General features: G+C 35.1%; 9 protein-coding genes and 7 long non-coding RNA genes across 38 annotated transcripts; 9 read left to right on the top strand and 7 right to left on the bottom strand.

Moving 5' to 3' along the window:
* The first annotated feature begins 10,783 nt into the window (after nucleotides 1–10,783).
* On the top strand, nucleotides 10,784–16,935 carry LOC141486561 (uncharacterized). The gene is made up of 2 exons (XR_012467924.1): nucleotides 10,784–10,884; nucleotides 16,484–16,935. It is a non-coding gene; the product is annotated as an uncharacterized lncRNA (long non-coding RNA).
* A 29,463-nt stretch (nucleotides 16,936–46,398) lies between these two features.
* On the top strand, nucleotides 46,399–47,952 carry LOC141484711 (uncharacterized). Of its 2 annotated transcripts, XR_012466753.1 has the most exons (4): nucleotides 46,399–46,522; nucleotides 47,186–47,242; nucleotides 47,303–47,444; nucleotides 47,892–47,952. It is a non-coding gene; the product is annotated as an uncharacterized lncRNA (long non-coding RNA). The 2 variants fall into 2 exon arrangements; XR_012466752.1 differs by lacking the exon at nucleotides 46,399–46,522 and having other exon boundaries at nucleotides 46,533–47,242.
* A 54,797-nt stretch (nucleotides 47,953–102,749) lies between these two features.
* On the bottom strand, nucleotides 102,750–104,618 carry LOC141486560 (uncharacterized). Its single transcript, XR_012467923.1, has 3 exons — nucleotides 104,153–104,618; nucleotides 103,767–103,842; nucleotides 102,750–103,090 (listed from the first exon to the last, which is right to left on the bottom strand). It is a non-coding gene; the product is annotated as an uncharacterized lncRNA (long non-coding RNA).
* A 22,484-nt stretch (nucleotides 104,619–127,102) lies between these two features.
* LOC141486554 (uncharacterized) lies at nucleotides 127,103–128,884 on the top strand. Its single transcript, XM_074184701.1, has 3 exons — nucleotides 127,103–127,977; nucleotides 128,043–128,113; nucleotides 128,415–128,884. The coding sequence occupies exons 1-3, from the start codon at nucleotides 127,826–127,828 to the stop codon at nucleotides 128,501–128,503; spliced, it is 312 nt and encodes a 103-aa protein (XP_074040802.1). The 5' UTR covers nucleotides 127,103–127,825; the 3' UTR covers nucleotides 128,504–128,884.
* A 21,014-nt stretch (nucleotides 128,885–149,898) lies between these two features.
* LOC111505216 (casein kinase I) lies at nucleotides 149,899–182,904 on the bottom strand. 7 transcript variants are annotated; one of them, XM_074184693.1, is made up of 8 exons: nucleotides 182,753–182,873; nucleotides 182,591–182,700; nucleotides 182,455–182,532; nucleotides 182,184–182,344; nucleotides 169,470–169,791; nucleotides 162,205–162,367; nucleotides 159,747–159,954; nucleotides 149,899–150,095 (listed from the first exon to the last, which is right to left on the bottom strand). In XM_074184693.1, the coding sequence occupies exons 3-8, from the start codon at nucleotides 182,526–182,528 to the stop codon at nucleotides 150,037–150,039; spliced, it is 987 nt and encodes a 328-aa protein (XP_074040794.1). In that variant the 5' UTR covers nucleotides 182,529–182,532; nucleotides 182,591–182,700; nucleotides 182,753–182,873; the 3' UTR covers nucleotides 149,899–150,036. The 7 variants fall into 7 exon arrangements, with proteins under 7 accessions (XP_074040794.1, XP_074040774.1, XP_074040778.1 ...); XM_074184673.1 differs by lacking the exon at nucleotides 182,455–182,532 and having other exon boundaries at nucleotides 159,661–159,954; nucleotides 182,184–182,429; nucleotides 182,753–182,904; XM_074184677.1 differs by lacking the exon at nucleotides 182,455–182,532 and having other exon boundaries at nucleotides 149,899–150,091; nucleotides 159,661–159,954; nucleotides 182,184–182,429; nucleotides 182,753–182,904.
* Nucleotides 182,905–210,614: 27,710 nt separating this feature from the next.
* LOC111505214 (uncharacterized) lies at nucleotides 210,615–369,264 on the top strand. Of its 2 annotated transcripts, XM_074184899.1 has the most exons (5): nucleotides 210,615–211,122; nucleotides 342,491–342,614; nucleotides 345,284–345,361; nucleotides 345,446–345,544; nucleotides 361,154–369,264. In XM_074184899.1, the coding sequence occupies exons 2-5, from the start codon at nucleotides 342,539–342,541 to the stop codon at nucleotides 361,330–361,332; spliced, it is 432 nt and encodes a 143-aa protein (XP_074041000.1). In that variant the 5' UTR covers nucleotides 210,615–211,122; nucleotides 342,491–342,538; the 3' UTR covers nucleotides 361,333–369,264. The 2 variants fall into 2 exon arrangements, with proteins under 2 accessions (XP_074041000.1, XP_023015755.2); XM_023159987.2 differs by having other exon boundaries at nucleotides 210,617–211,122; nucleotides 345,284–345,544.
* Nucleotides 247,990–249,952, bottom strand: LOC111506234 (uncharacterized). The gene is made up of 2 exons (XM_074184885.1): nucleotides 248,951–249,952; nucleotides 247,990–248,503 (listed from the first exon to the last, which is right to left on the bottom strand). The coding sequence occupies exons 1-2, from the start codon at nucleotides 249,470–249,472 to the stop codon at nucleotides 248,186–248,188; spliced, it is 840 nt and encodes a 279-aa protein (XP_074040986.1). The 5' UTR covers nucleotides 249,473–249,952; the 3' UTR covers nucleotides 247,990–248,185.
* On the bottom strand, nucleotides 348,248–354,598 carry LOC111505215 (uncharacterized). Its single transcript, XR_002722088.2, has 3 exons — nucleotides 354,445–354,598; nucleotides 354,212–354,387; nucleotides 348,248–349,089 (listed from the first exon to the last, which is right to left on the bottom strand). It is a non-coding gene; the product is annotated as an uncharacterized lncRNA (long non-coding RNA).
* Nucleotides 369,265–370,220: 956 nt separating the features above from the next.
* On the top strand, nucleotides 370,221–379,613 carry LOC111514250 (uncharacterized). Its single transcript, XM_023170492.2, has 4 exons — nucleotides 370,221–370,522; nucleotides 373,926–374,175; nucleotides 374,224–374,338; nucleotides 379,406–379,613. The coding sequence occupies exons 1-4, from the start codon at nucleotides 370,276–370,278 to the stop codon at nucleotides 379,538–379,540; spliced, it is 747 nt and encodes a 248-aa protein (XP_023026260.2). The 5' UTR covers nucleotides 370,221–370,275; the 3' UTR covers nucleotides 379,541–379,613.
* A 676-nt stretch (nucleotides 379,614–380,289) lies between these two features.
* On the bottom strand, nucleotides 380,290–490,076 carry LOC111514398 (uncharacterized). 8 transcript variants are annotated; one of them, XM_074184809.1, is made up of 16 exons: nucleotides 489,958–490,076; nucleotides 489,534–489,736; nucleotides 438,254–438,400; nucleotides 429,873–430,119; nucleotides 419,121–419,247; nucleotides 418,872–418,997; nucleotides 418,551–418,682; nucleotides 412,099–412,233; nucleotides 406,967–407,019; nucleotides 402,643–402,765; nucleotides 400,007–400,288; nucleotides 393,615–393,852; nucleotides 393,450–393,552; nucleotides 391,034–391,173; nucleotides 386,515–386,692; nucleotides 380,290–380,490 (listed from the first exon to the last, which is right to left on the bottom strand). In XM_074184809.1, exons 3-16 carry the CDS (start codon nucleotides 438,260–438,262, stop codon nucleotides 380,365–380,367), a joined length of 2,019 nt encoding a protein of 672 aa, XP_074040910.1. In that variant the 5' UTR covers nucleotides 438,263–438,400; nucleotides 489,534–489,736; nucleotides 489,958–490,076; the 3' UTR covers nucleotides 380,290–380,364. The 8 variants fall into 8 exon arrangements, with proteins under 8 accessions (XP_074040910.1, XP_023026420.1, XP_023026403.1 ...); XM_023170652.2 differs by lacking the exons at nucleotides 489,534–489,736; nucleotides 489,958–490,076 and adding an exon at nucleotides 442,429–442,732 and having other exon boundaries at nucleotides 380,290–380,495; XM_023170635.2 differs by lacking the exons at nucleotides 489,534–489,736; nucleotides 489,958–490,076 and adding an exon at nucleotides 442,429–442,732.
* LOC111514374 (uncharacterized) lies at nucleotides 430,024–533,469 on the top strand. Of its 7 annotated transcripts, none has more exons than XM_074184828.1 (8): nucleotides 430,032–430,159; nucleotides 460,429–461,052; nucleotides 470,149–470,275; nucleotides 470,346–470,621; nucleotides 470,879–471,085; nucleotides 488,768–488,932; nucleotides 492,560–492,735; nucleotides 497,801–498,079. In XM_074184828.1, the coding sequence occupies exons 2-8, from the start codon at nucleotides 460,451–460,453 to the stop codon at nucleotides 497,982–497,984; spliced, it is 1,737 nt and encodes a 578-aa protein (XP_074040929.1). In that variant the 5' UTR covers nucleotides 430,032–430,159; nucleotides 460,429–460,450; the 3' UTR covers nucleotides 497,985–498,079. The 7 variants fall into 7 exon arrangements, 6 of the variants coding, with proteins under 6 accessions (XP_074040958.1, XP_074040929.1, XP_074040944.1 ...); XR_012467950.1 differs by lacking the exons at nucleotides 430,032–430,159; nucleotides 497,801–498,079 and adding exons at nucleotides 453,177–453,238; nucleotides 492,437–492,498 and having other exon boundaries at nucleotides 492,560–492,697; XM_074184843.1 differs by lacking the exons at nucleotides 430,032–430,159; nucleotides 497,801–498,079 and adding exons at nucleotides 453,177–453,238; nucleotides 533,158–533,469.
* Nucleotides 508,371–548,832, bottom strand: LOC111514329 (guanine nucleotide-binding protein G(o) subunit alpha). Of its 2 annotated transcripts, XM_074184866.1 has the most exons (6): nucleotides 548,386–548,809; nucleotides 547,986–548,331; nucleotides 540,172–540,415; nucleotides 532,881–533,055; nucleotides 512,557–512,853; nucleotides 508,371–508,924 (listed from the first exon to the last, which is right to left on the bottom strand). In XM_074184866.1, the coding sequence occupies exons 1-6, from the start codon at nucleotides 548,507–548,509 to the stop codon at nucleotides 508,602–508,604; spliced, it is 1,509 nt and encodes a 502-aa protein (XP_074040967.1). In that variant the 5' UTR covers nucleotides 548,510–548,809; the 3' UTR covers nucleotides 508,371–508,601. The 2 variants fall into 2 exon arrangements, with proteins under 2 accessions (XP_074040967.1, XP_023026334.1); XM_023170566.2 differs by lacking the exons at nucleotides 508,371–508,924; nucleotides 512,557–512,853 and adding an exon at nucleotides 522,888–529,504 and having other exon boundaries at nucleotides 548,386–548,832.
* Nucleotides 520,834–526,683, top strand: LOC141486624 (uncharacterized). The gene is made up of 2 exons (XR_012467955.1): nucleotides 520,834–522,387; nucleotides 526,287–526,683. It is a non-coding gene; the product is annotated as an uncharacterized lncRNA (long non-coding RNA).
* A 625-nt stretch (nucleotides 548,833–549,457) lies between the features above and the next one.
* LOC141486534 (uncharacterized) lies at nucleotides 549,458–552,161 on the top strand. Its single transcript, XR_012467905.1, has 2 exons — nucleotides 549,458–549,778; nucleotides 549,835–552,161. It is a non-coding gene; the product is annotated as an uncharacterized lncRNA (long non-coding RNA).
* A 1,832-nt stretch (nucleotides 552,162–553,993) lies between these two features.
* On the top strand, nucleotides 553,994–566,869 carry LOC111514311 (innexin inx2). Its single transcript, XM_023170549.2, has 4 exons — nucleotides 553,994–554,396; nucleotides 554,449–554,631; nucleotides 555,693–555,826; nucleotides 565,079–566,869. The coding sequence occupies exons 1-4, from the start codon at nucleotides 554,156–554,158 to the stop codon at nucleotides 565,592–565,594; spliced, it is 1,074 nt and encodes a 357-aa protein (XP_023026317.2). The 5' UTR covers nucleotides 553,994–554,155; the 3' UTR covers nucleotides 565,595–566,869.
* On the bottom strand, nucleotides 554,086–555,694 carry LOC111514321 (uncharacterized). Its single transcript, XR_002723345.2, has 2 exons — nucleotides 555,219–555,694; nucleotides 554,086–555,141 (listed from the first exon to the last, which is right to left on the bottom strand). It is a non-coding gene; the product is annotated as an uncharacterized lncRNA (long non-coding RNA).
* Nucleotides 566,870–576,716: the final 9,847 nt, after the last annotated feature.

Here is a 576,716-nt window from a genome sequence, read left to right as displayed (position 1 = left end):
GTAGTAGCGAACAGTTGTGATATTTCACTATTCATAGGGTTGCCGATAATGAATTCAACTGATGAAGAAAAAACATATGGAAGTTCGAACTGATGAAATAAGAAACATATTATTCACACCAGAATATCTTGCCTGTCACTGTTGATGATCATTGTGTAGGGCACCTGATTCATACTAGGTTGACAAACATTAATTAAAAAAAATCGAGTGTGCTTTAAACCACACAACTGACGTGAAACTTTTTCAGCTCCATATATATATATATATATATATATATATATATATATATATATATATATATATATATATATATATATATATATATATATATATATATATATATATATATATATATATATATATATATATTATTTTGTATTTTTTTATATATATATATATTTTTTATTTTGTATTTTTTAGCTTGTATTTTTGCTGAATATCTTACGAAATCTTTTATACAGGGATTTTCAGGATGAGTGTTAATTAGCCGTTTCTGGCAAACTATTCAACGGATCAACCCGAAAATTCCACAGTATGCATATGTCAATATGACCTATATGACACGCCTAAAATATATTGTTGACTCCGTGCGTATGTGTTGTTTCCTGCTTTCGGCAAACAAGTGTTGCCCATCTTTACACTTGGCTGCACCGCGCTGATGAGGTCAATAGCCAGAAACACGTGTCCGCGGTTTGCCCCTATTTTTTGAGTGTTGTGTCCACGAATTATTTCATTCTTGATTTGTATCATACACACTCGATAAAATCTCTATCTGTATATATATATATATATATATATATATATATATATATATATATATATATATATATATATATATATATATGCACATACATACATGATTTTGGAAAAAGTAGATAAACTTGTTCAGCAGTAAATTTTTCTTTCAACATTGAAATGAACCGAGACTTGTTGTGAGTATTTGTGAGAAATTTTTGTTGATGGTTTGGAACTATCATACTTCCATCAAATAAAATATCAGTTGATGTAGAAGTTGTGTAAGTTACAATGACCAATAGAAAAATATTTAAACATATATTACAACTACAGATATATATATATATATATATATATATATATATATATATATATATATATATATATATATATATATATATATATATAATATATATATATATATATATATATATATATATATACGTGGCGTACTCATTCATATTATGACGATAACAACTTTTACAACTTTGTATCGTTATATCTCGAAAACGGTGGCTCGTAAGAAAAAAAGTATTGAAAAATTTTCTGTAGATAATCTTATGACCTACAATTTTTGTCTGAAGTATTATTATAATCGCGGAAACTCATTTTTTTCCACCTTCGAACTTGAATAAATTTTATTTCATACAGGGGAAAGATGGCGACCTTTCAAATTTCATTTTCAATCATATTTTAAACAATCTTACTGATTTTCAGCTTGGTGGGAATTTAGGTAGCTTTACTCTTATTTTTTGGTCTAATTTGACCGGACTAATAAGGACATTTTCAAACTGAATACAATGAACTCGATAAACTCAATACCCAATAAACAATAAACATATTATTGTATTCGTTTGAAAATGTGATTGAATCACGAAATTGCAGAAACGTTAGTTACAAATACAAGTGGTGAAAAAGCATAGGAAGTTTTTCATAACTACGGTAGTCGGTATTGGAAAATTAATGGAAAATAATGTATATGACGACCTTTGTCATGAAATATATTATAACTTAATTTTCGTTTAAGTAGTTTTTTCTTCAGTCATCTAAATTGCTGATCTCTCCCAAGTTTCTGGAAAACACTGCAGCCTCATTGTCTCATTACGTTTTTCTCCCATTTTTTCATGACACCCATTCCAACAATCTTGCGTCCTGCTCTAGTTTGTACAAGTCGCTTAATGGTCTCTCATTTTAGGGTCCTACAACAGATAACAAAAATCATTTTGGATAGTTCATTGTAGTTTCGTCAAATGCTTTAGCAATGTGCTCATCAGTTCTATTAGGAAGTATTTTTACTACATCATCGGGATTCGAAGGTATCATACTGGTCGCTCTGAATGCACTTTCAATGTTTTTCTTATCAGTGAGTTCAAGACATTCTACTTAGCATTTCAACAGAAGAGGGAACGACACATTACTAGGACTGATCTTTTTGGGATTTTTTAGCTTGTATTTTTGCTGAATATCTTACGAAATCTTTTATACAGGGATTTTCAGGATGAGTGTTAATTAGCCGTTTCTGGCAAACTATTCAACGGATCAACCCGAAAATTCCACAGTATGCATATGTCAATATGACCTATATGACACGCCTAAAATATTTTAGACGAAGCGGCGTTGTCGCTTCTACTATAAAGTAGCGGCTTTGATTTTTCAAATGGAACACCCCATATATAATATCATATTATGATTCATTATCACTTTGTCAACAAATTCATATAATATTTCCCTATACCTATCAATTACCGTTTAGATGATATATATGATATTTTTTTTTCCCAAACATGAACTTTTATAAATGCTGATAATCTTGAACTATCTTGCACTAAAACGATCAAATTTAAAATGGAGTGAAGTGATACTATGAGGATCTTCACTCCGAGTCATATTTACATTTGCCTCATACAGGGTCTTCAAAAAATGCAGATACTTTGATCTCATGAAAAAATGAGTGTAACTCAATTTTTTCAAATGGAACACACTGTTAATTTCAACATTTTTGAGCTCTAAATCCAATTCAAGATTAACTTTGTTCAGATGATACTATTTCTATTTTGAACCGTTTTCGAGATAAACTGTTTCAAACGGAAATTGACATGATTTCCTTGTTCATCACTCATTTTTGTAAAACAGAATTCGTTTGATGTTTCTCAATCAGTCACAGATAATACAATAAAAAGATAATTATTGAAATACTCCCCAACCATCGAATGAAACTTCTCTTCAAACAATAGTTTTAATAACGCTGAAACACGAACTGAAAATAATAAACCCATAAATTAATGGGTTAATTTAATCGTCAGTGTATTTCAGAATATGTTCAAACACATCTCCACCTCTACTCAAACAAACATGTAATCTCTTCAAAAGATTGTCATGTGTAGCGCTTCTGATCTAGTCTGGAGTCAAACTATTGAAAGCAGTTGGAACTCTCGATTTTATATCCCCCATTGTTGTTATTGGAGTAGAGTAAACCATATTTTTAATGAAACCTCACACGAAATAATCTAATGGATTGCCATCTGGTGTTCTAGGAGGCCAACGAAAAGGTCCATTATTACCAATACATCTGTCTTCGAAGATTTCGGTTAAAGCTTCGCTGACTGAATGAGAATTATGGGGTGGAGCACCATCCATTTGGTACCATACACGTTCTCGTCCTGGTCTATTATTTAAAATCATTTGAATTCCATTCCTCAGTAAATCTTCATATTTTGATGCATTCAAATTATCACCATAAAACTCGATATAAAAAATTGACTCATTCTTTATGGCACAAAATACATTGAATTGCCATCTTTCTTGAAAACCCCTTCCGCGGACAACATGGGGATTTTCTGGCGCCCAATAATGACTGTTGTGTCTATTGAAAACTCCATTTTTTGTGAACTTGGCCTCATGTTCATATGATATTGTCAAGAAAATGTTCATCCTGTTAAGTCTTGACAAGTAACCATTCAAAGAATTCCACTCCACGAGGTAAATCAGTCTCTTTCAAATGTTGGACACAGTAGAACTCATAGGGATGCCATTTATGCTTATTAAGAATTCGACAAATTGTCACGTAGGGTATACCTAACTCCCTTTCAGCCTCGTGCAGAGAAGCATTTGGAGAAGCATGAAAGTATCTCAAAACTGTTATACCACTTTAGTCTTCCACTTCAGTCTTCTTACGTATGATTTCTGGACGGAAGGTTCCATTCAACCTACAGTTTTTTAGTAGTCGATTTATCACATTATTATTCGGCTTCGGAAGTTGTGGATATCTTTCATGAAATACTCGGCATGTTCTACTTGCAATTCTATTGCACTCACCATAAATTATTAATAAATTCAAGAAATCTTCATTACTGTAACCTAATCTTGACATTATTCTATTATAATTGGTAGCTATCACAATCAGTCAAAACCACCAACGAAAGTCTGACGTTAAATAATTGGTTCATTTATTTTTCCAAAGCACACTAATAAAAAATATTAATGTGTACTGTTGTACGTTAGAGACCAATAATTCAATGTATACAAATTGTAACTTTTTCTAAGGTAGGTACATACCAATTTCGAATTGACTGATCTGAGACATTCAAAAAACTGGATCAAAAAGAAATATTACTAAATATAAAAAAAAATGTTGAATATCCAAAATAAGTGATGAATTCAAAAAAACGAGCAAGAAAACCACGTCAGTTTCCGTTTGAAACAGTTTATCTCGAAAACGGTTCAAAATACAAATAGTATTATCTGGACAAAGTTAATCTAAAATTGGATGTAGAGCTCAAAAATGTTGAAATATACAAGGTGTTCCATTTGAAAAAATTGAGTTCCACTCATTTTTTCATGAGACCAAAGTATCGGCATTTTTTGAAGACCCTGTATGAGGCAAATGAAAATTTGATCGTTTTAGTGCAAGAGAGTTCAAGATTATCAGCATTTATAAAAGTTCATGTTTGGTCAAAAAATTTCGAAATTAATTTATATCTTCTAAACGGTAATAGATAGGTATAGGGAAATAGTATATGAATTTGTTGACAAAGTGATAATGAATCATAATATGATATTATATATGGGGTATTCCATTTGGAAAATCAAAGAAGCCGCTACTTTATAGTAGAAGCGACAACGCCGTTTCGTCTGAAATATTTCAGGCGTGTAGGTCATATTGATTTATGCATACTGTGAAATTTTCAGGTTGATCCGTTGAATAGTTTGTCAGAAACGGCTGATTAACACTCATCATGAAAAGCCCTCTATTGACCCGTAATATGTATGCAACATCTAAAGGCTGGGTGGGATATCTGAAGTTTGGGGGTAGGAAAACAAATTATATATCATGTCTTCGCCATTCAACTATAATATTGTGATCTAGATAGGATGATAGGATATTCTTTGGTCCCTCTATGGAATCACTACTGGGTAAAACCAGCCCTGAAGGTAAATCCGTCCAACCACCACGACAATAGTCGTGTCAATAGTCTACTGATCATATAGTCTTTCCGTCTAACAAACTACATAGGGCGGTGAGACTTCCACACTGCCAGTTATCGCGAACATCACAGATATACATGACTTTTTAGAATTCATCAGTAGTCCCGCATATTTTATTCCACGTCGAAATATGCATTTGATCGATTCGGGGTCATCGGAAAAATTGTTCTCGTCAAAATTCAAAATATGTTTTTGACACGCCTCTCAAAGGATTGGTGATGTTTTCAAAATATTCCAAAAACTGTATTTTGTGCGCGTACACCTTGAATATTTTGGCATGACCTTTGAGAAAGTCTCTTCTTATGTTCAGTGTTTGCCTGGCAAATTATTTGGGAATTTCATGATAGTTTTTCCTGGACAATCTAAATAACGTTTAACAATTACACTCGAAAGTGTTTAGCGGACTACTAAACTCTTCAGATATAACAAGATATCAACTATTTCACGTTCTTCAGCTTCAGATAAAAATGTCTGGTCCCAAACTTTTTTCAGTGTCTATTTTCAATCTTATCATATAACGTTCTTTGTCGAACGCCATATAAATTAGCGACTGCCTGATAACTGATACTCGTGGTTTTTACCGCATTAATTACCGAGCATGCGATGTCACCCAAAAAAGTCACGATTTTTTGTAAGCACAACTTATAGCGATCTGCTCTGTGAAAATTTAGTTACATAAACCGATACATATCTTCAAGTATTAACTCAATAAGTAGCTTCTGAAAAAGTACTGTATCATATCATACTAACTACAACAAAAGTTTCAATTTCATAGAAAGTTTTGTTGTGGAGTTTCTTATTTGTTGATACTCATCGTTTTGGCGATACATTGCAAATAAAAGCCAACAACACCACGTAGGTGATCGTAGCCACTTTGCCACATTTCAATAACACTTTTTTTTCAGATGATTAGTAACAGTTGGACAGAGTCACCCTAGCAGGAACGTCTCACTACGTCGAAATCTCACTACGTTGAAAGCTATTCCTTCCACCGATGCCACCAAAATACGGAGGTTGTTGGAACGTGGACTTATTTAACATGGCGGGAATTAGACGTAGTGAGAATTTGACAAAGTGAGATTTCGACGTGAGAAGAGTTTCCGTTATGGCAAATTGAACCTCTTCATATAAATCATCATTGAACCGAATTGAACCGAAGGATTCTTATACCACCATGATATTATATATTATAATAATGTAATGCGTTGCGATATGAGAAAAGTATCAGCATTTTTTGGGGTCATGTTTCTTTCCTAATAAATCGTTTGGTTGATGATTGATGCCGGAATTTCATGCAGTAATATTTTTGAACTACAAATTGTAAATCTAGTTGTTTGATATAGAATGAAGAAAATACTTTTGTCCAGTTTCTACTGTGTTTATTTATTCGTTACGACCGGTTTCGGCTTATAAGGCCATTTTCAAGTAACTGTGTGATAGTTTGGTTCTCTAGCACTTCGATCATTGTGACGTTGTCTATGATCTATGTATTCTTATTTTAGAATCATAGTATATGGAATAAGGCGTCCTATGCATATTTGACATAAATTGAAGGATGCTGGAAGGCTCAGTATGTCATTCGTCAAAAGCACCGAATGGCATATCTTTTTACAAAATTTTCAAAAATGGATTTGGAACTGATGTGCATCATTTGAACTCACATCGGAGGAACATGCTAACTATACCCAAGTAAAAAAAGAAGTATTCAAACGATTTTTTTCCTGTGATATAGCGACTTTGGGCGATGTCCTGGATGTACCTAACTTATCGGTGTCTTATGATGCATTCAAATTCAGGTATAAACGATTTATTTTCAGTCAACATTATTTTGTTGCCTGTACCATTCGATTATGATTATGAAATTTCACTTATCAATCATAGGAGAACAAAATATTTCTTTTAAATTCAAAACTTCATATTTCACTTTTCTTTTCGTGTGTGTATGCATTCTTTGGCTTTTTAGGGGACTGTGGAAAAATTGGCTGCAGAGTCTAAAGGTTCTCCTTTTGTTTACCTTCATTAGATATTTCTGTTAGAGAAAAATTACTCCCTACCACTTCATATACTGCTAAATGATAAATGTATCATAATTTCGGGTTTGCGCTGGACAGGCCCTATCTCCCGGAGCATCGATACATTTTGGAGGACGCGCCTGCATTATTATCCGCTTCTTACACCGTGGAGTCAGTGATCATTGGGTCCGTGAATCATGTGCCCAGAGCAAGCGCAGTGAGCCAAGAATGACAGCCTTCTGCATTTGTCCCGCTGAGATTTCTGCCTTAGTACGGCACGCCGGCATGATTTGAAGATTCGAAAGCAGAGATGGCATTCAGAACAACCATTTTTACAGAGTGGTCTGGATAGAGTCTGCGGAGTTCGTAGACAAAATCTTGATATTTCAACAGTTTTTCCGTCTCTTTTCGAACAATATTCGTCTCTCCAGAACTTGAAAACTACACGACAAATATCGCCTTGGTCTGGTGGTCGAGAAGAACTACATCAGGATTATGAGCTTGTATGAGCCTGAGGGTGGAGAACGATTGATTCCAATAAATTCGGTACTTCTTGTTCCCTACAACGGATTCAATGCCCTCCGAAGCGTAGGCAATACCGATGTATCGTCAATACCGCAAAGGTGCCGTAGGTGATAATACACCACTCTGAAGGTGGCATCATGTCAATGGGTATAATCTGAGACCGCATATGCTGGACATTCTGCTAGCACGTGCATTAGAGTTTTAAACGCTTCGCAGGCCCTGGATCTTGTGTCAGGAACCTCCATACCCATCACGCGACTGCAGTAGAGAAAGGTGTTGGAAGACACCATCCTGACAGGCCATGATAAACCCTTCAGTGTCCGTCTACAGCCCACTCGACCTGAGGAAAGCGAAAGTCAGGCGCTTTGATAAGCCAAGGTCTTCAATGTTGTTGAAGAAGACCACATGCATTGGCTTATCCTTGTGTGGTATCACTATCATTTCGTCTGCATATATTGTGATGACAATTCAAGTACGTTCATTAACGTTAACTTCATTATCCCAGATTTTTTACGATCTTATCTGATCATATCAACTCTCTCCATTTTCAAAGAAAACTCATTTGAAGAATCTGTTATGTTATGATTATTTTGAATACTAATTAGACCACTGTTTTTCTCTAAATCAGAGTTAAAACAATTTTTGCCATATTTTCCAATGGAATTTTTTATTCAAAATGTAATTTCTCCCTGTAAATCCTTTTACAAAAATATGGGATCGCATAGATAAATAACCACTGGTTTGAAAGTTATAAAACACAGTGTAAAAAATGTATTATTCTCAACATTAAACGTCTTCGGGAAAAATTTCTGATTTTGAAACAAATTAATAGACTTTTAGGTGATCACATATCTGTGATAACAGTTGGTTGAGGAAGCTTCAGAAAATGTGATAACGATAAAACTCCTAGCCTAGTTTTCCATGAGATTACAATATGGAGTCTGTGATTTTCTTGGATTAGATTTTTTTTGTGAACACAAATGAAAATAAATCGCGAGTTTTAGTTTTTATTTTTAATATATCTCCGGAAGTGTTCGACATTTTCCAGACTCTTGAAAATAGTTTCAAAGAGTACCAATTTACGCAATTACTTTATATTTCATGTAGGATGACATAATATTTGAATAGAACTGGCCGATAATTGATGAAAATCCATATTAAAAAACTAATCAATACAGTTTATTGTATAATTTTCACTATGAAGGGTTTTACAAAAACCGCGATACGTGTTTCACTATACAATAGCTTCCTCAAGCATAAACATTTATGCTTGAGGAAGTTTATGTTTAAGGAAGCTACTGTATAGCGAAACACGTGTCGCGGATTTTATAAAACCCTTCATAGTAAAAATCATACGATAAAGTGTATTGATTAGTTTTTTTGACATAAGATTTCTTGAAGTTTCCGGTGAATATCATATACTTCATTTATTATTTGTCTAATATATTATACTATAATCAAAACATCAAAATTATGAAACAACAACAAAAATTAATTGACGCTCCGGGGCGACTTCATCGATTCTAGTGGCGCATTTGCTTTTTCAGCTGCAGGAAAACCCGGAAAAACCTGCAGCACCAGTTAATCTGAAAATCTTAATCTGCCAATGTCCTCTCTCTCTCTCATAAAACAAAATGTAGGGTGTCTCCAGAGGCTCCAATAAATTCAATACTTCGCCAGCACTCTTAGTGACACGAATATCGTCAAACTTAAACCAGTCCGTTTCGTCTTTGACCAAGGCGTAATGATGACCAGATTCAACGCCAGAACCACCGTGAACAATGACTGCTAGATTGAAGTTTTCATCTACTTCGAACCTTCGTAACAGTTTGATACTTCCGTCCGAGATTGAGTCATGTTTGAAGATCATCAGTGTTATTATTAGACTGACTATACTTGCTATCTTATAACAGTCATTCAGTTCAGCGCATGTTTGGCAATGCAGTCGATCACCACCTGTTCAAAGTTCCATTTTCAGATGATTCAACAATAAGCTTGGCACGGACTGGTTACTAGTCATATAAGGAAATGCTAGTTGAAGTTCCATAAATTCACATATGTTTTTGCTACCTCTTGAACATTTACTACAAAGTAAACAAGTGAGGATTTTTTCAGCAAAATATTTACAAACATAAGACGAGATAAACTGTACGAAATCATTCAATCCAGAGCGGCCAGGGTTATTGATTCTGCTATTTTCCTGCTCACGAAGAGTATTCAATAAGAACCCCAAGAATTCGCAACAGTCCTCTTGTTGTCCTAACGAGTATCTAGTGGACTTCAAAGACTCCAGGAAATCGGTTGAAGGGAAAGATGATATATTCTTACAAAACTGCAGCTGCATGAACAGGTGTTTGAGTTTGGTGAATAAGTAGAAAACATTCTCGTTCTCGTTCATCATCAAAACGTCGGTCTTGTAATTCTTCATCATGAACAACACTTGCAAAATGCTATTCATGTAGCAAGTGTTTCTTAAATTATCTAACCCAATTTCCTTCTCAAGATTTTCAGGAAAACTGTCTACTGATTCGTAAGGAAGAAAATGTTCCACAGAATCTGTATTGGAACCATTTCTCAAGCTGCAATCGATCCTTCCAAGTGATGAAGGGTTTCGTAGAAGGTTCGATTCGGCTCTTGCTTCATGAAGCTCTTCCAATGAAAGGTAAGCAGAACAACGAGGACTGCAACTCATATTTGGGAGGCAAGAATGACCTAAGTCCATTGACCGCACTGAAAAAAGAAGAAGGTGGATCAATCATTTGCGAATTAACCTTGATGGAAGACTGATGAATATCCACATATACCGGCTTGTTTTGAAGAGATTTTAGTTTCTTACTGAAATAATGGCAATACATGATCTCATCAAAATTATGTATATAAATATAATCATTTGTATATTTCTTCTGTATTATTCCACTAATGGTGCGTTCCATTAGATAACTTTTATTTTTTAACTTTCCAATTCATCACTTTCTATTGGGAGTTTTCTCACGTAAAAGAGTTCAGGAAACTACACTTGGTTTATATGCATCTTGGTAACCTATATTCAAAAGTCAATGTCAAAGTGAAAAGGTTTCCAGTGAAAATGGGGTTTTCCGCTGATCTTGTTTTGAAGATATTAGAGATTGTAAGTAAATTTCAGCTTATGTTGATGCGATATCAAAAACATTTCGATGAATTGTTTAACCAGATTTTAAACAGAAACAGAATTAATATTTCAGACGCTAGTTGTATGTTTCAATTGATACAGGATAACTTCATATTCGGAAAGAGACAATTTTAGTCTACTGATACACTTTCAAACAAGTTATTCCTGGGAAAATAACGTTAGTGTTGAAATAATTGTGTAGATATAACTAAACGTCATGCATGAATATTATTTGGTGAAAATTGCTCCTGAGAACAGTTTAATGGTTTCGAATGTAACAATTTCAATGTTCAATTAGATATAGGGATAAGATACTTTGTCTAATTTCCACTTACTTAATGTATTGATATTAATACGACCAAGGTTTCGGTATTTACACCACTACCACTACCACCAAGTGTTCTAGCACTACTCGTGCTAGAACACTTGAATTGAATCTAATTGAAGATGAATTTCCACAAAATAAATAAGTCATCAATATCACGAATTTAAATGTTCTTGTTGTTTTTGGTATGTTTTTATACAATGAGTGATGTTTTTTCCTTTCGGAAAGGAAATAATCATAATAGTTTTATTTGTGGATAGATGTGAAAGACCACTTAATACATAAAGGAAAAAAATTTGTTGAATAATATGGACTATCTTTCGAAAAATATATAAACTCAGTTATTCATGCTCTGTATATTCTTTTTCGAAAAATGACCGAAGACTCTGAGGATAAGTTAATGATGAATTATTAAAATTGTGGGTGAACCAAAATTATCTGAATATGTATATTTAAAGGCAAAATAACTCGTGATTCTATTGTTATCAACAAGATCAACATTATTGAAAATATTGTTTAGAATTTTTGAAAATTTGCATGAAACTGCAGCAAAATAATCAATCAAAGTTGATACAGGCAAGCATAATATGCTAAATAGTGAGTTGATTGAAATCCACAAATACTATTTTGAAACTTGTTCGTTCGATGGATGACCTATTTTTCTCGTTGAAATTCATATTGAATATGCGATAAAGAAAATAATTTTTTTCTGATTTCTACTGATAGTTTTATTCGTTACGACCGTTTTGGGTTTATTGAACCATTCTCAAATCACCCATTTTGGCAAACAAATCTTTCACTATACAATGATACAGTCAATGTCCTTAGGTATCTTAGGTATCTGTATCTGTACCTAAGATATCTTAGATATCTTAGATATCTTAGGTATCTGTTGTGGAATTGGCCGCGGTTGTAGTGCGCCCGACTCACGATCGGAAGGTCGTGGGTTCTATTCTTGCCTCGACCTGATATTTTTCTCGATAGAATTTATCTGATTGAAGCTGGGATGATTCTGCAACCGTGTTAGGAATCACACGTTGAAAGGTGAGACCTCGTTAGTCCTTAGCTCGCACAAGTTTCTCAACTTCTGAGAGTTGTCGTTCGTATGGGGGCGACAGCTGATTAACGGAAAAACATATTTTAAAACAGATTTTTTTAAAAACAGATCTGCAATAGGTACCTGAATAATTGATAATTCACCTGAGATACCAAAACAATAATTCTATAACATATTAAAATTATTGACTCTCCATCCAATAATACTACTTGTGTGTCAACTAGTTGACTACCAGCTTAGGATTCGTTGTCATTTAGAGCAATCCACTTGTAGTGTTTTTGGATCAATGGTCAGTAATTTTGATATGTTATAGAAGTTAAATAATGATTGTTTCGGTATCTCAGATGAGGTATTGATAATTCAAGTAAAATTCTTGTTATTTCAGGTACCTATTGCAGACAACCTTAGGATATTGACTGTATCATTGTATCTAGGGGTTTGTTTGCCTCAGTTTACTTGATAATGGTTTGATGAGCCGAAATGGATTGTAACAAATAAAAATCAGACGAAAGTTATCATCTTCATTTTATATTTACTATTTAAAAATCTGCGAAATGTGAGAATCTGAAAATGTAATGTAATCTTCTCTATGCGTTACCGTTTTTCAGGGTGAGGTGTCAGCTGTGGAGGTGAAAGTTCTCCCAGATGATGCCTCATCCTGAGGTTTATGTATTTGTTCTCAAAATATGTCTGTCTGGTTGTGTAGTGAAACTGGTTTTCTAACGTATATAATGATAGAAAAATGTCGTATCTATAGCAAAACTAATATTCCTGATTGTGAAACAACGTCTGAGCTCTTGCCTGCTGGAGGGTTGATTTTAAAGTCGATGATCTTGCAAGGGTATCTGCATCGCTCGCTGAACAGATGCGTCTGAATAGTGTGTCTGAGTCCATCCGGACGTGCTCTCGTTATGGTGATTCAGGGCTCTGCCGTAATAGATTTTTTTCCATAGAAACTCATGGTATCCTTTATGGACCATGAAGTAACTAAATAATCTGATCCTAAGTCTACACATGCTCTGAATTTTCGAGCAGCAGAAGAGTTCATACCTTGGAGAGGACAAAATCCGCGTAAGCAGGTTACAAATCCATATTCGAAAGACGATTCACTCAAACCAGAGGGAAAAATCCCTGCATGGTTGAATCTGATGCATGGTCAGAGAAAACTGACTTACAGATCCTGGAAATATTGAACTTTGATTATTTGAACCTCAGTATTGATTTCAGTATACCATCATGGCTGACATACAGGTTATTCCAAAATATGGTTCAAGGGTATAATTCCAGAGCTGTACATTTGAGCCTGGATGGCTACGTGTTACTTGAGAAGATCAATAGAACGTTTCCTGACTGATGGGTGCAGTTAGTACAGCTATGGAAGGGCGACTCACCTAGCTGAAGAAAGTAGTGGGAGACTCACCGCCGATAAAGTTTTCACTAGACTGAGAAAAACTAGGATTTCTTAACACTGCTCTAGTGACTCTTAGGCAAATCTGTCGACCAATACGGTTCACTTGATTCATTTTACGTGGACCGCTTGAAACTGTTCATATGGCTGTTCATGTGAACGTACAATGTTGCGTATTCTACAACGTGATGATGTGAATTTATTAAAATCTAGAATTTTCAACGACGTTCATCATCGAATCAGTTTGTGTACATTCAAATGGATAAACACGTTTGCTTGCCTGTTGACCAAATGATGAATATTTTACGAAAAATATAGGACAGAACACAAGCACCACAGGAAAATTTTTAAGGTGCTCTAAGAGCGCTGCTTGTGCGAAAGTAGCGATTTACATTGGATTAGAATCGCAGTTCTTCAGATGAAAGAGTTCTTGAACAGTGGAGTTAGAGGTATTATGAGTTGAAACTCAAAACGATGAGCAGCCACAGTCCGTCGCGTATTTCTGATATGTACCACTCTTGGTGGAATCAAATGTAACAAGTAATTTGAACACTTCCCGTGAAAATATCTATAGAAGATAGACAAATCTCCAACCTTTCTTCAATGTTCCAGGCTATCAAGATAGCACGTGATGCTCGCATCTCCAATCAGGCGGATGGTTCTTTTCTGTATGGAATCCGGTAACTTCAGGGTATGTTTGGGGGCAGAGCTCCATTCATGAGAACAATACTTCAAAAAAGGTCTGATCCAAGCTTTATAAAGCATCAAAAGTTCCTGAGGTGTGTACAGTTTTCTGGTTCGGAACAGTGTTCCAAGCTTTTGAGAAGCAGCCTTTGCAATTTCAGCGACATAATTGTACCAAGACATATTGGTGTCTCTTTTAACCCCCAACAAACTCATCGGAGCAGGAAGCGGAATTGTATGACCTGACATTATTATATCCGGTTCAGAGACATTTATCTTTTTGGAGAAAACCAAAGCCTGGGTTTTTGTGGCATTGAATTGAACCTGGTTACTTTCACCCCAATTCGAAATCACTTCTAGATCCTCATTTGGATATGCAACCTCCTGCTGCTGGTGAAGATGAGCCTCCATAGCCGATGAGTGCTGTCGTCAGCAAAGCAATATATTGGATTCTTGGTTTTTTCAATAAGTCGTTGATATACAATGAAAAGAGGGTTGGAGACAATATGGATCCCTGGGGAACACCAGCGTTGTTGGTGAACGTATTCGAGAGATATCCATCGACGGCCACTTGCAGTGAACGTTCTTTCAGGAAGCTAAAGAGCCATACACAAAAATCATCCGACAAGCCATAGCATCGAAGTTTGACCAGCAAACCCTCATGCCACACACCGTCAAAAGCCTTAGAAATATCAAACGCAACAGCTCTCGATTCTCCATGTTTCTCGATTGCGTTATTCCAAATATGAGTGACATACGATAGAAGGCGGCTGTTGATCTTTGTTTCTGAAATCCATATTGATGATCACTGAATATGTTGACGGCTTCCAAATATTTGAGGATATGATGATTTACGACTTCCTTCATAATTTTTGATATAACTGATAGCAAAGCGACTGGTCTATAATCATTTGGAAGATTTTTCTTGCCCTTTTTGGGAATAGGCTGAACGTGAGCAATCTTCCAACGAGAAAAAAAACCCCTTCCTTGTGGACAGGTTAAAAAGTCTGCGAAATACTGATACGAGTTCATTTGCGCACTTTTTAAGAACGATGACGGGCACTTCATCTGTGCCAGACGACTTGTTGATAATGAGCATTTTTTTGCCTCAATTCACTCCAAATCTGTCCGTCCTGTTGAAAGTTATTCGCTGTCTCTGCTCAAAATACTTATATCGAACAGAGACAGCGAATTACTTTCGATGAGAATGACTGGAACTAGAATAAGACCAGTGAGTCACCATTGCACCTATTAACGTCAATAGTGAGATAGGAATTGCATTTCATTTCTCGAGAATTTACACGTACCTTTTGTTCTTATATCTATATTTAAAAACTTGAATTGCTTTCTCATCAGTATTGAAATTCACAGTTTTCTTTCAAGTCTATTGTTAGATACTTCATTGTTTCTAGAATATTTCACGAATTGTGTTTATCTTAGGTGCCATAAATTTCTTTATTATTGAATCATCACTTTTGGAATACCCGCACAAACGATATCGCTTAATGACACTATTAAAACAACAACATCAACTATCGAACAAGATGATTTTTCAAAGTTGACAGAATCATATGTCAGCAGTAAACTTGCGAAGTATTTTCAATAACTTTAGCAAGAATGATAGTATTGTTAACAAAATTTATCAAGGATACCACTTGGTCTACAATAATTGAAACAAAGCACATGCCAACATCCACTACTATATAGACATCTTGAGAAAAACATACCGTGGTATGTGACTCTAAAAGTGGATTATTCTCCTCAAGGAAGACGACCTTGGTAGCAGAACAACGCTAGCCTCTTCCGCAATAAACCGGATCAGTTTTTTGAAGTTCCACTCTTGCCAGCTGACCTGAGAGATCACCCGCCAAATGAGATAATTGGCTACGTTAGGAAGCTGGACTCATTTGATCAAGTTTCAAAAGGTGTGAGCCACAATAAACTTCCGCAGTTTGCACTGGATGGTCGAATATACTGCTAGAGATCTACCTGCCTATAATTTAAATTTATGTCGTCAGTTTATTCTTGGTCTGGATCAATTCTATCATCATCAACTTGCTTCAGCGATTTTTTTTTTGTTATTTCAATTAACTATTTGTTTCAGGTATTATGCTTAGTCGGACTGGTTTTATTTGAATTCACAGGAGTTTTTTACGACAGATGGGTTTTCGAAATGCTGTTACTAGGTTTCGGAGGATACCTTTTGATATGTGCCGTACTATTGTTGACCATTGTGAAGGAAAATTTAAGCTGGCTGATGGATATATGTTTCATGATCGTTGGTTGCTGTTTAAATTTTTTCGCGGGTGCCATGACTTTAGCCAGATATGACCAGAGAAACAAGCTTTTCAGAGCATGGTTCTTCGTTATATATGCTGGTGATGATGGAAGAGAGATGGAAATTGGTGTTGGAATAGTTGCGCTGGTTCTGGGATTGGTGATGCTGTTCGATATTTTCAAAAAGCATATATTGTCACACTTCTGATGAATTGAAAAAGATTTTGTGAAAGATACTTTCGTCAGAAATTTAAATATAAATTCACTTACATTCTGGAATAGGTGAAATTATTTTCATTCGAACAGTGAAAAGTTATAATGTCTGAATGGAATGGCGATTCAAAAATTCTGCCGTTCAATCACTGTATCTCAATCTGAATATTCTTCTTCACTTTCACCGTTACTTGTTTCAATAGGTGTTCATCAACGTGGTTGGCATCTTCAAGAGTATTATCTATGCCACTCTTCAAACGCAGAGTGTTAGATTGGATGTTTAATGTCTAAGGTTTTAACAATAAAATGCCATTCAGGTAATTGCTATATTTCCAAAAGCAGACAAATGCAATACTCTACAACACTCATGAATCTTTCAATGAGACTCTATTTTGAATAAGAAAGGAGTAGGGATGACATGTGTATATCGCAGATATATATAAAATACTGACTACAGGATGTCACACTCTTCCCTTCTTATTTTGTTTATATACAATTAGATGAAAAAATAATTTCTGGAAAATTTAACTTGCACATCGAGTAAAACCTGAAAAACATTCTTTGCTTTTTATTGGTGAGTCACCTTGAACAAAATTAATAACGTAATCGAAGAGGCGACTTCCTCACTCTTTTTGGTCGATTATTCATGAAAAATGATGTGCGCATCGGTATTGAGGTGCTAGCTTCACATTCCTCAGTACTATTTCGCCCATCATGATCATAATGAATTATATTATCATCAACACCTACCGGCAAATCATTTTCGCGAACATTTTCTGTCAAAGCCTGTTCATTTTCAAAAGTGATTTGTTTATTGACGGAATCACAAACACTATACTCAATATTTGAGATATCACAGCGTATCAATCGGTTCTGATGTCGTTTCCACGTCAAGTTAGTTCCATAAACTTTCACTAGATAGCAATTTTTTTTCCAAAATTTTGAGAATATGACCAACTGACTATGTAAATTGCAAATTATTATTCACAGAAGAAATCTCTTTGGGATGTTTCTCAATATTTTCTGGTTTGAGTAAATCAAATCTAGATCTAATCTGTCTACCTAAAAACAGACGAGAGGGCGATTCACCTGTGGAACAATGTTCTGTTATTCTATAAGTCATTAAAAACCTATTCAGAGAACGATTAAAGTCTATATGATTATCACATGCATTCATTACTTTGATGAAAAAATTTTTCACAGTTTTAACACTGTTTTCTGCAGCGCAATTTGATGCTGCATGGTATGCAGGTGATGTCACATGTTTGATATCATTTTGTTTAAAAAAAAATCAAATTCATCTGAAACTAATTGACGGCCATTGTCCGACACATGTGATTTTGGTATACCAAAACAAGCAAAAATTTCTCTCAACTTATCGACAGTGTGTTTTGTGGTAATACTGGACATGACAAAAACTTCTTACCACTTTGAAAAAGCGTCCAATACAATAAGACAGTATTTAACCATCAAAGGACCTAAAAAATCGATATGAATTCTCTCCCATACCTCTTTAGGTATTGGCCAAGGTTGTAACATTCCTTTATTAGGATTTCTTTGAACTGACTGATAAATTGTACATGACTTACAGATGTTTTCAATATCTTTGTTAAGACTAGGCCACTAAACATATGACCTTGATAGTGACTTCATTTTAACAATACCCATATGACTATTATGCAACATACCCAAAATTGTTTTCTGTAAATTTTCTGGAACAATGACACGATGTCCCCACATCAATACATTGTTTACAACTGATAATTCCTGTTGTTTTCTGAAATATGGTTTTAAATTGACATCATTTATTTCTTTAGGCCATCCGGACATTGTAAATACTTCAAATAAAATTTTATCTCTTTGCAAATGCTCCTCTATCTTTTTTAAATCGATTTCGAATTCTGTGCTCTGATATAATTTATTTCATGTCTTCAGTTACTTCACTGTCGACTTTTTTCACTGGTAACCTAGACAAAAAATCGGCAATATTCCGATACCACTCAAAAAACAAGCATATCTTTGTTATCTTTTTTCAGCCATAATAGGAATTCATTTTTTCGGACCAAATATTGATACTAAAGCCTCATTATCTGTTACTAAAGTGAATTTGTGTCCATACAAAAATTGATAATATCGTTTTACTCCAAAAATTATGCTATAAGCTTCTTTATCTATTTGACTCCATCGCTTTTGTTGGTCATTAAGAGTTTTAGACGCGAAACAAATAGGTCTCTGAACGCCATTTTCAAAAATTTGTGAAAGAACGGCCCCAACTCCATATTCTGAAGCGTCCACCGTCAAATTTATAGGAAGTTCGGGATTAAAATGGACTAGAAAATTATTGGATTCTAATATATTTTTAACTTTCTCAAATGAATTTTGACTTCCTTTTGTCCAACGCCATTCAGTATTTTTTTTAGTTAAGTTATAAAGCGGGTCTAAAATTGTGAGTATATTAGGGATGAAACGATTATAACAGTTTATGACTCCAATAAATGAACGAATTTGTGATACAGTTTGAGGCACAGGTATATTTTTAATTGCTTCTAATCTTTTTGTAGATTTATGTAAACCGTTTCTACTAATATCAAAGCCTAAATAAGAAACGGAATCTGCAAAAAATCTACACTTTCCAATTTTGATTGTCAAAGCACAATCCTGTAAAACAGAACATAATCTAAATTTTTGACATGTGAATGGAAATCTCTTCCAGTAATGAGGATATCATCAAGAAAAACGTAAAGGTCTTTCACATTACTGAATAGTTGATCCATGATTTTCTGAAATTATCCTGGAGCACAACTAACACCGTAAGGTAATCTAATATATGAAAATGGATGTTTGTTGGTTGTTTGGTTGGTTGGTAAGTGATAAACTTTTACATCGCTCAACCGATCGTGATGAAACTTGACATGTATAAGTAGTTTTTCATAGAAGAAAAGGTTTTTAGGGTATCAATTTTTCTGTAACTCGCCACTATATGGCGCTGTAGAACGATTTTTTGAAAGCACTGTTCTATAACTCTGCGCACGCCTAAGTTCGTTGATTCTGATTCTGTCAAAACATCGGAACAGCAGTGATACAGCAACATAGTACTGATTAGTACTAATTCTTTGTGAGTAGATATTGTAGTTAATTTGGCCGAATCATATTCAAGTTCTATCTGTTGATACGCAGAGCTCAAATCAATTTTTGAGAACTGTTGTCCCCCATTCTTATCCAATTCTAAGAATTGGATATTTATCTTCAATCAAAAATGGATTGAGTGTTATTTTATAATCCCCTCAAATACGTACTGAACCACATTCTTTAAGTACGGGTACGATAGGAGTTCCCCATGGACTATGTTCTATAGGAGTTAATATATTTGTTGCAATCAATCTGTCAAGCTCATTTTCAACTTTCTCTTTCAAAGCATATGGTAGTGGCCTTGGCTTACAAAATTTTGGTACGACATTTTCTTTGAGAAATAATTTTAATTTACATTTATTGAAACATCCAATGTCATCGGAAAGTACTCCCGGAAATTCTAACTTCAATTCGTTGATAAAAGTGTTATAATCTGATATGTGATTCATTTCCTGAAACCCCATATCAAAAGCAGAAATGAAATCGCGACCTAATAACGATACGATATGTTTTATAACACAAAACTTCAACATTTTCATTTTAGAATTGGACTTCTATTTCAATTTGTCCAAGTGGAGAAATTTTTCCCCCTACAAAATTTGTCAAGGTTATATCAGTAGGCTCCAGAAGAATATTTTTAAAATATTTCTCGTAAAAACTATAAGATAAACACGAGACAGCAGCCCCTGAATCTAATTCTAAATCAAACAACTTATTGTTTAAACAAACTTCAACAGTTAAAGGTTTGAATACATTCGATTTCAAAGTGTACTCATCGTACTTCCAGCCACTATGGCCAAGTTGACAGCATTTTCAAAGGTGGTAGATGCGTTACAATCACTTAACATTTTGTCCATAATTTTTCCTGGACTCAACCCACATATGAACTTGTCTCGAAGAATATGTTTCAGCTGATCTGCGCGTCATCTGCACGTGAACTAGGTAACCAACGGCATATCCGAAACTTGTTGTCTCTGAAATAATCAGTTCGTTCTTGAACCTCACTAACAAATATTTATTCATTTTGCTGAATACCGCCCACTTCAAAGTAACTACCCCAGTTTACTATCCGTTTTAAACAGCGGCCCTCTATAATTTGTCTTTGAAGGACCACCCTTCGGAGGAGTGATGTGTTACGAATGCCTTTAACACAAAGGAAACAGTGCTCTGTTCTTTTGTTTGTTAATGTCGGGATTGTTTCATTTTCATTATTCACCAGGTGAGACAAAAGCGTGATTCTTCACGTCTTTCCCGCGTTTTTTGTCAAAGGAAGCGAAATGTTGCGTTGGTTGGGTCGTTTCAGTATTGCAATTGACTAAACAATGAAATTCAAGTAATATTCAACAACAATAGATCACATGCAGATATGTTTTATTGAGGAAATAAATATCACATGACCACATATTATGAAACAAAGTTTCTCGCGACGTCTGTCTGTTTGAACGCAATACATTCAGAAACTACCGAACGGATTCACATAAGGTTTTCATGAAGGATATGAAAGAAACTATAAAATTATCAATAAATTGATGGATGTTGCCGTTACTACAAGGTAGAAAATCATAATGAGGAAAAGAGAATTGAAACTTTCTGTTTTTTACCACCTAAAATAAAAGTGTAAAAAAAAATAGAAAGTTTCAATTCTTTTTTATTCATTATAAAATTATCTGTATAATTTGTGAAAATTTGAGGTGTAGTTGAATATGATTGTGATTGGTACAAATGGAACCAGTTTTTCCCTATCAGGGTCATATGTTGACCAGCTACCTGGATCTAGAGTAATAAGTCCGTTCAGTAGATACATTTTATATAAGGGGAGCCCAAGCGGGGATTTCGGGATTTACTGAAGCGCGGCAGATCAATATACGGGGGATACCTTGTCCCCGGTTAAGTACCTCCACCAAATATGAGTCCCATATATAAGGCCGCCTGTGACGGATGAAGAATCAGATTATTAAAAAAAAATTGATCATCAGAAATTCTCGAGCGCGTCAGATCAAGATAGGGTGAGTTAATTACCTGCTAAAAAGTGTATATTCCAGTAATCTGACAATTTGAAAGTGACGTAAAGAAAGGGGAGGGCAGCAAAGTTGTAAAAAAATAACGTCATTTTGATATTCTCGAGCAGAGTTTTTTTTTTATTTTGAAGGAAATAATTCAAGGATAAGGAAAAATATATAATCTCCGCAAGCCGAAATAACAAAAATTCGTCGATAAAGTTGAGTGCGTGCAGATGTGTGCAGTTTCTACAACTCTATTCTCTATTCACTTTTTCTCTATTACTCTCTCACTCCGTTTCCACTCTGAATTCTGTTGACATGACGCCATCATAGCTGATCACAAAGACTCGTTTGTGATGAAGATGAAGATGATGATTAATTAATCAATTAATTGATGGATGTAACCGTTACTAGGTGGTAGGAAATCATAATGAAGAAAAGAGAAATGAAATTTTTTATGTTTTTCACCACTTTTATTGGTAGCTAACGTTATAGCAGTTTCGTCCTATAAGGACATTTTCAAACTTATATATTGTATGTAATGCAGTAATGCAATTAGTCCAACTGAAGAAACTACTATGTCGTGAAACGCGTAGTGGAAATGAAGTCTTTATTGTGGAGATTTGTGATTATTATCATGGATAATATCAATATTATTGAGTGAGAATTTTGACGCCAGATTTCAAGGAATTCAATACAATATTCTAATATCTGTGAGTGATAATATTCATCATGATATCTCCTTCTTCGAGGAAACATACGTAATACGTAACAAACAGAAATTCTGCCTATTCCCAATCCCTTTTCACCCAAAATCCATCTTTACTCCGGAGTTGATCCTCTAAGGACGTATCCTACCGAGACGAAGAGCAGGTGTGCAATGTCTTATTATATCCGGATTCCATTGGATTCCTAGCTGCAGATATGTAATTTTCTCAAGGAGAAATGTATGGTTAACGCAGTAATGGTGGAAAAGTTCTCAACTTTCCTACATAATTTTCATTGCTCATTCAATCGATTGGTTTTGCAAAAAACTAGTCTTCAGTATCCACATTTATCAGTTCATTCGAATCTGATAAGAAATGATTTTTCATCTGTTCACTTCTTATCTGTATTAGCGACACCGATAAATTTTGCACAGCATAATTTAGAGGAACTTAGGTCATGTAAACGGCTTACATGAATGTAAGCCGTTTTTGTGAAACTGTTCAGTGAAAATCTCACAATGAAGTGTTTTTGAATACGTTATGGATTTTCATCAAGTATCTGCCAATTCCATTGTATACAGTGAGGACGTAAAAAGTTCCCCCCCCCCCTTAACATTTGAAATGAACAAGCTATCGAAGTCGGGTAGAACTCGGGTAGAAAGTTACTGCTTTTACTACGTTTTGTCACGAAAATGATTGTGGTCACGTGGCCTAGTGTCAAGAGGGCACCACTAACTTTGTTTTTTAACGTAAAGGGGAGTCACATGGCTCCTGGTTTTGAAGGCCTTTCGAGTCTCTATCCAACACCGCTGTGTTTATGAAAATCAGCCATTTCAAACTGACAAGCGTTTGAAATTTGCTCAAAATATTTAACAAATGAATTATTTTGACTATTAATTGCAGCAGAATTTCAACTCCGTTACTGATTCTGCTCAGAAAGCCAATTTTTTGTGATGAAATAGGTGCGCTTGATATTGGTATTTTGAATTTTGGTTTTTGTTCCAGTTTTTTATACCTTAGTTATTTTTCTGACGACTCCAAATAGTGTTAATTTCAATGTCAGTCTGATATTGACGTTAATCATATCGATTTGACAGTTTTCATAGGTTTCAGCATTACTTTATAATTTTCAAATGCCTCATCCTCGTTCTTCAGAAAAAAAACGAAGTAATTTAAATTTATGCTGAAGCTAGGCGTAATTACCATGAAGCAGGAAGAAAATTTAATGAGCACTTTCCAAATAATCCAATATCTTGTACCTACTTAAGGGAATTGGTCAGTAAATTTCAAAGGACTGGTTTCGTAACGAGGGAAGAAATTCTATTTCAGAAGAACAGCAAATCGACAGCTGTTGTTGATGATCCGCAAAAAACAACGAAAATAGCCACGGACTGTGTCGTATCTACGACCACTGTGAAAAAATATCTAAAAAAAAACACAAATGTCAGCCATATAAATTAAAAATTCTGTATTGATTAACCGAAGACAACCCGTATAGAACACTGCAGTTGAGTGAGGTCATGTCTGACGGCATAACCCATAATTTCGGTTACATTAACTCTATCTGTTTTAGTGATGAAAGTATGTTTTTTTTTATTGCGTTATTGGTCAGACGTAAATCCGCACGTTTTTCAATAGGGTCATACTCAAACTCCAGAGGAGATCAACGTATGGGCTGGTATTTAGGGGGACCATATCATAGGTCCAATATTTATGGCAGAAAATGTAACTGGGCATCTGTATTTGAATATGTTCGAAAATGAGATCCATCACAGTATTCAAGAAGTAGTTGGGGCAAACCCAAATGAATTTAGCATTGATGGTATCTTTTTCAACAAGATGGTGCACCTCCTCACTAATCATTAATCCTTCACCCGACCTTTACACCTTCTACACTTTATTTGGACTAATGAAAGGTGAGATCAGGTATTTTACCAAGAGAATGTTGTATTCATGGAAACGTCGGTCATGAGTTTAGTGATTTAGAACGTTCCTGTGGACAATATTCATAGTCGTACCATTTCCTGGTAGCAAAGGTACACATGGTTTGAGTTGTAGAAGAAGTGCAGGGCGTACATCTCGACATCACCAAGTGATGGACATATTGAAAAGAGCTATGTTGTCAGCTAATGTTTCTGCAATTCTGGAACCCTTAGGTACCTGTCGAGATGATGGTAAACGACCAGATGGTATGTCTACCATACCATGGAAATACGGTAAACCTGTGGTATGGGACTTCACTTGCGTTGAAACGGTCGCGGCTTCCCATCTAACCGGAAGTTCGAAGTCTGCTGGAACTGCAGCATTGTCTGGCGAAAAATTGAAAAGAAAGAAATACCAAAATCTTGGTAACAACTATTTGTTCCATCCAGTAGCTGTTGAAACTTTTGGTGTTTATGGCCCGGAGTCTCTGTTATTCGTTCATGAACTCGGAATGAGAATAGGCCAAGCAACGAAAGACCACCGTTCTACCTCTTTTTTGATAGAAAGAATTAGTATTGCTATTCAACGTGGCAATGCTGCTTTGGTCTTTGGAACTATTCCTCCTTCACATAATTTTGATGAGATCATGCATTGCCCTAATTCAAGTACGAAACTGAAATATCTTCGAAACGAACCGAGATATTTGGATATTCATCATTCCCCTGTCAAGGTTAATTCACAAGTGATTGATCCACCTTCTTAGGTAATTCTTGCCCCCCAAATATGATTTGCAGTCCTTATAGTTCTGGTTCCCTTTCAGTAGAAGAGCTTCATGAAACAAGAGCCGAATCGATCCATCTACGAAACCCTTCTCCACATGTAATGATCGATCGCAGCTTGATACATGGTTCTTATGGAGATTATGTGAAACATGTTCTTCCTTACGAATCAGTAGAGAGTTGTCCTGAAAATCTAGAGAAGAAAATTGGATTGGATAATTTAGGAAACACTTGTTACACGAATAGTATTTTACAAGTGTTGCTCATGACGAAAAATTACAAGAACGATTCCAACCGATTTCCTGGAGTCTTTTAAGTCCACTAGATACTCGTTAAGACACCAATTTTTTCAAATGGATCACCTTATATTGTTTCGCATTATCAGATCCTCCATGGTGAGCGGATTTCAGAGTATAAAACATATGGTCTGCAGCTTATGGTTCGGGAGCTACAAATTATTTGAGTTGAATACGAGCCACCCCGCATAACTTTTGGAAAAATGATTTTCAGGATAAATAAAAAAACAGGTCAACAATTATTAAGGAGGCCACATTTAGGAATATTCGTTTTAAAGACAAATACGGAAGCAATAAATCAGAAAAAGAGATTTTTCATCAATTCTCGAATCAAAATCTGATGACAGAACAATGAAAAGAAAAAAACTTTCTGTGTTAAATATTCAAAAACGTTCACACCAACTTCCATACTACAGTACGAACGAGCTTCCATTGCCGCCCTCACATGGTTGAGAATGTCGGGAGTTATTTATCTGCAATGCCTCATGCTATTCTCTCTCAAATCTTCTAATGTTGTTGATTCTATCTCACACACTTCAGACTTCAAATAACCACATAGAAATGAATCCACAGGAGTGAGATCCGGAGACCTTGGTGGCCATTCTGTGGGACCTCTTCTGCCAATCCAGCGTCCATATCATCAACTGGAGCCGCATAATGAGGAGGTGCACCATGTTGCTAAAAAACTATTTCGTTTTCGAATAAATGTATATCCTCCTCAATAGCCCTATTGATGTACGGTATTATTCGATTCTCCAACATATCCAAATATCTATCAGTAGTCAAAATATCATCAATAAAAAAGGTCCTTTGATGTAGTCATCTGAAATTCCTGCCCAAACATTCAGTTTTTGAGGTCGTTGGGTATGAAACTGACGGAATAAATAAGGATTCCTATCACTCCAATATCGACAATTATGCCGACTCACCTTTCCATTCATACTAAACGTACACTCATCAAAAAAACAAATTTTATGCTAGAAATTCTGATGCAAGTTGATCCCTTCAGTGAGACTTCCACAAAACTCGATACGTCTATCAAAATCATCTTTGTTCAATTCACGAACTAGTCGAATCTTATGTGGATCCTTATGGAGGATCATGAAAACAGTCGTACGACTGATTCCTGATTTTCGAGACAACTTAATAAGAGATTGCGAATTTTCTATTAGTCCAACGTGCCCTCAAACTGTAGTATAAATAACGTCATCGTTAACAATTCCTGAACGGTTATGCTTTTAATTGTTAACAGATCCAGTTTCCATAAATTTGTTCAATAATTCCGAAACGTATTTGTGTCGTACATTTCTTCCTGGATATCTATGATTGAACTTACAGGCAGCAGCTCTAGCACTATTTCCATTCTGGTAGTACAAACTCACTATTTCAATTCGTTCCCGAATTAGGGCAAAAACACCAATTTTAACTTCACCTGGTAGGTAATCGTTATTGCATAATGAGACAAATACAAAATGAAGAGGATATCGAATTCAAACTTCAATAGACAAAATAAGACTTTTTTGAAGTATACTTCACAAAAACTCCTATGAAACCTAGGTAACAGATTATACAAAAGTTCATCCAGTGTGGCTTGTTTTCGAGTCAAATAATTTTTAGCTTCCAAACTATGAGCTTCAGACCATAATGTATTCTACTTCGTTGAAATCTGTTCATCATAGAACATCTGATAATGCAAAACAATTGATCCATTTGAAACAAAATGGTGACATGCTTTGGGGGTGCGATAGGGAAAGTTAGGTCAGTGCGATAGAGAAAGTTGAATGTGAATATGTCGAAATGTGTTTCCCTGTATACTGCCATTGTTTCAAAAGTTATTCAGGGTGGCTCAAATAATTTGTATATCCCGAACCGTAAGCTTCAGACCATAGGTTTTATACTTTATTGAAATTTGCTTATCATGGATCATCTGATAATGTGAAACAATATAGGGTAATCCATAAAAAAATGGTGACATGCACTGGGGGTGCGATAGGGGAAGTAACATCAAATGTGAATGTCAAAATGTGTTCCCGTTGTATACTATAGTTGACGTGTTTTTTAATTTTTCCTGCAAATCATTGAACCAAAAGTTATTCAGGGTGTCTCGTTTTGGATGAAATGCACTGTATATGAAAACCATATCCTGTAACATCAAAGAAAACGGCTTCAAATCGCACTAGTTCTCGAGTACTCAAAATTGATACAGATATCTCCGAGTGAAATAAGCAATTATACGTGGATGAAGAGACATTCAGTATCAAACGTTGTTGATACAATAACCCCTTGCGGATTCCCTAATTTCAGGGATTGCGGATTCAGTAGGAATCTCTTAGGATGGAACAGGTATACACATCAGTCATCATTCATCAAGTAAACAGTCACACCCTCTCACATTTTAGACGTGCCTGCCATTCGAATACGTTGAAGCGGGTAATATTACACAGCATCAATATCAACGAAATGAGTTTTGAGGTGAGAATATTGAATATAATATTAATTTGATTCCGTGTGCCGGGAAACATTTACATAAGACGGATGAATTTGGAGAAAATGAAATCACAGGCTCGCATCTACGGGCTGTGGAAAACATGATATATTCTTCTAGGGTGTCTCATGAATTATTCTGTTCATATTGAAAGTAGTTCTATTCTTGGTGTTTACTTAGGATTGCATTGGCATAAAGAGTTCACACTTCATTCCTCTGCTTCCAGTAGTTTCCATACACATGGTGATCGAACGAAAGCGAAACTGAGACTTTATCAGGATCAGATTTCCAGCAGATACGTTACAACTAATTCCGCAAATTCAATAAAAACGTAATAATTTTGTAACATCGTCGTGTTCATAAAACATATCTGTATCCATGAAAATTAAAAGTCGCTAAAATTATATTTTGGGTATATATTCTAATGACCAAAATGTCATTGTCATGTAAGTTAAATGGAAGAATGCATACAAATTTCCCATGAGAACTCGATAATGTTGATATGAAGTGAATATTGATAGTAATCTCTTCTAAAAATATCCATTTGATCATTAGTCACATTCTTGAAATCAACACCTTTTAATCTGAAAAGTTACCTTGAAGATCTTGATTCCTCAATGCTTACCAGATGTAGATAGTACTTTGGTACACTGGATTTAAAAAATTTTTTTCTTGGTTCTCATTTTCCGTTTGTCGTATTATAAGTGAGTATTGAATCCTTGCTATATTTTTGGAGAGAGGAAAATTTTCCTGGGACTTCTCGTTGAATTAAAAATAATGATGTTTAAAGACGTTCAGTCCGCGGCCGAAAAATTTTTCAATTCAATATTCAAAATCTAAAATGGGAAATGAGATGATACAATTTGTATGTTGTTGACATAGGAATTACGTAACTTAACAGACACATTGTGGAAAAAAGTGGAATTATTTGTTTTTCCTTTGCTACCTTCTCAATTGTTTATGGGGTGACCACACAGGAGTCTCTGTGCATTTATTACATATTTTTTTCATCGGTTAGGCATGATTACTAGATATCAAATTTCAGAAGCTGATTTTACGGCTATGTGATGGGGATATTGGTTAATTTTGAGAAAAAATTATTGTGGAAGGTAAAATTTTAATATTGTGTAATACTTGTATGTCTGATTCCATGTCATTGATCTGTTCCGTTATTCATAGAGGTTATACTTTTTTCCATAGGAATCATTTATTTATTCAATCTTCTGTTTCTATTAGATTCGAAGGCTAATATTTTCGAAATTTCAAAATTGGGATCATAATTTTCTTGAATGATATGATATGTTAATTCAAAGTTGTACTCGAGTTTATCCACTTAATCTATTGCGTAATAGCTGTGAGGTCATGCCTATATATTCTTTTTCACAACTATTGCCATGGATGCTGGAAACAAGATTAGAATTTCTCATTTTTATGTTTTTACTTTTCAGAGGAGTGTGAAGTTGTTTAAGTTGATTTGGAGGTTGAAAAGATACTGGAAGATCATGTTGGCATATTTTTATATTTTCTGATAAATTCTGTTTATAAGGAATTGTAATGTATTGTTATAATTCAGAACATTTTTATATGTCGCGTTTGGTTGTGTATAATCCTTTTGTTTTATAATTTTGTTAATGCATTGTTAGTAGGGTGTCTTCTATTTGATTTGAAGCTTCTTCTTCAGAAGACAGACTGCTAAGTTGTATTGCCTTTTCAGTTATACCAATGACAACAGTTTTTTCACGAACTATAGGGTGGCTTGAAACAATTTGAGTCATGAGTGACTTCCCAACCAAGTCGGTTTAGTGTACCATTTCGTTCGGATTTTATTTTTTCTCCAATTAGAGTGAAATTTCATTTCATCATCAAATTCTTTTTCGCTTGTAAACTGTAGTATTTCATAGAAGAAATGGTCCGAAAGTTTCTTCTAATTTTGATTGAGAGATTGCCATAATGCAATCCACATATTTTTTGAAAAATAGTTGTTTGAATTTTATTTGCGATATGACCGTTTCTTCTGATTCTTTCATTATAAGTTGAGCAACTGTAGGTACTGGAAATTGGGGACACCATTGCGCAACCGCTGAATTGTTGAAAAAAGGGGTATTTGCATAGAAAATAGTCGCTTGATAAAGTCATTTCAATTGCGTTAATAAATTGTTCTGATGGTAGTGGGGTGTGATTTTATAACAGGTTATATTTTTTTTACAAGCTGATCAGGAATGTTAGTTTACAATGATGTAACATCTAATGAGATCAATATGATAATACTGGATAATACATAGTATTAAAATGAACAGTTCAAAAATAACTTTACAAAACGCTCAAAGGTGCAAACTCGTTTCCTCCTTTTCATAAAAGGGGATGTATGCATCTCCACTCACAAGCGATTTTGATGAAATTGGTGACACTTGTGAATCATTGTATTCGTGCCACGTGCCATTATAAGGATGTCTGCAGAATGCTGTATAATGTCCGCTGTAGGTAGACCCACTGTGATTCGAAAGTGCATATAGATTATAGCGACAAGGAGTCACATTATCTGCTGCATGATTGTTCATGTCTTATCCATCTAGAGGAAATTCGATGGCAACATTTAACTTGCCTCTATATATTTCTGTCAGAGAAAATATTTTAAAATGAATAACTAAAATATGGGGAATGGGGATACTTATGGATCGATAGAGACTTTGTGCATTTTCTTCTTTCTTTGCAACTTGAACACGTCGGTTTTTCATGTCCATCCAAAGTTTCCTCTTTTGTGAAAAAATCCAAGCACTGTGATAAACTCAATTGGTTAGTTCTTTCTGGTATGGGGAGTGACAAATCCCAGAAAGGATCGGATGTTACAGATGAGTGTCCACAATGTGTGCACTTCATCGTGGATTTTAATTGACCAACGAAATTATCTACAATCTTAAAGTTATATGTACTCAAATAAATCTGCCATGACTTTTGTGCTTTTTCGCTGTCGCTCAATTTTTCGTTAATCTCCGTTAAGGTCGGTTTAGGTTTCTCAATAATTCTATTAACGTCATCATGTAAACTTTCTAAAAGATAACGAAGAAACTCCTGGGATTGTAATGTTATGATAAAAATGGCCGATACTTGATGAAAATCCAGTATAACATATTCAGATAAACACTTAATGTGAGATTTTCATTTGACAGTTTAGAAATTTACTAGATGTGATTCGCTCGACAATAGCAACCTGAGGCATCACAATGATGTACATGCAGTAATGTTGAAGTTGAAGGTGGCCATTATTGAATGCCCTTTGAAAATTTGAATGAAGACAAATAAAAGTGTATATGAAAACTCTACAAAAATGTTTCTGAAAGGCCTAATGAAAGAAAAATTGACTATTATCATTTTTTCACATATTTCAAAAACACCTAATGCTGTTTTTCGGTTTCATTACACCGTTCGATTTACCTTCAGAATACTTTTTATAGTTGAACCGACCTTCTAACTAATCTAAATCGGGCATCATTCATATATTTCTCATTGAAAAACTAAGATGAAATTTTTGTTTTTCTGATGGTTTTTCTGATTTTACATGATCAGAATCGATTTAAGAGTATTCCTTACCTTTTTTTATAGTATACCCATCAATATCTCGATATTTTAAAAAAACGGTGGGTTTGAGGTCTAATAATGTACGATATTGACTATAAAGATAGCTTCATTCCAGACCATTTCCGAACATTCCATATTATTCCGGTTCCGGTATATTCTGGAATATTGTGAAATGCTATCCAAATGTTTCTGTCAGTTTAAGAAATTTCTAGAGGGCGCACCTTACGACTCTTATATTTTAGAAAGCCCGCCATTTATGTACAAACTGAAAATTCTTCTTGGATTGGGGATGGGGGGCCACCACATCAAATAATTTCCTTGATGTCCTCTCGAATCTTCTGGACTATTCCCGAACATTCGAAAGCATTCCAGGATGTTCTGAAATTTTTTGGAGTGCTTTCACATACTTTTAAATGATCTGAATTGTTCTAGAACTGTCTAGAGGGCGAAACTATCATCCTTCTCTTTGACTGTTTAGGACATAAAATCTACTGATGACCCAGTTTGCATTTTGTTATGATTATTAAATGACTGTGAATAGTGGAAAGTACCATGTATGTGATATGTATCTATAAAATATATTCTCAACTGTTTTTTGCTTCAATCTACAATTGTTTTGATACAAAAAAATAATCTCTCTTGCATGAAAATGAGCTGGCAATACTGGTCGTGATAGTGTAGCCTGACTCCGTACTACACAAACATAATATAAAAAAAAATAATATATTTCAGCTGATGACACAACCTCAATCAATTCTAAGGAGATACGAAGTTAAAAGGGTTAGAGAGTTCAATATAAAATGTTCAACATATTTCAAAAAGCTTTCCATCACGATCTGTCTAATTCACTTTCTAGTAGTCTCGACTGAAATAGAAAAACTGTTTAACTACTTCGAAGCGAAATTCATCTTTAATTGCCAGGAAAATGTACATAGGAACAAAGTTAAGTATTGCGACCGTAATCAACTCATTATTTCAAAGAAAATGATGAATTGCTCTGCCAGACCCTCCATCAATCCGTCAGTTTTGTTGAAGAGTTATTTAGCTTCTTGTCTCCCTTCATAGCACTTTATCGATCGCCTCCAGTGGTATTTCAGTAAAGACTATTAATGATAGCAGTCGTACAATTGCTTTGAATGTTTTTAGTTATGTTGACTTGATCGTGCAGTGAAAGTATTTCATAACTAACGTATTCAAGTGAAACAATTGAACTGGTTGAGTGTGAATCTACTGATAAAACAGGATATTTCAGATTCATTTACTATCTGTCTATCTCAAAATTATTTCCAGTTTGACGAAAAATGTTATTCATGCAATGAAAGACTAATGATGAGGAACCCTTTGAGTCCCTTGCTGACTGAAATTTTCATGGATAACAGAGAGTATGAAATCCATAATAATCAGTCAATTAAGAGTTTTTTGTACATGTATAGTTACGTAGATGATATCTTAGTCTGTTTTACTGATACAGATTGGCAATCAGGCAAGTTCATTTATGTCATTATATATGTATATTCCATCCACCCGTCAATAAAATTCGCCTCTGGAAGGGAGGTAGATGATTCTATAAATTATTTTGACTTAACCATTACGAAAAACAACAATAAATATGAATTTGCAATTTTCCACAAACCATCTTACACGAACATTATCATACAGAATTCCTCCATTCACCCTTGCCAGCATAAAGTTGCCGTATTCAATGGTATGCTTCATAGACTATTGAATATTCCACTGTCTGAGAGTCTGAAACGGCAGAACACGTGATAGAGATATGCATGGACGGCGATGGAACTGGGTGGCGTGAATGGAAAGAACGGCTGGAACAAGAGAAGGGAGGAATGCAGATGAGAGACAGGAATGGAAGGAGAAATGAATGGATACGTGTGGCGAATGAGTGGGCAGAGAGTGTCGTGAGAGAGGAGAGGGACGGATGAGAGGCAAGCTACCAATGACGCTGTTGAAGAAACGACGTTAAAGTAGCGAAGATCTTCCCAATTGAAACAGTCATGGAATAGATGCTATCTGACTTGTGGAGCTCTTACAGGCTGAAAAATGATTTGTCAATACCTGGAGAGAATTGCTTAGTTAAGTTGAATTAGTTAAGACTACCTTAAAGAGAAATATAATAGTTAAGTATAATTAGTTAAGTTCAATTTATTGTTAATTTTTGAAAGTTGTAAAAATGTAAATCTGGTTTGTTTTTTTCAATAAAGTTATGGGTCTTTGATCCTCGGTGATTTGGAAGAGCACGGGTCCTTTGACAGTGGTGATGCTAGGATAGAGGGAAGATGCCTAGCTGAAAGGCTTTCAAGCCAGGGCAGCACAGGACAAAGGCATTATTCATGACAGAGTAATTTCCAGAGAGAGCTGAGTTTGATCAAACAAACTGTGGTCAACAAAGGTGATAAGGTAGATATTATAGACTCTATTTTTTCCAGAAAAGTACAAAAGCAAGCCATGGACCAGATCTACCCAAATTCACGATGCAATAACGTCAGTTATAGGACATTGTCATATTTGGCTGAAGCAAATAATGATATTGTCCGTTTTTTGAAGAGAGAATGCGTAAACGTAGCTTACAGAACGAATAATAGTCGGAGTAAATTTATTAAAAACAATAAAGACATGAGTTTATAGAAGCTGAGTTGTAATTCTTGCCCAAAACTGAATATTGGCCAAACGAGGAAAATATCTTCCCCAAGAATTAAAGAGCATAGAAGTAGTTTTGCAAACAGAAAGACCAATTCCACATTTGCAAAACATCTTCCAGCAGAAAGATATGAGTTCAATAATCAATACGATGTGTTTCATTTAGAAGAGAAGAGTTTGAAACTCAATCTTCTAGAATGTTCAGAAATCAATAGATTCAGGAATTCGGGTAATTTACTGAATGATCAAAATGAGGAAATCTCCCAAACATTCCCTCATCTTTTTTTTTGTATCCAGATGGAGTAGTAGAAAGCCAAAAACTTTCTTTCCCAAAAATAAATAACCCCTAAAAATATAACCCCTTCAATTCTACCGTAAATATTGTGACGAATATTACTGGAGTTTTTTCCCAACACCAAACCGTTATTTTGATACCTCGACACGTATTTCGATCACTAAGTGATCATCTTCGAGAGGAAGATATTTGATCTTTCTCTTGAAACTCTAGTAATACTCATTACTACACCAAAGGTTCCAAGCAGTGCATCGCAAGTAAATATTGTAACGTTCAAAACCATCTTTTATTTTATTTACAACTTATAATTAAATATTAATTAGTTTTCTTTTTATATTTCAACCAACTTGCAACAAACATTCAACCGTGGAGTTGTCAAATGAATCTATCTATCTATCATCACAGGGTGGGTAAGAATTTTTTGATAAAATCCAAAATGAACCTCTAAGTGGGAGGAAGTCCCAAATATTACCAAATGAAAGAGAACATCATCCCAAATATTTATCTTCTATACATTAATATCTAATGACTGAAAATTGATCCAATCTTTAGAAAATATGGAATTTCAAAATACCAACAATATGTTTGACAAAAAATGCAGAAATCGATTGAATTCTACTTCTGAACTTCAATAATTAATACTCAAACTGTTAACGCTAACATACATGAAGTGATACCGATTATAACTGAACCGTTAACGTAATTTCTGGCGCACTCGCGTTGTCACTTCGAGTCGTCTTCGAAGATCTTCCAGTGTGCTAGGTAGAGTTCTGTAAATATTGTTTTTATGCGTCAGCACAAAAAATATAAGTCGAGTGATCGAGAAGCCCACTCAATTGCACCCTTTTGTCTCGAAAAACAAGTAGTTTTTATAATCATATATATTTTTCAAGGGATGCAGAAGAGTCCTGACTTCTCCTATTCATTGTACTGAGGATCCATTTTCATCTAGTCTGTTAATTCATCATAAAGAAAATTCACTTAATTCAGTTATAAGACATAATTGCTACATGAAATTTAGAGATTACATATTTCTATGAGAACTAATGAAAGTTACAGCCACCTAAAGGAGCTTGTAATGTAGCACAAAAATAAAATAGTAATTCTAATCCTATATAACTAGACATACTAATTTTCCAGGGTGGAGTAAGAAAGAGATAGGGCAAATAAAAGATAGGACGAAAAAGAGATAGATATGTTCGAAATGCGCTCTAGAAGGCACATCCAATAATGGTTATCCCTCATTCAAGTATCAGAAGACGCATATTCCAATTGCTGTCAACAAATTTTGTTAACTATATTTCGGATTTGAATTTGTTTTTCAATGATTCGGGTAGAGTGTTGTGAGGTTTAGGTCCAAGATAAGTTATAAATTTTTGATTATGCTTGAGTCTGCATCGTGGAACAAGCATGGTCTCAAGTGAACTATTACGAGTATTGAAAGCATGCTGTACATTCAATCGAAGAAATAGCTCAGAAAAATGTTTTTCTAACTCCGTATAATCTGGTTTCATCATACAACATCTGAGTATAATACCTTCGATCTTTTTTTATCATAATTCTCATTATTGAATTTCGAATCACTTTAGAGGTAACTAGTGTTGTCTTGAAGGTACCATCCCATAATATTTTACAGTGATGTATTATGGGGTTTGCCAAGGCATTATACACCATCAGTATCATTTAAATAAATTGATGGATGTAGCCATAATTACGTGGTAGGAAATCATCATGAAAAATGAGGATTAAAATTTTCTATGTCTTTTACCTTAGCTGTGTCACATGAAAATTTCTCAGAATGATGTCAGTAACGATAATTGTAGTGTCACCAAACCCGTCAAGAAGCAATTACACTTTGAATTGAAGGGTTTTTTTTTAGAAGTGATTAATTTTTGAGAAAGAAAGTTTTTGGCTTTCTACTACTCCATCTTGATATAAAATAATGTGAAAATCTTCCAAAGAAAGGAGAAAATTAATCAATTTGAAAATAAGTAACTCTATACATGGATGTGTAGATCATGCAAAGAAGTAACTTTCAGACACAAACTGGAAAAAAGCCTTCTTGAAACAGCTACTCTCATATGAACATTGAATTACACGAAAGAAAAAAGTTCTTTTGAAACAAATAATTTTATCTTCTATATGAGCACTGAATTATACAGAAGATAATTTTCTCTATTCGGTTTGTATTCCAAACATTCGTTATGGAATAAAATCAGATATCATTCACAGGAGTTCTACTTTAAATGAATGGTAACAAATTGCACTTACATGGAAAACTGTCATCCTCACTGGTAGACATCGATGTTTCGCCGAAAGACACTTGCCTTGAGTCTCTTCAGTACCAAATTTGATACCATTATAGAAAATACACAAAATTCATTCATGAATTACGAGTTTTTGATGTCACGGAATAAGTTTGATCTACTTATATCATCGATGACATCGTAATGACATTCATTCACCAATTTGATTAAATCCGAGCCTAGAGGAATCTTATATGAATTGAAGGGGTTATATTGTTAGGGGTGATTAATTTAAAAAAATCATAATTCATGAATGAATTGTGTGTATTTTCTATAATGTTTTCCAATTTGGTACTGAAGAGCCTTGAGGCAAGTGTCTTTCAGCGAAACATCGATGTCTACCAGTGAGGATGACAGTGTTCTATGTAAGTACCATTTGTTACCATTCATTTAAAGTAGAACTCCTGTGGATGATATCTGATTTTATTCCATAACGAATGTTTGGAATACAAACTGAGTAGAGGAAAGTATCTTCTGTATAATTCAGTGTTCATATAAAAGTATTTGTTTGGAAAGAATTTTTTTCTTTCGGGTAATTCAATGTGTATTTGGAAGTAGCTGTTTCAGGAGGGATTTCTTCCAGTTTGTGTCTGAAAGTTACTTCTTTGCATGATCTACACATCCATGTATAGAGTTACTCATTTTCAAATTGATTAATTTCTTCCTTTCTTTGGAAGATTCCCACATTTTTTTGTATCAAGGTGGAGTAGTAGAAAGCCATAAACTTTCTTTCCCAAGAACTTTTTTTGAAAAATACATTGAAAAAGAAATTACCATCAATGGCTTGTATTCGTGAACAATTTTCCCAAGAGCGTGTTTGTAGGAAGTCGCTTGTTATACAGTTTCAGACCCGATTTGTTTTTCGAATAAAGTTCCATGTTTACTTTTTCGGGAATGGAATACATCATTGTTGATAAATGTAAAAGTTTCAACAAATTTGAAACTTGTCAACGACAAGTCACAAGACTACCAAGCAAACGACCTGTATTATCTAAATGTGAAGTTGAAACTGGACAATTGGTTGGTCATCAAAAAAGTATATTCAAATAACCAAAAACAGCGACTACTTTCGATGGAATATTATTGACTAATGCAGTATGTGAAGTAAAATTGAATAAATTTTTTTCAGATGTATTTTCTGACTTCAATATCTGAAAGAATTGATCTTCCTCTAAAAATCAATCCCCAATGTATGAGGTATAAAAAACCTATTTAATGAGGTATAACTTGACTCGGCTCAAAGTTGTTCCTTCAGAAAAAACATGTCTTTCGACTTTGTCGAAAATCTCTTTCTCACTATGTAATGCCTTGTGAAACGTTTTCGATAGGCCACAATGTATATATCAAACTATTAAATAGACTTTTAGCTTGAAGCGGCGCAAGTACCAATTTCGTTTCCCATATTCGTTACTGAAAATGAAGAAAACAAAGTGGATCTACTCTCATGAATAATGGATACGCTTTTTGAGCTATATAAAGTAGGTACATTCCGGTTGAGTTCAAAATAACGATATAAAGTGAAATAACAGTCGCTCTACACAGAATATTCACGAAACTTTTGAGTGTGGCTCTCCATTCATTTTGTACAGCTGATTGTCGTAAGTAGAAAAAAGTAATTATGTGAATGTGTTTTCAATTTCGACCTGTGAATAAAATGCAAGTAACTATGATAGTTACACTTGATGCATGAAAACGTAGATGAAGGTTAGTCATCTTTTACAGAGTTTCAGATCGTTTATTTCATTCGTTTTATTTATAGCCACTTAGAAGACACGATTCACTGGAGTTATAAGGTATAATTCTGATAATTTAAGCTGAGTTATCAGTGTTCCTATCTCCATTCGGGTTTGTAGGCCGTCGTAGTTTAGAACTGCATCCAAACGTTTCGCCAACATGAGTGGCTGGCTTCTTCAGAGGTTTATTTATCTTGATTATTCTAGTTCTATTCTAGATTTCTAGTTCGTAGATTGTATTTATGTTTACACCCCCCCATGCCCCCTCCCGGTTTGAGTGCCCTGAGTTGAAGTCTTCTCCACATGGTTAATGTGTGCAGAACATCCCATCTCGTCCATCCACCCCCGCTCCTCCGGAGCGGTCCTCAACTTACTGATGGGCACTTCAGCAAGATTGACATCTGACCTTCTTTGGTTGAAAGTCGGCCTGTGGGTGCTTTTACTTTCTGATCTCTTGAATTGTTTTATCATGACTTTCCTAACTGAACTATTGCATGCATGGGGTCCCCAAAAATTAACCGGAGACGAGTGTCTTTTTAGTCGCGAGCAAGTGTTGGTTCTCTGTGGATCTGAAAATGAGAGATCAATTTGAGGTCTGGTTGAGAAATTTTCTTGCTTACCTTAGCCGCTTGACAGCGACTCTCGGTGGTGGTCTTTGATTCTGCTTCATTGTCCTCCTGTGTTTGTCCCTCTCTCGAAATCTGGGGTCATCCCTGTTTAGTGCGTTATGTAGGTTTCTTAGCGCTGGGTTGTCGTGCGCTCGAATTCTGTCAAACGTGTCCTCTCCGTGTTTTCCCATGTATGCGTCCACGTAGTGTATGTTCAGGTCTTCATCCCGAAATATGTACCTATTCGGTACATATCTTTGAGCGCACTGGCCTCAGGCAGTGCAGGCGTTCAGGATTATCGGTAGTATTACGGTCTTTATCATCAGCAGCTTCACTTTCAATCCCATGTTGCTTCTTCATCCTATTATTGGTAACAGGTTTTGTTGGACAGATCTCGGCACTCCTATTCTCTGCCGTACGTGAGACCTGAACGTTAATCTTTTGTCCAGGTTGACCCCCAAGTATCTAGCTTCGTTGGTCCACGGAATCTCTCATCCGTTGAAGATGACGTTTCCTTCCGGGTTTACCATCCTCCGGGTGTACAGTATTGCCTGTCTCTTGTCAGGGTTTATACTGATCTTCCACAGGTTGGCCCATTCCTTTAATCAAGTATCTGGTGCGCTCGCCAGCAGAGCTGTGTCGTCAGCGTAGAGCGCCAACTTGTTAAAGTTGTTCTGCTATGTCGATCCTCTCTTGTCTCATATCTTGCGGAGACAGGTAAACCGACGAAATTCTCAGCTGTTCATAGCGTTTCAGTTTCACTCTGACCGCTACTGCTTCTGTTGTATTTCCGGCTTTTTGTCTTCGTGTTGCGCCAGTTCGGTTTTTACTAGCAGCGCCGCATCCCCTGCGGCGTGGCGCTCTTCTGGCTTATCTGTCCTATATAGGTTGTATCCTTTCTGTGAAACCGTTAATGTTCTACGACCCTATCTTCAGTAATTCTGGAATCCGTGCTGGCATCAACGTCTTCAGGTGCTTCTAATAAAGCAGCTAATACCGCTTGCGTGATCTTCTGCTATTCTGTCGAAAGTTTTCCTAGAACATTTATTAGTTCGTTGCCGCTCTCTGTTTGCGTTTTTTGTGGGGTCGTCTTTCTAGCTGATGGCTGCTGTTTAGGCCTCTGACTTTCGGATTGTCTGGGACTGTTCCATTCTGTTGTCCTCGGCCTGGGGAACAGTTCGCATCATCTATAGCTTGCTGGATGCGCTCCCAAGCAGTTCGTGCATTTTTATGTTGACTCAGGTAGTCCGTCCCTCTTATTGTTGCGTTGTTATTGGCCGAACCGTTATTACATGTTAATGACGTAACATTGCGCTGTTGCCACTTCAGCATCTTTTAGTATTGGATTCCAAATCCGGTTGAGCGCTACCATCTCCTCTTTTCTGTTATAGTTTTCCGTATGTTTATGGATTTCTATGGCTTCCCGCACAAGACGACTGTGGTATCCATGATCCAGCAGTATCGTGTGATCTCTTTCACTAAATGCGTGTTCCGCTAGTGCCAATTTATCTATTTGACCTAATCTACAGTTTTTTCGATGTTCATTTAGCCTTGTATGCATGGATCTTTTGGTGGTACCGATATAAACTTTTCCGCAGGTGCATGGTATACTATATAACCCCGCAGCTGACAGGGGATCTCTCTTGTCTTTCGCAGATCTCAGGCTTTGATGTATCTTCCTGGTGGGCTTGAACACTGTTTTTATTATATGCTTTCCTAATCTTTTTCCAATTCTGTCTGTAACCTTAGGGATGTACGGTAGAAATGCACGTGCAACCGTGCATTTCTCAAATGCCACTTGAAGATGATCAAATTCTTCTTGTAGGTGTTCCGGTTCACATATTCTACGGGCATGTTCCGTCAGGGTGTTGATAATTTCCCGCTTTTGACTTTGATGGTGGTTCAAAAGTGCATGCAGATATCTGTCCGTATGTGTCGGTTTTCGATATAATTTATGTGTCAGTTGTGTGCCACACCTTCCGAAGAGTAAATCTAGAAAAGCTATCCGTTGTTCCTGTTCAGTCTCCATGGTGAACTTGATGATACGGTGTTGAGCATTTATGTGATATAAAATAGGTCCAGTCTATCCCTCCCACGTCTCCAGATGACGAAGGTGTTCAGATGTTTTGATTTGAGAAATGTGATATTTCACACATGCTTTCCAGCAGTTGTCGAATTCCTCTTCGCTTAAATTGTCATATTTTAAACAACGCAATTTTCCGCATCTTCTTTATGAACTGCAATATGAATACTTCATTGAAAAGAAAACAATTTCAAAAATAACAGTAGTATAATGAAAAAAAATTGTATTTTTTGACGCGTAAAATTGAATTCGAATTATTTGATATCTGTTTGAATTCTATACTCACCGCTTTTCACAAAGGTAATCAGCTCTTGAAGGAGATTTTAAATTGGATCATCTAAAATAATTTTTTTTGCCCGTTCGATAATATTCCTGAAATATTCTCATTGAACGGAACTTCCCAAATTTAAAAAGCTTCATTGCAACATCTCATCACACCATCAGAAGCAAGATTTTTCACTCTTTCGAAGTAAAGAAAAAAAATCTTCAAATTTTCGGATACTTTTTTGTATATTAAGCATAACATATTTTCCTCTTACTTGAAAAAATATTACATAAAAACAAATATGAATGTGATTTGATTAATTTGATAATACACGGTACTAATCACGGTACTAATCTGAACGTTGAAATTGAAATTTTTTATTTTATGTTTATGTTTTTATGATGCATATATAGTACTGTGCATATGGATAAGGTTGCAAAGACTTTGGAAGTGGTTTATTAATAAAGAAATGCAAGCAGTAGTCGTCTCCGAAACTTTTTGTCAATTATTTTAATTAACTGATCCATATCCCGTATTGAAAACTGTGAAATAACTAAGTTGATATGTATGAAACTGTAGGTACTTGGTGCTAAATTGGAATATCAAGTAATTACTTCCTAGCCTTGGTTTTTCCTTACCTTCGATTTCAACGTGTTTCAAAATCACTTCTTCAGATAGAGATGGCTGAGAATACAGAAAACAGGCAGAGCCCACGAAAATCGAACAGGACAAATCATCTCAAGTCCACAATCTAACGTGTACGCGTGTTTTCTTGAGCCAATATCAAATTTCATGCAAAACCCTTGATTGTGTTTCATGATATCGATAAATCGATACCACTATTGCTTTCTCGGAAACGGTAGGTCGTACAAGGACGGTTAAATGGAACAAAAGTTACCTTTTTAGGGATGGTACTTTCAGATCCATAAAATCATCAACGGTTTGTGAGATATTTGCAAAAAACTGAAAATGACAGATTTTATTTTTTTGTTCTACCGCCTCCATTTTCAATAATATCAAAAAATGATAGAGAAACTTTCTGCTTTATTTCATGTGCTTTATAATCTGGATGAACTCATTTCTTAATGCAACGTTTCGTTCATTGAATTTCATCATCAATACATGTTTTTTAAATATGAACCTGTATATTGTTGTATACATTTTCGTAGTCATTATAATTACAAATTCTTTGATATATCACAACATCTATATTTCCCGAAACCACATCATCACTATCATATTTTATTAAGAGCTCGAATTTCCGAATGTTACTGAAATCCAGAGTTCTCCTGTCAATAATGTCGTTCATTGAGATTATTAATATTTGTATTCACTGAAATCCAACTAAATTTCTATCAGGGTCATCTTGAAAAAGAGAGACCAATAATCTTTGTATCAATACCAAGCCATTAATAATTTCCAAATGTCTTTTGAAAATTTGTAGTTACCCAAAAATTTCTGTTCAGAAAATGAGGATGAATTTTTCCAATAACAAAAAAGTGGATATGCTTTTTGTAGGACCCAACCCAACCCAACCCAATCCAACCTAACCCACCAAATCTCTGGCAATGTATCAGGAATTGTATCCTGAACAACGACAACCTAATCATAGATATTTTCAACGAATCGAAAATACTTTATGGAATTATGGATCTTTTGAAAAACCCTCTGAAAGATGTACGGTTAATGTATGTGGTGGCGATAATGAAATCGGCGTTTTAGGTGAGTTCAAAGAAGATTCACAATAATGATAAAGTGACAATAATTTGATTTAGGATTTATGGAAAATAAAAAAAATGAGAACAAGGAAGTATTGCTCATAATTCGGCCATACCCACTACGTCTGTATGAAAATTTTTAAGAAAAATAAATTCAAGCCTTATCGAGTCAGGAAATTTCATCATTTGAGTTCAACGGACTTCAACAAGAGAAAAGTTTTTTGTAGATGGCTCATTAGAAAATTTCGCCAAGATAATGAAATTTGTAAAAAAAAATTGTGGAGTGATGGAAGTACATTTACCAATAACGGATGGTTCAATAGGAATATAAATTATCATTGGCGACAAGAAAATGAATATTTACATAGAGTTTTCAATTTTCAAGAGATATGGTGTTAACGAATGGCTTAGTGTTCTTGATAATGAAATTATTGGCCCCCACTTTTTTGAAACATCTCTGACCGGAAAATTATACTTGAATTTCTTATCAGGGACTCTAATTGAGTTATTAGAAGATTTGCCACTTAGCCTCATTTTCTTTCGCAACTGTTTTTTTTTAATGTGATGTATTAATGATACTGTTAACTATGTGTTACAACAATATTTTGATATTTGATTTCTCATTGAATGAAATAAGTTAAATGATAGAGTATTGATGATGTGGTTTCGGGAAAAAACGTCGAGAAATACATAAGTTGTGATATGTCAACGAATTTTTAATTATAATGACTACAAAATATATAAAAAATATACAGGTCCGTATTTAAAAAAAATATGATGATGAAGGAATTCAATGAACAAAACTTTGCATTGAAAAATGAGTTCACCCAGATTATAAAGCACATTTAATAAAGCCAAAAGTCTCTTTGGAATTTTTTGATATCATTTGAAATGGAGGCGGTAAAGCAAAAAAATAAAATCTGTCATTTTCAGTTTTTTGCAAATATCTCAGAAACCGTTGATGATTTTATAGATCTGAAACTACCAGTGGGTTGAATCCCTAAATAAGCAATTTTTGTTTCATTAAACCGTCCTTGTAGGATCTACCGTTTCCCAGACAGCAGTAGTGGTATCAGCTAAAAAATACGGCCTGTATATGATGTTGATATACATTGCTTGAAAAATATAACAGTTTAACAGGACCTTTACTGTAAAATCAGTTATATAATCATTAATATAACATATACAATGCATTATATATTCACGAGGTAACTATAGCGCCATCGTTGAAGTATTTTTTGATGGATATAATAATAATAATAGGAAAATAAATGAATAAGTTCCTACACAGTAGGAAATCATTTCATATGCAGTTTTGGAACGTTGAGATAAGTGAATGTCTTCAAATTTCATTTCGAAATATTTATGTTCCTGATACGTTCCTATGTATTTCTCTTCGACAGAGTCATCACACCAATTTTGAATTATGTTAGAGTGCTTTTTCCCACTTGTGACTCCATTCACAAAGATTCAGGCGTTTAATTTATTCAGTAAGGTTAGCTGGCTAAACTGGGGCTTTGCCAAACTTTGACCACTTTAGTGGAGTACGTACTTTGCTTTCATGTCCTGAATTGCCTAGTGAAGTGAACTGTCGATAGTCAGTTCGATACTACATTGGTCAAGTAATGAACAACACAAATGTGTGAATTAAGGAGTAGTTCTCACTGTAACATATATCACGGAAACGCTCTCGCACGTCTGCGGTGTTTTCTATGCACTCACCAAACAGGAAATGCTCTCCTTATCCCCGTAAAGCCTCCATATGATGGCATGTGTAGGTCAGCTATTCTTGACGATATATTAGATGTAGTCAAGACAGGATTTTTCGCTTTCCTGATACAGGTTTTCCTTTTGCTACTCAAGAATTTGATGCAAGACAGATTCATATGGTATCCTACTCTTGAGATGGCGATGAGTCGCTTACTGGCTGCATCACCAAGCCTCCTAGGTTTGTGTCAAACCTATAGTCCTGGTTTTTGGGCCGTGGTTTACAGCCATACAACATGCAGACCACGACCAAAAAATTCGTGAAATAGCTTTATAGAGTTATTTTCGGTCGTGAAAGTTGTAAATGAGTTGTGAAACGTATAGTTTACACTAGTATCAATGTCTGTCAGGTAATAATTCAATGTCCATATTGGTATTAGCCAAGAAAATGGTTATTTTTCAGCAGGCATTCAAAGATCGTGAAATGTAGAAACATTGAGAGGGGTAAATGTTCCATTTCGAAATATTCATTCTCTCATTTGTTGACCATTACCCAATATGGATTACAGGTCGGAAGGATAGTTACTTATGTAACTATTACAAAAAGAGCATTTGTTTTACACAACATTTTTTTTTAAGATCGAGGTGATTTTCTATGCCAAATTCCTTTAAAGATTATTCAAGGGATTATTTCACAACAGAAAATCAAATTATTCAATACGAAACGTGAGCTGGCCGGAGTCACGATCAATAAGAACAAAATCCAGAGTGGCAGACCGTGCACGGAAAAAAAAGATTTGTTACTTCAAAGAAATTTGTTTAGTCTAATTTATTTCATCACTTTGATTAAATATCATTCATTCCAAACGACGTGTGTATTGTATCGATTAGATGATAATTTTGCGGAGACAAAATGGAATTCTCATTTTAATTTCTCTAACATTTCAATTCAAGAGGTCTTTTACTTAGTCAAATGAATTGTGGATCATTTCAAGAATAACATTTATTGAGTTCTTAAAATAATTCGGTTAAGTCAAACAATATAATTTCATCAAATCAAAAGTACGTCTGTTGAATGAAAACTTTCCAATTCAGTTTAACACTATGGGGTGCTGTTTTGACACTAATATATAATTGAATCAACTGAATATTTATTTTCACTTCAACAATACATATCAATACCTTTAACTAATTTTGGAAATAATTTCAAGATTATGGATAATTTCATTTCAATATTTTTATTATTTGTTGGTTTGAAAAATTGCATTTTCGCAAGAACCGTAAACTAATCACGAATGGAATGAGAATTAACAATTTGTTTTGTGTTTTTCAAGGAAATGACGAAGAGGTTTTGATTATACGTGAATTGAAGTTTTTCAGTGTTTTCACAGGTATGTTGATAATATACTTTCTTTCATTCCATATTTTGAAATAATTATGAATAGCATATATTGGATAAACGGACATCGTTTTTTTCAAGCACGTGCCCATACATTTTGCTCGACAGCTATCTATAAAAGTGGCTTGAAGTTCTTATTGTTTAATGTAATGACTGAAAGAAAGCTTCCATGTTTTTAATTCTGTTTTTGAGAAAGTAGAAGTTGTCTAGTGAAATGATTATCATTGAGAGGTAGGTAGGTATGCATACACTGGGTACCTAGTTGACCTTTGATTTTTGGAAGGAATTGGACATTTTCAGAGTAAATATAATTGAGGTGTTTGCCACAGAAATATGTGTAGGTATACAATGTCGGCGAAGAGCTGTACCTTTATTTCGAATTGTAAATTTCTTACATCATAAATAATTGAATGGTGCCATAAACAATGATTTCATTTTCATCATGATAGTATATACTGAATTCTTGAAGGAACCTCTTTTTAAGATTTTTCTTTCAAAGAACATTGTGAAATAATCACAGATTTCTCTTGTATTACTTCATTAAAATCAGTAATACCGAAAAAGGAAAGTTATTTGTAACATATTTACAGAAATGATGACATCCAACAAAACTGCACGAACTCAAAACATGCAATATAATCTCTTTTATTTTTAGACATGGAGGAATTTCTTAATAACTTGGGATTGAATGACCTAATTGGCATTTTTAAAGGTAAAAAAATACATATATTATTTATCTCCTAATAATATACTTAAAACACATACTTTAAAGACAGAAAATGATGTGACCTTAGACATAGCTAAAAGGCTCACTGATGAAGAAATGAAAGAAATGACTTCCCCAATTAGCAAAAGAAAAATATTCAATCAAGGAAGCAATTGAGGGAATAAATTAAGAATCATATATAACAGAGGTATTTCTTTCATTCATAACTTCAATAATAAATATGTATACCATTACAATTAAAAACATATTCAGTTTTCTCAAATAACTATATATTTTTGCGATTTGCTGTAGATACTTATTATTATTCAGGTCTATACCTGAGTAATTGAATGCTAGAATTCTTCAATTTAATAGATTTGAAGGCCTGAAAGTTATGATTGGAGACCTTGGTAAATTTTGTCATCACTGTCATATTTCTAATCAAATTTTTCTATGATGAAGTACGTCATTGTTTTTTTCCTATTATCAAAAAATAAGGGTATCTCCTTTTGTTAAATTGGATGTGTACAAAAAAAAAATAATTATATTTTTATATTTCTATGGGATAATATCTAAGCTAGTTAGTAGAAATTGATCCAATACTATTATTGCGAAAATGTAGACTATCACTAATCTCTGTTCTCTTTCATTTTAGATCATTACTTCAGTGAAAGGTTTCGAAATCAACTCTAATTGTTTTTTAGTAGATATCACCAATAATAATAATAAATAATAAATTATATTAATGTTTTATAGTAGGATTAACCATTTGTGAAAAATGTATATTTTCATTTAAATATTTGTAGAAATCTATTATAATTTATTGATTGAATAAATTTGGTACTGAAATGTTTCGATTTTTATTTATATTTTGCTCATTCTCACGTTGAACAATTTTCCATGGCATTTACATAATCAGTATTGAATATGAAATATTATCCGTAAGACTCCCATCAGCAGCTGATTGAAAAATCGTGATACGTAAGTAGATCAATAATCCAGTTGAGAAAATGATACAAAGTGTATTTAATGTATTGAGAAATCGGGTTGTTGAACAAACTATAGTATATTCTCACAATTATTCAATAACTTGATTTATTTTGATTGGAGATTCATGTAAATTCAATCACTGAATCTGTATTTCTGATTCTGCCGAAAAGTAATTTTCTCAATATACTAAAACTATACGTAATGCTTTCTATCTACAAACTTAAAAAACATATTTAAGTTTTGGAGAAGAGGAAAGTAATTTTCAGTAGAACTGAAAATTATTACCAACGAGATGCTGGTACTCAGATTAGAATACTTGGTTTGGTTAATTGAATCCAATAACCAAATTCAAACAAGAGGGAAGGATTTCGATTTGTAACTTTATTTCATTTGCTACATCATTATTCATACTTATTTTGAACTTTCGAAATGCTTTACTCTATCAGAAAGATACTCACAATGAGGTATAAACATTGTTCGTTCAACTACTATTCATTATTTGTTCAACAAAATCATTAGTTTAGTGGAAATTTTCCCATTATCAAAACAAGCAAAGTTCTCCATCATCCTGCAGATATATCATGTTTCTTCAACATAACTTTTACTCAAATAGAAAATACATTTGATTATTTCAATCAGATCCACTATTTCACCCATCTTTAAATTTTGTTTGTTCAATAGAATATTACTCTAAATCATTCTCGCTATCAATTAGACAAAATATTACTTGAATTCAATTATTCTTTGAATTGAAATAACTAATGGATGCGATTGTTTCAATGAAATATTTGTTTGATACAATGAACATATGCTTGAAGAAATAGTTAGGAGTCAAGAATTCCTTTTACTTGCATCAACAAAATATTTTGTCGTGCATATATGACACTTGTATTTCTTTGAATGAAGTGAATTTTATTTCATTCAACAAATCCTTTTTTTCCGTGTGGTCTCAGCTGACTCTTCAGACTAACTGTCAGTCTTTGCTGAGAGAAACAACCTTCATCCTTGCACCCAACGCACGTGCAGTTGTGTCTACCGTGGTAGCAGACGAAACGTTTGGTACTGCTGGTTCCATTCGACCACGGCCTATCAGCCAGGATTTCGTCCTCTCTGAAACAACGTTATTTCTCGAAACTAGTTTAGAGTTTTGCCTACTTGGAGACAATTTCAATATCGCAGCTAAAGCAATTTGCTGTAGTAATCGATGAACAAACTTGATTTCCGGTACTTTTTTGTCGAACATTCACATTCTAACTGATGAAAAGTATAGCCTTCAATTTTTCTCTACGAATTCAAATTGGAAAAAAGCGCTGCCGAAACAGCTTGAAAAATCAACTGGGCATTTGACAATGAACGTATTGTTAGACGTTGGTTTGCGAAATTTTGTTCCGAAGATTTCAGCTTTGAAGATGAACCCCGAAGTGGCCGACCAGGATAAGGATTTGGGTACCCTGGTGGAGACTGACCCATCAGAAACAGTGCGTGGGATGACAGAAGAAGTGGGCGTCAGCTACCATGCGGTTTTCGATGGTTTTAAACGTATTGGAGAGGTCAAAAAGCTCAACGATCGACAGATATTGTCACGTTTCGAAGTCTGTTCTTCTTTGCTTTCGCGCAAGAAAAAATATTTTTTTCTGGATCGGATCGTCACGTGTGATGAAAAGTGGGTCCCTATACGACAACAGGAGACGTTCAGGGTAGTGGTTGTACACCAATGAACCACTAAGGCACTTCCCGAATGCAAAAAATGTATTGAAAATTGCATCAACAGCCGCCGGTACTAATCAACAACAGAGGTCCAACGCCCGCCCGCGCGGTTTACAAATTACCGTCCGCATATCAAACAAATAGAGCATGGAAGTTCTGCCCCACCCACCCTACTTTCCAGACCTCTTGCCAACCGATTACCATCTTTTCAAGCACTTCGACAACATTCTCAACTGTAGAACCTTCGCCAATAAGAACCAGGCAAAAACGTCCTTCGTCTATTTTATCGAATCCCCATCAGAAATTTTTCATGCTGATGAAATTAATCGACCTGTGTAATGTTGGCAAAAGTGCACCAATTCATATGGCGCTTACTTCGATTGAATTGAATAAGTATTCATTGAGATATTACAGGTTGAAGTAGACTTAAAAAACAGTCAAAACTTTTGAAACATTGTCTCCCTAACCCATTGTGAGATATGCATATGCTGTGAATGAAAATTTACTCGAATAAACCTACAGAAATCACTGCACTATTGAATACTGATAGAAATTTCATATCAATTCGAAAATGGTACCAACCGCTCTTCAATGAGCTTTTAATAATTCTGAAGCGGTATCCCCAACGAATCGTAACTATTTCAGGGGAAACTCATATCTGAAAGTTCGGAACTTTCCGGGCCCTTTGAAATTTCGAGTAATTTAACGTGAAATTTAGTGTGTGTCTAAGGAAGTAATGTCGCATTTTCGCACTTCCTTTATTAAGGTCGTTTAAATTTCCGAGACGCTCTAACAAAATTTTATTAAAAGTAATTTATCAAGTTTAATGGACAAATTTTGCGAGTTGATAGGGATAACTCACCAAATGCGTCGGCATTTTAAAATGTAGAGGACTTGTCTGTTGAGTTTTGAAATGACATAAGCGAAATCTTGTGGATATCAAATATATATTTTTTTTAATTATTATAATTCAACGGAACAATGTTTGCAATAAACATTTTGCTCTGTATTCTTACCTGATTAAAATATTATCAGGTATTGCCAGCCCAATAATTCGAGATAATACAGAAGATTTTCTACTACTACTGCTATTAAAAGCCAATTCACTTCCGATTTCAATTTCCGATGGAAATGCCACATTTTATACATCCTGTTCAATTCAAAATTCACCATATCATTCATCGACATGTTATTGAACAAATTCTGAAAAAAAAAAATTTTGGTAGTCCTGAGCTGATTTTTTGAGCAGCAGTGTGTACAGACCTGATGAAAACAAAATAATAAATGAAATACAATTGAATAAGAACTATGGACAATTCAATAATAATTATATACTGGATTTTCATAATAGTAGGCACTTATTTTTGGAAATATTATTGCATTAAAATGAAAACATTGTTGTCAGATTGTAATTCTATATATTTCATCATTCTATATATTTTATCAGATAATGAAATATATAGAATCACTACTTCATCTTCATACAAAAAAATGTGGAAATCTTCCAAAGAAAAGGAGTATGTAATAAATTCCAAAAGAAGAAGTAACTCTATATAAAAATGTGTAGATCAGACACAAACTGAAAGAAAAAGCCCTTCTGGAACAGATACTTTCATATAAACATTGAATTACGCGAAAAACAAATTCTTTCGAAACAATTACTTTTATATGAACACTGAATTACTATCTACACTTTCTATTCGAAACATTCGTTACGGAATTGAATCAGATATCATTCATAGGATTCCTACACAATATACTACATGAAAGGTAAAGATTTCACCTATATGGAACACTGTCAACCCCACTGGTAGACATCGATGTTTTGCCGTAAGACACTTGCCTAAGAGCCCTTTAGTACTAATCTGAATAACATAAAAAAAACACAATTAATTCATAAATTACGAATTTATGTCACGGAATGAGTTCGATCCACCCATGTCATCGATGACATCGTAATGATATGCATTCGCTTACTTGATTAAATCCCAGCCAAAGAAATCTTGTTTGAATTGAAAGAGTTATATTTTTAGGAGTGACTTATTTTTTGGAGAAGTAAGTTTTTGAATTTCTACTACGCCATCTTGATATAAAAAAATGTAGGAATCTTCCAAAGAAAGGAAGGAAACAATCAATTTCAAAATAAGAAGTGACTCTATACATACTGAGGATAGACTATAAAAACACACTTTTGTCTATTTTACACTATACTTTTATGTTACACCATTACACCATTTTCAAAACTTTTGAAAATAGTGAAATGATCGAAATTAGTAAACAAAAATAAAATTATCGTGAAAATAGACAAAGGTGGGTTTTTATAGTGAACATGAATTTTCACAAAATAAATAAGTCGTCAATCAGAGAAGACCCTATACATAGACATGTAGATCATGTGAAGAAGTAACTTTCAGACACAAATACTTTTATATGAACACTGAATTATACAAAAACACTTTTATCTACTCAGTTTGTTATCCAAACATTCGTTATGAAATTGAATCAGATATCATTTACAGGATTCCTACACAATATACTGAATGAAAGGTGGAAATTTCCCTCACATGAAACACTGTAATCCTCACTTGGAGACATCAATGTTTCCCAAAATTTCAATCACTCCTAAAAATATAACCTGTTTAAAATCTGTTTTTCCGTTAATCAGCTCTCGCCCCCATGCGAACGACAACTCTCAGAAGTTGGGAAACTTGTGCGAGCTAAGGACTAACGAGGTCTCACCTTTTAATGTGTGATTCCTAACACGGTTGCAGAATCATCCCAGCTTCAACCAGATAAATTCTCTCGAGAAAAATATCTAGTCGTGAGTCGGGCGCACTACCACCGCGGCCAATTCCACAACAAATATATAGAATCATAACTTGACAACAATGTTTTTGTTTGAAGTCAATAATATTTTTGAGAATTCACTGCCTATTATAATGGAAATTCAGTTTAGTTTCATTGAAACTGATATATGTTACATATGTATACCCGTGCCAAGAGTAATAAATGAATTCATGAATTCCAAACGATTCCAGGGTGCTCGAACGAAGTTTTGTTATTTTGTTATGAATTGCCACAACTGGTATAGGCCGGTTTTCAATACTTTGGTAGGTCAACACTATTTTGTATGGCATAGGGGTCGAAAACAAAAAATTTAATGAACTTCTTGAACGTTTTATTATATGGTATGTAACTACCATAAGCCAATTGTTACTTTTTTAGCATTACATAATGATACTGATAAAGCACATATACAAAATTATTATCATCATTTCCAAACCACGTTTCACACAATGAAAGAATATTACGTGCTTGCTGGTTAGAGTCTCATAATACTGTCAACAGTATATATCTATCGCACACTAAACATCTGTCCGACGAGAGTGGAGACGAGAAAGGGAAGCCAGACAGAATGTTACTGTAACGCGTTAGGTAACGAAGCGATTTACCCTCCCATAAAAAGTTATCACTTCAGAAGTCTTTTCAGATTTGTTATATCAAATCAAACCTCATTGAATGTTCAAGCATTCTTCACCTTTGAACCGACTCAATTATGTACGTCTATGGAACAGGTACTTGAAAATTATTTATTACTCAACTGTCTAAAGACATATCTGAAGAGGTATCTCCAGAAGTAGATCCGTCGTTCTGTATTGCAGAGGAAAGTTAGATGATAGAATGACATAAAATAAATCGAAAATAGACACTTTTTCGCCTCCACAATATGGACTAGTGGACACACCTCTATGCAGGATTTGTGAACATGAAGACGAAACTGTCAGGCATGTCCTATGCAAATGTCCGGAGTTATCGTCAATGAGAGAGTGTGTGTTCGGCAACTATTGGCCTACACCTGCCGATATAAAGTAGACGTCTCCCAGTGACCTGTTCACCTTCCTGGAAAAGACAGGATGGACGATGACCTAGGAAGACAACTCCTTGGGAGGATGTACAATGGGTCAGATGTCGCCTAAGTGCTGTGGGCCTACACTCACCGTCACTACTCTACAGATACAGATACAGACACTGTTTCGGGTAGAAACTTGCGAGAAACTTCTGGAGTTCATTTTGACAGAGCAATTCATATAAAAGTAAACAATAAGCTCTTTGGAGTTGTATCTTTGTTACTGTTCACACTTTTCAATTCACAGACTTTCGAAAGCATGAAAAAATCTACTATTATAGTCTCCGTATGTGCTGCGTATCGCACCAAGATACACTAACGAATCAGATCGCTTTTTTTTAACGTTGAACATGAAAGTTGCCTAGAAAACTTTTGATCGATTCAACAAATTTTGTGTAACCCTAAAAACAAGATAATGGAAAATGAGGGGATGGAGATATACTGTTTCAAAGATTATATCGATCAGACTGAGTAAGATACTGAAGTTCATTTCAAAGAACATGCAGTACAGATCTATTTCTTCAACTCAGAAAAATCTATTGTCTTTGAGACTGGAAATAGCAGGGCGTGGCATGAAAATTATGAAAGGTGTCAAAAGTATGGTTGCAAACAGCATATTGTTCATTTTTATAAGAATCGTTCCGCTGTATCCAGCGGGAATTTTCACTAGATAATTTCCCGGGAACTTCAAATCGAAATCATAGAAGTTTGTCTGAAAGTAAAAGTAGAAGTGTACCGTGTCATTCATGAGTAGATACCAGTTTCAGAATTAGGATTCAATCCACTGAAAACGCCAACTTGCTTGGTGAAATGAGCATCAAGGAGTCATCCAAGTATTACGTATGCATATTTATTACAATATTGTTTTTTTGTACCTTAGGAGCTGTCTGACTTGTCCATTTAGTCCAAGTCTCCAGAAAACACACCCGCCTCTTGGGCTTATTGCGTTTATTCACCCATCTTCTCATGACACCCATTTCATCAGTCTCGTTCCCTGTACTTGTTTGTACAGGTTCCGTGTTGAATGTTCGTCATATTCTTCTGGGCGTAATTTTGTACGTCCATATATTGCCTGCCTCATGTGATTCAGTGCCTCACTTCCGCATGAGATGTGTAGAGCTGTTTCTATCCCTTCGTTGCATAATCTGCAGCTGAGGTCTCCGTTGTATAGCCCCATTTTATTCAGGTGTTTTCTAAGCGGACAGTGACCGGTTAGTAACCCTGTAATTATTCTGAGCCGATCCCTACTATATTGAAGTAATTTTTCGGTTCTTTTCTCGGATGGTTCCCTAATGAAGGTTCTACTGTGTTTGTTGCCATGCACTTTTGTCCAGTACTTTGTGTGCTTTTTATTGGTCCATGTCCTCATCTGGTTTCGTACCAATGATTTTGGTACCACCCAGAGCTGGTTCAGGACCTATATATGAAGTTGATGATCCGCGTCCAGCGCATTCAACAGCTTTATCATTACCTGTGATTCCTGTATGCCCTGGCACCCAGTACAAAGTTAATTTGTTTCCGTTGGCAAGTTCATTCAGTTTTTCCTGATATTCGCAGACCAGTTTTGATGTCACCTTTGGGTTTGTCAGAGCCCATAGTGCGCTCTTTCTGTCTGTTGAAATATTGATCCGCTCATTTCTTTGAGGTCTCAATTTAATAAGCCTTGCACACTGCAAGATAGCATACACTTCCGCCTGAAAGACGGATGTGTATAGTCCTAGCGGATAGCTGTAGTTTAGATTTCTATCCGCTTGGTATATTCCAGCTCCCGTTCCATGTTTGGTCTTCGATCCATCTGTATAACAGGTGTTTTTTCCAAACATGTTTTCGGGATGACTAATGGTCTTTCACTCTTCACGGCTTATGATTTTGGCCGTGAAGTTTGTGATAAAGTTGTACTTTGGTTCATGTAGTTCGTGCACATATTCAATATGTGCTCCTCCACTTATTCCGAAATTTCTGTTCGGTCCGATCTTTTGTAGTTCGGTGAGTTTTCCAGTCTGAATTGGCCCATCCTGGCCTCCCCAATATCACAAAGTGTAAAGGAGGTAGATTCAGGAGTGTCTCCAATGCAGCTGTTGGTGTGATTTCCATTGCTCCCGTCATTCCCAAACATGCAAGTCCTTGCACCTTGCCTAGTTTGTTGATGGCTGTCGCCTGCTTCATCTTTGGCCACCATACCAGAGATGCGTATGTTATCATGGGTTTAACCACCATCGTGTATAGCCAATATACCATGTCTGGTTTTAGCCCCCATTTTTTTTCATAGGTGCGTCTGACGGGCATCAGTGCTACCTCCGCTTTTCTCTTCATCCTGTCCAAGTATTGGTTCCAGGTTAGATATTTAACCTCCCTCGAAACTTGTATTTCTTCACCTTGAAGTTTTAGAGACCCTCCGTTTTAGTCCTCTTGGTGAATGCTACTATGGTCGATTTGGATGGGCTTATGTTAAGCCCTTCTTCTTCGGTGCATCTTGTTATAATGTTCAAGGCCCGCTGCATGCATCCCTTCACTACATTATTGTATTTACCCTGGACTAAGATGACTAAGTCGTCTGCATAGCCCAGTGCTTCATACCCATTATGGTCCAAGATACATAGTAGCTCGTCCATTACAAGATTCCATAACAGAGGGGATAGAACTCCCCCCTGAGGACAGCCCCTTGCTAGCCGTGCCACGACTGTTTTCCTCATAATGGTTGTATATACCAATCTTCCCCTTAGCATGCAGTCTATCCAACTACAGCTTGTCTTGTCGATCCCTCTTCTCCTCGACGCCTGGTTGATTGATTCTAACAACGTATTATCAAATGCGCCCTCAATGTCCAAGAAAGCAGCTGAAAGTACTTCCTTGTTTTTGTAAGTATATTCTATTTTTTCTGTTACCCAACATAGAGCCGTTTCTGTTGACATACATGACCTGTTTGCATATTGGTCTCGATGTAATTACAATAATTTACGATGCGATAACGTCAGTTATAGGACTTTGTCATATTAGGGTGAACCAACCAATGACATTGACCGTTTTTTGAAGAAAGAATGAATAATAGCCTGGGTAAATTTATTCAAAAAAAAAGACAAAATTTTGATGTCGGACAGATCAGGAGTATATAAGCTGACTGTGGCTCTTGCCCAAAACTGGATATTGGCCAAATAGGGAGAACATTTTCCCTAAGAATTAAAGAGCATTGAAGTATATTTATAAATAGAAATACCAATTCCACATTTGCAAACCATCTTTAAGCAGAAGGACATGAGTTCCATCATGAATACGACGTTACATTTAGAAGAGAAGAGTTTGAAACTCAATCTTCTAGAATGTTTAGAAATCGAAATATTCAGGAATATAGGTAATTTACTGAATGAATCCTCATTACTGAATATTTTTTCAAATGTGTAAACTGGGACATAAGCTCAGGTAAAATAATTCATTACAAACTTAGGTTAGGTTAGGTTAGGTTAGGTTAGGTTAGGTTAGGTTAGGCTCTTCCTGTATAAATATATCGTCACATTATACCGAATCAATACCGTTTTTTCGAATGTTGGAGAGGAATTGACCCATTTGTTATATAATTTTTCCAGTGACTTCACAAAATTTATAAAATTAATTCCATAGTATTGATACCGAAAATTGTACAATTTAATTAAAATTGTTTGAAATAACGTATTGTTATCGTGATGTATCGAACAATAAGCCATTGTTTCATTTCTATGATACAAAGTTCGAGTTTGATATTGCTTTCACAGCAGATGTTCTAGTCTATTCATATGCAAACTCCATTATCCCTTTGGTACAAAAATGTGCTCTGAAAGCAGCATGACTACCAATAGAACGGATCAAAACTGTCAATAGACTGATGCGATCTAAGATAACATTGTTGTCTCGTTCACCAACAATAATTATCGCTTCCACTCGATATGAGGGCCGCAAATGCAAACTCAGTGGAAATGGCTTTCCACAATCGTGGTAAATCACAGCGAAGGTCAATATCCGGAATGAAACGAATATAAATGTTTTCTGGGAGTATACTGGAATGAACTATTTCGGTAGGCTGATCTGAAAAAATATATTGAGAATATGACGAAAATGAAAAAACTAATACATTGGGTAGCAAATTGTTGGCCTGATGTATTGTCAAGTACGTTAAGTTAGATACAAAAACATTTAGATTTTCATAAATTTTTTTGTATCGGTTGTACAGTTACTTTCGACACAAAATTTGTATATACGGTTACAAAAATAAGATAGAAAGCTCCAACATTGCTTGAAACAATTTGAAAACAATCTTATATTTTTTTTTAATTCTTGAAATTCAAGATTGTTCTTAGAACCATTTACATATACATCACTACATTGTACGAAACAAAGTCGCTTCCCGTTGTCTGTCCCTATGAATGCTTAGATCTTTAAAACGCAATAGATTTTGATGCGGGTTTTTTTAAAGATAGAGATAGAGAAACACTGATAATTTTAGAGGTTTCTCATAGCTGTCGTAAATAAACACATTGTTTTCGCTTTCATTGCAAACGTTGTCGATTGACACAGATTCCTCACACGTAATGTTATCATTTATTTCAAAAGGTCTCCAGAAAGCCATATTGATGAAAGTACCCAAAAACACTAAGATTTTCACAAAAATCGGTTTGAACGATGAGACTGAAACATTTGGTGTAAAAGTTGAAAACTTTTTCTAAAGATCAATTACCTTAACACGAAACTGATATTTTTGCACTCGACGCGCGTTTCGCTAACAAGGTTAGCATCTTCAGGAGAAGCAAATTGATACTGAATCTAAAGACAAGGGTTTGCTGTTTATATACCAACAACGTTTTATTGAAATGGATATTACAGATTTGGAATGCAGGGACATAGTGGTCATACTCCGGTGAAATCATCAGAGTGGTCTGCGATGACGACGTGACGCTAGAGTGGCTCAAGAAAGCCACAATCAATATCAAGCCGTGGGAGGAGGCATCACTTTTGGTCGTCATTATGGACAAGCTCCCAAAGCTTACTAAAGCCTCGCTCTGGATCCGGCGGACGTCCACAAGACGACATTCGGTGAAAAGGAGAGTATGCTGGGTCGGCTGAAGGCGCAGAACCCTGACCTGACAGTAGCAAAATGTTGCACTTTCCATCATGAGGTGAAGGTGAAGCCACAAGGACACTTGTTCGTCTTCGGGATCGGAGACGATGATATGGCTGTCCTAAAGAAGGAGTCGATGAGCATAAGCTACATGTTTACCCTATTGACTATAAGGGTAACATAAAAAGAAGCAGAGGGTACCTCTGGAGACCCTAGGTACTTGGAAGTCGAGTTACCTGGAGTGGATATTGATCTCAAGACCAACATGGGTCCCGAAAAGGAAGTCGAATCATCTGAACAGATGACAGTCGATGACCTGACGGAGGAGGCACTCAAAAACAGCGAGTCCGCCTCCCTCTAGCGGGGGTGCAGATTGACTCCTAAAAGTAACTTTAAATCCAACAACTGCCTCATGGGCAAGGACGTTGGAAAAAAGATAAAAATAATACAATGCAACCTCCAACATAAAAAAGGCGGCAACGGCAACACCTTGATGTATTGAGGAATGCAATAGTTTTTATTCAGGAGCCATGGATAATACAGACCAAAGTTACTAGTTTCAGTAGCCTAACTGGTCAAATTTTCAGCTTACTAAGCAATCTAGGACCTAGGGCTGCTGTTTACATTCCTAGGAATCACAGAGCCTTTCCGATGGCACAATTCAGCACCTCAGACCTCACTGCGATTAAAGTAGAATGTCCAGATGAAAAAAGCAACTATACGGCGTTGATACTCGCATCCGTCTACCTTCCTTCAGATGCAGCCACCCTACCACCGACCAGAGAAATGGAGGTACTAATGGATCACTGCCTCAACCAGAGAATGGAGCTTATATTGGGTTGCGACTCGAGATTATTCCCTATATGAATATATAATTAAGAAAGATCTAACAATCTTGAACAGTGGCACGGAGCCAACATTTATTAACGCTCGTAGCCAAACATTAATATATATCACGCTAACGACAGTCAAAATATCAAACAAAATCCAGGACTCGTAAGTCTCGGACCATATTTCTATGTCAGACCAACCTGGCCCAAAAAGGACGGAGGTAGCTCTCTACCATCGACTCTTAAAAGGAGCTCTGCGGGAAATAGAGGTCCTGACTCCTGGTAATATTGAAGAACTGGAAAGGTACACGGTATCTATCCAAAACAAATTAAACATTGCCTGTCCAATGAGGATGCTTCAAACAGATGGCACACGCAATATATGGTAGTACCCTAAGCTGGAACACCTCAGGAAGACAGCGAGAACGACGTTCATCAAGGCAAAACGTACAAGACTCGAAGAGGACTGGGGTATATATCAAGCCAACCTCAGATAGTTCAAAAAAGTCTGCAGGCAAAAACAAAGAGAAGCCTGAAGAGCCGACTCTGAGGCAGTCGAAGACTCCTCAACTCCGTCAACCTCCGAAAGAGTGCTGAGATTCTTATGGAAACTCACTTCCCAGGTTCTGTCTCTCCTGGAACGACGAACTGGATGAAAGTACCAACAACACCCCCACAATACGACTGGCAATCTGCAGTGCAGTAATTGAAGAGGACAAGATGAGATATGTGCCACATCGGGCTTTTCCCCCTTCAAGTTACCAGGACCTGACGGTATAAGACCAGCTCCACTTCAATGGGGAATTGATATTCTTATGCCGCACCTGGTTGAAATATTCAGAGCCTCTCTAGCTCTGAGGTATATTCCCAGTGAGTGTAGAGGAGTACGAGTAGTATTTATATCCAAACCAGGTACGATGGACTACAGCTTACCAAAAGCATTCCGACCAATTAGTCCAACATCGTTCTTCTTAAAAACTATAGAGAGGATATGTGAGCGGTACATAGGAGATGAAGTACTAGTTCACAATACACTTCATCCGAATCAGCATGCATGTACTCCGGGAAGGTCTACTGAATCGGCTCTTCACCATGTGGTTGGCAGAATCGAAAGATCATTGGACAACAAAGAATACACCCTTGGTATATTCATAGATATCGAGGGAGCGTTTGATTAAACAACATTTCCAACAATTACCCAGCAACTACACTCCAGGCATGTACCCTTTATAGTAGGAGAATAGATACTTGAGATGCTCTCTAGTAGAGCAATGATTATCATGTAGGAGACATCACAGTGAGAGGACTGGTCATGAGGGAATGTCCACAGAGAGGGGTCGTATCGCTCCTTCTCTGGAATATAGTTCTGGATACCCTGACTAATCACCCCAACAATAATGGATTCTACACAATTGCATTTGCAGATGACATAATTATCTTGCAGACCGGCAAATTTGTGAACACACTGTACGATAGAGCGCAGGATGGACTCAAATTAATAGAAACACGGCGTAAGGAACAGTCACTGTCGATAAATCCCAAGAAGATTCTCATCAGGAAAAGAAGTGCATAGGGCTTTAAACCTGACGAAATCTTCAAAAGCAAACTAAACTTCTCTGAAGAGGTGAAATACCTTGGTACTATCCTCGACAGGAAGCTAACATGGAACTCTCACCTACAGAGTAGAGCAAAAAAAGCATATGTGGCTTATGAGCAATGTCTGAGAACAGTGGGACGAGCATGGATCTTTCACCCCGTGTGGTCACCTGGATCTACACTGCACTAATAAGACCTTTGTTAACGTACGGAGCCATTGCACGGGAACCGAAAGTTCTACAAGCAACGGTCATCCAAAAATAATATCAAATACAGCGACTGGCTTGTTCAAGCATCACAGTAGCCATGAGAAGAACACCAACCGCGACAATGGAATTATTCACGGATCTGACTCCTCTGGACCTATACGTTAAGGAGGTTGCGTCAATGGCCATGTTACGATTGCGCACGTCTGGTGTGAACCTTGAAGTAGGAATGGGTCAATTGAGGCTGGACCTATAGCGAGAAGCGCTTACTGCGCAACCTCTGCTGCAGGCAGCCAGTAATGCAATTGAACCCAGGTTTGTGTTTAATAAACCCTACAAAATACAAATAGAACAGAACACAGTGTCAGATGCTACAAATGCTTTACGCACATATACAGACGCTCAAAAACCAAAAAAGGCTCAGGATGTGGAGTCTACTCCAGATCACTAAGCCTAAGGATTAAGTGGGGAATGAGAAAAATACCAGCATGGTACAAACAGAACTGGCTGGTATCTCAATCGACACAAAAGAAATAACCAGGAAAGGAATTTCTGGCAAAAACATAACAATTTGCACTGACAGCAGACAAGTCCTATTAGCCTTGAATAGATAACATGTTACCTCATAACTATTACTAGAGTGCCACCCTATCGATTCCGCAACCCAGTTTCAGCGTTGTTAACTCCCAAGAATTCATCGAGAAATTCCAAGATATGAGGTTGTGAGATGATGAGATTTCAATATATTTTGGAGTATCTTTGTTATTTTTAAGTGTCCACCTATTAGAAACAATCGAATATCTTAGAGATTTCTTAGAGACAAGGGAACTATGCCAGCAAATTTTCATGGGACATAATTGTTTCCAGTTCACTAACTCTCACCACAAGCTGCATGCGGGTACGACAATGGACAACCCGTTGTCTCCTTTCATGACTAATCTGTTCGTGACCAGATTTGAAATGAAAGAACAGAATAGTTGGATTACTTTTCACGAACTCGGATCCGATACGTGGATGATGTATTTGTCATTTTCGACACAAAATTTGTCATAATAACAGATCCCCAAATATAAAGGTCTCGTATGAAATTTAGAATTTCGAAGAGTTATCATTTTTGTATATTCTAGTTATAAGAAACATTGGTAAAAAATATATCCCCACCATTGCCAGAAAAGGAAACTGGCGGGGCTGCATTAACAAGAGAAAGTGATGAGAGTGAAAGTTTATACGAACTAAAATATAACAACGAATTGGTAGGAATTTTCGAATAATTGAATATGGAAATAGCTTCCAAAACTGCTCGTACACTACAAGTGTTGGGCGATCCGAAATAAAAGACGACGGAAAAGGGATATATTTCACAATATCAATTCCATAGATCAGAGAAGTCAGGTATTGCTCAATATATCGTAGATGAAGGCAACAGAATAAGCGAAGAATCTTTGAAATTGTTGAAACCAGTACATGACAGCAAGATTTTAGATGCCTTAAAAAATTCAGAAATAAAAAAATGTGGAATGATTTCTATGAAGGTCCAATTCCTTATAGCATATTGTTCGCACTAGTCATAATAACAGCTATAAAAAGTAAATAAGAATAACATAATTGATTTCTTGCATGCGAAGTAATGATGATCAACACAAACATAGCTTGTAAGGTGAAGTCTTAGGTGAAGATTAGGTATCAGTCAGGAAGTAAATAACAATAAACAAAATACTAGGAGTCAATCAATTGACCCTCTTTATGCAAAAGGATAATTCGTTTAGATACATATAAATACATTGACTTAGCTTGTACGGGGCAGTCTTAGTCATCCTCTGATGATACTAATTTGGTTAGCGAAACGTTTGTTGAGAGACAGAACTTTTGTTCTGGTGGGCAGAAGTGTTTTCAATAAATTCATTTCACGCCAGAGATTCCCAATTCCACTCATCAAGTATTGTTGTAATGTCAAAAATTATATAGAATTAGACACAGAATTAACACCTTTCAGATATGGTGTCGCCCGATTAATATTTCCATTCGAAATGTTCAACGTTATGGTTGTTTTGAAGCTGACTGTCTTTTTGAAAATGGTTCGTATCAACTGGATTGCACTGTAATGTTACGTTGTGTAGCGTTCCTGTTTTAATTATATTACTGCTATTTGGAGTACTGTCTGAATGAGAAAAAGTGATTTCCATGTAATTCATTGTTTATATCTTTAAAAGGTCTTTTGAAAGGAATTGTTTTGGTTGAAAAAACAACTTCTTGAATGATATTCACATCTTCCTGAACACATCTTGCAGAGACTTGTGAAACCATAATTTTTTGCTACCCCATTTAGAGAAGCCAATTCTGGTAAAACACTCCTTCATGCAGAATTATCAGGTCCTTCAATAGTTGTTGCAATAATGTTGAGGTTATCATTCCTTAGATTTAGGAGGGGTACTTTTTATTTCGGGATAGCAAATAATAACAAATTTTTTTTAATGAGAATGGCTTTATTAATTTTGGAAATATTTGATTGATGATCATATACTTTTGCAATCGTTCAAACCTTTTGTCGAATCAGTTTTTCCATTTCTCTTGGGTCACCTCCAAAACATGGTTTTTGAACACTTCAACTGCTTTTTCGGCGCTCGTGAATCTTTAGCAACACAGTTTACCTTCGATATTCGGGAACAAGAAGAAGTCATTGGGTACAAAATCAGGACTATACGGAGGATGAATCATCAATTCGATGTTTTGACTGTTCAAAAAATCTACCTGTGTGAGAGCTTGCATTTTCATGATGGACAATGACTCGTCTATGGCGGTTAGTTTTGCGAATTCATCCAAAAATTTCTGGCAAACAAATGTTTTTGTACCACTCGGAATTGACCTTTCTACGTAGCTCAAGCGGAACAGCGGCCACATGACCCATTCGGCCGAAGAAACAGGCGACAATTTGCTTCGGGGTATCCGAAAAGATCATTTTTTAAAACTGAGTGTGCATACAAAATCGAATATATTGAAGTGGAACTAATGTGTAAGGATTCCTCTATCTTATAATATGTCACACGACGATCTTGCATTGTCAGTTCACACACGGCATCGACGTTTTGTGGCACAACAACCGATTTTGGACAACCTTCACGGAAATCGTTGGCGACTGAACCACGACCACGATTGAATTTACTATACCAGCGATATACTGTGGCTTCCGATGGTGTTTTATTGCTATACTAGGAACTGAGTTCATCGACACATTCTTGTTGAGAAAATCTACGTGAAAATGATTCAACGAAAACCCTCTCTTGTCATTTCCATTTTTTGGTCAAATTGATTTTCTTAACTCACTGTAAACAAAACAAATAGCACTTGTACATCAAAACGTTGTGAGTACGTTTATGCTGAAAAATGTCATACTTTATTATGGTGTTGCCACATTTTACCTATTAACATTAGTGTTGTCAGTTCCCGAAATACAAATAGTTCCGAATCATAAAAACTATGTGAAAACTATATTCATTTATAATTAGTCATCGGTTTTTCGTATATTATTCATTTAATTTTTTCTCAGATTTGTTCCTATTATAATGTACTTACTGTTCATATATTGTTTACTCAACATCTTTCATACGTTAAATGCGGATATTTTTCTGATTTATTCTGTTTATAACCCTAGTAGTCCAATAAATAAACTAAAAAAAAATAGCCATTTATGATATGAGTGTTGAAAGTCAAGTGTTATTTTGTGAGTGAAAGAGTTTGCGAAACGAGCGTAGCGAGTTGAGCACGAACAGAATAAAACTTACTTTTAACACAAATGTCATACAAAGTTTTTGGTACAACTGTCCTATTTTCATATCAAAATAGAAAAATGTAATAATTTTATAAAAACACATTTTGACATTTCTTATCAGTTATCGTGTTATTGCATTTGCTGTGAAGTGGCCGTGTCAGGTGACGCCGAATCACCTCGTTACCAACACACAGTATTGTTTTCAGCTCACGCGTTTCATTTGAAATCAGATTTGGTGGTGTTTAATGTCTTGCATAATGAAGAACAATACTGAGGAATTTGTTCCTGACGATATTGAAGACGCTGCAAAAAGAGCTTCATTTGAATTGTTACCAAAAAAATCGGCTCAGCACTACGACATCGCATATTCTAATTTTATTAGATGGTGTAGATTTAAAAACGTGAAATTTCAACCGTCTTCTCAGGAACTCGTCAACTTTGTGGATTAAGTTTTCAATGATAAAGTCGAGTGTTCTCTTTAAAAATGGTGTTAATACAAGCAAATATTTCAAGGTAATAGTATTCTTAAAGCGAAAAATGAAAAATCAAAAACTCTTACGTTTGAACAAGTCCAGATGTTTATAAATGAGGCATCAGATGAAAAATAGTTGATGGTTGAATTGAATAATTATGTCTTGTTTCTGCTATTTGGTGGAAAAAAAATGTGTTCAAAATATTCTCAACACTAGTGTTGAAAATATTTTCAACACACTACTTTGTAAACATCATCTTTCAATACTCTTGACAACCATTAAAAATGTCACTTCCAATGACAGTTGTACAAAAACATTATTATTAAACTGTGATCAACCGGAATTAGTTAGGAACTGTAATTTTTCAGCTGACCTGACGGAATATGTTCAATATTCATGGTATCCGATGGAAAAGACCCTTTACCTAGCTTTCCAACCTCAATTCGAATGGATTTGGCTCATAATGTCGCCTATCATATCCGGTTTGATTGAACCGCTTCAAATAGCAGCCCGCTCGGTTTCATATGAAACGCTGATCGTGCTGGAAATGAGTTTGCAATAATGAGTTCATTTAGGCGTTTCAGTTTCGTTTAGTGTAAACTTTCTTTTTATGTTCTGGGTCGTTAATTTTTATTTCTTTCCTAACGTTTGGAGCTCGTTCCAGTTAAAAGGTTGTCATCACACAGATCATTAAAAAAGACATTGTTGGCGTGTAGTTGAGTTGAGAAAATGAGGACGGAACACGAGTCCGGAGGAATTAAAGGACGAAAGAATGTACCAAATGACAGTCTGGATACTTATAAAACACGACACTTTCGGAACAAAGATTCTTCACACTCAATTTAACCTTACTGAATATAAATCTATCAATGAGATCCAGAATACGAATAAGCGGAAAAACAAGTTGAATAAAACCGGACAATTTTTTTCTGCGAAAATGGATTCACAGCGCGTGATACTTCAAACAAGTTGAATAGCTCGTTCACTCTGATCAACATTACTTTATTTTCAGTTCTCATAGGTTCTCGTTTGCTTCATGTTCATTTATTTTCTGTATGAATAGTTTCAAAAAATGCGATTATGATATCTGTCGATTAGTTTTATTGTGACTTTTTGAATAGTAATAATAATAATAATTCTTTATTCTCCAGAAGGACAATACAAGTATTGTATAGGGGTAGTCGTTTATCTAAAATTAACAGAACATGATAACATTCAGTTCAATTGTATATAACAAAACAATTGTATATAACAAAATTTGCAGGTATTATAGTCGTTCATCTATTGTATAGAATAATTGTGTAATACATATATACATATACAGACATATATACATATATATATTTATACGCATATATACATATATTCACCCAAATACACAAATAACAGACAAATCATGAAGGATTTACAAATACTTATTATAGTGCCTGATCGACTTCATAATAGCATCTTGCGATTAAAAAATGTTTGAGACATTTTCAGAACATGTTAAGGTTCGACTCTCTCTTACATAGTGTGGTAATTTATTAAATAATAAAGGACCTAGTGAGTTTAAAAGTTTTTAGATAATTGGACCCTAAAAAAAGGGTATATTCAGCTGATTTTTTATTCTTGTGTCATGTTCATGAATGCTAGATCTGAATGGAAAACTGTTATAGTTCCTAAATATATACACATAAACTTTACAGATAAAGAGTGATGGTAGCGCCATGATTTTACATGTTTTGAATACATCAACACAGCTTTGTCGAGAGGATAGACTAAACATTACTCGGAGTATTCTCTTTTGTGCAACAAATACATCATTAGCTCTCGAAGACCTTCCCCAGAGGGAGATGGCATATCGAAGTCTGGAGTCCTCTTGGGCATAGTAGAGCATCAGCAACTGATCTTTAGACAGAACTGATCTCAAATTACGTAATTGATAGGAAACATAATTCAATTTATTGATTAAGATTTTACAGTGTTCTACCCAGGAAATATGTTCGTCTATATATAATCCAAGAAATCGGACGGTCTTATCAACTGACTGTAAGTCTCCGATATCAACTACACTAGTTTCTTTTTGCTTATTGTGAAAACGTATACATTTTGTTTTATTTGTTTTTAGATGAAGTGAGTTGGCTCTAAACCACTGAGCCATATCAAAGGAATTTTTTTTACATTTCTGTCGTATACAATATTCATCCCTATCTGATACAATAACTGATGTATCATCAGCGTAAACAATGATTGAGCTATCACATATCTTCACAATATCCTTGATATAAAGTTTAAATAAGGTAGGTCCTTGGACGGAACCCTGAGGAATACCTACTTCAGAATAATCATTGCACGATGACATATGGTTACCAATAGTGACACGATTATTACGTTTACTCAAAAAACTTTTTATCCATTCATGAGTGACACCTCGGATACCGTATTGAGATAGTTTATTCAATAAGATTGTATGACTGATGCAATCGAACGCCCTGCTTAGGTCGCAAAATACCCCAATAGGGCAGTCACCCGCATCAATGCATTTAATGACTTCAAGAACATATGAGTGTATTGCAGTTGTGGTCGATTTATTTTGCACAAAACCATGTTGATCCGCAGTTACGATATTGTTTGAGAATGTTTGAGATAAGATAACAGTCTCTCCAAGAATGATAATTCAATTATTTTGGAAAAGATGGAGGATACCGTAATTGGTCGATAGTTACTTATTAGGGAGGAATCACCTTTTTTATATACAGGTGTAATTTTACCAGTTTTCAAAGCTTGCGGGAATGTTCCATTTGCAAATGATAAATTTATGAGATAGACTAGTGGTGTCATAATATGTTTAAGAACACGTTTAATGATCACATGGGGTATTTCATCCGATCCAGAGAAAAATTTATTTTTCAGTTTTCTGTTGAGCATGACAAATAGTTCATGTTCATCAAACGGAAGGAAGAGAAAAGAACTAGACTGTATTTCAATATCATTCAAATATTGATTAGCTATATCTTTATCAAGCGATTCAATTTGTGAAAATAATTGCAGTGGTTTTTCTTTGAAAAAATTGCTGAATATCTCAGAGATTTCCTCAGGAGACTCGAATATTTCATTTTCATATTTTATAGAGGAGATTGATTGCTTTCGCGATTTATTAGTTAATTCATTCACTACACTCCATGCTGCCTTAGTAGGGTTGTCTGAATTATTTATTTTATGCTGAAAGTGATATTTTTTTGAGTTATGTACTAAGATTCCGTGCTTTTTCTTTTCTGCTTTGTAGAAATCATTCAATAGAGGATGTTGGCTTGTAAGTACAAAATGTCCTTTAATCGTATGCTGGACCTCTTAATATCGTCAGTAACCCATTTGCAGTTGGGCTGCTTCGTACGGTGATGTTTATATTGTTTAACTTTAGGAAAATGTTCATCAAAATAGTACAGGAAAATTTCTAAAAAATATTTAAAGGCGCACCTTCCATATTTTCCATGGTGAAAAGAGACTCCCAATTTTCATTACAAATATCAAATTCAAATGAAGTTATTGTATTCTCGAAAAAATTTCGCCTAAATGTTTATTAGTCATAAAGTGTATCATTAATCCATCATAGTTGATACATAATCACATTCTAAACCTGAGAGGACCTACAAAAAATTAATTCATCCTTACGATAAATTTTAGAGCTAGTTCAGTCATGAATAATCAGTTGAAGAATTAGTTATCTCAAGAATATCCGGTGAAATATAAGTTTCTTGTTGTATGGATGGTCTGTTAGTACACTTTTGTGATTATTAACCCTAGAAAGAGCACTCGGAAAAACTATAGTATAGTCTCATATCATATTTTGTATACTACTCAGTATATTCATTGGAATGTTTTGCCTTCCCCATGAATCTCTCTGGGCTTCTTATTTTGTATTCAAAACCTGTTTCAAATAAGTTTTACCGTCAACCAGCTGTCGCTGTCCTGCGGAAAGCAACCCTCAAAATTCAAAACCTATCCAAGATGAGGGTTAAAAAGGACTTACCTTTCAACGTGCGATCCATAGCAAATGCTAGTCACATATAGGAAGGGGGCATACTTGGATACTGTCTGAATCAAATTATCTAAAAAAAAAACAATTGTTAGTTCCTCACACACTTTTTCTTTGCACACAGGTTATTCATAATTTTTTCTCAATTATTTCAGATCTGTAATTCCTCAGGAGAAGTTTTTGTTTGGTATTTGAATGGAAGTAGGGCAATATTTTTTTGTGTGCATAGATTATAACTCCATAAAATCGGTCTGCAGTCAACTGTTGATTCATAGTATATCTCATTTGAAAACAAATCAAGTCTAATAAAGTTGCCCGGCCTTCTTCATGAGCTGGTGTACGTTTTAAGGGGATTTCAATTCGAATATTCCCTTCAAACCCATAAAATGATAAAAAGTTGGAAGCTGGTTAACTAAAACAGAGTTCAACGGTGATAAATTGCTTTTCCCAAACAGCGACAAAACTGACATCGACAAAACTGACAGTCATGAATTTTCCATCTAGGTGTAATCAATCCTGAGTCATACGTGACTTTATATGACAAGTCAAATGGGTATGTTAATCAGATAAAACTCACCAATGCAATTAACATATACAAAAGACTGAACTATTCTCCCAAAACTTTTGTCAGTCCATTTTTTGAAACTAAAACCAATCGAGCATCGAGCAACAGATCAATTCATGCTGTTTGCTCGCTAGTATTTCTTCAAATATTGAAATTTGTTGATAACATTTTGGAGACTGGTGGTATTACTATTAATAAAACGCTTCTTTCCAACAGTCAGCTAACAATATTTTAGGAAATGATCTTTATGAATACCACTTAAGCTGAAATGAATACATCATATTTACTTCTTCCTCAAATGTGTTTATGAATGTAGAATGTTTGATAATGCTATAATGAACTGTGATTGGTGTTTTTTCTTTTATTGGGTTTAATGCTCTCCAGGTGAGATGGTGTGCATTAGTATCACAGCCAATCATGAAGTGTAATCTATCTGTTCAGCAGATCTCACTGTTCACTGTTCAGCAGGTCTTACTGACTGTCTTTAATTTGAAAGCCGTCAATTTTTCGTCTAAACGTTAATATATTTCTCTTTCAATAATTATGCATGTTATGATGTTTTCTTGGAACCAACTGGGTAGGTTTGTTGTCTACGTTTGTGATATGAAATTATTTACTACAATGAACTGTGATAAGTCATCACTTCTTTCTTTAGGACTAGTGGTTCCCAGGCCAGGTAGTGTGGATTGGAAGAAGAAAAATATATTTATTGAAATGGAAGATAATCCCAATACACAATATTATATAAAACATATTACTAACATAGAAATTGAAAATAATTATTAAAAAAAAAACTTATAATGTAGAAATAGTTCAAAATTGAAAATAACAATTCTCAGTTTGAAAAATAACGACATATGCTATTAAAAATACATTGCAATATAGGTCCAGCTACAATACAATGATAAAAAGCAGACAACATGCACATACTATATTTATTATTATTATCTTACCAAGTATTATTCTATCTAGCATTATCGATGGATTTGAATAATTGTTCATTAAAAATACCTAATGATAGACTAGGTTTTATTTCATTTGGTAATTTATTGTATGCATCAAACCCTTTGAAAAATAAAGAATTCATTGCACTTCTCCTATTTGTTCTGCAAAAATGCAAATTGTATGATTTCTTGTGGCATATTTGTGCACTTCTGAATTTAAACTACCAAATTCAGAAAAATATGAAGGCGATAATTCATTCAGAATTTTATATATGAATGTCATATTTGACACAGCAAAAGTTTGTAACATAATTCCGATTTCAGTGAATCTATTAACTTTTAGAACCATTCACATACCGCGATTTTGAAGTTTTTGTAGTTGAGATGTTTGATTTAGATTAAACAAGAAAACAATAGAAGCACAGTAATCAAAATGTGGTTGGATAATCACGTTGTACACAGTTATTTCAGACTGAGTGGAAAAATTACCAGAAATGCTCGCAAAGATATATAGTTTTTAGATATATTTTCACATATATCATCGAGATGATTGCCAAAAAGAAATGAATTATCTAACTGGAATCCAAGATATTTGATACATGACACAATTTCAATGTTTTCATTATCGATTTGTAGATTTATTTCATTTGAATCAAGATTGTTCCATTTATATTTTGTTGTTATAATAATCCCTTCAGTTTTCATTTTATTCAGTTTCAATTCATCTGCCATGAGGTGCTCATTTACATTCTTTAATGCGGCATTCATTTTATCAATAGCTTTATCTAAGCTTGTATCGTAGCATGCCAATAGTGAATCATCTGCAAATAAATTTATAAAATCAACATTTATAAACAAGTTTATGTCATTTGAGTATAAGATGAAAAGCAGAGGTCCTAAAACGCTATCCTGAGCCACACCTATATGTATATCCAATTCCTGTGAGATATTATCTTGAACTCTGACGGTTTGCTTTCTATGGGATGAATAGTCAGATAATCATTGGTAAACATCACCATCAATGCCATAACCTCTTAATTTTATAAAAAGAATATAACGATTGATTGTTTCAAAAGCCCTCTTCAGATCAAGAAAAACAGCTACTATAAATTTATTGTTATCAACTTCTTTTTTGAAATTAGATAAAGTGAGTTGTAATGTAATTACGAGATCCAGATTGATTATTTATTAAAATTTCATTTTTCTCAACATGTTCAAGTACCTGTTTATAAACAGCTAGTGGTAATGTATTTATAGGTCTATATTCACTGGCCTTGATTGTATTGCTTACCTTTTAAATGGGACTATACTTTTACAGGATTTGGAATTTTAGAAGTTTGAAGAGAAGTATTTACAAGGTTTAAAATCATATGTCCACATGTTTCAAAAATAACTTTGAGCATTTTGGAATTCAAGATCTCAATAACATTGTTTTTGTTGTCTATGGAGTTAACAATTAGGCGTAATTCATTCATTGTTAATATGTGAAACTTGGAATAATTAGGATATAGATTATAATTATTGAACTTCCAATCTTGAACATCATCTATACTATCAACAATTTGCTGAATACTAGTAATGAAGAAGTAGTTGAATTCGTTTACTATTTCAGTTTCATTATTAACAATATACATCTGGTTTGTTAAGTTACATTCTATACAGTTCAGAAAGTTTTGGCAATTCATGTTTATAAGCTTTTTTAATGTTTTCTACATCAGTTGAGAGTTATTTTTACGCATAAACGTTGTTTTATTTTATTATGAATTTCGTTGTCAAACCATGTAATGTTACTTTTATAGTGACAGACTTGAATTGGTGCAACTTTATCGATAACTGATAAACAGTTATTGAGTAAATTGAAATATATGACACTAATATCTGTTGAATTCAAATCCCAATCACATGAAATTGAATCTAGTTTTATTTTATCCAAATGTCGCTCACTGAGGTTTCTATAATTTTTGATAGAAGTCCTTGCATTTCGTTTGTTATTTTTGAGACAAACAGATATTAATGAATGGTCACTTAATTTAGGAGTAGGATGTACAGAACAGTTTGCTCAATTATAATTAGTTGGTACATAATCAATTGAAAGCTTACTGTTATTAGTATTTCTGGTAGGAAAGATCCAGTACTAGATGATTAATTCCATATTGCAAAAACATAGATTTGATTTTTTTCACATGGAAACTTTTATTCAAGAAATCTTGATTAAAATCTTCCACAAGAATGCAACGCTCATCATTGACAAAGATATCATAAAAGATATTTTCCAGGTTTTTCATGAATATAGTATCCGAGCTAGATGGATAATGATGAAGACAACCCACTAACCATTGACACTCACTAAAATGTACTCTTATGACCTGACACCAGTAATTGTATTTTAAAATGTAAAGTCTTCTTTGTTGAACACTGTATACCATCTTTCACATAAATCACAACACCCACGGTTTGCCGATTTATAGAATCACATCGAATGTCACTATAACCATCCAGTTTGATCTCTGAATCTTCAATTTCACTAGTTATTCTAGCCTCACTAACTTGAATTTTTTTTGGGGAGTAATATAAAGTGCTTATTTGAATTTGGTCAATTTTATGCAGCAAACTTTGGGCATTCATGTATATTATGATATCAGTATAGAGGTGGATATAAGGGTGCTTCATTGGTTTTTTTATTGTGAAGTAATATTATTGTTTACTATGGTTGGTTTGATTGTTTTAGAATCATCACAATTTCTTATGAACTCTTCAAGTTTTTCATACGTTTAAAATATTCTTGTTGAGCTTTGGTTTGGTCTCCGGATATTTTTATTCCTAGGATGTTTGTCGAATTATTTTATAAAACAAGTTTAGCGTCTTCTGGAAAGCTCAGAATAACTTTAAGTGTACTAATTCTTGCTGCATTGAATTTTCCAAGCCTGAATATCATGAACAGTGATATGTCTGATCAGTAACTCTTTCACGTCTATGCTTGGTGGTGGTTCTGAACCATCTCGGGGAATATAGTAACCTCACTTGTTGACAATTTCCACAGATCTTCTTTCGGTGGCCATTTTTAATTAGAACGCCATCAATTCATTGGTTCAACTTTAGTATAGTTTTTCTCTTCGACTAATCATGAGGTGATTATGTTTTGAGGTTCTGCCAAAAGTCAATTCTCCCCAGATTTCTCTCATGATATTTCGGGGTAGTCAAACAGTACAAATATTGAAAACATGTGATGTACGTTTCAGGCGAATACTCATTTTCATATTCTGCTTGTATTTCTACTTCTCCATTTCTTCTCAAAAAATCTGGGAAACCCAAGGAAGGAAGGAAGCATTCAATTTTCGAATAAACTTTCAAGAAGAATGTGAACTTCTCCATCTCTTCACAAAAATCTGGGAAACCAAAAGAAGGAAGGAAAGAATAAATTTTTAAATAAACTTTTCAGAAAGATGTGTACTTCTCCATTTCTTCACAAAGAATCTTGGAAGCCAAAGGAAAGAAGGAAACAATCAATTTTTGAATAAACTTTGTAGAAAAATGTGTAGATCATATCACTTATGAAGATGGAGAAGTCGAAAGCCAAAACTTTTCTTTCTCAAAAAGTAATTTGTACCAAAAATATCCCTCCATCAATTATTCAACCTCATTTCGAATATAATAAAAAATCAGTTTTATTATTCTACTGATATTTGAGCCTACTCAAACCTTCAGAACGTCAACCTACACTTTATTAACTACCTAATTACTTCATTTACATTCCTTATTCATCCTATATTCTGTGAGAAATGCATAAAGTGAAATCACATCTCTCCTCCATCATGAACTATAGAATAGCACATAACCCTCGGCAAGTAAAATAACACATTCAATGGGTTTCATCGGGGTCTTATATCGCAAAAGTTTCATTAAGGTGTGACATAAACAATTTATGGATGTTTGCGAGAGAAAAGGTCTACCCTCGCGACATTGTGACAGAACCGTCTCGTTTGTTGTCCAAATATTGACATACGGATGGAAATGAATGAATTTGTCTATGTCGACATATATGTGAGGTAGATAAGAAATAGATGTCGATAACAAGGATCCGGGATTTTTGTTTCCACTTCGTATTATTGTGATGAGCAGATTTGGGAAAAAGGATAATTGTGGAGTTTCTATGTATAACACTTATTATATCGAGTGTCAATAGTATAATGAACCAACAAATATTATAGAAAGTGATAAAGATCATATGATGTTGAATATTCAATTTATGTTACATTTCCTGAAGAAGAAAACTTATTAAGCAGTAGTGTGTGTTTGGTTTGTTCAACCTCTTTATATTTTTTCATTATTAAGTTTTATTTGGATACCAGTGCCTCAGATTTGCAATTTTGAAAATCAGGTATCATTCTCAGAGTACTGAAGCATAAAATGAGTTTCAATGAGTTGATGGTGCACGTGAAAACAACTCAAGGAAGTTGGTTCACTACAAAATCTTATACGGCTTCCACAAATTCAGATAATAATCACGACTGGTATTTTTCCTAACTGAACGCTTTCAAAAAACGGGTGACAGGAAAATTTAAAAAAAATCAATTTTGGAAAAATGCAAATGTCACAAATTTCAGTGAGGATTTCATAAAATTCATTCATCATTTATTTTGCCATACGAATTTACTATAACATTAGGTAACGTGAGATTAACCCTTCACCCTATGGAGTTACGGTCATTCGTCATCGTTTCCAAAATATTATTATACTTCTGAAATTTCCAATGGAATTGAAGACTTTCAAAATGTTTCTATCAATTTGGTTGACATTGGTGATTTTGGTATATTTTTTTGAATAGGTTATTTGACACCTCAACATATTCTGATGATTCAACTGTCAAGAGTGTCAATAACTATTATATTGAGTTGCCATGCAGACAGACATGTTGAACATTATTGAAATAAACTTTGACTTCTGTCAGATTCATTCAACTTGAAAATGTTCTGCTTTTTCTAAAAAATACTTTTGTTAATATATCATTTCACTTCTTTCAAACATGGAAAATACTAAAAGATGTACGTCGTACGTACTTGTACTAGGAATCTCAAATGAATCACGTCTTCAGTGGTTACGATGACCATCGAAGAACATTCATAACTTTACGGCGTTTTAAAATTATAATTTGTGACGCAGTGTTTGGAACCGCTGGCGTAATAAATATTACTGAAGTTTTCTCCTAACACCAAAACCGTTATTTTTTCACATCAAGTTTCGTGACATACCATTTTGAACAAATAGTTACAATATTCTTTTATCAACCCAAAACTTCAGGTTTACAACTTCAAAACTGACAAAATTCGATACAATTTTTGAACCCCAATTTTTCCCTCTCAGGGGTGGAAATTCCTGATTCCCTTTCTTGATGCTTATTTACGCTATACAAAGAACCTACCTGCATATTTTAAAATTTTAGGTTCAGTTGCTTTGGCTGTACGTTAATATAAGAGCAAGCAACAACTAGTAATTTATATTTTCACTTTAAAAATACAGTAACTAAAAAAATTAGCCAACTGCACTAAGTAATGAATAGCTTTGAGAATCGAATTGTGTCACTTATAAAAAAATTTGCAAAAGTAATACAACTGTCAACGACGTCTGCCCTCACGCGTCTGCGCGCATTCGGGTCACATTCTCGGCGATGGCACTTCATTGCTTAGAGCACCCTCCACCCCCGCGCATCTTTACCCGTCGTCTTACAGTATACGCGACGCGTAACGGCTTACTGCGTTGCGACAAGTTCATCTCATCGTGATAACTGTTAAAAAATTTGTCCAAGGTACTTAGTGTGAAAGACTAGGTTTATCTATATTGAATACTCAAATCGACTATTGTATCAATTTTCATGAGAATTTGACAGATATTGTAAAATTTATCTGCATTTACGGCTCAGTATTTTGCATATAGTGGCTACCACAAAAGAGGTAGAAAGATGCTATTGCGAACTCTTATTTAGAACTAATTCAAATAAACAATCTTACGGTACATTATATCTGCATGTAACTCCAACGATATAGGCAGCGAACACCAAGATAGCTCTCAAGAAGCAAGACCAAAATCACACAAAACCTTTGTGAATTGTAGCCTATATGTTATTCTGAAGTATAAGCTGTACTTATGTACTGAATCCGTTCAGTAGTTCAGGCGTGAAAGAGCCACAAACATACATACATACATCGTCACAAACTTTCACATTTATATTAGTATAGACTATGACAAAAAATTATAAAAACTCATGATGCTGTATACTTTATATTGCGTACTATTTGAATACCGACAAAAACATATGTCACTCATAATTTTATTTTCGTCTACCCTCTTTCTATTGTATCAACGCCTTATTGAAAAATATCAAGAATCCAATATATTGCTTTGCTGACGACAGCACACTTGTTTTGTCATTACATTTGAATTCCAAGACATCGACGGCGAATGCACATCTTCACCGACAGCAAGAGGTTGCATATCTTAATGGGGATCTAGAAGTAATGTCAAATTGGGGTGAAAGTAACTAGGTTCAATTCAATGCCACAAAAACCCAAGCATGGGTTTTCTCCAAAAAGATAAATGTCTTCGAACCGGATACAATAATATCAGATGAGACAATGCCACTTTCTGCTTCGATAAGTTTATTGGGGGTTAACATGGACACCAATATGTCTTGGCACAATCATGTCGCTGGAATTGCAAAAGCCGCTTCTCAAAAGTTCGGAACACTGTTCCAAACCAGAAAACTGTACACACTCAGCAACTTCTGATGCTTTATAAAGCTCAGATCAGACCTTCTTTGGAGCATTGTTCTCATGTATGCAGCTCCGCCCCTAAGCATACCCTGAAGCTGCTGGACTCTCTCTAGAGAAGAGGCACCTCTCTCTCTTCTATAGATACTTTCACAGAAAGTATCCAAGTGACTTTGTACATTTGATTTCACCAAGAGCAGTACATATCAGAAATACGCGACGTACTGTGTCTACTCATCATCTTGAGGTTCAACTCAGTACAACTCGAACTTCACTGTTCACTCTTTCATTTGAGAAAGTACAATTATGCGGAATAAACTTCCTGAGAACGTTTTTCTAAATGGATTTAATCTTCAGTGATTCCAATCCAATGTGAATCACTACTTTCGCACAGGCACCGCTCTTAAAGCGCCTTAAGGATTTTTCTGTATGTACAGTATGTATAGGATGCCTCTCCTTCTTTCCTCTCGGGAATGTATAGGTAAGGTCAAAATATCACCAGTACTTCACATAACTTCTATGCTCATTCACTAATTTGGATAATTGTTGTTAGACGAGCCAGCCTACTGCAATGAGATGTCGTCCCACCTGTTGAAAACTATTTTGCGTTCGTCTGAACTCTTTTTCAGGTATTATTCTATTCATTGCATTGATGAACAGTCTAACATACGTTAAATTATTCTCAGATTTTATTCATCAATGGATGAGCGGTTCGATAGTATTACTTCGAAATTTCCTTAAAAACCGTCTAAAATGTTAGAAATGATTATTACCAGGAAATGAATATTTACTGGAATGAATTGAAATGATTTTGAAATCTTAATATTAATCTTGAGTTTCCAGACTTTGAACATACTAGAAAACTTTGAACACTTGATGGAAATCAATAACACTACCCATGATAACTATTATACAACTGTCACAATAAATTTCATGTAGGACGTGTTTCGCGTTGAACTATTCTACAATGACCTACAATGTTCTTCATATAACAGAAGATAATTACAAAACTCAATTCGATGAACTTTTAATTCTGGTAGAACAGATAGATATTGAAAAACTATGCTAATATCTGGACATGATGGATGTCCAAATCCAATATGAAACTCAGCTACAGCAAACATGGTTTTTGGGGCTAGCATGTGTAGTCGACTATGAAACCTAGAGCATTATTTGAACAAACTATGCAGGATTGTTTTTTTTTTGGTCATATATCTTCATCGCACTATGATCTTTCTTCCTGTTTCCTTCAACTCTAATTTCATTTTCATCGAAATCAGGATACACAGCTTGCCACAGAATTTTAACTTTCAGGATTTCTTGCGCCCTCATCGACCAATATAATTCTCAGAATACAGTTTTTCCACTTTTAAGTCGTCAATTCACTTCTGCGTCTGAATTGCCTCGTCGAAATTCACAACTCTCTTCCGATTATAGTTCTGGGACAAAAACCTGTTGAACTATTTGTTACACTGGTTCAACTATTTTTATATAGTTGAAAACGTTCGTAATCGAAAGAGAAAAATTAAGTTGGGATATTACTTTTTATTTATGAAAATTGACAACTACTTCATCAAAACATCTAAACATGTCTACAGGGCACACGTAAAATTAAATGAACTTGTTCAATACAGAGCTGACTAAAAATCAACCTGATGAAAAGAGAAATGAAAATTTTCTATGTTTTTTACCACTTTTATTTGTAACTAACGTTACTGCAGTTTCGTCCTATATGGACATTCTCAAACTTATACATATAATAAACTAACAATGATTCATTACATTCGCTAATATATACCATTCAGGTACTTGATTGAGTACCTTAATTCACAGTTCACAATGCGCATGTGCCAATTCAAAAACCAGAGAGTAAATTAAATCGATTTGGTCATTTAACAGGTTGCACCCGCAATGTTTATGCTTGTGAATCTAGCTAGGGAAATTGATACAATTACACAGATAGGTTGAAAAATATTGGAAACACTTGTTTCATGAACAGTGTAATCCAATGTTTATCAAACACGAGATTATGGTTGCTGGAATATTTAGAAGAGGATACATGCATGGAGGATATCAATATCAGTATTTCTAGTATGAAAGGTGTTTTAACTGAAGCGTTCACAAAAGTTATCAAGGAATTGTGGCCGGAAGATTCATCTGATAGAGTGATTAGTACAGTTCACTTCAAAAGTCATATTCAACGATTTGTCCCTCGATTCATGGATTCTGTCCATTAAGACACCCAGGAATTCGTTCGATATCTTTTAGAAGGTTTATATGAGGACCTCAACAGAATTACTGAGAAACCTTGACCGATCTTAACGGAGATTGATGAAAAATTGAACGACAGCGGAAAAGCACAAGAGTTCTGGCTGAGATTTTGAATATGAACAACTCTGAGACTGTGGACAATTTTGTTGGTCAATTGAAATCCACACGCAGTGTGGACACTCATCAATAACCTTCGATCGTTTCTGTGATTTGTGTCTGCCCATATAACAAAGAACTGGCCAATTGAGTTCGTCACATTGCTTGGATTCCTTCACAAGAGTGAAAACTATGAATGGAGATAAAAAACCAACGTGTTTGAGGTGCATGGAAAGAAGAAAATGTACAAAGTATCTATCAATTTATAAGTTTCCCCTCATTTTGGTTATTCATTCAATAATATTCTCTCCAACAGAAATATTCAGAGGCAAATTGAATGTTTCCATTGACTTCAGATGGATCAGATATGGCGCAAATATGCAGCAGACAATGTGGCTCCTTATCGTTATAATCTATATGCACTTTCAAATCACAATGGGACTTCTCACAACGGGCATTACACAGCAATTTCACAAAAATTGCTTGTGAGCGATGAGGCATATGTCCTCTTTTATGAATAGGAGGGAACGAAGCAGCACCTTTGAGGTGTTTTTTTTATTCTTCCTTTTTTTCATAAACTTAATTCTGTGAATTGATTTGTATTTCATGTACAAATATATTTGCACTCCTCGTACAAACATTTCTATCAATGGACTTTCTAGAGAGCCACAACAAACTGCCGCCGAAACTTCTTTTCTCAGAATTATTGAGTTGCTCTCTCACTCGATCAATTTTATTAATTTCCTCAAAAAGTAATTTCCAAATCGAATGCAAAGTAAATACGGTCCACTCATATACATATAGATACATTTCTGCTTATTAAAATGAATCTGCACTCGTTCAATTTTCTGTACATATTTCAATTCATTGTTTAGAAAGAAATTGCTGGCGCCACCTAATATCATCAACTACTGCATCGATTTTTCTGCTGAAGGTTATTATTATAATTGAAGTTGACATTTCCAGTCCCCATCTATTTTCCGCTTTGAACAGAATGAGTTGTTGGGTCTTCTTGATTGAATTTTGTTTCACTGGTAGTGAAATGTCGACTGGACCTTTCGCGCCACTTCGAATAATCGATAAAGAGAAAATTTCTTCTGATAGAAATCTCACAAACCAGTTGATGGAAAAATAAGTTTCGAGAACAGTGAAAGGACGTAATTAGTGTGATAATAATTTTAGAAAAGTCACTAAATAAGGCAGTAATGAATAAACAAATGCGTAGAATTATGTTCGTATCATTCCGTGATGGATTTTCCCTATCTTTATTTGAACAACATTTGAAGAAATCAGGATCGCGATGCTTCAACAATGATTATAACCCTCTGTTTAGAGTTGGAGACTAGACAGTTTCCATATAATTTTCATCAATTAAATGTACCAGATACATTTAAAAACATGTTCGTTGTGAGAATAAATGAGCAAGAGAAGCAAGGTATGTCTTTTACGATGGGTGACCAACTGACCAAACAGCCTAAATATTCAAAGATGTGCCTGTGCGAAAGTAGCGATTTACATTGGATTTGAATCGATGGAGATTAAATCCATTTGGAAAAACGTTCTCAGGAAGTTTATTCCACATAAACGCAGTTCTCCAGATGAAAGAGTTCTCAAACAGTGAAGTTCGAGTTGTACTGAGTTGAACTTTGAAACGATGAGCAGCCACAGTCCGTCACGAATTACTGATATGTACCGCACTTGGTGGAATCAAATGTGCTAAGTCACTTGAACACTTCCCGTGAAAGTATCTATAGACGAGAGCCATAATAAACACTTGAGGGATGCGGTGGAGGGTCGAATAGACCCACTCACTTTGGACTTAATCTATAGAAGAGATACAAATCTCCAACCTTCCTTCGATGTTTCAGGCTATCAAGGTTGCACGTGATGTTCACGTGATCAGGCGAATGGCTCTTTTCTGGATGGAATCCAGCAGCTTCAGAGTATGCTTAAGGGCAGAGCTCCATAAATGAGAACAATACTCCAAAGAAGGTCTGATCTGAGCTTTATGAAGCATCAAAAGTTGCTGAGGTGTGTACAATTTTCTGGTTCGAAACACTGTTCCAGGCTTTTGAGAAGCAGCTTTTGCAATTCCAGCGACATGATTGTGACAAGACATATTGGTGTCTATATGTCGTAAATATTATTTCAACATCACTCATTATATTTTGCAATACACCACAGATGTATTGGGATTTTTTATTGCAGCTTATAGCAGAAGCAATACCTATTACAAACCTGCTTTATAATGATTTTGTAGGTGGTTCGACACATAAATGAGATCCCTTTTTGTACGTCTACGAATAGCTTTTCTGTGCTAATTTTCAATCAACTGATTTTCGTATCATCCTATATAAAACTTCGGTTGAAGATATACTGAGAAAAATGAAAAAGGACTCTTACCAAGAATTGAACTAAATTTTTTTTTTGGAAAAATCATTGTTTTTTATGGACTTCCCGTGAGTTTTTCACATTTTACAATTTCAAATAAATATGAAAATTATAATGGGAAAATTTATATAGGTGTAAAAACGGTAAACTTTTGAGTTCGCTTGACAGGTTACTACGTGAATTCAAAGTAGTCTTTACAAAAATAATGTTATATTCATCAGTAAATTTTCATATTTAATAATTTTGCATATCAAAAACAGCTATAAAATTGTTAAAATACTTATCTCAACTATTCGGGGTTTACCGTCTTCAGAATTGACTAAAATCTAGTGATTCTAGTAGCTTCTTCCTCTTTCGGTTCGTTTTTAAAACGACCTCAACAGGTGTCGAAAGAATTTTGGAATATGAAAAATGTCAGAGTTGTTGATTGATTTTTGAAATATTTGATATACTTTTCAATTCCAACACCAAACCGTCATTTTCAACACCTCGACAACACGTGTTTCAATCACCAAGTAATAATCTTCTAGAGGAAGATTAATCTCGATAGAGAACAATATTAGTCTGAGACAATTTCGCCACTATCCATACATCTCTTCAGGAAGATAGTACGATCCATTCCTGAGAAGCTATTTTAGATGAAGTTCTTTCCAAACATGAAAGTTCAAACTAAATGTTTGAGTAAACGTCTTTTTCCTTAAGGTTCATTGGCAATCATTCTCGTCTTGTTCCATTCAACTCGATGTTCACCGTTTAATTTCAAGATGTATTTTGACAGTTTTGAACCTGTTAACAGTATATTTATGATATAATAACGAGGTTCATTTTCAATTATTTTCAATGGTCTTCAAGTTTTACAAATATAACTCTTATCACAAGGACAAGATATTTTATGAATTTATAAATGCAATTTTTTGTTCTTTCTTCTGTGTTGTTGAATATAGATCCCAATATTTTTGTTATTTTCTAAAAAGTTTCACCACCAATTTCCAAATCGTAGAAAATAGCGATCTGTTGATGAAACCAATAGACAAATAATATTGATAATCAAAACTTCAGATCAGGGTGGGTAATGAACATAGTTTTCTATTGCGGATCACACAAAAAAACAAAATGAATAATGCTTAGAGTTGAAAATGAGACTCCTTGATATATAATGATCAATGATTGTTTACATAGAGAGTTTTCCAACTGAAGACGTCTAGTTTCTACTTTTATCTACCCTAAATTTTTCCTGTAACTTTGAAACGAATTCATGAATTGAATTATCCTCATTAACTTTTTTAGCTTCTCTCAAATTGAATCTGTAACTCTGAGGTAACTAGGGCTGTGAAAAAAGTGCTATATTGTTCATGGTAGATGCTTTCAAATTCTGCACAGATGAATGCTTTGGAATACTTGAATTGACTTCAAAGATGTTGAACCCCATGTATTATAAATTTTTGTTTGAAATTATTCCCGAAACAAAAAACGTTCAATTTGAAAGATATGATTATTCATTCTATTGTATCGTGGTGTATATTCAAATCGATGAAGAATTTTTTTCTCTATACATTGATGCAGTTCATTTCTTTCCGAATTTTGATTTTATGCTTCTTTTCAGCTTATTAATAAATAATCGTTGAGGGATTTTTGGCCAATTTTTCTTCGAATTCAAATTGAACCAAAGTGCTGCCAAAACAGCCTAAAAAACCAACTAGGCATTTGGCAATGATAATGTTGATGTACGCTCTATTCGACCTGGGTTTGCAAAATTCGTTCCGAAGATTTTAGCCTCTAAGCTATAGTGGTCGACATATAGTATCTGTAGAGTAGGGAGGGTGAGTGACCCATTGTTAACCCGCCCGATGAGTTGTCCTCTTAGGTCATCTTCCATCCTGTTCCTATTCAGGAAGGTGGACAGGTCATTGGGTGAAATCTCCTATATATCGGCAGGTGTAAGCCAAGACTTGCCAAACACCACTCTCTTATTGACGATAACTCCGGACACTCGCATAAGACATGTCTGACAGTTTCATCTTTCTGTTCACACATCCTGCATAGAAGTTTGTCCACTAGCCCTATATTATGGAGGTGTTTTCTTAGCTGACAGTGGCCAGTCAGAAATCCTACTTTTGAGCGTAGATTTTTCCTGATCATCGCCAGATATTTCATCGCGATAGCTTCCTAGGGTCGCCCAGGGTGATCCTGGCAAGATTGCATCCTCAGATTACATCCCATCTCTTTAGAGATTGGCTAGTTCCGCAATTGTCGAAGTCATCAGGCCGTTGATGTCACTGGGTCCTGAACTTCTGTCGTGCCTTATAACCCACCTCAGGATAATGTTATTATCTACCTAGGCTTTGTCTAAATCTTGGTGGCACTGTAATACTAGCCCTAAGAAAACACGTTGTCTGTTCAAAGCTGACAGGGCTTGTCTACTATCAGTGCAGTTTGTTATGTTTTTGCCAGAAAATCCTTCCGTGGTTATTTGTTTTGTGGCGATTGAGATACCAGCCACTTCTGTTTGAACCACGCTGGTATTTTTCCCACTCCCCACTCAATTCTTAGGTTTAGTGATCTGAAGTACACTCTACATCCTGAGCCTGGTTTGGTTTTTGAGCCGTCTGTATATATGCGTATTGCATTTATAGAATCTGACTTTTGTAAGGACGAAATGCGTCAGTAGCAGCTAAAAATCGTCAACAGAAGAGGTTTGATCCTGATCTACGACAACGCCCGTCCGTATGTTTTAAAAATTCTCCTTCGAAAATTGAACGAATCAACCTTCGCTAATCAGAAATAGGCAAAAAACGACCTTTGTCGACTTCATCTAATCCCAGGCACCCAATTTTCATGCTGACGGAATCAATCGACATGTTTTACGTTTGCAAAAGTGTGCTGATTCAAATGGCGCTCATTTCGATTGAATTGGATAGGTATTCACTGAAATATTATACGCATAAAAACGAACAAAACTTTTTAAACAACCTAATACATCGAAACACTCGAAACATTCAACAGAAGAAACAAGAACAACAAACAATCGGCGTTTCCCAAGAACATCGCGACGACTCCTCGTAAATTGGGATAAAGTGAAAAATAAAAGGGCAACTGTGTCTAGTACATATGGCACTATATTTTATTGGGTTTGACAGTATCCCCCAGTGGTCCATTTCTATCGTCGTATGAAATTATATTGATGGAAATTTCACATCGGGTTTTCAGAAATGTGGTCGATAGATACTTAATTCTTGTATACCCTCTCTATCATCGTGATGCGTTCAGTTTCTGTGAGACCTTTCAGATCGGTCTGTTACTCGTGGGATATGATCCGGATATTATTTTATATTTTAAGGAGAATTTGAAAGCCAATGATAGAAAATTGAAAACTACTTGAAAACAACAGTATAAATAATTGGTGTTCCATCAAAACATCTGAAGGAACAATTCGTTAAGGCCAGTCTCAACTCCCTATACTGTAGGTTAATGGAATAACACCAATCAGAAAACAACTACTCCCCTGGATAATACCACGAAGGGCTTTGGATTATATCCGATAGGTGTCAGTACAGGATTCTTCACTGAAGTTATTCCTGCATATGCTGTTGGTGATACAACCGCCATAATAAATTTTCAATTATTGGAACACACTTGCAGATCGGTTTTGGGCTGTTTGGCCACTCGTCAGTGCAAGGTAGTGTCTATCATCCACATAAGGTCGATGTTTTCCAATAATTGAAAATCGAATATCGTTCCTCGAATTAGTCTGAAGCGGATAAAAACAACAGGGTTTTCTTCTGCCTGTGAACAAGGTAACCAACCGCATATTCGAAATTTGTATTGTATAAAGATAATAACTGTTCACATATTATAGTCATTGGGCATACTGAAAAACTGACTGGTTTTGAATCAAATCATCTAAAGCAGAGGTTCTCAAACTCATTTTGTCTACCGCCCACTTCGAAAATTAATTATTTTCTAGTGCCCTCCAAATTTTTGTACTTTACTGAGAATCACAATCGCTGTCATCATTTTAATAATTGAATTATGTGTGTCATGTGAAAATAAGACATTCTGATGAGGATAATGTAAAACACAATTTTGTAATATAAGGAAAAACAAACATCTTATTAAAACAAACATATCAATTTGAATTTTGAAACTAATCTAATGTGAAGGATAAATTTGATGATTTTTAACAAGTTTGTTAATATCACGCTCGAATTTTAATTGCGGGATTGGCTTTTGTAGCCAAAATTCTTGGTATCAATTTTTGCATTTTTATTTCATTTCCTCGTTCGTTATCAGTTCTATGAGTTCTTATTCCAGATGGGGTGATCCTGCTGTTTTGACATTTGAAAAAGGTTCCAACACCCAGTCCAGCATTTCCAATTTTGAAATGTCCTGGAATCGTTCTGCGAAATCACTGTGGAGGTTCTCCAAATGTTGGCAGTGAACAAGCAAGTCGTCGTTGTTGAAGGATACTGCTGACAAATTAGGGAAATTGCGAAACTCACGTCTGCCTATATTAATCTTGTATGAGAGCAATTTGGCTACAAAAGCAGCAATTATATTTTTTGTTTTAATCAAATTTAATTCGTCACCTTGAAGTTGGAGATTGACATCATTAAATGATTCATACAGGTCTGTCAAGTACCCAATGTCATTCTTTGAAGTCATGAGGTTGTCGTGCATTTCTTCGTCTTTGTTTCCCAAGAACTCTATTACAGAGTCGGATTGATTGTAAAATCGAGTCGGATAGTTACCTCTTGATAACCAACGCACTTCTGTGTGAGATAGCAATCGGTTGAAATCTTCATCATTAGCAACACAAAGCTGATTAAATGATCTGTCATTTAAAGAGCTGTTTCCGATTTTATTGACTGCTTTGATGATGTACTGCAATGATTGAGAGAGATGCTAAATGTACAGCGAGCACATCTGGAATTTTATTTTTCAAGTACGCTATCGAAGCCTTTGTCACGTCCTGTCATAGCCGGAGTGCCATCCGTAGCAGCTGATATAATATTCCTCATCGGAATGACAACAAAACTGTTTCATTAGTTGGTAAAGTGGACTCATCTAACTGAATTGAGAACTTCAGATGATTGCACAATGGCTCTTCAATGTTTTCAGCCTTCTCATCAATTCGTCTTCGCACAGAACTATGGCTTAATGGAATTTTTCGGATAATATCTGCCGCTGGTTTATGGAGCACAGTAGTTATTACTTCTTTTATTGCCGGTAAAATTAAATCCTCCCAATGGTGTGAGGTTTACCTGTTTGAGCTCTTAACAAGGAGATATTTGTAGGAAGCTCAGAGTCCGTCGTCGTCTTGCTTAGAAGCCGCTGAAAAAGTTTTGTCACAGTTGGCTGAGCTGAGTATCTCTTTTCCAGTTCTTGGAAGTGAGTCACACTTTTGTCTTTTGTATCTGAATGCATTTTATTCAAATAATCTTGTAGCCTTGAGGGTTTCATCGTTCCATTCGAAAATGTTTTTGACAAAGAAGGCACATAGGCGAAGATAGATTTGTGGAATTTTCAATAAATCCATATTTTATATATTCCGCGCTATACTGCCATTTCTTTTTTTGCTTTCGACATAAGTTTGTCTTTGAAAATGCCGAAGTAAAGAATCGAGTATTGGAAACTTGCTAATGACACTACTCACAGTATTCACCACCGCACGTACAGCACTTTACCTAGCTAGTCGCTAACTAAATTCACTTGTTTTCGTAATATCGTTGAATGACATTACTGGCTCGTGTCATCATGGCTTACGACAGGTTGGAGCCTGGCTCCCTTACCCTCACGACTGATTCATTACTGGCTGGATGGCGCGTGCGCTTTTATATTAGGCAGCGGGCAGCCTTGTACTTTTGGGAATGGAGACTAGAAACTTCTCGCTCCGCATTGAACCTTACCACCATCTATTATACAGTTTGACAACTATCGGACAGGAAATAGTTACTGTCTAGTCCCCTAGATGGCGTTACACGAGGAAACGTTAAGCGTAAAGGAGCGGTAAAGTTTGTATTAAAAGCAAAAAAACATTTTTCAATTAGCCATCGCCCCCCTAAACCACTTTAACGCCCTCCAGTCTTCTCTGTGCCCTTTACCGCCCCCTTATAGGCCTCCAGCGCCCACAGAGAAGCGTTATCGCCGACTTTGAGAAAGACTAATCTGAAGGAACAATTTGTTTAGGTCAGTCTGAATTCCCTACACTGTAGTTGTTTTCTGATAGGTGTCAGTCCATTAACCTACTAGCGAGTTGAGACGGGCCTGAACGATTTGTTCCTTTAGATGATTTGATTTGTAGCCAGTCTTCAAGTATGCCCACTGACTATATGCTAAAAATGATTTTCCATGATATTTAACTATGTGATGTTGAAGATTCTTACTTTCATTATCACATAGATTTGAAACATCAAAATGAAAAATTGAAAAATTTCAAAACCACAGAACCAAATAAGTGGTAGAAAAAGTGAAATAGTTATGAATGAAATCGGCATGGCATGGAGAGATTTGTACTATGACTGCGATAGATACTGATATATTATACAATATTTTTTTAGATCAACGTCATTGTGCATTGGAAATATTCATCATTCCTTCAATTACATATACGTACAGATTGATATACCCACAGGTAAAACAATTAGAAATCAATAAATTTGTGACTAACAAATTTCAGTAAAAGGACAAAGACAATTGCCATATTTTTCAGAAAAAACAATGTGGGAGTAACATTCGGGCTACATGGAGAAATCTGAATTTTATAAGCATCCGTGCATAAGTGTCCGGAGTGTAAAAATGTTTATATAGGAAAATGTGGCCGAAATTTCTCAAAAGCGTATGCTGAACATAAAAGGTCCTCCAGACTAGGTAAAACTGATTAGACGTTTTCCAACAGTTTCTGTGGATACAGCCACAAGTTCCCGAATGTAAAAGATACGAAAATTCTGCACTATACAAGCAAGGGTTGAAAACTCATAAGCATGAGCGTAAGCATTGCGGATGTAACCTACTGACTGACGAAATATTTTTTCAAATCAGCGTACCTACCCATATTGTCACAGAAAAACAAAAATCAGGTACTCGAATGAGTTAAGAACCTCTGTTATTACCTACAGTGATATACAGATATATGATGGTTAACATTATCAATTTTTTTAGTTTATGTGGTATGAAATCACATAAAGTTTTATTTCTCAATTTTCATAATAATCTCCTGCCACGTAGTAACGGCTACATCCATCAATTTATCAATCACTTTCGTTGAAGTTTTGTCAACTATGGGAAGTACTTGATAGATTATCATATTCGAAATTTTGAATCATAAGAAAGAGTTCTTGTTGAATTGGAACATAATTGGATTGATTTTGACAACTTCAATTATCAAGGGAACTACCTGAAAACTTTGAGCCTTTCGAATTATCCGAAATGAATTTATTAATGATTTGGCACCTATAACAAGCAACCATGGCTTTTTATTTATGGCCAGAAGTATCTGAAATAGGTTAATGAAGAGGCCCAATATTGAAAAAGGAAATCTTTCAGAATACAGCTCCTCACAATGGGGAATGTTCCTCAATTTGGGTTATTACAGCAAATACAAGTTTGAACAAAATGAAGTTGAGTTTAATTCATGAGTTTTTCAAATCCACTTCGAAAAGTATTCAAATTGATGTTTCAGATGTTGGGTTTCAATTTTTAGAGGGATTTGTTCCTAATTCACATATTGACAACAGCGCCTATATAAAGTTGAAATAATTTATACGTACCTACATATTCTACTTTGAAAAAGGAAAATTATCTTTATAAATCAACAGTTGAGGCAAAATATAAATTATAGCTCAATACCACCTCCACAAGCTACATAAACAACAGTTGTTTTGTTATTTATTTATATAGAGGGAGATAGGTTAGGTGCACAAAATGTCATATGTCACAGAATATCTCGGAACTCGGGACATAAGTGAACAGAACAGCACGCCTCTGAAATATGTCATCTTTGTTTGTCTCATTCAGGTAACAGATTCATTGTCCTTTATTAGCTTTGACTGATGTTGCCAAATGGTGAAATAGAAACGAATCCCTTCAAATGTAGAAGTATTTAAATAATTTTTTAAAGAAAAAGGTTGAAATTATAAGTTTAAAATGCGTTGTTTTAGGGAACATTTCCCATTGAAGGTGAAGAGGGACAAAAAACGTTGTATATTCAAGTAGTAGTAAAACTGTAGAACAGTTGTGTGAATGTCAAACTCTAGTCTGAATACAAATCCTTTAAACGTTAAATCTGATATCTTTGGACAAGGAAACCTTAAACGTTGGGTTTGAAGTTCTTAAGAGCCATTACAAGCTATATTCTCATAAGAAATACAATGTACATTTCGCAGGAAATGATTACTGGCAGGTGGCTCTGGACAGAAAGTCGTTTGGGTGTATGAAATGAAAATTATATGAAAGTGTGTTAAAGTGCGCCTACTGTCTTGAATGAATTTTGAGTAGGTAAACGATTTTAAATGAATCTGGTTTGATTGAGTTTCGATAAATGACTTCCACTGACCATTCGAAAACGACAACCAGATATTTGATTACTCTCTTAATCAGGATTCTGCATTCCGAAAGTACTGGAATGATCATTTTGAGTTACGCTAAAACACAAAAAAAACATGTCGAAAGCAATTTTTTTCATAAAACTCTAGAAAACCTCAATATATCGGAGAAACAATATGAGAGGAGAACAAAAATTAATAACTGCCTTTCAAAATAAATATCAATAACGTTGAGAGCAGTTTTCACTTTTCCAGTTCTTGGTTTGTTTGCGAAACTGGATATTACCGGAATCCCTCAGGAAATACAAACTTGTTCAGAGCTTCTCCTACATATCAGTTCGATACAAAGTCGTGTTGACAAATTACCGGTTGAAGGTTGCTCACATTCCTGGCTTGTTTTATGAAATATTGTTTTATTTTCGAGAGTCTTGCAGTTGTTTGCATTCAATAACTTTCTTAGTAAAGATATTAATTTGAGAATTTGGAAGTTTAGAAAAAAATACAACTTGAAGTTAACAGCATTTCTGAAATTTTGTAAAAAAAAAATCCTATCCTTCAGAATAACGCAAAAACTATCAATTGCAGTATTGACGATTATTCATCAAAGATATATTTTGCGTACCATTATTAGTCTCTGACTCATTTTGTAGAGAAGGCAAAATTTTGGAAAATTACAAAAATACTATTTCAACCCAAGCTCATTTTTTTTCGAAACCTAGCACTTCTATTTGGTCAAACTCCTAGAGCCTATTAGGTCAGGTCTAAAGTGAGTGGGTCTATTCGATCCTCCACCGCAACCCGCAAGGGTTTATTGTGACCCATACCCATTCACACTCGACCAAATAAACCCAGCTTCTTAACGAAGCCGATTAATTTGTATGGCGAGTGGTCTTTCAGGTCAGATGGTAAAAGTACGGCTCTTCCAAACTCTAAAAACCTGATTTGGTCCCCAGCGGGGCAGGCACAAAGTATATGCTCTACTGTTTCATCATTTTCCAAATAGAGGCGACACACACTATCTTCCGACAGTCCAAGTCTCTGCATATGATGATTCAAATGACAGTAACCTGTAAGAAGGCCTGTTAGGCATCGTAGTTCATCCCTACTGTAGTCCAACAACTGTTTGGTATCGAGCTTCGAATGGTGAATGAACTCCTTGAAGTGAGCCAATCCTGGAAGATTCTTCCAGAAGTCCATGAATCTTCTTGCCATCCAGGTGTTTTGGCAAACCCTAAAGCGATGCCAATGGCAGGCTCTGGTCCGATGAAGCTGCTTGCAGACACCCTCTTTTGCAAGGGAGCCAGCAGCAATGAGGCCATACTGGCCAGTATAGCCAGTATGGCCTGGAAGGCAATGAGGCTTCGAGTCGTTTTTGGCAATTCAGACGTTGCTTGGTAGGAGCCAAAAGCTTTTAACGCTGCATGACTGTCCGAGAACATTTTTATTGACTTGTGTATGAGGTTGAATCCTTCCAATCTCTCTGCACACAATTCAATAGCGTAATTTTTCACTTGAAATACAGTCGCATAGGTTCCTAGGCAGGTTGATATCTCTGTCCTGGGTCTGCGACTGAAAACACCTACACCGGAATTGGAGGTGTTTTGGATCCATCTGTAAACCAACAACTATCTGCTCTTGATATTCTCTTCTCCCGGATGATCTAGTCCTCTCTACTCGGAAACAGTACTTTATAATGCAGTTCGTAGTTGACAGTTGGAGGCATAAAGTCAGAGGTCATTTCCAGAATGATGTAACTTCCAGTGTCAACCAACAGTCTGTTGCACTCTGCATTAAATTGATTCGTGCAATTGGTAATGTGCAAAAGGCTGTATGCAGTCCATCTAGCCTCTCTCTCCAGAAAAATGTGGAGAGGTGGTAGATCTAGAAGGATATCCATGGTCGCTGACGGTGTGGTACTGATGGCACTACTGATGGCCATACAAGCAACAAATTGATTTGTGCAAATGGCAATGTGCCTAAATCATATTACATGTGCATGAATGAAGTTTATTAGGGAATGATTTCCACATTTTTTTGTCACCGCAAAAATGAGAACCAACATTAGTTTTCCCATTATTTGCATTGTTTGCATTGTTTTATTGTAACAAACTCTCATAAGTAACAAAAATATATTTTCGAACACTTTGAAGACGTTATCATGTGTTTATCTCGAAAAATGTATTGTTTTTCGTTCATTTGACATTGAAACTTTCAATTTTGACGTATGCCCCACCTTCAGTGAGCTATTACTCCTTTTACTTAGAGTCAGCTTATCGATGAAATCTTTTTTTTTTTAGGTATTTGCAGAAAACCAGTCGAAAGCGTTGGTTTATTAGTTGATAAATTGATACGTCCACTTGCGAATCGTTCGAAAAGTATTTAAAATTTTCATGAAAATCAGTAAATACAGTTTGGCAAAATCATACGAGAAGAATGTCATTGATTGGATTTATAAGAGAGCTGGATTTATGAAAAACATTTTCCGATGAAGTCCTTCTACAGCGATTTGAATTCAACGTATTTTGACACTTTGAATAAACTCCATTCGCAAAGATTGTTTATATTTATCCAATTACCCTCAAAAACAGAAACTGGCAAGGTGATAAATCATGATTTTACATTTTATCCCAATGTAATCATATTGACAAAATCAATTCGGGAAGTCATGAAAGAAAACAGAGATGAAAGAAATCCACTGAATAAAATAACGACTCAATCACCGTCCACTTCAATGCAGGGAAACAATACAATTTTCTGTCCGAACCAAACTGCGTTCGATAAATTTATCTATTTTTTCGAATTTTATACAATCCATTGAACAATCAAGCGGAGGCCAGGCTCGGCGAGAACGTTAAATCAATGTTATTCGTTATCACGGTTTTTATAAACCTTCATTTCGAGAGCTGAAATTGTGCCAGCATGAACATTTGCTAGCATTCCAGAAAACCAGCGGGAGCTTTCTGCTATAGTACTTTATTATACTGGGCTCACGATGAGCGTTAAATAGACGTTTCTGGCAAACCAGACAACGGTTTAACCTCAAAATTTCACAGTATGTACGAATATTTATGGTCCACACACATAATAGCTATTTATGATATGCGTGTTGAAAGTAAGGTTTTATTTTGTGAGTGAAAAAGTATGCGAAACTAGCGTACGAGTTGACTAACTTCACGACCAAAATAAAACTTACTTCTATATATATATATATATATATATATATATATATATATATATATATATATATATATAGATTTAGATATATAGATATTATTGAGTGTGTATGATATAAATCAAAAGGAGGAAATTCGTGGACATGGCACTCAAGAAATATGGAGGCAAATCGCGGACACGTGTTTCTGGCTATTGGCCTCATCAGCGCGGTGCAGCCAATTGCAAAGGTGGACAACAACTGGTTACCAAAAATAAAAAAGAAACATCACATATGCACGGTGTCACCAATAGGAGCCAACCGCACATTTGTTGCCAAATGACATGCATATGACCGATCAAGTGATTTTTCTTTCCTGTCCAACTTGACATTTTTTCCAAAAAATGTTCAGAAAAGCAGTTATTGCTCGAAATTTCGAAAATCGGTAAGGAGAAAAGATGATTGTTTTTTCATTTTTCACCCATATACCAATTTTTAGCTCTCTAGTACAAATTTAGTTTTTTTGCAGTTTTTCGAAAATTATACATTTGCCGATTTCTCAAATTTAGCCAAACCTCAACAGAGTTAGTGCTTCATGCCTAACTTATCTTTTCAACGCATTTTTATTACCAATTGCAATTCTAAATACAACTTATTTCGCAAAAATTTAAAACACCAGAAAAAATTATGCCAAAAATGATGCAAAGTTGATACAGTTTTTAAAAACAGATAAATATTTCACTTTATTTCTACTTTTTGCGAAATAGCTTGATACTTACATGAGCATAATTGAAAAACAATATCAATGAAAAGTCAATAATTTCTTCTTTTCTGCACTTCTCAAATAGTTAAACTTTGATTTACTAATTACGAAAAATTACAACGAAATTAAACTGAGGGTACTGTGGAAACAATTGAACTGAACTGAATAAGCAAAATATCTTATTGTCATATGACATTTGTTCAATAACTCAAAATAGTGTTTATCAGTTTTAGATTTAAAATAGTTCATTCGTTGTCTAGTGTGTTGTTGAAAATCTTCAAGAGAAAGTTGAAATCGTTTTAATATGCGGCAAGAATACCGGTCACCGACAAGTAGCTGATATTTTTCAGTCAACAGTTAGTAGGATAATAGCTAAGTTTAAATCTATTGGCTCGGTTGAGAGTAATTTTAGAAAAGCACATCAGCCTTCCAGACATACTGAAGAAGTGGAATTTGGAATATGTTTGGAGTTTGGATGTCGTAGAACATAAAAAAACAAGTATTCAAGATATTGCAGATAGAACAGATGTTAACCGAGAAGAGTGTACGACGTATTTTACACAAAAATAAATTTACGCCTTATGAATCGAAATTTATCAATACATTAAAAGAAAGGGACTTCGATATGAAGCGACCTTCTCTTCAAATGGCGTTGTGAGCTCGCAATACTGCAGGTGGTGGGCAAAAGAAAACCCACATTTCGTAATCGAATGTCGAGATCAATATTCGTTTTAAGACGAATGTATGGTGTGACATATTAAACGATCAAATTATAGGACCATACTTTTTTAGACATAATTTAAATTCTGCGGACTACCTACACTTTGTGAATACCGAACTATCTGAATTTTTGGATAATATTCCCCTTCAAGTAAGAAATGTTGTGTGGTATCAGTGTGATGGTGCACCTAATCATACTACAAGGGTGGTTAAAGAGCGTCTTTTGGAAATATTTAGGGGAAAAGTAATCAGTCGCAATATGGAACACTTTTGGCCGCCTAGATCTCCTGATATCACCCCACTAGATTTCTTCTTGTGGGGTAACTTAAAACAAAAGGTGTATAAGCAAAGACCTTTTCGAGATATAAACAATTTAGAGGCAGTTATTCGAGAATGTGTTGTAAGCACGAAACCCCGTAGTATAAAGAATGGAGTGAAAGATGTTTTAAAAAGGACAATTGATTGCATTGAACGTGGTGGAAGGCACACCGAAATGTGACTTTTTATTTTTTATTTTTATTGGTATTTACATGGTTTAGGCATATGTTTCGATTTGATTTAGTGTTCTCAATTTAAATTATAACTTTATTTTAACAGATGTTTGTTAGAATTTTTTACGGTTTAGTTTTCTAGGCAACAAAATCTAAATTGATTTCTGAAGTAATTTTGTTCATTCATACCTCATAAAAGATATTTAGTAAATGTGAAATTACTTTCGTTTAATTCCTTTCCTTAGTTTAATTGCGTTGTAATTTTTCGTAATTAGTAAATCAAAGTTTGACTGTTTGAAAAGTGCAGTAAAGAATAAATTATTGACTTTTCATTAATATTGATTTTTAATTATGCTTATGTATCAAGCTATTTCGCAAAAAGTAGAAATAAAGTGAAATATTTATCTGTTTTTAAAAACTGTATCAACTTTGCATCATTTTTGGCATTATTTTTCCTGGTGTTTTGAATTTTTGCGAAATAAGCTGTATTTAGAATTGCAATTGGTAATAAAAATGCGTTGGAAAGATAAGTTAGGCATAAAGCACTAACTTTGTTGAGGTTTGGCTAAATTTGAGAAATCCGCAAATGTCAAATTTTCGAAAAACTGTAAAAAAACTAAATTTGTACTAGAGAGCTAAAAATTGGTATATGGGTAAAAAATGAAAAAACAATAATCTTTTCTCCTTACCGATTTTCGAAATTTCGAGGAATAACTGCTTTTCTGATCATTTTTTGGAAAAAATGTCAAATTTGACAGGGAAGAAAAATCACTTGATCGGTCATATGCATGTCATTTGGCATCATGGCGGACTTTATGTGTGACACTGTATATATATATATATATATATATATATATATATATATATATATATATATATATATATATATATATATATATATATATAAATCGGTTCAATTCGTGAGGTTGCAGTCAATAGCTGGGCTGTTGTTGCAAAGAAAACTCTTTGTTATATGTGAATCTTTCGGTATATTTCACACCTTCGTCAGGACAACTACAATAATAAGATTATATATCTTGTAAAAAATGTATAAATATGGAGAACTTACTAACGTGAGAATAAAATATGAAAAAGTTCAAAAACAGATAGAAAAACATCAAATAATAACAGTTGATACAAATTTTTGGCTGACAATGTCAAGTGGGAAAATTCTGAATTATACTCGAATTACTAGATCTTTTATTTTCTTTATCATATTTCAGTAGGTACGTGTAAATTTTGCTAAGACTATCAATATCAGTCCGTTTATGCATTGAATGTTCTTCGTTGTTAATATGTATCATTTCCAAAAATATTCTCTTAGTTGTATTAGTTTCTCTATCTAAAATATTTGGATTTTCAAAATTCATTTTATGATCCTCCGAATTAGCATGTTCTGTTAATGCACAAGAATTAACATTTCGTCTACAGTCGCTCTTATGGGAAGTGATGCGACTACTTAGAGGTCTAGATGTTTGTCCTATATATGTTTTAGAACAATCCATACAAGAAATTGTGTATAATAAATTGGATTTTGGTTTATTTGAAATTGGAGCTTTTAGTTTACTGTATAATTTAGATATAGAAGTGACATTTGTTTTAGATATTTTGAGATTATTGTTTCGGAATACATTAATCAATTTTGGTGTCAATTCTTGAATATATGGGAGTGATTTATATATGAATGAAGGTATAACGTTGTTATGTTCAACTTCTTCATTATTATTTTGAAAGTTTGTTCTTTCACAAAATAAAATTCTGTTTACTAAAGATTTAGGATAAGAATTTTGGATCAGATTTTTACTGAAATTAGACAAACTTTGGTTTCGTAAATCGAGATGGGTAATTTTGATGATTCTGTTTTTTAATGATTTCATTAAATCAATTTTCATTTTATTTGGATGATAGGAATGGTAATTAATAAATCTATTACTTGATGTTGGTTTTTTTTGTACCATTCAGTAATGATAATATTCTGTTCTGATCTCAATAACTTCATATCGAGGAAAGGAATAGAGTTGTTCATTGCCTCTTCAATAGTTTATTGGATATTGAGATCATATGAATTAAATACGTTCAAAATTTCTTCTTTTCCATCTGCAGGTATGGTCTGAATCAAATCATCTACAAAACGTTTGATAAATGGAATACGGAAAGATAATTTTTGAATACATTCATCAATAAGCTCATCTGAAACAAAACTCGATAAAATTGGTGAAATGGTGGAACCCATAGGTGTGCCAAATATTTGTTTATAAAATTTGTCTTCAAATATAAAATATGTTGAATCAAAAATAAAATCTAAAATATTCATGAATGTAACTTTGTCTAATTCACAATGTTCTTCAATGTTAGACCAATTTTTGTTCAAAGTTTGTTTCACTACTTTTAACGGTAGGTTTGTGAAAAGTGAAACAACATCTAGGCTTATCAAAACATAATTTTGAGGAAGCTGAAAATTATTTATAAATTCACTAAATGAAAAAGAATCTTTGATATAATAAAGATTGTCTGTTTTATAGGAAGTTGTTAGAATATTCGTTAGAAATTTACAAAGTTTTGAGTTAGGTGCATCAATGGAAGACACAATTGGTCTCATGGATAAGGTAGGTTTATGAACTTTAGGTAACGAATAAAAACGTGGTGTTATGGAATTGTATATCATTAATGATTTAGCTGTAATATTATCTATTTTGTGACAATTTTTCAAATTTGTTACAATTTTATTTGCTTTCTGTTGTAGTGCAGAAGTCGGGTCTGATTTTAAAATCTTATAGTATTTATCGTTTTCTAATAATATATGATTTTCATTGATGTATTGGTCTCTACACATGGCGACTGTAACGTTACCTTTGTCACTATTCATGATAATAATCTCTGGATGTTCTTTCAGATATTTTCGGGTTTTATTATACAATTCATTCAAATAGTGTTCTTTGTCATGATTTTTGTGTAGAAAATTTGTTATTATATTCGTTACTTGTGTTCTATATAAATATTTTTTAGTCTCATCGAAATTCTCCATTATATATTCCAAATCTGCTAATAGAGACGAAATGTTAATATTATGTTTATTTGGAGAAACACTGAATTTAGGGCCAAGGGATAGAAAATTCTGTATATCATTAGGAAAATTGATATCAGTTAAGTTTTCAAACCAATCTTTTTGAAATAATATTTCAGGTAGAAAGTTATTTTTCAATGAATTGATTTTTTGAATGTTTTTATTTTCAATTCGATGAAAGTGGCGGTTATAATTTACACCTGACCCACGTTTAAATTCAGCAAATACATGATTTGGTATTATTGTTAATACTTTCCTTTTTAGATCTGCTTTTTCTTTGTTCAGTTTGGATATATCGCAAATAGTAATTTGAATTTCTAAATTCAGAATTTTCTTTCTCAACTTCAAATTAAAATTATTAATTTGACGTCCTGTTCGTCCTTCTTGATGATTCATTAAGTTGATGATGTTATGGATTCCACTGGAAATATGGTTGGGAAATAAACTCATTTGTCTGCACTTCAAAAGGAAAATTTTTCTATTCTGTAATGTTGCCAATTTGATGTTATCATTTGCACAAGTCTTCAAGATTCTCACGCTCGTTGCTCCATAGCGTTGATGGATTTCTTGGTAAAACCCCATCATAAAATGAATTTAGAAAATCCAAATATTTTAGATACAGAAACTAATACAACTTCCCAAATTTCTGCTACCGCAGTTGTCGGTTGATTGGTCAAACCACCAACACTGACATAAAAACTTGGCAAGTTGACTTGGGTGTCACACCAATAGGTGGTTCCATTTATTTTTCGCTTGCGTTTACGCAGCTATTTTATCAAGTACTTTCTTGGTTTTTCTCATTTTGTCTTTCCTTTAGTCAGGGAAACTATAGATTACGCTGTAGACGACCCCTCCCGATATAGAAGGCCCCGACACTCTGTCGAATGAGGCCCCTATGTCCTCCGTTAACAGATGAATAATATCTTCATCCATCTCACCCCAATAAACTCAAGATGGATTACGTTGTCATTTTGTCTTCAATCGAGGACCGCCTTTCCGGTACTGACGATGCCCAATAGGCTGAAACACAGCTGTCTACCGGTGGCTCTTAAATTGAAATCAAAATGGGAGTGATTGAAAAAGTACTTATCTATTTATTTTATATATATATATATATATATATATATATATATATATATATATATATATATATATATAAACAAATAGTTTAAAAAAAGAACCGATAGTGGAGTGTTTATTATAAAGAAATACTTTTACATAGTTTTCTGCCGAAACTGTAAGTTTTGTTTTTTTATTAATTTTTTGCATCAATTGAATTGAATCAAACAAATCTTCATATAAAAATATCGAAAATGGTTTTTACTGAAAGACAAAGAGAAGAGATAAAAAGATTGGTTAAAGACATATCGAAAGAAGTGTTGCAAGAAATGCTTCAAAACAAGAAATTCGTTGAGGATATATCCGAAACATTAGCTGATAAACTGTCACAAAAATTATTACAAAAAGTTGAGGATTTATCCTTGCAAATAAATGAATATTCAAATAAAATTAGGACTATACAAGGGGAATACGAAGAGTTGTCCCTAAAAGTTGAAGAATTGGAACAGAAAACCAATAACTTCAAATTAAGGTTCTATGGTATTAAGAACGAAAATGTAAATGAATTGAAAGACAATATTCAAAATTTAATTGCTATGAAGATCGGAGTGCCTGATGTACAAATAAACTATTGCTATCGGATAAATAGTAAAAAAAATAGAAATAAGGATCCTGTTATTGTTGTATTTGATAGTTTGAAGCAGCGGAATTCCGTCTACTTTAATAAAAAGAAATTAAAAGGTTCAAATGTAGTCATAACCGAAGAATTGACAAGAAGAAAATACGATTTAATGGTGTTTGCTAAAGAAAAACTTGGAAAAACGAATACGTAGACCATAGAGGGAAGAATTTACTCATGGATAAATGGCAAAAAAATCCTTATTCAGAGTGAAGAAGATGTAACAAAGTTATGTTGAGCCAGAGCAGCGACCTGAAAATTGTTTATATATTTCTCATTATTTCATTATTTTCACCATAATTTATATATATTTTTTTTTCCTAATTAGGGTAGACAATTAATTAATCTTAAAGGACAGTAAAGAAATAGAGAGAATTGGGGATGCATCAGTATATTAGGGATGTTAGAATTAAAACTTTAGATACTTATACTGTATATAATATTGTAGAATATGAGGATATTTTAACAAAAAAATTTGCAAAAATTCATTCAAGGTGTTTAACCACAATATACGAAGCATTGCAAAGAATATGGATGAGCTAGAAATTATATTGGAACAGTTCGAAAATAAATTTGATGTAATAGTTTTAACTGAAACGTTTAAGATTCAAAATACAGGTATTTTTAAATTAAATGGGTATAGTTTAATATATAATGAAGGTGATATAAACAAAAATGATGGCGTGATAATATACATAAGTGATATTTTAAAGTACCATACCAATATCATAAACATTAACCAACTTAAAGTCATTGAAACAAATGTAACTGTAAATAATGAAAAAATTATTCTTACGTCAATTTATAGACCACCATCTACTGATATTAGAGAGTTTTTAGATAGTCTTGGGCGGTATTTAGTGGCATCAAAATTTCTTACTGATTATCATTTCATTTTGGGTGACATTAACATTAACATATTAGATGAGGATGATCAGTTGGTGTCTGACTATTTGAACATACTTTATGACTTTGATTTTGTTTCAACAATAAATGGAATAACAAGAGATGCTTCAGGAACTTGCTTAGATCATATTTTTGTAAGAAGTAAAAATTATGAATTATCCAATAATTTGTGTGCCCCCTGTATTTATCACTGATCATTCATCGACAATTCTACATTTGCAACAGGGTGGCATTGGGAAAGACTATTCGGGACAGCAAATTCAAAGTTTGTATACGAAAACTATAAATTATAACAACTTAAAACATTCTATAAAGCATTATGACTGGACTACATTCTATGATATTCAAGATACAAATAAATTAGCTGAAACTCCTATGAAAGTAGTGAAAACAAATATAAATACTAATACTCAAAAAATTAAAATAAATGCCAAAAACAAACATCGAAAACAGTGGATTACAAATGGTCTGGTAAAATCTATAAACAAGAAAGACACACCTTATAAAGAACATAAGAAAAACCCAAATGATTTATTTAAAAAACATGAATTTATTAATTATAAAAACAATTTGACAACACTGATCAGAACAGCCAAACGTAACTACTACCAAAATAAAATTGATGCATCTAAACATAATTCAAAAATTCTGTGGAACACTGTAAATGAACTCACAGGCAAAACAGAAACAAATAACAGTATAACAGAAATACATAATGTTCAAGGAAACTCTATCACTGATTCTTTTGAAATAGCTACGGAATTCAATAACTATTTTTCCAATGTAGGACCAGAACTTGCTAATAAAAAACCGCGGACTTCAAATTGTAAACATTCTTACAAATCACTACCCCATTCAATTTTCTTGGAACCTGCAACAGAAGAAGAAGTTATTAACACCATAAAATCTTTAAAAAACAAAAAATCACCGGGTTACGACGAAATTACCGCAGAATGTTTGAAGAAAATTGCAAATGAGATTGCAACACCACTGTGTTATTTAATAAACAATATTATTTATAAAGGTGTATACCCTTCTTGTTTAAAATTATCAATTGTAGTCCCATTACATAAAAAAGGAAGTAAAACTGAAGTTTCCAATTATAGACCTATCTCCCTGATTTCTAACTTTGCAAAAATATTTGAAAAAATTTTGAAAATTCGTATTACAAAATACTTAAATAAATACAATTTAATATCAGAACATCAATTTGGGTTCAGGGAAGATAGGTCAACACAAGATGCAATCTCTTTTCTGACAAGCAAAATTTATAAATCACTAGATACAAACAAAAAATCGTTATGCATTTTCTTGGATGTTGCAAAGGCATTTGACACAGTGTCTCATAATAGGATGTTGGAAACTTTACAGGATTTAGGTTTCAGGGGCAGTGTTTATAATTTGATGGTAAGCTATTTAGCTGGAAGAAAGCAAAAAGTCAAAATAAATGATAAATTAAGTGAAGAAAATTTAATAACATATGGTGTGCCGCAAGGTACGGTTCTAGGGCCTACTCTGTTCACCATTTATATTAATCATTTACTTACCTTGAAAACTGAAGGTTCCATTATTAGTTTTGCAGATGACACGGCTGTTTTTTATCAGAGTGAGTCATGGGCTGACCTACAACAAAAAATTAATCAAGATTTTATTCACATTATAGACTGGTTCGATTATAATTTATTAACTATTAATTACTCAAAAACTATCTTTGTTCCATTTAGTTGTTATGAAAATGGTTTACCAGATTTTAATGTTGTACAGTTACATGTCAACAATAAAATAATAGAAATAAATAGAGTTAGATATATAAAATATTTAGGTATAACAATTGACGATACTATGAAATGGAATATACATATACAAAATGTAATTAAAACATTAAGGCCTATGCTATATAAAATAAAATTTCTGAACCGATACTTAGACTTACCTGTGATAAAGATTGTATATTACTCTCTGGTTGAATCTAGGCTAAATTACGGAATATTGGGATGGGGTGGAGCCGCAAACTGTCATTTGTCCAAACTTGAGACTCTACAAAAAAGATTCCTAAAAATAATATTTAAAAGAGACATGTTGTATCCTACAAACCTTCTTTATCAAGAGGCTAAAATATTTGATATTAGTCAGTTGTACTACATACAGTTAGTGTATTTTCAATATAAACATAAACGTCACGATTATATAGACCACGTACATAACACTAGAAATAAAGTAAAAAAATTGATCAAAACAGAACTGACACTCAAAACAATTGGTCATCGAAATCATTTGCATTCAGCTAGTCGAGCCTATAATATACTTTCGGAGTCCATTCGACAGGCAGAACATTTTAAAAAATTTAAAAAATTAATTAAAAAATTCGTTTTGGACGAACGACATGAAATTAATTTGTTACTAAGAGCCTGACGTCCTAGTAACATAGTATGTTGTTCTTTTTTTTGTATTGGCAATTCCTGTTGTTTGCAATGGTTTGTAGTTCTTTTTGTTTATTATTATTTTTATTAACTACTACATACAAAAGTTTTATTTACTGTCTAGATTATTTCTTCTGTATTTCTTTTTTGTTTGTTGCTATAGTTTATTTCATAAAATACGCCAGCATAATCAACCAATGACCACTCCCCACACCGTGGGGTAAGTGATCATTGGGTCCGAGAATCATGTGCCCTGAGCAAACGCAGTGAGCCAAGAATGACAGCCTTCTGCATCTGTGCGGCTAAGATTTCTGCCTTAGTGCGGCAAGCCGGTATGATTTTTAGATTCGAGAGTAGGGAAGACATCATTCCACCAAGGACTCCAACAATCAGAACGACCATCTTGACAGAGTGATCTGGATAGAGTCTGCGGAGTTCGAAGAGAAAATCTCGATATTTTATCCGTTTTTCCTCCTCTTTTCTGACGATATTCGTCTCGCCAGGAGCTGAAAACTCCACGACAAATATCGTTTTGGTCTGGTGGTCGAGAAGGACTACATCAGGCTTATTGGCTTGTATGAGCCTGAGGGTGGGGAACGAATAGTTCCAATAAATTCGGCACTTCTCGTTCCCCACAACGGATTCAATATCCCCCGGAGCGTAGGGCAACACCGGTGTCTCGTCAATACCGTAAGAGTGCCGTAGATGGTAATATAGCACTCTTAGGGCCGCGTTATGTCGATGGATATAGGCCGTGATATTCTTTGGTTTACTTCGAGAGCTCGTTGAATAAACAGTTATACAACATGGAAGCTAGTTGTTCGGGAATCGTGAAGCGTCCGAAATTGTCACCATTGAATATAAATGAAAATACAATTGTTATGAATGTATATAATTCTTTGAAAATACAATATCCGCCTGAAATGAAAAGTAAGGAGAAAGTAGTGCAAAATTGCGCGAGTATGACCGGTGTCAATAGATTGACATATTTTAAAATTCTCAAGGAACTCAAGAAAAACAACAACTTTTTCGAGCCGAAAGTATACACTGGTAGAAAGTGTTTGGTTATCGATGATGAAGTCAAGAATTGTATTAGGAGAACAGTACACTCTTTTCAAATAAAAAACGAAATACCTCCATTGAATAAAGTTTTGTCAGTTATTCGTGAAAACAGTTTTTTTCCTGATATAAGAAGAATTCGATTATGGAAAATATTACATGAGCTGAATTCCACTTTTGGTAAGCAAGATAGAAAGAGCATATTCAACGAAAGTCATTTTTTTGTGGAGGAAAATCAGTTTTTTATCGACTTTTTTTGGGTATTTGTTACCTTCCACAATCTGAAAAATAAAAAAATTATAATGGAGAGCTTTATACAAGTGTAGAAGGGCAAACCTTTTAGTTTACCCCGATAAGTTACTGCGTAAAATCAAAGTATTTTTCACAAAGAAAAATCTTCTATCTATCAGTAACTTGTCGTAACAGATGTCAAAGGAGTTTTGAAATATGAAATTATGTCAATGTTATTTAATGACAACTGAAAAATTCGATGTGATACAATTACCAGAATGGTCCCAAAGTTTGGTGGAGATACGTTGACGATATCTCTGCTGTTCGGAATAGAAACCATGATGACCTGGATGCTTTTTTGAATTACATCAATGAGCGGGAGCCGACAATAAAGTTCACAATAGAGATTGAACAAGATGGTCGACTCCCTTTCCTTGATGTAATGTTGGAGAAGTCATCTGATCAATTTGATACGAATGTTTATCGGAAGAAAACACATACAAATAGATATCTTCACTATACATTGAATCATCATACGAGTGTTAAAAATAGTATAATGAATTGCTTTTACGAAAGAGCTGAAATGATATGCAATTCAACTGAAAATTTCAATAAAGAAATATCATTAATTCAATCTGTTTTGAGAGAAAACGCTTATCCAGATTCGTTCATAAATTCAACGATAAATGCAATAGAAAATAAAGAGTCAATTAAAAACCAAACGAACATACAAACAGCTTCACAAATTTAACAACATCCAACTCAACAATTACCAACTCAACATCCACCGACACCTTTCACAACTAACGTTATACGTTACATTCCAAGATTATCTGAAGAAATGAGACGAATTGGAAATAGGTATGATGTTAGAACTACTTTCAAAACAAAAAATACACTGAGATCTATACTCACACATACAAAACCCAACAATACTGAAGAAACAATAAAAAATTGTATTTATGAAATACCTTGTTCTAGTGGTAAAAGTTACATTGGTGAAACCTCGAGATCATTGAAAGTGCGAGAGAATGAACATCGAGATTACATAAAAAATAGACAATTGACAGGGTCTAAATTGTCAGAACACATTTTTAAATCAGACGGTGAACATCGAGTGGAATGGAATAGGACAAGAATGATTACCAATGAGCCTCACTCTAAGAGACGTAAGCTAACAGAATCAGCGTATATTCTCATGTCTGGAGAAAATTGTATTTCGAATATCTCCTTATAAATAGACCGTACTTGGCTACCCATCTTGAAGAAAAATCTGGATAGTGGCGAAATGGCAACAGACTGATATCGGAGAGCACCTTGTATTAAATCGAATTTTTCAGTTGTCAATCAACAACATTGACATAATTTCATATTTCAAAACTCCTTCGACATCTGTCGAAGAAGTAAAGAATTAAATAATCGAAAAGGAATAACTGCCAGTATATTAAAACTTTTTTGTCCATTTTTGAAGACGAAGGCAGATTTTGGCCTCCGAAACGTTAAGATAAGTATTGCATCATTTCTTAACAATTGTTTTGATAGGCGAAAGTGTTAAATACGACAAGTTACTGATAAATAGAAGATTTTTCTTTGTGAAAAATACTTTGATTTTACGCAGTAACTTATCGGGATAAACTAAAAAGTTTGCCCTTCTACACTTGTATAAAGTTCTCCATTATAATTTTAATATTTTTCAGATTGTGGAAGGTAACAAATACCCAAAAAAGGTCGATAGAAGAAGAAAGAGCATGTTAATAGAAAAATCAGAGATTGTAGAATGGAGAATAAACTATTTAAGAGAAATAAAGAAAGCCAGAGATCTAGGTAAATCTATTTTTTATTTGGATGAAACATGGGTCAATGAGGAACATCAAAAGTGGAAGACAAGCCTTTATGGAAGGTTGATCCACTGGTTTGAAAAATCCAGCTGGAAAAGGTCGACGTCTTATCGTCACTCACATAGGCAGCAGTGAAGGATTCGTGAAAGATGGATTGATGGTGTTTGAATCGAAATAAAATGGGGATTATCATCAAGAAATGGATGCCACAGTATTCGAAGAATGGTTCAAAAACATACTTGTGAAACTTCCGCAGGGATCCGTAATAGTAATGGATAACTCAAGTTACCACAGTAGACGAGTCGTGAAGCTGCCGATGTCGTGTTGGAAGAAAGCAGATATTACTGAGTGGTTACAAATGAAAGCTATTCCTTTTGAATCGACCATGTTAAAAGCGGAGCTCCTCAACTTGGCTAAACGTCATAAGTCAAAATTCGTCAGGTATTTCACCGATGAGATGGCGAAGATTAAAGGAATGTCGGTTCTTCGGTTGCCGTCTCATCACTGTGAATTGAATCCAATAGAGTTGATTTGGGCTTAAGTTAAAGGATTCATCGCAAGGAATAAGACCTTCAAGCTGTGTGAAGAGAGAAATACCTATACAATGCTCTGGAAACAGTCGACCAAAAAGCTTGGGAAAAATGTATCCACAAAACAATCAGAATCGAAGCAGAGATGTGGGATCTGAATGATCGCATAGACTCATTATCAGAAAAAATTATTCCAGTTGACATCAATCCTAATGAAACTGATTCATCCAGTGAAGAATCATTCAACGAATCTCTGTAGACTTTTTTCAGATTAAAATTTTCGCAATGTCTTATTCGAAGTAAGTATTCCTATAAATCTATAAAATTGTTTCTGAATCAACTATAAAATCCAATAAGGAATATGAATCTTCATTTCCAAACCAACAAGAATAAATAAAGTGTATCTTTCAGTGCAGTCACACTTTTCTACTTCCTGAAATAGTCAAAGTCGAAGCCGAATCGTCGAACAACGCAAAATTTTTAACGTGGTTCAAATCGAAATCAGATGTTCAAATTTCTAACCACGTAGATCTATTTATATACTTATCTGGTGATGTTTCGAATACTTTATCCATCTTCTTTAACATACCGATGATCAATTTGATATTATCAGTGTCAATGATAATAATAATAACAAATTTATTTACATCAAAAGACGAATCATAACTACAAATTATAATGTTTTGATTCAAATAGTCCTTCCCAAAATAAAATATTTAAACAAAATTACTTTTCAGTATATTTTAATTATCTTCTCATCGTACGGAATATATCAATGAAAAATTGATCCGACGCCTATTAATATTATCTTGAACGTAATATCAGAAAAAACATCAAGCGGTTCTTTTGGAGGTAGTTTCGCATTCTTTGTCGGTGTTTTCGCGTTCTTTGTCGCATATCCCTATTTTAATGGCTCGTCAGTGGCATGCTCAAGGAATATAGAGGGTAGATATATCTCAATGATTTTGTGGGTGAATTGTAATGCTATTTGCTTGAGACAACTATGTTGCTTTCTTTGATGTAGCGGCATGTTTGCATTTTTGAAATTCTTTTACTCTCAGGCAATACTGAACGAACAATAACACAAATATCATACTAATTGTTTTGTACAACTATCCTGTTTTCATAGTAGAATAGATAAATTTATCGCATTTGCTGTGAAGTGCCCGTGCCAGGTGACGCCAAATTACGACACCTGATTACCAACAAACATTATTGTTTTCAGCTCACGCGTTTTATTTCAAGACACAGTTTAATTTTTTGCTGGTGTTTAATGTCTTGCGTATTGAAGAACAATAGTGAGGAATTGTGTGTTCCTGACGATATTGAAGAGGCGGCAAAAAGAGCTTCAATTGAATTGTTACCAAAAGAAATCGGCTCAACAGTACGATTTCGCATATTTTAATTCTCTTGACTGGTGTAGACTTAAATACGTCGAAGAAAATTTCAACGAAACCATCTTTTTAGTCTATCTAGAAGAGAAATAAAAAATATGAATTTTATCAACTTTGTAGGGAAAGTTTTCAATGATAAAGTCAAGTGCGCTCGTTAAAATGGTGTAAATACAAGCAAATATTTCAAGTTAATAGCATTCTTGAAGCAGAAAAATGTGTTATAGGCCCAAAAAATCATAAATTCTTACGTTTGGATGAGTCCAGCGGTTTATAAATGAGCCGCTAGATGAAAAATATTTGATGATAAAAGTTGCTACTATTTTCGGAATATATGAAGCCTGCCAGCATGCAGAGCTGTGACATTTATTAATAGAAGGCACTAAATTAATGGATAAATCATTCACTGTCCGAATTCTGAATACATCAACGAAAATAGGTCGTTCTTTTTGCATTGTTGGAAACAACATTGACTATTTTAATAAATACGTTACATTACGCCCTTCTGTTATCAATCATCAACGTTTTTTTCTGAAATACCTACTCAAATTATAAAAGCAGTGCCAACCCAGTTGGTATGAATACGTTTGGGAAAATACCTTCTACCATTGCTAAGTTTATGAACCTCCCGGATCCAAAGGAATATAAAGATCACTGTTTCAGAAGGTATTCTCCTTTTTTGCTAACAGAATCAGGAGCAAATATAACGGATATTAGGAAGCACGGAGAATGGAAGTCTACAACAGTAGCTGAGGGTTACATCAATCAATATTATTTCTTATAAGAAGGCTATTGCTGAAAGAGTAATGCCGACAGCTGGCTCGAGCGTTACAGCATCGTCCTCTTCACTTTAAGAATTGAATGTTAATTCCCATGAAATTGTCAACTCAGCTAGTTCAAATATATTACAATGCTCTTCAATATCGCAAGGTATTAATATCAGCAGTTGTTCTTTTCATATTATTGTCCACAAATAATAATAACAATAATAATATAATCATTATTATTATTGCTATTTGATCGAAAAAATTCGTGTTGAAAATACTTTCAACACGCTACATTATAAACATCATCTTTTGATACTCTTGACAACCATTAAAAATGTCACTTTCAATCACAGTTGTACAAGAAATATTTCAGACGATGGAGCGTTGTTGCTTCTACTATAAAGTAGCAGTTACTTTGATTTTTCAAATGAAACACCCTTTATATAATATCGTATTATGATTTCCCATCACTTTGTTGACAATATCATGTTCCATTTCCCTATACATATCTGTTACCTTTTAGAAGAAAACAATAATTTCGATTTTTTTTTACCAAACATAATCTTGAACTCTCAGGTACTAAGATGATGAAATTCGAAATGAGTAAAGTAATAGCATAATGATCTTCACTTTAAGTCACATTTTTATTTGCTTCATACAGGGTCTTTGAAAAATGCAGATATTTTGATCGCATGAAAAAATTAGTGTAAGTCAATTTTTTTAAGTGAACTCTCTGTTTATTTCTATATTTTTGAGCTCCCCATTCAATTTCAGATTTACTCTGTTCAGACATTCCTATTTTGTTTCCGAACCGTTTTCTGACGTGATTTCTTTGTAATCGTAAGTCAGTGGTTTCTGCTTGGCTTTGAAATATACCAAGAATAAACGATTCAGCAATCAAACTTCAGCACGAAAAAAATCATCAATATTATATTGTTTTTTGTTCAATTAATTTATAAATATCATGAATATTTCAATTTTTTCAGTTCACTTTTATGATGATTGACACGTTACGAAAATTATGACACATCAAACTGAAAAGGTTCACCATCACTGTTCTACACCCAATATAGTAGTTCTGACACTGCCGAAGGATTGTTCAATAGTCATTAATTCTATTCATTTCAGTTATCAATTGATCTTCGATGAATGATATTTTTAAAACTATCATTTTTTCTGCCGAAAAACGCGTGTTTTGTTCATGTTCGTTGACATATTAGGCATGTATCAGAAGTCTAATCATACAATATATACGTTTTTTGATGTTCGTGAAATTTTCTCAAAATTATTGAAAAGTTAATTTTTCATAAGTGAAATGCAAGTATACTTGCAAACCTGCAAATATAAAATTCACATATGAAATTAAAAATAACGAAGAACTACTATACTTCGATGTACTAGTTATTGAATACGAGCACTTTCAGGTATATCCCTGACAGTTTCCAACAGGTTTCTTCCAATTCTAACATCCGTAACTGTTTGGAAACTGCGCAAGACATGATACGTACAAACAAAAAATCTCAAAAGTCCGAAATAGTCTCGGATATCACTTGGTTGAACCAGAACGCATTTTGAGGAAACCACTGTGCCACTTATCGTATACAGGGTGTCCCGGTTCTTGACGATAAACCTTGAGGTGGTGATAGCTGAGGTCATGACTAGCTCATAACAGGAAAAAAGTTTAGGTAAAAGTGTTTTCGTTTTCGAGATATCGGAAATTTTCTCTTTTTCGAAAATCGGCGAATCGGTTTAGTATTTTCAATGTTATGTCATAAAAACATGACTTATCCACAGCAAAAAAAAACTATTTTATATAGCTAAATAATATCCGCACACGACAGTAATACCAAAAGCTTGCGATCATTGGAAATAACTGGAAAAAAATAAAATAAAATAAATTTTGAAATGAAACAAATTTTTTGGTCAACTTTGACCTATCACAGTGGAAAAAAATGTACTGTGATTGGCTGAAAAGTATTTCATAAAGTTGGCGCATTTAATGGAGATTCCAACTTTTTTTAACTTTCTATCAGACCTCCAAGAAAATATTGAAGCTAGAAGAAAAAAGGTATTGAGAATCCAAGAATAAATGGCAATATCAATTACCACAAAACATTAGCACTGGGTGAAAAAAATCCACAAAATAAAAAATGATGTCTCAAAAAATAACAAAATATTGAAGGTAGGAGAAAAAAAAATTTTTTCACCCTTCGTAATTTTTCAAGGAAAATTCATTAGTGGGATAATTTTGTAGATACACTAGGTACTACGTATTATAATTAAAAAATAAAAATCAAATAAATCATGTGAGCAAACTTTATTAAAAGCTTTTACAATAAATGCTCGAACTGAGCACCACCTGCCGGATACAGGTACGAAATCTGCAAATAACAGAGCGTGTCACAAGTCGTGTCTTGTGTAATCGATTGCACGTTTCAGCGGCGCCGTTAATACGATCACGAAGATTTTCTACAGTTTGTATCGGTTTAAAGTAAACATTTCCTTCGAGGAACCCCCAATAAAAAAAATCCATAGGATTTAGATCCGGGGAGCGGGCTGGCCAGAGAATTGGTCCAAGTCGACCAATCCATCTGCCAGGAAATTCTTCTTCTAGGTAATCCCTTACAGGCCGGGCGTAGTGTGCGGGACAGCCATCATTTTGCAGCCACATGCCTTGTCTCGTTGCGAGAGGAACATCTTCTTAAAGGCCATTCAACTCGTCCCTTAGTGATTCTAAATAGTGTTGACCATTAAATGCTCCAGGTATTTCAATGGGCTTATTACTTGGCCATTAATGATTCCGCACCACAAATTAATTTTAAACTGGTATTGTGAGCGGTCTTCTCTGATGGTATGTGGATTAGCCAAGCTCCAGCAATGCAAGTTGTGCATATTCATGAAGTTGTCTTTTTTAAACGTACCCTCGTCAGTCCACAGAATCTTACTAAGAAATTCAGGATCAGCCGCGTGTCTCCCCAGCATCCTTTGACAGAACAAAACTCTTGGTGCATGATATCGTGGCAGTGATGTTTGCACTCTTTGCAAGTGGTATGGATGGTACCTGTGCACTCGAAGAATGCGATGCACAACAGTTTTTGGAATTCCGATTTGTCTTTCAATCGCACGTACCGAAATATCTGGACTCTCTTCCACGCAAGCCAGAACCTCTTCTTCAACATCTGGACCAAGGATATTTCCTGCATCGCGATTTACCTGTCTTCCAGGAATTACTCCTTCCGTATAGGATCGATGCACATTATTGAAGACTCGGTAATCCGGATATCTCTCCTCGTTTGGATACCGCTCTCGATACAACCGGGCTGCTGCATTTGCATTACCGCGACATTTGCCGTAAATAAAATGCATATTCGCATATTGCAGTAGAGTATAATGAGCCGGCATTATTAAAAATATCCAAATCACAAAACAATTTCAAAATCCAGTTCAGAACAGCGATCGTTAGTTCTTATCGATAACAGAAATACACGTGCGATACAATGAACGGCGAAAAACGAACTGACATGAATGATACAAAGAAGCATGGACGCGGTAGCGGCGGGGAAGGGGCCTTGGAAGGAAACCTGTTTGGACTCGTTTCTTTTGTTATTTTTTGAGACATCATTTTTTATTTTGTGGATGTTTTTCACCCAGTGCTAATGTTTTGTGATAATTGTTATTGCCATTTATTCTTGGATTCTTAATACCTTTTTTCTTCTAGCTTCAATATTTTCTTGGAGGTCTGATAGAAAGTTAGCTATTACACCATTTTGGAATCTCCATTAAATGAGCCAACTTTCTGAAATACTTTGCAGCCAAGCATATTACATTAATGGTCAACACTATTTAGAATCACTAAGGGACGAGTTGAATGGCCTTTTAGAAGATGTTCCTCTCGCAACGAGACAAGGCATGTGGCTGCAAAATGATGGCTGTCCCGCACACTACGCCCGGCCTCTAAGGGATTACCTAGAAGAAGAATTTCCTGGCAGATGGATTGGTCGACTTGGACCAATTCTCTGGCCAGCCCGCTCCCCGGATCTAAATCCTATGGATTTTTTTTATTGGGGGTTCCTCAAAGGAAATGTTTACTTTAAACCGATACAAACTGTAGAAAATCTTCGTGATCGTATTAACGGCGCCGCTGAAACGTGCAATCGATTACACAAGGCACGACTTGTGACACGCTCTTTTATTTGCAGATTTCGTACCTGTATCCAGCAGGTGGTGCTCAGTTCGAGCATTTATTGTAAAAGCTTTTAATAAAACTTGCTCACATGATTTATTTGATTTTTATTTTTTAATTATAATACGTAGTACCTACTGTATCTACAAAATTATCCCACTAATGAATTTTCCTTGAAAAATTACGAAGGGTGAAAAAATTTTTTTTTTTCTTCTACCTTCAATATTTTGTTATTTTTTGAGACATCATTTTTTATTTTGTGGATTTTTTTCATCCAGTGCTAATGTTTTGTGGTAATTGATATTGCCATTTATTCTTGGATTCTCAATACCTTTTTTCTTCTAGCTTCAATATTTTCTTGGAGGTCTGATAGAAAGTTAAAAAAAGTTGGAATCTCCATTAAATGCGCCAACTTTATGAAATACTTTTCAGCCAAGCACAGTACATTTTTTTTCACTGTGATAGATCAAAGTTGACCAAAAAATTTGTTTCATTTCAAAAATGTTTCCAGTTATTTCCAATGATCGTAAGCTTTTGGTATTACTGTCGTGTGCGGATATTATTTACCTATACAAAATATTTTTTGTTGCTGTGGATAAGTCATGTTTTTATGACGTCACATTGAAAATACTAAACCCAGTCGCCGATTTTCGAAAAAGAGAAAATTTCGTATATCTCGAAAACGAAAACACTTTTACCTAAACTTTTTTCCTGTTATGAGCTAGTCATGACCTCAGCTATCACCACCTCAAGGTTTATCGTCAAGAACCGGGACACCCTGTATGTGAAGAGATGAATACGAGAAAATACTGTTGATCATGTCCATTTTATTATGTAGCGTAGCGTGTAGCAAGTTCAAATGTTATCTAACCCCAATCATCAATTATTTGAATCAAATAAATAAAAATTAATCCTAGAAAATAGCCCGAACAAATCTCCACATCAATGCGCACGAGCAACGGGAACAGTTCTTAACAGTTCTCCCTCGAGAGCAAGAACGATTCGGGACGTTTCAAGACAGTTTAGGGTCATTTCTCAGTCGAAATTATATCAGAAGATTCATCAATCCGAACTTATCCCCAATAAACCAGAACGCTCTATATCAACGGCGCATGATTCTGACTTCTTAGAACCTGAATTTCGTAGAACCAGAACAAAACTATCATTTTCCACAAGAGAAAATGGTGGGACCATAATTTATTCTCTACAGACTGCTCAGTACACATGAAAATGTCTACGTTGATAACACACTCGTTATCACTATTGGTACTTGTGTAAGGACGCAGATAACAAAAATAGTAATTATAACTGCACCGATATCGAATTTCAACACTCAAATCGCAATTAGTTCCTGAACTGAACACGATGGCGATAACCATCTTCGCATTCCTGATTTCTATCCGTCACCGTGATATGACTTCAAATTCAATTCAATCACTCTCCAGCCAGTCATAAAACTCGGTCAATAAAAAGTATCCATTACCAACCACCAAGTCTACAGTCCACGTGGATTAGTTCGTAACCGGTTCATTTCTATGTATTGGTTTTGTTGGCCTCTGATAGTGCCGCCAACTTTAAATGTGCACAATATCGTTCACTTCGACTATACCCTCGTCATCAAATATTGGTTCAATTTCTATCACTATCGTTATGCTCATGAAATTTAATAAGTTGAAAAATACGTATTTTGTCAACTCTGAGGAGATGCTGTTATACAGGATTTGTTTGCGATGCAATATGTATTACTGAATATTTGAAACATAATAATAATCTACATATAACTTTCCAAAATGATTATCTTCTAGATGACAGTTGAACAAATATTATATATGTTTTTCCATGAGAAATCAAAATAACAGTCCTTTGTATTTTTGAAATGATATTCATGACTTTGGTTTACAGTTACTCTGAATCACTGATGAGTTCCACCTTCAAATTTGAATATCCAATATTCACTTTATATTTGTAATAGTACTTAAATGAAAAGTTCTGTTTCTAGCGTTCTAAATACATCAATATAAATACAGAGTATTCATGGACTGAAAAAATATGCATTTCCATGAGATGAAAAAATATCATGGAGTGATATTTCAGCCCGAAAAAAATATTAATGTAACATTCCAAAATGAACATCTTCCAAAAAAAGGTTAGAATAAGAGTCGTTTCACAGGAACAAAATAACCGGAGTTTTTCACATTTCTGAAACGATAATTTTCAAATGAAAGTCATTTTGGTTTACTAATGGTTTTCATCTACAAATAAGTAGATTATCAGTATGTTACAATAGGGAAATAAAATGTTTTATATCTAATATTTCTAATTTTTTAGCGGAAATACAGATTTTGATCGTTTGAGAAATACGTATTACCATTAGATTGAAAATGATTTTATTTAAGACATATTCACGAAGTTTATTATTTCACTGGACATTTCAACCATGATGAACCAATTACAAAAGTTATCGAGATATATACGTAATTTGTAGATCGTTTCTATGCTCATCCCATTAAGAATGCTCAGAATTATTATGATCTACCTGGAGACATCTCATGAATATCAACATATGAACGATATTTCGCGAATACAAGGTTCATCGACGTTGTACTAGAAAATAAACTTGAAACCAAAAACTATTCAAATTAATTCTCCGATTGCTCATAATTCGAGTTCATTTCAGTTTGTACAAAAAAATAACTTCTTGATAATCATTCTCAACTTAGTTTCCTCACCATGGGAACACATTTCTGAACCGGCTAAAAATTAAAAGTTTTGATGGATATTACATCAAAGCTCAGTACAGTGTTACTGACTTCTAAATTCAACTGTCGGCAGCTTGATGTATTATGCAGTTGTATCGTGTTCCGTGTGTGATTTATTGTTTTGCGAATTATCATGATAAATCAGAGTGTGATTTAAATTGATCCATTATATATGATTCTGAATGCATTGCAAACTTTTGTATTGGATGGCATCGATCAAACTATTATTCATTCATCTTTTTGAGTTATTGAACAGGATTTTTCATGAGAGACGTGAATTTATTCTGAATCATTTTCGAATTTTTGGACCTTTATATACTACCAAAATAATGAAGCAAACTCAGAATCCCAATTCAGACTCGTTTCAATCAGTCTTCTGATATAATTTAATAAAATAAAAACTGGGGAGAAATCTGTAAGTGATAAAGGAGTCATAGAGGTTGCATTACTATACACAGTATGTTCATCGTGTTCAAAAACATTATAGAAAATTCATAGAAGCAGAACGTTATATAAAGCGTTCTGGCTATCTATAGGAGGAGAATATTTTTTCGTCATTATGCAAACAATATGGTAAACTTTCAAAGAAGGAGAAATGTTATTAACTTGGATAAAACAAACTGGATCCCACTTACTTCTAATATATGAACACTGCATTACTCAGTATTGGAAAATAATTCATTGTACAAGTTTTGAAAGGAACATTCTCCACCCGAATGTGACATGAGTCACATGAGTGTAAAATAATTTTATCAATTGTACACAATACTACTTCTACGACAGCCTCGTTTCAGTACTTCGTTTTTTTTAAGGACAAAATACAAACACTACAGGAAAATCCTTGAGAAGCTCTTAGAACGGTGCCTGTGCAAAAGTAGCGATTCACATTGGATTTGAATCGCTGGAGGTCAAATCCTTTAGACGTAGTTCTCAAGATGAAAGAGTTCTTATACAGAAAAGTTCGAGGTGTACAGAGTTGAACTTCGAAACTATGAGCAGCTACATTTCGTCGCTCATTTCTGATACGTACTTCTGTACTGCTCTTGGTGGAATCAAGTATGCCAAGTTTCTGGTTTGGAACAGTGTTCTAAGCTTTTGAGAACCAGCCTTTGCAATTCCAGCGAAATTATTGTGCCAAGACATATTGGTGTTCATTTTAATGGTGATGATTTTGTATGGATCGTCAGATCAATGAATGTTTTTGTTGCTTGGCTTGTGTGAACATGAATGTATAAGAGCACCAATGAAGAATTAATATCATCACTATTTTAACATCAAATTATTGAGTCACTTATATATTTTTCTGATCGTTTTCTTGGAACTGCCTCATATTTATTATAATGAGAGTACACTGTGGTAACTTCTTTGCATAGAACTAGTTCTGAACTCTCAATATATTTTACTACCAGCAACTATATGTAACATTTATGTGACTGCATAACTTTGTATTGCTTATTATCTACCTGAAAGGAATTCAATAGTTCCACAAATAGAATTTTGTGTGAATATGTAAAAATAGGTACTCTGTCAAACTCCCATTTTTCGTTTTCAGAGTTTCGCAAGTAATTAACTAAGGAACGCATAAAAACTTTTGAATACGAACTTCATCCTTTCCTGATATTATTATATCCGGTTTGGATATAAGCAAACAGTCAAATTATGTCAAAACGAAATTTGGATTTTTTCACTAACCCTAATCAATCATAAATTAAAAAAATAAAATAGCAACTAATTAGATATTTATGAATGAATAAATGAAGAAATATAAAAAAGGTGGTTGTTGATGCCGAGTTTGAACATTGTTAGGTTTAATTTCGTTACAATTAATCGGTTTCCTTTTTTAATCAGAATTACGTTTTGGAATTTCACGTCCGGCGCCTTATTCACAAACTCCCTGGACCAGAATTCTTCAGTAATCATTCGCATAATTTTTTGATTTTCACTTTGTGAAAGAATTCAGTTCCACATAGCTGGCAAAGTTATTATTGTGTTCATTCAGAGAAGCTTCGAAAATTGTGACCAGAGTGTGGATGACTCAATCAATGTTTTGGGTAATCGATCATAGTGAGCCAACAGATTTTCAGATAATGATTTAATGCTATTTGAATCTCGCCACTGTTGATAATTTTTCTATGCTGCCTAATACCTTATAATTGCATATCTGCGGTGAAAGATCTAGCGACAAATTCACAGATCCCACCTTCTACATAATAACTTTCTTCTTCGGTTATTCTTTGAGGAAAAATTTTGTGGAGAAGTCACTGTTTGTTGACGTTTTTGGGTTATGTTCCCTCCACAATCTAAAAAATGAACCTAGATTCACAAAAAAAATCTCATTGTTAATACCCGAATGTTAATTATCAAACAGACAAGGTATTCCAAAGAAATAGTTATTTTGTTCAGGATGATATCTCAACACTTTTGTCGAACAGATGGTACAATCCACAACGACCTTCGTAATTTTCAATTACATCAAAACTTTGCGAGGAAAGCCACAGCATCCGATACAATAATTATACCATCCTGTTAATTTCGATCAATTAAACTACTTCAGGTGGTCCAATTCGAAATTCTCCACAACTATGTTGGGGTTGGTAGGAATTCCAAACCGCATTTCGAATTTCCTGAAGTTTCAAGTGACAGAGAGGACAGAACTCTTACCGCAACCGCAAGAGAGGACTTTATGATGCTACCAATGGTTTGCGAACAAAAATCATAAAGATAAATGAGTAACAGTTATGAGTAAGATGGAATTCAAAGCAAGGTTTCGCCGGACAGTGTGAAATGAAACAAAAATAGAATCAGGATATGATGATTAGAATTTGGTCGGTAGGCGGTTTGACGTGGGTGCTTTGTTCACTCACTCGAATTGACTGCCGTGTTGGTCGGTGATTCAAGTCCCAGTCTGAACGATCGATTTTCACTTGCTATCGTCAACCCGTGTTAGGAAACACACGTTAAACGGTGATACCTCGTTACTCCTTAGCTCGCACAAGTTTCGACATTTGAGGGTTGTCGTTCGTAGAAGTGCGACCGCTGGTTGACGGAAAAACAGAATTCAAACAGATTTTTTAAAAAGATGAATATATATGTTTCAGATATAATAATGATGAAAATAATAAAAAAATATTATTAAGAGAGTCATAGTTACGACCGCACCGGAGGACCTGGGGGCCGGTTAGGCCCTCCAGACGCACCCTGGCGTTGGATGCGATCGGGTGTGGAGGGGTGGATTTTCGGGAAATCCTTTCGGGTACCGCCCCTCACCCCACACCAACAGAATTTCGCAGGGCTTCCTTCTTCGGTGAGCGGGAGGAAGCCCTGCGGGAGGAGTTGCCTCCTTACATTTACTTAGTGTGGCTAACCAAGAGACAGGACCATCGGCAGCGTTCGACCGAACGTTCGTACAAGTTAACTAAGCTCTTCTTTCACCAGAGAGTGCTCGCGTCGCACACCTGCCCTCGCCAACCATGCACAATCAGTTGGAAATATGGTCCCGGGGTCCGACACCTCAAGCGTCTGCCTTGGTGCCCTCCAAGACTAGACTCGGATACCAGAGCCCGGAAGGACCGCGAGCCCCGACACCTCGAACGCTCGGATCCGTACAGAAGCAGGCGAGGATCACGGAACAGCATAAGCCGTCCAGTGCCTCGGTATGGGGCTGCAATGCACCCATGAATGGATTACCGCAACCCTGTATCCCTTTACCTGCTAGCGGAGCCGCTGCCCCTAAGAGGCCAACGCCAGTTGGAGATGAGGCTCACTAGCCTCCAGCCGCGAGCGGGCACTCACCTCCCCCCTAGAACTCATGTTAGGAAAGTTCCCTTTCCAACGTTTGATGAGTAACCGTCGAGGACCCTTTCGAGCATAGGGATAGGGCGGTTCATCAACAACTTTTGGGTGTACGCCGTGTGGTCTGCACCGCATACCCTTACGTTACCCCGAGGGGCACTCATGTTAGGAAAGCTACCTTTCCAGCGTTGGATGAGTAACCGCCGAGGGCACTGGGTGAGTGCCATGTGGTCTGCACCGGGGGACTGTCAAACACCCATAAGAGAGAGACAGTGATCCCCCGCCACTCACTCATGAAATCTATAATTACCGCATACGGCACTTTTACGTTATTGACGAGACACCGGTGTTGCTGTACGGTCCGGTGCATGAGAAGTGCTGAATTAATTGGAACTATTCGTTTCCCACTCTCAAGCTCATACAAGCTAATAAGCCCGATGTAGTATTTCTCAACCACCATTGCAGAATGATATTTGTCGTGGAGTTTCCAGCGTCCGCCGAACAGAGGATGAGAAACGGATACAATATCAAGATTTTCTAACGAAAATTGATAAACTTCAACTGTCTACTCTTTAAACTCTTGTTACTGTTATTATCTAAATGAGTGTATTATTTTTCAAAGAAAACATGATGAAAAAACTACAAAATATTACTCGTATGTATCATGACTAGCCATGACACACTTGACAAATATAAATGAATTGTTATCTTAGTAATATTTAATTTACGTTCTTATATTCATTCCAATTGCAAATAAATTGTTATCATGAAATTGTACGAAAGAGCCATATTTTGTCCAAAATTGTTTTTCATCCGAAAAATGGTTCACGAATTGCATCGTTTCACCAAAAGAGAGACGAGCTTATCCAGCATGGCAGACGCCATTTTATGCTGGTGTTGCTGAATCGACCTAATGACTCAACTCCATTCAATATATCAGTCAGTTGCTAGACGTTGAACAGTTAACATCCCTATATTTACGAATTTTTACTGTTCGTATTTCAAATATATTTTTTTTTGAGTGACTTTGCGTGCACGTTGATATATATATATATATATATATATATATATATATATATATATATATATATATATATATATATATATATATATATATATATATATATATATATATAGGGCAGTCAGTAGGATTGTCTATACACAAAAGTCCGTCCCTGTGAAATCCAACCGATGAACATTGAGCACCATTGAGCATTGAGCACTCAAAAGATGCGATTGGAAATCAATCAACAAATATTCAAACGATTAGAAGAGTCAAACCAATGGATTGGACTCTTAACTGCCGAAGAAAAGAATAAACTAAAATGTCATCAGCAAGAAGAAGTTATCAAAGTCAAAGGTTCATATCTAGTCATCCCAAATACTTGTCAGACATCGACAAATCAAGAAGTTATTATCGATTATCAGGAGACTATTACCCAAAGCCAACCCATCCTGTTTTCCGATTCAGAAATACATGAAATCCAAAGAGAGAAGTTTAACTCGAGCATTCACCTGAACAACGTATACTTGGATGAACTGCATGAAATCAGAATGAGTTTCATAGAAAATCGCCATGTACTTCAAGAAAAATCAGTAAGCTATTCACCCAGTGCTTGAACAATTATAGTTTATGGGATTCTAGCAATTCTACTAGCGTATGCCATGTACAAGAAGATTAAAGACATCAATTCGCCTTCCAGAAGGAGCCCCCAGGAATCTCTAGAGTTGCAGAATATTCAACTTCCTCAGTAATCCTCCAAAGCTCAATCTATGAGGGGAGCAATTACATCGTGCCACCATAAGACAGAAGAATTTATTCAGCATCGCAGACGCCATTTTGTACTCTTGTTACTGAATCGACCTGAAGACACAACTCCAATAACAGGTAACATCTCTGAATTTTCGAATTTGTACTTCAAATATATTCTTCAAAAAGAGACTTTGCGTGTACGTTGATATATTTTACGCGAAAATGTGATTTTACTGACTTGTCACATTTCTATCCATCACACTAGCCACTCAAGCTTTGCGACTTGCTCAGATCAGTTTACTTCCTTTCAAAGTTACCTAGATGCCCAGGCGAACCTCTCTGGCCTACAGAGACAGGCTTGTATGGCCATCAGTACCACACCAGACTGGATCCTGCGGGAAAAGAAAATATCAAGAGCAGGTAGTTGTTGGTTCACAGATGGATCAGAAACACCTATCGGTTCTGTTGCAGGTATTTTTAGTTGCAGACCCAGGACAGAGATATCTACTTGCCCAGGAACCTATGCGCAAATTTACGATATTGTGTGCGGGAAGATTGGAAGAATCCAACCTCATACACAAGTCAATAAAAATATTCTCGGACAGCTTCATTTTAAATCTCTGAAGAGGAGCAATTGTCGGTAAAACCGGAAGTGATAGGTGAGTTATGTGATGGAATCGGCCGATACTTGATGAACATCCATAACGTATTCAAGAAATCCTTCTTCGTGAGATTTTCACTGAAAAGTTTTACAAAAACGCAACACGTGTTTCGCTATTCAGTAGATTCTTCAGGCGTGTCTATTAACTTAGTATGGACACGCCTGAAGAATCTAAATGAAACACGTGTGTTTTTGTTGAACTGTTCAGTAAAAATCTCACAGTGAAGTGTTTCTTGAATATGGTAGGTGAGTGAAAACGATGTGAAATTACTCATTTTCACATACCATTTACCTGTCTCAAATCTCAACTTGATACATCCAATATTCTGAAAGTTATGTACTTCCTGCTTCAATAGATTCGTTGATTTTACTATTGTTAAAGTAGAATACGACAAAAATTACTCACGTCTGTGCCGAGAAATCATCATAATGAGCCTCATCCTATATCACAATTAGAAATTGTAATACTGAAGCACAATCACTAAGAATCTTTTTTTTCATAGTGATTTCATACCTATTTTCAAGGCACGAATGAAAATCTCAGCCGGTGATTAAAAGTTTCCAACCGGATGCAATTCGTATTCAATCTTTCTTTGGCGTTCCATAGTTAATTACTTGCGAAACTCTGAAAAAGAAAAATGGGAGTTTGACAGAGTATATTTACATATTTATAGAAAGGTTCACTTATGGAACTCTTAAATTCCTTCAAGGTAGATAATAAGCGATAAAAAATTATGCAGTCATATAAATGTTACATATAGTTGCTGGTAGTACAGTATATTGAGAGTTTAGAACTAGTTCTATTCTAAGAAGAAAACGTTCAGAAAAATACATAAGTGACTTAGAAATTTGATTTAGAAATAGTAAAGATAATAATTCTTCATTGTGTTCTTATACATTCATGTTCACATAAGCCAAGCAACAAAAACATTCGAAACATTCGAAAATTGAATTGTGATGTTCAAGATATACATATATCAACTTTTTTAGACATTACAAATACCCTTCGATTCAATTCAATATATGACTCTCATAAAAGGCTGCTTGATCTGACGATCAGTGACTTCAATCTCAACATCCATAGAGAATCATAATCATTAAAATGGACACCAATATATCTTGGCACAATCATGTCGCTAGAATTGCAGAAGCGAACATCACTGCAATGTTGATAGTCTGGAACATCAAAGAAAGGTTGGAGATTTGTCTCTCTTCTATAGATACTTTTACCGAAGGTGTTCGAGGGACTTGGCATATTAAATTCCACCAGGAACGGTACATATCAGAAATACGCGACGGACTATGACTGCTCATCGTTTTGAGATTCAACTCAAGACACCTCGATATTCACTGTTTGAGAACTCTCACAATTAGAGAACTGCGTTCATGTGGAATAAACTTCCTGAGAACGTTTTTCCGAATGGATTTGATTTCCAGCGATTCCAATCCAATGTGAGTCGCTACTTCCACACCATAGGCACCGCTCTTTAGCGCTTTAAAGATTTTTCTGTAGTGCTTGTGTTTCGCCCTTAAAAAAACATTTATAGATGAAGATTCATATCATCCGTCATTGGTCATCAATTTCAATGTGAAAGATAATGTATTTCGTTTGAGCTTTCCCTCTAACTGTCAAAATAAACCTAACTTTTTACAGAGGCCCTCAAGATCTCTAGAACTGTTTCTATATGTAAGAGTTGTGTATATCTACGTCCTCTTTTGAACATTAAAAATAACGGTTGTCTATATAATGATCTGACTATGAATATCAAATAATGGAAAATTTGTTTTTATACTAGAAATGTCAATGAAATAGAATATTTTTACTCATCAAGTGGTGAAAGCCTTTTCCGAAATCCTGGAAAGTAGGTAAATTCTGAATTTGTCCACTTGAAATAATCAGGTACCTGAAAAAAAAGTGTTCCATTCTCATTTAAACTCATTTATTTTGTATCACACTGTATGTATTTATATTGACACGAGTACCTTCGAGTATCGGGCTCTCGTGTGTGGTACCACGAAACGAGGGACTTACCGCCTCTCTGACCAGTGCCAGTGTCTAAAAATCTGGCGGCGCATCTATATAGCTCAACTCACCAAGGTATATCATGAAAGTACGATACAGTGATATGATTTCTAATATATAAAGTCTCAGTAACCTTATTATATACAGTCTGCTAAGAACACCACCTATTTTTTGGTCCAATCGAACCGGGATTTATATTTGTAGTAATAGAATTGTTATTGTTTTTTTTTTCAAGTCATAAGTAAAAAATTCGTACTTCTCTCAATTCAAAGTCGTATTTCTCTTTAAGTACGAACACTCAACTCAGTTTCTGGCAATATTTCATTCACGTTTGGTTTTTTACCGGTGAATGTTTTGTTCAGGAAAAAAGTCGCTTTGATTCTTGATTCTCGCTGGTAGATGATTGAATAGATACTCATAATATATTATCATATAATATGGTATATACTCTCTTGTTTTATAATATAATCTCTCACTCGCACATTTTAAAATAATATTGTGTCTATATTATTTATCTATCGTATAAGTTTGAATTATTCTCTTTGAAAATAAATACACTTTTCTCATACTCATTATACACCATCTCTATTGTGTAAAAACTTTTATATAATTGAAATTATATAATTATAAATTGAAACTCTTTTCTCATTATCATCGCTCATATATATAAAAAGACTCTGGTACCTCGTCATTGAACACAACCTTGAGTTTTTTTGCATCTCGTTCGAACTCGAACATTTGACTTAGTTTTTTCTATTTCTCCACATTTTTTTGGTTCTTCGTAAATACATTGTGAATTTGTTATTTTCTCGGTCTTTGTTGATCTAAAATGGCGGATGCAAAAAAAATAAAACAATATATTGCCCTAAGGCAAGTTGAAATTAGTGAATTGAAAATTTTGAAAACCGTCGCTGTTAACGCACTTAATGATGAGTCTGTTTACGTGAATTTTCAGTGTAGATATAAACATATTGATACGATAAAAGATGCTTTTCAGGAAATTTAGTAATGTAACTGCTTTATTAGCCTTGACAGACAGTGATGATCTTGCCTCCCAACATAATATTCACAGTTTGTTTATGGACGAATTTTATGAAATCCAAAAAATCTATACGCAGCTTTTTTCTACATTGAGTAATTCGCCAAATGTTTCTCCTGTCATTAGTAAGTATGTCAAATTACCCAAAATTGAATTGCCAAAGTTCAGTGGAGAACCAAAGAGTTGGCAAACTTTCATAGACACCAACGATTCACTTATTCACAATAATAGTTCATTAACTCACATTGATAAATTTAATTATCTCATTTCTTCTTTGCAAAATGAACCTCTAGCTCTTGTTAAACGTACCCCTTCAACTGCTCAAAATTATTTAAATGCTTACAATAATTTGAAACAGAGATATGAAAATAAGCATCAAATAGCAACCGCTCCCCACACAGCACTAGATATTCATGGAATATTCCCTGTATATCATAAAACGAACGTATATATTCCAAATATTCATAGAATATTCTTGGAATATATACATGCCTTTAGAATATTCATAGAATATGCTTGAATGAATATGGCAGGATTATTCCCGAAAGAATGTGCATAGAATGTCTATAAATGGATTATTCTCCCTTGAATATTCTAAGAATATTGTCGATCGAATATACCATATGATATATTTTTAGAATATATCCCCACGGTATATTTTGGAATATTCTATACAATGGAATTTTGAATTATCTTATAATAACGTATCCAAAAATTCAATATTATTAAAAACAAAAATATTTGAAGATCTTAATCGAATGCATAACCTAATGTATATAACCCTGATAGTGTTAACCAGTTTTTGAACTCAACGCAAAGATTCTGGATGAATTGCTCCAACAGCAACTGTTGGAAACGACAAAAAAATTTGAATGGGCCAATAAATGAACCAGTTGCATCAATAAATTGGTTAATTCTCATCCTATTTGTCTTTTTGTATTTGAAATTATTTAATTACAAAGCGAAAAATCCTGGAAACAGAGAAATGGGGAAGTGAATAATTGGAGTAAACGTTTCTCATTGGTCAATTGAAGTGTAGCGCGCGACAGTCGAATAAGCTCTGTGAAAGCGCTGTCCCTTAATGCATGGTACATTTGCGTTTGCGTTAAATTCGACATTTGATTCAACATGGCGGTTGACGTGGCAGGTTCGCGTGTGTAATGCATGGTGTGTTGGTGTTATTATCAAAGTATAATTCTGTCACGTTCAGTGTACCATTTATAATTTGGGGTTGTCCAATTTGCAGTACAGCGAATAGTTTGATTTTGGATCTTCAAACAGGAGAGTTGCATCTATTCAGTCTTCAAGAAAAGTAAGTAAAATGCAAAAATATCGATAGTAAAGTCATGGTGATTAACCTACTATACCTCATTTTAGGTTCGAGGAGAGTTGGTGTGTGGGATTTGTTGGTTTGACTAAGTACAGTTGTGTATCTTCAATAGAGAAAAGTAAGTGAATAACACATTTTTTTGTATCATTTGTTTTCATGATTTTTATCACTCGTTTTCAAGATAGTATCAATTTGCCCAAAAGGAAACAGAGTGGTACCTGGTACAGGCAGGTGCGCCAAGGAACTGAAAACGTAATGATTACTTTTCAACAAGACAATGCAAGTTGCTCTCCAAGTCATAAAATGTTGTAAATGTTCATGAGTAACCTATGCGAAAAATATCTATTTGATTTTTATTCCAGTTTTATTGTGCCACTTTCAAATAGTGATAATGAACGTTAATGTACATTTTGTTCCAGGTATTACTATTGAAACACTGGCTGATGCATTGTTGGACAAATATAAGGAAAACTATTCTGGTGAGCAAAGTTTGAATAACTTTAAGTAAGTGAAATTCATTGAAGAACCCATCATACTAATTTTAAATACTTCATTTGTGGGTTTATTTTTCTAAGTGAGAAACCTAACCTAACCTATTTCTTGATGTAATACACTTCTTCTTTTTCAATGAAATGATATATTCATTATTTTTTAATTAGTGCTGATGAATTCACAGAGTTGTTATTTTAGTATATTTTTTAGTATACATTTGTTTGAGAGTAGGAATATCCTAATTTGAATACATTTCTAATATTTGTAATATGACAGTATTCAGGAATATTTTATTCAGTGAATAAATATTTTGAATTAGATTTTTTATTTTTAATATTGGTTGAAACGTCAAATATTTCAGTGTATATTGTTTTTAAAATATATTTGTTTATGAATATTATGTGTTTTATTACTTGTGTGAATCTTGTATCAAAATGCAATATATACGTGCCTAATAGCGGTTACTCGTCACATTCTTGGAATATTCCAAATATTCCTAGAATATTCATAAAATATATTTAAAGAATATTCTATGGTGTTTCTCTATTGTATATTCCTACAATAAACTAAGAATATCCTAAATATTTTATGAATATTCCTCGGGTTCTATTCCTGGAATATTCTTAATAGAATATACCTTAGATATTCTAAGAATATTATAAGATATTCCAAGAATATTCCCAAGGAATATTCTTAGAATATATCAAAGGTTCGCCAGGAGCACTTCCAGGGAATATTCTCCAGAAGATATATATATCCATGGCATATTCATAGCATAATACAATATCCTTAAATGTATATTCATAAAATATACCTGGAATATCTATTGCTATGTGGGTCATTGGCAGGCTATAGTTCAATGTAAAAAAATTACTTCTGAAAACTATCACTCGTTAAGAAATGTATTTGGTTTTCAAGAAAACTTGTCATTGCTTAACAATTTAGGTTATGAAGTCATCAATTGGGACTTTCCTTCATTTCACATGCTCATAGGTCGCTCAGATTCTGCCACAGTCACTACTTTTGGGTTGAAATGTGGATCTAATCTGCAACAAGGCTTTTATTATGTCACTTTAATTAGCTTTCTGCAAAAACGTTGCACTGCGTTAGAATCAGTAAATTTTAATAGTTCTCAACCTTCAAGGTCTCTTTCAAAACCTAAATTCCCCACATTTAATAATCATAATAATTCAGAAAGTGAACTCAAATGCTCATCTTTCATTTCACATACTCAAAATAAATGTCAGCTTTGCAAAGCAACTCATTTGATTTATAATTGTCCTTCCTTTTCAGCTCAATCTCCCAAAGAAAGATATTCTTTGGTTAAATCTCACAATTGGTGTTCTAATTGCCTAGGTAGACACCACACACTTTTGCATTTTGAAAATATTTCTCAACCATCAGTCATTTGTAATAATGATCAACCTTGTACCTCAAATGCGGTTTGCTTATCAGATAATCCTGACTATTCTCAACCTGGCGACAATATCTTGTCTCATTGTAATTCCACTGTCCTTCTTTCTACTGCTATAATTGAAGTCAAAAGAAAACATGGAAAATTTCATAAAGTTAGAGCTGTCCTAGACAGTGCAAGCCAGTCTAATTTCATCTCCTCAAAATGTGCTCACCGTTCAGGTTTATCTCTAGAAAAGATATCTGTATCCATTTCTGGCATTGCTCAGAAAGATTCCTTTCCTCAACAAGGTGTAACTTGTTTAGTGAAACCTGTTAATAAAATCTCTCCTCATATCAATCTCAATTTTATAGTTATTTCCAAGATCTGTTTCAGTTTACCCGAACAATCTCTTCCTATTCACAAATTTTCTCAATTCTCGAAATTGTCATTGGCAGATTCTCAGTCTAACATATCTGCACCTGTAGATATACTTCTTGGTGCTGATATTTTTGGCTCACTTTTTACAGGTAAAACTATTTACAATGGTGAGAAAAAGCCCGTTGCCCTTGAAACCTGTTTCGGTTGAGTGATCATGGGTAAAGTTCCATCTGCATCTTAAAGTAATCACATCTCATTATTTTTTGCTGCCACCGATATTTCTCTCGAAACTTGTGTAACTCGTTTCTGGGAGTTAGAACAAGTCCCAGGCGCTCTTCCCATTTCTCTCGAAGATGAATCTGTTGAAACTCATTTCAGGAAAACTTCCCAAATTTTGGGAAATGGTCGATTTCAGGTTCAACATCCTCTTAAGTCGGACCTTCCCTCCTTCAATGGTTCAAGAGATATTGCTCGCCATAGGTTTCTCTCTCTAGAACGTAAACTCATTAACAATGGTTTCATGTAGGACTACTTAAATCTTGGTCACATGTCTCTCATAAATTCTCATGATGTCTCTACCTCTCACTCTTATTATATTTCTCACTTTTGTGTTTTGAGACCTGATAGTCTTAGTACTAAGCTCCGAGTTGTGTTTGATGCTTCAACTGAAGATTTCAATTCTCAATATCTCAATGATGCACTTTTTCCTGATCCCAAATTGCAAAATGATCGTGTTGCAATTCTCCTTCGCTTTCATTTGCTTTCTATAGTTTTCACTGCGGACATCAAACAGATGTACCGTCAAATTCTTATTCATCCCTGTCACACACCCTACCAGAAAATTCTCTGGCGATTTTCTAATGAGGAACCTCTACAGAAATATGTTTTAAATACAGTCACTTATGGTGTCAACAGCTCTCCTTTTGTGGCTATTGAAATTCTTCATCAGTTAGCCCACGATCATCAAGATACTCATCCTCTCGTCTCTTCTCTACTTCTCTCCAACACTTATATTGATGATATAACTGGAGGGCCAATAATATTAGTGATGCTCAAATTTTTCAAACTTAGTTAATTTCCGTACTAGCTGAATGTCAATTTGAACTCCGTAAATGGGTGTGTAATGTTCCCAAATTTCTCTCTCATTTACCTCATGACAATCTTCTCATAAACCCCCTCTCTTTTGATAAAGATTCTGCTTCCTTCATCAAAATCCTTGGCCTCCAGTGGAACCCTATCTCTGATTCATTCTCTTATCATGTCATTCCTATCACACATACTTGTACAAAACGCAATATTCTCTCTCAAATGGCTCGTATCTTCGACCCTCTTGTTTTTTTAACTTCTCTCACTTTTCTTCTCAAGACCTTCTTGCAACAATTATGGATCTCTGGACTAGGATGGGATAAAACTCCTCCTAAGCATATTACCTCTGTCTGGAACAAAGTTCTTAGTGAACTCTCTCATATTTCTCAATAAAATATTTCTAGGATCATGGTATCAAAAAAGACTCCCTCGTGTACTGTGCATGGGTTTTGTGACTCCTCTGAACGAGGATATGCCAGTGTTGTATATCTTCGTTGTGTCCAGGCCGATGGTTCTATATCTGTATATTTCGTCGCAGGGAAGTCGCGAGTAGCACCTGTAAAGAAGCATTCAATTCCCCGTCTTGAACTCTGTGGAGGTTTGTTTTTGAAGAATCTCTTAAGTTATACTCTCAGAATTATTGAATCCCAAACTCAAGTAGAGAGCTTTACTGCATGGACGGATTCTACCATTGTGCTTTCATGGTTATATTTATCTCCTCATAAATGGTGCACTTTTTTGCCAATAGCGTGGCTCAGATTCAGAAATTATCTACGTCTCACTGGCAACATGTCAGATCTCAGTATGATTCAGCAGATGTTGGTTCGCGTGGCTCACTTCCGCACGATTTGCTTAGTAATAGGCTCTGGTGGGCAGATCCGTACTCTTCCTGAAAATTCTTGGCCTTCTGATATAGGAGCTAATCTCTCCGAGATTAGGGAAACTCAAGAAGAATCCCGGAAAACTGTTCTCATCACTACTTCAACCCCTCATTTTATTACTGTTCTTCTTACTAATTTAAGCTCCTTTCTCAAAATTCAAAGAATTCTCGCGTACACTCTTCACTTTATTATTAATTCCCGAAATGTCTCTAAACAACACTCTGATTTTCTTCTCCCCTCTGAATTAGATTCAGCTCTCACTCATTCAATAAAGTTTGTGCAATATCAATCTTTCTCTAATGAAATTACTCTCTTAAAACAAAATAAATCTCTCCCAAAATATTTAAGAAAATTAACTCCATTCATTGATTCTCTGGGAATCCTCAGGGTGGGCGGAAGATTGCAAAAATCCTTCTTAGCTAAGGATCAGAAACACCGTATTCTCCTTCCCAGTTCGCATCGCTTCACTCATCTCCTCATCGAACATACTCACGCAAAATATTTGCATCCAGGTTTACAAACTCCCCAACATCTTCTCGTGCAGAGATATTGGATTCTCGCTCCGTAGCGTACTATTCGCTCGGTCCTCTCAAAATGTTTCAAATGTTTTAAGCTCAACCCTTCATCTCGTCAACCCATTATGGGCCTCCTCCCTCCTCAGCACATTTCTCAAGCTAAACCCTTTGTCCATACCGGCGTTGATATGGCTGGTCCCCTTTGTATGTATGGTCATAAAAACAGTTCATAACTGGTCTCTGATTTATCTTCGGAAGCTTTTCTTGCAGCTCTTCGCCGATTCATAGCTCGTCGAGGACGTTGCAATCATCTCTACAGTGATTCTGGTTCAAATTTTATTGGCGCATCCACATATTTCAAATCTATTGCTCAAAGTGTTTCTCAGGAAAATACTTTACAGTTTCATTTCAACTGCCCTAAAGCTCCCAATTTTGGAGGTATTTGGGAGTCTCAAATCAAAGTCATGAAAACGCACTTGTTTCGCGTTATAGGTTCTCAACTTCTCACTTACAAAGAAATGAATACTGTGTTCTTAATGCCCCATCAGCTCGGACGCCAATGATTTATAGGCTTTGACTCCTGGACATTTTCTCACCCTTGAACCACTCAATTCTCCACACGACTCTGATCTGAGCCACGTGAAATTCTCGCACCTATCGAGGTGGCAACTACTCCAGCAAATGCATCAGTCATTCTGGAACAGGTGGCATAATGAATATCTACATAAACTCATACAGCGACAGAAAACGACAGAGCCCTCTTCGTCCATTGACGTGGGTATCATGGTCTTAGTTAAAAATGATTCAACTCCACCATTGAAGTGAAACTTAGGGAGAATAACTCAAATTTACCCAGGTAGAGAGTCACTCGGGTTGTGAGTATCAAAACAGCTAGCTCAGAACTAAGGCGACCCGTCACTTAGGTTTGCCCGCTTCCAGAAAATATCTAAAACAATATATTTTTATTTCTCAATTAGTTCTAACGTTATTTTTTTACACTTGATAGTAGTAATATCTCAGTTTTGATTTTTTCATTATTTTTATTTACAATTTAATCTCGGTACATAAAATGTGACCATTTTAGGTGGGCGGTATGTTCCATTCTCATTTATAATCATTTATTTTGTATCACACTGTATGTATTCATATTGACATGAGTACCTTCGAGTATCGGGTGTGCGTGTGTGGTACCACGAAACAAGGGACTTACCGCCTCTCTGACCAGTGTCTAAAAATCTGCCAGCGCATCTATATAGCTCAACTCACCAAGGTATATCATGAAAGTACAATACAGTGATATTATTTCTAATATATAAAGTATCACTAACCTATATACAGTCTGCTAAAAACACCACCTACAAAGTCTATGAATATTTTTGAAATATTCATAAATCAGAGGTATTTGATATTGAATACGTAATAATAAATTCAGATGATTACCCAAAATATTGTATGTAAACAACTTCTCACTGAATGTACGAATGTGTCGGCTGGTAAATAAGAAACGCAAGAATAATGAAGAATATTTCATCAATACATCAACAAAGAACAACTCTCTTGTACCAACATAGTGGTTTCGTTGCGTTCATACTGAAGAGTTATTGTTCAGTAGATACATACTGTGTTTATCGATATGACATCATCAATCTTCAAACGAGATGAATGGGTCTGTGGGTCTTCTTCAAGCCGGCATTCAAACTGACGAAGCCAAGCTCATAAAGTATGTAACATTTTCGTAAAACTGTAAGTTAATTTGAACAAAATTCAAGAGGAAGACGTTCTTTAACTGCAGCTAAAGATCTATTTTTAGTTTCAACTGCTACAATTGCAGCACCTGAATTGGTTACCAACTTGCAACGGCCGCACTATGTAACTATAAGCTGAAATACTGGAATCATTTTCAATAAAGAATTCACAGCAAAATCCTTGAATAATTCTCAAATATTTTTCGAATTGTCCAAATCTATCTGAATCTACAAAATTGGGAAGTGACTGGGAGAAAGATAGCAGCACTGACAACAGTTTGAACAGTTTCATACCGTCATTGAAAACTTCTGGACTCACTGATTTGGGAAAAACTCTCAAAAAATTGAAACCAAAATTCACAGCGGAAGATGACAAAATTTCGAGTTTTCTAGTAAGAGATTGTGCAAATATTTTGGCAAAGCCACTTCAATTAATTTTTAACATGGCCTCAAAGACTGCGTGTTTTCCCGATGGATGGAAAGTATCCAAAATATATCCAATACTGAAATCAGGGGCTCCAAATAACATTCTGAACTATCGACACATAACAATTCTGTCCAACTTTGCAAAGGTCTTTGAGATATGTCTGTATAACAACAACCTAAAGTGAGAAATAGTATAACTTTATATCAGCATGGTTTCATCAATCAACGTTCAACAGTAACTAATCTCATGTGTTTTACACAAACGGTCAGCACTGCGTTAGATAAACAGTTACAGGAGGATACAATCTATACAGACTTCTCAAAGGCCTTCGATAAATTGAACCATCAAATTCTACTGAATGAACTTTTTTCTGTTGGTTTCCATAATCAACTGTTGAATTTACTACAGTCTTATCTTCAGAATCGTACGCTATTTGTAGAATACAAAGGACACAAATCAACAGAATTCACTTCTACTAGTGGTGCTCCTCAAAGAAGTAATCTAGCTCCTCTTCTATTTTCTTTATTTATGAATGATATTGTTTCAAATATCTCTAGTAACATATTACTCTTTGCTGATGACTTGAAGATTTTCAGACTCATTGAATCAACCGAGGACTGTCTTATTCTGCAGAAGGAAGTTCATTCGATACATGAATGATGCATACTGAACAAGTTTCCACTGAATATTCAAAAATGTAAATTTATGAAATACACCCTCAAGCACAACAATATACAGTTTGACTATGCAATAAATGACGTCATATTCGAACAAAGCACAAAAACTGAAGATCTGGGCACCATATTCGATAAGAAACTTAGCTTCACGTCACAAATTAATCAAATCACATCTTCTGCAGCAAAAATGCTTGGCCTTATCTTCAGGACGTGTAGAGACTTTCAAAACCAAGAATGTTTCATAACACTTTTCAATGCATATGTCCGCTCTCGTCTGGAATATGGCTCCCTAATCTGGTGCATATATAGCAACTCAAATCTTGTCAAAGAATCTTTATGTACTCGATTTAGCTCTTTTTGGTGACATTTTTCAGCTCTGTCCAAAAATTACGACCAAGGTGTCATTCGATTCTTATTTTGCCTAGAAAGTTTAAGGAAAGGTCCGAAAATGCGCCGATGACAATAACGAAAGTTATAAACAATTAGGTGAAGAAAAATGGAGCTTTAGTTTTTTCTTAATATTTTGGAAAATTTTCAAAACTTTGGGAATTTGAAAAAAGATTTGATAAGATCAATGAATTTGCGTAAAAAAAGTCCCGACTCCCGAAACTGTATCTCGATTATTTATGATTTTTACAGAGCCCTGAAAATAGCATGGACTGACGCACTGACGACTGATATGCAGGAAATTTTCTGTGAAGATTCCTGCACTGACGCCTGTCGGATATAATCCAACGCCCTTCGTGGTATTAGCCAGGGAAGTAATTGTTTTCTGATAGGCGTCAGTCCATTCAACCTACTGTGTAGGTATATTCGAGACTGGCTTGGACGTTTAAAGTTCATTTCTTTAGATTTATTTGTGAATTATAAATGTGCGAAAATCTGTACACGAAACAACTCGATCCATTAAACGCAATGATTTGACATTAACCAAAATTGAAAATTCGTTTCAAAGGCCTATTAAGGGAAATTTTTATTTCGATTTGACCAGTACCTTCTATTCTCTTACCGTTGCATTAGTCTTGTTATGTTTGAAATCACGAAAGTTTACATCATGTTCAGTACGAATCGCTAGAATGAAAGTCTTTTGAATAGTTATGAAACTAACTCTAGGTCAATGTTTAGTTTACATAAAAATATATGTCGGCTTACTTTCTAACTGAACTAGTGGTCATAAAAATAATCCAACTGGATAAAAATTGAAAAAAACGGAATTGGAGTGTGATAAGAATAATGATAAATATGCTTATTCCATTGCTGACATTTCAATATCCATACATTGAAAATCCGAATCAGTTTAATGATGAAATAAAAAAAGCAGATGAACTTCACAACAACAAAGACGAATTTCCGGATATGTATTTATTTCTTTTTCTGGTTACAGGTGGGTATTTTCTGGACAAGATGTGACATTGAAGTCTCGTATTCATCAAAATAATGAAATTTGAATCATGTTTCGTTCGAGTCGATAAAGCGAAAGATTTAAAAAAAGAAAAAAAAATCTAAGTGACAGTGGAGAGTCCAAGTTTCGAGCGAGAGTATAAAATTGGATATTGAGCAACTTTTTTTCATGGCATTTCACGAAATTTCCAAAAAAAACCAATTTTTTGGGGATATCCAAAACAATTATTAAATTTGACAGATTTAGAGTAGCACATCACAAAAAAATTCTGTTTTCACTCATTTTCTAAGCACAAACTAACCGCAAAGTTAAATTTCAATTATATCTATAAATAAAAAGAACTTCCATATGTCGCGAACTTTATGTGTGGCACTGTACAATAAGAAAATCATCAGTAGAAATGAAAAAAGAACTAAGAAAAGAGAACCTTCTTGGGTAGACATATAAAGAACAACCAGTCAAAAATTAACAAAGATAACCAATCAAGGGTCTATAAACTAACATGTGGATCATGCCCAAAATATCAAAACAAGAATCTTCGATCATGAAAAAAGTTTCGAACTGAAGGAAACAAATTTTACCTATGCTTGCCAACTTTTAGAAAACAATCATGATTTCAACATGGACCATCACACATGACAAGAAGAAAATAATAAACAACAATAAAACCTGCTGAAATATCTGGAAATGAATACACGCAGACTTTAAAATTTTCTTTCGAATGACAACAAGGAGTTATTCATTCACTGTTGAACTTGTTCCATGAAATGTCAATGATTAACATATTTCTAAATCATCTGTTTTGTAATTGGTTTTTCAAAATCTAACTGTCTTGCCAGAATCATTCATTCATCCAATTAGGTTCTGTATAAATTACATCATATAAATTAAATTTGTTTAGGTATATGGAAGTATGAATTTTTTTTTTGTCATCTAATTTTAACGTGAAAGCAAATATTTTGGAAGGCATTTCTCTTCCAGTTTGTATCTGGAAGTAACTTTTGTGTATGATCCAAACATCTTTGTGAAAAGTTTATTTTGAACTTCATCACTTCCTTACTTCTTTTGAAATTCCGCACAGTTTTTATATAAAGATAAAGAAGTAGAAAGCTTTTTCCCAAAAATTAATAAGTCCTTAAAATTTACCTGTTTTAATTCAAAGTTCATTTATCATTTGAATATTTGAATCATTTTTTGAGCTAACAGAACTTCGAAAGTAGATATCAATTTTTTTTCAGGTGCCACTGAAAATCCTAAAACGTCGTTTTCTTTCACGATAAGCTATACGATACAACTTCCTGATATTATTTTTTCTAATTCACCAGTTTGTCACATTGTTATGAATGATACTCATTAATACATGATTCAGAATGTTGGGAAATAATTGTTCTATTTCAGATTACTGATGACATAGTGGTTATCACGAGTGAAATGGTCACGTATTTCTTATTCCTGAGCCATCTATTCTCAACGTTCGCCAGAATACAGAACAGGTGTTGTGTGTGTGACTGGTTGGTAGAGCTTTCAACTGAAATTACCATCGACGTACGTTTTATAACTCTTGGGATTACTCGGATTTGCTGACTATATGTATCGAAGTGATCGATTTTCATTCGTGGAAATGGGAAGGACGAGTTCGTAATAACAATGATTTACACATATGATTTGAGGATTCAATTCTAAGAATGAATGATTGAATAATTGATATATCTGTTGATTCATGACAATATTATGAATATCAAACGCTCCGGTATTTTTGTAAATTACAAACAATATATATATATATATATATATATATATATATATATATATATATATATATATATATATATATATATATATATATATCCATATAATATATACAGAAATTAATAATCGAACTTAGCACTCAAGATAATGGCAAACCATAGATTCATGTTTTGGGCTTTTGACCCATCATCAGAATGGTGCAGCCAAGTCTGAGAATGAGCACCACTTGGTTACCAAAAGAAAGAAACACAAATGTACGGAGCTCCTAGCAGGAGCCAGCCGCACATTTGTGGTTTCAGTTAATAGATCTTGTGTTATCAAAAACAACAGGGAGGCAGCTATAGGTAGCTATATGCTTGACATCCGGGTCCAGGAAATAATACCAATATGAAAGTTATTGAGTGTCTTGATATAGATACAGTAATTAATAAGCGGATTTAGCACCCAAGATAGTGCCAGACCATAGACACGTGTTTCGTGCTTTTGGTGGAGCCATGTGTACGGATGAGCAACACTTGGTTACCAAAAGGAATGAATACAAATGCACGGAGCTACTAGCAGGAGCCAGGCGCACATTTGTGGTTCCAGTTGATAGATCTGCTGGTTGCTCCGTGCTTTTTAATTTTTTTTTTGGTAACCAAGTGTTGCCCATCCTAACACTTGGCTGCACCATACTGATGATGGGCCAAAAGCCCGAAACACGTGTCTACGGTTTGCCACTATCCAGTTGGATCATAAAAATGATCCAACTGAATATAAATCTAAAAAAAAGGAATTGAAGTGTGATAAGAATGAAGATAAACACGCTTATTCAATCACTGACATATCAACGTCCATACATTGAAAGTCTGAATCAGTTCAACGATGAAATGAAAAAACCTGATGAACTTTACGACAACAAAGATGAATTTCTGGGGGTGTATTTATTTCTTTTTCTGGTAACAAATGGGTATTTTTTGGGCAAGATGTGACATTGAAGCCTCGTATTCATCAAAATTATGAAATTTTAATCATGTTTCGTTCGAATCGATAGAGCGAAAGATTTGAAAAAAATAATAAAAATTTGGACCATGATGATGGGCCAAAAGCCCAAAACAGGTTTTTATGGTTTGCCACTATTTTGAGTGGTAAGTCCGATTATTCGTTTCTGTATCTATATTAAGACACTCAATAACTTTCATGTTTGTATTCATATAATATATAAAGTAATGAGCAAGTTGCTTATTAGGATTGCTTGTTCTGGAAAAATACTTTGCAAACATTCTGAGTCCATATTTCGCAATTGAATGCTCTTACTGGACTAGAGTGAACTAGTGGTATAATATTCGAAAAATTCCTCACAAAAGAGAAACGACATGTGCAGGTGATTCATTCTACATCTCCCAAGAAACGTTGAAGGAGCCCAAATTTTGGAAAAATATTCTAACTACCAGTAAATAGACTGATTCACGGCGGATGACACATTATACGTTTCTGGTAAACCAGAGCAGGGTCACTTTGTGAATTCAATGGAGAGCATATTCATATATTTACTACCCAACTGAAATATTTTCGACAATGCGGTGTTGCAACTTCCATTAGAAAGTAGTAGCAACTTTGATTTTTCAAATGGAACACTCTGTATATAATAGTATTTTTGAAATCTACAACAATTACCCGACAAATTTTTTTGATATTTTTCTATACGTTTCTGTTATTGTTTTCAAAATATGAATTGATTTCAATTTTTTTCTTCGGAAATCATAACCTCTAAAAATGCTGATATCTTTGAGTTAAAAAATACTATGGTATTGAAATTTGGTTTGGAGTTAGGTAATACTTGGAGACTTTCCACACTTCAGCATGATCTTTGTTTATTCAATTCAATATCTGGCAACACAAGACGACATGAAACAAACGAATGGCTTTATCTGTGATTCTGATAAGGTGGCGTCTGTTTTTTAATCAATGACAGAAAGGAAAAGAATAAAAAAAGGGTAAATGATTCAGGTACTTTTAATCAAACTGACATATGCTATATTAATATGCGCATCTAGTATTAACACTATCACATCATTCTGCTCAAAAGTCTAGAATAGTTGGATGATCAAAAGCAAAAAGTGTCAATTTTTTTTTTAATTCAACGAGGGCTGTGGGGCGTTGAAGATGAGGAAGAATATGTACACATTTTTGAGTTTGATCATCCACATATTCTAGATGTTCAACCATATTTATCCAAAAGACCTAATACTGCATATTTCAATTTGATTGGTGACATACCTAAATATTTTTTTTTTCATTATTTTTCTTTCTGTCATTGATAAAAAAGAGACACTACCGTATCAGAATCGCAGATAAAGCCATTCGTTTGTTTCATGTAATTTTTGTGTTGGTATTGTTTCGGAAGTTTGTCTGTAGCAATTTTTTTAATATGTATCTAATATGTCTGATGGTTTTTAAATTAGTAATATCATCAACACGAAAAAACTACTTTTTAGTGACTAATTCAATTAAGAACTCATTATTTCTTGTATAGAATTGAAGCGATAATATTCATATGAGTTTTGTGGGAGATATGTTCATGAAAACCCTGAAGAAGAATTCGTAACGTCTGCAAGTAAATTATTGTTTTTTAAGAAAAAATTTATCCTATTAACCAACCAACCTTTCTTTAGAAAAATCATCGAATAAATAAAGGGAAAGATTCGTTGGTTTTTTTCCAGTTCTGAAGACGGAGACAAATTTCGGCCTCCGAAATGTAAAGAATTTCTATTACTTCTTAGCTCTTTCTTCCACAAAAAATTGATTTTGTGTGATGAATACAATTCAATCATTTGAATAATGAATTTCATATGATAAATATATTTTTCTACACCCGTACTCTAATAATACACTTATATGACCATAATCCGTTTCATAATGATATCCATTATGATACAGATTTTTCATAACGATACAGATTATCAACCAATAGAAACCCATAATTTTTCAATCAAGAATCCTGTTCCTTTGTTTGTCCTAGATTCTAACCTAAGTAACTAATTGCTTTATTTGTCAAAATCAGTTTTCGTATTACCTACCTATATTATCAAAATGTCTGAAAACAGCAATATAGAAGGAATACCATCGACTCCAATATTTTTAAAAGATCAGATTAATTACAGTTGTTATATTCAATATAAATATAATTAGAATCTTTATAGTTTTCATATATCCATGATAATACCATTAAGTTTGTGTTTTTTTTTAAAAAATATGAGTTAATTACTGTAAATGTGTTCAATACAAATATAATATTTATAGTTTTTCATTATTTATCGGGTTTAGAAAAAATAGCGTATGCAACTCTCATGTAATGGTTATTAATACACTCGCATATACCATACAAAACTCGCCTTCGACTCGTTTCGTATCCCGGTTAATGCTCGTGTCTTAATAACCATCATTACATGATCGTTGCATAATATACTATTAAAAGATATAATTCCAATATAAATGATAATTTTTATTATTTTAATAGATTGATGGATGTAGTAGCTACTATGTGGTAGGAGATCAACTGAGTTTATTGTATTCGTTTGAAAATGTCCTTGTACGCGTTGCCTTTTATATTTCAGGTTCAGAGATCAAAATCACTTTATAATTTCTCAAAATATTCCCCATGATGATCTCTACACTTTTGCATGCGTTTGAACCAATTGTCAAAACACTTTTGCCACTCTGATTGCGGTATCTCCAAAACTTGTATTCTGAATGCAGTAACCGCTTCTTCAATAGTCGAAAATCGTTGACTTCTCAGTCTCTTTTTCGCGTGCGGGAATAAAAAGAAGTCATCGGTGCCAAGTCAGGACTATATGGCGGATGACTCATCAAATCGATGGGTGCTCAAAAATGCAGTTGTTTGAGCCGATGTGTGAGAGCTCGTATTGTCGTGGTGAAGAGTGATCCGTCTTCGGCGGTTAGTTTTCCTGATTTCTTGGAAGACAACTGGCAAACAAATGGTGGTGTACCACTCAGAATTGACTGTTCTGCGTTGTTCTAGGGGCGCGGTTGCGACATGTCCAGTTTTTCCAAAAAAAGAGGTAACCATTTGCTTGGAAGTGATTCGTGCGCGAACAACTTTTGTTGGGTTTGGCTCATCTTGGAACACCCATACTGCTGTTCACTTCCGGGCTCATACGCATAAATCCACGATTCATCAACTGTCACGATGTCATAGACGTGTTTCGAAGCACCGCGATCCTATTTTTTTAGTTTTTCCTTCGACCAATCGACACGAGACTTTTTTGAGCAATTGACAGATTGTGTGGGATCCAACGCGAACAAATTTGTTTGACAGTCAAATGTTTATGCAATATTGAATATATGCTGGTCCCACCAATGCGTAAGGTTGTCTCAATCTCATGATAGGTCACATGACGATCTTGCAATATCAGTTCGTGCACAGCATCAATAGTTTTCGGAACAACAACTGATTTTCGACGACCTTCACGAAATTTGTCTTGAACTGAACTACGACTACGATTGAATTCACCATACCATCGATGAACACTGGTCCTTGATGGAGCTTCATCGCCAAAAATTGAATTAAGTTCATCCATGAATCCGAAAGTGGTAAAAAATAATCGCACAAAAATGTTCACGATTCAATTCCATTTTTGGGCCAAAATGAATATTTTAAGTTACTGTGAACAACACAAATAGCGCTCGTATGTCAAAACGTTCTGAGTACGTATAAGCTCAACTTTACGATAGAGCTGTTAGTTGCCCGATTGCAACACTAGGGTTGCCAAATCCCGAAACATAAAAGGCAACCCATAGGACCAAACTGCAGTAACCGTAGTTACAAATAAGAGTGGTGGAAGTATGGAGTGGGAGTGTGGAAGTGTGAAGTGGAAGTTTTTATTCTCATTTTTCATAAATTGTTATTTTCATGATTCATTTTGATTATTCACTCTGTTGAGTTCCAAAACTGTTAATTCTTTCAGATAAAGGGATTCCGAACATTCAAATCAGTTGAAGTGGAATTCATAACAGTATTGGCATGTCGATTTCATTGCATATATTGCTTATCAGAATTCATCGTATCAAACACGTCACGGTCTGATACCAGTGAAACCAGGATTTGGCTCTGATATTAATGAGATCATATTAAATTAAATACCATCCATAATTGATGATAATGACGTTTTCAGAGTAATTCTACACTTTGGAAACAATTCGAACAACAACGCCGGGAACAGTTATGAATTAATTATTTGCGATTTCTATTCGTCCTATACACATAATATAGGACGTTATACAAGAGACACTGGATCAGTATCGAATCTTGAAATAAATGATTGAATTATTGCTCGGCTGAGGTGTAACAAGCCTACTTGAAAACCATATTCATTAATTTTTCAATACAAAGATGAAATAGTAAACGGACTGAAAAATAACAGTATTTTACCGCTCCTGTGTATCAGAATTCCCAAGTGTGAACTATTCAGACTTTGGAGAATATAATTCATCGGATGGGTTTTGGTCGGTCGGTAGCCAAGCGGTTCGGCGTGGGTGCTTTGTTCACTCACTCGAATTGACTGCCGTGTTGGTCGGTGGTTCGAACCCTAGTCTGAACGATCGATCTTTGCTATCGTCCAACCCGTGTTAGGAATCACACGTTAAAAGGTAAGACCTCGTTAATCCTCAGCTCGCACAAGTTTTGACTTCTGAGGGTTGTCGTTCGTAGGGGTGCGACATCTGGTTAACGGAAAAACAGATTTTAAACAAATACAATTATGAACTGGCATTATTGTGGACGGCATCGATGGAGACAAATGATGGCTGTGGAGAGAAATTCATTGACACATTTTTTTCTTTGATAGTTTGAGTAGTCAAAAGTTATATAAGGTATTAGCGGTAGCCATTTGAAATTGGCAATGATCATTCATTCAATATTGTTTGTTAAATGTATTGCATGAGTAAATTGCTGTTTGGAATTTCATCAAAATATAAGGGTGTCAAAGTGAAAGTTCAATGTATTATTTCTCTTTCTGAAGTTCACATCAGAAGTGGTACAGAAGAGGCTAAAGTTCACAATTTCGAAAGGAAATTTGGAAAAAAATTAAGTGTGCGTGTTTTTATTTCATCATTCGGTGAATTCTTGTCATTCTCGACTTTATCGAAAGTGAGAAGGTTGAAGAAAAAAATTGAAATAAACACAAAGAAAATAACAAAACAAAAATAACGTGAGTATGAATTTTCATAGTAGTTTGAATATTGATGAATCACTTATTCCCGAATTTGGTCCAGCATGTCAAATAATTGATTCCGTAAACTAGGTAGGTAAAAAAAAAATTGAAAAGTATTTGTCGACTATCAAATCAGCAACTAGCTCGTAAATGGAACTATTCATCCAATGTGTTTTCTTTGTGATAAAATATGAAGACAATTCTTTCAGAAGTTTTCCTAGTTATATTGAATTTGGAAAAGTTTGTTGATTGAAGCTGCAAACTATTCACATAAGACTAGGCAAACAGTAAGTGATTATTGTCATTAAAAACTTGCTAAAATGAATACACTGAATAGAAATATCAATAATGAGAATGTTTATTCGGTTTTTTGGGGAAATAGGAACAATCACATAGAATTTTCCACTAGAGCACCTAAGTCCACTTCAGTATACAGTGCATTTTTTTAATATTCCCCCCATTTCATTTTTTGAATGGGTCAACTTGAAAAACTGAAATTTGGAATAAAGAAATCAATCCGTGAATACTTTATTTTGAAGTGAAATTGACAGATGAAATTCCAAGATGGCGACTAGGAAAGGAAGGTGAATGGAAAGGGGGAAAGGGTTGTGAAGTATTCTGACGCATACTTCATAACCCTAGAATATGGAGTCAATATCTTCACCTACTACAAAATGGCGGAACATTTAATAATTCTTGAAAACAAACACATTAATATCGATATTTCTAGAAATATTCCTTTTTATCTGCCATATAGCAATCCCAACAACCAGATAAGATTTTTCAAGTTATTTTTTGTTTATGAAAACGACAAAAAATATCAGTTTGACCTTGAACATCATTGTTTAGTTAGAATATTCTCATTTAGTTTTCGGTTTCACTAGTAGAAATCTCTAAAATGGTCAATTCTCGTCCATTGGAAGAAAAAAATTGAAGCGATTTTTATTTACGGTGCAATGCGTAACTTCCACGAAATCGAAAGGATTTTCAATAAACGTTTTTCGAATCGTCCTATCTGTAGAAATTATTTGAGGAAACTTATATCCAAATTCACAACTACCAGTAGTCTACAAAACAAAAAGCCCCCAGGTTATCCGTCCATTCCGGAAGAATAGCAAGTGCAAATAATTGGTGAGATGCTAGTTTCCTGAACAGTCTACTCATTCCGTCGCGAATGTTTGTGCGGTGTCTCCTTCTACTGTGTGGAGACTTTTGCAGAGGAATTGGTATCATCCATACAAAATTAAAGTAGTACACCAATTAACTGAAGATAACCCTAATCAAAGAAAAGAATTCTGCGAAATCATGACGGAAACCATTGCAAGGTATCCTACCTATCTCCACAATATTTGTTTCAGTGACGAACGTATTAGTATATAAGTATTATTAAGAAATAATACTTATCTTTTACGTTTCGGAGGCCAATATCTGCCTCCGTCTTCAGAAATGGATAAAAAAATAAAATAAATAAAGAGTCAATTAAAAACCAAACGAACATACGAACAGCTTCACAAATTCAACAACATCCAACTAAACAATTACCGACTCAACATCCAACGACACCTTTTACAACTAACGTTATACCTTACATTCCAAGACTATCTGAAAAAATAAGACGAATTGGAAATAGATATGATGTTAGAACTACTTTCAAAACAAAAAATACACTGAGATCTATACTCACACATACAAAACCCAACAACACTGAAGAAAAAACAAAAAATTGTATTTATAAAATACCTTGTTCTTGTGGTAAAAGTTACATTGGTGAAACCTCAAGAACATTGAAAGTGCGTGATAATGAACATCGAGATTATATAAAAAATAGACAATTGACAGGATCAAACTTATCAGAACACATTTTAAAATCAGACGGTGAACATCGGGTGGAATGGAATGGGACAAGAAATATTACCAATGAGCCTCATTCTAAGAGTCGTAAGCTAAAAGAATCAGCGATATTCTCATGTCTGGAGAGAATTGTATTTCGAATAGCTCCTTAGAAATAGACCGTACTTGGCTACCCATCTTGAAGAAAACTTTGGATAGTGGCGAAATGGCAACAAACTGATATCGGAGAGTACCTTGTATTACATCGAATGTTTCAGTTGTCAATCAACAACATTGACAATTTCATGTTTCAAAACTTCTTTGACATCTGTCGAAGAAGTAAAGAAATAAGCTATCAAAAAAGGAATAACTGCGTATATATTCGAATTTTTTATCCATTTCTGAAGACGAAGGCAGATTTTGGCCTCCGAAACGTAAAAGATAAGTAGGTATTATTTCTTAATAATTTTTTTGATAGGCAAGATTGTTAAATACGACAAGTTACTGATGAATAGAAGATTTTTCTTTGTGAAAAATACTTTGATTTTTACGCAGTAACTTATCGGGGTAAACTAAAAAGTTTGCCCTTCTACACTTGTATAAAGTTCTCTATTATAATTTTTATATTTTTTCAGATTGTGGAAGGTAACAATTACCCAAAAAAGGTCGATAAAAAACTGATAACTAGTTGTTCAAATGCTTCAAATGTTATATTTTAAGGAGTGATTAATTATTGGGAAAGTTTTTGGCTTTTTACTTCTCCATCTTGATACAAAAAATGTGGGAATCTTTCAAAGAAAGAAAAGAAGCAATCAATACATAGATGTGTGGATCATATTTTTGTATCAAAATGGATGTAGAAATCCAAAAACGTTCTTTCTCATGAGTTAAGGAAAACTTCGACAAAAAATGGATATTCATTTGCTGGATTATTAATGTAAATCAAATGTCATCTCAGGTGAAAAATGTTATTATTTTTCCATTATTCCTTGAGGCAAAGCAAGGAATAGCAAAGCTAATATAATTATGAATTTTTCGAGTAAAGAAGGTTGTATCTTCGTCTGACAGCGATAATAAAAATAGTTCATATTAACTTTTGATCAAATAATTTTGCTGAATGAAGTAAGTATTAATGTTACTTTGAGATAGTAACTTACGGCGGATACGGTTTTTTGGTTTTGCCGATATCGGTCAATTGATATTTATTCAATAATGAATGATAAAAAGAAAGACATTATGTACCAATGGATGGGAAATAAAAAACGAACCAAAAAGTGAAGCATTGTTGATCAAAGATCAGACCATGCTGGGTTGAACCACGGCAGTTGGGACCCTGTCTTGCACCTTCGCAGTTCTAAATAGAGCTATATGATATTGGATCAGGAAATGTTTTGTCTTCGGACTCTGGTCTTATCTGGTTATTTTTCAGTGAAAGATGTGTTTCTGACTACATATTTTGTGATTGATATAAAAGCTTGGCTTTGCAACAGACCACATTGACTAGAACGGGTTGAGGTTTCAGTTTTTTGTAGATCCCATAGACGGCGTCTTCGTTAGGGAAGATGTCCATGCTTACTTATAGAGTGGATTGGGACGAAAATGATTCTGATATTCACAAGAAGCGATAACTCCCTACCTTTCTGATTCTTGGTAAACTTCAATGAAATTCAATAATTCCACCACATTTTGGAAGTTACCCGTGGAATGATGGATATACAAGGGTCAAGCAATTTTTTGGAAATGAAGATCAAGGATGAGTTGAGTTTGAAGTTATTCGTTTCTCCTAAATTTGAAAAGCATTCTTACAGTATACAAGAAATATTGTTGTCCATGAACTGAAGAGTAATAGGATTATTTTCTGAAAGATATATCAGATGAATGAATTGAAAAGAGGATAATCGTCCCTGGTTGAAAGGGTTTCGAATGATTGTTGAAATATACATGTGTGAAACAGTACAATTCATTCCTATGCAGTATGTCTGTACTGTGAACATTATACTATGTGGACGTGATTAGTCATTCATCTTCCTCTTAATTTTCGAGCAGTACAAGATATTGAAGTCGGAAATAATTCACATGGATGGATATCAATTTTAGTACTTTTTGATAGTGAATAGTGTTTCATCACTCGTCGTTGGAAAGGCGAGTGATTAGCAGTTTCATATTCATTTTAAAAACCTTCAAATAACCGATAAATATCAGAATTTCAAGAAGAATTCCATTCGAATCTGTCTGTTCACAAAGTAATTTCCTACATTATGAAATGTTCCTGGGGTCATTTCGATGCAAGCGCTTCTTTTTCTATCCACGACTTCTGAAAATGAACTGCAGTTGTTTATCATACACTCCAGATGTCATGTATCTCCTCAAAAACATCGACATGCATCATATCAGGTGATCTAAATGCCCTTTTAGTAGACCACGTCTGCTTGTCTACCGGTTTGGATGATTGACAAACTCAAATGAGTTCTCAAACTGATGTTACGTTTTAGCAAGGTGATGTTGATTCAAAAGAGGCTAAATGACAATTATTCAACCCGGTGCTAGGTTACCTGATATAAAGTATATGTTGAACAACTGCAATCTTTTCAAAGTGCTTAATTATAATAGAAGGTTTACCTAACGAAGTTAACCCAGAAACACATTTCATAACCGAACTGAATTTATATACAAACTCCATCATTGCGAGAAAGTGGATAATGAAAATTTTGAGAATATTTGAACTGAAGTGAGTTTTCAATGTTGATATGTATCGTTTGTTTGCTGATCTTTGAAAATAATATACAATTGCTAATTACTCAGGATCGGCTGAGTTGATTTACAAAAATGCAAAAATGTTTAATAGATAATTGAAATACCTATCAAACGAAGTACACTCTTTTTCATTTGAGAGAAACCGTTAGCAGCGCCCTCACGCAGACGACTGATGCATTACTAAGAATGATATCTTTTAACGTACATTTTGCCTAATCGTCACCTTTTGTCCTTCGAAATTTGAGAGGGGGAATTTATTCACGTCGCTTTTGCCCTATTCCGTTTTCTTTTTGATATAAACTGAATTATATTTGGTGATATTAACAGATGCACCTTCAGACACAAAATGATGGTCGAACTGGTGGAAATATTTTATTATATACATAGACACAGAATACCTACTTATCGCATAATGTAACATTTTTTTCAATAATACATCAAAATCTCAAAACATCAGTTACTTGGTATTTATAATCGAGAAAATGGTTTCTTCTAGTTCAAGTCTTAGTTTTATGTTGCTCTTGTCTTTCATCAGCATTCAACCACGATACTCTATCTGAAAAAATCATTGCTATAACTGGGTTGAATGTAATTGTTTGATGACCCTTGTTGGTCATTTTGTGCGCAACTTCACAAATTCCGATCTATTCAAGAAATAATTCATTGTGGGATTCTCATTGAACACTTTTACAAAAACGCAACACGTGTTTTGCTATACAATATCTTCTTCAGGCGTATCTTTACTACCGAAACGCCTGACGAAGCTCGCCTTCACTCCTGAGACGCCTGAGGAGGATATTGTACTGCGAAACAAGTATTGCGTTTCTGTAAAGCTGTTAAGTGAAAATCTCACAAGTGTTTCTTGAAAACGTTCTGGATTCCCATCAAGTGTAGGACGATTTCATTACGAATTTTAAACTATCCAAAAATTATTTGAGAAAGAATAGTAAAATATTCAAGTGAAACTATATTGATAGATATTCACGGAACAGTTCAAAAAAACCGTCACACGTGCTTCGCTATACAATAGCTGCATAAGCACCCGACCAAAAAATACTCCAATGAATTAACTACAAAACAAAATGACTGAATATATTTTTGTAAAAAAAATAATTGAAGGCAAATACTCATAAAAAACGACAAAATTCTGAATTTCATTATAATTTCTACTATAATAATAGTTGAATCAAAACATAGAACATAACACAGACTATAACAAAAATGTAGTAAGTTGATGAAATTCTTCAATATTGATGACTGTTGTGGATATTTATAGCAATGTGCCAACAATTTTCCAACATTACTCCTCTGGCTTTAAAATCCGTTAAGCCAGTTGCAATCGTTAACTAATATTTGATTTTCACGCTATAGATTCTTTAATATAATCTCAAGCTATTGTTGATGATTTCCAACCTATCAATGTAGCAGAGCTTCTGTGAATACAATGCCCAGTAAATTCTTGTGGGTTTCGTAAATTTTTTAAATTTCTCCATTTCTTTGACATTTTTATAAATTCAAGAATACAAGACCGTTGTTTGTATGGTTCACCATCGGTGTATTTGAAAATAAAAATTGCTAACCAGCCTAATGGTCTACAATCTTCATATTTTCTGTAGCAGGTTTAATGTTTCACTACAATAAATGAGCGCATTTTTTTGTCTTTGTGTCAGGAAGAGTAATAAAAGATGTTTTTACTTGGCTAGTTTCCTTGCCTCGCCAATAAAGTGCTAGCCTAGGCAGTAAATCTGTTACTTCTCTGCATAGTCGAACAAATAACTATCTTTTGAGCTTAACTTCTTTTCTACATCAATTCATCGATGAGGGCCCGTTTGACCAATACCAATAATTGATATACCAAATAACCCTAATAAGTGTTTCAATCGCGACGATATCATTACGAATACGTTTCACCATTATCTTATCCTGATGAAAGTGCCAGTAAGAAAGTCAAAAAAAAATCTTAACATCAAATTCTCAATAGTGTTAACAACGAAGTTATTGTCTCATGAACTGATCTGCAGGTGGTGGAAGATAGCCCTAAAAGCCGATAATACAGCTCTATTACGATGAACACTTTTCGAGTCTACTCACAGGATATATGGATGCAGGTATGCAATGAGGAGTTACTACTTCTACTATCTTCTACCACTGCAGGTGGTAGAAGATAGCCCCAAAAGCCGATAATACAGCTCTATCACGATGAACACTTTTCCGAGTCTACTCATAGGATATATGGATGCAGGTATGCAATGATGAGTTATTGTTGTCATTGGCAATTCTTTGAGTTTCCTGTTCGAGCTCTTGTAGTGAGTTGGTGCCTTCCAAACTTATATCTGAGTCAAGTTCAATGGTAGCATCGAAACCATCTACATGATCCTGAAATTTTGCGTTTCTTGATGATACAAATTCATAGAACTGCTGAACATATTTGGGAATCAGTTACACATTTTTTCAGATCTTCCATATTTTCAAGAGACAAAGGTCTTCATGTGGCCATAAATTCGTGAATGATAAATGTTGAACTCTATCTTACGTACTCTAATACGTAATTCCAGTAGGAGTTTTTGATATTGGGTTATAATAGACTGCAAGTGCGACAGTCATCTTCACTGAAATGTGTTCTTGTATGTTGGTTAACAGTTTTTGAACAATCATTGTCCAGATTTGGGACTTTTGAGTCTGTTTCCTTTCTACAATAGTGCGGAATATGTTTTGAAGCTCTGATCATCTGTGCATCATTTTCCACCGCTCTTCTTTCCTATGTTGTCAATGATTTTCACACCATTAGATCATTTTCTCAGAGCAAAATTTGCCTCATACATTTCTTTTTCCCAACTCCATTATATATTAGTTCCTTGATTCATATTGAGTGTACCTGTATTCTTAAGCCTTCCTCCACACAATCGTTTGTTAGATCGTAACAGAGAATATTGGGAGGCTGGGTGGCAATGGTCGAGACAATATAGATTCCCAAAAAATATAAGGCGTTTGAGATTGTTATTCATTGATATTTCATTTACATTTTTGACTTTGATCATCCTCTGAGATACAGAAATATTACTAGTTTTTCCATAACGGCTCAGCAGGTTCCAAAAACAACAGTAGTGACACTGACGCTGAATATACCTTATTGGATTGTATTCCTATTCCTACAAGAAATTCATATAGTTCTTCTATTGACAGGGGAAGTTAACAACACTTGTGAAAATATTGCTAAAGCAGAGTACAGCAATTGCAGAGTACAGCAATTCAGTATGTGAATAAAATAATGACAGAACTAATGGAGCCCTGTATTTGTTCCTAACTCACATATACACAATAGTTTTTCTTATTGTAATTAGTAAATGGACGAAAAAGTTTGTTTTATCAATAACTTTAATTATCTGGGAAATCTACACTTAACAAATGAAAGAATAGGCATTTCAGAATGGAATAGAAACGGGAACAGCATTTTTCTCATTATCATCATCCTACATTCAAAGTTCAATAAAACGGAGTGTCCTGATTCAATAGCTGGTTGAATAACCGATATATTGCATGCGCTAAACTTCCTGTGTGGCGAGAGATGAGTGACGAGTTTTTCCTAAAATCGAAATATGTATATGTATTTATCAACATTTCAAAATTATAGTGCTGTAAATATAACAATTATACTTCTAATATATGCACCGCGGGTCGACTTCATTATTGAAAGTAACATTTTCAGAATAACAAACAACCATTTGAGATCATTTGGATAAATAATAATGAAATTTGTGAAAAGTTAATGAAAAAAATAATAAATTCAATATTTTTATAGAGCCTGCTATGTTTTTTCTTTTCATTCAGCTCTGTTTACTCTGGACACCTACCCAATTCCTCCATCCTGGAAAGTAATTATGCAATAGTAGAAATACGACTTTATTCAAAAGGTGCAAATTCACCAAAATCAAAAAACATTCGACCTTCTTGCTTCCACTAATTACATATTGAATATATTCCATTATCTAGTATGTTGAATGCAGAAACCTATAAGTTCTCCTCTAGTTTAATCTTTTTCTTGAATATGATCACTAGGTAATAATATAATTTAGGAAACAATTAATACATGAATAGCATTTTACGAGTGTTGTTCATGACGAAGAATTTCAAGAACGAGGTTCAATGATGAACGAGAACGAGAATGTTTCCTACCTATTTGCCAAACTCAATCACCTGTTTATGCAGCTGCAGTTTCGTAAAAATGTATCATCTTTCTCTCCAACCGGAGTCTTTGAAATCTACTAGATACTCGTTAGGACAACAAGAGGATTGTTCCAAATTCTTGGGGTTCTTGTTGAATACTCTTCGTGAGCAAACTAATAGCAGAATCAATACTCCTGCATACTCTAGATTGAATGATCCTGTACAGTCTGTCTCGTCTTTGTAAATCTTACGCTGGAAAAATCCTCACTTGTTTATTTTGACTAATAACCAGTCCGTGGAAAGCTTATTGTTAAATCATCTGAAAATGGATCTTTTAACAGGTGATGATCGACTGTATTGCCAAATATGCGACAAATTAACTGACTGTTATAATAAAACAAGTATAGCCGAGGCACCAGTGACTCTAATAACAACATTGATGATCTTCAAACATGACTCAACCTGTGAGGGAAGCACCAAACTCTTACGAAGGTTCAGAATAGATGAACACTTCAATCTAGCAGACCACTATTACAATCTTCATGCAGTCATTATTCACTGCGGTTCTGGCGTTGAATCTGGTCATTATTATGCCTTGATAAAAGACAAAACGTACTGGTTTATGTTCGACGATAGTCGTGTCGCTAAGTGTTCTGGCGAAGCAGTGAACTTAGTGCAGCCTCTGAATACACCCTATATTTTGTTTTAGAAGAGAGAGGAAATTGGCAGATCAAGATCTTCAGATTATGTGGTGCTGCAGGTTTTTTCGGGTTCTCCTGCACTTGAAAAAGCAAATGCGCCAATGGAATCAACGAAGTCGCCCCGGAGTGCCAATTATTTTTTGTTATTGTCGATAAATAGCAAACTTTTTTTCAAAATCCTTCAATGGAATTTTTTTGATCATTATTCTTCAATGCTGATGAAATTTGAGTTTACTTTTTCAAAAAAATCTTCAGAATCTTCGATTTTTTTTCCATTCATTTTGATAGATTTTTTTTCGATACTGTGATTGTTTCCTGATAGTTGATTCATTATTTTCGAAAGACTTTTTTGACTTTCTTTCGATAATAATTCTTTATTGTAATTTCGTTTTTTATTTTAATTTTTTCTAGAGTGATCAGAAATTTCGTTCATCACCTTGTCACCTCTGACAATATCTACGTCAGTCCTAGACGAAACGTCAGGTACAAAACCTGTAGATCAGAGTCAAGAAATCCGGAAAATAGCTTTGACACAGAAGAAGGTGAAAAGACCACCACAGAGTTACTTATAAAATTATAAGTCGGTAAGGCAATATTATACCAATAGAGTATATCAAAATCCAGAGTTATGTATGCTTAGGGGCATACACTGAAGCTTAGGGACATGTACTGTAGTTGCTGGATTCCATCCAGAAAACACCCATCCGCCTGATTGTAGACGAGAACATCACTTGTAACCTTGATAGTCTGGATCAGCAAAGAAAAGTTGGAGATTTGTTCCTCTTCTATAGATACTTTCACGAAAAGTGTTCAAGTGACTTGGAACATTTGATTCCACCAAGAACGGTACATATCATAAATACATGGCGACCTTTGGCTGCACATCGTTTCTAGGATCAACTCAGTACACCTCGAACTTCACTGCGTTTATGTGGAATGAACTTCCTGAGAACTTTTTTTCAAATGAATTCAATCTCCAGCGTTTCAAATCCAATGTGAATCGCTATTTTCGCAAAGGCATCGCTCTTAGAGCGCCTCAAGACTTTTCTTGTAGTGCTTGTTTTTTGGGATCGATAGGGATGGAGATCGATAGCTTAACATTCCTTTCAATACAAAATTCACATACCCAAGTAATGTTCAGTTTTTCATAATTATATCGCTAATTTATATTCATAAGTATGATTCGAAGAAGATTTTACCAGTGTCAGTGAAGAAAGAATGGATACATGCAATAGTATCAATTATTCAGAACACCGTGTTTGTTTTTCAACAACGCCGACGAATAATTCATGAAAAAATCCAAAGTATACAATTTACATTTGGTCATAACTTCAATTCGATTTCAATATCGGTATTTTCAATCGTTCTAAATATAATTAAAAATTTACGTAATCTTTCGTAGAATATATTTGCATCAATTATCTTTTATTCGGTTATATTCTGAAATAATGAATCATCACCTGATAATAGCAATAATGTTCATTAATACGTAGAGAATGTGACATTCATTTTTGAAACCGCTTGGAGCCATTATATGTCGACTTAGTGGAGTTTCCGATATAACTCATTTTCAATTAAATTCAATTCAAGGTAATTTAATTTCTCATGAAAGCTTATTAAAGCGTTCATTCAAAAAATCCTAAGATAGTGAGAGGTGAAGTTAACTTCTTGAGTGGTAATTACCAGAGTTGTTGTTGAACGGTGGAAGGGAGATTGACTGAATGCGAGTGAATGAAATTATTGTAATAATGGAAAAGGGAATATAATTTTTGAAAGTATGACATTCGAAATTCATAAATGAATCATCAATTTATGAAATGAAATACACATTATAAAAATAAAGGATAATTGAGAAATATCATTAATGTATTACGACTTAATATTATTCACTTATTTTCACTGACCGTCCACCACTATCTGATTCGATTCTAGATAGACTTTTTGCCATTCTGTTCTATTAACAACCAACTGCAAATCCTGTTTTGCATCACTAATAATGATTAGATAATAATATGTCGCAAACATTAAGTACACATAGTCGAACATTAAAGATTACGTTTCCAGAACTCGCAATTTCTCGAACAATCCTCAAGAATATCTAAGAATTTCCAGCGTCTTTTTTAGAAAAAACAGGTTGTATTGATGGAATCTTTCCTCTCTCCAAGTCCTTCAGGGAGATCTTTTTCACTAACACTTTTTTCATACCTTCACTATATTCTCAATGTTTTCTCGCTCCCACTTTTATAAAGGATGTTGACCAATCCTAGTTTAGTTTCATTTTTTTATGTAGACGAAGTGAAACGTATTTCCGAAAATAATTCAAGAATAGGATTTTTTCAAGATTTAGCAAAGTTGCTTTCATCATTAACTGCAAAACCTCACCATCTAATAGTTGAGAGGATCTGGACAGCTTATCAGAAGTATTTGAAAACAATTTCATTTTCAAAATAAAAAATCACAAATTGCCTAAAGTTCAATCTGAATTTCGTATGCAATAGGTATGAAAACTGCTTCATCGGGAGTAGGTACTCGGAACACTTTAGCATCCCAGCGAATTAGAATGATTTCCATAAGTGCAAATCAACCAGCTCGGCAATTTCTGATTGCCTAGAGTTTATCTACAGTACCTACGCATATTATAGAAATAATGCTCTAGAACTGTTCTATGACCGTGCATAATTTGTTAATTATGGAAATGAAAGGGTTAGAAGTTGGGGGTATTCTGCTTCAATGGATAACATCTTACTTAACAAACAGAACACAACATAGTAGTGAAAGATGTGAAATCACATCCAAGAATAATAATTACAGGTATTCCACAGGGTTGAATCTTGGGACCACTATTGTATATAGCCTTTCTGAGTGACATTGATGACACCTGTTCCTCCTTAAATCAAACGATAATATATCCTGATGACACTGATATAATGATGTCAGACAATAACATTGACTTATTAACAGAAAAAGGTAATGAGTCATTTCATGACATAGAAAATGGCCTCAATATCAATGAAAAAACCCAACTATGTCCGGTTTCTGCTAAAAAACATAAATCAAAATTATGACTTATACTCAACCTCATCTGGTAAATTTATACAATCAATGGAAACCATCAAGTTTTCAGATGTTACTCTGGATCATAAGCTGATCTGGTAATCACACATCAACACGCTATATTCGAAATTGAGCACTACATGCATATCTTGATATCTAGATGTGATTTCGAATCGGGGCGGTGTAAAAATAACCAGGTTCAATTCAAAGTCACGAAAACCCAGAAACCGGTTTTCTTTAAAAAGGTAAATGTCTCTGAACTGGATGTATTAATATCACAAAGACAATTCCGCTTTCCGCTTGGATAAGTTCGGTGAGGATTAAAATGGACACCGAAATATCTTGGCACAATCATGTCGCTGGAATTGCAAAGGCTGCTTCTCGAAAGCCTGGAACGTTGTTACGAACCAGAAAACTGTACCCACCTCAGCAACTGTTGATGCTCTATAAAGCTCAGATCAGACCTTCCTTGGGGTACTGTTCTCATGTATAGAGCTCCGTCTCTAAGCACACTCTGAAGCGGCTAGATTCCATCCAGAAAAGAGCCATCCGCCTGATTGGAGGCACGAATATCACTTGCAACCTCGATAGTCTAGAACATCAAAGAAACGTTGGATATTTGTCTCTCTTCTATAGATACTTTTACGGGATGTGTTCAAGTGACTTGGCACATTTGATTCCACCAAGAGCGATACACATAAGACGGCTTGTGTTTTGACCTTGAAAAAAATCAATAAAAAATTTGCGAGATACTGTATCAGCAGACATCCTGAAACTACTATATTTTGAGATCGCTCAGTCTACTTTGCAATATGTTGTGATCTTCTGGGGTCCTCTTGTCACTTTGAAAGAGCACCTTTATCTCAACAAAAGATAATAAGAACAATGTGTCACGATCATCCAACTACAACATGTAAAACTCTATTCAGGAGTCTCCAAATACTAACCCTTACATGTTTGTATATCCTTGATCTGATTATGTACATTAAAAAACCAAACTGAACTTATGAGGAATGACACTCATATGTATAATACTATGAAGAAAGACTTTGACAGTCCTATGCAAGATCATCAGTCTGAAAATTCACCAAATCATATCGGTATTAAATGTTTCAATAAAATAAGAGATATAATAGATGTGAACGATACTCTATTCAGAAATGAATTGATAAATTTCCTTGTTGAAGAAGTATTTGAAGAATTTTATTCATATATTCTGATACCTCGATATTGTGGAACTGGCTATTGTATGTATAATTTTTTTTGGTTGTTTTGCGACTGAACAGTATATTAACAATTTATTTGCTCGTGTTTTGGATACCTTTTTTTGACTCGTCTAATAAGTTTCATACACGTGTGTATGTATGATGCCTTGCCTAATTATTGATGAATAAATTCCATTATTACCATTATTTTATTATTATTATTATAATCTAGCATCAGATTCATCCTAGCTATTGATGTAATATATTCTACTCAAATTCGAACGAATGAAAACACTGTCTAATGTCCACTAGTTATTTTATTCCTTTCGGATTTTACCCCGTTATCAAGTATAAAACTAAGATGTAAATTCTAAAAACTATGTTATATAGGTTACCTAGCTTATCAAAAAATTTCCTATATAACCTAGTTTTCAGATTTCACATATTGGTTTCATACTTGATAATGGGATAAAACCCGAAACCGGTCGTACAAATAAAATAACTAGTGAAAATTAGACGAAAGTATTTTTATTCATTTCATTAAACTACTCAAATTCAATAATGAATAATTGAATAAACTTACAAGACAGAATAAATGTGAAACAAAAAATGGAGATGTACGATACTACAGAGCTAATTTCAAGTTTTAACTATCTAGGAGACGAATATATAAATTATTTGATTTAGGTATTATATAAATATACTAACGAAAATAATTCGGTATCGATTGTTTTACCACAAAGGTTATACAAGAGGCTCCATGAAATGGTAAAGAAATATTGAAATAGTTTTGTGTTTTAATGAAGCCCTCGTCCTCTATAGAGCCTTTTGCAATCAACATTAATGATGAACGTTTTGATATTTTTATCAGATGAGAAAATATTTATTCTGTCTCTTCATGGAGATAACTCTCAGATAATTTTTCCGTGAACCTCCGGTATTCAAAAATGTTCTTCTTCAAATAATAAAAAAGAAACGTTCAATGACTCCTATTCACCTTCAAGATGGTAGAGGTTTTTTGAACTAGGGAAAAGGATAATCAATTAATGGAATCATAACTAGCCCTAGCCACTGTCTGCCTACCCGTCCAATCGAAAATTCCATCGTCATTGAAGCCTTTTTTGATGAACAGATCTTTGAACAATTTCCTCAAGTAATCATAATCTGGAGTCTCAGTGAATTCCAAATTACGCACGTATTTCAAGTAAATTCCCCATTCTTCTGGATATCCTTCGCATAATACTTCTATGGGTGTGGTTCTTTTTGTTTCTCCTATCCTTTGGTATCGTTCCTGAAATTATCACAAAATGTTGTTATAATAATATATAGTAATAGTTTTCACTGACAGGGAACTTAAGGTGGTGTAGACGTGAAAGAATAATTGGCCAAGTAATGAGCTCCTATAGAAAAGCGGTTGATTTGAATGGACAGATAAGCTGAGAGAGAAGGTAAGCAAGTCGGAATATATTCAGAGAGTGCCCAATTTATGTTACAAATATACAGAGCATATTAATTGGTTTTGGAAGCCAAGAAAATGTGTTATTCTTTTTCGAAAACAAGGCTCGGTAAATAACAAATTGCCAACCAATTGAATTACAACTAGCTATTGAATGTTAGAATTGTAGTTGTATGTGAGTAAAACGTTAATTGATTTGTTTTCGTTACATGGTTTCAGTTATGAGTGACCTTATTTGTGCCTTAGGGCACGAGTAGACGAAATGTAGAAAATGTTCAAAAACCCGGAAAATAGCTTTCGCACAGGTGACATCACTCTCAATTCTAAGTGAGTAGGTTAGTTGGCTTTCTCTCTATCTTTGTACATTGTGATTCTGATCCATTTGTGATGGTTCTTCTTCTCCTTGGTTAGATATGAAGGTCCGGGTACAATAACGGGGGTAGGTTTTCGGCAGAGTTTTGATTCTGATGTGGCCTGGGGCGAGTAACGAGTTCTGATTTCTGATATGACTCCAAGCAGTGAAACTATTCAGTATCTGATTGCCAGGATCGGTAGTTGAAATCGGTTATATTGAAAATAGCGAGAAACCGAGACTAATTCTTCATATTCAGAATAAAATTGTGTTTGTAAAAGACTTTTATGATACAGATAATGATGGCCGCTGCCAAGGCATGCTCAACTGGTTCTAAAAACTGATTTGAGAAAATCCTAATTTCCTGCTCACATGATGATTCTTAACGAGGTGAACAGCAATTTGAAATGTATTCTCTTCATATGTTACAGGGAAGACACGTTCGAACTTTTATTGATTGACATTACCAGTTCTTTCAAATCAAATCTTGTTTTTAAAACCTGAAATGCCCTTCCATCTAGTTGCCTTCTTTCGGGAAACTTCTCTTTGTAAATTCTAGATGCACTTTCCTCCAAAGCATAAACTATTTGCACCATATCTTCCGATACATAATTCATACCGAAAAATGACTCAATCTACCGCGAAAGAGACTTCGACACATGATGTTATTGACAAATTCCGAGATTCATTTTTTGATGTGTCATGGATAACTGGGTTTTTACCGTTGAAACCGCTGATTACTATCACTAGATGGTATGAAAAATGCTAATGTACTAGCGATTAGTCTGAATATTCGAAAAACAAATTTGATTAAGTGAACCTGAGAAAATACATTTTTTGTGGTTACAACAATTACTAAAACTTGGTATAATTTGTGGTGTTCCATTCGGAAAAGTTGAACTATGTCTTTTTGAAAATGAATGAAACTTGACCGCTTTGAATCACCCAGTATGCGCAAAAATGATTTTAAAAGATAGTATTTATCGATATGAATGCAAAAAAAATTGAGCAGTTCAAAAAATTGTTTCCTCCGCTAGCAATGGACCGAGGGAATCTTGTTGACTCACCCTGTACACGTTAACGAACGGACAAAAGAAAAATGTAAATGAACATCAACACTATCAACTTCAAAAACAAAAACATGAATATTGAAAAAAAACTGATGAAAGTAAACTCTTGCAAGGGGTTATTCTATGAGAGTATGACGATACTATCATACTTTGGAATATTTTCAATGATTTCATTGAGTAATACATTTATTCTTGACAATCATAAATATCGCAAACAACAGCTGTGTTGATTTTTCTCATGTTACTGGAATTTTTAAATTTATATTGGCCTTCACTTACTTCATATATTTTCATTGGACTCAACAATATTTTTTGTGTACGAGTGATCTGTCAGTATTTTAATTTTTTTCTGTTCTGTTATTCTCTATCTATCAGATATTAATATTATATTATGGCTTCTGCAAACATTTTAGACTTATTATTTTCTATTTCAGTAATTTTCATGATTCAAAGCTATTATCATTTTCCAAACCTCAAATGACGAATATTGAAACCTGTTTATCATTTTATCTTTCAGGGTCTCTCATTCTCCACTTGAAAACCACCATAAAATATATGAATTAGTCCATTGCTCATTTTTGGAATTGACCTCCATGAGGACAGTGGTTGAAAAATTTAAATGACAAATAAAAACAGTGAACGTCGTTTTAACGTTTTAATTACCTTCAATGTATCCGCCTTCAGGCCTTGCCAGGGAAGGGAGCCTCTCAAAAAATACATGAACATGTGCCCTAATGCCTCTAAATCATCTCTGCGGGACTGTTCACGACCTAGATGGGTGTTTATACTCATGTAACGGGCAGTACCAGTTAGAGATTTATGATCCCTGCAAAAAGTCAAATAAACAATGAACAGAGTCGGGTATGAGGATTCTGAAATTCTACTGGTTTTCAAATGAAATTTTCTTATATCCAGTTTCGAAGTTCAAAAATATTTTTAATGACACTAATAGTCCGAGTACTCAAAATTTTATCGTAAAATTTCCATTTTTTTATGAAAACTTTGTTATTCAGCAATACAATGAGAGCAAATAGCATGATACATTATGTCAAGAAAATACCTACTCCAGTCATCTTAGTGAGGTAACGAAAATAAATATTTTGTACATTGCAAATACCTCGTTTCCTATGGGTTTTTCGCTATTTATATTGATTATTTATACTGTAGAAGATTGAAAAAGATTGAATTCCCTACAACATTTGTTTCAGACATTTATATACGTTGAATCGTTTTCCAAATAAAGGGCGGAGAGCACGCGGTTAGAGCATTATTTGAGGTCAATCGGTTGTCCCGGTCAAAAACACGCTGTATAAAGTTTATTGATTATTGATAAATACATGATTATTGATAAATTGATGGATGTAGGCGGAACTACGAGGTATGAGATCATCTTTTTAAAGGAGTTTATTGTATTAGTTTGAAAATGTCCTTATAGGATGAAACTGCAGCAACGTTGGTTACAAATAAAAGTGGTAAAAACATAGAAAGTATTTTTTCAAATGTTTTGAACATAATCATCACTAATTCACATTTCTCATCAACTATTTCATTGTTGTTAAAAGAAAAACTCGAATTATATTTCAATTCTAATGCAATTTGAAATAATATCAAAGAATTGTATTCAGAAAATTCATCTGATAGAGAAATGAACACAGTCTATTTTAAAATTTGGATTTAAAGATATGCTTCTCGATTCATGGGTTATTTTAGGATGTACAACTCTAAGATTGTAGACATTTCCGGTGGTCAGTTAAAATCACTTACAAAGTGCACACACTGTGGACATTCATCAGTAATGTTCGATACATACTGGGATTTGTCTCTTTCCATACCTCAAAGAACTGGCCAATTGAGTTCGTCACAATGCTTGGATTCCTTCACGTGAGAGGAAACTCTCGATGGAAATGAGAAACCAACGTGCTCGAGGTGTAAGAAAAGAAGAAATGCACAAAGTCTCTATCAATCCAAAAGTTTCCCACATTTTTGTAATGTGGGAAACTCAACGGAACGATTTAGAGGCAAAATGAATGTATCATTGACTCTTCTTTAGAAGGATTAGATACGAGTAATTATGCAGCATACAATGTGACTCCTTGTCGTTATAATCTATATACACTTTCCAATCACAGTGAGACTACTAACAACGGGCATTACATCATATTGCAGACACACGTGGCATGAATACAACAATTCACACGTGCTCCCAATTTCACCAAAATCGCTTGTGAGTGAGGAGGTCTTCCTCTTCTATGAAATAAATTCAGTGAATTGATTGTATTTCACAATATTCAAGTATATAGAGAAAATAACGAAAACAAATTCTGAATCTTCTTAAATAAGTAAATGAAGAACACAAGAAATCTCAACTAAATATTTCCATTTATTACTGTGGAAATAAAAAAATAATAATGAGAAGTATAAAAACCACAACTCGTAATTTTAATTATCTTCTTCTTCTTTTTCATCGTCTCCCAACCACAGTAATATTCCAAAGTCCTCTTCTTCATTTGTCTGCAGGTCTATGTTTTCGGGGTCAAAGATTCTGTCTTCATTGTCATCGCATTGAGACAAGCTTGCCAATTATATTGACCACAAGAAGAAATCATCGTGACCTCAATTTCCTGCATTCACATCGCGAATCATAATCACTCTTACAGTTGCAGAATATTATGTTGAGCAATCCTTCTGGAGCAGATACGAAAATTGCCGTGATATGTTCCAGAATCTGTTTGTCTGTCTGTCTGTTTTTCCGTTAACCAGCTGTCGCATCCCTACGAACGAAAACCCTCAGAAGTCGAAACTTGTGCGAGCTAAGGATTAACGAGGTCTTACCTTTTAACGTGTGATTCCTAACACGGGTTGGACGATAACAGGTGAAGATCGATCGTTCAGACTAGGGCTTGAACCACCGACCAACACGGCAGTCAATTCGAGTGAACGAACAAAGCACCCACGCCGAACCGCTTGGCTACCGACCGTTACTCATTGTCCAACCCCAGTCCTGGGGTTCCAAATCATACCAAGTTTGAACTTGATAATGAACTCGATTGAAATGTTGGTGGGCTGCTGCTCTTGTTGGTGTTGGTGCAAAGGTTTATTCAGTTTTTTAGACTTGACGTATTGTGCATAACGAAGATGATCGATACTGTCCACAGATTTTGGAGCATTATAGACTGCCGACAAGATTTGAATTCCACTATCAAATGATCTTTGAACCGAATATTTTTCTTCTTCAAATGCTGCTGCAATTTGATCCTAATTCGGAATTTTCTTGAATGCTTTCAAAAAAAACGATTTCCCTTTTTTTTATAAAGCGCAGAAGTCATATCACAGCCTCTCAATACATGCAGAAACCAAGTGTGTTTTTTTGAATGACCATACTTAACAAAAAACTTTTGGAAGGGTACATTTTTGTTTTTACATTTCCTTCGCCGACTTTTTTGAAAAAAATTTCTTGTTGATGAGATAGTGTAAACCCAAATAAAATGACAAGTAAATCAATATCTTGTCCCATTGAAACTGTAGTTTTAATTCTCTTGCCTGTTGGGTACTAATATTCACAGCTTGTAATTTTTAAGTTGGCGTAATTATGAGCTTTCCATCGAAGCAAACTTCATATGTTTTTGAAATTGCAGCAGTTCTTCTCAGCTGTTCCATTACTTTAATGTTCTTAATGTAATCTGAATATCCATCACAATAATTTTTGGACTGTAATACGTTTGTGAGTACTTAAAATATTCATCTAAAATAATAGGTATCTTTTCCACCATATACAATGTATTGATCAATAATTAATAAACTTTATACGGCATGGTTTTGATCGGAACTAACGGTTGACCTTAAATGATGCTCTCCTCCCCCTATCTCGAAAACAATTTGATATGACATATGAAAAAATTTTCGGAACAAGAGTTGTAAGTCAGGTAATCCTGTACAATATAGATAAACAGCGAAAAACTCATAGAAAACGAGATATTGGCGAAAAATGTGCAAAAAGTCGATTATTGTGACCTTTGAACTTAGATTTCGAAAGCCACGTACACCCTACCATATAGGTTTCGATAAAATGTCAAAATACAAGTTTATACGAGTTTAAAGAGAGGTATCTCATATTCCGAGATTCTTACCTAATTTTACTGAAATGACTGGATCAAACTGGAATTGATAATTCAAAAAGCCTGCTTGAAGGGGTTGTCGAAATTATTTTTGTAGCTGGGTTGGTACAACTGTGTTCGAAATTCACGCGGAGATTGATCGACATCCGTCATTCGGTTGGTTAAGAGTTGGGTAAGGTCCAAAGTGAGTGGGTCTGTTCGACCCTGCACCGCAACCCTCAAGAGTTTATTGTGGCTCACACCTATTCACACTCGACCAAATAAACCCGGTTTCTTAACAAAGTCAATCAGTTTGTATGGTAAGTGTTCTTTCAGATCAAATGTTAAGAGTACGGCTCTGCCGAACTCTAAAAACGTGATTCGGTCCCCAGCAGGGCAGGCACAAAGTATGTGCTCTGCTGTTTCATCATTTTCCAAACAGAGGCGACACACACTGTCTTCCGACAGTCCAAGTCTCTGCATATGATGATTCAAATGACAGTGTCCTGTAAGAAGGCCTGTCAGACATCGTAATTCATCCCTACTGTAGCCCAACAACTGTTTGGTAAGAAGCTTCGAAGGGTGAATAAACGCCTTGGAGTGAGCCAATTCTGGAATATTCTGCCAGAAGTCCATAAATCTTCTTGCCATCCAGGTGTTAAATCTTTGTTAATAGTACTCACTTCGTTGATAAACCTCAAACGTGTTTTGCGATTTCTGCTATGGATGAAAATATCGAACAAATGATTTGTCTGAAATTTTGCATGGCAAATGGAATTTTGTGAGCCGAAGCATGATAATGTTGCATAAGACTCATGATGAGTCGACTTTATAAAAAGCACTTAGGGGAGACTGGGTATGATTGTCTCACGGGTTGGTCGTCACAGCACCCATATTGGAAAATTGAACGAACGAAAGAGTTTATCGAACAAAGATACGTACATATCGAACGAGAAAGATACGTACATTTGTTTTTTTTTTGGACGGCAAAAGTAAATTTTCGTGCATTTGTGTTGAGTCTCATAAGTATATTAAAATTTTCCGTAGATATATATGATCATTTCATGTATTTTTGATGTGTCATATGTGGTTCATCATAACACTATCCGTTTTTATGAATGAATATCGATTCAGAATTATTTCAGGGGGTTATATTTTGAAATGTGTTTTGGGGCTAGTAGTCACGTGATACAACAAACACCGTATATGTGTGCTGCATTTTTTGTTGGCTTTTTGAGCTTCTGCTACATACAATTTTTTTGTTTTAGAAAAAATCATAGATATGACAAGGCATCGTATGAGAAAGTCTGATCAACTATTACACGCAGTGTAAAAGAAGTGATTTGGTGATTAATTATTATCGCACTCTGACACGGTTTTGTAAAAAAACTCATTGTCGAAGAGATAAGCAACACGGTGTTTTCAATACCACCAAAAAAAATTAGTTATCGAAGGTATAGGCAAATCTTCCCCGACAAATAGAAGAAAGAATTAGAAAGATACAAACTTGTGGCTTCAAAGATTCATTTCGGTTCGTTTACCAGGAATATTCGAAAAACAGCGTTACATTCACTAGGTTACATATGCCATATCAAGCTACCAGGTTACATTTACCATAATTGTGATTTCGGATATTCACTGAATTCTAGACTGACTAAATATACTTTCGTTAGGATGGGTATTGTCAGTTTACAAGCATTGCGGCCTGATGGATATTTTTGGTATTTTAGTAGGAAGTTATTTATTTGAAGCAAATATGTTTTTTACTCACAAGTGAGACACTATTTTTCTCTTTTTGCATATAATTAGTTGCCTATATCATTCCACTTTCAATGAAAATATTCATTTGAATGTTTTTAATACCCCTCAATTACCTATGTGACTACTTGCCCAAAATACTGCGACAGCCATCCCCGGCCCGTGGTTAAAAATCACACTATTTCTTTTCCATAAAAATCTGTTATAAGAATTGTTATATTTCCTCTATGGATGATTTTGAAGAGAAAAAAATATTTTTTCAAAGAGTATAAATAGACTATCTATCGATAAAAAATTATCATTGATAATTTATAAAAAAGGGCACTAAAAATGCAAAAGACAAAAAATGTGACTTCCAACCCTGGTCTCCCCTACGTATGAGTGAAACTGTACCTAACACTACTAAAGTGAAGGAAGTGGTGACTGAAAATCGTCGTTTCAAGTCTAAGAGAGATAACCGCTGAAATGTCCACGTCTCACGAATCAATTCGTACAATTTTGAATGATTTTTTAGGCATGAAACACATTGCCGTTGGTCTAGTACCAAAAGACCCGAATCTTCTGCAGAAATTCAGTCGCGTAAAAGTCACCTAAGACACGTTGGAACGAGTCAATTCCGACCTTACAATCATCAAACGCATTATAACTGATGATGAAACATGACTGAGTTGAGATTGGCTTGGATTATTTTTTATATTGTTTTCTCCCTGGTAGAGATTGTGTGCCTCTTTGGAAAATAAATGAACGTCTTACAGTTTGATATAATATGATACAGAAAGAGCATTTTCACCAAAGATTTCAAATCTACAATCGTTCACATTTAATAAATGACTATATGCTGACTTGAACTCGTACCTACATTTCAATAGGATTCGAAAACAATTTCTCATTTTTCCATTGAAATTTGATTCAAATTTTGTTATTTCTATTTCAGCTATTCTGGAAAAATATTATAAATTATTTCATCAAGGTTCATTTCAGTTTTTGTTAAAAAAAATATTATGAATCACACTTCCTTCATGGCAATGAAGGAAGTGTGAATTTTTCTTGGTATTCCTGATCTCAAAGTGATTTTCAACAGTATCGTGGGTACGGGCATACGGTATTGATCAGATGAAAAAATAATAAAATCTATTGGCGTAGTATTCATATATTTACTCAGGTTGACGCTACGCCCAACGATTTTATAATTTTTTATCGATCAATACCATAGACTGCTGAAAAGAGTGGTGTGATAACAGCTACCTAGGACCTTTCGAATTATTTTTCAGTTTTTAGTACATTATCTACACCATTATTATATTTTTTTCGACCGTTCAACATAAAATTTTCTCTAGTTACCTACGTTAAATGTTTGTGTATTAGTGAATATGAGATGAATCAAAAATTGAAGTAGGATAGAGTTTCATATAGTTCTTCAATAATTTGGAAACATTTGATATACTCAAAGGAAATATCAAAGTTGAAGAAATCATTTTGTTTGGAAAAATAGACTGCTTCAATAATTGATTAATTACTTATTCAAAAACTTGAGTATGAACGAATTCAATGCAATACAAATTTTCAATAATTTCTCGAATGATACAAAGGTTCCATTCTGTTTTCACGAATGAATTCCATCTAGAAAAAATCTACAGGCGTATCATTTTCTTCTTGAAAATTCCCGTTCTTACGCCACTGTTGAAGTTGAAAATTATTTTTTTATTGAGAAATATGAATTTCTATCAACTGTCAGAGCTCACCAAATATCATCAGAATATCTCAAATGATTTCGGAAAAGTTGAATAATTTTCATTATTTTCCTAAAATTTCAACACCTCGTATTTCCGTAACGAACTATTTTTGAGAAATAGTTTGTATAGCAACGTATCACTATTCTTCCATGTAAATTCACACCCTCGAATATTTGAAAATCATTAGAGAACAGCCTGTATATTAGATTATTTAAATAATTGAGTATTCAGTGTTTCATCCAATCGAATAAAACTCCAAACAAACCGTTAGAAAGGAAGTTAAAAATTGATGAACACACACAAATTGAAAAAACTTTTCACTAAAATGACATAAATTGTTTACTTGTAAGGGATATGTTTTCCTGAGTCTTGATCAATGTACTCCTTGGCTAATCCAAAGTCAATGATGTAGATAATTTTGTCTTTTTTATTCCTAGACCTTCCCAAGAGAAAATTTTCGGGTTTGATATCTCTGAAAATCAATCTTCTACTGTGAACATATTCCAATCTGGTAATCAATTGATCTGCTATCATCAAAACTGTTTTCAATCTGAATCTTCTGCTGCAGAGGGAGAAGAGATCTTCCAGAGTTGGACCAAGAAGTTCCATCACCAATGCATTGTATCGACCACCACATGTTCCTAAATGGAAAATTTTAGCGATACCTGAAAATGAAAATGACGATTTCTAGGAACTCCTGAATCGGAATCAGCGTTGTACATTTAATTGAAATTAGTAAATGATTTCGTGAAATCTATAAACAGTGCATTATTTCAGTCATGAGGCATATTCATAAAAACCACCAAATACCTTCAGAGCGAGGTGTGATAAAATTAGTGGATATATGATGAAAATCCATGACGTATTCAAGTGATCCTTTATTGTGAGATTTCAACTGAACAGTTTCCGAAATCACTGATAAGGATATTATGAGGTGATTTGTGGTTCTTGTCCAAAAATATATTCAGTGCATTCCATTCAAAATGAGCCACCCTGAATAACTTTTGGTACAATGATTTTCAGGAAAAATAAAAAAACACCTCAACAATAGTATACAGCGGGACACATTTTGACATATTCACATTTGATGTTACTTCCCCTATCGCACTTCCAGAGCATGGCACCAATTTTTTTTAATGGATCACCCTATATTATTCTGCATTATCAGATACTCCATACAGATGCACATGGTGATTTCAACAAAGTATAAAACATATGGTCTGAAGCTTATGGTTCGGGAGCTACAAATTGTTTGAGTTGAAAACGAGCCACCTTGAATAACTTTTGAATCAATGATTTGCAGGAAAAATAAAAAAAAACAGGTAAGCAATTATACAGGAGGCTACATTTTGAAATATTCATTCCAGAGACAAATACGGAAGCATTAAATCAAAAAAAAAAAGTTTCATCAATTCTCGAATCAAAATCTGATGACAGAACAATGAGAAGAAAAAAAATGTTTTAAAGTAAGTGTTCAAAAATGTTTTCACTAACTTTCATACAATGGTACTAACGAGCTTCCATTGGCACCCTCACATGATTGAGAATTTCGGGAGTTATTTCTCTGCAATGCCTCATGATGTTCTTTCACAAATCTTCAGAAGTTGTTGACTCTATCTAATAACCTTCAGATTATAAATGGCCCTATAGAAAGTAATTTACAGAAGTGAGCTCCGGAGACCTTGGTAGCCATTTTGTAGGACCTCTTCTGCCAATTCAGCGACCAGGAAAATGATCATCCAAAAATCGTCGCACTGGAGCTGCATAATGAAGAGGTGCAGCATACTGCTAAAAGACTGTTTAGTTTTCGAATAAATTTATAACTTCCTCAATTACCTTATTGATGCAAGATATTCGATTCTCCAACATATCCAAATATTTATCACTAGTCAAATTATCATTGATAAAAAAGGTCCTATGGTGTGGTCATCTGAAGTTCCTGCCCAAAAATTCAGTTTTTGAGGTCATTGGGTATGAACTTGACGGTATAAATAAGGATTGGTATCACTCCAATATCGACAATTTTGCCGACCCCCCTCTCCATTCAAACTGAACGTACATTCATCCAAAAAACATATTCTGATGCAAGTTGGTCCGATCACAGTGAGACTTTCACAATTCATGAACTAGTCTCATCTTATATGAATGAAACTTGTACCTATGAAGGATCCTGAAAACATTTGTACGACTGATTTCTGATTCTTGAGATAACTTAGTAAGAGATTGCGAATTTTCCATTAGTCCAACGTACCCTAAAACTGCAGTACAAATAGCTTCATCAATGAAAACTCCTGAACGGCTATGCTTTTTATTGTTAACAGATCCAGTTTCCATAAATTTGTTCAATGATTCCGAAACGTATTCGTGTCGTACATTTCTTCCTGGATGGTTATCAATGAACACACGGGCAGCAGCTCTAGCACTATTTCCATTCTAGTAGTACAAACTCACTATTTCAATCCGTTCTCGAAGCGTATTAACCATTGCTTCTCAAGAATTCACAAAAACAGAAACACCAATTTCAACTTTACCTGTTAGGTAATCGTTATTGTATAATGAGACAAATACAAAATGAAGATAATAACAAATTCAAACTCAACTAAGCAAAATAAGACTTTTTCGAAGTATAATTCACAAAAACACCTATGGAACCTAGGTAAAAGATTGTACAGAAATTCATTCAGGGTGGCTCAGTTTCAACTCAAATGATTTTCAGCTCCCAAACTATGAGCTTCAGACCATAATGTATTCTACTTTAATGAAATCTGTTCATCATGGAACATCTGATAATGCAAAACAATTGATCCATTTAAAAAACTGTTGACATGCTCTGGGGGTGCGATAGGAAAAGGTAGATGGAATGTTAATATGTGAAAATATTTCCCCCTGTATACTTTTGTCAAGGTGTTTTTTTTATTCTTCCTGAAAATCACTGTTTCAAAAATTATTCAGGGTGGCTCGTTTTCAACTCAAATAATTTGTAGCTCCCAAACCATCAGCTTCAGACCATATGTTTTATACTTTTGTTAAAATCTGCTCATCATGGAGCATCTGATAATGCGAAACAATATAGGGTGATCCATTGAAAAAATTGGTGACATGCTCTGGTGGTGCGATAAGAGAAGTAACATCAAATGTGAATATGTCAAAATGTGTCCCCCTGTATACTATGGTTGACGTGTTTTTTATTTTTTCTGCAAATCATTATCCCAAAAGCTATTTAGAGTGGCTTGTTTTAAATTGAATGCACTGTATATTGGCCAAACGGGGACATCATTTTTCAAAGAAATGGAAGAACAAAGAAGTATTTTCTTGAATATGAAAAGCAATTCCACATTTGCAATCCGTCTATGATGTATCAAATTTGAAAGAAAGTTAGGAACTAACTTCATTTTGAATGCTCAGAAATCAGTAGATTTGAGAGTATCGAGTTGAAATGTGATGTATCGAACAAAATAACTAGATTGAGTTGTTATGAATGGAAAAATATCCTTCTGATTATTAAAAAAGTTAATTAAAGAGGTAATTTATATAATGGAATCAACTTTTTGTTGTTTGCTTTCTCATTTATGTGGGTAGAAAAGTTGAATGAATGTTTTTCTATTGATTAATTAACAAAAATATTCCATTGAAAATTGAAATCTTTCTCACATTAAATTACACAGCCCCAGTTCAAATAACATTAGGTTATGGAACAAGAGTGCTGACATAAATTTCACCGACAAATAAAGATTGAACTTTCTGATATGAAACTGATGAGTCATGAGGAAGTTTCCATTATATAAAATGATTTGAAATCCTTGAAAGAACTAACACAAAAAAAAGAATTGAAAAAGAATAGTTGAAAATAACTATTAAATTAAGCAAAAAACCCTGAAATGAAATAACAGTGGAATAAAATACAAGTAAAAATAGAAGAATTGAACAAAAAATAAAAAAATAAAATTCAAAAATATAGATTCCAAGCCAAGTTACTTCACCAAGTTTCGATTGTTATAGTCTATTTCAAAAGAGTGTAGAGTAATAAATCATGAAGTGTCATAAAATTTGCCTGAATTTCGTTGTCGTCCATGGGCGTAGGCAAATCTTAGGATTATTAAACTTAATAATTAAAGTAAATTAAAAATTACAGACATAGATAATAATAAAAGGCCATTTTTGGGAAGTAATTTGGTCTAAAACTAAGTACCTACATGTATTTAGGTAAGTAAAATTTCTTAAAAAAAGATTAAGATTAATTTTAGTGGTTCTTGTAAACTTATTTAATATGCAATTTGGGTTCATATACTTGAGCATGATTTCTCAAAAAAGAGTTAACACTTAGTTCCGAGGTGCCATGTCATTATAATAATCCATTTTTGACCCTGCCCACCAATCATGCAATACCTATTAAACCCAGGTAATTAAGAAAAAGGGTTTAAATATATTGTAATGGTGTCTTAAACATTCGAGTTATAATAGTAATTGTTACTACACCAATTAAACGTACAGTGATATTGTGATATAGAAATAGTGAAAAAGTTATAAAATGGGGACATTTACTCCAAAGAAAAGAAGTGTAAAAAATTCTCCGCTATCTGTTTGCGAAAAAGTTATAATTTTAAATGTATATGATTGCATAAAACACGATCACCCTAGTTTGTCTGTGCAAGAAAGTGTTGAGCGATGTGCCCGAATGACTGGAATTGGACAGTCCACGATTTTTAAATTATTGCGAGAAAGAAAGATATCAGGCCAGGTAAGTCCATGCAAGAGAAAATCAGGAAGACCAATAAAAATCTTAGATGAAGACACCAAATGTGACATTCGAAGAAAAGTTCATTCGTTTTATTTTAAAAAGGAAATACCCACTCTTGAAAAAATATTTATCGAGATAAGCCAAGATAACGATATTCCTTTGATATCCAGAAAACTTTTATGGAAAACTTTAAAAAGTATGAATTTTGCCTGGGAAAAGCACAATCGAAAGGCACTATTACTGGAAAGTGATGAAATTGTTTGCTGGAGACGAAAATATTTGACAACTATAAAGCAGTACCGCAGAGAGCAAAAGAAAATTTTTTATCTTGATGAGACGTGGATAAACGAAGGTTATATAGTCAAAAAAATGTGGCAAGATAAAAATATAACAAGTTCTCGCCAAGCTTTCATAGAAGGCCTTTCGACGGGTATTAAAGTGCCTTCGGGAAAAGGGAAGAGGCTTATAATTGCTCACATTGGAAGCGAAGACGGATTTTTAAAAGAAGGTTTGTTAAGCTTTGAGTCGTGCCGGACGGGAGATTATCATGAGGACATGAATTCGGATGTCTTCGAAGACTACTTCGGGGAAATGTTAAAGTTTCTTTCAGCTGATTCGGTCGTGGTTATGGATAATGCAAGCTACCATTCAAGGCGCTTAGAGAAGGTACCAACTTCAGCTTGGAGAAAGCAAGAAATTATTAACTGGCTGTCAAATAAAGGTATTCAGTTTGAGACGAATTCAGTAAAGAAGGAACTACTAGCCATAGTAAAACAACATAAATCTCGCTTCATGAAATATGCCGTAGAAGATGTAGCAGAAAAGTATAAAGTAACTGTGCTGCGCCTACCGCCATATCATTGCGAATTAAATCCTATAGAACTTATATGGGCACAAGTTAAAGGATATGTTGCAAGGCACAATACCACATTTAAAATGAAAGATGTCAAGGTATTGTTTGATCAAGCCATTATGGAAATCACATCAGAAAACTGGCAAAAAGCAATCCAGCATGTTTTAAAAGAGGAAGATAAAATGTGGGAACTGGACAACTTGGTCGATCAGGTGGTTGACCCTATAATTATAACACCAGGGGATGATGACAGTTCTTCGGATGAAGACTATACTGATGTAGAATAATTTAATTGAATTGTAAATATACTGTAGCGGGATAAGCAATCTGGACAGAGACCAGTGTATCAGTGACAGTGACACTTTTGCTTAGGTTAGGGTTTAGAATTAAGGGTAGTCTGAATAATTATTTTCTCGGAAGGTTCTCGAAAATTGTACCTAGTAATCTCTAGAACATTCAATTAGGGTATAAATAGAGTGTTGTTAAACGTTAAGGGAAGTTCACAGTTTTAGTATTGTTCAAGTGTCAAATTGTAATAACGTATCCAGTAAAGTTCTTGTCGTTTTTGTGAATAAATTGATTTAAAGTCCCCACAAGTGTTTCAATACGTAAAGTTCGTTCGTGTGTGTTTGTGAGTATTTCCCGATTTCGGTTCGTATATATTTTATTGTTACATTTTATATTTTTTTAATAACACTGTTCTGCTGTATTAAGTTTTTATTTCCTTTAATATAATTTTTATGAATGCATATTCTTTTGGCAATTATCTCACTAGCGCGCCTCTGGCTCAGTATTTATCCGTCGATAACAATGGACAAATCCCTTAAAACAGGGTGATACCTACCTGCTCTTTATGAAACGACATAATTTTGCGATGCGGACTAGGGAAGTGACAGAATTTATTGACGGATCACCCTGTAGCGCTTTTGAATACTTAATGAGATTTTATTACTCTACACTCTTTTGAAATAGACTATAGTATCCATAAACGGTATGACTGGACTAATCCCTCCGAGAGATGACTATCTATGGGTCATTCAAGTACTTTCACTTATTTCAACTTTTCTTTTCCGGCTCCACCGGTTTAGCGGAATATGACTGTTTGGCGGGAGATGACGATTTGGCGGTAGTTGGCCATTTTCTCTTGATTATGGGTTTCCATATGTTGCGTATCTCTACGATAGCTTGGCTGAATACATTGTTGGACAACATGTATACGGCTTCTTTGAATTTCCTTCCAAACCAATGTTCTCCATTTTATATAATATCAGACAATGGAAGTCCGAACTCATCATGAAACATTGTCAATCACCTTCAAACATACCCGCAATGTGCTGGTATTGAAAAAGATTTCGAATAAGTCATGAAAGCAAGAGAAAAAGTATCAAAAGTATCCTTTCCGAAGACTCTCCTCATTCAAGAAACCAAAACTGCAAAGGAAACTTGGAAAGAAATGAATGGTGCTGTCGAAGACTCCGGTTCGACCAGAAGAGAACTTCTACGAACATCAATAACAACGGAATTAAAAAATATATCTAGTGTTGATTTTCAAGATAATGAAAGTGGGTGAGGACTTTTCTACCCGCTAGCTTCCAAATGAATACAGGCCCAATGATAATGGGAACTGAAACATTCGGAATAATCACACCGCGTGATTCCTTTGAAATTTTCACTACAAGTGTGCATGGTCCTTGAAGGAATCGGTTTGGTAACGTTCAGAATTGATCAATTCAGATTTCAGAATCAAATATGATATTCATTGCTGCCTTCATGAAAGATGTGCTTTATTTTTTATTATACTGAGCAGCTCAAGGAGGATGGAACATTTGAAAGAAGCTTGTGACTGAGGATCAGTCATCACAGGGAAAATAGAAAAATATGGATTCACAGGCAGAAATATATCGAATTTTTTTGGGAAAGATAGATTTTGGCTTTCTACTTCTCCATATTTGTAAAAAAAACTGTGTAAATCTTTCAAAGGAAGGAAGAAAGCAACCAATTTGAAAAAGTTAACTTTATACAAAGATATGCACATAATGCTAAGAAGTAACTTTCAGACACAAACTGAAAGAAAAAGTACTTTCAAAACAGCTACTTCCATGTAAACATTGAATTACACGAAAAAAACTTTCGAAACAACCCCTTTTACATGAAAACGTTTTTTTTTTGTATAAAGATGGAGAAGTAGAAAGCCGAAACCATTCTTTCACAAATATAGCTCAATCAATTTCAATATTGAATATATCTTGAGGCATTTCAATATGCAAAACTTAAATTCTGGCAACATTTCAGTCAATACAAACCTGAAATTGTAGTGTAATACGTTTTTTTTTCGGTGTCATCTGCATCGACTACATTGGTCATTAGCCTCATATTCTGGGTAGGGAATGTTAATATCTCCCCGAGCCACCTAGGGAGCATCATGGCTCTTCGCATTCTGTCAGTTATGTAACGTTGCAGAATCATCCCAACAAAATATCTGGTCGAGGTTGGGATCGAACTCACGACCTTACAGTCGTGAGTCGGGCGCACTACCACTGCGCTGTAGTAGAATACGTGTGTTCATAATTATATATCAAAAGAAATGAAAAAAATACCATGTCAATGCAACTAGATCTTATTTGGTGTTCGCTCTGAATTACCTCAGTGGATAAAGAAAATGTAATAGGAACGCTTCAAAACTGGTATTAGGTTTTCACGTGAAACTCCCCAAATAAGTTCAGAATTTATCCGTGACTAATTGGAAATTTGAAGTGGTTTTTCGATTCTGATCCGGCCAGTAACAAAGATGAAAAGAAATCAATGACTAGTAACGTGTTTATCAAAATATATAGAATTTCCTGTGTGATCAATTGAAATCCTGTCATATGTAAAATATTTTGTCAGAAACTTTCGACCTGTATCTCGACATTCCATTCTCAGAGAGCAAACCAAGTGACACTGCTTGACAATGTCAAGTTGACATTTCCATAATAATATTTTGAAATGAATTCTTATCGATTCATAACGGTTCATAAAATGATGATCTTAACGAAATGGAGGTTTCCGCCAAGAGTTCTGCGGTAAACATGTTCATTATTTTCCGTGCCTACTCTAATTTTTTTTTTTATTCACGAATGTTCTCAGTTTTCAGTAACAAGTATCTGAAACTGAATTCGTTTCTGTTCTCAGAAGTGAAAATATAATTACATCAGAGATATTCTTCAAAAACAACTCAAACTCCTCATCTTGGTTTAACAATAACTTGGTTATGGATGTTCATCACAGATCGACTAACTCAATATAATTTTCTTTGATGATTTCGTGTTAATACCTTGGACCCAAACTATATAACAAACTAGTCGTTTCTATTAAGGACTCAATGAATATTAGCATATTCAAAAGACAATTGAAAAAAGATACTGGTCATTGAAAGAAACTGCTACACCGTTGACCTGTTTTAATAGTTACTCTCTATAAATAATTGTTAATTACCTTTATATTAACAGATGAGTATCTGTCATGTTTCGTTGTTTCATGTATATTTTATATATATATATATATATATTTTTTTAGTTATACATATACGTCTTACTTGTTACTGTAACTAAATGTTTATTGTAATGATTTCGCACTGTTCAACAAGTGAAATAAATATTATTATTTTCATCATTGGATATGAAAATATCAATAGTATGGATAAATACTGATATTGAAGCCTTAAATCATGAAGCAACCAATTTGTAAATAACATATTTCCTACCAGCAGACCTAACTAAATATATATTGATATGTTAATTGTCCCATAATAAATTGATCAGAAATGATGCAATGACGTTTCTGATCCATCATGATATTCTATTGAAGAGAAACTAAACAAGAAATAGTAATATAATAATGAAATGAATGAAATACTATGGAATTGAAATAAAAAGTACAATCGATATTCCAATTTGAAATTAATAATGTGGCATGTGACTAGTTGAAACCAGTTGAAAACATGAAGATGAAAATTGAGAAATGAAACTTTTTATGTTTTTATACCACTTGTATTTGTAACTGACGCTACCGCAGTTTCGTAACGTTAGTAACAAATACAAGTGGTAAAAAAACATAAATTGCTCGAATAAGTGTGATATTGTAATATCATTCAAAAACGTGCCAATGAGGTTACTTGTTCGTATATTATATTGTGTAGTTTTTCCATTACTGACATCTGATTCAATTCCATTACGAATGTTTGGAGTACAAACTGAATAAAATTTAATAAACAGTGAAGTTCGTATAATTCAGTGTTAATACGAAAGTGGTTGTTTGAAAAGTACTATTTCTTTCGTAAAATTCAATGTACTTGATTAAAAATCATATACATAATACATACATCTTTGTGTAGAGTTTATTTTGTACATAATTGCTTTCTTCCTTTCGTTGGAAAATCATCTCAATTGTTTGAAGGATAATGGAGAAGTGTAGAACTCATAAACTTCTTTCTATAAACGGTACTAATTATTAATTTCCAAATACTATGTGATGAATTTTCCCATCAGTCAGATGATTTTCTACTGTATAGCAAAACAAGTGTCGCGTTTTTGTAAGAACACCATCGCAATATGGATTTTCATCGTGTAGGAAAGTTTCACCCAATTGCATTTTATTTTATTCTTTGAATGTTAATTTTTCAATAGACAATGAAAATAATATTTCAGTGACACTCATCAACTCTACTCATCTACTCTACTTCTGCTCCTACTCCTACTCCTACTCCTACTCCTACTCCTACTCCTACTCCTACTCCTACTCCTACTCCTACTCCTACTCCTACTCCTACTCCTACTCCTACTCCTACTCCTACTCCCACTCCTACTCCTACTCCTACTCCTACTCCTACTCCTACTCCTACTCCTACTCCTACTCCTACTAGGTTTTTCAAACGAATGAGAAATTTAGGTGATATCTCATATACCGGGTGATTCTCTAAGGTGGCTCACCCGTATAACTTTTTTATTATTGGAGATAGAAAAACGAAATTTGGGTTTTTTTTATTAAACTTCAATTCACATTTTTTGACATATTTACTTGCTTTGCCGTACTTCCAGTTTGACTGGAAATGACCCCAACTTTCGATTTTTAATTGGGACATGCTATATATTTTTACTTATTTTGATCGAGAGTGACATTCTTAATCCAACAATACTTCACTTGTCAATATTTGATAAATGAAATCATTTTTATTCCAATTTTTGTTTTTTGATCTAGAATACCATGGATCGTTTCATCGCTTCATTCTTGACAAGTAACATGGTGAAAGTACAACTTCCACCATGTTATGGTGAAATAATTCTTGAAACGACTGTGAAGTCGTTTCAAGAATTTCACAGTCGCAAATATGAATTTTCCAGTTAACTTGATTTTTCAAATGGAAAGGGGGTGGCTCGTCGGCTTTTTGTGACAAATCATTTTCTTACGAATGATTTGATGCCACACACTTTCAATTATATTTTTCTATTTTTCTGAATAATTGCAAGAAACGATCATACCTAAACAAATAATATGTAGTCGGTATACTTACCCACTAAATACTGTTATTCTAGTTTTCCGTGACAAACAATTGAAGCTGTTGCTAGGACTAGCTAAACAAATAGGCTAATGAATATGCTGTCACTTCTAAAAATGATTTGTTATGTAGTTTATAATAAGATATGGCAAATTATACTAGAAAGGATAAAATTGACATGTTGCTCATTTACGGAGAAAAAAAAAAGAATGCAACTAATGCAGCTCGAATTTATGCTCATAGGTTTCCCAATCGTCGCCATCTCACTTGGCATTATTTTCCAAAACTGGAAGGGAAAATGCGAAATGAACCAGAAGAAAATGCTAATAACTTCATCGTCAGTGAAGAAAAAGAAGTAGACTAGTTAGCCTATGTTGGAGTAAATTGTACGGCGTCAATTCGCCACATTGTTTCTGAGTGTGATATAAGTTATTCGTCCGTTTGGAAAATTCTTCACAAATATAATTATCGATCATTCAAGTACCAACTACACCAACATCTTTACGATAACGATCACAACCGAAGATTGACTTTTGACTGAATACGGAGAAGATGTACGTTTTCCATTGAAAATTATTCATTCGGATGAAACCCGATTCACCAACTTGGGTATGTTCAATAGGAATAATAAACGATACTGGTTTCAAACAAATTCGCATCTGATGCAGGAAGGATATTTTCAAGAGAGATTTTGTTACAATTGCTGGATGCGTATTATCGAAGGAAAACTTTTGGGGCCAATGATTTTCGACGGACAACTGACTGCGGAAAGATATCTATAGTTCCTTAGAAATCAAATTAATGATATTATTGAAGATTTTCCACTGGCTAACCAAGTTGATATCTATTTTCAACAAAATGGAGCGCCACCTCACAATTCTCAAGTCGAAAGAGAACATCTGAATGACACCTTCCCAGAAAAGTGGATTGGCACTTATGGACCTATTCAGTGGCCTGCGAGGTACATTCTTGAGTTGTCATATTTTAACATAAATATATCATTTTTTTCATATTCCAGATCACCAGATCTTACTCTGCTAGATTTTTTTCTCTGGGGAACGATTAAAAATCAGGTTTACAATACAGCAGATACTCGTGAAGAACTAGAGCATAAACTAAGGGTGGCATTCCAAAACATCAATGAGGAACAGCTAATCAATGTGATGGGCGCAACAATTGAAAAAGTAGAACTTTGCCGTGATCAAGGAGGTCATTTTGAAAATTTATACCCTTAATGGACTAATTTGCGACTTTCTTGGAATTATTCAGAAAAATAGAGAAAATAAAGTGAAAGTATGTGGCACCAAATTATTCATAAGAAAATGATCTTTTACAAAAAGCTAACGAGCCATCCCTTTTCCATTTGAAAAAATCAAGTTGACTGGAAAAATTCATATTTGCGACTGTGAAATAATTCTTGAAACAACTGTGAAGTCATAAGCCTCCCATGTTACTTGATCAAGAATGAAGCGATTCACACGAATTATGGCATTCTAGATCAAAAAATTAAAATTAGAATAAAAATTATTTCATTTGTCAAATATTGACAAATGAAGTATTGTTGGATTAAAAATGTCATTCTCGATCAAAATAAGTAAAAATATATAAGATGTCCCGTTGAAAAATCGAAAGTTGGGGTCATTTCCGGTCAAACCGAAATTACGGCAAAGCAACTAAATATGTCACAAAATATGAATGTAACTATAATACACAACTCCCAAATTTCGTTTTTCTCCGATAATAAAAAAGTTGTAGGGGTGAGCCACCGTAGAGAATCACCCGGTATACTTCAATTCATTTCAATTTCAAGATAGAAAGCGCTTAATGGAAGACCCTATATATTGAAAAATCATTCAGTCTCCGTATTTCCAACTGACTGTAGGCATTACAAGAAATAGAAAGTATAAAACAATTGCTGCCTATAATGATGTACCTTCTTGTTGTCCAAGCATTTTGTAAAACCTATATTCCAGGGTGAGTTGTGGTGCTTTCGATTTGAGAGGTTCCAGTTTGATGGCGACATGTTCATTATTATATAGATTCTTTCCTAATCTTATCTCGCCAAAATTTCCACTTCCAATTTTCTTGCCGACCCTAAAATTTGGTCCAACCATTAGCACACCAGACGATGAGGAGTGCCTGGATTGCATTCTTTCGTTGGCAAATATATTATGAGTGTCTAAAATTGAAAAAGAAATAGTTACCGATAATACTGAAGAGTCGATCCAAAAAGTGACGCAGGATTTGGTAACTTTGCTACGAACGGAATCTTCATCATTTTCCTTCAAATAGCTTATGAGTTAGGAGAACCACGCACAATAAAAAAGTTTTCTTTCATACCTTTACTTCTTTGCAGTTCCTTGAATCCTTGATCTTTGTCCGATTTGCTAGCAAATTTCAGTTTTAGGAAATTCATTTTATTTCAACATTCACTAAATGAGAGGACGGCCCTGAAAATGAGTCGATAGTTATATTTAATTCATCAGAAATGAAACTTTTTACCTAGCTGGACTGTCCTGGTTGATTTTCATATATAGGCGAATTGTTACAAGTAAGATGATAACTGATTACGAAAACCAAAAATTTTGACAAAATGAAAATGAGTTGTCATTCTTGGTTTTTGAACGATATTTTTGACAGATTATGACATAATTGTCAGGTGAAACTGAAATGAAGCATTGTTAAAGAAATTTTTCATTCACGGATGATAAAAGGTCCCCCTTTCAACTTCAGATAGGGGCAAAATATAAGAGTCGAACGAAATGTTTATGAAAAAAAATCGTTTTTACTACTTTGGATGCAAAGCTAATAGGGTGATATCACTTTGCGCCTAGAGGGCGCTATCAACTTTTTTTTCTGAATGGAAAGGGGAACTTAACATTTCTTATGGAAAGTATTTCAATTCTCTATACAATGCGCTTCACTTTTTTTATTTTGACTACGGGTGGCGGAATTATTAATGTTTGAATTTGAAACTTTTTAAACAACCATATATATATATCGGTGTTTCCCCGTGAAAAAAATCAAAGAAAAACTATGCAAACCATGAATAACTCCCAGAATTAGAACCTCAGCTGCAAACTTGAGATCCCAAACTTTTTTTTAATATTATAAAGATTATAAAAAGTTATACAAACTTCTAGTTGAAGCTACCAAATATAGGTACTACAAAAATAGGGTAGATAAATCTAAAATTGAAATTAAAGAGAGCTAGACAATAGTCAACTCATTGAGAGGGAAAAGTAGATCTTTTTCTCAGCAATGTGGATCCCAATATGGGATCCCTCAAATACAACAGGGTCAGATGTGTTATATGCAAGATATACTTGTGACTGAAACCTTCCTCTTGCACCTCACCAGTGCTACCGAGTTACGACTAATATTCCGAGAAATAAAAAATGAAAGGATTACTGGTATTGATGACATTCCTTTGAGTACATTGGAAAGTATCTCTGATGGACTCTTGATAACCTTAGCTGAAGCTATAAATATTTCTTGTGACAGAGGTGTGTTTCCATCATGCCTAAAAACAGCAATTATCATTCTAATTCACAAAGGTGGAAACAGTGAAGATCCGTCAAACTTCCGTCCGATTTCTTTATTATCTGTTCTTTCTAAGATCATAGAAAGAACAGAAAAGGATGTTGCAGTTTTTGCAAGACCAAAATATCTTGAATAAGACCCAATTTGAATTCCAGACCAAAAAAACCCAAATGATGCCATTTTCCATTTTTTGGAAAAAGAAAATCTAGGGATGAATGAGGGCGCCGCAGTTGGGGCAGTGTACTGCTTCAAAAGCTTCAGTGTTATGGATTCAGAGATGTAAGCTACAATTGGTTCGAGTCATTTTCACAAGTTGCCAGGAAGCAAAGTTAAAATGAAAGAAAACAACTTTAACTCCAAATAACGAAATATTAGGAATGATGTTCCACCAGGTTCAGCCCTTGGGCCGATATTATTCCTATTATATATAAATGAATTAGCCAGTATTAATATACAGGGCCAGTTCACAATGTTTGCTGATGGCACGACACTCATGTGGAAGAAGTCTAATTTTGAGTTACTGAAATCAAAAATGAAAGATGATTTGAAGAAGGTAAAACACTGGTGCGGCTCAAACCATCTCGGCTTCAACGCAAAAGAAAAAGTAGCCTTCTGACTTTCAAATACATTCAATACAACCATTGAAAAAAAACTTTGTACCTAATTTATTGGCATTGAAATTGATAGTAACCTACAATTCCACATCCACATCCACATCCAAAATCTCAAAAGGAAACTGGCTTCGGGCTGCTTTGCAGTGAGAGTTGTGTACAATGAGTAAGGTGACATATTTTTCTCTAATCGAGTCACACCTGCGATATGGTTTTGCATTTTGGGGTTATTGCAGCAAGCAATTGTTCGAATCTGTTTTCGTCCTGAAGAAACGAGCAGTTAGATTCATGCCTAGAGCTGAATACGCCGACCATTGTTAATCGTTATTCATAAAACACAGAATTTTGACTTTAGGTTCCATTTTTATACTTGAAACTTTATGTTTGGAGCATAAGCACAAGTCCTACATCTCCGATAATGGGCGCACTCGAACAAGCCATAATACTCGTCAAATAACGAGAAAAAACTTATCTCTTCCTATCTCCCACTTAGAATTAACGAAAAAATCAATAATGTATGAGAGCAAAAAGATATAAAACAATTTGCCACCCTGTTTGAAAGAAATCTCTATACACCATATTTTTCGAAAAAAAGTCAACGATGGTGTTCACCTTCTTGTATTGTGATAAATTTTTGTCTTTGTCAACTTATTTGATGTACTATTTACAAATTCAATTATACATATATTCATTTTAGATTATAATAAGCTATGTAAATAATTTTTCACAATGATGTTTATTTTTTGTGTTGTGAAAATTCTTGTATTTGTCGACCTGTGGTATATAGAATAACCCCATGACGTTCGAAGAGCCCTTGTTGGTTCCAAGAACTTTGCTGCTCCAGGCCCAGATGGGCTGAACACTTTTTGGTGGAAAAAACTACCAAGTACCCACCGCCATCTGGCCAGATTTTTCAACTCATGGCTGGACGGAGAAGCCGATTCCGGATTGGTTTGTCGAGGGGCGGACCGTTCTCATCCCCAAAAGCGGAGATTTGTCGATTCCTAAGAATTACAGACCGATAACATGCTTGAATTCGTGTTATAAGTTGTTTACAAGCATCTTATACACACGAATACTCAACGCTGTTGATCGAGTGTTCGAACGGATATATGAGCAGAGAGGGTCGAAGAGAGGAGTCGCTGCTCATCGATAGATGTGTAACGCAGAACTCGATACAATATAAGCGTAACCTCTCTATGACCTGGATCGATTACTGTAAGGCATTTGATACAATTTCGCATGAGCTCATCTTGCATTTGCTCAGATGCCCTGTGGTACCCGATAACATACTGAGATGTATTGAACAACTGATACCAGTCTGGCGAACTCGCTTCAGCATAACATCTGGTCAAGCAAGAGTCATAACAGGGTGGGTCACTTTCAGAAGGGGTGTATTTCACGGTGAAATTTGTCAAATGTACTGACTTTAGATTATAGAAAGCTTTGTCAATAAGAATATCTTTTCTTGGACAATAAAGTATATTGACTGATTGGTTGTGTTGTTGAAGATATTAGGGCTCGTGGCCCTGTGCTCAAAGTGATACTTCATCTACCGCTGCCCTCAATGTGCAACTGGGACTACTCTTTTCTGAGTTGAAAAAAAACTCATTTCAAGATGAAAGATGAAACTCAGTTATTTTTCTTCTCTCCAGAATAATATCCTGAAACGTTACATGAATAAATTTTATACGAATTCAAATATTTATCCTCTGATAGAAGTCCTTTTATCTTGTTATATATTTTTGTCAGTTGATCCTCATTCCTTTCGGATATTTCTTTACGAGTCGTTTTCATGTACCGTTTGATGATTTTGATGTTAATGAGTGGGTATAAAGTTTTCAAGCCGCCCATAGTTCAATCACTGAGAAATATTATAAATTTCTCCATTTTTTCACTACCTTAAAAATATGTGTTCCATTATTATTGAAATATCATTGTGATCAGTTTGTTTCATTGTTAACATAAAATATCCATAAAATATTTTCTTCTTCATGTAAGTATTTTATACTTCATTGTATTAACTATTGTTATGTGGTACTTCTTTTATTGTAGAATTTCAAATAAGTAGCTGATGATGAACCTATATAGGTTCGAAACATGTACTGATTGATGGTTTTACCGTTCTTATATCTGATGATGATATTAAATTGTGGAGATGACTTTGAGTTTTTATTCTTCGCAAATCAAATATTTATATTGTATATCGAAATAAACTCATGAACATAATTTCACATCATTCAAACAAAACCCCTCGGAATTGGGCCGAAAGAGGGATAAAGGAATGTCTGCCACTTCAGACTGCAGCTATGTTTCTGTGTGACAGAGCGGAATCCATGGAATGGCATTCAGCTCTATATATCGAAAACCTTACCTGCCACAACGCCATTCATTTCATTGCAAATACTTTTCCAAAGGCATTCACTACATTCAACGTGGCACATTCACGAAGCAATTATGCGATTACGTAGTGGAACTAAGAAACGTCTGCTGATATAAAACTCAAAAGATATACAGTTCGGCTCAAATTAGGAGAGCATCAATAATCACTCTACAGGGTGTAACTAAATAAGTGTAAAACATTTAAGGAGGTGATTCCTCATCGAAAAAAGAGATAGGATCTTTCATATAAAGAAATTTCATTGGAACATCCCTTGTTAAGATACAGCCCCTTAAAGGGGGTACATAAAATATTTTCCGCCTACCTATATCCAAAGCATACATTTCCTGGCCTCATTGTAGGGAGCAAAGTCGTACTTTTCCTCACTAGGGAGGAAAAGTAAAAGTGACGTCATGGTACATGGTAAATAATTTATACGGCATTGACAACCTAAACTATATTCTATTATATAAATATTTACCGTTTATTTATAGAACAACCTGTATTTTGCATTATGGTATAAATTAGTAGGTATTTTAATTTAACGATTTTTTCATTGATAATTTGTTAGATTCATAGATCCATCCGGTTTTCGAATTTATGACAAATTTTATAGCATGCTATGGTCGTTCGACAGTTTCAAAGTGTGATTCACCATACATAATAGGTATATCTGTAAAATATTAAAAATATTTTAAAAATGAGTGATTCAAGCGATTTTGAAGATATAAATAATACACCACCGGATATTTTGGAACAAGTTAATGTAACGGTATAATCTTTATTGCCCCAAAAATCTAAAGATAAATTCGAAAAACAATATTTACATTTCAAGCGATGGGCCGAAGAAAAGCATATTCGTATTTACTCAGAAAATGTTATCTTGGGATATTTTTCGATATTAGCAAATACACTAAAAGCCTCTGCATTGTGGTCCAAGTATTCGATGCTACGTACCATGCTTTAAATAAAAGAAAATATTAAATACCCAAAATTAATTGCTTTCTTGAAAAGGCAAAACCAAGGATATAAACCTAATAAGGCAAAAACCTTCTCAAGAGAGGAACTAAATAAATTTTTATCAGAAGCCCCCGATAATATAATCATTTATTAATGAAGGTGAGATATTTTCGAGAAGTAAATATATTTAAAAAATAAAAGTTAAATATTATAATAGAGCTAAAGCTTTATGCTATGTTTATGATTCCACAAAAGTAGTTTATAAGGCCTTGTATTTTTTGGTTCGAATTCCAGCGTCGACAGTTTTTTTTCTTTTTTTTAAATTATTTTTCTTTGTTTTGTAGGTTCTCCTCATTTTCGGAATTTCTGGAGCATGCAGGTGTGACGAGCTCCTTAAAATGGCCACTACAGATATTGAAGATAAAGGTTCAATATTAATACTAAATATACCAAATTCTAAAACAAATATTCAGAGAACGTTTGTAATCAATGCTTCACTGGGGAATGGCCCTAATTATATTGATATTTATAGAAAATATATATCGTTACGCCCTAAAATAGATCAGACACGTTTATTTGTCTGCTATAGAGCAGGAAAATGTATCAACCAAATGGTTGGGAAAAATACTATAGCTAAAATTCCTACAAAAATTGCAGAATTTTTGAAACTGTCTAATGCCATAAATTATACCGGGCATAGTTTCAGAAGAACCTCGGCAAGTTTACTTGCAAATTCTGGAGGAGACATTCTTACTTTAAAGCAACACGGAGGTTGGAAGTCTACAAATATCGCTGAAGGATATGTGCAGCAATCTCTTGCAAAAAAGCAAAAAATTTCGAACCTAATTATGGGAGTCACTGAAGTTAATGAAACTGATTGTAATCAGCCAAGTACGAGTATTTCCGAGGGATACCAGCTATATAATAATATAGTTAGTGAAAATATCACGAAAACTGTGTTGGATCCAGCTCTCAGTTCTATAGTGGTATACAAATAACCACTGCTGAAAACTGCACGTTTAACATCACTATAAATAATTACTCTAGCAGAAATTAAAAATATGTAGGATGCAAGTATGAAAATACCGTCCCTATGAGTTATACTGTACCTACTTCTCAGTTTTAGTTCTTTAATAAGTTTGATTTGTAAGTTTCATAAATAAATTATTTTTGGTAGTTTCATAAATTAATTATTTAAAAATTTGAGGGAGGCGGAAAAATCATATGTATAACATGGGGGTAAAGTGAATTTTCCTCCCTTGAATGATTACTGCCCTCCGCTGCCCTCCGCTTCATTCTCGGGAGGAAAAGTAACACTTTCCTCCCTTGTTATACAAATTGCTATTGTATAACATTTTTTTTCACAAGCACTAGAAAAGTAACAATATTGAAATTAACCTGACGTTTTGTACTACCAAAAAGACACTTGGCCAGAAATTTATTTGGTTTACCCCATGGTTGTAAGGGGTTGAAAACGCAACCCATGAAATGTATTTCCAATGTAACTTTTTGTCTTATTATTTGTTTACCATTTAACAATTTATTTCCGATAGCCTGTTACATTCTTAAAAAAAATGTCTTTTTGGGTTTTTTGCCCAAAATAAACCATTTCGAACTGGTTTATTTTGGGCAAAAACCCCAAGAGACATTTTTTGTTTAGAATGAAACAGGTTATCGAAAATAGATTTTGAATGGTAAACAAATAATGAGACAAAAAGTTACATTGGAAATAAATTTTAGGGGTTGCGTTTTCCACCCTCTTCAAGCATGGGGCAAACCAAATAAATTACTGGCTATGTGTCTTTTCGGTAGTAGAAAACCTCAGGTTAATTTCAATATTGTAACTTTTTCAGTGCTTGTGAAAAAAATTGTTATACTAATTTTTTGTATCTCCTTTTAAGGGGCTGTATCTTAACAAGGGATGCTCCAATGAAGTTTCTTTATATGAAAGATCTTATCTTTTTTTCGATGAGGAATCACCTCCTTAAATGTTTTATACTTATTAGTTACACCCTGTATAATAATTGGAGATAGGTTTTGTAAACTATTATATGAGATTGAAAATTTTGTGACAATTTTTTTATTTTTATTCGAATAAATTCTTATTAGAAGGCTCAGTTGCCAATTTTTTGGTATACTTTGGTCGGTCGATAGCCGCTCAGTTCGACGTAGGTGCTTTGTTCACTAACTAAAATCGGCCGCCGTGTTGTTCGATGGTTCAAGCCCCAGGCTGAACGATCGATTTTCACTTCCTATAGTCCAACCCGTGTTAGGAATCACACGTTAAAAGGTAAGACCTCGTTAGTCCTTAGCTTGCACAAGTTTCGACTTCTGAGGGTTGTTGTTCGTAGGGGTGCGACAGCTGGTTAACGGAAAAACAGATTTTAAACAGATTTTTCAAACTTTGATATTCAGGTTTGCGGCGAAGCAGGCACAGAGTATGTGCTCTACTATCCGGGTCTGAATTTTGTTGTGAAGAATAATCAAATCCAAGCCTGACAGATCATTTTATATTTACCCCAATCCAGTGAGTTCCTAATCGGCACTTACTTTACTACTTCATCATGTTGGTGGCTATCATAAATATGTGGTATTAGTTCATGGAAAACTACATAGTGTCATAACAAACACATGCCATTGGAGACTCTTCACTAATTTCAATTCTAAATAATTAGAAATAAGGGAATATATTTTAAATTGTAGTTTTGTTTTGAATGTGCTGGGACCAGCTGAGATATGCTCTCCTGCTCCTCTCCTACATACAGGCGACACCTTTCCATAACGTTTTTTGCCGAATTAGTTAGTTAAATAGGAGTGAGAGAAGCAAACTTTGCATCACAGCCGCTTTCAATTCGTATCTAGAATTGGTTGGCAATTTGAAAATAAGATTCTCCAACTTTCCCCACAGGTGAAAGTCCATAGGCGTTAGGTCCGGTTACCTGGCTGGCCGGCGGTTAAGTCCTTGCTGGAAATGCAGGCAACCAGAATTTGCAGGCAGGCAACCAGAAATTGCAGTTTTGCGAGATGAAGCTCCGTATTGTTGAAAATATACTTTTCTGAGCTGAGTTAGTGAGATTTTATCATCAAGGAGTTCAATATTTTGCCTTAAAAATTCTAAATACATCTGAGATGTGGGAGTATCATTATAAATAATCAAGCCGATAATTCTATTCCTCAAAATACCTGCCCACACACTAAATCTGAATCTGCCTTGACTTTTCTGCTACACAATAGAATGAGGATTTCGTTGTGCTCAAGTATAAGAAAAGTATAAGAAAATCATTGTACAGCTCACATGAGCTTCGTCTGTCCAAATACAATTCAACGAAAAATCACACACTTGATTACAACTTTCCAGGAACCACTGATGAAAAGCCATGCGGCGTTCAACATCTCCTAGTCTGAGTTGATGAACTCTTCTGGTCCTGTATTGCTTGAATATTTGTTTTTTTCAAACCCTCCTAACGTTAGATCTTGGTAGGCCTGTTGATATTTTCAAATTTCGTGTTGACGTTATGTTCAACAGCTCCTAAACCGACTATTTCTTCCAATTCCTTATATCTATTTGATTCATATAACTTTGGCCATTTTTTCTCAAATTGATTATGGATACCTCTCCTGATACAAATTGCTTGCTGCTTCTGCATTTTCCCCGGTTTGTATCAAAATTGGAAATTGAACAAAAACCACCAATTGAACAGCGTCGTCACTGCTCAAATCAAAATTTGACAGCTACCAGTGAAGATTTGCATTCTGTTTCATCGCTGCATCCTGCAAATTCTACTTGATCAAAGTGTGCGTTTCAAAGTCTACATGAAAAAATTTAAAAGCTCTGTATTTCAAAAATGACTCTGGCAGAACATCAATTGTGCTGTGTTTTTGAAAAGGTAACCTTGAGCTCTATTGAAATATGCCGGAATATACATGGTGTCTCATAAAAAAATGTTTTCCATCAATAACTACTCATATCTCATTTGAAAAAATAAGTTTTTCACACAGTTGAATTCTACGTAGAAAGTTCTCAGGAAATGGTTACAAAGAAACAAAAAATTTCTGACAGGAAAAAAGTTACAGCAACTTTTCGAAAATGCACGTTTTTGAAAAACATGCTGTAACTCAGAAAAGATGATAGGTATTGATATGCAGTTTTTACCATTAAGTTTGTCAGACATGGCCGTCAGTTTTCGTCTATCTAGTTTGTAAACACGAGTTTTCTTTTTAAAGTGTCCAATTTGGCCCACTCTGTACATCGACTGAACACGTACTCAAAATTCATACTCGTACAATATATTTTCCGTTTCGACCATCTGTTTTCGACCAATCTATCCACTTTGTGTTTCAAGCGAGTATGTTCTCAGGTTTTCTACTCTTCACGGTTTGTTAAGTTTGTGTGGAACGTGTATTTCGGCGTCGTTTAGTTCGTAGAGATATTTAATGTTAGTCTTTTCACATATCACGATTTTTGCCAGTCCTTGTAGATTGGTGAATATTTTAACTGATCTGGTTCTTTTTCACTTTCCTTACAAGATATGAAGAAGTAGATTCAAAGATAGGAAGCAACGACCATCCAAATTAGAGAGAGAGAGAGGGGCGAACATTTTTCCCTTTTTTCATATGAAATTTTATTTCTACAAAAATTTGCCTTTGGAGTTTTAAGGAAATGAACTTTGAACGTTCGAGTTTTGAACGTTCAAGAACGTTTTTAAACGTTCGAGTTTTGTTGTTGATTGCTGAATTATCGCATAATAAAATGATAGAATAGGATGGCAACCCTTGAATACGATATCGATTGTCAAGTTGTCAGGAATTCGGTCGACATGTTGAACAAAACCAATTGCTACATTGTCGACGTTTCGAAACTTTGTTTCATAATCAGGACTATTGAGGGCGGCTTTCCGAGTTCAAAAAGGGTGAAGTGTCTGTGTCAATGTTTTTCGTGAACCTGTGTATGTATTTATATTTAATGTCGAATTTATTTACTTCACCCTTTTTGAACTCGGAAAGTCGCCGTAATAGTCCTGAAGATGAAACAACAAAGTTTTGAAACGTTGACAATTTAGCAATTTGTGTTCTTCAACATTTCGACCGAATTCCCGTCAACTTGAAAATCGAAATAACAAAAAGAATTTGCTATAATGGTGACACTGCAACAATAGAAGTAGATCGGGATTACTTTCTATCAATCAATCTTTCTCCCCATTCAGCGAATTCTATCATGATATGACATAAAACTCTTCTTCTTTGCTTCACTGCACTTCTCTTTGCCTCACTTTGCTCTTCCTGCCATGCCCGGCTCTGTCCTGTCCTAACTGGCATTGCCCTATCCAGCCCTGCCACTCTCTGCTCTGTTCTGTTTTGCTCCACTTCTCTCAACTTCACTCTTCCCCACTGTACTTTTCAACTTATAGAAACATGTATTTGAGAAGATGTTCCTGATGATTATAACAATATAAAAACTGATCTGAGAGAAACTGGTTCAGAAGTTTCACAAGCTTTAATATTATTCTTCGAATATGTAAATGTAATCATAACCCTGAATATCATTGATCATATTTCAGAGACACCTCATCGTATTTGAATTTTCATGAATTTTCAATTATTCGAAATGATACTCCTTACTTTCAAAAATTGGAAGGACCTGGCATATACTTGATGAAAATCTACATTACCTCTAACTGATATGAATAATTGTATATTCGTCCCCTTATTTTCAATCAAACACAAACTCTTTCCATTTAGTGAAAGTACCAGTTTGTTATCAAGATATCGATTTAGACAGACGATTATTTGAATTTCAAAGAACATTGTATATCTGACATTAAAACATTGAATTGATGTTAATACTTATTTGTTCGGCACCACCTTCGATATGGGGATCATTTCTGTAGTGAGTCTACAAACTTTTTGAAGACAAGTATTCATCTTCTCGTTTATTGTATTTTTTTTATTCAAAGAAAGTTGCATCAACCGCTAGGGTTAGTATATAATATTTGAAATTAATTCATATATGTTGTAAAATGTGTACATCTTTGGGGAAAGCTATCAATTGTTCAGTGTCACAATTTTCACCAAGTATGTCTTTCATTGTTTGTGGGATGCGATGAGTAAGTCTGTCGATGTGATATAACACGCATTCTGTTAGAATGTGTTTCACACTCAGGTCTGTTCCACACACTTCACATCTTGGTTTGTCACCATCTGTTATGAGGTATTCATGTGTTAAGCGGGTATGTCCCAGTGGCAAACGAGTCAGGATAACTTGGTGTCTTCTGTTTTTGGGAATATTTTTCCATGGGAGTACTGATGTTTTTACTTCTGCTAGCTTAGAGGTGGAATTGTACCACTGATGTTGCCAATTGTTAATGATTTCTTGTTTGTAGAAAGATTTCAGGTCAATGTGATTTATTTAAAGTTCAGTATAAGTCAATGGATTTGAGATGGCTGCTTTCGCCAGTTGATCACTCTTTCATTGCCTGGGATGCCCACATGAGATGGGACCCACATGAATCTGATTACTGCTTGGCTTTGTTTGAGTACATGAAGCTCTTATTTTATGGAAAGTATAATGGGATTTTGGGTGTTTGATTGATTCATTGCCAGAAGAGCACTCATGGAATCTGTTATAATGAGGCATTTTCCAATTTTTTTAATATTCATATACTTCAAGGCTTTCCATATAGCGTATGTTTCTCCAGTGAATACCGTGCTCTCTCTTGGTAGTTTGTACGAAGCTTGAAAACCGGCGATAGTGAAAGCAGATCCGACTCCGTCTATAGTTTTGGATGCATCTGTGTAGAGAAAGTTGAAGTCTGCATATTGTTCTAGAAGACGATGAAATTCTGCATTGATTATTCCGTGGTTCATCTGACTTTTATCATATTGTGAGAGTATGATCAATTATCATTCTGGGGATACTCCAGGCTGGAAGGGTTGGAATATTTGAGGAAATGAAGGTTTTTGGTCTCTGGAGGTGTAAACTAGATAAATACCGGTTCAGTCTCTCATAAAAGGGTATGTCGTCGGCCCTCTTCTTCTTTTCAAAGACAATTCGAAATCTATTCTCAATTACGTTATGGTGTTAGAGTTAACAATTGCCTCCTTGAGGATAATGATGGCTCACTTGGGTCGCAGTGGATGCTGGTAGTTGGACTTGTGCAATAAACTCCGAGTGCAATTCTAATGGCGTTGTTGCTGATTACATCGAGATCTTTCAGAACCGATTTCTTGGCAGAGTTATACACTATAGATCCATAATCCAATTTTAAACGTATCAAAGATTTATAGATGACCATGAGTGTAGAGGAGTCTGATCCCCAGTTTCTTGAGGTGATTGTTTTCATAAGGTTCAGACCGTTCTGACAGGATTTTTTTAAATGTTGGATGTGAGATGTCTTTGGTCGAATATCAGTCCCAAAAATTCAATGCTATCAACGTACTCAATATATTCTTCATACATCATCCGTTTAGGTGGGTGTTCTTTAGGTCTTTTCGAGAAGTGTACAACATTTTGTCTTTTCAAGTGATATTCGAAGGCCTGAAGATGACGACCATTCATCTAGATTGTTCATGAATCTCTGTAGATTGTTATGTATTAAGATCGGATTTTTTGCCTTGCCAAAAACTACGAGGTCATCTGAATAGAGTCTTGCTTTGAGAGGTTTTGAACATTTGTCATTAATATTATTGATTGTTATGAGAAATAAAGTGACGCTCAGTGAAGAACCCTGTGGAATCCCATTCTCCTGAATTTTGGAGGAAGATAACGCCTCATTGGTTCTGACACGGAATTCGCGGAATTTCAGGAAGTTTGCAATGAAATGCATGATGTTTCCTCCAAATGACCACTTCTGTAGGGTGTCTAGGATTGAGTACCGCCATACAGTATCATATGCTCCAGTGATGTCGAAGAAGACTGCATTGCAGTCTTGATCGTTTGCTAATGATTCGTGAATTTCGGACTCAAGATCAACCAGATTATTCAGTGTGGAATGTTTTTTCCGGTATCCGCTCTGTTCAGGTATAATGAGCTTTTTCTCTTCAAGCATCCACAAGTCTTTGATTGATTATTTTCTCTAATAATCTGCTCAGTGCACAACCAATAGGTCTATATCCTTCCAGTGATGATGATTTGGGTTTACCTATTTTATATATGGTTATTATCACTGATTCTGCCCATCTCTGAGGGAATACGTGTTCATTCTAGATGCGATTGTATATCCTCAAAAGAATATCAGTAGCGTTTTCTGGTAACATACGTATGAATATCATAGGAATGTCATCAGGTCCAGGAGATGAGTTCTTAGTACAATTGAGGCAATCGAGGATTTCATCGAGTGTTATTGGGCAGTTCAGTAAATCATGTTCCATATTTTGATATATTATGTCTGCTTTTTCATCATTCCTTTTTTTTAGTAATGAAGGCAGAGGTATAATTATTGTCATTTGAGTGCTGGTTGTAGGTTGATTCTAGTACCTCTGCAATATCTTGTGGTGAGGTTAAAATTGTATTGTGTATGTTTTTTAAGTTACTTATGGGATTGTGAATGTTTTCCTGAAACTTTCTTGATCATATTCCAGACATCTCCTATAGGGGTTGTATTATTGATTCCAGACACAAATTTTTTCCATGACTCGAGTCTGCTTTTTCTCATTATATACCTAGATATTGCTCTCAGCCTTTCGAATTCTATTTGGTTTTGAGGTGTTCTGTGTCTTTTATAGGTATTCAATGCTTTCTTGGTCTGCTTGATAGCTTGGTTGCACTCGGAATTCCACCAAGATAGTGGGGGATGATTTTGGATAGTTTGAGCTTTTCCAATGCATATTTCTGCTATGTCAGTTATGATCTGTGAGAATTGTTTGATCATTTCATCTATGCCAAGAGAAAACAATTCATTTTCTTTCAAGCCTGATATTCGTGATTCAAGGGTTGTACTAAATTGGGCCCAGTCTGCATTATTGAGGGACCATTTTGAAGACTACTATATAACTCATTAAAAACATCTCATTCGAGCGACATGGACAATATTGCCTCGCAAATTGAAAGGTCAATAGCTGATGATTCGCCATTGCTTATATTGAAGCGAGTATTCCTCCCATCATTCAGCAAATTGAAGTTCAAATTATTCATAATGGTTTCAATTTTCCTTCCCTTTATTATGGTTTTTTTTGATCCCCAGGTATGGTGATGTGAATTGAAGTCTCCAAGTATCAAGCGGGGTGTGGGGATTCGATTGAAAAGGTCTGCAATGGTATCAATATCTGGATTCTGGTTTGGTGGTATATAAATATTACATATATGTAGTTTTTCCGGAACTTTGATTGACATTGCAACTACTTCTATGTCAGTTGTCAGTGGGATAGCTTGTGCTTCCAATGAATTCCTCACGTAAATGGCTACTCCGCCGCTGGCGTGTTGACTATTAGGTCTGTTTTTATAGTAGCAAGTATGGTTGGATAATTTGTGTACTGTATCATTCCGAAAATGAGTTTCTTGTAAACATAAAATTGATGGGTTATATTTTGATAGAATATTTTTCAACATTTCTATTTGGCTGTAATACTCATTGAGATTCCATTGTATTATTGAATTGAATTTACGGTTTTTGATGTTCAAAAGGTTTCTTGGAATGTGTCGCTGTCCTCTATGCCACTGATCAGCTCAGATTGTAATTGTTTTTTATTTTATTCTGAACTTTTGTGCATCTTGTTTTGATTTTTCGTTCAATTAGAAGTGGGTAAATATTATGTAACTGATTTAGGAGGCCGGTAATATCTGATGTGAATTGTTTTGCAACGCTCAGCGGATCAGCAAAAAAGTTCTTCATTTCTTCATAGGTCAATACATATTGCTGGGATTGGTCTTCAAAAATCGGTTTGATGGGACCTAGTAGTTTTTCTATCGGTTGCTTTTCGCCTGTACTCGTTCTAACTTTTTTATTTTGTTGTTCTACAATGGGTTTGACAAATAACACTTTTTCATCAGTTTTTTATCGGTTCTGGGGTGGTTATTTCGTGTCTACTCCTTTTTGTTTTGTGTAATATTCTGATCAGTAGTGGTGACGATTTGACATTGTGCTGCCAAATGCCCCTCTCGCTTACATTTAAAACATAACTTGTCAAGAGATAGGTAAATACGGTAGGGAGTTTGATCGTATGTGATGACAACGGACTGAGGAGTTGTTGAGTGATCAATTGGGGAAATGAAGGTTTGTCTGCGGAAGCTCAATATGTTCTTATATTTCGGATTAGAAGTCCTTATTCTGAGGAAAGTGATGGGTGAAACTAAGGTCAGTCCTATTTTATGGAGTTCATCTGCTGATACTTCATGGAAAATTGTGGGACACACATTGGATACAAGTAGTTTTTCATTCGGTGTGATTAGTCTTCTGGAGATGTGGATTTCTTGATCTATGGTGATTTTTCCTTCGTTTTCATGCATGAACTTGTTTCTTTAGTCAGAAATCCCCGAATTAGTTTTTTCATTCATGATTGAGAGATTAATATCGAAACAGCCTCAGTGCGCCCCTGCACATCTGCGTCAAGAGCACTGATAAGGCCTTGTATTTGGTCTTGAGTACAATAACGATTCCTGTTTCGCTTACAAGGATATTTGAAAATTTATAACAATAGACTCACAGGAATGCAGACGATGTCCTATGTTTGGAACTGATAGATGTTTCACACAAATTTGTAAACTTTTAATTTCGACGTAAAACTAAAAATTTCGGAGACTGATAATACGTACACGTACTTGTTCTATGTCAGGGCCGAACTCTGGTTTATTGTAATGCTTATGCGAAATCGGGAGTCTTTTTCAAAATTTTCCAGCTGAAATACTTTCAAAACTGCTATTAGCTAATATATTGTACTATTCCGATAAAACTCATTTCTCAAATCATCAAATACATTCAAATACAAATATTATAGTAATACGAAATATTTTTCTACAAATAACATCAATTTTTGCATATTTTGAAAAACTTTACCGTCTATTCATTCACACAGCAATTCACTCTTTCTTTCTTGTCATATAGAAAATATACGCTGCTCCTCATAATTGAATCATAGAGAGGTAAATCTTCATTTTCGTACAGATAAAAAGAAAACAATCGCATTATAAATCTGGAAACCCACATGGGGCCGGAGAACAAATTACTTTGAGCACCTATCATAAATTTCATCTCGTTACATTACCTTTTTCTGGCTATATTTCACTCGTTTGCTAAGTACATATAAATTGTTGAATATTACGAGGCTTTTTGATAATTTTGAAAAGGAAACTGAAAGCGGAAATAAATCGGGCGCAAATTGCTTAAAATTTACAGCAAAAGCGTTCAGCGGGTGCCAGAAACAGACTGGTTAATATACCCGAAAAAGTAAAGAGCTCAAAGGCAATGATATGGAGATATTATTTATATATGAGAGGTCTACGAGCAGATGGGTAATGTGATTTCATTTTTCCACTTTTAATGCAGAGTACGATATCCTAGTAGCTGGAGAATGAAAGAGTCAAAGCTAAAATATTTTCAAAAATTATATATGAGTGATCATTATTAGGACAACCTTTGTTGGTGAATCTAAAATGAATCAACAAATACCACTCACTTCAAGTGCATTACCGTCAACAATGACAAATATAGTGATTGGAAGAACAATTATTTGGAAAAAAACCGATGAAATTGATATTGTTACATTTGTGAAAATAATTCTCATCTTATCATTCAAATTCTTGGTTTGATTTAGCATTCGTTGTTTATCTGCCGCCAGTTTCTTGAAGTTCAATAAATGAAGTCAGTAGACCTATTTTTTGGTCAAACATTGAATATGTTTTTTTTTCTGTGTTGGGGTTAGATCAGATGTAGGGAGATAGCTGAGCTCAAGTCGAACAAAACTCGTCTAACAGAGTTCCGAACATCTGGTTGTGGTAGATAGAATTAATTTTCACTTGTCACAGGAGAAAGCAAATGAGTCAGATGGATATCAAGTTGAAAAATTTGAACATTCTATCTATTCTTTCAGAACACAACACAAGCGACAAAATCCTTAAAGCGCTCTGAAAGCGGTGCTTGTGCTGAAGTAGCGATTTACATTGGATTTGAATCGCTATAGATTGAATCCATTTGGAAAAAAGTTCTCAGGAAGGCACCGCTCTTAGAGCATATTAATGATTTTCTTGTAGGGCTTGTGTTGTTTTCTCCTCAAAAAAATCCTGAAGTAAATAAAATTCTGAAGAATTCCATGTGTATTCAGCTGTGATTTTCAAAGATAGGAAGTTTGAGCCTACTACATACTTCTTTCACACACCGCTCTTTGGAAAATCGATCAGTTGAGAATTTCCTTTGGGAATATATATAGAATATGAGTCCCCAACCTTTCTTTGATATTCAAAGGTATCAAGAACTTTTGAAGTGTTTGAGTTTCCAATCGGATTTCCCAGGAGTTTTCGAACTCAGTAGTTTCTCAAAGTGACCTTTAATATGTAAGCAACGTGGCAAGATTCGGAATTCAACAAAGGTTCAACACTGTTTTGAGAAGAAGCCCATTATCACCACCGGGCATGTGTTGCCAGTATCTTTTCTGGGTAGGTATCTCGGATATTCAGTGCTAAGGAGATTCCTTGCCATTTATTCTTATTTTCGTCATGTAAAACCGATTAATGGTGATAGTCAACCCACAACTTAGGTAAATTTGCATGAGGATATATATTTGACTTTTCTCTTGCTGAGATTGTTTTGTATACCGATGATATTCCATCTTCCATCATGTATATACCTGTTTTTCTGTTTTAAATCTGTTTGAAATCTATTTTTCCGTTAATCATGATATGAATAGTATCACTAAACAGTTCGCCTCACTTGAAGCTAATTTTCAGGTTCAATTTTATTTTAGATTCAGCTCAGCTCAGAGTAAGTAACAGGCCACTATTTTTGTTCAGGCTTTTCAGCACTACATATGTGTATGTTTGTCTTTTTGTTTATCTACGATTTGATCTTCACATCAATTTGATCTTCACAAACTCTTCTTTTAGAAAATATATCACGTTTTGTGTGACAGCGAAACATGTCACGATATATTTTTGAAAATAAAGTTTGTGAAGATCAAATCGTAAGGTGTAGTTTATGAAAAGATTTATGTGTGTGATTTATTAATGTTTGAAAAATATTGAAAACGCTGCTCAATCCCTTTGAGAAACAACAAAAAGAAAAGCATATATGCTTCGCTACTAGTAAAGATTGCTATTTTTATATATACATGTAGTAGGCTCTACGAAAGGCCATCTCGCACAAGAACGAGGTTGAAGAAAAACAAAGGAACGTTTGTCTTTTGGAATCGATAATCGTAAATGGAAAATATTTTTTCTCGATGAAAAGGTGTGATTAAGGACAGGCTTTACTTCAGCGGAAGAGTCCTAGGATATCATCCAACATATCAGTGGACTCTACTCAACAAGCTGAGCACTGACTCCCCTGTTTGGGAGGCACATGGTCAAAACAAAACAGTTATGAAATTCCCATCATAAATCTATGGAGGAGCGTCTAACATGGACCAGAGGTTAGGTTAGGTTTAGTTTGGTTAGGTTAGGTTAGGTTAGGTTAGATCAGGTTATGTCAGGTCAGGTTAGGTTTTGTTACGTTAGGTTTAGTTAGGCTAGGTTTGGTTAGGTTAGGTTAGGTTAGATGAGGTTAGGTTAGATTAGGTTATGTCAGGTCAGGTTAGGTTTTGATACGTCGGGTTAGGTTAGGTTAAGTTTTGTTGTGTTAAGTTAGGGTAGTGGGGAACAGAAGGGTGTGGCAGCCAAACATGTCGTGGACGCGCATAGAATGCAAACGTGCAATAAAATACCTTGGGTTACGAATGGATATTTTTCGACGAATCATACACAAAACAGTAGAGAAGGCAGAAAAAACTCTGCCGGTACTAGCAAGAATGATGTCTAACATAGGTGGACCCAAGACCAGTGAAAGGCAGGTACTTTGCAGCGTTGTCTACTAGATAATGCCGCGATGGTATGGAGAACAGCGCCCAACATAAAAAAAATACCTAGCGAGACTCCACAAGTACAAAGGGCGGCAGCCATAATGATGAGTAGCGCGTACAGAACCATATCGCGAGAGGCGGTGCTGGCGATTGCTGGAGAAATGACGGAAGAAAGTGACAGAGTGTACAGAGTTGCTAAATAGGAAAACAATCCAAAGAAAGAAAGAAGAATGCTAGAGCGGTGGCAAGCAGACTGGAGTCGACCGGGAAAGGGGTCATGAATCAGGACCATAACAAAAGATTTAGGGAAATGGACCAATAGGAAACATGGAGAGGTGGGGTATCACACCACACAGGCTCTCAGTGGACATGGCTGTTTCAAGGAACTACCTTAACACCATAGGGAAAGCTCAGAAGGACGTATGTAGATTCTGTGGACATAGATCCAATGACGCGGAATACGCCATTTTCAAATGCGAAAAATGAACGGTAGATATGGAAAGAACAAGCAGGGTGGTTGGGATAGATATAAACAAGAACAACCTGGTCAGCATGAAGTTGAAAAGTGAAGAAAACTAGTTGGCAGGCAAAAAACTATCAACAAAAATTTTGAAGACCAGGGAAGAAGAAGAAAGAGAAGAGCAGACAGAAGGGTAAAAAACGGCGCCGTCTTGAGGTAATGCTCATGGCAGTTCCGAGACGCATGGTAGAGGAGGAGGGTTTTAGTGGGTAAAAATCCCACACTACTCTGCCGCTAGATCAACATCAGGGTATCTTTCAGAAGATTTCCCTTTCTCATTGAAAAAAAAGTTGATTTGTTGTAAGTAATGATATTTGGTGTTTTTCGTTAATGTGCCTTATAATTTCAAAGGTTAGACCTCCGCATGTGTTCTTTTTCGCACTTCCCATGGACTTATAATGGGAAAATCAAAGTTTTGTATTTTTTATGTTCTACACATGCGTCTCATATAACATATGTTATGTGACTCAAACCGTCGAATAGAGTTACGTGATATGTGAAATGATGTCCTAGGACACTTCCGCTAAAGTAAAGCCCTACCTATATCAAAATATTTGAAACTGGGATGTAGCCTACTATTGTTCATAGATGAGTGTGGTGATTTCAGCTATTATAGAGTTACACTCTCATCAAGTTTTGTGTAATGATTTGTTGGCATTCAAAATCTACCAAAAATGTAAACTCCATTAAGTAAACGCCGTTAATTCGTTAACATTCCAATAACGGCAATTATGATAATTTACTGCGCAATTCGTAAAAACAAAACACTCGACCAAAAAACAAATGTTTCAAGGGAAATATTTATCATTGAATATCCGGTCACACGTACGTTCCCAAAATTCCAGTTGGCGTTGACAATAATAGAAACTATTCTCGCCCATGAACCCGTTATATAAATCACTTGCTACAAACACTTGTTCATGAAAACTTGACATTGATATGGTTTTTTTTGTACGATTGTTCACAAAGAATGATCATATAGCGATACTGTAATAAGTTTTATGTTGAATATTTTGTATATTTGGATACCTATTGGGATAAATGAGTCTATTACTGAAATCAATAATGAACATGGATTTGCAATTTTGAACAAAACATCATATATGCACATTATCCCTACTAATATTACAAATGCGAATCTAAGTTTGTTTGTTACAGTTTCACGCGAAAACTACTTAACCGATCATCATGAAATTTTGTACACATGTTCTTGGAGGTATTAGAAGTAACATAGGATAATTTCTATTGGAAAAATATCTTTTATGTGAGATTGTTGAATTGCTTGTCAAAAAATCTCAAAATCTATTTACTTTAACGTCGTTTGGCATTCTAGTAATGAAGTTCCAACCCTCAGTACCGTAATACCATCGCACTTTATTATTCACAGTACTTAACAACAATATCCAACCCAATTGACTATAGTTTCAGCTGTTTGGAATTTTTCTATATTTATTGTTATTGTTTTGACCCACGATTGTTTTATCGTGAGTATGAATGCTTAATGCACACAAGAATTACAATAGCTCTTGTGAAAAGATAGGATAGGAAAAATAACTAGCTAGATGTACTGTAGACAAGACAAGAAGTCATCTTGAAATTTAGGACCTACCATTAAAGTATCATTCAATGAAATACCGGTTGATGTTTTAGCCGAACCGTCAAATACGACTCGAATTTTGGTAGTCAAACTGTCGTCCTTTCTAACAGCATGATGGGGAAGATAAAAACCCCTGGCAGTATCGTCTTGACCGGAAATACGAGACATATGACCCAGTTTTTGATCTGGATCCTTTTGGAATCGCATTTCTAATGCGTAGAAACTCCTCAAACTCAGTTTGAGGAGTGCCTAGAAGATGACAGTACTACCAACTGTCGAAAGCGTTCGCAGATAATTAATAGAAGATATAAAGCTTCAAATCCTTTTTGTAAAATTCAATATTGAAATACTGAAAAGTTCTTCACTATACATCACATACTATTGAATATTCCACTGTCAGAACGTAATTTTCTGAATGAACTGCATTTTATCAAACAAATCGCTGTCAGAAACGGTTACAAGATACTTATCAACTCCATACCAAAAAACTGCGAGACATTTACCACTTCATGAAACCATAATAAGCGTCTTAGGCCATTGACATACTTTGACGTACTCACCAATGACATCGCTCTTTTTTGAAAAGGAAAGACTTTAGGTGGCTCACCAAACAAATTATAATTTGAGCAGATTTTTCAAAAATAATATTTCAGTGTCATATAGATAATAATAGGTGTTATTGATGACTTGTTTATTTCGTTGAAATTCACGATCACTTTAATGAAAAGAATGAAAACATTTCGTCAAATTTCCACCGATTATTTTATTTTTACGACCGGTTTCGGTTTTTACCCCATTATCAAGTATAAAACTAACATGTGGAATCTGAAAACTTGTTTACATCGAGAGGAGTAGTGAAGATAACCTCAAAATCTTACACATATGTAATAAAGAAAAAAAATTAATTTGTTGGAAGCCATGGAAATCAACAAATCAATTAAAAACGCAAAATATATACCCCTAAACGAACAACTCGACTTATGTAGGCCTCCACTCTTGAGTTTATAAGTTTAACAATCTTTATAATCTTCAGTGTTGACTTTTATAGTTGACACCCTTGTTAAATACCCCTCCTTCTAGCACACCTGAAAACTCCCGAAATAACAGAGTTTTCAGATTTCACATGTTAGTTTTATACTTGATAATGGAGTAGAACCCGAAACCGGTAGTAAAAATAAAATAACTAGAGAAAAATCAGATAAATTGTAAAATTGTTTACATTCATTTCAATAAAGTATATAGAAAATAATAATAATCGACTTTATTTAGTATTTATCATTACATATCAGGCGAAGTTTGGCTATAGCTACTCTTAGTGGTCAGTGGGCTTTGCTTGAAGATTGGCAGTAAACAAATCTAAAGAAATGAACTTCAAACGTTCAAGGCAGTCTCGAATATACCTACCTACACAGTAGGTTGAATGGACTGACGCCTATCAGAAAAAAACTACTCTTCTGGCTAATACCACGAAGGGCCTTGGATAATATCCGACAGGCGTCAGTGTAGGAATCTTCACGGAATATTTCCTGCATTTGCATTTGGCAGTACAACTGAAAGAGTCGACCTTAAATTTTGGAACGGGCACACTTGCAGACCGATTTCGGGCTCATGTGCCACTCATCAGTGCAAGATAGGTGTCATCATCGACCCAAAGTCAATGATATTCTATAATTAAGAATCGGAATTATTTTAGAGTATTTCATTCATCTTCCGAACAACAAAATGTCAGTCTATCTAGTGGACGAGTTACTAACCAACTGCATATCCAAAATTTGCCCAATCCTTCTGAATAAGGAAAAAAACTTCTTTATTAGTTAGTGGACTATGCAGTAAACAAATCGAAAGAAATGAACTTTGAACGTTCAAGCCAGTCTCGAATATATCTACACAGTAAGTTGAATGAACTGACGCCTATCAGAAAACAACTACTACCCTGATTAATTCCACGAAGAGCGTTGGATTTTATCCAACAGGCATCAGTGCAGGAATCTTCACGGAATATTTCCTGCATTTGCATTTGGCAATACAACTGAAAGAGTCGACCTTCAATTTTGGAACGGGCACACTTGCAGACCGATTTCGGGTTCATTAGCCACTCATCAGTGCAAGATAGTTGCCATCATCGAACTAAAGTTAATGGTATTCCATAATTGAAAATCGGAATTCTTTCAGAGTATTTCATTCCTCTTCCTAAGTTGGAGCGAACAACAAAAAGTCACTCCATCTAGTGGACGAGGTACTAACCAACTGCATATCCGAAATCAAGCAAAAAACTATAAACAACATAGTAACTGAAACAGTAGCTTCCAACAGTCAATGATATTTCGGATAGCTATTAAGGTTACAACAAACAAATTTCAATATTTTGTAAATATTCAACTCCCAAATGAAAACAATAATTTTTGAATGTCTCTAAAGATACTGAATAAAAAAACACTTTTTGGAAAAATTTTTCTCATTCCGTATATATGGCCATTCCGCCCCTAGACTCAGCACATTACCAGCCTTCCAACATAAATCCTAGTTCCATAAACCCCGAGATAAAGTTTTGTACAAGTTTTCCAAGTGCATTTTGTGCGGCTTGGACCGAAGCCAAAGCGTTCTTCAACCGCAGTACGCTTCTTATCCGGGACCGTCCGTCATTTGTTCGCAATTCGACTGATGTTTTGTGAACACCGTAGGCGTTGACCTACGAAACACTTGACACACAAAATAAAAGGAGGGAACAGGAGGGTTAATTGCTCGTGACCTTTGTCTAGACTACGGTTCAGATATTTTCGTTTGCTTTACTAATCTCATACTGAATATTGCTATAGAGTATGTGTATCTGAACTCGAATGCCTGATACAATTTTCTTATGAAATACATGGAATTTCAAATATCTCAGTCAATGATGACAATAATAATAATAATTATAATAAGGACAGACCGATAACATTAGTTTTTTACGAGTATATTATACACACGAATACTCACCGCTGTTGACCGAGTGTTCGAACGGATATATGAGCGTAGAGGGTCGAAGAGAGGAGTCACTGGATGTGAAGAGAACCTGCTCATCGATTGATGCGAAATGCAGGACTCAATACAGTATAAGTGTAACCTCTTTATGGCCTGGATCTATTACCGCACGGCATTTGATACAACATCGCATGAGCTCATCTTGCATTTGTTCAGATGTCTTGCCGAACCCAACAAACTAGTGAAATGCTCTGATTAACTGATACCGCTCTGGCGAACTCGCTTCACCATAACATCTTGTCAGCCTTCTCTTCTGCATCACCGTATTGCCATTATCCGTTGCGCTCAGAAATACTCGAGTATCACTGTGGCACCCCTGGAAACCGGAGGTACAAGGTTCTCTATTTGTTTTATATGTATGATTGTGAATTTATGCTTATATAGAAAAGGATTACCATCAGTCCTTGAGGGTGGTGAAAGAGTACACTCATGCTATCGGTACGAAATCCGGGATTGACAAATGTGCAATGGTCCATCTTAAAAAACGACGATGCGGGGACTACGGAGAAGATGTGCAGCTCGTAGATAGAGGCATCCTGCACCATCTAGATGCTGGAGAGACGTATACTCACCTCAAGGTGAAATAACGCCACTCACGAGAAGTAACAAGAGTGAAGAACTCTCTTCGCGGCAAGTATCAGCACACGTTAAAAGGTAAGACCTCGTTAATCCTTAGCTGGCACAAGTTGTGCCAGCTAAGGTGTCGTGGTTGTCGTTCGTAGGGGTACGACAGCTGGGTAACGGAAAAACAGATTTTAAGATTTTTTAAACACTCCAACAAATCTGGCCATCGGAACTGTCGAGAAAGAATAAAGTTGCTGCAATGAATATGCTAGCTATTCAAAACTCACCCCAATCTTTTGGAGCGTGGTCCGCGACCATGAGTGAGTAGGAACTGGAATATTTCTTTAGAGGGCAGCTGCAATGATCACTTCACTCTTGCGGCTATACAAGAATGAGCCTATGCATGAGAACTTCTTCAACAACATTGAAGACCGAATGCACTAGCATTAGGGTTTCAGAAAAAACTACAGTATTCAAACTTCTTTCACACAATCAATCAAAACAAAATGAATTAAGAAAATACACCACTACAATAAATCACAGTGGCTTTTGTGTTGTATAATATTTCACTGAAACTTGAAATTATAATTACGATTTTATAAATCAGTCATATTATTATAATAGTAACATTTGGAACGGAATTCTAATTAGAATCAAAATTACAAATAGACATTAATGAAACTACAGACTCATGGATAATGACTGAATTGCACTATCAAATAAACTCATGAATCTGTAATCTTTGGCACTGGTTACTATTTTTTAAAGGTTTAGTAAAGCAGTACGTTTCCATATTCATAATTCCACAAACTTTTAACAATGCTATGGAAAAACAACTAAGTTGGTCGACTCTTTTACTAGAAAATTGAACTTTAGTTCGACTTTGTATAGTGCCATAACTATGGTTGTGTAGTTGAAAAATTATTTTATTTCCAAAATTCAATAGGATATATAGGCAATATATTTATTTAATGTCAAATGTTCAAAATTTGTTGATGAATTGTCTGTAATGTAACCTTTAGGTCTACCGAATATTATTTTCATAATCTAGCACATTGAGACATTACTGTGATACCATACCCCTTTCCCTATGATACCATAGAAAGAAGTAATGATCTATTTTGAGATGTGATTTGTCTAAAAATTTTTTCAAGAACCCAAATCTCGAATTTCACTAAACTTAATTCGATTCCTCTTTTCCTTAGCCCTGTTGTTGAGAACTCTCAACAACATTTTTCCAAATACGGACCTGCCAATCAGAATGAATGCATTATAATTTGAAAAATACCCATCTCAAAATGGTGTATACATTAAGCAATTGTTGAAATCACTCATTTCACTCCACAAACAATAATATTAGGTTTTTTTTTAATTCCTGTCATCCATTTTGCATATATTTTATTGAAAAATAAATTCCTTCAATTGGATGACCATGTGTAATTCAACAAGGCCTGGTGATATATGATAAGATAATTGACAGATATGTTAAAAAAGTGGATGATTACCGGGTTTGTGAAGGCATGCTAGAAAAAAATAACAGAAGTAAATTTATATTCAGGCGTTTGTGGTTAACGATGTTATGATTTGATAAAAAAAAGGATAATAGTTTGAGCAAAAAAGTGCTGAATCTGTCAAATGTATACTCAATCGAGAACCTGTGAATTCGAACAGGTGTGTACACAATAAAGAGTTTTCAGAGGTGAACGCAATTGAGAGGCAACTGATGTGAGGACCTTAATATAGTACTCCTGAAGGTCATAGTGTGAAAAGTTATAAATATTTTGATAACTTCTGGAATATAAAAACCATTTAGAAACTTAAAAGAAGGGACCTTCACTACTATTATATCAGGATGAGCGCATAGGTGAAAAATACAATGTATAATTGTTTCAAGTTTCTTCAAAATTGAGTGAAAACGGCACAACTATCATTTGATATGAACGTAGAAACGCTGTAAAACTTATTCATCACTCAATGTTTTTCTTTATTTTTGTATTTTTGTTGTTCTGACTAAGCATGCGACATTGCATTTGGATTCCAGGACATCGTGATCGACTAGAGGTTGCATATCTTAATGAGATTCTAGAAGTAATTTCGAATTGGTTTGAAAATAACCAGATTTTCAATGCCACAAAAACCCAGGCATCGGTTTCATCCAAGAAGATAAATGTCTCCGAACCGGATATAATAATGTCAGACAATTCCGCTTTCTGCTTTGATGAGTTTGTTGGGGGTTAAAATGGACACCAATATGTCTTGACACAATCATGTTGCTGGAATTGCAGAGGCTGCTTCTCAAAAGCTTAGAACACCGTTCCAAACCAGTGAACTGTACACACCTCAGCAAATTTTGAAGCTCTATAAAGCTCAGATCAGACCTTCTTTGGAGTATTGTTTTCATGTATGGAGCTCTTCCCCCAAACATACCCTGAAGTTGCTGGAATCCATCCAGAAAAGATCCATCCGCCTGATTGAAGACGCGAACATCACGTGCAACCTTGATAGCCTGGAACATAGAAAAGTTGGAGATTTGTCTCTCTTCTATAGATATTTTCAAGTGTTCAAGTGACTTGGCATATTTGATTCCACCAAGAGCAGTACAGAAGTACGTATCAGAAATGAGCGACGAAATGTGGCAGCTCATAGTTTCGAGGATCAACTCGATACACCTCGAACTTTACTGTTTAAGAACTCTTTCATCTGGAGAACTACGTTTATATGGAATAATCTTCCTGAGAAGGTTTTTTCAAAAGGATTTGACCTCCAGCGATTCAAATCCAATGTGAATCGCTACTTTCGCACAGGCACCGCTCTGAGAGCTCCTCAAGGATTTTTCTGTAGTGCTTGTATTTTGTCCTTCAAAAAAAAAGGAAGTGCTAAAACGAGGCCGTCGAAGAAGTAGTATTGTGATAAAATTATTTTACACTCATGTGACTCATGTGGCTGCTCATTGTTTTGGGGTTCAACTCAGTACACCTCTAACTTTACTGTTTAAGAACAGTAGTGCTTGTATTTTGACCTCAAAAAAATTTCCAATTCGTTTTTGAGGTCGATTTGATGGTTAGTTTCAAAATTATGGAGCATTTTTATTGAGAAACAAAGTCTTTATATTTGGAATTTTGTTAAAGAGATATTTGATTGAGTAGTACTGATTGAACACTTATGTCGTATATTCATTTATGTACCTTTTTCTGTCTTACAAAAATCATATACATCATATACACTTTCATTCGAAATGGAGAAAAATATATTTAATTTCCTGATGAATAAACCATTCTCTCAGAGAACTGACAAATATTAAGGATTTTTTTTCGGAAAATGTAACGGCCCATTACTTCATTTCTGACGTTCTGCCTCTCAGACTCAAAATGTGTTTTCAATATATTTCAACTCGATTTCAAACTTCACTCCTCGCCCATCAAAATATCAATTCGAAACCTTGTTTCGTAAATAACTATTTTCATTCGATCATTTTTCTTTTCGAGTACGTATTTTCTGACACAGTTCATCAATTTCAATTCCATTTCAGTTCCCGTTTCGATATCGAACAACGAGCTCGCGAACAGCATCGAAGAAGAGGACGAGGATAACGAAATACCCATCCTCGAAGACGATTCCACGACACACGGATTGGAGAGATTAAGTTCGGCGGCTACATGTCTGGTGGCAGGGGTCGAATACACTCATGGGCAACAGGTAAGAAACTCATTTCGATTGCTGCTCGTTATTTCCTGTTCGATATCCTAGTTTACGAGGGAAAGGATAAGTGAAATGAAAGACCCAGCTTTTGATATAGGAAGGTTTTGAGATACGTATCGTTTTTGGGATACCAGGACAAATATTCGTGATATCAATAGAAAAACTGACGCTATTATTATATTATTATACTGTTGTTATAGGTATTAGTTATAGGTAATAGAATAAGGAACACTCATGTTTGTTGTTAGTTACGAAAATACAAAGTTGAATGAATGAGCTCTTATGAATGACCACGTTAAAGACATGATGTCAAGGGACATGCTGGTTCATCCTAGAGCATGAAGGAATCAATATCAATGGCGGATAATCTTTTGTTTGTTGATCACAAGTTGGTGGTACCTTCGAATCTAAGAACTGAAATGTTGAGTTGAAGGATTTATATGAAGGGCATATGAGAATGGAAAAAATGAAAATATGAGCAAGGCAATGCATTTTTTGGCCAGGAATGACAAAGAACATAAGAAATGAAGTAATAAGTTGTGAAACTTGTAACAAATTTCGAAATAAAAATAGAAAAGAAACACTCATTTCAAACGAAGTTCCTAATAATGCTAGGAAAAAAGTTGCTTCTGATATGAATTTCTAAAAATAGCTGAATAGCTACCCATAACAATTATATCAGGCAAAAAAACCTGAAATGAAATAACAGTCAAATAAAACACAAGTAAAAAATATAACAATTGGAAGAAAAATAAAAAAATAACAAAAAACATAGACACAAGTTACTTCACGACGTTTCGATTGCTAGTATCTACAATCATCTTCGGGTGAATTGATTTTAATCCAATAGCCACCGGTGGACAGGTTTCAGCCTATTGGGCATCGTCTATACCGGGCAGGCGGAACTTGATTGAAGACAAAATGAGAAAAACCAAGAAAGTACTTGATAAAAATAGCTGTGTAAACGCGAACGAAACATAAGTGGAACCACCTATTGGTGTGTCACCCAAGTCAACTTGCCAAGTTTTTATGTCAGTGTTGGTGGTTTGACCAATCAATCGACAACTGCGGTAGCAGTGATAAAAATAGCTATGTTTACGCAGCGATTTTTATCAAGTACTTTCTTGGTTTTTCTCATTTTGTCTTCAATCGAGGACCGCCTGCCCGGTACTGACGATGCCCAATAGGCTGAAACAGCTGTCTACCGGTGGCTCTTAGATTGAAATCAATATGGGAATGATCAAAGAGTACTTATCCATTTATTTTATATATATATATATATATATATATATATATATATATATATATATATATATATATTTCAATATTAAATTCTACAAAAAGGATTTGAAGCTGTATATCTTCTATTAATTATCTGCGAGCGCTTTCGACAGTTGGTAGTACTGTCATCATCTGGCACTCCTCAAACTGAACTGGTCATCCTGTTGTCTGTCTCTTTATACGGTCAGAGCGTTTTAACTCAGGTATTTCAGGTACTTTAGGTAAATTTGCCTGTATTTGTTCTGCATCAGGTACTCTTCTTTGTGTTAGATCTTCTCTAGGAATGAATGTGTATGGTTTTGTTTAATATATTGTAAGTGAGATCTTGTTGTGTTTTGATTTGTACTTGTTCCTCGATAAGTGATTTATGACTGTTGAATTTATGGATGTTCAAGTTTTCCCAAATGTCCATGCGGTTTTCCTTGTTGATTTGTTTTATTAGTTTTATGTTCTTTGCTGGGGGGAAATTATGTTTGTTTTGCCTTGAAATCTTTTTTGTAGAATTTAATATTGAAATACTCAAAATAAAGGAAAATTAGTTGCATCAATCAAAAATATATATATATATATATATATATATATATATATATATATAAAATTTATATATATATATATATATATATATATATATATATATATTTCTATACTTTTCAAACCTGTAATTCTTAGGATTTTACAAATATCTGCTTTTGGGGATGAGAACGGTCCGCCCCTCGACAAACCAATCCAAAATCGGCTGCTCTCCGTCCAGCCATGAGTTGAAAAGTCTGGCCTTATGACGGTGGGTGCTTGGTAGTTCTTTCTCCCAATGGGTGTTCAGCCCATCTGGGTCTGGAGTAGCAAAGTTCGTGGAACCTACAGGGGCTCTTCGAATATCATTCGAGGTTATCGGGTTGCGCAGTGAATTCAGCTCTCTGCTGAAAATTTACAACTGCGCAAGAGCTGGTGTGTCTTGGAGGCCTTTGAAATAAGCGAAACCTTAGGTTTTTCGTGATACTTCTCTCTCGCCTCACCAGTGACTTCTTAGCAGCCACTAGTATTCGTTTCCTATCGAGTCCGTGCTGTTTGGTGGTCAACAGCACGATCTGGATCAAAGTGTGATGGATATGTCGTTGTTTAGCAGATATTCGCCGCACTGCGGGCATGAACGGTCTGTGGCCGCCCTGTAAATTAGATATGAGACGCGTGTAGTCTTGCCAACGTGATTTCATCCGGTCAATCGTCAGAAACGCAATGCCGAGATTTTATCCCTTCGATTCAGAAAGCGATTGGACGACGCTGTACATGGCGTGTCAGTGGTAATTTGCTAGATATTAGCCTCTTCTGTTAGAACACTATGAACCTTTGCGTCCAAACAAACTAGTTCCTATTGATTCAGGGGCCTGTTTCTGTGGAGCGTCTCTCGTATTCTGATTATCCCCATTGATGGAATGATGCGAGTCTCCTCTAAAATCATGCAAATGGGTGGTAGAACTGTCACTTCCACCACTTTTTCAGATGAGATACGTAATCCCTAAGGTTTTGGGCGGAGAAAGCGGCATGCTCCGGATGTGCTTGGCACTACCGCCATGTATCCTCTTCGCACGGGCTCCCTACAGCTTGTCAAAACTTGGAAGAGACTTGAAAATTCTATCTCTCTCTTTCTATTTCTCTCACACAGTCTCCTAACGAACGCGCATCTTAGGGGAGGTGCTGAGCCGAAACTTCGAAGTCGCTTCATAGATTTGACAAGCTGTACTTATGACTATTATCACCCCAAATCAAACTATTATTATGATCATTATCAAAATGTAGAACATTTCTCGAAAAGTAAATTAGTATTCATACGAGTTTGAGCAGGACCTCGAATCGATCAGAGCTTTCACGCACCTTCGAGCTTTTTTGAATCATGAGGGGGTCCTGATCCCTTTTATCCACTTAGAAGCAGATTCATAAAAAACGGGTAAAAGTGCCTTTAAGTGACTAAAGAAATGCAATCGAAAAGTCTAGCTAACTTTACAACCCCGTAAAGGTTGATATTTGAATAACACTTAATATCGTAAGTATATCACATATCCAATGATTTTCTGGGCGTATAAAAATAAGTATATTTTTGAGTGATGTACTGATGTATCCAAAACATTAGAAACAAAACGTTTCATTTATATATAACTACAAATAGGTGAGTACATATTTGAACATGAAGTTATTAGTAATTTAACTTTATTTTAAGGTAATACCAAAGATTGCTTGTTTATTATATGTCTATGACCATCATCTGGAAGATAATAAAATTCAGTGATATTTATGGCATTACAAACACATCTTACCAGAGGTTATTTTTCATTTTTTTGATCGTTTGCGATATTATGACCGAATACATACATTTCACCAAGTTTTCTCATCAACTGTGAATTGATAAAAATATACTTTTTTGAAAAAGCTCACTTCCATAATGATAATATTACTTGATAATAAAAATTGAAGAGTTATTCGTGATTTCAAATATCACTATCATTAAATATCATATGAAGAAATGGAAAAATCAAATAATTATTACTAACTCACCAAGTCAGATATTTCATATTAGGTATGTTATAACTCACTTGAGAAAAATAACTTTTTAAAAATTAATATTTATTGAATATGGAAAACAGATCTGTATCCCCAGAGTTGAGTAGTAACAGTATGACAACTAGAATACAACTAATTTTATTACGCCACGCAGGACGTTTTTATATGAAAAAATATCATGAAGTAAGCATCTAGGTGAACAAAGAACGGTAAACGGCGCCTGGGATCTTTCTGGAACTGCCTAGGTGCCGGATGTTGATTCAGCTATGTTCTTGAGTTGGTCACCTTGGAGATGAATGGTAGAGGTCAGCCATGGGCCAAAAAAGTTGGTTCCTTATGAAGCAACTTTTGGGCTGTAAAATACAAAAAATATATTATTAATCGTCTAATGTGATTTCCTCGTCCTCGGGAATCTCATCTTGAAGGCTAGGTCTTCTTCTTGGGAACATGCTTGTAAAACGCTTAAAAGGCCTGAAGGGTCTTGGAGGCGGTGGTGGGTTGTTGACATCTGCAATTGCTAGGCTGCTGGGACGTCTTCTTCTGAATTTACAAAAGGTGTACAGAATTATTAACACAATAATTAGCGTAATGGTGAAGTATGTAAACCAAGAAATATGTTTGGTTACATATGGTTGATTCATCAAATCATCCAGGGTTTTGGAATACGAATCAAGTTTGTGTTTGGCAATTTCCAAATCATCGACATTCAAATCGTTCAATTTCAATGGCTTCAGTTTTGGAATACTTGATTTTTCCGGTAGGTTATTGCAACATTCGTATGGTATTAAGACTGGATGTGATCCATACGAGATATTTGAATATTTCAAAAATCTGGAATCAGCTTGAATTTTTGTTACTCCAATAAAGGCACTGCATTCCGTTTCAAGGGTTATGAGAGAGTTTTTGTTTATTAATTCCGTTTTCACTTTCTTTTCGGGACATTTTATAGTCACTTGTAAAGGTTCCGAGAGTATCACTAACCATAGGTTCGTTTCAATTTTGTGCACTTTATAATTCTGACTGAAAAATAAGGAGCTCTGACAGTTGGTTGGAAAGTTTTTCGTGTACTTGAAAATTTGGTGTTCACAAATTGAGTTTTGGTCAATCGGATATGCGAACATATTGTAACACAATTTAGTTTGGAATGTCAATGTCTTACACGCACTTATATCCGTGATTGGTATGAACATTAAAGAGTCATCGTCTTTCGCGATATATTGTTGTGAAATTGGCAAAATATGATGTAGCCCTGTTCTATCATCAAATATTGGAATGGGGTACACATGGTATAGGGTATAAATTGGAGGTTCAATCAATGGGACTTTGAGTACAAATATTAGGTTGTGCTCAGTTTGAAAGGCTTCTAGTTCAATTATTTCGAGATATTGAGCTATTTTGTCCAATTTTGATTGGAGAGGAAGGTTATTTCTTCTTAAATTTTGAGAAATTTCTAGTAGTGCATTTATTAAGTGATCAGGTGTTACGATTGACGAGTGAATAATATTTAATCTTGCAAATGTAATTGAATTCAAGGCGTCATCAACGTTTTCTTGAATAAATAAAAAGCTTTCCATAAGTTTTTCACAAATTTCTATAAATTTCAATTTTGCTTCCACTTGTGCTATTCTGTCGTTCAGTTCTGTTATTGACTTTTCTATAACTCGAATGTCCTCATTAAATGTTTTTTCATCAATTTGCAATTTTCTTATTGTTGTATTGAAATTTTGAATAACTGAAGTAGTAACGGATATTTGATTTTATAATAAATTCTCTAATTGATGTTCATCGTTTAAAATTCGCCATCTGAAGCGTCAAGATTTCCAGTAATTGACTTAAAAATAGATCCAATGCCATTTATGAGACCACGTTTATTTCGTCTAAGGTGTTTTGCATCCATTGCAATTTCACGAAACTTATCTCTCAACGCTTGAGCTAGTTGTAAGATAAGGCCGGTGTGCGTTTTGACTTCAGAGCGAAATGTGCTCATACTCTGACTGTAAATCGAGGTCATGCTGATTAATGAATCTAGAATCTTAACGTTGTTATCAAAGGCTTCTTTGATTTGGGAAATGTTTTTATTGACGAGTAGCGTCCATTTGTCGTTCGTAAGAATAATATTACCTTTTTCATGATAATATACGGCTTCGGTATTGTTGATTGTTTCGATTTTGTATGGACTGGTTACAGGGAACGCTACTGTTCCGAGCAGTAGGAGTGACCTGAAAATAAATTTAATTTTCAGGATACGGTTTCATCCTATCAAAGCTCACTTTTGTTCTTTGATTTGTTTGCACATTTAGAAGTATTGCTGAGTTTTGAAAGAGTTGTTCAATTATGAATGGGCCGTTGAATTTATTTTGCAATTTGTCTTTTATTTGCGATTCCTTGACGTAAACTTTATCGCCTACTTTGTAATTAGGTTTTTCTCCAGAAATATTTTTATCGAAACGGATTTTAGCTTTTTCCTTTTTCCTTTCGATTTTTTCTCGTGCGACTTTGTAATAATGAGAGAGTCTGTTATTTAGGTCTCTCACGTATTTTGTAATAAGTTGTTCTTGATTATATAGTATTTCTGGAGGCCTGCTTGCCGTGTGTCCGAAAACTAATACATGGGGTGTAAATCCGTGAGATTTGTTCTCAGAGTTATTATAACATATTTCCGCGAATGGTAATACATTAAAAGGGTGATCATGCGGGTGCTCGGACAGATGGGCTCTAATCATTTCTAATAATGTTGCATGGAATCTTTTCACAGATCCGTTGGATTGGGGATGATTGACACTAGAATATGTTAGCTTTATATCAAAAAGGGTACAAAGATCTCTTAGAAGGGCATTATGGAATTCTCGACCGTAATCACAGTGGATTCGTAATGGGGTTCCATAGTGCTGGAAAAATAAAAGTAGGGTATCTGAATTTCTGACGTTGGGTCGATAGGAGGAGGGTCTGCTGTTGTTGAGCCAAATTGAAAATCCTGATTGAATTGACTTTGCGGGTAATCAACAGATTCAACGTTCGGGTTTTCATGGAAATTTTGATATGTTGGAAAACTAGCTGCATAGTCTTCGTATTCGTAGGGGTTTTCAGAAAATTCATTAAAATTTTCATGATAACTATCTATGCCTTGATTGAGATAATGTGTTCTTTGAGTGTTTGTTCGATTAAAATAAGGATTGGGTTGTATAGCCGATGGTCTTTGTTGGTTTCGATTTTGTTTAATTAACGATGGTCTATTTAAATTTGGATTTGATGCGGGTTGATTAGGTCTGACACCTTGCGTTTGAAAATTTGTTTTTTGAAAATTTTGTTGAATCGATGAATTTTATTGGAACATTGGTTTTTGAAAATTTTGTTGGGGAATCTGTCTGACTCTACACTCAGTTTGGAGGTGTCCCTGTCGTTTACAGAGATTACAAAATTTTTGTTGTGTAGGGTTTTGTGCTTTTTTGTGTTGGTTAAGATTCATATTTTTATTGAGTTTCTGTTGTTGGAAGTAAGAGAGTTGTAGTTCTCTCTTAATTCTCGGCGTCCAACAAGTCACTAGTCTAGAACCACTAATGAGGTTGAAACAAACCTGTCTGGTGAATCTGTTCTTCTGAAATAGGTCACTGAATTGCTAAAGCAAGTTGTATTAAAGTCAGAATTATTAAAATTGATGATTTTGTATTACCCAAGTATGAATTTTTTTAATGATTTATTTCAGAAAAAAGCTATGCCTAGAAAAAATGTAGCAATTATGGAATTAATAATATTAATAATAATAATATTCATTCACCTAAGTGGCATGCAAAATGGAATCAACATCTTCAAGGTAAAGATGAATAAATTGTAAATCCACTGAGGGTTTTAACCCTGTGTGTGGTTAAATTAACAAATACGAAAAATAAAATAATGTTACATATAACACAAATACAATTACTCACACAAGACAATTTGTTGTGATAGTTAAAAAATATATTAATGTCATACATTGCAACATTTATGAAAAAAATGAAAGGTTACAGAAAAGTTAAGAAACAAACACTCACACACGGCTCAGAGACGTTTAAACTTGTTTGTCAGGATAACAAATATTGAAGTTTAACACATCATACATAGGTATTTATAAACTGAGGAGATACAAATATTGACTAAATTTTTAATATAAAATATATAAAATAAAATTATATACATATATTGATTACAAGGCAGAGAAGGCCAAGTTAATATTTTAGTAGTGTGAGATTCAAATTTCATGATTTACAACTGTTTCATATCGTTTGTTTTAAGTAATTGAATCAAATTAAATTATGGACACTCTTTCTAGGTAAGTTCTTTACTTTTGAATTGGTTGATATTACGGATCTGTTGAATATTCGAAGGTAAGATGTTGTATAGTTTTGGACCCAAACACTGATGTCATTTCTGGCCCACCGATTTATGCACACGAGGACATTGACTTTGCGAATTTGTATATGTATAGAATACAAACGTTCGTTTGAAGGTGATTGACAATGTTTCATGATAAATTTCATGACAACATCAGAACCTGCTTCAGATCCGGAATCAGATCCGTAGCAACCTCACAAAAAGCAGGACATCAAACGCGGACTGCGATTCCAAGCAAATCCTATATCGGTGAAACTGAGGGGTCATTGTAAGTTTGCATTGCTGAGCACAAGAAACACCCAAAGCGAGGGGAATCCAGCAAATCAGAAGTAGCAGAGCGTGTTTGAACCCATCAACATAACATTGAGGAGTTCCAAGCTGATATCATTCATAGGGAGGAACACTGTTATAGGAGGATATTTAAAGAAGCCACATATATGTTGTCCAACAAAGTGTTTAGCCAAAGTAGCGTAGAGATACGCATCATATAGAAACCCATATTCAAGCGAAAAATGACCAACTCCTGATAAACGGTCATCTCCTGTTGAACCGCTGAAGTGGAAAGAGGTGCTAAGTGATAACCCATAAGTGAGTGATCCATAAATAGTCATCTCTCGGAGAAATTAATCCGGTCATCACCCGAAGACGACTGTGGGTACTAACAATCGAAACGTCGTGAAGTAACTTGGCTTGGATTCTCTTCATTTTCAATTTTAATTTGAATTTTTTGTTTATTCGTCCTATGTTTTACTTGTATTTTATTTAACTGTAATTTCTTTTCAGGGTTTTTTGCTTGATATAATTGTTATTTTCAGCTATTGTTTTTAAATTTTTCATTTGTATTGGTTCTTTTAGGGATTTCAAACCATTTTACATAATATTAGAGAATGGAAGTCCACACTAATGAAATTCATATAGAATACAATATTTCCAGCCTGACAATTTATTTGTTTGTTGAGCAATAAGAAAAAACTTGCTAGCTCATAGATGACTGGAATCAATTGTTCCAATTGAAGGTAAAAAGCAGTTGACCAAATTGCGAGTGACAATTATGCATATTATTTAGGTCTAAATCAAAGTTAAAATCAATTCCGGAGTCGAAATTCGAAGAATATATTAATAAAAGTTTTCCATATGTTGAGAACATGAATTTTCAGTTGATAATGTTCATGTCCATTCCACAATTCAATGACCCTTCCTTCATAGATCATATCCAATAATTGCAAATCTCATAGACTTCGCTATGCATATGTGTTTTGAAATATTATCAAACTCACATTCTCGTAAATCCTTTGAACTTACTATAAAAACAAGGCTATATTTGTTTTAAACCTAACAAAATATTCTTGAACTACTACATGTTGTATATGCAAATCTGTATCCAGTCACGTTTTTATTGTAACATGTCGTGTGGCAACTGGAATATCTGAGAGACGTTTTCGGAACGAAATCGAGGTGACTCAATGCACTCACATACCTACACATTATTATGGTAGCCTCAGGAGCACTCCACAATCGAAGATCGACTGAATTTTTTAGTACCCAATTTTCGTTCTGCAACTGAGACAAAAGTCATTGCGATTTGTAATAGAATTGCTCGATTCTTGATGAAAATCATCTGTAACGTGTTTGTATGAAGATGATGGATAACGTTTCATGATGAATTTCATTAGTTTGGACTTCCATTGTCTAAATATCATAATAAATACAGGGTGTCAATTAAGTATGTACCATAAATTTAACAGACGATTCTTCAGGTAATTTCAAGATGAAATGTTCATATAAACATGGGTCCGCAAATCCTTCGTTCTCAAGATACAGGGTGTTGAAATAAAAATAAAAAAAAGTTATTCGTAAATATCTTAAATATCCTTTACCTAATTTTGTTGTAATTTGGAGATGGTATTTATAACATTGAGGAGCTAATTTAGCCTGAACGTGATTCAATTTATTAAGTCCAGTTGCATCTCGAGCGGGATTTGAATGAATATTTTTAACTTAAAAATGTACGCCACTGACTTCTGTGCAATTTTTATTATTCCTTTGGATTGAACAATTAGAAATACAACTTGTTTGTCTCTTGAATTTTTTTCGTATCTTGCTTAGTTTTTACGAAAAAAAAGTCGACCTAATTGCATATCCCTGGACCTCACAAGGAATAATATGGGGAATTAAATGTTTCTTTTGAAAATTATTATTTTTACAATTTTTCATTACCAATTACCTATGTAACAATAACAACAGATATTAAATAACATTAACATCTAGACTAACGAATTGCACTAAATCAAGTGTTGGAAATGGCCTCCTTCGGCTTCAATACAACCGTCTAGTCGCCGCATCATTGAATTTCGCACTGGCGTATTTTCTATTATGTCACATGAAATAATGATTTTATTCCGTATATCCTCTTCACTTTGAATAGCAGTTTTGTATACCAACGCTTTAAGGTGTCCCCAGAGAAAATAATCTAAGGGATACATTTCGGGCGAGCCAGGTGGTAACGGGTGTGGGCTTGCTCTCCCAATCCAGCGATTATAGTAATTTCCATCCAAAAATTGCCATGCCACTACACAAAAGTGTGGTGGAGCACCATCGTGCATGTACCACATACGGAATCTTTCCATGACTGGAATTTCTTCTAAAAGTCTAGGTAAAACAAATTCTAAAAACCTTCGGTATTCTTCTCCATTAAGTCTATGTGGAAGGAAGTGAGGCCCAATGAGATGGACACCGACAATTCCAACCCAAATATTGAAAGAAAACTGTTCTTGAAAATTATTTTCTATCAAGACGAATTATGTTTTCTAAACAATGGAAAGACTTTTTAAAAACGTTTATTTACACTTATTCAATGAGCTTTAGGACAGAGCCTTCGGCTGCACAATAAATGGAGTCAACTTACTAACTGACTAGTCTTGAGAATATCAGAGTTTATATATGAAAAGGAAAAGTGCATTAGATCATTGATGTAAAAGCATTACATCGTTTAGTGTACTTATCTAAGTAACCTATGACATATTTATGAGATTAGTAGTACAATGCGTTATTCATAAGGCTACATAACTGGCGTGTGGATTGTTTTCGGCCCAAATGTGATTTTTGTGGAAGTTAATAATTGAGTTGCGAGAAAAACAAGGTTCATCTGTAAACAATATTCGACTTAGGAAACCTGGATTTCTTCTTATTTTACTGCGTAAACAATTAGAAAAAGCTAGTCTTACAGGCAAATCTCTGGGCAATAGAGCTTGCACACGTTGCATGTGATAGGGATATAGCTGCTGGGCTCTTAAAATGTGTCACACTGTGACATGGGTCATATTCAGGTATTCAGCTATTTTCCAAGTACTGGTATGAGGATTTACTTCAATCTCATTTAAAACAGCTTCTTCAATTTGAACTGTTCTTACCATTACAGGCCTCCCAATGACAACCGTCGATCTTTTGAAGCTGTCTGTTTCAGAAAGTCGTGCATGGAGACGTACTCTATTTCATGGTAAATGCGTCTTGCAGCATTCGAGTTTCCGTGAGCCATTCCATAACAGAAATGCATATCTGCCATTTCACTGTTAGTAAATTGAACCATGTTTCACAAAAATGGTTCGAAAAATAACCACCAAACACACTTTTTATAACAATTATAAATTGAAAACTTATAAAGTTGACAACAACTGTCAAGTTGTTTACTGAATGCTGCAATCGTTTTCCAAGGCAACCCTTGATTATTATTTATGATATTTTCAGAAGAGTGCAAAATTCAATGGTGCGGCGGCTAGACGGTGATATTGAAGCCGAAGGAGCCGAAAGATATTGAAGGAACTTGCCTTGGAATCTCTTTATGTTTTATTCAATTTTTCTATTTGTTACTTGTATTTTATTTCACTGTTATTTCATTTCAGGTTTTTTCGCCTAAGGTAATTGTCATTTTCAGCTATTGTTTTTAATTTTTCATTTGTATTGGTTCTTTTAGGGATTTCCAATAATTTTATATGATATCTGTTAAAATCTGTTAAAATCTGTTTTTCCGTTAACCAGCTGTCGCACCCCTACGAACGACAACCCTCAGAAGTCGAAACTTGTGCGAGCTAAGGATTAACGAGGTCTTACCTTTTAACGTGTGATTCCTAACACGGACAATGGAATTAGACTTGGACATGGCTTACCAGATCAAATGATTATTTGAACGTATTTAATGAAAATGATGAAGATCAAACTCCAGTGTCGGATAGATCAGGAGCATATAAGTTGACTTGTGGTTATTTTCAAAAACTTGATATTGGTCGAATGTTAGGAAAGTACCTTGAGACTTGAGTATGAAGTGATATTGATAGTGATTGAAAACGTGCATATCTGATAAACGTTATATTTGCAGAATATCGGTCATGTAGTGGTTTTCGTTAGATGTCTACGTATATACCGAAATAATTACGTTCGCAATGAAAAGATCATGGAAGTGATTTCTGCCTGATTTATGTGCCAGAATTATGAAAAATTATACGTTCCGGATGCCCCCCACCTAGAAATGCCGTGGCATCAATAGGTCTTTCAAGGGAATAAAAAATTTCGATGATATCCGTAGTAGATTGGACAAGGTTACGGAATCATACGCGTATTCACGACTCTTCTACTTCAAGTCACAAATGGTAATTAATCAATACTACATTTCCTATCGTATAACATTATGTAATCGGCACTGTCACAGTCATCCCAGTGACTAATGCTTAGATGATCTGAAAGTCACGCTGCTCCGTCACTATTTTCATAGGCGAGTACTGCACAGCCATCCTGACCCGTCCACAACAACCTAATGTCTATGGACACCTGTAAAAAGAAGGGTCAAATATTTAATTACTGATACACCATCCACATTTGAATTCGCCATCAAAGGCTGATTTTACCATCAAGAGCTCGTATTGCCATCAAGGGCTCATTCTGCCATCATGGGCTCGTTTTGCCATCGAGGGCTCATCGAGCCATCGAGGGTTCATCCTGCAATCAAGGGCTGGTTTTGTCATCAAGGGCTCTTTCTGCCATCAAGGGCTCGTTTTGCCATCAAGGGCTCTTTCTGCCATCAAGGGCTCGTTTTGCCATCAAGGGCTCGTTTTGCCATCAAGGGCTCGTTTTAGTTCATTTACGTTAAGGTTTTTGGAATCTGAACGGCTTCATGTGCTCTGCTGCCACCACACCTTCGTATGGGCGGTTAGCTCTGCTGGCGTGTAAATCCTCCTTCACCTTATAACGGTCATTTGGAAGGACCTCCATCACTTTGAATGGACCTCTAAATTTTAGTAATAGCTTTTTACTTTCACCAGTTGCAGGGTTGCTTATGACTTTGGTCAAGACCAAGTCGTATCGAAAACTTTTGGTGGATTCCGTTTTTTATTAAAGGCGGTATTTTGTTTGCCTCAATTTTTTTCCAATCGTTGCGCCGTTTCAGCTCTTATCGCAGTGACGTCCACCATAGTAGTTGTTTACAGCTGATTCTCGGGCTCCCCTCACCACTATGACGTATTAATTGCTTTTTTTTATTGGTTGTTGTTTGGTGAAGTCAAGGTGATGTGACCTTGAAGGGTGTGGTGTATGGATCGTTCAGAATTTTTTTCCCGGTTCTAATCCTCCCCCCACCAATATGACGTGTTATTTGCTTTTTTTGTTGTGCAGTGAAGTCAAGGCGTTGTGACCTTGAAGTGTCTGGTGCATGGATCGTTCAGATTTTTTTTTCATATGAGATTTTGTGTGTTTATGTGTGTGTGTGTGTGTGGGAGAATGCACGGTACAGGGTTTCATCATGTGCTTGTTTGTCTATGTACAAACATACGTCTGCATACTTCGAAGATCCTCCAAGTAATAAATGCTCCATCGGTGTTAGGGCACCAAGTTAGTAGTGGAGTGACGTCACAGCAATAACCGTTCAACGGCTAGAGAGCGACATGTTCACTCCACGACGTGTGGCAGAGTAATGCGTATTCATCGGTCTGCCCTCACCTCTCCCGAAGCGATGAAGGTTCGCTCTAGCCCCGCTATCGATGGTGACACCACGGCAGCCGAGGACCGTCTGCCTAACGTCTACCCTCTCCGAGACCGCAACGACCACTGCTTGCTCGTATATCGACATCTGTTATCGCATTCAGTTGGGAGGTAATCTTGGCGCATGTAGTTGAGAAGTGGGGTTGGCTATGACGTCTTGACGGGTCCTATCAGAGTGTATTTAAGAAGCGTACGAGTGTTGGCTATGTCAGTTTACATCAAGTGAGTTAATGAGAACTATTATATAAAATGTATTCCTGTGACTGTGGTAAATCTTTCACTCGTAGTGATAATCTTCGTCGGCATCAGCTCCAGAGTTGCCAAGGAGGGCCTGCAGTGAAACGGATGAGAGTGGATAATGCAACACCTATGTATACGTGCAATTGTTGTAATGTGACAATTCCTATGACCCAAGTGAATTCTCACCGAAGAACCATGAGTCATAAAAATAATGCATGTGTTCAATTGTCTGACGGTGTTCAAATTATATAACGAATGCATTCAATTGCCGCATTGCTACATACAGGGTGGAGAGTTCGATTGTAACCAGTGACTACATGTCATTTTTCAATGAGATTAGGCAGAAGGTCATTGAATTACTGGAATCAGCCATCAGGATCCATAAAAGCATCAAGGTGAATATGGAAGTTTTTGGGAATTATATTCTTCAGACTGATGATTCGAGGGACACGAAGTCATTTAATTCCCAAAATAAAATAGTGGACCAATCTTCAGATTTGAATGCTGTTTTTGATGGATTCCGTGATGTAATTGTGGCTCAAACGACTGAGTTCCAGGATTGTGACTCAGGTATTCATTTTTTTAAAAATTTCAATAAGATTGAATAGTAATTTTTTTTTATAATTCAGGTTGGACTTGTGAAAAAATATTGTTTCTCGAGGTCAACATTAATAAATACAGTCCACTGGAAGGACGTTCATATGTGAAGCTGCCTCAATGTATTCAATGGAAGAAAGCTGTTGTGAATGTTCGTAATGAAGATCAATATTGTTTTGCTTGGGCTATAACATCAGCATTATATCCTGCAGATAGTCGAGTGTCCGAACTTACGTCATATCCACATTTTTCCACTGTTTTAGATGTCACAGGTATGGATTTTCCGGTTAAAGTTAATAATAAGAGTATCGAAATATTCGAAGATAGGAATGATATTTCAATTAATGTTTACGGTTTAGAGAGTACATTTGAGAAGGGTAAAATGAAGTATGAAGTGATTGGTCCATTGCGATACTCACAGAGAAGACTCCGGAGACATGTCAATTTGTTGTTTATAACTGATGACTCCGGTAATGGTCACTATTGTTAGATCAAAGATCTTTCAAGATTAGTTTCTAATCAACTATCAGCTCATAGACAGAAAAAATATTTTTGTGACGGATGTTTGATATATTTTTCTGATGAGAGATTGCTTTTACGTCATAATATGTATGATTGTAATCACATTAGTACCACAACACCAACTTCTAATTTAAAGATCAATAAATATGGTAGAATGGTTGCGGAAAATAAACTAATGTTTGAAATCTTTGAGAGGCAAATGAGGGTGCCATTTGTAGTGTATGCTGATTTTGAATCAGTGCTTAAACCGATTCATGTGAATGAGCCAAATCCTGAAAGTTCATACACGATTAAAACATTCAAACATGTCCCATATTCATTTGCTTATTTGATAAAGTGTTCATATAATGATGATTTGTCAAAATTTGTTACATATAGGGGTGTAGATGCAGCTCAGAAATTTGTGAGTAGCATTGAAGATGATTTGAAAGAGATACATGAAAATCATCTCAGAAACCCTAAACCGATGGATACACAAACTGACGAAGAAGAAGAACAGTTTGCTGCAGCCAGAACTTGTGGTATATGTAATAAAGCATTTACTGATGGTGAAGTCAAAGTAAGAGATCATTGTCATGTCGCAGGAAAGAAAAGATCACATGCCGCTCACTCGAAATGTAATTTAAATTTCAAAATACCAAACTTCATACCTATCATTTTTCATAATTTAAGTGGTTATGATTGTCATTTATTCATAAAAGAATTGTATAGGAATAAAGAGAAAGTTGATGTTATCCCGCAAACTAAAGAGAAATATATATCTTTCACGAAGCATCTCTTCACACACAGCTATACCGATAAAGATGGTGTGGTTAGGAAGAATTATCTCAAAATGAGATTTATCGATAGTTATAAATTTATGACTAATTCGTTGGAGAAGTTGGGTGCAAACTTGACCTCCGATCAATGTTTGGAGATGCACAAACATTTCCCACAAATTGAGAAATTCAATTTGATGAGACAGAAAGGTGTATTTCCATATAGTTTTGTTGATGACATTGACAAATTGAATTATCCATTACTTCCGACAAAAAATCAGTTTTATGACACACTCAATTGTGAACATATATCGGAAACTGATTATGATAGGGCTAGAAATGTTTGGAATTTATTCGAGTGTCAGAATTTGGGGGAATACTCTGATTTGTATTTGAAGTCGGATGTATTGCTACTATGTGATATTTTTGAAAACTTCCGCACCACAAGTTTAGAGATATATAACTTAGATCCGGCACAATATTATACTGCACCTGGATTATCATGGGATGCCATGTTGAAGTTCACTAATGTTGAATTGGAATTACTAACTGACATTGATATGATTCACTTTTTTCAAAAAGGTATACGAGGTGGAATTAGTCAATGTAGCGAGAGGAAACATATAGCAAATAATAGATTTTTACCCAATTATAATCCCAATGAACCTTCCACATTCATTACATATTTAGATGCAACAAATCTATACGGTCACAGTATGTCACAACCTCTACCAACAAGTGAATTTACATGGTTGACACCAAATGAAATTCTTAATCTTGATGTGATGGATGTGATCTCAAACCATACCGTAAAGGTTTAGGACTATATTTAAAACCATACAAAGCCACAAACAAAACAAAAAACTAATTGAACCCCTACCTCAGAGGCCTCTTACTGATCTCGATCTCAGTTATTATGCACAAAAAATGAAAATTCCACATTTTCGTGGTGTTTTTATGCGTGATAGATTACCATCTTCAGGTCCAAAACAAAACGAGACAGCTATTGTTAATTTAGATGGAATAAGTGGACCAGGAACACATTGGGTGGCATATAAAAAATGTGGGAAAGAAGTCACATATTTCGATAGTTTTGGAGATCTACCCCCACCATTGGAATTGACTCGATTCTTTCGAAAATGTTCGAATGTAAAAATCAAATATAACTATGATCGACAACAGAAATTTAATACAGTTCTCTGTGGTCACTTGTGCTTGCAGTTTCTCTCTAAATAATTTTCCAAATAAAAATGGATTCAACACCAGAACTGGATCGGGAGGCTATCAAGGGAATGGGGTTTTCACTTAGAATGTTTTCAAAATATGGTACCTTGAAAAAAATGGATAAAGTGATGCTTGCAAATATGCCTAAGGAAGTGATACTTGCATGTGTTGCACATGAGATTGCATATGTTTGGGAAAAGTTGCCTAAGCATCTGCAAGATGACATCGATATAATGAAACATAGATATTGTTATGAGCACCACCACCACGATCAAAATTCAGAATCGGATGTTAATGACGGTCCTATACCTCGGAAATCTATGTGTTGTATTTGTAATATAGAGGATGTGAATATTGGTATCAATAAAAATGATACTTATTACAATACAACACCTTCCAAAAAGTGTAAATTGTCTCAAATGTGCTGTTGCTGTGTACAATAATAAATTGAAATGTGTTTCAAAATATTCATCAGTCATGTCACGAAAGTTCGAGCTACAAGCTGTCGGGACAAGTGTCTTGAGTGCGGATTTTTTTCCACCAATTGAATTGGATAGGAACAGTCGTTATGGATTAGGACTTTTGGGATTCTATGGGTGCAATACAATCAATAATATAACTGAAGCTAATAACTTAGTTAGTTTTAGAATCAGTAATGACAACTCATCGATACCGCAAAAGTTGACAATTGAAATTCCATGTGGTGCTTATGAAATAGAAGAGATTAATGCCGTCATACAGAAACATATCATGTTCAGATTGTTTCATGATAAAAAACCAAATGATGTCGTTGCAGATGATATTTTCTATCTACACGCCAATAATAATACATTCAAATGTGAAATGCGATCCAAATATGGAATTGATCTGACACATCCAAATTCAATAGCAGAAATGATGGGGTTTGCTCATGAAATATTTCCACCAAATCAGATACATGAATCATCATTACCAATAAACATTACAACTGTGAGACTTATCCGCTTAGATTGCAATATAATATCTGGTTCATATATAAATGGTGAAGAATCCCACATTCTTTTCTCATTCGATATTGATGTTGAACCTGGCTACAATCTCACTAAAGAACCACACAGTATTATATATATGCCTGTCAGTCCAGAAGGTCGTCAATTGATTCACAACATTACAGTGCGTATTTTGGATGAAAAAAATAACCTTATCGATTTTGGAAGTGAAGAAGAGATTTTCATTATTTTGGAATTGAAGAAAATCGAATAACTGTTGTTATGGGTTTCATTTATAATAGACAAAATCGCATTGAACAATCCCAAACGAGTTGCACTATCAAAAAGAAAGGTGTGCATAAAAAGAAGCTCATTCCACAAGTGTATGCTAAACAGTTAGCACATAACGCTCTGTCTGTGAGTGATCTTAAATTTTTGAAATCGATTGGATTGAAAGTGAGAAAATAACAATGGTGCTCGAAACAAACAATGAAAAGTTGAATATATTCAATGAACCAGTGATCGATCATTCTCTCATAAGTTTACATGAGCACACATATAAGCCCTATGGATCACCGCTATTCAGGAATTCGGATGAAATCAGAATTGCAATCAATAATCAAGATGTTATACTAGATATTGCCGAGAGCTTCATTTACATAGAAGGTAAATTCACCCCCAAAGATGTAGCGAAAACATCTCTCGAATAATGCAATTGCATTTCTCTTTGACGAAATTCGTTATGAAATGGGTGGTGAACAAGTGGCTGTTGTTAGAAAACCTGGGATAACATCTACAATGAAAACCATGATATCATTTGGACAATCTCATGCTAACACATTATTGACATCTGGTTGGGGACTTTCACAATTGAAGCAAGATATCTTGGATACAAACAGTCATGTTTTTAGTGGAAAACTACCACTGAAATATTTGATGGGTTTTGCTGAAGATTACAACAAAAGTATCTTGAATGCCAAACAGGAATTGATTTTGATTATCGCTCGATCATTCAAAAACTCATATATAGGTGAGGTTGATGCTGATTTGGAAATAAATAAAATCGAATGGAAAATAAAACATATTGTACCAGATGATAAACACAAGCTCAAACTTTTGAGTAGAATAAACAAAAGCGGTCTGAATGCCAAAATCAAGTTGGCGTATCGTTTGTGGGACCTCTATGAACTACCATCATTACGTGGGACTTCTTCAGACATATGGGCCATCAAAACAACTAACGCATTGGAAACTCCTCGTTTTGTCATCATCGCATTCCAAAGTACTACCACATCTGAAGATAGAACACAAGATATTACAAAATTCACAACTGCTGATATCAATAGTATTCGAGTATACTTGAATTCTGAAGTTTATCCATATGAGCGTTGGAATTTGAATTTCGATAAAAAAACTTGATGCTCCTGCTTATTATGCTTTTGAGAGTTTCCAGCGAAGTTATTATGATAAAGATATGAGTGAACCTCTGATGGACATTGGACAATTTAGAGAGAATCCACTATTCGTCATCGATTGTTCCCATCAACCGAATGCAACAAAATCATCAACTATTGATATAAAGATTGAGTTTGAGACGAGGAAGACCAAGTTTCCAGACAACACTAAAGTATATGCATTAATTTTGCATGATACAGTTTTAACATACAATGCATTGGATGGTTCAGTTCATAGCAGATATTGATACTTTTTTTTCACCCTATCATGTACTGTTTTATGATCTTTTTTTTTATATTTGTAACTGACTTATATCATGTATTGTATTTTATATCATATTTATTGTTTTGTAATCATTTTCTATTGTATTTCATCAGATTTAAATAAATAAAACATGAAAATAATACAAAGTTTTTTATTTGACATTATTTATGATTTACAGGAACATACAGACTATCTAAAATAACTTCTTCCTCATAATCATCATTTTCGCGACCATCTTCAATTTCCTCTCGATTTTCATCATTCAATTCAAAGTGATGAATAATCCATTCTGGCAAGTATGGTTGGAGGCTATACAGGAATCTTCTTAGGTTCAGTTCAATCATAACCTCACAAAGTTGCCACAATTCCAATTCATTATCCAAAAATTTGTTGTAAACTTCTGCACCACTCCAATAGTTCTCAGCATCACGAAGGCATAATTCGATTTGTTTTTCATCATAGCATACACTCATATCATAAACGCTTGCATGTTCGGCTCCATCACCCAACACCTTCAATTTAGACGACAAATGTTGAACCGATGATTTGAGATCTACAATATCGACCCAATCTTGACTTGCGTACTGCATCCACATCTTTAAATGGTGGAACTGAAATCGAATAAAAAAAACAATAAGCAACCTCCAATTTTTCAGTGATATAATACTCACATTCCCATTTTACTTGTAGTTACAAAGTGAGTGTATTCAACTAAGTTAGTAATGTTTATATTTCCATATAATTATCATCTAATATATGAATATTAATAAAACAATAAGAAATTCATTATAATTACTATTATTATTCAATCATATTGAATTTGACTAGAGTTATCGTTTTCACACCAAAAAAACTTTGTAAGCTATGACCTAAAGAAATTCACTATAAATTATTACTATTATTCAATCATATTGAATTTGACTAGAGATCGCGTTTTCATGCCAGCAAAACTTTGTTGGCTCTGTCCTAAATACATCATCGTATATTTACCACCTGATGAGTTGATACAAGATATATCGTCATCACTGAATTGCAACGAAATACGTTTTGGTAGCCATGTTTTAAATAATTTATCATTGCTCACATCTTGCAAAGTTAATAAAATTGATTTACCAAATCGTGTAGAATAAGTTGACATATTTTTAATTATGTACACTTCATAAATTGGCAATGATGATAAGGCCTTTTGCTCTAGTATTTCGACCTCCTGTACAATCAAATTATTAATTTTATTCAAGTCTACTTTTGAAACGGACATGATGAAAATATATATGAAAATATAAACAATTTCCAACAGACAAATACACTCACCGTCTTCCTTCTATTACGAACTGAAAAACACTCTACCAATTGCTAACTGCTGCAGATATATTCGTCTACTGATTTCATAGTGTGCCAGGCATTTCTTTTATATTAAACAGTGTGAGTCACCCCCACCATGAAACCGTGAAAGATTCACATTGCTAGTTGCTATCCACTAGAGATGCCTGACGTCACAGCCAAGCCCATCTCCCAACTTGATGCGATAACAGTTGCCGGTACGAGCAAGCAATGGTCGTTGCGGTCTCGGAGAGGGTAGACGCTAGGCAGACGGTCCTCGGCTGCCGTTGTGTCACCATCGATAGCGGGGCTAGAGCGAACCTTCATTGCTTCGGGAGAGGTGAGGGCAGACCGATGAATACGCATTACTCTGCCACACGTCGTGGAGTGAACATGTCGCTCTCTAGCCGTTGAACGGTTATTGCTGTGACGTCACTCCACTACTAACTTGGTGCCCTAACACCGATGGAGCATTTATTACTTGGAGGATCTTCGAAGTATGCAGACGTATGTTTGTACATAGACAAACAAGCACATGATGAAACCCTGTACCGTGCATTCTCCTACACACACACACACACACACACATAAACACACAAAATCTCATATGAAAAAAAAATCTGAACGATCCATGCACCAGACACTTCAAGGTCACAACGCCTTGACTTCACTGCACAACAAAAAAAGCAAATAACACGTCATATTGGTGGGGGGAGGATTAGAACCGGGAAAAAATTTCTGAACGATCCATACACCACACCCTTCAAGGTCACATCACCTTGACTTCACCAAACAACAACCAATAAAAAAAGCAATTAATACGTCATAGTGGTGTGGGGAGGCCGAGAATCAGCTGTAAACAACTACTCACCATCCATTTTCACTGGTAATCCAAATAGAAGCTCGGCTAGCGTATTTTGTGTGATGCGGTGTTTCGTGCTATTAATGCCTTGTTGAACTGTTGCCACTTTGGAATCCCATTCATTGTCATCTATACTTGCTCCTGAAGTCGCCAAAGCGTCTAGTATTGTTTTGTTTACTCTCTCCGTTTGGCCATTTTCTCTTGGGAGACCAACTGCTATGGTGTGTAACCGGATACCTTCACGTTCGAGATATTGTTGAAATTTATTGGAAACAAATCATTTTTCCGCATCTGTTATTATTTTTTTCGGATTTCCGAAAATTGTACATATCCAGTTCAATGTCACTAGGACACATTGGGTAGTAGTGTTGGGAACCGCTTTCAAAAATGTGAATTTTGAAAATCTGTCCACAGTTATAAGTATATACTCATTTCCCTTTGTAGTTTCCACAAATGGTCCCAAATGATCCAAGTGTAGGGTGTGGTGTGGTCTCGCATACTTGTGAAATATGTGTATTCTCCTAAACTTTCAATAATTTCTTCTATTAGAGGCATCGAAAAACTATTTTTCACTGTGATTCTATTGAGTGCACGATAATTGATGACCATTATTTTCTGACCATCTTTCTTATTAACTAGTAAAGCTGGACTTGAATAAGGTGACTTACTTTTCCGTATTATTTTTGCATCCAACAACTCCCTTGCTGTTTCCCTGACCATTTGTTTTTCTTTCTCTGAAAAGTGATATGATCGATGAGTGACAGGCCTATCTGTAGTTAACTCTATAGACAGAAAAACTGAATGTGCTTTCCCCAGGTGCTTCATATCGGAAAACATACTGTTTTCATGTTCCATAAAAAATTTGTCAAGTTCCGATTTTTCCTGCGCCGACAAAGTACCACATTTTATGTCTGACAACCAATGAGGAGTATCCACTTTATTCTAAAACGTTAAAACATCATCCACCCTGTGGTAAACGATATTCTGATCTTCTACGAAATTTGTTCCGATCAGAATATCATTTTCGATATTGTTGTCGTCGAACACGTAATACACTATTTTTAACGAAACTTCATCAGTTTATGTTGAATTCTCCGTATAATGGGTCACTGTTGTTCCAGTTCCCAAAAATCCAGACAATTTAACCATTTGTGCGAGTGGCTTGACCCTCAGCTTGAGTTTTTGAGCTACTTCCGATTTCACAATTGAACAGTCACTCCCAAAATCTCTAAACGCCGTACACTGATTGCCATCAATAAAAATGTTTTTGTAGAACTTTGAAGAGGGATGGTTGTTTCGAATTAATTTAACTTTTTGGAATTTAGTGTCTTTATGTCTTTTCGAAACAACCATTCTCAATGTGCCCTTTTTTTGAACAGAAATCACAAATTTTATTTTTGTGTCTACAATTATCCCGATGATGTCCGGCTCTCCCACAACAAGAGCAGATTATTTCATTATTTTCCCTGAAACTTCTATTGAAACATTTTGAATAACTACTACTTGGTACCCGCTGTTGCGAATGGCTCTTGCAGATTTCAGTCGCTATGTATGTTTTATTTCTGAGGTACACCCCCAACATGTTAGGATTGCCAATTTCCACATTTAATACACCCATTATCAGAGAAACTTTGTTGGAGTCAGAAAAGTTTAATCTTAATTTATTGATTTTTGCCAAATGCTTGAAATGGAACTCATATAATGAGCATCCTTCTGTTGGCTTATGATTAGCCACCTCCATAAATAGCTCGTAAGCGTTTCTTGTACATTGAAATGTAGAACTTACTAATTGTTTCCATTCCGCCCACGTATTCTGAGACCACCCTAATTCACACTGTGAATGTAACTTTCATACCATGTTTTAGCTGTTCCCTTCAATTCATCTACTACTTGATAAACTATAAAGCTATCAGACCAACCATATATACTTGCATTATGTTGGATAATATCGATCCAATAGGACACTTCCATATCCAGTGGATCAAACTGAGGCACTCCACTCGAAAGAACAATACTAGAGCTTGGCTATACATTGCATATTTGCGGCATAGTATTTGAACTGGCTACACTTACAGTTTAACTCCTGCGTTTTCTCGACTCTTTCCGATGTCGACTCGATTCCTTTGGAGACTTTCTTGCTCTTACTGACATCCTCTTTCGTTTTCGGTTACGATTCACTGGAGCTGGAAGAGGATCTGGATGGACTGCTGATGGTTGGGAACAAACGCCTCTTCGATTTCTTTCCGTGTTTTGACATGACACCACATTATTCACACTGTTCACCACTTCTGATGTAGTAGATTGGACAAGATTACGGAATCATACGCGAAATCACAGTATAACGATATATTAACTACTCTTCCACTTCAAGTCACAAACGGGAATCAATCAATACTACATTTCCTATTCTGTAACATAATGTAATCGGCACTGTCACAGTTATCCCAGTGACTAATGCTTAGATAATAAATAAGTCACGCTGCTCCGTTACTATTTCCATAGGCGGGTACTGCATATCTCACATACACTTTGTTTTATTTTAATTCAAAAATAGGAAGCGCCTAATGAAATACCCCTATATGAAGATGAAGAAATAAAAAGCCGAAACCTTTTTTTACCAAAAATGAATCTCTCCTAAAAATAAACCCCTTTCAATTAAAACTATTCATAACTACTTACACCACTTTGCAATTAGTCTAGTCTAGTTTTTTTACACTTGTTCTGTTTGAAATTCAGAATGTATTGTTTGCTCTCTGAGCGATTGTGGTTTGTGAATACGTACTAGTTTTTTTCTCATTTTTCTTTAATTCAACAGTGATTTGCTCTTAATGTACTGATCTGAACTGAGTATGAAAACGAATAGAAAATCGTAACCTTAAATAAAAATATAAAAAGTAAGAGCTCCATATATATTCCCAAATATCGCTAAAGCATCGTTATGTTGAATGAATGGAACATTTCCGTCAAAATCTCACGCAAGAAATACTTTGTGAAAGTGGATTACGGGCATTCAGGAGAAACGAATGTCGAGAGAGAAGCAAATCGGCCAGCTAAATCGCATATTGCCATGAACGTCCCAGAGGGCGTGAATGGCAGAGATTTTTCATCCCGAATAGAATTTGTTTTGGGTGGATCAGCGGATTCTAATCCCTACTCAACACCGAAAAATTCTCGTGTATTTGAAATAGGATTTCAAAATGATTCACTAGTAAGGTTTCAGTAAACGAGCAGTCTATCAGTGAATCTCTTGCTCTCTAATTTTTGAGCAAATGGAACACAAAAAAAACGAATGGATATCAAAATAATTCATATCCAGACCAAAACATTCGACTTAGTCAGAAGTGAAAATAATAAATAAGAAATAAAGGAAATTAATAAGAAATATAGAAACGCTAATTTATAAAAAAACAATGCCATTGAATCGATGAAACAACATTTCCAAATCTGAAACAAATATTGACAAAAATGAGTGGAATGTTAAAAATGAACAGAGACCGAGACATAAAAATGATGATATTGAAAAAACAATGTGAGCCGTCACGGGACGCCTGGCAGATATGAAACATCAATAATGACATTTTGTGACCCCTTATGATGATTGTTGGGTACTGAAATATTTATAATAAATATGAAATTGAAATATATACGAAAAACTTTCAATGTGGCTTCGATATACTAGTAAACTGAAGAAATTTAGCAATTTAGGAATTTAGTTATTGCAATATATTACTGAAGATCTTAAATTATAAATATTAATAAATATCATAATTTATAAATCAATTATTTGATTTCTTGATGTTTCTGCGCTACTCGCTATCAGCTGATTTTGAAATACAGTTTTGTCAGTCTTTATGGAATGTATTCTTCATGCATGAGTTTTAGTGCATTATTTTTCATGAGAATAAAATTGAAATCGATGAATAAACAATTTAAAAATATTATATGCAATGAAAATTGTGTAAATTTCAATCTACCAAGAGAATAGATTTTACAGTCACTGGCCCTTGAGTCAGACCAAATATACGCTCAATGCATGGATCTGTTAAAAATCTGTTGAAATCTGTTTTTCCGTTAACCAACTGTCGTTCCCCTACGAATGAAAACTCTCAAAAGTCGAAACTTGTGCGAGCCAAGGATTAACGAGGTATTATCTTTCAACGCGTGATTCATAACACGGGTTAGATGATAGGAAGTGAAACTAGATCACCCGGACTTGCAATTCAAACCACCGGTTTGAATTGGTTCACAAGGCGGTCGATTGAGTGGGTAAAACAAACCACACACGTTAACCTACTTTGATTATAAAATATCAAAATATAATCACCTTACTGATAGCGTGTCGTAGTGTAATTTTGCTTTTCCTGTAGGAGGCTGCTTACTTCCACTTTCTAAATCATCACTGTCAGATATATTTTATTTTCAATTATTTTCGAAATGTATTTATTTAGTGAAACACAGTTATGTATACTGTATACACTATAGGTATCCCAGGTCAGTGTGGCGAGAGAGATAGCGTAACGCCGAACCAGTGGGAATAGAAACGCACAGTTGCTTGCGCATGGCGACCCGTCGTCACGCCAGCAATCGGTTTTATGTGCGACTTTAGATATTTCACATCAGAAAGGTTTCAAATCTAGTTACATAACTACATTCTGGTTGTTTTGTATCCACAATTAACTTCAGGTTTTGACTAATTTATTCACTATGATTTGAATCTCATTTCAGTTCATCACTCAATCAAAACTTTCCATTGGTAGCTCGATATGTAAGGGGTTTCTTTGAACTCCTTTTCGAAACATTGTTTATTTCTATGCATAATCTGATTTCGGACCACTCGATGTTTATAGGCCAATTTCATGTTCCCGTATGAACATATGGCATGATGGATTTATTTCTGCTGGATTTTCTGAAGGTAGATTATGTGTCCAGATCTGAAATTGGATCCAATGATGAACTTGATCCAATTTCTTTATTATATCTGACAGTTCCATGACGTGAGAAATAGTTTGTTTGAAGGTGATGACAATGTTTCACGATGAATTTCACTAGTTCGGACTTTCATTGTCTACTATATAAAATGATTTGAAATCCCTGAAACAACTAAAAAAGAAGAATTAAAAATGAGATAACTGAAAATAATAATTATATTAACCAAAATAAACCTGAAATGAAATAATAGTGAGAGAGAGATAATTGGACATAATTGGAGAGGATAAGAAGAATTGGTTCCAAGTACCACATCAGAACCTGCTTCAGATCCGGTAACACTATCCGTAGCAGCCTCACGAAAACCAGGCCACCAAACGCGGACTGCGATTACAAGAATTGCATTTACCGGATACCCTGTGAGTGCGGAAAATCCTATATTGGTGAAACTGAGAGGCCATTGAATGTTCGCATTGCCGAGCACAAGAAACGCACACAGCGAGGGGAAACCAGCAAATCAGGAATAGCAGACCATGTTTGGACCCATCAACACAACATCGAGTGGTCCCAAAATGAGATCTTGCACAGAGAGGAACATTGGTTTAGGAGAAAATTCAAGGAAGCCGCATACATGTTGTCCAACAACGTATTTAGCCAAGCCAGCGTAGAAATACGCAACATATGGAAACCCATCATCAAGCGAAAATTGGCCAACTCCCGCCAAAACGGTCATCTCCCACGGAAACAGTGAAGCGGAAAATGGAAAGCGGGGATAAGTGAAAGTACTCGAACGACCTATAAATAGTCATTTCTCGAAGAAATCAGTCCATCATCACCCGAAGACGATTGTAGATACTAACAATCGAAACGTCGTGAACTAACGTGACTTGGAATTTCTTCACTATTTATTTTCTTTCTTTTTTCATTTCTTTATTTTTATTTATTCAATTGTTCTATTTTCACTTGTATTTTATTTCACTATTATTTCATTTCAGGTTTATTTTGGTTAATATGATTATTATTTTCAGTTATCTCATTTTTAATTCTTCTTTTTTAGTTGTTTCAGGGATTTCAAATCATTTTATATAGTAGACAATGGAAGTCCGAACTAGTGAAATTCAACGTGAGAAATAGGTTACACTTCTAACAATATATGTTCTACGTCTCAACGTTATTCTATTAGAGATCCCTTTTCTGAATAGAACATATATTAGTGCCCAATAATTGATTGACGATAGTCGGATTCATAATTCAGGTAGTGTCTCGTGTTGTTGGTTTTCTGTAGGCATATAACATTCCAGCAAGAATAAGACATTTTACATGTCGAAAGTCTTCAGGATCACGATCAATTATAATTCAATCATATTGAAGTTTCAAACAACCTGTCATTTCATTCATGAATGAGAAAGTCATGAAAAATTGAAACTGTATCATTCAAAAACAATGTTCGGGTTCACAAATATTCACAGGAAAATCATCAGAAATCATTTATCATTATAATTATTCAAGTCTAATTACACAAAATCAAATTTTCCAGAGGTTCAAACTGGTCAATATACATTCGCTAATGTCATGTGTCAGAAATATTAAGAGTACTTTCCTAATTCCTAATTTGGCTCTCTACTTCTCCATCTTCTTACAATAAAGTAGAAAACTTCCAAAGAAAGGACGAAACCAATTAATTCCAAAATGAACTCTCCACAAAAATGTGTAGATAATGCAAAGAAATAATTTTCACACACAAACTGAAATAAAATGACCTCTCGAAATAACTACTTCCATATAAACATTGAATTACACGAAAGAACACTGTATTTCTAATTAATTTTATATGAACATTGAATTATACAAAAACAATTAATTTTATTCCGTTTGTATGGAATTGAATCAGATATCATTCACGGGATTACTACACAATATAGTAAATGTAAGAGGTAAATTTCACTCTCATGGAACACTGTCATTCTCAATGGTGGACATCGATGCTTCGGAATAAGACACTTTCTCAGTTGACTCTTCAGCACCAATCTGTATAACATCACAAGGTAAAGTATTCAATTAATTCATGAAACTACGAGTCACAAATGAGTTAAATCTACTAATGTCATCGATAACAGTACGTATTGATATTCAGTCGTTTATTTGATTTTCTCCGAGCCATATAGAAATCTTGTTTGAATTGAAAACGGGTATACTTTTTGGAGGGAATAATTTTTTGATAAGGATGGTTTTGGCGTTCTATTTCTCCATATTTATCCAAGAATTAGCGAATACTAGAGGAGACGAATAACCGGATTCCTGAGAAAAATTATTGAGAATTTTCTATGTGGATGATGAGTTGATAACTGAATTTTTAAATGAATTTGAAGCCATTCAAATTTTTAATCAAACCAGTAAACTTGGAATCTGCTAGCTTCATTTTGCGAAAATCTGCGTCTTACAATGGTAATCAATATAGTGGACTGTAGGAATCGAAAATATGTAGGCGGAAATTAGATTTAATTTCAAATGATAAATTGTATGTACATTTTTCATAATATATAAAGTTCAATAATATTTAATTTTTTTTCTTCCTTTGGAAGTTTCTCACTATTCTCATGAAGACGGAGAAGTAGAAAGCCAAAACCCGCCTTTCCCAAAAATTAATTTTCGATGACATCAGTAGATTCAATTTATTTGTGACATGAAGTCGAAATTTCATAAATGCATTTAATGCTTGATCTTGTGATGTTATTCAGATTGGTGCTGAAGAGTCAATGAAGCGAATGTCTTATTCCGAAACATCGAAGTCCGCCACTAAGGATGACATTGTTCCATATGTGAGTGAGTGAATAGAACAGAGTGTTTTGAGTATAATTTTATGTTCATATAAAAGTAATTGTTTCGAAAGAGAGGTTGCCTTATGTGTGATTCAATGTTTATTTAAATGAAATGAGTAAAAACACTTTTGTCTAAATACCACTGGTAAATTTCATTCATACGACCAGTTCCGAGTTTGACCCCATTATCAATTATAACACTAAAATCTCAATTTTGAAATACAGATTTGATTAGAATTTTCAGGTATGCTGCAAGGACAGGTACTTGAGAGACAGGATGCCAACTTAAAATACCATGATGAAAATTCTAGGGGTTGTTAAACTCATAAATTCAGGAGAGGATACTTATGAGAAAGTAGTTGTTTCAAGAGTGCTTTTTTTTCAGGTTGTGTGAATAAAAAATCTTCTTAGCTTGTTTTTTCCTTTTTAACTTTTCTTTAGAAGACATTTTCTTTCAAGAAAGGAGCAACCAATAGAAAAAACAATTTATTCAAAGTACCTACATACCCAAATGTAGCTACCAATTCAGATTGATAGTGTAAAAATCATAATTATGAAAAAACATATCATGCTATTCACTACAAAAAGCTACTGTGATAGCAAAACATTTGATATTTTTGGAAATGAAGTTTGTGAAGATCGAATCGTTTTCGGTGTAGTATGTGAAATTACTATAGATCTTCATCGAGTAACTGCCACGTCAATCAGAAAAATAAAGTTGTGATTATATGGAAACGCATTAGGATCGCATACTAGCTCCAAACTAGCAATCACGAGATGAAAGTCAAAATTTCGAGTTTGAAGTCGTAATTTCAAAATTCAGAGATTGAAGTCGAAATTACGAGTTTCTCTTGCAGTGGCCTACGGAAAGTTATACCAAACAGATGAGAAAAATGACCATAAAATATATAGAATTACAACCGTGTCAACTATGTTTTTGTTTTACAATAATAATATTTTCGAGAATTCGGTGTCTATCATTATAGAATTGTACTACGTATATTGATTCGCTGAAAATAGTATTCACATACTTGTTTTTTTTGAATAACACTGTAGTGTGAGATTCCCAGACAGTTCACAAAACCACAACAGGTATTTGGCTCCGTTTTCAAACTGACTAAACTCTACCTAATATGTAATTCATCATAAGAATTTGAATCATGTTAATATCCACCTAGATAATGAACGGTAACATCATTTATGGAATTTTTATTTTTTTAAATTATTTATTTATTTACAGTCGCATCGGCCTCTAGGGTCATTAGCGACTTGTCGAGATATTACATGTTCATGGAAAAACACTTAGAGAGTATGTAACAAATTGGTATTTCTGAGGAAAGCTAATAGATTATTAATATCACATTCATCTCCTAATATGTCCTTTATTGATGGTGGAAAGCCATAATTTTGTCTTTCATTGTGATATAGCACGCACTCGGCGAGAATATGTTTTGATACTTTAAAGACTATCACACACTTCACATACTGGGGAATTTTCTTCAGATAGTAGATATCCATGGGTGAGACGAGTGTGGCCTAGACGAAGACGAGATAAAATGACCTGGGCTTTTCTTTCTTTGGGGTTGTTTTTCCAAGGAAATACTGACTGTTTTATCTCATGAAGTTTTGCTGTGATTGTGATTGGCAACTATTGATGATCGTTTGCTTGTATAGAGACTTCAGATCCGTATGAACAGCAAATGACACTGTATCTGTTAGCGGGTTAGTGATTGCTTCTTCCGCTAGTTTATCAGCTCTTTCATTTCCAACTATGCCAATATGTTAAGGGACCCACATAAACTGGATGCAAATATGTTTTTGATGTAGTGAGTGGAGAGACTGTTTTATGAGAAATAAGATGGGATGATTAGTGTATAGTTGTGTAATTGCTTCGAGAGCGTTCAGTGAATCTGTGACAATCAGGCATCATGGGATGTTCTTTTCCTCCATGTACTTTAATGCTCTCCAAATAGCGTATAATTCACCTGTGAGTATTTTGTTTTTTTTCGATAATTTAAATGAACAGCTGGTGAAAGCTGCCCCTACCCCTTCTTCCATTTTAGATGCATCAGTGAATAAAGGAAAGAAGTCTTCGTATTGCTCCAGAAGTTGGTTGAATGCTACATTGAATATCCTGGGATTTGTATTCTTTTTGTCGAATTGTAGCAGTCCATATTCAATGTTGGCTCGGGGGATTATCCAGGGGGGAGTAACGTATTCAATATTCGGTTCATATATCTGTAGTTTGGGAGGGGTTGCTTTGGCTCTTTTAGAGAAATGAATACATTTGGTCTTTTTTTGAGATATTTTCAATCCAGTTGAAGAAGACCATTTCTGTAAATTGTTGAGGAATTTCTGTAAGTGGTTTTGAATGGTGACGACATTCTTTCCTCTAGCAAAAACTACAAGATCGTCAGCATACAGTCCCGCTTCAAGAGGAGCCATAGCGTCGTTGATTATATCATTGATGGCAACCAAAAATAATGTGGCACTCGGAAATTAAGATATTTCAAAAAGTTTGCGATAAAATGCAAGGAATTTCCTTCAAGTGACCATTTTTGTAGTGTACTAATAATTGCAGGCCTCCAAACGGTGTCATATGCTCTTGAAATATCGATAACAATTGCGATGCAGTCTTGGTCATTCACAAAAGATTCGTATACTTTTGATTCGAGATCTTCTAGATTATCAAGTGTTGATCGTTTTTTTCGGAATCTGCTCTGTTGTAGTATACGTAGTTTTCTGTTTTCTAGAGTCCACATCAATCTCCTATTTATGATTTTCTTCATTACTTTACACATGGCACACGAAAGTGAGATTGGTCTGTAAGACTCTGAATATGATTTAGGTTTGTCTGTTTTATGAATAGGAATAATGATTGTCTCAGACCATATATGAGGAAAGACATGTTGACTCAAAATGACGTTATACATTTTAATAAGCAGTTCTTTAACATTTTTAGGCAACATTTGAAGAAAGATTATTGGAATATCGTCTGGTCCAGGGGATGAGTCTTTTATGTTCTGAAGGCAATCATCAAATTCATCTTGTGAAATGGGACAGTTTATTGGGTCATTTGGGTTTTTTGCCTTCTCGTCTACTGAAAGTAGTGGCATCTCTTTTCTGATTTTTGTTTCAAGAACTCAACTCCATAATTATTATTACTGGAATAGTGATGGAATGTTGATGCAAAAACTTCAACTATTTCTTGTGGCGATGTGAGAATCTTTCCATCGTGTTTTAAATAAATTATAGGTTTGTAGTTTGAAGTCTTTGATATCTTTATTATCATTTTCCATACTTTGCCAATAGGAGTGGAACTGTTAATTCCGGAAACATACTTCTTCCAACAGTCACATCTGCTTGTTTTCAAGATGTACCTAGATTTAGCTCTCAAAAGTTTGAATTTTATTTGATTTTCTGTGGTTTTATGTTTTTTGTAAGTATTTAAAGCATTTTTTGACAGTTTTATGGCTGTCTGACATTCATTGTTTCACCATGGTAGTGGAAAATGTTTATTAAGGGAGCGAGTTTTCCCAACACATATTCCAGCAGCATGGATTATCATTTGAGAAAATTTTGAGATCATTGCGTCTATATTTAGGTTCAACATAGCATTCGTGTCAATTTCTGCAGTTTCATTTTCAATAAGTGATGTAAATCGGGTCCAGTCTACTTTTTTGAGAGACCATCTTGGGGGGATAGTGTAAGAGAGTTTAGATTTTTCATAAGTGATAATAATTGGGTGGTGATCACTACCGTATAACTCTGGAAATACATCCCACTCCAGTAACGTAGATAAGTATGGTTCGCAAATAGAGAGATCGATTGCTGACGATTCGCCGCTTGTAACGTTGAAAGGGGTATTTCTTTCATCATTAAGGAGATTAAGATTGAAATTATTCATTAGGGATTCTATTTCGTGACTCTTTGTATTTGTTTTCTTGAAACCCCATATCTTATTGTGTGAATTGAAATCACCAATTATTAAACGCGGTGAACGTATTTGGTTGACTGAGTTGTTGAGTTCGTCTATTGGTGGATCTTGATTAGGAGGAATATAAAGATTGCAGATATGTAATTTGTCTGATCCTTGCATAGTTACTGCAACTGCTTCCAAATTGGTAATTAGTGGAATGTTTTGTGCTTCTAAGCAGTTTTTCACATATATGGCAACTCCTCCACTGGCATGAAGTTGGTGTAATTTGAAATTTGGTTTCTGAAATGGGTTTCTTGGAGACACAAAATAGATGGCGAGAATTCTGAAAGGAGCAACTTCAACATCTCTAATTGGGTATATTACCCATTAATGTTTCATTGTAGAATCGAATTGAATTTTACTCGAGAGAGGCTAAAGTTGAAAAATGCTAAAATGTTTTCTGGGATGTGTCGCTGTCTTCTATTTCACTGGCTAATTCCAAATCTAATTGTCTGCTTATCTTATTTTGAATTTTGGTACATCTGGTTTTTATCTTCCTTTTCGTTAGGAGGGGGTATATCCTATGTAATAGTTCAAGAAGTCCTTTAATGTTTGACGTGTAAGTTTTTGCCACACTGATCGGGTCGAAGGATCCATGAACATTTTCAAAAAAGTATTTTGTTTCATCATATGACAAGACAAATTTTTCTGATTCGTTTTGAAATAAGGGTTTGGCTGGTCGTAACAATTATTCTAAAGGTTGTCCACCAGTGAAAGTTTTAACTTTTTTACTTCGTTGTTCTGGCATAGGTTTGACGAAATCCTTTTCTTGTTCGGAAGAATTTGGTGGAGGTGTCGTGATTTCCGAAATACTCCGTTTCCCTGAGGAGCTAGAATTTGGGTTTGAAAAAGTTGGTAGTAGTAATAAGTTTTCTTCCGTTGTTTCTAGTGTGCTTTCAATATTTGTATCTGCTTGTTTGGTAGTGTTTTCAATAATGGTTTCTGTATTGTTGATGTTCGTGCTGGGGACGGATTCATCATGGTTCATATTTGGACAATTCACAGTTAAATTTTCGCTTTTCTTGCATTTGAAACATAGCTGATTATCTAAGGTGAGGTATATACGGTATGGAGTTTAGTCAAAGGATATAACGATAGATTGAGGAAATTTGGAGTGATCTAATGGAGCAATATATACTTGTCTTCGGAAACTTAGGACATGTTTAAAATTTGAGTTTGATACTATGATTCTCAGGAAAGAAATTTGAGATACTTAAATTAGTCCCAGCCCTCGTAGCTCAGCTTCAAGGAGACTTTGTGGAATCGATGGACATACGTTAGAGATGATCAGTTTTTCGCTTGGAGTGATCAGTCTTCTCGCCGTTAAAATTTCTTGCTTGATTGCTATTTTTCCTTCGGTGTTGCTGAAGAATTCATCGACTACTTTTTCGCTTAATAGATAAATACATATTCTATTATTAGAAACTTTAGAGGAAATCAAAATCTTTTGTGAAGTTACGTAGTTTGCCTAATGCTACTGAATAGTCTTCCAGTTTGAGGTTTGCTCTTGCATTGAATAGAATAGCTAGTTTTTTTGAAGGAAACATCGATGTATTCGTTTGGCTCAGTACAGATGAAAATAGTCTGGGATTGTTTTGAGAACTCCTGTAGTCATAAGAACCCGGATTAGGTTCGCTATCCATGGCTACGAAAATTTCTCAATAGAGCCTTGGTGCGGCCCTGTTGATCAGTCGTGTGCTCGCTGATAAAAGCCAATATAAGGCCTTGAGAATGTTAGCGGTTTGATTTTATAGATGATCGTAGAAGAAATTATCTAATGAATTGTTAGACTTACTGGTTACAGAAAGGCAACCAAAACTACAAAAACTATGAGAGAAAAACAGTTGGTATTTTTTGGTTTCATTTTCACTATCAAATTACAAAATTTCACCGGTTGCTGACAAGTACACATATGCCGGGTTTACACGCACGCTCTTTACCGCGTGATTAGGAGTGCGCAGGATTGAACGCGGGAAAGCGCGCGCGCACAATCGCGAGGGATTGTTTTGTCACGTTTTTTTATGCACTTATTCTTTCGCGCGCGATTATTCGTGCGTTTTTGGGGGAAGAGGAAAGATTGTGCGTGTAAACGATAATCGCGCGCGATTGAACGAAGGAAAGCGTGGCGCGTTGGAGTGTGTGAAAATTACGGAGGATTGTAGTCGCGCCGTAGTGAAGTCGTACCTCGCTTGCGAAATGGACGATCGTAGAAGAAAATTTAATCAAGCTGTTATGTTCGCCGGTCTTTGTATGATAAATAATACAAGAAAAAGAAGATCGGTATGGTTAAAAAAATACAGAGAACGATTGAGTCATTTGCCGCTGATACGAGAGTTACGAGACAATTATCCTGATGATTTTAAAAATTATTTACGAATGGACAACGAAGTGTTTAATATATTATTGAATAAAATAAAAGACAAGATAACCAGACAAGATAACCAAACAAGATACAATTATGAGGCAAAGTAAAACTGCAGAGGCAAGATTGGCAGCCACTCTGCGATATCTGGCTACAGGACTCTCATTAAAAGATTTACAATACAGTACTGGTATATCAGCACCATCGCTTTCTAAAATAATACCCGAGACGTGTCGAGCTATTTATACAAGCCTTCAACCTGAATATTTCAAGGTATGTAAGTTCATCTTTTATTCCAAGTGAAAGGGTTGCTTGCTGGGAGGAAATAAATATCACACGAACTTTATGTCAGTTTAATTAAAAAATTGAAGTTTTCATTCTAAATTAAGGTTAAATCCGATTGCTTCTCATAATAAGAACGGAGAGAGCTAGTGTTATCTGAATTTTGATGCTGTGTTTCTAACAAACTTTGACTAATGTCTTCCAATTGTTGTTCTGAATTTAGATCCTGTGTTTCTAAGTTTGATCGCTCTGTTCATGAGAAACTTTGATATGTATTTGGCATATTGGTATTATAATAATTTGACATATATGAATGAACAGAAGATGGAGTCGCACGCCTATCACATCCGTCGCACAAATTCGTCTCTTCAGTCAGTTTTTGTAATAATCCTTTACGTAGCACATTATTTATCAGCGATTCTGCGTAAATTGCTTGAATCAGATCCATTTTGGCCAACTTTTTGGCCACATTAATTCCGGCGATCTTCATTGTGTCAGCACAAACTTTGAGGAATTCCGCATGAGAACTAGCTAACGGTGCCGCTTTTCTTTTCCGTGGTGTAGGACCAGTCTGAAAAGAAAGAAAATTAATGAGTAATTAATGTATTAAATTTTCAGATGCCATCTACAAAAAAAGACTGGAAAAAAGTGGCCGAAGGATTTCAAACAAAATGGCAATTTATCAACTGTGGAGGAGCGTTCGACGGCAAGCACATTCGCATCGTACCACCACCTGATTCCGGGGCTACCTTCTATAACTATAAAATCCTATAAAATATAACGAGAAAATCCTCTACAATTAACTATTCTACAAAGGCGTCATCACGTTCATATAACATCTGAAGCTAAACAAAACAGAGAAAATTACAAAAACTACTTTAACGCAGAAGGAAAAGTGGAGTGGCAAGATCGTATGATTGCGAATGGACGAGCATAGTTATAATCTTTTCAACAATTATTTCTATAATTATGTAAACATGTGCACTTTAATTAAATTGACTTTAATAAAAAAACTTACTTCTTTCTTTTGTATCTCAACCCGGGCTTCTTCAACAACTGTCGGTGTATTTTGCTCAACTTGCTTTTCTTGCTCTTCTACAACTGTGGACGTATTTTGCTGATCAGTTGTGGAAGTGCTTGGACCCTCTTCTTCGATTGAGTCTTCAGTTTGTTCGTCTTCATTATGATAACCGTCTGTAGGTGTTTCTTGATCTTTAGTAAATAGTAATAGGTCGTAATACCACAAGTTGGGCTTGTATATATCATCAGTGCCACTTCCACTGCGATGACTATTCATCACCTTTTTCAACTCTTTTCTAAATGAACCTTTAAGACTTTGAATTTTTTTAACAACAAAGTCTCTGTTTGCATGAGGCATCCCATTGTTGTGGCAAAATTTAATCAATTTATTATAAGATATGTCTTTCAAATTTTTATTTTTATATTCATCGGACTTTACCTTCCAAAAGCTAGAATTGGCTTTATAAATATCCAGAAACTCTGAGGTTAGATCTTTACTCCATAAACGTATATCAGCCATCACCAGCAAGTTTTCGAACACGGACTTGAACGCATGAAAGAACGAGCGTGTAAAACACGTACAACGCGCGCAGACTTGAACGAGAGACTGAGAGGCGCGTTCGCGCGGAGTGGACGCGCAATCTCGTTCTCTCTGTCATCGTTTACATGCTCGCTCTTTCCCGCGTGAAAGCCGAATCGTGCGCGAAAGAGCGTGCGTGTAAACCCGGCTTACAGGTCACTTTGCAGGTCCGGACTATTTTATGGAATTTTTTAATTCATTGAATGAACCTGTAATGAACTAACTACCGATTTGATATCAGAAAACAGATTTATAAGAGAATTCTTTATTGACCGACGCTATATTAGTCTGGTTCACATGTACTTTTTTTTGTGAAATTTTACAGACGGGTCAAAAAATTACGACTGAGGTGTCATTGGATTCGTATTTTTACCTAGAAAGTTTAAGGAAAGGTTCGAAAAGGCGCTGAAAAAATTACAAAAGTTATAAACAATTCAGTGGAAAAGAAAATGGGGCTTTAGGTGTTTTTAATATCTCAAAAAAATTTCCAAATTTTGGAAATTTGAAAAAAGATCTGAGAAGATCAATGAATTTGCGTCCCGACTGTCCGGTCTCGCGAAACTGTATGTCAATTGTTTATAATTTCCAAAGAACTCTGAAAATAGAGCCAAAATCGGGTAGTCTGGCTTCCGCGCTCATTCCCTCACTCTGACATGAAAACAAAAAAAAATGATTTAAAATTATTTAAGCAGCAACAAATAAAACTTTTTCGAGAACCATTTTTTTCTGAAAATCATGATTTTTTTTAATTAACATAATACAAAAAAAGTTTTCGGATTGCTTATAAACAATGTATTTGTTTATAATAAATGTATTAACAATAAATGTGAAAAATAAAAAAATATATTATTAAGTAGCTTTTAACCATGAGACATTGAAACAATAATTTTTTTTTGTATTTTTGTCATATATAATTTTCAATCGTTAAAAGAGAAGTAGAAAATAACAATTTTTCCATTTTGGCAACGGTAGTCTATTTTTCAGCCCGTAAGGAACAACTTCATCGAAAGAAAAAAATGCCAGGGTTTTAGTTTAATAATTATAGGGGTTTTTATATGAACTTTCAATTCAAAAAAAGTTATTAATAAACAAATGCATAATTAATGTTAAAATTGAGATAAAATTTGTTTGACTGCGAATTATTATTTATTGATGTATCCCAACATCACATGAATTTTTTCAATCCCTAATAGTCACATTTGATATGTTTAAATATTTTTTTTGTTTCTATGTCAGACTACCAGTTTTTGGCTCTATTTATTTAAAAAACAATTGTTTTTTGCCGACGTTTCGAATCTGATTGAATTCTTCTTCAGGACGAGTAGTTTTTTCGTGTTGGTGATATTACTAATTTAAAAACCATCAGACGTATTAAATACATAATAACCTTGCAACAACCAAATTTCCGAGACAACAAAACGACAGTAAATAAACGAATTCAGTTGAAACTACTGAATTATAAAGCAAACATGAATTTTACACATTTATTTGAATATAATATAGATAAAACCGTACATGTAATAGCTGACATATAGTAACCAAATTCAAATCATGGGTACAATAAAAATGAAAGCTGAGATAGTTTTCAGTTACACAAATACCTGAAATACATCTTCGAAGATATCTCTATGAATTCGACTATAATTAGTAAAAATTCTAGATTTTCTAATTTAACTAAGCCAGGGCAAAATTCATGAACATAACAAACATCGTGTTCTGAAAATTCATTTACGAATATTCATTTGTGAATAAAATATCTGCAAAATTAAAGAAGGAGGTTAACCAGTCCTTTACAAAGATACTTATAATATGCTTTGATTACTTTGTAAATATCCCCAGAATATAATGGGAGACATAGCACATAAATATCCCACAATAATCACAATCAGCCGGTATTACAATAAAGGGTACATAATCTCATAAGACACTATAGATCGATAACATCAATGAAACAATAAAGAGTATCCAAATTCAATACAGCAACCATAGTTTTGAGAATATCATAATTAAATCCTTGTGTGTTCAGGGGGGTTAATCCAACGTATTACCAAAAATCTTCAAAGTACTGGCCTAAATCATCAAAATTCGTCAAAAAATATTTCCTGAAACGGAATATTGCGCATAATATTCATGTTTCGCATAATTTTCACAGAGATTTTTCCTGCAATACAATTTCAGTTCGTCAGTTCTCAAATTCTGTTTTGAGACTGTATTCACAAAGGAAAAATCAACATTGTTCTCTGAACGAATTTACAATAAGCTCTGCTAATTAATTGGGGTTCGTCATCCCTTGGCTTTCAGATTCAATAATAGAGCAATGAGTCCAAAGTCCATAGAAATTTTCATTTGTTTACCAGTGTCTAGAAAATGAAAAATTATACTTCGTTATCGCATTGTTGCCGAATAGTGTTTCATCTTCTTCAGAAAATTGAACGTTCAATATTGTTACCAAAAAGTGGGAGAATTGAATTGAAAGAGAATAGATGAGATGATCGGATGAATGTGCATTCAATCCAGACATCAGGAATTCCAGACATCAGTACAATGAAAACAACTTTTTCATCAATACGAAATGAATTTATGGTCGCATTTCTGTAATGGTTGTCTCTGGAAATGTATCGAAATGAAAGATTAAATGATTTATCTTTCTTCCATTTGGAAGATTCGTCGAAAGTAACTTTTTATATATGACAAGCAGGAATTAATTTCATTTGGTCGGGACGACCGATAGATCAGTTTCGGAGTATCAGCTCCTCGTCACTACCGGGAGGGTCATTTCAGACAGAGTAAATCGTCTGAGTAACCCGGACAAACCCCCTCCCCATGCCCCTCCCGGGTTGAGTGCCCTGAGTTGAAATCTTACCCACACAGTTAATGTGTGCAGAACATCCCATCTGGTCCATCCATCCTCGCCCCTCAGGAGCGGTCCTCAACTTACTGATGGGGACATCTGACTTTCTTTGGTCGAAAGTCAGCCTCTAAGTGTTTTTACTTTCTGATCTGTTGAATTGTTTTATCATAACCTTTCTAACTGAATTATTGCATGGGGTACCCAAAAACTAACCGGAGACGAGGGTCTTTTAGTCGCGAGCAAGTGTTGGTTCTCAGTGAATCTGAAAATGAGATTGATTTAAAATCTGATTGAGAAATTTTTATACTCACTGGAGCCACCTGACAGCGACTCTCGGGGGTGTTCTTTGGTTCTGCACCGTTGTCCTCCTGTGTTTGTCCCTCTCTCGGAAACTGGGGTCAATCCTGTTCAGTGCGTTATGTAAATCGCTTAGTGCTGGGTTGTGGTGTGCTCGAATTCTGTTGAACGTGTCCTGTGCGTATTTCCTCATGTATGCGTCCACGTAGTGTATGTTCAGGTCTAGATCTCGGAATATGTACCTATTCGGTACATATCTTGGAGCGTTCACGGCGGCCCTTACGAACACGTTCATAAACGACTGGATCTGTCTCCTGTATGTCGCTGCGCACTGGCCCCAGGTAGTGCAGGCATACAGGATTATCGGTAGTATTACGGTCTTCATCATCAGCAGCTTCACTTTCAGTCCCATATTGCTTCTTCGAACTATTATTGGTAATAGAATTTGTCGGGCAGATTTCGCCATTCCTCTTTTCTGCGTATGTGAGACCTGAAAGTTAATCTTTTGTCTAGGTTGACCCCCAAGTATCTAGCTTCGTTGGTCCACGGAATCTCTTGTCCGTTGAAGGTGATGTTTCCTTCCAAATGTACCATCCTCCAGGTGCCCGAACAAACAAAATCAATCCCAGTTGATCATAAGCTCTATCTGCAGTTGATTCAGTAGGATGTAACACTGCGCCACCTGCAGACAAAGTCCGGAATTCACTAACACATACTCCGGAGAGGAAGTCATAAATGAATATCTTCCGGAGAAGTGAGAACACCTTACCTTTGCCTCTCATCTGAACCTACAACTGAGGAGATACAACCATGCAGACCTTTTTCATTTCTGATTTCATAAAATTTTCCCCCCGTAACAAGATAGCTTCGGCATATAGATAGGATGTACGAACGAATAGGTGAACCAGTTCATTATATACTTTGAAACATCGGTAAACTGATCAACACCTTCGCAGGTCTATTATATTTGCGTCCCTAAAATGCCATAAATAGTCATCCGGTTTCTTCATTATCAAGCGTTCTTATCTGCATAGGTGTAGTGTGTTCTGTTGATTGTGAAGGTGACTTTGTTTTGTATTTATTATATATATTTTATTATATTTATTGAATAGACTGTTATACAGGGTGTTCCTTAAATACACGCTAATATTTACCCATTTTAAGAAAAAAACGTCCCATGGACGTATGTCCTAAATGCCTTAACTTTTGAGATACAGGGTGGCAAAGTTTTCAAAAATAATCACTTTTTTAATAATAACTGAGATAATTTTGTAGACATCTTTGGCATATTTGGTACATATGTTCCATGCCTCAAGGCGCATTTTCTGATGTACACAAATTTGTATTTTTTCAAACAGTGGAATCCCTACGGGCTTCGCATTGAATATTTTTGGGGAAAAAGTACTACGCCGATGCTTTCTTTTCAAAATAAAATCATTTTTAAAATCCTCATTTATTTTTGAGAAAATTTGATCTCCTGGTATTTCTTTGTCCGACGCATGATTTTCACTCAAAAAAATAAAAATTGACAGAAAGCGTTTAGCACATACGTCCATACGAATTTTTTTTCTTAAAATGGGTCTAAGAATTACCTCCTTAAATATTAGCATGTATTTAAGGAACACCCTGTATATATTAACTTCAAAATATAAAATAGAGTTGGCCGATACTTGTTTTTCAAAATACATTATCATAGATTTTCATCACATTCACACTTTATTGTGAGATAATTAGTTGACCTAGTCATCTAACCCAGGTACAAATGTTCGTTAAACTCAGGTATAACTGTCATTAATTAGTTCCTAGAATATTATTAGTGTCTAGGTAGATAGTAATATTTCAAAAAGTATATATAAATCACAATGTATGTAGAATTCAGTTTGTTAGTGAACACGCTTGAAAAAGCTACTGTGCAGCGAAAAACGTGTTGCGGATTTGTTAAACTATTCTAGTTAAAATCTCACATAATAAAGTGTTTTTCAAAATACATCAACTTAAAAATAGTTTTTGAGGTAAGTAAATAACTAATAAATAGCTGAATAATATGATTTAATTTTATAATTTTTATAGTATCAAGATGGATGCCGTAGCAGGTCCAAGTAAAGTACAAAGAAAGCGGGAGTTTATGTCGTTAGAAGAAAAACAGATTGTCTGTAGAGTGTATGGAAATTTAAAAAATATACTCCGTACAGTGGAAGCTGTAGCCGAGTATTCATTTTTAACGGGAATATCCGTGTCGACAATTGAACGCATTGTACTTGAAAATAACGTGACTGGGATTGTGCAAGCTCCAAAAGTACATTGTCGTGGTAGAAAAAAAATTGAATTGGACGAGTACCAGAAAAATTTCGTACGCTATACCATTAATTCTGTCTTTTTTGAGAATAAAGCGCCAACCCTCGAATCCATTAGGACAAAGATAATGGATAATATATATCCAAAAATGGGCAAAGAGAAGTTACGGAAAGTAATCAAAGAAGATTTGAAATTTATAAATGTCAAACGATCCCGTGAATCTGTCTTAATATAAAGAGAAGATATAGTCTCATGGCGACGGAGATATCTCCGCTCTATTAGAGAAATGCGTTCTGCTCACGAAAAGATTTATTATCTGGACGAAACGTGGGTGAATGCTGGTCACACAGTATTTAAGATCTGGCAAGATACTACTGTAACTAGTTATCGTCAAGCATTTGTAGACGGTTTATCAACAGGGTTACGCGGACCAACGGGTAAAGGGCAACGACTAATTGTCGTCCATATAGGTAGCGAGAGTGGCTTTTTAGACGATAGTGCACTAATTTTTTTATCCAAAAAAATGTGGTATTATCACGAAGACATGGACGCCCAACGCTTTGAAGGATGGTTTGAAACCCTTCTTTCACGAGTCGAGCCAAATTCGGTAATAGTAATGGATAACGCTTCTTATCACAGCCGATTAGTAGAACAGCTGCCAACTATGACCACCAGAAAAACAGACATGCAGAGTTGGTAGGGACAAAAAGGAATTCCATTTTCCGAGAACATGGTTAAGGCCGAGTCTATGAGTGTCATTGAACAGCATCGTGAGAAATATCGCCAGCATGTGGTGAATACAATAGCTCGTGCTGAGGGCACTCGCCTTTGCGAGTCAAACCCGATAGAATCAATCTGGGCTCAAATTAAGGGTTACGTAGCGTAACCCTTAATATGTCGTGAAAACGTGACATATGAAATTTCTGATGTCCAGCGTTTATTAGAACTCGCAATGGAACGGATACGGCTAATGCTGTAGCCCATGTGATCAAGGAAGAAGAGAAAATGTGGAGATTGGACGGGATGGTAGACACTATTTTCGACCAAATAATAATAGATTCAATTGTGACTGGGGATTCCTCTTCCGATGAGTCAATGGATTCTGAAGCTAATATAGGTAATTATTTATTTGCTTTGTAGTTCTCTTGCGACGTTGCTAATGAATCTCCAATTGAAAATTGTTATAGTATAGTCAATATTTTTGGATAGTTTTATGAATTTCCCTAAGCGTTCAAATTATATTCTCTTCGATATGGAAATTAATTATGCATCTCCATAAAATTACAAAATCAGCATTATAATAAATATCTCCACATTATTCCCAAGAAACAAGAATATTTATAACAGGGATAAAACTTGAAACAATTATTAGATTTTGCAATTTTTGAGGAGGAGGAGGACCCAGCAGCAGGACATAAAAGTTCATAGATAATGCATATAGTGTTACTATGAGAAAATTTCAAGAGCATGTTTTATAACCTTAGTTAGGGATGCAATGTATTCAGAAGTAGAAGAAAACACTCGAAAGCCATCATAAAGAAAGATATGGTATGCAATTCAACTTGAAAGTATAACAGTATCCAAAATGTATGAAGTAAAACACATTAATGAAAACTATTATGAGAGCATCAATGCCTGTTGGTACTGACCCAATTTGTAGAGGTGAAAAATAATACCCTTCGTGGTTGACAAATAACTTTTGATCACTACAAATTATTCGTTTCCGTTTTCAATTAAAATAACTTTCTTAAAAGTAACCTTTCCTCAACTCCTCAGATTCAATTATTGTATAGTTTTCATTAAAGTTTCGAAAGACACGGTAAATGATTACTCTGTACCAAACCGAAACTATCAATTGTGTGGAAATATTTTCATCTCTTTTCATCTGTCAGCAGCTTTTGTTCGATACACATTTGAGACTTTCTGTTATTGTGCACTCAACGAAATAATTCGACGGAAAGAATTTATAATTTATTCAAACAGTATCACGTATTTTTCCAGTTCGTTATTTATTCCCAAGAGGTTAAGAAGCAGACGGCAAGCAAAGAAATTGAATCAGTAAAAATGAATTTTCCTCGGAAATAGCTATGGACTGTCGCCCCGAGCATTCGTCTGAAATTTGTCAGAAACTCATTACACTAATTAGAGGACGGCGGAACTAAAAACAATTATGCACGTTTCCTTGATTAATTACCGACAAATGCTCGTGTTCTCAGTAATTTTGTGGAACGTGAAGCATTACTTTCCATGTACGTTGGCAATTTAGTTACAAAACTATTCTGTTGCTAATGAGTTCGTTCTGGTATATACATGTGTGTGTATGTTCGGAAAGGTTTCCGCGGTCAGAAATCTGATTATTTAAATTATGGGTTCTGTATCTGTATCTGTAGAGTAGGGAATGTGAGTGTAGGCCCAGAGCACTTAGGCCACATGTGACCCATTGTACATCCTCCAGAGGAGTTTTCCTTCTAGGTCATCATCCACCCTGTCCTTTCCAGGAAGGTGAACAGGTCATCAGAAGACATCTCCTTTATATTGGCAGGTGTAGGCCAAGGCTCGCCAAACACACACTGTCTTATTGACGATATCTCCGGGCACTCGCCTGCCAGTTTCATCTTCCTGTTCACACATCCTGCATAGAGGTGTGTCCACTATTAGCCCCATCTACCAAGGCACTCCATATCCTGAGTTCCTGGTTTATGAGCCGTCTGTATATATGCGTATAACATTTGTAGCATATGACTCTGTGTTCTGTTCCATTTGTATTTTGTAGGGTTTATTAAACATAAATATGGGTTCAATTGCACCACTTGCTGCCTGCGGCAGAGGTTGCGCTGTCAGCGCTTTTCGCTATAGGCTCAGCTTCGAGGTTTACAACAGCTGTACGCAATCGTAACATGGCCGATGTTAGTTCTGGAGCAGTTGAAATATGCTATTCCGAATATGTCCTGTGCCTCATGGGTATTGTATCCTCAGGTATTCGTTGAAGAGTGAAAATATGATCATTGGCTATGAATATTGTTCTTATACCGTGTCTCATCAGAATTCGGCTCACTTTGTCGGTAACTCCATGAATATAAGGAAGAAAATCTTTTTAGTGGTTCGTCTGTTCATCAAGCTATTTAGGATGTGTGGATGGATCTTTGTGAGTCTGATAGACCTGTGTATGAGTGAATTTAGAACAGAATTTAAATGGGTAGGATGATGACGTAGCGTTAGCGTAGCTGTTAGTATGGCTTGGTTTTCGGTAGACAGTGTGTGAGAGGAAATCATTGTATTTTGTGATGAGAACGTCCAGGAATGTGAGTGAGTTGTTATTTTCGACTCTGATTGTGAATTTTAGGGCGAAATGTAAAGATTCCATTTACGTATCGAAGCCAACACGTAGGTTTTAGGCCAGACACGTTGATGGCTCTGGTTTAAAAGTTCCTTTCAAGTCAAGGTTTGCATGGACTGAAGAGAGTGAGAAACCCATGGAGCATCTTTTGCTTGTTTGTATGTGAAATTTTTCGCTTTGGGTTCATTCATTTTAGTTATTGAACTAGTGTGTTTGTGTATATTTTTCCATAATATTTCTTGAGAGTCTCGTGAATATTTTGTGTGTTGTATGGAATAGCGCAATTCCTTAAGAGTTATTGGTATTTTTTGGATTTTAAAATATACTCACTGTTATATCAAAAATTTCTCCCGGTTTTTTTTCTGGCGGTGATCTACAGGTTTTATGCCTGACGTTTTATCTACTACTGCATCATATATTATCAAAGGCGATAAGGTAAAGATCAAAGTGCTCGAATTGTTTCCAACGCAGAAGGAGAATTTTGTCTCCGGTTTTATATTATCATAGATGGGCGTGCATTCGTTTCTCCTTATCGGATTACCTGACCTTGTATGTGTACATTCAGGGACACATTTCACTATTGATCATTGCATCTTCATATATATTGAAAAAATATCTGTGTTTCTGAATTTCTATTGCCTCTCTATGTATTCTTGCATAGTATTTTGAGTTTTATTGAGTATTACTGAATCTTCGAATCAGATAATGTGAGTTCTTTCTTTGAGGCTACATCTGATTTGTCGGTTTGTCCGAGTCGACATTTTCTCTTGTGTTCAGAGAGACGGCTACCTATACTTTTTTTCGTGGCTCCAATATAGACCTACCCGCAGCTACAAGGAATCCGGTATACCCCGGGTGTTGCTAAAGGCTCTCGGGGATGCTGCCAAAAAAATCGGAAAATAACTTTGACACAGTTATTTTCGGCCGTGAAAGTTCACATTCTTTGACACTAATTATTGTTCCAAATAGGTAACCATTTTTTTTTTCGATACCCAAAGAAAAATAATGTATTTTTTGAAACGAAACAAGGAGATCAGAAATTGAGGCATTTTCCTTTAGGGCAGCCGCCCGAGCAGCTAATGAACTTGGTTTAGTTTTCGACACTGAACGTGGTGATCACAACTCTGTCACCAAGTTGGAACCCGTTCAGCGAAAAGCTCATATAAAAGCCGCAGAGATCACCTCACTTCTGCGGAAACACAAGGATAAGCCAATGCATGGGGTCTTCTTCTATGACATTGGCTTATCAAAGCGCCTGGCTTTCGCTTTCCTAAGGTCGAGTGGGATAAAGTCGGAATCTGACGAGTTCATCATAGCTTTTCAGGATGGTGTCTTCATCACCTTAGTCTACGGCGGTCACGTCATGGGTATAGAGGCTCCTGACACAAGGTGCAGGGCCTGTCGCGAGGCGCCCGAGACCCCAGTGCACTTGCTATCAGCATGTCCAGCATTTGCGGTCTCGACCTATATCCATCGACATAACACGGCCCTACGAGTGCTCTATTACCATCTACGGCATTGACAAGACACTGGTGTTGTTCTACGCTCCGGGGGATATTGAATCCGTTGTGGGGAACGGAAAGTGCCGAATTTATTGGAACTATTCGTTCCCTACACTCAGGCTCATACAAGCTAATAAACCTGATGTCGTCCTTCTCGAACACCAGAGAAAGATGATATTTGTCGTAGAGTTTTCAGCTCCTGGGGAGGATTATCGTCCAAAAAGAGGAGGACTCCACAGACTCTATCCAGACCACTCTGTCAAGATGGTTGTTCTGATTATTGTAGTCCTTGGTGGGATGATGCCCTCTCTACTCTCGAATCTCAAAATCATACCGGCTTGCCGCACTTAGGCAGAAATCTTAGCCGGACAGATGCAGAAGGCTATCATTCTTGGCTCACTGCGCTTGCTTGGGTCCGAAAAGCACACATGCTTTTCGGACCCAATGATTACTTGCCCCACGGTGTGGGGAGTGGTCGTTGGTTAATAATGATGTCGCTCCCTCCCGAATGTATCGGTGCTTCGCAAACTACGGTTTAAAAAATGCTTCTATTGAAAGGTTACTTAGTATAAGATATACTAATCTAACTTAACGAATGGCAGAATTCAACATCTGCACTTGATTAATCAAGGCAGATATTGCTCTTCCATCGAACCATTCATCCATCCAGCTCCATAAAAAAAGTGGGAAGAAAGAAAGTAAGAAAGCAATCAGGTTCAAAATAAACTATCTACAAAAATGTGTGAATCATGCATATAAGTTACTTTCAGGAATAAACTTTATGAGAACTTTTTCTAGGTGTATTCAATCTCCAGCGATTCAAATCGCACTGGCACCGCTCTGAGAGCACCTTAAGAATTTTTATGTAGTGCTTGTGTTTTGTCCTCGAAAAAAATTTTCAGATACAAAGAGGAAAAAATAGCCCTTTCAAAACAACAACTTTCATATGAAATTATTGTTTACTACATTTTCCAAGGTTTATAAAAAAGTATGGAGTGTGGATACTTTCCAAAAATGAACTGTTCTTTTTCAGATGATTTCGTGAATTGATACTGAATGACAAGTGAAAAATATATATGAAACAAATCTCCAATAACTCATCCCGTTCATCAAAATAACAGCTTCATAATTCATTATTTCACTCTGGATGACCAACAAATAATAAATAATAAATAAATAATAATAAATAATAAAAAGAAATAAATTAAAAAGTCAATATAGTCATAATTATACCTGAAACGGGTTTTCTCAGATCAATTTTTTAATAGTCTATTTGTCTGTACCAAGAAACTTTTCTTTCAAAATTCGCGGCAGAGATTTGCAAATTGACTCACCAGTCATGCAGATATTCGTTCTCTTATTGACTGTGAAAGGAATGGAAGCGAGGCATCCGAGACGAGCCTGTTATTGTGAGACAAACTGAATGCAAAAGTGCTTGAAAGCCACAAACCCGTTCATTATTCGACGAGTTTCAGTTTGAATTCCTTGGAAGACGTTCACGCTGCAGTAATTAATGAATTCGTTGAATCGTATTACAGTAGCATTACGTGTTTTAATTAATGAGGACTTATCTGAGTGATAGGAGGGTTTAGACGGATTTTCTTTGCAGCGATGTTTGAATTATATATCATGTTTCGTTTGATGATAGTTACCTGAAAATAATTACTGAACTAGTAGATACTATATACTATTAAATTGAAAAATCCACTTACTCTCTCAGATTTACGCCCAATAAGTATCTTATCAGCCGTTTTCTTCTTGAAAGAGCTATCCACACTCAACTAACAGCCTTTATTATATCCGAAAACATTCTTCCAGACTACCAGGCAGGGTTTCGAAAGAGGTATAGTACTATTACTGCTCTACTTAAAGTTAGTAATGATGTCATGAAATTTTTCAGTTATTATTTGAACAACAGATATCAAAAGGTACTTGTTGATAATAGAAGTTCATCCCTTGAAAGGGTTTGATCAGGAGTACATACATTGTCAATTCTTGGTCCTATCCTATTTTTGTTATACACTGCAGATATTTTTTCTGAAATTAAGCATTGTCAGGTACAAGCATTTGCGGATGAAAACCAGTTATACCATAGTATCGAACCTAATAACATCTTAGTATCCCAAAATCAAATAAATGACCTTGAATTTATAAAAACTCTGTCGAGCAAACACAATTTGAAGCTGAATCCTTGCAAATGCCATATCATGTTTTTTGGCAACATAAACCAAAGACAATATGCTAAAGATCATATGGAACTCAAGATAGGTGACCAAATACTCAAATCGGTTGACTCTGCAAAAAACTTGGGAATCACTTTCGCAATCACTTGCACAAAAAAGTTACTTTCACAATCGCTTATCCTTTCGAAAATCAACTATGGAGACCCTGTCTATGGTCCCTCCTTGGATTCCGCTAATCAATACAAAATACAACGTGTGCAAAATTCTTGTGTTCGCTTCATTTTGGGAATACGTGAATTTGAACATATTTCCCAAGCTCGTGCCAACCTTGGTTGGGTATCAATGTCCGTTCTCAGGGAATATGACTACTACAATATCATCTATTCAGTACTGAAATCGAAAATACCTGTTCCTTTATTCAATAAATTGACAAATAGGTTAGACCTTCATCCTTACAACCTTCTAACTAACGAAAACTTACACATCCCCCTTGATTCGTCAGCCATGTTCAGAAAATAATTTTCTTTCCTTGCTGTATTTTTTCATAATACGATTAGGTACTAAGGATCTCATGAAATTCTCGAAATCCACATTAAAAAAAAAACTAAATGGTTAATTCAATATGTGATCAGAAGAATTAAATGTATACATCAAACTATGATCTTGTATACTCCTAACAATTTGTTTCATCACACAATCTATTTTTATTTGGTTCAGTTATTTTTATTTTTTTTTGCTTATAATGCATATTGGATTAAGTGTAAGAGAAGCTAATAGCTAAACTTCGCCTATTATGTAATAATAAATACTGAATAAAGTCGATAATTATATTATCATTATTACTGTTTTTGTCACCGTAGTATGCGCTGGTCAGGCCCTATCCCCCGAAGCCCCGATACATTCGGGAGGGGGCGCGCCAGCATTATCAACCAATAACCACTCTTCACACCGTGTGGTAAGTGATCATTGAGTCCGAGAATCATGTGCCCTGAGCAAGCGCAGGGAGCCAAGAATGACAGCCTTCTGCATCTGTGCGGCTAAGATTTCTGCCTTAGTGCGGCAAGCCGGTATGATTTTAAGATTCGAGAGTAGAGGAGACATCATTCCACCAAGGACTCCAATAATCAGAACAACCATCTCGATAGAAAATCTCGATATTTTATCAGTTTTTCCTTCTCTTTTCTGACGATATACGTGTCGCCAGGAGCTGAAAACTCCACGACAAATATCGTTTTGGTCTGGTGGTCGAGAAGGACTACATCAGGCTTATTAGGTTGTATGAGCCTGAGGGTGGGGAACGAATAGTTCCAATAAATTCGGCACTTCTCGTTCCCCACAACGGATTCAATATCCCCCGGAGCGTACTGCAACACTGGTGTCTCGTCAATACCATAAGAGTGTCGTAGATGGTAATATAGCACTCTTAGGGCCGCGTTATGTCGATGGATATAGGCCGAGACCGCATATGCTGGACATGCTGATAGCAAGTGCATTAGGGTCTCGGGCGCCTCGCGGCAGGCCCTGCACCTTGTGTCAGGAACCTCTATACCCATCACGCGACTGCGGTAGACTAAGGTGTTGAAGACACCATCCTGGCAAGCCATGATGAACCCCTCAGTTTCCGACTTCAGCCCACTCGACCTGAGAAAAGCGAACGTCAGGCGCTTTGATAAGCCAAGGTCTTCAATATTATTGAAGAAGACCCCATGCATTGGCTTATCCCTGTGTCTCCGCAGAAGTAAGGTGATCTCTGCGGCTTTTATCTGAGCTTTTTGCTGAACGGGTTCCAACTCGGTGACAGAGTTGTAGTCACCTCGTTCAGAGTCGAAAACTATACCGAGTTCATCAGCTGCTCGAGCAGCTGCCCTAAGAAGAAATGCTCCAATTCCTGCTTTCTCATGGTCACGGACCATGCAGAGAAGGGGATCCGAACTCATGACGACTTTACAGGCTGTATCCAGTACCACTATGTCATGTAGACACTCCAAACTCAAAAGTCCACGACCTCCCTGTTGTCGGAGGAAGTACAACCGTGGAACGGACGATTTGAGATGCAAACTCCTATAGAGATGCATCATTTTTCGGGTCCTTACGTCGAGTTGATACAGCTCCTCCCAAGTCCACTTCACTACTCCAAACGAGTAGAGTAAGATTGGAACGGCAAGCATATTTGTTCCAGCAACTTTGTTCTTCCCTGACAGCTCCGATGACCAGATCTGTCGAAGTTTGTGCTGATACTTGCCGCGGAGAGAGCTTTTCACTGCGGTTACCTCTTGTGAGTGGCGTTGTTCCACCCCGAGGTAAGTATACGTCTCTCCGGCATCCAGATGGTGTAGGATGCTTCCATCTACGAGCTGCACATCCTCTCCGTAGTCCCCGCATCGTCCACTTTTGAGATGAACCATTGCACATTTGTCTATCCCGAATTTCATACCGATAGCATGCGTGTACTCTTCCACCACCCTCAAGGACTGATGGAGATCCTTCTCTCCAGAGGCATAAAGTTTAAGATCATCCAACAAGGCCAACAACCAACAAGGGCCCTTCGAACGTCATCCGGGGTTATCGGGTTGCGCAGTTCATTGAGCTCAGGCTGTCGAAGCTCTCTGTTGAAAGCTTCGAACTGCGCTAGGGCTGGAGTGTCTAAATTGAGTGGCTGCGGGTGTTCATAGATATCCTTCCAGGATTCCACCTGATCAGCAGTCGGCGGATTATCCACAACACGTGGAGGCTCTTGGAATAAGCGAGAAGGTTTCTCGCGAAACCTAAGATTTTCCGCGATACTTCTCGCTCGCCTCACTAGTGACTTCTTAGCAGCCACTAGCATTCGTATCTTATCAAGGCAATGCTGTTTGGTGGTCAACAGCACGCCTTGGCTTAGAGTGTGATAGATACGTCGTAAATTGTCGGCTATTCGCCGCACTGCGGGCGTGAAAGGCCTATTGGCCGCCCTGTAGTCCATCACACATTGGATACGAGACGCGTGTTGTCTCGCCGACGTGATCTTAGCCTCCATCTTGTGTACACGCCGTTCAATCTTCCGAACCGCAAGGCCGGGATTTCGTCCTTTCGATTCGGAAAGCGATTGGACGACGTTATACACGGCGGTGTTGATTTGCCAGATGTCAGCCTCTTCTGTTAGAACACTATGAACCTCCGCATCCAAACGAGCCAGTTCTTGTGGCTTCAGGGGCCTAATTCTGTGGAGCGCCCTGCGTGTTCTGATTGTCGTCTCCTTTGTTGGTATGGTGCGAGTCTCCTCTCCAGCCGTGCCAACGGGTGGTAGAACTGCCACTTCTACCACTTCGTTAGCAGACTGGGGAGGAGCTATATAGCCCTGCCGCCGAAGATAGGATACGTAATCCCTAAGATTTTGGGCAGAAAAGGCGGCATGCTCCGGATGTGTTTCACACCACAGAGCATGCAATCTCGCCATGTACCCTCTTCGCGTGGGCTCACTACTCTCGTAGCAATGCATAAGGCTATCTCTCAGCTCATGCGTCCACTCAAAGCGTCCGTTGTCGTTGCCAGGATTTTCGTCGTTAGGCAAATCATCGTTATGGGCCCCACCACCTTGCCTCTGACCCCTCCGAGCGGGTCGATTGTGGGGGCCTCTTTCTTGATTGTTGGGAACCAAGTGTTGAGTCCACCGGATGGTTAGCCCTGTGGACCCACGGCCGGCACCGGAGGGAGAATAGAGTTCTCCTTCCCGGGTACGCCTGGGCTGCCGATCCGGTTTTGCACCAGTTGCTCGGGTGAGTGGTATCGCAACTCACCAAAGGTGAGTTGTTAGTGGTCATCCCTGCTTATTATTATTATTTTTTTTTTCCCCGTAGTGTGCGCTGGTCAGGCCCTATCCCCCGAAGCCCCGATACATTCGGGAGGGCGCGCCAGCATAATCAACCAATGACCACTCCCCACACCGTGGGGTAAGTGATCATTGGGTCCGAAAATCATGTGCCCTGAGCAAACGCAGTGAGCCAAGAATGACAGTGTGCTAGGATCATCAACTCTATATATGGACACCCAATTGTAGAGATACCAAAATCGGTGGTACGGAGCCAGATAAGGAATTAAGGCAATAAGAAACATAGAAAGTGTTGGACTGAACTAGAAACACAATAATAATTATTATTATTATTATTATTTTTTTTCACCGTAGTGTGCGCTGGTCAGGCCCTATCCCCCGAAGCCCCGACACATTCGGGAGGGCGCGCCAGCATAATCAACCAATGACCACTCCCCACACCGTGGGGTAAGTGATCATTGGGTCCGAGAATCATGTGCCCTGAGCAAACGCAGTGAGCCAAGAATGACAGCCTTCTGCATCTGTGCGGCTAAGATTTCTGCCTTAGTGCGGCAAGCCGGTATGATTTTTAGATTCGAGAGTAGAGAAGACATCATTCCACCAAGGACTCCAACAATCAGAACGACCATCTTGACAGAGTGATCTGGATAGAGTCTGCGGAGTTCGAAGAGAAAATCTCGATATTTTATCCGTTTTCCCCCTCTTTTCTGACGATATTCGTCTCGCCAGGAGCTGAAAACTCCACGACAAATATCGTTTTGGTCTGGTGGTCGAGAAGGACTACATGAGGCTTATTAGCTTGTATGAGCCTGAGGGTGGGGAACGAATAGTTCCCATAAATTCGGCACTTCTCGTTCCCCACAACGGATTCAATATCCCCCGGAGCGTAGGGCAACACCGGTGTCTCGTCAATACCGTAAGAGTGCTGTAGATGGTAATATAGCACTCTTAGGGCCGCGTTATGTCGATGGATATAGGCCGAGACCGCATATGCTGGACATGCTGATAGCAAGTGCATTAAGGTCTCGGGCGCCTCGCGGCAGGCCCTGCACCTTGTGTCAGGAACCTCTATACACATCACGCGACTGCGGTAGACTAAGGTGTTGAAGACACCATCCTGGCAAGCCATGATGAACCCCTCAGTTTCCGACTTCAGCCCACTCGACCTGAGAAAAGCGAACGTCAGGCGCTTTGATAAGCCAAGGTCTTCAATGTTATTGAAGAAGACCCCATGCATTGGCTTATCCCTGTGTCTCCGCAGAAGTAAGGTGATCTCTGCGGCTCTTATCTGAGCTTTTTGCTGAACGGGTTCCAACTCGGTGACAGAGTTGTAGTCACCTCGTTCAGAGTCGAAAACTATACCAAGTTCATCAGCTGCTCGAGCAGCTGCCCTAAGGAGAAATGCTCCAATTCCTGCTCTCTCATGGTCACGGACCATGCACAGAAGGGGATCCGAACTCCTGACGACTTTACAGGCTGTATCCAATACCATTCTGTCATGTAGACACTTCAAACTCAAAAGTCCACGACCTCCCTGTTGTCGGGGGAAGTATAACCGTGGAACGGACGATTTGGGATGCAAACTCCTATAGAGATGCATCATTTTTCGGGTCCTTACGTCGAGTTGATACAGCTCCTCCCGAGTCCACTTCACTACTCCAAACAAGTAGAGTAAGATTGGAACGGCAAGCATATTTGTTGCAGCTACTTTGTTCTTCCCCGACAGTTCCGATGACCAGATCTGTCGAAGTTTGTGCTGATACTTGCCGCGGAGAGAGTTTTTCACTGCAGTTACCTCTTGTGAGTGGCGTTGTTCCACCCCGAGGTAAGTATACGTCTCTCCGGCATCCAGATGGTGTAGGATGCTTCCATCTACGAGCTGCACATCCTCTCCGTAGCCCCCGCATCGTCCTCTTTTGAGATGAACCATTGCACATTTGTCTATCCCGAATTTCATACCGATAGCATGCGTGTACTCTTCCACCACCCTCAAGGACTGATGGAGATCCTTCTCTCCAGAGGCATAAAGTTTAAGATCATCCATATAAAACAAATGGGTGACCTTGTGCCTCCGGTTTCCGGGAGTGCCACAGTTATACCCTCGAGTCTTTCTGAGCGCAACGGATAATGGCAATAGTGAGATGCAGAATAGAAGGGGGCTGAGGGAATCACCCTGAAATACACCCCTTCTGAAAGTGACCCACCTTGTTTGAAATCTTGCTTGACCAGATGTTATGGTGAAGCGAGTTCGCCAAAGTGGTATCAGTTGTTCAATGCATCTCACTATGTTGTCGGGTACCGCAAGGCATCTGAGCAAATGCAAGATGAGCTCATGCGAAATTGTATCAAATGCCTTACGGTAATCGATCCAGGCCATAGAGAGGTTACGCTTATATTGTATCGAGTCCTGCGTTACACATCTATCGATGAGCAGGTTCTCTTTACATCCAGCGACTCCTCTCTTCGACCCTCTCTGCTCATATATCCGTTCGAACACTCGGTCAACTGCGGTGAGTATTCGTGTGTATAAGATGCTTGTAAACAACTTATAACACGAATTCAAGCATGTTATCGGTCTGTAATTCTTAGGAATCGACAAATCTCCGCTTTTGGGGAACGGTCCGCCCCTCGACAAACCAATCCGGAATCGGCTGCTCTCCATCGAGTCATGAGTTGAAAACTCTGGCCAGATGGCGGTGGGTACTTGGTAGTTTTTTCCACCAATGAGTGTTCAGCCCATCTGGGCCTGGAGCAGCAAAGTTCTTGGAACCAACGAGGGCCCTTCGAACGTCATCCGGGGTTATCGGGTTGCGCAGTTCATTGGGCTCAGGCAGTCGAAGCTCTCTGTTGAAAGCTTCGAACTGCGCTAGGGCTGGAGTGTCTAAGTTGAGTGGCTGCGGGTGTTCATAGATATCCTTCCAGAAGGATTCCACCTGATCAGCGGTCGGCGGATTATCCACAACACGTGGAGGCTCTTGGAATAAGCGAGAAGGTTTCTCGCGGAACCTAAGGTTTTCCGCGATACTTCTCGCTCGCCTCACTAGTGACTTCTTAGCAGCCACTAGCATTCGTATCCTATCAAGGCAGTGTTGTTTGGTGGTCAGCAGCACGCCTTGGCTTAAAGTGTGATGGATTCGTCGTAGATTGGCGGCTATTCGCCGCACTGCGGGCGTGAAAGGCCTGTTGGCTGCCCTGTAATCCATCACACATTGGATACGAGATGCGTGTTGTCTCGCCGACGTGATTTTAGCCTCCATCTTGTGTACACGCCGTTTAATCTTCCGAACCGCAAGGCCGGGATTTCGTCCTTCCGATTCGGAAAGCGATTGGACGACGTTATACACGGCGGTGTTGATTTGCCAGATGTCAGCCTCTTCTGTTAGAACACTATGAACCTCCGCATCCAAACGAGCCAGTTCTTGTGGCTTCAGGGGCTTAATCCTGTGGAGCGTGTTCTGCGTGTTCTGATTGTCGTTTCCATTGGTGGTATGGTGCGAGTCTCCTCTCCAGCCGTGCCAACGGGTGGTAGAACTGTCACTTCTACCACTTCGTTAGCAGGCTGGGAAGGAGCTATATAGCCCTGCCGCCGAAGATAGGATACGTAATCCCTAAGGTTTTGGGCGGAAAAGGCGGCATGATCCGGATGTGTTTTACACCACAGAGCATGCAATCTCGCCATGTACCCTCTTCGCGCGGGCTCACTACTCTCATAGCAATGCATAAGGCTATCTCTTAGCTCATGCGTCCATTCAAAACGTCCGTTTTCATTGCCAGGGTTGTCATCAGTAGGCAAATCATCGTTTTGGGCCCCACCACCTTGCCTCTGACCCCTCCGAGCGGGTCGATTGTGGGGGCCCCTTCCTTGATTATTGGGAACCAAGTGTTGGGTCCACCGGTTGGTTAGCCCTGTGGACCCACGGCCGGCACCGGAGGGAGAATAGAGTTCTCCTTCCCGGGTGCGCCTGGGCTGCCGGTCCGGTTTTGCACCAGTTGCTCGGGTAAGTGGTGTCGCAACTCACCAAAGGCCAAGGGTGTTAGTGGTTAGTTAAGCGATGCATGCTGCAGGCTCTGAATATTATAGCAAGATGGATGAAATGAGAAAGAAGAAGATTAATCCAAATCGAATATAGTAACACTCATCAAAAGGATAAAGATAAAGGGACTAAGACCTTCACTACAAATGAAGAGATACAACTATCTGGGAATGATACTAAATTAGAGGATTCACAGGCAATACAAAAAACGACAAGTGTGCTAGGATCATCAACTCTATATATGGACACCCAATTGTAGAGATACCAAAATCGGTGGTACGGAGCCAGATGAGGAATTAAGGCAATAAGAAACATAGAAAGTGTTGGACTGAAGTAGAATCACAAACAAGAATAACCTGGATAAGGGGATCATCCGAGGTCTACTAAAACATTGTTATATTGATTGTTAAATGGTAAAAAATAAATTCAAAATCTCTGGGGTGAAATGAATCCTGAAACGGGCACCTTTTCCTAAGCCCATAACTCCAATGATCTTCTCGTTTAATCAACCAAGTAAGCGTTTCTGGAGATGAAGGAAACTTGCAGGTTTCTCCTCGCTGTGTGTGTTTTTTTGTGCTCGGCAATGCGAACTTTCAATGGCCTCTTAGTTTTACCGATGTATGATTCTCGCAGTCCGGATTTACTGGAGAAACCAGCAAATACATGTTTGTGCTCATCAACATAACATCAAGTGAGCTCAAGCTGAAATCATCCACGAAGAGGAACACTGATTTAGGAGAAAATTCAAAGAGGCCGCATATATGTTGTCCAACAACGCATTTGGCCAAGCTAGCGTAGAGATACGTAACATATGGAAACCTCTATTCAAGCGGAACACGACCAACTCCCGCCAATCGGTCAGCTCCCGCTAAAAACCAATGAAGCTGTGGGAGGGGAGAGGGGATAGGTGAAATCGGTCGAATGATCTATAAATAGTCAGATCTCGAAGGAATAAGTCCAATTATCAACCAGATACGATTTTGGATACTAACAATCGAAACGTCGTGAAGTAACTTGGTTTGGAATCTTTTGATTTTATATTTTTAATCTTCATAATTTTTTAATTTTTCAGCTCGTGTTAATAATTCAATTTTTTTGTTTTCTTTGGTTGTTGCTTGTATGTTATTTCATTGTAATTTCAGTGTTTTGCTTGATTAAATTTTTTTTTCAGCTAATTATTTACAGATTCTTTCAGGGATTTCAAATCAATTTATATCATGTTAGACAATAAAAGTCTGAACTAATGAAATGCATCACGAAACATTCTCAACCACCTTCAAACAATATGTTATTATTAAAACTAATTCAATTCGATTCTCATTTTTATATCGATGCATTCAGCTGAGAATATTTCAGGAAAAAATCTTTACCGATACCACTCGACCTAAAAATATTTTCAGATAAATGTCCATTTTGTTAACTGAAATTCTCTTATTTCTTCACAATACCGATCGAGCAACCAACATAGTGGTTGCTCTTATGATATTGCAAAATAATGAAGCTTTTGTTGAAAAATTGAAGTTTATCGAAGTCCTTCGGACTCGTTGTTCTATCATACCGGTTGCTCTCACAACGAAGTTCTCGTTGAAAACTGAAAATGTATCGAATAAACTTTGAGGTCTTCCGATATTAAACTTTCGATAATGCATTTTCTCATTTCTATCTGAATTCCTCTATTTTTCCTCATAAAAGTAGCTTTCTTCTGTATTTTTCAGCATATTTGTGTGTATGTATTTCTTTTTATCAGATACAACCGAGTCTCTTGGTTAGCGCTGAAGTTAGCCTTATATGTCCTATGAAGATGCTATAACGAAAGTTAACTACGTTTATGAATGTACTTCAGTTTCTCTGTTACAAATATTATTTCATTAGCTTCAACTTTGTTCGCGTTCCATTATAACTTCTGAAACTATATTCACACAAATTGGATTGGAAAAGTATATACAAACGGAAAAATGTATCCCTAAAACTATCGCAAATAATGTTCTTGTGATGCACTGTTGGGAACCTTTGGTGTAGTAATGAATATTACTGAAGTTCCATCCCAGCATCAAACAGTTATAAACCGTTATTCTCAAGCCCTCAACACCTGTTTCAATCATCAAGTGATCATCTCCAAGAGGAAGATTAAACTGTTAATCTTCCTCGTAATCTTACTAGTGATGATGTTGTGTCAATGTGTTGAAAATAACGAATAGGAAGGTTAGAGGTAGATTAGGGGGAAGATTATCAGTTTAATATTTCCCTTGAAGATGGTCACTTGGTGTTAAAAATAACGGTTTGTTGTTGGTGTTGGATGTTTATCGTATCAAACCATGCTTCAACTATCACCACCGCACAAGAATAATCTGGGAAACTATTCCATAAAATTCTGCTGAAACCAATGTCGATCAAAATTCAGAACGAACATGTTTGATATCCGATTAGTTGCTGCAATATATTATAAAGTCAAAGTAAACGATATTGTGCATATTCAAAAAGGTGGCGGCACTCTCAAAGGCCATAAAACTAATACCTAGAAATAAACCGGCAGCAAACTCGTCCAAGATGACTGTAGAGTTGGCGGTTCGCATCGGATGATTTTTACTAACCGAGTTTTATGATTGGCTAAAGAGTCATAAAATTGTTAAAGTCATGTTACGGTGACGAATAGAAATCGGGGAAGGTTATCGCTGTCGTGTTCACTTCAGGAACTGATCGGGATTTGAGTGTTGAAATTCGATATTGGTGGTGATAACTACTTAACTACTTATTTGGACGAGTACTAATAGTAATAACGAGTATGATAACAAGGCATACTTTTTCCAGTTATGGAGTTGAATCAAATATCATTCATTTGATGAGATCCCAGCCAGACGGAATCTTGTTTATAGTGGAAGAACAATTCAGTTGTTGAATTTATTCAGCAACTGAACTGAACTGCATCCTTTATTTTCAAAAATTTTCTGTTGATGTATTTCCTCAATCTTGTTTTTTATACATTTTTTGAAAATAATAAAGACGATTATTATTATTATTATTAAATTGAAAGTGTTATATTTTTAGGAGTGACTAATTTATTTGGGAAAGAAAATATTTGGCTTTCTACTACTACAATGTTCATATGAAATTAGGTGTTTCAGAAGGGCTTTTCCTTCCAGTTTGTTTCTAAAAGTTACTTCTTTGCATGATCCACACATCTATGTATAGAGTTACTTCTTTTAAAATTGACTACATCCTTCCTCTTTCTTTAGAAGATTTCCACATGTTTTTCATCAAGATGGAGTAGTAGAAAGCCAAAAACTGTCTTTCTCAATTGGCCGCGGTGGTAGTGCGCCCGACTCACGATCGGAAAACCGTAGGTTCGATTACCGCTTCGACCAGATATTTTTCTCAATAGAATTTATCTGGTTGAAACTGAAATGATTCTGCAACCGTGTTAGGAATCACACGTTAAAAGGTAAGACCTCGTTAGTCCTTAGCTCGCACAAGTTTCTCAACTTCTGAGAGCTGTCGTTCGTATGGGGGCGACAGCTGATTAACGAAAAAAACAAATTTTTTGATTAGATTGAATTTATTTCTATCATCTTTTTGATCCTATCGAAGCCATCGAGATTAATGTAACTATAATGTACCTATTGACTAAGAACACTTAACGTTTCGTTGCAAAGTAACATATTTGATCCGGTTTCTATGCGAATTATCTTAGTATTAGGAAATTGCTTCATAATTACGAAACTCTCACCGGATTACCGTAACATAAACAGACCTTCGAAATTGTGCCAGCCGCATGCCACACCTGAGACTCTGTACACAGCATAATTCAAATTCATAGAGACCAAATATGACACAATGATAAGGGATTCAGTGGATTTGTATTTGTTCCGCTAACGAAGAGATAATCAATCAGTGCATTTGAGTAGAATAATCAGTTCTATAATAAACTGTCAGCACCAAAACGCGATTCCTTGGGGAAACAATATGACTCGTATCACTGAAAGATACTACGAGCTAAAATTTTGTGTTGAATAGACATGATAAAGGATGTTATTATCTGAAAATTTTTCAAATGGTTTCAGATGGTATTTGCTTCATACAAAGTTGAGTCTCAGAGGGTACACTGAAGAACTGAAAATTCAAGGTTCACTACCCAATTAACATCTCTAGTTGAAATTACGTTACTTCAACCTTCGATCAGGTCGGCGACCTTTCCGTGGAAATTCGTTTGAAAAATTCCAAGCAATTTAGTTGATGAAAATTCGAATTTTAGGACACTTCAACAACTAAGTTGAAGCGATTCAAATTCAACGTGAATCGTTACTTTCACACAGGCACCGCCTCAGACCGCCTTAAGGATTTTTCTGTAGTGCTTATGTTCTGTCCTTGAAAAAGAGGTATAAATTGGAAGTATTGTCTTGATATAGATCTGAAATTAGCAAAAGTCAAGTGATTTTTCACCTCTATGATATTTACTCTCAAAAAAAGTAATCAAACAAGTTTTACTATATGATTACTAAATTACACTATAACAATTTTCAATTGAAGGTGATTCATTAGCAGCGTCGCACTTGAAGTGACCAGCGAATAATCCTCTTACCAACTCTGCAGAGGCGTACCAAAATAATATTTTCATTTATTTAAACACTTAGGTAATTACGTAAAAATTGTTATAGTAGGTGGCGCTACCTGGTGTCAATGGTAAAACTGATTACATTTTTTCATTATGCCTAATACAGTTCTTCAGAAAAACATAAAAATTCACAAAATAATAAATTTGTTCCTTTTATATAGAAAGAGAACTACGAAGCAAAGAAATAATTACCTATGTTATGCTTATGAAGTTTCAGAATCCATTGACTCGTTTGAAGAGGAATCCCCAGCCACACCACACCACAGTGCCTACCATCCCGTTGAATCTCCACATTTTCTCTTCTTCCTTGATCACATAGGCTACAGCATTAGACCTTTTTTTTTTTCGTATCCGTTCCATTGCGAGTTCTAATAAACGTTGGACATAAGAAATTGTCACGTTTTCACGAGCTACGTAACCTTTAATTTGAGCCCAGATTAATTCTATCGGGTTTAACTCAGAATGGTAAGGAGGAAGTCTCAAAATGGTGATGCCTTCAGCACGAGCTATTGTATCCCCCACATGCTGTCACGATGCTGTTTGATGACACTCATAAGCTCGGCCTCAACCATGTCCTCGGAAAATGGAATTCCTTTTTGTCCTAACCAACTCTACATGTCTGCTTTTCTGGTGGTCATAGTTGGCAGCTATTCTACTAATCGGCTGTGATAAGAAGCGCTATCCATTACTATTACCGAATTTGGCTCGACTCGTGAAAGAAGGGATTCAAACCATTCTTCAAAGCGTTAGGCGTCCATGTCTTCGTGATAATCCCTCGTTTTTTTTTTCAAAAAAATTAGTGCACTATCGTCTAAAAAGCCACTCTCGCTACTCATATGGGCGACAATTAGTCATTGCCCTTCACCCGTTGGTCCGTGTAACCCTGTTGATAAAACGTCCACATATGTATTTCAGATACATAAGTATCTTAGTATCTTAGATACTGTGTGACCAGCATTCACTCATGTTCGTCCAAATAATTATTCTTTTTGTGAGCAGAACGCATTTCTCTAATAGAGCGAAGATATCTCCGTCGGCGTGAGACTATATTTTCTCTTTCTATTAAGACACATTTACGGGATAGTTTGGCATATACAGGGTGTCCCTGGACTTCCTCTTTTCCTCTCGGGAATGTATAGATGGGGTCAAAATATCACCAGTACTTCATATAACTTTTTTTCCTAAAATCCTTCGTTACCAAGTAACGGGCCCTCGAAGTTACAAAATGATAACTTTTCAAGTGAATATTCAAAATCATCCAAATTTTGGTAATTGACTAAACAAATGAATTCCTTCGATGAGCTTTCATGCAGGAGTCAGTTGTTTTGCTACAAAGTCAGGAACGGACTACCCCCGATGGTCCACACCCCAAAACTTTGAAATGACAGATATTTTTCAATATTTTTCAACAAATTAAGGTTACTTGGACAATTTTATGAATAAAAGTACTCGTGTACTGCTTTGATAATTATTCATTTCAAATAATGGTGGACGAGCGGGTTTGATGTCGTCGAGTAGAACTACATTTTTATCAAGACTCGTTGCTCCGATCGACTTTCCACACGATTACTTTTATTCATAAAATTGTCCAAGTAACCTTATTTTGTTGAAAAATATTGAAAAATATCTGTCATTTCAAAGTTTTGGGGTGTGGACCATCGGGGGTAGTCCGTTCCTGACTTTGTAGCAAAACAACTGACTCCTGCATGAAAGCTCATCGACGGAATTCATTTGTTTAGTCAATTACCAAAATTTGGATGATTTTGAATATTCACTTGAAAAGTTATCAAAGAAAAACATTTTTCATTTTGTAACTTCGAGGGCCCGTAACTTGGTTACGAAGACTTTTAGGAAAAAAAGTTATATGAAGTACTGGTGATATTTTGACCCCATCTATACATTCCCGAGAGAAAAAGAGGAAGTCCAGGGACACTCTGTATAAATTTCGAATCTTCTTTTATTATTTTCCTCAACTTCTGTTTGCTCATTTTTGGAATGAGATCATTATCTATTACCTTTGTCCTAATGGATTCGAAGGTTGGTGCTTTATCATTAAAAACGAAAGAATTAATGGTATGGCGTACAAAATTTTTCTGGTACTCGTCTAATTCAATTTTTTTTTGCCACGACAATGTACTTTTGGAGCTTGCACAATCCCAGTCACGTTTTTTTCACGTACAATGCGTTCAATTGTCGACACGGATATTCCCGTTGAAAATGAACACTGAGCTACAGCTTTCACTGTACGGAGTGTATTTTTTAAATTTTTGTACACTCTACAGACAATCTGTTTTGTTTATAACGACATAAACTTCCGCTTTCTTTGTACATTACTTGGACCTGCTACAGCATCCATCTTAATACTATAAAAATTATAAAATTCAATCATATTATTCAGCTATTTGTCAGTTGTTTACTCACCACAAAAACTATTTTAAAGTTGATGTATTTTGAAAAACACTTTATTATGTTAGATTTTCACTAGAACAGATTTACAAATCCGCAACACGTGTTTCGCTGCACAGTAGCTTTTTCAAGCATGTTCACTAACAAACTGAATTCTGACTACATTGTGATTTGATTATACTTTTTGCAATATTACTATCTACTTAGAAACTAATAATATTTTAGGAACTAATCAATGACAGTTATACCTGAGATTACCAAACATTTATACCTGAGTTCAATGACTAGGTCAACTAATTATCTCACAATAAAGTGTGAATGTGATGAAAATCTATGATATTGTATTTTGAAAAACAAGTATCGGCCAACTCTACCTTATATTTTTAAGTTGATAAATATAACATTATATTCATTGAATATAATGAAATATATTGAATATGCAGATAAGGACGCTTGATGATGAAAAAACCGAATGGCTATTTATGGCATTTTAAGGACGCACATATAATAGACCTGCGAAGTGTTGATCAGTTTAGCAATGTTTCAAAGTATTTAACGAACTGATTCACCTATTCGCTTGTACATCCTATCGATATGCAGAAGCTATCTTGTTACGGGGAGAAATTTTATGAAATCTTCTTACTTTTCAGTTATTTACAATGGCGATGCATAGACAATAAAATGACCCCGGTAAGAATTTAGTTGTAACTTTGTTGCCGTTAGATCTCAGTTCAATTTGTATATGAGTTACCTTCAATTGAAAATTGTTATACCATAAACAAAATGCATGTTTTGTAAAGAAATTCAGAATTTTTATCGACCTTCTTTAGGAATTTTCACCTTCCACAATGTTTCGGAGCCTAAAATCTGCCTTCACTTTCATAAATGGGAAAAATATCTTCATTTCTGAACTTCCTGTCTCAATTCTGGAGATAGGTGTAGAAAATGAAACTCTTGGTAGAGAATGAATTTAAAACCATCACATTTTCCAAACACCAGAACTACGACATCCTTCTCGACACGCGTTTTACCAAATGAGCTGGCATCTTCAGGAGATGAAAAAAACTTCCTATATTTTGAATAGTTATTATCTTACAAGGCTGAAGGCTGAAGTTGGCATGTCAATTTCAAAACGTGACTTGAGTTATGACTAGCTCCAACTGTGAAAAAAATCAACCAAAATTTGATGAACTAAAAATTCATAGTTCTGAATGTTTTCAGAAACATTTTCAAAAATTCAGTTAAGTCAAGTGAAACCCCAGAAATAAAATATTCAGGAGTGTATATAGAATGTTGCCTGGAGAGGAAAAAACATTCACTTGAATTAACAAAAAAATTAAGAAAATGTCTTTATGAGTTCAGACTCCTGAGAAATATATTTGAAATGAAAACTTCATCAATGTTTTATCATGCATTATTTTCCGAAATCATAACCTATGAAGTCATAGCCCGAGGGAGTGCCTATGAAAATTCATTAAAATCTGTCAAGTTTATTCGTAAGTATGCAATAAAAACAGTTTTTATAAAACGTTTCGGATTTCCATCAGAAGTTTCATTTAGAAAATATTTCATTCCAGCTCTTAGACAAACTTTCTACAATATCAGTATCATTTCTATAGAAAACATTTTGCACGTAGTGACATTATTGTACATCAGTTTAATATGAGATCAAAGACCAATAACTGCTTCCAAATTGTTAAGTTTACTCTATATTTAATGCAACAACACTCCATGTGTATTATTTGTAAAATTAACAATATAATTCCACGAGAAATTAAAAATTTGAGATCAGTAGCATTTGAAAAAATATTACACAATTGGATATTAGATAATACTGGAAAAATTGAAAATGTGCTAATATTGAAATAATTCAGTTTGACAGTTGATTTATTCACTGTAATTTCACTATTGTTGAAACATTTCTTCATTTCACTTTATTTTTTTCATGAACAATATCTATTAACAGTTGACATAATCTTTGTTTTTAATCAACCCAGTCAAACACAAGTGTTTTCACTTAGCAAACTATGTTAAAATATTATGCATGTACTTATTATTTTTTAATATTCATAGACATTAATTTGATATTGTACATTTGTTAATAAATTCAAATTTGAATATTGAATTGCTACAAGAAAGATTCAGAGCTCAACAATAATCACCTATACCTCATTAATACCCTATTACTTGAAAGATAGAAGACCTGATTAAACATATTATAGGAATTATACCAAAATTGAAGGATAGGCAGAGACAAACTTTCATTCTGAGAATACGATACAAGATCATTCCATTAGGTAGTTAAATATCCAGCCCTTGGTAGCATAAATTACAGACATATGTTTCTCAAAAATAATATTATTAGTATTATTGTTATTTTCACACTCGTATTTTTTTAGGTATAGTATGACTGTTATCCATGAATGGTATTTTTTGAATAAAATGGGAATTAGCTGGTTTGGTGAACCACTTCACTCTTAGACTTCAAACTATTTCGTTCGATCGATTTACTATTCATATATTTTAGATGACTGAAAATAATATGAACTAGTCCGAGTATTCGTAAAAAAATAGCCCAACAACTTCTATGATAATGGTATCAGTGTACTTGATTATTGACAATTATTGATCAGATAATGTTTCGTGGACAGTAAATAATACACTGTTCAATAAATAACTAGCCTAGGCGAGTGAGTTTATTCAACAATATATGTTCATCAGTGAATCCATTCATTGGTTCATTCGAAATTACCATAGATATTGCTGAATGAACTAACTTAGCTTTTATTGGTAGATATGATAAATAAATTCCAATAGAGAGATGTCAAAATTAACAATTAACATCAATCTCGACAGTTCATGGCTGGTTTGTCATTTCTGGTAGCACATGTCCTTCATCAATGGCTTAATTTATATTTCGAAAACAGGGAAGAGTTAATTGAACAAAATTAATTTTTTCATATCATATCATATCAAACTCACGTCGCGTATCATGCAAAATCGTTATTTACTGTAGAAGTCAAACGAATTACAAAAAAATCAATTATCTATGATTCATTCCATGAACGGCTTAGTCCAGATAGGAGATACAAAATTAGTATCGTCATCTCATGCCAGGTTATTTTGCTGAAAAGCTATGGTAGTGTCTACATCTGTCATTATAACAACACAATGATATAGGAAAAAATCCAATGTTGCCGATTACCTAACAGTTTCTGACAGCTCTACAAAATTAATAGAATAAACCTCCTGATGACGCAAACTCCTTTAGCGGAACGTACATCGAGAGATTGTACTCCAGTTTTCATGTCTGGAAAAATGCTTTTCATATATTCATTCCAAGTTCCAGTTTGACCAACCGAACAAATAATAATTTCCAGTTCACCAGAGGTAAAACACTTGCCATGAAAAAGAACGCAAGCTGGTATTGATTACCATTTGTATAAACAAAACGAATCCCTTCGATATCCAACATCGAGGAAACAAAAATTAATAACAGAAAAAACAATGAGTCAACATTACTCCATTTATCCACATCACTTTAAACGAGAGCTTCGTGTTTCCATTTTTTGCCCCTAATTGCTCTACACTCCAAACAGCTCACTGTGTTTTTCCTTTCATTTGATATGGATATCCAAACACTGAACTTGAGTATTCTCACATTTCAGTTTCATTCATCCATATTCTGGATCGAATATTATTATTTATTCAAGATAAACACTTGAACGTTTGTTATATCGAACTTGCAGCAAGCCGAAATTAACGATGTTCAGTTTCATCGGCGCTGGTCGAATTACTAGTTGTGCAGATGTCAGGACAGACAATTCAGCTTTCTGCGTCGATGAGTTTGTTGGGGGTTAAAATGGACACCAATATGTCCAATGGCACAATCATGTCGTTGGAATTGCAAAGGCTGCTTTCCAAAAGTTTGTAACACTGTTCCAAATCAGAAAACTGTACACACTCCAGCAACTTTTGATGCTTTATAAAGCTCAGATCATTCCTTCTTTGGAGTATTATTCAGATGTATGTGTCTCCGCCTCTAAGCATACCTTGAAGTTGCTGGATTCCATGCATAAGAGAGTCATCCGCCTGATTGAAGATTCGAAAATCATTCGCAACCTTGATAGTCTGGAATATCGAAGAAAGTTGAAGATTTGTTTTTTTTTTGTAGATACTTACACGGGTTCAAGTGACGTGGCACATTTGATTCCACAAAGCGCAGTACATATCAGAAATACGTGACAGACTGTGGCTGGCAAACTTGACTATTCGCCAACTCTCATTTAGAGAACTGCGGTTATGTGGAATGAACTTCCTGAGAACGTTTTTTCAAATAAATTCAATATCCAGTGATTCAAATCCAACGTGAATCATTACTTTCGCACAGGCACTGCTTTTAGAGCAGTACAGTACAATAAAAAGTCAAAATGTTTCGAAAGGGTTCTTGAATTTCAAAACTTGCTGATTTAGGAGTTTCCATAAATTATACTGAAGATGATTAACTAGATCCCAATATATTTAGGCCAGTTGTGAAATCTCTAAAAAATTATATGATTTTCATCGACGACATTCAATTCTTTGTTATGTCAGAACGATATATCTAGTTTTTGTGGAATTCAGATGTTCTAAGGACTACTGATCTCAATGAACGACAAACAAATTAATAACATGAGGCTAATAGATTAAAACATTTTCAGGTACAATTTCTTTAGATGATGAGGCTGTTTATGAAGTTGAAAATGTGTATGGACGGACATCTGTCAGTACCAAATAATTGTTATTCTGTTAAATGATACCTAGTTGGTCTGATAAAATAATTGTAAAGCGTTGTATATCATAACAGGGTCCAAAGAATGGCAGCATGAAGTGATAATACAAAAACTTTCTACTGTAGCGGCTTTGGAAGCTCTTGGCTCTCACCAAGCAACGTCTTCATTCGGGTTTGAAAGCCGTTGTGGTTTGGAACTGTATCCTAACGTTTCGCTAGCACGAGTGGATGGCTTCTTCAGAGGTTTATCCATCTTGATAGTTCACCGATGACTAGTGATTTCTAGTTCGTAAGTTGTATTTATGTTCACTCAGGTAGCCCGCCTTTCACTCAGCAACGCATCAACAAGATAGGCGGTCTGGTCTAGATTCCTGGCCATACTGACCTGGAAGGCAATGAGGCTGCTGACTCCCTTGCAAAGGAGGGTGCTACAATCAGCTTCATCGGGCCAAAACCTGTCATAAACATCGCTTTAGGCTTTGTTGAACAAACATTGAACATCTGCATGGCAAGAAGATTAATGCACCTCTGGCAGAATATTCCAGGATTAGCTCACTCCAAAGCGTTTATTCACCTTTCGAAGCTTGATACCAAACAGTTGTTGACTACAGTAGGAATGAACTACGATGTCTAACAGGTCACAGGTCACTGTCATTTGCCTGCCCCGTTGGAGACCGAATCAGGTTATCATAGTTTGACAGAGCCGTACTCTCACCATCATCTGACCTGAAACACCACTCACCATACAAACTAATCGGCTTCTTTAAGGAGCTGGGTTTATTTGGTCGAGTGTGAATAGGTGTGAGCCACAATAAACCCTTACGGGTTGCGGTGGAGCACTTCTGACCTAACCTAACTTAAGTGGAGAAGATGATTCTGGCGCTTATTTTTTGAATTGATTTCTTGTATATTGATCGGTTTCAGACTCGAAAAAAATTGGGGATGTTTCTGATATCCGGAAGGTTTTTTCACGATTTAGTCCAAAGAATAAGAATCTAAATTTTCGACATGCCAGGATAGTATTTGAATCGTTGTGTAGTTCTCTCATGCAGTTATTCATATTCCTCTTGATCCATTATTCTAGCATCCGATAGAAAAATTTCAATTATTTCATATTTCAAAACTGAAGAGCTGTTTTTTATTGATAACTGCGTAACGAGTCTAAGTAGAGAAGAAGTAATGTGAGTGATAAATGAAATATAAGTATATAGCAATCCTAATACAGGTGATATATTTATTACCTCCCAAAACTTCAAAATTGGAAGAAACTAAGTTATTTAATTCTACTGAAGTTATGTCAATTAACATTTCATTTGCGTGGCTGAGAGTTCTCTCTCATAGTTCATTCCGATTTTGAATTTTTGGAAGATGATATATCGTCTGTATTAGGATTGATATATAATAGAAAAAGTTGGAGACAATTCCTCAAAGGGGTTATTCAATTTATTGCTCACAAGACTTTTGACCCCATTAACTTCAGTGCAAATATGCTGTCGTTTTATTCTACATAAACCTAGATTCTGTAAGCTTGTAAGCTGAATTATCGCACGATGATAACTTGCAGTTGGTTCAAGATGAAAATGGAGTAAAACCATTGAAAGATATTACAATTTCCAGACTTGACGTCACCTTGGTGCTTTCATTGCTGGAATCTATTTTGAAATCTATAGTTGACATATGTCCAAAATCGAATTCAAAAGATCCAGAAATCTACTTCAAAATATAACAGGTATCATGTACCTGGTCATATGAACTCGGTTGATTTTTCATCAAGAGGTTGTTTGTCAAATCAAGTATTAATTTGATTTGAAGGGGTTATATTTTTAGGAGTGATTAATTTTTGGGAAAGAAAGTTTTTGGCTTTCTACTACTCCATCTTGATACAAAAAAAAGGATGATGGAATCTTCCAAAGAAAGGAAGAAAGTAATCAATTTGAAAATAAGTAACTCTATACATGGATGTGTAGATCATGCAAAGAAGTAACTTTCAGACACAAACTGAAAGAAAGTCCTCCTGAAACAGCTACTTTCTATAAACATTGAATTACACGAAAGAAAAAAATTCCTTCGTAACAAATACTTCTATATGAACATTAATTATACAGAAGATACTTTTCTCTCCTCATTTTGTATTTCAAACATTCGTTATGGAATATAAATCAGATATCATTCACATGAGTTCTACTTTGAATGAATGGTAATAAATTGCACTTACATGGAACACTGTCACCCTCACTGGTAAACATCCATGTTTCGCCTTAAGACACTTGCCCCAAGACTCTTCAAATCCAAATTGTATAACATTATAGAAAATACACACAATTCATTCATGATAAAGTAGTAGAAAGCCAAAAACTTTCTTTCCGAAAAAAAAACAAGTATTAATATTCGAATAGTAGAAGGGTCCATCCAGATTGCGAACTAAAAATGACTTACTAGTGTAAACAAAGAGGTGATTGTCCGGAAAAGGAATAATTATCAATTACTCTGTTGACTAGATTTATATATTTGTTTGAATTGAAGGGGTTATATTTTTAGGAGTGATTAATTTTTGGGAAAGAAACTTTTTGGCTCTCTACTACTCCATCTTGTTACAAAAAAAAAGGATAAGGGAATCTTCCAAAGAAAAGAAGGAAGTAATCGATTTGAAAATAAGTAACTCTATATATGGATGTGTAGATCATGCAAAGAAGTAACTTTCAGACACAAACTGAAAGAAAGTCCTCCTGAAGAAAAAGCTACTTTCATTTAAACATTGAATTACACGAAAAAAAAACTTTCGAAACAAATACTTCTATATGAACACTCAATTATACAGAAGATACTTTTCTCTACTCAGTTTGTATTTCAAACATTCGTTGTGTAATAAAAATCAGATATCATTCACATGAGTTCTACTTTGAATGAATGGTAACAAATTGCACTTACATGGAAAACTGTCATCCTCACTGGTATACATCGATGTTTCGCCTTAAGACATTTGCAGCAAGGCTCTTCAGTACCAAATTGGATAACATTATAGAAAATACACACAATTCATTCATGAATTACGACTTTTAATGGTACGGAATAAGCTTGATCTGCTTATGTCATCGATGACATCGTAATGACATTCATTCACCTATTTAATTCAATCCCAGCCAAGAGGAATCTTATTTGAATTGAAGGGGTTATATTTTTAGGAGTGATTAATTTTTGGGAAAGAAAGTTTTTGGCTTTCTACTACTCCATCTTGATACAAGGCTCTTCAGTACCAAATTGGATAACATTATAGAAAATACACACAATTCATTCATGAATTACGATTTTTAATGTCATGGAATAGGCTTGATCTGCTTATGTCATCGATGACATCGTAATGACATTCATTAACCTATTTGATTTAATCCCAGCCATAAGAATCTTATTTGAATTGAAGAGGTTATATTTTTAGGAGTGATTAATTTTTGGGAAAGAAAGTTTTTGGCATTCTACTACTCCATCTTAATACAAAAAAAAGGATGAGGGAATCTTCCAAAGAAAGGAAGGAAGTAATCAATTTGAAAATAAGTAACTTTATACATGGATGTGTAGATCGTGCAAAGAAGTAACTTCCAGACACAAACTGAAAGGATGTCCTCCTGAAACAGATACTTTTATATAAACATTGAATTACACGAAAGAAAAAAAAATTCTTTTGAAACAAATACTTCTATATGAACACTGAATTATACAGAAGATACTTTCCTCTTCTCAGTTTATATTTCAAACATTCGTTGTGAAAGAAAATTACCTGTCTATCTTCAAAAAGTATTTTTCCAAATACCAACAGAATCTGAAAATATAGGGTCTTTCAACAGGGACTTCCGAATTTTGACATTTGATAACCGCGTCACTTACAAGGACTTGGCATTTCGGAGACTACAATGTTTGCATCTTGACCCGTGACCCGTACAAAATTCAACTTACTCAGGAACTGAAAGTAAACAGCCTAGAAAGCGACGCGTGTTCGCTGAACAATATTGTCGAATTTGGGACAATACCAATCCACATAAGTTTCAAGAGTGTCCAATGCATTCCTAAAAAGTCACTACTTGGTGTGGATTTTGGGCTAGCGGCGTCATCGGTCCATATTTCTTTGAGAACGACGTTGGCCAGGCCATCACTGTTAACGGCGAGCCCTATATAGGTCGATGATTGCCAACTTCTTTTCGGCCTGAATTCGATTATATGAACACCAACGGTATGACAGCGTTACGAGCCACACAGCTCATGCCAGATTGGACATCCTGCACGAGCGATTTGAGGGAATGGTCATCTCATGTGCAGGTGATGTAAACTGGTCACCGAGATCGTGCAATTTGACCCCGTTAGACTTTTTCTTGTGAGATTTTCTTAAGTCACCGGTATATGTAAATGAGCCACAAACCACAGCGGTCCCCATGCCATCGGTTATACAGGGAGTAACATAAGTACTTTGAAATATCCAAGTGACGTATTCCTGAAAAAAAAAAAATTAAGAAAAAAGTCGGACACAAGTTCGTCCGAAAATGCTTCGTTTCGGATATATATGGGTTGTCGAAATCGGATTTTTTGTTCGCTATTTGAAAATAACTCTTGCAAAAAATAAGTTATCCGCACGAAATTTAGTACCCGGGTTTTTTTGACGTATGAAAGCATAATTTCGTATTAATTTTCATGTAACATATAGAGAGCGCTGCGTACGCTGTCATTATTCATTTCAAATTTTCCTAACTTTTTTGATAGTGAAAATTTGGCACTTTTCATGAGAAAACCTAATTCCTACACCTTTTCCAAGTACACACACAAAGGTACACTTCCTCAATAACCCTGGAAGTGATCGTTTTCGAGGTATTCGCAATTTTCTATATCGATGCATATTACTTTATAGCTAAATTTGATTTCAATAATTTTTGTCACTCTCCGCTTGCAAATTAAGTTAATTAAATCGAGTAGGCTATGAAAGTTTGTTTATAAAAATAGAAGTTCGCTGTCACATTTTTAAGTATTAATTGACAAATTCGCAGTTCGGAGTTTATAAAGTGATTTTTACTACCATGCCCGACAATTCATGTAGGCAGTTATTTGCAGAAAAAAATATATTAACAGTTGTGGCTCTCTTTGTAATGGAAACTGCGTGTTTTATACACAAACATAGGTCGAAATTTGAATATATTTCTTCGTGTCATAGCACTCGCCTATAATCTAAAAATAATTTTGAATTACGATTGCCTTCTTCATCCCTAGTAAAGGACTCCATTTTCTATAACGGTGTTAAAATGTATAATCACTTACCGTCTCATTTTAGAAATAGCCACGATAGTATTGACAGCTATAGAAAATACACAAAAAAAATTTACGCGAGCACACCCTATTATAGTTTGCAAAAATTTTGCAATGACAACTTCCAGTGAAATTGTGAACTGTCATGTGTAATTTATTGCGGGTACGGTATAGCATACTTGATTAGTTAAATAGTTAAATTATAAGTCGTAAAATTGACAAAATGTTCAAATAACATTTTATGATTGATTTTATTTATTTATTGACACTCATTCTATTGAATAAAATGTATAATTGATAAATGTATATTTTTATATACTGCTTGTTTATATAACACTTTTATTTTTATTTTATTTTATTTATATTTTACATAATTGTGTGTATTTTGTCTAAATTTTTTTTGTACGTGTATATTCTAGTTTGTCAACAAAACAAGAGTTTTTTCGACAATGAAGTATATTTTGATTGATTGACTTTATGAATGCTAAAATGGCTGATATGGTTTTTGCATACGGCTTGGCTGAAGGAAATTCAAGCGAGGCCAGACGCATCTATCAGGAAAGGTATCCCCAACGCGTGACTCCTTTTGCAGCGACATTTGCGAATCTTTCCGGCGACATTCCGAATCTGGAAGCTTTGAAACAAATTCTGCAGTAGGACAGCCACGGACTACAAGAACTGTAGAATTGGAGAAGGCGGTTCTTGAAGAAATTAGTGAACATCCACAGACAAGTACAAGAAGAATTAGTCAAACTTTAAATGTGAGTCACATGACAGTTTACAGAATTTTAAAAGAACAACAATTATATTCTTATCATATTCAGCGAGTCCGGGCACTTACGCTACGTGATTTACAACCACGTATCGAATTTGCTCAATGGCTTCAAAGAAAAGTCGAACAACATCCACAAATTTTATCGAAAATCCTCTTCACAGATGAGACTAATTTTTCAAGAAATGGTATTATGAACTTCCATAACGACCACATCTGGGCGAAAGATAACCCACATGCGATAACGCAAACTCATTTCCAAGACAGATTCTCTTTTAATGTATGGTTAGGCATAATTGGGAAGTATTTAATTGGGCCCTATTTTCTCTTCTTACGTTTGAATGGAGATGCTTACCTACATTTTTTTGGAACACGAGCTTCCCCAACTTATGGAAGATGTTCCCATTGGTCTCCGAAATCACTCTTGGTTTAAGCACGATGGAGCATAGATGAGGCATTGAACATTGGCCCCGAGGTAACCGGACCTCAAATCATTATTCCACCACCTCTGTAATCCTACATGATCTTGAAATAAATCATCAATAAAGTAGTAACCAAACAGCGTGTATCTATGAACAACTACTTTCTTTTTTAACGAAACATAATAATCAAGAGATGTCAAAATGGATTTTTCCCCGGTATATTGACGGAAAATGCGACTACAACTTTCTTGAAAAATGTTTGTAAGGTAATCGACAGGGGAAAGTTTGTGGCATAATTGGGGAGTATTTAATTGGTCCCTATTTTCTCTTTTTACGTTTGAATGGAGATACTTACCTACATACAGCAACTTCACTTAGCGCCCTAGGAGCTAATTAATATGCATCGATATAGAAAATTGTAAATATCTCGAAAACGATCACTGTCATCGTTGTTGAGGAGATGTAATTTTTTTACTTGGAAAAGGTGTGGGAATTAGTTTTTTTCATGAAAAAATTTACCAAATGTTTACTGTCAAAAAAGTTAGGGCAATTTGAAATGAATAATGACAGCATACGCAGCGCCCGCTAGATGTTACATAAAAATAATAGAAATTATGATTTCACACCCCCCCCCCCCCCCCCGGGTACTAAATTTCGTGCAATATCTTATTTTCTGCAAGAGTTATTTTAAAAAAGCGAACAAAAAAATTCAATTTCAACAACCCGTATATCCGAAACGAAGCATTTTCGGACACAAGTTCATATAGACTTTTTTTTAAAGTGTCTCAGGAATACGTCACTTATGTAACGTACTTATGTTACACCCTGTCTTCAGCCTGATTTATGCGACAGAAACATGGAAAATTGGACGTTTTGGGTGCGCTACATCCAGATGAGCCGTGACGTACATTTGAACGATGTTTTATTTCACACATAATGGCATCAATAGGTTTTTCAAACGAATAAAAAAATTTCGATGATATCTAACACACACATTGTTTTATTTAAATTCAAAGATAGGAATCGTTTAATGAAAGACCCTTGTATTTTGAGGTTTCTTCATAACAGAAGATGTGCAAATCTGAAGAGATCAGAAAGTCTTTCTGTTGGAGAATTAAATAACGCTGAAGTGCACTTTATAATAATTGCTCAAAAAGATTATTACAATGGGATTGACAATCGAAAGATTTTCAATGAAAATGGCTTCAACAGGATAAAAACTGAATTCACTGACCGTGATGAGCAAATTATATTCAATTTCGACCAACAAATCTGTCGTATTGAAGAATATTTCTAGATTCCTAGCGGAAAAAAAGAGATTCACAAGTTAAGAATTTTGAGTCTTCTTCCATTTCGACTCGAAAGGTGGGGGTGTATTGAAACTCGACGAGATTCTATTACATGTGATTGTTTTTTGATGAACATGAAATTATTTGTCGAATTTGTAGAAACGATTTGCCAGATTGAAAGTTAAAGTTTTTTTCAATTTCAGAAATTATTGGTCTGCGAAAATAGTTTCATCACATTGTTTTTTTTCGATACGTATTTTTCACCAGGTAAGTGTTGTTTTACTAATTGTATAAAAACCTCATTCATATTCAGAAGATTGTCAAATTTCATTATTCTTCAATTTTATGTGAACATGCATTGATAGGGGTTGGTATGTTTTGTCAGGAGAGATTATTTTTTGGGAAAAAGTTTTTTGACCGTTTGTTTCTCCATCTTCATACATTTTCATATGAAGATGGAGATGAAGAAAGCCGAAAGGTTCATTCCCACAATGATATTCACTTTTCTAAGAGAAAATAAAGAGAATTCTTTTTTTTTTCAGCGAATTCGTCATATTCAGGTATACGTATCAATAAATTGCAGATTAGTCAATGAAGTGGTGTAAACGAAAATCATTATCCCACCACCTCTGTAATCCTACATGTGAAATAAGTCATCAATAAAGTAGTAACCAAACAGCGTGTATCTATGAACATCTACTTTCTTTTTTAACGAAACATAATAATCAAGAAATGTCAAAATGGATTTTTTCCCGGTACATTGACGGAAAGTGCGCCTACAACTTTCTTGAAAAATGTTTGTAAGGTAATCGACAGGGGAAAGTTTGTGGTCGCACTCTTCCTTGATTTATCATAGGCTTTTGGTTATATAGACTACAATATACTGGTCAATGAACTAAGGGCAATTAGAATTCGAGAAAAATTTCTATCTTAGATTATATCTTACATACAATTTCGAAATATGTATGTAATATGGGATAATGTGAACTCAAATACTCATTATTATTACCTGAAGTTTTATCCCAAACACCAAACCGTTATTTTGAACACCTCGACACGTTGTTTCGATTACCAAGTGTTCATCTTCAAGAGGAAGATTAATACTCATTACATAGAAGTGGGAGTTCCATAAGGCTCAGTCCTGGGACCAATACTATTTTTACTATACATAAATGTCTCGCCACAACATATCGGCACTACATCGATAGCTCTTTTTGTCGAAAATACTTCTAGATGTCAAGAGTCCTCTGGAATTCAGGACAAATTGAATATAATAAGTCGAAATTTCTCGAAGTGGTGTCAAAGAAATAGACCTATGGTCAATGCATAAAACACAGTATTGATTCAGTTTTTTCCAAGAAATTATGTGGAACATCACACACACATTCCTATAAATAACATACACCCTTCAGAATCCACAAAGTATCTAGGAGTTAACATCGATCATGCATTGGACGACTACGTGAGTAAACGACTCAATAGCAGTTTCTATGCCTTAATGCAACTGAAAAAAATACTAAGCGAAGGACACCTGTTAAATGTTCACTATGCTCTTGTGAATTCTGTTCTATTTTATAATGTGGTTCTATGGAGAGATGCAACAAACATTACCAGGGTCTTTGTTTCCCAAAAACGAATAATTCGCATGCGTTACAATCTACGTCATATTAATTCATATAACTGTTTTGAAGCGGAAATAGATAATAACAGTACTTACTCTCTATATTTATTTCTGTCTGCTCTTTGTGCGAACTTGAAATATAAACTAACTCCCTATGTCATAGTTACGCAACAAGGAACGGGAATTTAATCAAACTACATCTTTCAAAATTATCCGAAAAGACGTCATCTCTAGCAGGCTAAAAATGTTTCAATGTTCCTTTCAACATAAAAAGTGTAGCTTAAATTTCAGTATTCAAACAAGGAATCAGAGATTATCTCGTAGACTCTTATGTATATGTATGAACACTTTCGATTGGTTTTTTTTCTTTTCTATACGAGCACTCAGATGAATATACAGTGCCTTCATTTCAAAACTTCCCACCCCTAGTACTTCGTTTAGCAGGGAGAATTTGCCATAGGCAAAAAACATATCAATTTAGATATCGAGGGGGAAGTTTAAAACCAGTGCCAGTAGTATTTTGGGTTTAACCCCCTTACCCCTAGCTATACCCACTTAATAATTTCAAATGTCACCCCCTATCGTGTAACACATCATTTTGAAGATCTCAAAAATCCTCACTAGACCCCGTTTAGAAAACTGAAATTGGTTGATCCGTTCTCGTAAAATAGGGCAAAAAGAAAATTAATTATAATGATGAATAAAATAATAGCTATTGCGATTGAATAAATGTACCTTACTTCATTAGGTGTTCAAAATGTTCACCATTGGTAGCTTTTCAGAAGTACAATCTATTCTCGAATTCCTGTCGGACTTTTGTATATGTTTCGTTATTAATTTGTCTGCATGTGTCAGTAATCCTGTGTCTTACATCCTGAATTACCTGCGGGGGAGTTTTGTATGCCATTCTCTTCAAATAACCCCAGAGAAAGAAATCCAATGGCGTTAAATCCGGAGATCTCGCCGGCCATTTCAGAGCGCCTCTTCTGTCAATTCATTTGTCAGGATACCGTTGATCGAGCCACTGTCTGACATGCAATGCGTAGTGTGGCGGTGCACCGTCCTGTTGAAAATGTAAATTTTGTTTATCCAAGATCGGGGGTTGTCTTCTTCATCAACTTGGCGTTCTAAGGACTGTGTTATGAGTGGATCTATTACATTTTCCAATAAGTTTAGATACAATTGACCAGATAAATTTTCCTCAATAAAAATAGGGCCAATTATTTCGTTTCCCAGAAATCCAGCCCAGACGTTTATTTTTGTGGATATTGCGTATGCTATTCTCGAAATAAGTGTGGATTTTCATTATCCCAGTATCTACAGTTATGCTCATTTACAAAGCAATTAAGAAAAAAAGTTGATTCATCACTGAAGTAAATATTTTTTATTAAATTCGGGTCATTTTGAATTATCGTAGTCATTATTTTATAAAATTCAATTCTCCTATCACAGTCATCTTCAGTGAGTTGCTGAGGAATACTCATTTTGTAAGAAAAGAACTTGTTTAGTTTTAAAACTTTGTGTATAGAACCAACTGAAATATTTACTAACTTAGCGACTTTCGAAATTGAAGAAGTAGGCTCAACCGCGAATTGGCCTAAAATCTCAATCTGTGCAGCTTCCGTAAGAACTCTCAGCTGCTGTACTGCTTTGTTGCACACAGAACCGGTCTCTCCAAATTTTTGAACAGGGCTAGAACATATCGGTGACTCACATTTTGGCCTGAATGCCTTTCATTGTAAACCCGAGCTGTCCTACGAGCACACCTATCTTCAGCACCATAAATAAAAATAATTTCAGTTCTTTCTTGTAAAGTGTAGGTACACCATTACGATTTGTATTACTGTCAGTGCAACTGATACCACTTGACACATAGTTTAAAATCAGGAATAACTGTATAATTCAGTGTTCATCTAGAAGTATTTATTTCGAAATAATTTTTTCTTTCGTGTAATTCAATGTTTATATGAAAGTAGCTGTTTCAGGAGGACTTTCTTTCAGTTTCTGTCTGAAAGTTACTTCTTTGCATGATCTACACATTCATGTATAGAGTTACTTATTTTAAAATTGATTACTTCCTTCCTTTCTTTGGAAGATTCCCTCATCCTTGTTTTTTGTATCAAGATGGAGTAGTAGAAAGCCAAAAACTTTCTTTCCCAAAAATGAATAACTAATTCTGATAAATGTTTTCAATATTTAATTGTAACTGACGCCAAGAAGCAACTGTGTACCCTTATCTCACTTTCAGCTAAAGCAAAAAAACTCTGTGTGAAAAAGAGACATAAACATACCGTTATTGGGTTAGTGGTAGCGGTTTCATACATTTTTGCATTTTGTTATACTTATTTTCTTTTTGCCCTATTTAAAACTAAGATACCACTGGCACTGGTTTTAAACTTTCCCTCGATATCTAAATTGACGTGTTTTTTGCCTACGGCAAATTCTCCCTGCTAAACGAAGTACTAGGGGTGGGAATTTTTGAAATGAAGGCACTGTATGTATTTTGTTATACTTTGTTTATTCATGTTACTGGCCAAACCCGATTTCAGGATGAACTAGTTTTGCCTAGGGTAAACTGATTCTACATGCAATAGGATAAACTGGTATAGCCTAGGTTGAACTGGTTCGTCCTAAGCCCGATAAGATGAGTTGCTTGAGAAAGCTATTGTATAGCGAAATGAGTGTCGCGGTTTTTGTAAAACTCTTTATGGTGAAAATCATACAATGAACTGTATTAATCAGTTTTTTAAACAGTTCAGGCTAGTCAAAACTAGTTTATCCTTGAAGAAGTACACACTCTCAGAATAAACTGGCCTAGTCTAAACGTTATAGAATACCAAGTAAGACAAAATAAATAGGTGAATTGAATTAAATACTATCTAATTGAAAAGAATCATTTTTATTTAAACGATAATGAGTCGTCGCTATATCTATTGGATATAGTATTAAAGTATTAAAGTGTGCCTCAATAAAATAACTTTTTTTTTACATGATGTGCTTTGGAGACACTTAGAATTGCAGAGTATCATTTGTTTCTGCACTTGCATCTCATTTTGTGGAACAGTTTTTGTTGCAGCTCCTTGTCACAAAACCTTGGCCTGATACAACTAAGTATCTCATAGCTCAGTTCTCAATGATATTTCAGAGCCTTGGTAAACATCTGCTACCTCTGAAAATTTCTGATTAGCAACGTCGAATTCTGATCTGAAAAAAAATTATTACTTCGTAATTTGTCTGAAGAATAACTCCAATGATGTTTCTGATATCACCTTTGCCTTTATCAACATCTGGAATCGGTATAGTTTATCTCCGATGTTGGCAGGTGGCAACATGACTTTCTGCTGCGGTTTTTTCAGCCTTTATAATGTCATTTTCACGTGAAGAAACTTCATCTTGATTGCTAACTTCTTCATCGTTATAATCACTGTCTTCTGTCAGGTTAGTATTTCAACCATCTTCAATTACCTTCCTTAAGTCATCTTCATCCTAAATATCAAAGAGAAAGTCGAAAGTCCTACTCTGGGTTCAATTTCAAACAATGCCTTGTACGACGATTATTTTCTCCCCGAATGGTAGGCACGGTTTTTCATGAATTGAACATATCTCTAACCTTCTGACCATTTCGTTGAAACGTTGTCCTTCATTCAAGAACCTATCATATTCTCAATGTCTTGATTAGCACGTTCAACGAAGCCCCGACTTTAACTGTGCCTGGGCTTTCCGTGCACACCTTTGAGTTCTGGCCAAAGACTAGCAAGTTCACTTATGACAAAACGTTAGTGATGGATTTTCATCAAGTATCGGCCAATTCCATCATATATTATTGACAAATCATCTACCGTTGTCAGATTGAAGAATGCACGCCGCTTCTACAGTTAGAAATATATCATTCAAATGGTAAGCTACCTCTGTCGCTCTCTTAGGCTGTTACGCACGTAGCAGAACAAATTTTGTTAGATGGTCTTGGTAAACCATAATAAATTCAAAATTTCCATTTGGCGCGATTAAGAAATTCCCGCATTCACAAGTCCTGACATGTTCGCTCAATTACTTTCGACTAGGCTAAATTAGTTTCGATTAGGCCATACCAGTTTATCTTGAGAGTGTGTGTATTTCTATCAGGATAAACTAGTTTGGCCTAGGCTAAACTGTTTTATCCTATCGGGCTTAGGACGAACTAGTTCACCCTAAACTATACCAATTTATCCTATTGCATGTAGGACAAATTATTTTAGCCTAGGCAAAACTAGTTTATCCTGAAATTGGGTTTGGCCGGTAACATATACATTCCATGTTTTACTATTATCGACTCCTATATCATTATAAAATGATTGTATTGTATTATATGACGTTAATTTGCAGTTTTTCAACTGTTTCAATAATTTAAGTCGATTCCTTATGTTAATCGCATTTCTAGCAATATAGACCATATTTGCTCAACGTGGCCTTTTGCTACGATCGTCACCATTATGTAAGCAAACACAAAGTCTCATGTATATCAAAGGAAATCCCCTTGTCGGTGGATAACTAAGATATAGCCAATTCGACTGTATTCGTTATCGATAAATCTCCTTCGGGCAATATCCTGAAACCTGTGAAACAATACATTTCAGGTAAATCGCCTATAGAGAGTAAACCAAAATTTATATTCCGCCTCGCGTATCTCGAGAGACTTCCCGGATTTCGACGGGAATCCTGGGCAAATCTATCTAACTGCACTTACAATAAAACACAAGGAAATCCTGTAACATCAAAACCAGATCCAGATTCGCTGGAATGTTCAAACGGGAGTCGTGCGGAAGCAGACGAAAAAGTATTTGTCGACTGAAAGGAATAATTCGAAACAGAATTTTTGGTTGAATAATTTTTTAATATCTGAACGAGATCATCAGCGGAGTTGTTCGACCGTAAGAATTATGACAGCGTCACCACCACAGGGGTGAAATATTTTCTCAGGGAGATGGCATCAACTGTTTTCTGAAATATAGCTGGAACGTATATATTCGGTTTTCAACTGAATGTTAACGAAATGAGAAATTTTATAAGGATATTTCTGAAGCCAATTACGATGTTAATGAATCTTTCTAGGTATTTTCACCTATCAAAATCTGAAAAAAAATAAATACTGAAACTCGTAATGGAGAACTGAAAATAGCTCTGGAAAAGATAAAACTTTAGTTCATCACGATAAGTTACTGCATGAGTTCGATGTATTTCAAACAAAAAAAATGCAGTTTTTATGTGGGACATAATGTTTCCTATGAGAACAAAAGTTAAGAATTCAACAGATGTTTCATACTTGTGACGGAACCTTTGGTGTCGTAATGAATATTACTGGATTTTTATCCCAACACCTTTATTTTAACACCTCGACTCGTGTTTCGATCACCAAGTGATCATCTTCAAGAGGAATATTAAACTGATAATCTTCCTCCTAATATACCCCTCATGCCCCATCCTCGGTTGAGTGCACTGAGTTGAAATCTTTTCCACACGGTTACTGTGTGCAGAACAATCTCATCTCATCCATCCACACCCGCTCCTCCGAAGCGGTCCTCAACTTACTGATGGGCACTTCAGCAAGATTGACATCTGACCTACTGCTTTCAAAAGCCAGCCTTCAGGTGCTTTTTCTTTCTGGTCTAATATTTTATCAAATCTAACTTTATTTGAGTGTAATTTAAATCATGGGCCCTCAAAAACTAACCGGAGACGAGTGTCTATATATCGCGAGCAAGTATTTCCTAGTGAATCTGGAAAAGAAGTGAATTTGAAATCTGGTTGAAAAGTTTTTATACATACCGGAGCCGCCTGATAGCGACTCTCGGGGGTAGTCTTTGATTCTGCTTCGTTGGCCTCTTGTGTTTGTCTTTCTTTCTCGGAATCTTGGGTCTTACCTGTTAAGTGCCTTGTGTAGATCGCTCAGCGCTGGAGTGTTGTGTGATCGAACTCTTTCGATCTCATATACGCGTCTACGTAGGGGTTGTTCAGGTCCAGGTCCCGGTATATGTATCTATTTGGTATGTATTTCGGAGCGTTTACGGCGGCTCGCACGCAACCGTTCATGAATGTCTGGATACTGCGTCTGTATGTTGCCGCGCACTGGCCCCAGGCAGTGCAGGTATACAGGATAATTGGAAGTAGTACGGTCTTGATTAGCAGCAGGTTCACGCGGCTTCCCATGTTGCTTCTGCGAGCTATAATTGGAAATATGTTCTATCTGGCGGCTCTTCCCAGCCCTATTCTTTGCCGAATGTATATCCTGAACGTTATTCTTCTGTGGAGAGTGACTCCCAGGTATTTCGCTCCGTTGGTCCAAGGAATCTCTTGTCCGTTGAAGGTGACGTTTCTTTCCGAGTGTACCATCCTCTGGGTGAACAGTATTGCCTGACTCTTGTCAGGGTTTATGCTGATCTTCCAAAGGTTGGCCCATTTCCCTAATCTGTCCGCCTGTTGTTGCAAGTATCTGGTAACTTGCGCATGGCTAGTTAATCTCGCCAGTAGAGCTGTCGCCCGCGTAGAGTGCCAACTTGTGTATACCGAGCAGAGGTGTGGCGAAAGGACTGCAGCTTGTGAGACCTCTACTTCCAGTAATCTCAACTCAGTATATATACAATGTTTTCCTTATTTATGCCATAGATACATCTACTAGGCTCCTGCGTCTTAATTGTTTTGAATTAATTTTACAATTTTGGCTTTTCTACTAGTCTTAAATTAATTTTACAATGTAGCCTTATGTAATAGTCAAGTAAATCTGATGATTGAAATATTATTTCAACAAGCTATATAATTTACTATTAGGTATTGGTCTTACAAGTTTCAACTTACAAGTTTCCATCCCAACGGTATCAAAACTATATTGCCTCCCAAAAATCCATCAACCGAGAAAATCAATGCACCAGATCTTGTTAGCAATTGGATCTCCTAACTACCAAACAGCAAAATCGCTCACTGAGGAAACAAACAAAAACATCGTTCTGCAAGAAGGTAGGATTTTGGTTTTCTTTTATGTTAGTTCTTCATTTCCAAGCTTCCCAATTCCACAGATCTTACAGTACTAGAGTAAAATAATAAATTAAATGATTACAGAATTGATGAATTCGTTTTTCTCACTAATGTGTGTATGAAACAAGACAGTTTCCAGGTAGAAGGTAGATTTTATGAACAACATGAGGAAACGGCTACAGGTAACCCCTTGCCCTCTAACTGGCAAACCTGTTCATGAGCAAATTCGAAATGAAAAAAGAAAAGTCAATGTATTTTTCTAGGATATAACTGAGGTATGTGAATGATGTTTTTGCGATATTCGATAACAAAAAATCGAATATTACGACTTTGTGTCCTTTTTAAATAACAATTCCATCAATAAAATTCAAGTATAACTTATAAAATAAAGGAAAAATTCGAATTCTTGACGTTTTGTTAATGAGGAGCCAATATGGAAGGCTAGAATAGAATGTATTTTGAAAGAAAACAAGCACTCAAATGTATATTCCTGGCAGTTCACATCACTGTGGACAGCACAAACCTTCTGGGCTAAATTTTCTAGTGCATCGTCTTTTGACTTTTCCTTTCACACATGAAAGGTTCACAAAAGAAAAACGGGCAATTCAGAAAATAGCAAACAGTAACGGGGTCTCAAGGAGTGTTATAGATAATATTATAAGGAAGAAAAAGTTTAAAGTTGAGGATGAACGAAATCTCGACTTTTAGAAACGACGAAAACCAAGATGAATATATCTCAGTTACATACCATCAATACACGAAGAACTTTGGAAAGATTTTCAAGGAACTAGGTATGAAGGTGGTATTTAACACACGTCATACACTACAGAGCCTTTTAGGAAATCTAAAAGACAAAGTCAAGAATTCGGAAAAGTCTGGAATTTACGAAATTGAATGTAAGGACTGCGATGCAAAATATTACGGACAGACTGAAAAATCTATTAAAATAAGATAAAAGAAATACTTACCACACCCAAAATATGGAAGAATAGAAAAATCATCAGTCGCCCATCATATTTTGCAACAAAACAATTCCATAGACTTTAGTTCATTAAGATCAGTTAGACAAGTTAACAACAACAGGCATCTAGATGCATACAAGAGTGAAGAAATAAGTGAAGATAATAATATTATGAGTAATGATGGTGGACCTAATAATATATATAATAATATAATATAATAATATGGATTTCCTAATAATATATATAACTTGTTGAAATAATATTTTAATTTTCAGATTTACCGGGCTATTACGTAAGGCCACATTGAAAAATTGATTTTAGGCTAGTAGATAAGGCAACATTGTAAAATTAATTCATTTTAAAATTATTTTTTCAAATGAGATATCAATAATTATTGATGGAGAATCATTTTCTTCAGTGAGATACCCTATATATTCCTGCATATTTCATTAGAGCTCAAAACTACCTTTCCAAAAATTAATTAGTTCGATAGTAGTGAGAAAAGCAAAACTCTGCATCACTGTCGCTCTTCCAATACGTATTTGAAATTGGTCGACAATTCAAAACTAAGATCTTTCAACCTTCCCCAGAGGTAAAAGTCCAAAAGGTATTAGGTCCGGTAACCTGGTTTGCCAACTGTTGGATCCTTGATTGGCTATCCAATTATTCCCAAAATTTGCAATAGAAAATTGGTGACAATGACAGTGTTTTGAGGTGAAGCCACGCCTTTTCGAAAACATATTTTTCTGAGCTCCATTAGTGGCAATTCATCAACAATGAATTCAATATTTTGCTTTAAAATTTCTAATGTGAGAGAACCATTGTAAATGGACGGGCCGATGATTTTTCTCCTGAAAGCGCCTGCTCATATACTAAATCCGAATCATCCTTGTATAAGAACTGTAGCTTGGCCTGTCCAAATACAATTTAATGAAAAATCACGTATTTAGTTACAACTTTCGAGGAATCACTGTCAAAAAACCACGCGACGTTCAAAATATTCTGGTCTGAATTGATGAATTCGTCTGTATGGCTTGAATTTGTGTTATTTCAAAACCCTCCTAACGTTAGTTCTTGGTAGGCCTATTAATATTTTCAAATTTCGCGCTGACGTTTTGGAATTATTTCCAACAGTTCTTAAAACGACTATTACTTCCAGCTCCTTATCCCTATTCGATTCACATAATTTCGGCCATTCATTTTGATCATTTCAAAATCCTGTGAAAATGTCTCTTACAGGTTGTCTTCTCTCTGGATACCTTTCGTGATACAAATGGCTTGCTGCTTCTGCATTTTCCCCGGTCTATATAAAACAGACTGGGATATCCCATTTTTCAAAATCTCATACTCCGTGGCGAATGTGGTCGAAAATTAAACAAAAATCACTAATTGAAGATCATCTTTACTGCTTCATTCAAAATTTGACAGCTATAAGTGAAGTTATGCTCTGTTTCATCGCCGCATCGCCCAAAGCCTATTTGATCAAAGTGTGCCTTTCAAAGTCTACATAAAAAAACCTAAAAGCTCTGTATTTCAAAGAGTACTCTAGCGAAACATCAATTGGAAAGGTGCTTTTAAGCTCTACTAAAATATGTAGGAATATACAGGGTGTCTCATTAAAAAAATATATATTCATTAATAACCATTCTGAAGTAAACTTGAGAATAAACCTAAACCAATTATAACAAACAAAGATCTCAATAAAAATTCCGCAAAGTTATTTTCCCTGTCTATTTTTTTATTTATTCACATGCAGATTTCCCATATTATATGGTAAATGAAAAACCAGAGTAACTTTCATACCACGTCAAAAAAACTATTATGGGTAATTTCTAGGTATGAGAAGATCACACCTGGTTGATCTTATATCCAAAACCAACTAGACTGAAGGTGAAAATATTGGTAATGAATATTTTTTTGGTAACAGCTGTCCAAGTCATTGCGGTACGCAAAACGTTCGTACCTATGAAATGAACATTCACTTCACCTTTCAAACAGTATACTTTCAACTTCCCCATTAGAAACTTTCTCGATGGAAAAAACAGTATGATTCACTTTTTCCACTGAACAGTAAATGCTGTTGAAATATTGAAAACATAGTGCTATGAGAGTACCCGTTTCTTGCTTGCTTCTTTACCCAAACATTATTAATTATTTGATCCGGTACTCAATGCAAATTGTTAACACTTTCCATTTATGATGTACTGTTTGGAATCTTTGGTGTAGTAATGAATATTACTGGAGTTTTGAAATTAATTTAGAGTGGTATACCTGTATGGGTGGTATACCTGTATGGTTTACCTGTATGATATATCTGTATAGCATAAATAGCTTTAGTTTCGCGAAGTTTCCAGTTTTATCTTCCTCTTGAAGGTGATCACTTGGTGATCGAAACACGTGTCTAAGTGTTAAAAATAACTTCTCATGATGATAAAAAATGTTTCGACTGATAACTTCACTCAAGAATCGTTCTTCTACAAAGAAACTTCACCTGTTGGAATGAAGATAGTTTACTCAAAATGTCTGCAACACTTTTTATATAAACTGGACGGCTATTATATTGCTGTCGTAAACAAGAAAAAAAGAAATGCTATGGTATAGCGAAACACGTGTCGCGGTTTTGTAAACTCTCATGGGGAATATGTTATGATGAATTTTCATCTAGTATCGGTCAGTTCTAACATATTTGAGAACATTTTTTCACAACTTTATTTCAGCCCGTTCTTAGGAACTCTATAGCTATAAAGAAGAAAAATGGTTACAAAACATTTTTTCAACAAGACACAAGCACTACAGAAATGTTATCAAGGCACTCTCAGAGCGGTGCCTGTGCGAAAGTAGCGATTCATATTGGATTTTAATCGCTGGAGATTGAATCCATTTGGAAAAACATTCTCAGAAAGTTTATTCCACATAAACGCAGTGTTCCAGATGGAAAAGTTCTTAAACGGTGAAGTTCGAGGTGTACTGATTTGACCTCAAAAAAATGGATGAGAGATTCTTCCAAAGAAAGGAAGGAAGTAATCAATTTGAAAATAAGTAACTCTATACATGGATGTGTAGATCATGCAAAGAAGTAACGTTCAGACACAATCTGAAAGTAAGTCCAAACTGAATAGAGAAAAGTATCTTCTGTATAATTCAGTGTTCATACAGAAGTATTTGTGAGTAGTAGAAAGCCAAAAACTTTCTTTCCCAAAAGATCAGTTGTATTTCATAAGACTCTTTCTAGAAATGACCAATATTTGCAAAGACCCCTTCTACATGAATTCTAGTCGAGAAACTTAATTCCATTTTCCTTTCAATACGTAACATTTTCCCCGCAGAATAACCAGAATTTTTCCAATGTTTCATTTAGTATTTTCACATTATACTTAAATCATTCATTATTAATTTTCTGATTTTCCAAATACATGTTTTCACTTCTTTGGCTTTTTCATGATATTTTCAAAATACATTTTGTTATTTAGACTAGTGATGAACTATTATTTATATCCCGATGATACTAACCAGTTGTTAATGAAGGGAAGTTTATCGCCTGCTTTTGAAATGTCTTAATTGTTTGCCTCAATAAACTATAGTAAATTCTTCCCTCTTCCATTGGTGTTAGTGATCCCCTAGGTCCGGTGGTGCGCATTGACATCACACTCAATTATGACAGGCTCCCTCTAACTTAACCGCATTCCTCTTTGGTTGCGCTTCCATACTATCATCAGGTAGTTACATTGATCCAGTGACAAATTCCTCAGATCCCCACTCAGCAGCTATCTTCATTTTCACCGCCTTCAAGTTCCTCGTGCAATAGTTACTCAACGGCAGAATATTTAATTGAAGGTTTTTCGGGTCTATGACGTTCTGGTGTTGATTATCTTTCCCACGATCTTTCCCAATCCCAAGACCTGTTTCCTGTAGACTCAGGACAACAATAATCTTTTTCATGAAATTTGTAAGGGCTGTTCTAGCCCCCTTACTATGTTGCAGGTTGACTTGAACTACTCTCATTGCAAGTCAGCGGAATTTCTCAAAGAGTCCTTTATTTTTGATTTTGGTTGTGGTCAGACAAGTTCCCACGAGTATAGCAAAGAGGTTTGTTTACATCAATGAAGACCCTGCAGGAATGTAAATCCCTCAATTTTGACAAAACAGTTATATTTTCTGTAGAGTATCGCAATATTGAATGTGCGTTTTTCCTTAAATAACATGGAAAAAATGATGATTGATCCTATATGAAATAATGTTTTTATGTATTTGAAAAATCATTACTTTTTTGGAAAAATAGTTCAACAGAATGAAATCAAATTTTGTGATGAAAAAGTCGTAAAATTTATAAATATTAAATGCGTTTGTAATAAATAGCAAAATATTCAGAGTGTATTCAGTTGAAACTATTTTCTTAATATTGATGTGTATCACTTTCAGGTTCATACTATTTTTTCAAACTACTGGTTTGGAATCTTTACATTGTACGTCAATGGTTTTCGTCTGATTAAAAATTGGCCGGATTATGGTTCTGGTAGAAAATCGGGAGTATTTCAATCTACAAGCACTTATCACTTAACAATTCAATGCTTCGAGATTATTGAACTGGATGTATTCCTATTCCACCGAAATGGCCTTATCCGTGTTGGTGCTAATGAATAGAAATACGATTGAGAGTTAATGATGTGGAATTTGAAAGTTGTTTTATCATCAGAAACTGGAGTTTAAACCAAATATAGTGAAAAGACGTAGAAAATAAATAATAGACATACACGTAAACTTTTATTTTGAGTATAAAATAAATACTTTCAATTTGTAGAAAATGAGAAATGGAACTTTCTATTTTTTTAACACTTTCATTTCCAACTATCGTTACTGCAGTTTCGTCCTATATGGACATTTTCAAACTAATACTACTAATACCAATAGTTTGAAACTGTCCATGTAGAACGAAACTGCAGTAACGATAGTTATAAATAAAAGTGGTATGAAACATAAAAAGTTCCATTTCTCATTTTTCATAGTGATCTCCTACGATGTAGTAACGGCTACATCAATCAACTTTCAATTGTGCTCCTCCTTTTGAAATTTCAAATGTACATGGGTAAAATTTATCTTACATCGGACTGGAGAGTAGTCGAAAATTTCTAATCTAATTACCAGTAACATATGAACTGCTAAAGCAGCTTTGCAACATTGCTCCCCTTCTCTCCTTACCGCTATAAAAAGCCAGTAGTTCTACATGGGCAACTGATGATTTGCTTCTTGGGATAATCAGAATACATTAGAACCAGTAAAGTCCTTGATTATCAAGCAGAAGCTGTTCACCATCTCTAAAGTTGGTACACATCCTTTAATTACCTTATTTTTTTAATACATGGCGTTATTCGACTCTTTCGTTCACGTTTAGGTTCAAGTTCCTTTTGATAACAAAACATTTTCTGACAGATCACTCTGGAATTGATCCAGCACATTTACAACTTGTGCAACCACTCAATTTCTTCAGATGTCATTTATGGCATCATTTTTTCTGTTTTCGATCCTCCCAGAGCCTGTTTCAATTCTTTATTCGCCCCCTTATAGTTTGAACCGTTATCGGAGTATTTTTTGGGCATCTCCTTCTCCCTATAAGTCGACGTATGGCCATTATCGCCAAATCAGGCTGAGATATTTCTGAATACACTGTCTTCTAGGCACTCAAGCAAGTGAATAGATGATATTTCCCATTTATTTTCTCAGGAGTGCTTTTTCTTTCAGTTTGTGTCTGAAAGTTACTTTGTTGCATGATCTACATATCGATAGGGAGAGTTACTTTTTCTGAAATTAATTGCTCCTTCCTTTCTTTGAAAGATTCCCACATTTTTTTTGTATCAAAATTGACTAGTAGAAAGCCAAAAACTTTCTATTAAGCAAATATATCAGTCCTAAAATATAACCCCCCTTCAATTTACATACGGTCATTTTAAATAAAATTACTTAACCTTTTTTCATTTCTTTTGGAGAAATCTTAATCAATCTTGAAAACATCCGAGTGTCAATGAAATATAAAAAATTCATAAAAAGTGCCCACATAGAAAGAAATCTAAAAACGTTGAGTCAGTGATTGTGATAACCATTCTATTGCTTCTCTTCGACCAATACATCTGCCAGAGAATGTATTAATTAGCCACTGAAAAAAAGTAGTGTGGTGAAGCTCCGTCTATTTTGAAAAAAATCGTTTTGCAAAATCACGGTACCGGCTGCATCAATTCAATTTTCCAAACTAGCTGCGTTAGGAATCACACATTAAAAGGTAAGACCTCGTTAATCCTTAGCTTGCACAAGTTTCTACTTCTGAAGGTTGTCGTTCGTAGGGGTGCGACAGTTGGTTAACGGAAAAACAGATTTTAAACAGACAGAGAGCTAATATCAAGAGGTTTCATTTATACTTACAAATTTGAACAAAACTCACCAGCCCAAACGTTCACTTCCTCTGAATACTGCGTATGACCTTGTAGCGACAATTTTCCCATTAAGAAAAAACCCACGCTCGTCAGTAAAGTGAATATGGTGCCAAATATTTTGGTTTCAATTCGACTCTTTCGTCGAATTCGTCGTCATAAAGCTTTTGAAGAATTTTTGTGGAAAATTTATTGCTTTCCCCACATCCCCACTGTTATGTGATAAATTCCAAATTAGCATACCACAATGCGAAGTGATGTGAAAGGTCTGCATAAAAGATTTATGAATCTTCCATTGCTTGTTCCACAACACAAATTGTTTTCGTTCTTCTCGAGCATTTTCGACATTCCCTATGAATGAAAATATGTTCAGTACATCTGTTAAACTGTAATAACCACATGAAAAAAAATCAATAAACTCCCGAAATCAATTTTACAATAACGTAATTTTGAGTACCAGCCCTGATAGGCACAAAAATAAGAAAAAAAATGATTCAACAAAAACCTCAAGAATGGGTTTTTCCTCCGGTATGTGAATTGATTCAGCTTCTGAAATCTGGCAAAATAGGTAGAATGACGTTTATTTCTTCATTTTCAACAATTCAACCATATAATTACCAATTTACGTGAATTCCATTCTTCATTATAATTATTTCCAAGGAAATAGTAAGCTTCTTTATTATTTTATTGAATATAAGAAGTGGAAAAATTTACCGTTATGTAATACGACTTCAGTTTGTATGATTTCAATTCATAGAAATAATTATCCCAAAGTGTTTTGACGCACTTTATGTTTCTAATTATATAGTTTCTGTTTATTGATATAGAGCTTGTAAACACTTCATCAGTTTTAAAGGAGTTGTTATAGGGAGGTGTAGAAGGGCTACGTATTTCCTTAGAAATGAAAATCATTATTTTTGATTTAAAAGTAGGAATTTAACAAAATTTCGAGTTCAAAGTTGGAATTTAAAAAAATCCGAGTTCTGAGTCAAAAAACAATATTTTCGAAGGTGGTGAATATCCTCAATTTTTCTTAAAACTACAATTTTATCTCGCAAGATGCGAGTTCGAACGATGAATTTTAAAAAAGTACAACCACCCAATTGGAATATGATGAAATTCCTAGTTGAAACTTGTAATTTTTTTAAATTTTCAGGTCAAAATCGGAGTTTGACAATATTTCTAAGATTGGATTGGAAATTTTATAACCATTGTTTTGTCAAATTTTGACTTCGATCTCGAAATTTTTCGTCGAATTCAGAATTAAAACTAGGAATTCTATTCAATTCCGATTTTAAACACGTAATTTTGTTAAATTCCGAGAAATTGAAGTAATTACTCCCAATGGAAAATTTAGTTGAACACGAAGGTATGTTTTCCGCAAAACGCGAATCGCTACATTTTGCGGATTCATCTGTTTTATCAATAATCTGTGCCTACGGAATCTAGTGCACCATGTAACCCGAATGCTGATACAAATATTCAGATAAGTTCACCTAATTAACGAATAGTTACAGGATGTATGCGATGTGCATCGATGTGAGATGAGGAGATCCATCAAATCAAACTGTTTATTTATTCAAGGAGGATAGAACTGGAAACTGACGTATATGCAATTATCTTGTTTCTGAACATGTATATATCACGTTAATTGAAATATATTATGGGTAATCCAATGCATGGAACCAATTTCTATACTGAAAGGCAAACTTTCTTTAGATAGATAGATAGTTGATTTAATCACATTATGTAAAAAAATACATTTGTAGCAAGTTCAAACAATAACGTTTGAACAATAGAAACATATGAACAACCAACAAACATTTCATAGGATACAAATAAAATTAAAAAAAAACAACTATCACCAGTGGTGACGCAAATGAATATGAGATATACAAACATGATGTTAATAATATGGTTATTAAAATTGAAAAAAAAATATATGTTAATCAAAGGCCACAATTAAAATGATTCAGATTCAAACATGTGAGTTGGTGTGGCCAGGTACTCGTTGACACTATAAAAAGAATTTGTTGTGAAGACATTTTTGGTAAACCTCTTGAAACTAAATATAGGTAGATCTTTAACATTGGGTGGCAATATATTACAAATACTAACATTCAGTGTGTTGATCGAGGATTAGTGTAGTTTCAGCCTGCGTGGTCTTAAGAGATTAGCACCTGAAGTGTTATGTTAATGAACCTGTGAATTGGTCAAATGTTCATTTTTGTGGTTATGAATTTCCAAAAAAGACTGATAGATAAAGATATAGGATACCGTCATTATGTTTAGTTTTTTGAAAAGAGATCGGCAGGTGAAATTATTCCAATAGCTCGCTTTTGTATTAAGAATATTTTCTCAGCATTGGGTAATTTCCCCAAAGTACAGTTCCGTAGCTAACATGGAAATGAAAAAAGCATACTATGTTCAAGTTGACAAAATTCTTCAATTACCTGAGTAGAAATAGATATTTGGAAAGTTTAGAGCCTAATTTTTCGATGTGGTATGACCAATTCAGAGTATCGTCTAGGGTGATGCCTAGTAGTTTGACAGTTTCGTGTCGGTGATGTTCGTTTTCAAAGAATGTTTGTTGCTTTATATCTCAATTTTGAAGCACAAGAGTTTTATCTTTTCCGATATGTGCTCCACCATTTGTCAAAGTAAAATATTTTCTTTCCTTGCTTCACAGCATTTGGGCTGATTGTAGTGGTTGCTATCCAAAATTGTCTCCACCATCGAATGGGAATAATTTAAATTATCACACTCAACATGGCCTTCACTGTAGTCAGCTACTTGAGAACATTTTGAACAGGTTACAATCGTACCTTTTTCATTTATGGCAACTTGAATACCACAATTGATGTGTAGTGGAATTTGGAACAACTCACACGCACTACTTATTTTCAGTTTATCACAGCATTTACTGCAGTATTTCAAGATATCCTTTGAAGCAATACCTGTTTCGTTCGCCCCATCTTGTGATAGATTTTCTATCGGTAAGTATGACTTTTTTTGATAAAAATATCCCAAATCATCCAAGGTGAAACATCAATCGTGAGTGAACACAACAGTATACAGGGTGTAACTAAATAAGTGTAAAACATTTAAGGAGGAGATTCTTCATCGAAAAAAAGATAGGATCTTTCATATAAAGAAATTTCATTGGAGCATCCATTGTTAAGATACAGCCCCTTAAAGGGGGTACATAAAATTTGTATAATAAATTTTTTCAGAAGCACTAGAAAAGTTACAATATTTAAATTGACCTGACGTTTCATACTACCAAAAAGACACTTAGCCGGAAATTTATTTGGTTCACCCCTTGATTGTAAAGGGTGGAAAACGCAACCCCTAAAATTTATTTCCAATGTAACTTTTTGTCTTATCATTTGTTCACCATTTAAAAATTTATTTCCGATAGCCTGTTTCATTCTAAACAAAAAATATCTCCTAGGTTTTTTGCCCAAAATACACCATTTCGCAGCAAAAAATTATTTTACGAACAACTACAGAGATACATCGTCATAAATGCGAAAATACGAAACTAATATATCTAGTAGGTCGCTATTAGCGATAGTGACAATTAAATTGGTATGACGCTGTCAGTTTGTAAATTTTCGAAATTGAATTGATACTGATTGAAACAGTTGAATCCGCAAAATGTAGCGATTCGCGTTTTGCGGCAAACATTCCTTCGTGTTCAACTAAATTTCCCGGTAATAGTAATAACTTCAATTTCTTCCAACATTTTGTTGGATCGTAAATACCAGATCTTGTCAGCTATTGTTCGGATTTGAGTTAAACTGACAACAGCATGGCAACTTCAAAAGAGGCGATCACGATAGTGACAATGGAGAGAAATTTGTTTATTCAGAATAAGTATTGTCGCATTGAGAATATTATATTTTCAGAAGAGATTAGTTTTGGAAAAGAGAGGTTTTTGACTTTCTGCTCCTTATACAAAAAAATGGGAAACTGCCAAAGGAAGGAAGAATGCAAGTAAGTTCCAAATAAAATTTTCACAAAGATGTATATATCATGCATTAAAGTTATTTTCAGATACAAACTGGAAGAAAAGCACGCCCAAAAACAACTACTTTCACAAAAAATACTTCTCATGAAAATACTTTCATATGAACACTGGATTACACAAAAATCACTTTTTCCCATTTAGTTTGTTACAAACATTTGTTATGGAATGGTACCAGATGCCATCGATATCACATAATGTGATATATAAAGAAGTATTGATATGAAAAAACACTTACATAAAGCACTATCATCATCACTGGTGTTGTTACCTCATCAGCACCGTTTTTAATAATATTACGAAACGAACCACTTATTTTTCCATTTTGAAGTCACGACCGATGAGTTTGCGGACTAATTTGGTGCTTTTGTTTCATTCAAGAAAGCCGCGACTGTCCAGAAACAGTCAAGAGCAATAACTTTTCAAGATTCGTTGATCTATCTTTCTACAATTGTTTTCTTTTCACATCAACAATTCGACAAAAAAAAGTTCAATAAGTGAGAGGTTATTATGACTGAAAAGGATAATTCCACAAAATGCAATTTCATTTATTGAAAAGAATACACGAGAAGTCGATGAATAATTATTCACATCGTGGATCAGGTGACTTTACGACATCAAGCACAAATAACGACATTTTTCAAAGAATGGTAATGTATCATAATTAATATAAACAATGTATGGAATATAGAAAATGATCGGTTGATCCTTGAAGAATTCAAAGCAGTTTTTTATATTACAAATTACTTGTTAATGCTCAAATCTTGGAGACCATATTAAGAAGGATTCATTTCAACCTGTAATTCAACATAATTGTACGTACGAAATCGAATGTGAGGACTGATCTATTAAAGATCTTTCAAAGTAACACATAGCACACTTAAAATATGGAAGACCTGAAAAATCAGCAGTGGCCATCATATTTTGCAACAAAACTATTCCATAGACTTCAGTTCATTAGGAGTTTTCGTTATGGATCTTCAAACACTGGAACAGCCCCGAGTCAGTTGCACCCGAGCTGCTTACAAATAAAACGCATTTTAAGGAAATTCATTTTGTTCAAATTCTGCACATGCGCTTCGGTTTGATTACACGTGTTATAATAATAACAAAATGCATAACCATAGTTTTCGAAAATACTGTTTTAATTGGGTTGTATTAGAATAACAAAAGTATTTGTGTGGTATTAGGCTACGGAAATGTCTGATTCTGACGATGAATTTGTGGTTATGGTGAGTTATCAAGTAATAAAGCACAATTTCTCTTGTTAAAACAGAAAATATGTAATTTCAGGCTTTGATGGAAAAGCCAGATAAAACATTCAATATTTCGGACTCGTCCAGTTCATCCGAGAGCATGTTTAATGATTTTGATGTCAGTGAACCCAGGAGAAATCGATCAAAAATCCAAAATTATGTTGAACATACTGTCAACGAATATGATGACAATGAATTCAAGGCACAATTTCGTGTATCGAGGAGAACAATAAATGAAATCATAGGTAGGTATATTCAATCTTTGTCAAAAAACTTGATATGTAACATTAAAATATTACAGGCCTCTTTCAACAATCTGCTTTCAATCCTGTTTATGCTTCGGGTCGACCAATTGTGTCTGCAATGAAGGCAGTGCTATTATCGGTCTGGTATCTGCTAACAGGAATTCTTTTCGAGAGGTTTCTGATATGTTTGGAGTTTCTATCAGTACAGCATACAATTGTTTAAGAAGGGTGCTGAAATTTCTCGTTTCAATGAAGGATAAATACATTGTATGGCCTGATGAACAAAAAAAACTTCAGATTTCTCAGGCTTTTTCCAGGAATAATGGCATTCCTGGAGCAATTGGAGCTATTGATGACAGCCATATTGAGATACCAAAACCTGAGCAAAACCAGGATTCATATATAAATAGAAAGGGATATCATGGCGTGTTATCACAAGGAGTTGTGGACAATACTAAAAAGTTCATAGATGTATTTTGTGGTGAGCCAGGGTCGCTGCATGATGCAAGACTATTAAGAAAATCAGCTCTATATGCAAGAATATCCGAAAATCCTGAATTCATTGGTAATTTCTTTCTATTAGGTGAATCAGCGTATCCCAACTTAGACTGGATTGTGACGCCATATTCAGACACAGGGTTTCTAAGTGAAGAACAGAAACTTTTCAATAGACGCCTTTCAGCAAAAGGAGTAATTGTGAAAAATGCATTCGGGCTACTGAAAGGGCGTTTTCGAAGATTAAGAGGTCTTGAAAAACATAGACAAAAATTTGAGTTCACTGATAATTTTAGCATCTTGTATTCTCCATAACATTTGTCTATGTGACGATACCAATTTGATGAATGATGTTGAAGAAAGTGATGGAAATCAGCCGCCAAACATTTCATTTCATGCTATTGGTGAGGAGCAAATAGAAAAAAAAAATACTCGACAGCAAGTTTTCAAAAAGATGTTCAATTCGGAAATGCGATAGAACTGACCGATACTCGATGAAAATCTATAATAATGTTTTCAAAAAACACTTTAATATGAGATTTTCACTTTACAGATCACAAAACGTTTCGCTATATGATAGAATATTCAAATGTCTTAATACTGTCTCAGTATTGAGACGCCTGACGATGCTATTATATAGCAAAACACATGTCACACTTATGATTACGATGTTCAATTTATGATTTTTAAAATTAAGTATTTGGAATATGTAGTATTTTTATTGATAATGGGTTCAAAAAAGAATACTATAGGAATTGTAAAAAAATCTTAATTTAGGACAATTTCATAACTGAACTTGTACTTTTGAAATAAAAAACCAAGCATCCTGAAATTATTTGTATTGAAACGGAGGGGTTATATTTTTAGGAGTGATTGTGTATTGAATGTGCATCTGCAAAAACTTAAAATCTACAAACCTAATGTATCACCATTAATATCTTTGGACCTTGAATGAATATCACAAAACATACTATAAATTAAAAAAAATAAAATATATTCTGGAACATAACTATCAAAAATATTACCTACAGAATGTGGACTGATAATAAACAAAAGAAAACGTTTAACTGTTCATAAATCATTTGATTTAGTCATTTCATTATTGAGGTATTTCTCTAGAAGTGCAATTTTTTTCTTTTCTATTCTTCTCCCTCTCAATGCAGCATTTCTCATCATTCCTTCTTTTGTCTTTTTCTGTTTTCTCCTTTTTCCGTCTCAATATATTCCTTTTTCAGTTATGTCTCGCTTAACCTTTTTTTTTTTTGATAGAAGTGGAGGGTCCCAAATTGTATTTTTCTTCATCGCCAAGCAAGCGATCTACATTTAGTACATTAGTTTCATTCAAATTCTCATCACCTACTGTATTTTCAATAATCTATTACATTTAAGGAGTGATCACAATTATTTTTAGGATGGTTTCCAACAATGTCATCGATTACTTCATAAAATAAGAACCTGGAAGGTCCCTGACCAGTTCGGTTCTTATTATCTTTTGCTTTACAATAACTTCTCAGTAACCCGTTCCACTTATTCTGAACGGCCTTTGAATCTACTGTGAATCCAGCACTAATGAGATCATTGGCCACATTTTCAAAAATATGTTTTCTTTTTCGTGGATCATTGAAATCGGAATGAAAACCTGCTATTGAATTTATAACAGTTTGGTTAGAGCTCCAAACATTCATTATTTTCATGCTGCCTTGTGAGTTTAGAGCTATATTTTCTGGCATCGACTCCTCTAGATAAAAATTTGGTGATGTAGAGTTCATGACTCTCTCATTCTGATCTACATAGGTAGATGATTTATGTATTTCTGCAGTGATCCTAGCATGCATGAATTGGCAAACTGGTGATTTGAAAATGGAATTATTAATTTCAAAATTAAGAGAGTGATTTTAGTTTTACCTATTATTGCCCGGTTATAATCTTCGATACTAATCAAAATATCGTATGTTTTCTGATTGTCAAAGTCGTTAATCTTCTACTGTTTACTCATTATTTTCTTTTGATTCCAATATATTTGTTTATTGTGTAACTATTTGACATAAACATAACCAAAAAGAGCTTATTGCACCATGTCGAAAGGTGGTGCAAGAAGGGGCAGGGGAAGGTAATGTGTGTTGCTCCGGACCTTGAATCACGCTTCAAATAGAACGTTTCAATGTCGTTGCTTCGAGCTACGGAGCAACACCGATGTTTCTCTCATGGTCAAAACGAAAGTACATATTAAAATTAGTTAGACAAGTTAACAACAACAGGCAACTAGATGCATATGAGAGTGTAGAAATAAATAAACATAATAATATCATGAATAACGATAACGGACCAATACCAAATAGCCTACTATATAGCTTGTTGAAATAAAATAATATTATTGGATTTACTGATTACTACATAAAGACACATTGTAAAAATAAATTTAGATAGGCAATGTTGTGAAATTGATTTTATATATAGTCGAAAATTGTTTTATATATAGCTATAACATTCAAACATTACATCATATTGTAAAATAATAGATTAGGCAAATTGTAAAATTAATTTAGGTGTGGTATACCTGTATGTGTGGTAGACCTGTATGGTTCACCTGTATGGTATATCTGTAAAGTATAAATAGTGTTAGCTTCGTGAAAGATTCCAGTTTAATCTTACTCTTGAAGATGATCACTTGGTGATCAAAACACGTGTCGAAGTGTAAAAAATAACGATTTGGTGTTGGGAACAACTCCAGTAATTTTCATTACTACACCAAAGGTTCCAAACAGTGCATCATAAGTACTGTAATTCAACAATGACAAAAAATTTACTTCTTGAATTAGATTCTTTGCATTTCAGAAGAAAAAAATATAGGTGGTTGATGTTCTAACTTTACAAAATATCAGAACATTTCATTAAGTTTCAGTGAATTCAACATATGTTTTTCCATCAAGGTGACAGAAATGTTACCTTCTATTGTCAGATTTCTAGCATAGGGTATATATGTATCATCCGTGGTTTTTCATGAGCTCATTTCGGAGTCACATTACCTCTTCAGTAAAATTTTTGTTGATATTTGTTGCAATATCAGAGAAGGACACAGTACAGAAATGAAAAGTATGTCCACAAATATCAAAATTTCACTTGACGATGAAATAACAAACAAGAGTATCGATGCTTTGCTTTTATTTTCTCCTACGTGGATGATTTACTGTGTGAATATTGATATATTTCTGTTATTGAAAAACGTTTTATCATCTTTTTAGTAAATTGTATTTGTTCTCAATATCTATCGATACACTCTCTCAATGTTTCGAAGACAATAATTCTTCTTCCTCATCAGAATGTGAAATATGCCAATTATACATAACAGATTATCTCCAGAAATTCACCTTTGTATTCAAAATTACTTTTTACTCACACTAAATGAAATTTGAATTAAATCAGACTTGTTGACTAACATTTATTAAACTCTCAACTATAGGATGTACTTTACAACTCAATTCATTGCCGTTCGATTATTACCCTTTCACCTATTTATTCAATACATATGTCAAGTATGTTCCATTAAAAAAATTGCAAATTTGGGTATCATAGTGTTAGGTGGTTCCGATATATATTCCACCTGCCTTCGCGCAAAAATGATATTGATATAGTTCGCTTTCTGATTTTTTACAATTTGTTTTCAATCCAAAACCTATTGCCGTACACTGATCAATACCAACATCTGTTTAAAAATCTGTTTAAAATCTGTTTTTCCGTTAATCAACTCTCAGAAGTTGAGAAACTTGTGCGAGCTAAGGACTAACGAGGTCTTACCTTTCAACGTCTGATTCCTAACACGGTTGCAGAATCATCCAGATAAACCAGATAAACCAGATAAATTCTCTCGAGAAAAATATCTGGTCGAGGCAGGAATCGAACATACGGTCTTCCGATCGTGAGTCGGGTGCACTACCACCGCGGCCAATTCCACATGCTGATACTATATTTTAATTTTTTTTTAAATAAACAGTATAATTTGGTGACTTCCACAACATCACAAAAAATGAGATGAACGTTTCGTTCAATGAACTCTATTATGGTACTTATTGGTACTTATTTCATCAGTTATTCAAGAAATATTCGGATTATCATGATTTTCAAATCCAGACTACGAAAACGTCGCACAATATGAAAGATGAAGGAAAACACATAGCCTTGCCTCAGTATTGCTGAGAAAATTCTACTCCCCGTTTTCTCTATACATATACATGATATACAAAATTCAAAAGTAGCTCGGTCGGTAGCCAGGCGGTTAGACGTGGGTGCTTTGTTCACTCAGCCAATCGGACGATATATCTGTCGATGGTTCAAGCCGCAGTCGGAACGATCGGTTTTCACTTGCTACCTTTCAACTCGTGTCAGCAATCACACTTTGAAAGGTAAGACCTCGTTGGTCCTTAGCTCGCACAATTTTCGACTCTGAGGGTTGTCGTTCGTAGGGGTGCGATAGCTGGTTAACGGAAAAAATATTTCAAACATATTTTTTTAAGCTTCGACCTCTATCTTCATTCGCCTTTTCAGACTCGAATTATTATCTAAAATTCGAAGCTTCACGACTTCCACTACTGTTGAATAAAAATGTTCAAAAACTACAGGACACTCATTCGATTCATTTCTGAGAATATCATTAAACCAGCAGCAATGCCTTCCAGGAGAAACAGTTGGGCCTCGGAACGTCTTGAATATTCATGTACAATGTGATTTCTTATGCCCGGGTGCGTATTGGATTAGCTGAGCCATTTGTTCTTGCACCACATTTACTGCCGCAAGTGAATGCCACAACAAACGACGTTTACCAAACAATTTGCATTACAATTAAAAATGCTTTAGGGGCTTCGCCGATGTTTTGGAACGATACTAATGAAACCGGAAAATTAACTGATGGTAATGAGTAGATTGCAGACTATAGCTTACAGAATGCCGATCGGAGTTTTCTCGAATCGACTATTAGGGGTTGAACTGAGTGAAAGGTATAATCGTTACTCCTTGAATTGGATCACGATACAAAAATTATGAAACATCTATCAACTTCAGTAGTCCATTGACTAGAGTAATCATAGAAGGCGAGATGAAACGAGCTTTCTAGTCTAAATAAGAGAAACCGACTGAATTTTTTTTGCGTTTCATTCATATCTCAATGATGTTTTCAATTTGAAAACACTTTTTCAGATCATAATTGCTCCTACACAAAAAACTACAAAATTATTCTCGATGTTCGTTTCACCAACCAAGTTGGCATTATGAAGGGTTTTTCAACAGAGACTTCCGAACTTTGACAATTGATAACGGCCATCTTGTTGAAGCACGAGTGTCAAATTAGTTGTCATTGATCCAATATGTTTTGGCAACTCACACTGGATGGATATGTCATTCAACAATACGTCTGGTCATCACCCGAAGATGATTGTGGATACTAACAATCGAAACGTCGTGAATTAACATTGGTTAGAATCTCATAACTTTTTAATTCAATTTCATTTATTTTTTGTTCAATTTATTCAATTTCACTTGTATTTTATTTCACTATTATTTCATTTCAGGTTTTTTGCTTACTATAATTGTTTTTTTCAGCTATTCATTTGTATTCTTTTTCTTTAATCTTTAAATCTGTTTTTTTTTTTTTGGTTATTTCAGGGATTTCAAATCATTTTATATAATATCAGACAATGGAAGTCCGAACTAGTGAAATTCAAATAATATATTTTATTCACTATTCACTATTATTCTCTGCTGTAGATGGATTGGCAGAAGAGGTGCAATTGAGTGGCCGGCACGCTCTCCTGACTTTACCCCACTAGACTTTTTCTTATGGGGATACCTCAAAACCAAAATTTATGTAACGAAACCAGAAACCATACATGAACTCCAAGAACGCCTTAGGCATGAAATCCGTTGAATATCTCCAGACGTTTTGAAAAATGTAAGAAATGAATTTTACCATCGGCTTGGACTATGCCAGCATGTACTTGGTGAACACTTTGAGCATCTATTAAATTAAATCTTATTTGTACCATTTTTTTTTAACCGTTACCCTTATGTTTATTGTAAAACTAGATAGTTCACTATAATCTCCTTGATCAAATTTTAAAAATCGATTACTGTTGTTAAGGGAAATAAATTGTTTCTAAAGCACATTACAACCCAAGCTTTATTGCTATTTAATAATTTTCTAGGGGTAGCTACCCTGCTTAGGAGTGTACGTAATTTGATTTATTGCATTGTTAAAATGTTTCTTCCTTGAAGGCAAAATCGACCTGTTTAAACATTTTCTTCAAAGCTGCGCATTTTTCATAAGACATGAGGATAATTTGAAAAATGCTAATTTTTTATGCAAATTATTAAATTGATAGTATCTCGGAAACTAATCGACGAAATTTTAAAAATCGAGCACTGCTGTTTAAAGGAATAATATGTCTTTAAAATTTAATACAAATCAACCCTTATTGCTATTTAAAAAAATTTTGGGGGTAGCTACCCTATGTAAGGGATGCATGTAATTTGGTTCATTAGAATGTAGAAATGTATCTCTCTTGAAAACAAAATCGACCTGTCTCAGGAATTTTGCAAAAAACATTCTGCTACAATTCTACTGAATTTATTCCAGTTAAAGGTACCACACTGTATATATTATTTAATCGTTTGCGTACATAGAAAATTATCTATGTCTAGTTAAAAAAAAACTGAAATCCCAAAGTAAAGTCATGAATTTGCCCATCTGTGATTGGAATCCAAGGTAGTAGAACTAATATTCTATATGAAGTGCGCAGGAAAAATTCATCCCGGAACACAATTAGAAAAACTTTCATGAAGAAACCGTATAAGAAAAAAATGAAGATCTGTTACAGGCAATAAAGCATAAGATTCGTCAAATTTCATGCGAATGTGAAGCACTAAATTCAAAATGGTAAGCAATTATTATTAACAGGAGAATGTGACAAGAAACCTACCGAACAACTAACAAGATCATTGGGATGGATTACGGGATAAGTTGGTAGGCATGAGGATGCAGTATATTCTGATAACTCAGAAAATTGATAAGGCCAGAACTCTCATGCTCAACTCTCTCTAAAAAATCAAAGATATAAAATTATTTTGAACAGAAGTTATTATTTGAGGAGTGGATATAATTGTTACTGTGGTTCTCTAACCTTGCACAATCTGAGAAAACGAAATTTGTAATGGAGGATGTACAGAAACAAAACTGTTTGAATATGAACATGAACATGAATCCAATTTATTGCTTTGGTGACGACAGCACACTTGCCTCCTCATAACATTTGGATCCCAGGCCATCGGCTGCGGATGCTCATCTTCATCGACGGTTCAATATCTTAATAATGATCTAGAAGTAATTTTGAATTGGGGTGAACGTAACTAGGTTCAATTCAATGCCACACAAATCCATGTATCAGTTTTCCCAAAAAAAAAGTGTTTCCGAACCGGATAAAATAATTTCAAGAAGCTTCGATGAGCTTCTTGGGGGTTGAAATGAACACCAAAATGTCTTGGGTCAATCATGTCGCTGGAATTGCAGAAGCTGCTTCTCAAAAGCTTGCAACACTGTTCCGAACCAGAAAACTGTACACACATCAGCAACTCTTGATGCTTTATAAAGCTCAGATCAGACCTTCTTTGGAGTATTGTTTTTATGTATGGAGCTTCGCCCCCGAACATACCCTGAAGCTGCTGGATTCCATCCAGAAAAGAGCCATTCGCCTGATTGGAGACGCGAACATCACTTGCAACCTTGATAGTCTGGAACATCGAAGAGAGGTTGGAGATTTGTCTGTCTTCTGTAGATACTTTCACGAGAAGTTTTCAAGTAACCTGGCACATTTGATTCCACCAAGAGCGGTACATATCAGAAATAAGCGACTAACTGTGGTTACTCATCGTTCTGAGGTTCAACTCAATACACCTGTACTTCCTGAGAACGATTTTCCAACTGGACTTAATATCGAATTCCTCAATGATTTTTCTCATGAAAATTATCATTTTACATGTCTTACAATTTTATAAAGTTCCATGGAGCCAAATCTGCTTGTGAAATGTTGGATTGGTCTGTTCCACAACTTGCAACCACTTCTCTAGTCAATCGCAAGAAAGACGAGCCATCAAAACCAGTTAGAAGATTGTCGAAGGGAATGAAACAGATTGTGTCCAAGTACAACATCAGAACCTGCTTCATACCCGGAACCACCATCCGTAGCAGTCTCATGAAAACCAGGTCACCAAACGCGAACTGGGATTTCGAAAATCCCATTTACCGTATACCCTGCAAGTGCTGCAAATCCTATATTGGTGAAACTAACAGGCCACTGAAAATCCGCATTGTCGAGCTCAAAAAAAAAACCCACGAAGGATAAACCAGCAAATTGGGAACAGCAGAGTTTGTTTGGACTCATCAACATAACATCAAGGAGTCCCATGCTGAGATCATCCACAGGAAGGAACACTGGTTTAAGAGGAAGTTCAAAGAATCTTCATATATGTTGTCCAACGACGTATTCAGCCAAGCTAGTGTAGAGATACGCAACATATGGAAACCTGTAATCAAGCGGATAATGATCAACTCCCGCTTCCCGCTAGACCGGGAAGCGAAAAAAGGAAGGAGGGGATAGGAGAAAGCGCTCAAATGACCAATAAATGATAATCTCTTGAAGAAATAGTCCATTAGTCACCCGAAGACGATTGTGAATACTAACAATCGAAACCTCGTGAAGTTTTAAACCTTATTCATTTTTTTCGTTATTTTCAATTTTTGTTCATTTTTAGTTTCATACTTTTCGTTTTTCAGTGCCCTTCTTTTACTCTGTGGACATCTCAAGTTTAATTGTTTGATATTATTGATTGTTCAAATGTTTTCTAATCTCTAATTTTATTTGTTCTTTCATATATTTCGAATCATAGTAGAAGCGTATTAGAAAATGGAAGTCCGAACTGATAAAATTCACCATGTCAATCGCTTTCAAATAAAAATCATATTTTCCTCATACTAATCGACAATAATAGTATTACGAATCTGGTAAGTGATTTATTACAATTTGAGTTGTTTTACGAATGGGGCCACTAAGAAGCCGAGTCCGGAATATAAACGAGTAATGTAATAAAACGGACATGTACGTCTTTATAATATTTTAGCAATGAATATTAAAAATTCCATTCATAAGTTTGATTGATAGCACCAATGTTAGGTACGAAAAATATAATAAAATGTCTAGTTCACAGTTCTTCAATATTCTTCATTCACTAAGATTGGTAGAAAAATTTATTTTAAAAGTAAAAGTGCCTGAACTGTGTCAATAGATATAGGTTCAGATGAAATGAAAATTACTAATTTCGTTCAAGTTAAATAGTCTACAAAACGTAATTTGGAGTTTATTTTATAATTACATGAAATTCTTCATTCAGTAGGGTTGGTTAAAGAGTAGTTGAGTATATGTATAGCTGTGGATAATCTTCCCCAATTAATATTAGAGACGCGGACGCCCAATAGTAATTTTCTTAGTTGGCTACGACTTCGAATTATGAGTCCCTTTTGTAATAATTGTATATGGTTATCATTACAATCTAAGTTTTTGTTTATATCGCAGAAATAGTGGTCACAACATGTACAAAGTGGGCCAAATTTTGGACACTTCAAAAGGTTAACTCCTGTTTTCAAACTGGATAAGTGAAAACTGATGGTTAGGTCTGAGATTCAAATTTTATGAAAAAGTCAATGGTGACAATCACATATCGATATCTATCATCGTTTTTGAGTTACAACATTTTTTTTTGAAAATGTTCATTTTCGAAAAGTTACTGTAATTTTTTTCCTGTCAGAAATTTCTTGTGTCTATAAAACATCGTCGAAGAAATTTTTTACGTAGAATTCAATAATGTGAATAATTCTTTTTTTCAAATGAGATATCAGTTGATAGAAAACAGTTTTCTTCAATGAGACACTCTGTATATGTATATTCCTGCATATTTCAATGAAGTTTAAATAACCTTTCCAAAAATGTAGCACACTTTATGTTTTACTATAGTCATTTTTGATATACACAGCTTTCAGATTTTTTCATGTAGACTTTGAAACGCACACTTTGATCAAGTAAGCTTTGGACGTTGCGGAGATAAAAAGAGAATGAAAATCTTTAGTGGTAGCTGTCAAATTTTGATTTGGGCAGTAAAGACGCTCTCCAATTTGAGACTTTTAAACACATTCACAATGAAGTAAGAGAATTATGAAAAATGGTATATGCAAGTATGTTTTATACAAACCGGGGAAAATGCAGAAGCCGCAAGCAATTTATATCACGAGAGGTATCCAGAGAGAAGACAACCTTTTAGAGACATTTTCGCAAGATTGCGACACAACCTAATGGATGGTGGTTAATTTAAAAAAAAACAAAATTATATGAATCAAATGGGGTTAAGCAGTTGGGAGAAATAGGAGCGTTTTAGAAGTTGTGGAAAAAATCCCAAAACGACAACGCGAAATTTGAAAATATCAACAGGCCTACCAAGAATTAACGCTAGGAGGATTTTGAAAAAAGACAAATTCAAGTCATATTGGCTTTTTCCCAGTGGTCCCTAGAAAGCTGTAACCAAATGTGTGATTTTTCGATAAATTGTATTTGGATAAACAAAGCTTGCGTGAACAGTGCCGGCATTTTCAACAGCTATATTTCTTATACTTGGGCACAACAAAATCCCCATTCTATCATGAAGCAGAGAAGTCAGGAAAGATTTGAATTCAATGTATTAGTAGGTGTCTCCAGCGGTAGAATTAACGTCATGTTCATTTATAATGGCACTCTCACATCTCAGAGGTTTTTAGAAATTTTAAGACAAAATGTTGAAACCGTTGGTGACAAATTGCCAGTAATGGAGCTCAAAAAAATATATTTTCAATAAGACGGGGCTTCGCTCCACAATACTGAAATCGTCACGTACTTTTTGCCTGCAAATTTTGGTAATAACTGGATGGCTAACCAAGAACCCAACGGTTGACCGGCAAGACCACCGGACCTAACGCCTGTAGACTTTCACCTCTGGAGAAAATTGAAAGATTTCATTTTTGAATCACCAACTAGTTCTAGATATGATTCGGAAGCGGCAGTAATGCAAAGTTTTGCTTCTATAACTCCCATTGAACTAATTAATTCGGCATAAAACGTTCAGAATTATCATTATTATTATTGTTGTTGAAGTTTCATTTGTGAATTGAGTATACATTGTTATCACTTGTATTAAAACCATGCATTTCAATTACAGTTATGAAAAGCTTTCCCAACATTTGATAGCTACTATGCGTTTTTCACCATTAAGTTTGTCATAAAGTTTGACCTTGAAACACAAGTCATCAGTGTTCATCTATCTAGTTTGAAAACAGAAGTTTCCCTTTAAAAGTGTCCAATTTGGCCCACTCTGTACGTTTTGTACAGATTTCAGTGAAATTTATTTTATTTATGACAAAAATTTTTGCTAGGTAACACATTACCTACACTGAGGATACACTACAAAAACACACTTTTGTCTATTTTCCACTATATTTCTTTATTGTTGACCGGTTTCGGCTATTATACCATTTTCAAAACTAACTGATTACATTTAAATCCGAGTAATTTATACCTATATTATTCTAGCATAAATGATTTGATATACCTGATATATCTGATATACCTGATATCCGGTACCTGCGTTTCATATACCTGTAAAATCCATGAACATAACAAAGCTTTCAATATAATGTAGGTTTTGGGATCTGGACTATAGGTTCAGGAGAGGACTATTGTTTAATTCAAGTTGTTCGTTGAGGACAATAGAATTGGGATCTTTCTTTGACCTGTTTATTTCCATAGATTCCAACAGATTCATCATTTTCCCTTTTCCGCATGTATGTAGGATCTTTAAATTATCTTTATCTATTTTATGTTTCGAATTTTGAAGATGTTCGTACATTAATGATTTTTTATCCGAAATGACATGTTCGTGGTACCTTGTATGAAAATTTCTCCCAGTTTGGCCTGTATATATGGCAGGGCCATATACCGGGTGTCAACGAATCTATTAGACAAGTCATAATTTCTAGACTATTAGGAGAATTGAAATGAGATTTAGTATAGTTGAATGGTATGTGGAGAGGAATGTTTTCACATATTTTTCACTTTCCGGTCACTTCCGGTTTCAGCGGAAATGGCTCCGGTTCTGAATTTTTAAATGGAACACCCTGTATATTGTAACATTTTTGGATTTCTGAGACAATTCTGGATCAGAAACTGACATTTCCGGAAGTTTTTCAACCTACTTAATTTTTTCAGAGTCACTTTTAAAATTGCATCTAGGTGGCCATGATTGGACGTAAACTAATCTATGAACCTCAGGTGATATCAGAAAATTGCAATAGCGGAGTTTTAGTGACTAGTGTGTTGAATATGAATGAGACAAGTTTACAAAATAACATTTTCGTGTCTAACTATTATTTTTCAAATGGCGACCATTTTTTGACAAGCACTTTCCGAAAAAAGGATTTTTTGACAAATCTAACGATACTAATTTATTTGCGATTGGATTACAAATAAGAACATAAATTAAATATTACTGAGGAAAATACTCGATACAAATTCATTTACTTTTGTCAAGGGTGCCATGGATAGGAATGATGCATAATATTTTGCGGTTATTTCCATCAAGTCCACTTTGGAGAACAAAACGCTCACCTAGGTTATGACAGTGACATAAGCTTCATGAGCAGAAAGTAGAAGTGTCTCTTGATTTTCGTTAATTTTAGTTTAATCAACATGCAATGAGAGAGGGCAATTTTCAAGAAAGGTTTGGCGTCAATGTCTGGGCTGGTATCGTTGGAAACAGAATAATTGGTCCAATATTGTTTCAAGGTCAGTTAACAGGGGTTAGATACTTGGGTTTTCTTCAAAATGAAATCGAGGATCATCTTAATGATATGCCTTTAGAAGTTTTACGGCAAATTTACTTCCAGCAAGATGGAGCACCACCCCATAATAGCAGAGACGTACTTGATTTTTTAATAGAGCATTTTAATAATAGAGTTATTGCAACCAACGGTCCAGTACGGTGGCCTGCCCGCTCACCGGATCTGAATGTGTTAGATTTCTTCATTTGGGGATATGTAAAAGAAAGGGTCTACTATGCAACAGCTCCAGCCACTCTCGAAATCTTAGAAGAAAGGATTCAACAGGCATTTAGAAGTATATCGCCTCAAATGTTACAAAACGTGTTGAGAGAAACAATTGAACGAGCTGAAATGTGTCTTGAACAAGGAGGGATGCACTTTGAAAATTTACTATAGTGGAATTTTCAAGAACTTAGGATATTGCAAAAAATCTAAGTGCATCGCTGAAATTATTAGTTAAATTTGTTAAATTTGTTGATCCAATCGCAAATAAATTAGTAACGTTAGATTCGTCAAAAAATCCTTTTTTCGGAAATTGCTTGTCAAAAAATGGTCGCCATTTGAAAAATAATAGTTAGACACGAAAATGTTATTTTGTAAACTTGTCTCATTCATATTCAACACACTAGTCACTAAAACTCCGCTATTGCAATTTTCTGATATCACCTGAGGTCCATAGATTAGTTTACGTCCGATCATGGCCACCTAGATGCAATTTTAAAAGTGACTCTGAAAAAATCAAGTAGGCTGAAAAACTTCCGGAAATGTCAGTTTCTGATCCAGAATTGTCTCAGAAATCAAAAAATGTTACAATATACAGGGTGTTCCATTTAAAAATTCAGAACCGGAGCCATTTCCGCTGAAACCGGAGGTGACCGGAAAGTGAAAAATATGTGAAAACATTCCTCTCCACATACCATTCAACTATACCAAATCTCATTTCAATTCTCCTAATAGTCTAGAAATTATGACTTGTCTAATAGATTCGTTGACACCCGGTATACAGGCCAAACTGGGAGAAATTTTGATACAAGGTACCACGAACATGTCATTTCGGATAAAAAATCATTAATGTACGAACATCTTCAAAATTCGAAACATAAAATAGATAAAGATAATTTAAAGATCCTACATACATGCGAAAAAGGGAAAATGATGAATCTGTTGGAATCTATGGAAATAAACAGGTCAAAGAAAGATCCCAATTCTATTGTCCTCAACGAACAACTTGAATTAAACAATAGTCCTCTCCTGAACCTATAGTCCAGATCCCAAAACCTACATTATATTGAAAGCTTTGTTATGTTCATGGATTTTACAGGTATATGAAACGCAGGTACCGGATATCAGGTATATCAGATATATCAGGTATATCAAATCATTTATGCTAGAATAATATAGGTATAAATTACTCGGATTTAAATGTAATCAGTTAGTTTTGAAAATGGTATAATAGCCGAAACCGGTCAACAATAAAGAAATATAGTGGAAAATAGACAAAAGTGTGTTTTTGTAGTGTATCCTCAGTGAACATGAATTTCCACAAAATAAACAAGTCGTCAATCGAAGAAGTAAAACATTACATACAGTATCGGGTACTGTAATATTCGATTTATCAGCCGCAAATGAGTAAAGGGTTGGTGAGTTAATTTACTGGACAGTATTACATTAACTGGTTTCATTGAACAGTTGACATGGAATAATCAGCCCAGGTATTATCTCCATAGCAAAAGTTTGAAGAGTATTGACCAGTTGCAATTTTGTCATCGATGAAAATTCAATTACCCTGTGAATGTTCTGTTCATACAAGTAGGGTAGAAAGGGGTAATGGGGATCACTCAAGCAATAATTGAAATGAATAAATGAAATTGAACTAAATTTTTATTGCAACCGCCTCATAGCAAAATCTACTTGATTGGCTATCATTTGAGATCAGTAATCATCAGTTCAGTAGTCATCTTTGGGAAATATAGTATTAAAAAAAATAAACTATTTTTATTCCCATTGCGCTGAGGTAAGGGTAATTGTGGTCACTTCGTGAGCAATTAGAATCATACAAAAATCTAGCACAAATCGCTTACATATCCCTTGACAGACTGCCACCCCATACAATCTGGGTAAGCCCATAAACCACATGAGGTACACCTGTACCAAACATCATTGTTTCGACAGAATTCGTTTCAGATCAAGCACGTATTCCCTGCGTGTCGTCAGCATCATCTAGCTCATTGTCTTGGTATAAATCATCAGTAGCCACGTCTGAAACTGATATATCATGTGATTCATGGAGAACCTTCCTCTTTACTCTTTCAGTTCGGTTTCCCTTTTCACTTATCCTTGGCTGGGCAGACGGTTTTATTTTTCTTGTTCTCTTTTTCTATCAAGTTTTTTTTTTATCAAGTTTGCTTTTATTGGCTTGGATGTTAATATTTTGGCATGCTGCTTTTGGTGACTTTGTCTAATATTGTGAGTATTGCTTTTCTCTGGCAACTTGATTAATTTCGACACAATATCAAAACTAGAGACTACTGGAGCAACTTGTTTCGATGTGCCAGAGACTGGCGAATATACTGGACCAGGTGCTAGTGAAACACTTTCCACTTATGGGCCAGGGGCTAGACAATCAACGGTGCTAGAAGTTCTTGGTGGTCGTCAGTGAATTAACTTGCATTGATGTGCCAGGTACTGAAGAGCTTTCTAGGCCAGGCGCTGGGCTATTAATTGCAACTGACTCTTCAAAGTTTTGAATATCAGCAGTTTCTGATTGGAGCAATTCAGCTAGTAGAAAATCTTCATCGCAAAATACGTCGGGATTCTTCGGATAAATACCTGTAAATCTAAATCCGGACTCTCCTTTACTGATGGACGCAACGTTATTAAATGCCTTGCCCAATAAGATTGCTACTTCGTAAGGTATGATCTTTTCTGCGAGGTGACTTCTATGTATAAGTCGCACTCTTTTTATAAGCCCCTTCAAGTGTGTCCAAAAAACGAAACGTTGAAACCTTAGCGGCTTTTTGTATAGAAAACCCATCTTTTTCAATAAGTTTCAACGTTTTATTCAAAAAGTCAGTTGACCAGTAAGCTTTTGTGGTAGTTCGTACTTTCGGCATCTAAAAGTAGAACAACAAAATTATAGTATACTTTCACATTGAGGGAAATCGTGATCACTAGCGAGCAAGGGGGTCACCCGATCCTCATAACCCACAAGTATTTTATGAAGAAAAAAATTAAGACAACCATGTTTTCTTTCGTAATGATAGCATAGGCCAAATATAAAAATCGACTTTGCAACAATGTATACCACACTAAATTCATCTAATTTGAACTGAAATTGTGCAAATGCTAATTTCCCTGTTTTCAGTTGATTTCACGTTCTATATACCGTTCATAATACCGTTCGCTGCTACACCGACATAAACTTCGAACAATAACCAACTTTAGAGAAAAAAGATTCTGGGCGGGTAAACTCCGCGTCATCAATTAAAGACAGACACGTATACATCGCCGTTTTTTTCAGACGTGAAATTGATGACGGCTAAAATGTAGAAGCGAAACAAAAACACTTTCAGGCAAACGATTCATCAGCAACGACAGTTCTATTTTCGAGACACAAACTAATTGTAGGTGAAGTAGATCCAAAAGAACTTGTTGGGTGTTCTTTGTCATATTCATTCGGGAGACTTTTGTTATTCAGCAATGAAACAAGATAATTGATTAGGTGAGAATTTGATGAAGAAGTATAATGACCAGTATTTTTATGAATAAATTTTAGCCAACAGCATATTATCAAATTTTGGGGAAACCTTTGGGACGATCCGACATTGAATATATCTCAGTGAAGTTTCTATTGAAAATGAATTCCGGGGTGATTCTCTAAAATATTGAGATTGGTGCTGTTGACAAGGACTCTCTAATTGATTTTTTTGAATGGTGAAGATGTTAGAAATAATTTGAATTGAAGGGGTTATATTTTTGGGAGTGATTAATTTTTTGGGAAAAAAAGTTTTTGCTTTCTACTACTCCATCTTGATACAAAAAAATGTGGGAATCTTTCAAAGAAAGGAAGAAAGTAATCAATTTGAAAATAAGTAACTCTATTCATGGATGTGTAGATCATGCAAAGAAGCAACTTTCAGACACAAACTGAAATAAAGCCCTCCTGAAACAGCTACTTTCATATATAAACATTGAATTACACGAAAAGAAAAAAAAAATCTTTCGAAACAAATACTTTTACATGAACACTGAATTATATAGAAGATACGTTTCTCTACTCAGTTTGTATTCCAAACATTCGTTATGGAATGAAATTCAGATATCATTCACAGGAGTTGTACTTTAAATGAATGGTAACAAATTGCACTTACATGGAACACTGTCATCCTCACTGGTATACACCGATGTTTCGGTGTATACACTTTACAAAGATGTGTAGATCATTCACAGATATTGGCGAAAAAATCTTTTTGAAACAACTACTTTCATATAAACATTGAATTAAGCGAAAATAAAAATACTTTCGAAACGTCAGTTTCAAATGAACTTTAAAACATGAATAATTCAATGAATATCCCAAAATTTAGTCTCAAAAATACACACCTTTCAATTTAAGACGTATCAGTTTCAAATGATATCTAACTAGAGATACATTGATTTTCACTTCAGAAAAAAAAATTCGTAAAATACTATATCGTTTTTCTCTTTCACAATCAACCATGTTTTTCTGGTGCAAACAATTTTAAGATGGTCGATTACACTTAACGAGCCAATTATCTCCGTTTTGTTTCTAATAAGAACCGGCCCAGTATTTCAATCAAACTGCTAACACCCTGCAAAAGTAAATTTATCAGGAGAACATCAATTAGACAGCCAACGCAGCTTGTGTTTGAGTTAGTGAGGAAAATTCACCGCTCTAGTCTCCCCGTGATAGATTCCTGACGGACTGCAAAGTGTTTGTTGAACATAGAAAGGACGAAAGGTCCTGACGCGGGTGAGGCAATTAGGTCTTATTAAGGCGAAACCTGCCTGGCCAACTTCCACATATCGACAACTCGGCTACCATGTGTTTACCCTTCATCATCAAGATTAGTAGTTGAGGTTGCTCAGACCGCGTGCGTTTTCGAACAATTCTTCCTTGGATAATAGTCCAGGTCTATTGAAAAGAAAATGAAAAATAGAATTTACTTCCCAAGAGATAAATCAATTTACAGGACAGGATATGATAAGATCGAATAAGATAGGATCCGATAGAATAGAATAGGATAGGATAGGAAATAAAGGATAGGATAGGACAGTATAGTATAGGATAGGATAGGATAGGAAGGGATAGTATAGGATAGGATAGGACCTATCCCAATAGGATAGGATAAGATGGAAACGGATATGATAGGATAGAATATGCTGGATAGAAGGATAGGATAGGACAGTGACAGTAGTATAGGACAGGATAGGATAGAAAGGGATAGGATAGGATAGGACCTATCCTGATAGGATAGGATAGGATAGGATAGGATAGGATAGGATAGGATAGGATAGGATAGGATAGGATAGGATAGGATAGGATAGGATAGGATAGGATAGGATAGGATAGGATAGGATAGGATAGGATAGGATAGGATAGGATAGGATAGGATAGGATAGGATAGGATAGGATAGGATAGGATAGGATAGGATAGGAGAGGATAGGATAGGATAGGATAGGATAGGATAGGATAGGATAGGATAGGATAGGATAGGATAGGATAGGATAGGATAGGAGAGGATGGGATAGGATAGGATAGGATAGGAAGGAATATAATAGGAAACGATAGTATAGGAAAGAAAAGGATATGATATGATAAGATAGACACTTTTATTTCTCCATTTTCACCGAGGAAGCTACGATGTTGGAAAAACTCATATAAAAAGAGAAAATGTTTGTGAAGAATATTTAATTATTACACTGTTTCAAAAGTTTTCACCATCTTCATAAAATACAATCCTTATGATGAGCATTTCCCAATGTATCCAGAACTATCATGAATACAATAAAATGAGTTCCAATTTTTGTTCACTATAAAGTTTTTCGCGGGAAAGTGACGGCACTCATTTTATAGAAGTCATCGTAGGTAAAAAATGTAGTATTGAAATCATAATGTTCATCAAAGATATATCATTGAAAATGTACCGTGAGGCAAAACTGCCAGAATAAGATTTTTTTAAAAAAATTACGGACCGATTAACCATTAAAAAACTTTCGAATCTACTAACGGGGATATCATCCCCTTTTCATGTATTTCAAATCAATATTCATTTGTTGCTTTGCTTTCAAAAATAGATATACTTATTCAAAAAATATAAAACTATAAAATGCGTTTTTCGAAGTATGCAAAAATCAAATAGAAATAGAAATAGAAAATATTGTTCGGCAACGTCCATAAAGATTGTCTTACATTTTGAAGCAGTCAAGTTGTCACTTCGCGATATACTCGTACATAACTTTGTCCTAGTAGATATTTCAATGAGAAATGATATACTTGTTTCCAAACATTCTCACAAAAATCGATAGGGCACTCAATTGCATTCTTTCATGATTGGTTTCGTTAGAAGTTGAAACTATTTTTCATTTCCATTAGCAAAAATGTATATGTCTCCAAATAAAAACAATCGCTTTCAATTCAGTTTAGAAGGTTTGAACAGATTCTCCACGGGTTTTTTATTATTGACATTTTAATTTCAAAATATCGACCAGGAAATACGTTGAAATGTCGTCCAAAAACAGCAGTTTTAATTTTGCCCTGATTCTGTCTGTAATTTATCATCTTGTTACCGTCCATTTACAATTCCTACAACATTTGGTGTTTTTTTCCGAATATCTACTCTCAAATTCACCTCATACCTCTCGTTCAATATCCATCTGAATATATGAGATTAAATGTGACCCGGTCCACTTTACGAATTTACAAATACTTCTCGTTCTTACTCTGTGATTTTTCTGATATCGAGGTATTTCTCAACTGGAACATGCTGAATATGGAAACGAAAATGCAAATAGCGGTAATTGTTGGGTACAAATTTCATAGTGCGGGACTGAATTAATTATCAAAGTCGGGAGAATTTTAGAGGGTCAAACTAGTCCTTTTAATTGAAAGGTAAAACACCCACGAATTTATCAACTTGGTGTGTGAGCCACATCTAATCCCGGCACATTCTATAGCACGTTGAAAACTTGGCATGATGAATATTAATGATCTGTATAACAGAGGTACCGATTCACTCTGGTTCAATTGCCGAATAATGGTTTGCTGATTTTTAGCACTCAAAGTTTCTGGCGTTCCATTTATTCAAAAACAGTCGGGAAAACTTCAATGCAATACTTATGATGAAGGTATTATTCGTGAAGATCGATCGTTCAGACTACAGCTTGAACCACCGACCAACACGGCAGTCAATTCGAGAGAGTGAACAAAACCCACACGCCGAACCGCTTGGCTACCGACTGAATGATGCTAATATTTATCAATGTCATTTCAGATTTGGGGTAGATACTTTTTCCATTTCGGAATGAAAACACTGCCCCTCAACGTGCATTTCGCTAACCGAATTAACATCATCAGTTCACCACCAGCGAACGGCTTCGGCAGGAAAGACATAATCCGCGCTACGAGTCCAAGGAAGAAGAAGCGAAACACCAGTGGCTGTCAACGCCAAGACACTGTCTAGTTACCATAAATAGAAGGTGTCACCAACCGAATTGGGAAAATTCGAAAGCAGGAGAAAACTAACAGCGTCTTCAAACCAACGAAGAAAATATCGGAGTATATGAGATCGGCAAAAGACAACAGAGACCCACTCAAGTCAGCGGGAGTTTACAGGATTATATGTAACTGTGGTGAAGTCTATATCGGTCAGACGAAAAAAAGCATTGGCCCGCCTAGTCGAACACAAGCGGAGTTGCCGATTGGGACAGATCTCGAAGTCTGCAGTCGCTAAACATGCACTGTCAGATGGAAACAACAAGATCCTGTTCGAAAAGACCGAGACGCTAACAACATTGAATCAGTATTCAACAGGAATGTATTTTGAAGTCATAGAAAGACACAAACATCAAGAGAACTTTAACAGAAATTGAGAGAGAACATATTTACCAAAGATCTGGTACACAGCATTGAAAAGCGCCAAAACGAACCCAAATCGCGCGGAAAATATGCGCAAACCCGCTATTAGTGAATATCGCTGCAGTTGCAGTTGAAATGGTTGGAGATTATAACCAAAGAAGACCACGTCGAAACCCGAAAACCAACCAAAATACAATAAAGACTACTTTTCAAAAGGAATAGTCTTTGTAATTGGTTTAACATTTCAATTTTTTCGTACATTTTCATTCATTCCGGAATGAAATTTCGAATTTTAAATGTTCAAGAAAACTTCAATGAAATGAATGTGCAGCATATAAACGTCGAATTATCAAAATCTCAGAAAAAAATGGAGCTGTTATTCAATACACCATATTAACTTTCAATGAATTTTCGTCTCATATAAATTAATTACTCTATATTCTATTAATCCAATAGAGCACGACCAGTTGGTTTGATCAAATAAAAGATTAATATAAAGTAGAAAAAATCATAAAATTTGTTTTGTTGATATTTAAAGCAACTTTCTTAAAGTCCAATTGACAATCCAGTAATATGGAAATTTAAAACACTATAAGGAATTTGATGTGGATATCACGAAATTTCTGATTGGAATTTGGAAAAACATGATTTCAATAAAAAATTTAATCAGTCATTTTCATCCGACAAATGTTACTGAGCTCATCAATTGGTTAAAGACATTCAACAACAAAATAGTGTTAATATATTCGTGCATGATCTATGAAGAACAAATGAAATGAAAATGAATTTTTTTTTTTTTTTTTTTTTTTTTATTTAATCGCATCAACCATTTTGGTTATTAGCGAACAGTATTTTACAAGCATATTTACAATTTGTTTTTGATATGAATAGCTTCTATGAACGAAAGTACATTATCTGTATTACAATTTGTTCCTAAAATAGTTTCTAGCGTTCCTATCAGCCTGTGCAGATTCCTTTGAGGGGCGAAGTTTAGGCATTCTGTCAGGATATGTTTAACAGTGAGTTGTTCATTGCAGGTTTCACACATCGGTTGGTTGGTGTTTTTGAAAAGATAATCATGGGTTAATCGTGTATGACCAAGACGTAGACGTGTGATGATCATTTGATCTCTACGTTTTTTCGGTAAATTTGTCCACGGTTTTATTGATGATTTCACTTCCCGAAGTTTCGAAATTGATTCACTCCACCGATTTTGCCATGCCGTTTCCACCTTCTTTTTAATGGCATACTGTAAGTCACTCAGAGCTACTTGATGAACTATTTCAGCGTTATTACTATTTATAGCCTCTTTTGCATTTCTATCAGCTTCTTCATTACCTATTATTCCTATATGTGATGGGATCCATATAAATTTAATAACTGTTTCTCTCTGTTGTGCTACATGAAGTTGTAGTTTCACATCAGCTACTAATGAATTGGGGGGATATAATTTTTGTATACTTTGCAGTGAGCTCAGCGAATCTGTCAGAATAAGGTATTTGCAATTTTTGTCTTCAGTTGAGTTGATAAATAAGAGAGCTCGGAATATAGCATAGAGTTCACCAGTGTATACCGTGCTAGTGGAAGGTAGTTTGAATTGGAGAAAGAAATGTGGTCCTACAACTGCTGCTCCTGTTCCCACAGTTGTTTTGGAGGCGTCGGTATATATTTGTGTAAAGCCTTGGTGATTCTCCAATATAGCTCGTAGGTTGTTTTTGAATAATGTAGAGTTAGTTTCATATTTTGGGAGATGACTAAGCTCTGTGAGGCATGTTGGTTCAGGTAAGGTCCATGGGGGAGGAAGGTTGAGTGGATATGGGTAACATTCCGGGAGGGTAAGATTTAGCTTGTTGATATTGAGTCTGACTCTTTCGTAGAAAGGTTTTGGGGATCTTGGTTTACTCTCATACCACTGACTGAATCTGCTAGCTATAGTATTGTCATAAGTAGGGTGTGCTGGTTGAGTTTTCAGCTTCACTGCATATTTGAGACTCAAGTATGTCCTTCTGTCTTCTAGTGATGGTTCACCGGCCTCACTGTATAGACTTTCTATAGGTGTTGTGTGATGAGCTCCCAATGCTATACGTAGTGCAGTATTATGTATTACATCAAGTTTTTTCAGTAATGATTTATTTGCAGAACTGTAAGCAATTGAACCATAATCTAGTTTTGATCGTATAAGAGTTCTATATAGCATTAGTAATGTTTGTCGATCCGAGCTCCAATTTTTGTAGGTCAAGGTTTTTAGTAAATTGAGCCTTTGGTAACATGAGTTGATGAGATCTCTGATGTGGCTTTTCCAATCCAGTTTTTGATCAAATGTCATACCTAAAAAAGTTATACTAATTTCCTGTTTCAAGCTCTGCTGGTTCAGTACAAGGTCTGCTGCCCTATTTTCAGTATTTTTCTTTGAAAATAATATGTATCTAGTTTTGTCGGATGAAAACGTGAAGCCGGATATTTTGACCATTGCTCCAGATCTGAGATAGCTTTTTGTGTCATGGTGAATAGGTTTCCTATATTTTTACTTTTTGTGTATATCACAAGATCATCTGCATAGATACGTGCCTTTGAAGGAAGTTTTAGGTTTTGGAGAATGTCATTTATGGCAATGATGAAAAGGGTGGGGCTAATGACTGAACCCTGAGGGATGCCGTTTTCAAGAATCATCTCATTAGATAATACTCCGTTTGTTCTAACTCTGAAAGATCTGTTGCCAATGAAGTTTTGGATGAATGATAAACAGTTTCCCTCAATGTTCCACATTTGGAGCTTATGGATAATTCAATCTCGCAGTGCTGTGTCGAATGCTCTCTTGATATCAAAGAATACTGCAAGGCAAGATTGTTTCATAGCAATAGCCTCATTAATATCGCTTTCCAGATCTATTATGTTATCCATTGTTGATCTTTGTTTTCTAAATCCGCTCTGTTCTGGTATGATTAAGTTGTACTTTTCCAATGTCCACAATAATCTGTTATTAATGATTTTTTCTAACAATTTGCTCATTGCGCATGTTAGAGATATGTGTCTATATGAGTCAGGGTTCGTTTTAGGTTTCTTCGGTTTCAAGATGGGTATGACGATTGATTTTGACCAGATTGTTGGGAAGTTACGTTTTGTCCAGATTATATTGAAAAGTTGAAGTAGGTGTTGGTGGGCACTAGCTGGTAAATTTTTAAGGAATAGTACAGGAATGTCGTCTGGTCCTGGGCTAGTATCGCGAAAAGTTAGTAATGCTTCCTTGTATTCATTCTCCGCGATTGGTAAATTCAGGAACCTTTTTCCAATATCGTCGAGTTTTTTATTTTCTGGTTCATTTTTTTCCTGGTTTTGTACATGTGAGGCATCTACAAAAGATCTTTCTCTGTAGGTTTTAGCCAGCTCTTCTGCGATTTCATGGTCATCATAAACTATTTTTCCTGGTGTTCTGAGTTGCTTTATTTTACTGCATGTATTCAATCCTGAAATCTTTCTAACCTTTGTCCAAATTTCATTCATGGAAGTCGAGCTATTGATAGTCGAGATATAGTCGTTCCAGGATTTACGTTTGGAGGTTTTTATTATCAGTCGTGATTTAGCTCTCAGTTTCTGATACTCCAGTCGATTGTCCATGCTTGGGTTCTTTTTGAATTTATTGAAGGCCCTTTTACTCGATTTGATTGCTTGATCACATTCAGCGTTCCACCATGGTACTGGTTTATGGTGATTGATATGGATTGTCTTTCCGATGAATATTTCCGCTGCTTTCACTATAATTTTTGAAAATTTGCTTAGAGACTCATCAATATCATGATTAATATCACAGGAGGCCATTTGTGCATCGATTTGTTGTGAGAAGTGATTCCAATTAGCGGATTTCATATTCCATTTAGGAATAGGTGCGGAAATTTCATTAGTCGTTATTTCCATGTTTGATATCAATAAAGGAAAATGGTCGCTATTGAAAGTGTAGTCGAGTCTATTCCATGATAGTCTCGGTGTTAAACTTGGATCGCATAGAGTTAAATCAAGTGGGGTTGATTCTCCTGTTTGGACGTTAAGTCTCGTAGGCGTACCGTCGTTCAGCAGAGAGAGATGAAAATGTTCCATAACTTCTTCAATCATTCGTCCTCGTTGGTTGATGTATGATGAGCCCCAGAGATAATTATGAGCATTAAAATCGCCAGTAATTATACGAGGTTGTGGAATTTGCTCTAATAAGTTGATTAAATCTTTTTTTTCTATTGTTTCTCCTGGTGGTAAGTATATATTACAAATATGAATGAAGTTGTTTCCTTGTATTTGCACAGCAATAGCTTCCATATTGGTTTCAATTGGAATTTCGGCTACTTCTATTGTATTTTTTACCAGTATGGCGACTCCCCCACTTGCTTTGGATGGGTTGTTTCGATTTTTTGAATAGTTTTCAAAATATTTCAGGACTCCTTCTTTGCCGTCTTTGAAATTAGTTTCTTGGAGACAGATTACATCTGGGTTTTGTTGCGATGTCAAAATTTGAAGCATTGGTAGGTTATTGTAATAGCCGTTTATGTTCCATTGCAATATAGAAGAAAATGAATTATTTAGATCGAATGTGGATACGTTTTTTTTTTTTTATATATATATATGTTTTTAGTAAGTGGTGTCTTGCGAGGAGTCACTTTCAATGTCGGAGGGGTTAATCTCCTGTGTTTCGGTTTGGAGATGAGCTAATATCTTTTTTCTAAGTTTGGTGCATCTACTTTTAATCGATCTTTCATTAAGGTAAGGATGTATCTTCGTGAGCATATCAATCAAGGCCGTCATGTCATTTGTATAGTTTTTTATTATATTAATGGGTTCTGGAGATCCGTAGATATTGTCAAGTAGATCGGTAATTTGGGTGTAATTGAGTATAAACGGGGGAGCCTGTTCCGATATAAAGTTCTTGGCTGACTCTGCTTGTTTGTTGGCGGAAACAAAGTTTTTATTGGTTTTGTGTTTTTTGCTATTTTGTGGAACTTCTGGTGGCTTTATAAATGTAATCGGTGTGTCACTAGTCTCAAGTTGAATATTTGCTGTTTCGGGTGGGGTGACAATTTCCTCGAAAGTTCTTTTGTTGTTGCTTTCCAATGGTATACGTTCAACAATATCTTTTTTGAGTACTGAACTATTGATTATTTGCTCAGTGCTCACTGAGGGTAATTCTGATCGGGTGCTTTCAGAAGTGGTATCATTTGGTGCTTTACAGTGTGCTGCTGTATGTCCCTGTTTTTTACATCTAAAACACGTGAAATTATCCTTTGATAAAAATATTCGGTAGGGGGTGTCGTCATGGTATATTATTAATGAATCAGGGATTGGGTTTTCTTCTGGGTTTATATATATTTGTCTTCTGAAACTGTAGATATGATTGTATTCAGGTAGAGGAGAGTTAATCTTGAGAAAGGTCATCGGAGAAAGAAGTTTAATACCTAGGTTTTCTAGTTCTCTACTTAAAATTTCGTTGGGGATTGTTGGACAAACATTTGATAGGACTAGTCTTTCAGATAGGGTTATATACCTGCGAGCTTTCAGTCTTACGCTGTTAACTACTATGGTGCCTTCGTAGTTGTTCATGAATCTTTCGACTATTTCTTTATTTGCCAGGTACATGCATATACGGTTGTGAGAAAGCCGCGAAGAGAATAAAATATTCCTTGGTTGAATTATTTCTCCTAGTGAGATGAGGTAGTCTTGTAGTTGAGCTCCTTCTACTGATGAAAATATGATGGCTTGGTCTTTCGTTGGGTATTGCTGATGAGCAAGTGTTTCGGAATATGTTCTAGTAGTTGAGTGTTCATTTTGGGAACTCCTGTAATCAGAAGTCCCGTTTGAATTTTCGTTCATTTTTAAACTTAGTTCCACTAGAATTGCTGAATACGGATCTGTCCTCCGAAGATCATCGTTGAAAACGGCAGGTAATAGCCTTGCTGTTTTGATTTGTAGGTTATATCGGTCGGAATGACTCGATTCAAGTGATGAAATGTGGATTTCTGTTTTGTTTTATTTACCTGCGTCAGTACAATGATGTTAAGAAGTAAGTTTCCGTGCTATTTGACTTTATTTTATATAAATTCTGATAACTTCAAAATCAACTTCGAAATATCGCTCTATACGAAACTGTTTCCAGGATCGGACCAAATGAAAATGAATTGAATGTTGAAGTTGTTGAAATTGATCGTGCTTTCAAGTTCTGTATTGTAACATCATTCTCACCTTCAGTAATTTTTCCCATCAACAATTACTCATATTTCATTCTGTTAACACATAACCTTGGGACTGGTATTCGGTCATAACATTATCAACACGTATTTTTCCATCCTTTGCTGGAAAGATGAACTACTTTTCACTAGGTGAGTTAGGTTCATAGATTAGAACAACATCGTCATTTATTTTGATAGAATTCTGTTCGTTGAGCCATTTGCTTCTTCTAATTAGTGATAGCTTAGACTCACGTGACTAACGATGGCAGAATATATCGGCAATCTTCTGAGCTACCTTTCTAAATACATAACATTAAATAATTCACCGATAGTGCACACTTTTATCAGTACTACAGTAAATTCAGAAGTATACAGGGTGTAACACAAGTACGTTGAAATATTCAAGTGACATATTCATGAGACAATTTAAAGAAAAAAATCTATATGAACTTGTATCCAAAAATGTTGGAATTGATTTTTTTGTTCGCTTTTTGAAAATAACTCTTGCAAAAAATAAGTTATTTGCACGAAATTCGGTACCCGGGGATTTTTTGACATGGGAAATCATAATTTCGTATTAATTTCCATGTAACATCTAGAGGGCGCTGCGAACGCTGTCATTATTTATTTCAAATTGCCCAACTTTTTTGACAGTAAACTTTTGGTACTTTTCATAAAAAAACCTAATTTCCACACCTTTTCCAAGTAAAAAAGGTACACCTCCTCAACAACGCTGGAGGTGATCGTTTTCGAGAGATTTACAATTTTCTATATCGATGCATATTACTTAGCTCCTAGGGCGCAAAGTGAAGTTGCTGAGAACATTACAAAAAATAAGTATGTGGTGGATCTCGTCTAAATAAACAACTTTTCCCATAAAATGTTTAACGAAGAATGATTCGTTTTCAAAATACAGATTGTCGAAATTTTTCAAAACATGGTAGGTTTTTGTCATAAGTTTTTTGCAATTTTAGTTATTTCCATCAAACTTTATACGCAGTATACCCTTACAAACTTTTTCTGAACCGAGCATTATCGAACTGCTTATTCAATCCAAATCAAAATAATTTGTCAGGTTTAAGTATTCAATTATAAAGTGCTACATTATTTATTAGAAAAATCAACATATAAAAATTGAACGAAACAACTATCACAACAACTGTTCCAAGTGAGGACCCCCAATACTAATACAAGCTTTTGGTCCCCTCTTCAAAGAATTCCGCACCCTTTGAAAAATGCCTGGAGTGTTTCTTATCGTTTCGCAGCAAGCTATGATGCGATCCCTCAACATTTCCTCATTTTCAATGGGGCAAGCATAAACTAGTGATTTCAGGTGTCTCCAAAATAAAAAATCGACGGGATTGAGGTCCGGTGACCTCGGAGGCCAATGCTCAGTGCATCCTCTTCCTATCCATCGTTGGAGATATGCTACGTCTGAAAAATGTGTTGCTATCACAGTAAAATGAACAGGAGCTCCATCGTGCATAAACCAAGAGTGATTTCGGAGACCATCTTCTATAAGTTGGGGAAGCTCGTGTTCCAAAAAATGTAGGCAAGCATCTCCATTCAAATGTAAGGGGAGAAAATAGGGCCCAATTAAATAATCCCCAATTATGCCTACCCATACATTAAAAGAGAATCTGTCTTGGAAATGAGTTTGCGTTATCGCATATGGGTTATCTTTCGCCCAGATGTGGTTGTTATGGAAGTTCATGATACCATTTCTTGAAAAATTAGCCTCATCTGTGAAAAGGATTTTCGATCATATTTGCCGATGTTGTTATTTGGAGCCATTGAGCAAATTCGATACGTGGTTGGAAATCACGTAGGGTTAATGATTCGACACAATGAATATGGTAAGGATATAATTGCTGTCCCTTTAAAATTTTGTAAACTGTCATGTGACTCACATTTGAAGTTTGACTAATTTTTCTTGTACTTGTCTCTGGATGTTCACTAATTCATTCGAGAACCGCTTCCTCCAATTCTACAGTTCTTGTAGTACGTGGCCATCCTACTACAGAATTTGTTTCAAATCTTCCAGATTCGAAAACTCACCGGAAAAGATTCGCAAATGTCGCTGCACAAGCAGTCACGCGTTGGGGATACCTTTCCTGATAGATGCGTCTGGCCTCGCTTGAATTTCCGTAACCCAAGCCATATGCAGAAACCATATCAGCCATTTTAGCATTCCTAAAGTCGGGTATGGTACCAAAAAATCACTTTTCAAACTCCGAACTGTAAATTTGTCAATTAATAGTTGAAAATGTGACAGCAAACTTCTTTTTTTATGAACAAACTTTCATAGCTTACTGGATTTAGTTAACTTAATTTGCAAGCGGAGAGTGGCAAAAATTATTGAATCAAATTTGGATTTGCTATGTATCGATATAGAATATTGTAAATATCTCGAAAACGATCACCTCCAGCGTTGTTGAGGAGTCGTACCTATTTACTTGGAAAAGGTGTGGAAAATAGTTTTTTTCATGAAAAGTACCAAAAATTTACTGTCAAAAAAAATATGTCAATTTGAAATAAATAATGACAGCGTACGCAGCGCCCTCTGGATGTTATATGAAAATTAATACGAAATTATGATTTCCCACGTCAAAAAATCTCCGGTTACCAAATTTCGTGCAAATAACTTATTTTTTGCAAGAGTTATTTTCAAAAAGCGAACAAAAAAATTTCATACTTCTCCGAAACGAAGCATTTTCAGACACAAGTTCATATAGACTTTTTTTTTAATTGTCTCCGGAATATGTCACTTGAATATTTCAAAGTACTTATGTTACACCCTGTATATAGAAAAAATTTAAAAGCAACAAAAAGTTGCTACTACCATAACAGAATCTGCAAAAGTAAGGATACCATCAAAGAAACATGGCGATAAGTGAATGAGTTTCGGGGTAAAACTCCCACTCCGACAAAGAATGTCACGTTCAATGGAAAGGTACCCTTCGTGGTATTAGCCAGGGAAGTTGTTGTTTTCTGATAGGTGTCAGTCCAATAACCTACAGTGTAGGGAGTCGAGACTGGCCTGAACGAATTGTTCTTTTACATGATTTGATTTTTAGCCAATCTTCGAGTATGCCCAGTGACTATGTGTGAAAAACAATTATTTAACATGATATCAATCTAACAGAGCTTATAGATACAATGAATCATATCAAAGATAAAACTTCTTGTTCAGAATATGTCCACCTTTTGGCTATGAACGACAACCCTCAAAAGTCGATACTTGTGGAAACTAAGCACTCACGAGGTCTTACCTTTTAACGTGTGATTTCTAACACGAGTTCGACGATAGCAAGTAAAAATCGATCATATCTGAGTGAGTGAACAAAGCACCCACGTCGAACCGACCGGCTACCGACCGATAACATATTGATAGCATCGATAACAGATCGATGAAAATAACCGCGAAAAAAAAAACAGTTTATTGTCTATCTACTCCTCCATCTTTGCACAAAAGTTATGGAACACTTCCAAAGGAAAGAAGGAAGCAACTGAGTTCTCCATAGTTTTTGTATAAAAATGGGAAAGTAGAAAGCTAAAAGGTTTTTTAAAGATTTCGAAATGTCATTGTTGCTTATCTAAAAACACTGATATTATTCAATAGACTACTTCTTTTTAAATGAAAATTCACATACATTTTGTTATCTTCTAACGATGCCAACTTTCTCAGCAAAATGCGCGTCATAAGACAGTATTTTCATTCTCCCGGTGAGAAGCTGTTTTCAACAGAAAGATACATTTTGTTTATCTATATCGAAATTGACTAGAAATGAATTCTATCAATTCTTCATGATTATTTACAGATATACCGGCATGACCCCTGTGAGTTTTGTCTGTGCTTGGATGGTGAAATGTTCTGCTGGTGGCAAGACTGCCCGCCAGCCATGGAAGGACCTTGTAGAGACAAAGGACCTTTTTCAGCCTGCCGTAAGTTCAATAAAATTCTCCTCAAATCATTCTTCGAAAATTTTTCAACTCAACTACTGAATTCCAGTTCATAAACATTTTCTCAGAACTCGACATATGTTTGCAAAGATCCAAATCCGGACTGGCAAGTCGTCGTGAAAAAAAATTTGTAATGCCAAACGTTTTGTTTATTCGACAGATATCATCAGTAGTGACACCAGCCCAAATTTTGTTCTCTCGTATCGTGACTGACCCTGAAATCCTATGTTCTCATTTGATATGTATTGTCATTTTAACTTTTCAAATAAGTTAACCTCTACCACTCATTCACGAAATTAATGATTTTGAAACTTGATCACTAGAATATTTTCACATATTTTTGTATGTAATTACCACCATATCTTCTTTCTCGAAAACACGATTTTCACAAGCTTTTGAGTATCGATAAACCTGTCGGAATATAACAGGTTTTCATTAAAAACATTGGTTTTGCATCAGTAGAACAAGTAGATGTTATTAATGAACAAATTTCATATTCAGCTTTCACAAAAACCTCTTTTCACAAAGTATTTTTTTAATTCATGCATTTCTTACTTTCAGTTGCATTAGTAGCGCTTTCATTATTCAATTTTGTTTTGAAATATCGAAATTTGATTTCCCAATACTGAGACACTATTTCAATATTCAAGTACTAGAATTCCCATATTATTGTATGACCCTGAAGAGTACCACGTGAGCCATTGTTATACACAATTTTTCCACCACGAGATAAAAGACATAATTCCAAAACAGAAATAAAAAATAACCTTTCACGAAACAAATTTCAATTCAGGGATTATCAAAATTCTTACATATTTTTTCATTTTGTATATTTTACAAATATTGAAAATACAAAAAAAATATCAATCAAATACATACCTATAGAAATGGGTAGTGAGACGTCTACTTAGCCCTTATTTTGAAAATGATAATATTTATCCTCAGTATCCTCATCCAATGAGTTCCCAAGATTTTTCAATATTTTATTTATTTCGACTTATTTCGGCCTCTAATATGATTTTATCAGAAAATGAGATTTTCACTAAACAGTTGTCCGAATAAACGTTTGTTAAAATCGTACTCATCAACAAAGATCTGAACGGTGTCTTCATTTGAAGGGGAAAACACTATAAGAACACTCTGGAGGCTGAATGAAAAACTATCATTTCCTTTCAATCATTTTCCATTTTCAGGTTCTTTTTTGAAAATTATGTTGTCAGTAACTCATGAAAAAGAATGGCTGTCACTAAATATCATTAGTTATAAGTAATTGAAGTTGGCTGTGGAATAAGATGAAAGAATATGAAAGTATTCATTTTTAGAAATTCAAGAAATGAGGGCAATTCAGTACCGCTGATGTATGCATATACATATAACCCACAATTCTTTTCCAATTCCGAACTTACGCAAAAATAAAGATCTAGGTTAATGCAGAATCTATTAACGGAGTTGAGAGTGTTTCTTGAGGAATTTAATACGATCTCAAATTATATAGTTACGAAATATTCATTTTCACATCCCCTCTCCCACTTCCACCCCGCCCCTTACTCACAACGGTTTGTGTTGTCAACGTAGATTAGGATGCCATTAAGAGCTTACCAGTAATAATTCTTAGACATAATTCCGCAAATTTCAATCTCTAGCACTCCCATCTCCATTGCTCATGATATTAAATACTTCAATAAAAAAGATTGTCTGATTGATTCGGCCGTTACTTGATGAAGATCCATAGTAATTTCAAAAAGTTTGTCGGGATCATATCGTGAGGTTTAGTTTTTGAAAAAAAAATTGGACGCCGTTCTTCAGTTACCCTTTTGTATCCGTGAAATCGGCGAAACTCAACCAATACATTTGGCCAAACAATAAAAAATTATGTTTCAATATGTTCTTCCGAATAGGATTTTATTTTTGAGAACATTAAATCAAGAACTGACAATAAATATTTACTAGAAATCACTTTTCCCATAAAATTTCATCATCTCATTTCATAGCCCTCTTCATTGGGAAGTATTAGTGCCTATAGAGGCTTAATCAAATTAAAAAAATTCGACGATCAAATTCTTCAAGTTAAAATAATCATTTGGATCACCATATTGACCTCTTTCAACGAACTCTCATAGTAGAATTCCGCAAATAACTGTTATAAAACTAATGATACTCCAATTGATACCACAAAGGATATTGAATTGAATCTGTCAGATAATCGTCAGAGGTCATCATGGCGGTCATCTCCGCTGTAGACCATACATAGTGGGCTACCTAATACACAGGAAGGGTTAAATACCGCAGGGAAATCGATGAATTTAACCGAACAAGAGAAGCGTTTTGCTATGGTCTACCCTTTAATTATGAGAAGAACATATCCCAAAACCAGCTGTAATATTTATCAAATCCTGCTGTGTACGAAAGACGAAATAGAGTAACTAGTTTTTCAAGTTTGATTTCAAAATAACTGATGGAAAATCGATTTTTTTTCTCGAATCCTTCTCTTGAGTAACATTATTTCTAGTCAATCGCCAGTCTTATTATTTTTCAGTCGATGTTGCATTTAGGGACCACTCCAGTAGGTCCTAGGCAGAAATTAATTTTATAACTATAGTTTTTTTCCTGAAATAATATTTTTTCAATCAATTTTGACTATTATTTTCCAGTGACTGTTCCAGCAAATCCCCAGTCTTCAGTTACATCATCGACATTAACCCCTGACGCTACAACAAAACTCCAATCAGGTAATTCAACTTCATTACAGACAAAAACTGTGATACCGGAACAATCATCCAGTCGAACGACCGATTATATAGAGCTTTCCACAGATGTATTCGTTTCCAGCGAACAAGCGGCAGATGTTGAAGTTTCTTCTGAACACCCAGAACTGAGTACATTCAACGAAATTAAACATTGTGTGGTTATGGGTGAGTACAAAACTGATCACTTTGATTTTCTCTCACCCTTCTGGATATAATTTGTAATTTACTTGTTATTTTTCCTATTCACTCTCACTCATTTTGTGTTTTCTAAATGTCTCCTAACTATACATTGTATCTGTCTTGGTTTCGATATTATTCATTAACTCCCCACTATTTTGCCTGCTATCCCACTCTTTCCAGATCAAAATCGCTACCCCAAATTGTAAAAAACAGAAATATCGATGTCCCAAATGACCAGTTGGGTAAAAACTTATCATACCCCAACCCTTTCGAAACTTATTTTATATGTCATTCATCAGTTACAATCTTATTAGGCTTATATATTTGAAATAATATGGTACTCCCAGCAAGCTTTATACCTCTTTTAAATTCTTGAGCATCTTCATTGATAATGATCGAAACCTATTCCAAAAGACTTACCACTGTGCTGCATTGGATATTACATAATCTCGCTTCCAATCCTTTTTTCTAATTGATATCGTGCAACTCGCCGTTTCGAATCATAATGATGACAGCTGGTTTTATATGCTCGTTTGAGATCAGCGCAGACTTCCTAAAAAGCATATCTGAAGCCTAGGAGCATGAATGTGGATCGTTTGTACCGTGATTGAAGATGGAAGCTAAGAGAAGGCGATCTGCTCCAAACAAATGCAGTTCTCGCCCAAACATGAATAAATTGGTCGGTAATTTGTTGAGACACGGGACGTCTTGAAATATCCGTGGGATCTTTCTACCGGGTTTGTCTGAGCGTAGGAGTACTTGTGATGCACTGTCTGGAATCTTCGGTATAGTAATGAATATTACTGGAGTTTTATATTATCACTAAAACTCTAGTAATATTTATAATATAATTTCAAATGATTTAGCCAGTTTTGGCTTCGGGATTCTACACCATTGTCCATAATTACTATTTTCGAGCCCCCGAATAGAAGATTTCCATTTTCCTATATAATTGTCGAGATCGTCGAAGGAGATAGCCTTCTGCGACGTGAACAACAATATATATTTGCTAAAGATGTCCAATATACATGAGGTGTAGTTATAACCGTAGTTGGCACTGAGACAGGTGGAACGGGGTTGGATGTAGCGACTGATATCCTGCCTCATTTTTGCACAATAACATCCAGCACCTAGTCGAGCTATGGTTTTATACACACCTAGATGACCACAGGTGGGAGGATTATAATACTTGTAGATGAGCTCCGATCTGTCGAAATTCTGGATAAGTTTGCATGTTCGAAAAAAACACCTTTCTCAATCCGCCATTGGAGAAAATTCCTATGTGTGGCTTGTTACTTTGGTGCACATATTATTTATTGTACCATGTTTCTCTAGAATCTCTAGGCATTCCATAAGCATGGCCAGAACATTGAGTTACGAATAAAAAAATATGTGCTGGAAGTTTTACACTAGGCGAATTTTCAGCATATTCTGTTATACAAAAAAAAATAGCCAGATAGAGCTACAAATTCATACACTTCATATAGATGTGCGCGGTTATTTCCTTCAATGCATGAAAACCTTGAAAAATGTGTTGGCTAGGCAGCTTTCACAGTGTTTTCCAGCGGTTGACTTGTTCACCAAATTGAAACGAACATAAATCACTGCTCATGACAAACTCTGTCAATAATATTTTCGACAACAAATTAAATTTTGGTGCTTAATAATTTTGGGATATTTCACATAAATCAGAAATTTCACATTTGAAACTGTTTTTTGAGATACAATATCAAAATTTACTCAAATTATCATATTCTCAAATAATTTGTTTGACAATTATAGTTCTGCACTCATTTTAACTTATTGGAATTGATGCACTCGGGATATAACCTAAGATTATTTCAATACAGATGAAAATAAAAAAAAATGGAAGTTTTGGCTAACAAGTTACTGTTATCATTGAAAAGTCTACCAAATATCTAGAACCTTTCAAAAACGTACAATCCAAAACATGCCCCAGTGAATTAATTCCACTGTATTTTATTTCAGTGTTAGTTCAAAAAAATTATTGGATCAATATCAAATGTATCTACAAAATTAATACTACCAGGGTGATTTTTGACCGTTGTGATATTGGCGATTAAAAAACACTCAAAAGAAAAGCCGGTAAAATACCTTCGTTAGCAACATCCAATACAAATAAATTATTGGAGCTTCTGAAGACATCCTACATTTTGTTTTATGAGAGAGAGGAAATTGGCAGATCAAGATCTTCAGATGATGTGGTGCTGCAGGTTTTTCTGGGTTTTCCTGCAGCTGAAAAAGCAAATGCGCCACTGGAATCAATGAAGTTGCCCCGAACGCCAACTAATTTTTGTTGTTGTTTTATAATTTCATGATTTGTATTTTGGAAGTGTTATCATTATATTAATATGAAGTTATTATTTATATAGCAAAAAAATAAATAAATAAATCAGTAACTAATGATAGTGATCATGCATTATACTGCACTTATTGAACTTCAAGGGCCCTCATCAGGAAAAACAAAGACAGTTCAAACTGAGAACAGGAATTAAAAAGCTTCTTTTTGAGATATATGCAATATCTTTTGAATACATTTTTTCAATATTTTTTTATACAGTTATTCATAAAATATGAAAACCCTAGTATTATATGATGTTACATTCCAGAAATATCCTAATATAATATAAATACTAGTATAAATAGCTACAACAGATTTGTTCCAGCTGAAGTAAAACAAATATTTTTAACTTTAGAAAATACAGGAAGTAATTCAATTAAATAAGTATCTACCTATAGAAATCGGTAGTGAGACGTCTACTTATCCCTTATTTTGAAAATGATAATCTTCATCTTCAGTATCCTCATCACCATCATCCGTATGATTATAAACATTGTCATCGTCTACAACGTCTTCATCCACAACCCCGTCATCATCACTATCAGAACATTGATCATCACTAAGTTCTTCATCACTATCACAGAAAGTAGAAGGTTTCAGAATGCTAAGTACAAGTCCGTTGAATTGTGTTGTAACTTTTATTATTATCTTTCTGTTATTTATCACAATAAGCTCCGAGGATACTTTCATCCTGTTGAATATGTCACTATTGGTGTCGATTCTGGAAGTTTTTTTGGAATGATGTCGTCTAAAATTTCTGTACTCTTTATGACCTGACTCAATTGTATCTCCGGACAGTTGGCCTAAGGTCGGAGGTAAAGATTTCATGATGTCACCATATAATAAAATAGCTTTTTGTGCTGTTTCGAAGCAATATTCTCAAGAGTCAGGTCTTCATCAAGCCACTTCATATGCTTCATGTTGAAGCGATCAAGCATGCAATTACTCTCCCTCCACTTTGACGAAACCTCAATGACAAATATTTTGACTAGAAGTTTTATTTGTTCTATACCCTGCTCGGAAACATAACCATATTCATCTAAAATATACTCTATCAACTCTTCATTACATTTTGATGATGATTTATGAAACTGCTCATTTTTCAACGCTTAAAATAATTATCTTCTCCTAATCTTCATTTGCTTCAAGGGGCGGTCACCATGAATTCCTAAAAAAGACAAAAACACTCCATTTACTGAAGGGGGAACAGAGGGACGAGTAATTTACATTTTCTCAAATTAATACGCTGCGGAATTTTTTTTATATGTCTTGCTGAAGATAGCATTTCAATATTTTTTTAATAGAAAAATAGCATTTCACAAAACATATATTATACCTACACTACGTAAAACAATTATGTTAACAATGATTGTATATTGAAGTACGCATTTGACGCTCGAATATCCATATCAAAATGAGTGAGATTTTAAGTGTAGGATAAAAAACTGGGGTACGTGATCCGTCAACAATTTAGGAGCCACTAGCCTGTATCAACGCGTGAAATATAACACAAATTTAGACCCATGCACGGGGTAAATCCTGTCGTCAATTGAGAATATATTCATGTTACGTTGCAGACTATTCAATAGAGATTGAATTGAAGGCATTTTCAACTGGTTTGAGAAAAATGGTTTTCCAAGTTTTGTCGTCATAATTTTGACATTTGTCCTTGTGTGCGGCGGTCGATGTCGATATTGGCTTTGGAAGTGGCCACCTTGGTGATCCCCATTTATCTTTGATATCAATTTTTCATTAGTTCGGACTTTCATTGTTTTATAATATATAAAATTATTTGAAATCCCTAAAAGAACCAATACAAATTGAAAAGAATAGCTGAAAATAACAATTATATTTCATTTTTGTTAAGGGCGAAACACAAACACTACAAGAAAATCCTTAAGGCGCTCTTAGAACGATACCTGTGCGAAAGTAGTGATTCACATTGGATTTGAATCGCTGGAGATCAAATACATTTGGAAAAACGTTCTACGAAAGTTTATTCCATATAAACGCTGTTCTCCAAATGAAGGAGTTCCTAAACAGTGAAGTTTGAGGTGTAATGAGTTGAACCTCGAAACTATGAGCAGCCACAGTACGTTGAGTATTTCTGATATGTAACGCTCTTGATGAAATCGAATGTTCCAGATCACTTGAACCCTTCCCGTGAAAGTATATATAGAAGAGAGACACATCTCCAACCTTTCTTCGATATTCCAGACTATCAAGGTTGAAAAGGATGTTCACGTCTCTAATTAGGCGGATAGCTCTTTTCTGGATAGAATCCAGCAGCTTCAGGGTATGTTTAGGGGCGGAGCTCCTTACATGAGAACAATACTCCAAAGAAGGTTTGATCTGAGCTTCATAAAGCATCAAAAGTTACTGAGGTGTGTACAGTTTTCTGGTTCGGAACAGTGTTCCAAACTTCTGAGAAGCAGACTTTGCAATTCCAGCGACATGATTGACCCAAGACATCTCTGTATCTGTTCCACATCTGACCATTGTACATCCTCCCGAGAAGTTGTCCTCCTAGGTCATCGTCTATCCTGTCCTTTCCAGGAAGGTGAACAGGTCACTAGGAGGCATCTCCCTTATATTGGCAGGTGTAGGCCAAGACTCGCCAAACACACTCTCGGTAGCCTCCGCAAAGGTTTTGGAAGGTGCAGTGATATTACTGTCGTTGCGCGATTTCTTCAACCTTCTTGGGGTTCCCTCCGTGGAGGTGCACAAGTGAAGGAGCTTTCCTGCAAGGGCAACCAGTTCCGTCCTGCGGCGGGCGCCAAGAGCTCCGCCGCAGGACGGAACTGACCCTTGCTGTTGGAGGTGATCTGCTATGTCTAGCCTCATTCCAAACAGTAGATTGGGGTGGACATTTATGTTCATCCCCTTTCTCGTTTATTTTTGATATCACTGATAGCAAAGCGACTGGTATATACTCATTTGGAAGAGTTTTCTTACCCTTTTTGGGAATAGGCTGAACGCGAGCAATCTTCCAACAAAAAAGAAAAACCTTTTTCTCAAAAGACATATTGAATAGTCTGCAAAATACTGATGCGAGTTCATGTGCACACTTTTCATATACGATGACTGGCACTTCATCAGAACCAGATACCTTGTTGATATTGACCTGTTTCAAAATTCGTCTGACTAGACGCTGTCGAAAAGTAATTTCCGTCATTGTAGATTTTTGTGCGGGAATAGTGGGTTGTACTTTTTCCAGAAAATTGACTGTGGAGTGGGACGCAAATTGTTTGGCTAGTGGATTTGCTTTTGCTTTGGCTGTTGTTGCAGTCGAACCATCTGCTTGTGTAGGTTGTGGAATTGTGGATTTTGTAAAGTTCTGATTAACAGATTCAGCTACCGACCAGAAGGATCTTGACCCGTCGGGATTGGCAAGCAGTTTTGTGAAGTTCTTTGCTTTCTTTTATTCTAAGTTGCAGCTGTTGTGGCAATTATCAAACCTAGTTCGGTTTTCGGCACTGAGATTTCTGCGCCACTGTCGGTAGGCGAGTTTTTTGGAGGCGACAGCTTGCTCGCAATTTTTGTTGAACGAAGATGATGACATTCATCACTAATAATCGAAACGTCGTTAAGTAATCTCCGAATTTTCTATTATTATTTTTTGTTCAATTGATCTATTTTTTACTTGTATTTTATTCTACTGTTATTTCATTTCAGGATTTTTGCTCAATTTAATTGTAACTTTCAGCTATTCTAAATTTTCATTGTATTGGTTCTTTTAGGGATTTCAAATCATTTTATATTTTATTAGACAATGGAAGTCCGAACTAATGAAACTCATCATAAAACATTGTCAATCACCTTCAAACAAAAGTTTAATATTCATGTGGATCCCATATATCGCCAATTCGTAAAGTGAAATGTCATCGTCTCTACATTGGAGTTGTAATTATTGTAATGAATTTTATGGAATTCGCGTTTGTAAATTTATAACATGGTAATTTCGAGTGAGATAGAATTTGGTTATCCTGACTTCTGAAACGTTCTTTATTTCATTTCATGGCCCTTTTATTTTTCACGAAGCCATAAATTTTGTGTGGCCCAGTGCCTTGATTCTTTCGAGAGAATCAGTCCGTCAGTTTTGAAAAACCAAATAAATTTAACCATATTTATCGAAATTACAGTGTTTTCGCGGATTTCTGTAGTGAATACCCTGTTTTTCAAAAATTGACAAATTCAACATGTTGTGAAATAATTGAAAATGCAGTTTTTCAACCGATTATTTGTATTATCTCAAATTAAATGTGAGTGCATGTGTCCATGCACGCAAACGTTCAGTCGAATTTCAGCCACTAAAATAATCTATCGCATGAGTGCTTTCAAAAATAATTGTTTGTCCAAGAGCTAGGCCATAACAAAAGTGCCCTCGATCGTTTTAAGCCAATTTAAATGAGGAGCGTCGGATTAAACTTATCAGGGGGATTATTTTGACGAACGTAATTGTACCAAACTGGCAGAAGAGCGGAATAAAAACCTTTTGAACTCGAATGAATGGCGGTCGTTTTGTTTGTTTTCTGCGAAAAAGTCGGCGAGTTCACAGATATTTTGAGGCGATAATCGCTTCTGCCCTTTTTGTGTGGTAAACGATCTCTCAATAGGAAAATTGTTTACTGAAAAGTTCGCGATGTGAAATATACAGTTCGCTGAATGGGAAATGGTCAGATTGTTTCAGATGATAAATCAATCGAGTGTTGGAATAGAAGAGGTACGGAAGCGCGAAGGACCACATATTTTTATTTTTTGTTTCTTGGAAATTACGACTTTGAATCTCGAAATTTAGACTTTTATCTCGAAATTTCGACTTTATTCTCGAAATTTCGAATTTAATCTCAAAATTTCGACTTTAGTCTCGAAATTTCGAAGATTAAAGTCGAAATTTTGAGATTTAAGTCAAAATTTCGAGATAAAAGTCGAAATTTCGACATTCAAATTCGTTATTTCCAAGAAACAAATAATAAAAATATGTGACCCTTCTCGCTTCCATAAAAAGGTCATCCTGTGTCTCCATGTTATGCTATTTTCAAAGTAGCAAGATACGAGTTATGTTTTGTGAGTTAAAAAAATAGTTTCGAAGGGTGTCACAAAATATTTTCTGCATAAAGTAATCCACAAAACTTAATAGGAGGTACAGGACCCAGAAAATCGTTTTCTACTAAAGTAACATTACCAGAATGAATAGAAACAGCTTTGCACAATTCGAATGTCTTGACGAGAACTATTTTGATGCTTCAAATTGAAGCATTACTAATGAAAAACGATACGTGAAATTATGTGAATAAGCCTACAGTCACAACTTGAAATCGCACTCTAGAAAAAATAAAAGACGAATGGAAAGCTGCAGACCGGAAAGCCAAATCTGATCTTATAGTTATTATTCAGTCAGTCAGTATTCTGAGTTGAAAGAGATAAAACATCATGAAACTTTGAGGAAAATCTGGTTTAAAGTTACATACATACCAGTCGACGGGTCCTTCATGTAAAGCTACTCTTTTGAAGTTAACAGTGCAGAAAATGGAAGAAGGCGATGATGTCCGCATGCAGTGGATGAGCTTGCAGAAATGGATGTTATTGTGAATGGAGGTCTTCACACCATCATGTTGTTATACAGACTTCCATTGTCTACTATATAAAATACCCTGCCTACCCTGAAACAAGTAAAAAAGAATAATTAAAAAAGAATAGTTGAAAAAAACAATTATATTAAGCAACAATAAACCTGAAATGAAATGATAGTGAAATAACCTACAAGTAAAATCATTTCATTTCAGGTTTATTGTTGCTTAATATAATTGTTTTTTTCAACTATTCTTTTTTAATTATTCTTTTTTACTTGTTTCAGGGATTTCAAATCATTTTATATAGTAGACAATGGAAGTCCGAACTAGTGAAATTCATCACGAAACATTGTCAATCACCTTCAAACAAATGTTGTTATACAGTTTACCTTCAAGCTCTGAGAATTTCAGATGTGCTATCCAAACAAGAGATGAGTTGCCGAAGCCAAAGTTTGAAAATGACTATCATTGGAGAATCTAATGTACGAAAGTCAAAAATGAGTAAATCTTCAAATGCCATGTTGGCTTTAAAGTTTCATCCGAATAATAACAATGAGAAAGAATATAATTTGAAAGAAAATAACGTCGAAAAACTTCCAATGACGACCACCTTCAAATTCAGATGTCACAAATGTCGAAAAATATGAAACAATGCTTCAGAATGGACAAAACTGTAAAAAAGTTATGAGAGTAGACTGAATTGATGGGTTGTACTACCTTAACGAAATACTTCCAGTCGTGATGCAGTTCAAAACTACGACGGCCTTCAAACCCGAATGAAGATTACTGATTACTCAGTTTCCAATATCGAAGTACGGCATAGAAAAATTTGACATTTGAATGGTGAAAGTCTCAGGGAAATGTCGAGTCGGGAAATAGTTCTGAGAATGAACCTGAAACAGAATGAGCAATTTGATAAATGTGAGATCTGTATTAAGGGAAGAACTCACGAAAGCACCGTCTCCCAAGAATGAATATTCCAGTGATAAATATGAACTGGATGTCATTCATGGTGACATCTGCAGATCCATGAAGGTTTTGTGACTTTCAATGATGAAACCTCCAGATCGTATGAAGTTAGATTATTGAAGGAAAAAAGTGACCTATTCCAGACCTTGAAAGATTTTAAAATCATTTTAGAAAATCAGAGTAATTAACGAGTAAAACAAATTCATTCTGACAATCGTTCTGAATACGTTAGTAATGCATTCAGCGATTTTCTGAAAGAAAATGGATTCAAAAGACCCGTACTGCCCCCAACATAATGGACTAGTGAAAAAAATCGAACGCTACTGGAAATGGCAAGGTGTATAATGATAGAATCGACATCACTTGCGAGTTTTTGGGCTGAAGCGATAGCAACTGCCAATTATATTAGAAATAGAAGTATTTCAAGGAGCATTGGACATTGGATTATAAATCATGTTTTTTTATAAAAACAACAACGATAAATTTGAAGCACGTTTACGTGAATGATCATATTTATCACTTTGTGCTAAAATTTTTCCAAGCTCATTTTGACATATTTGCGTATCATCGCGAATATCTGCAAGTTGGTATTTTATTCTGTTCATCCTTTTTTCCAGTTTTGACGATTCTTGGTCTTCCCCTTCCTTTTCTTTGAATGATATTTTTTTCCGTTTACGGATTCCCAGTATTCAACAAATCGATAGGAAGGTTTTGACATTTCGGAGGTTGTTGACTTACCTTTTCTATTTCTTCTGGGATGAATTCTTCGTTATGACTCTCAGAAAAAAAGTCATTTAGATATTCCACGTCATGAGTGACTTCAACTTTCCTTTCATTAACTAACCAAATTCGATGAGCTTTGGATACTTCTTAATGAAAGGAATAGCAAGGCAAAATCCTCCTCCATCTGTCACAGAGTCATGGAATATAATATTTATTGAAAATAGGTTAGACATGATTGTGCTAACACAAACAGTAGGATAGAAAGTGTTACAGTTACATTCAAAAAAATTTAAAAAATTTGGCAGCAGGTCAAGCCATCAGTTATATCAAAAACATCGAAAACCGAAATGAAAGCATTTATTGGCCTTATGTACTTGTAAAGATTTTTCAAATCAGGTCACGAAGACCTCAAAAGAATGTGGGCGAGAAATTTTTCGCTGCAAGGTGTATGTAGAAAAATTCTTATTTTTGTTGAGCTGCTTACCTTTTGATGATGAACAAACAAGAGGAGAGAGGAGAATGGTTAACAAATTTGAACCAGTTGCTGAGCTCTTTAACAAATTTGCGGAAATCTGTAAGAACAATTTTAACTTGGTATTTCATTATATCAACCACCTATTCAACTTAGAGTATCCAATCCAAGGGTAAGCCACAAGTCACGTAAAGTGGCTTCAAATATTTTTAAAATTGATATCGAACGTAGCTCCGTCACCCGCTTAAAAAAAATCACCTTTTTTAGCCTACTCTACCTACAAAAGATACGAATAAATGTAGTGATGTTCATTTTTTTGTAGTCTTATCGGTTACTGAGGCAGCACTATTGATATTATTCTAACTACGAAGGACGAGTAATAATGTGCCAAAAAGTTCTGAAATAGGTACTAAATGTATTGTAGTTTATTATAATAACAATAAAATATTACTATATTTTATATTCTGAAGTATAGTAAAGAACCTACGATAACAAGAATTCAAATCATAAAATAACAATTGTCCACAAACTACAAACGATGGGGTTGATTGTAACTGAAATTTTTGTAGTTACCATTAAATACATCAAAAATGAATGAAATAAAATCGAGTATTTTTCAACTAAACTAACCTACCATAACCTATCCCAACCAACATATGTAACCTGAAATCTGAAGTAAAAACTAAAGTATTTTAGAATACTTTATTTGGAAGAAAGCATTTACCCTCAACATCTAACCTGACTTTCGAATTCAAAAATTCGAAAGTCAGGTTAGATGTTTGTTAGATGAATTCGGAAGTTAGGTATTCTAAAATACGTTAGTTTTTACTTAAGAATTCAGGTTACAGATGTTGGTTAGGATAGGTTATCTTAGGTTACTTTAGTTGAAAAATACTAGAATTTATTTCATTCATTTTTGATGACTTTAATGGTAACTACAAACATCTAATTTCAGCTTCAATCAACCCCATCGTTTGTAGTTTGTGAACAATTGTTATTTTATGATTTAGAGTCTTGTTATCGTAGTTTTTTTTGCTATACTTCAAAAGAATATGAAATGAATTGATATTGTGTTGTTCCTACAATAAACTACAAACAATTTAGAATCTATTTCAAAACTTTTCAGCGCATTATATCAATATGAATAATATCAATAGTGCTTTCCCAGTAACCGATAAGACTACAAAAAAAATGAACATTACTACATTTATTAGTTTCGTTTTTAGGTAAAGTAGGCTATAAAAAGGGATATTTTTCAAAGCGGGTTTCAGCGTGACGGAGCTATCGAACGTCCCATTGAACCCTTAGAAGTTGTTTCGAAGTCCAAACGCAAAAGATTTTCATTATATCCTGCTAATGAAGATAGAAAAACAAACATAAATTGTGCGGTGTGTTAAAATCCCATATGCTTAACTTTTTGTTAACTTTTATATTTTTCTCAGCCTTTTTTTAACGGATCCCTAGGACCCAGTTGCATTACTTGCGTAACTTATACCTGTGAGTAGCAGTTACGAGTTGAACGATTTTATTGAAAAGAAAATAATGATATGAATAATGTACTAAAAAAATAATAAAATACATACAAATACAAAATAAAAACATTGGTAGTTGGACCAATCCACAAGTAGAATTTTTGGATCAATAGTTGGTAATTTCGAAATAATTATTGTTTTGATATTGGTATTGATGATTCAGGTAACATTTTATTTCAGATACCTATTGCAGGTATCAAAAGCATACCGACTGTACATTGTATATTTGAGGATTTGTTTTTCAAAAATACGTCAGTTAACTTGGAAATGGTTCAACAAACCAAAACCGGTCTACCATAATAGAAATCAGACAAGAGCTATTTTGCTTATCCTTTATTCGATATGAATTTCTAAAAAATAAATAGATCATCAATCGAACAAGTTGAATCTAATGATATGTGAATTCATGAGTTCCGTAATTCGATCAGAAAATCTTAATGACTTCACGCTATCTCTATTACGCTATTTTCAAATGTTGATTTCTAATTATTCAAAATTTTCGAAGACAGCACAATAAAGATAAGCCTGGATATTCTCAATGGGGATGTTCCTCAATTTGGGTTATTACAGCAAATGCAAATTTGAACAAAATAAAGTTGAATTTAATTCATGAGTTTTTCAAATTCACTTCGAAAAGTATTCAAATTGATGTTTCAAATGTTGGGTTTTGATTTTTAAAAGGATTTGTTTCTAATTCACATATTGGCAACAACGCCTATATCAAGTTGAAATAATTTATACGTACCTAGATATTCTATTTAAAAAGGAAAATTATCTTTATAAATCAACAATGAAGGCAAAATATAAATTATAGTTCAATACCACCTCTGCAAGCCACATAAACAACAGTTGTTTTATTTATTCATATAGAGGAAGATAGGTTAGGTGCACAAAATGTCATATGTCACAGAATGTCTCGGAACTCGGAACATAGTAAACAGGACAGCACGCCTCTGAAATATGTCATCTTTGTTTGTCTCACACAGGTAACAGATTCATTGTCCTTTATTAGCTATAACCGATGTTGCCAAATGGTGAAATAGAAATGAATTCCTTTAAATCAGTGGTCGCCAACCTGTCGATCGCGAGCTACCGGTAGCTCGCGGAGGCAATTCTGGTAGCTCTCACAACGATTTTAATTTAAAAAATACAAACTGCAAAAATCAGAGAAGCTTCCGAAAATTCCACAAGAAAATCTAATTGTCATAATATTGAACATGAACAGCGGCAACGTTGCGGTGAGCGATCTGCCGATGACACCATCAAGCTAGAATCGGCTAGAACCGACCAGCCGGACCAGCGCGTTAGTGTTCGAGAACGATCTGGATTGCTTTGAACGAAATAAATACGCATGGCGAGGCGACATTGCGCTTAGTTTAAAACTGAACGCGTAACCAACGTCCAGCGGTTGGGTTAGTAGAGAACAACAAAAATAATATTATGGCAACCAGTTGTAAGAAGGTAAAGATATACCACTTTCATTCGGAATGGGAAGAACAATACTTTTTTACAGAAGTTAAAGATAAAAATGTGTGTTTGTTATGTAATACTTCGGTCTCCGTTGCTAAAAAAGGAAATATTGAAAGACATCATGAAACTGTACATTCTAATTTTGAAAAATCATTCCCACTACATTCTGCCGTCAGAAAGGAGAAACTGAAACAGTTAAAAAAGCAGTTAATTGGACAACCATCAATATTTTTAAGAACAGTCGACAAAAATAAGGCTGCAACTGAAGCATCGTACCGTGTATCCCAGATTATAATTGCACAAAAAAAGAAACCTTATGAAGACGGGGAAATGATAAAACAGGCGTTTTTAGAAGCTGCTGATTCGTTATTTGCCAACTTTAGAAATAAAGACGAGATAGTCTTTGCAACTTCCTGCTAATACAGTGATGAGACGTGTAGAAGTAATGAGCAATGATATTTTTTTACAGTTAAGAACTGACTTAGATAACTGTGTTTATTTTTCACTTCAACTGGATGAATCAACAGATGTCGTTGACACTGCCGAGATGGCCGTGTTCGTCAGGATGGTTTTTAGTGATTTTACGATTAAAGAAGATCTTTTGAAGTTCATTCCACTAAAAGGACACACTACTGGACATGAGTTGTTTTCTCATGTAGAAAATATTATTTCTTCCGAGAAAATTCCAATATCGAAAATGGTAGGCTTGACAACCGATGGCGCTCCAGCTATGGTGGGTTGTGATAAGGGTCTGTAGGTGATATGTCGTAAAGTGAAACTTTTCCGCAATTTCTCTGTTACCACTTCATTATCCATCAGCAAGCATTATGTGGAAATTTCCTGAAACTAAACACCGTTATGAAACTGGTGGTAAAAATTGTGAACAAGATTAGAGCTCAAGCGTTACAAAGAAGATTATTCTGAACCTTGGCCGATGAAGTTGACTGTCAATACGGGGACCTACTCCTTCACTCTGAAGTCCGATGGTTAAGTAGAGGACGGGTGCTGAAACGTTTTAATGATGTCCTATCTGGCAGTTCAATTTTTCAAACAACGCGATGAACCGACTCCGGAACTAGAAAATTCAATCTGGCTTAGAGATTTTGGTTTTCTCGTGGACATTACAGAGAAATTAAACGAACTTAATTTGCAGCTTCAGGGGAGAGACAAAAAACTAGCGGAAATGATTTCTGATATGAAAGCATTTATCAAAAAGCTGGAGTTTTGGGAACAAAACCTAATTAACAGCGATGCCAAGCATTTTCCTATTCTTTCAGAAAAAATATCTCAAAATCCATTAGAACCCTATGACAACAAATATCATGTAGAAATAATTCCTACCCTGAAGAATAACTTCAAAAATCGTTTTAAGGATTTCAATGAAATGGCTTTATTAGCGCAGTTTGTTGTTTCACCGTTTATGGAAATTGATATCCAACAGTTTGCAACTTGTGTTATGCAGAACTTTGGCGAAGACATCGCTGCAACAGAAATGGAAGTCATTGAGTTTCAAAATGATTCAGCCCTAAAATCGTCAGTCTCAAGTACTGAATGTATCTGGCCTATTGTAAGTAAAGACAAATATTCAGTTCTATGCCGTGTTGCCTTGAAAGTGAAAGCATTATTCAGTTCAACCTATTTGTGTGAATCTTCTTTTTCCAATATGAAGTTTATTAAGAACATATATCGCAATCGACTTACAGATGAACATTTGGATAATTGTATTCGAATGACTGCATCAAATCATACTGCAAACATTAAAAAAATTATCGATGAGTCTGAGTGTCAGCCTTCTCATTGAACGTGCTTTTTTATTTTTCAATGTTTATGTTCATGATGGTGCGTTACTTTTTTATTATTATTAACTATTTTTAAATCATACGTGACATGCTGTTGTGGCTGGATAAAAGTTTGTGTTTATTTTTCAAACACCTTCGTTTGATAGGTAAGAATGTAGCTATGAACAAGTACGCACCAGTAATATTAGTTATTTTGTTATTAGTTTATTATTAGTACCTATGTATTATGTTGAACAGTAAAATAAATACATATAATGTATGTATTATTACATACATATAATGTATGCAATAATATAATTTCATTTACGTTGCGTTACGTGGCTTCCGTGTGGCTCGCTGTTTATTCCAAAATTAACAACACATTGAAGAGGTTGGCGACCACTGCTTTAAATGTTGAATGCATTACTTCATTCCTCTTTTTTAGGTATTTAAATAATTTTTTAAAGAAAAAGGTTGAAATGATAAGTTTCAAATGCGTTGTTTTAAAGCTCTTTTATGAAAACTAGTTGATTTTCGTCAGGAGGAACATTCCCCAGTGCCTTTACCGCCAACGGGGTGCCTTCCTCTCTTGTTCACATATCCTTAAAACACTTCCAGGCTGCAATTCACTATGTGGAAGTGTGCCGTGATATATTAACACCTCCTCCGACATATTGTAATGTAGGTCTTTAATATAATTCAATTGATGTTGCAGGCAGAGTGTACCAGATCGGCGATAGACTACCGCACGACACCGGCAATTGTTTAGAGTGCATCTGCGGTCAAGGGGCAAAAGTAACGTGTTCTCCACACCAATGCGCGCCTGCTGGAGATGAGATTAACGACTACCGTCTTCCCGGACCTCGACAGCCTGTTGTTCCGGACATATTTTAATGAAAACGTTTAACGCTACCTCTCTCCTATTCATTTGTAAATGGTCCAGCGGCAAAATTCCATGAATTCCTCGCGGTTAATATACGGGGCTTTTCGGTACAATTGTATAAAGGTCGAAATTTAGTAGTTATGGAAGCGCAGAATTATTATGATCAGTTTTTTGAAAATACTTTTCAAGTAGAAATTACGACTTGAAACTAAAAACTATGATTTCATTCCCGAAATTTTCACTATTCACACTAAACTCCCAGTATCAATTTAAATGTCGATATTTCGATATGTCGATATTTCGCATTCAAATTTGCATATAAATGATAAAAAATATATAATAGAAACCAAAACAATCCACCCCCGAATTCTATTCAAATATATTCTGTAGCCAAAAACAGTTGCAGATCCCAATTCGCCGTTCAAGAATTGACGATGAAACATCAACTCCCTTTCTAAAACTCATTTTGTCATCTTGTAAATCATTTTCATCGTTCAAATAACCATTTTCAACAAAGGTCCATTTATATAATCTCCCAAAATATTATCCCAGATATGGTTTTTTCATTTCATTCACTCACAGTATGCTATAAAATAACATAACTTCGATATGAACTCAGTATTATCTCACTGTCTTTGTCTTTGCATCGTTAACACTACTAGTAGTATTTTTTCCAAAATTAAAACTCCCTTGAAAACTTTCGAAAAGTCAAATGAAGTATATGAAATTCCTTGTCATACATGTGAGAAAACGTATATTGGACAAGTATCTAGAATTTTATTTGGACGCTTAACGTCACATTAAAGTGATTGTAACACAAACAAAGCCACCTGTGCAGTTGCAGAGCATGTCATCAGCACTAAACACACAATGAACTACACCGAAGTTAAAGTTTTGTGTACTGAAAGCAACTTACAAAAACGGTTGTTCAAAAAAATGTTCTTTATCAAAAGGAATACCAATAATATGAACAAAAAGACTGAGCTCAACAACCTCAGCAATATTTACAATTACATATTAAAATTGGAACTAATTCCTCCAGGTTCCCCAAGCAACAGATAATAATAGGTTTTTGTGGTTCTAACATCCGAAACTGTTTGGAAACTGCGTAAGACATGATGTGTACAAACAAAAAGTCTCAAACAGTCCGAAATAGTCTCGGACACTTGTTTAAACCAGAACGCTTTTGAGAAGACCACTGTGCCACCTATCGTATATATAAAGAGATGAAGACGAGAAAATACTATTGACCATGTTCATTTTGTTATGTAACGTATCCTTATAGTCAGTTCAGATGTTATCTACGTCAATCATCAATTATTCAAATCAAATGGATAAATAAACATCCTAGCAAATAGCCCAAACAAATTTCCACATGAATGCGCATGAGCAACGGGAACAGTTCTCAACAGTTCAGCCTCGAAAGCAAGAACGATTCGGGATAGTTCAAAATAGTTTAGGATCATTTCGCAGTCGAAACCAGAACAGAGGATTCATCAGTCCGAAATCATCCTCAATAAACCAGAACGCTCTATATCAACTGCGCATGATCCTGACGTTCTAGAACCCAAATTTCGTAGAACCAGAACAAACCTAGTGTTTGGTTTGGGCGCAGTGCTGAGTCTGTCAAAAAAAAACTATTTACTGCAGTTGTGAGTGTTTGGCAGCACTGTACCCAGAGTCAGATACTTTTGATTTTGTTTGTGTCAGCCATAGGGTGGGTGTACCTTTGGTAATCCTGTTGTTGTTTATTTCTGTCAAATCATCAAACTTCAAATGTCTTTTCAGAATGTCAATTATCAAAATTCAAATATTTCCTCTTTCTTTTTGGTTGCTACTACGCCACCGAGTAAGTGCCAAGCATAGCCAGTACAATAATTTTAAATGTTTTTTGTACTTTTTCTCTGAAACTTTAAATTGAATGTGTGACACTTTTCTACATGATGAAAAGTATTAACTTTGTTTTTCTTATTGCCACGTCTGACTTTTCACTATAACCTCAAGTTAGTAAGTACATTTTTCACCTATTTGTTTTACAATTTTGTTGCAATGTTTAAAATTTCTTGTAGATGCCTTGATAAAGGGAATAAACATTATCAAAAGCTCGACCATATGACAAAGAGTATTCTTTAAAAAACATCCCAGTAATTTGACTGCATCCACAACAACATTCCATATTTCTCCTTAGCTATTCACTCAAGACTACTCTCCGCGATTTGAAAGTGGTTTATAACCTTCCACAATCTAAAAAAATTAAAGCTAAATCAATAGAGATTCTTCTAGTGTAGTGAAGGGCAAACTGAAAAGTTCGCCAAGAACTTACTTATTACTGCGTAATATATACTACTGAATAGTCCAATCAGTCAGTAACTTGTCATATTCATAAATTTTGCTTACGAATTGAAAAAACCAATCGAAAAAAATAATTATTGATACTTAGCTTCCTTAAGTAGCTGTCGTTTAGGAAAACAATCCTTTTTCGTTTTCGAAGCCTAGAACTCACTAGAAAAATCTCACCCCAAACTGTGATAGACTACAGAAAAATATGTCGCAATAATAGCTTCCAAACTGAGAAAAAAATAAACATCAGTAAAAATTTCAAAACAAATTTCAAAATAGTGAATCATATGAAAATCAAAATCAGACAAACCTAAGGAAAAATATTAGTTTTCTATCTTTTCATTCACAGAATATAAACATTTCATCAAAATGTGTTTTTGCGGTAATCATCAATCATCAATTCACCATTACTACTTTTCAAATTTTGGATAGTGTGGTTTTCAGATGAACGAAAACATAAAATCAAGTACGCCAAAGCGGATATCATATATAGGAAAGAACACTACTTTGAACGGGATTTCAAAGAAGCAGCTTAGTTGTCATTGAAATTCAATACGTGTGGAAATCCTTGATTGAACGGGCCTGTATTCACTGGATTACTGAATTGAAAAACCTTCCGATAGAAAACAGTCTCGCATCATCAAAATGTATCTGAATTAAAAAAACTTCAATGTCCATCGGCGAAAGAAAAATTACTTTTTGTCTTTCTCTCTGTAACTTTCAATACAAACTGGCAGCTAGATATTTTATACCAAATATTTAATCGGTGATTCAAACCCATTTCATGTGGTAGAGCAGAATTTTTAGGATTGTTTCATAAATAATTTATTTCCTTTTCAGCTCACGATAACTTGTTTTCTTCAATAAATAACTTTTGGCTTCTATTTTTCAGTGTTTAAGTTCTCATTTGATGTTCTGATTATCAATTTTTCTTCAGTATCTTCCAAATATATTATTCTTGTAGTTTTTCAATTTATCTTATCTCCTCTTAAGTTTCGAAAGTCCTAATCAATTTGAGTTATTTGAATACAATCGATATTTCAATGAAGAAATATTTCCATTTTATTATAATTTTCAATAAAACGGTTGATGTTTGCATTTAGGACTTTGGTGAATTTTACAAATACTTAATAAAAGACATTTTGCTGCTGGACCAAATTGAAACCTGCAAGTTTCCAAAATATTCATTTCCAACATATACAGTGTAATTCATGAGTTGAAGTTTAATGGGTTGGAAAAATAAGGATGAGCAGGGTAAAGGGAGTGTAAACCAATAATTATAACCAGACGTGGTATAACGAAATCGTGTTGTTTTTGATATTTCAGAGATTTGCAGTTTTACCAAATCATTTTTGTTGATACTGTCTGTGATTCTAGAATCTTATATTCGAGCCACACATCATATCATAAATAACCAGTTAGTTTTAACGCTGAAGCTAGGACGCAGAACGAAATGTCTGCATCTGTAACACATATGTAGTAATTAATGCATTACACGGAACGTTTATAATTGAATCAAGCAAACTCGATTCGTCATGTTCACAATTGAATGAATTATTCAAATTCGAAATTATACATGAAAATTCGGAATACGAAACATTATGTAGGGACCGTAGAACCTCTATGTCTGTTATATTCATACATCATCACCATGTCATGAATCCGTAGTCGTTGAATCAGGAAAAACAATAAATTGAATCATTAATCATCAATAACATCATCTGAATGTAGATTACGAATTGAGGCGAAAATGAAAGAGAATTTTGCGATAATTTCCATAATTTTCAATTGAAATGTATTTGGCAAATGTGAACTTCCGCACTCCAGTTTAGTTTCTCAAATGAATGGTGTAGTTTTTTAATAGACATCCTACCCATACTACAAGAGTAACAATTTTGGCAGCTCAATCCTAAATAATAATCACTGGGACTTTCATATTTTCAGAATAATCAGCTTGGCATTTGAAATCTTTGCAATAATTTCAAAATCTGAAATATGCAAGGCTAACAATAACTTCCCCAAATGTTCTCTATTTTAGTGAAACTAGTTGGATTGCGTAATTAATTATTTCTCATCATAGAGTCAATCGAAATTTATTTATTTCTTTATTTATTCAACAGCGAAGCCAATTTACAAAAACATATTTAACAAAGTGTGAGGAACTAAAAAGTATTTTTGAATGATCATGTCTGATATCTACATTATAATTTCACAAAGCATTTAACAAAGTTTGAAATACAAAATATTAATAAATCCTTATGTCTAGTGACTACATTACTAAAAGATGAAACAATTCTGGTACTTACAAGAAAAAAGATGTAACAAATCTGGCACTTACAAAGAAAATGGTAAGGTAAAGAAAAGCTTCGAAAACGCTATAGCCTTTTCAATTGATTTTTAAATACCTGAAGTGATATATTAAACAGATCTAAGTTATCGTGATATTGATTTTCCACATCTCAGAATACGAGGAATCGGACTGTTCAAAGCATAATTCGTAGTGAAAAAATTTTTGTGAAAAATGTCAGGATTTCTCGTATCTTTTTGTTTGATTTGTAAAGTTATTAGTAGAAGACGTTCCGGGCAGTTTATCTCACTATTTATTAATTTGAAGAGGAAACTCAAGTTCACAGAAATTCTTCTATCTTCCAATGATTTTATATTTAACTTGTTTAAGAGTTCAATGTACTTATATGTATTTCGTTGAATACCAAAGTGAAAAGCGCATTTCCATAAGACTTTTCTTTTGAACATTCTCAATGAAATCGATATTTACATTATAGTATGGGTCCCATATAACCGAACAATATTCAAGAATGGACTTTACAAATGCATATAGAATCTTTTTTGTTTTAATTGACTTTTTGTCACAATTTCTGATACTTGAACTCCCAGATCGCGAATAGATGTGTCTTTTTTGAGAGCTATATTCAGAGAATATTGGACTTCTAATTTCAGCGAATGTAATGATTTGACGCTTATCAATGTGTCTACCTCTAACAAATTATTTCTAAACCACATGGAAAAGGCTTCGAGATCTTTTTGAACTAATGCAGCATCTTCCTGATCGAGCAGTGATTGCTCGATGAAGTTTGAGATCATCAGCAAACATAAGAAATTCTGAATATTTGAAAACAAACAAGCAGGTACAAACAAGCAGAATACAAGAATATGGGACCCCTGCGTTAACCCTGATGGAACCTGAATGGGCGTAGATGTTGTATCTCCGTATTTTACAGACAGAGTTTTGTCGGTATAGATAGAGTCAATCTGTAGCCTTCTCTCAAAATTTTCATTTAAGTAGTTTGAAGAGCAAGGTTGGTATAAGTGGATTTACCTTCTGAAAAACCGTGTTGTTGGAATTGAGTAAAGACTTATAGTCCCAGGAAAATTTCTTCGTAAGCATAAAATCAAACATCTTAGCCATCTCTGACTGATTGCAAACTGCTCTATAATTCCTTATCTCCTAGTTTATGTATTGGTTTCAGGAAGCTATGTTTCCAATAATCTGGAAAGGTACCTATAGAAAAAATTTTACTGGAAATGTTTCGTAATGGAATTGCTAAAGTGTATAGACATTTGTGTAAAAAAAATAAAGGTATCCCATCAGGTCCCATTGTGAGCTTAGGTGAAACAGAGAGAACGTAATCTATTATATCCGTAGCAGTAATACTGTAATATAGACTTTGTTTTCAAAATTATATTCAGGGGTAAAATCCACTGTCTGGTTATTATATACAGTTGAAAAATAAGAGGCAAACAAATTGACAATTTCAGAAGAAATTATTACAGATTTTATTTTGATAAAACATGGCTGAAAGTAAATTATAATTCTTTTTTTACTCTGAATATAACTCCTAAAGGCCTTTGGATTATCAGAAATATTATCTTCAATTTTAATAATGTAATTCTCATAGCACTGATCTCGAATAGCTTTACAACTGTCCCTCAATTTGCAGAAATCAAATAGAAATTAATGTTGCCTGTTTCTTGTACCAAGAGGAAAAGGTAGAAGTTTCGAATTTTTTCAAAGGAATAAATAGATGGATTGTCTGATAAATAATGTCATAAAAACAATTGATGTTATTATTAATATCTGAGTTACGAATAATATGTTCTCATTTAACGTTAAACGTCCAGTGGCCTAACATCAGGTGATCAAATAGGCATTATATGGAACTACGCTTGTATATCCAAGGATCCCAATAGCTTTCGTCTAGGTATCCCCGTTCAGTCACAAGATTATTATCAAGCAACATCCTGCCATTGATTAAATTATATATGATCACTCAAAATATCAGCCAATTTGTTGATTTTGAGCAATAGGTCTCTCAAAACATGAGACTTCTTGTCAGAGCTATAATAATTTGTCTTTCAACTTTACCCGATTAGACTTCATAATATCATCTGAAAATGTGATCAGTCATGATTTTACAAAATTGCATTTTTCACATATAGTCAGTGGGCATACTTGAAGACTAGCTATAAATTAAATCATCTAAAGGAACAAATTGTTCAGGTCAATCTCAACTCCCTACACTGTAGTTAATAGACTGACACATATCAGAAAATAACTTCTCCCCTGGCTAATACCACGAAGGGCGTTGGATTATATCCGACAGACGTCAGTGCAGGAATTTTCACAGAAAATTTCCTGCATATGCAATTGGCAATACAACTGAAAGAGTCTTGCACTGACGAGTGGCAAAGAGCCCGAAACCGGTCTGCAAGTGTGCCCATTCAAAAATTGAAGGTTTACTCTTTCAGTTGTATTGCCAATTGCATATGCAGGAAATTTCCTGTGAAGATTCCTGCACTGACGCCTGTCTTTAGATTTATTTTCCAACTTCAAAACCCGTTATGAAAATTTAAACGATCAATACTAGTTGAATAAGTAATTAAAACACTATTATAAAGGGTAATATTTCGGCGTAACTAGTGATTCGTTCAAATTAAAACGAACCTTCATTGTTCTGTACCTCATTGTTAATCTCTGATTCTAGAATCACAGTTCTTTCCCATCAAATATATTCCCAAATCAAAAATGAAAATCAAAGAAAAAAACAATTTCGAACAACTAGTTTTGTTTTCATAGAGTCTAGTGAGCAAAACAATAAATTGATAATATACAATAATTGTGTGTTACGTACGCCATATCATATAAGAGTTTTATATGTGATTACCAAAAATAATTATTGATTTCAAAGAAGATTTGATGTATACGTACAGGGTAATTCAAGATAAAATTTTATTTCACGTCTTTTAAACGATTTTATCTGAATCGCTCTGTACCCCATTGTACATCTCATATCAAAATGATATAAATTTGTGTCTTAAATTCAATAGTGCTAGGATAATGAATTTTCTGTTGAAAAATAGTTCAAAACATAAATTTGTGGGAACCATCAAATGTACTGTATAAGAGCTAGTGATTTTGTATAGTCATTTTTATAATAGCTAAATTTGGAACCAATACCTGTAGTTTAGGATGATATCTATATATTACGAAATAATCTATCAATAATTATTGTTTGTTATCATTTGAATACAATATATCATTGCTATCCGTGAACTAACATTTATTTCCATTCTTCATCATTCTTTCATCAATATTTGAGTCTGAGGATTTTTAATAAACTGCCTAAAGAAATAATTAGTTCCGCCAATATTTCTATTTTTAAAACTCGCTTGAGAACATATTTATTATATACTCGACAATGCTTTTTATACATTGGATGATTTTTTTATTCTTTAGATTATAAGTGACTATTCCTGTATGTTTTATCATCTTTGGGATTGACGGAAAAACAGATTGATCAACTGGTAGTGGAAAAAATTAATTAACTGGTTTTGGGAGGCTAGAAATATAATCGAGAGCGGAGATGTTGCAGGTAGGTAGAGATTTAATGATATTCTCGAAATTCGATATTCGAGAAAAATATGTTGAATTCATTGGCACTGATGTTGTTGGAGACTGTTTTGAGATCACCAGTAGAGTTTCGTTCGTAGTTCAATAAGTTCCAAGTATCTTTATGTTTCTTGGTTGGATTTTGTATACATTTATCATACGATTCTTTTTTTGCTTTGTAAACTGCAATTTCATATTCATGTTTGCTATCGGCATGTCCAGCATATCTCATCTCAGCCTATATCTACCGATGAAACGCGAGGTTTTACATGCTGAGCACCTTTGGCACACAGTACGGTACTGAAGAGACAGCTTGTCTTGTTAATGCTGCCTTATACTCCGGGAGGAATTGAATCTGTTGTAAGGAATAGCAGGTCTCAAATTAATTGGAAAGAGGTGAACGTCGGAATTTAATTTTTAACTCCACAGACTCTGTTGAAATTGTTGTTTTGGTTGAAAAAATATTGTGGAACAATATTTTTCCCGGCTTGCTACAAAACGACAAAAAATATTGGCCGTGCAGATACAAAATGCTGTCATATTTGGTTCACTACGTCGTCTCATGGCACACGATTTTCGGAGCCAATCAGCACTCACTCCACAGAAGTCATTGGTTAATATTAGCCCAAGCAGCAATCCTCGCCATAGAGTAGAAGAAACAATTCAACAGTGTAAACATCAGCCTATCAAATCCCTTAACCATTACATGACACAGTTACAGAACACACGATTCTCAAATACTGTTCCTAATTGTCAAAAAAAGTTTGACGCCCAAGAGACACAGCTCTCTGGAAGCCACTTCAATAAAATCAGTCATAATGACATTAGTTTGTCAAAACTCAAAAGTGTTGAAATGGGCAACTGCTTTTACGCATTTTATGAGAGGTTCTGCGATTATCCTTTGAAGAAGTCAAGGTCTTGCGCTTATCATCTGCCATTTCCAGGACAAGAAGGTAAGATAGATAGTAATGTGGGTAAAATATAGTAAATAAGTGATACTGTTGGATAATTACGTTTTTTGAACTAAAAAACGTGTAAGGTAGGTACTATTGATACAGAATTGATGGCAAAATCGTATATTATTTTTTAAAGAGATGAGTTTAAAAAAAATCGAATTTCTACTTTTCCAACGATTTATGTATAGAACGTGTAAAAACCACTTTCTGAAATTTTTCTTACCAAAATTGAATTTGAAGTTATGACAACTTCTGAGGAGAAGTCTCATCAAATAATTATTTATACTAGAACTTCAAACAGGGCATTACCTTCCTCAATTCAGCATTGCCAGTTGCACATTTTGAAAATTATCTGCATCTCACTGATATGCTCGCAGTTTCTCACTTTGATCTATATTTTCAATAACTTTACATTTCATCCATATCAAAAGTCCTATTCACATTTGTCTACGGTCTTAAACAATGACCTTAATCCTAACTAAACATATGAATATGAGTTTCTGAAGAAATGTACCTAAGAAGAATTACGCATACTCAGGTTATGTTTGCTCATAATCTAAATGGCGCCACTTTAGAGTTGATACGCCAATTGTAACAAAATGTCAATTAATTTCCACATTTCCCCTAAGTCATGGGTATCATATGAATAGTCTTCATAGAAAATCTTGATGTCGTTATACTAAATTGAATATGACGATCCACTCAAGGCATAAGGCTGTTTCATTTTAATGACCTGTTGATAGTTCTTATTTTGATTCTGTTTTTTTTTTCCGAATTCAAATTTTCGGCCTCTTTTCAACTCATTACTATATATTAAAACAAATCCGTCAATTTATTATATTACACAATTCATACAATAATTTGAATATACAGGGTAGGGTTTTTATTGAATATGCGGAAAAAAGTTAAGGGACTATTCCTTGGACTATTCTAAAGATATTTTGTTCTCTGATGATTTTTGATTGGGTGCTTTGTTTCGAAGATACGGGGCGAAAAAGAATATCAACAATGAAAATTTTGGTCATTTCAAAATTATTAACGAAGCCGAAATAAAAGTATAGCGTACTACACAATTTCGTTGGTAACTATCCTATATATTCATATTACTACAAACGGCTGCAAACATTCCATTTCAGTAGTATGTCTCGTAAGTGATCATTTGTATGTGTCAAATAAGTTGAAACTGATTGACTTTGTCTATTTGACGTGCATTTTCTGTGTTCAATATTTAAAGTCTTGTTAGTGAAGGCTTCCATCATGAATGGCTATAGTAACGCAGAGATGGCTGACATGCATTTCATTTATGGACTTGCTGATGGCATTTCATTGGAAGCTAGGCGGTTGTACAGTAAATGATTTCCTAATCGTAAAGTGCTCAATAGAAAAACCTCCCAAAGTATACATCAACGACTTCATGAAACAGGAGCATTGAAGCCAAATGGAGGAACAGAAAGACCAATGACAGTAATAACGGTAGGAGTAGAAGAAACTGTGCTGGCCGTGATAGAAGATCCAGGTACCTCTACTCGAAAAATTGCAAAGACTTTACATGTAAGTAACGGGACGATTTGGTACATTCTTGGAGGCTATTTGTTGTACCCATACTACATACAACGAGCTCAGGCACTTCTTTCCGCAGATCGCTGGGATCAACTTCACAAGCTGTTACTGAGATAGTTCACTCAATAGCAAAAAATCTAGACGTAGGAGTACATACACGTGCAATCCTATGCGACTTATCGAAAGCCTTCGACAGTGTCTCACATGGCATCCTATTAGAAAAGCTCCATAAATACGGGATACGTGGACCAGCTCTCCGACTCGTTGAAATATTCATTACGGACAGACAACAATACATATCCTACAATAATGTCACCTCCAGGACCATACAAATCAAACATGGTGTACCTCAGGGCTCAGTCCTGAGGCCACTGTTGTTTATAATCTATATGAATCATCTGCCAACCTTCTCAGACATCGCAGATGTATTTATGTACGCAGATGATTCAACTTTTTCAATCAGAAGCAGGAATTTAGAAGAGATCGATAGGATGTCAAGTGAGACACTGTCAACACAAATATTTTATCTTTGAATAATAACAAAACTAAAGAAATAACTTTCTCAAAAAATACAGCAAATACTAGGATTTCACATAGATTCCAACCTGAACTGGAAAGAACACATTCAGGAATTGCAAAAAACGCTGTCCAGAAGTCGATTTTTATTCAGAAATCTCAGAGAAATAGTATCAATTGAAGTGCTGAAAACTGTATATTACGGTATATATTACGGTATATTACGGTATATATATATATATATATATATATATATATATATATATATATATATATATATATATATATATATATATATATATATATATATATATATATATATATTACAGAAGCCATCTTGTGGATACACCAAAACAAAAATGCGAACACTACAGGGAGTGAAATTCAATACCCGCAATAAAGAATTATATAGACTACCTCGAGTGAACTACACTAAAACAATGAAGCAGACTGGCTATCTACCAATTGAACTATATAACCTTATACCGGTGGAATGGAAGACATTCACTACAAAAAAATTGAAACACTACTTGAAACAATCACTTCTTGTAAATCCACTTTATAATATTGAAGATGTTTTTCCCATATATGGACTTAATATTTAGTACTGTCTATTTACCGTACTACCTTACATAAAGCCTAGTTTCTAGGAATATCCCATTTTTAAAGCTTTACATAGCTTTACAAATTTTATATACATTTTATATCTACACCTCAGTCTTGACGTAAGTACTTACACAATTATGTTGTGAATTTATCTCATAAACATTTTTGAAATTTTTAAAGGTCATTAAATATCTTATCTTATCTTAACTTATGGCCTGCTCGATCACGGGACTTGAACCCCCTGGCTTATTTTCTATGGGGTCATATAAAGTATTTAGTTTATACTACTTCAGTGGAAGATGTGAAAGATTTGAGAAATCGGATAAACACCCTGTTTCATACACAATAATTATAAGACAAAATTATGAATTTTCAATGAAAAAGGTGAAGTTTTCCACATTACTGTACCAATCATAGTGATTGTGTAATAAAGTAACAAATTTTATTCAGTTTGTATATTATTTTCTTTTTTTCAGGGCAATGTACAATGTACATTGCCCTGTATATGTACAATGTAGCCACAAATAAGAGGATCTACAGATATCTTATTATTGGGAAATGTTTTTTTGAATATATTCATATTTCGGCTATCCAAAGAAAAAACAATCACTGACTTTTTCATAAAAAATGAATCTCAAAAATATCAAAACTTAGTTACTTTGGAAGTCATTTGTTGATGTTATTTTTCCCATTCACTTCATTCCTACAATTTTTTTAGACTCCATCAATAAAGAACAAGATGATGGCAGTCGGATTAAAACCCAATACGAAGAGGTCATGGATGAATTCAACAGATTGCTTCTTGAAAAACGAATTGAAAATCGTTCGAAAGTGAAAGGGCAGACATGGGAGGAAAAAAATATCCTTACCCAGTATCCGGAATGGAATGAATCTACAATTTCCTACCTGCACAGTCTTTTTGTATCTTTCTGTGATGACAAGAATAAGCAAATCGACTTCAAGTCATTGTGAGAATTGATGAATATAAATGAATTATTCAAAATTTGTTTGTTCAGTTCATGTATTTTAGAATCTTTGGGAGACGAATCATCAATGGAAAGTAGAAAACATAAGTTTGAAGAAATGGATCAGGATCATAATGGTTACATAGAATATACTGATTTCCTTTACGTGAGTTGGTCGTGATTCTAATTCTATTGACAGAGAAGAGTTCAGACTAGGCAAAAAGGTTATAGCTGGTTGAACGGGTTGAACCTCCATCTCTATACAAAAAGTCGTGGAAAATTCCAAAAGAAGAAAGTGAACAATCAAGTTCAAAATAAACTCTGCAGAAACATCATACTCAAAAGTTACTTTCAGATACAAACTGGAAAAAAAAAGCCTGGCGTAACACTAGTTTCATATGAACATTGAATTATACCAAAATCAACTTTTACTATTCAATTTGTACCACAAACATCCATTATGGAATTGAATCAGACATCATCCATAGAATCGCTACACAATATAATACAGGGTGTTCCAATGAAAACTTGACCCCTCCCCCATGTAATTCAGAAACGGACGTGTAATCGAAAATTTCAAAAAACACATAAATTTTCATTTCTGCGGGGACTAATTCTGATATAGAAATCAACAAAAGTAATATCAATGGCAACACAATCAACGTATAAGGTGTTCAAAATGACCCCTATCTAGTTCCATATAATAATACAGTCTACTTTCGAGAGCGTTCTACATTATTGAAGATGTCCGGAGTCAAAAATCGGCATTCCTGAACAATTATCTGTCGCAGGTCTCCTAGATTTGTAGAATTTATTTAATTAGTAGTTCACGTTTTAAAATGGACGACACTGTTAGTTTTTTCTGGACTGGTAGTTTTTGTTGAATCTAGTTGTCGCAGAACAAAAAGTAGATAGTTGGCCACTGTCACTTCTTCACGAATTATTATTGAATCATCCTTGTTCTCTGTGTTCCAACATAGTTCATTCTACTGAAGAAATAATGGAAATTGTTGCAACCTATTATCGAAATAATGAATTTACTGAAGCTGCTGCAAGAATTTATAATACGAATCATCCAGACCACAACGTGAGCCATCAATATGTATACAGTTAGTGGATAAGTTTCGAACTTCAGGTTCTGTTCACAACAGAACACACGAAGTAAAACGTCCTGTCAGAAATGACGGAGTTGAAGCTGCAGTTTTAGGACATGTTCAAATGGATAATCGACAATCTATCAGGAATCACACGTTAAAAGGTGAGACCTCGTTAGTCCTTAGCTCGCACAATTTTCTCAACTTCTGAGTATTGTCGTTCGTATGGGGGCGGTAGCTGATTAACGGAAAAACAGATTTTAAACAGACAGTAGCTAGAGGGTCTGGTGTATCAGCTACTAGTGTTTTTCGGATTTTGAAAGCCTACAAATTCCATCGTTTCAAAATAAGGCTACTTCAGGAATCAAACAAAAATGATCTAGATCGTTGAATTCAGTTTTGTGAGGTGTTCAGCGAGAAATTGACCAATAACCCAAACCTATTCAATACAATTCAGAAGAAAGTTCTTCCATGTTGAATGGTGAAGTGAATAGACATAGTTGTCGTTATTGCAGCGATGTGAATTCTCATTTGGTGGTGGAAACACATTCACAAACTCCACAAAAATTGAAAGTCTAGGTCGGCATTTTTGGTAATCATATTGTTGGACCATTCTTCATTGAAGGTAATCTCAATGGAGACACATTATATTAGAAGACTGTAGATCCTATTATTACACAAATTTTAGAAAATGATGACGATTTAGTAAAAAATGAAATAAAATTTCAGCAGGACGGTGCACCGCCACATTTTGATGTTCAGGTGAAACAGTTTTTGGACGAACGTTTTCCAATCCGTTGGATCGGCAGAAGAGGTCCAGTGGAGTGGCCAGCTAGATCACCTGATCTCACACCGACGAACTTCTTTCTGTGGGGACATCTGAAGTCAAAAGTGTACTCTACTTAACCTACAAATCTGGAAGACCTACGACAGAGAATTGTTCGGGAATACCGATTGCTGACTCCGGACATCTTGAGTAATGTACGGAACGCTTTCGAGAGTAGATTATATTATTGTAAGGAACTAGGTGGAGGACAATTTGAACTGAGAAATGATTTACCTGACTGGTAGATAAGGCAACATTATAAAATTAGTTTCAGACAATTGAGAAGCAGGTACCTAGCAGAGGTATCTATGTTATAAATAAATACAACATTGTATGTAGATTTAGTTTATTCTTTCTCTTGAAGATGATCACTTGGTGATCGAAACACGTGTCGAGATATTGAAAATAACGTTTTGATGTTGGGATAAACTCCAGTATTATTTATTTATGCATTTGTCAACAGGTTCAAGACCCATTTCACTCAATAGAATTCAAAAATTAAAAAAAGACACACATAATACCCAATACAAAAGTATAGATAGATTCAAAAAATTATATATCTATATAAGACTAGTCAAATTGTAAATATATAAAAATTCAAACAGTTTTCAAATGCATGTACATATGATAATATGTCACTAGATTGAATGTTCTATCAGAACATTCACTGATTACTGTTGAAATAATAATAATGTTCATGAATCCCAACAGATATATCAACAAACGTTTTCTTCCTTCCATTAGAAGTTTTCCACTTGCTGTATAATGACAGAGAAGAAAAATCCAAAAATTTCTCTTTTCCGAATCAATTAAGAATTATAACATATAGGGTGCCACAAAGTTCAATTCTGGGACTGGTTCATTCTAAACGTAGGATTAGGAAAATCATTCACTATAATGATAAAAATCTGAAAATGATTTCTTGATGATCGAATAGAAACGAATTATTACAATAATAATGATAATAATAACAACAATTTATTTTCCCAAGAAACATACAATGTTCACAGCAGGGAAAAAATAATAATTAAAAAAAATACTATAACATAACTAAGTACGAACAGAGCACACAAATAAAAGATAAATCAGAACTGAAACTTGAAGAAAATATAAATATACATACATAAATGTACTTATCAGATAATATATCTATACAAACAATAAATATTTTTTCAAATTAATCAGGAATTAAATCTAAAGCAAATGAACTTTAAACGTCCAAGCCAGTCTCTATATACGTACACAGTAGGTTTAATGGACTGATGCCTATCAGAAAACAACTACTCCCCTGGCTAATACCACGAAGGGCGTTGGATTATATCCGACAGGCGTCAGGGCAGGAATCTTTACAGAAAATTTCCTGCATATGCAATTGGCAATAAAACTGAAAGAGTCGACCTTCAATTCTGGAACAGGCACAGTTGCAGACCGGTTTCGGACTTATTAGCCAGTCATCAGTGCAAGATAGCGACCATCATCGACCTAAAGTCAATGATATTCCACAATTGAAAATCGGAATTCTTTCAGAGTATTTCATTCCTCTTCCGAAGTTGGAGCGAACATTACAAAATGTCACTCCATCTAGTGGACGAGGTACTAACCAACTGCATATCCGTAATTTGCCCGATTCCTCTGAATAAGGAAAAAAATATTTTTTATTAGTCAGTGGGCTATGCTTAAAGACTGGCAGTAAACAAATCTAAAGCAAACGAACTTTAAACGTCCAAGCCAGCCTCTATATACCTACACAGTAGGTTTAATGGACTGACTCCTATGAGAAAACAACTACTCCCCCAGCTAATACCACGAAGAGCGTTGGATTATATCCGCCTATTCTGATAGGTTACTGCCAGTCTTCAAGCATAGCCCACTGACTGATAAGAAAGTAATCCGGAATTTTTGTTTATTAAATTTTTTCAAAGCATTCGGTAGCTCATTGTGTGTAAATGAATGAAGGTATATAATTTGGATTTATGTAAAGATAGCAATTCCTTGTTCATTTTTATAACAGAGAAAAAGTAAAAATTGACGAAAGGAATCTTAAAATCGCACATTGAAAAGTTACACTTCGTTAATCCTTAGCTCGCACAAGTTTTCACTTTTGAGGATTGGTTAACGTAAAAGCAAAGATGTTTTTTAACAGATCAGTCGCTGGACACAATATATATGTGGAAGAAAATTCATATTGAATATTCACGGAAGAGAATATCTCTATCGATCGACACTTTGTTCAAAACTCGTAATTACTTATTTCTCTAAAATATCTCGAATTGATCAATAATATTTAACGTTCCAGTATTTCACTTCTACTTCATATTTAAGAATAAACTTCTCGATATCTCCCCTATAAATTGAAAATAATTACAGAGAGTGTAACATTTCACTAAAGATATTTGTTTTGGAGAAAGATCAGTTTCCATTTTATTATCTGCATTCCTTCTTAGATTTCAAACATAAATTTCATAGAAATTAATAATATGCATAGCCACTATTATCAGTGAGTAATTTCAAATCCAATTTTCGACAGAAATTAATTAATCATGACGAAATTGTGATATGTAATACAATTTCTGAAGAAAACAAAAAAATGGCCTCAAATTCAAAAATCAATTTAATGAATTAAATTAAAAATTTAGGATTATATGATTTTCGTGTAGCCAGAATCATCTAAATATTTTTATATTGAATATGGAAAATTTCGCATTAGACTGTTTGCCCGTATTGATTATTGTATTCGTGATTTCTCATTCAATTATTTATAATTTCGTATGTTTTAGTTTTCAACACCTATTAACAAATTTTATGTTCACTGTTCATATTAATTACATGTGTTTTCTTGTTCAATATCGCATTATTTTGTTAAATGTGTATCTTTATTCGATTTGAATAATCGCTATTCATAAACATTGATTTTTTTCTTGGGATAATAAAGACAATAATATAGCATTCTTCTATTCAACACTTGAAAAATCAAAACAAAACATTCAAAGTATGCATTTAATAGCTTGTACAAAGGTGTACAAACATGAAAATCGAATGCAATTCCACAGATTTTGATAGCAATTGATGGATTATCACCATGGTTTGACAGTTTACATTCTTTAAACGATGTTCATCAAAAATTTTTTACGCTTCCAATTTTTTCATACTACTCAAATAGTTGTTTCCAGAGCCCCGAATTTCTACTTGGTGTTTTTCAATGCATGCCATAGTTTTTTCAAATGCAGAAGTTAAATATCGAAATTGACTGATTTATGAAGTTTGGAGATATTACATTACTTGTGTTATAATTTTCAAATTTCGCTTTTTTCAGTTGGTCTATAACTTTAACTCAATCAGGGGAGCCAAAGAAACTTCTTTGAGAGTGCTATGCCTGAAAATGACTGAAAAAATCAAAGCCGTCGAACGTTTATCCATTGGACAACAGCTCGAATATGGATTATTTTAGTTCTATTAAGGACATTCGTTCTGTATTATTCCAATGTAGTTGTAGCAAATACTCAATATACATTGAAAATGCCTGTCTTAATCCATTAAAAAACTTGTTCGGTCTCAAAATCTTGCTATCGAAATTATTATGTTTTTCAAGTGAATCTTAATTTTATAGTATTTAGCCTAGAGTTGCCAGCTCTAAAATTTTTACAACCAAACAGATTGTTTTATGGCATTATTTTTATTTTATGTATTGGTAACTAATCTTGTTTAAGTTATTTAATTTTTCCTTATTACTAATCGGAGTTTTCCAGTTGGTTTTCTAATGTACGGATCCTCATAAAATTCAATATTCTCGAATATCTTTCCTCAAGCAACCCGTATGTTTAACGTAAATATTGTAAGCTCCAAATGGCTAGATTTAAAAAAATTTCTTAATTGTTACTTGTATCCCTTATCTTGAGAATTACCCTCTAAATGACCTTTTCTACCTACCAAACATCTGTCTATCCCTACAATGACGAATCTGACCCCTTCTCTAACTGCCGATATGAAACATTGCATTTTGTAAAATCATATCATTACGTTTCAAACCTTGTAAGAGTACAGTAAGAATTGAATCTTGTCTTGTCTACAGTACATCTAGCTAGTTATTTTTCTTATCCTATCTTTCCATATGAGTTATTGTAATTCTTGTGTGCATTGAGCATTCATACTCACGATAAAATAATCATGGGTCAAAACAGAATTGAAAACAACAAAATGTGTAGTTACACTTTTTGTATTTTTGTATTTATTCCAAAAATTGTGTTTTACAATCTTCATTATGAACTGTTAGTCTCAGTCAGTTTCCAATCTCAATATCCTGAGCTTTCCTTGATCTGCCATAACACATGCTGCATCGTTTTGTCCTCCACAATATTTGGATGAAGAAAAAACCGTTAGCAATTTCCCTTTTTGTTGAACCTGCACTAAGCCAAAGTCAAAGTAATCAATACTGATTCAAATAGTAACTTATGAAGTATATCTTGTAAACGTCAATGTTTATATGTGAAGTAAAATTTCACCTGTGGATTTTTACGCACAAGTAGTTGGATGTACTTTGAGTTTAGATCAAATGTTGACATGACCATATTGATTACTAAATTTATGATCAATAATGGAGCTGGTAGATAATCAATGTGGATTCTTATCAGAAATTGAATAATACTCCATTAGAAATAAAATTCGCAGCCCAACAATTCAAACAATTCAAATAGCAAATCGTTTCGTTCATGCATCCATCATTCATCTTTCAAAATGTAAACTCAACCTATCTGCTAAGTATTATTTAACACAAAGCTGGGAACACACTGCAGGGAGGTTGGTAGATGGTAGATAGCTGCCTGGCGAACATACTACTATTTATAAACGAGTAACAGAACGACGGTAGCCGCAGTGCCCCCCCCACTACCGTCTAACCTTCAGAAACCATCCGAAGGTACGCCAGGCGTCTATCCAACCTAATCAGTCGTGTTTGATATTCCAGCCGGGTAGCCTAGCCATGGAGGAAAGCGTAATAAGTTCTGTGTACAAAAGAAGGGCAATTTGGGACCCAGCAGACCCGTTAAGAAAAAATTTGCACTTCTGGAAAAAGAAATCAGCTCCGAAGAAGATCCGGATTTGTGTTTCTTCAAGACTTTACTTCCATATATGCGGGAATTAAGATAAGACCTTATCTTGAATGAATAAGAAAAAAGAAATTTGTCTGTGGGAGCCCCTCAATTTGGCCACGAGTATGATAGTCGTACCCAGTACCCAGTCAAATTCTACTGATATTTCATGCTTTTCGATGGAACACCAATCATTAGATTCGTATGGTGGAATATCTACAACTCAACAGCAAGATGCTTTTTTTTTCATAATATGTAACTCTTTTCTTTAACGTTTATGTTCTAATGTTTAATTTCAATAATTTTGTTTGTTTATCAAAGAGAGGCATGATTGTTACTTTTCCGCTGTTAGTTAGATACTGGCTTCATTTCACTGCGTCCAGGATGCATTGCCCCTCCACCATCCACCTTTACCATCCACCCTCCTAACGACCATCTAGCATCCTGCAGTGCGGCCCCGGGTTAGAGCCAATCCAATTTGTATTCAATTGAGTGAATCTTGATTTTCGACATGAGAATGGTGGCAGTTTACATTCCTAGAACTGTGATTGTTTAAGAAGACAGGGAATTGCTGTTGTAGGCAACCTACCCCTACTATGAGCGGCTTCTGTATGAGAAATGAAGCCGCTACCAACTAGTTCACGTGTACTGAAGAATTGGCGGTTCGTATTGGATAATTTTTACTCACCAAGTTTTATGATTTGCTGAAGAGTCATAAAACTAAATTTGAAGTCATGTTACGGTGACGAAAAGAATTCGAGGATGGTTATAACAGTCGTGTTGTCAATGTTCAGTTCAGGAACTATTCGCGATTTGAGTGTTGGAATTCGATATTGTTGCACTTATAATTACTTACAATTTTTGTTATCTGTTTGAAATGTGGCATCCATGGACACGTGCGAATAGTAATAACGAGTGTGATAACAACGCAAACTTTTGCCTGTGTAATAATTCCAATAGCGATGGTGAACAATGAGAAAAAGAGATACCAGTGAATAAGATTCGGATGCATTTGAATATTAAAACACAGAGAGTATGTTTCAATGTATATAAGAATCTACATATCAAGTCTGGTTTCGAAGAAAACAAACTATTACAAGCAACATCAAATTTGATCGAAATTCCTTTCTCAACTGTTCGTAAAATAGTCAAAAACAAACCCCATATGAACGCAAGACGCGATATGATACGGGATTACCAAAACCTTTAGATGTTCATCTAATTAAATCAATGAAAAAACAATACAGGACTATTACAAAATCATAAGGAAGAAATTGAATACTTCCGGCCATAACGTGAGCTGCTGTGACAAAACTCTTCAGAATTGGATTAAGAAACTAGGATATAGATTTAAAATAATAAACAAACGTCAATCAGTTATGGAAAGCAGAAGAATTGTGGAATTGCGTAACATATACTTAGAAAAAATCACTAAATAGGGACAAGAACAACGGTAAATTTTCTATTTGGACGAAACTTGGTATGACACTCACGACACAGTTACGAACGGGTGGACTGATGGTCCAAGAATGTGTACGCCTAACATGCACGCAAACAAAAGATCGCGACTAATCATTGTGCATTGCAGAGAGAGTAGAGGATGGTTTTCGAATTCTGTTACAGCATTTGGAAAAAACGTGGTGAGTACAATAATGACTATCATAAGAACACGGAAGCTAATATTTTTGAGAAATGGTTTGAAAACACATTGATCCTAAATTTCAATGCGAATAGTGTAATAGTTCTTGACGTCGCTTCCTATCATTTGCGACAGCTCATCAAAGTACCGAATAAAAATTCGAGGAAAGATGAAATACAAAGTTTTTCAATGGATAACAATTTGTATTTTGAAGATTACTATACCAAAAACCAACTAATTGAAGTTTCACAAACAAAAACATTTGAAAAAGTGTATGCTCCTGAGAGTATTGCTGAAAAGTATGGACACACCATACTGAGACTTCCCCCCCAATTTTGTGTTTTCAATCCCATCGAGTTGATTTGGGGAAAATTGAAATGAAGCATCAAGCATAAAAATAATTTTCCAAAATTTGATAAGAAGGTAATAAAGCTAGTTAAAGAAGAAGTATCTTATATTACCAAAGAAGACTGGCAGAAAAGGATTAAAAAAGTAAATTTTAATTGAAAAACACTATATGGAGATTGGACTATATGAAGATTGGATATTAATAGTGGAAATAAATTCATTATTGATTTAAATGACGACAGTGATAGTGATGATAGTTATTGTGATTCTTATATAATCAGAAATGATTATTGAATAACAAAATTAGTTAGCTCCCCAACTATATTATTAAAGGGGAGCTGTTGGCAGGTAGATTGCACTAAATCGTTTACTTGAACTATACGAAGAAGTAATTGTAAAATTAAATATCGAAGAATATTTTTAAACTGACTGGGCAAGAGCCAAATGATTAAAAATATATGGTATCGATATAAATATTTCAAAATGAAGTAAATATACCCAAACGGGGTGAATGATATTTCGGAAAGTTGTGATAGTGTTAGTTGTGAAATTATTAAAAATGAGAAATATTTAGTTTCACTTCATTAATTATCATCTAATCAAGATGTTATAAATGATGGCGTTCACTCACGAATGGATCAAACAATCAGACTAATGATATTCAAGTAACACTTCCATTATTTATAGTATAAAAATGAATCATTTTAATTTCCAGGTGATTTTACCCAAAAGAAGCGAACTTTATATATCATTAATGAATGACAGACACGAATAAGAATCAGTTCTAGTAGTGAATCTTCAGAGTAATAAGAAAATTCAACATAACATTACATCTTGATTCATAGTGAAAATATAAAATGATAATATAAGCAGGGACGACCGTCCAATATCGTAGGTATTTGGTAAGTTTCGCCACTACTTACCCTCCCACAGGAGGGAGAACTAATTCCTTCCTCCGATGCTGGCTATGGGTTTATTAGGCTAACCAAGAAATAGTCCCTCACAACTGACCCCCTCAGACTAGGGATCAAAGGCAAGGTGATGGAGCCCTTAACGAGGATTTAACATACGGAATGCCACCGGACGTTTTGAGTGGACGCATGAGCTAAGGGATAGCTTTATGTGTTGCTACAGGAGTAGTGAGCTCACGCAAAGAGGGTACATGGCAAGAATGCATGTTCTGTGATGTTAAACACACAGTGGAGACAACGAGAACGCGCAGGGCGCTTCACCGAATTAGGCCCCTGAAGTCACAAGGGGTGGCTCGTTTGGATGCGGAGGTTCGTGATGTTCTTACAGAAGAGGGTAACATCTGGCAAATTGAAACCGCCGTGTACACAGCCATCCAATCGCTTTCAATATCAGGGTAACGGAATCTCGTCCTAGAGTTTTGGAAGATTGAATGGCGGGAACACAAAATAAAACACGCGTTTCGCATCCAATGTGTGATGGATCACAGGACATCCAAAAGGCCTCTAACGCCCGCAGTACGGCAGATAGCCGCCTAATTACGACGTATTCATTACACTTCGAGTCAAGCGTGCTGTTGACCACCAAACAGAACTGCCTTGATGAAATAAGTATGCTAATGACTGTTGAAAAGTTACTAGTGGGGAGAGCGAGAAGCATTGCGGAAAACTCAAGTTCATCGAGAAACATTCTCGGTTATTTCAACAGCCTCGGCATGTTGTGGATTCGCGTTCATTCCAAAAAACCGAGATTTGCCGATTCTTAATAATTGAAGAGTGATAACAAGCTTAAATTCGTGTTATGAGTTGTTTACGAGCATCCTGTACACATGAATACTCACAGCAGTCAACCGAGTATTGGAACGTATATGTGAGCAGAGAGGGTTAAAGAGGATAGTACAGAGAAGATATGCAGCTCGTAGATGGAAACATCCTGTACCATCTAGATGCTAGAGAGGTATACTGTTGTGGCAAAACAACGTCACTCACAAGAGGTAACAGCAGAATAGAACTCTCTCCGCGGCAAGTATCAGCACAAATTTTGACAGATCTGGTTAACAGCTGCAACGAATATGCTTGCCATTTCAATTCTACTCAACCTCTTTGTAGTAGTAAAGTAGACTCGGGAGGAGTTGTTTCAACTCGACGTGTAAAAACCCGAAAAAATATGGATCTTTATAGGAGGGTGCATCCCAAATCGTCCGTCCACAGTTGTACTTCCCCTGACAACAGAGGTGCGTGAAATTTTCAGTTTTGAATGTAATACGTGACAGAATGATACTGGATGAAGTTCGTATTCCCTTCCCTGCATGTTTCGCGACCATGAGAGAACAGGAATTGGAGTATTTCTTTTCAAGGCAGCTACCCGAGCGGCTGCTGAAATCGATTTTATTTAGTTTTTAAAAAGTTGATCAAACCTCTGTCACCGATATCAAATCCGTTCATCAGAAGGCTCACATGAAAGCCACAGAGATGATTTCACTTCTGCGGCAACACGAGTATGAGCCGAAGCATAAGTGTCTTTTTCAGCCACATTGAAGACCTCGGCTTATTGAACAACCTGACTTTCGCTTCCCTCAGATCAAGTGGGCTGAAATCGGAAACTGAAGAGTTCATCATTGCCTGTCAGAATAGTATCTATAACACCACGACTGAGGTAGAGCAGTTGTGTGATGGGTATAGAGGTTCCTGGCACAAGGCGCAGAGCCTGCCGCGAGACGCCTTGGACCATAATGTACTTACGTCGAGATGTTCAACATATGCGGTGTCAGATTAGAGTGCTTTACTATCACATATGGCACTTTTACGGTATTAACGAGACATATTTTTTTAAGACAAAACACAAGCACTGCAAGGAAATCCTCAAGGCGCTCTCAGAGCGGTGGCAGTGCGAAAGTAGCGATTCACATTGGATTTGCCCTACGCTCCGGGGATGTTGAATCCATTGTGAGGAATGATTGCCGAATTCATTACCGAATTCAACGTCTCTATTATTTTCAATTTGATAGATGTTCAGAAAAAGTTATAAGAATTAAGAAAATCAGACGAGCTTCAAGTGTAATTGCCATTTTTCTCAAGTTGCCGAATTCCGATAAATATACAATATTGATCATAATTATTATAAGATAAAAATTAAAGTTTGAAATTCTAATGAAAGTATACATTTCTAATTTCAATTTCAAAGTCGAAGAAAAAATATAGTGTTCAACATATGCCTGAAGGCGTTTACGTACTATTTTGATTTGTAACTATCTTCATAGTCTTTGCGATTGGCGTGAGAACTTCTTATTTGTTCATCACTGATATAAACGATAATAATTAAGAAAGTATGTATATGACTCGGAGGTAACAAAACTACTTTTTTCATTTAGATTTTTTCTACCTGAAATCCAGCTTGCGCTACCTCATGTGCTCTCACAAGATGTGTTAGCTGGTTTGCTTTCAAAAATCTTTCCAGGGCTTCTACACTAAAAATGTGGGCTGTTCCTCGTCGCACATTGACTGCAAAACCCTCATTTGCCAATAACTCCATTGCCAGTTTGTCGTTCACAGTCTTGGGTCTATTAAGAAACTGGAATTATTACCAAATATTGTCCCATGTTAATTTCAGTGTGGAATAATCAATTTCTTGGTTTCAGATTTTCAATATACACACATCGGAAAAGTCTAGGGATATTTTTAAAAATGGCAATATTTTTTTTTAGATTGCTTTAGGGTAGAAAAAGTTGACGGGTAATTATTAAACGAATGTAACTTACAACAAAATTTATTAAATGGTCAAAAATACTGAGTGCGCATATAAGCAAAACTAAAAAAAAAATATGGTTCTTCTTTGGCACCCCGAAAAAAAATCATAATACAAAAAAAATTGGAATCAGTACAAAGTATGGCCTCCACGTTGGTTTATTACGGCCCTACATCTATCGTGCATCGACAAAATGAGATTGTCAATGTCTTGTTGAGGTACATTTGCCCATTCAGCGATTAAAAGCTCTCTCAATTGAAACGTTGTGTGAATGTTCCCCATATGAGGAGTAATTCTTCGTTGAAGCATGTCCCACACTTGCTCGATGGGATTCAGGACCGGTGATTGTGCTGGCCATGGCAATACATCAACTCCTTCGTTGGTGAGCCAGTCAGTCACTAGACGCGCGACATGTGGACGAGCATTATCGTGCATTAGGTGGAAGTTTTCACCAACAGCACCAGCAAACGGACGGACGATAGGTAGAAGAATGGTGTCGAGGTACTGTCGAGCTGTGAGGGAGCGATTTGGAAAAACGTGATCGGTTCTGCCGCCGATCATGATTCCGCCTCAAAGCATTACTGTACCATCTCTGTATGTGTGGACTTCCTGGACGTGTCTCAAACGTTCATTATTTCCAGGTCGTCTCCACAGTCTTACTCGACGAGAATCTGGATGAAATCCAAATCTGGATTCGTCTGTAAACAAAACTGTGGCCCAATCATTTGCATCCCAGTTTTGATGTTCTTGACACCACTCTAATCTTCTACCGCGATTGCCTCTCGACAAAGGTGGACATCTAAGTGGCCTTCTGTTGTGGAGATCTGCTTCATGCAGTCGATTTCTGACAGTATCACGACCAATGGTTACCTGGTGCGTCTGATGCAACACGTTAACCAACTCAGGTGCTGTGATTGTCGGTTGTCTTCTTGCGGTTAAGACCAAAAATCGGTCTTGAACTGCAGTTGTAGCGCGTCCTCGCCCTGGATGTTGTTCGGCTGGACTGTCAGTTTCACGGAAACGCCGCCACAATAGACTGATAACACTTTGGGAGACCCCCAAACGAAGAGCTACATCATTTTGTCGCATGCAACCTTGAAGAAGCCCTACAGCTCTATTCATCTCAGCCAATGGTAAGTGATGGCGTTCCATGTTAAAGCACAATATTTCCAGTTTAATTGCTGAGCAAGAACTGCATAGAATGTACAAACTCGACACTTTCAGATTATTCATTTTAGCCGAAAACCTACAGTTTGTAAAAAACTTGATAAAAGATTAGTTACCGTTTTTGCAGGCTTTGTTCAACCCATAGAAATCTACAGGGTGGTCGAGTGTACCAATTTAATCGAAATTAAACGACCTCATGCATTTATTTTTAAGATATTTAGTATGTTATAAAAATATCCCTAGACTTTTCCGATGTGTGTATAATACAATAAAATCAAGAAACGCATACAAAATATAGGGAGTAAAAAATAATGATTAACACTGTAAATATACAGGCCGGTTTTTTTAGCTGATACCACAGTATGTCGTACAAGGACGGTTAAATGGAACAAAAGCTTCCTTTTCAGAGATGCAACACAATGGTATTTTCAGATCCATAAAATCATCAACGGTTTGCAAAAAACTTAAAATGACAGATTTTATTTTTTCCGCCTTCATTTTCAATAATATCAAAAAATGACAAAACACCTTTTTGCTTTAATTCATGTGCTATATAATCTGGGCTTACTCATTTTTCAATTCAACGTTTCGTTCATTGAATTCCATCATCAATATATGTTTTTTAAATACGGACCTGTATATTGTTTCATACATTTTTCATAGTCATTATAATTACAAATTCGTTGAGATATCACAACATCTATATTTCCCGACGTTTCTTCCCGAAACCATATCATCTCTATAATTTTTTATTGAGAGCTCGACTTTCCGAATGTTACTGAAATCTAGAGTTCTTCTGTCGATAATGTCGTTAGTTGGGATTATAAATATTTGTATTTACTGAAATCCAACTAAATTTCTGTCAGGGTCGTCTTGAAAAAGATGAAAATTTGTAGCTACCGAAAAAATTCTGTTCAGAAAATGAGGATATCAACAAGAATTAACAAATGAAAATACTGTATTGACAAAGTCATACTCAGATGATTTTCACGAGAAACATGATAAGCGATAATTTCTTTTTTTTTAAGTAAGCCATGAAATACATGAATGTGAATGTAAAATGTGACTGTGAATGAAATTTGTAAAACTTGTGGTGTGATGAAAGTACATTTACCAATAACGGATGGTTCAACAGGAATATACATTATCATTGGCGACAAGGAAATGAATATTTACATAGTTACCAATTTTCAAGAGAGATATGGTGTCAACGTATAGCTTGGTGTTCTTGATAATAAAATTATTGGCCCCCACTTTTTGAAACATCTCTGACCGAAGAAATATACTTGGATTTGTTATCAGGGACTCTAATTGAGTTATTAGAAGATTTGCCACTCAGCCTCATAAAAAAATAAAAGCTCCAACACGACGGAGGAGAATCTGCAGAGATTTCCTCAATACAACTATGCCAGGAAGGTGGATAGGAAATAATGGTCATATTGAATGGCCACCACGTTCACCGGACCTTTCTCTTCTAAATTTTTCGTTGTGGGGCTTCATAAAAGATCAAGTAGACAGAACAAATTTTGAAAATATTGAAGAATTGAAAGATTCAATAAGGAGTACCTGCATCGGTATCACTCCACAGACGTTAGAGAACTGCTACAAGCACACTATTTCTATAGCAAGTATTTGTTTAAGAAATGATGGAAGACAATTTGAACATTTGAGGCGATATCGCGTGAGACGGTAACTTAAAACATGTAACGTTAGACATTCCGTTATGGTGTTCATTTGCTATAATTTATTATTTAGTTACATTTTCTTTCGCAACTGTCTTTTTTTTAATGTGATGTATTAACGATACTGTTAACTATGTGTTACAACAATAGTTTGATATTTGATTTCATATTTCTCTTATTGAGAAACGTCGAGAAATACATATGTTGTGATATGTCAACGAATTTGTAATCACAATGACTACGAAAATGTATAAAAACATATACAGGTCCTCATTTAAAAAAAATATATTGACGATGGAATTCAATGAAAGAAACGTTGCATTGAAAAATGAGTTCACCAAGATTAAAGAGCACATGAAATAAAGCACAAAGTTTCATTGTCATTTTTTGATAGTACTGAAAATGGAGGCGGTAGAGCAAAAAAATAAAATCTGTCATTTTCAGTTTTTAGCAAATATATCAGAAATCGTTGATGATTTTATAGATCTGAAAATACCAGTGTGTTGCATCCCTAAATAGGCAACTTTTGTTTCATTTAACCGTCCTTGTAGGATCTACCGTTTCCGAGATATCAATAGTGGTATCAGCTAAGAAATACGGCCTGAATAGTGATCAATCAATCAAAATTTGTCGAATGAAAGATACTTTCTTTGACATGCTAGAAGAAATAGTGCCTCGCGAGTTTTCAAAAATACTATATCAATATTCAAAAATAAAATCCGTAATCTCATGACGACAATCAGGAGCCCTTCAGTTAGGAAGGTTCTCCAATATGTACGAGTTCGGTTCAATAAATGAGGTGAATGTTCAAATTTCGCGGACTACGTACATTTGATGAGTGATTTTTTATTTTTTCATGTTGGTACACTCGTCTCAAACATATGCCTACAGTTTTAGCTGTTTAGTAGGTTTGTTTCATTGGTGAGAGGCATAAAAGTAAAAAGTATTGCGTGCTCAGCCATTTTCTGCTATCAAAAATTATGGATCAAAAAATTTGCATCAAATTTTTGTGTAAAAAATGGAATGAAGAGCTGAGAAACATTCGAAATATTGAATATTACTGGAATTTTTTCCCAACACCAAACCATTATTGTAACACCTCGACACGTGTTTCGATCACCAAGTCATCATCTCCAAGAAGAAGATTGAACAGTGAAACAAAAACATGATTTTATATTGCTACAATTTCAAAGTTCATGTTGCTATTTTTCATTTATCTGTGATCTGAATATTACAATAACAGAAACTGGTTGTTTCGAAAAATAATTTTTTGTGGTCTTATAACTAATATCTGAACTCAAACTCACCTTACGGGATCATTCCACATCAACTCCCAAGCTAAAGAACTCTGGGCATCAGGTTGACTCAGTGGTACAGGAATATCATTTATGGCACTTATAACGGGACAAAGCCATGGTGGAGGAACTCCTCCATGACAACAGAATAACTGGAAAGATGTGATAATTTTAATTCAAATATGATATAATCGAAGTACTGCAATGAAATGAAATTTGTATGTAACCTTTCTAGAAAGGTCACGTCTTCCGTAAACCCTCTAATTTTGTGAAATACCGAAACAACACCCTATGCCACCAATTGCTGACGAAATAAGTATTATGATCGTACTATCCCTTAGTTGCCAGTCTCACGAATTAAAAGAAATTTAAAGGAAATTTGGTTAAATTCGATACTTGTGACGTCAAAAATATATCGTTTTTTAAAAAGGTAACTTTTTTGGGCGCTTGTTTTGGGAAAAATACTCTAAAGAGAAACAAATAAAAAAATCCCGCCGTTTTATCATTATTCTGGAGGTGACATTTTTCCAGGAATTACTTCTTTCGCCTATTCTCAAAAAACTGAAACCAGGGTTGAAAGAAACATTCTGAATGACGCACCTGTATGCACTAAACGATACACCACTTTTGATCAGTAGTTCATTATTTTTCTTTGACTAGCTTGGTAGTAGGTTTTTGTATTTATGGTGCATTTTCATTTCTCCGAACTTAGTTTTCTACTCGTAGTAGCAAACATTGCAACGGTTAGTGGCTTCTGATTCAAGATCATTTTACGTAGTGTTGAACTTTTTTAACATTCTTATGTAAATGAAAGCAGACTACAAAACAAAACATCCGTGCTCTAACACCAGACAGCACTATTTCGACCCGTCATAGGTCTCATCAGTGGTGGTAGGTTGAACCTAGCACCACTGGCGCTAGTTGCCTTGCAGTCAAAACTGCAGTGAAGGATAGGGGATAGCTCCGTTCGTTGATCGATGTGAAAGGTTTGCTATCTTGGGTAGTCTCATTTGTCATTGATAAGTGTCTTCGTAATGAGAGATGTAATCGCTTTCATTTTCCAACGTGACTCGACTCCAATTCGACTCATGATTGCCTTGATTGCTTTTGCTGTGAAACGTCTATAGCAGCACGACAAACCGATTTATGGCGACGCATGCCGTGGCAACGGGTCACCATGCGCAAGTGACTGTGCGATTCTCTTTCCAGTGGTTCAGCATTACGCTATCTCTCTCGTCATACTGAGCTCGAATACATATAGTGTATACAGTTGTGTTTACTACAGTTTCACTAAATAAATATTTGTTTCAATATATAAAAATAAAATATGTCTGTCAATGATAATTTAGAAAGTGAAAGTGAGCAATCTCCTGCAAAGGAAGCAAAACATACTATGACACATCATCAAGTCATCAGTGAGTTAATTATCACTACATAGTATAAAACTAAAGTAAAAAAATCGATTTCCGCTATATGTCCCTAGGTATGTTTAGATTGCTCGAAGAATAAGACAAAAATCGTATTCCAAAATCAGCTGATAGCGAGCATCAATAAATTGATGGATGTAGCCGTTAATGTATAAGTTTGAAAATGTCCTTATAGGACGAAACTGCAGTTTCAATTCTCTTTTCATAATTAATTTGTCAATAAATCATTCACTGATGTTGGAATTTGTATTGAAACATTTCATTATTGATGTTTATAATTTAAAATCTTTAGTAATATTTCGCAATAAATAGCTGATATTCTTGAGTTTATTAGTATATCAAAGTCACATTGAAATGTTTTCATGTATGTTTGAAGGTGATTGACGATGTTTCATGATGAATTTCACTAGTTCGGACTTCCATTGTCTAATATATAAAATGATTTGAAATCCCTGAAACAACTAAAAAACAAGAATTAAAAATAAATAGCTGTACATAACAATTATAATAAGCAAAAAAAAAAGAGAAATAAAACAAAAGTGAAATAAAATACAAGTAAAAACAAAACAATTGAACAAAAAATAAAAATAAAGAAATACAAAATGAAAATAAAGATAAAAATAAAAAAGTTAAAACATTTCTAGCCAAGTTAGTTCACGTTGTTTCAGGGATTTCAAATCATATTATATATTAGACAATGGAAGGGCGAACTAGTGAGTTTTCATGTATATTTCAATTACATATATTTTATTATTATTTCAGTACCTAACAATCATCACAGGAGTCACAAAATATTATTATTGATATTTTATATCTGCCAGGCGTCCCGTGTGACGGCTCACATTTTCTTTCTTGATTATTCGAAGTTAAATTATACTTCACGAATTGTTACTTGCACATTTTACATTATATTTCCAATTGTATTGTTCATCACAGTTCAGATACTTCCATTTCATAATAATACAAACATCAACTTGCAATGGGTTTTATTAAATACGTACTTTTCCATCAATAACAGCTGCAACAGGCATTGTGTCGAAGGCATTGTTTACTGCCATCCACACTTCATTTCCGAGCTTCTCACCCATTTTCAGAATGCATTCCCTGAAGAAAGACAAGTCATTTATCATCTGAAAGTAGCGTTCTAATAAATATTGATTACTCACTTATAGAAAGTAAACATCTTTTGTACTTCACGGATCTCATGATTTCCCCTCAATAGGTTAACTTTATTAGGGCTCTGCAACTTATAAGAAAATAAGTAAGATATAACTTCTATACTATATGCCCCTCTATCAACGTAATCCCCGAGAAAGAGGAGATTAGACGGACTCAAACCTGGACCAATATGCCAAAGTACTCTTTCAAAATATAGAAGATCAGCAACATTGCCATGTAAGTCACCTAAAACGAAGGTAAATTTTGATTATGATTGGTATTGAATACTACGCGTATAATTGTTTTTTAGATGGGAACTTTTTTTGATCATGGAAATGAGTTCACTTCATATTCAGTTAATAATTCCATGTTCGAATTCTAATTTTATTCTGCTGGTAAATCATTTGTATTATCCAGTGAAAATAATAATATAAAGATAAAATTGTAGCAGTAGGTATTGAATTATTATTTGAATATCAACAATTGAAGCATCCATCTCATGTATTTTCAACTCCCTCAAAAATTTTAAATCATTTATCATGTATTATATTTGTTACTTATTTCATTTGTATTTTCTTATATCAGTTAATTATTCATTATCATATGTATAAGTTGTTTGATAAATATCATAGATTGTTTGAGAATTAGACAGATGAAAAAATAATAACTCTTAAGCCAAACTCAAGTTTCAAAATGCACAAAATGGAAGTTATATATAACATTCTTCACTATTCTGCATTTTGTGAACGTTACATTCAAATATGCATATAAAAGAGATAATACCTGGTCACGTAGTTCACAATGTCTACGAGTGAAAATATGAAGGTATGTCAGAGTATAGAAATTTTTCATTCATCTAAAAAATAAATAATTCGTTATGAGTCTTTCGTCTTGTTGCAAACGAGTCGCATATGACGAGTTTATTCAAGACCCTAAATGACAAATCAATGGTGAAGGAAAATATAGTTCTAGTTCGGCGGAATGAAGTACTGAAAATTCTGTTTAATATTCAGTAGACACAATATTCTGGAGAGTAACCAAAATGTTTATCAAAAGATTTTAGAAAGAATATGAATGTAACAAGTACACCAGAGCCAATTCAGGAGCCGATATCAACAAGCGTAATAGCTATAAATGATATGAGTGTTAAGAGTAAGGTTTTATTTTGTGAGTGAACAAAATAAAACTTACTTTTAATACAAATATCATACAAAGTTTTTTGTACAACGGTCCTGTTTTCATAATAAAATAGATATATTTGATATTTCTATAAAAACATTTTTTGACATCTCTTGTCAGTTAAATATTTTCATGTTATAGCATTTGCTGAGAAGTGGCCGTATCAGGTGACGCCGAATCACCTGACTACCAACAAACAGTATTGTTTACAGTTCATGCGTTTCATTTAAAGTCACATTAAAATTTCTTGCTGGTGTTTAATGTCTTGCATAATGAAAATAATAGTTAGGAATTGTGTGTTCCTGACGATATTGAAGAGGCAGCAAAACGAGCGTTAATTGAATTGTTTCCAAAAAAATCGCTCAGCAGTACGATATCGCTTATTCTAATTTTCTTAGCTGGTGTAGACTTGAAAACGTCGAAGGAAATGTCAGCGGAACCGCCTATCTAAAGGAGAAAACAAAAATAGTGATGAAGTCGATTGCGCTTTTTAAAAATGGTGGTAATACAAGCAAATATTTCAAGGTAACAGCATTCTTAAAGCGGAAAAACTCTCACGTTTGAAAAAGTCCAGAGGTTTATAAATGAGTAGCCAGATAAAAAATATTTGATGATGAAAGTTGCTACTATTTTCGGAATATATGGAGCCTTCCGGCGTGAAGAGCTGTGCCATTTATTGATAGAAAACATTAAATTAATGGATAAATCATTGATTATTCAAATTCCAAATAAAAAAACGAATATAGGTTATTCCTTTTGCATTGTTAGAAAAAAACATTGACTATTTTAATAAATATGTTGCATTACGCTCTTCTGTTATCAATCATCATCGTTTTTTCGGAAATACTAAAATTATAAATGCAGTGCAAATGCAGTGCCAACCCAATAGGTATGAACACATTTGAAAAAAATCCTCTCCCATTGCTGAGTTTTTGAACCTCCCGGAACCAAAGAAAGATACAGGTCACTGTTTCAGAAGATCTTCTGCTTCTTTGCTAGCAGAATCAGGAGCAAATATAACGGATATTAGGAAGCACGTAGGATGGAAGTCTGCAACAGTAGCTGAGGATTACATCGATCAATATATTTCTTATAAAAAGGCTATTGCTGAAAGAATAATCCCAACAGCTTACTCCAACGTTACAGCATCCTCCTCTTCACGTCAAGAATTAAATATTAATGCCCATGAAATTGTCAAATCAGATAGTTCAAATATATTACAAGGCTCTTCAACATCGCAAGGTATTAATATCAGCAGTTGTTCTAATTGTACTTTTCATATTAATGTTCATAAATAATAATAATGTAATTAATGTATATAATACATTTGTAACAGAATTTAATTGTATCTATTATATCTATTGTTCATAATAAAACATAAATAAAACATAATCATTAAAAAATTTAATGATTATGTTTTGTTTTTTGCTATTTGGTAAAAAAAAATCGAGTGTTAAAAGTATTGAAAATATTTTTAACACACTACTTTGTAAACATCATATTTTAATACTTGCGAAAACCATTAAAAATGACACTACACTGGTTTTGAAAATATTTTTAACACGCCACTTTGTAAACATCATCTTTTGATAGTCTTGACAACCATTGAAAATGTCACTTACAATGACAGTTGTACAAAAATAAATTTAATTTTGCATTTTCATTTAGTACCGGCCAAATCTGTCAAGCTAAACTTGCATGACACCATAGCTTTGAACGAGTGGTTATAACCAAGTCACAAAAATAATTGAGTTTTGTGAACAACTAAGTGACAAACGTCATTCAAAAGTGAAGAATTTTAAGCAAGAGTGAAATATCCCCTAATAGTAGATGAATGAGAGGGTAATCGATTTTGATATTATGAAACAGGCGAGTTTCGTTAAAATATCAAAGAAATAATTCTTAAGATCAATAACGGAGATATTTGATTTGGAATTGAAAGTAGTTTGAACCGATTGTTTTTGCCTGGGGTCTTTTGAATTCTGCAGAGATTTCTTACTAAGAAATTGAAAAAGAGGCATTAGTTCCCATCTTCGATGTATACAAATATCAAATATAAATACATCTGATGTCCAGTGGCGTAGCTTTAGGGGGGCATGGCCCCAGGCGGCAGAAAGCGCCAATTTATTGATTTGGGAAATGTAAAGAAATACTCAGATATTCGAAATCGCCCGCGTAATGTTACTTACGTACGTGCCCAGTGAAAAGGTAAGTTAGCGTGCGATACAGATACGGATGCCCTGAAATTTCCAGTGGGTGAATTCATATTCAGTATCAATATCGTCCATCCTGTCCATTTCAGGAAGGCGAATAGGTCACTAGGAGACATTTTCATTCTATTGGCAGGTGTAGGTCGACAGCATAGCAAAACAGTGATGAAAAGACAATTTTGTTTTAAGAACACGCAATTTTCCCCCACGGCTCAATTGGGATATTTCAAAATCCTTTCTGATTGCACATCTACAAACGAACCTATATACAAAATTTCATCCTCCGAAAATATACCAGTATTGAGAAACAGTTATGAAAAAGTAACTTTATTTTGTGAATGCGCCTTTTCCCCCGCAGCTGACGCCCCAGTTGGAATATGTGAAAATACTTTCTTATTGCACATCTACAACATAAAACGAACATACATATGAAATTTTAGCCTCCAAAAATATAGTAGTACCGAGAAGCACTTATGAAAATGTAATTTTCACAGAGTTGAGTAACATCCGAATACTTCTGTATTCCTATACAGTATCCGGATACTTTATATATATTCGAAAGCTGTATTCGGATATTTTTCAAATTTCGTATTCAGTATCCGTATCCGTGGCCAAATGTGTAAGTATCCGAATACCGAATACTTTTTTCGATCGTCGGATACTTTTAAATTATTCGATGATTGAGAACCAGACCAAACAGCCCCATTTCATCCAGGCGTATCTTGTCGCATTTTGTCGGGCATCTTGGAAAACGGTGAAATATAATTTTAGCACTTTGTTACCTCGAAAAATGTGTTATGAGAGTGCCTCATATATCAAAAATGTGCAGTAGACCCCACTTGGGGCTTGTTTTCTTCCGTTTACGGGGTTGGGACACCCAAACTCGAAGTTCAGCATCCTCGAAAACGGGGTGAGGTAAGGCGGTAAAGGCGGATGAAGACGATGAAGAAATTGACGAAGAAGAAGATGAATTTCAAATTTCACATTTAGATATTGATGAAGAAAAAAACAATGAAGAGTCGGAAGACGATATAGAACTACCGAAACACTTGCGATGTGCCACACATACTTTGAATTCAATAGCCACCACTGATTATAAAAATACTGTTAGATCAATTCCAGTCATACGTACAAGAGTAAAGAATGCATTTAGTAAATGTGCTCAGTTATGGAAAAAATCCAATAAACCAAAAAGCAATGAAATTTTAATTAAAATTTCAGGGCATACACTGAGTTTTCCAGGGGCAACCAGATGGAACTCCGTTTATGATGCAGTTGCGCAGATTTTGCAAGTAAAAGAGAAACTTCCAATTCTGCTACAAAGTTCATCTTTAGAACCTTTCAAGGAAACTGAACTATTGTATCTGGAAGAATACTGCTTAGTTATGAAACATTTGGCTTTAACGTTAGATTTGTTACATGGTGAAGACAATTTATCTTTTGGACACTTCTTTAATTAACAAGTATGAAAAACTCATTGCCCAAACCCAAAATGAATTGAAATATGGAGGAGAACATTTAGCAAAAAGTGCATAAAAAGTTTAAATACTCGTTTTGATGAAATTTTAAATTTGGAATGGGAAGATCCAATTATAGCAGTAGTTCTGCTTCCCGAATTTAAACTAAAGTAGTATAACATTGTGAAAAAAGAAAGAAAAATCTTTGGAAGATATTAAAAAATGTATAATAAATGTTGCGAAAACTAGATGGAATATGAATCTTACAACGAATCAGATGAAAGCGGGGACCAAAATAGGAACGACTTTTTTGATTTCACGGATTCCCAAGATAACCAAGAAGTACACAATGTAGGCAGTAGTAGTACTATGAACGAACAGGGTACTGAGGGTACCAGTGAAAGTAGCAATAAAACTACAAAAATTCAGCTGGAATTATTAAGATATCTGAAAGACAAAAGAACGAATTTACGAGTATTACATGAATACGCAATATTAAAAAAGTGTCACTCAAGTATAATACATGCTTACCTTCGTCAGCACCAGTAGAAAGACTTTTCTCTTTTACAACTATGATTGATACGCCAATGAGAAAAAATTTAAGTGATGAACACTTTGAGGTATTGTTACTGACAAAGGAAAATTCAAACTCAAAGGTACTATTATAGATATAAATGTCACATCTAGCGAAGAATGTGGTAAAAGCTTAAAATATATTTTTTCACTGAAATGTTCTTTGTTTACAAAATAAATGTAAACAGTTTTTTCAGTTTCTATTATTTCCTATCTTTTTTTATCACTTTTTATTTTTGATATTCATTCATTTTTACTTGTATAGATTAAAACACTATTCTAACTAACTCTAAAAGTATCCGTGAAAGTATCCAAAAAAAGTATCCGAATACTTGTATCCGAGTACATTTTTATGTGGAAGTATTCGTAATTTTTTAAAAAGAATCCGGATACATTGAAAGTATCCGTATACGGTATTCGGATCCTTTTTTCCTGTATCCGACCCAACTCTGAAATTTCATATGTAAACTCTCCCCTTTTATCCCCACGAGTGACGCCCCAGTTGGAATATTTGAAAATTTTTTCTTAGTGCGCATCTAAGACCTAAGAAGCACTTATATTTGAAAAGAACTGGCCGATACTTGATGAAAATCCATATTAAAACTCATTAATCCAGTTTACTGTATGATTTTCACTATAAAGGATTTTACAAAAACCGCGACACGTGTTTTGCTACACAATAGCTTTCACAAGCGTGAAATAATAAGTTACTGCTATACCTGACCCTTTCAGGTAGATTAGAGAGTAGGCATTCAAATAAGTGATATGTTAGAATATAAAATACTTGTGATTCAGAAGTGGGTAACTCTTTGTTTTACGCTTGAGAAAGCTATTGTATAACTAAACACGTGTCGTAGTTTTTGTAAAACCCTTTATAGTGAAAATCATACAATAAACTGTATTTATGAGTTTTAAGCACCTCTATACAACCTAGTGAAATCTGATGGAAACTTCATAAATATAAATTTTCAATCAACTCACCCATAATATAAATAGGTGAACTCAGCTCAAGTAATCTTGATTCTACTCTGAATATTTCCCGAACTTGATTACAAATGTTGATGAGATTTCTTCCGAACATAACAGTATCGAGTTGGCCCCACGTGTAGCTAGCTTTGGGGTCCTTGATTTTATTTATTGAAGTTAAATATCTCAAACTTTTCAATACCTCATTGGAAACAGATCGCTGACTGAACAGATCCATTGAAATCCTCCGTGTTTGTTCATTCACGGGTTGTTTCAATGTTGTCAATGAAACGGCCTCTGGAAAACGATAAATCGATGACTTTCAGAAATTAAATAGAATGAGCAAAAATGTTTCTCAGAGACTAATGATGATTCACTGAAAAACGCTCGCTTAGAGCGTTCCATTGATGTCACTCTTCAAGTCCCAAAATTGAATACTATATGGCAATAGGATATATCTGTGAGGTTATCAAACAGATTTAAATTACGATCTATTCTTCCGATCCAAGTGTTTATCATACATTTCGTATAGGCACAAATTTTTTCCGTTTCAATTAAATTCCATACGATTCTCATGGTTGAACTTGGCTTCTCTGATTATTCTCTGACATTTGCATTATGTACACTGTCATTTCCACACATATTTTTCGAGTGTGATGCTTTTTTTCTTAATGTTCTTGTATTGGAAAGAATATACTTTCCTTTTTATGTAGTTAAGTAAAGTGATTTTATCTCTAAACAAGTGTTTGCTCACTTATCAAGTAGGTATTATTTATGCAAAAAAATTGTATTTGCTGTATACATTTTCTCTCTTTTCATTAATAAATGATATTATTATTATTCAACTACTCATTAGGTAGATTTGAAGCTGAAAGAAAAAGTTGCATATTTTTCTCGTATCTGTGAGAAAAATTAAGTTGGATGTAAAATTCTTGAACGTATGTCATAACTTCAAATTCATGGAGGTAGACAATGGTGAGAAATATGAAATAGATATTGTATTTGATGTTATTCGAAACGACACACATGACTTTTTTAATCGATTTTATCGTGAACCTACTAAAAATCGCCAAATTGCCACTTCAAATATGGTCCAGAAAAGAATGAACCTACGATATTTTCACATAATACTGAAAAAGAAGTTTCTTCGATATTTACAAAAATACGTGTTTTTTTATGCTATTTAATTTGAATTGGTTTGTGTTAATTATCATTTTGTTGCTCATCATTGGAAATCAGTAAGATTTTTTGTTTTATTAACCATTTTTTTTCGCTGTAATTCAAAAATCGACTAGATGAAATATTGAAGCCATTTATTATTATGAGCTCCCATATTTGACATACAAACTCGAGTAAAAATCTTTGAGAATTTCAGTGATATTTTCCCATAATCGTACTTTTTAATTTTTTTCATCATAATGTCAATTGTATTTGTTCCCCTTTTCCAGTTATTATTTTTCATTCCATTCTAATCAAGGATCTTGGGAATGGAATAGTGGGAAACTCAGATCAAAGACTATTTGTTGAAATGGTTCATACTGTCTGGAAATTATCTATAAATTACATTAGGTGTAGAAGTAACTCAATGTTCATATCGAACCTGTTTTTTTGATAAAGATAAACTATATCTTTGACTTTTGTTCTCAGGTAATGAACCACAATTCACTCATATTTCGACACTTTGTTTTCTCTGCTATCATACTTTCAAAATAATATTTATTACCATGACCTTTTTCCGTAATTCGATGATTTCAAAACAACTTCTATATCAAAACCGTAAAATGTTCCATTTCAACATTTCCACTTCGTTCTTGAATCATATCAACTTCCAATTAATTCCAGACTTTTTTTGAAATCTTCAGATTGCCAGTTTGAGGACCAATTTGAAGGATCGAACTCTTCTGTCTTTCATTGCTGGGGCATTTTCTATGTAATCAGTTGAATTCAATTGACAAAAGTTATTCCCTATTGAGGATAAATACACCTGAATCATAGTTTTTCAGAACCTTCTAATGACTGGTGAATTTTTAACTTCTTAAAATGAAAATGAATATTTTTTGTCATTTGCTCACATTTCAACCTCAAAACCCCATTTTTATATCAAAAATTTTTCAAAATTTCAAATGTATACATAAATCCTAAGAAGACGCAATCCAATAACAAGGAACGCCAAACAATTAATCTACAACACTAGGAAAATTTCCAAACATCACTTCAATAGGCTCATTTCAATTCGAGAAAAAGTTGAAAATATTTTTTGAAAGATGAGTTTTGCAAGAGACAAAAAATAATGAAGACATTCGATATTATACGTCATCATGATAAGAACATTTCTTGGGCGGCGATTTTCGACTTCAAAGTTGAACTACCATGAAAACTGAATATTGAACTTCACTAACACGGTCTATATCAAACAGATTAGACTATTGCTATTATATTATAGCCTCGACCTTCAATTTCGTTATTTTATCAAATTATCATCAAACTCAAGTCATTTGCCCAGCAGAATTTCAAAAGTTATGGATCTGCACACAATTCAATCACTTGAACTTGGTGCACTCGATACATAACGCTTGAATACCTATAAAACGAAAAAAGCAATAAGTGGTGGATACTTTCACTAACAAACGATAATAATGAATGAATAATACCTTGAATTAGTTTCATTTCGTCTATATTGATAGCCTGTCCACTTTTCTGGATTTTCACAGTATGTACAGCCACTTCATAGTCTACATTTTTAGTTTGGACAGCGGGCACTCTACCTTTTAGATCTAAAAATATTCAATGATTATTTTCTACTGTGGAAAGAAGATTCTCAGACTTGTAGGATGAGATATCATTAAAAGTCATTTTCAATAGAAAATCCTCATCATTGCAAAAATATACAATAAAGCCATATACAGGCCATTTCTTTTACACGTGGGAACATTGCTATATTCCAAACCCTAACAGATGAAGACAATTAAATAATAAAAAGGTGAATATCGTGGGGAACAGTATAATGGTCAAGCAAAATTCACAGGGATTTTAGGCCTTCTCAAGTCATACAGGGAAAACTCATAATGCTGTTTTTCGTTTTTCACCAAAAGAATTGTTATTACAGAAAAAAAAACAAAAGATGAAGTTTCATTATATCCGAAATGTACTATAACGGTGTAACAATAAAACTTTAAATGGATGTTTCGTGTCAACACGGCCACCATCAATTTTTTTTTCAAATACGGACCTGTCTTTTTCACTACAAAATATCAATTAAGCGATGAAATCACAATTCAGTGGAATATCACATTTGACATTTTCATAGTATTTCATTCAAAATAACAAGCATCATCAGTGAAAACAATTTTCAATTACGGTCCTGTCGTTAGTTCTTTTGTAGAATGTTTTGATTTTTTCCAAAACGTATTCAACTATTGGCATGTCTCAGACATTCAATGACTTCGATAAAAAGATATCTCAACAAAAATTCGTATTTTTCTTTTTTGGAAATTTTTGTGTTACAGTAATCCTTGTCTTCCGGCTGATTTCTCCTGAATCAATTTTTATACAGATCATTTTTATAATTCCAAATACTGGAAAAAACAAAAGTGCTGGTTTTTGGTCAAAATACGATCATTGTGTAATTTGGTCGAATGAAATATTATCTCACTTAATTTACCATTTTCAAACGCGTACGCTTTGCTGGCTTTTCATGAAAAAATAAATGAGTTGATATCTATTAAGAACTGTCAAAAGTTAGTGGTGACATATTGAAGATCTATTTAAACAACGAAAGGACTAATATGCCATTCACTTTTTTAAAATGAAATAGAAATAATCTTTTGTCAAGGAATAAGTATGCTACATTTGACAGAAATTAAACTAGAAATGTAAGAAACCAAGTAAGTGTTTTAGGTTGGCAAAGATTACCTCATAAAAACTAACAAAGTAGATATTTTTTCATAATATGAGATTGGAAATTTTGGAAACGAACATACTAGGCCCTTTTTTTACGCCGAGCATTCGACTGGTGAAATGTATCAACATATTTTATCTCATGAGTTTGATAAAAGAAACGGCCTATATAGGTTACCCATATCAACAGTTGCTTAATAACAAGAAGAAAATAATAAATTCCAATATAATAAGTTATGAATGGACTGAGCCGTTACTTGATGAAAATCATTAACACTCTCTAAAATGATAATTACACTTTGAAGGGATACTCCTGTTTTCAAACTAGATAAATGAAAACTGATGGCTATGTCTGAGGGTCAAATTTTATGGCAAACCTAATGGTGGAAACCGCACATCGATATGTATCATCGTTACAGCATGTTTTTTTTAGAGAATGTGCATTTTCAAAAAGTTGCTGTAACTTTTTTCCTGTCAAAGATTTCTTGTTTCGATGAAAACCTTTCCCAAAAACTTTTTCACATAGAATTCAAAGGTGTGAAAAACTTATTTTTTCAAATGAGATATTAATAGTTATTGACGGAAAACTAAGCTCAAAATTACCTTTCCAAAAATGTAGCACACTTGATATTTTGCTTCAGTAATCTTTGAGAAATATAAAGCTTTCAGGTTTTTTCATGTAGACTTTGAAGGCACACTTATGAAAAATGGGATATGATAGTCTGTTTTATACAAACCGGAGAAAATGCAGAAGCAGCAAGCAATTTGTTTCATGAGAGGTATCCAGAAAAAAGAAAACCTTCTAGAGACATTTTCTAACGATTACGACTCAACCTAATTGATGTTGCACAATTTGAAAAAGAAAGGATAAATTATATAAATCAAATAGGAATAAGGAGTTCAGGAGCGAAATTTGAAAATATCGAAGATCTAACGTTAGGAGAAATTAAAAAAAAAACATGAATCCATCCATACAGGAGCCGAAGACGCAGCCATCAGTTTTCATCTATCTAGTTTGAAAACAGAAGTTACTATTCAAAGTGACAAATTTGGGCCACTCTGTACAACTGGTTCCTACCCGCGACGTCCTTCACAAGTTTGATTTTTTTTTAGATTCTCATTTTTTTATGTATTTGCCTATCTTCGATTCTTGAAAAAATCATTTCACAAACTTCAAATACAGGGTGTAACATAAGTACGTTAAAATATTCAAGTGACGTATTCCTGACATAATTATAAAAAAAAAAGTATATAGGAACTTGTGTCCGAAAATGCTTCGTTTCGGAGATACGGGCTGTTGAAATTGAATTTTTTTTCCCGGTTTGAAAATAACTCTTGCACAAAATTTTGTACCAGGGGTTTTTAATATGGGAAATCATAATTTCGTATTAATTTATTAATTTTCATGTAACGTCTGGAGAACGCTGCGTACGCTGTCATTATTTATTTCAAATTGCCCTAACTTTTTTGACAGTGAACTGTTGGTACTTTTCATGAAAAAACCTAATTCCCACACCTTTCCTAAGTAAAAAAGATACACCTTCTGAACAACGCTGGAGGTGATCGTTTTCGAGATATTTACAATTTTCTATATCGATGCATATTACTTTATAGCCGAATTTGATTTCAATACTTTTTGACACTTTCCGCTTGCAAATTAAGTTAATTAAATCGAGTAGGCTATGAAAGTTTGTTCATAAAAATAGAAGTTCGCTGTCACATTTTTAACTATTAACATTTACATATGGAACAATTTCCATTAATTGCGCCAACAAATTTATACCACAACATAAATTTGAAAAATGATATCTACATCTAGCCAACTGATACAAATTCTCCGCTACAATAGAAAATTTCACACCAAATCTTGGAGACATCAAATCACTAGTTGAAAATGTCACTAATGACATTTCCCTCACACTGAGGGAAATATTAACTGTAAATATAACTGCAAAAACTGTAAAAATGATGACCTATAAAATAAATCTTGAAAATCTTGAAATCTTGAAAAAAAAATGCGATCCTAGAAGCAGCCTATAGATCAACACCGAGGACCAAAAATAGAACAGCTCAGAGAAAAGTACCATGGTGGAACGGAGAAACATGCCTTCAACATATTCAAGAAAAGACCCACACAAGATCATATGATCAAACGTCTGCGTGCGACAGTAAGGAATCTGAAACTGAACAGTCGAAGTGAAAGCTGGAAACATTTCACGAGCTTTATTACCGCAGACACATAACTAGCTGAAATATGGAGAAAAATCAGAAGCATTTCTGGAAAGAACTTCTTTCCGTTGCCTATTCATATCATCCAGGACCTACAAGACATAACGACTCCAGAAGAAATCTCTGAAATTTTTATTGACCACTTTCAACACATCAACTCATCAGAAAACTATGATCCCACATTTCTTGATATCAAAGAGGCATACGAACAAGACAAAATAAATTTTCAGACAGAGGAGTTTTATGATTACAACTCATCTCTTACTATGGATGAATTCAAGGAAGCGCTAAGCACAGCAAAACCTTCGACACCTGGGCCTGACAAAATCCACTACGAATTCCTTAAACATCTTTCTGAAATTGGACGACATTTGATGAAAGTCAGTAACGTATTCAAATAATACTTTATTGTGAGCATTTCACTAAACCGCACCATTTGTTCATTCGTATATAGTGAAACTTATGTGATGATTTTGTATAGTGTTCAGTGAAACTCCCACAATAAAGTGTCACCTACCCCAAACTAGTGAAAACCACCCCCGAATATGTTGAGCCGTTTTTTAAATTAGTGCGCACAATCGCACAGACAAACAGACAGTTTTTTCAATAATTGTGTTCTATCATTAAATACCCCCATTGACAGGTTTTCCCAAATATTCTTCATATATAGAGACAGCGATCAGTTACACTGATATCATAAATATTAATGATAGGTTGAAGTCCGATTGTTAGTTTCATCACTTACAGTTACTAGAATTATTTTGAAAATATTGCTGAAAAATCCTTTCTGTGCTGAGTTTCTATATGATATAATCAAATGTGCCTGTTGTTCTGCTGCGAAATACTTACTTTCTGTCAAGTTTCGAGCTGATACCATATCCATTTTTACTGCACTTTTTTCACTAAAACAAATATTTATAATTAGGTCACTTAGCTTTCTCAAAAGGAAGATTAAACTTGAAGATGATCACTTGGTGATCGAAACACGTGTCGAGGTGTTAAAATAACGGTTTGGTGTTGGAATAAAAGTCCGGTGATATTCATAATATTGAAAAATTGAAATCAAATGTATATCGGTGATATACAACAAACAAAAAAGTAACTAGAATTCGATTTCAAGTTGAAAATTTCAAATCAAATTATTCATGATTCAAAAATGGAATAAGCTTCAATTTCTCCAATATTCCAAATTTGAGAAACCTCTCAGATAATAACAGTTTCAATCTCAATCTTTTTAGATGTCTGTATAGAAAACAAAGAAAAAAATACTGATATAACGTGTAAAGTTTTCTGTATAAAATCAAATGGAAGAATCGGACTCCGTCCTTGGAACAGTACTTATTGTGTCCCTGCCGTTGAGCACCTCACTCATTATTTCATGCGTTATTATCTCCAAAATGTTATTTTCATCATGGTGCTCCATAACAATGTATGGATCAACAAGCGTGACAAATGGCTCTCACCATTTTCCAGTTCCTAATCCACAAGGTGCTTCTAAATTTCAGTTTACGCTTTAGGAAGCTATTGTATAGTGAAACACAGGTCACGGTTTTTGTAAAACCCCTTCTAGTGAAAATCATACAATAAACTGTTTTAATTAGTTTCAATATGAATTTTCATCAAGGATCGGCCAGTTATATTCAATTATATCGTAAAGATATTATAGAGTTTTAGTTTTAATTATATTATGATATGAGAATGCAGTGTGAAGCAACCTGCGGTTATCCAAATTAAACTTACAGAATACGAGGGATCCTTTCATATTTCCGAATTCCGAAAATCAACCTCAGACATGAATTTTGCACTTTTTGAATCTTTCTGTCACTTAAAACCGTTACAACTGGACCATATACTCGTAGACAATGCGAAATCAAAAATAGACAAAAACAGTCTCTCGCCTAGCATTGGTTTGATTTTACAAGATGAATATTGTCTATTACCATAAATGAGTTTCAAAAAATCATATGCTATACATAACAGATTTTTCTCGTGTTTTTCAAAACGAAGATTCTGACCGATGAAAATTCCTAGATTTTTGGCACAGACAACTACTTGGAGTACATTTTAACATATCATTGGTGTATTTGTAGTTGGTCAAAATTTTAATTGAAATAAATTCAAATTATTTGAAACTAGTTGCTGTCCGGGGCTTCGCCCGCATAGAAATTGGTTTGTTACATTAAGTTCCGTGACAGACCATTTCAAAAAAAATAGTTACAATATTTTTTCATCAACCCAAAACTTCAGGTTTCCAACTTCAAAACTGACGAAATTCATTACAGTCTTCGAACCCCTATTTTCCCCTTGGGGGTGGAAATTCCTTGATCCCTTTCCTGATGCTTATTTAGGCTATACAAAGAACCAACCTGCATATTTCAAGATTCTAGGTTCAGTAGCTTCGGCTGTAGGTACGTTAATATAAGAGCAGGCAACAGCTAGTAATTTATATTTTTTCTTTAAAAATTCAGTAACTAAAAATATATGCCAACTTCACTGCACAAGTAATAAATAGCTTCGAGAATCAATTATGTTACCTATAAATAAATTCGCAAAACTAACACAACCGTCAACGCGTTCGAGTCTCGTTCTCGGGGATGGCACTTCATTGATTAGACTGCCCCTCTACCCATGCGCATCGTCCCCTGTCGTCTTACAGTAGACGCGACACGTAATGGCTTACTGCGTTGCATCAAGTTAATTTTATCATGATAACTTTTGAACGATCCATTCAAATTATTTAGTGTAAAAGACAGAGTTTATCTATATTAAATATTTAAAACGACAGTTGTATCAATTTTTATAAGAATTTGACAGATATTCTGAAATGTGCATTGTAAAAAAGTACCAATTCGATTGTAATCATATAGTGGCATATAGTGACTATCACATAAAAGGTAGATATGTGCTATCGCGGCTTTCATTTAGAACTATTTATGGTAAACAATCTTACGGTACATCATAAGTATGTATCTCCAATGTTATAGGTAGCGCTCGCCAAGCTAGCTCTCAGAGAGCAAGGTTTTTTCCCACTTACTCAATACTTATCGTTATATTATGACCAAAATTAAACAAAACTTTTGTGAATTGTAGCCTATATGTCATTTTGATGTGTAAGCTGTATTTATGTAAACTTGCATCTGAATCCGTTCAGTTTAGGCCACAAACATACATATATACATCCATCCCCACAATTTTTCACATTCATATTAGTATAAGTAGATTACTGGATAGTATTATGTAAACTTCCAGATAAGGTTCCTAGAGACATAGATATATACGTAGACTCAGACTACACACAAATTACATAAAAATATACGTATCAATATTTATATTTCCTTGAAATGATACGGACACATATTCGAAAACTCGTGTTTGTGCTGGTAATATATTGAATAAATCAAATCTTAAAGAATTTTTGTTCGACATAAACAGTCTATGCCTGGGTCTCTCAGGTAAATCTCCCGACTTAGTAAGATAGCCATTTCCCATAACTTGGGTATCCTAATTAGCTTGCTGTTCATGAATATATAAAAGTGTGAAATATATTTTTGTAGAGTCAAAATCCCATCGACATGGCATGAGTTTTTGCATAGTAAAATGTCATATGTTAATTGACTTTAAAATGAATTGAAATACGTTGACTTAGGAAGTCCAAGCGGACTGAGAGTTTCACTCCATCCGGATTAAAAAATTAGCACTGCGTAACTTCTCATCTAATGAGTTAATATGATGTGACCAGTTCAATTTGTTTTCTATTATAATGCCCAGCAAAGTAACATTTTCACCCTTAGTAATATTGAAGTGGGAAAATACAAATAATTGTTGATTTTTACTCGAGTTTAGCTTGGGTCTCTTTGCGGTGAACCAGTACTGTGCCCTCTCTAACGAAAATAAAACACTTCTTATCGGAAACATCTCGCATTCACTTGTACCAACAATATCATTGAGATGAAATGAATAGTATAATTGAATATAATCTGCATGTACGTGCATTCGACAGTACTTCGTATGTTAAACAATTTCACTCGAATATAAAGTGAAGAGAATTGGTCAAAGAATAGAACCTTGGGGTACATATCAGAAATATGCGATGGAGTGGCTGACCATCGTTTTGAGGTTCTACTCAATACATCTTGAATTCCACTGTTCAAGAACTCTTTCATTTTGAGAACTGCGTTTATGTAAAATAAACTTCCTGAGAACGTTTTTCCAAATGGATTTAATCTCTAGCGAATCAAACCCACTGTCAATCACTACTTTCGCACAGGCACCGCCCTCAGAGCGCTTTAAGGATTTTCCTGTAATGTTTGTGTTGTCCTTAAAAATAACACGTATTAGCAATACTACTGCTACTAGATTAAGTAATTTTTTGAATTAAGAAATGGTAATAAAGAAGTGAACGACTATCATGTCTTACGTCTTAGATAATGAGTTGGTATATGTTGTTATAAAAACGTATCACAAAGTTAATCATTTCAGAATGATAATGTACAAAAATTATAATAACTTCAGTTATGATTCATTTCACTTTGACCTTTCGAGAATTCCATTTATCCATATTTTATACTCAGATAATGTCGGTGAAAAAATTTCTTTTTTGTTTTTAGTTCATTTGATAATTATTCAATAACTGGGAGTTATTGTAAGTTATTGAACGTTTCTGGGGCTAATAAAAGAAGTAACCTACGTAAGTAAGATACGGAGGAAGCCAGAAAGCACTTTGAGTTCATAACAAATAAGCGTAATATGCTGATCGTGGCTTTCCTAAAAGATATTTTGAAATATTTAAATGCGCTCCACACGGAATCACAAGGAAATGGAAAATTAATATGTGATCTGATACAAAGCGTGTCTGCTTCTCGTCGCAAACTGGATATCTTTGAAAAAGATATTGCGAGACAAGAATTTCTTCATTTTCCGACAATTCTTGAATATAAAAAGAACTCTGAAGAAGACATTGCAGTGTTTGTAAAATTTCTGCCCGATCTTAGGAACGAATTTGCTACAAGATTCCTAGACTTTGCAGAGATGAGCAAGCTATCTGTTTCTCAAATCGCCATTTGATGTTGATGTAGCAGCAGAATGAACAGATGTGGCTGCTAAATTGTTTAATCTGTCAAAGGCATTACTTCAAATAGAGATAATTGATTTGCAAGAAGATGTGTCTTTGCAAATGTATAACACGGTATCCACTGAAGAATTTTGGGCCTAACATATCCCAGAAAAATATGAAAATTGCAAAAAACTAGCTATAAATTTGGCCACTATGTTTGGCTCGACATACGTATGTGAAACATATTTCTCAAAGATGAATTTTTGAAAAACAAATAACGAACGCCAACCTAGAAGACACACTTTGAATTTGCTGTTTCTCTCGAGAACCAAACTATAAAAAACTGGCTCAACACCGTGGTTGTAATTTTTCACATCAATTTTAGGTATTGTGTTTTATAATTCAGAATTTCATTCGAAACCAAAATGATACATAGGTAGCACTCAATTTTCATCAGTTGTTTTTTCTGGACCTCGTCAAAATTTTACCATAGTATCCGACCCCACCTAAAACTACTTGTCGACCCCTGAGTTGAATGCAGTATCATCACTCAGAGCATATTTAACGGAAAGGCAGCAATTAGTTCATATCGATGGGAACTAATGTGACCGCTTCTCATTGAAATCAGGTGTACCCCAAGATTCTATTCTTGAACCAATTCTCCTCACTCTATATACAAGTGAAATTGTTTAACATACGAAGTACTGTCAAATGCGCACACATGCAGATTATACGATGACAGATATCGATATGCATTTTTCACTATTGAGTTTATCATAAAATTTGCCTATCTAGTTTGAAAACAGGAGTTTCCCTTCAAAAGTGTCCAATTTGGCCCACTCTAACCAATTGAGCCACATTTATGAGCAGTGGGAATTGTATACGACAGAATGTACCGTAGAGTTGAAGTCAAATTACTTGATTTTACCTGGAATCTTTAAGATATTTGATTATCCCAACGTTCGACCTGAAAATCGTTGAAGTCCCTCTAATTTTCAAATCACATATAGCTTTCAAGAAATCCATCACGTTTATAGGTGTAGTGTCAGGTATACCCATAGCCCTACAAATTAAAAATAGTTCTCATAAATATGTATACATCATTCCCATTCATGAACTGAAATGACCCACTTCGTAAATTTGTTTCAAACCCACTGAAATATTCTGACTGCAATCCTTAGTACAATAAAAAAATTCTCGAGATATAGGCATCAAAATATTCTTGACGTCATATTTTACTTCTTTCTTCTTTCGCCTCTGACATTTCAGATAAGGAGATATAGAGAAGAGACAGTTAGACAAAAAATGTCCTTACCCAACTCAGGCATGTGACAAATTATGGAATTCCAATCGAGTACTTAGGTACTCACTCTATCAAATTACCTCAAACATTTACCTAAGGTACATCTTCATTTATGATTACCTAAAGCATATTGTATCAATTATACATCAATAATAATACTTCATCCGTTTTTAAGGAAACAAGTTCAATAATGGTGTTCTATTTGAATCAAGTTGGTCGTTCATTAGATTGTTTGGGTTTTCAAGTTTATTAATTGCAACTGCTTCCAAATGATTCAGCTTCAAACCTTCAGTTTCTATGTGTGAAATTTCGAAATATTCGTTAAATATATAATTTTCTTCTAAAAGATAATTTGAATATGTTGAACTTGTTTTCTTATTTACATAGCTCACATGTAAATAGATACGATTCCTGAATGTTCTGCCAGTTTGACCAATATATATCTCAGGACAAGTACCACACTTCATTATTCATACTCCTGATTTCTCGAATTTGGATGTTTAGTGAATTTTTTTTTTAAATAAAGTTTATGGAGATCAAATCGTGAGATGTTGTTTGAGAAATCACTATGGATCTTCATCAAGTGACGGCCGAATCAATAAAAAAAAAATCTAGTAACTAAAATATGTGAAGATATGACATCATACATATTTTGACAGGGTATATCTCGAAAACTAATAGTCTGACAAAATAATGTAACATCATGTATTATCCTCCCAGAAATTGTAAATATACATGAGTATATACCATAAAGTGAAATTCAATCAAGTTTCAGAATCAGGTTCTCTATTTGAAAAAACCAGTAATGACATCATTCTGAAGTAGGCCACCCTGTATGTATAGTATTAATTAAAAAATAGTAAATCAACATATTAAATCAACTTGTTCATGATGAATTGATGCGCGACTGTATCACTACATATTATAACACAAAGTCCCCAGGCCGCCTCTGTCTGTCTGTATAAAAGCGATAGGCTGAAAAATTAACGAATTTTCACAGGGTTTTCACCAGTGCACGGAACGATTCAAGAAGATGGTTCATGTATATGATTCATCAATATTTTGTGTGAATTGCTTGATATATGACAATTTCATACGCATACACAAGTCGTATCGGTGCGGTGGTGCTATTCGTGCGAGCCCCGGATCTCGCATCGAAAACGCTGCATCAGGCCTTTGGAATATGTATAAAAAACAGCTATACTCCAATTGAATGGGGTATATCTTCAGGTGAGATCAGTTTTTGAGAAAGAGAATTTTTAGCTTTATACTTCTCCATCTTTGTAAACAATTGAGAAAATCTGTGAAAGAAAAGAAGAAAGCATAGATGTGTACAAAAATGTGTAGATCACTACAGGCACGAAATGTCAATTTTGAAACAGCTCAACATCAACAAGACGTCTGGTCCTGAATAAGTGCCCGTCATCGTATTCAAAAAGTGCGAAATTGAAATCGCACCCGTATTTTGCAGATTTTGGAAACTGTTCTACAATAAAGGAGTTTTTTCCCCTTTTTGGGGGATTGCTCGCGTTCGGCCTATTTCCAAACAGGGCAAGATAAATCTTTCAAATATTTGGAAGGCTGTAGCGTTTATAAAAACCTACTGTACTTTTCATTTAATTTTTATGTCACCGAAGGTAATCCTAGTTGATTTTAAAGAAAGTTTCCTGAGGAGTAGGCAATCCAATTTACACGTTTTACCTCGCTAAGATTGTCACTTCCCAATACACATATGATAATTAGTTTCTGGTACAGATTGATAAGTTATTCTTTCCAATAGAACCGATTCAATCGGATCCCTTCGAGATAGATTTTCTATTTTCGTTAAACCGACAGTCAGGAATGAGGTGTTGCCAAAATTAATTGGGTGAATTCCTAAGAATAGACTTACGCGGTAGGTGATCCTTGATCATGAGAACAGCAAGGAGAGGTGCCATTCTTTGAAGAGAAGGGTGAACGAGAATCTCGAGAAAGGATTTGTTTAGTGGTGAGCCGTGTGGTCCAATTTCAAGAATTTTAATGATATTGTTTCGGATGTATTTTCATATATAGATTTTGATGTAGAAGGTTGCACTTCCTGAGGATTCTGCTGGGTCACAACCACTTTTCCAGAACGAGCGACGCCATTTCCTTGAACCCTTCGTTTAAAAAGGTATGAAAAATCATTTCGATCATTTCAATTGTATATGAGATTCACCTTTCAGTGAATCGAACTTTTGAATGAATTTCCATTATGGAAATTGTTTTTTCAGGGTTTTAGTATTGGAGACTTTTTACAATAGTTTTTCTACAGAAGAGCTTCTACAGAACTTGTCTGGAATCATCATTGTTGGTTCGGTCGGTAGCCAAGCGGTTCGGCGCGGGTGCTTTGTTCACTCACTCGAATTGACTGCCGTGGTGGTCGGTGGTTCAAGCCCTAGTCTGAACGATCGATCTTCACTTGCTATCGTCCAACCCGTGTTAGGAATCACACGTTAAAAGGTAAGACCTCGTTAATCCTTAGCTCGCACAAGTTTGGACTTCTGAGAGTTATCGTTCATAGGGGTGCGACAGCTGGTTAACGGAATAACAGATTTTAAAACAGACAGACAGACAGATTAAAAAAGAACAAGGGCTTTTATCCCTGATTGACTTACGGAATAGATTTTCAGTTAATTTACCGAATGATCGGTTTTTCATTCTTCCAGTTCGATAAATGTTATTTTCCACATTCACAAGATAGTCTAAGTCCATTTTAAAAAACAGAAAAGTACGTGCTCCAAGTCTGTCCGGTTCCTGGTCGAAGAAAACTGCAGCTACAGCTCGACGACAAACTAACAGGCAAATACTACTTACACTTGACTCATTTTTCCGAAAATAACTAGTTTTGCATTAGAAATACTGTTTTATTAACATGATACAATTATTGAATTTTGAGTTGACCCATTCATAATGTAAACCTGAACTGAGTATACTCTGGTGAGGTAATTTTTAACACAATTCCTCATAGATTTTTTTCCTATGACATTAATCTTTTAAGTAATACTTTTCCTGGTATTTTTACCTGGACTATAATTAGGTAAATGAAAGCGTACTTTTACTTATGATCATTATTGAGTTATTACAATTTGTTTTACACATGAATATTACTGGAGTTTTTTCCCAACACCAAATCGTTATTTTTAACACTTCGACACGTGTTTCGATCACCAAGTGATCGAAGATTAAAACAGTTTTAATCTTCCTCTTTGAAGATGATCACTTGGTGATCGAAACACGTGTCGAGGAGTTGAAATTAAGGATTTGGTGTTGGGAAAAAACTCCAGTAATATTCATTACTACACCAAAGGTTCAAACAGTGCATCATAAATGTTTTACACATGATTGAATGGCAAATTTTGAGCACATTCAGATTTTGATTTCTACCCTTATTTAATTTACCAGCCAGTATTTTGTGAATGTCAAGTATCTTCAGAATACCTGATTTTTAAAGTTTTTTCATTTCATTGTCGTGACTTAAAAAAACTCAATTTGATTAGATTTGGTTTCACAGTCGACCAGATCATGTATCTTTCATTTTATTGACTTAGATCTTTATTAAACAAAATATTCAATTGCTGAAATTTCAGGATACAGAAAACGAAACCCATAGTGCATACCGACGAAGAGCTGTCGCACGCATTGTGCCTATCTTTCGAGTAAATCTATTATAATTTTTGTATTACATGAAAGATAGGGTCACAAGGCTTCAACATCTTGAGTGATCATCAATATGGCTTTCGGAAATAAAGATCAACAGGCGACCTTCTATCCTGTGTCATCCAGATTTGGAATAACGCAATCGAGAAACATGAGGGCTGTTGTGCGTGATATTTCTAAGGCCTTTCACCGTGTGAGGGTTTGCTGGCCAAACTTCGATGCTATGGCTTGTTCGATCATTTTTGTGTATGGCTCTCCAGCTTCCTAAAGGAACGTTTCCTGCAAGTGGCCGTCGATGGATATCTCTCGAATACTTTTGCCTTTAACTCTGGTGTTCCTCAGGGATCCATATTATTTCCAACTCTCTTTTTATTGTATATTAACGACTCATTGGAAAAAACAAAGAATCCAATATATCGCTCTGCTGACGACAGAACACGTGTCTTGACATTCCATTTGAAATCCAGGACATCGGTCGCGAATACACATCTTTACCGGCAGCGGGAGGTTGCATTTCTAGTGGTGATTTTGAATTGGGGTGAAAGTAACAACGTTCAATTCAATACCATGAAAACTCAGGCACCGGTTTTCTACAACAAGATAAATATCTCCAAACTGGATATATTGATTTCGGAACAGATAATTCCGCTTTCAGCTTCGATAAGTAGTTTCGTATGCTTTATCGTCATACGAAAAACTGAGTTCATCGACACAGTCCTGTTGAGATCATCCACGTCTATTTTTTGTTCAAATCGATTTTCTAAACTCACGGTAAATAAAACAAATATCACTTGTACATTAGAACATTGTGAGTACGTTTATACCAAAAAATGTCTAACTTTATTATGGTGTTGCCACATTTTATCTACTGACATTAGTGTTGCCAGTTCCCGAAATATAAATAATATCCCATCGTGTATCTGGAAGTACTGGTATTCTTTTGTAGACATCAAATTCAAGATCCTGGTTATTTTCAATCACTAAGAAACCTTCTCGTTGTTTTCAATTCCATTTTCAAACTAATCATTCGGTAATCTATTGTTAAGGGTTGAAAAGAAGATATCCATCGACGGCCACTTGCAGGAAACGTTCCTTCAAGAAGCTGGAGAGCCAGTGTTGATTCTCATGATTTCATAGAGAATGTTGAGGATGGAAAAATGTTTGTATCACTTGTTGTATCTTCGTTATTTCCAAGTGTACCTATACCAAAAACTATCGATTATTTTTCTTATTAGTCAGTGGGATATACTTGAAGACTGGCAGTAAACAAATCTAAAGCAAATTAACTTTAAACGTTCAAGCCAGTCTTGATACACCTACACAGTAGGTTTAATGGACTGACGCCTATCAGAAAACAACTACTCCCCTGGCTAATACCACGAAGGGCGTTGGATTATATCCGGCAGGCGTCGGTGCAGGAATCTTCACAGAAAATTTCCAGCATATGTAATTGACAATACAACTGAAAGAGTCGACTTTCAATTCTAGAACTGGCACACTTGCAGACCGGTTTCGAGCTTATTAGCCACTCATCAGTGCAAGATAGTGACCATCATCGACCTAAAGTCAAAGATTTTCCACAATGGAAAATCGAAATTCTTTCAGAGTATTTCATTCCTCTTCCGAAGTAGGAGTGAACATCACAAAATGTTACTCCATCCAGTGGACAAGGTACTAACCAACTGCATATCCGTAATTTGCTTGATTTCTCTGAACAAGGAAGAAAAACTTTCTTATTAGTCAGTGGGCTATGCTTGAAAACTGGCAATAAACAAATCTAAAGCAAATGAACTTTAAACGTTCAAGCCAGTTTCGATATACCTACACAGTAGGTTCAATGAACTGACGCATATCAGAACAACTACTCTCCTGGCTAATACCACGAAGGGCGTTGGATTATATCCGACAGGCGTCACTGCAGAGTTGTATTGCCAATTGCATATGCAGCAAATTTTCTGTGAAGATTCCTGCACTGACGCCTGTCGGATATAATGCAACGCCCTTCGTGGTATTAGCCAGGGGAGTAGTTGTTTTATGATAGGCCTCAGTCCATTAAACCTACTGTGTAGGTATATCGAGACTGGCTTGAACGTTTAAAGTTCATTTGCTTTAGATTTTTTTACTGCCAGTCTTTAAGCATATCCCACTGAGAAATAAGAAAAATAATCGATAGTTTTTGGTATACGTACACTTGGAAATAAGGAAGATACAACAAGTGATACAAACATTTTTCCATCCTCAACATTCTCTATGAAATCATGTGAATCAACACATCAATTTAATAAGTTTGAGAGAGTTTCAAACTGTTTAGTTAGTCATTTTGCAATTTTATGAGTAAGAGAACGTGTACCGGAGACTATTTTTGGTATATCGTATATTTCAGAGATAACGATACTTACTTATACGTTTCTGCTGTTTCTTTCGCAACACCAGCAGCATCGGTGGAAATTTTTTTACTTTTTCTTAGATCCAGAACAATATTTTTCATTTCATCGAACTTGAGAAAGTCATCTCTATCTCTGTCATAATATCTAAAAAACAAATCGCTAGAGGAAACATCTGATACCATCTTTCATGAAAGATATGATGAGATAGATACTCTTCAATTCATGAACAATTTCTGTAACATCAATGATCATTATTGCATTATTGCATGAAAGAATAATATCCTCATATTCCCATGAAAAAAAACTGTGTTATTGAAAAAAATCCGCATTTACCTGAACATATACCTACATCGAATCTCAGCGGCGGCTCCACCATGAGCAGTGTTGGGATCTATGCACGCCAAGAAATATAGAAACTCCCGGAAGGAAATTCCATTGCGCATGTTCAGATCTGCTGCACTGAAATCAAATATAAATCAGAATATATCATAGAGAGATTACTCGTGTCTTCGTGAATCACTTCTGAGGGTTGCCGTTGGTAAGGGAGCGACAGCGGAGTAGTTTTTCGAACGTTCAACTCACTTGAAAAGATATCCAGTGTGTTCTTTAGGCCAACCCAATTCCACAACGAATTTAGCGAAAACCCTCTGACTCATGTAGCTGGCTGGATAAACCATGAATATGAACTCCCGTAAAATAGTCTCCTGAGCTGGAATTACCAAAATGTAACATCTCAAATTTGATATCAATGTCATTTGTATGAATTAAGCCAAAGATTTTTCTCCCCTTACATTTAAATTGTATCAAAATATATTTTAATTGTATTCAACTCTCTCAACAAGCCTCAAAATTAAAATTGAATTTTGAAAATTAACATTTTTGAATGGGTTTGCAGATAGCTGAATAATGTTGAATAAAATTCTGAATTAAACATAATGCTTAATTTTTTTTCGTATATATTTCTTCTATATTTCGATGTGTCTTCAGAAATGTAGTTATCGTTTCATTGTTCCAGAATGTAGTCAGTTTCAATCAACTCTTTCAATGAACATGATTATTTTATAGATGAATGTAGGTATAGTTTCGTTTATACTCGTGGGTTTACCAATAATTGACTACACTGAACAATGATCAAATTCAACTTTATTTCACTTTCAATACAACAAACCACATTAACTTAAACTCCAACTATTATTAAAATGTCTATCGCCTTATTAGATCGCTCCGAATACCGCACTGTCACTTGACTGTATGACTGTATTATATGTTCGTAAATAGCGTTTATATTTGGCAATCGAAGGCGGTAGAAAATTCATCGAAATTCCATCGAAGCCGGTGGAATATTCCTCGGGATTCCATCGATGCCGGTGCGAAAACTAGAATAATCAAGGCTGCGCGCGGCCTTGACCAGGTCGCAGTTCGTTTATGGCTACCAGTGGCGGCCGGCGTTATTTTCTTTAGGGCATGATATACAACACTATCTCCTTTCTTGAAGTTATTCGCCGCGAACAACATTCCAAGAGGGCACATCACGACCCATGTAAGGACTCAGTCTCTCTATGTGGACAACTTTAGGCTTGCTTCTGGGTGACAATTGGAATCTGTACACCAAATCATTCATCTTTTTCATCACCAAGTAAAGTCCTCGCCATAGTCTCTGTAACACCCATGCTCAATCCCTAAATAGATGGGATGAATCTTGCCAGGATCACCCTTAGCGACCCTGGGAAGCTGGCGCTTAACAGTAGGATTTCTGACTGGTCACTGCCAACTAAGGAAACATCTCCACAATATGGGGCTAGTGGACCTTTATGCAGGATGTGTGAACAGGAAGATAAAACTGTCAGGCAGGTCCTATGCGAATGTCCGGAGTTATCGTCAATAAGAGAGTGTATACATTTCATCAGTTCAGACTTCCATTGTCTAATATGTCAACATTGTCAACCACCATCAAAAAAGAGAATGTGTGTTCGTCGCGTCTTGGCCTACACCTGCCGATATGAAGGGGATGTTTCCCAGAGACCTATCCACCTTCCTAGAAAGGACAGGATGGACGATGACCTAGGAGGACAACTCCTTGTGAGGGGTACACTCACCCTCCCTACTCTACAGATATAGATACAGAGGTGGTATCTGCAATTTGGGACTTTGGGGTTGGTAGAGCCACACTGCATCGCCCTTCTTGAAGCTCACCGGCAGTTGTAATTTAATTTGGTTCTGGCAAATTCGTGTACAATTTCCAGTCTCCCCTTCAGGTCATTCACATACTCTGAAATAATCACCTCTTGAGAATCATTAGATGGGCTGCCACACAATACATCTATCGAAAATTTCAGTTCTCGACCAGTTGACAACATGGATGGTGTGTAACCTGTCGCGTGATGTTGAGAACCAATTTTTTCAATATATTGAAATTGTCTGCATTCCAGTCTCTTTCATTTTCGGAGACAAACATCGAGAGGTAGTTATTAATGGCGGTTATGCCTCTCGATCATTCCATCGGAGTGTGGGTGGAGAACAGTTGTTCTTGTCTTCTTTATTCCCAACAAAGTCATCATTTCCTTCCATGAATCCGATTCAAAGTTGCGGTTCTGATCCGAGTATAGCTCCTGGGGTACTCCGTGTCAGGCAATTACGTTCTGCAACAAGGCTTTTGCCACCGTTTTAGCCTCTTGGTTGGGTGAGGCTACTATCTCATGTCATTTGGAAAAGTATTTCATCACAACCATAAGGTAATTGTTGCCAGATGTAGTAATAAGAAGTGGCTTCAGAATATCAAATATTTCTGAAACATCAAATTCGTGTGGTTACTCTCTTCTGGCTTGGAAAGCAATCCTCTTGTTGACAAAAAAATTGAATAATCACTACTTTCCTTGGATACCAACTACTAATTGTCACAAGTTCAAATTTCAAAGTTCCCATATTTCTTAAACGAGTTGATGTACAATTTTGATATACACTTCCAAAATCAGCTACATTTCTCTCTCGCTTATTTCTAAGTACCTCAACTTTATCCAAGCATCATTTAATGTTCGTAACTGAGGAAGCTGTTTACAACTATTATTTTCAAACATTTCATCATTTCTAATCAATTATAACGATTTTATTATGTTTCTTTCAATTCTCTGCAACAGATACAATATTATTTCTGATTGATAAAGTTGTGCAAATTCTGTCAGTTGTATTTATTCTGAAATAATTATTTAAAACTCGACGATTTTTAAATTTCTGAAATTTCCCTTGTTTTGTGACGTGATTTCCGCTTAGAGAACTATACTTCTGTTAATGTACAGGGTGACCAAACTTTGTTCCTTCTAAGAAGTTTCCTGAGATGTTGAAAATATTTTCCTTCTATTGATTTCTCAGAGTCTATTTTATAATAATACATACTCATCAATCAGATGCTAGAAATAGCGAAAACATATTGAAAATTAATGAAGAAAAGAGAAATTAAACTTTCTGTATAATAAACAATAAACTCATTTTCAAAGTTATACTTATACTTATTGTATAAGTTTAAAAATGTCCGTATAGGACGAAACTGCAGTAACGTTAGTTACAAATAAAAGTGGTAAAAAACATAGAAAGTTTAATTTCTTTTTCCTTCATTATGATTTCCTACCATGTAGTAACGGCTACATCCGTCATTATATTTCGGCCTCGTCTCATAAATAAGAGTAATCGTAGTACCCTCGCTTGCGTACTGAACCACACATTTTTAAAGCTAGACGACAAACGCTGTCCTTTCCCATCTCCGACAAGACCGATTCATACCCAGTCCGACTCATTCTTTGTGTCGTGAATCAAAACTAGTTTGAAATTTCACGAGCTCCAGTACAAGGACCGCCCACTCAGAATGAACATTAAGAAAACGTGGAAAAACATTGGTTTTCCCAAGATATTTCAGCTTAGTTTCGAAAATTAAGATGTGAAATGTCGCTTCCTAAGCGATAGAAAAATCTTTTGCAAGATTAGTAGCCTTCGACAATTTTTTGAATAGGGAAAAAGCTGATTTTATGGAAAATGGCTTTTTCAGCTATCTAGACAAGGAAATCGTGCTTTCTTCAAAGAAGCATCGATAGAGTTTCTTAGTAGCTATTGTTTGACACCTTGATCACGTTTCTAGTGTTCGCGGTTCAATTTTTATTAGCATTGAGTTTTAAAAAATATAACATTTTTCAAATGAATTTTTTTCCAAGAAGGAATGGAAATATCGAGACGCGGCATAAGACTTTTTGTCTCAGGATGCTGAGTTCTATATGAAATCGAGGAAAAACGAAAATCCAGAATTTTCGTGATTTTCCGAAGATTTCCGAGTGAGGCCGAAGATTTCATTTGTCGAAGAACGCAAATTGAGGAAGCGAAACGATATACGAAAAGAATGAGACAGAAACAGCGGCATATAGACGTCAATGGAAACTAGCAGAGCGGTATTCCTACTTCTAAGCCCAGCGCCTGCAGAAAAACAGGTCGTAAACGCTGGCAAATACATACGAAATGAGTTTTTTTCGTTGTGTAAATATTGAAAGTAGGTCAGGCAGGATCGCACGGCTTTTGCGATCGCCGATTGGCCGAGAGTGGCGCGGAAGAGAACCCGTTTATTTAGCATAAATATACGGATTTCCAAGCCACGATAGTTAGTCGAAGTTTGAACATCGAGCAAGTAGCAGTCATTTTAAAAATCCGAAGATTTTTCGAAAGTTTGAAGCTGCGGTTGGGATTTATTGAATGAATTCGAGTCTCTGGTTTTTTTCAGAACTTAATAGAGACAAAGCACAACACAGGAGCCGTTAGGGATCTGCGGTTATCTTCATATAGTGGAATTGGAAGAATTTCTACTGGAGTCAGGAATCTCTAGGACCAATAGAGAATAAATCAGCGCAGACCAGTGGCTGGATATTTATTTGAGGAATTCTAGGATTGTGGAAACTCTGGGATTTAACAGAGCTTATACTGGAGCAGATTACTGGTTGGATAACTTAATATAGTGCATAATCATACCTTACGTTTGCCCAGGTTCCTTTTGGCACTCCGCCAGAGGAAAGCAGCCCAAATCCTGCAAAGGAAGAGCAGGTCCCTACTAAAGTTGTCCGGTCTCACTCCACCCGATCACCTTGCGGTATTAATGATCGAGGTGTTTCGAGATTAAACTCGGGAGGGTCAAGACAACATTAGTTACGTCCTTCGGGCGAACGACTCAACCTAACCGTTAGGACCTTTGAGGATTACGATACCTTTCTACCTTATCCTGCGAGCGGCCCTCATCCTAGGGTGCTGTTCAACCGTTAGGCTCCTTGTTCCTAAATCACTAGCTCAGTTCACCCTGTAGGCCTTGGATAGGAAAGTAGCTTTCGCGATCCAAGGGTGAACTTAGAAACATTAGATTTCAGTCAATCCTTTCCTCTGACTATTTCCTCGTCAGAGTCATTTTAGGGAAACTTAGAAATCGAAATGCAGACTAGGGCAAGACACGCGCGAGCGCAACTTGCAGAAAATACATCAGTGCCAAATCGCGATACCACAATTTTCGGTCAAACCAATTTCTTGTCAGACATTTTTAGCCGTCTGAGTGCGACTCCGACGAGCCGCCAAAGAACCCCTTTGGAATATGGTTTCACAGGAAACAGTATTCCAAGAACTCCGGTAGAATCAGCTAGTCTGAGGCTAGGTTCTACTCAGCGCATTCTTTCCACGAACGAAGACATCAGTACCTCTCCCTTGGTCGCAGAGCGACAAACCCTGGGCATTGATGGTTTTTCAGCAAGCCGAATAATTCGAGAATTCGACAAGTCACAAAGGACAAAGCTATCCTCAAACCGCGATAAAACAACGCGAAATAGCATGTTTGAATTAAATCGCATTAGGGAAAATAAAACCTCGGCGATGAGAAAGATTGATTTATTACATGCAGAAGTGGAACGTCAGGCAACGACTTTAAAAGAAACTGGACATCAGGAGGAGATGCACCGCAAAGCAAACCCCAATTAGGGCTTCGCGCGATGTTATCAATGCGAGTACGATCTCCTATGCTGAGATCGGCTCCGAAACCCAGAAAATCGCAATTTTGTTCCCAACCGGAACAAAATGAAGAAATCGATTTTTGCCGACGGCGACAACCGGAAGGAGTTTTCCCTCCGAAACCGATAGTTCTGCCTGAATGCGAGCCATTGAGGCACACTATGGAGGAGTTACCCATTTATGTGGTAACCCCGAGTCCGAGAATGCACAGGGTGTACAGCCATCTCGTGGAAACGGAAATTGTACGAGAAACATTGCCATTGTCAAACCCGACAAGAGGACCATGCCATAGCGGACCGGACTTTCGAAACAGCGAATGTTTCGAAAGAAGATCCACCGCACAGGACTTTCGAAACAAGGAAAGTTTCGAGAGGCGCGGTGAAGGACAGCGTTTCCAAAGCAAAGAAGGCTTTGGAGATGCTGCCAATATGGAAGTAAGCGACGAAGCAAAGGTCGTCCGACGCCAGGCGTCGCGATGCCCCCAGGGGGGAGCATTTAGCGATCCCTGGGAGGAGAAGGGTGCGTTGCGCACAGGAGCGCCTCGTACCCTGTTCTAGCCGGATACTGATGACCTAGCGGAAGCGCTAGGGGGTGGAGGAATGCCAGGGAGTCACACTGAAGCCGAGAGAGGCTTGGGGTGGCCTCATGGCGGGGTCAGTACCTCCACAAGGAGTTTCAAATTCCAGAAGAGCTAACTGAAGCAAACCAACCTCCCGTCCTACCCAGACAGGAACTGAGTCCTATAATCCCTGGGGCTCAGGTCTGGGAGGCCAGCCGGCCGTTACGGTGAAGGGTAAATGTGGTCGACGGGGGCGGAGTCGTAGGACTTGCTCCCTCAAAGGAACCCGACTACTACCTCTCCGGAGGACATTTGTTTGTGTGTCGAGCCGTACACATTACTCATCGATTGGAAAATGTTCTTTGTGTTTGAATATCATGCCAAAACGATCCAAAAGGCGACGTAGCCGTAGTAGGGAAAAAGATCAAGATGATCATGTGGACAATCGAAGACGAATCCGCAAGTTAAGAAGGTTGGAATAATTAGAGAATAACTTGGAGAAAAAAATCGCTGGCGGGTTTCTTTCACGCCCAGAACGGAAGGAAAGCTCTGCAGGGTACGCTGAGCATAGCTGAAATGTGCCACATTCGCCCAGTTCAGTAAATTCAATTTTACCCTAGGGAGAGTTTGATGGAACATGTCCCGCTGAGAGGACAGGAAAACACTGAACCCCAAGGTAGGTTCCTAAATGCTTGTGATAGCATTGAAATATTGTTCGTGATAACAAAAGACAAGGCAATAAATATACTCTGGTGAGAGTTTGATGGAGCATGTCCCGGTGAGAGGATAGGAAAACACTGAACCCCAAGATAAGTTCCTGAATGCTTATGATAGCATTGAAATATTGTTTGTGATAACAATAGACAAGGCAATAAATATACTCTGGTGAGAGTTTGATGGAGCATGTCCCGGTGAGAGAATAGGAAAACACTGAACCCCAAGGTAGGTTCCTGAATACTTGTGATAGCATTGAAATATTGTTAGACAAGGAAATATTAGGCTTGTGATAGTCTAAATATAAATATATTATTAATTAAGTATCTGTGTGAAGATAATTTTTTGGACATCTAACTCCTTTTTTTTCACGGTGAGATGAAAAATTACCACAACTATTATATTGGGATAAATATTGTTGGGATAAATATTGTTGGGATAAATATAATGTTTTTCTCCTTCCTTTGAATTTAGGTAACCTGATCGGGTATCCTAAAGAATGGCTTGGGGCTCCTCAGCAAATATCCTCCTCCAGAAAATTGTAACTCACCAGCTGCGCCAAAATTGAATTTTCTGATTGTCGCAGCCGTATCTGAATCTGTGGCTCGCCGAGATTCTCGGCTGGCAAGCCTACAAAATCAAATTGGTGCAAGCCTTGCTGGAATGTGCGGAGTCTTAACATCCATGCTAAAAAAGGAGGGGGGATAGCAGATTCATTCAGACCCTAAGCGATGCCTCTCGACTTCTCTCAGATCTTCATAAGCAAGAGATAGTATCGCGAAGGGAATTGTCTTCATTCAACTTGAAAAAAAACAGAAGGAAACGCTGAGTGGTGCTCCAATAGATGGCTGGCTCTTCGGGGAAAGTCTGGAAGAAAGAATTAAAGCTTCTAAAAGCCTAGAAAGGTGCAGCCGAAACTTGAAGGTGAGTGAGGTAAGGAAAAAAATGCACCAAATACGTTGATAAAGTCTTTAAACCGACGCAGTCCACCCAGGCAATTTCAGAGAGGTTGTCAGGGTGGACGCAAAAATCAACAGCCTTAAGTTCCTCAAGGATATCACCAAAGAGGAAAGAAGAGATTTCAGAGAACACATCAGAGAGCGAAGACAGAGAGATACCAGCAGTGAGTGAGGTTAGTAAATCAGCAGGCAGATTGAAAGATTTTGTGGCTATCTGGCAATGTATAACTCCAGATAAGAAAGTGCTTTCTTAGTTAGAGAGCCTAAAGTTGCCATTTGATATATTACTCATTCAAGTGTTTACTCCAAAAAAGCCCAAATGGTCAGGAGCTGAAGCAACAAAAATTAATATTGCTTTACAATAATTGCTGGTAAGTGGTGCTGTTAGTGAAGCTCTTCCTTGCAGGGACTAACTGATCATTTCAAAATGGACGATCATAAAATGGTTACCAGACTCATCAGGTTGTGATGGTTCATGGCAACTGTGGATTTGAAAGATGCATACCACCTTGTCCCAATACATCACTCCCATAAAAATATTTGAGGTTTAGATTCAATGGTAACATATATAAGTACAACTGCTTACCGTTTGGCCTCAGTTGTTCGCCACTGGTCTTTACAAAATTGACCAAACCGATTATTAGTTTCCTTAGGGGAGAGGGATGGATTTCAGTAATATATTTAGATGATTTCCTCTTGATAGGAGATTCTTTCGAAAAATGTCAGAAAAATGTGTCGGTGACCATTCAGTTTTTACAGCAACTTGGCTGTATAATAAATTACTCCAAGAGTCAAATACATCCACAACAGCAATGTAAATATCTCGATTTCAATTACAATTCAGTGAACATCACTCCCCATGGAAAAAAAGGGCAAAATTAGTTGGTCTAATAAATGAATTTCTAACCCGAAGCAGATGTCAGATCAGAGATTTTGCGAAATTCATTGGCCACTTGACTACTGCATGTCTAGCTAAACTACGCTATTCGTGGTTATATACGAAAGTTTTCGAGAGAGAAAAATTCCATGCCATGAAAAAATGTAGGGGTAGCTACAGCTTCAGTATGTTAATAACCAAAAGGCTGAATAATGCTTTTCAATGGTGGGAAAATGGGAAAAATCTGTGCAGATGTCATCAATTCTATAGGCCCGTTTAAATTTCTATGAAAAATTTTTTCTGACGCCTCAACTACGAGTTGCGGAATATTTTGCGAAAGCGAAAGAGCCTATGGACTATGGAACGAAAAAGAGAAGTTTCATATAAATATTCTCGAACTGTTAGCGGCATTTTTTGGTTTGAAAAACTTTGCTGCAGATTTGTCCAATGTAGAAGTTTTATGTCGCATTGACAACACCACGGCGATAGGATGCATCAATCGGATAGGAAGTGTTCAACACGAACAGCTAGAAAATAAAACGAAATTGGAAATTAATAGTGAGGCATTTCAAAAAACAACACTTAGCATGGCCATAAGCGGAAATGGACCTATTTGCCGCCAGACATAATGAGAAATGTAAAAAGTTTGTATCATTGTTGAGAGACCCTGAATGTTGGGCCGTAGAGGCCTTTGCGTTGAATTGGAGCAATCTCCTTTTCTATGCATTTCTATCTTATTGTATGATATTGAAAAATGTTCAAAAAATTATTGAAAATAAAGTTGAGGGTGTAGTTGTGGTTCCTAAATGGATTTGTCAACCATGGTACCCTGTATTCATCTCATTATTGATTAGTGAACCAGTTTATTTCGAACCAAATAAAACCATTCTTCTCTCTCTCAACAGCAATCCCTATCCAATGTGGAAGAAAATTTTCCTGGTTGCAGGAATCTTATCTTGCAAACATTAGAGCTAGGGAACGTCCCTGGATAGTTGTTTGGCATCCATAAATGATTCAACAATGAAACAGTATAATGCTGGATTCATCATGGTGGATTTTTTGTAAAGTGTAGCACATGATTTCAAGATTAAGAGATTTTTCAGGGGCGTTTTCAGCACACCCAGACATAATATCACCTGGGACCCGGCTATAGTCTTGAACTATGTTAGAAACACGTCGTCGGGAGAAATCAGCCTGGAAATGCTAACCCACAAACTAGCGGTATTATTAGCCCTTGCCACATAGAGGTTTGCAATATCACCAGAACGAGCGACGCTCTGAATATTAAAATACCTAAAAGGATAAAAACTTCTGGCCCCAGAAAACCTCAACCTACTCTAGTGTTACCATTTTTCAAGGAAGACCCGAAAGTATGCGCATCAAGTACCTTATTGGAATATTTAGCGAAGACGAAGGAATTACGCAGTACCTCATCGGACCACCTCTTTATCACATACAAAAAGCCTTACCATACTGCTTCCCCTCAAACCATCAGCAGATAGATGGAGGCAATTCTAGAAAGAAGTGCTTTATATTTTGTTCATAATTTAGTATAAAAATATTTCTTTTCGAGTTAATTTTCATTTCCAATTGTCATTAGATAATGAAAGTTGTTTGTTGCATCGTGCTTTCAACATCTACAATTACTCTAATTTATGAAACGAGGCCGAAATATAATTATAAGATCAAACGAACTTACCTGAGTGAAGTTCGATCTCAATTATATGAGGGCCTCGTCGAAATAAATAAAAACCCACCCAAAGACCCATTTCTAATACTCCCTGAGATGCAACAAAAATCAACTTTAAAGAAGAATGAGTCGGACTGGGTATGTCGTCTAGCTTTAAAAATGTGTGGTTCAGTACGCAACCGAGGGTACCTACTACAATTACTCTTATTTATTTCGACGAGGCCCTCATATAATTAAGATCGAACTTCACTCAGGTAAGTTCGTTTGATCTTATAAATTTATATTCAAAAATTTGCAACCTATTCATTCGCCTTTTTCGATTGATTGTTCTTACAAATGACTAATTCTGTTATTTTGGATTTCAATTCCCCCATCCTCACTCAAAGCACTAGAAATCAAAACATCTGCAATTCATCAATACCTGCTATGAATGGAATGAATTTTGCGTTTTCTGAATAAGCTTTGCAAATTCAGTTTCAAGCAAACTTCTTACCGAATCATAGTTCAATAGACTCACCTAACTTATCTATTCCGGATGCCTCAACTAACTGATTGTAAATATTTCCTTTTCCTGATACGAGAATGTCGTCAGCAGTTTCACACAAGTTCTCCACAAATACGCTGTCTTCAGGATGAGACCGGGGCGGATTTTTGTTCCTTTTAACAAGATAAAACAAATCGAGTAACTCGGAGCTCTTCAAGTTGTTGTTCGTCGCCAATTTCGTCAAATCTGCTTCCGCCACCCAACGGAGTTTCCCTCGATACTGATAGAAAAATATAATCAATCAACTGCCGATGAGAATGGTATCGTATAGAAAGTTATCGTTCGAATAGATTGAGAAGTATATTTTCCAAAATTGATTCATGGTGAAAGAACAATACTTTTGTTCTTTTATATCTCTTATCACCAGTCATAAAAATTATTTTTGGCATCATGCATCGGCATGATAGGCCGATACTCGGCCTATCTCGAGTTATATGGGGAAAACCAAAAATGTGGTTTTTAATTTTTTTCAAATGAAATTGTCATTTCGGAGAATATCGAAAAATTGAAAAGGAAAATGTTATTGTATCCGAAGTTCACTATGGCGATGTAATAATAAATATTCAATAAAATGTTCCATACCAACATGACCACGTACAACTTTTTTTTTAAATGCGGACTTGCCTTTTTTATTACAGGTATTGATGGAGCAATAAATCAACATTCCAAGGATATATCACATTTGATATTTTTAGAGCGTTTCATTTAAAATAACTAACATCATCAGTGACAACAAATTTCAATTACAGTCCTGTCATTACTTCTTTTGTAAATTGTTTAGATTTCTTCAAAATATAATTCAGACAACCCAATAAATTCGACAGGTAGGTACCCTAACACAATGAAAATTCGTACTTTTTAGTTTTGGAAATTTTTGTATTGCCGAAATCCTTCTTTCAAGGCTCATTTCTGTCTAATCAATCATAATTCTTAAAATTTCTATAATTCTCAATCCTGGAAGTAACGAAAATATCAGTTTTTGGTCAAAATTCGATTGTTGTATAATTTGGTACGATCAAATAGCATCTCAATTCATTTACCATCTTAAACGCGTAGGCTTTGCTTGGTTTCTATGGCAAGAAAAATGAATGCATTGTTGATATCTGTTGAGAACTGTCAGACGTTTATGAACATATCAAAGATGTATTCAAATGATGAAAGGACTGAAATGCTATTCAGTTATGCGAAATGAAATAGAAATCCTCTTTTGTCAAGGAATATGTATGTTGAGCTATACCGAAATCGTCGTATTCCGAACATCCAAATGTTTAGATGATTAGAAAGAAATTTGATAGACTATGGTGCATTTGACAGAAAGAAAACAAGAAAGTGTGTGGTTACTTATGGAACGCCGTTTTACTTTTTATTGTCACAAATATTCATTCCTCAATTTATTCAACTAACAATTTATTTGTTTGAATTTAATTGACTCATGCATTTGTTCGACACATTAAAAACGATTGTTTGCCAAATTTGTTCTATTTTAAATGACACTTGATTTAAAATGTTACATGAATAACATTGTTATTTGAATAAAAAAGAGTAATGAAATAACTTGAAGCTTTTATTGATTCCGAAGAAAAATATTGTTTCAGAGTATTGGAAAATGGAACGCCAATTTATCATATATTATGCTGAAAAATAATCTATATACATATAGTTCAACTCAGCAATAAACCAACATTTCAATTCAACAATCAATGGAATGTATTATTCGAATAAACTCAACAAACGTTTCAATTCCGCATATAATTTTGACCTTTCAATAAAATGGTAGTTATTTATATGACTGTTGAATTATAATGAAACTTTAAATTCACTTTCTGAATGTAAGTTTGGGAATAAAATTTCAATGAATATATTTGAATGACTGTCAAAGTTTTTCCATGAAACATTGTTGGTAATAAAAATAGACTTTCGTTTGTCTGAAAATATAGCAAATTAACTTTCCATACTAAATATTTTTCTATGAATAATAAAGTTTGTTATATTTCAATTTTATTGAAAGTGTTCAATATTTGCAACATTCACTTCAATGCATTCAATTTAAAATTTGGTTACAACTTTTGTGCAAAACATTCTCAAGCAAGTATCATTTTATTTCATTAGTCTTTTTAAAAAGCTAATTTCTGACAAAAAAATAAATTTTTTGATGATTTAAAAAGTTTGTTGTATTTAATTTTAATCCGGCGCTGGTATCGAGTGGATTTATCAAGAACTCCAATTGTTACATATGGCAACATGCTAGTTCATTTATAGTACGACAACACGCCGTTCAACCGTGGCGCCGAATAAAAATTATCAACAATCAATTTAATTCATGTATCACTGAAATTCAACAAACAAAATAATTCAGATCATTTCAAAGGAATATTAATAAAAAGTAAAACGGCGTGCCACGCCGTTTTACTTTTTTTTATTCCTTTGGAAAGAATTGAATTAATTTGTTTGTTGCATTTCAGTGATACATGAATTAAATTGTTTGTTGATAATTTTTATTCGGCGCTGCGGTCGAACGGATTTTGGTCACACTAGTTCCTCTTACAGTTTTCTTGGTTGGTGTCTGTAAAATGTCATCAAGTTTTCGTTAATGTTACTATTCTGTGGTTAGTATATCTTGTTTGATTGTATAGATGGCAAATGTTATGCGACTTTTGAGAAACATATTGTAGACTGTGTCTAACGTAAGATGTCTAGAATTCATAGGTAACGTAAGTACAGCTTATAGTTATAGTCTAATACGCCTAATACTGACACTGACACCGAGAAATAGGTTACCCAACTGAACAGAAATTGATGGTTCAGGTTGTTCATAGTGAAAACATTACAATATTATATTTATCATGAGTGGTTTTAATGTGAAGCGCAGGATTCGTCAAACTATACTAGAGGCAAATAGGTTTTTGGAAGAAGGAAACATATACAAGGCAATACAATGCGCTGACGTCGGGCGTATTTTTGCGGAACTACATAGCTGCATATAATATGTATGTCATTGGTCATAGTACGGTAATTATCCGTTCGACTGCAGCGCCGAATAAAAATTATCAACAAACAATTCAATTCATGTATCACTGAAATTCAACAAACAAAATAATTCAGATCATTTCAAAGGAATATTAAAAAAAGTAAAACGGCGTGGCACGCCGTTTTACTTTCTATTGGTATTTTGTAAAAATTAATTGTTTTGATTGTTGCTTTTAGGTGAAACATGAATTAAATTAATTGTTGATAATTTTTATTCGGCGCTGTGGTCGGACGGAATATTGTGTTACTATCACTAAACTATCATGTTGCCAGATTTAAAAATTCAGCTTCTGCTAGAATCCGTTCAACGCTAGCGCCGAATTAAAATTATCAACAATCGTTTTAATTCATGTAACTATAATTATCAACAAACCATTTTATTCATGTTTCACAGAAATTGTAGTAAATTATTCGATAGTTACAAAAAAAGTATATATGACAAACATTTACTTCCAAAAATTTCAAACAATGAATCTATATTATAACTGTTCGCAACTTTTCATCAAACAAATTAATTCATGTAACATTTTAAATCAAGTGTCATTTAAAATAGAACAAATTTTGGGAACAATCGTTTTTAATGTGTCGAACAAATGCATGAATCAATTAAATTCAAACAAATACATTGTTAGTTGAATAAATTGAGGAATGAATATCTGTGACAATAAAAAGTAAAACGGCGTTCCATATTATGGAACTTATAGTTACTGGAAGTGTGAAGATTCAAATAAATATTATGGGTAAGCAAATATTACCACATAAAAATTTACACAGTGATTTTTTTTTTATTTAGGATTGTCAAGTTACAAAAATTATGCTAATCAAGATTATCATTTACAGAACTTCTTTGAAAAAGAACAAATATTAAGGCTACGGGATACGCAAAGTTCATCACTTAAATGAAAGGGATCACTGAAATAGAGTACGATTTACGAAGTGATTGAGACGTAAAAATAGGGAAGTTGGAAATATTTGTAAAAAAATAATATGGACGGACCAATCAAAATTCACCAACTATGGTTGGTTTACCAGAAATATCCATTCTAGGTGGAATAATACAAATGCACATTCACATAGGGAAACCAATTTCCAAGAAAGGTTCGGAATGAATGTTTGGTTGAGAATTGTGGGAACAAACATCCTTGGCCCTTTCTTTTGCGATGATCATTTGAATAGTGAAAGATATCTTCATTTTCTATTCAATGAATTCGATGACTACTTAGATGAATTGCCACTGAATATTCGCTATGCAATAAAATATTTTCAACAGGACGGCGCTCCTCCCCAGAATGCAGCAATAGTAAGGGAACATCTAGATTTAATATTCCCAAGAAAATAGATTGGAACCAATGGACCAATTAACTGGTCAGCTCCTTTAAATTTTTTGTCTGGGGATACATGAAGAATAAAGTTTTTCCAACACCAAGTACAGATATCGACCATCTCAAACAAAAAATAAGAGATGCATGTATTAGTATTACACCTATTATGCTAGAAAATTGCCACAGAAATTGTCTGGACCGACAACGTATGTGCATTCAACAAAGAGGTCGTCAATTCAGGCATTTAATGTAAATTGCAATATAGCTCTGATTTTCCGTATTGGTTTCATTTCTTTCAAAACTTCATGATAAAATAAATTGTTTCTCTGTTTGATTGTTGTCACTGATGATGGTGGTTATTTCAAATAAATCGCTATAAAAATATCAAATGTGATATACCCTTGGATTGTGAATTTGTCGCCTCATTAATATCTGCAATAAAAAAGACAGGTCCGTTTAAAAATAAAAAAGTTGATGGTGGCCACGTTGACACAAAACGTTTTATCGAATATTTATCATCACATCGTTATAGTACACTTCTGATACAATAACATTTTCCTTTTCCATTTGTTATATTCTCCAAAATAACAATTCCGTTCGAAAAAAACGAAAAACAGCATTTTTTGTTTTCCTCGTATAACTCGAGAAGGGCAAGAGTCATCTTAAATTTTCTTCGACCATTGTATTGTTCCCATTTAATCCTCTTCATATCTGTTACGGTTTAGAATATAGCAATGTTACCACATGATAAAAGAAACGGCTTGTATACTACACACTTAACACGTGTCTTTTGTAGCGAGAGTCTAACATATCCCTAAGAAAACACTTTCAAAAAAATCTTACTGCTCTCAGTAATCTTCAGTGATAGAGATGATTATATAGAGATATCGATAATCCTCGAATATCAAAGATAGACAATGCTTCCCAAGGCGGACACTTGCTAAGCAAAGCTTCGAAATTGAACACCGACGAGATTCGTCCTCTGGCTTTTTTTATTAACGCAATAGAAACCAAAACAATGATTTTTATTATTCATGTATGTTGTGCGATTGTGCACTCTAATTTCAAAAACAGCTCATCCGATTTGGTAATAATAATAATAATGTTTATTCAGATTCAAATCACAAAAAAAACTAAAGTAATACATACAGTTGAATGAACATTGTAGAAACCACAGAAGCATCAGATGTTGCTTGTATGTGGTGAAAGGGAGATCCAGATGAAAAAAAAAGAATATATAATAAATATCAAAATATGAGAATGAATTATATATAGAGGGGATTTGCATATGAAAATAAACTACTTGACATATGAAATTAAAAACACATTAGATAATATAAAATCACAAATATAAGTATAAATATAAAAAGTTGTCAGTTTTGACATATAATATTATTTGAATATAAAATCATACAAATATAAAACTGAATTGACAGTTGAGTATAAAATCACAAATATAAAATACACATACTAGTAATAATATATAAGAACATGTAGTAATGGTTATTGATTCATTTCAATCGATTTTAATTTCGTCTCATTGAGTCGCCGCCTAGGTTGTTTTTGCATATCTAACTTTTCAAAATTTGAACCTGGTACGCCGGAATGAAAGGGAATTACTCTTTTTCAGCAACATTCACTTGAATTCAAGCCCACATCCCCCAATTCTGCAGAATTCTTTGGAAAGGCAGTTTAACTCCTCCAGAACTATATAAATAAGTTCATCGTGACATTTGAGCATATTCATTATTCATATTTTCATAATGAGATCTCCCCTTATGAAAAACCTACTTCTGAAATATTTACTTTCATTGTCTCAAATTTTTTGATCAAATAAAACAAATGCAAAGTAAATAATAAGAAAGAAGTAATTTTCCATATATTCAATCTGAAGATATGCTACTACCAATAAACTGCTCGAATCAATGAAGTATCTTATTGGTTGAATCCAACAATGAAATTCAAACAAGTAACAACTATTTGGATTCATTTCGTTGTATCTATTGATGATCAAGGATTTTCCCGTGTGGGAGGAAAACTTAGACATGCCCCCAATCTTCAATATAAAAAATGTCCTGTTAAATGTTCTGTTTTTTATCAAAGAAGAGTAGGTTTACTGACCTCATTTGGTGCACAAATGTATGAATAGTTCCATACAGAAATACGTTCAATATTTAATAGCACAACTCTACAAAATCTGATCGTCGAATCATACAATAATAATAATTTAGGATTTTACTATCCACTTAACGATATACATTGTAAAGGATCCGTCGGATACACAGAAATCATTATGACAAATAAAATTACATTCAGAAATGGATGAATATATATTATTTTCATCACTTCATTAACGAACAAAATGGTTTGATGATAGCTCATCGCCGAATTTAGACAATATGTTTCTTTCTATTATAATTTGGGATGTTCATACTTACAGTCTTATTATATGTACACATTCATGCAACTGAGAATACTCCAAAGAAGTGGTCAGTCCGTCAACCTGCGGAAAACTCAACACGTTGCAATATGAAAAACTGATTTCAATATAAGATTTCGAAGGCTCGGTACGATCAATATGACCCCACATTCAACCATTCGTCCGGATTTCTCTCCTAGAGGTTTCCATATGGTACGTATCTCTACGCTAGCTTAGCTAAATGCCTTACTTCAGGAAAGTGTCCAGTTCTGCACATCAACAACGTAAGTCCTTCCATCACTTTCACAATGGAGAAGGAAGTCCACAACGAAGTGCCATTCTTAGACGTTATGGTGAAGAGGACCGACACTAAATGGGAAACATCTGTATATCGAAAACCCACTTACACAGGACAGTATCTTAGTCCATCAATGGATTAAGAGAGAAATCATCAAAACTCTACTAGACCGTGCTTTCGGGCTCTGCAATAGAAAGAAATATCTCGAAAAGGAACTAGGCATCAAAAGTGACCTTCAACGGAATGGTTACGACAAAGACTTGGTGGAACAGGCTTTAGCTAGAAGACAGCAAAAGCTCCACAAGGAAGAGAAGCCGCCACAACCATTACTTGTACTTTCCTACATCAGAGGATTGTCGGAAAGGATAAGAAGGATTAGGTCCAAGTATAACATCAAAACCTGCTTCAGATCCGGGAACATTATCCGTAGCAGGCTCACGAAAACCAGGCCACTAAACGCGGACTGCCATTGCCTTTACCGGATACCCCGCGAGTGTGGAGAGTCATACATCAGTGAAACCAAGAGGCTATTGAATGTTCACATTGCCGAGCACAAGAAACACACACACAGCGAGGAGAAACCAGCAAATCCGGAATAGCAGAGCATATTTGGACTCATCAACATAACATAAAGTGAGCTCAGGCTGAAATCATCCACAAGGAGGAACAAAAATTCAAAGAGGCCGCATATATGTTGTCCAACAACGCGTAGAGATACGTAACATATGGAAACTTCTAATCAAGCGGACCACGACCAAGTCCCGCCAAATGGTCAGCTCCCGCTAAAAACCAATGAAGGGGAGAGAGGTTAGAAGGGATAGGTGAAGGCAGTCGAATGACCTATAAATAGTCAAATTTCCAAGGAATAAGTTATCACCCGAAGACGATTGTGCATATTAACAAACGGAACGTCGTGAAGTAACTTGGTTTGAAATCTTTTAATTTTATATTTTCAATTTTCTTGTCAATAATTTTTCAGCTCGTGTTGATAGTTTACTTATTTTTTTTTTGTTCTTTTGGTTTTGGCTCGTATATTATTTCATTGTAATTTCAGTTTTTTTGCTTAATAAAATTGTTTTTTTCAGCTGATCTTTTTAAGTATTTACAGATTCTTTCAGGGATTTTAAATCAATTTATATCATATTAGACACTGGAAGTTTGAACTGATGAAATGCACCACGAAACATTGTCAATCACCTTCAAACGAGAGTGAATATCATGTTTATGAAAATATAGCTGTTGATAAAGAGATCAAAACATTGCATGCTGTGAATTTTGAATGTATTACCTTTCCCATAGTATTTTTGGCTTTATTTTTCACTCCTGCATCTACAGTCAATTCAAAAACAACATGCAGCAAAAATTGTTGAGTATGTCTTGGTATCCATATTTTATAAATTCTTAAGACTCTGTCAACAGTGGAACCATCAAAAATCTGCAAAATAAGATTATTACTTTCAAATGTCTACATTGTCAGTTCCTATAGTCAGATATTAACGTTTTACCTTTAAATTTGGGAAATATTTCAAACGTATCTTTGAAAAATTTTCGTTTCAAGTTCAAGAAGTAAGAAAATCAAATAATGATTTTTACAAATGAAAGGTACTGACTTTCTACATCTCCATCTTTATACAAGAAAATGTGAGAATGTTTCAAAAATCAATCTCCCCTAAAAATATTACTCCTTTCAATTCACAGAACAATGATATTTTCATCAAGAAGATGTTGATGTGAAAGTGAATTAATTTAACCATAGTGGACTATCATGAGGAAGAGAAAAGCATCATGCATCGATCTAATGCTTCACTTGAACATCTGAGTAATCCTTACACTTCGTATATTCATCCAAAACTGATTGCTCTCCTGATCCTAACACTCTGAATTTGTATTCTAAACAACACCAAACCAGACGTTAGTAATTTCAGATTTATACCAACTACGGATTTGGATATCTATAAAGTTTTTATCAATCAAATCCCAAGCCTTTGGTGTCGATAAAATTAAACCTAAAACATCCAATCCATCTGATTTCAAATCTTTTCGTCCAATAAGGATACTCTGATTATTATCTGAAGTGTTCGAGAAAATTAAATTTTCACAGATTCAGTATCTAGATTCCAGTCACGATTCAAATCTAAACACAGCTGTGTCACCGCCCTTCTGAAAATTACTAATGACATCTTTGGGGCGATTGACATAAAAAACAGTTGAAGGCTCTAATAATACTTGATTATTCGAAAGGCTTCGACCGCATTAAACTTCAGTACTTGCTATCCTACAATATATCTGCTTCACACAGGATTCAGTCAGATTACTTCAGGCTCATTTGAAAAATCGAATGCAGGCCGTTTTGATGAATGGAAATTGCTTTAACTGTTTAAAATCTGTTTAAAATTTGCTTATGGAAAATGGAGGCCAGCAGGGTTCTAATTTGGGTCCTGCACTATTCAGCTCCAAAATTGTATCAAATTAAGTTGCTATCACCAATACGCAGATCACATCCAAATTCATGTTTCGATTTTAAAATCGAATTTTATTAAATTTCCAACTGAATTCAGATATCGAATTAATCGTTATTATATCTTCCAAATTCTGTCTCTCCATGAACCTTTCTAAATCCATTGCGAAGTTATTTGGTAGAAAAAAAGGACGCAATCGTTTCCACAACTCCATGCACATCCATATCGGGAAAATACCCTTTGGTCTGTCCGACAACTGGAAAAATATTAGTTTCATAAGTCTCATGATACGACGTGCCCTCACCAACTTGAAAATAGTTTATTCAAATAGAAAAACACTAAATAGAAAGGGTAAAATCATCTTCTGTGAGTTTTTAGTCCTTTCTCACCTCAAATACGCCAACAACATATAATCCTGCAATTTCTGAAAGAGACTGACTTCGGCTACAAATGGTTCAGAACTCTAGTCTGCGTTTGATTCAAGATCTGAAAAGACATGATCACGTATCCAGGCTGCTGAGGGAAATCGTTTGACTCACTATTTACAACTGACGAATTATTCATATATGCACTTCGTCCCATAAGATTATAGAAACAATGTAGCCACCTTGTTTTTATGGAGAACAATTACCTTCTGGACTGACGTTCAACACCTGAACGTACGATTCAAATCTAGGCTTACGCTATCGCTGCATATACTAATAATATACTAATCTTTGGATAAACAATATGGAAAAAATTCTTCCTCTTTCACATACGAGAGGTGTGACTTACCAGTCTAAAGCTGGTAGACTTTGAATATTCCAAAGAGCTGAATCGTGTGAAATGACTACGAAACGAATTATAAGATTATTCTCAGAACAAAGGAAGTGGCTCCATGTGAATGAATGCTGGATATAGGAAACTGCTTTCAAATGGCTTCTTCAGGAAGAAATTATGAAAAAACATTTGAAAAAGTTCACTTCAAGCGACATATGATCCACTTCGAACATAACACAAATCAAATAAAATATAACAAATGATTCACTTCAGAATTCAATAATATTTCCCGAAATAATCAATCAGTTTCGATCGTCTACCTGGCATAACACAACTAGGCTCTATAACAAAATCCTGAATATTAATTCCTTCATTCAATTTGAGAAGGTGACTTCTATCAGATGAGTTATCACTGTGAATGTTTGTCAGTTGCAAATCGTAATTTTTTGTTTTGCTATGTCGAATAATTGAAGTATACTGTAGTCCTCTACATGTAAATTTGCTTGTAATAATTCAAATCAATTGATTGAGTGGAAGAAGGCACAAGTCCCACCTCTTCTCAGTACGAACCGTTTGCTAACACTGCCTTTTTGTAGGTCATTTTCTCTAACGCTATTGTAATTTCAGTTTGATTCTACCAATGAAATCGTTTGTCATTATTATATATATTTCAATATTAACATATGTCATAAAAAGGATTTGAAGCTTTATAACTTATATTTATTATATGCCACCTCTTTCGATAGCTGGATGTGCAATCATCTTCTTGGCTCTACTCAAACTGAATGTTTGTTTGTCCATTTTTTGTGTTATTTTCGTGTTTGGCTTGTAGGTGATGTTGATGTTCAGGAGTTCGAAGATGTTAGTTTTTTAGTTTGGTGACCTACGTATGTAAATGGAGTCCATCGTTGTTTTGTTTTATTTGTTGGAGTAGTTATGATCCTCGTTCTTTATTTTTTGTTTGATTCTATTTTCTAATTCATCTATTGTCCTTTGGGTGTATCCGTTCTCGTTTGCTATTTGGTATATGATTTTCCTTTTCTTGTTCCGGGCTTCATTGTTAAGTGGCATCCTTAATATTCTGCATATGAATGCGTTATAGGCAGTCATTTTGTGTGATGGTGGGTGGTTTAAACTTGCGGGTATCCGTTCTCGGATACACTCAAAAGACAATAGATAAATTAGAAAATAGAACAGAACAAAAAATACAGAACAAGGATCAAACTACTCCAACAGATAAACCTACAAAACGATGGACTACATTCACATACGTAGGTCACCAAACCAAAAAACTAACAAACATCTTCAAACCCCTGAACATCAACATCACTTTCAAGTCAAACACGAAAATAACACAAATAATATAAACAGCTATGAAAAAGAAGAAGACAAAAACCTAAACGGAGTGTACAGCATACAATGCTCGGACAGCAACAAATTCTGTATCGACCAAAACAAGAAAAAACTGATCCAAAGGTACGACGAGCACAAAAAGGCATACATAAACCCAATAACATAAAAATCAAACCTCGCGACACACGCCATACAAAACAAACATAGCTTTCCCCCACCAGAGAACATCTGGGAAAACTTCAATATCCATAAATATAAAAGGCATAATTCACTTTTCGATGAACAAATACAAATCAGAACACAACAAGACCTAACATTCTATATATATTCCTAGAAACAGTGAACCTAGAGAAAATCCAACACATAGGACATTACCTGATGTAACCCAAATACAGGCAAATTTACCTGCAGTACCTGCACCGAGGCTTTCTATCCGCATGAAATAAAAAACAAGATAAAACGTTCAGTTTGAGTAGAGCCAAGAAGATGATAGCACAGCCAGCTATCGAAAGCTGGCATATAATAAATAGGAGTTATAAAGATTCCAATTCTTTTTGTGACATACATTAATATCAAAATACTGGAAATAAAGGAAAATTTGTTGCATCATTCAAAAAAAATATTATATATAAGTACGGAACACCATGATAGATTTCGAACCTGAGATTACATATTATGGTCCATGGAATTCAGAACCACCAACAGTCACCAAATAGATGTTTATGTATGAAGAAGTAAAAAATATGCCATTACTTTATGAAAAGGAGTTTGAAGGCATAAAACAACGAGATTGATTAGAAATTTTTCGTTTTTCCGTTATTAGTCGCTTTCAAAATTTAATAATGTTAATTTCCAACAGTTCATATGAACCTAAATACGTTGATGCACTTACTTCATTAACTTCTTTGGCAATAGTTCGTTCCCACATTTGACCTGGTAGTACTTTCACAGATGGAATCCAATGTTCAAAATTGTCCACAGTAAGCATCATTGTGCTGTCAATGTTGCAGAAAACTACAACGGAAACTACGTCACATAATTCTCCAATTGACTTGAAAACTGCCATGTTGTTAATAATGATCAGGAACTGCTGGTCAGTAGTTGAGAAATTGTGCACTTCACATTTTGGTACCTCAAGTTCGTTACTGATGATGCCAAGACTTTTATACAATTAATGACATTTCTCTTTAATAAAAGGCAGCGTTGTCAATTCTAATTTTTTCGTATTCGAACTCAGAAACTGATATATGAGTATTTCCAGCGTTATTACATAGCAATAAACATAGATATTTATAGGTTTCGTTAAAAAATGCTTTGGCGAAACATTCCATCACCAAATTTCCTCATTTCTACATTTATCTGAGATTTTTTGATGTTTTTGAAATTTACTTTAATTCATTATCAGTTCAAATTCTGACCAATAGAACTATCTCCTAAGACAAGTAGCATGATATACAGGGTGTTTCAAATTCGATCCCTACCATTGGGATTTCGGAAACTATGAGAGATACGAAGATGAAATTGGGGCAAAGTTGCTCATTTACCTGACTAATAATATGCCGTTGAGAAAGTTCTGGAATTCCGAGTATATCCGGAGATATCCGGAAAAATACAAAAATTTCGGAAAATGGTTTTTATTTTTTTCTGGCTTCAATTTTCGTAGGATATGAAAATAAATTTCACTTTCACATTGTCATTTTTGCCCTGCTACATAATGGTATTTTCAGATTTGCTATTCGACGTTTCTTCTTCGGCCACCATCATCAACTTTATTTTTTCTTATGGGTGATACATTGGATTCTTTCTGTTTTGAATATAACCAGATTTAAAGTTTTCAATGATTCATCATAAGTTATCATTCTTTCACGAAAAATTGGAGATATTGAAAACAAATTATTCTTATCTAAATAGGCTTTGACTTTGATGTTTCTAAATTTGACTCTCAATTTGTTACACTCAATGATATTTTGTTATTGTATAAGTCATTGAATTTTTGGCGAAAAATGGTTTTCATGAATGAAGAAAAAAGAAATATTACAGGTAGGAGAGAAACAGTGTTAAAACATCGGAAATGTATTTAAATTTGTATCCCGAAAGACGACAACCACATCGAACTATGTTCAAGTTATTGAATCAAAATCTCATTTGAATAGCCAATGAAAAAATACGGAGACAGAATCAACAATGAAAATTTAATAAATGAGGTGTGTATGAGGTAAATTAGACATTGTGTCCTTTTCAATGAAAATAGAATTTTGAATAAATAACAATAATTAAATAAAATGTAAAGACAGAAGTCAATCACAGCAAATGCTCGAAATGCTGACCTTGTTCATGACAACACAACTGTGCCCTTTTTCGAATATTATTCACTGCACAATAAGTTTCCGTCCTCTTTAATCTTCCGATCTCTCTAACAATGCTGTGTTGAAGGTAATAGTAACAACAATTAGATAATCATTGGCTGTCGCGGGCCAGATTGATGACAGTAAATCATTGGCTGTCGCGGGCCGGATTGATGACACTGGCGGGCCGGATTTGGCCCGCGTGCCGTAGTTTGGAGACCCCTGGTCTAATGCATCGTTTTTTGAATTTTCCCCTAACACATTAGAGGTTCACAAAAGAAAAACATGCAATACAGGAAATGGCAGCCAGTAACGGTGTCTCAGGAGATATTGTAGTCGATATAATGCGAAAGAAAAAGTTTAGGTTAAGAATGAACGAAACCTCGACTTTTAAAAATGACGAAAACCAAGATTAATATATGTCAGTTCCATACCAGCCTTTTAGGAAATCCAAAAGACAAAGTCGAGATTTCGGAAACGTCTAGAATTTACGAAATAAGATGTAAGGACTGTGATGCAAAATATTATGGACCGACAAAAAGATATATTGAAATAAGATATAAGGAACACAGCACACCTTAAATATGGAAGACCAGAAAAATCAGCAGTCGCCCATCATATTTTACAACAAAACCATTTCATAGACTTTTGTTCATTAAGATTAGTTAGACAAGATCTAGATGCCTATTAGAGTGTAGAAATAGGTAAACATAATAATATTATGAATAACGATGGTGGACCTGTGGTATCACTGACTGAGTCTGGCAACACTGTGGCGAACAGCCGAGTGACACTCTTCCGCGAACAAAGTCAGTCAATCTGACACGTTGGTCCAAAAAGGATTAGATCACTCGTTAATTAGTTGTAAACAGTTTATGAATACAGTTTTACTCACAGTATAATTCTGTGTTTGTTACACCCACCCATCATACTACATTTTGGCGACGAGTTTACTCATTATTATTATTAGACAATCAAAAACGCGTAAATACGAGGGGAAATCGAAACGTTCAACCCGCTGTGTTGAACATGAAAGTGACAATGAAAACGATAATTCTTCAGAATATAATAGTGAATCGGAATCTGGGGATACAGACTATAACTCGACCGTTTTAAATATTAGAAAAGTAGGAACGGCTAGTAAAGTGATGTTACCAGTACAAATAAGTACCCAGAATATTGACATGCTTTATGATCCTGGCTCTGTGAATGCGTTAGTCGGCAGGTTAATTTGGAATAAAATTGGCAGCCCATCACTAAAAAAAGTAGGTGATTTGATTGCCTACGGCGAAAAGCCAATGAGCACTTTGGGTAAATGTATGGTGGAAGTGAAAGCTTTCGACAATAAATTAACATTGCCCCTTTATGTAACAAACGATGACGACATACCACTTTTTGGCCTGGACTGGTGTTTAGCTTTTAAATTACCTCTACCTCGTGGGGCAAAAATATATCGTATAAAGGAGGACAACCAACACAAAAGTATGATTGACAGTGTACTGGGTGATTTTCCAGAACTTTTCGATGACTCTTTAGGCACCATAAAAGGCCACCAAGCCAAAATATACATACAAAATGATGTCAGTCCATTAAAATTTCGTCCAAGAAACGTACCGATAGCGCTACAAGATCAAGTTTCAGCTGAACTTGATCGATAGCATTCACCATTGGTTTATATAGATTTTGTCAAAAGAACTAGTGGCTGCAGCCCGTAGACGAGTATTCAACTCGATGTAGGGACGCAGCCATGCAGATTGTTCGAATTTCAAAACCCGATGAATTTTGGTTAGAATCAAACCGTTTTTCAATGCTTGTTTCAAGTTGCGATAGTGCAAGATATATTTGTCTTTATTATACAGGGTACCCAATAATTTTTTTGTTTGGAATTTGGTGGTGCTTGATGCTCTGGACAAAAAGGAAAATCTTGATGCGAATCATGTAATCTCCCAGAGTATTCCAAATCAACTTCCAATATGTAGCCTTCTGAAGTATTGTCAGGAATTTCAGTTACATCTTTGTCAAAATTTTCCACCCACTGAAAACCGTTGTAAGGTAAAAATTCTGACATTGCCCACCCATATAAATTATTACCGTCTAAATTTAAAAGATATATTGAAGGTTTTTCGGGATTGTATGCTTCCATATATTTATTATTTGCTTCAGAATATCTATTTAAACAAACCGATATTCCGCCCCTTACCCCCTTTTCTACAAACATAATCATGTCAATGTCTTTTGAAATTTGTAATTTACATTTTGTATACTTCAACATGGCATCCCACGTGTACCCAGGCATAGTATAATACCATGCGGGGTCCAACCCATAAGTTGCCATGCTTTTTTGACGAAAATTTTCAAAAACGTCTGCCAGTAATAAAATATCTGTTTTCAAATATAGGACCGCATACGATCCCAAGTTTGTAATTTCGAATGATTCCCAAACATTTTATGTGTGAGCATATTTCTCTTCTGTTATGTATTTATGATTTAATTTATTATAGAATTCTTCTCGTGATGGTAACTCGGTGTCGTTCAATTTTTCCATGCTATCTACATAATCATATGGAAATTTCCCTTCCTGGTGAGAAGAGCGAATTTCTCATCATTTGAATGAATAAATTCTTTTTTTTTAATTTCCAAATCATTTTGATCCAATGTGGATACTAATTCATCCATCGATGTTCCCATGAATCGAAAAGAATCTATAAATCGAAATTTAATTTGTTTCAGCATCCTTCTGTGTGAAGGAAATGTATTTCTCTTTATTTGAGGGAAGTATGCTCACACAGCCTTTTTTGCGATATCTCTTATTATGAAGTGAATTATGAAAAGTAATGGGTACCACGAATAATTTTCGAAAGTTGACATTACAGGAGGCTTGGTGTGCAAATCCGCGGAACGCCTCCGTATAGTGATCATGATCGTACACAATAACATCTTTGGGGGCGAACGGTTTTTCGCAAATATGACAAGTCGTTGCAGCACCGATATTATTTAAAGGCACTGTCATCGGCTCAATATTCTTTATTTTTGATTCAACAAATTTTGAAATATCAGACAACTCATCGGCAAACTATTTCATACAGTATTAACCTCGATAGCTTTTGAAATGAGAAAGACTGTCCTCATAGGAACACTTGAAGTAGTAGCCTGCACTGAAAGGTATAGTTTTTGGTATTTTGTAATTTTGTTAGATATGCTTTCGTTGCATTTTCCAACAGTGACTCAAAATCAGCAAAAATTATAAACGGACATTTTGGTTTATAAACATAATTTCGAAATTCCAGTCGAATTTTACAGTCATTCACTTTTTCGCACAAAACAGTATGATCATTCAATTTTTGCTGACTTGAAAAATAAATGAGACATCTATCACGAAAACTTTTGTCCTCTATGATTACTCATTTGTTTTGAAAATAGTCTAGACGACATGTAGTCGATCCAACAATAATGGAATTCAATTTCAGTCTCGTCATCATCATCAATTGGTGGAGCCTCATAATCATTCAATTTTGGAAAATATTTGTCTTGAATTAATAACAAATTAACATGTCTGTCCCGTTGTGTTGTCGTGAGTCTGGCAGGTACTACTACATATAATGATTTTTCCTTTGCTTGATTCAATTCTGAAGTGAAAACATTTACAGAAATGATATTAAGTTTTTCAAATTTGGAAATTTGTTGTAAATCCATTGGAGTACTCAAAACTGTAGAATAGTGTGGATATTTTGACACTCTTTGTGGATGTTTTGCTACAGGATACAAGGCGCTAATAAAACTCCAAAAGAAACACATTTCGTCATCGTTTCGTACATTAATGCATGCCTGCTTCCTTGCGATTTCTTGCGACAGCTGAATGAAAGAAGAACCGTAACCAATTACATATTCATTTATTGCTACTTCCAACAAAAGAATTCTACTCAAAGCCCACACCGACAGTTGTTCTTCAAATTCGCCTAACTTATTTAATATAACATCCACAGCCACATACCAAGCAGTCAAGTCCGTACCTGAATCGATAACTTTATTTGGTGTACTGAAATATTTACGATCAACAATTTCCCCATCATTCGATTTCTTAATAAAATCCCCTGAAAATGTGAAATTTACTGTGAGACATGACATTTGTTTTGAAATTTTGGAAAGCTCACGTTTGAATAATGAAAAAGCATCACCTAGAAACTTTTTAGGATCTTTATGAGTTAAATTGATGATTACCCTCGTTGTTATTCTATGATTGAAAACATTGTTAACAGTTTGCCACTTCACCCTGGTGCTTCGTCGTTTCAAACCCGAGCCTATATGTTCATTATTCATCATTTTGATAATCACTTTAAAGCGTTTCAATTCACCAATTTTTGTAATTATTTTCTAGAGCCACTAACTAGAACGGTACCTGAGGGTACCGTTCGGGTTGCGAAACGCCAGAATGATATATGTTTAGTGTACATGGATGATATTATTGTATACTCAACATCCTTACAAGAACATATAATCAACCTGAAAAAAGTTTTTCAGAGGCTACGCGAAACAAACTTGAAAATTCAGGTTGACAAATCAGAATTTCTCAAGAAAGAAGTTTCTTTTCTCGGGCACATTGTAACATCAGAAAGTGTTAAACCAAATCCGGATAAAATCAAAGCTATTATGCAATATCCCATCCCAACAACTACGAAACAAATAAAATCATTTCTTGGACTTTTGGGATACTACCGTAAATTTATTAAAGACTTTGCCAAAATTACAAGACCATTTACACTTTGTCTGAAAAAAGGCGCCACAATCAAGCATGATGGAAATTTCATCAAAGCTTTCAACCATTGCAAAACTCTTCTGACAAATGACCCAATATTACAGTACCCAGACTTTGACAAGCCTTTTAACCTTACTACAGACGCCTCAAATTTTGCAATTGGTGCTATTTTATCACAGGGCCCTATTGGTTCTGACCGTCCCGTTGCATATGCATCTAGGACACTGAACGACGCGGAGCATCGTCAATGCAACTATAGCATAATAGAAAAAGAACTTTTGGCTATTGTATGGGCCACGAAGTATTTCCGCCCCTACATTTTTGGTAGAAATTTTTTTATTTATACTGACCACAAACCACTTCAATGGCTGATGTCTTTAAAAGAACCAAATTCAAGACTCGTCCGTTGGAAGTGGAAATTAGAAGAGTTCGACTATCAAATTATGTACAAAAAAGGAAAAAAAAACACCAATGCAGACGCCCTCTCAAGAATTGAAATCCACGCCAATGAAGTAGAACCACAGCCATACAGTGCGAGGACAAATCTAGAAGATATTGAAGAAACCTCCCCGTTTTTACAATATATGAAAAAATTCAACATTACACAGAAACACCCAGAACAAGACAACATCTCATTATCTAACAACCTTGACGAAACCCCGAACGAAGCCGAAATCGGAGTAGAAACCGACACATCGAGCTCAGTACAAGAAAATAAGATTCAAGAATTGATTTCAAACCCCGAGGAACCTGATGAACCCGAAGAAAATAATGTAACTGTACATACAAATGCTGAAAATCCCGTTCAAGAAATCAACCCAAGTGAATCACCTATCAATGTCTTTAGAAATCAAATCCACATATCAAAATCAACCTTACCAAGAAAAACAACCAGAAAAACGCTATGGGAACCAAACATAAAAAAAATATGGAACATATACATAGTAAACAATGACCTTTCTCCAAAAATAACATTTTTCAGTGATTTTGGTCAGCCTAGAAAAACTTATGCATTTTATTTCAATGATGACGAATCGAACAAAATGTACGAAAACCTTTGCACTCTAATGACGCAAACTTTCAAAAACCACACATTCAAATTAATTAAATGCAATTTGAAACTTGAAAATATAACAAACGATGACAGACAGAAAGAACTATTAGCCTATAATTATGAAACAAAAACAAACCATCGCGGAATTCAAGAAACAATACAACAAATTAAGAAAAAGTACTATTGGCCCAACCTTGCTAATCATGTCAAGAATCAATCAACAAATGCGAAGTATGTCAAATATCTAAATATGATAGAAACACACCAAAAATAAATTTTCAAATAATACCAACACCCAAAAAACCATTTGAAATCGTTCATATCGATGTTTTTCAAGCCAACGGTCATAAATTCCTTACGATAATAGATACAACAAATCATCTAAAAGAACAATTCGTTCAGGCCAGTCTCAACACCCTACACAGTAGCTTAATGGACTGACACCTATCAGAAAACAACTACTCCCCTGGCTAATACCACGAAGGGCGTTGGATTATATTCGACCGGTGTCAGTGCAGGATTCTTCACTGAAGTTATTCCTGCATATGCTGTTGGCGATACAACTGCCGCAATAGATTTTCAATTATTGGAACACACTTGCAGACCGGTTTCGGGCTGTTTGGCCACTCGTCAGTGCAAGATAGTGTATATCATCAACATAAAGTCGATGATTTCCGATAATTGAAAATCGAATTCCGTCAGAGTATCATTCCTCGAACTAAGCTGAAGACTACAACAAACAACAGGTTTGTCGTCGCTCCATCTGCCTGTGAACGAGTTAACCAACTGCATATCCAAATTTGCCCAATTCCTCGTAAAAGGAAAGAAATCTTTCACGTATAGTCAGTGGGCATACTTGAAGACTGGCTATAAATCAAATCATCTAAAAGAATAATTCGTTCAGGCCAGTCTCAACACCCTACACAGTAGGTTAATGGACTGACACCTATCAGAAAACAACTACTCCCCTGGCTAATACCACGAAGGGCGTTGGATTATATCCGACAGGTGTCAGTGCAGGATTCTTCACTGAAGTTATTCCTGCATATGCTGTTGGCGATACAACTGCCGCAATAGATTTTCAATTATTGGAACACACTTGCAGACCGGTTTCGGGCTGTTTGGCCACTCGTCAGTGCAAGGTAGTGTATATCATCAACATAAAGTCAATGATTTCCGATAATCTGTGTGTAATACATCTAAGTTTTCTTTATACATACACACTGAGTGGTTGTAGATGTCAGTTGAATTGGAATTCTTGAATGATTTTATTATATCAGTTATTTCTTCTTCTGTTGGAGGATAGATGAAAAGTGGATTTCCATTCACGGTAGTAGGGGATTTACCTAGATGTGTCGAGAAATGAGCTGTCGAGGGTGGAATTTCATTGATTATTTCATTTATTTTATTTCATTTCAATTGTTAAATTATTCAGCAGATATCATCATAGTTGTCTTTTTTTTATGTTTCCTTCCTGTATTGGTGTTGATGTGCTCCCAGATAGCTTTTGGTCTATTAGACGACTCGCGAATATTATTCAGCGCCACTTGCTTTTTCCTATTAATAAGTAGTTGTTCATACTCGTATTTCTTTAATTTGAATTGTTTTTTAATTCTTCATTGGTGATTTCTGTCTTGGCTTTTATAATGCTAACATCGACTATAGCTTCTTTATTTCTCCGGTAATTATCACCCTTCACCTTGATTAACGTGAAGCTCATTTCGTGGTAATATTGAAAAATATTCATAAATATTTTAGTGCATTCATTGGAATCTGTTATTTCATCTAAAACAACCCAATTTTCTGCAGAAAGGAAATTTTTAAATGATTGCTTATTTTCATTGTTTTTGTTGAAAACTAATTAACTAGTGATATTCGCCATTTCCAAAATATTTGTGAATTCAACCGATTGTGCTTTGTGATCGGATAGGTGCAACTCTATAACTTCTGCTTTATCGACAACGAAATTTGTAAAAATATTATCAATACAGGAGTGACCTCTTGTCGGTTCTATAATATTCCTTTCCAACCCAAAAGCTGAGAAAATATCAGCAACCTCACGACAAATAGTCGATTTCTCATTGAAATTAATGTTAAAATCGCCCCCAACTATTATTCGATACTTAGAAAAATTTTCCTCAATTTTGTGAAGACTATCATGTAGATGATCTTTGAAAATTGTTAAATTTCCTACTGGATTTCGATACAACACGGTCACTACACATTTCAACTCGTACACAGTGCAAACACTCATTTCAAAATCTTCTTCAATGCAGAGATTCATTAAATTAAATTGCTTCCAAAGATACTAACCTTTCATATAAATGCAAACCCCACCATGGGTTTTATTTTTCCTAGTGAAATAACAAGATAATTTATAATTATTTATATTATAAAAAGCTACTTCTTCTTCCTTTAACCAGTGTTCGGATAAAATGACGATATCTATATGTAGTTCATTTAGAGCCATTTCAAGTTAATTCAATTTGTTCCTAATACTTTGTATATTCTGATGTAAAATTGTTATTTTTTTTATTGACTCCATTTGGGGCTTTTCGTCGGCTAATTGTCCAGAGTAATTTGAGAGAGCCTTGGATATAAAAAATGTTCATTATTATCAGTTATCTTTTGCGTTTCCTTTCTATTACTTTCAGAAACTCCGTCGTCAAAAGTACAGTTTTGCCACAATTCATCATACAGTGAAATAGTGTTCCGATGGGATATTTCCTCAGCAGATGCTTCTGGCTAAATTGCAATAATTGAAGATCGAATTTGACTTACTTGAGAGTCTTGAAATATGTCATTTATATGATTCACTAATCCTTTTCCTACATGAAATACACCTAATTTGTTTATATAATAACCATCTTTTCCGAAATTTGATCTCCTTAATACGTAGTAACAATCGAAGACACACTTTTTATCAATTCCTCTACTATGTATTTCTTTGAATAAGGATAGGTTTCCTTCGTATTTGGCATAATTTAGTTCTTTTCGGTTTGTAAAACCATATGGTTGTGTAATTATAAGAGGACGTGTGTGTTGTACTTTCATAAGAAAATTATCTACTAATTGCTTATTTACTGATTGTGGCCATAGAATGACTATGTCTTCTCGATTCAAATGTTTGGAATTATCAATAGCAGTATTAATTAATTCAAAATTTGAAGCATTTGGTTTTAAAATTGATTGTACTTCAAATTCTTCTTCGGTTTTTTTCAGTGTGGAGATTAGACCTCTTCGATTTTGACCTGCCACAATAATTATTTTTCGTCTATTTGTAACTGTTACATTTTTATTAAATAACAATTTTGCTATGCAAGTATTTTTTACATGAATATTGCTCTCCGTTTCTTTTACCAATTCGCCAGCATCTCCACCACTGCTTTCGGACGTCATTGTAGACTGGTGTTTTGTATTTATCATCGTTTGGGTGCCTTGGGTTTTTTGTCGTTTTGTATCTTTTAAATCTTTTAAAAACCCATGCAGTTGTTCACGAACCTGCTTTTTGAGTTTATCAATAATTTTTTGTTGTTCGTCAGATTGCTTGGTGAGTTTTTTTTCCATTTCTAATGCTTCCTGCATCAGGACCTCTTTTTCTGATTTCAATTTATCAATAAAACTTTCTTTCCAAGCTGTTTCATCAGTAAGGTCACTGATTGTTTTTTCCAACAGCTCCATATCTTCAACTTTTCCTAATTGTTCCTTGTCTGCCATGCAACATATCATTTTGTTGTTGCCCAACAAGCGAATTTTGTTTTTCATTTTACTAAGGCAACTTTTATGAATGACACTGAGACACTGTGTGCACACATAACAAGAAAAAACCTTCGTTTTACAGCTTTTAAATCCTTTTACTGGGGAGCTCATATTGGCACGTCTTATTTCGATGAGTTCACTCTTACTTATTCAGATCTTCAACTCTTCAGATTATTCAGATTATGAAAGGATAAAAACCGCAAAAAAGCAAGAAACCTCAACCCGTCCATAAAAATTATCCTACAAACAATAATTCACAACTATTTCATAATTATTGATTGCCCTGTATTTTAGCAAGAGTGCACACACCGAGGAAATCAACTTATGAAAACACTCAATCATTTTCTGTCCATCAAACTTCCCAATAATTCTTTATTCGCTTGTATGTTTCAATTTTCACCCACACAAAATAAGGTTTGTGGAATACCAATCAATCATTGGTGAAAAGTAGTGTTTTTACGTAGAAATGACAAATCAACGGGCCAAATATTTACTCTCCGGGAATCGAGTACTTATTGATTGAATATATTAACTTTTTGTACAAAAACTCTAAATATTCGTAAACAATGTTTATTTCAATTTCTGCGCCCGTTGAAATAGGACCAATCTCTGCAAAAACAAGTGTTTCAGTATCGAAACTTTCAATAATGAAGTCAACCAGAACATTCTTGTATGTATATTAATATTAAGTATTATCAATATATAGATTGCTTTGTAACAAACCATAGACACTTTCAGTTGATATGACCCTCAAAAGCCATTTTTGAATAATTTCATAACCAATCACGTGTTTATTTCATAATGTGTCATTAAGATTGAATTTCCAGCAAGAGAGGCATCAAGAGTTCATTTCCAAGTCGGTTTCTTTATACAGATTATGAAGAACGTGCTGGGAATCGCACGTTGAAAAGAAAGACATCGTTAATCCTTATATTACAAGAATTTCAACTTTCAATTTTTCAAGTAATACTTCTTTACGCGCGCTTGACTTGGGGAGTGAGCTGGTGAATGCATAACGAGAGCGTTATGAAAAGTGTGATCGGGCGAAGCGAACGGAAGTTGAGAAAGAGGTACAAATTAGTGACGATAGAAAAAGAGAGGGTTACGTTTTGTATATTATTGTAGGGCCAAGGATGCAAGCACACATTCACGGAATACTCCACATGTTATTCAATTTGCTGAGTAATCTTGCTGAGCGAATTCCAAATATATATCACAATATGCATCAAATTATTACAGGTTTGCCAACAGTACGAAAAGTGTTTCGGAAATGTATTGTTCTTATCCTTCAAAATGACATGAAGAATTAACGTAATAAGATTTCAAATTACATCGATGAAAGCCATTTTTATGAAGCTACCACACTACCAAAAACAAAAAAAAGGCAGTAGATGTTCTCTGCCTTCAAATTTATCTCTACATTCAGTTTCGCGGCGGGTATTGTTGGTATCATAATGTATAAACTTGAATCGAAAATTTACACTTCACTGATTCAGTTATCTGGATTATTAGCAACAAAATGTATTTGGTATATTTATATGTTCAAGTTAAATATTTTCATTACAAAAATTATGGTCAACTCTCACGTACTGAAGAAACTGTGAAAATGTTGATTCCCAAAACATTCGATCATTTAATAATTTGAATAGACAGGAAACTGGGTTATAAACATATTTTTCACTTCCAAACAGTAAAACTGTTGCTCAACCACCTCAATAGTAAATCTACTGCAAAAACAGTAGATCTGGCAATACAGAACCCGGCGCTCATGCAGTGGATTGATTCGCAATGCACTGCGGTGACTAATATAATTGGACTTTCTCGTTCGCGGCATTGTGAATGACACTGTGATGGATATTACTAACTCTGCTCCTATTATGGCATAACATATATTCATGCATGCACAATCATAAATGTTATTATAACCTCATTTTGTACGCAACATGACAACTGTCATAACCTAACGAGCGAATGTCGTCAATTTGATAGATATTCCTTGTGTTCTATCAGGACATAACAATTATCTTTGCTCGTACAATCATGAATATCATAACTTCAATGTGTGCATCATGACAACTGTCAAACTAAAAAACCACATATCGTCAAGATGTATAATCCTAAATTTTTTCCCGATTTTTTTATTTTTTCAATATTAATTCTGCTATTCCAGGCGGTAACAACAAATAATCATGAGAATCGGTGCAGCCGGTTTTGAGTTATTAGTGGTAACTCATACGATTGGTACTTGGTTTTAAGTATTTGAAAAACTAATAGCAGACCTACCTCAAACGTTGCAAAGTCAAGCGTCGACACTGACCACGAAAAAATATTTTTTCTGTCTTTCACTTTCATCCTATGATGGATATTGAAAACATAAGCCTTAGAATCAATTTACTTTGTGCCGTTCAGTAACTACACGGTCTAAAAAGCGTAATCTCCATCAAGAGTCAGTCACACAATCATTTCAGCACCGCTCTAACATTTCAATACCACTTTTGTAGAACGATTTATCTTTTAATTCAAAAAAAGTTTCAGTTTAAGCAATAATCACTTCATTCGAGCTAAATTTCTTACCGGTGAGAATTTTTTGGGTCTGCGAACAGCTAGTAGTCACTGGAAGCCAAATCTGACAAATACGGTGGATGTGGGAGCAATTCGAAGTTCAATTCATATATTTTTGCCATTGCTTTGATTGACTTGTGACACGGTGCACTGTATTGGTGTTCTTTGCAAGTTCAGCCTTATTACTGTCTCATTTGGACGTCCAATGCGTTCTATATCATCGATGTAACTACGACCACTTTGAAGTCAGCGCCGACATTTCTGATGGAGCTGATTCCTCATAACACTGGTGAACAGATCGCTGTGAACAGAAATAATGAATCCAGCAAATAGGTCAAGTAGAAGCTATTAAAATTGCGATAGGCTGGTATGATGTTCAAACATTATCAAGAATTGGTCGATTCTTACTAAACGAGGCAAAACTGTGGTTTGAACGTTGAAATCCTCATAACAGAAACTGGGCAATTTTTTGTATCCATCTTATCGAAGCGTTTCCACCAAAAAGAAACCTTGGTCGTATGTTAGAACATACAGTTGAATTCTCAAGTGCTTTCGTAAACACTTATGAATCGTATGTACAAGAAAAATCAGCAATATTAAAGAGTGTACACACAAAATGGGGTGAGATTGACTCAGTAGAATCATTCGTTTATGGAATATCTGAACCCGTAACAGGCAATGCTGCTATGAATGCTAACTGTCGAACTATTTCTGAGTTATTAGTGTTTTTGTCCTCCTTTGTAAAACTTCCTTGTAGCAATAAGTACCAAATTTCCTGGACGCGACACTTTCTCACTTAAGAGGAAATACCTCTTTCCTGACAGACAAACAAGTGGATCTGCTAAAGGGCCTATAAAATGTTACCGGTGTGGCAAGAATCAGGATTGTGCCTGTAGCTCACAGTGAGTTAGCGAATTCTGTTGCTTAAACATTGAAAAACAGTGTTGTGTTACGGTCGAAAAATACTTCACTAGGATTGTTTTTTTGTTCTGCTGTTTGTGGATAGCTGTGGAAATGAATTTCAATAATCTTTTCCTGGCAGACAAACAAGTGGATCTGCTGGAGGGCCTATAAAATGTTTTCAGTGTGGGAAGATGGGGTATGGGAAGGCAAATTGTCGTGCCAAAAATCCAAAACCATCATATGACAACCAAAGTTTCTCTATCAGTCAACATGAAGTGTAGAGTTCATCAAAAAGTTCCATTTTTGCGCCAAGACGGGTCACAATGTTTCAAATTGTTTCACGAAAACTGCAATTGAGAAACGACACAATATCAATTTCTGTACAGCTGTCCAAGAGCCTGTAGGTTCAACAAAAGTTGTTATTGATTGCCACCAGTTCTGGGCTTTGATCGATACTGTAGCTAATGCATTGCTAATTTCTGATAAATTTTCACGTTTCTTTGAAAGTGAAGTTATTCCATGTAGCATGATCCTAAAGGAACTCACGAATGTCACCATTGAGGCTACTAAAAAATTCGCAGGTCATACAAACATTTCTGGGATATTTTCCAGTGAGTTATGTGTTCATTGTCGATGGCATTCATAGAATTTCTGAAGGATTTAGTTCTGAGTTATCTGAAGTCGATGTTCCAGCCGAGTTCCGCAGTGATTTAAAGTGATTCTTCGAGATTTCGCCGGTATGAATATAACTGAAAATAAAGTAGGAACTGTCAATAATATATGCCTGAAAGACATTATCGTTAACCATACTCCCTATCGCCTGGCTATCAATGGAATGGAGACAGTTCGAGAAATAACAGAAGATTTGATGAGGAATAAACATTATGAGATTAAGCGAATCACCGATTGCCAGTCCTGTGCTTCCCAATATGCGTGGATTTTCGCAAACTCAACCGCTTCATAATTGAAGATCGCTTTCCTCGACTAATTGGCCACACTGAGCAAGGGACGTTACTTCACATCTTCGGATATGCCTCACAGTTTCCATCAGATACCGATCGAGGAGGGATTTATTCATAACAATGCATTCGTCACGCCGGACGGCCAATTTGATTATCGGCGAATGCCGTTCGGGCTTGCCAAGGCACCGGCTGTATTTCAGAAAGCGGTTAACTTAGCCCTCGGTAATATGAAGGATTCGATTACCCTAGCTTATTTTGACATTCCGATCCCTAGTGCGACTCCGGAAGGAAGATTCGAAAATCTTCGGCATGTACTCGAGGAACTTTCTACCGCAGGTTTTTCAAATATCAAGATATGCCGTTTTCTTCAATCATCCCTGGAATACCTTGGGAGAAAAGTATCAGGTGAAGGCATAAGAATCGGAAAAATGAAAGGCAGAGAAAAGCTGAGGTCTTTTCCTGATTTAATGAATACAATTTTCCATTGCAATTCAAGCATTGATTTTATTTTACAGATTCTTCTTCAAGTGAAAAAGGCTTCGAGAGCGTTACCTTGTCAGGAAAGCCGTGTGAGAATTAATCACCCGATGAGGAATATCTTATTGAACCGCCGTCGGTCATGGGAAGCTCGTTCACTCGTTCACTCGTTATATGTGATTTACTTCATGTGAAAAGGGAATAAAAGTGTGACCAGTGTTTGTTTATATCAATAGATTATCTTTCCACTGGTCCGGCGTTACATTCTCTCTCGCCACACGGAGCTCGGATACCTTTAAGTTACATTATTATGTTGTGGTGTATTGTGATGCTCTCTGACGTGACGGCGAGTGTGCAGACCATTCTGTCGTGCCGTGGGGCGCTCTGACGTTATTTCGTCAATACAGTGATTGCCTTTGGCGTGTCACGACACACCTCGATACAGTAATATAATTCCGGCTTAAGTGTGTACTGTTTTGTTAACTACAGTATACATAACCTGTATTATAGTATGAACTATGTCTGACAGTGATAAGTTAGAAAGTGGAAGTGAGTAGCCTCCTGCAAAGAAAACAAAATCACACTACTACACACTATCAAGCCATCAGTAAGTTATTTATACTTCATATTTTATAATCAAAATGTGCATTTATCTGTGCATCAAGCCCGCAAATATTTGGTATGTCTCAAGGATAAGTGAATGTAAAATCTTGGTAGATTAAAATTTACACAATTCTCATAGAATATAATATTTTTAAATTAATTATTTATTAATTTTAATTTAATTCTTACCAGAAATAATGCACTAAAACACTTGCTTGAAGAATAAATTTTCATAGAGACTGATGCTCATTTTCAACTTCACGAAGAAAAGTGATATGAGCTTTGTTGTTGACAATGATTTTACGAATCGAAATGTATGATATAATATAGAGTGTTTCGTTTAAAAAAATATAATTTCATTAAATATTTTGAGAACGCAACTGTCATTTTTTTCTTTTTGGCATCGAGAAGGCCTTCAAAAATGCTACTAGTTTGCCCATTCAACCGAATTTGTAGCATCAATAACTAACCTGTTTAACTAGATTCACGTCAAAATTTTACAAAACCAGCTCTTACTAATATCATATCGTATAAAAATGCATACATTGAACAGATGCCCTGCAATGAGGTGTGTTAGAATACTCCAACCGGTGCTTCATCCTGGTATATGTATCCAACCGAAAGGATGTATGACTCTGAACTCACTCATATTCAGTGAAGGAACTTTCGAGATACCAGGCATCTAGATGCGTCTTCACCACGGTAACATGGGACTCTGCCGAAATGGATCTCCTTTTCCTATCTGCTTGTGAGTCCCTTTATAGACTATGAAGTAATCAAAGAATTCGACTCCAAGTCTAAGAACATGGACGCCAACTTAATGATCCCAACTGCCCTTCCTTCAACATCGAATCATGTTAATAAACCCCTAGGGGCTAGACGGTTCTGCTAGGAAGCGACTTATCGCCTTGTCAAGAGGGAGAATCTGCATCAGAAAAGAAAACTAACTCTCCATGAGTAGGTCAGCAAACGCTTATGGTCTAACGACGATTCACCTAATCCAGAGGCGAAGATATCATATTGGAAGGTTGGTGCGGTTATTGAGGTAGGAATCTTCCACATTGAACAACTGTGATCAATATTGACCAATCAACTGGTATCTCTTCAGTATGCCATTATGGCTGCCACAGAGAATATTCCAAGAATATGGTTAACAGGTACGATTTCAGAGCTTCATATTTTGACCTGAATGGCTGCCCGTTACCTTAGAGAATCAGGAGAGCCTCTCCTGGCTGTTAGTACCCTAGTTAGTTCTCTACGAAAAAATTTGATGTGTTTAAAAATTTTTCGAAAAAATTTTCTCCTGGTAATTTTTGCCTTGCTCTACCTTATATTTTCACTGCATGAGTATTTTCTGATACCGTGAAAGAATCGTTGCAACGAAACCATACTTTTTCGAATGATATATTCCTCAAATCACAAGAAATCTATTTCTTTTATATATATTTTTCAATTCTCCTTTATTTTATTTCAGGAGGTTCCACGTATGTGCCCAAATGATAATCCTACTAGCAGTAGGTGCCTATTCAACTGAAATACGTATACCAAATCCAACAGATACAGAAGAACCAGATTATTCGATAGTCGTTTATATTGTCGAGAAATTGTATCTCTACCCACTCATTTACCATTGTGATAATCGAACTGTGAACAGTGATCTGTTGATTCGAGTAAATAATGAAAACCATACCTATTACATAAGAAATTACGATTTGCCAAATATGAATAGTTACAGTAAACGTAGTGATAACAGATATATTCACATTATCGATTTGAGCTACCCATATGGTTCAGAAACCGACTATTTTGGATTCAAAAATATATACTCGAAAGACATTGTCATATTCCTAATCAGGCAGAAATCGGTTCCAGAAGTATTTTCCAGCAAATGGGCTGGTATAGGACTTATTGTGATATCATTAATAGACTCCAAGTTATTTACTTGCAGCCACCAAAACTCTCAATTCATTTGCAACTGGGAGCCAATTAAATCCGGAGAATTGAATCGAAAATGGATTTCGAAAGACCTCATTGATTTGACAGGACTGACATTCAGGGTTGGATATTCAGTGAATGCTCCATATGTATATAAAACTGAGTAAGTAACTTCAAGTCCAAAACATTAATTTTTGCATTTTATGAGTTTTCACTATTAAAAACAATGCAAAAACAACATCCACTATTTGAAACTGACCGAGGGTACTTTGAAAAATTACTACTCCAAAATGCTACGGTTGCCTCTTATCAGGCTCAACAAACTATTCAACCAGAGGAATCATCGTCAATCTTCATGAATACCCGCGCCGTCATCCATCTGCCAAGTAAGATTCCACCCTTGAAGGATGTATAATGATTCAGAGCCTATTCAATATCACTAACAGAATTTTCGCCTTTTTATTGTAGAAAACATCTGTCGTGATGAACTCCAAGGTTTGATCTGAGCTTTATGAAGCATCAAATGTTGCTGAGGTTGTACACTTTTCTGGTTTGGAACAGTGTTCCAAGCTTTTGAGAAACAGCATCTGCAATTCCAGCGAAATGTTTGTGCCAAGACATATATTGTCCATTTTAACCCCCAAAAAACGTATCAAAGCAGAAAGCAGAATTGTGTCAACTGACATTATTATATTCTGTTCGGCAAAAACTCATCTTTTTGGAGACAACCGATTCCTGGGTTTTTGTGGCATTGAATTGAACCTGGTTATTTTCACCCTAATTCGAAATTACTTCTAGATTCTCATTAAGATATTCAACCTCCTGCTGCCGTTGAAGCTGCCGCAGCTATCAGCAAAGCCATATATTGGATTATTGTTTTTCTCCGATAATTCGTTGATATACGATAAAAAGAGGGTTGGAAACAATATGGATCCCTGGGGAAACACCAGCGTTGATGGTGAAAGTTTGGAGAAGTATCATCGACGGCAACTCGCAGGAACCGTTTTTCAGGAAGCCATACACAAAAATGATCCGACAAGCCAGAGCATCGAAGTTTGGCCATCAATCGAAAAGAAATTTCCGGCATTGTGGATTCTAGTGATTTAATAGTGGGTGGTGTCTTTCCCAGAAAATCAACTATGGAGTGTGACGCAAATTGTTCAGCTAGTAGATTTGTTTTTTCTATGGCTGTTGTTGCAATTGAACCATCTGCGTGTGTTAGAGGTGGAATTGTGGATTTTGTAAAATTCTGATTAACAGCTTCAACTACCGACCAGAAGGATCTAGAACCGTTGGGATTGGCAAGCAGTGTATCCCTAATTTTCTGATTGTGAAATTCGTTGCTTTCATTTATCCTAAGTTTGCAGCTGTTGCGAGGATTAACGAACTTAGTTCGGTTTTCGGCACTGGGATTTTTGCGCCACTTCCGGTAGGCGAGATTTTTGGAGGCGATAGCTTGCTAGCAATTTTTGTTGAACCAAGGTTTGCCGTTAGAAGATCGCTTCACTGTAAAAGGAACATATGCATCCATGGATGCTAATATAACTTCCGTGACTTAAGAAGCACAAGTTGATGGATCTTCAGGACTGAAACAAACATCTACCATAGGGAAATTATGGAAATGGTCTTGAAGATCCTCCCATTCAGCTGATCTGTAATACAAAACTTTGCGCGGGTTAGATTGTTCCCCAACATTTATCGGTAATTCACTCAACACTGAAATGAGTTTGTAGTCAGTTAATCCCGATGAAGACCTTACGGTGACTGTATAAATTCCTATATTGGTTGTTCGGTATAGATCCAAAAGAATAGTTTATTCTCAGGGTCAGGAATCCTGGTTGGCTTATTCATAATCTGAGTAAGGCCGCTGCTTATTGCAAAAGCCTCAGCTTCGCGACCTTGTTCGTCGTTGATATTTGAAAATTTGAGCCATTCCATATTGTAGACATTGAATATAGAAATTTCGGCACTGGGATGATTGATTTGCAGAATGTCAATGTTGTTTGCAAGTGAAGAGAATAGTTCCCTATATTGTGTATCGCTTGGTGGTCGAACTCAGCATATGAATTTGGTGATCTTCTGTGATATTATTTTGAATCACAGAACATCAATATTTCAATTAGACAAATGGGTTTGAATATTTTTTTAAACTTTTTGTAGTGTTTTCTCTGTATTTTTTGTTCCGTTATATATACACATAAAACATTAAGATCTCTTGAATTATAGTGAGATCGGAAATTTTGTATTGATACTGAATAAATTATGTTCGAAAAATTGAATTGTCAACTATAAATTAAAAAATCTTTGAAAAATTTCCATGGTCCCCAAAAATTTTTAAATCTTCGAAGCTACCCTTAGATTGCAATATATCATAAACAAGTGGTAATTAACAGCCTAGTATTTGCTTTCAGAGATATTGAAGTAAAAATTTTCGTAAGTTATTATTCGCTATTTGTCATTCCCACTGTTGAAATTGATTTTCACACCAAAAATTTTACATAAGACGCGTTTCACCACACAGTTGTTTCTTCAGTTCTCGTTTAGTAAATAGAAAGGTCAAGTTGATTCAAAATGTATAAACATTTTGCCAATAAAAATTTAAAAAAGTTCACTAGGAACGATAGCTGTCAGTGGAACTCTGAGTTGAAGATGTCTACGTCAAATTTCAGCTTTCATTGTGAGATTTTCACTTTCACAGTTCAAAAAACCGCAACATGTGTTTCACTATACAATAGCTTTCTCAGGCTGTTCATACGTGCCTAAAGGCAGAGTGCTTAGTCCACAAAAATCAAATGTAAACGAGACGGTTAGACGAGAATCGTGATTTGTCTTTACATGTAGCTTTCACTGCAATAGTCGAAACCAAAACCCAAATATGTATGTATTGGCTATAATTGTTGGAAGTGGCGAGTCCATTGGCAGAGAATATCAGACTGGAGGCCGTATCGTTGACGACACCTCCATAGTATTAAGCCACGGAAACACAGAACTGTACCTGAATATTTTTGCAACATGTCAATAGCGGGAGCATTCACAATGGAGAAGTAGGTCCACAACGAATTCCTTTTTTTTGACGTGATAGCGAAAAGGGCCGACAACAAAAGAGAAACATATGCATACTGACAACCAACTCATACACGACAATATCTGAATTACGAATCCAACTACCACCAAAGGAAGAAATCATCAAGACCTGATTGATCGTGCACTCAGGGTCTGTAACACGAAATTGAGTCTTGACAAGGGACTTGGCCACAACTGGAAAAATGTTCAACAGAATGGTTACTGGGACCTTACGTTAGAGGACTGTTGAAAAAATAAGAAGAACTGCATCTAATTACAGCATTAGAACCACCTTCACATAATAATAATAATAATAATAATAATAATAAGCAGGGATGGCCACTAACACCCTGGGCCTTTGTTGAGTTGCGACAACTCTTACCCGAGCAACCGGACCGGCAGCCCCGGCACAGACGGCAAGGAGAACTCTATTCTCCCTCCGGTGCCGGCCGTGCTCTATTCTCCCTCCGGTGCCGGCCGTGGGTCCACACGGCTAACCACCCGGTGGACTCAACACTTGGTTCCCAGTGATCAAGGAAGGGGCCCCCACAATCGACCCGCTCAGAGGGGTCAGAGGCAAGGTGGTGGGTCCCATAACGATGATTTTCTTACTAATGACAACCTTGGCAATAAAAACGGACGCTTTGAGTGGACGCATGAGCTAAGAGATAGTTTTATGCATTGCCCAAAACCTTAGGGATTATGTACCTTATCTTCGGCGCCAGGACTATTTAGCTCCTTCCCAACCTGTTAATGAAGTGGTAGAAGTGACAGTTCTACCACCCGTTGGCACGGCTGGAGAGGAGACTCGCACCATACCACCAATGGAGACGACAATCAAAACACGCAGGGCGCTCCACAGAATCAGGCCCCTGAATCCACAAGAACTGGCTTGTTTGGATGAGGAGGTTCATAGTGTTCTAACAGAAGAGGCTGACATCTGGCAAATCAACACCACCGTGTGTAACGTCGTCCAATCGGTTTCCGAATCGGAAGGACGAAATCCCGGCCTTGCGGTTCAGGAGATTGAACGGCGTGTACACAAGATGGAGGCTAAGATCACGTCGGCGAGACAACACGCGTCTCGTATCCAATGTGTGATGGATTACAGAGCGGCCAACAGGCCTTTCACGCCCGCAGTGTGGCGAATAGCCGCCAAACTACGACGTATCCATCACACTTTGAGTCAAGGTGTGCTGCTGACCACCAAACAGCCCTGCCTTGATAGGATACGAATGCTAGTGGCTGCTAAGAAGTCACTAGTGAGGCGAACGAGAGGTATCGCGGAAAACCTTAGGTTCCGCGAGGAACCTTCTCGCTTATTACAAGAGCCTCTACGTGTTGTGGATAATCCGCCTACCGCTGATCAGGTGGAATCCTTCTGGAAGGATATCTATGAACACCCGCAGCCACTCAACTTAGACACTCCAACCCTAGCGCAGTTCGAAACTTTCAACAGAGAGCTTCGACAGCCTGAGCTCAATGAACTGCGCAACCCGATAACCCTGGATGACGTTCGAAGAGCCCTTGTGTGTTCCAAAAACTTTGCTGCTCCAGGCCCAGATGGGCTGGACACTTATTGGTGAAAAAAACTACCAAGCACCCAGCGCCATCTGGCCAGAGTTTTCAACACATGGATGGACGGAGAGCAGCCGATTCCGGTTTAGTTTGTCGAGGGGCGAACCGTTCTTATCCCCAAAAGCAGAGATTTGTCGATTCCTAAGAATTACAGACCGATAACATGCTTGAATTCGTGTTATAAGTTGTTTACAAGCATCTTATACACACGAATACTCACCGCAATTGACCGAGTGTTCGAGCGGATATATGAGCAGAAAGGGGTCGAAGAGAGGAGTCGCTGCATGTGAAGAGAACCTGTTCATCGATAGATGTGTAACGCAGGACTCGATACAATATAAGCGTAACCTCTCTATGGCCTGGATCGACTACCGTAAGGCATTTGATACAATTTCGCTCATCTTGCATTTGCTCAGATGCCTTGCGGTACCCGACAAAATAGTGAAATGGATTGAACAACTGATACCACTTTGGCGAACTTGCTTTACCATAACATCTGGTAAAGCAAGAGTCCAAACAGGTTGGGTCACTTTCAGAAGGGGTGTATTTCAGGGTGATTCCCTCAGTATCCTCCTCTTCTGTATCCCACTATTGCCATTATCCGTTCCACTCAGAAACACTCGAGGGTAGAACTGTGGCACCCCCGGAAACCGGAGGCACAAGGTCACCCATTTGTTTTATATAGAGGATCTTAAACTTTATGCCTCTGGAGAGAAGGATCTTCATCAGTCCTTGAGGGTGGTGGAAGAGTACACGCATACTATCGGTATGAAATTCGGGATAGACAAATGTGCAACGGTCCATCTCAAAAGAGGACGATGCGTACACTACGGAGAGGATGTGCAGCTCGTAGATGGAAGCATCCTACACCCTCTGGATGCCGGATAGACGAATACTTTCCTCGGGGTGGATCAATGCCACTCACAAGAGGTAACAGCAGTGAAAAACTCTCTCCGCGGCAAGTATCAACACAAACTTCGACAGATCTGGTCATCGGAACTGTCGGGGAAGAACAAAGTTGCTGCAACAAATATGCTTGCCGTTCCAATCTTACTCTACTCGTTTGGAGTAGTGAAGTGGACTCGGGAGGAGCTGTATCAACTCGACGTAAAGACTCGAAAAATGATGCATCTCTATAGGAGTTTGCATCCCAAATCGTCCGTTCCATGGTTGTACTTCCCCCGACAACAGGGAGGCCGTGGACTTTTGAGTTTGGAGTGTCTACGTGACAGAATGGTACTGAATACAGGCTGTAAAGTCGTCAGGAGTTCGGATCCCCTTCTCTGCATGGTCCGTGACCATGAGAGAGCAGGAATTGCTCTGCCTCTTTAAGGCAGCTGCCCTGTCACCGAGTTGGAACCTGTTCAGCAAAAATCTCAGATAAAAGCCGCAGAGATCACCTTACTTCTGCGGAAACACAAGGATGAGCCAATGCATGGGGTCTTCTTCAATAACAGTGGGGACCTTGGCTTATCAAAGCGCCTAACCTTCACTTTTCTCAGGTCGAGTGGGCTGAAGTCGGAAACTGAGGGGTTTATCATGGCTTGCCAGGATGGTGACTTCAACACCTTAGTCTACCGCAGTCGCGTGATGGATATAGAGGTTCCTGACACAAGGTGCAGGGCCTGTCGCGAGGCGCCCGAGACCCTAATGCACTTGCTATCAGCATGTCCAGCATATGCGATCTCGGCCTATATCCATCGACATAACGCGGCCCTAAGAGTGCTATATTATCATCTACGGCACTCTTACGGTATTGACGAGACACCGGTGTTGCCCTACGCTCCGGGGGATATTGAATCCGTTGTGGGGAACGATACGTGCCGAATTTATTGGAACTATTCGTTCCCCATCCTACGGCTCATACAAGCTAATAAGCCTGGTGTAGTCCTTCTCGACCACCAGAGCAAGACGATATTTTTCATGGAGTTTTCAGCTCCTGGCGAGACGAATATCGTCCGAAAAGAGGAGGAAAACGGATAAAATATCGAGATTTTCTCTTCGAACTCCGCAGACTCTATCCAGACCACTCTGTCAAGATGGTTGTTCTGACTATTGGAGTCCTTGGTGGAATGATGTCCTCCCTACTCTCAAATCTTAAAATCATACCGGCTTGCCGCACGAAGGCAGAAATCTTAGCCGTACAGATGCAGAAGGCTGTCATTATTGGCTCACTGCGCTTGCTCAGGGCACATGATTCTAGGACCCAATGATCACTTACCCCACGGTGTGGGGAGTGGTCATTGGTTGATAATGCTGGCGTGCCCTCCCGAATGTATCGGGGCTTTGGGGATAGGGCCTGACAAGCGCACACTACGGTAAAAATAATAATAATAATAATGAGGAGAACTCTATTCTCCCTCCGGTGCCGGTTGTGGATCCACAGGGCTAAACACCCGGTGGACCCAACACTTGGTTCCCAATAATCGGACGTTTTGAGTGGACCGAAGAGGGTACATGGCGAGATTGCATTTTCTGAGCATGCCGCCTTTGTTCAATATTTTTACCTTCAGACATTACGCATGCGTCTAGACGTCGGCTCATTGAGCCACATATTCGCTCAAATATTCCTGGAGTCTCTCTGATTACCCTGCACGCATCGATGATGGGGTTTCTTAAGTCATCTACATCGTATACATGAGTACGATAAACCAAATGCTGTAAATGGCCCCAAATAGAGAAATCGTAAGGATTGAGATCCGGGGATCGAGCGGGCCAGTTCTGTAGTCTTCCTCGACCTATCCACTGATTTGCATATGTTTCAGTTAAATGCTGACGTGCTACTTGACTGAAATGGGCGGGAGCCCCATCATGCATAAAAAACATATCCCTTCTGACGCCCAAAGGAACTTCCTCCAGCAGTACTGGATGCATTTCTCTTAAAAATTGAACGTATGCCTCACCATTTAATCGAGGAGATAGGAAATGAGTCCCAATTAAATCATCCCCAATAACTCCGAGCCACACGTTAAGAGAAAACTGTTCTTGATGGTTGGTTTCGACAAAATAGCGTGAGGGTTTTCATCAGCTTATATGTGGTAATTATGAAAATTAATTATATTGTCCCGAGAAAAACTACATTCGTCTGTGAATTCTATCGTCTTCAGAAAGTCACAATTTCTTCTAATCATTTCCAGCATCCAATGCAAAATTCAAGACGGTTCGGAAAGTCTCGCGGTAACAGTGCCTGTACTCGTTGCAGATGGTAAGGGTATAAGAATTGTTCCTTTAAAATTCGAAATACCGTCATATGATCAACATTTAGCTGGAAAGCAATTTTTCTAGTACTGGTAGTAGGTTGTTCTTCAATCAAATCAAGTACTGCTTCCACAAGCTGTGGTGTTCGTACTTCTCGATGGCAACCACAATCCTGCGTTCTTTTGTCGAATGAACCATATTCTAGTAATCGTTGATGAAGTCAAGCAAATATTCTATGTGAAGGATGTTGCCGTTGAGGATACATTTCAGCATATCTTCTAGAAGCTTGTAACCCATTCCCCTGCGACAGACCGTAAACGTAATGCATATCAGCCATTTCCTCATTTGTGTATGCCATTTTAATAACAAGTGAATTATTGAAGTGACAAATTAAGAACAGAACAACAACACACAATTTCGAAAATTTACAAACTGACAGCGTCGTACCAATTTAATTGTCACTATCGGTAATAGCGCATTTATAACGATGTATCTCTGTAGTTGTTCCTAAAATAATTTTTTGCTACGAACTGGTTTATTTTGGGCAAAAAACCCAAGAGACATTTTAGTTTAGAATAAAACATGCTATCGGAAATAAATTTTTAAATGAAACAAATTATAAGACAAAAAGTTACATTGGAAATAAATTTTAGGGGTTGCGTCCTCCACTCAAACTTTGAGTTTGAGTAGAGCCTAGATGATGTTTGTTCCCACTCATTGTGACCCCATGTATTGATTTATTTCAATTTCAATTCATATTAATTTGTCTGCGTTTATTTCTTTCTTCGATTATTTTACCCATTATTTATTCATTTTTGCTAATTTTTTCCTTTTTCTTTTCAATCTTTTTCTATTTTATCTAACTCATTCGAATATTTTGGTCCGACATATTCAGAGAAGCGCAAAAAATAAGGTCCACTGTTTCGACAGTTTCCTTACAAACTACACTAACGCATTGCTCACTATATTTATAGGAAACCTTGATGCCAAAATTCATTGGCGGGAAGCTGTGGTCGCTTATATCGTTATCATCGCTACACTTCATCGTTTTACAGTGACAATGTGTGACAGGGAAGATCGTCTTTCTGTTGCATCTAACAAAACCCACACACTCAAGTTATTAAGTTTTTCAATGTAAAAGTCTAAGTGGCTAGATGTGGTAATAGTTTTCGTTTTCAAAGTTTTCAAACATATTCTGATCATTCAAAAACTTCCTCGATCTGCAAATCATACGAAGAGCTTCATTTAAACGATTTCTGCTCTATATAATTCGGTTTCTCGAAATCTTGTCATCAAAAATTGAAACTCGTTTTAGGATTAACATAACATAACATTTCAGTATATGTGATACTATATGATAATAGTGTATTTTTAGTGTAAAAATAGTTTTTAAAACGATACATTTTACATTATTTTGCAGAAAATCAGGACTGGCTGGCTCAGAAGTGAAATTACTTAAATTGTTGAGTAAACTATTACATTTCCGATACAAACTTATATCTTTCACTAACTACAAAGGAAATAAATATTCCGCAATGTTGAAACATGTAAGTGAACAATTTGTTGAATTACTCATTCATAGTGATTTCAAATCAATCGAAATATACTCTTTTACAGTTGGAAAATGGGTCGATTTGGTGGAGCATTGGTGGAATCAACCAAAATTTGTATAGAACAAGAATATATGATGTTATGAGATATACGACCATTGGAGGAATGACGGCAATGTTCTACAAACATAAAGAAACGCATCAACTTTCTATCTTTTCATTTCAAGGTTTTCAAATCATGTCATTCCTTGTCCTACTGGGCATAACTTTACTATTTTTGATAGAGCATATTTCGAGTAGTTTCTTCAAAAATGCTCGAAAGGACAAAATCAGAATTTTAATGGTGAGCATTTCAATAACGTATTGATCTGAGTTTAAAAAAGTTCCTAAATGTTTTCGTTCAATATACTTCATTGGTGTGGATTCATTTGATAGATAGAAATAAAATTATATGATGAAATTGACCTATACTTGATGAAAATCAATAACGTTTTCAAAAAACACTTTATTGTGAGATTTTCGATAAACAGTTTTACAAAAACGCAACACGTGTTCCCACTTTCCTTTCTGTGTGTTTCAATATTAATTTGTTTATTTCAGGTTATTGCAGCACCACTAATGGATCAAATCCATCCAGCAGGAAATATGTTCAGACAGAAACCTGTGAAGTTCGTTCTTTTGTTGTGGTGGTTTTCCTGTTACATTTTTTCGCTCACTTATAAGAATTATTTACTAGCTTCAATCATATATTCACCTGAAACGACCAGTAGTGTTTCAGATTTGCTAGAAGACGGATACAGATTCGAGGTAAATCATATCAACAAAAATTATTATTCCCAATTCCTTCGTATTTCAGTTCATATAACTGAAAAATGAAATTTTATTTTGCACTATATGAAGAAGGTATCTTTTGAGTACCAAGAGGATGAAGATTTATAATTTTGATCGCGAAATCTAAGCTTATCTGGAAATGCTACAAGAAAATTATTTATCTCAACCAACGTTTAACCGAAGTGGATAATTGTATAACGCTTTTGGGGCATTTATTGCTATTGGAAAAGACCTATTCAAATCATTTCATGCTCTATGTTTTCATAGTTTCATCGGAAGAATCACGTTTCTATAACGGTACTTTATTACTTTTGCGAAAATATCCTGGAATATTCAAATATTGTGTACTTTTTTTGGCAGGCTTGAGATATCTTTCAATTCAATTCACCACATCTGATTTTTTTCATTGAAAATGTACCAGAATAAACATTCCTCTTTTTCATTCAGATGGCATAACTTCTATACAGGGTCCTGCAACAGCGGCGCAGTGTTCCATATATCTATTTAGGAAACAGATAGGAATCTAAATTTCTATAATATTACCTTATTACTGAAGCTCGACAAAATAAAAATATTGGCGGTCGCACAGGGTGTTCAATTTTTTCTGGGCAGATCCCAACTGTGTTTTTTCAAATGGCAACCTATATTTTTTATCGTTTTTACAATTTCTAGATAGAAAATAAAAGACACTTTATATATATATATATATACATATATACATATATATATATATATATATATATATATATATATATATATATATATATATATACAGGGTGTTTGGTAGCTGGGTGCAAACCTTTAAGGGGGTGATACACTAGCCAATGTAGAACATATTCATACAAACATTTTTATTTTCTAGCGCGTTTTTGATTTTTAAGGGAACTTTTACGATTTTTAGTACAAAAACCCAAAATTGGTCATAATAACTTCGAATCTTAACAGAAATGTCCGGTTTTTTTATTTATTTTAGTAGTCTTATGTGTCCCCAATCGTAATAAAGTAGTTTGAAGCACCATTGTGTTCAAAAAAGTTATGTAAAGAGCATTTAAACTTTACAAAAAAAGAAAGAAAATAAAATATCTGACCTTTGATGCCAATTAAAAAAATAAATAAAATACATACAGGTATTCAGACACCTTCAAAAACATGCTTAGTTATTGCTCTTTTGTTTGAGGTATCATTTACCTAGGTAAGTCTTAAACTTTTTTAATTAGGGTACCTGAACCAGTTAAAGGTCGTAAATATGGATTTTTGTGGAATTAAAGAAAAACATGTTTTGTACTGTTGTACTGTTCAAAATGTCCTCCACCATTGCGTATACACTTCCTTCAACGATTTCGTACTTCAGTTGTGGTTACTTTCATTTGCATTTCCTGTTTCATAATTTCAAACGCTGCCTCTATTCGCTGAAGTAATTCTTCTCTCGTGGTGATTTCGTTTGTGTATACGAGTTCTTTCACCCGACCCCACACAAAAAAATCCAACGGAGTCAGGTCGGGCGATCTGGCAGGCCAGGGGATGGGTCCGTCTCTCCAGATCCAGTTGCCAGGAAAACAGCGGTTCGGGTGTTCGCGGACGCTTACATCCCAATGTGCTGGGTATCCATCTTGCTGAAATGTGATCGGCCTATCCGTGTCCAATGTTGACACTTCGGCATCATAGAGTTACATTGGCAAGTCGTTTATCATGAATTCGAAGTAATTTTGTCCATTCAAATTGTCAGGCAAAATGTGTGGGCCAACCAATGTGCGTCCGATGACCCCAGCCCACACATTTATTGAAAATTGTCTTTAGAAAGAAATCTGAAACAAAAATGCAATAAAATTAGTTAATTTAGGTAATTAAACACGTGTTGAACATGGGTAATGAAACAATAATAATAAAAATCATTTATTTACCTGTTTTTTCCAATTTGGATTGCTGTCCTTATCAGCCCATTCATGAAGGTTGTGGAAATTAGTAATTCCTTTCCTGGAGAACTTCGATTCGTCAGTCCAGAGCATGGACTTCAAGAACCACGCGTCGTCAATATCTGCGTTTAGCAAAAAACGGCAGAACCGTATCCGTCTCGCCGGATCCGTTTCCTCCAAGCCTTGCACATCCGTGCCGTGAAACGGATATTTCTTTTCGTTGTGCATCGTACTCCACACTTTCCATATCGAAAGTTTTAAATCTCTCGCTACAACTCTGATGCTGGTGGTAGGATCCGCTTCGAAGGCTGCGAGAATTTGCTCCTCAACATTGACATTATGTCTTCCTGGATTTACTGCAGGTTCAGCATGATGAATGCCAGATTCAGACAGCCTACGATATGTGTTGGAAAACACACGGACGTTAGGCACCCTGCAATAAAATAACTCAGTTTCAACGTCTTTTGAAGGTGAAAATGGCAAAATTCAACTACCGCTACAAATAGAAATTAATTTACCTGCGGTTCGGGTAACATTCTTGGTATAAACGTCGTACCAGAGATGCGTTACCATCAGCTCTGCAATACATAAAAATGATATCGGCTTGTTCATGACTCGTAAACTCTGCCATGGCAGCACACAACAAAAAGTTCGATAGTCCAAAATAAACAACACCTGCTGGAGCGAAAGGCTACAACTGAACACGGTGAATTACAAAAATGGGGAACACAAAACCAACGTCTACTCGCAAATCGAAAAGGCAAAGCAGTGACTAGAGAACTTGTTTGGCCAACCAAACCGACTCGGCGAGGGGTCCAAGATGATCACTCAACTCAGGTACCTAAAAATTGATAAACTCAAAAGCAAGTTTATGGCCCTAGCATAAGGTCTAAATCATAACAACAGAATGCATTCCAATTAATGACTAGCTTCAGGTCAAATTCTTTGTTGTAAAAGGCCACCGGCACCGGCCTTTGTTTAGTTTTCTCTTCTTCCAAGTTGGGCTAAGTTTCTTATTATTCCATGTTATTCCAAAAATAATATCGCATATTGCTTCAGGATGTTCGTTTAAAGGTTTCTGAGCTGAATTTCATTTAAATTACTTTTTTTTTTAATTTTTCAAATATCCATATTTACGACCTTTAACTGGTTCAGGTACCCTAATTAAAAAAGTTTAAGACTTAGCTAGGTAAATGATACCTCAAACGAAAGAGCAATAACTAAACATGTTTTTAAAGGTGTCTGAACACCTGTATGTATTTTATTTATTTTTTTAATTGGCATCAAAGGTCAGATTTTTTGTTTTCTTTCTTTTTTTGTAAAGTTTAAATGCTCTGTACATAACTTTTTTGGACACAATGGTGCTTCAAACTACTTTAGTATGATTGGGGACACATAAGACTACTAAAATAAATAAAAAAAAACGGACATTTCTGTTAAGATTCGAAGTTATTAGCATTTAATTGACCAATTTTGGGTTTTTGTACTAAAAATCGTAAAAGTTCCCTTAAAAATCAAAAACGCGCTAGAAAATAAAAATGTTTGTATGAATATGTTCTACATGGGCTAGTGTATCACACCCTTGAAGGTTTGCACCCAGCTACCAAACACCCTGTATATCTTCACTTCGAAAATATTTACGGTTTTCGAGATATCGAGCATGATAGGTTTTTTTCCAATATTCGTCACTCAGATATTTGAAATTATGAAGTTGTGCCAAGTCCAATTGAATTTTTTTTGTCAAATATTCTACATTGGTAACTCTCTCAAATGATATATCTGAAATCTACTTGTGATATACAGGGTATGAGAAACCGCTTGCCACATAAATAAAAATTTGCAGAATCTTCCTTATTTTAAATGGAACACCCTGTATATTATTGATCCATAAGGAGCGCCAACGAAACCTCTACAAATTTCATTGAGTATTCCCTATTGCTAGGTTCAATAGTTTTTCTTAAAAAAGCATTTTTTTCTAAAAATAGTCGTTCTTCCTATTTCTACGTCATAAACTCGATGAAAGACTTTTTTCAAAGCGAAATCCATTTGACGACTGATAAGAATGTACGAAAGATATCTTGTTTCAATTTTGTACATTATAGCGTGTCCTATAGTTTTTTTTTTTCTAAAAATGACAACTCTCTATTTTATCGCCATAATATCGATGATTTTTTTACTGTGAAATCCATATGTGACGCCTGTGATCGAGATATATGTTATGTTTACAACATTCTCTGAATAGAACACTATGTAATTTCTTCATTTGATGCATAGTTTTGGTCCAAGCCTTTCTTTAAAATATCGTCCCATGCCTAAAATTACCTGATGCTAGATAAAAAAGTTTTGAATCATACCGAAATTTGTGCCATATTTTTTCGGTCTAAAACAACCTTCAGCGAATAAAATAAAACGATTTGTTGAAACTGGATGTATCAATTATTCTAAACCTGAGCGCATCAAGCCAGCTCCTAATGAAGATAATGAATTGCAAGAAGAAGGAGTAGGAGTCCTAGTAGGAGTCAACGACAAATTGGTGAAATAGTGGATATAAGTGAGAGATCAGTGCAACGAGTTTTGAAGAAACATCGCTTTCATCCATCTCATACTACTATATGCCGATTTTAAGAAAAGAGTGAGATTTTGCAATTGGGCCATGGGAAAAATTCGTTGAAAGGAATATTACAAGGAAAGGAAAGGAATATAACATTTTATGGTCAGATGAATCGGCATTCCATAAAAATGGATTTGTGAATCGACATAATTACCATTATTATTCAACAGAAAATCCCCACTTATTGAGTCAGGTGGACAATCAACATAGGTGGTCGATAAATGTCTGGGGAAGCATCACTGAAGAATATGTAATTGGTCCATACTTTTTTGAGGGACGTATGAATGGAACAATGTATGTGCACCTGCTCACCATTCGGCAGAAGTGAGAGATCATCTAAATGAAGTATTTCCCAATAAATGTATAGGACGGAATGGGCCTGTACGGTGGCCCGCTAGATCACCAGATTTAACAAAACTGGATTTTTTCTTATAGGGATACATAAAAAATATGGTTTACGTCGAGCCACCGAGCCACCAGCTTCTTCCGAAAATATGCGACTTAGAATAAATAAATAATGCTTTTGGCAGCATTACACCAGCTGTCTTGCACAGGATAGAACAGTCTTTCAAATATAGACTGCAGCTCTGCATTCAAGAAAATGGAAGACATGTCGAATATATTTTATAAAAGTTTCATTATCAATCTTAATTAAACTTTTCCTTTTGTAGTTTTGTAGTTTGTCAGTTGACAAATTTAAATATCTAGAACTTAACTCCTGAATTCACGAATATATACTATAACATGAAAAAAAATTAGTAATATTCATAATGTTTTTTCATTTAATCTTGTTTGATTTGATATTGCATGATTTATGGGAAAAATTCTGCATCCAATGAAAAAATAATTTTCCATTTAGACAAATGTGACAGGTACATACATTTATTTCGTGAAAAAATATTTGTTTGGAGACCATTTTTGAAAAAAATGATTATTTAAGAAAAACTATTGAACCTAGCCATAGGAAATACTCAATGAAATTTGTAGAGGTTTCGTTGGCGCTCTTTATGGATCAATAATATACAGGATGTTCCATTCAAAATACGGAAGATTCTGCAAATTTTTACTTGCAATATGTGGCAAGCGGTTTTTCATACCCTGTATATCACAGGTCGATTTCAGATATATCGTTTGAGAGAGTTACCAATGTAGAATATTTGATCAAAAAAAATTCAATTGGACTTGGCACAACTTTATAATTTCAAATATTCTGAGTGACGAATATTGGAAAAAAACCTGTCATGCTAGATATATCGAAAACCGTCAATATTTTCGAAGTGCTACCAAACACCCTGTATATATATATATATATATATATATATATATATATATATATATATATATATATAAAGTGTCTTTTATTTTCTATCTAGAAATTGTAAAAACGATAAAAAATATAGGTTGCTATTTTAAAAAACACAGTTGGGATCTGCCCAGAAAAAATTGAACACCCTGTGTGACCGCCAATATTTTTATTTTGTCGAGCTCGTGCAATGAGGTAATATTATAGAAATTCAGAATCCTATCGGTTTCCTAAATTGAGATATGGAACACCGCGCCACTGTTGCAGGACCCTGTATATCCCGTTTTTAAGTGAACACTACATGAATGGAATATCCGAATACTTATCAGGAACCATTTACACTCCTCTCTAACATGATAAGTCTGTTTGTGTTTAATGAAGTAACATTCACTGATTCGTGAACCGTCAACTTAAGTATACAGAGTGGACCAAATTGGCCACTTTTAAAGGAAAACTCCTGTTTTCAAACTGGAAAGATGAAAACTGATACCTGTCTGAGTGTCAAATTTTATGACAACTCAATGGTGAAAATCGCATATCGATAATAATTTCTGAGTTACAGCATGTTATTCGAAAATGTGCATTATCGAAAAGTTGCTGTAACTTTTTTCCTGTCAAAAATTTCTTGTTTCTATAGAAACATTTTCAGAGCAACTTTTTACGTTGAATTCAATGGTATGAAAAACTTTTTTTTAATGAAATATCAATAGTTATTGATGGAAAACTATTTTGTTTAAATGAGACACCCTGTATCCTCCTGCATATTTCAATAGAACGCAAAATTACCTTTCCAAAATTTAGTACACTTGATGTTTTGCTAGAGTCATCTTTGAAATACAAAGCTTTTGGGTTTTTTCATGCAGACTTTGAAACGCACACTTTGATCAAGTAGGCTTTTAACGATGCGGCGATAAAATGCAAATCTTTACTGGTAGCTGTTAAATTTTGATTTGAGCAGTAAATGGGCTATGATAGTGTGTTTTATACAAACCGGGAAAAATGCTGAAACAGCAAATAGTTTGTATCACGAAAGGTATTCAGAGAGAAGACAACATTTTAGACACATTTTCGCAAGATTGCGCACAACCTAATTGATGATGGTCAATTTGAAGAAAAGGCCAAAATTATATGAATCAAACAGGGAAGAGGAGTGTGAAGAAATATCGTTTTAGGAGCTTTTGAAAAAATTCCAAAACGTCAGCGCGAAATTTGAAAATATCAACAGACCTCTATACTCTAGGCAGCTTGTGTCAAAAAGGGCAGTTTGCGGGAAGTTTTGCAAGAGTTTTGAAATTTGGTTCTATATGGTATTTTGGGCTGCTGAACACGAATCTGAGGTTTGCCAACAAAATTTTTCACGGAAAATATGTTTTTTTTTGCAAAAATTTTGAAAAAAATCGACTTTGTTTTGGTTTTTTGCGAATAACTCGAATAACTCGAAAACTACTCATTTTATGTAGAAAGATCACTAATACAAAAAGAAAGATGATAAAATTTCTTACATTTTATGTTTCTGAAGTTTTTTCTACGGTCAACCATTAAACCATGGGAGAACGCTAAAAGTGAGGGAGAACCCCCAAAACAAAAAATCGGGATTTTCGGCGATTTGACACGGGAATGCAATATTGAATGAATTATTCGGTAAACTCACACTAAGTTGTCTTGTAGAAAAATTCTTGATTTCTATCACAACCTGGAAGAGAGAACGACTCTACCTATAGAAGTAATTATGGAATTACTAGGATGTTGTGGACGAAACTGTTATTTTCAACTGAAAGACGAATTCTTTACACAAGGGACTGCCAATGGGATCGCCACTTTCACCAGTCATAGCGAAGATATATATGGAGTGGTTTGAAAGTCTGGCCATTGAAGAAGCGCACTAGAAACCCCGGGTCTGGTTGAGATATATTGACGACACCTTCATAATGTGGAATACTGAACTAGACGCCTTCCTGAAACACATCAACAGCATGAGACCTTCCCTCACTTTCACAATGGAGAAGGAAATCCACAACGAAGTGCCATTCTTAGAGGTTTTGGTGAAGAGCACCGACACTAAGTGGGCAACATCTGTATACCGAAAACCCACTCACACGGGACAGTTTCTGAACCACGAATCCAACCACCATCAATCAACTAAAAGAGGAATCATCAAGACTCTATTAGACCGTGCTTTCGGGCTCTGTAATACGAGGAAGGTCTCGAGAAGGAACTAGACATCATCAAAAATGATCTTCAACGGAATAGCTACTCCAATGCGATGGTAGAAAATACTTTGGCTAAAAGGTAGCAGGAGCCTCGCAAGGAAGAAATGCCGTCACAACCAGTGCTTGCACTTCCCTACATCAGAGGATTATCGGAGAGGATAAGAAGAATTGGTTCCAAGTACAACATCAGAACCTGCTTCAGATCTGGTAACACTATACGTAGCAGCCTCACGAAAACCAGGACACCAAACGCGGACTGCGATTCCAAGAATTGCGTTTACCGAATACCCTGTGAATGCGGACAATCCTATATTGGAAACTAAGAGACCATTAAATGTTCGCATTGCCGAGCACAAGAAACACACCCAGCGAGAAGAAACCAGCAAATCAGGAATAGCAGACTGTGTTTGGACCCATCAACACAACATCGAGTGGTCCCAAGCTGAGATCATACACAGAGAGAAACATTGGTTTAGGAGAAAATTCAACTAAGCCGCATACATGCTGTCCAACAACGTATTCAGCCAAGCTAGCGTAGAGATACGCAACATATGGAAATCCATCATCAAGCGAAAAATGGCCAACTCCCGCCAAACGGTCATCTCCCACTGAACCAGTGAAGCGGAAAAATGGAAAGTGGGGATAAGTGAAAGTACTCGAACGACCCATAAATAGTCATCTCTCGGAGGAATCAGTCCAGTCATTACCCGAAGACGATTGTAGATTCTTACAATCGAAACGTCGTGAACTAACGTGGCTTGGAATCTCTTAACTCATATTAACTTTTTTATTTATATTTATTTGTATTTCTTTATTTTTTGTTCAATCGTTTTAATTTTACTTGTATTTTATTTCACTTTTTTTCATTTCAGTTTTTTTTTGCTTAATAAAATTGTTATTTCCAGCTATTTATTTTTAATTCTTCTTTTTCAATTTCGGGGATTTCAAATCATTTTACATATTAGACAATGGAAGTCCGAACTAGTGAAATTCATCATGAAACTTTGTCAATCACCTTCAAATAAGTCAAATTTTTTCACAATTTTTGCAAAACAAACATATTTTCCGTAAAAAATTCTGTCGGCAAACCTCAACTTCGTGTTCAGCAGCCCAAAATACTATTTAGAACCAATTTTCAAAACTTTTGCAAAACTTTCCGCAAAAAAACACAAGCTGCCTAGACTACTAGGAGGATTCTAAAAAAAACATAAATTCAAGCCATACAGGACCAGAAGAGATCATCAACGTTAAATTGTATTTGGACAGACGAAGCTTATGTGAGCAGTGCCGGCATTTTCAATTCTTATACTTGAGCACAACAAAATTGTCATTCTGTTTCGAGCAGAGAAGTCAAGAAAGATTTGGATTTAGTATGGGGGCAGGTGTTTTCAGGGGTAGAATTATCGGCCCGTTCATTTATAACGGCACTCTCACATCTCAGAGTTTTTTAGAAATTTTATGGCAAAATATTGAACACCTTGTTGATGAACTGCCACTAATGAAGGTCTGAAAAATATATCTTCAACAGATCGGGGCTTCGCCTCATAACGCTGCAATTGTCACCAATTTTTTGGCTGCAAATTTTGGTAATGATTGGATAGCCAACCAAGAACCCAAACGTTGACCGGCCAAGTCACCGAACCTAAAGCCTATGGACTTTTACCTCTGGGAAAGGTTGGGAAAGTGTTTTCAATAGATTCATTTCATACCAGAGGTTCCAGTACGAACCATCAAGTATGTATGAAATGCAATTTTTGAGTAATTTACAGAAATCCATCTACCGTTTATCCTATGAAAGAATAGAAAGGTCAATATAATCTAAGAAAGCTGATCGTCTTCTCTGTTCAACCCACCTTTTTGGTTCACTGAACAATATAAGGCTGGGTTCTTCCTCACGCTGTATGTCAACAGATTCCTTTATCGATGGATATATTTGTATTAATGTCAAATCAGTGATGAATAAAATATTCTCCTTCGGAAAAGTGATGAACAATTGAATGTGGTGTGTGGAAAAATCCTACCCATTATACCTAACAATCAGTACAGTAGGGCCAGAAATCCGATGATGAAAGGCTCCAGAATATTCCTGAACTTCAAGCAGGATCAGCAGACGGAGAATCATCGAGTAGTTCAATGGGGAAAATAGTCACATACAACACATCAGACGTAATAACAACATTCCTATAAGAGTAGCAAAATCCCAATAACAACAAGGTCAGTCGAAAAAATGACGGCAATAGGGGCATTATTTGCAAACACTCATGACTTCGGCCGTGAAAGCCTATACTCTTAAATAAGTAACCGACATTTTCGTAAAAGGGAAATCGCATCAAATATTGTTTCCAGCCATGCTAAATCCATTTTCAATCGCCTAGACGACTGACTTGCTCTCTTCTATCGTAAGAAATACAAACTGAGTAGAGAAAAGTATCTCCTGTATAATTTAGTGTTCATATAGTATTATTTGTTTCGAAAAAATTTTTTTCTTTCGTGTAATTTAATGTGTATATGAAAGTAGCTGTTTCAGGAGGGCTTTCTTCCAGTTTGTGTCTGAAAGTTACTTCTTTGCATTATCTACACATCCATGTATAGAGTTACTTATTTTCAAATTTATTACTTTCTTCCTTTCTTTGGAAGATTCCCACATCTTTTTTGTATCAAGATGAAGTAGTAGAAAGCCAAAAACTTAAAAACTTTCTTTCCCAAAAATTAATCACAGCAAAAAAAACCTGTAAGATTCAGAATTGAATACATTGGTCATCCTACTAATCCTACTCCTACTAATATTATAAATGCGTAAATTTTTTGAGGATGGATGAATGTAATGCATGTATTTACGTTTTTTACTTTTTCACACTTGAACAATTCAACGAATTCAAATGTGAATTGGTATTGTATAAGTGGGTACTTATTGATTGACTGACACTCATAAATTAACGTACAGCCGAAACTACCGAATGTTTCTTCAAATATGCAGGTAGGTTCTTTGTATAGCGTAAATACGTATCAAAAAAGGGAATCAGGAATTTCCACCTCCAGTTCTCAAGTTGAAAACCCGAAGTTTTGGGTTAATAAAAAAAAAATTATTTATTGAAAATAGTCGGTCACGAAACTTGAATGTGACAAACCAAATTATACGGGGGCGAAGCCGCAGACACAGCAAGTAATTTAAATTTTTTCTTTGAAAAGTAACTAAAAAATATGACAACTGCACTAAGTAATGAATAGCTTCGGGAATCGAATTATGTTACCTACATAACTTACATAACCGTCAACGACGTCTGCCCTCACGCGTCTGCCCGCGTTCTCGGCAATGGAGCATAATTGCTTAGACCGCCCCTCTACCCCCGCGCATCGTTCCCCATCGTCTCACAGTAGAGGCGACGCGTAATGGCTAACTGCTTTGCGTCAAGTGAATCTTATCGTGATGAACTTTTAAATCATTCGTCCAAATTACTTAGTGTTAAAGGCAAAGTTTATGTATAATCAATACTTAAAACGACAATTGTATCAATTTTTATGAGAATATGACAGATATTCTAAAATGTGCATTGTTAAAAGAGTATCCAATTCAATTGTATTTATGACTCAGTATTTTGCATTTAGTAGCTACCACATGAGAGGTAGATATATGCTACCGCTAACTTTTATTTAGAAGTATTCAAGATAAACAATCTTAGTATACATAATCTGCATATAACTCCATAGGTATAGGCAGCGCACGCCAAGATAGGCCTCAGGGAGCAAGAATTTTTCCGACTTACTTAATACTTATCATTATATTATGAGCAAAATGACACAAAACCGTTGTAAATTGTGCATATATGTTATTCTGATATATAGGCTGTATTTATGTGAAGTTTCATCCAAATCCGTTCAGTCGTTTAGTCATGAAAGAGCCACAAACATGCATTCATACTACATACATTTATCCATCCTCCCAAAGTTTCACATTTATAATATTAGTGCATGAGTATAGATATAGAAAGTATAAATTCACATGGCCAATGGATATTGGTTCAAGGTTATTTAGAGATTCTGTAAAGCACTCGACATATTCGAATGTCAAATTTAATCCAGGAACGGGGATGATGTTACTAATCTACCATGACCTAAAAGTCACGGTTAAAGAAGATACAAACTTTCCTGGCCTACCTCATAAGCATGTCGTCGAGTTTCGGGATGCCTTCCTTTTTTAGGCAGAAAAAAGAGATATCTTCAAAGCTAAAAGCAGAGCAGCGAGATATGAGGAAGATTTCAGATCTTCGATATCTAATGAACAACTTTTAAATAATACCGAAGTCAATATGTATTTGACAAACGATCTTTCATTCAACAATGAAGTTACCACAAGGAACACGTTCTAACAGATGTGTAGTGATGAATCAAATAATTAAAATACTGTATAGTTTGTTAAATCATCTGAAAATAAAACTTTTAACTGGTGATGGTCGACTGTATTACCAAACATGTGCCAAAATAACTGACTGTTATAAGGAAACAAGTATATCTGAGGCACCAGTCAATCTAATAATAACACTGATGATCTTCAAACATGACTCAACCTCTGACGGAAGCACTCTTACGAAGGTTCAAAATAGATAAAAGCTTCAATCTAGCAGACCAATATTTTAATCTTCATGCAGTCATTGTTCACTGTTGTTCTGGCGTTGAATCTGGTCATTATTACGCCTTAGTCAAAAACGAAACGGACTGATTTAAGTTTGACGATAGTCGTGTCACTAAGTGTTCTGGCGATGTATTGAATTTATTGGAGCCTCTGCAGACACCCTACATTTCGAATCATGAGAGAGAGGACATTGGCAAATCAACATCTTCAGATGATGTGGTGCTGCAGGTTTTTCCGGGTTTTTCTGCAGCTGAAAAATCAATTGCGCCACTGGAATCAATGAAGTCACCCCGTAGTGCCAATTAATTTTTGTTGTTTCATGATTTGTTTAAAAAAAAACTCTGTAGAATATTTTCTAATTTTGTGAAATGTTTTTTTCAATGTACTGTGGATCATCAGAAGTGTAACATGACATGGCATTATTTTTGTCTAATGGTGATGTATTCATGTGGCTGAGCATTATCTGTTATTCTTGGTAAAAATCTAAGCAAAATGTTAGTCAATTCATTTACTTTGTTGTCGAATTTTATGAATCCTGATAATCAGTGTATCAACATTGCTGTGTATTACATATATTTATATATTTGGGACACCCGTGATATCATTGGTGTAAATTATTATCAAGTTGTCAAATAGATGTCAATTAAAAAGATCATAAAGAGAACTCGCATATTCATTGAAGTGGTATTAATACATAAATTAAATAAAATACTACTCATTCACAACAGTTTTGGCGGCGAGGTGAATTAGAAAGATTATAAAAATCAAAAATAATCGAAAAAAAAACATTCAAGAATGGATGCCCAAACAGTTCAAAGAATTTATGGAATTTCAAACTGCAATGATATCTACTCTCTTTTCTCAATTACAAAGTTCACAGAGTCAGACAAAGCGTGAATCATCAAACAAGGGAGAAATTGTGATGAATACAGCACTTTTAGCTAACTTCGAAAATGTTGACAGCAAGAAAGAATCGTTTTCAAATTACAAAAGCAGGTTCCAGAATTACCTTCAAATGAAGCAGATCAATACAAATAAGCCTTTTTGTGCTCAATTGCTACTAAATTCTATTGGAGCTCAAAGCTTTGGCTGCTTCTAAAACTCCTGATCAGTTGACATAAATATGATATATTGTTAAAGTTATTGGAAGAACGTTTTAGTTGCTCAACATCACTTTTTGTCAATCTATCAAAATGAACAACAATCAATTCCAGAATTTGTAAGTACACTTAAGAGTAATATAAGTGACTGTGAATTCACATGCGAATGCAAGAAATCAGTTGCAGATATCTTCCTGGCAGCTCAATTCATTCGTGGCTTATACGATAATAGCATTCGTAAACAATTACTTCAGTCTGATAGTAAAACTTTCAAAGACATTTTTACGAGAGCAATTGCGCTCGAATCTTCGAAAATTGATGCTTGCAAAATTGCGACTCTTCACACCAACATGTTCATAAAATGCACAGAAATCATTCACGTTCATATATCCCTTCAAGAAATAGAAAATCGAGGTACAATAGGCCACTCAGTCGCAAATATAACCTCGAATCGGTAGGACTGCAGAATATTTGTCTTAGGTATGGAAAATCCAATCATATCACAAAAGATTGTCACACTGAACAAACCTCACTCAAATGTACCTTATGCAACAGGACTGGTCACGTTTCTAAGGTCTGCATTACTTCATTAGTTGCAAAAAAGACAAAATCTGGATCGACTAATCAAATTCAAAGCAACGATTCATATGAAATCGCACGACAATATGGTGTGCAACATATTGTTGATATTCATCAAAATCATAATAGTTCTGACACTGATATGAATCGTTATTACGCCCACGTCAAGATAGAAGTAAAACCAATCAAATTCGAAGTAGATTCGGGATCAGCTTATACGTTTTTACAACGTCAACAATTACAAAATTTGAATCTGAATATTCCTCTTGAACCAGCAACCATCGGATTCCGCTCATATACTCAAGATGTTTATATTGTGCCAGATAATTACGCTGCTATTCTTGGTAGAGTTTGGATCCGACGCCTCAAGATAGATTTGAATCAACTAAGTTAACAAAACACTTCAGTACCCTCTGAAAGATTTAACCTGTGGAGTGTAGACGAACTAAGCGCAAATATCCAAATGTTTTCGAAGAGAAAATTGGATGTGTTCCAGGTTTCAATGTTGTTCTCAAGTTACGTGAAGATGTACAGCCATGTTTCCATCGTGAACGTGAAATTCCCTACGCACTCAGCACATTGGTTGAAAAAGAGTTGGATGCACTTGGAAATGCAGGAATCATAACGAAAATAACATATCTGACTGGGGATCACCATAAGTCTTAATACCAAAGGCGGATGGAGGCGTACGTTTGGGTGTCGATTACAAAGTCGGAGTCAACGAGCGACTTATGAATTCACATTATCCAATTCGGAAAATCGAAGACATTTTGAATACTACGTGATTCTCGATTCTTCTGTAGGCTCGATTTATACAAAGCCTATCTTCATATCAAGGTTGATGAAAAATCGAGTGAAATTCAAACAATTACTACGCACAGAGGTACATACAGGATGAATTGATTATCTTTTGGAATAAAAACAGCTCCATCAGAATTCAGCCGTATCATGGATCAGATTTTACGAGAAGTACCTAAGACCGAATTTTATTTTGATGACATAGTGGTTCATGGAAATAGTAGAGAACAATGTGCAACAAATCTCAATGCATGTTTTGATCAATTACAGAAATATGACTTGCATATCAATATACGCAAATGCAAATTTTTTCAAGATCAAATTGAGTTTTTAGGACATGTCATAAAATTCAATTCAATATCAAAGTCACCTGAAAAAGTTGCTGCAATCATAATTTTGGCGAAGCCGACGTCATTGGAAAAACTCAGAAGATTCTTAGGCATGGTTACATATTATGCAAGATTTATTCCTAACAATTCAAGTAAAACTGCTCCTCTTCATCACCTGCTGAAAAACAATGTCAGATTCAGGTGGACAGTAGAATGTGAAGCAGCTTTCATCAAACTCAAACAAGAAATTGCCAGTGACCAAGTTCTTATGCCTTTCAATCCATCTTTACCAGTGCAACTTGCATGCGACGCAAGTCCTAATGGTGTTGCTGGAATATTATCACATGTTTTGGATGGTAATGAACGGCCTATCGCATTTGCTTCAAGGTCTTTGACTTCTGCAGAACAAGGTTACTCTCAACTCGATAGAGAAGCCTTGGCCATAATTTTTTCTGTGGATCGATTTTACCATTCACACTCATTACGGATAATCAACCGCTTGTGAGAATTTTTCATCAGAACGCAAAGATTCCCAAGATGACTTCAGCTCGACTTCAAAGATACGCTACATTTTTGTCAGGATTCAATTACACATTATCCTTCAGGAAAGGAAAAGATAATTCAAATGTAGATTGCCTTTCAAGAGCGCCAGCTTCAGCAAAACTTCAAATGGATTCAATAATCAATAACGAAGTTCATCATTTATGTATTTCTAACATTTCACAAATAACTACATCAGAACTGTCTTATGAGACGCTGAAAAAGGAAAAATTTAAGGACGAAACACTGTCAGCACTTTTGAAAGATCTCAAACAGGATTCAAATTGCAAAGCAGAATTCAATGTAGACTGTGATGTGTTATTCAAAGGCCAGCGTGTTGTTATACCTACATCTTTACAAGCAGCAGTTTTGAAAGAGCTTCATCATACTCACATTGGGATGACTAAAATGAAACAATTTGCCAGACGTTACGTTTACTGGAAATCTATTGATAAAGACATTGATCGCATGCCAACCCCTTCAAGAGCACCATTGCACCCTTGGATGGAAGCAGAAAATAATTGGCAGCGAATACATATCGACTATGCAGGACCGTTTCAGAATCATCATTTTCTTGTCGTTATCGATGCAAAATCCAAATGGGCTGAGATTGTTCCGTGTACATCAGCTCCAACTTCTTCATCTTCAATAGAGATACTCCAAGATATATTTGCTCGTAATGGATTTCCCGATGTTATGGTTTCCGATAATGCAACTATATTCACCAGTGAAAATTTCAAAAAGTTTTTCCAATCACAGATATTTTTCAAAAATTTATCGCACCAGGACACCCAGCTACAAATGGATTAGCGGAACGTAACGTTCAAACCCTTGAATACAGACTTGGTGCTATGGCTAACGAACCTTTTTCTATGCGACAGAAAGTTCGTGAGATACTTTTTCGTTATCGAGCAACACCACTGTCTAATGGGAAGACACCATCAGATCGACAGATTCGTATCACGCTGGATGCTTTGAAACCCGTTCATCATGAAAAATCAGCGCCATTGAATAAAAAGGCACGACAATTCAGCGTCGGAGAAAGAGTTCAAACAAGGTATTACACAAATAATAAACAGTTATGGAAGACAGGAGAAATTATCAAGAAATTTGGGCTTCTTCACCATCAAGTGAAACTCGATGATGGACATATTTTGAAGAGACATATTGATCAGATAAGATCAATCAAAACAGCCTAATATAACTGATTTGGTGACGATTCCAGTGCAATATGAACAAGCCAATCAACCCGATAGTATTAAAAATGAGGTGTTTGAACCAGATCAAATTGAAGTACCTGATGATCAAATAACTCATCCACCAACCAGCATAACAGAGTTGAGAAGATCAGGCCGTCCTGTTGAACTTCCAACGCACTTCAACGATTACATAGTTGAAAAAAAAATAATTCAATAAGCGTGGGAGATTGTTGTGTATTACATATATTTATAAATTTGGGACACCCGTGATATCATTAGTGTTTATTATTAAGTTGTCAAATAGATGACATTTAAAAAGATCATAAAGAGAACTCACATATTCATTACAAAGTGGTATTAATACATAAATCAAATCAAATACTACTCATTCACAACAAACATGTAATCTTAAAAATAAATCAAAATGTTTAATTTCGTATTTGCAGTCTTCCGAAGATGATTATTATTACATACAGCAAAGTTGTGGGGACACTGTCGAATGTATTGGTGTTAAGAAAAGAATTTCCGCTAACGATATGTGCAACTCGTCGTCGATGCTAAAGTGGGAGAAGCTAGCTCTTGTAGGTGAAAAACACGCTCTAGGTTTCAAGGTGAGTTAATTATCAAATGAAGGATTATTGAATGACTTCAATAATCCTTAGGTTAGGTTCTCGAATATGTTATTTTTTGGGGTGTTTATGTGACTCAAGAAATTGGGAAACATAGTCTTGAACCATTGGGTGTGGCCCAATCTATTCATTGGACCACACAAAGATAACCACAGTTCCCAAATGACCATAATGAAAATCACTTACAAATGGCAAATACAACTCAAAAACTTACAAAACCAACATCATCTAGATATGACAACTGACACTAATGAAATCAAAAAAATATTCACATTGAAAATTTTTGACATTTCTACACCTGTCACACGATAACATTCTAGCCTGGAATGTGTGAGAGGAGAGATATCACTACCGCGATGTGCGGAAAAACTGGCAGTTGATTCGGAAATGGGACTTGAAAGTTAAGCTAAATATTTCATCGAATCAAAATAAATAATTATGGTACCTTTGTTTGATTTCTTTGATTAGAATGAAAATCAACAAAAACTGACACAAAAATATTAATACAGAGGTCAAATATAAAATCTACAAATAAATTTTATTTTGGAAAAAAATTCATAATTTGTAATTGATCATATCTTACTTAGTATTTGAGGAATCAAACCGGTTCTGTCGCAAATCATTAAATCAAATTCGGCTGCTTTCCGACCATCTACAAGTGTACGATCGGCTTAAGTGTTTTGCATGTATTTTCAAATTATTTCTGTTCAATGTTTTCTTCAGCTATTATTGTAATGTTCTTGTTCTGTTCATCTAATCTTTACTTTTCCGTTGTATTACTCTGCACTGGAAGAAAGTTTATAGTGGATTAGTTTATCACAAACTCGAATCTATCACAAAATCCAGAGGACTTTTTTCCAGTGTGTGTCTGAAAGTTACTTCTTTGCATGATCTACTCATATTTGTATAGAGTTGATTTTTGAAATTGATTGCTTCCTTCTTTTCTTTGGAAGATTCCCACATTTTTTGTATCGAAAACTTTTTTCCCAAAAATTAATCTCTCTTACCTTTTCAATTTAAACAAGATTCTTATGGCTGGAATTTAATGGAATAAGCGAATGAATGGTATTTATGTACTGTCATCGATGACATAGGTAGATTTCATCCATTCCGTGACAAAAAGTCGTAGTTATGAACGAAATAAATGTTTTTCTTATAACGTTATCCGTATTTGCCGATAAAGCAAGTGTCGTACGGCCAAACACCGGGTGTATAGCAGTGACGATGACAGTGTTACATAGAAGTGGAATTGTACTTCTTTCATCAATTATATTGTGTAGGAATCCTATGAATGATATCTAATTCGAATCCATTACGAATGTTTACGAACGGTTTGAAATTTGGCATCCCGCCTTCCGAGAAAGTTCTTAAGGATATCGTTGCTAGTGTTGAAAGTTCGATTCAATATATGCCCGATTCCTCGAAGGGACTAGTTCGAGAAAAGGTCAAGAATCAAATCTCCAAGAACAAGATAACAGATAAACGGAAGCATTCAATAAACAACAATAAAAACCAAAAGAAACTTATCAAACGATTGAGAGAAAACGACATTTTTTATTTGAAAGCCGACAAAGGCTTACTACTACTGGTGAAAAGATAAAGATATTAAATAAATAAATATAGATTCTGAAATAAACTTAACAAAAATTTAAAACAAATTATAATATAAACTAAAAAAATCAACCCTGCGTAAAATAGGGAGTTTATTCTAAAAATGTGAAAAAATATTAACTAGGTAAGTAGGTGTAGACCATTCTTGCCATGGAAGGGAAGGGCGGAAAGGATGGGATTGAAAGAAATAGAGGAAAAGGGATTGGTGAAAAGATAAAGAGATATTAAATAATGAATATAGATTCTTAAATAAACTTGAAATAAATTATAAATAAACTAAAAAATCAACCCTGCGTAAAATAAGGAGTTGTGAAAAAATGTGAAAAAATATTAACCACAAAAGAAAAACGTGCGTCCAAAAAATTAAAGTTTTTTATAAATTAAAGGGATTCTGTGATTTTTCTGTTCAGCAAAATGATCTATCACCTCTTCTATAAAAACGTTTTCATCTAGTGATTTTATAAAACCTTTTTCAATTGATATTTTTTCCATATTACTAAGTCGCGCCTGGCCAGTAGTATTTCTAACATAATTCTTAATTCTTTTTAGCGCGGAGAAACTTCTTTCTGTTGACGCGGTTGTCACTGACAAAACAACAGCAATACATAATAATTTAAAAATTTCTGGCATACAAGATTTAAGATCTTGTATGAACTGGTTATAATGTATTGTCGACCAACTTTGAACCCCAGTCTTTTGGGTCTAGCTGACAACCAAGCCAAACTTGAACTTAGTAATATTCCTGTAGAAGATGTTGATGAGCACTCGCTGGGGTTAGAAGAAGACAAGATAATTGCACTTTTTTGGGAAAGAAAGTTTTTGGCTTTCTACTACTCCATCTTGATACAAAAAAAGATGTGGGAATCTTCCAAAGAAAGGAAGGGAATAATCAATTTGAAAATAAGTTACTTATTTTCAAATTTCTTTGGAAGATTCCCACATCCTTTTTGTATCAAGATGGAGTAGTAGAAAGCCAAAAACTTTCTTTCCCAAAAGAGTGCAATTATCTTGACTTTTCCCAAAAAGTAAGCACTCCTAAAAATATAACCCCTTCAATTCAAATAATTGCACTTGTATTTTATTTCGAGTATTTTTAACGAATCATGCATATCGAAACTTATCTAAGAGCATAGTTTTTTAGAAGCTCCTTACATAGAGACAACAAAGCGAATTTCATTGGTAATAACTTTTGTGGAGTTGAATTACTCTTTTCTAAAACTTCAGCACATTGAACTGAATCTTGTTCTTCGAACATTTTAAAAACTGTTGTTTTACCACTCCTGTAAAATGCAGATGAGGTATCACTGCCAGTTATTGCGTGTAAAAATGGTACACGAATTTGACACTTTACAGAAATAAATAAACTTTTCAATGAATATATTTCCAGGTTTTGAAAAAAATCGCGAAAAATCCATTTTTACGACCCCGAGAAATTTTTTTCCAGGTATCGCATCGATGAGGATTTTTTAGATTTCATTTATGATGGTGTTTTAAGCAATCCTATCAACTTTGAGCTGGGTGGGAAGTTTTTACCCTCGGACGTCTAAATTAAACGGATAATTATTGTTTTCAGTTCTGATTGCTTGATTTTATATGGGCGATTTATGGGATTTTTGTTTTGGAGAAAAGTAATTTTATGACACACCAGCGTACAAAGTTAGAGAAATCATACTGTAATAATTCAGTATTAGATGAGTCATGAATAACTTTGATCTGAACTTTGAAATGGAAACTGAAGAGTTCAGCCGAGAAGTTACTGCGTAATACACACCACTGAAGAACCCAATTAGTCAGAAACTTGTCGTCATACATGCTTCTTACAAACTGAATAATCAACGGAAAAAAATTAAATGTCTATATTTGTTCATTTTTCAGATTGTGTAAGGTTATACACCCAGAAAGTAGTAAAAACTATAAGAAAATTATTTGAGTGAAATGTAAATATTATCGGGATTGGTATTGAAGAATTGAGATATCATAAATTTTTATTGATTTCAGGCCCTCAGAAAATGCCAAAAATTGAGTTTGACTGACAAAACGGAAGTAACTTTTGCCAATGATGAAATACTTGGGCTAGAGCTACAATCCTGGATAATGCAAAAACATAGTATACTCACTGGGATATTCTCTAGGATCGTTAGTCGTATTGAAGCTGCAGGATTCTTTACAAAATGGTAAATATTTTCCTGCTATTAGTTAATGTATTTATGAATTCAATTATTATTTGTTTAAATGTTTCTTCTTCCACCTCCTTCTATTACCCCAGACTAATTTGGGATTGTAAATCCCCAATTAGCATTTTTTTACATATTTACTTAGTCTTCACTTAGTTCCATTTAGTTCTTTTCAATCTCGATCTAAATATTTCTTGGCAATCTATTTCTAATATAACCAGGGGTTTGCCGATTCACTATTTATTTTATTTATCCAACTGTTGGTTTTCCTGAGTTCAGACTAGGGCTTGAACCACCGCCCAACACGGCAGTCAATTCGAGTGAGCTAACAAAGCACCCACGTCAAACCGCTTGGCTACCGAACGGGAAGCTTCAAAAGATTGGAAAAACGTGTACTTTCGGAAAACTCTCTACAGCCTCATGGGCTTAGTGCGCTTTACCTCTCATCTTTTTATGACACCCAATCACGTTCTCTGCACTAGTTTCTACTGTTCGTTTGTTGGGTATTCTTGAGAACATAATTGAGCTGAGTGAAGGTAATGTTATCTTTCCTTACGAAAACGTCATCCATGAGATCAGAGCAAAGCTTCGAACAGATTCGTAAGCCCAAGGAGATTCGCCCGCTGTCTTTCGCTGCAAGGCAACAAAACCTCCGTGATCCAACCCTAGACAGCGCTGTTTCGACCCGCCATAGGTCTCATAAGTGGTACTAGACTGAACAACGAATGCATTGCTGAACTCATGACGTATGGTCCAAAAGTGACCAAATGCTGACGATACTAACCGGAAATTCTGATAGCGGTTATCACGCACAAACCTTATGGAAAATAGCTTTCGATGAATTCTGGTATGATGAACTTTTCAATGTTCAATGGGTAGTTTTTGAGAAAAAAACTGCACAATATCGGCAAAATGGGGAATTTGGTAGTAAAACGGGAGAAATAGACCGTGTTATTTTGCAACTTCATGCCTCTCGGAAATTGAGCATGCGCTTTAGCAATTCTTTTATGGGTCTTGTGTCTTTACAGCACCGTTTGAGAAAATAATTGCAAACCATACAGGGTGACGTATAAAGCCATAATCTGAGGAATGAAAAAATAATTTTTATAAAATTATGAAAACAATAGAATACAAGAAAGTTACTCAATGGATATGGTAATATAGAAGATGATTTGATCGGTCGGTAGCTGGTCGGTTCGACGTGGGTACTTTGTTCACTCACTCAAATCGACTGCTGTGTTGGTCGGTGGTTCAAGCCTCAGGCTGAACGATCGATTTTCACTTGCTATCGTCCAACCCGTGTTAGGAATCACACGTTAGTCCTCGTTAGTCCTTAGACCATACAAGTTTCCAATTCTGAGGGTTGTCGTTTGTAGGGTTTCGACAGCTGGTTAACGGAAAAACAGATTTTGAACAGATTTTGAAACAGATTCAATTGATATACCGTGTGTCACATATTCATGGTACAGTCCCCTTTTCTCTTTTTCTTCTCTGGCTATATTTCTGGGAACACTGAATATGCTCACCAGACGGCATTTTTTGACATATTTGTAAAACAAGTTCAACATCAGGTTTGATGGTGTTATCTCTAATCTCGCGGAGATATCGCCATTTATTTTATCCATAAACTCAATGAGTGGGAGAGAGTTGGATGGATCCTCCAGAAAAAGTTTCTCTGTCCTACTCACTGAGTTTGTGTATAAAATAAATGGCAATATCTCCGTAGTCATTAGAAATAACACTATCAAATCTGCTATTGTTGGATTCCTCATGATCCTCCCTAACCGATCTTGTAATAATATACAAGATGTCCCATCTGTAAATCGAAAGTTGTTGTTATTTCCAAAAAAACAGGAAGTTGAATTTGTTCTAGAAATATGTCAAAAAGTGCCGTTTAGTGAGCATATTCAATGTTCCAAGTTTCAGAAATATTTCTGAAGAAATAATGGAGAAAAAAGGGGTATACCATAAGACTGTGCCACACAGTTTAAGGGCCGATACATGGAAAAATTATGGAAGTCTAAAAATGGGTATCTTGATAAGGTTACAAGTTACAACACTATAATCATGTACGAAAAAACGTGTAGTAGTATTGAAGAATAACATTACTGAGACGTACTTTTCAACGTTCTGATCGAATGTATCGATGGGCACAACGGAAAATAATGGACAGTCTTGGAGAAAAATGGCTCAAAGTCAGCAAAATAGCGTGTGAGAAAATGAAAAGTAGAACCTATCACAAATAAGCAATGTTTCATTATTCTCATTTTTTCAATTATCTTATCATTTCTTTACGGAATAATGTATTTGACATAATCGTACAATAATTTTTATTCATTATGTAATTGAACCAACCATTCCATAATCGCATTCCTATATTGTCACATAGTTTTATTCACTTCATCCACTACTGGACTAATATTTCAACCGGTATCATGTATTTTTATCAAGTTACCAGTTGTCTATTGGTTGCCATGATGACAGAACACTAGTAATGTCTGTATTCATGTAATGCATACATGGTAAATAAAGATTTTTCTAAAGTTTGCATCTTTTGCCTGTTTATTCAATATTTCATACCTATCTGATGATAGGTATGACATTATTTCATATGCAACAATATTTTCCATATACAACGAATGGCAAAATTAGATGGGGTGAATAATGAAGAAAAACGGGAGATTGCTATTCAACAAAGGCTACCAGACTACCAGATATTCTCATTGACAATTTCACAAAACTATGCCTGAATTTTAATAGGGTAGATAGTAATGGGAGAGATAACTCCTTTGGAAGACGACTGGACGTTTCTCAAGCTGAATATTTTGAAATAAATTTCGAGCGAATCGTGTGTAGTATGTAACGCTAGACTCAATCTAAATCTGTTCTCTGAAGTGCCGAGTCAATTTTTTTTGTTTTGAAAAGTATTTATATCAGAGAAAATACCATGTCATGCAAACATCAATTGGATGAGAAATGGTTTTTTCCTGACATAAATTCCCTCTGGGATGTAGTTCAATTTTCGATCATGTAAAGTGAAAAAAGGGAATTTGATGGCTTTCTTGTAAAAACTAAGGGATGTATAGAACATGCCACAGTGGGATTACTAGGATGAAGAGAGTATCACCGATAAAGAATTCATATTGAAGATTCCAAAAAATAAGGATCAGATCCGCAATATCTATAACTACTGCGAATCTGTACCAGTAGAAGGTGGAAACAGATTTATTTATAAAAAAGATCTCCTGGCTTTTTTGTGCAAACTCAAACAAGGGCTCTCCGACGACTTTTTGAAAGTCATTTTCAAATATCCTTCACGGCAATGGACAAGTTTGGCAATTTCAAATGTGAGAAGATCACTTGCACAAATATTCGTCCCAGAAAATATTGGTTTCGGTTCAATCACTCGAGAACTATACATTCAACGCCATGTTAATCAGTTCACAAATATAAAATCCAAATCCTATTTAAATTTTTTTTCGACCACAATATCAACCCATCACCTTTATCATTTGAGGGACTTTCTTCTTATTGGTGGAGCAATTATTAACAAATACCACTCAGTGATTGAAATGAGAGGAGCAGATGCAGAATTTGCCCAATTGATTCTGAAAAGATCTCGCCAGATAAATAGGGTACAGAACGTAGTAGAGGAAGAAAATCTCAGTAGACGGGGAAGATGGATATCATTAGACCATCATCATTTTCCTTATTTTTCTAGGCTGACTATGTACAAAATTCAAATCAGATGGAAGCATCAAATGACCTTCATTTCGCTACCTCATTTCGATATCCCGGATTACTTTGTTTCAGAGTTCTTTCCCGTCATCGCAATGACACAAAATATATAATGTGGATAATGTACATAAATGAAAAAGCACATGTACTCATATATCTAGTGTTCTTTGGTTCATTGGATACATCAACCAAATGTCAAGTATCCGTCAACAAACTTGTTGGACTACATTATCGATGCAGGAAATCGAAATGGAAATGAGGTGGAACCTCATATCATTGTCTGAATGCGCTTCAGTTCGTGCAACAAACTCTTTAATATTGTTTTGTTGATAAATTATCATTTCAATTTATATCATGTGTTATATTGAAATTCCACAAAGTGTTATTTTTCAATAAATATTGCGACACTTTTTTTCATACATATTCTGTAATCCAATTGACTTTTATTATTGTCTCCTGTATCACCCGCTATATATTAATTGAATTATCTTCTATATAACCATATCCATATCCACTGACTAACTCTCTAACAATCTATTGTTTTCATAATGTTATAAACATTGATTTTTCATTCCTCGGATAATCGCTTTATACGTCACCCTATATGGTCATGCACACGCTACAATTTCCGTGAGGCATGAAGTTGCAAAATAACACGGCTTGTTTCTCCTGTTTTACTACCAAATTTCCCATTTTACCGACTTTGAGAATTTTTTTTTCAAAAACTGTTCATTATTTTTCGTTCTGTCTGTGGAGACTTGATCAGGACATTCAAAAGTTCATCATACCAAAAAATCAGTAGAATTCACCGAAAGCCATTTTCCATAAGGTTTGTGCGTGGTCCTTTGTCTGATTGTACATTTTGTTGACTGATAAATTGGTTGCTTTCGCCGCCGAAATTTTCAGTGTTAATTTCTTCATTCGGGCCTTCAAACCCAAATGAAGATAGTGTAACGAATCTGAAGCCGCCCCTGACCAGTACGCCGGCCGAAACATGTAACAAACACATGACATCACCGCGAAAGAATGCAGTCGGCAACCGACGGTAAAACTCTAGTCGAGTACCGAACTTACTACAGATTTCTAGAAAGAACCGTTACATAAGTTCGGCGTTAGTTGCTAACTGTTGTAAATAAATTAGTTTGTGATTAGTGAAATATTTTTGGTAATAAATTTGCTTGAGACAGTTAATTCTTTAATTTGTCACAATATTAACATTTTGTTGACTGTTCTATCTAGTAATGCAATAAACATAAGCATTATCTATAATCTCCTTAAATTAGACTTACCGATGTTACTAACAAACTAAAAATCATATTTTTTCCAGGCACAAAGAAGAGTATGACACACATTACAATAAAAAACAGCGTGTTAAATCGTCTCAAAGAGAATACATTCCGATGAATGTTAAAATGTTCTTCACTCCGTTCATCACATTAATTATAGGATTAACTCTCTCGTGCATAGTTTTCTTAAAAGAATTGCTGTGCAAGAAAAAAAATTATGTTTGAAAAGTGGGGTCATTTCAAAATTATTTCAATTATATGCTACTATACCTATTTATCCTGTAAATAGCAAAAATACATTTTGTTTTCTACGTCCACTAGTTCAGGCCACCTAGTCATTTCTGGAACAGAGTTCGACATTGACCAATGACGTGTAAAAGTTATGAATACCAGGTTTTTTGTCGTCTTTCGGGAGAGAATAAAAAGTACCTACTAATTTAATTTATTTATCATTATAAGTGTTTTTTGTTAATTTTTTGACCATTTAAGTTCATTTTTCAAGTGCCTACAAAACCAATTTTAATTTGATACTTATATAGTTTTGAAATTTCAGAAAATTAACGAAAAATTATTATTTTACATCAATAATAAACTGCTTTTCTTATATCTGTTCAAATTCATATTGTAATCTTAGTATTTAAAAACATATTAATATAATATGCTCAAAATCTGTTGTTGCCTACGGAAAATATGTTTTAACATCCCTATCAAGATTTGTCAACCAATAAATCTACGGTGGTTTGGGTCATTTTTTGTAAATATTTTTCCTTCATCTAAATAGATAAAGGTTGTCTCACTCTCAAAAATCAAAATATTAGCGCATGTTATTTATGTTTTTATACACAGATTGTTCTGTCTATTCTGATGCTCTATTAGACTTTCATGGAGAACAAAGAAGGGCATGTTTCCAAAATTTCAAAAATATTTTCATACCCGCATTGTTGTCGGTTCTACTATTATACTTAACAATTAAATTACTTCTGTGAAGCAAGTCCTGTATACCTACCTATCTCTTATCGTTTCTCAGATAATAATCAATTTGTATTTTCTTACCAAAACAAAAAGGTAAGGTAAAGTATCGCAAATCTGATGAAATAAAATAACATTCTGTCATGAAACCTTATGGACCCTTTTTATGGTTGTCTCGAAAAACATTATTAACTTTTGACAAATTTCAATAAACGATAATGTCATGTGACGAAATACGAAGTTGGTAAATTAGAAAATTCAGTATGTTCGAAAATTCTATTCCTATTTTCAGTTCACGTCTACTCGAAACTCAAAAAGTGTTCCGAGTATAATTCAGAAATGATATTAATTATATACCTACGTAGATTTGGCATGCGGAAATGAAAATATGTTTAAAGGCTAATAGACCATCCTAGTTTTGGAATATCCTATATAGATATAAGATATTATCAGTTATAGTCGAAGTAAACGATATTGTGCACATTTAAAGGTGGCGGCTCTCTCAAAGGCCAAAAAACCAATATACAGAAATGAACCAGCTGCGAACTGTAGAATTGGCGTTTCGTACTGGATAATTTTTACTAACCGAGTTTTATGATTGGCTGAAGTTATAAAATTAAATTTGAAGTCATGTTACGGTGACGAATAGAAATCGAGAAATGCGGAGATGGTTATCGCCATCGTGTTCAGTTCAAAAACTGATCGCGATTTGAGTGTTGAAATTCAATATTGATGAAGTTATAATCACTTAAAATTTTTTGTTATCTATTTAAAATGTGGCGTCCTTGAGTACTAATAGTAATAACGAGTGTGATAGCAACGCATACTTTTTCCAATGTAGTAATTCCAATAGCTATGATGAACAATACGAAAAAGAGATACCAGTGAATAAGATTCGGATGCATTTGAATATGGAAACACGGAGAGTATGTTTCAATGTATATAAGAATCTAAATCTCAATTTTGGTTTCGAGGGAAACAAACTATTACAAGAAACATCAGATTTGACCGAAATTCCTTTCTCAACTGTGCGTAAAACAGTCAAAAAGAAACTTTATGAACGCAAGTCGCGATGTGATACAGAATTACCAAAACCTTCAGATGTTCATCTAATAAAATCATTCAAAAAAATATAAGACTGTTACAAAAGCCCTACAACTGAAATCATAAGGAAGAAATTGAATACTTCCGGCCATAACGTGAGCTGCTGTGACAAAAGTCTTCAGAATTGGATAAAGAAACTAGGATTTAGATTTAAAATAATAAAACAAACGTCAAGCAATTATGGAAAGCAGAAGAATAGTGGCATTACGTAACAAATACTTAGAACAAAACTAAATATAGACAAGAACAACGGCAAATTTTCTACTTGGACGAAACTTGGTATAACAGTCTCGACAAAGTTATAAAAGGGCGGACTGATAGTTCGAAAATTTGTACGCCTAACATGCCTGCAAACAAAGGATCGCTGATTATCATAAGAACATGGAAGATAATATTTTCGAGGAATGGTTTGAAAACACATTGATCCCAAATTTGGATGCGAATAGTGTAATAGTTCATCTTGACAATGCTTCCTTCCTATCATTCGCGACAGCTCATCAAAGTACCAAATAAAAATTCGAGGAAAGATTAAGTACAAAGTTTTTTAATGGATAACAATTTATATTTTGAAGATTACTATACCAAAAACCAACTACTTGAGGTTTTACAGACAAAAACATTTGAAAAAGTGTATGCCTTTGAGAGTATTGCTGAAAATTATGGACACACCATACTGAACTCCTCCCCCTAATTTTGTGTTTTCAATCCCATCGAGTTGACTTGGGGAAAATTGAAGCAGAGCATCAGGCGTAAAAATAATTTTTCAAAATTTGATAAGAAGGTAATAGAGCTAATTAAAGAAGAAGTATCTAATATCACCGAAGAAGACTGGCAGAAGAGGATTAAAAAAGTAATTTAAGTTGAAAAAGTCTATATGGAGATTGTACACTTCCATTTTATTATTGGTGGAAATAAATTCATTATTGATTTAAATGACGACAGTGATAGTGAAACAGAGAATATGGAAGAGGAATTATCAGAAGCTTTGGAAAAAAGTTAGTGAAGTGTTTTTTGAAGCGATCGATTGTATTGTATACATATGAGTGAGTAGTATTCAGAAGTATTTTCAATTATCACACTGTTATTTGAATCCCTACTTTCCCACTCACCTATATAAACGAAATATTTATTATATAACATTATATATATTTTTATTATATAGTTATTGTGGTTCTTATATAATCAGAAATGATTATTGAAGTTATAAAATTAAATTTGAAGTCATGTTACGGTGACGAATAGAATTCGAGAAATGCGGAGATGGTTATCGCCATCGTGTTCAGTTCAAAAACTGAATATCTGATTGTGTTTTTGATCGGGGAAAATCTCTTTGGGAATCTAGAACTGGCCAAACAATGAAAATTGAAGACATAAAAAACCAGAGGGCATGTGAAAGAATCTGGTGCTTGGTTAAATGCTGTTCCTATAGCATCACTTGGGACTCTATTGGATGACGACTCTTTCAGACTTGCCATCGGATTTCGACTTGGTACACCACTGTGTGTTCAACACTTTTGTAAATGTGGTGCATTTGTGGATGAATCGGGTACTCATGGGTTGAGCTGCCGTTTTAGCGCTGGTCGTTTATCTCGCCACTATGCAATTAATGATCTAATCAAAAGGGCTTTAACTTCAGCAAAAATTCCTGCGATTTTAGAACCCATAGGCACAAGTCGAGACGACGGAAAACGGCCGGATGGTATGACACTTGTTCCATGGAAAAATGGTAAATCTATTGTTTGGGACTTTACTTGTGTAGATACATTAGCAACTTGCCATCTTCCTGCTACTTCTGCGAAAGCCGGTGCTGCTGCTTCTTTAGGAGAAAGTTCCAAACTACGGAAATATCAGAATTTGGGAAATAATTATATCTTTCGCCCAATAGCTATTGAAACGTTTGGTGTTTTTGGCCCTGAAGCCTTATCTTTCATCAATGAAATTGGAAAAAAGGTAACCGATGAAACCCACGAATCAAGAGCCACATCTTTTCTCATTCAGAAAATTAGTATTGCCATCCAAAGAGGAAATGCAGCTTCGTTTTTCGGTACTCTCCCTGATTCCAAAAAACTTGATGAAATTTACTTGATTCCTGAAAACCAATTTTATATAGAAAAGAGAGGTAATAAGAAACCACTTAATGAAATTAAAATAAAAGCAAATGAAAAAAATACTTTATCTCAGCAAAATTCTCAAATGGGTTTCAAAGATATTTCGGATTGTTCAGTGATAAATTCTTCAGTCAAAACCTTTGGGTTAAATTGTTTAAAAAATATTGGTAACACCTGTTTCATGAACAGCGTAATTCAATGTTTATCAAATACGAGATGGTTATTGGAATATTTGAAAAAGGATGAATTCATGAAAGATATCAATACTAGTATTTCTAGTATGAAGGGTGCTTTAATAAAATCGTTTGCAGAAGTCATCAAGGAGTTGTGGTCAGAAGATTCTTTTGATAAAGTAGTAAATACAGCCTCCTTAAAAAATCAGATTCAAAGTTTTGCTCCTCGATTCATGGGTAATTCCCATCAAGACGCCCAGGAGTTTCTCCGTTATCTTTTAGAAGGATTACATGAAGAGGTTAATATAATTAATGAGAAACCTAAACCAATCTTAACGGAGATTGACGAAAAATTGAGCGACAGCGGAAATGCACAAGAGTCATGGCTCACATATTTGAGGATGCATAACTCTAAGATTGTAGATAATTTCGTTGGCCAATTGAAATCCACAATGAAATGCACACACTGTGGATACTCTTCAGTAACATTTGATCCTTTCTGGGATTTGTCTCTCTCCATACCACAAAGAACCGACCAATTGAGTTTGTGGCAATGCTTAGATTATTTTACAAGAGAAGAAACTTTGGATGGAATTGAAAAACCGACGTGTTCGAAATGCAAGGAAAGGAGAAAATGCATAAAGTCCCTATCAATCCACAAGTTTCCCTATATTTTAGTAATACATTTAAAAAGATTCTCTACAACTGAAAATAGAGGCAAATTGAATGATGTCATCGAATTTCCTCTAGGATTGGATATGGACAATTTTGCAGGAGAAAATGTGGCTACTTGTTATAATCTATATGCACTTTTAAATCACAGTGGGACTACTAACAGAGGACATTATACAGCATACTGCAGACACCCGTATACTAGCGCGTGGCACAAATACAACGATTCACACGTGTCACCAATTTCACCAAAGTCGCTTGTGAGTGGAGAAGCATACGTCCTCTTTTATGTAAAGGATGGATCAAAATCGCGCCTTCAAGATAACTGAGGGAAAGTTTAACTTTTAGTTTCTTCAATTTTGTAATTTTTTTCAACATCTCATTTTTGTAAATAAAACTCATTTATTATTGTTAGCTCCCTAACTATATTATTAAAGGGGAGCTCTTGGAAGGTAGGTTGCGCTATATCGTTTACTTGAACTATAGGTATTTGTTCATGTCATTACTGTGAATTACTAAATTTAAGTAACATTATTGCTGAATATCGTTATTGTCATGTGATGATCTATCGATTTGCATATTTATCCGTCAATAAAGTATATTGATGAAAAAGCTTTATAATATACAATATAACGTAAACAATATAATTGAAATAAATTTTTGCATTTGAACGGAATGCAAAAATTTGTAATCAAGTGTTTCCAGGGTCGTATTCAATTCAAAATAACGGATCCAATTCAGTCATTTCAAAATCAACATCTTTCGATTTCCTTCATAAATATAGTCTTTCAATAATATCAATGAGAAACTACATTTGGAGAATTCGAATTTGTCAGCTAATAATAAACTGTTATGATGATATTTAGAGAACGCTCTGTCTGATAACCTCATAAAATCAAAAGTCAATGAAAAAAAGTAATTCTCCCAATAAGAAATATTCATCAAAGAATTCAAAAATCGCATATCACAACTAGTGGAATTTATGAAAAAAGTAAGAATAGAATGGTTCATCAATAGGTATGTATTTGATGGTTGGAAAAACTTGGAGGTACATCATGGCAATGAAAATGAAACATGCTATAGTAGCTTGATAATTACAGATCAGAAAATGAACATTATGAAGTCCCACATTGCTCCTCCTTTAATTGTATTTTGTAAAAATATTACGTACCTATATTAACTTTTATTTTTTCTATAGTTTCATATTTTAACGTAATGTTATTACTGTATAAATTGAAAGGGTGTATTTTTAGGAAAGATTACTGTGATTTTGATAGAAAGCCGTCAATTAAAATTTTAGCTGTGGCCAACAAATTTTTACAGTAAAGAGAATAACTTGATGAATAAATAACGTGATTTCTGCAGGAAGACTCCTCATACATATTGCTGGGTCATACACCAAACATTACTTCATCAACGTATTCCAAAAACACTTTATTGTGAGATTTTCACTAAATTGTTTTACAAAAACGCAACACGTGTTTCGCCATACAATGGCTTCATCTGGCGTGTCTTTCAACTAATTCTACACATTCCATACTAAATATATATATAGTTTATGGAGTACCTGAAATCAAAGTACCTGTAAACGAAGTACCTGGATTTTAAGTAGCTGATATTTTACCTGAGTTTCTAACGAATTAAATTACCTGCACTTATGTACCATTTTCACATTTGAAAAAATATATTCAGTAACGGAGAGTTATTGAGTTCTAATTGATCATTCAGTAAATTACCCGAATTCCTGAATCTATTGATTTCTAAACATTCTAGAAGATCAAGTTTCAAACTCTTCTCATTATGTATTCTCAATGACATCGTCCATTTGTCCAGTAACTAAGAGTCATTTATAAAAGCGCTGTTCACACTTTGATCGGTTTTTTTTTCTCTCCAAGCCTTGAAATTCTGGTGTCCACCACCTGCATTTTTATGTTTCACATAATCTTTCATGTAGCGTTCTAAATGTTTTAGCACAAGGATTTAACTCTGTCAACATATCTGTCCTGGTAAATTATCTGTGCTTCTTCCGAATTTCAATTTGCTAATTCATAAATAAAGTGCATGTCAGCCATTTCAGTGTAAGTAAAATTATTCAAGATGGAATCACTAATTGACAACTGACTTTCACTGATATGACAACACTATCATTGTCAGCTGGTCTCCAAAGCAGGTGTTCAAGATATGCAAAGTAGCTTCAATTTTTCTTTCTCGAAAATGAAGCTAGATAGGAAGAAAATACAAGCGACAAAAAAGTTGTATTTTTAGTTGATTGAACCAGTAAGTATATTCATGATATTTTATAAATACCGGTTTTTCAAAACTTCAACGCCCTATATCTCAGAAACAAAGCAACTCCGGACATATTTTCATAGGAACTCTGTATATCAACTATTTCAGGAAAAAAATTACATGATTTCATTTTTTTTTCAGTGCAACTTTCTAGGAGATAATCAAGGTTTGAAAAAGTGATAAATATTGTGTTCAACAGTTCATAAGCCTTCAGTTTCATCAAGTATAGGCCAACTCCTCCATATATACTATTTCAGCTAACCGCTGTCAAAAATTCTGCTTGGTAATTAAGAAGTGTTTATTTTAATAATCAGAGGAAGGGGGGGACAGGGTTACCCACCCCGTCTGAGGGGTAAAACTGGAGACGTACTTGACAACAAAATGATAGAAAACTGTGTAGAAAAACGGTAAAATCTATTTTTTTTTTTTATTCAATAATAGTAATAAAAATGACATTGAAAAAAAATTATAAATAATAAAGCATATGATCATCGATCATATGCTTTATCGAACATCGAAAAACAAACATATTTCAACACTTTCAATTGACTTATGATGCACTGTTTGGAACCTTTGGTGTAGTAATGAATATTACTGAAGTTTCTTTCCCAACACCAAATCGTTATTTTCAACATCTCGACACGTGTTTAGATCACCAAGAGATCATCTTCAAGAGGAAGATTAAACAGTATGATCTTCCTCTTGAAGATTAAACAGTTTAATGTTCCTCTTGAAGATGATCACTTGGTGATCGGAACACGTGTCGAGGTGTTAAAAATAACGATTTGCTGTTGGGAAAGAAACTCCAGTAATATTCACTTTCAATTGAAATAAATTTGGAAATGAAACATTAATTAATCAACAATTGTTATAATAAATTCATAGCCTATCTGGAAAAATTGACCTGGCCAAATTGGGAAAACCAATATAATCAATTATTTATTCTGATAACAGACAGCTTGACAGAGATGTCTCTGAGTAGAGGACATCAATAAAACAGATCTCAGAGTAATAAGTACAATTTGGAACCTCTGGTGTAAAATTAATTTATTGAAAATATTTTTCTCACACCAGAAGAAAATACTTTTGGGAATCGCGTTTTGCCAACCAACTTAGCAGGATCAGCAGATGATCGAGACTGTCTTAGAGGTTTATTAGCTTGTATCAGCCCATGGGAGGGGGATGAATCATTCCAATAAACTCAGCATGTCTTATTCTCCACTGTGGATATTTACTCATTATTTATCATTCTGTATGTTTATTTTGTGTTCATTTGTTTTATAAACAAAATTTGTCAGTTGAAGATTGAAAAATAGTAGAAAACGTCAATAAAGTTCCTTCTTGACTAAAATTGGATTTATTGGCTTGAGTTGATCAATTCTTCTAAAAGAATAACATTGGTGACCCCGACGTGATCACGATATAGAGCAGCGTAAATCCCAAAGACTTGGTGCCAGTTTGAATCGAAGCCTATCAATGGATTATGTTTGGCCCAACCAATGTGGCAAAGCAAATCGTTCCCAAATTCCAGAAACTTCAAATGGCCAGTTCGAGAAAACAGTCGTAAAAGAGCCAACTTCCTTGAGGCACGACCAAAAATCGGAAGTATGCTCAAAAATTTCTAAAAAGACTGAATGTTCCCATAGAAGTTTTATAGATTTGGAAATGAAGAGAAAAGCTATAGAAATAGAATAACAACGAAGAAATCTGGAATTGAAACAGAAAGAACTAGAAAATAGTTCACATTTGCTTCAGATGGAAGAAGAGTTACATAAAGTGGAGAGATGTTAATCAACCAGCTATATTGAGTCCAAAGCACGATTTCACAAAATTGCTCATCCAGCATTATCATGAGAAATTTCTTCACAGAGGAATGGAACTGGTACTGAACGAATTCCGACATAAATATTGGATGATTCATGGTCGAGCAGCAGTTAGAACAACATTCTCCATTTGTCTTAGATGCAGAATTGAAAGGAGTAAACCACTATCGCCCATTATGGGACAAATACCAGAAGAATGATTGAAAAGAGAAAACAGACCATCTGGCGATATAGAAATGGACTACTTTGGACCAATTCTCGTTAAAATTGGTAGAAAAAGAGAGAAAAGATGGGGAGTTCTGTTCACCTGTCTTGCCGTGAGAGCCATCCACCTTGAAATAGCCCATAATCTCGAGAGAGATTGGTTGGAACAGTAAAAAGAACTATTGGCAAAGTTCTCCATGATGAAAGTCTTCGAGAGGAAACACTGCAAAACTTTTTGCCGAAACGGAAAAGATTGTTAACTCTCGACCTTTGACGAGAATATCGTCTGACCCTACCGATGCAGTCACTTACTCCGAACCACTTCTTGATTGGTTCTTTCAGTGGTGATGGTGACTTGGTACCATTGAATCCAAGTGCAGGTATTCTGAGGAGAGAATGGAAAATATCTCGCATGTTATCAGATTCTTTCTGGAATCGCTGGAACAGAGAGTACCTACCTACCTTATCAAGACGAAGTAAATGGACAAATGATAATAAACCAGTAGCATTAAATGATATCCTCATATTGGTTGATGATCAAACCCCTAGATATAACTGGAAGTTATATTTAGGGGCGGCAGAATAACCGTCATATATCCTGAACCTGACAGGAAAATCCGGGTAGTTGATGTTAAAACACCAACCTCGGAATTCAAGCGACCAGTAACGAAGATATGTAAATTGGATCTAGAGAACTGAATACTCTAGTGGGGGGGAAAGTGAATATTTACTAATTATTTATCATTCTGTATGTTTATTTTGTGTTCACTCATTTTGTAAACAAGATTTGTCAGTTGAAGATTGAAAAATAGTTGAAAACGTCAATAAAGTTCCTCTTGACTAAAATTGGATTTATTGGTTCGAGTTGATCAATTCTTCTGAGAGAATAACATCCACAAAGGATACAATATCCACCAGAATAAGGCAACATCTGTATCTAGTCAGTACCTTAGGAGTGACAAAGATAGGAAGGGGGCTGTATTATGTCAATGAACATAGGCTGGAACTGCATATGCTAGACATACCCACAGCAAATGCATATGTTTGACAGATACCTATGAACCCATTATGTGACAAGTTGATTCAGTTTCTGATTTTAGCATACTTCACCTGAGGAAAGCAAAGGTCTGGTATTTTGATTAGCTGAGGTCTTCAATGTTGTTGAAGAAGACCCTATGCATTGGCTTATCGTTGTGTAGCCGCATGAGTAAAATAATTTGTGGCTTAAATGTTGGCTTTTTGTTAAATGGTTTCCAAGTTCCAACTTGGTAAGAGTTGTTATCACTTTATTGAATGACAAAAACTAAACCAAGTGTATCTACCGCTGGATAATATCCTTTTAAACTATATTCTATCTATCACTGAAATAATATCTGAAATAATATCTATAAACATTTTCTCTGATAATTCTCAAACTTTTGATTCTTCCTATCAATTGTATTATAAATGTCATCAGACTATTATCACCATAATACTTATAAAATATAGATAAACACATATTTACAGATTACTACCATTAGTATTAAATTGATTTTTAAAAACATTTTCAACAACAAAGTGTCTCAATTCACTATATGCTGTTTCGAAATCATCATTACAAATGACTAGATCACAATTGCCTGGAACAGTGCCATATTTTATTTCCTCCTCAGCTTTGGCCAGCCTTTGTAACAAGCTCTCTTCACTCTCTGTGTTCCTTTTTAATAGTCGTCGTTTCAATTCATCTAAAGATGGAGGTATTATGAAAATACTGAATGGGTTCAAGTCAGATTTCTTCACTTGTTTCACACCTTGTACGTCAATTTCTAGGAGGCATACTTTTCCTAAAATATTTAGTAAATAAATGTTAAAGCAAAACGGCGTATCTCTATACCAAAAGAAGATATGTATGAAAAGTTTAAGAAACAAATAAATTCTCATAATTCAAAACAGGATTTCTAAAAAAATATGAGGTTTTTGAGTTAGGTAAAAAACTTCTACCAACTTCAATATTTCTTAATATATTATAAGTAAACAAAAACAGATAATTATTGTTTTTGGGAAGAACTTACACAACATTATAATAAATTTTCAAATAATTCATTAATTTTTATCTATGAAAGTGATTGGGCAGCATTATCACAAGTTTTGAATCCATGAACTATAAAGTATACAAGGTAGTAACTCTTTGTATCAAATAATTCAAAACATTATTATTTTTTTTCAATTTTATATTAAAAATCATCTCAAGTCAGATGATAACTACATGAAAGATGGTATTGACCTAAGCTAACAAACACCTACTGTGAATTTTAGCCCCTTTGCACTCAAAAATTTTCCTGTGGTTCTTAATCCTGACTCCACACTAAATCCTATCGCACAGCAGTATATTCAAAGGGAATGTTTGTTTTAATCTCACTGGTTCTCACCTTCTGTATGCATTATTACCGGGTAAAAGAAAATATTATAATTTTGTTTTATGCATTTCTATTGGTTAGAAAAGCATCAGTATATTTTTCATGAAACCCAACAGACTAAATGACTGATATTTGAATAATTTCATACATGGACTGGATCCTTCATGTAGACAGAATCTTCGTTTTACCAGTAGCTAATTTCTTTTTGGAAATACTAGACTTATAGTACTATATTAGATAAAAAACTTTTGTTTAGATTCCTTCACATCACCAGACATAAGTCGGTTTGATTTTTTTATTCAGGGTTATTCGAATATTAACAAAGCTTCAAGAAAGGTTCAATATTCAAATTGAAGACTGCGGAATTATATGTTAGAAATCAATACGTTAACTTACTGAAAATGAGGAAAATTCTGTATTTAGAGAAAAATATTGATTCGAATAGAAATACACTTCCCAAAACTCTAATAAGATAATGTTTTTATCTCCTGAGCCCTATATTATTACTGATTCACTAGAAGTGGCTACAACATTCAACCAATATTTCATAAATAGTAGTTATCACCTAAATAACAACATTAGTTCAAATAGACTGTGGTCATCTCAAAATCACCCAGTGGTAAATTGGTCATTTGAATATTGGAAAAAATAAATATAGGACAATTGAGAAACAACACAAGTATTCACACTTTCAAACAAGTGTTATTGCAGCATATCAAAAAAGTTATTCATTTCATTCATTTATTTATTTATTCTTGTGATGTCTATTCATTTCATTTTTTTTTCCCACTTTTATAAATCTTTGATATGTTCATATTGACTTTTAAAATAAATTTGTAGATATTTTTTTTATTTATTTATTATTACTTTGTACTTTGATTATGTATTATATTTTCAATGAATGTTTGTACATTAGGATTACCTAAAAAAATTAAGAATACTACAGGTATGCTGTCCTTGTTCATCTTTCACTGCCTGAACCACTTTGCATGCTATTTTCGGTGAGTGCATTGGCTTGGGATGTGGGGGCTGAGCAAACCGGCCATCGGATGCCTGCTTCCACATAGCCCCGCTGGATACAGGAATGACAGAATCACTTGTGGTTCTGTTATTCCCTAACTGAATGGCATCCCAACAATGGTTTAATCCTAAGGTGTGTGTATCCGTGCCGAGAGGATGAATGACACTGAGGCTATCAGCTGTCTTCAAGGAACCTTCGAGATACCGGGCGCCCTCTCGCCTTAGCATCGCCTTGTCACGGTATTGCGGAGCTCTGTCGTGATTGACCTTCTTTCCCTAGCTACTTTATGGACTTTTATGGACAGAGTAAACTTGAAAATTCTTTCTGATGCTGAATCTACAGAGGACAAGGATGTCAAGCTTACGACTCCAACTAATCTACCTGTAAACTTAGATCAGGAGCGAGCCTACAGAGGAGATGGATGTCGAGTTTACGACTCCAGCTGATCTTCCTGTAAAAATTTATCCAGGAGCGAGTCTACAGAGAAGATGGATGTCGAATTTACGACTCCAACGGACCTCTCTGTAAATTTATTTCAGGAGCGAGTCTACAGAGAAGATGGATGTCGAGTTTACGACTCCAACTGAACTCCCTGTAAATTTAGTTCAGGAGCGAGTCTACAGAGGAGATGGATGTCGAGTTTACGACTCCAACTGACCTCCCTGTAAATTTAGTTCAGGAGCGAGAGCTGCGGCGTACGCAGAATCTGTCTCAGGTGGGGGAACTAACCCCCCATGAGCAGGTTAGCAAACGTTTGTGCTCAAGTGAGGTTTCACCAAAACCAGAGGCGAAAAAGCCCTGCACGGCTGAATCTAAGGCATCTTCAGGTGTAGCTGACGTGCAAAAACCCTCATATGGGAAGTTTGTCGTGGGTATCAAGGTGGGAATCTTGCAACTTGACTATCCGACTACCTCATTAACGGGGCATATACTTTGTGCCTGCCCCGCTGGGGACCGAATCAGGTCTTTAGAGTTTGGCAGAGCCGTACTCTTACCATCTGACCTGAAAGACCACTCACCATACAAACTAATCGGCTTTGTTAAGAAGCTGGGTTTGTTTGCGGGTTGCGGTGGAGGGTCGAATAGACCCACTCACTTTTGACCTAACATAACCTAACTACAGTTAGTAAAACCATGTTGACCATCATTAATAAACTATTCAGTGTCAACAAAATGATCTAGGATTTTCTCCAGCAGCTTAGTCATGAAGGACAATATAGAAACTGTATCAGTTTTCCACCACTCCTCTAAGCCATTTCAAAATATATAAGTATGACATAAATATCGAACCATTTTTAAGGAAGTTTGGACATTGAAAGAGAGAGATTAGGTTAAATGAAGCAACATACTTAAAGTATATGAACAATGCTTCAGGAAATAGTGTAGGATACCATCTGGTCCAGAACTTAGTTCATTATCAATTTATCAAATGCTATTAAATATTTCTGTAGGGAGGTTATCTGTAGTATAAATTTCAGTTCTATTACACATAAATAGTGTGGCACAGTAGCCACTTTTAAAATAGTCTGCAAATAATTTTACTATTTCTGAACTAATATGCGATTGGGAGTCATTAAAAATCATCAATTTTAAGATATTGTTAGTTTTTCAAATTATCAACATAGTCCCGAAAGTATGAAAAGTTGGAAGTTGGCAGAAAGTTACCCTTAATCACAGATTTGTTATAACAATGATTGCTTAGAAGTATAAATAGTGCAAACAAGTTTGAAAATTTACATAATTCTAAAACACAAATCATAAATTAATTATAAAACAACAACAAAAATGAAATGCACATAACCTGAATTAATAACTGCCCTGAACCAATAACTGAAAATCATCTAATGGTATAGTTGCAGATTGTATCAAAATATCTCTTATCAAAAAATAATGAGTGGTAATAAATCATTTCTCTGATTTACTATGCTTTTCTCACATATCTTGAAACAAAATGACCCACCTTGTGCAGTGTTCACTAGACTTTCAAAGGTGAGCTCAAAATGTCTGATTGCTACATTGTATTCATCACTTTCCTTACCTTTCTTAGCAATATCATCTACTGCTGCCTTACTAGTGCCATACATATTTCCAGAAAATACTGCACTCTCAAGAAAAAATCCATCTTCAATGGCCCGTTTCATTGTTTCTACATCAGTAAAATGATAATGTATGCCATGAATTTCTCCTGGGCGGGGTTTTCGGGTGGTATGACTAACAGAATATCCAAACTTATCTGGAAATTCTTCCAACATTTTTTTGACCAAAGTACTCTTTCCTGAACCTGATGGGCCAAATATCATCAGTGGTCGAATGAGTGATGGCATTTTGTTAAATACTGTAAGAAAGCAAATCTGATATATAATTTTGAATTTTACTCATAATTTTTCATGCATCATATTATTTTACTTTGAGTGCACTAAAAAACATATGTTTCCACCAAAAACTCAAGAATTTGTTTTGTTAAAAATTGATTCATAAATTATTATCAACTATTGACTGAGAAGTGGATTTTGTTACATTTCGTTTGGAAAAATGTATCTAACTCATTTCTGACTTCTTCAAAGATACTTTAGTCAGTCAATATTTGTTTAAAATAAAATGTTTCTGCTCTACCTTTCCACACAATGTTAGCCATTTACCATCTCTTCAGCAGACAAAGTAGCTACAAATTATTTCATAATTCATTCCACTATTCTACAATCTAATCCAATGTTCCAAACCAACTGAATATTCAAAAATAGGGTTTTGATTCATTATCTAAAAAATCGCAACTATTGGTCATGTTCATAAACACTATCTTTACTTCTAACAAAATAAATTTTCACACTTTCGCTGGATATAATTAGCCATTACACTATTTTTTTCAGAGTAAGGATTGGCAATTCCGAGGAATGAAAATTAAATTATATGTTTCACATATATTACATTATACATATAGGAAATACGGAGTAAGGTAAAGGAATGTGTGTTTCTCTTATTAATCAGTTAACATGCAAAATTTAAAACATTTACCATTCCTAGATGTATTAGTGATAAGATATGGCCCTAAAGGGTTAAGGATTTGATGTGTATAAAAAAATGGATATATGATTAGTTATATTCATGACATCTCCCACTGGTGTGCACAATAAAACAAATGTTATACACTTCCTCGTTCACAGGTTTGTTGTTCTCTTTGAATGAAGATACAGGTATTATTAGGAAATGGTAATATGAAAATAACTAAGTGTCAGTAATCTAGAGAAACAATTGTTTAGATTGTGACAAAAAATGTACTGAGTGAGAGTAGAGTGAGAACGTATTTTAATGAAAAAATTTTTAAAGGATAGCTGAAGAATCAAGAAAATAGTTGAAGGTTTCTTACACAAATTGCTATAGGAGTTCAAATGTAAGTCATTAATACCAGTCTGAATCAACTTAGTCATTAACATTCAATCAGGCCATAGGATTTATACCATAAAATACTGAGATTATGGACTGGAAAGTATTGAGAATCATATTTTGTTTTTGTCTTCACTGGACCATTCTGCTACTATCAATATTTTTTGAGAAAATCAAGCATTAAATGAAAAAACAATATATTACCTTTTGAGATTAAAGTCCTAAACAACAAAAATACCAAGAATTACACGTTTTGAAGTTGAGATAATTAATATGAAATACAGCTGTGCGCCTTGCACGCCGTGCATGCCGACTTGCCCGATTCTGTCAAATCAAAACAATACCACAGAACACAGAACATGGAGCACAGAAAAGTACTTTGCCTTTTGCCTTTCACTGCCCGAATTGACCTTATTAAGATGCGACCCCATGGTTGCCAAATGCGGTGTAAAAATGACATTTGACATTGACATTTGCTAATGAATAAATAACCTATCATTCTGAGTTCCTTCTGCATATTCATTTCTGGGACATAATTGGGACAGACCATCTTATATTTCTTCATAGCTGATTCTTCATTCTGGAGCCCCAACTTCATATAGGACGACTGGAAATCTCTTTTCGGCCATCTTCCGGAAATCAGTTTCTCATTTACCAAAAATGAAATTGCAGCCTGGGACAAACCCATCCACGATTGGGTACAAATTCCTATTCCTCACTCAAAAGGTGGGGGTTGGAATTTTTTGTCAAAAATGATTAACTTGGTCGAGATTCAAGTCTGGGAGACCCGACCTGCAAAATTTCTGCCTACCTGCAAAATATATTTCAAATTTCTTGAGATTTGTGAACTTTTTGGGTGGGGGTTGGGAAATGTTTCTGTTGAAAATGGATAATCTGGTCTAGATTCATATCTGGGAGACTCGACCAGCAAGAATTTCTGCCGACCTGCAAAAAATATTTTAATATAATCTAGTCGAAATTCATATCTGGAAGATCCAACCTGCAAGAATTTTGGCCAGTCTAAAAGATTACGTGAGCAATGTTTAATGAGAACAATTTGCTCCCCTGCAGACCTGCAAAATAGTTACACCCGTTCTATACACATGTTGTGCAACAACACGGTTGTTCCTTTTACAACAAAATTTAGGATAATTGTTATATTGATTTGTTAATATTTTTATCAGTTTGCCTTTATTTTGTTAATTATGTGACCCTGTAAATTACAAAACGAAATGTTTTGGATAGTTACTGATAATTTGTCAACGAAAAAGTCAATAAAAGTTTATCCCTACTAAAAGTAGGATTTATTGGGCAATATCGAATTTAATAATTATCAAGGAAACAATATTTGGTGACCTCGACGTGATCATGATATGGAGAAACGTACGTCCAAGTGAGAAAGTGTAGGTCTGAATCAAAGTCTGTCATCGGACTACGTATGGCCAAAAGGATTTGGAAGTCGTGAGAAACCAGAATCCAATCTAGACAAACTACCTGAAAAAGTCGTTGAAGTCAACTTACTTGATATATGAGATTCATTCAAAGCAGGAAGCAGTCTGTTCACTAGAGAGCCTCAAGGGATACCGGATTATCTCGACGAACTAGTTTAGATTTGAAAAAGAAAAGAATAGCTCTAAAAATAGAAAGACAAAGAAGGGAGCTACAAAGAAAATCCAGAGACCTAGAACTGGAAGAACAACAACTGGAAGAAAAGAACCGTAGAGAGTTCGAGAGTTCAACTCGAAAAAGAATTGCATTAAGCTGAGACAGATGCCCAAGAAGAAGGCAGCGGTTACGTTCAATCAGAAGCAAGGAGTAAAAATATCAGAAGAGAATCAATTGAAGAACAAGAACAAAGAAACACAGTATCTCAATGGGTAGATTACACATCTGAACAATTTCATTATGCTAGAAAAGAATATCTGTCACGTATTCCTGAAATAACTGAGAAACCCACTGATAACATACCCAAGGTCGAAGACGAATTTCTCGAAGAGAAACCAGGAAACATCACATCACAAGATATACAACAGCTTTGTGGAACTGTTACAAACGTTTGCAGAAAGTTTTCTCTCCAGGCTTCAACAACTCGAAACCCAACGTCTAATGCAGTAATGAATCCGTATAAATTTCACATGCGAAAAACATTAAAAATAATTTTCACAGTTTGATGGCAGTCCCCAAGTTTGGCCCCTGTTCCATAAGTCTTTCAAGAATATTCGCAAATTTTGTGACTACAGCAATGAAGAGATCATGCTGAAGCTCCAGATATTTCTAAAAGGGGAAGCAAAGACAACAGTTGCAGGAATGATATTAACTGCCGATAACGTAGACCTTGTGATTGAAACTTTAGAGAAACGGTTCGGAAGACCTGAATACATCATAGATACTTTGATGAACAGAATCAGTTTCCTTTGTGCCATAAGAGAAAATAGGTACATTTGAAAAGCTGATTCATTATTCTGCAGAGGTGAGCAACGTGGTTGCGATCATGAAGAGTCTAGGAAGTAAACGTTATCTCTAAAATCCTCAATTTATCCGAGAATTACTGGCGAAAATTTCGAATTCAATAAAAAGATCCTGGGATGAAAAGGTGGAAATGAAAAAGGGTGATATTAGAAGATTTCTCTTTGTGATTGAACGAGAAAGCAAGCTTTGCGTGTAATGTTAGTACCCCACGCAATAAAACATTCTCACAGAAATTTTGAAATCAAATGAAGATAAATGAAAGAGTATGCAATACTCACATTCAGCTGTTGTATTGAGATAAAATACATTAAGAAAGCATTTGTCCACAGATGAATTATGATGACCTGAATAAGAGATGGGAAACGATAACCGGAAAAAAATGTTTCAGTCGCCTTCAAAAGAATCATCAAACATTCAAAGAGGAAGGTTTGTGGAACAACCGGCTATGAACTTCATCATCATCCTTTACTACACAAAGAATTACAAGTCGATAGCAATCAGGCAGCGATAGGAAGAGATACTTATGATGATAATCGAGGAAGAGTATGCTCTGTCAACAAACCTTTTACTACGATTCTTCTGATAGTGATTTGTATAAAAGTATACGGTCCACGAGGTGTTGTCCCTATTCTCGATCTTTGTGATGAGGCGTCTACGGTGACGCCTACGGTTAGACGCAGAAGTAGCAGAAACACTTGGGCTAACGGGAACGAAGTAATCACTTCGTCTACAATGGACAAACGAAAATGTCATGGTTGAAAAAAATTCCGTTCGTTTAGATGTGACTGTTTCCAAAATTGATGATGACAGCAGAATGTTTACTATGAAAAGAGTCCGAACTGTCACTCATATGTCGTTACCCGAACAAGACATTAACATATCCGATTGGAAAAAGTTTTCACATCCAAAAGGTGTTCCAATAAAATATATCGATCATGAAAAACCTTCAGTGCTTAATGCTGAACTTGTGAGACAGATAAGAACCGGCTCAGAAAATCTTCCTGTAGCCAGTAAATGTAAGTTAGGTTGGACTGTACACGGACTAAGACCAAATATCAGGGAAAACTCTGATAAAGAGCTGCAGAAGATGGTAGAAAAATCTTATCTGACTGAAACATTCGGTTTTCTGATCGCAGTCGACCAACCATCTCGTGAAAGTTCACGAGCATTAGAACTAATGAGAAACACAAAGTGTACCGGAAAAATACTACGAAATCGGTTTATTGTGGAAAACCGATAACATACAGCTACCTGAAAGTAAATTCATGGCACTCCAAAGACTAAAATGTGTCGAAAGAAAATGTCGCCTGAACGAAAAATTTGGGAAGGAATATTGAAAGAATATCATGGAATATGAAGAAAAAGGATATATAAAGAAGTTAAGCTCAGAGGAAGAGCAAATTGACAACCCTCATCTTAGGTATCTTCTTCATTTCGCTGAAGAAAAAGTGACAGACCTCTTGATGTTTATGAAATGTTGGTCATGACTTTTGGAGCAACCTGTTTGCCGTATGTGCTCAATTCGGAAAAAACTCGAAAGCTGAGGAATTTTCTACGAATCCACACATCCGAACAGCTATTATCAAGAAATTCTATGTACCTAGATGATTGCTTGGATTCAAAAGACACTGAAGAAGAAGCGCTAGAAACGATAATAGAAGTATGCAAAGTCCAGAAGGTTGCGGGATTCGAAGTAGTCAACTGGATGACAACTGACTTCAGAAAATTTAGTGGCTGAACAACTACACAAAGCTATTTTCCGAGTTTATTGGCCGTAGTCTGTAGATGTTTATGCTTGACGTTTCGTTTACGACTTTAGCAGACATTATTATATACACCTATGTAACCACGGCCAATAGGTACACTCAGAAAATAATTTTGGCACATAGTTAAAGTTTGATTTAACAACCTGCTTTGTATAGTTTCTCGATTGCAATATCCGTACGATTTAAAGTGATTCGAATTTACATGTAAAAATTTCTATCAACACCTCTTACATAGAATTAAGGTAAAAAAACTTGATCCTTTATGAGTGTCTCCACACTGAACTTGAATAGTAACAACTCCATAATTTTATTGCCTTGAACACTTTATCTAGCGTAGTACTTTTATAAAGTAGATACAGTATAAAAGTATAAAGAAGTTTTTTTAACATGTAAAAAACATCATTGAAACAACCTCAATACCAAAGGAGTCCTAGAGATGATTCTGCATTCACAATACAGTGTTTTGCTGATAATGTCGTGAGACCACAAATGCATAATTGTATGAGGAACCTTATTGTAACGAATCTGAAGCCGCCCCTGATCAGTACGCCGGCCGAATCATGAAACAAATACATGATATCACCGCAAAATAATGTAGTCGGGAATCGCCGTCTTCCCGACCCAAAAGGGCAGTTCTAAAAGTGAATCGAGTGGCTAAACAAGAAATTCAAATAGTGGAAATAAATTGAGCGTTAGTTGTTAAGTGTTGTATTGAATAAATTAGTTTGTGATTAGTGAAATATTGTTAGAAATAAAGTTTAGTTAATTCTTTAATTTATCACATTATGGTAGACCCTGCATCTCTAAGATTAGAACCTCAATACCCATCACACATCTTCGTGTTTTGAAAACAAGCAATGATCATGAAACTCACTTCTGTCTCATCTGTGGAATGTATGTGACTTATTTATTTATTTATTTGCCACTGAGGTACAGTATGTACATATGATATGTCAATAACTTAAAATATATATATAACATAACAGTGTGATACGAATAAAATAGGTAGGTATTTTATTTATCATATATGTCTATATACATATATATACATACACACACATATACACACATACATACATAAACATACACACATATAAACACACATACATACACATATTTAGAAAAGACGTATATATAAATTCCTTAGTAAAAATATGGAACAGGCGTCGAAGATAAGACTAAATAATAGTAAGAGGGAAAAAAATAAGTAAAATTAGTGCTCATCGGAAATCATCTTCCAGGAATTCATCACAATTATAGTAACATTTTTGCAGCAGCAATTGCAGAGGTAATTTGTTTGATCTGCTCTGGTAATTTATTATACAGATTTATGGCATTATACAAAAGGGACTTTTTATATTTCGTTGACTTATGACTTGAAATACCTACGCAAAACATCACCATGACTTGTAACTGTGCACCGTTGCGTTTGTTTCTAGTTCATGGATGTTAAGATCTAGCAAATCATATACATTTAAGAATGTATATGGAGGAGCTGATAATAATTTTTTCCTAACGAATACTGGTTTACAGCTGCCTTAGTGTTCAATGCTGAAAATTAGTCTAACTATGCGCTTTTGTGCTACGAATACTCTGATGAATTCATTACTGCAACCCCATGCTATGATATTGAGCTTTCTCTATGTAGATCTAACTAAAATCAATGGTTTATGTACCGTCTCACAAAGGAGAAATTGTGAATAATTAAATTGTATTGACTTTTTCTGATGAATTTTCGTCTTAATGATAATAACTATCGGAACTCATAATGAAGGAGGATCTCTAAATTCAAATTATACGATTCTAAAATTATACGATTGTAAAAAAGTAAGTTAGTTGGTAGTAAAAATTCATCTATTTCAGAAAAAGAATTAGTTTTTTTATAATTTAAAAAAAAGAAATACATTTCATTACCAAAAAACAATTGTATGTATTCATCAAAAACAACTGAAACTAGACGAAATGTATGAGTATGGCTTATTTTGCATATGACAAGTGACATATCACATTTCACCATTTACAAATATTATAAAATAAAGTACTCTAAAAGTAACCATGATGGTATCTGGTTTCTCCACCTATGAGGACGACTTCTATGGTATCGACAGCATACTCAATCCCCGAATATCAAGAATACACGAGGCTCCCTTATGTGGTCCCTTGATTTTCGGAGACTGAGTCTTGTGTAGGGGGAGCTTCGTAAGAGGAGGTGTCATCACCTTTCTTTTTAGGCCTGTATCTGTGGTTCAGCCCCGTAAACACTGATGAGACCTGGTGGGTCGAAACAGCGCTGTCAGGTGTTCGATCCCAAATCCATTAAGTTGCTTTTTGCAGTGAAAGACGAGGGACAAATCTCGTTTTGTGGTCGATGTCGAAGCTTGGCTTTGCAACGGTTCTTCTTGGGGAGTCTTGTTTATCCTTGATATTCGGAGATCAATTGCCATAGATGGTGTCTTCTTATAGGGTGATGCCATCATCTTTCCTTTTAGGCCTGATTCTTTTTGGGGCAGTTTAGGGGTTTAGCCTAGCAACACTGATCTGATGAGACCTGGTGAGTCTGATGTTGGATCCCAAATCTGTCAAGTTGCTTTGTAGTGAAAGACGGAGGATAAATCTCGTTCGGCGGTCGATGTTGAAGCTTGTCTTTGTAACGGTCCGCCTTGCAGAGCCTCGTGTATCTTTGATATTTTGGGATTGAGTCTTCTGTCTGGTGGGTCCAAACAGCGCTGTCTGGTGTTGGTTCACAAATTAATTCTGAACGTAATAAACTCAATAACTATACTATAACAAGTTTCAATCGAATATACAAATTGAACTGAGAGCTAACGGCAGCAATGTTAAATGTTAGAACTAAATTCTTACCGGGGTCATTTTTATTGTCTATGCATGGCCATTGTAAATAATTGAAAAGTAAGATGAATTCATAAAATTTGCCCCCCGTAACAAGATAGCTTCTGCATATCGATAGTATGAACCAGAAAGTGGAAGTTTATGTCATTAGAAGAAAAACAGATTGTCTGTAGAGTGTACGAAAATTTAAAAAAATACACTCCGTACAGTGGAAGCTGTAGCCCAGTGTTCATTTTTAGCGGGAATATCTGTGTCGACAATTGAACGCATTGTACATGAAAGTGCAAGCTCCAAAAGTACATTGTCGTGGTGAAAAAAAATTTAATTGGACGAGTACCAGAAAAATTTTGTACGCTATACCATTCATTCTTTCTTTTTTGATAATAAAGCGCCTATTCTTGAATCCATTAGGACAAAGGTAATGGATAATGATCTCATTCCAAAAATGAACAAAGAGAAATAAGGAAAATAATAAAAGAAGATTTAAAATTTAAATAAGCCAAACGAAACGATTCCGTAAATCTGTATTGATAGAAAGAGAAGATATAGTCTCGTGGCGACGGAGATATATCTTCGCTCTATTAGAGAAAAGCGTTCTGCTCACAAAAAGATTTATTATCTGGACGAAACGTGGGTGAATGCTGGTCACACAGTATCTAAGATCTGGCAAGATACTACTGTAACTAGTTATCGTCAAGCATTTGTGGACGGTTTATTAACAGAGTTACGCGGACCAACGGGTAAAGGGCAACGACTAATTGTCGCCCATATAAGTAGCGAAAGTGGCTTTTTAGACGATAGTTCACTAATTTTTTTATCCAAAACAACGGGGGATTATCACGAAGACATGGACGCCCAACGCTTTGAAGGATGTTTTGAATCCCTTCTTTCACGAGTCGAGCCAAATTCGGTAATAGTAATGGATAACGCTTCTTATCACAGCCGATTAGTAGAACAGCTGCCAACTATGACCACCAGAAAAGCAGACATGCAGAGTTGTTTAGGACAAAAAGGAATTCCATTTTCCGAAGACATGGTTAAGGCCGAGCTAATGAGTGTCATTAAACAGCATCGTGACAGATATAGCCAGCATGTGGTGGATACAATAGCTCGTGCTGAAGGCATCACCATTTTGAAACTTCCTCCTTACCATTGCGAGTTAAACCCGATAGAATTAATCAGGGCTCAAATTAAGGGTTATTAGAACTCGCAATGGAACGGATACGGAAAGAAGATTGAGCTAATGCTGTAACCCATGTGATCAAGGAAGAAGAGAAAATGTGGAGATTGGACGGGATGGTAGACACTGTTTTTGACCAAATAATAATAGATTTAATAAGTGTGACTGGGGTTTCCTCTTCGGACGAGTCAATGGATTCTGAAACTTCATAAGCATAACATAGGTAATTATTTCTTTGCTTTGTAGTTCTCTTTATAAAAGGAACATAATAATTATTTAGTAAATTCTTTTGTTTTTTTCAATTACTGTATTAGGCATAATAAGAAAATGTAATCAGTTTTACCATTGACACCAGGTAGCGCCATCTACTATAACAATTTTTACGTAATTACCTATGTGTTTAAATGAATAAAAATATTATTTTGGTACACCTCTGCAGAGTTGGTAAGAGGATTATCCGTTGGTCACTTCAAGTGCGACGTTGCTAATGAATCACCTTCAATTGAAAATTGTTGAAGTATACCAAGCGGATTTCCATACGATTTTCACCAATGGTTGAAGTGATTCAAGAGGAAGGTTTATGTGATTAATTCAGTTATGTTTTGTATAAATTGGTTGAAATATGAAAAAGCTATTTGACAATAATTTTCAAGTTTCAGTTAACAATATAATATTACCAAAATCCCATTTTATGTAGAAGGTTGTGGTAAAATAAAATAATGATGATTTTCATAATTTATTTTTCCTCATAATTAATATAAACACAAATTCATGAATAAGGCCATTTTATCACAGCAATTCTTCATTTAGCACATATTCAGTTCAAATTTTATTTTCGCACAAATCCCATACGAAAGAACTCACAAAAAATGAGTGCATAAAGCCAATATAGAAAGCAACATTAATTTTAATATCTCAACCTTACACAAAGAACTATATAAAAAATAAAACAATACATATATCCTACTTCTATCATTGATTCCTAACAGATTTTACTACACTAATCAGGTGTGTTCGTTTAATAAAAATCTGAGCGCTGTCGTTGTGCTCGGCTAGCATTCGATAATGCAGATCGGTTGTCTCAGTTTACATCTGCTCTGTGTTTGATATTTACGAGAGCGAGGCAAAAATATATGTGATCGGTTGGCTTCGAGATCAACGTTAGAATCAGACAGATTTTTCAGTTGTCATTCATCATATTTTTAAAAGTTGGTTCAGTTTCAGGTATTTTTTTGGAAAATTAACTTCTAGTGGAATATTTGGTTGTCAGCACATACTATCTTCATAAAGGAGTTCATGACAAATTCTTATTGACATAATGATGCCTGTGTTTTCGCTAGTCATTCTTGAATAGTTCTCTGCGATCATGTAGATCTGCATTTGCTCGCTCAGCTTCAGATTTTTTATAATCGAACACATCTATTATACATGGCCTTAATATATATTTACTTTTTGTTAGTTTATGGAACACATCAGGGAGATCTTTTTTGTTAGTTACACCTTATAAATAAAAAACAATTGCCTCTTATCATGATGTTTTCCATTTACTTATAATAGATCCATTTTCAATGTTCACTAATCCTCTGTATCAAATGAATGAGAAATGAGTATTAATCATTCAGTCTTCCCTTGAGCGCACCAATTCAAAGTTATCTGGTAGATTGTAAGCCAAACATGAAATTATAAAAGGCTTAAGTCATAGTAAAAGGGTCTTTAGTAAAATTTTAACTGATACATTCCAATTCATTCAGTAAGGATGCAAATATGAAAAATGAAATGTTCATTTAACATTATTTGAGGAGGAAACATTCATTCTAAACTATTGAAAATCATTATTTCAAATAAACCAAGTTGCATATCCTAAAACATACTCTAGGGCGATTTTCGTTACTGTCGTCTCAGAAAAAAAATTAATAGAAAGGGCAAATCAATAAGGGGAAAAAAAGAATATGGAAAATGTTATCAAGTTCAAATCAATAATAATCGGGATTCGTTGCTATTGCAAATATGGTGAAAATCAAGAAAGGTTGCACCAATAAATGATAATGAAAACAGCAAAACTGTATGTTTGAGAATTACTATTAGTTACTTACACACAATCCATATACAACATAAAGGTTTCAAAAAGTAAAAAATTACTAAAAAAAATAAAACTATTCCAAAATGAGACCAAATAAAATATGGCAATGATTGAAATAAATTAAAAGAGAAACTGTTAAACCATCTAATAAGCTGAAATAACAAAATAAAGAACAGTCAAATGAATGAATCAGTGAATGTTATTGTCTGTAAACTTTAATCTTACTACACATGATTGGCTATTTGTCTAATTTGCTTTGTTAATAAATATGTACTATGGGAACCATTAAAATGTGATGTAATGGCAAGTACAGCTAGCAATATAGGAACTAAAAAATTGTCTCAAAGCCACATGTATACCAAGGATATGTTCCAAAAATAACCAGAAATGTATTTTAGTGGTTCCAAAATCACCACTACTACCGAAAAAACGGTTAGATATAAATTAAATTTGTCTGAAAAGCGACGAACCCAACATCAAAATACTAAGTGATGATTTTGTTCTGGTGAGAGGAACAATTAGCAGATGACAAAATTGAATTTGGAATATTTGAATGAGTGATTGTTGAAACGTACCTTGTGGTCACTTTTATGCTGTTTTGAGAAAAACAAAAAAAAACAAATTTTATCATTTACATTTTCTGAAAAAAAAATCAAACATTTTTATGAACCAGGTAGGTGTTATCAATTATCTCGTACAGGCAATGAAAATAATGAACTACATAGATTAAAACGTGTTCATTTGGACAAGTATAAAGGAAGACATTTGAAAAACTAATACCCTAACGTGAACCAAATGAAACTTAGTAAACTTTGAAACTATTTGTTCCTGTTCATCAAATTTAATTTAATCGTCCCCTCCATGTGAAGATTCATTTATTGTCAGGCAAAGATCCAGATCCCTTTATCCACTCATTTGTCCAAGGTAACACTCAGTTATATTCTCAAAAAATTACCCAGTTCCATTTTTTTAATCACTCATTCAGTTGTTTCTTCAAACGTGGATAGTAACACATCGGACTAATGAATAGTAAAAAAAATTATCATCATAACAAAAGATAAAACTGGAACCTCTGGCATAAAAAATCCAAAAACAAGTACTTTTCCAAATCAGAAAACTTCAATACTCTTCCCGACGCGCATTCCACCAAGTTAACGTATGGTGATTAGGAAAGTGTTTGTTTTTAAACTCATCGTCAGTTCATGAAATTTTTCAATGTTAGGGGCCCCATGTGATTTTCATATTCAAAAATGCCCAACTTCGCAATTTATTTTAATGACTATAAGATTAATTAGTCGGAAAATGTATGATCACAGCATATGATTTCCTGTTTGCGCTTCAATAATATAATTATCAACAATAACACACTTTATAATTGACATGACTGTCTTGTTTTAAAAGTAACCAACAATAATATATTTTTCAGATAACCCCTGTCAAAAATTTTGGTTAATAGCAGATAATTAATGGTTATTTCTGAAACATATCTTAAAAATTAGCTGCTTATGAAATAGGTACTTGGATAGAGTAATAGAATATCTATATATATATATATATTTCCCAACAAATGTATACACACTTCAACTTCTTTAAATCCTATAAGAAAATCAACAGAAGCAATTCAACATTTTTTTGAGACATGCATTTGTTATTTTAAAAATGTTGTCTTAAATTTCATTACTGACAGTAAGTGTGGTGAAGTTAGTACTGTTATTGATAATAGCTCGCAAAAATAGTACACCCTAAACACGTCTGATAGAGCTAGAAAATTGGCTAGACTGCTGTATCAACAGTTATAATGAGCAAACCTTCATAAAATTATCTAGGTTTTCAAGTTATTAAGAGCTTTCATTAAATAATATCATAACGGTAACAACGACTTGGGGTTTTTGTCTTCTTCATTAGAATTTTTATGTGTCAAACCCATTAATTGGATTAGCTAGTAACCCCATGTTCTGGGTAGATTTCAGACTCAGCAGTTTATTTATTATTCAAACTTGTGTCAACCTATGCCAAAAATTTCACTTTATTTTTTTTTACAGTCATTGGTAATTGATACCACCAAAGCTTTTTCTGAACATGTAAAGGACTCAAGACTAATCCTGGCTAAATCAGCTGAAACTCTTCAGAAGTGATTTCAAATATACCAGATAAAAACTCTCCTAACTAGAGCTGGCTAGGAATTCAATAGTTTGAATGGCATAGTCAGAAAGAACAATTATGTCAGTGATACAGAGAATGCAGAAGAAAGAAAAAAAAACTGATTGTGAAAACAGTCTTCAGGTTTAGTGGAGTCAAACCTTGGCAAAAACATACCAAACAAAAGTTCTTGAAGCCTTGATAATGCTGAATGATAAAAACCTAAATTGCCCAGAAATAATATACAATCTCAAGTTCAAGTCGACTGATATTCACTAAATGATAAGTTACCCACCTATCGAGAGTTGAATAAAGAATGTTCAAGTATATCAGGGTTTCTCAAGTGAAATTCATTGAGCTTCACCCACTGTTTGACCAAATAGTAGGAAATCGATAAAAATACAGAATACCGGTTTGTTTTACAAAATGGACTCATTAAACATTGAGGTAATTGAACATGTAATAATGTAAAACACGTTTCACCAACCAAATTGGCGTCAGGAGGCAAAACTATACTAATTCCATTCTGAGTGAATCCTCACTTTTACTTTTAGTCTTGAATCAATTATTTTGTAACTTTAAATTATCTGGAAATTTCCAGCAGAGATCCTATTGCTTTGCAGATTGGGGTTCATAAAATAATGAACTATGCAATGGATCCATTGTTAATGTTTACAGTTCCCATGACATACACACTTTGCTATTTCGATGTACTGGCCTCCAAAATTGCAAATTTCATTAAAATTCGATGTAATTTATTATTTCGTCTTTGAAAATAGGAAACAAAAATAAACTTTCAGCAAATCAATATCCTGTCTTTCTTTACTCAGAGAGAACATAACAAGCCTATGTTTGGGCTAGAAAATGCACACCCGCTATGTTTTAATTATCACTGGTTGCAAATAATAATAAACTCAAAGAAAAGTATGAGGTAATATATTCAATTAACAGAAAAATGTCCTGACATTAAATTCCAATTAATTGCTCATCTTTCACTTGATAACATTTTCTTTTACTGAAAAGGTGATTCTAACAGTAGGAGATGTCAAGAATATATCTAATTCCAAACCCTGTTTCTTATAACCAAGACATCTAAAAACTAAACTAAGACATCATAAATAAACCTAATATTTAAGAACCTGTTGTTTAGAATCTAGTGCCGCATAATAAATGAGCATTGGTGTCATTGTAAGAATGGTGACACTAGACTTGTGGAAGTCTGGAGACAGCAAAATGTGTAATGAGACCTTTGAACAGTAGCAAAGTGAAAATGGGGGATTCACAGAACTGCTATAGTTCATTTCCTGATAATACTAACTTGATTGGTGAAGAGCGTCATTGCGGAGAAAGTTGCAGTTCCAATGTGTGGTAACAGTATTTGTATTGGGTGCAATTTAATAACCCAAAATCAATCGGAAAAGAATAATATCCCAGTTTTCAAAATTACAGTGATGTTTTCTGACTTTTACTCGGACTTGTATCTGTGCAGGGATTGTGGAATGATACCTTGTGAAACATTTTTTTTTATATATAAAGTTCGCTAGTTTTTTGTGTATCTTAAATAAAGTTCGTCAGATGACGTATAATAATAATAATAGAAAAGGTAGTCTTCATCAGTGCCAAAAATCAACAGTAATTAAATACATTATTGGAATACTCATCAGTCAATGCACATATTGATGATTAAATTTTAGTGACAATAAAATAGATTCCATTCGGATGTAACCTAATTATTGTTTTTTATTTATTTTTATTTTTTTAGAAGATTATTATATATTTCTCCCAAATTTTGAGTGATATAATTGAACAAATAGTTATATGATGGAATCGGCCGATACTCGATGAATCTCCATAACTAACGTATTCTAAAAATACTTTATTGTGTGATTTTCACTAGACATGTCTAGTGTCTAGTGAAAATCACACAATAAAGTGTTTTTAGAATACGTTAGAACAAATAGTTGTTTGATTCATCTTGTATTATGATCATGGATGGTATTTATTTCATTGACATTCAAAGCAGAAGGTTTGCACTTTTTTCTATCTGAACAAATAAAACAACACATTTTTAATTGAAAAATAGATTGAATATTTGAGATGTATGTTCAACATATGGTAATCAAAACATCCATTTCAATATTATATACTGCACTCTCCTAAGAGTTTTACTATCGATGAGTTAGCTGTTTCCAAAACAGAAATTAAATATTGCATACTCGAATATATCAAACAGAAATAAATACAGTACTCCAAAAGAAACTTTCATCAATATGAGTCTCTGAAAATTGTGTAGTTAGTCAACATTCAACAGGTTTGTTTTTGTTTATGGTTCTGTTCTTGGTTATCAACACTTGATGAAGACTTTTCATGATTCCAACTCAATTTGTGCTAATTTAACCAAGAGGTCAACAATGTTAATGTCAGTTAACATGTCATCATATCTTTTTTATTTTTTCTATACAAATGAAGTAATATTGTTTTGTATATGACTTAGTATTTTCTTTGAATAACAATTTTGAAACTATTTGTATAAATCGAAAATAAAACTAATTTCTTGTAGAACTCCGCAAGTGCTGGTTTTAAATGAACTGGCTTTTTTTAAGTTTTCCATCAGATAGATATTTTTTAAACCACTTCATATCTTCATCTAGTTATTCCCAGAACATGAAAGTTATTGATACATTCCTCACACATTATTTTTTTACTGCTCACTTCTAAATTCGGGAGCTAAACAAAAAAAAAACAGAATATTCAAAGGTTGAACCTTCATAATTTTGATCTCCCAATATTATCATGTTTGTTTTTTTGTCGCCATCTTCAAGCTCCTATATTATTTTGATATCGCTTGAAAATTCAAAGTATACAATATTCATAACACTAGGAAGACATGTACTTGTTTGACAAATAAGCATTGAGAGCTGTAACAGAAACTATAATAATGTTACATGTCCTAAATTAGCTGAAATAACCATTTCCATAACAGCCTGGAAAACCACCCTCACATTAGCGGTATCCGTAGCAGTTGTGAAATGCGGGTATAATACTTTTCTGGAATCACCGTTACGCAGAATGAATTTGTGTTGAATGAAAAGGGCTCCTCGATCAACATCTCTGTCGGGACCTTTAAAGTAACAAAATTTTTTTTTCTCATTATATATGTTATATTACCAATCCAAAATTGGGTCAATCATAATTTTCTGCATTATTTGAGTACTTGAAATTCACAGAATATTTTGTATCTAAATGGTGGTGTCAAATACCAAAGGTGGAATAATTGTGGAGTGCGCCCTAGGCAAGCACCTCACAGGTGCCCCTCTAGCACACAATTTTTAATGACTACTGACTTCGAACGACAGCACGCGCCCCTTCGTAGCCACGCGCCCATTCGTAGCCACGCGCCCCTTCGTAGCCTCGCGCCTCTAGGCACGTGCCTAGTTTGCCTTACAGGTAATACGCCTCTGACAAACACCATAATATAAATTAAAAGTAAGTTTTTGAAATTCATTTTTGCGCATTGATTCAAACTTTTATTAACAATAACAACGTTATTTAATGTTACAAGTGTAAATTAATATTATATTTATTGCATACAAGAAAGTTTCACCAATAGTGATGTGTTTTTAATAAATTAATGGATGGAGCCATTTCTACCAGGTAGTAGAGAGAAATGAAAGTTCCCATGTTTTTTACCACTTATATTTGTAACTAACGTTACTGCAGTTTCATCCAACAAGGAAATTAGCAAACTTATACAATAAACTGAAATAATCAACACTGTATACACCACTGTAGATAATAACAACACGGTCCTTAATGACTACATTAACTGTACTTTGTTTTCCTATGACAATGTGTGTAAGCTAATCTCAAAACCAGCAAATAGAATTATAGGTCGATTTGGTCATCCATTAAACCAACAGCTAAAAAAATTTTGCAGAAATACTGATCCAAATATGTTAAACTTTTGTTTTTAATATAATTTTTGTCCATGTTAAAAATGTCTTTTTATTAATATGTTTATACAGGGTGTAACTAAATAAGTGTAAAACATTTAAGAAGGTGATTCCTCATCGAAAAAAAGATAGAATCTTTCATATAAAGAAATTTCTTTGGAGCATCCCTTGTTAAGATACAGCCCCTTAAAGGGGGTACATAAAATTTGTATAACAATTTTTTTCACAAGCACTAAAAAAGTTACAATATTGAAATTAACCTGACGTTTTGTACTACCAAAAAGACACTTGGCCAGATATTTATTTGGTTTACCCCATGGTTGTAAGGGGTGGAAAACGCAACCCCTAAAATGTATTTCCAATGTAACTTTATGTCTTATCATTTGTTTACCATAAAAAAAATTATTTCCGATAGCCTGTTTCATTCTAAACAAAAAATGTCTCTTAGGTTTTTTGCCCAAAATACACCATTTCGCGGCAAAAAATTATTTTACGAACAACTACAGAGATACATCGTCATAAATGCGAAAATACGAAACTAATCTATCTAGTAGGTCGCTATTAGCGATAGTGACAATTAAATTGGTATGACGCTGTCAGTTTGTGAATTTTCGAAATTGAATTAATATTGATTTGTGTTGTTCTGTTCTTAATTTGTTACTATAATAATTCACTTGATATTAAAATGGCATACACAAATGAGGAAATGACCGATATGCATTACGTTTACAATCTGTCGCAGAGGAATGGGTTACAAGCTTCTAGAAAATATGCTGAAATGTATCCTCAACAGCAGCATCCTTCATATAGAATATTTGCTCGACTTCATCAACGATTACGAGAATATGGTTCATTCGACAAAAGAACGCAGGATTGTGGTCGCCATCGAGAAGTAAGAACATCACAGCTTGAGGAAGCAGTACTTAATTTGATTGAAGAACAACCTACTACCAGTACTAGAAAGATTGCTTTCCAGCTAAATGTTGATCATATGACGGTATTTCGAATTTTAAAGGAACAACTCTTATACACCTACCATCTGTAACGAGTACAGGCACTGTTACCGCGAGGCTTTCCAAACCGTCTTGAATTTTGCAATTGGATGCTGGAAATGACTAGAATAAATTGTGACTTTCTGAAGACGATAGAATTCACAAACGAATGTGGTTTTTCTTGGGACAAGATTATTAATTTTCATAATTACCACATATGGGCTGATGAAAACCCTCACGCTATTGTCGAAACAAACCATCAAGAACAGTTTTCTCTTAACGTGTGGCTCGGGGTTATTGGGGATGATTTAATTGGGCCTCATTTTCTACCTCCTCGATTAAATGGTGAGGCATACGTTCAATTTTTAAGAGAAGTGTATCCAGTACTGCTGGAGGAAGTTCCTTTGGGTATCAGAAGGGATATATTTTTTATGAATGATGGCCCGCTCGATCCCCGGATCTTAATTCTCTCAATTTCTCTATTTGGGGCCATTTACAGCATTTGGTTTATCGTACTCCTGTTCGCGATGTAGAGGACTTAAGAAACCGCATCATCGATGCGTGCAGGGTAATCAGAGAGACTCCAGGAATATTTGAGCGAATACGTAGCTCAATGCGCCTACGTCTAGACGCATGCGTAATGTCTGAAGGTAGACATATTGAACATTTACTATGATTTCTACATGTTGTGTGTTTTGTTATTAATTAGTTTTGTTTATTATCCTTTAATCGTTTAATGTGGGTACTAACTACAAAATAACAATAAATCCAGTTCGCATTTATGACGATGTATCTCTGTAGTTGTTCCTAAAATAATTTTTTGCTGCGAACTGGTTCATTTTGGGTAAAAACCCAAGAGACATTTTTTGTTTAGAATGAAACAGGCTATCAGAAATAAATTTTTAAATGGTAAACAAATAATAAGAAAAAAAGTTACATTGGAAATAAATTTTAGGGGTTGCGTTTTCCACCCCTTACAACCATAGGGTAAACCAAATAAATTGCTAAGTGTGTTTTTGGTAGGAATCACCTCCTTAAATATTTTACACTTATTCGGTTACACCCTGTATTCTAGCGGTAAAATTGAAATATTTGCCACAAATTTTAATGTATTTCAGGGTTCCATTTTTTATAAGAGATTATTTTAACAAACGTAAAAATCTCCTTCAGGAAATTTAGTATTTTTTGATGCAAATATCTGTACTCCAAGTGGACATATATAATACCATAAATAATATAGGGATTTGTAATCGAAAGTAAATTTTGTCAATCTAAAAACTTACTGAAGAACCAAAACAAAAATATTCTGTGATTCTGAAAAGGATTTGTATTTTTGTAAAGTATTTTTTGTTACCACTGATTTATAAGTAAAGGTGAAATTTTGGTTTATGACCAATCATTATTGTGGATATTAATAAATATGCAGATATCATTATGAAAATTTACTTTATCTTCCATTTGAATATTAGATTATGATACGTGAAGCAAAGTTGCTTTTGCTAGAGATTGTCAGACTTATTCTTTAGTCTTTCATAACCTTTGTTGAACTTACCTCTGTAGTCTGGGAAATACAGTCTTAAATGTCGATTGGAATGCAGAATTTTTTCTCGAAATAGATCGAATTTATTCAGGAATAACACAAATGAAGCATCTCTGAAAAATGGATTATTGACTATCTGTCCAAATAAGTTTAAGCTTTCTTCAAGTCTGTTAACACTGGGATCCTCCTAAAATAAATTAATTCATTTCGTTCAAAAATAATTGAATGAAATAATGAATTTTATTTGATTGCCACATATTCAGCATAATGTCTCGCCACGACGTTACAGTTACCTACGCCCATGAACTACCTGTCACTGACTGACAAGTAAGACAATGTGAATGACATCATCGAGCGAAGTGGAGCACATAGTTCCTAGAAAATTTGAGCAAAAAGATAGGATTGCTTTTGAACATGGTCCATTACATACCAGAGAATTCTACAAGAGTATATATACAAAGGACAGTAGCGAACTGGGAAGGTTTGAATTAGAGCGCGAAATATGAAAGTAAGGAAAGTATGACAGTTGAGAGCGATTGAAGTATTGTGCTTAATAGTGTAATTTGTGTGATTAAATGAAGTTATTAAATATGAATAAGCGTACCAATTGGTTATTTGTTTATTAAAAACCCACGTCTTGACTAAACTTAGATCTCAAGTTCATAACAATACATTAAAAATATTGTTTAAATTGAATGGAGTATATTTTTAGTAGAGTCTAATTTTGGGAAAGAAAGGTTTTTGCTTTTTATTTCTCCAGATTTATATAAAAAATTTTGGGAATCTTACAAAGAAAGGAAGAAAGAAATTGATTGCAGAATGAATTCTTTACAAAGATGTTCAGATTATACAAAGAAGTCACTCTCAGACACAAACTGGAATAAAAATCCTTCACGAAACAACTACTTTTATATAAACATTGAATTACACAAATGAAAAAATACTTTCAAATCAACTGTTTTTATGTGAACATTGAATTATACAAAAAAACAGTTCATCTTGTAATATTATCCCGATTGGTGCTGAAGAAGCAATAAGACAAGTGTTTTATTCCAAAACATCGATGGCCATCATTGCGGATGATAGTGTTCCTTGTAAGTGAAATTTTAACTCTTTCATATAAGATATTGAGTTGCAATCCTGTGAATGATATCTGATCAATTCCGAATATTTGGAGGACAAAGTGAATAGGACAAAGTGTTTTTTGTATAATTCAATGTTCATATAAAAGTAGTTGTTTCGAAAGTATTTTTTCGTGTATTTCAATGTTTATATGAAAATAGTTGTTACGAGTTTGTGTCTGAAAGATACTTCTTTGCACGATCCACAAATCTTTGTAAAAAGTTAAGTTTGAAATCAATTGCTGTCTTTGTTTCTTTGGAAAATGTCCACTTCTTTTTGTATGAAGCTGGAGAGGTAGAAAGTCAAAACTTTTCTTTTCCAATAAATTAACCTTCTGTCAAAAGAATTTGTGGAAAAATGTTTTGACTGTTCCACCTCCTCAACCGATTGGGTTGCAAGTTTAACAAAAATATCAAGTTAGTACTATCATGAACGTTTCATTAGGATTTCATCATTTAACACAATTATAAAATAACTTGTCTTTGGCTTTGGAAGTGTCTTGTCTTTTCAGTGAAAAATCTATTGATCAAATAAATGGATTATTGAAAAATTAGGTCATGAATTCATATTAAACATGATCTCTGCCTCCTAGGTACTCGTCAAAATTGAATATATACTAACTGGGCTTAGATCGCAGATTTCGAAAAAAGGGTGTCAACATTAAAAGTTGGGTTAGTAGGCATATAGTATTTAGTATAGAAATATTTTTGTGTGCTTGCTCAATATTCCAAAGTGTCTATTAAAGTATTGAATAATTATTTTGAAATCAGTAGTGAATCTCTCAAGTTACTGAACATTCACCAGCGGGTATTTGAAGCCACTAAATAAGTGAATATAAATTAAAGTGTGAGTAAACTTGACGACAAGGGGGACCGGACATGAAAGAAAACCATAATAGTCTTCATCCGAATACCTTAGATTTGCCAGTAGTCACCAAATTCGAATATGAAATGCAAACAACTTGTTACTCAACACAGCATCATTTTTTTTATAAAACGAAAAGAAATAACAGAAGTTGGTAGGATAAAAGGAAAGTTTTGTATGAAAAAGGTGTTGTTGTACATAAGAGAATGGAGTTTTTTAAGAAATAACCATCAGTTTAATCAGAACAGTTTTTCCTTCATATACCGGGTGTCCCACATTTTATGTGACAGGCAATATCTGGTTTGTTGAAGGAGATACACAAAAATGTTTCATACAAAAGTTTTAGGAGTTCATGAGAGCTATATTTTGATATAATTTTTAAATATACAGAGTGTTTGGTGTAGGTGCTACAGACCAAAATTCCATTTTTTAAAATAGAACGCCCTGTATATCATTACATATTCAGATGCTACGTTAAATTCTGATATCATTTCATGTTTGGTTTTTGAAATTCGGTTACGGCGTTGTTGAGTTATTGCTTAAAATGTAAAGTCTTGAGAACGACTATTATTTTTAAAAATATCTCATACAATTATTCTCTCTGCATCAGATCACATGAAAATTAGTCAAAATTTTGGGTGTTCGAAGTAATGGTTTCAATTTTGAGTTGTGGAATTCAGTCAGGAATCATTTTGAATATGAAACAATTGCGAAATTGAAAGAGGTGTATTCGAAAACAAATCTTTAATTAATAACAATGTAAATAATATAACTTGATAAATCATTTCATAAGAATGGTAGGTACCTAGAAATAAGTCATAAAAATTGTTCAAAGTGATGCCCATTAGATATTATACAGGCTTCGAAACGTCGAATCACTTCTCTCGTACAAGTCGCTCTTATAATATCAGGCGTAATATCACTGCACGCTAGTCGAATTTTCATTTTCAGATCATCCACATTCAAAGAGGGAGTATTGAAAACAATATCTTTTAAATAACCCCATAGGAAAAATCAAGCGGTAATAAATCTGGGGAACGAGCCGGCCACCGAATTGAACCCTTATTACCAATCCATCTATTTGGGTACGTTCTATCCAGATATTCAGTAACAACCTGTGAATTGTGAGGAGGAGCACCATCTTGTTGCCACCAAATTCCTTGTCGTTCTGCTATGGGAATATCTTCCATCAACTGGATCAAATCATTTTCTAGAAAATGTAAATATCGCAATCCATTGAGATTTTCATTGAAAAAGTAAGGTCCTATGATGCGGCCATTGAACAATCCACACCATACATTAATACTCCAAGTAGTTTGAAAATTACTTTCGCGGACCCAGTGGGGATTTTCTTGAGACCAATAGTGACTGTTATGTCGATTCACAACTCCGTTATTGTGGAATCGCGATTCATCGCTCCACAAAATTTGACTGAATATGTTAGGACTTTCATGTAATATTACCTGAATACAAGCAATGAATTCAAGTCGTCGTTCAAAGTCAGTGGGTTTCAAACCTTGTTCCAACTGAATTTTGAACGGGTGGTATTTATTTTCTTTCAGAATTCTCTGTACATTAGATTTACTCACACCGACTTCTTCTGCAAGAGTACGGATAGAAACATGTGGATGAATAATAATATAAGCCAACACATTGATCTCTAAATCTTCAGTTCTAACAGATCTCGTATGATGACGATGCTTTATAGTAGAAGGAAATGACCCAGTTCGCAATTTTTCTACAACTCTCGAAAAAGTAATTCGTGACGGAATGGGTCTGTCTGGAAAACGTTCTTGGTATAGACGTTGTGCTTGACGGCAGTTTTTCTGACATTCCCCAAAAATTAATAACATATCAATGCAATCACTTGGACTAAATGCGAAAGGCATACTGGAGTTTTCGCACAAATAACACAGTTACTGTTTTGCAAAGAATCACTGAATCGAACTGACAAGTAGATACAATTCAACAACATTTGTTACTATGGCATCAACAAGCATAAGCTACTTGATGAAATTGTGCAATATAAAGCAATTCACCCTCAAGTTAGTCACATTCTCAAGAATTTCAATATTATATTCAACTGATATCGATATCGTATCGTAGAGGTGAGAATAATGGTTTGTATTCAGTAGTAGTCTAGTTCAATTTAATAAAAGATATAGACTGGATTCGTGTACGAGTAAATAAGTTTTTTTTGAAACTTTATATTTAAGGAAAAGTGCAATAACTCAACAACGCCGTAACCGAATTTCAAAAACCAAACATGAAATGATATCAGAATTTAACGTAGCATCTGAATATGAAATGATATACAGGGCGTTCTATTTTAAAAAATGGAATTTTGGTCTGTAGCACCTACACCAAACACCCTGTATATTTAAAAATTATATCAAAATATAGCTCTCATGAACTCCTAAAACTTTTGTATGAAACATTTTTGTGTATCTCCTTCAACAAACCAGATATTGCCTGTCACATAAAATGTGGGACACCCGGTATATGGATGAAACCAAAATATTTTCGAAAGGCAGCCTGAAAGTATCATCAAATATAATTAAGGTAAAAGGCATGTAGTAAGACACGCACGGAAAATGGCTTTGTAATAGGTGCAGAGCTAATACTCTCAATCAGAATCTGATTGTGATTGTTATTATAGATATTGACCCCATTGAAATAAAATAACCATTAGATCAGGATGATCGGTTTGCATACTTGAATAATATCAAAAAATGTAGTTACGTAACCAATTTGTACCTGTCCATCGACATCCAATAAGTGCGGTTGTATTTGTCACTAACGCAGTTTCGTCTAACAAGACATTTTTTAACTAATACAATAAACTGAAAAAATCAACAATGTTAACCCTTAAATATCTATTCACCGCTGTAGGTAATAACAGACGGTCGTTAATGACTTTATTACCTGTATTTTGTTTTTCTGTGACAAAGTGGGTATGCTAATCTGAAAACAGGCGATTAGACCAGGTTGGTTTGAACATTTTATAGGTTACATCCGCAATGCCTATGCTCATGATTTTCCAAGGGTTCCAAATAATTGAATTTCAACCCTTGCCTGCATAGTGCAGAATTTCCGTATCACTTAGATTCGACAACTTGTGTTGCATTCCAAGGAATGGTTTGAAAATTTTAAATCATCTTTGCCTAGTCTGAAGGACCTTTCATGTTCAGCATACCGTTTTGAGAAATTTCAGCCACATTCGTCCCACACTCCGGACACAAGCTTTTTCCAGAAGAAAAAGGCCCAACAAAAAAACACAAAAATGTTGAAAAAAAAATTATTTATTTCTCAACATAATCTCCTTGCAGCTCTATACACTTTCCCCAGCGACGTTCAATAAGGTCGATACCGTTTTTATAATAAGAACTGTCTTGCTCCTCAAAATAGCCATTAACTGCCAACATCACTTCTTCATCGTTGGAAAATGACCATCGAGTAATTTTTTCAAGTTTAGCAACAGAAAATAATTCGAGGAGGTTTAATCTGGCGAATAGGGTAATGAGGTATTGAATTCGTTAATTTTGGTCATTGTGATAATGGATTTGTGAGCTGGTGCATTGCCTTGATGAAACAACACTTTTTTCTTAGCCAAATGCGGCCGTTTTTACTTGATTTCTCCACTCAAACGTTGCAATAAGTTCGCATAACACTCGCCGTTGATAGTATTACCTTTTTTAAAATAGTCGATGAAAATCATCCCAGGTGCATACCAAAAAACTCATGCCACGACCTTACCTGCAGATGAAACGGTCATCGCCTTCTTTGGTGCCGATTCTCCTTTTTGAGTCCACTGCTTTGGTTGTTTTTTTGTCTCGGGTGTAAAGTGATGGACCCATGTTTAATCCATGGTTATGAAACGACGCAAAAATTTTGCTTTGTTGCTGTGAAACTTCGCTAAATACACACCTCATTTGGTCAACCACTGTGATGCTCGTCTTGGCAGCTCGTACAGCCTCCTTTAAACTCTGCTTCCCAATATTTTACTATTGTAAACGAAGGAGCAGACTCACCCAAAGTAGAATCCAGTGCAGCTTCTATATTGGTCAGGATGAGGCCTTTCAAATAAAAGTATTGTACCACATAACAATGACAAATTTTTTCCATTTTCACAAATTAACTGAAAACGTTCGCTATTGATGGCTGCCAAACAAATATTAAATAACGCAGCGTTTCAAACTTGAAACATATGCTTTATAGATTGTGTATTTTCTGATACAGCGATATTTTTCAAACAACTACCGCCATCTCTAGGTCAGGCCGGGTACTTCTGGGATAACCCCAGTAAGTAAATTGATGGATGAAGCAGTTACTACGTGGTAGGAGATCATTATGAAAAGCGAGAAACAAAATTTTCTGTTCTTTTAAACTTGTATTTGTAATGTAAGTTACAACGTTAGTACAAATACAACCCTCGGACATAATGTAACTGTGTTACAGGCAGAAGTAGCGGCCATCGAACACTGTATAGGGGAAATAAACAGGCATAAGGTCACAAATAAAACCATTGCCATTTTCTCCGACAGCCAGGCGGCAATTAAAGCACTCAGCTCATTTCAAGTCTTCTCAAGACCGGTGGGAAGCTGTTTGAGCACACTCAAGGAGCTAAGTAACCAAACTAGGGTCAGTTACCTACGTTAGGTAACTAACGTTACCTACTGCAGTAGGTAACGTTACCTACTGCAGTAGGTAACGTTACCTACTGCAGTAGGTAACGTTAGTTACCTACTGCAGTTTCGTATGTGGGACAATATGGCCGAAATTTCTCAAAATGGTATGCTGAACGTGAAAGGTCCTTCAGACTAGGTAAAGATGATTTAAAGTTTTCAAACCAGTCCTTGGAATGCAACACAAGTTCCCGAATCTAAACAATAGAAATTTTGCATTATGACCAAATCGACGGTCTACTCACCTGTTTTCAGATTAGCGTACTCAGATTATCACAGGTAAACAGTATACAAGTAATAAAGTCATTGAGAACCGTCTGTTATCACCTATAGTGGTGTATAGATATATAAGGGTTAACATTGTTAATTATTTGAGTTTATTGTATTAGTTTGAAAATGTCCTTGTTGGACGAAACTGCAGTAACATTAGCTACAAATACAAGTGATATTGAAACATAAGAAGTTTAATTTCTCATTTAACCTTTCATCCTCCACTTTTCATGGATTAGGTGACGAAGTTAAATATATATTGGCACGAGTCTAAGCGATGACATTTTATGGCTTACGAGACGTATCCTTGAAGAATATGTAGTAACCAGTAACCTTTAATAAATTTAGTTTGCATAACTTACAAGCAAAGTCATGTCGTATCCACTGAGTGAAATCACAAAAAGTACAGCTCGAACATCATCAAAGCAATAGATCCATTTCCTCCTCTGAGATCTTTGTCCTCCAACGTCATACATACTAACAATCATATCACTTATGCAAAACTGAGTTTCTATTATGCCTTGGGTTCGTACTCGAGCTCTGAGCACATCAGTTGCATTCGGCACATACTTCGGATCACAGATTCGTTCCATATTCTCAAACAAACTGAAATTAGATATATTATAGTCCCAACTTACTCTTGTTAACACTAAGTATAAAATGGCGAAGTGCATTTTGATAGAACTAATATGATTCATAAGTGTGTGTGATTGATAACTTGTTTACTTTATGGTAATTCATGATCACTTAAATGAAATGAATAAAAAACACTTTTGTCTAAATACCACTGGCAGATTTTATTCATATGACCGGTTTCGGGTTTGACCCCATTATCAAGTATAAAACTTGATTTGATGAACTTTAATTAATTGGCAACAAAATTTAATTGGCGCTCTGGGGCGACTTCATTGATTCCAGTGGCGCATTTGCCTTTTCAGCTGCAAGACAACCCGGAAAAACCCACAGCACCACTTCATCTGAAGATCTCGATCTTCCAATGTCCTCTCTTTCATAAAACAAAATATAGGGTGTCTCCAGAGGCTCCAATAAATTCAATACATCGTCATCATCGTCATCGTTTGACTATCGTCAAACTTAAACCAGTCCATTTCGTCTTTGACCAAGGCGTAATAATGACCAGATTCAACGCCAGAACCACAGTGAACAATGACTGCATGAAGATTATAATAGTGGTCTGCTAGATTGAAGTGTTCATCTACTTCGAACTTTCATGAGAGTTTGGTGCTTCCGTCAGAGGTTGAGTCATGTTTGAAGATCATCAGTGTTATTATTAGTATGACTGGTGCCTCAGCTATACTTGGTTTTTTTTATAATAGTCAGTTAGTTTGGCGCATGTTTGGCAATACAGTCGATCATTACCTATTAAAAGTTCCATTTTCAGATGATTTAACAATAAGCTTTGCACGGACTGGTTATTGGTCATATTAGGAAACGCTAGTTGAAGTTCCAGAAATTCACATACGTTTTTGCTACCTCTTGAACATTTACTACAAAGTAAAGAAGTGAGAATTTTCCAGCAAAAGATTTAGAAACACAAAACGAGATAGAATGTACGGAATCATTCAATCCAGAGCGGTCATGAGTATTGATTCCGCTATTTTTTTGCTCATGAAGAGTATTCAACAAAAACCCCATTAATTCGGATCAATCCTCTTGTTGTCCTAACGAGTATCTAGTGGACTTCAACGACTCCAGGAAATCGGCATGAACAGGTATTTGAGTTTGTTGAATAATTAGGAAACTTTCTCTTTCTTGTTCATTGTTAAAACCTCGTTCTTGAAATTCTTCGTCATGAACACCACTCGTAAAATGGTCTTCATGTAGCAAGTGTTTCCTAAATTATCTAATCCGATTGTCTTCTCAAAATTTTTAGGACAACTCTGTACTGATTCGTAATGAAGAACATGTTTTACAGAATCTGAATAAGAACCATTTCTCAAATTGCAATCGATCCTTCCAAGCGATGAAGGGTTTTGTAGAGGGATCGATTTGGCTCTTGCTTCATGAAGCTCTTCCACTGAAAGGGAACCAGAACCACGAGGACTGCAACTCATATTTGGGAGGCAAGAATGACCTAAGTCCATTGACCACACTGAAAAAAAAGCAGGTGGATCAATCACTTGCGAATTAACCTTGATAGGAGACTGATGAATATCCACATATCTCGGCTTGTTTCGAAGATATTTTAGTCCAGTACTGAAATGAGGGCAATGCATGATCTCATCAAAATTATGTGAAGCAGGAATAGTTCTAAAGACCGAAGCAGCATTACCACGTTAATTACATAATTTCTCTCATATATGAGGGCTTGGGTGGAGTCCGATGTTACTACAGCCAAACCGTGTAAACAGCCAACAGCCAATCTGTGTTAAGGTGCGGAAAGTTTTCATATAAACATAGCCTTTGATGGAACGACTTCACAATCATTTGTTGGTTGGTATCGCATTTTTTGTAGTAATGCTTAGGTCGCATTTTCTAAACGAGATTAGCCAGGAGGGATCAGTTGTGATTGTAGGAAAAATTGATGGGAGGGTTACATGTAGATCTAGAAGCATTTTGTTGATTCTTTGGTAAAAGGGTATACGACTATGTGGAGAGAAAGTGAATATATCGCTGCAAAAATTTGAAATGACGTCGTAAGTTGGATGATCTGGAAATTTTTATATTGCGTTAGCGTATTTTATACTCAGTTATCTCCTTCGATAGTGCAGTGGAGGTCCTGACTCGCTACAGAGGCTTTCGACTGGGCTGGAGTGGTATGTTCCTAAGACAAGGCGAAGGCAGTATTGTGTTCTGTATCTTACAGGGGTAGTATGCTTTGTGTCATACATACGCGATAGAGCCATAGTTGAAGGAATAATGTGATGGAGTCAGTGTGTGTTGCTGAGTAACTTGAGAGTGTTGAGTGCTTTATGACATGATTGAATGAATTTGTTGATATGCGACTTCCCGCTTAGTGGTGAGAGTCGAATACCATCCCTAAAATTTGGATTTCGTATTGAGTTGAAGTTTTAGGTCAGTGTTTCAGCCGGCTTTTTTCGAAAAGATGATCCCCTTGGTATTTTGGGGTGAGAATTTAAAGCCCATTGACTCATTGTTTTTTCTCTTCATGTACAAGATCTCACCATCAGCATATAATCTAGCTTTAGTTGTGGGTTTGGCATATTTCGTCCCTTCATGTATTGCAATGAGGAAGAGAGTAGTGCTTATAATAGATCCCTGAGGTATGCCGTTCTTCTGTGGGTAGTTGGATGATAGTTCACTCCTATTGAAAAGATCTGTCAAAGAGGAAATTTCGGATAAAGACCAGAATATGATCTTATATGTTAAATTCGACCAGTTTTGAAAGGATGTTATGTTTCCAAGCTGTGTCGAAGTCCTTGGTGATGTCAAGTTGTATCACGATACATTTTTGTGTGTTTACTGATGCCTCATGGATGTGTGATTCCAGGTCTATGATATTATGGAGAGCTGAATGTTGTTTTCTGAATCCACTTTGCTCTGGCTGTTTATCAGCGAAATTGGACAGTATTGTTTTTTTTTTCAAAAACAAGGAATATTTTCTTCTGTTAAAATAAGATTGAATGATCTAACAAGCTATTCTAACCCACGTCGGGTCCCGGACTTGAATTTTTCATGTCTCTGAGTGCTTCATCTAGTTCTTTTATAGATATTTTCGAATTCAAGGGATAATTTTCTTCTGGCTGAGAAACATATCAACTGATTTGTTTCAATTGAATTCTTCCAGAGTTTGAAATCAGCGTCGTGCTTCTCACAACTAGAGTTTTGACTGTAGCTCTTTGCTAGACAGTCAGCTTTCGTTGATGTGAGAGTCCTTTCCTTGAAGACCAGGGTTGCAATACCTTGGTTTTTATTTTTTCCTGCTATTCTTTTGATTTTGTTCCATACATCAGATGAAGATGTGGATGTGTTGATACTCGTGACAAAGTTCTAGTTTTTTCAGGAAATTTGTTTTGGAGGGATGAGAGATCATTTGTGTAGTTGAGGGCGACACTGACGTTGTCTGCTGAGCCATGAGAATAAATCTATTATTTGATGACATGTGAGTATGAAAGAGGGAGATTAGTTTTTGATGAAGTGTTTGGTCGGGGCCAATAGTTATTCTGTTGTCTTAGTTTTCTCAATAGATATTCGCTTGTTTTTCATTGCATGCGTGGTTATGTATATACAGGGCTATTCAAATTCGTTTCTGTACTTGGGGATCTCGTAAATGATGAGAGATAGTGTGTCGGTTAAATTGTGGCAAAGTTGTGTATTTTAGAGACATATTCAATGATGTAAAGAAATCGAATATAGCTCTTTTGATTCTGAAAAATACAGGAAAAACCAAAAAATCTCAAATTATTTTTTTGCCTATATTTTCTTTATTCGCAGACATATTGGAAATCTGTCCACATTTTGCTATTGGAATTTGATGTGAGCTATCAGAATATATCCATAAATTTTTTATACAGGGTGTCATCTAACTTGGGCCACCCCCATCTTTGAATTTTCAAATACGAACCTGTATTTTTTGTTGTAGTTTTTGGATCGTAGACGTTAACTTCATACTGAGAAATTAAAGTCAATTTTATATTTCGGGATGTTTCGGTAATATTCGATTATAATTGTGTGAATTATTCCCTTTTAAATTACGGCCCTGGAAATTGGTTGACTGAGTTGAATAAAAACACAATAGCAACTTTCACGTCTCCCTATGTATCGTAGAAATTTTCAAGAGTTTTTTTTCATTTTTAGGTACCTATTCATATTTTTTTCATTGCTCTGAGCTTTTTCTACAATGAACTTCGAATAAGAAAACCTTTTATGATCATTTGAAACATATCTACGTCAAAATAATATTATATGTGTTTCATTAAGCAGGAAAAAAAATGATAGCAATAATAAAATCCGAAAGGAACACTATAGTTGTAATGGAAATTGAAATGAAGTAATTTATATAGGTACCCAAAAAAATTATTGGCGCAATAAGTGTTCGAATTGAAGTCCTTCCATTTCGAGACATTTTTAAACTCGGTTTTTCATATTATTTATTGCCCTTAATACACTTACTTGCGGCATTGTTGCGAAATCATTCAAAATCCTCAATCTCGAATCTTCCACATTTTCTATCTCTCTGCCAGCCTAAATCCTATTTTTTAATGCCCATAGAAAATAGTCATAAATAGTAAGATCTGTTGATCTTGCAGGCCATTATATTGGCCCAGTATTTGTCTCGAAATGGAAGGACTCCAATTCGAACATTTATTGGGCCAGGTTCGTACTTAAAAATTCAAAGAAGGGGGTGGCCCAAGTCAGATGACACCCTGTATAAAAGATTCATGGATATATTCTGAGAGCCCACATCAAGTGCCATTAGCAAAATGTGGACAGATTTTCAATATGTCTGCGAATAAAGAAAATATAGGCAAAAAAATAATTTGGGATTTTTTGGTTTTTCCTGTATATCTCCAGAACCAAAAGAGCTATAATCGATTTCTTTACATCATTGAATAGGTCTCTAAAATACGCAACTTTGCCACAATTAAACCGACACTCTATCTCTTATCGTTTACGAGAGTCCCATGTACAGAAACGCAACTGCCACTTCATCAACATTCAACTGTGCATGCTTTTTTACATTCAAAACCCAAATTGTGAGGTGAATATGATGTTTACAGTATCAAGGAAGTTCAGCATTATTTTCCCCATTAATTTTCCTATAATTTTTAATAAATCTGGAAATAACAAAATTGATCTGAGATATTCGGTTGGACTTGAACATCACTACAATTTTCAAGAAAGATAAAATCATCATCTGACATGTAATAACAATTTTCTATTGTATACCATAATCAATGGACTTTGACAACTAAAATTGCTTAAAAAATGTTTTTGCAACACACAACACATTATTGATAACTTCCACATAAATTAATATGTGTATAAATACAGGTTGTTTCCTAACTACGGTACGAAACTTCAGAAGGTGATTCGTTAGATAGTTATAAGATAAAAAGTTACTATGAACATATATCCAGAGTTGCTTTTTTTCTGAGATACAGATCGTTGAAGTTTAAAAAAACGTCAGCATGTCGGCCATTTCAGCGTTAGTAACATTATTCATGATGGATTCACTGCTAATCGACAACTCTGACTTTCACTGATATGACAACACAAACACTGTCAGCTGGTCTCCAAAGCAAGTGTTCATGAAATGCAAAGTGGTTTCAATTTTTTTTCTTGAAAACGAAGCTAAATATAAAGAAAACTCAAGCGACGTAAAAGTTGTATTTTCAGTTGATTAATCTGAAAAAATAAAAACCTACAACAAGTCTGTGGCGTATTTTTTTTTTAATATTGTCGGCTATGGTTTCTACTGAGACTCCACTGGACCTAATAATTTCAATCTAGTTAGGGCTAAATAAGCGCCTTATTACTTCGAATAACTGTAGCAAATTTCAACCAAATCGGGTAAGGATATTTATAATATTTTATAAATAAAGTTTTTTTCAAACTTCAACGCCCTGTGTCTCAGAAACAAAGCAACTCCGGATATGTGTTCTTATATTTTTTTTTAAACGACCCCTAACAAATCACCCTCTGAAGTTTCGTGCTGTAGTTAGAAAACAATTTCAGGAAAAAATCACATGATTTTATTTGTTTTTCAGTACAACTTTCAAGGAGATAATCAAAGTTTGAAAAAGTGATAAATATTGTGTTCAACAGTTCATAAGTCTTCAGTTTCACCTTCCCCTGAAATATCAATAAAGAACATTCCTCACACTGAGTGTAAACTTTCACAGCTTGAGACAACAATCAAATTCTCTTCAGATAAGATAAAATAATACAAATTTAAATTACTCTATCAAAGGGGTTATCCAAGTTATATCTGGTTTCCTGAGAATTTATCAATATGCATTCTTCTGTCAATAATGAGAAAGAAATTCTGATAATATTGATAAAGTGCTTTGTAATACAACATTCATCTATTCTTAGAATAGATACAAGTTACTGAGATTAGTCAGACAAGCAGAAGTGAAAACCTTTTCCAAAATAAAGTTATCCTTGTTATAAGATGCTACTAAAGTTTCTAAAAATTTTTAGATGATAAATTTTAATAATACCAAAAGCTATATTACATGTAAATTGAAGTTCTCTATTGTTTCAATCTCGATGTGTTGCATTAATATGTATATTTTTGTGTATAGTTAGGAGTATTTTATTTATATTCATTAGTATTCATCTACACCTAACTCTATATTTAATTTGATATCCTCAATTGTTAATAAATATCATCATTATTATTATACCAAAGGGTAAGGTGATCGGGCCCTGTCTCGGAAGCTCCGACACAGTCGTGATGGTGTGCCAGCATTATCACTGAATGACCCCACTCCCCATACTACGGAATAAGTGATTATTGGGTTCGAGAATTATGTGCACTAAGCAAACATAATGAGCCAAGAATGACAGCCTTCTGCATTTGCTCAGCCTTCTTGCGGCAAGCCGGCATGATCTTAAGAGTAAAGAGGGCATCATTCCTCATTATTATTATCATTAATATTAATAAATGCTAATACACAGTATTATATGTAATTATAGGACTACTCCCAGAATACAGACCCCAACCAATATTTTTCCAAAATATAAGCGCAAAACGTACAAAAGCAGGTAATAAATGTATTTGATTTGAAATAGGGATTGGATTCTGAGTATAATTTTCTATTGTTTCGCTTCTTTTGGATCTTGAGGAAAACTGTGCACGGACACATTGCCTGATACATAATTATCACACTAGTCACAGAAAAATACCTATTCAATTTACTAGTCATGATGAAAAACTGACTTTATGTTTGTGAAATAATAAAACAGTAAATAGAAGTAATACTAAATATTTGAATCTTTCATACTAGCAACAATCAATGTTTTCCTAGAATTGATCCACATACTAGAACTGCAATAACTTGCTTGGAGGCAGTGTTAGTTTTGGATTTATTCTAGGCCAGAAGTTCCAGTTCTACCTCTCAATAGAATTGGATGTTCAAATTATTAAACCTAGATGTGGCCAAATCTGCAGCCCATTGAAATGGTTTACAGTTTAAAATGTTTTGGTCAGAACTGCTATGATAAAAAATAACTTATGTAGACTTACTAAAGAGCTGAGTCGTTTAATTCATACTCATAACCTCGAGCTACAGCAAGTCTCACACCTCTATCAGACCATAGTGCTTGAAGTGAAGCAGCCACAGCAGGAAGTATAGTAAAACTCATATCAAAACAACTTTTAGCTACCAAAACATTTTGAGCGTGTATCTTATTTCTGAGGTGTTCCAAGTTTATTCTGAGGATTCCCATTCCAGCAAGAACATATTTCATAGATGCCAATAGGTTGTCCAATACTGTTGGTCTGAAACTACTGAGTTCAGCATGTGTGAATCCATCAGCATGAATAATTTTCATTTGTTTTACTAAGGTACTTTTCCCACTTTCACCAGCACCTACAAGACATTTAAATGTGATGCAATACTAAGTGACAAAATGAATATTCTTACCAAGAAGTAGTATTTTGATAACATTGTTCTGCTGCTTGGCAAATTCGCCCAACTGCCTATCAATCTCTTCACTTCGCTTTCTTGCTTTTCCTTCTTCGCGTTCTAAAGTTAAACATGCCCCCATATCGAGTACATCACGCCAATGACGATTAATATGTGTGAGAAAATGTCATTTATTAATCACACGAAGATTCGAAGAAATATAAACAATTGAATTAAAAATTGTTATAGGATCAGATGAACAAACTCACAAGGTCAAAAAGGAAAACAAAAACATTACGTCGGGATAATTCACGAACATAGAGGGGAAAGTTGAGTGTCATAATATTACATAAAGTAACAATGCTCGTAATTTCTTCTGGGAAAAATGAATAATTGGAACTAAACTAATGCAAACAAATAAAAAAAACAAAAAGTAAACATTTTTTGAAGAGCTTTAAACCTCTCTCGTACCCTCTATTATTTATTTTTCAAAAGTTATTTGAAACTTTCAGAAGATTTCTTCAAAATTTATCGTTTCAACCATACGTCATAGATGGCACTCTCTTCTCTACAAGTAAAGGCTACGTTCAATGACGGCCACCATAGGCGGGGCTGTCAGAGAGCGCTGAGGGCGCGAGGTCAAGACGACAATTTAACATTTAAACAGCTATTTATGTGTCGAGAGATGTATGTTGGATTTTGGATTGTTTTAGGAATTTCATGTTCGTTTTGCGAGGTTTTTACTTATAAATTAGGACGTCTTCGATCCGTGAGTAGCTCCGATCAGAAATTTTCAAATGATAAACATATCCTTGCGAAATGTGTCATTGGGTACAACAACATTTTACTCCGAATGATTACGAGTTGGCAAGGAAATTTATCTGAGAAAGAAAAATTCTATAAAAAATTGAATTAATGCAATATAAAAACATGATAGCGATTCCGGATACAAATAATCAAAATGATCTATTTTAAATATTTATTCTAAAGATCACAGAACTGACCTGAGACACATCAGCGTCCTCTCGCGGCAAAAATTTTCGTGGTTGCCCTCACAAACTACTTATTCTAGAGCAGGGGTCTCCAAACTACGGCCCGCGGGCCAAATCCGGCCCGCCAGTGTCATCAATCCGGCCCGCGACATCCAATGATTTATTGTCATCAATCTGGCCCGCGACAGCCGATGATTACCTAATTGTTGTTACTATTGCTGTGATAAGTTGAAGAAGAAAACAGAATGATAATTATTCGGTTTTATTTACTTGCAAGGTAAAACTTAACGACAGAAATGATGACAAAGAAAACTTAACTAGCCTAGAAATATAGTTAAGGGCAGAAATTGGCCTTTGGAACAAACTGAAAAAATCATTATGGCCCGAAGGCTTCAAAGTTTGGAAACCCCTGCTCTAGAGTAAGTGGTTGTCCTCATTCACTTATCTCGACCACTGATAGTATTTCTGATTTCAGCAAAATGTAAGCCAAAGGTTAATACTGGATATTATGCTTCAAAAAAGCTGAATAGAGAGCTGGTCAATATACGAAATATCACGACTTAGATTTCACTCGGAAACAATTTAAGATAAAGTTTATTTGCGCAGGAAGGAAGCACAGATAACTTATATTCAGCATTTCAAAAAACTGATTGAAATAAAACTCAATTTCCTCCTTATACAAAATTGAAAATGCAGAAAAACGTCCCCCTTTTTCAAAATTTTAGTTCGGGGATTGTTTTTACTATTCACATCAGAGTAAATATTTGAAGTATATCTTCTATCACTATACCTCTATGTTTATTCTGAACATACACAATATCATAGCAACCCAAATAAACTAAACAACTTGTGGATAACATTATATTGCTCAATATCAGAAAAGTAACCTCTGCCTTGAAAGACATCTTGATGAAAGACTAACAATAAATTGATTTTCAGCACAGAGCTGAAAACTTATCCTCCTTTCTAGCTGGTGTCTCCTCAGGAAAGACACCCCTCTGAAATCGAAGCTTAGATTTAACGGAATCTCATCATTTTATGTGCGATTAATACTGACTGTTGCAGAGATAAGATCGAACAAACTTTCACAGTGGTGTTGGTTTCATGAGTAGGTAGGTAGGTAGGTCTGAAGTGAGTGGGTCTATTCGACCCTCCACCGCAACCCATGAGGGTTTATTGTGGCTCACACCTATTCACACTCGGCCAAATAAACCCAGCTTCTCAACGAAGCCGATTAGTTTGTATGGTGAGTGGTCTTTCAGGTCAGATGGTGAGAGTACGGATCTGCCGAACTCAAAGAACCTGATTCGGTCCCAGCGGGGCAGGCACAAAGTATATGTTCTCTAGTTTCCAGACAGAGGCCACACACACTGTCTTCCGACAGTCCAAGTCTCTGCATATGATGATTCAAATGACAGTGACCTGTAAAAAGGCCTGTCAGACATGAGTTGGGCTCACTAACCAACCGGCTACTTCACACACGTCATACACAATACCTTGTTTTGACTATTAGAATCTCTGATTATCCTTCAACTTTCAATAACTTTTTTTTTGTTACAGCATACTACTTGGTAAAGAACTTGATATTTACCAAATTATGAAAGTTGTTTATAGATAAACGACGTGGAAAGTCAAGTGAAACAACACCTCTGGTGCCTAAATGACATATGAATGGATAGCAGTCTTGCTTCATAAGTTTACTTTAATCTTGTATTTTTAATTACCTGCACAACGGTTCTCGATTTTCAAATTAATTTTACAAAAACAAAGGTATACCTGCAGTCAACTCCTGATGATTAACTTGCTTAGCGAAAAACACATCAAGAGAGCAGTGTGAAATTGGCTGCTTATGCAAAATAGGTTTACAGCGTGGGAAAAAATAATAAAGTTGACTTATTTTTTCCGTATATAATTCAGTTTTTTATATATTCTTCACAAAATTTACTAACGCGAAACGAGAGGAAATCATGAAGTAGTTAACAATTGAAGAAAACAACCACGCTTGCAAAATAGGTTTACAGGGTGGTGAAAATTAATGCATTCAAATAATTTTTTCCATATATTATTCAGTTTTTCATACACTCCGCACAAAGTTAAACAACGGAATTGTATTGAAAATTATGAAATAACAATAGTATGAAACAACAACTCTGAAATAATCGCTTCGAAAATAGATTTACAGGGTGAATAAAATTAATTGAGTTGACTGCTTCGTTACATATAATTTAGTATCATGAAATATCAATAGTAAAGAGCAAAACCACTCTGAAATAATTACTTGCAAAATAGGTTTACATATATTATTCAATTTTTCATATACTCCGCATAAAAATAAACAACGGAATTGTATAGAAAATTATGAAATAACAATAGTTTTGTCGAAAACCGATGCCTGGGTTTTCGTGGTATTGAATTGAATCTGATTACTTTCACCCCAATTTGAAATCACTTCTAGATACTCGCATTAAGATATGCAACTTCTCCTGCTGCCGGTGAAGATGTGGATCCACAGCTGATGTTCTGGTATCCGTTATGGAATTAAATCAGATATCATTCACATGATTGCTACCCAATATAGTATATGAAGAAGGTGAAATTTCACTTACATGGAACACTGTCATCCTCAATGGCGAACATCCGATGTTTCGGAATAAAATTCCCACATTTTTCATTTTTTGTATAAATATGGAGAAGTAGAAAGTCAAAACCTTTTTTCTTTCCAGAAATGAATGGCATTATTATGTATTTTTCATTTGTCAGTTTTAACTATTTTTGTACTTTCAATAAAAGTCATTAGTTTTTCTTCTTGATTTCATCAGTACAACGACTGAAAAACTGCGTAGAACTCTAATGAAATAACAATTTGATTAGTAAACTCCATGTTCTGCTTGTCGTTAAATAAAATATGACTGAAGCGGAATTTGTTTGGGAAATATATTACTAAAAATAAAGAAGACGGTTTCGTAAAACTTAGCAACTCGCACGTCTCTATTATTGCTAGTTCTTCTTGGCTCCCAGAATGCTATTTTTTACATCAATTGCCGTTCTCTTTTTTTAAGCAACGGAATATCTTTTTTTTTTTGTCATATTTACTAAAAAATTGGATTCTCCTTTTGAAACTTTCAAACTAACGACTATTAACGACGAATCTTCAACATAACACACATACTTAAAATTTAAAAATGTAAAAGTTCACAAAAATCCGGGAAACATGATTGCTTGTTTCGTAGATTATTAATATTCAAATATCTATTCTAAGACATACGTATATTTCTTCTCCCGTGCGATTATCTATTCCGATTAATTACACTAGAGAATACCATATATAGTATTTGTAGAACCTTATAAGCATGTTCACATGATGTAAAGAATTGGCTCCCAGGAAATGTTTTTTGGTGGATTTGTAAATTCGCCGTTTTCGATTTTGTATTATGAAGAAATTATACATATAAATACATATGTGTGCTTTCGGATAAGTTTGCTCAGTCAGGAATCTGAGAATATGAATCCCAGGTTGTACCGCTTCTGAAGTCATTACTTATTGGATGTTTCGGCTTCGAAACAATTTTCAAGAAAGTGTGGCTTCAGAGAGGTCTTAATTTGCTTACTCCTCAAATAGTGACACGCTACAAAAGTTTTTGATTTGGCGCCGTGTTCTCAATCTGCTTACTTTCCTGGTCTTGTTACTGGTCTCCACAACTGTCTCAATCTGCCGACTCAGAAACACATGTAAAACATAAAAATATGTTGTGACAGAGACAGTTTGTCTTTCACGTATAGTCAGTGGGCATACTTGAAGACTGGCTATAAATCAAATCATCTATAAGAACAATTCGTTCAGGCCAGTCTCAACACCCTACACAGTAGGTTAATGGACTGACACCTATCAGAAAACAACTACTCCCCTGGCTAATACCACGAAGGGCGTTGGATTATATCCGACAGGTGTCAGTGCAGGATTCTTCACTGAAGTTATTCCTGCATATGCTGTTGGCGATACAACTGCCGCAATAGATTTTCAATTATCGGAACACACTTGCAGACCGGTTTCGGGCTGTTTGGCCACTCGTCAGTGCAAGGTAGTGTATATCATCAACATAAAGTCGATGATTTCCGATAATTGAAAATCGAATTCCGTCAGAGTATCATTCCTCGAACTAAGCTGAAGACTACAACAAACAACAGGTTTGTCGTCGCTTCATCTGCCTGTGAACGAGGTAACCAACTGCATATCCAAATTTGCCCAATTCCTCGTAAAAGGAAAGAAATCTTTCACGTATAGTCAGTGGGCATACTTGAAGACTGGCTATAAATCAAATCATCTATAAGAACAATTCGTTCAGGCCAGTCTCAACACCCTACACAGTAGGTTAATGGACTGACACCTATCAGATATCAGTCGGATATAATCCAACGCCCTTCGTGGTATTAGCCAGGGGAGTAGTTGTTTTCTGATAGGTGTCAGTCCATTAACCTACTGTGTAGGGTGTTGAGACTGGCCTGAACGAATTGTTCTTATAGATGATTTGAGAGACAGTTTGTTTTCCTGTGCTGCTCTGTTGTCGCTGACACAAAAAAAAGCTCCGGTCATTTACAGCACGGTTGATTTGACAGCTGACATACCAGAAGATTCCATGTTAATGGTGTTCCAAGTGTACGTGTGGTACGAATGTTTAGCGATTCGCGAGTTTTGAATTTTTTTTTCGGGTTTTTGTTCCATCCACAAAGTTCTGAAAGTTTTGTTTTTCAAGTGGTTTCAGTCTTTTCCGAAGAACTCTGGTAATACTTAGTCGACAATGATTGATTTTTATCGTTCATTAAGATCCATATTAAAATTAGAGGAGGTTCACACAGATAATAATGTATTTAAGTTACATTATAGAGTTACAGTGTTACTGCTCCTCTCCTTTACGATTCTGTTGACGAGCAAACAATATTTCGGAGATCCCATAAATTGTGATGTTGATGAGAGAAAGGATGTTATCGACACATTTTGTTGGATTTCTGGTACTTTCATTATCAAAAACAACGTTTTTGGTAAGTTTGTACTTGCTTTACAATCAGTTGTCCACCAAAACAGTGATTTCAGATAATTTTTTACCTGGTTTGGGAACTCCTGATGTGAAACATCTCAGTGATTCATTCAACAAACAAGTATACTATCAATGGGTCTGTCTTACTTTTGGTATACAAGCTATGTTTTTCTACTTGCCTAAATATTTTTGGAAAACATGGGAGGGAGGAAGGCTGAAACTACTCATTGGTGACTTAGGTGATTCATTAATTTAATATAACTTCACAGTAATATGAGTGTTACTATTGAATCTCATATTGAGTATTTGAACAAAATCAGTAAATATGAATAGTTGAAATATTTTATGTTTCATTGTTTATTGTATATATTTAACATATTTTGCTGATTCATGAACTAAGTTGTTATTCACTATTTATCACTGAATTAGATTTGAACACTCATATATAAACAACATTGCAATAAACCAAGGAATGGTTTATACTTTATTGTGTTGATTGCTAATATATAAACTTCATGATATCCATCAAAACAACAAGGTCATAAAGGAGATAATATTGAGGAGCTGAATCTATTAGACAGTATGTTAATACCTATTGAAAAACAAATAAAAATACTTGACAAAAAATTTTGTATTTAGTTTGGAATTCCAAATTACTGTGTGACACATCCACTTCACGTCCAGTTCTTAAGGCTCATCAATTAAGTAATTCATGCCTGAAAGAAGTTTACTATGGGTTTCAAAAGAAACTGAAACAGAGAGGTACAAAAATAATTACAATATTTCCCAAAGTTAATGAAGATACAGTGAATAAGATGGTACTTACAAAAATTTCATAATGCAGAGAATTGGGTTTGTTTGATTTTGGTTTCAAATTTCTTTCATTTCCTTTGGTTAATGTTTATGATGTTATGTGGGATGTGAAATACTATGGTAACACACAGAATATTTTCATAGTAGCTTTAATGGCAAATATGTGTTTTTATTTATATCAAACACTTTTTCCTCATTAGAACAAAAATGCAATTTTTCGACATTTGTTTTGCTAATCAGATTAGCATCATCATCAGTAGATGACTAAAATTTTTGATGATTATTCTAACTTCTTCAACATTTCTGTTCTGGTGAAGGAAACACGTTTTCAGTAGATTTATTTTATATAAGAGGTTCCAAACTCTACTTAGCAATATTTTTTGTCTGAAAGGGAATAAAACAACAATGAAATTTCTGGTAACAACTCAACATTTCAAATATAAATAATTTTGATCTCAAAGAATCTTTTTATGATTGTGTTTTTTAGGAGGCCCTTTAAGTGCAAATTGGAACAGTGCCTCAAGAGACACACTCATTAAGTACCTGCTGAGCGAAAAGTACTCTCACAATATTTATACAATTCGATATTGTCTCTGTGAGGTTTTGAATTTTATAAATGTGGTAAGTATATTATCATGAATGAATCTATGTATTTATGAATTATACACATTTTCAAAATGGAAAACTAAGTTTTTAGTCCTCATACATCACTCGAAAACATCTTACTACCCATTGATCCAATCACCATTTTGTTATGGTGGATATCTTGGGCTAAGGTGGAATACACAATTGTCACCAGGAGAAAGAAAAATTAACAAAAATGATTTCTGAAATTTATTCACAAAAAAACTTACTTTTTCAAGTGACAGACCCAATCATTTCAGTAAACCCCAAGACTTAAGACAGTCATACTGCCAAAATGTTATACTGAACATACACAAATCTAAAATTGAAGTAAAATCACAATTATGTCACTCAAAAGAGAAACACAACTATCAAAAGCCCCATATGTGCAAAAAATTGAACAATCGTCTTCCTCCATAATTTGAATTGACAAACCACATCAATGTATTCAAATGTAAACTTTAAATTTATATAAAACACCATTTACATTTCAGTGACTTGGTGAATAATAAAATCATATCTGAATATTTCTACAGTGTGTCAATTTTAAAACTTACAATGGGCTATATCTCACGAACGAAAGCTGATATCGAAAAATGCTTGAAACCTTTTCTAGGATAGTAAGGGAGAACTAAAGTGACATGAAAGAGAACTCACCCCCATCAACCCCCTAGGCCCCACCCACCAAAACACAAAAAGTTTAAATTGCAAACCACTACTTGTGATACATCATTAAAAATACTATATAAAATGCTATCCAATGGTATAAATAATAATTGTACAGGGTGAAGCCGTATTTGTGAAACTTTGGCTTAAATGGAATATTTAATGAGGTTTTTGTTGAACTTCAAATTTATTAAAAATGTCAATTAAGTAAATGTTCAAAGTGGGTTCCGTTGTTTTGTAAACAATAATACAGCCTATTTTCAAATTTTGCATGAACTTTGGCAAATGTTGTTCTAGTAATGGCGCGTCATGCTTGCGTAATTCTTTCTCGCAATTCCCCAAGTGACGCAGTTTGGGTTTTATAAACAACTGACTTGAGGTGACCCCACAGAAAAAAGTCAGGTGGCGCCAAGTCTGGTGACCTCGATGGCCACTCAATGGGACCTCTCCTTCCAATCCATTTGTTCGGATAATTAGTATCCAACCAGTGCCTAACTGGAGCTGCATAGTGAGTAGGTGCTCCATCTTGTTGGAAGTGCAGCAAATCTTCGTCTACAGATAGGTTGCCTTGGTCATCCCTTTGGTTCTCTAATTCATGCACAATTAAAGGTTTGATGGTGTTTTCCAGCATTCCAGCATATCCAGCATATCGAGATAAATGTCGTCATTTAAATTGTCTGGTATGAACAAGGGACCAATTATAGCATCGCCTAATATTCCTGCCCAAACATTCAGTTTTTCAGGATATTGAGTGTGACCTTCTCTGAATCGATGCGGGTTCGCATCACTCCAGTACCGACAGTTTTGTTTATTTACATTACCATTCAGCATAAAAGTACATTCATCACAGAAACAAATATTTTTTAACATTCTCGGTTCAACGCGAATTCTTTCACTCATGAGTTCACAAAACTCAATTCGTCGGTCTGGATCATCATTGGCTAGTTCTTGAAGAAGTTGTGTTTTGTACAGGTGAAACTTATGTAATTTCAACACCTTTCTAACAGACTCATGTGAAAGTCCTGTCACTGCAAATACTTGACATGTTGATGCAGTAGGCTCCATTGCAAAATTTCCAGGTACCTCAATTTGGGTTACTTCATCAGTAATCTTGAGGCATTCCTTTTTTTATTTTGCACTGATCCCGTTTCTCTAAACTTTTCAACTAAATCGCGGACGTACACGTGACTTACATTTTTGTCCGGATGCCTTTCATGGAATATTTGAGCTGTTTTTAAATAACACTGGTTCTGGGAGGCAAATTTGAAAATTATCTCCATGCGCTCAAGTATACTGTAAACCATCATGACAACTACAGCTGAATGACAGTACAGATTGTACAAATGATGAAAACTAATGACATTTAAAAGTCCCAAACAAACCAAAAATTATTGACTCTGACTCTGAACACAAAAAACAGATCTTTCCAACTTGTTTTGCAAAAACGGCAAATTAAGTTTTTATTTAACAAAGTATCGATGGACATTTATCATTTAAAATAATAGTCCGAGAGTTAGCATTACAAATAAAAAAGTCATAGTAAGCCGGCTGATATTAAAGTTCGTGCAGACTTTGACAATAGGCTGTATTATTGTTTAGAAAACAACGGAACCCACTTTGAATATTTACTTAAGTGACATTTTTAATAAATTTTTAGTTCAACAAAAACCTCATTAAATATTCCATTTAAGCCAAAGTTTCACAATTATTGTTTCACCCTGTATGATTATTATTTATACCATTGGATAGCATTATTTACAGTCTTTTCAATGATGCATCACAAGTAGGGGTTTGCAACTTAAACTTTTTGAGTTATGGTGGGTGGGGCCTAGGGGTTGATGGGGGTGAGTTCTCTTTCATGTCACTTTAGTTCTCCCTTACTATCCTAGAAAAGGTTTCAAGCATTTTTTGATATCAGCTTTCGTTTGTGAGATATAGCTCATTGTAAGTTTCAAAATTTCACTGTATAGTATATAACTATTTCATTATCAATCTGAAAAGTGAACTTTCTGATTTTAACAGAATACCCTGATTATGATATACGAGGTCTCTTCAAAAAATGAGGTGAATATTCAAATTTCGCGGGCTATGTACATTCGATTACCTTTTTTTTTGTTGGTACACTCGTGTCGAACGTTTAGCATGTTTAGTTTGTTGGTGAGCGTCATAAAAATTGGAAGTGTTTTACGTGTTCGACAATTTTCTGCTATCAAAAAAATGTATCAAAGAATTTGTATCAAATTTTGTGTAAAAAATGGAATTAAGTGCTCCTCAGAAACACTTGAAATGTTTACAGTGGCTTAAGGTGATTGTACTCAAGAGTCAGAAAAATGTTCACAAGTGTTACAAGCTCTTCACAGAAAGTTGAGAAAATGTGAATGACAACCTTGCACTGGACGCCCCAGCACATCGACAACCGATGAAAATGTTGAAAAAGTGTGGAAAATTGTTATGGAGAATTGTCGAAACATTATTAGAGAAGTTCGTTCCAGAACTGTTGAATTTTGACCAAAAAAACCATTTCATGAGCATCGCTCAGGAATTGTTGAATTATGTCAAAGACAATCTGGATTCATAACCTGTGACGAATCATAGGTATATGGTTATGACATCTAAACCAAAGTCCAATCGTCTCAATGGAAGAGCCCAGGAGAGCCAAGATGAAAAAAAGCAAGCCAAGTTAGATTAAATGTCAAGGTTTTGCTCACTGTTTTCTCCGATTACTTTGGCGTAGTGCATCAGGAGTTCTTGCCACATGGTCGTACGGTCAATAAGGAGTATTATCTTGAAGTTATGCGACGCTTACGAGAAGCAATACAAAGAAAACGTCCGGTATTGTGGAAAAATAATTCATGGCTTTTGCATCACGATAATTGCACCTGCTCACCGTCATTGCCTGTTAATAATTTTTTGGACAAAAACAACACGGCTCCCTGTCACTTTTTCCTGTTCCCAGGATTGAAGAGACCTATGAAAGGACGGCGTTTTGCGAACGATTTAGGAGACAACCCCGAATCCCTAAGAGAGCTCAAGGACATACCAGACAGTGAATATCAGAACTGCTTCGAGAATTGGAAAAAAAGGGTGGCACAAGTGTATTATACCTGAGGGAGATTACTTTGAAGGGGACAAAATAGAAATTAATAAATAAATATTTTTTTGAGTAAAATGAAAATTCACTCTATTTTTTGAACAGACCTCGTAAATTTTTCGAATTTGACACTGTCACTTTTACCATTTGTTTCAATTACAAATATCTATAATTGCATCATACTAGGAATCACTTGCATATGTTTACTGACACAATAAATCACTTGCTTATGTAAGTATACATGTTTTTCCACATTGGTTGATAATGAATCAGTTGTTCTTCTTTGAATGAATATTGTTATTTTTATTATGCAAATTTATTCCTGACATTTAATGCTTGAGAATGTTATTTAGTTGAAGATGTGATCAACCTGTCATTAACATTTATTATAAATTTTTCCTATGACATTTCAGGAATGTATTCTGTTTCCGTTTTCAAATCGCCTTGAGATTGATCAAAAGTGTCTTTCAATATTGAACGATGATAGTTTAGTCTATACAGGACACTTTATGTAAATAATTTTACCTGGTGTGAAATTTGTTCAGTTAACGTAAATTTTTAATATTTTTGACAATATATCAGAAGTATGAAGTCACTGGATGTCATACCTCCCACTGTATATCATAGTATTTTGGTTGTGAAAAAGTTGTAAACAAATAACTACGAGTTTTGCAAATTCGTTTCCAACAATTCATAACAACAGTTTCTAATTTGAAGCTATATTCTTAACCGAAATAATATTTGAATACTAAGAAATCCCGTTAAATTATGCCTGCACATTTAACATCTGTAATATCCCTTTCTCGGCCCTCAGTAGATTCTGCAAATTTTCCGATAGTGTGGAAGCAGTTATCCCAGTCCAAAATAAACGTTTTTTCCAATCACCAGAAATGCATCTCATCAACCAAGTTGGCGTCTTCAGTTCCCGCAAATTTCAACAGAATGGTTCATAAAATTAATACAATGGACTGTTTGGAATGTGACGTTTGTCACTGTTCATAGTTCCCATGCCACGCTTTGCTATTTAAAAAATTTCAAAAGCATCCAAAAATCTAGTGTCATGCACTGATCCCAACATTCAGACACTTTTTATTCTCCAAGGTGTGTTGAGCGATATTAGAGTTTTGTGGTATTCGAAATTGGATATGTGCTACGTGACCTTTGAAACTAGTTTTATTGGATCGCTTAGTCTGACCGATATATTTTTTTGTCACAGTCTTCATGTCTTATTTCATATATCTCCGACTTTTAATTTTCCAACATCTTGTCTTCAAGGTTACTTCAACGTTTGTTGAATTGTTCTATTATTTTCAAAGTGTTGAATGTGTTTTTCATTAAGAACCATTGAAAGAGTGGTTAAAGAAGGGAAGCAAGTAATTCCTGCAAATAAAGGAGAAGTAAAATTTTCCACCCTAAGAATGAAGCGGCCTAGAAGAGCACTAGTAAATGATATTCCCAAGTATGACTGTTCCAATTTCAGATGGAAGGGTGTCGTCGTATTACGGTAAAATAAGTTCCAACACGTTTTAGGAATTGTCGCTTCCGATACATCTCTTTGTAGAATTTAAAAAAAAATGGTTTCAAATGGAGGACTGAAAATAATTTAAAAAAATCAATAGAGAAAATGGACATTAGAGCATGGAGGATCAATTATTTTCAAAAATACAATTATTTTCGTAGCCAACAGCGACCAATTGTGTTTCTTGATGAAACATACCTTCATAGTGGACATACATATTTCAAGAACTGGCGGGATGAATCAACCAAAAGGTTTTTTGAAAATATTGGGAAGGGACCAAGAATCAGTATTGTCCATGCAAGAGGTGACATGGGCTTTATACCTAATTGTTGGCTTATATTTGAATCAGGCACAATACCAGGGGATTATCATTCAGAAATAAATTCTGAAAATCATGGTAAATGGTTATAAGGAAAGTTAATCCCAAATTTACCTGTGAATTCGGTAGTCTTGACCGATAATGCTCCATACCATAATATTAAAAATAATTTGATGGGGTTCTGCTTGAACACGGACATAACGTTTTGAGACTTCCACATTACCATCAGGATTTGAATCCCATTGAACTCATTTGGGCCACTGTCAAAAACAACATGTCCCAAAAGGATGTAACTTTCAAGTTTTAATATGTGAGGAAACCGGCGGAGCATGAGTTTGATCAAATCACTTCCAAGGAATGGCAAAAGCGTTGTATAGAGTGGAAATATTGGGAACATTCACAGACGTTCAAACAGAGGTGAATCCAGTGATTATAAATTTGAATGACGATAGCAGTACAAGCAGCAGCAAAGATGAAAAAAAATTGTATTCAGATAGTGACTGATTAAAGTTTATTTTTGGATGTTTCATTTTATAATATTTCAATGAACTGTACTACTACCTATAATACTAAATGAAATGTGAAAAAAAATAACAAAGAAGTCATGTTCTACTTGCTACCCTAAAACTAATTATAGGTATGACACTGGCCGGTAGGGGGCTTATCGTAATTTAGTTGGGAGTCTATATCTGCGCGATCGCTCACCATTATGTTTGGCGCTTGTTATACATCAACGTATTAGATAGTATCTTCAAAAAGTTAAACGTGATAGGAGCCTTCAAAACTTTCGCTCGCTCACTTCAACAAATGTTGGGTAAAAACAACATCGTTGTAGAATGAAACGTCGGGTATGTATAATATAAGCTGTGAGGACGGTGACATAAAATATATCGGAGGACTAAGTGAGCCATTAAAACTTGTTTCAAAGAACACTTAGCGATTTCGAAGATGAGAAAAATATAATGTCGGTCAACTCGCTTTGAAGAACGTTAATAAAATAAATTAAAACTCTCTGAAATCGTTGGAATCGGTACATGACACTAGATTTTTTGATAGTTTGGAAATAGCAAAGTGTGGCATGAGAACTACGAACAGTGGCAAGGGTCCCATTCCAAACAGACCATTGTTTCATTCTTTAGAAACCTTTCTTAAAATTTTTCCTCAAATTTCTATGTGAAATTAAATTAAATCAAAATATACTTTATTGTCCGAAGATTTGCATCTTATTGACAAAGTCCAAGAAATACAATGTAGATAAAGGAAAAGTTCTAAGAAAATATAATTGTAGATACAAAAGTTCCAAAAATGTATAAATGTAAATAAAAAAAAAGTTATAAAAATGTATAGATAAAACACCACCATGTATAAAGTGATAGTAAAAAGAATAAATTGTAGATTTATTGTTAAATGGATTTGCTAAAATACTCTTCCAAACTATAATAGGGTCTATCAACAACGCCTTTTTGAAATGAATGTTGATCAAATTTGCAGATCTCATTTCTAATGGTAAATGATTGAACAACTTACCAACATTATTGTATATGGAATCCTTGATTAAATTCGAATTTGGGATGCGAAGTCTAGAGGTATAATTGCTATTATGAGTAGAATAAGGAGTAGAATCAAAGTTGAAATTCGATTTATGTTTATAGAATAGAATATTCATTTCGCACAAGGGAGAAATAACAAAATTTGTATAGTACAAGTCAGAAGGGATAGTGTACATTTTCATCCCATTACATCGGGAAGTGATTTGTTAAAAACATTAAAAGGATTACGAACAACATGTAACATATTGCTAGAGACAGTTATCTCTTGAAAGTGCCCTCATCCACATCTTCCAAATCATATGTTTCAGCTGCAATAAGCATTTGTTTTAGTTTGTGTTTAAATACATTGTGCACTTTAATGTCTTTTATGTTTTCAGGAAGTAAGTTGTAAAGTTTTAGACATTTATAAAAACAGCCTTTTTCTAGGAGTGTAGTTTTATGTTGAGGGTACAGAATATATTCTTATTTCTCGTGTGGTGCCAGTTGTCATTTCAATTCATTTCATTTAAATGAGGCAAACCATCTCTAGGATAAAAAGTGCGATGCCTGTTAAAATTATTGGCAGTGAACAAGTTCCTGCATGTTTCTCTGGGTTTAACTTCACAGAGACATCTTTGTGCCCTCTTCTGTGATATCAATACAGGAAAAGGGATGAGTTGCATGCTCCCCAAAAAGGTAGTCTATAATGTAGTCGAGATTCAATAAGTGCATGGTAAACGGTCTTTGTGATATGGAAACCCAACTCATATGAAACCACTCTAACTGCATAACATCCGGAGGAGATCTTACCCTTGAGTTGTTCGAGGTGTTCATGAAATTTCAGCCTATTATCAATGATTAACCCGAGAAATTTTGTGTTTAATTTATTTTCTGTATGGCAGAGAGAGTAAATTTGCATAGCACCAGCTCTTCACCTTCTTCAAGTCGGATGATATTATTTTATTTAGCTCCACAGAGTTTTTTTCTATTCACAATATTGTAGTATTGTCCGCGAAAAGAGTGAAACTACCAAATATGTCAATCATAGAGATGTCATTCATAGATATCAGAAATAGAATAGGGCCTAACACAGAACCCTGTGGTACACCAGATTCAATAGCCCTGTTCTCAGAGAGTTCCGTTGTCCTCATCATTTGACTCGGTCCTGAAAGGTACGATTTGAACCAAGTGATGTGATTCGGAAAGTGAAAGTATACTCTATTAGATATAAATAAAGATCAGTTTCAATAATTAGTTTTCATCTCCTGAATACGCCAGCTCGGTTGTTGAAACGCATGTCGAGAAGAGTATTCCATTTTCAATGATTGGTAAAAGTGCTTGTTTTGGAGTTATTCTAAGCCGGAGGTTTTCCTTCTATTGATTAATCCAGTATTTAAATCAGGCAACTGTAGAAAACTAAATGGTTGTAGTCAGGCGTTTTAAAATAGCTAGACAATATAATCAACTGAGTATGTTTTGCCAAGAAAGTTTGATCAGTAATAGTTTATCTGAATATCTGTTCACTTTATCAAATTTTGTCTATGACCTACTGAAGCGGAGAGCGGTCCGACCCCCCTCCCTCCCCAATTGTTCACGTCAAATTAGCAGAACTTTAAAAAAATGACTATTTATCGAAATTTATTGAATTCCTACTCGAATCTTCTGAACGATGAAATTAAAAATAAGAATTGAAAATAATAATTAATTCACGATATATCACGTCAGTACCAATCCGCGCACTAAGATTGATTGTTACTATTACTGTAATCTTTATAATTTAACAAGTATTTTATTTGGGCAAACACGACCAAAACCATGAAAAGTTTTTCCACTCAAAGTATCTGTCGACTTCCCTCTGGAAGGTTTAGCAGCAAAAAATGTATCCACAAAGGTTACCTCTATACATTTTTGAATCACGGTGGAACTACTTACATTGGTGTTACACGGTGCTACATGACACGAACACAACGACTCACGGGTGTCACTTATTCATCAAAATACCTTGTGAGTAGAGAGATGCATGTTCTATTCAAGTAACACTATAATGTGAGATTAAGGGCTTTTGATTTGTTTAATGCTACCACTTTGTATAGGCACTTACTTCCCTTTTAACATTTTGTTTCAGATTGTCCAAATATATTTCATGGACTGGTTTGTAAGTGGAAATTTCAGTCTCTATGGCATAGAGCATGCCTCAAATAAACTAGTCAATCCAATGAATACTGTTTTCCCAAAAATCGCCAAGTGTACATATTTTAGATTTGGTCCATCAGGAACGCTAGAAATTCGCGATGCGCTCTGCATCTTGCCGTTGAACGTTCTCAACGAAAAATTTTTTCTGATATTGTGGTACTGGTTGCTTGTACTCCTTATTGTAACAATGTTATGTCTAGTATACAGAGGAATGTTTTTGTTCATACCAAATTTCCGCGTCTATCTACTCAGGGCACATTCACGTAAATTGGAAAGAAAGAAAGCTGAATTTATTGTGAGCAAAATTTCTTTTGGGGATTTTTTTGTACTGTATAAAGTAGGCAAGAACGTCAACACCATGATTTATAAAGAGCTGATAGGAGGTATATATGATCAACTCATTATTACCAAAGGCTCTCACAAAGTTTTTGCCCAAGACGAAGTTTGATTACCTACAATTTATGAGAAAAGATTACTTTAGAATATTATTTCGTTTATATCAATTCAATGTAGAGAGTATGATTATTTCAGTTTGGCAGTTCTATACATTATGAAATAATTTTCAATATAGGGCTGTGATAATGATTTCAATTGTAAATAATGTGCAATACAAATTGCTGTTGGATGTTTTCATTACTTTGCATTTATTTCTACTAACTTCGTAGAATTTCTTGGCACAAACTTGATGTAAAATATTTGAAGGAAATATTCAAGTTTACCTGCCATTTAAATGCTTGAATCTTGTGTTATTTAATTTTTGTTGTTTTCACACTATCAGTGATTTGTTTATTACTAAAGTTTAGTATTCATTTTGTAAGTGTTAATTTGTGATACATTGTCATCTTACTAAACCTAAAACGATTTGGGTTCTAAGATACTCATGTAAAATAACTCCTGATGCATATGAAAAACTATCCTATATTTCATAATTATAAAAACACACCTATTACTATTTCATCTCTAGCATTACATTCAACCAACAAATTATGCTTTGCCAAATCAGATTCCACTTTGAAATATATGAATCAAGAATGACCAACAGGATGATCAGGCACAATTTTCTTAGCTTTGCAATTTTGGCAACATGGAAACCCTTGATTTTTTTGGTTACGGAAATGGTCTGTCTATCTGTACAATGTGAAACTTGGTTTCCATATGAATTTCACATATCAAGTGACCTACCTTCATGCTAAATCAAATGAGCCTTTTCGTCTTCAAATGGAATGACAATCATGTTATTTTTAAATTGATTTGCTATATATAATCTAGTGTCTACAGAGAGCATTGTGGATGTATATCACATACAATTAAGGCTCTCTCATTTTCCCTCAATACAATTGTTGGAATGAAATAATGGAATATTGCTATACATTGTCGATTTGTTTCAGTTTGGAGTTATTTTTCATTTTGCCTGTTTTGTAATTTCAGTATGACAAGGCTGTGATAATAATGATGTGGAGTCAAAAATGTACAATACAAATTGCTTTAAAGTAAGGATAGTTTCCAATTTTTCATATTCACATCGATGTAGTTTTAAGATTTGTGTTATTTATTGTTTTCACATTTGTTATTTGTTACTAACTGAAATCAGTATTTATTTTCGAATAGTCTAGAGTTTTGATAATTTGTTAGCGTTCATCTACAGTACAACAGTTTATGTTCTAGTATGTTCCTAAGAAATGCACCAATTTTTCCTGAAAGGAATTAAACAATATTTTCATAATGGGCTTTTTATTTAAGGAACTTGCAAGTCTATACTAAGAATAAAATATTAAAAAGTAGGATTTTGTTAATCCTCTCGCACTTGTTTTGACTTTTGAGGATTGTTGTTTGTTGAAAACTTTTCAAAATGTAAAAGTTTTTCTGAATTTTACAGTTGCCTTCATAAAATAACCGAAGAATATCATGATATTTTTGTAAAACAATAGATCTCATGGTTGAAAGGAAGAGCAAAAACTTTTTTTGAAAAATATTTTTTAACTCTCCCTTTGTGGTGATTTCATTTACTTTATATGCATGTTATACTGCATGTCAGTGCAATAAAAATATATTCTGGAACTCATTGAAACGAAAACCAATGCTGGAGCAAACCCCGTCATATCCTGGCTAGGAATTATATTAGAGCAAGAGCCCTTGAATGGCAGGCCTACGTTATTTTATAAAAATTGAACTTTCTCAATGCATAGCTCCATTGTAGCTAGAGAACGATGGGCTACTATGAAGTTTGGTTCATTGTGGCTTTGGCAGTTAATAGGTAGCAAAGGTGTGATAACTCCTCCCCAGATAGCCATAAACTTAAATAAATCATAACTGTATTTAAGTATAAAAGCTGAAATTTATATGGTATTTGAGTAACTATAAGATATTTCCTCAGTAGTCTCAGTTTCAACAATTCTAATACCTGGCCAAACAAACTTAAATCCCATAATTTTCGCAGTTGTTTTTGTTCTTTCTCTTAAGTATTCATCTCATAATGAAACCGTATCTCACAAGTTCTATGTGAATTAAAGAAATAAATGAAGCAGTAACGAGCATCGACAAGTTTATCTACACCGCCACGCTGTATCAAAATTGCAGTCATGCGGTCCTTGCAGGCAAGGTGCCACTGTTCAGACCATGTCGCTCACCACTGTGCCCCATTTGCACAATCGGTAAAATCATGTTTATGCCAAAATCCCACGAATGCCTTCATGATCTCGTGCCGGGCTAGAAGACCATTTTTCTTTTCAGGAGACTGAAGTTGAAGGCATCCAGGGAGGAGTTTTCACATCTTTGCTATCTGTCACCTGCCAAAACCACAATGATCCACAATGATTGCATAATGTGGGTGATTGTACGTAAGGGTTAAAAGTGAAAAGAAAAAAAATTCAATCGAGCGCGAGTTACGTGGTCATAGTTTCCACGACACGGCCATTCACACGGAGATTCAGCTGAGTAAGAGATATTCCAGGAATCCCTTATCTCGACATGCAGTTAGCATCCAGTTAACATATTAATTATCATTCTGTTTGTAGCTCTCGTAAGAGACAGTCGTCTCTAGTTTGTAAAATAAATTCTTTTTAAAAAGTTATTTTCTCGTTCCAATCATTTAATTGGCGCAGTCGGTAGGATTTGTGCAGCGTGAAAACGAACTTTTCGCGTCGTGGAGTTTCAACCCCTTCAGCACAAATTCAACAAGAATCCTTCGAGGACCACCCAGAACGAGCGGACAAGGAGACGACAGAGCCCAGGGAAGCTGCAAGGAATCAACGGAGAAGGAACTGGAACTTACAAGTAAGTGCCAAATATTTCCTTCTTGCCTTCACGAACCCTCTGTATAAGGACTTCGGCGAAGATATATAGTATCGTTCATTGCGAACAAATTGTTGTCTATTCGAGACGAGTAATTTTAAGAAACTATTTATCGAGAAAAACAATTATTTATTTATGAGTGAAATTGAAGATATTTTATCACAATTGAATAGTTTATCATTTCAAGAAAGTTCAGCAAATAATACTGAAATTTTTGATAATACTTTTCAACCCACAATGGTTCCACCAGTTCCGCCCCAACCAACTCAAATAAATTGGAACCTTTTCAAATCTAGAATAAACAATTTAAAAACTTTTGATGGTGATAGCAATACATTGAACAAATTTATCAGTAGATGTGATGCTATAGTTAACGCGTACAATGTGTTTAATGATGCTTCACTTAATGAACACGTTCTTGAATGTATTCAAGAAAAATTGACAGGTAAAGCCGAGTATATGGTTGGTAACAGAACCGAACTTAATACTTGGAACGCCTTAAAATCTGCTCTGAAACAATGTTTTTCGGATAGGAGAGATTTGGACTGTTTAGTTCAAGAATTAACTAGAAGTCGACCCCATAGAGGAGAAGACCTAATGACTTTCGGTAGTAGAATTCAATTAATCAAAAGTAATGTAGTTCAAAGAGTCAGTAACAACCCAGACTTAACTCCAGAAGAAAAACTTTACCAAACAACTCACTATGATAAAGTAGCCCTCAGTACTTTCATTGCTGGTTGTCCTGGTATTTTGAGAAATAATATGCATCTCAAAAAGCCAGCCTCACTGGAAGATGCCATAGCATACGTAAACGAGTTCGAAAATTTTGAAAAAATGTATGGTTCGTTAAACGATTATAAACCAAAGTTCAATACTTTCGGTAGACAATCCATCATGCCAAACGTCAACCAAAATGGCCCTAGATTCATACAACCTCAAAGACAAAATTTTCAAAACGAAAATTTCTCCAACCCAAATTATTTTTCAAAAAATGAACAACATTTTTTCAATCCACAATTCTCAACTAGACCTAATTGGCCAAGTCAACCTATTAATATCCAACCCAGACAAATACCACCGCAAAGATACCCCACAAACCGAGAAGTTTTCGGACCTCCTCAGAATGTTTTTAAACCAAAAAATATTCCACCTAATCAATTACCGAAACCGGAACCCATGTCCACTACATCAAGAAACCCAACAAAAATGTCTCAAAGACCTTTTTCTCAACAAAACAACACTTTTAGAAACCCCAATAATTACCGAAACCCTCAAAAAATGTTTACCGTAAGTCAAAAACCGAATTTTATATCTGAGGAATTATTTTCTAACGAATACGATGAATTTCCCCAATATAATGACACTGATCAACAATTTTATGATAATCCCAACCTCAGTGAAGAAGCATACACTTCAGAAAATGCTGTTTATTTAGAAAACGAATCAAATTTTCAGAATGAATACTCAAGGGACATAGATTGTGATGAAACTGGAAATTTTCATTTAACAACCCAATTCGAAGATCATACTTAGCTGAAATCAATGCATTACCAACCTTATGTCGAAGTTAGTCACATAAATAAAATTATTAAACTACTAATCGATACTGGAAGTTCAAGATCGATTATTAAACCATCTATTATTGAAAAATTATTCCCAAACAAAATTTATCACTCAAATACTATTATCAAAACGGCTTTAGGAAGTCAGAAAGTAAGGTACCAAGCCTCGATACCTGCTTTTCCAGAGTTCAACACAAACTATGAAATTACTTTTATTTTATTTGATTTCCACGATTACTTTGACGGAGTTTTAGGATTATCAGACTTGATAAATATGCATCTGAATATAGACCTTGTAAATAAGAGACTGATAGGAAATCATGTTGAAATTCCTTTCAAGTTCAGACAGTCAACAGATACGAGTTTTTCTTTCTCTGTCAACCCACAAGAAAGAGTACTCAAATATCTGCCTGTCACAGTTCCTGAAGGTGAAATTCTTACCCTTGAGGGAACACTTAATGATCTTTTCATCCCGCAAATATTGACAACTTCAAAAAATGGTTACAAAACCCCACCGATAGAACAATATTAGTGAAATTGATACAACCACTTCCTGTAGAGAGCTTTCAATCCTCTACTTTCGAAATGTATTCTTACGAAACTTTCGAAAATACAGGGACGGACTCACCTAAACTGGCAACCGAAATTAATATCGCTGATTTGATACGTACAGACCACATGAACAAGGAAGAAACAAATGCTATACTGAAACTCTGTAAAGAATTTTCAGATATATTTTTGAAACCTGGAGATAAATTAACATTCACCTCCATGGTCAAACACGAAATCAAGACCACAGACGAAATACCCATACATAACAGACCATACAGGTATCCATACGTTCATAAGAGCGAAGTTCAGCGTCAAATAAAAGACATGCTTGAAAAAAATATAATACGACCAAGCTGTAGTCCCTGGTCTTCCCCGGTCTGGATAGTTCCAAAAAAGATGGATGCTTCCGGGAAGCCAAAATGGCGTGTGGTAGTCGATTATCGAAAACTTAATGATAAAACCATTAGTGATCGTTACCCACTCCCAAACATAAACGACATTTTAGATAAACTGGGACGAGCTCAGTACTTTAGCACCCTCGATTTGGCAAGCAGTTTTCATCAAATCGAGATGGCCGAAAATTCAATCCAAAAAACGGCTTTTAATGTAGAGCACGGACACTACGAGTACCTGAGACTTCCGTATGGCCTTGAGAACGGTCCATCAAGTCTTCAGCGCGTATTAGATGAGGTTCTGAAAGACCTACAAAATAAGGTATGCATGATTTACATGGACGACATAATTATTTTTAGCACTGGACTCCAAGAACACATCCAAAACTTGAAATTGGTCTTCTCTAAATTACGAGAGGCACAATTTAAGATCCAACTGGATAAATCAGAGTTTCTCAGAAAAGAGGTGGAATTTTTGGGTCATGTTATTACGCCCGAAGGCATAAAACCAAACCCAAAGAAAATCAGAGCTGTTCAAAATTTTCCAATCCCAAAAACACAACGAGAAATAAAGTCATTTCTAGGACTATTGGGATACTATCGAAAATTTATAAACAACTTTGCTAAACTAACAAAACCTCTAACAAGTTGTCCTAAAAAGAACGCAAAAGTTGAACACACAAAAGAATTTATCGAATGTTTCAATACTTGTAAATCGGTATTGACTTCAGAACCGGTTCTCGCATACCCCGATTTTGAAAAACCCTTCGAAGTCACAACTGACGCTTCAAATTACGCCCTTGGCGCCATTTTGTCACAAAATGGACACCCAATTTGTTACGCTTCTCGAACACTTGACCCACCTGAAATTAACTACTCAACTATCGAAAAAGAACTTCTTTCGATTGTATGGAGTTGCAAATATTTCAGACCATACCTTTTCGGCAGAAAGTTTACAATTTATTCAGACCACAAACCCCTTCAGTGGCTTTTCTCGCTAAAGGAACATAATTCAAGACTTGTGCGATGGCGTTTGAAATTAGAGGAATTCGACTATGTTGTAAAATATAAGAAAGGAAAATGCAACCAAGCAGCGGATGCTCTTTCCAGAAATCCTCATACAAATGACTTCAATGCTATCGAAACACTTTCTGTTCAAAATAGTCCTGGAGACATAAACGAACTTATCGACATCTATTTGAATAACGATAATATTCCAGTCTTAGACAACGACGTTCTCAATGAAGTCCTGGAACCGCAAGAACCGAAAAAACAAATTAACATATTATCTGATATTCAAATTGTTCCCCCAAAATTAAATGAAATCGAAAAAACATCGGATTCACAAACCGTTCACACTTCTCTTGAAGACCCTGTCTTTCAAATTCCCATTTCAGAAAGACCAGTTAATACATATAAAAATCAAATAATTGTAGCTATGGGTGACATAGAAAAACTTAAATGTAGAATAGAAAAGGTATTCGAGAATTTGCGATCTTATATTACCATACCCTCTAAAAATCTGAGCGAGAATATTGTTAAACTTATTAAAGAATATATCGATCCAAAACAAACATTTGCCTTCCATTTTTAAAACCCAGCAGTCTCACAAATGTTCAATACAACAATCCAAAATTTACTCAAGAATTCTTCATTCAAAATTGTTCATTGTCCAACATTCTTAGAGGATGTAGAAACATCGAAAGAACAGAAAGAGAAACTTAAATGCTATCACGTTAAGAAAACATGCCATAGAGGTATAAATGAAATGAGGACATCCCTCAGTTCACGATTTTATTGGCCAAAAATGGCAGAAGACATACAAAATTATATTAATAATTGCGAAACATGTCAGAAAAACAAATACGATCGGAATCCTCCTGTAATTAAATTCAACCTAACACCTACAACTTCTAAGCCATTTGAGCATGTTCACATAGATACATTCAAAATTTCAAACGAAACTTTTTCAACAATTAATGACACATTTTCACGATACGGTCAGGCATATCCATTAAAATCCTTAACCGGAGTTTTAGTAGTCGAAAATCTACTCAATTTCATTACCCATCACGGTTTACCACTCAAAATAACCGCTGATTCAGGCACCGAATTCAAAAATAAAGATCTAGAAAACTTTTGTAAAATTTATAACATTGAGTTGCATTATACAACTTCAAAAAACAGTAATTCTAATTCACCAGTTGAAAGATTTTATTCAACACTGATTGAGCATTATCGATGCTTAAAGGAAGAAGGAAAATCGTTCACACCTGAACAGCTGATGAAAAGAGCTGTCCTTGGCTATAATAATTCAATACATAGCATTACCAAATTTACACCTTTCCAAGTAATTAAAGGTCATATTAATAACACAGACCCATTTGATTTAAATGATCGTATAATTGTTTCCGATTACGTTCAAAAACACAAAGAAAATGTCAAAAAACTATATCAATCTATCCAAAATTCCAACCAAATTACTAAAGAAAAAGTCATTGAAAACAGAAATACCCAACGAAATGAACCCCCAGAGTTTGCAAATCAACAAGTTGCGTATATTAGAACAAAGGCGCGAAATAAAGATCGACCGAAATTTAAGAAAACTGAAATTATTGAAGAGACCGATATAAAACTTAAAACAAATAAAGGCACCTACCACAAAACAATAGCCAGAAAACCAAAAATTTCAAAAAAACTTTTGTTACAGGGAGTAAAAGAACATGAAGATACACGTGTTGATAACGCTATACCTTCTACTTCACGTGCTCCGAGTCCAAAGTGACGATATTCAAATAACCCCTATAACCAACCCCATCCTTCCCATACAGCTGGGAAATGCAAGAATTATATACAGCAAACATACATTTTTATATTACATAGAACTTAGCTCTATTATGAAACAATTAAACAAACTAGACGACTACTTCCAAATAATCAAAAATAATTTTGATAAGGGAACAATAATTAATAACCCAATTTCCTATCATGGATTAGCATACAGCCTGGTAGCCAGAACCGAGTATCTTATTGAAATGACAAAAAAGAAATTAGAAAACCTCCAACCCCATATCCGTATTAAAAGAGGTATGATAAATGTTATTGGAAAAATCGAAAATTGGTTATTCGGTACTCTTGATGCTGATGATACTTGTATTTATAAGAAAATAATTTTGAAAAAATTCTCAAAAAAATGTAATTTTTTATAACCAATTGTAACTAACGTTACTGCAGTTTCGTCCTATAAGGACATTTTGAAACTTATATATTGTATAAGTTTGAAAATGTCGTTATAGGACGAAACTGCAGTCACGTTAGTTACAAATAAAAGTGGTAAAAAACATAGAAAGTTTAATTCCTCTTTTCTTCATTATGATTTCCTACCACATAGTAACGGCTACATCCATCAATTAATTGATTAATTAATCATCATCTCTATCTTCATCACGAACGAGTCTCTGTGATCAGCTGTAATGGCGTCATGGCAACAGAATTCAGAGTGGGGACGGAGTGAGAGAGTAATATAAAGAGAAAAAGTGAATAGAGAATGGAGGAATAGAAACTCGCAGAGGGAAATATAGGTATCACACAGCTGCACGCATTAAACTTTAACGACGAATTGTTGTTATTTCGGCTTGTGGAAATCGTCAGATTATATATTTTTGGTTATTCTTGAATTATTTCCTTCAAAATAAAAAAAATTAGCTATGCTCGAGAATGTGGAAATGACGTTATTTTTTTACAACTTTGCTGTCCTCTCCTTTACGTCACTCTCAAATTGTCAGATTACTGGAATATACACTTTTTCGCAGGTAATTAACTCACCATACTTAACTCTGACGCGCTCGAGAATTTCTGATGATCAATTTTTTTTACTAATCTGATCCTTTATCCCTCACAGGCGGCCGTATATATTGGGCTCATATTTGGTGGAGGTACTTAACCGGGTACAAGGTATCCCTCTGTATATTAATCTGCCGCGCTTTAGTAAATCCCGAAATCCCCGCTTGGGCTCCCCTATTACAAACAACTGAAGCTGTCTCTGGTGAAATCTATACACAAAAAGGGTGACGTGGAACTGATGAAAAACTAAGTATGCCACCAAGTTTTGAAAATATATTTAAGTTGACAAATTGCCAACAATTATTTTTCCAATGAATGTTTCTTTCTCATTATTGGACTTCGAATCTGGCAATGTGATATATTAAAAAAAATCTCTTAAAAGAACACTATCTAGAATATTAGTTCATATTTTAATTTTTTTCCTTAGTTTGGAATTTGGAAGTTGTTCAATTTCAAAGGAGACGTAGAAAACCATAGTTTTTTTTTCTAAAAACTAGTCTCTTAAGACGTTCACTGCTATATATTTTTAACAACTTCACGGAGGGACAGTGCATTTTTTTTTAATAATAACTTTGAAATATTGCTAGTCTGTGTCAAAGCTATTGGCCATGGTCTACAGGTTTTTATGTCTGACGTTTGTCTACTACTGTCGTCTACTACTTATGGCCTTATCAAAGGCCACTTAGACCGTTACCTCATCGCATTAGTAGATGAAACGTCGGACACAAAAACCTGCAGACCACGTCCAAAAAACCAGGAAGATAGCTTTGACAGTTATCTCCGGCCGTGGAAGGTTAAATTCTATTGCTAGTAGCTCTGTTATAGGGTCTTCCTCAACCGCACGAAATTTGACAATTTATACCGGTCATCTTATTGAAGCTTCATTTGTTAAATTAGTTGTCATTAACTCAGTCTGTTTTTCCAAATCATGGACGGATATAGTATTCAACAACATGCGCAAATAATAAAATTATTTTATCAAAATGAGTGTTCTGTTCGAACAACGTACCGCGCGTTTCGCCCATAAAAACTTGTGCCCGTCTTTATGAGTCTATTTTAAACTGTAATATCCCAGTGAATACTTATTCTATTTATTCGAAATAAGTGCCATTTGTATCAATGCACTTTTGCTGCCAATGTAACTCAAGTCGATTAATTTCGTCAGCATAAAAATTGAATGCTCAGGATTCGATGAAGTGATAAAGTTATCGAAGTTCTTAAGAAATGATAGTCAGTTGGCGCGAGGCCAGGGGAGTATGGTTGGTGAGGCAGTACTTAGACGCTCAATTCTTCAATTTTCGGACGATTTTCGATAAATTTCGTCGATTTTCTCACAATAGGACTCTGCTTTGATGGTTTGACCCAGTTGCAGAAAAATATAGTGAATCACACCAACCGCTGATCACCATAAAGTAACCATGGCCTTTTTTTGGTGGGTTTTCGCCTTTAGGAAGTGCCTGGGTGACTCATCAGTGTACAACCTTTTCCTGAACGTCTCCTATTGTCATAGAGGATCTTCTTGGTTGCGCAAAAGCAAAGAAGAACAAACCTCAAAACATTAATATCTTTCGATCTTTCAAATCGTGGTGCACCCACTTTTTGAGCTTTTTAACTTTTAAAACTATCAAAACCGCATGGCAGCCGACACCCAGTTCTTCTGCCATCCCACGCACCGTTTGTGATGGGTCAGTCTCCACCAAGGCCCCTAAATCATAGTCTTAGATTTCTGTAGATCGACCACGTTGGGGCTCAACGGAATTTCGCAAACTAACGTCGAATAGTGCATTCATTAACACTATCATTGCCAAATGCCTGGTTAATTTTTCGGGACTGTTTCGGCAGCGCTTTGGTTCAATTTGAATTAGTAGACAAAAATTGACAAAAAATCGCTTAATGACACCATATAGTAATAAGCTGAAGAGGCAAAAAA

This window comes from Leptinotarsa decemlineata, unplaced genomic scaffold (genome assembly GCF_025532065.1).
Source record: "Leptinotarsa decemlineata unplaced genomic scaffold, Ldec_3_MD MMD2_P_RNA_scaffold_2, whole genome shotgun sequence".
Classification (NCBI taxonomy): Eukaryota; Metazoa; Arthropoda; class Insecta; order Coleoptera; family Chrysomelidae; genus Leptinotarsa; species Leptinotarsa decemlineata.
Note: the sequence above shows the minus strand (reverse complement) of the source record. Positions and strands in the feature narration are given on the sequence as shown.

Excerpts from the sequence above, each read along its gene's own strand:
- LOC111506234 (XM_074184885.1), bottom strand. The coding sequence starts at position 249,472 with ATGGCTGATATACGTTTATGGAGTAAAGATCTAACCTCAGAGTTTCTG. Across the intron at positions 248,504-248,950 it reads TTGAGATACAAAAGAAAGAA|ACTGGTCCTACACCACGGAA; the intron begins GTAAGTTTTTTT and ends CTTTCTTTTCAG.
- LOC111514311 (XM_023170549.2), top strand. The coding sequence starts at position 554,156 with ATGATTGATTTTTATCGTTCATTAAGATCCATATTAAAATTAGAGGAG. Across the intron at positions 554,632-555,692 it reads ACTACTCATTGGTGACTTAG|GAGGCCCTTTAAGTGCAAAT; the intron begins GTGATTCATTAA and ends TGTGTTTTTTAG. Across the intron at positions 555,827-565,078 it reads TTTTGAATTTTATAAATGTG|ATTGTCCAAATATATTTCAT; the intron begins GTAAGTATATTA and ends ATTTTGTTTCAG.
- LOC111514374 (XM_074184828.1), top strand. The coding sequence starts at position 460,451 with ATGATAATCCTACTAGCAGTAGGTGCCTATTCAACTGAAATACGTATA. Across the intron at positions 461,053-470,148 it reads CCATATGTATATAAAACTGA|AAAATCAGGACTGGCTGGCT; the intron begins GTAAGTAACTTC and ends ATTATTTTGCAG. Across the intron at positions 470,622-470,878 it reads ACAAAATCAGAATTTTAATG|GTTATTGCAGCACCACTAAT; the intron begins GTGAGCATTTCA and ends TGTTTATTTCAG.
- LOC111505216 (XM_074184664.1), bottom strand. The coding sequence starts at position 182,666 with ATGAATTTCCTAAAACTGAAATTTGCTAGCAAATCGGACAAAGATCAA. Across the intron at positions 182,430-182,590 it reads GGAACTGCAAAGAAGTAAAG|ACACTCATAATATATTTGCC; the intron begins GTATGAAAGAAA and ends TTTCAATTTTAG. Across the intron at positions 169,792-182,183 it reads AATGCTTGGACAACAAGAAG|GTATCGCTAAAATTTTCCAT; the intron begins GTACATCATTAT and ends TTTCATTTTCAG.
- LOC111514329 (XM_074184866.1), bottom strand. The coding sequence starts at position 548,509 with ATGGGGGCATGTTTAACTTTAGAACGCGAAGAAGGAAAAGCAAGAAAG. Across the intron at positions 548,332-548,385 it reads TATCAAAATACTACTTCTTG|GTGCTGGTGAAAGTGGGAAA; the intron begins GTAAGAATATTC and ends AATGTCTTGTAG. Across the intron at positions 533,056-540,171 it reads GATACGACATGACTTTGCTT|GAGGATCCCAGTGTTAACAG; the intron begins GTAAGTTATGCA and ends AATTTATTTTAG.
- LOC111514398 (XM_023170635.2), bottom strand. The coding sequence starts at position 442,602 with ATGGCAGTTTTCAAGTCAATTGGAGAATTATGTGACGTAGTTTCCGTT. Across the intron at positions 418,683-418,871 it reads CGATGTAGGTATATGTTCAG|ATATTATGACAGAGATAGAG; the intron begins GTAAATGCGGAT and ends TTTGTTTTTTAG. Across the intron at positions 407,020-412,098 it reads AAATATCTTAAAGATTCCAG|TGAAAAAAGTGCAGTAAAAA; the intron begins GTAAAATCAAGT and ends TATTTGTTTTAG.
- LOC111514250 (XM_023170492.2), top strand. The coding sequence starts at position 370,276 with ATGACACAGTTACAGAACACACGATTCTCAAATACTGTTCCTAATTGT. Across the intron at positions 374,176-374,223 it reads CAAATCGACTTCAAGTCATT|TTCATGTATTTTAGAATCTT; the intron begins GTGAGAATTGAT and ends TTGTTTGTTCAG. Across the intron at positions 374,339-379,405 it reads AATATACTGATTTCCTTTAC|TTGGTCTATAACTTTAACTC; the intron begins GTGAGTTGGTCG and ends CGCTTTTTTCAG.
- LOC111505214 (XM_023159987.2), top strand. The coding sequence starts at position 342,539 with ATGTTCTGCTGGTGGCAAGACTGCCCGCCAGCCATGGAAGGACCTTGT. Across the intron at positions 342,615-345,283 it reads AGGACCTTTTTCAGCCTGCC|TGACTGTTCCAGCAAATCCC; the intron begins GTAAGTTCAATA and ends ATTATTTTCCAG. Across the intron at positions 345,545-361,153 it reads TAAACATTGTGTGGTTATGG|GCAGAGTGTACCAGATCGGC; the intron begins GTGAGTACAAAA and ends TTGATGTTGCAG.
- LOC141486554 (XM_074184701.1), top strand. The coding sequence starts at position 127,826 with ATGCATGGTGTGTTGGTGTTATTATCAAAGTATAATTCTGTCACGTTC. Across the intron at positions 127,978-128,042 it reads CTATTCAGTCTTCAAGAAAA|GTTCGAGGAGAGTTGGTGTG; the intron begins GTAAGTAAAATG and ends ACCTCATTTTAG. Across the intron at positions 128,114-128,414 it reads TGTATCTTCAATAGAGAAAA|GTATTACTATTGAAACACTG; the intron begins GTAAGTGAATAA and ends ATTTTGTTCCAG.